The following is a 576,716-nucleotide window of genomic DNA, read 5'->3' as shown; positions in this document are numbered from 1 at the left end:
ATACAACAGCACTTAACTGATTTTTGCATAGAGTGTAATGTGAAACTTCATGCCTCTCATTCTGGTATTGGGGAGAGGGTGTGGCTTAATGGATAGTGCTCTCGACTTTGAAGCTGGAGAGCCAGGATCGAGTCTGGCAGGATGGCTTACACATTCTGTGATTCTGGGCTAATCACTTCACCTCTCTGTGCCTAAAAATGAATGTATCCTTCTGTAACGCAAATGGTGCTCATAAAAAGCACTCTGATACCTTCGGGTCAAGTTCATGCTATATAAAACAGCAAAAAAATACCTTTTGAACCCAAAGCATAATTATGTTATTTGCATACTATATCGTTTTTAAAAAGGAATAATAAAATAAAGCTACATAATGAATACATATGCTATTTAGGAGGCATAATTCAAAAGCAATTGATGTTTTATTTTCTATTCAGTATCAAATCCCTGTTTTTAATTTCATCCCTATACCTTATTCTAGGAAATTAACCAACGCTCCAGAAATTCTTATAAAAACAATACAAAAGCCAACATGTTAAATAGAATGACCCGTAACAATTGTGCATTAAAAATTATAACTGCAAGACAAATTTATATTGTTAACAGTACAAAACGTAGACTGGAGAAAATACACAGAAATACATGATTTTTCAAATACGACAAGAAGTACATATTTTAATTAGCTCTTGTTTCTAGGTGAAAGTTCTTCCTAAAGTATAAGCAGTATTCTTGTTTCTTTCTGGAGAATTAGAAACACGTTATGCATTAGTAGTTATAAGACTATACACGAAATGTTACCTACAGGCCTAAGACTATTTCACAACCTGATAGAATTCTGTTGGAAACTTAATACCACTTGGTCCCCATTAGTGAGTAGCAGGTAGTAGATTGATATGGATTTGGTTTATTTTTTTAATGGTCATGTTGTTATTGTGTTGTTTCTATCATGCACCTATGGTTCATGATCCTGCAATATATACAGTTAGCTACAACAACCATTGGCAAAGCCAATTGGTCTCACCATTTGGTTTTACCAACGCTGGCTTATTGGCTTTGCCGATGGTTTTTTTCCAATGCTGTTTAACGTCAGCAAAGAATGAAAACAAATTATTATTATCAATCAGCAACATAATTTAATTTTTAAATTTAAATACAAATAAAAGTGTAATGAAGAATATGCACACAAGGGTCATCACACACACATATATGCATCAAGGCACTATGCATGATGACATATAAGAGTGCATATGTCACTATTCATGCATGGAACACTATTCATGCCCACACATACTCAGTGGGCAATTTGTTTTGTTTTCCATGTACCGTTCCAAGCGGATGACCTTGAAGTGGGAATTGTAAAAAAAAAACGTTGCACAAAAGTGTCATTAAGAAAGGTTGGCCCCAGCAACAAATAGCAGCTCCCAGGTCCTCCTAAACAGTTTTAAACAAATTGAATGAAAGCAATGGACTTGGCAAGGGAACAATGGAGGAATACAGTATGGGATGCAATGTCGGCAACAACAAGTGGAGAGAGGCGTAGGAACTACTGAGGTAGAGGATTACTAAAATATTTGAGTGGGACAGGAAGAGTTAGGGGAAGCTGCAGCTTCGTTGGGGGTGGAACAGCATCACAGAGAGTGTTGGTGGCCAGAACTGTGAAGGGGAAAACAGCAAGCAAGGAAGAAGGAAATCCCTCAAGAAATCAAATGAACCCTTCTGGGGTGCTTAAAAAAAGACATAAAAAAGTGGTTCTCTGAATATAAGCAGCAGAAGGTCCTAAATCATCCAACATGGTAAACGTGGTAAAGAAAACATGCTCCATAGACAGGAGAAAGAAATGGGTAAGAATCAGGGATATGTGATAGAAAAGAAAGCCATCCAATCAAGAGCAATGGGCTAACCAACTACAGGTGTATATTTTATGGTATTGGGGCCAATATGTCTTCTGCAACAGACAGCTTGGTGAAACCGCAAAGAAGTCTACACATCCTGATGGATATAGGACCTGTTCATGAAAGGGCAGTGAAAAAGAGTCAGCAAGGAAAGCCTCAAACTCACATTGTAAACAAGAGTGTTCTCAGAAGGTTGCAAAAAAGAGATGTTTCTGCTGCTCTGCTGCTGTATATCGCTGAGCCTTCTACAGGATGAAGATGCTTTCCCTATTCTGTTTTCTGTGTGTGATATCACAGTTTGCAGGCATCCATTATACTTAATATAGGAAGTCACAACTACTGTTCACAAAAGAATATGCAGGTACTGGATGACATCCATACAGTGTTTTCAGTAAAAACTTCATTTACCTGAGAATTATACAATCAGCTGTGGGAAACGGTTCTAGGCACTGCTCTGTCATTTGAGGGTCTTTCTGGCCTGCATTATTATTTCATCAGCCCACCTACCCCATTTCCAGGCGCTATTTACAGAATAAATCCAGAAACATAAGGGCATCGTTTTACACTTTCGCATCTGGCACAGGGTTCCAGCAGTACTTCTGGGAATGTCACGTTACTTTTTTAAAAGTCTCCTATTCCACCCATGTTGAGTTCTCCCTAGCATAGAATTCAGCACAGCGGCAAGGAATCCCTATATGCAAGCACACAGCTTTGATTTTCTCCTCTGGGAAATCTTTTTTCCTCATGCAGAGTCCCATTTCACTAGACCTTCAACCAAATGTGGGGCATATCATCAAGGACCGGCGATAATTATCGCTAGGCGCACTTAGCGCTAGGATAATTATCGCCGGGTAACGTGGAATTTTATCACTGAGATAGCGTGCTATCAGCAACGCTTATCTCAAATGCGATAAAATTCCAAGCGCTAACTGTCAAATGTGAGATTATCTCTGGAAATCCAGCGATAATCTCACAAAGTTTGGGAATAGCTTGTTGATAGGGCAGGGCAGACTTAGCCATGATAACCACCTTACTTTGGATATAATGGCTAAATCAAACTAAAAGCAAGCGTAAGGAAAGTAGCGATAACCGAGGTTAGCGCTACTTTTCTTTTCGCTATGCCTGTTAGCATGCCCATTGATAATTGGAGAAATGTCGGTTAGCGACATTTCTCCAGTTATTTTGGGACAGAACGCCCACTTTGCATCTCATTAGAGATGCAAAGGTGGCCGTTACGGGAACGGGAGCTAATGCAAGGATTCACACGATAGCGTGACCTTGCTGATAAGGTGATAAAAGTATCGCCGCTTTTCGTCCGAAAACAGACGCAAAAGCGACGATAATTTTGTATCGCCTCCTTGATGATGTGCCCCGTGGGAATTCATTATTTTCCTTCCAGTTCATGAAAGGGAGTTAGTACAGCTCTGGGCAGGAGTAAATCTGTGATCATTTCCTGGATAGGAAAAGGAGTTTTTCAAAGCCCACATCTCATTGTGTGGGTATTTCCAAACTTTAAAAATAAACCACAACTCTCAACACCATCTTCCCACCCTTTAAGTGGGATTTATGATCGCTTGTGCTCTGCACCATGAGCAGAGAGTCATATACTTGTCAAATAACGTATATGTGTCAGGAATCCTTTTGTGAATTCTGTCAGTCAAAAAAAAAAGTATATATTTCATGAACTTAAGTTTACGGCGATATTTATCTTTGTGAATCCGCCTCGCTATGATTTTTGTCCAAAGTGGAACTGACTTCTTGAAGCTTGTGCCGGTCCTTGTGAAATCACAGTTTTCTACATTTTTAATACTTTCTGCTAGAGAAAGCTGCAGTGTGGTACTGGAGAGGAAATCGTCCGTGGTGAGACTGCGGCACTGTCATTGTTGCATAACGTGACAAACATCGTCTGCAGCAAGAAAGAAAACTTAGCTTTGACAACGAAAAAAATTGTAGAGGCCAAAGTGGGAGTTTAGGGGAAAGCAGGGTTATTAAAAAAAAGAGGATCATAACTGGTCCCATCCCTGACTGTACATTTTCTTCAGCAAGAGTGTGTTTGTTGTGTTCACAAATACGTGTGTCCATGTGGGAGTGTGCATGCATGCCTGACACTTGTGAAATGATACTTTGTGAAATATGCACTATCAGGTACGCCTCTTTATTTTCCTATCAATTATTTTGCTATTATTGCCATTTCTTTGGTTTCCTGTGGATTTCATTGAAAATACACTGTACTCATTAAATACTGTCACACAGTTCTATACCTACGCAAGGCAAAGGATATTAAAATGGATTTTATTTTTACACTGTGTGGATTTTGCTGTAGAGAAGGAAATTAAAGCCAAGGAGAGTGATAAGAATAATCACTGTGGCAAAATACATGATATGTGAAACACTGCACTCTAAAGTTAATTTTGATGTTCAAACTTTTGTGACCCAGTGAAATTCTCTATTTCTTAGCTTGCAAATAATGAACAATAATGAACATGATTCCTAGTGTTTACCTACCAACTTATTTTATTTTATATTCTTATTCTAGTTTTGACACTCATTAATCAAAATTGGGATTTGAAAGGTTTCTGAGAACTATAATTTTCTTTGAGAGTGGAGCTGTGACAGTTAATCATAGAAGCCTAATAAAGCCAAAAATGTGCCCGTGCATGTGTCACATAGTAATTTTTCATATCATGGCACTATTTCAAAGTTGTAAATTAGTAAAAGTAGCTTAATCTTATTTAAATGTGATCGACTCTCATATCTGATGTCATATTTTAACACCAGGAAATGTAGTTTGCCATACATCATCATTATCACCATCATCTTTGAGTTCTTATATAGAGCATAGATATTCACAGGGTTTCCCAGCATTAAGAGGACAGAGTTAGACCAGTATGAAAGAGGGAGATAGAAGAGCTAGGTCTTCAGGGGCATATTATCAAGCACAGCGTTAGAATTATCGCCGCTTTAGCGGCAGAAAACTGCAGCTGAAGCGGCGATAATGGGCTTGATATTATGCCTGTGAGAATTCCAATAGAAGCCCATGTTGACACCAGAACATAGGCTTCTATTGGATTTCTCAAGGGCATATTATCAAGCCCATTATCGCCGCTCGGCGATAATTTTAATGCCATTTCTTGATAATATGCACCCCAATTCCTTATGGAACACAAATAAGAAAGCACAGCGCCTCAGGGAGTTCCATAGCTAGGGACCCTGAAAGGAGAAGGAGTGGCCTCCTTTCTGAGTGTGTTTGACTCTAGGAACTATAAACATAAGTTTATTACTTGAATGCAAGGTATGGGAGGAAGCGTAGGGAATCAGTTTCTGCAGGTACCAAGGTCCTAGACCAGAGCTATTTTTGTGCATACTTCAAAGTGCTTTGAAGTTTATTTGCTTATACACTGGGAGCCAGTGAAGTTGGTGAAGAAGGTCAGATGCAGAGGAGTGTTTGGGGAGATGAAATAGAAGCCTGGTGGCAGAGTTCTGAACCACCTGGAGGTATCTTAAAGTTGTCTAGGCTAGGTGCTCTTTTTGTCCGCCCCTAGGTACATAATATTGCCATAATCAAGCCTCGATAGTATCAAGGCTTGAATGATTGTTCTTTGGGCAGGATGGAATCGAGCCAGAAGCCAAGGTTCTTAACTTTATTGGTGGATATAGGAAGCATTCCCAGCAGAGCAGTCCAATGTTGACCCCAGTACCATAACCTTGGTCTTGTCACCATTAAATTCAAACAGATGGTGTTCATCTAGGTGTAGACAAAACGGAGGCAGGGGTTAAGATCCTCAGAGTCGACTGCATGCCTAGGCAGCATGGAAAAGATGATCTGTGTGTCGTCCATGTATGAAAAAAGGGTCAGTCCGCAGCTTTCCACCAGGTCTGCCAAAGGGTGGACGTAGATGTTAAAGAGAAAAGGGCGAAGGGTGTATCCTTGCAGAAATCCTGAAGTGAAGAATGTGATCTAGACACTGCATTTAGTTTAGAAGACCTAAAAGGTGCAGTCAGTCAAGAATGAGGATAACCAAGCAAGCACCATGCCTTGAAGGCCCATATGGATCCGTCGAGTATCATGGGACACAGTATCGAAGACCGCACTGAGAATGAGTAAAATCAGCGCGACTGTGCCACCCTTATCTAGGCACTATCTAAGGTGTTCCATGACTCCTAGAAGGGGGATTCAATACTGTGCCCGGCCATGAAACCAGACTGGGAAGGATGAAAGGTATTCAGGGTCCCTACAAATAAAGTAAGCTAGGTATTTATGTGTTTTTCCAGTATCTTAGAGAGGATAGGAAGCAGTTAAATTGGTCTAAGACAGTATTGTAAACAGACCATAACCCAATACACTGTTCTGTATGTGTTAAATAATTAATTTCCCATGTAATCTTACACTAAACTGAATTTTATTATATTTCTAAATGCTTAAAGTCTGAATGCTCAAAATTTATGTTGTAATCTTGATGTGGCTTTTTGTGACTGTGTCTTAGGGTGATAGATGAAATATGTTTGTGCCAACAAGTTGGTCATAAGAGGATGTAGGTTTGTCGCTCCTGAAAGAGTAAGCAAGAAGAATATTGAGTTAGGACATGATAGCAATATAGGTCCTGCTTGACCAAGAAGAGTAATTTTCATGGCCAGGTATGGATGGTGATGTAATGTCATGGATGAAACGGGGTACTGAGTTCAAAGAGGACCAGGAAGATCAGCCGGCACATATTGATTAGATATGAGTAGAACTAAGTGAAGCATAGCATAGTGTGTGCATACATTTCTTATGTCATCTTCTCGGTGTCAGCAGAGAGTTGAGATTTGTGTTAGTATTAGTGGATTTGCACTCCAAGTGAGTGGTGGTGAAGTTTACGCCTACCCCTATGGGAGACAAACCACCTGCTATGTACAGGTTTTAGCCATGCACAGTGTAAGTTTGGGCACAGGGCCTGGGCTGCAGTTAGAACCTGTTACCAACCTCCCACTGGCAGTAAATACCCCTGCGGCCAAACACCCCTCCCCTATGTACTATCTTTGGCAGTGTACAGCATGGGATTGGCCTGCATCCAACTGCTGCACCTGGCCTTCAGCCTTGTGCAGCATGGGGTTGGCTGCAGGGCCCTGTGTTCAACCTCCTATGTATTCCCAGTCCCCCAGCAGGTGATCAACCCCTGCTGCATATGCCCTTTGGTCGTGCATGTTGGGTGTTGCCTTTGCAGCCTGGCCTGCAGCACGGTCCTCAACCTGACCTCAGGCAGACACTCAACCCCCTGAAGCAAATGGCCTTAGGCTGTGCATTGGGTGGGGTTAACTGGAGGGCTCAGCCTGCAGTCAGGCCATCCATCCAACACTCCAATGGTGGCCAATCCTCCACAAGCAACCAATGTCCCTCTGTGTACAACCTTCAGCCCTGCACAGGGTAGGGATGTTTGAAGAGCCTGCACCCTTCCCCTTCTGTATGGTGAACCCACGACATCTGGCAAACCCTACATGGACCCTGACATAATATTCTTCCTATTATTATTAATTTCTTTTGCAGTACCACTTACTTCCCAGGCGCCACAGCCAAGATTTGCTTACATGGTACCCAAAGACCATGCAAGGTTCACTCACTGATTGAGTCACCATGTCCTGATATAGTGGTCACAACATTTCTGTTGAGGTTCTGTCCAGCCAATCAGATCCTTGGGTCTCCTGGGACTGATACCACTCTTGCAGAACCTAGATGATTGATGGGGAAAAAAAGCTTTCTCGGTCAATTAGATCGCTCCATTACTTACGCTTTTGGTACCATGGACTCCTGCAGAACTAGAGTGAGAACAACCATCAAAGTACGTCTAGTTTTGTAACCATTTCAAGCCCACTACAGGACTTCCTTAAATGCAAATTTATCTAAAACAGCTAAATGGATTTACACCAAACAGCAAGGTGCTTATCACCATGGTGTGGGCAGGGACAAATACAACATTGGTTAGGAATAGCATCAGAATAAATAGGGCCCGATTCACAGAACTAACTTAAGACAAAACCCTAAACTTACTACCAGTTTGGTATTCACAGAAGGCACTTACTCATTTTGGTATTCACAGAAGGCACTTACTCATTTCGGTATTCACAGAAGTTAGGAGTCCTAACTTTAGGACTCCTAAATGCCTTCTGTGAATACCGAAAGTCTTAAAGTTAGGATTTTTCTCAGTTTAGGAGTGGTAAAGTTAGGACTCCTAACTTTACTACTCCTAAAATGAGAAAAATCCTAACTTTATGACTTTAGGTATTCACAGAAGGCATTTAGGAGTCCTAAAGTTAGGAGTCCTAACTTTACTACTACCAAATTTAGAAAAATCCTTATTTTAAGACTTTCGGTATTCACAGAAAGCATTTAGGAGTCCTAAAGTGTGGAGTCCTAACTTTTCTACTCGTAATCTGACAAACATCCTAATTTTAAGACTTTCGGTATTCACAGAAGGCATTTAGGAGTCCTAAAGTTAGGAGTCCTAACTTCTGTGAATACCGAAATGAGTAAGTGCCTTCTGTGAATACCAAAATGAGTAAGTGCCTTCTGTGAATACCAAAATGGTAGTAAGTTTAGGATTTTGTCTTAAGTTAGTTCTGTGAATCGTGCCCATAGTTTATGCATTTATGCTATGGGAATTTTCATGTGTATTTGTTTCAGCAAATGCATTTAAGTAATACTCTCATGTGAGGGGCTAAATTAGTGGAGCACGGTAAAGTCACAGGCAAGAGATAATGTGACTATGAGGATAGCTGTTCCCATGTGTTAAGTGATTGTTAAATGTAATCTTTGAGGCTGTAAAAAGTGTTTTTCTTGTGACACCTTTGCTGTACTAGTGTAGTAACCCCACATTTGACCTTTTCACAGAAGTAATAAATGTGTGAATGTGTGTTTAATAGTACAATTATTCATAATACCATGTGTTTTTGGGCCTTATTTATTTTTACTACCATGGCAAATATATATTGATGCTGTGGCAATGAAAATAGGAGCAGACCAATAACGCTTGGTACTACTATGACACGCCAGTAGAAAACTAATCTTCCCAGCTTCAGCTTTTGTGTTGATTCATCACACAGTGATAAACATATTAGCAAATACATTTGCCATCCTCCTTTTAACTGCTTTACACCAAATAAAAAAGCACACTTCTGAATATAGTTCTACTTTCATGCCAAGTTTGATGTAAATCCATTCAATGTTTTTAGCTCTGTCTCAGCAAAATCTCCCGTTCCAGCTAAAATTAGATATGGCACCATTTTTTCCAGCGGGCGAATCTTCAAGACATTCAGCTTGCCGAAGCTTGCCTTACTGGATTGTATATTAGCACATTTTGTGCAAATCCAACCATGGTGTTAAAATTTATAAGCAAATCAAGAAATGCCTTTTCATTAGAAATAGCAGCTGAACCATACCTAAACTGTGGCAATATGTGTGATTGTGTCTTTGTGTGCTTGTGTGTTTGTGTAATGACAATAAAGACATTTGAGCAAGTACATACATCATTAATGTCCAGCCAAGTGATGTCCTTCACATCTAACATGGGCTTCAATTGGAATTCCATAGAGCATATTATCAAGCCCATTATCGCCGTTTTAGCGGCAGTTTTCTGCCGCTAAAGTGGCAATAATTTTATCGCCTGTCTTGATAATATGCCCCTAAGGAAGGTATCTATAAAGATTCCAAGATATTGAAGCAAATACAAACTCAAAGCATTCACCTTTAAAGACTCTTGAATATCTAAGATCAGCAACAGTTCACTCAGCTGTCCTCACAAGTCTGCACTGTCAGCTCCCAGCATATTCAGCTCTAATAAACATGCAGACCTTTGGATTGGGCCTTGCCTGCCACAAATATGACCTCTGTATCATCAAAAATAAGTCAGACAATAAGGTTTATGATTTTGCTCCCAGACCTGCAACAATCCGTTCATCATTACAAGAAGGCAACCAAATTAGAAGGCCTTCAGCGAACTCTTAAAGCTTTATTCTACATCCTAGTTGTACTCCAGCGATCACCTCTGTGAGGACAGGAGTACATATGGGCATATACCATAATTAACATACTATAAATTGATTGCAATAAGCTCAATACAAGTTTTCGACTTCAGTTTGATGAATGGTTGAGGCCATCTGCTGGGACTCTTAGCCATGGCCACCTGATAACACTTTGATCTCTGAAGCAGATATATTAACTTATCAAGTTGCCTGATCTTTATGTAATATATCAAACTAAACTTGTGGTGTACTTGGCTTCCAACAATATGTAGACCCAAAACCCAGGCCCCTCCGTCTTGTGGTGCAGAAGTTGATCATATCTGTTATGTTGAATATAAACAGTGTATACAGTGCACAGCATTTTATCTCTTTAATAGCAGATAATACTGTTATCCTAGTCTGTGAAAGATGAAAGGATGACCCTAACTTGCAGAGATAGTAACCCGTGGCTAGCTGGCCACAGGTCACTGCAGCAGGCCCTCAAATCACTTCACTAGCCTAACAGTACTTGGCCATCACATCACCTGGGCCATTCTAGGGAACTTCTAGGGCCAATCCCTCCATGACAAGTAATGAACTGGGCAGGGCTTTCTTCACCATTTCCGGGCCCCATTGTGTATGGATTTGTGACCTCAAAGAAAATGATCTGATTTATTGACGCCAGTGGGGTAATTAGACTTGTGCTCTCTTGTCACCACAGCCCCGCCTGTTTGTGGTATCAGATCGCCTCAGCCACAGGGGCCAGGCCTTTTTCCTTTGTACTCATGAGGCTTCACCCCTTGTGCATAATGGAAATGAATAGCATAGGCGAGAGACAGGCTTAGGGTGGCACACTGTGCCTGCATACAATATTCAGCTTGGTTGTTTGATGAGCTGGAAATCAGAAGAATTCACATTAAATTTGGGAGCAGACCAGTGCAGCAGCCAGACCTTGAAATTCTTCTGCACAATTCGACCTGTTTTGGCTGCTGCTTGCCTGAGGGCACCCAAGCCCTGGGGCGTGTGAGCCATATCTGGTTTGGAGGAATCTGGTACTCGTTTTTCCAGGCTGACTGAGACACCGCAGGCCCTGTGGTCTGGAATGCTGTTCAGGTGCTCACATCTCGCTGTGAAGTGTCTCTCATGTAATGTAGAGGAGGTGTGATGGAGGCATTTGGGTGCCTCTGGGGTAGACGAGGTTCACTAATTTCAGCAAGGGTATCACTCTGGAGCAAGGTGAGTAATGTAAGGGAATTATGCTTTACGAAAAAAGTGTTTATCCATGGAACTGCTTCTAAAAGCAAAGGTTGCCTGTCCAAAATTCGTAATATAATCTGAAAAGCCCTGGGGAAGACAAAGGCTAATAACGCCAGGGTAAGAAGAAAGACTGCGCTGGAGACAACGAGTCTGAAGTTTTACAGCTTTCTGAGAAATTGGGCCGAGAAGGCGACAGTTCTGGCCATCGTTATCTGTCATTGAGATTGCATTTTCTCATTTTGACGAGATTTGTTTTTTCTGTCCAGACGCAAGTGGGTACGCTCTCGCATAATCATCGGCGTGCCTGTTTCAATGTGAAGGGATTACTGGCGCAAAGGAGCATACTTGGCCGACTGGCGGTAGCATGTACCACTCAGCCTGCATGCAGTGGCACGTGGTGACCGGAAGATGGTCTATTTTAGCTGAGCATGTACGTCATCTTCCTAGTGAGCCTGCTATTTAGAATGCTTTCAGCTTCATTAAGCTTAAAGTTGGGCTGGCAAAACGGTTAGCATGTTTTCTTTATTACTGAGGAAGGTGTTCTGTCTTATTCCTTAGACCAGGAAACTGCTAGGTTCTCATAGATGGATACGTAAAGTGTGTTTGCTCTTTTTTTCTGAGAATTTTATATGTATCCCTACAAAAAGTATATTTTGCTCATTGTACATCCATAGGGTTTCAAACAATTTTTTTTACACAATATTTCTCATTTCAACGTTTTAATGATGAGTGTTATTTTACTCTATTGGAATTGTGCCTTTTTGAGGGCACCATACTAATTGTCAGCTTCTGTTTGTAAAGATATTGTACTTGAATGAGAGTGATGTTGGGTTTATCACGCCCTGGGAGGCTGCAGTCATGCTTATCCGGTAGACGTGCCGCTTGGAAGAAAATGACAGTGTTGCTGCACGAGACTGCTGTTGGCATTGTGTGTGCCGCATTTCATAGTGTGCTTGCTCACTGTTGCCGTTATTGTCACTGGTTATTGTGCATGCTGTCATCTGTTTTTTCCCTTGGCCTAGCGTGTGCCCAATGTCCTACTTTTTGCCCAGTGTGTTACCCTTTGGTTAGTATTTGCATCATTGCTTGCCCAGTTTACTAACCGCCTAGTTGATGCACCAAAGCCTAGCTTCTGTCCCGTGACCTGATTGTGACTCTGGGAGTTAGAATGGTGTTCGTCGTGTGAAGAGAAAGTACCTGCAGCTTTAAATCCTTTCATGTAAATAATTAGCTCCTGGTGTGTGGGTCGGAGAGCAACACCTCCCCTCGAGGCTGTCCTTGTGAGCATCACGAACCTTGTAAGTTGTATTAAACGTACTTTGTCCAGGGATGAGGAGGAGCCATTTTTAACACACAACCAGCTGCTTCTGAAAGTGTCCGAGTTCACACTTCAGCTCCTGTGTTTTTCACCAGCCATGCTAAATGTGTGTTGTCGTCAGATAAACGTGTGCACGTACATACTGTGCAAACTAAAATGGTTCTTCCTGTCTGCCCGGGAACGGCCGGGTCAAACTCAGCTGGTGCTGCTGAGGCAGGGCTCGCCCTGCGAGCTAAACAAGCCGGTAATGTTTGAGTAAACAAAACGTGCGGGCGCGAACGTGAGTTGTGTGCGTGTGCTCGAAAGTGAAAGAGATCAGCAACAGAACATTGGAGAGGCGGAGCGAGGCGCGCGCGTAACAGCAAGCTGGTGGCCGCCTTTGGTAGCACTTTAAAAACCCTCTTACTAAATGTCTTGCCAGACCAGCGCATGCGCTGGCTCTAACGAGACCTAAAAAACTACAACGGGAGTAATGTCAGCAAAACAGAGTCTCCGATTACAAGTTGCTCGTTAGGTTTGGATCCCTATTTAAACCACTGTTTATGCGCGGGTCGAAATTACGAGTTTGACACATCTGATAACTATTGGCTACATTAAATACCTCAACATTAGTTACTTTTCAGCAGGTCACAACTGCAAAAATGTCACAGGGAAATGCATACAGTATTCACCATACTATTTAGATTAATGTGCATTAATCATCAACATCCACATGTTATTTTCCAGAAACTCGTAATACATGCTATTTATTGCACCTGGTAAATAACAAACCCCAGTGTATAGTTATTTACCAGGTGTGATAAATAGCACCTATACTTGTAATCAGTGCCATAGTGTATTTTGATTTTTTTTGTGTACTGAATTAAAATGAATTAAAAATGGATGCCAGTGGAGTTGGACTGGGTGCTACATTGGCACAACACAAAGCAGGAAAAGATTCTTCCAGGTGCCCTGTGTCATACTCCTGTAGAAACTAGATTGAAGTACATCAAGCATAGTCTCAGGGTGAAAAAACGAGTCTTGCTGTTGTTTGGGGATATGAATCTCATCATGTACATCTGTATAGAAACTATTTACCTTGTCATTACTAACTATAGTACTAAGTAAGCCCTAAAGCAAAGATGCCTATAAGAATAGAAAGGTGGGGAACACGTTTTATGGAGTATACAAATAAAATTGTATGCAAGACAGGAAAGGATTTAATCCTGCTGATTATTATATCATGTCATTCACTCCCAATAACACATTAGGGCCCCTCATTCACAAAGGTAAACTTACACGTTTGTGTAAGTTTACTACTTTGAGGTATTCACAAAGGTAAATTTAGACCAAAAGTTTAAGTTTATGACTTTCAGTATTCACAAAAGGCATTTACGAGTAGTAACTTTACGTCTGCACTCAGGGAAGAATCTTCACCCCGAGTGTGGCGATTCCACTCCAGGTGCAGAGAGAGGAGTGTACTCTCCAGATTCAAAGTAGAATCTCTGCTCTCGGGCAGAGAATCCACCCCAAGTGCAGATGGAAAGATACTACTCGTAAATGCTTTTGTGAATACCGAAAGTTGTAAACATAGACTTCGGTCTACGTTTACCTTTGCAAATACCTAAAAGTAGTAAACTTGCACAAAAGTCTAAGCTTACCTTTGTGAATCGGGTACTAACTTTATAATTTGTCAATCAATTTCATAGTGGATCATTGAGTCTGACATGCTAATAATAACTACTGAGTGGGCCACATTATAATAGCTTATTAAAAGTGAAAATGTCAGACAAATGTAAGTATGTTATGCTGCCAGAAAAATATCCACATATCTGTCATACAAAAAAACTTTTTAGTTTTCAATCAAATTTAAAATTAATGTTTGGTAGGGTGGTCTTTCCCTCAACTTTGCATATGCTTTTCCCCTAAACATGATGGCATTGGTGTATAACTTATTGGCATATGTGTTGTACTGGTAAATCCCTTGTAATGTGGTATACCATATAGCGAGGGCCTGTACTTCAAATACTACTGGTGGGGTGCAGCACTGATTGTGCCACCCACAGAAGTAGCCTTTCAAACATGCCTCGGGCCTGCCACTGCAGTGCCTGTGTGTTCAGTTTACTGCCACCTCAACTATCATTTAAAACTATTTGCCTCACATTTTATTACATATAAGTCATCCCTAAGGTAGGCCTCAAGTAACGTTAAGGGCAGGGTGCCATGTAAGTAAAAGGTAGGACATGTGCATGCATGTTTTGCATGTCCTGGAAGTGACACACAGCCTATTTCATTTTCCAGTACTGTGAGGCCTACCCTTCTCATAGGCCAGCACTGGGAATTCTTTAACATACTTTTAAGCTGTATTTCCTGTCAGAAAGGAGTAGCTTTTTCATGTTTCATGTGTTTAGAATGGTTATGACAAATGTTCCTTAATGGCAAAGTTAGATTTAGCATTACTGTATTAGAAATGCTACTTTTAGAAAGCGAACATTTCCCTGTACTTACAGATCTTTGTGCTTGACAGCCTGTCTCCAATACACGTTTTTGCTGGGTGACAGCTACACTTTGTGCATTCCCTCTAGACAGCCATAACTATTGGACGAGCTGTGTGTGATCTGTATTTATCTGCTTTCTGATAGCCTTCCTGGGCATGAAGGGGGGATGTGGTCCACACTTACAGCTGAATAAGTTGTGCCCTGTACTCACACACACAACTGATTTACCCCCATGGGTAGACTGGCAGACAAGACTCAGTTGAAAGTGATCCTTGTGCACTTCAGAGAGTTCTTTTAAAGTCACCCCCTATATTATAGGCACTTTTGGGTATAAGTACTGGGTCTCTGATCCCCTAAAATCAGACACTTCTGGATATTGAACTAAACCTCTATCAAAAGGACTGCTGTGCTGCTTAAGGTACTCAACTGGACTGCTTTTCTGAAAGAACTGCTTTTCTGCTTGTTGCCAAGCTGCCTGTTGCTCCCTGACTCTGCTGAAGTAGAGTTGGACTTTGACCTCCCTCCAAGTGATCTCCAAGGGCTTGCTGGCTTGTCCCCTGTTTCTCAGGGACATAAAAAACTTTCTACAATTCTGCTAGTGCTGCTGGACTCTGCCTTCTGTGAGTCCTACCCTTGCATGTGGTGCACTCTCCAAGTTCTGGGACTCAGAATTGGGTTCTTGCAGCTTTTTCCACATCGACGTTGGCACAGCAGTGACTTTGTGCTGATCAAAATCACAAATGTATGATGTTACTACGCATACATTTACAACGCGGTACTTTACATATCGTTTGTTACAATGCAAGTTGTTACAACGACTTGCGCTGGAGGGTGTTGGACTTAGGAATAGTATGATTTGCTATTCCAACACCAGTCTACATACAGTAGGGAAGGTGTTGGAATAGTAAATCATAGTATTCGTTAGGTTACTGCACCATCCAGAGCAAGTCCTAGTAACGATTTGCTTTGTAATGCCACGAAGTAAAGGCATTGCGATGCAGTGCCCGAGTTGTGAAGGATGTTTCCCCAGAATAACACATCACCTTCAATGCCTAAGCAGTGGCCACTCAATGAGAGTAATTCTGCAGCTAGCGCATCTCAATGTCAATGGACAGCGCAGCTTAACATCGACGCCGTGCCTGCATCGCAAAGGGGTACAACACGAAAGCTTCCATTGATGGCGTGGATTGGCGCTAATGCTCGCCCCATCCAAGGATTGATACGTCGCCTACTCTACTCCTCACCTCAAGTCTTCGATGTTGACACTTTTCTCCATCACAGGTACTTTGTTAGCAAGACCTGTCTGAGTCCTGTAGCTGGCCAGCCCATGTTCGCAGTAGGCCTGAACTTTGGATTTACCCCGATCGAACACAACCTCAAGTAACCTTTTAGCGCTATTGACTTCTACTCAATGTTTTTGCATTTAATCTTAAAAAATTCCCATCTCGACTTCTACTGATTGGATGTTTGTCATTGTAGTCTCATTTTGCTCAGATACATATTTTCTATTTTTATAAACCTGTGTGGAGTCTTTTTGTAGTGTATTCATTGTGTTACTGTGTGTGTGCTGCACAAATACTTTGCACTTTGCCTTTGTAGATAAGCCTGGCCTGTGCCCAGCTACCTGAGAGTGAGCACAGGTTATCTTATTGTGTATCTAGCTTACTCTGAGTAGAGTGGTGGTCCCGGCTTGGCCTGGGTGCATATCTCACCCAACCCAGAATCCCATTTCCAACAATTTTTCATGAAAGCAAATTACCTACTTTTAAGAGATACTTGAATTGTAATTCCTCAGTTGATATGTAAAAATGTAGGTGAGATGAGAGGCATGACAAATTGTCAAATATTGGTTTAGGAGATTAGTTCCTAGTGCAACAACATCAAAAACAGAAATCTGGTGCTCCATTTCAAATGGACTCTCTACAAGTTATACTGGTCCAAGGAACTATGATTTCTGCTGGATATCCTTCTAGGTATGTTGCAAGGAAGTTGTTCCACTTTAAAAAAAAAATGGCAGTTCTATTGTTAAATTAGGTACATCCAACACCAGACACGAGGCGCTGGTATCCCAAAAATGTGACAACTCAAAATGGAGAAACTTCTTCTTACCCCAATGTGTGTGATTATATGGTTAGAAGGAAAATATTGGCACATCATGCAATCAGAAATATTAGTCCCCACAGTATCTCCCTGCATAAATGTAATAGATGAATACAGAAACCCAAGTATCAATTGTCTATACTTTGAAGATAGTATGAGTGGGTTGTTGTCTAATATATGCTTTGACTATGTATTTTCTTAAAATTCAGGAAGATGCAATTTTGTAGTGATGTAGGTGAGCATGCGTTTTCATATGTATGTGGATGACACACAACTTTATCTGAAAATCACCTCCCCTGAAGACTTCACATCACTCAACCTCACCCTGACGAATACTCAAAACTGGATAACCGAGAACCACCTCCTGCTCAACACCTCCAAAACAGAATTCCTTTTTAATCTCGCCTCCTAATCACACCCCCAAGATAGACCTCCGGATGAAACACCAGACAGCCTTCAACTGCTCTCCTCACATTATTGATTCAGCTGAATCCCTTGGAATCATCCTGGACATGCACTTGAACATGAAGAATCATATTAGTAATGTTTGAAAGGGTGCTAACCACCAGAGGAGGTTACTCAGGAATCTCAAAACATTCCTTCCACAAGATGACTTCAAGCAGGTGGTTCAAGCGCTTGTATTGCCGACTACTTCAAGTGTGCCTAGTCCTTTGCCCCTTGAAAAGGATCTTTCTGTACCACGTTATACATGTAAAGCTGTTTTTCTACATATTTTTCCCTGATAAGTTGCAATAGCGTTGGGCTATAGAAACTTGTTATGATAAAGTTGTGGGTGTGTTGAACAATGCAAAACACAGAATTCTGATCCATGTGCAAAAACCTATTTTCAAAGCCATATGAATTTCCCCTCCCAGGAAGAAAAAGGGCCTTCAACCTACTATTTTTTCTCCCTGTTCACAAATGAGGAGTTTAATTTTATTAGTATTAATTTTACCTGTCCTATCTTTTTACGTGCTAAGTTCTCCACCCTCTCTGCAGTCGTTAAATTACTAATACTAAAATGTAACTTGTAGTTTTTGAATACAAAGCAATAGTGAACTTACACAAAAAGGTAAGTTTGCCATTTTGAATCAAGCCCCATATCATGTTTATTTGCTAAATCAGCATTGGCAAAATATTTGACACCCTAAAAGCACAACCATATAGTATGGTATATGGTGCTGCAATTTGCACAGTTACAACATTCAACCCTTTCGGTGCTCATGATCGAAAGGTTCCGTCATGAGCACCAGTGCTTGTGCGCTCATGACGGAGCCATTCTGTCATGTGCACAAGTGCACTGAAACAATCTGCTGTAAATACCAGAGGGATTTCCTTTCTTTTGTTTTGGCCTCAGGAGGTGGGGAAGAGCTTTCCCAAACTCCAGAGACATTATTTTCTTTTTCAGTGTAATGACGATTGTGCGCATGGCGCGGTGATGACATTACATTGAAATTGAAACTGAAAATTAGTTTCAGTTGAACTGTTTTGGTGCTCATGGGGCTATCTCAGCCCCGAGCACTGAAACACACGGGAGAGGTATCATTGGAAAGAGATGAATCTCCCCTTTCCAATGGTACCCCACCCTACTGAATCCCTGCTTGGAGATCACCACAGGAGGGTGATCCCCAAGCAGCGACCCACCCACTAGGCACCAGGGAGGGGAGAGCAGCCTCATGGGCAAGGGTCTTTGCGCCTCCCATTTATAATGGGCATATTCAGTCTTTCTGCCCCCGTTGGGGGGAAGATGGGGGCAGTACCAACAATTTGCCCCTTGGGAGGGAAGAAAGCACCCTAGACACCAGGGATTCTTTTTTATAGCTAAGGGGTGGGGCTGCCCAGAATGGGCATGCAAATGCCCTCATGCCCCCCAAAAATACCAAAGTGTTTCTGCCCCCCCAGGGAGGTAGATTGGGGCAATAGCCCCTTATCTTTCCACCGGGCAGCAGAAGCCCACTAGGCACCAGGTATTATTTTTTTTCAAAGTTCAGGGGTGGGGGCTGCCCAGAATGGGCATGCCAATACACCCCTAAAAAATGGCACCATCTTTCTGGCCCCCAAGAGGCATATTGGGGCAATAGCCTCTTATCTGCCCCCGAGGATGGTGGAAACCCACTAGGCACCAGGGATTTCTTTTTTTAAACATAGGGGTTGGGGCTGGCCAGAATGGGCATGCCAGCCCCACCCACAAAAAATTTCCAGTGGTCTTCCCCCTTGGGAGGAAGATGGAGACCCTTGGCTAGTGGGGTATTGCCCCTTAACTGCCCCCTGGGGGGGCAAAAAGCCGACTAGGCACCAGGGATTTAAAAAATAATAATAAGTAGGGTTCAGGGCTGCCCAGAATGGGCATTTCAAGGCCCCCCCACCCCTCAATAAGTTAGCCACAGTCTTTCTGCCTCGGGGATATGACTCCTGATCTGCCCCCGAGGGGGGACAGAGAGCCATCTAGGCACCAGGGATTACGCTGTTTTTTTATACATAGTGATGGGGGCTGCCCAGAATGGGCCTGCAAATGCCCCCGCCCCACAAAAAAATGGCCACAGTCTTTCTGCCCCCGATCTGCCCCCCACCCAGGGCAGCAGAAAGCCCATCAGGCACTGACCTTTTATTTTGCATTGTGCCTAGCTCATCTAGGAAAACCTAGGAAACCTGTACATATTTGAAAACTAGACACCCTGGGGAATCCACGATAGGATGACTTGTGTGCCACTCACCAGGTTCTGTTACCCAGAATCCCTTGCAAACCTCACACTTTGTTAAAAAAAAAAAATCCACACATTTCTGTGACGGAAAATTCTTGAATCCGTGGGGGGCTACATACTTTTACCCACCCAGCCTTCCCCCAAGCCTCCCGATAAAAATGGTACCTCACTTGCGTGGTTAGGCCTAGTGCCTGTGACAGTAAATGGCCCAAACTTACTGTGGAGACTTTAAAATTATCGATCACGAAAAGACTTGGTTTTGCGAGAGAGCCACTTGCGTTTTTGGTCCTGGGCTTGGTAGGCATCTAAGGAACCATACCAAACCCAGACATTTCTGAAAACTAGACACCCTGAAGAGTCCAGGGCTTACATGGATCCCCCAACGTTTTCCTACCCAGAAGTCCCTGCAAACCTCAATTTTAGCTGAAAAAAACATATTTTCCGTACATTTTTGACTGGGATCACCACACCAGCCCAAATGCCCTACCACTCAACGTTCCCCTTGGCCAACCGTCAAAAATGATACCTCACATGTGTGGGTGTCTACTGCAGAGTCAGCCTAAAAATGCATATAAAAAAATATAGCACTTAGGACTCGCTGTGCTATCCCCTCAATCTCCATGTTTATGGCCCTTACCACTTGCAGGCCCTTGGCCGACCCACATAAGTGAGGCATCATTTTACTCGGGAGACCGAGGGGAATGCTGAGTGGTAGGTATTTTGTGCCGGCACAGTAATCCCAGACTGAAATGTAGGGAAAATATGTTTTTTTAGCTAAATTTATGGTTTGCATGGGATTCTGGATCAGAAAACATTAGGGGATCCACTCAAGCCACACCTCCCTGGACTCTCCCTTGTGTCTGGTTTTCAGAAATGTGTGGGTTTGTTAGGTTTCCATAGACGGCTGCTGAGCCCAGGACCAAAAACGCATGTGCCCCCCTTGAAAAACCCGGTTATTTTGTGATGGATAACTTTAAGGTCTCCTCAATTAGTTGTGGGACCTTGTCAGTTGCGGGTACTTGACCCACTGTTGTAGTCTTATCAATCCAAGGAAGACACCGAATCAGGAACATTCAATATGTAGGTTTATTGGAGCACAGGCACCGCATGCCAGGGGAACCAGACACCAACCAACAGTCTTCCCCACAACTGACACAGAACCCCCATGTATACCATAATCCCACATTCCACTCACGACATGATACAAGAGGTTAGGGGAGAAGACCGTCTCAAGACACAGTATAACACATCGCCCTTCTTTCCATGGTCAGAACCAGGACCACGAAACAAACAGAAAAGGAACCCCACACAGGACAACACCCACACACAAAAACACAACAAATGAAAATGAAGCGAAAGAGTAGCAAAGAACATCAACAAGCAACAAAATCTTTGAGGCACTTTGGAGAACCCACAGACCTCCTGCCTCTCTCCAGTCTGGCATAAGGCAACACTTTACGGTTATCACCTCCCATAATCTCTTGTAGAAGCACTTGGTAGCCTCTAAGGTTCACACCCAACAAAGGTAAACCTGAAACCACACCTCCTGGTGGAAAACTGCCACCACCCATTTGAAAAAGAGCTACCCAGCTCATGTTCTAGACTTGCTTATTGTCCAACTTCAACCAATTATGGCCCAACTGTATGACCTTGTAAGGACCAAGAAATTTTGATAAACCAGATTCAATTCTTAAAATAACTCTAGAGTTCCAAATAAATGTGCAAACGTGAGAAGTTGCCCAAATAGCTGCCAATGCCTCCTGCTCGATGACAGAATAATTCCTCTCAGTATTTGAGAGAAAGCGGGAGGCAAAGGCTACTGTTTTTCGACATCACCATGTGTTTGTGACAGAATGGCACCCACATCAACTGCGCTTGCATCCACAGTGAGTATAGTCTTTAAATTGCTCTGAAATGGGGCAAAAAACATTGCATTTGAAAACTCTTCCTGAATACCAGAGTATGCATTCGCTTGAGGAATTCCCCACTCAAATCTCTGCCTTTTCCTCAGTAAAGCTTGAAAAAGTTCAGATTTCGTGGGAAAATCCTTTACAAATTTAGCTTAATACTCAACCATTCCCATGAAAGTTTGGGCATTGACAATGGCACTTACAAGGTTGAGTTTTGGTCTTATTCCTTCACTGGAAATACGATACCCACTTACCAAAAACTTGCACTTCTCTCTGTTCAAAGTGAGACCAGTCTCCAACAACTGACCAAGAACAGTGCGTAAAGTGTCATTATGAGAATCAATGGTATCTTCGAATATAAAGATGTCATCTTGAAAGAAGTGGCATTCCTCACACCCACTAGGACTTTGGAGTTGAGTCTCTGAAACATGAGCGCAGCGGATGACAGTCCGAATGGCAATCTATTAAATTGAAAGACACCTTCGGCTGTAACAAAGGCGGTAAGGTGTTTAGAGCCGGGATGTAGCATAACCTGATGGTAAGCACTTTTGATGTCAAATTTTGAAAATAATTTTACCCCAACCAATAGAAAGACTAAACCGATCCGTTACTACATTCGGATTCAAGCTGCGAAGGTCAACACAGAATCTCAAGGACCCATCAGCCTTTTTAGTGATCACCACGGGAGATAACCACTGTATAGCTTCAACAGGTTCAATGACCCCATCAGATACCATTTGATCAATGATTTTTTTGACCTCCTCTCTCATGGCAATGGGAATTTTCCTAGAGCTATGTCTCACTTGAATGGCATCCTTCTTTAAAATTATTTTGTGAGTATAATCCTTGGCTACACCCAACTTACTGTTAAACACCGGTGCAAAGTGTTCAAGGACTTTGTTCACATCATCCTCACTCACAACTATTACCTGTTCTGCTGCCCTGGGGTTTACTACTATGTGTAGATGATACTGATGAGACCAACCCAAAATAGGTGGACCATCAGTGGCAACATAAATTTTGCCCTTCATGTGACGCTCGTGAAAGAGGATATCAACCTCAAAATACCCTATTACACCTATGTTGGCTCCTTGGTAACCCTTTAGTACAACATTGATATTATTCAACATTTTACCAGGCCACACCATGTCAAATACTTGTTTTGAAATGATGGTGTATAAGGACCCGGAATCTACCATCAAAGTCACCAGTTTGCCATCCACCACAAAATCTGCTTCGGGCGTGAGCGTCTCTTTGAATCATCCAATTCTTCTTGTTCCAGTAGATTCGGTGGGTCAGAATTGACCATTAGAATTCTGTGTTCCATAAGCGCATCTGATTCCTCAACCAAGGCTACTTTTGCTTTGTTGGCTTTGCACATGCGAGCAAAGTGGCCTTTCCTACCACACAAACGACAGTCCTTACCCAACACAAAACAGGACTTAGAATCTGCATTGTGGAAATTGCTGCCACAACAAAAACAAAAACTTGTGTTAGGTCTGGTTTGAGGAGAAACTGTGGTTCTTGAAGAAGGGTTGTGAGTAAAAGAAGTAGTGGTAGCTTTCCTCTTGACAAAGTTAATTTAATCTGATTCCCAGTTCACCTCCGAAACATCAATGTGCTCTCTATTGTAGGGGTGGGCTGAATTTGCGTAGTCGTGCTACGCAAAGCTCAGCGGAATGGTAAAAAATCTCTGCGAGCACGCAGAAATTCTGCAAACACCCAGAATTGCTGGCATTTCAAGAACGCAAGCAAGCAAAAAATATTTTTACAAAGTTTGAGGTTTGCAAGGGATTCTGGGTAACAGAACCTGGTGAGAGCCACACAAGTCACCCCATCTTGGATTCCACTGGATGTATAGTTTTCAAAAATGTATATGTTATCTGAACTGAGGTGGCGAAGTGAGCTAAAGAATGATGATGGATTCAACCCAGATCTGTCACTGGGGGTGAGTGTCTGAAAAGTTTCAGCACTCCGTCTATCATCTCCTTGTGTTGATTTTGTTGGCTAGGTTTACTTAGGTGCCGGCAGAGCAAGGGTCCAAAATCCAAAAGTAGGCGCATTGACAAAAAAGGGTCAGTTTTCACTAGAAAAATGTGATGTGTCCACATTGCGTTTTGGGACGTTTCCTGTTGCGGGCAATAGGCCTACCCACACAAGTGAGGTGCTATTTTTATCGGGAGACTTTTGGGAATGCCGGGGGCTGGGAGTTTGTGGCTCCCCACAGATTCTAGAACTTTCCATCACAGAAATTTTAGGAATTTGTTTCTTTTTGTATCACAAAGTTTGAGGTTTGCAAGGGATTCCAGGTAACAAAACCTAGTGAGAGACACATACGCCACCCCATCCTGGATTTCCCTGGGTGTCTCATTTTCATAAATGTATAGGTTTGCTAGGTTTCATTAGGTGCCAGCAGAGATAGGGTCCAAAATCCACAGCTAGGCACATTGCTAAAAAAAGATCAGTTTTCACTGGAAAAATATGATGTGTCCATGTTGCGTATTGGGCCATTTCCTGTCAAAGGCACTAGGCCTATCCACAGAAGTGAGGTACCAATTTTATTGGGAGACTTGGGGGAACACAGAATAGTGGAACAAGTGTTATTACCAATTGACTTTCTTTGCATTTCTGCCTTCCAAATGTAAGTCAATGTGTTAAAAAGAAGTCATTTTGAAAAATGTCCTCTAATTCACATGCTTGTATGGGTACTCACAATTTCAGAGATGTGCAAATAACCACTGCTTCTAGACTCTATATTTTGTTCCCATTTTGGAAATATATTGGTTTCCCTGCAACTGATTATTCACTCTTTAGATTTTACCAAATGAATTGCTATTTACCGTGTACAAAATGAAAATCATTGCCATTCGCAGCTCAGTTATTGGCTCTGGGTACCTCGGGTTCTCAGTGAATCTACAAGTCCTAGATATCCCTACAAACAGAAGGGAACAGCAGATCTAACAACATATTGATCTAAAAAATGTGCCATACTTAGAAGATGTTACAGGTGAAAATGTTTCCACTAATAGCTGTTTTTTCAAACTCAATTTCAATGTTTGTTTTTTCAATTGTCAGTTTCTATTGAAAAACCTTGAAGGATCGACACAAATGACCCCTTTCTACATTCCGAATTTTGTCTACTTTTCAGAAATATATAGTTCTCCGGGAGCCATTATTGCTTTCTCACCCATTTCTACCACTAACTGGAAGGAGGTTGAAAGCACAAAAATTAGGAAGAATTGACTATGCCCCAGTAAAATGCCAAAACTGTGTAGAACATTTTGGTTTTCTGACAAACGTCTGTCTGTTCCTGAAAGCTGGGAAGATGGTGATTTTAGCACTACAAAACCTTTGTTTATACCTTTTGCAGGGAAATAACCGGACGCTTTCTTATACAGCACTTTTTCAGATTTTTCCTAAAATAACAATAATTAGCTGTATTTTGGCCATTTCTTGGTCCCCTCCAGGGGAATCCACAAACCCTGGGTATCTGTAGAATCCACAAGATGTTAGAAGAAAAGGACAGAAATTTGGCATGGATACCTTATGTGGACCAAAGGTTGCAGGGGCCTAAGCATGAACTACCATAAGTAGCCCAAAAAAGGCTTAACACGGGGGTACAGAGGCCTAGCAGCGAAGGGGTTAAACATTTATTATAGTGTCATTAATACAAGATAAGTGCTCATGTGTTGCTCTCAATAAGCTGATATTCTCTTTGCTGACAGCCTATTTCTTTTATTACAAATAATATAGTAAACAGAACGAACATTTTTGTGTGAATTTCATTATAAACAGTACACAGTGATGTGCAGCAAATGCAGACTCAATTTAAAAATTCGGAGCTGAGTTCTGTTTTTACACTCAACACAAATAAACTTGACTGCTCGTAACTCTGTTGATTTAACTTCATTAATTGCTTTATTGATTTAAAAAATAAGTACCCATTTCTCCTCGCTCAGCTATCCAAAGAATTGCCGGAATACTCATTCTAACATTTTCCAATTTTATAATCCAGCCCGAAGGTTCATCCAGGGCCTCATAATTTTTCCCTATTAACAATTAATCTAATTCAATAGCCAACCATCATTTAAACCTATCACTGTGGTTAGGTGGGATGCATAACATTTTTGTCAAAATAGTCTTCCTCACCTTTCTAAAGTAAGTGCCTGTGCTCCTTGTCTGATAGTTTTACCCATTCAATGATTACTTTATGGCCATACTTCTACATGCATTTTCAATTATCTATCAAAGCTTCTATGTCATCTGTGGTGAGTGCTTTAAATGAAAATATAGAAGTGCAGACACTCATAGTTTAGAGAATCTGTTTGCTCCAGAGAAGTGCTGGTACTCTGCCGATTGCAGCAGTGCTGAGAAGTGTAGGTAATCTATCTTTCAAATTAAAGAAATACAATTTCTCAGTGCAAGACAGTACCTACCCATTTAAAGTACTGTATGTAGCTAAACTAATGAATACAAAGTGGCCCTCAAAGGACTTTAGTAAATACTATTATGTAGACCCTAGTTTCACCAATGTCTCCTAAGCATGACTCGCAGTGCAATCATATTATCTCCTCAGCAACTTCCTTGCCTTAGCCCCTATTCTAGTGAAATGTGTCCACCTCTCAATAGAAATGCTTTGCTCTTAGGAGTCAGTTTCCCTCCGCTTGTCTTGCCGTGTCTGTCATCAATGAAAAGTATGGCAGTTTCTTATCGGAGGTAACTGTTGTGGATGTATTTGGTGGAGCTGTAAACTGCTGGTTCGTGTCATTAAGTTTTTTATTCTGTAATTCCTGTGAGTTTCATGCCGGGCTAGTTGAAGTGTGTGTGGCTTGACATGGAGAGGAAATGGAGATTCAGTTAAGCTGGTTTAAGCGTTCCTTGCCAGGGTAGAGTGCCTGCATGGCAAGCTGCCATCTTGGATTGGTAGCTGTGGGCCTGCACTACATAACATGGAGCCAGGGTAGAGATCGTTTCAGAGATGGCTTCCTGAATTCAGGATGGAAACTATTTCTTCCCCACTTTGATTATTTCACCTGAGATCAAGTCCAGCATTTGTGGTTTTGGTGGTGGGTCTGCGCTTGTTTAATCTTCCCTCGGAACCTGAACACCAACACAAGCTACACAGTGCCCATGCTATAGTTGAGTGCCCCCAAAATGCAATTTACACCAAATATATTATTTTGCAGGTTATAGTATGGTCTTGTACATGATTTTATGTGGGGTTTTATTACCTCTCTTAGTCTTAGTGATTCTACCTTAGAAGTACATGTCTATTTAGAAGGTTACTTGTTGCAAGTGACGTTAGAATGTATTGCTGGGAAATTACAGTTGGAGTTGAGCTGTGCCTGGTGGAACCACTGCTCCTGCTGGCTCCACAACCGTTGAGCCACTGAATAAACCTGTTCAACTATATTCAGCCTCCATAGTCCTTGTTACAAAACTTTAGTGACGATCCTGGCTGCATGTGACTACATCTGCTACAAGTGATGCAGCCCGTGCAATGACATTTGTTTTATTTATTTATTTGTATACTTACCTCTGTTCGGCCATAATCCGGAGTTTACTACCCCCCACCTTGCCCCTCCCCCGCCCTGCGTCACCGCCCGGCATCACTCCCTCCAGGAGCCACTACTGCACACACGTTGGACGTTCCCACGTAATGCCGCTGACACCAAAGTGGCCATTTTGATACTTTGGGCTAGCCGCCCTTCTTTTCAACAGCACATGAGGAACTCTTGCAACGATAGGCACGTCTTTTTTTATAGAACTTCAATCTGGGAAGGAATTTATTATCTGCAACGATCGGCAATGATAACAGAATGATTTAAACCACGCTCCTCATCATTGATGCGCACGCTCAGTATACTCATCCTTTAGCTACGTGTCACTCGGTGATGCCCGCAGGCAGTAAATCCTCCACCTACATTCTTGGACACCCCAGGAGAACTACCAGTTAGGTGGGAAATACAGCCCGATGGTTTTGAAAATTATTTAGGGGCAATAGGAGCTTCAAGGTTTAGTGCAGACAGAAAAATATGTTTACTACTACATTCTTTAGGGTTTGAAGGCAGATCTATCTTCAAACATTTATCTAATTTACCTCCAGAAGATAGCAATGAAGCAAACTCAAACATAGATTTTATAAACAACCCAGCCTTATGGTGCTGAGTTACAAATTTTTTCAGAGGAAACAAAGCACAGGAGAGGATGTTGACTCCTATATATTCACTTTGCATAGGTTAGTGGCTGATTGCAAATTTCTAAAATTCACCGATCAGCTTATAAGAGATCAGTTTTTATGCCACTGTAAGAACAAGCACATAAGACAAAATCTTTTGAGCATGTGTGATCCATCATTGGATTAGAGTGGACCATTAAGGTGGCTAAGAGTATAGAAATTCCAATGTTCTCCCTTAAGGAATTAGATGGTAATTGAAAAGAGTGTGTAAATGCTGTTGGAGCAGGCAAATTACATATGAAGTTTGGAGTTACAGCACTAATGTTGCTCCAAAATCTTTGAAGTCAGAAAGACAAAACATAAATGGTGTGAACATGTGTAGTAACCCTCCTCATTTCAAAATTGCTAAGTGCCCAGCCATCAATGTGACTTGCAACTATTTCAAAAGGATTGGTCATTTTGCCAAAGTATATTTGAAAAAGAAAGGTTACAACAAACCTGTAGTATGTGCTGTGGAATCTGATAACAAGTCGGGTGTTGGAGTTGTTTCTGTTGTTTGGGAAGAGCGTGAGTGTGCAGTGGGTGGAGGGGTTACCAATTGTGTTTCAAAGTCTAATTGAAGGTGACCATTCATCTTGCATAGACCCTATTGTAGATATTGAAGTAGGTGGCAGGGTGCTTAAACTGCTGGTTGACTCTGCTGCCTGTATAACCATGATCACAGAAAAATTGTTTGAGGAAACTTGGGATGGTTCTCTTCAGTTATCTCGTCCAGACAGCTCACCTGTTTCCTATGAAGGGCGCAAGATATATCTACTTGGGTTTGTCAAAGAGCGACATGATGTTCAGAGGGAAGGAGAATCAAAGGGAAAATGTATGTGGCAGTAAAAGGGTTAAACATCCTGGGATGGTTTCATCAGACTGTTCAACATGATTTTGAGGACGGGTACAGTTGAACAAGTGTTAGTTATGGGCAGCAGCGATGACGTAGGACAAAGGTGGAAAGACAAATTTCCATCTGTGTATGGTGACGCTCTGGGTAAAATTCAAGGTTTCAAATATAGAATCATTGTTAAAAAAGGTGCTATTCCCATACAGTGTAAGAACTGATTTGGAAAAGGAGTTAAAGGAACTGTGTGTGAAGGCGATCATTGTGCCTACAGAATCTTCTTTGAGGCTTTCTCTGTTGGTAGCGGCCTGCAAAAGGTGTGGACAACTTAGGATCTGTGTCGATTTGAGGTCACTGAACAGGGAGATTAGGGTGGACTCACATCCTCTACCCAAAATAAGTGATTTGTTTGCTTCCACTAGAGGATCCATATTCTTCTCTAAGCTCAATTTAGCCAGTGCCTACCATAGTGTCAAACTGCACCCTGACTCATGCCTCTGATGGCCTTCATATCTCCTCTGGGCACTTTTCAAACTTGGCACATGCCATTCGGTTCAGCGTCAGTGGCCTCAGTGTTTCAGAGGGTCATGAACAATATTTTCAAGGAGTTAGATGGAGTCCTAGTGTTTCAGGATGATGTTCTCATTTTCACTGAACATGCTGTTTCTCATGATTGTATCCTTCACAAGCTGTTGACATTATTTTATTTAAGGAACATGGGGTGGTTCTAAAAGCAGAGAACTTTGCGTTTTCTTGCAAGAAAGTGGAATATTTCTGGCACGTGATTTCACAAGAAGGGGTGAGTCCCAGATCTGGTTTGCTGGAGGCTATTGTCAATGTCCCAACACCCACTGACAAAAGCGGTGTGAAATCTCTGTTGGGCTTTTGTGAATACTACTCTAGATTCATTCCTGATTTTGCCACAATAGTATGGCCCATTAGTAATCTTCTCAGAAGGGAGTTAAATTTCAGTGTTGCAAGATTGTATAACTGCTTTTGATTTAATAAAATCACGGTTATGTTGGAGAAATGTACAGCTCTTCAGCCATTTCATCCCAATCACCAGATATGAAAACACTATTGGTTTTCCCTCCAGGGTGTTTAGAACAGCTGAACTTCAGTACTCTATGATTGAGACGGAACTTGTTGCCGGGCGATAGAAACATTTCGTCCATACATTTGGGGAAAGTATTTTCTTTTACAAACTGATCATAAACCCATTGTAAGTATTCTGGTTGGTAATATGAGCAAGTGCTGTACACCCAGGATGTTGAGGATGGTCATCAGACTTCTAAAGTACCAATTTGATGTAAGACCCATTTCGGGAGGTAAGAATGAGAGAGCAGATTTCCTTTCTCACTTTCCCATTGAGAACAATGAACATGATTTAATGAGATTTGTTGATCTTATTGATGAGTAGTGTGAAGATTGACTAGTTGCGACGTTGGAAATACCCGAGTTAGGAATGTGCTCCGACGATGAATGGAAGTCTGCTTTTCAGGATGATTCTGTGTTGCAAGAAGTTTGTACTCTTGTAAGAAAGGTTTGGCCCAGAGAAAGAGTATTATCACCTCTGTAACAACATAATTGCAAAGTTGAAAGCGAGATTTCGTTAGAGGATGGATTACTCTTACAGACAGACAAGATCAGTCCACTACATTTTTTTCCGAAGTGATATAATCAAAAAGGCCCACGAATGATACCTAGGAACCACTCTTACCAAGCGTTGCAAATGCAATACCTTTTGGGTGCCAGGAATGGAGGCACAGATTGATGAGGCCATTACTGGGTGTTGTGTGTGTGGTGCTTCAAAGGTCTTAAGATAATCACCCCTCCACTCTTACCGATTGAATGTCCGGATGGTCCTTGGGTGAGTTTGGGAATTGATGTGATGGGCACTTATGATCTTTTGTGAGGATGTTCTAAATATATTTTGGTTTTCATGGATTATGCTTCTAAGTGACCTGAAATCAAACTTGTGAAAGATGCTAATGCCAAAAGCATTGTTGAATTTCTAAAGGATGTCTGCATGAGAGAAGGGTTCCCTGCATTTGCTGTCTCTGACAATGGAAAGCAATTTGTAAGCAGTGAATTTCAAACTTTTTGGGGGGATTCTGGCATTAAGCATTTGAGAATTCCTTATATAACCCTCAAACCAATGGTTTTGTCAAGAGGATGAACCGTGTGGTGGGAGAATATATTAAATGGGCCAAAGCAGGAAACCATGATGTGCACTTGGCTTTGAGCAATATGATTTGATTTTAGAGGACCACGCCTCATTCTTCCACAAATATGTCTCCTTTTGAGCTTGTGAGAGGTAGAAAAGCCAGAACTAGCTTTAGACTTGGATGGATGTCGAAATGGCTCAAATTGGACTCAGATCTTTTGAAGTGGATGTCAATTGTCAAAGGGAATATATTGGTGACTCAAAGTAAACAGAAGGAGTGGTTTGATACCAAGAAAGGGGCCAAGAGTGTTCTTCTTGAGGTTGGAGACATGATCAGGAAAAAATCTTCTGTACATGTCAAAAAAGGAGTAAGTAAATTTAGGGAAACTGTCTACGTTTTGAAGTTGGTGGGCAATGCAGTGCAGGTTGTTGGGGGCCTTTGGTGGAATCTAGCAAATGTGGTTAAGGTTTGGGTACGGAATTCTACTCGTATTGACAAGTCTCCTCAGCAGGTGAATCTTAGAAGGAGTGCCAGAGTGATTGTTAAACCTCCAAGCTTCAGGTCATAATGTTTTCTTTATTTTATTTTTGTTTTCCTGGATTCTTCTTTTGGTTTTTTGTGCCTGTTCTCTGTTTTTTATATTTGTTTTTTGGGGGGAGTAAGGGAAGATGTGTAGTATGGACTTGTACATGCTGCTTTTATGTGGGGTTTTATGATCTCTGTTAATATTAGTGATTCTACCTTAGAACCACATGTCTATTTAGAATACTACTTGTTGCCGAGTGATGTTAGAATGGAATGCTTAGAAATTACAGTTGGAGTTGAGTTGTGCCTGGTGGAGCCACTGCTGCGGCTGGCTCCACAACCATGTAGCTACTGAATAAACCTGTTCAACAGTATTCAGCCTCCAACATCCTTACTCCACAGCTCACTGCTGTTATTACTTTAACTAGTGCTGTACACTTTCCTAGAAATCAGCAGATTCGTAAGGCAGGAATTTTAAATAAAAATGTTTGATTAGTTAACTGGAATGCTATGTTTCTTATTTGCTTTCAACATCATCCATCCCTGTGACTAAACCTAAATTGCTTCCCATAAATATAAGGACTTTGAATATGTGGATATAGGCAATCCAGTTCTTCATAACTTGAATGATGTCAATGATTGTTTGCTTGAAAGACACTTGTCCATTGCTTTTTTGGGGTTATACCTCTTTTCTAATCTTGAAATAAATCAGCTTCAATGGGTATCTGTACGAGCAGTTAACTCCTTCCTGGAAAGTTTTGGGGTGCTCCGTTAAGCAGAGGCTGAGAAAAAGGGGGATCCCAAAACTAAATTTGTAAATTCTACAGCCAAAATAGCTAAACAGAATTGCTCCAAATGTAACAGACAGCTAGATCTTTACCCAGAATGTGTGCTATTTGATGCAAATCAGAACAGTAGTTTTCAAAACGTTATGGTTCAAAATTTATAGACACATTGACAATTGGGCTGGAATAAAAAAATGGAAGTCTTCTGATTGGCTGAGGGGACTTATTGGGAACAAATCTTCTGATTGTCTGGTCACAACATAAACAAAAATGTTGCAGCCGCCATTAAAGGACATTGGGATTTGGTCCCATCTTGAAAATGTTCTTAAAAACATGAAAATAAGGCGTTTGGTAGGGATATCTAGTATTCTCACGAGACTGACATAAAAAGTTTCAATAAAAAGGGGTGTGGTACCCTTTTTCATTAAAGTGCATTCCATTTGTTAATGAAAGTGGGAAGGGGCAGGCATCAGCATCCTTCCCCGAGCCATGTTTTGGCTTCAGGGAGCTTATCACCTGGGGCCCGATTATGAATTTTGCTTTATTTAATTACATATTAGGGACCCCTAATGTGTGTGTGTGTGTGTGTGTGGACCCCCCCGAGCCAGATGCAAGTATTGTGACCTGGAGACCCTATCCCCCAGACATGAAAGAGGCATCTTTCTTCCCTGTCAGTGAGAGCACAGCAGGGTAGGAGACACATTGATGTCATCAATGATGTCATCAGTGATGACATTGATGATGTTGTTGAACATATCATGAGTGATATAATATGTGGGGTCATAAACAATGCATGATGGGTGAGCAATTTATAGTTACCTCATTGAACTATAATTAATTTCAGTTGTTTTTCTGGTTTACAATGTAACACTATGACTGACATTGTTATCTAACTATAACATTCCATTAACCTTATTCCGTGAATTTCGAGAGGATATTTTTAATGACTTTTTTTCTATACCTAATTATCACAACACTTTAACCTTTGTTTTTAGCACTGATCCATCAAGTGGGGGACAAGGAAAAGGATAAGGGTAAAATAATGCACTTTCCCATGTTAATCCCTTTAATAGACTTTGCTCTCTGATACAGAGCAAACCGCTGAACAGAATTTGGCAAACAGTTGCAACTTTATTCAGAAAGAGTGTGTTGGAATGGAAAAGACCGCTGCATGGTAAGAGATGTGTAACCCTTCCCAGAATACCCAACTGTTTTGTTGTCTGGAACCCTAATGCTGATTTTTTGGTGATAGTCGAACACGGGTCATGTGTGTGCACCAGGACATAGGCCTATCTCATGGATTGTGGTCTTGTTGGACCAGAAGGGGTGCACAAAGCGCTACCTTCATAGTGGTGGAAGGCTACTGCCGTCACCAAAAGTTAAACAGCACAAGTGCTGTGGTGGCAGTATAACGTGAACAGGCCCATTTTACCCTGTGTCATAAGAGTGAGGCCTACAGGCGCACTCACTTCTTTATAAGTTCTGCTGCCATGTGTTTAACTCACCCGTGGCCTACATCAGGTTGATGTGAAAGTACGAGCACGATGAAAACACCTGCTGAGTGCATGTGGGCTCGCAAGGAATACACTACACCTAGGGTGAACTGTGGTACAGTGCACATGGTAAATTTGTGTGTGCTGGCCGGGGTTACGCAAAGTAACACACTCTGATACAGAACAGAGAGACTGTAGTACTGAACAGTGTGTGCAGACTGAATGTGTGTGATGCATGCGGGAATGCTCATGGTAGCATAATACACGTGGACAGCAGTACTAGGCAGCAAGTTTACTGTGAATGTACCCTGAGTGCAAAAGTGCCTGCACTAGTTCATAACATGGAGGACCTTGGTTTCCATTTTGGGAAGACCAGGCCTGCCTGGTGAAAACATAAGGAATAGAGGAATTCCCCCAGGAGTGTATTGTATGTTGCTGCTTTCCTGTAAGCTGAGATGAGGGGAGAGAGAACTCTGGGTCTATATAGGAGATGGCCTTGTTTTTACTTATACTGGGTGCTCCCTCGTGTCTGGACTAAGCTATACCTCTCTACTGAGTGTGAAACACATGTCAGTGGTTGCTTTTGTGCATTCCAGGTTGGGTTGGATGGTTTTTTACCAATCCAAATGCTATAATACTGTGCCTGGAGTTTGTAATTTTACAGCTCAGCTTGGATAGCAAATCCTATGCCTAAAACCTTTGCTGTATAAATGGCAAAAGGCTTTGTCCCTCTTTAGCTTGGAGTGGATGGCACTCTGCTAATCTTATGCTTAAAGAATTTGCTAGAAAACCAGACATTTAAGGTGAGCAGATTCAGTGTCACTGGTGTTGCAGCGTGCTCTATATAGGAGCTGCTCTCCACCTAAATTTGGGAACTACTTAGAGTTGTCTGCTACATATATATTGACTGAAACACCCAAGGTTACAGATACTTTACAGGTAGGGGCAGATTTTATTCGTACAAAACCAGATAAATTCAGAAGTTTTAGTTAGCTGAGCTCACTATAACTTGCGTCCCCACAATGCACTGCTTATGACCTAACATATCATATCACTCATGACATGGTCAATGACATCACTGATGACATCTCAAATTACATCACTGATGACATCACTGACAACATCATCCAGTGACTGTGAGTGTTTTAAAAAAGTTTATGAGTGTTAAATATATATACCAAGGTGTATTGGTGAATCAGTGTATATATGAGTGCCTATATTAATGAGTCAGTGGGTGCGTGACTTACTTTATAAGTGAGTGATTAGGTGTCCAAGTGAATATATGGGTGAGTGACTAGGTTGTGTGAATCTTGGTATCAGTCTGTAAGTTGGTGTCTAAGGAAATATATGGGTGTGTCAGTGGGTATGTGAGTTTCTGTATGGGTGAGTGATTGGTTGTCTGAGTACCTGTATTGGTGTATGAGTGTCTGTGTGGGTGGTTGAGGGTGTGTGCGACTGCCTGTATGGAGGAGTGAGAGGGTGATTCATTGGCTGAATGGATTAGTGAGTGCGTGTGTGAGGGGTTGTATGGGTAAGTGTATGTATGGCTGTGTCGGTGAGTCAGTGCATAAGTCAGTGGTATATGGGTGAGTAAATGGGTATGCAAAAGGCAGTATAGGTAAGTGATGGGGTATGTGAGTGACTGTATAGGTGAGGGGGTAAATGTGAGAATGCCTGTATGGGTGAGTGTCTGCTTGTGTCAGTGACAGTATGGGTGAGTGAGTATGTGTTAGTATCTGCATAAGTAATTGAGTGAGTATGTGTGTAACTGCATGGGTGAGTAAATGGTTGTGTGATTGACTGTATGGGTGAGTAAGTAGGTGTTTTAGTAGTTCTATGGGTGACTGACTCAGTGACTGAGTAGCTGTTTGGGTGTATGAGTGGCTATGCCATTGGCTGTATTAGTGAGTGAGTGGGTATATGAGAGGTTTAAGGGTGAGTGAGTGGGTGTGTGTAGATCGATGGGTCAGTGAGTGGGTGTGTAAGTACTGGTATGAGTCTGGAATGGGTTTGTGAATGGTTGTGTGGGAATAGGAGTGGGTGTATGAAAGATTTGAAGGGGGTGTGAGTGGGTGAGCTCGAGATTCTGTGGATGATATCATCAGTGATGTCATTTGAGATGTGATCTGTGATGTCACTGACCATGTCATGAGTGATGTAATCTGTGATATCATAAGCAGTGCATTGAAAGGGTGCAAGTTAGAGTTAGCTCAGCTAACTATAACTGCTGAATTTGTCTGGTATTGTACGAGTAGCTTGGGTTTTTTTCAGTGATTTTCTAAGTTTTTTTAAATGTGAATTCCTAACTATAACGTCCCTATACATTTTTTTGTCAGTGAATTTCTACGTTTTTTAAATGCTTATTCCTAGCTATAACATCTCTGTAACCTTTTGTTTTTTAAAATTCTAAGGTTATTCAACTAGCAGTCACGTTTGGAGAGTAGTGGAGGAAGAGGGCTGGGCCACCGGCCAGTTCTCCGGAATCCTACTGTGTAGGACTTACAGGAGGTACCAGGAGGACTATTTGACCCACACAGTCCCTCAGAAGTAAGGTGGACTTCATCGCCCAACCAGTAGTGCACCACAAGCCATATTTGCAGAGTGGTGGATAAAGGGGGGCGTGTCCTCCTAAGACCTCTTAGCAATCCTGCTGTTTGGGACTCACCGGAGATAACATGAGGGATAGTTGGACCCCAAGTGTGTCTTTGGAGCCAACTACCCCTCCTGTTAACCCCAGTAAGTCCCACAAAGCAGGATTGCTGAGACCTGGTAGGAGGCCATGCCCCTTTTCTCCACCACTCTGCAAACGCACCTCCTGGCACACTACTAATAGGGGGATGAAGTCCCCTTGGCTACTGAGGGCCCTTGGTGGCCAACTGCCCCTATTGTTAAGTCCAGTAAGTCCCACACAGTAGGTTTACTGAGAAGTGTTTGATGGCCATGCCCCCTTTTCCCACTTCTCTGCAAATGTGTCCCCTGGTACACTACTAGTTGGGGGACGAAGTTCCCTTGGCTCTTGAGGGTTCTTGGGGGCCAACTACCCTCCTGTTAACTCGAGTAAGATCCACACAGCTGGATTGCTGAGAGGTTGTCAGAGGCTACTCCCCCTTTTTCCAGCACTCTGCAAACACGACTCCTGACACACTACTGGTTGGGAAAAATAGTCCACGTTAGTCCTGTGACCCTTACCATTCAAGCGGATTTCATTCCCCAACCACCACTGCTCCAGGAGGCGCATTTGCAAAGTGGTGGTGAAGGGGGATTGACCTTCGGCTATTTGCCACAGTTTTTTATTTTTTATTAAATATTTGTTTTTTAGGGAAGCGAGCTGCGTAGCCTCCTTCCCTTGGCCAATTTTGGCCCCGAGAACCCCATCCCTTGGGGCCAGTCTTTTTCTTAAATGGGAAGGAAGGCTGCGCGACTTCCCTCACTGGGCCGATTATGGCCCCGGGGACCCCATCCCCGGGGCCCGACATTTTCCTTTTTTTATAATTTTCTTTTTTAAAAAGGCACCCCTCCTTCCCTGGGCCAATATTGGCCTCATGGACCTCCTCCCCTAGAGCCTGGCCTTTCGTTTTTTAAATGAAGGAGTCCATGAGGCCCCAATCCACAGGCCTATTTTGGCCCTGGGGACCCCATCCCAGGCCTGCATCCTTTTTTTTTAAGGTGCCAGTGCGGGATGCTGGTCTGGGGACCATCATCCCCGAGGCATGACCACCATGTTGGTGACAGAGGGGGGAGTCTCAAGGCCCATGCGGTCCCTGTTGGCTCCCCCCTCTGTCACCAACATGGTGGTCATGCCTCGGGGGATGGTGGTCCCCAGACAACCATCCCCCGAGGCATGACCACCATGTTGGTGACAGAGGGGGGAGTCTCAAGGCCCATGCGGTCCCTGTTGGCTCCCTACCTCCTGCGGTAGCTGGCATTGCTTTTGGACAGCGGGAGCTGCATGCATGCAATTCTGCTCTGCATCAGTGCACCCGCCGAGCCATAGCAAACTGCAATGTCCCGGGGTTGGGCACCCCAGGACATTGCTGGAGCCAGCTGGTGGTCCCCAGGGCCATCTACAGCTCCCCTCCAACAAAAATTAAACCTTGGGAGGTGATGGTTCTCAGGGCTGCAATGGGGGGACTTGAGCCCCCCAGGTATTATTTTTAAATATAGCCCCGGGGAGGGGGAGGTCCCTGGGACTGCAGGGCCCTACGTATTTATGTGAATTAACCCCAGGGATATGGTGGTCCCCAGGGCTCCCCACACATTATAATTTATTATAGCACCAGGGAGGTGGCAGTCCTGGGGGCTGCAGGGGCCCACTTGGGGCCATATATCATTATTTCCGGGACCTGGCTCATCCGGGGGCCTAAATTAAACAAATCCAGCACTACTCCTGCCGAAAACATTAAAAAAATGTTTTTTGGGCCCAGGTGGGCCCTCTGGGAACCACCCAAGAGGCCTCCAGGGGTCAGGGTGTTTCTACCCTGTCCCCTTCTCTATTTAAATAAAAAAATTGTGACTTGGTTCACCCAAGTCACAAGGTGGCTGCCAACACTTCATGGTTTGAAGTGTTGGCAGCCAATCAGATCTCAGGCACAAGATCCGAAGTGGTGATGGATCCACCACCGCTACAGTTGTTTATCTGAGAAACCTTTAAATTTCTCAGCAACTACTGAATGGATTTACACCACATGGGCAGGAGCTTTAAAAGGGATCCTGCCCCTTGGAAGTGGAGGTTTCATCTCTTTCCATGCCCGTAGGCATGCATGGAGGGAGCTGCATGTCCATCAGCTCCCTCCATGCAGCAGCAATGTTGGCTCACACAGGAGGCGGAGAGCCGGCTGGCACAGCGGGGGTCTTGAGGCTCCATTGTGGTCCTGGGGTAGAAGCAACGAAAAAAGGCAAAATAAAGGTCAGAAGTGAGCAGAAAGAGGGAGAATTAAGGTCAGAAAAGGCAGAACAAAAGTCAGAAACTAGCAGAAAGAGGCAGAATATAATCAGCAAGGAGCAGAAAGAGACATAAAAAAGGTCAGCAATGAGCAGAAAAGGCAATATAAAGTGAGCAAATAGCTGATAAGAGGCAGAATACAGGTGAAAAATTAGCAGAAAGAGGCAGAATAAAGGTCAACAACAAGCAGAAAGCATCAAAATAAAGGTGAGAAACAAGCAGAAAGAGAAAAAATAATGATCAGCAATGAGCAGAGAGAAGCAAAATAAAGGTCAGAAATGAGCAGAAAGAGGCAGAATAAGGGTCAGAAGGAAGCTGAAAGAGACAGAATAAAGGTCAGACACGAGCAGAAAGAGTCAAAATAAAGGTCAAAAAAGGAGAAGAAAGAGGCAAAATAAAGTTGAGAAGTGCGCTAAAAGAGGTAGATTAAAGGTCAACAAAAAAGGTAAAATGAGGGTGACAAACGAGCAGAAAGAGGCAGAATATAGGTCAGAAATGAGCAGTAAGAGGCAAAGATAAAGGTGAGAAAGGAGCAAAAAGAGGCAATATATAGATATCTGATCTACTTTTTAGGTCAGTGTGTTTGTATTTCAGTTTCTTCTTCTTCAAGAACATGCATTAAATCATAATCCGTTTTCACATCAGATATTTGGTTGATTTGAAAATTTGTGGCAGGTTCCACGTGATGGACTTCAGCTCTTGGAATGGATGTTCATAAACACACTGACCTAAAAAGGCAATCAAAATTCTGCCCATCCCTAACTCCTGGGAATAAAATCGATATATATGGTGATCTAGTGGTAGCTGACTTGGAGCAATTAGCCAATGCAAAACTTAAGAACCTAAAAAGCAAATCTAGCTCTCTTAGAAAGGAAAGCATTACAGGAGCTAATGCAGAATGAGACTATTGAGATAAAACCAGCAGATAAAGGGGGAATGCAGTCATCTTGGATAAAGAAGAATACATGGAAGAAGCAATGGGACAACTCAAGTTGACTACAAATTATATGAAGTTGAACAGAAACCCCATTAATGATCTAAAACTAACATTCAATAAGCAATTAAGAGAATGGCATATCGAGGACTTACTGAGGTAACATTTTTGAGTAATGAAAGCCCTGTGATTCAACTATATATTTTCTCCCCAAAATACACAAGACACTGGTGAAACCTCCTGGCAGACTTATCATATCTAGTTGTGGCTTGCTCTATGAGAATCTATCCACTTATAATGACCAGTTTCTTGCTTCAATTGTAACAAAACTTCCTATATTAAAGACACAGGGGATTTTTTGAGGATATTGGTAAACACAGAATGGCAGGAAGGCTACTTACTCATAAAGATTGGTGTAATATCATTATAAATATCCATCAGCCATGAACAAAGTCTGGAATCAGTTACATACTTCTTACAACAAAGGAACATCCAGGAACTAAAACACTCCAAGATGTTATTGGAGATGATAGAAGTATGTCTTAGAAATAACATATTTTTGTTCAGTCATCAGATTTACTCTCAGATCTGCAGTACAGCTATGGGAGTTTCCATTCTCTCTAAACTATGCCAATCTCATCATGGGTTGGTGGGAGAGGACCATAGCTTGGGGAGGTGGGGAATAAAGAACACATAGAGAAGATGGCCCTATGGCTTAGATTGATAGATTATCTTATGTTTGTTTGGAACAGCAAGGAGGATGAATTCATGAAGTGAATGAAAACTAAATGAACTGTATACACATATGCACGCACACACACACACACAACACACACACAGCTATATATATATATACACCAAAAATACAATGAAATGTACCATCTATAGTTAACTGAGCTAACTATAAATTGTGCCCCAGCATACACTGCTTATGACCTCATATATTACATCACTCATGACATGTTAAATGGCATAATTCATCACATCACTGATGACAGCTCAAATGACTTCATTGATAACTAAATAGGTAGCTCAAATGACATAGGGCCCGATTCACAGAACTAACTTAAGACAAAATCCTAAACTTACTACCATTTTGGTATTCACAGAAGATACTTACTCATTTTGGTATTCACAGAAGGCACTTACTCATTTCGGTATTCACAGAAGTTAGGAGTCCTAACTTTAAGACTCCTAAATGCCTTCTGTGAATACCGAAAGTCTTAAAGTTAGGATTTTTCTCAGTTTAGGAGTAGTAAAGTTAGGACTCCTAACTTTAGGACTCCTAAATGCCTTCTGTGAATACCGAAAGTCTTAAAATTAGGATTTTTCTCAGTTTACGAGTCGTAAAGTTAGGACTCCTAACTTTAGGACTCCTAAATGCCTTCTGTGAATACCGAAAGTCTTAAAATTAGGATTTTTCTCAGTTTAGGAGTCCTAACTTTACTACTTCTAAACTGAGAAAAATCCTAATTTTAAGACTTTCGGTATTCACAGAAGGCATTTAGGAGTCCTGAGGTTAGGAGTCCTAACTTTACTACTCCTAAACTGAGAAAAATCCTAACTTTAAGACTTTCGGTATTCACAGAAGGCATTTAGGAGTCCTAAAGTTAGGACTCCTAACTTCTATGAATACCGAAATGAGTAAGTGCCTTCTGTGAATACCAAAATGAGTAAGTGCCTTCTTTGAATACCAAAATGGTAGTAAGTTTAGGATTTTGTCTTAAGTTAGTTCTGTGAATCGGGCCCATAATTTCATAGCACGGAAATAGCGTAAGACATGGAGGCAAGTGTGGTTGTGCATGTTAAAAATTATATGTTGCAGCGTTTACAAATTGCTAAAGTTTGGGGTGCAAGTGGTACTCCATGTTAAAGACAGTAAAGGCTGATCACACCTGATGTGGGTTGAAGAGATGATTCCAAAGTACTTTGTGGGTTAAAGTCAAGCCTACTGTGAAATATGTGTAAGAAAGGCCAAAGTTTCTGTTGACATTAGATTCATTACCAGTGAATGTCTGGGCACCTGCAAATGTTAAATATTTCTAATACAATGCTATAGACAAATTCTATCTAAAGAAGAGTTTTATATGGCATGGATGTTTATTTCAAGAACTTTGTGGAAGCTCTTGAGGTATTGCAGATTTTTTAATAAAGTAGACCCCAGCAGTGTTACACTGTGAGATGTTTTTTCTCACTGGGGATGTAAGCATGGCTCTAAGATTGTATGCCATTGTGCCCATCTCCGGAATATGTGTAGTGTATTTTACCATACTACGTTGGGCTGTCTGTAGGGCAAGGCAGAATGCAGCAACATGGTAAAAACATGTCAGGGCCTTGCGGCGCTGCCAGACCATAGGTGTTAGCCAGCAACAGGGTCTTGGCCACCCGTGGAGGGTTGGGTGTAGTGCCTGAAGCCATTCACACAGTGGGTATGTCCAAAGGCCAAAGGGGGTTGGACATAAATAAAGAAAAAGGTACCCCCTAATGTAATTTAAGGTCCTAGAGGAGGGGGAAAAACAGAGCAAACAGTATACAAAGCCTCTATCTGACCTGTATTTCTTTACTATCTCATACAAAATATGCTGGGCCCCTTCTACAAACTAGAATAGTTATTCTGGAGAAATCTTAGATTAGATACATCCATTTTTGTAAAATACATAATTTTTATTTAAGTTCATTCACGAAATACAAACATTTATAAATGCTCATAATAGAGTTCAAAGAATCAATAAATCAACATAATGTGACTAGAAGAAAAATTCCAGATTATACATTAATAATATGAAAAAAAATCATGCCCCTACATACTCAACCATTTAAAACAACATTCTCACTCCAAATCATACCAATCATTCATCCTGTCACCCACAAGTGTAAAATTAAAATTGCAGCTTATTATAGCACATGAAAGGGAACCGTACATGAAATGTATCAACAACCAATTTGTGTTGTAAACATGTGTTGAAAGTTTCCAACATTATCAGAATCAGACAAACACTGTTTCTCTTCTTTGTTGTCTGATATAGAAATTATACTTTGCTTTTTTTTCCTTTTTTGGACTTTTTCAGTAGATCGGTTCCTTAGAGTCAATGGTCGACGTACGTTTCGGTGGAAAGAAAAAGCTTACACCACCTTCTTCAGGACCAAAATGTATACAGTGTTAATGTAGAGTAGGACGGATGTAAGCATGGCTCTAAGATTGTATGCCATTGTGCCCATCTCCGGAATATGTGTAGTGTATTTTACCATACTAAGTTGGGCTGTCTGTAGGGCTGGGCAAAATGCAGCACCATGGTAAAAACATGTCAGGACCTTGGGGTGTCGCCAGACCATAGGTGTTAGCCAGCAAAAGGGTCTTGGCCACCCGTGGAGGGTTAGGTGTAGTGCCTGAAGCCATTCACACAGTGGGCATGTCCAAAGGCCAAAGGGGGTTGGACACCCATGGAGGTAAGACGCGGAGCATTGGGGCAGAAAAGGCTCTGCAGACAACCACACTCTGAACACAGTCGCACACTGCGCACGGATGAATGTGCTGTTTGGTTTGAAACTCACTCTTCACTTTCCTTGTAAGCTCGCTTTCTGCCATGTTTTAGGAGACTGGCTCCTGCGTTTCATGGGTGCCATATAGCAGAGGGTTCATAGCCTTTTTTAATTGCTTTTATTGGTTCACTTTCTCACATTTATTTTAGTTTATTTAAATTTGCCAGTAATTTCCATCCACAGGAAAGCCACTGCAAAGGATTTGGGTATGCTGGACCTCTGTTTGATCTTTTATTTCTCTACTTGTTAGGCTCTCATGCACTAAAAAGTGCTGAAGCCATGCCCCTTGCCATGACCCACTTCCATGGTGGGCTATTTATAGTTACATACAGCACATCCGTGCATTCTATGAGCAGGTTGGTTTGAAGCCCACTCTTTACTTTTCTTGTAGGCAGGCTTAGTGTCATGTTTTAGGAGGTGGCTGGATCCTGTGCTTCGTGGGCGTCATACTGCAAAGGGTTCACTCCCTTTTTTACTGTTTTTATTGGTTCACTTTCTCACTTTTAATTTGGTTTGTTTTAATCTGCCAGGAAGTTCCTTCCACAGTGGAGCCTGTGCGAAATATTTGGGGTTGCTGGATAATGTGTTTGTTCTTTTAGGTCTTCACTTGATTGTCTCATGCACTGAAAAGCGCTGAAACCATTCCCCATAACACGCCCCCATCCTTGGTGGGCTATTTACAGCTGCATACAGCAGGTTTGTGCAGCTCTACAAACAGGTTGGTTTAAAGCCCACTGTTCACTTTCCTTGTTGGCATGCTTAGTACCATGCTTTAGGAGGTACTTGGCTCCTGCGCTTCATGGATGCCATATTGCAAAGCGTTCACCCCCTATTTTAATTGCTTTTATTGGTTCACTTTCTCACTTTTAATTTAGTTTGTTTTAATTAGCCAGTAATTTCCAGCCACAGGAAAGCCTGTGCATAGGATTTGAGTTTGCTGGACCCCTGTTTGATCTTTTATTTCTTAACTTGTTTGGCTCTCACACGCTGAAAAGCGCTGAAGCCATGCACCCTGACACCCCCCTTCCATGGCGGGCTATTTACAGCCGCACACAATGTGTCCGCGCTGCCCATCTGTACCCCTCTGCACCCGTCCGGGCCGAGTGCTAGTCGCCCTGACAGTTTCAGGCCCCAAATACTGCAAAAACTCTGCTACATGAGGAAAGAATTGATTGCACTCAACACAGCAGGTAAGGGCACCAGTTGTACTTAATTTGATCTAAGCTCTACCACTGTAGCCTCCAAAATATCATGCCAGGTAGGTGGCTTCCAAATAGTAGATAGGGAAATTCAGGAATATACAAAGCCAGTGACCATTCCCCATCCTTGTGTTAACAAGACCATTACTGACAAAAAGCGTGAAGCACCTTAATTAATGCCAGGTTTTTAGTGAAACACAAACATAAAGTTGCAGACTTCCTAGACACACACATAATAGATGTCATATTTTTAACATAGACATCGGCAGATCCGACGTCCGGCCCAGACATCCTTGTAGCAACCTCTCTTGGATCTTCCATCCATAAAGTGGATAGACCCACAAATGGGTTGGTGGGCTAGCTATTGTACACCGCGTTAACATGACAGCCATTTTTCAACCATTGTCCTTCCCTCAAAGTAAAGCACTCACCTTCAGTATTGAAGTCTCTAGATCTAAATCCTTCATTGGATTAATATTATATCGCCCTAGACATATCTTCATTCTGGCTAATGAGTATTATTTTTACTTTACTAGGAGATTAGAATTATCATCTAGAAGGCCAAACAGATAAAGACACTAAGGCACTACTATAAACGGTGACCAGCCTAGGCCTCACTCATGTAGTACTAGACTCAACTCATCCTGCAGGCACTCCCTTAGACAGGATGTTTACTAACAATTCCTTTTAAATGGCATAAGCACCCTCCCTATGATGTGGCCTGACCATGCCGCAGTGATGTTTGGTTTACATCTGTTACAGTGTTCGCATCAAGATTTTAACTCACTCTCATCCTCAGGTGAGAGAGGATTTAGATATTTCTATTGCAAACTCCTCCATTTGCTGCGCTGAGCTGTTAACACTTTTGCTCCTGGCAAGGTATCCCAGCCCCACAAATTTAAATCATCAGCCCATGGTTCAAAGGCAAACATTGGACTCAAAAACAACATTGCAGATAGCAGGAATGCAAATGAAGAAAGGAATATGACTCGGTTGAGAAATAAAAATCTAAGCAATATAAGGCCAAGTACAAAACCCTGCCTGAAAGTGAAAAATACCATTAATTCACGGGAAAAATTGAAACTGCAAAAAATTGGTAAAAGAACATTTTCTAACTATAAATAAACTGACATCCATCCCCAGCAATAATTTAGCAGCATGTAGCCAATTGTTTTGTAACACTCTCGCTATCTTCTTTCAAAATAAAGTGGAAACGGTATATAAAAGGTTCTCCTTTACTAAGACAGCTTCTCTTGATGGAATTGCCCCCTTTCCTACCCATCAGAAGACTGATACCATCCTGGAATTCATGGATCTTACAACTGAGCAAGTAACACTGCTTACCAAATCCACTAAGCCTGGCTAGCCACTGGACCCCTGCCCACCATCGGTGGCCAAACTAGCATTGGCAATCAGTGCTCCTAATTCCACAGACATCTTCAATAAAATGTTTAAGACAGGTTACTCCCTGCCCAGTGGAAAATAGCATTACTGCTCCCACTGATAAAAAACCCAACTTTAACCCAATTTACCCTAATAGCTATTGTACAATATACTGATCTGCCACTACCAGCCAAGATAGTGGAGAAGACCATGAATAAACAACTAGCGACCGTCATTCGAAATAATGATCTCCTGGACTCCACTCAGTTTGGATTCAGAAGTGGCCACGCCACTGAAACAGCCTTGATCATGTCAAATGAGGGGTTAGAGTAACACTGGACTGGGGGTTTGGGCGCTGCCTTTATCCTACTCGATCTATCGGCAGCATTCTATTTGGTCAACCATGAGCATTTGACTGATCTAATCTGATTGTTTGGATTTTTGCTCACGTCTTCGCCGACGACACGCAGATCATCATCTCCTTGTCCAACAGTGAGCAAGACACGGGCATCAGATTCCATGACTGTATGCATGCAGTCAGTGACTGGATGGCTAACATCTGCCTGTAATTAAGCTCTGGGAAAACAGAAGACCATGTAATCTTTTGATCTATGTCCTGGTGGCCACAAGAGATGGGCACTCTTCCAAATCCTGTTAGGAAATCCCGAAATCTAGGAGTGCTAGCAGATCCTTCCCTACATCCTTCTTGATCTACTGAAAACAATAGTCACATCATTGGTTCTTTAAAAGATATACTACTGCAATGGCCTGTACACAAACATGCAACAGTGATATTTGAAAAACTGCATATCCTGCAAAATGCAGCTGCAAGGTTGTTGTTAGGGATCCCACAATTTAAACCGGCTTGAGATAGGACCAGATTATTTGAAAAATAGCTTCAAATGGTATTTACCAGCAAGTACTTTATAGTCCTCCTTGGCCAAAAGTGTAATAGTCCTGGAGTTCAAACGCTCCTCTTGGGGAGGAAGAAGCTTTGTGATTTGCAGATCCAAAATTTTGGAATACCTTACCCCTGCATTACAAATATATGAATAATCTGGTCTCTTTTGGGAAAGCTCCAAAAATTGTTATTTTGCTTGCAGTGAGCTTCTTTTTTAATAGGTTCAGTAGAGCTAAAGTCATGATACCTCCGGGTATTCGTGTGGTTTAGAAATAAATGTAACATTTAACAAGGTGTTTGCCACTTTCGGAGGGAATGGGCGCGGGACCTGGCCTCTGGCCAATCGAAAGCTATGAACGGCCGAACGCCAAGATGGCCAAATTCACTGAAAAATCACAAAGGTTTAACTGATGTTGTAGTAAGATGAAAATATCAGTTAAAAAGTTCTATTTTAAACTCAAAAACTACTGAAATTCACCAGTTCTATTAAGTGAAGAAACTATACCTCACGCCCTTGCCGTGCACTTGTCATTACCTCACATATTTCGTCACTCTTGACATGCTCCATGACATCATTGATTACATCAATGTACCATCTGAAATTACATCTTTGATGAGGGCACGAGTTATAGTTACTTCAGTTAACTACAGCAGGTGAATGTAAGTGTCTTTTGTTTGTTTAACCTTTGCGTTTTTCAGTAGATCTATCTATCTATCTATCTATCTATCTATCTATCTATCTATCTATCTATCTATCTATCTATCTATCTATCTATCTATCTATCTATCTATCTATCTATCTATCTATCTATCTATCTATCTATCTATCTATCTGTCTGTCTGTCTGTCTATCTATCTATCTATCTATCTATCTATCTATCTATCTATCTATCTATCTAAATAAATAAATATATAAATAAATATATATATATATATATATATATATATCATGTGATCAAGACCGCGTCATGCTGGCTGAAAGTATGGAATAAAGCACTTGAATTTGAAAAAAGACTTGGCTGTGTGGTGGTCCGTTCCTGCTCTTTTCGTTCAACGGATTAATGCTGGATCGTGCTTGATATATATATATATATATATATATATATATATATATATATATATCCATCTCGTGCAGGATACCCATTCGAAGAATAGCCACTGGAATGTTAATATTTCACAAGTTTTAATGGCAGCACGCTGGCAGCATAAATGAACAACAAATGACTGCAGCAAATTCGTACACCAAACGCGTTTCGAGAGCTCCCTGCTCTCTTCTTCAGTGGTGTTGGGTTGACTGGAAGAAAGCGCCAGTGCATGCGCACAAAACATCACCTGCCTAAAGAGGCGTGGTCAAAAACATGGCCTTCTGGATCATGTAGTTCAAATCAAATCCCCAGTGGGTGCGCTTTTCATTCAGAAATTAAAACCATTGTTATTATCCCAAGTGGGTCGAAGTCACTTGAACTTCAGTCAGCTGCCCTGCTTCATTGCTGACATCGTGAACAAAGCGGGCGCTATCCCCCATAGCGCCAGCTCACCTTCCTTCCCAAATGCTAGACGCCTGTAGGAGCCTGGCAGGACCCGCTGATCAGCGGTGGGCTGTCTTCGCGACCGGGAACAGCCGCCTATAAATCCATATATACATACATATCAATAAACAATCCTACTAAGTCGACACATCCAATATCGAAGTAGGCACGGACTCCTTTCACAGTGCGTTTCAATTATAATTTATTAGATTTTTTTCGTCCTTTAACTCTTATCGTTCATAATGCATGCCCATTAAATATATATTGACTATTTTTGATGGTTCTATTTTATTCGTGTTTGAAACCAAAAATTATTTTTTACAGTGTTGCAAGGTGACTTTACATCAATAATTCTTAAAAAACATGCAAATGAGTTTGTTTGTCCTTTTACAAAACGGTTTGAAAAATTAGTGTGTGGAGACTATGGATGTATAACATATTCGTCCTGTGAATTCCATGTTCAAGCTATTAATCTCTGTTTGTTGTTTGACAATAATGTATGGTGAATGTTGTCATTGAAGCCAAACATGATGAATGTTGCGTTTTATCTTCCTTTATCGCCGCCTCATGGGTCCTGTTCGGTATTGCCTCTCATGCATGTTCTATGGCCTTTGTTCTTATAAATGATCAACAAACCTCAATGAGAAACAACACAATACCAATTTGTTTTGCTCATGAATGGACCTTCATCTTTTGTGTTTTATGTATACTTTTATTTGCAGCACATTGTCTGCGTTAGGCTTCTTAGGATAAATCCAAATGCTCTTAGAAATGTTTTCACAGTATCTTATAAGCCTATTTTTCTTTCTATAATAGGCATCCTTTTACCTCGAAGTTCTCTTTCATAAAATGGTCCTTTTAATAAACAATAGAAAACAGTCCTTTTCAATTATTCTGCAAGACTCGATCACATCATGGGGATAAAAAAACTCTATTCGTTTGCATTTTCTAAATAGGTTAAGCTCACAATCGGACTAATGTTTAATGCTTTATATGTGGTAGATTTGTTCCCTTTTTACTTTCAAATTTTTGATGGTCTTAGTTGTTTGCATCTGTAAATATAAATATGCGCATTGCACACTTTATTATTTAAAGATCTTGATAATTAGCTTTCTATATATTCCAGATATGTTTGGCATGTGATGTTGACATTTGCCAACCAAGAGAATGCTTATAAATATGCAGAATTTCTTCAGGCATTTGTATTTGTCTTATTTTCACTAATGCATCCAAAGGTTTTCTATTTTCAGGATTTTGTTTAAACTTAGTTTAAAAATTTCTCTCACACAGGCCTATATATAGCAGGCCTTTAGAAGAGAGCAAGGCTAGTGCTTGCAAGGTGGTTGTTTACAGTAAACAGCATAAGTTATTGTACTGAAGTATAATTGTACACCAAGACTGTATATATTTAAGAAGTATAGCCCCCTCGCAAGTGCAAATCAGTGCATGACTTGAGAATTTGTGAATGATCACAAACTTCTTTGTTTGCAGCCAGTCACAAACTTCTTCTGGACTTTGTTCATGCATCCACGTGTTCGAAAAATTGCTTCAGCCAGGGGACGGGGTAAGTCTCCTTCCAGGTTGGGGAGAGGAAAGGAACACCACCACAGTATGTAGGGGAAGGGGTTTTCCATGAAGAAAAAAAAGAAAAAGAAAAAAAAACACATTTGCACAATACGCTGGCTTTCCCCTTTGTGGATTTGTTCTGTACACACAACTCTTCATTTGGGGATATAGCAATTCCTGAAAGACTGCCAGGGATCTAACTTCTATATGTGCATTGCAATAAGTAATAAACCTGCATCTATTCATAGGAATACTACTACAAGGACAGGTTTACAGCTTTTATGTTTTAATTGGGCCCATGTAAAGTGTATAGCATTCCATTAGACCAGGAGTTGCCTGTCAACTGCAATCTTATAAAAGGCCTTTTAGTGACATTTCAGCCATTCGAATTTGTGTATTTTCATTTATACTCATGAGCTAGTTGCTGAAATTGGAATAGGAAATAGCTAGCACATTGTTTTTAATGCTGGATGCACAAAACGAACATGTCAAATGGTTGGAATGTTACATACAAGGGGGCAGATTTACAAGCCCCTTGCACCACTTTTGTGTCACTTTTAACATGAGAAAAGTGACGCAAAAGGGGCTCAAGGGGCTTGTAAACCTGCCCAATGGACTCCCAATTATACTCTGCATGGAAAGCATTGAGGACTCCTTGCAATTATAGACAATTGAAGATTCTTGGAATTGTTTAAATGCCTAATCATTAACACATGTATATATGTGGAGACATACATTTTTCCATGCAGAAATATGATGCAAATCTACACTTGACCCTTCTAATTTCTTGTGTTTCTGTTTCATAAAATACAATATATGTGTCCATATGGCGGAACCCCCTATCCTTCATCACCAGCCACGTTACTACCATTCATATAGAAGTGTCCCTGTCTCCAGTAGTTGTCAATCATCCACCATAGAAGAATCAGGTGGCTTTGGTTTCCGTCTAATATTTACATTCCCTGTTGGGGTAAAAGAATAGTGGCTCTCTATTTCCGAACCTGTGGTAATATACAGCTGTCAATCCTAAGGTATGCTCCCCCTGTAAATGAAGCACATTTCGCCCAATAGTCATGGTGAACAAATGATGGGGTAGTGGCAAAGATTAAACTGAAGTTTGCAAAAAGTATACATGTAATGCTGGAAACGTGTTTGTTATTGTTGCAGTTGACCCCCTAAATGCGATGTGTATGTCCAGACATGGGACCTGTGCTCACTGTGCCAGTGGAACAAAGCTACACCCGACTGATGACCCCTAATGAGGGCAAAAACAGTGTTAGGTTGCTTGTGTTCCTGATAAAGAAGGCTCAGGCCTGGCAGTTTGAGCTGGACTGTTCCCATTGGAGCAGGGACAAGAGTGATTTGCATATGGCAGGGTACAAAGTGAGGTGGCATGGTGGACAAAAAACAATGGGCAAAGATGTGGTCCGAGAGATTGCCAGTGGCTGCGGTTAATTAAAACACTATCCATCTCTCTCTTATTGTTGCTGATATTAAGTCTGGGCATAAACACACCAAACCAGGATCAGACTCAGTTCTTCCAACAATTATCCAAACCCCTGTAAGGAGTTGCAGCAAATGACCTGTTCTTGGGAGGGGACTTAACTGGATCGCAGATATACACCTAGACAGATTCACTCCTCCAATGAAGGGTATGCTGACGGCTGCGGCCTGAAAGGGTCTCCGTAACTGGATGGAGCAGTGGGATCTAATAGATGTTTGGAGACTACGACATGGGCAACAGTGGGACTACTCATACTTCTCGCCACTCTATTGCTTACATCCCCGGTTTGACATGCTTTTTTGCTTGGCCTAGCTAAGCTCGGTGGTGACTGGTGCAGAGTACCTGGGACATACCTTATATGACTATAGCCCACTGCTCCTGAACCTCTCTCCAGTCTGCAAATGAGCAGCCATTCAGGTTTGGCGCCTGGACCCTGCCCTTCTGGAAGACACCTGTTTTAGACATTTGTTGCATTCCTCCATCTCCGATTACTTCCAGACAAACCGGGGGACAGCGAGCAGCTCTCTAGTCGAATGGGATGCACTTAAACTGGTGGTGAGAGGCCAATGTATAGGACAGATGGTAGGTGCGCAGTGAGAATTCTCTATGACAATAGACTTGGGGTGAGGCCCAGAGAAAGCTTTCGCAGGTCAAGAGTAAACAAAATGCAGCCCTGGAACAGTTGCGCCTATTGGACCTCCATGCTTACCAAGAATGGCAGCATGTGGAGGGTGGAAGATCAGGGAGCCTATTAGCATGGCTGATTAGACCTGAGAGTAGAGGCACATTCAACACTCGATTACTGCCCAACGACGGGGCCATGTTGTACTCAACTAAAGTTATTAATTCCACATTTTGTGAACACTACACTACCTTATATGGGAAGCCAGGAAAAGTACCCTAGGAATCCATTGATGAGTACGTGGGAGCACTGCAATTATGTAAGGTAGATCTTACTGTGCAGAAAACGTTAGTTAGGAGAAGTGATTGTTACACAGGAAATTTGGGCCACGATCAAAGACATGTGCAAAGGGAAAACTCTGGGCCCGGATGGGCTCCCTGCAGAGTTTTATTCCTTCTTTGTATCACTCTTGGCCCCCCGCCTGGAGAAGGTATATGCTGATTTGCTGTGCACAGGCCAACTGCTGACTTCTACTAGAGAGGTGTTGGTGGTCACGTTGCCCCAAACCAAATATGAGATGGCCAGTGCATCTGACTTTTGCTCACACTCCATGTTACACGTGGATTTCAAGGCACTGAGCAGAATATTGGCCACAAGATTGCTCCCACATTCTAGATTTGATCCACCAACTAGATCAACCTCAGGGAACCTTAGAAGGTTATACCATGTCTTATTCCATCATGACAGAAGCATTCGACTCCCTGAGATGAGTCTTTCTAATGCTTGTTCTTAAAAAGATGGGATTAGGAGACGGGTGGCTTTTATTGGGTTCAGGAGCTCTATACTTGTCCCACAGCTAGGGTCAGAATGAGAGGAGTGTTTTCAGCCTCCTATGATATCCATAGGGGGACTAGGCAGGGTCTCTCATTATCCCCTTTATTGTTTGCCTTAGCTATCAAATCATTAGCAGAACAGTTCAGGCAGAAGGCGACAAGGTATGGGCTGCTGCTTGAGGGGAAGGAGCATATAATTTCTCGGTATTCAGATGACTTATTGCCATACCTGAGAGAGGTAACCTAGGGGATATCCCATGCCCTGAACACACTAGAAGAGTTTGTGATCCTAACTGGACTCTGAGTTAATAAATCTAAGATTCATATTTTCCCAATAATGCCATCATTGCCTCAGCCTGTAACCTTCCTGGCAACTATATACTAGGCTCCTAGCTCCTTCAAATACCTGGGCACACAAGTGTTGCATGAGCAAAGTGACCTCATGAAAGTTAACATTGGTCAAATGATGCGCTCCCTCAATGCATACATATAATTTTGGCGCAACAAATATGTCCAGAGTGGCACTGTCTAAAATGGTCATACTCCCTCCCACGGCTACTATTTCATTTTGTTAACCTCCCAGTTCTGCAGAGGTGGTTAAAAGATCTGGATACGATGCTGAGAGATCTGATCTGGGGCAGGAGGAGACACAGAGTCTCACTGGCAGTGCTGCAGAGGTCTCCTGAGATGGGTGGTCTAGGTGCCATAGACTTTGAAGCGTACTATCTGGTAGCACAACTTCAGTGGCTCCCCCAATGGTTAGATGGGAAAGGACTGGACACACTGGGCACTGAGGGTGGTTGCTTGCAAAAATCTTAAACCCCAAGACTCAGATATGAGCTCCTGGGTCTCTGTTGCAGGTGGCACTGAAATAGTGGAATAGATGTCTCTGACGCACTGCAGGGGTATCCCTCTACTCTCCTGACCTTCCCCTGGTGGATCTCCCTCGGAGGGACACCTCCACCATTTTTACGACAGGTCAATTGAGAGATTGGACAGTGGCAGGCCTATTGATGGTTTGCGACCGTTATCAAGAGGGAGAGTTGATCCCCCTAAATGAATTCCTTACACAGTACAATCTACCCACTGTCCAGTTCCTAAACTATCATGCAATGATGGAGACTTTTGGTGCTATGTGGAGGGGAGGCAGACATGAACCTGACATGCACGCAATGTTACAGGCAATGGTGACATTGGGGTCGGCGAGGCATTTGGTAAAATGGCTGTACGCAGCACTCATGGAGATGACTGTACAGCCCCTGAGATACCTTCAGGAGAAATGGGGGAAATTAGTGGGCAGGGAGCTGATGGACGGGGAGTGGGGTAGAGTTCTGAGCATTCCAATTTTAAGTTGACACAATTTAATTTTCTGCACATTACTTAACTCACCACCCTAAGACTTAACATCATGCATGGGGCCTCGGGACAGCAGTGCCCCAGATGTGGGACTCTGGATGTAAGATGTGCCCATATGGTGTGGGATTGCAGAGGCCTGCAAGATTTTTGGTGCCCGATTGTCAAGGCACTAAGGGCCATATGTATCAAAAAAGAGTTTTGCGATTCTCAAATTGCAATTTTTAGCGAATCGCAATTAGAGAATCGCAAAATGCAATGTATGTGGCATTTGCTAAAATTTTTGCAAATCCTGAATATTCCTTATTAGCGAATCACAAATTGAGATTCACAGATAAGGAATACCTCCCTATTCTTTCCTATGGGCTAGGAGGCCCATAGGAATGAATGGGAAGACATTCTCAATTTGCGATTACCAATTAGAAAATCGCAAATTGAGAATGCAATTTCAGGGTTGCAAGGGTGCCAAAAGGACACCCTGTTGCACCCCTGAAATATGCATGTGTCCCTATTTTGCACATATACATGCCCTTGCGACATGGTAATTTAAAAAAATCAAAAAAGTGTTTTAAAGAAAATCGCAAATTAGCACCAACTAGAAGTTGGTGGTAATTTGCAATTCCTTAAGGCCAAATAGCAAATTTCTGGTGCTTCCAGAATTGCATTTAAAGAATCGCAATTTGCAATTCCTTAATTGCATTCACAAAATAGAGAATCGCAAATTTTGCAAATCTCTATTTTGCGATGGCCTTTTGGAATGATTCATCCCAAAAGGCATTTTCCAATTCGCAAGCAGGCCAATGCTGAGAATCTGCCCATTTGCAAACATGGAAAAATGCTTGATACATACGGGCCAAAACGAAGTGCTAGCACGTTTGTTGCCTTGTATGGCAGATGTCTGCCTTCTGGGTTTGTTTCCATGATCTAAAGCTAAGAAAGTGGGCACTAAAATGGCAGAGCTAGTACTGGTACTAGCAAGAAAGTGTATAACCCTTCGATGGCAGATGAAAATTGTTCCTAGAGGGACAGACTGGGAAAAAGATGTAGCCGCTTTGGCCAGAGCAGAGGAGAGGACTTTAATAAAAAAAGAGCATCAATTTATGAGGTGTTGACCAACAGTAGAACTATAGTTGGAAGTGATGTAGGCATGGGACAGTAAGGGGGAAGCAGTATAGAGAGTTCTGCTGGAAGCACCCACAGTATGGACCAACTAGTGGGGAGCCCCACACTTTCTCCCACCAATCTAGAGAGATGAAGCAGAGAGCTCCCCCCCCCCCAGCTAGACATTAGTGTCAGAGATCCCTCCACGTCAGAGAGCAGCAGTTGCTGCATAAATGTGGAACTTACAATATATAATTCAACCACTCACCCCAGGACACCTTATTTGTTGAAATGTTTAATATTTTACAAGTTATCTTATGTTTTATAGTGAACGTTTGGGATATCTATTATGTGGCAATATTCACGACTCCCCTGGGATTAATGTGAGAAATAGGCACTGACTGTAACAACATAAAGTTACAACTAATGGTTACTACCCTAGAAATATGATAATATCCTCTGAGTTGAATTCCTAATTGTTTTTTCTCATGTACATTTCCTTTTTGTGCATGCACAGGTTTTTGTATGAAAATGCCAATAAAAAATTATTTCAAAAAAGTGTGTGTGTTGAAGAGGGTTGGGATCAGGGAGGATCCTTGTGGAAGTCCACGGATGAGATATGGGGCATCTGAGGTGAATGGTGTTAGGCTGACTGACTGGGTCCTTCAAGTCAGAAGGAGCAGATTCATCAGAGTGCATGTCCTTAGATTTCAATGTCATATTGGTGTTGGAAAGGGGATGCATTGGGGGACTGTGTCAACTTCTGCAGAGAGATCCAGGAGGATGAGGTTCACCATGTCACCTCTGTTCAGAGTCATGAGGTTGTCATCCATGGTGGTGATGAGGATAGTTTCCATGCTGTGGTTGGATATGAAACCAAACTGAATGGTGTTGAGGATATGATGTAATTGAGGTACTCAGTGAGGTGTCTGTTAATGATTCTCTCTAAGACATTGGCCGGGGATGGCAGCAGGGAGATTGGCCAGTAATTGGCGAGGATTAAAGGGTATGCAGAGGTCTTCTTCAGCTATCAGAGGGCAGTTTAATTTTCCAAGTATCTGGGAAGGTCACGAAAGAGGTGGAGGCACTTAGAATGGGTCTGAGAATTTTGCTGCTGAGCTGCAGAATGCAGTCCTCTGGACTAGGCATTGTGGGGTTAAGGGCCCGATGGGGCCCCTAAGTAGATAACTTCAGGGTGGCGGTGGTTTCTTCTGGAGTGATAAGGGGCCATGTGTTTACCATTGGTTCTTTGGATAAAATCAGGAGGTGTATGGTGATGTCTGTTGGGCCCAGTTGCAGGGTTTCTGTAAACAGCTGTGAGTTTGTTGCTAAAGAATTGCGAGAGATCTTTGAAGAGGTCCTGCGACAGTGTGATTCAGTTGGAGATGGCCTAAGGTGAGCTGCAACGTTTTACAAAGGCAAAGATGTCTTTGATTCTATTGCTGCTGGCATCAATATGGTCTGTCAGAGTGGCACATTTGGTGGTCCGTATCACTTGGTGTTAGTGTCTTAGGACATATTTAATGTGCTCTTGCTGTTCCAGTTTCGGCTGTCTGGTCTGACAGTGCTGCATGTACTTTGGGCAGGGGAGGAGATGCTGAACTTGGCAAAGGCTTAGTCTGACCAGTGGACTGGTGTGGGCTTGTCGATTCGGATGTTATTGAAGTTGGTGAAATTAGGACCCAGGCGGTGTCTGGTGATGTGGGTAGGTCTGTTTGCTCATTCAATGAGGCCCAGACTTCTAATGTCTTCAAAATATGCTATTGAGTTGGGTTTGGTGGAAATTCATGACTTCAAGTAGGATGTAATTGCTAGCGTCAAGGACGAGTGGTGCAATGAAGTATGGTGCATGAGCCCAGTGGTTTGTAGATTAGAGTGCCACTTAGGGTAAATTTGGCTGTGATGTGGAGCTTGAATGACAGGTGTTCCATGTTGGAACAGGAGGTTTCCATGGATGTGGTGCAGCTGACAGCATTCTTGTGGATGATTGAAATTATACCTCTGGGCTTGTGAAGTTTGCTTTGCCTTGCAATCTTGTAGCCAGGGGGACGATTGTGACAATCTCAAGGGCCCATGCAGGATGTTATGTTTATGTGTGTTACAGTATGTCAGGAGGCATTTGCGTGCAGTAGGTCCCAGATCTCTGTGGTGTGTTTGGTGAGTGAGCGGGTACTGAGGACCATGCATGCGAGTATGGAGTGTTATGTGGGTGGTTGGAGAACTGTGTGAAAGAGTGGGGTTTTGAGTGCTGTTGATGCAGTGAGTGTTGGTAGCGGATGAGTGCTTAAAAACTTGCAAGAAGCACAGTAGAATGCTCCATGTTGTGTGGTGAGGCAAAGCAGCAGTGTGTAGAGGGGTGGCCAGGGTTGAAGGTGCAGAGCATTGCAGCATGGTAAAAGTGGGACGTGGGAGCACCAGGGTTCCAGGCTTGTCTAGATGCAGATGGGTGCAGACAGCTGGCCTTTTCTGCACCAGCGGCATTTCAGCAGCACGCATCTGCTGCTAGTTCACTCTGTTCCAGCCATTAAGTAGGTCCTGGGAGGGAAGAGGAGGGATGCCACTTCTTATGCAGATGGATGATGGGAAGTCCAGTGATGTCACTTCTTGTGAAGATGGATGATGGGAAATGTAGTGATTTCACTTCCTATGCCAAAAGATGATGGGAGATCCAGTGATGTTACTTCCTGTGCAAATGGATGATGGATTTCGATGTCCTGGCCTTTAAGGATCTCAGCAGATCTTCACAATGCTGCTGAGATGTACTCTATGCATCTTACAGCACTTATGAGTTTAACATTTTATGAGGGATTTTGAAGATCTTTTTTTATTGTGTTTGTTTGTTTTGCCACATAGAATTCACTACTAAAAGTACTAAAACATCCTTATGTTAGCCCCAAATTGTAGCACTTAATTGACTTGTTTTTGTTTTATCCACATACATATCAAATGTTACTATTAACCAATGTGATTGTGTTAAAGTGCTGGGATTATATTGCAAGCATTCAAATTTATGACCTGCAGATCACATTAGAAGCAAATCAGCAAGCACCTCACATACTGAGCCACCTCACCAGTTATGTTATGATGTCAGCCAGCTCATTACAACATGTTTCTTGAATATAGCACATGTGTGATTCTGGAATGCACTGATTTGTTACTAGAAGACTTGCAGCAGAAAAAGTGGTGATCTAAAAACATGGATCCATTTGATAATAATGTATCTGTCTCTCACCCATTCCCATGATTTTGTGAGTAAGAGCAGGTGCATAGCTCTAGAGTTACCAGCTTCACCTAGGCTTGTAAAGGACCTATCATCTTCATTATTCACCACCTCATCATATAAACCTAAAGAAGCAGGAGTTTTGTGGAGTAAGTAACAGCTCCAGTCACTGTGACAGCTCCAAAAAAGGTATCGCAAGTCGCTATGGCTTGGCCGTTGGTATGATGACGTGGCATTGTGTAACATGTCGCCCAAATTAACTTAGAAACATTTTTTTTTTCTTTGATGCCTATTAGGACCAGAGAACTATGAGCTAGTGCTGTGTGAGTGCATTTAGGCCAGCTTAAGCCAGTTTTAGCATTAAGCTTGTTTACTCCTTGTTTTCAGTTTTCAGTTCTACCTAGTGGAAAGTGCATGTTGTAATCTGCACTAAGCACAGAAAAACATAATTTCAAGTGTTTCGCCAGCAGTCGGTGAATAGTGAACTTGTCTTTCTGTTTGTATGGCCACCGGTCAAACAGTGCATAGCCTCCACTATTTAACCAGTGCCAAGTAAATAGTGATGCTTCTCTGCTAGCCCAGCAGCCAAATAGTAAATTATCTTCACTATTTACGCAGCCTCTGGCTAAATAGTCTTTCCTTGCTGATTGCATGAGGTGGAGGGCAGGGTTGGTGGGGAAGTAGACACATGACGATGAGGCTAACTTACATTTTAAAAAACAAAAACCACTTACCTTGCGCTCACCGCATCGCCGCCCCCTCTACTCTTACCTACAAGGGCCCCGCCTGGTTTCTGTAATATTTGCAAGACCGCTGGCAAAATAGTACGTGATCTCTATACTTAGCCAGCAACCTAGTTAACCGAAAGAAAAATTTGTATTTATCTGGCAGAAGGTTAGATATCCACCACCTTAACTTAATTGGGGGCATATTATCAACGGCCAGCGATAATTATAGCTGGCCATTCTTAGCGTGAGAATTGTTATCGCTGGCTATCGCTGATTATTATCGCCATTGCAAGCGATATATTAACAACGCATAGCGCAATGGCGATAATTATTCCAGCGATAGCATTGTTTTCCATGAAACATCGCTGGTTTTCCAGCGATGTTCCATGGAAAACGGCGATAACCTTGCTGATACGACCCTGTAGTCGTATCAGCATAATCCACCTCTAATATAAAGTATAGGTAAGTCAGCATTTTTACACACGTTAGTTTTTGGCGAAAACCACAGTTTTCGTCAAAAACTAACGTCTGCAAAAATGCCTGGGCCTCCTTGTAAATATCGCGATGTGCACATCAGCGATATTTACAAGGTTGTTCGGCCCAGTGACGCCCACTTTGCATCTCATTATAGATGCAAAGGGAGGCGTCGGATAAAAGGGTGCTAACATGTGCTAATGCATGTTATCACCCTCTTGGTAATAGGGCGAAAACATTATCTCCGCTTTTTTGGCTTTTAAAGCCAAAAAAGCGGAGAGAAGGCCTTTGATAATATGCCCCTCGGTTATTAGTTTTGTCAACCACAGAGTAAAGTGAAAGAGTAATTAGCTGGAAAAAAAACAGTGCCTATGTGGCCTACAAAATGATCTTTACCTCTCTGCCTCTGAAATCTATGTAGAAATGAGTGAGACAAAGCACAAAAAAATGTAGTTTTCATTTGCTTCGAGCGTTCAGAAAATCTAAATGTCTTTTCATTGTTTCTACATTTTATATGACTGATTCGTATTTGCTGAAAATATTTTGACAGAAAATTGCAGGCTGGTACAATGCGAAACTATCTGAGAACAAATAAAGTGTGACTTAAAACAGGAGATACAATTTTCTTTGCATAGAGGCAAAATGAAGTGATGACATAGTTCACAAAACCCATTCTCCAGCTGAGATTACATGCCGACCTTACCTTTCAATAAGCGTCTTTCACAAATTTGAACTTGACAGCCCGAGACATTTCATAAATCGACAATCAGAGGACTGGAATATGCCGCCTGCGCTACCTTACCCCCAGAAGCTACTAAATAGCTGTTTGCAGAACTCGTCTATGACACGGAAATGAGATATGAAACGCACCGTTGCCCAGCTGTTACTAGTCGTGTGCTTTCTTTGTATCGTCCAGACTAGCACTCAGGCGGGTTTCTTCCATATTGCTTATTTATATATGTGCGTGTGTATTTTTGGTACTGTTTAGTGACAGCCAAGACAAAAGGCAAAGATTGTGGGACTGATTCGCAAAGGTAAACCTATACATCTGTGTATGTTTACGAGTTTTCAGAATCCACAAAACTGCATTTAATAGTGAGTTTAGGAGTGTGGAGACTCCACAGTCAGACTGTAGTCCTCTGAGCAAAAAAAGATAGGCCTGCCCTATCTTTTTATGTGTGGAGTTATTAGTCCCGACTGCGGATTCTCCGCACTTGTAAACTTCCTATTAAAATGCAGTTTTGTTAATACTGAAAAAGCGGAATCTTAGGCAAACGTGTATGTTTACCTTTGTAAATCAGGCCGGATGGGAGTGATGGCTTGCAAAGGTAGCTGGGTCATGGGAGCAGAGTCGTGTAGACTCATTCCACATCTGATGTAATTTATTTAAGGAGGTTTGACTTCAGCTCTTTCCAAAATCAGATCAATATTGTGGCAATCCTGAGGGATATGGGCATGGGCGTAATGAAGGTCCTGCTATTCTAGCTCCAGTGGAGTTCCTGTGAACAGATTAGACCGCTGTTTAAAGCGGCTCTTAACTTTGATCTGTGACTGAGATCACACGACAGAAACAGATGTTATTAGTTACACCTTAAGATAAAAGATAGCATATGAAGGTGTGGGTTTGGGCCAAGGGGTGACATGCAACCTACAAACATATTTACACAGAAAGAGAAATTATAAAAATTACAGATAAAAAAGTGAGTGAGAGGCAAATGAAATGAGAGCATGAAGTAAAGAAGGATGCAAAGAAGGAAAGAAAGTGCAGAAGGAAGACAAGATGGAAGGGAAGTACAAAAACAGAATTGAAAGGACAGAGAGATGACAGGAGAAAAGAAGAGAAACGAGGAAGGAATGAGGAATAAGGAAAGAAACTTTGCTTGGAGAAGCTATTCCAGAGGACTAACCTTGAATGGGCCATGATTGCCTCATACACCCACCTACACGCATAACATTGAGGGTATATTGGGGCTTATTAACAAGAAACTGTAAAGATGTGTCGGTATCCCTGCACCTGCATGCGAAACCCTTGTGCCACCATGCATGCGCCTTATTTATAATATGGAACACATTGGCATAAGGATTGACAGATGCATCAGAAACTTTGACGCATCTGTTGGTGCAAAAGCCACGCTTAGCTGGAATCATGTTGCAAGCACGATGCAACTCCAGCAATGCAAGGGGAGACCTATTCCTTATACACTGAGGGGCATATTCTTAAGGACTTATTGCTGAGTTAGCGGCTCTTTATCGCAGTGGTGATAAATGTATCGCCCTATTTACAAGATGGTGCTAACAGCCAATATCACCCGTTTTCCTGCGATAGGAGCCGCAAAAAACATATCCACAGATTACACCAGCAACGAACGCTAATGAGATGCAGAGTAGGCGTTCCCGTGAAAAATCTGCGACAACACCACTTCACAACATTCTCAACGAGCAGCCAAATCAGCGATAAGATCCCAAAACATGTGATAAGGTGTGTTAGCAACAGGGATTTAACACCTGCTCTTACCTGGAGTTAAGTCAGACGACAACCTGCACCATAAAAGGGAGCCCAACCCAGAGCCACACCTGAAGAACAACAGATGCCATGGAGCTACTGATCTTGCAGCTCGGAGCACCAAGAGGGCCACAACACCCACCACCACCACACCCAAGCCCCCCCTCAGGCCCTACCCCGGGCCCCCCTGGACAAAGATATTTTACATCAAATTCACAAAATCATGAACAAAACAATTCACCTGATGTCACACAATTACAACAATTAACATTCATGTGTGGACAGAAAAAGGAGAATCATTCATTCATCTTTGAGAGTGAGAGAAAGAGTGAGAGAGAGAGAGGAAGAGAGAGGGAGAGAGAGAGAGAGAAAGAGAGAGAGAGAAAGGAAGAGAGAGAGAGAGGAAGAGAGAGAAAGAGAAAGAGAGAGAGGAAGAGAGAGAGCGAGAGAGAGAGGAAGAGAAAGAGAGAGAGAGAGGAAGAGAAAGAGAGAGAGAGAGAAACAGAGAGAGGGACAGAGATTGTACAAGGAGCGCAAGGCCGCTCGGGCTCTTGGCCCATACATTCCAACTGTTGTGTGTGTATCGCTATTGGCGTGCCATAAGCCTAAGGCCTAGCCTCAGTGCAGCGCGAAAGCAACATCACATTTCCAGAATGCAAGCAGTAGTCAGACTAACATTAGGGATGAAAGCTCCTTTGTCTCAATGCATAAGGCGGAAGGACATCTGCACCTCCGACCTTGGTCTGGCATGCAGCTGGAACCCCCTGAGAGAGATACCATAGCAGATGATGACAACTCCCACACCACAAACAGCGCTAATGAAAGACCAACTTATCCACACCCCACACACAGAAGTCCTTGCTTGAAGTACTCCTGCATGGGTTACCCTTGACACTTACGTACACAACAACCCATTTGACTAAACGTTGCACACACATACGACTCATTGCTCCGAGCTGTGGCATATCATCCACATAACTGCCACAGGTCAGAAGAGCCTCGGTTCTACGAGAGCTAGCAACGCAATGGCAAGACATCCCGGGCACATGCACAACCCCTGTCACGTGGGACTGTACAGTGCACGTATGCTACATTTGTTGGGGGCACTGACACTGGCAGTGTTGCGCATCAGTTACCGTCTGAGCTTCCGTCTTGCATACATCACCTGCATCCAGCCCTGGTTCCACTGTCGATCATGCACATTCGAGTGGCCCATGGATGTCTGCCTATTCAACACAATGGTATCTGAACTGGATTATGACTTGTCTGTGCGCCCCCTGTTTGCCCACGACCTGGAGTGTAACCGTGATACTCGTGCATGGGATACCTTGATATTTGGCGTATGTGCTGGCAGTTGAGCATGGGAGATTGCACAAGTCCTTGTGTGCAGTGACCACATTGAGGCGTTCCCCTATTGCGGCTTGGTGAAATGGCGCGGACGGAGCACATCTGTCCGGACCAGTTAATGGATTGGCTCTCCCTCGTGTTCATTGAACTCAACAACGACATACTCTTGGAACTGATTGCCCAGGAATCTGCACTCGCATTCATGGACGAGTAACTACGTTCCCGCAGCCAGAACTGATTGTAACCCCAAGCACAGGTCCCAACACCTTGTTGCATCTTGGAGGAATGGTCACATATCCCACCACAACAGTGGACATGTCTGCATTCGCCTTGACTCAGAATGCATGTACATGCACCTACGTGTGTTGACACACACCTGTGCAAGTTCAGGCAGTCCCATGGGCGAAGATGCACAGCGTCGTTTGGCAGCGTTCCTACATCTGACATACTGCTGGAGGGAGAGTACACATATGGCAATGTAGTACCACATGTGACCTTGTTGGACCCTTTCACCTGCTCACTGTCAGCAGAGCAGACAGTTAGCGCAGTCCGGTGGTACAAAACTATGCAGATCCCATGGGCTGTGAGTCGTGTCCCCTGACGCAGGGCAATGAGCATACGCCAAACATCACATGACTCGTCCAGCAAGGAAAGGTGGGCTGAGACCGTTGCCATCCGTAATGATTGGTGTTCATTTTTGACTCCCCATTTCTTGCACCTCTACATGTTCCTATGCTGCCTGTTAGTGTCTGAAGTATTGCTCTGCATGTTGTGGCCCTTGTCTTGCCCGTACTGCACGCACATGCTAATAAAGCCTACTCAATCACTAGTGTTCAACTGTGATGAGTGTTGATTAGAATGACAAATCGTGTGCCTCAATGAGCATTGTCCGTACACAGGGAGGGACTGACAGACACATTTCACTTGGGGGTGAGTCCCTATTGACAGGTCCACCTCTGTGAGCCAGACATTGTGGTTGGGATTGTTGCTGGTAGACCTGTTCTCAAATCCTCATTGATGTCCCGGGGTGTGCCTTTTTGTGCAATCAATGTCCCTACATTCTCCATACCTTTATACTTGATTGAACATAGACATGACACATCTGTGTGATTTGGAATGTTTTATTCACATTCTGTGGAGTGTCGGAGCTGGAGCAGTACATGGCCATGCAAACCCCACATTACATGGTCGAACATTGGAGGGCCAACCAGAGTCTTTTGGGGAATGATAAGTTAATCGGAAGAGAGAGAGTTCAGTCCGCAGCCTGATTGCTGTTTCATTGGTAACCAGAGCAGATATGGCAGTCCATGTTGGGGTTCAGGTGAATGTCGCAGAGTGTTTTGGGGGACAGTGGAAGGTGTTGTTCCAGTGCATGATGCAGAGGGCTAAACCAAGCAGGAACAGGCCATATGGTGGGAATGAATGCTACAACCTCCTTTCCCACACAGAGTCATTACCATCCACATCTTAGTCCTCTGATATGTCTTCTGTGGCAGGTGTGTGGTGGTGTTATGTCTGCATCACTGTGTGCCACTAACATGTCAGGGGGTGGAGATGTGTGTGTCAAAGTTCCTGCAGCAGTCATCTGGGACAGGCTCTGTGGCAGCAATGGCAAGATGAAAATCAGCAGGCAATGGAAGAGCCCAGCAACATCTCGCTGGTGTTCAGCCATGGCAGCCATCCTTCCAGCCTGCATCCGCTCCATGTTCTCCATTGTCCTTCACAGCTGTGCCAACCCTGTTCTGTCATCGCTGGAGCCTGTCTGACTAGACAGTTCTCGTATCTGAGTAATGGCTCCAGCGAGGTCAGCCAAAGATGGTTGTAGAGTCCCTCTGCAATGTAAAGGGGAGATGCAGGTTAACAGTGTGTTCCATGTATGTTGACAGCATGACAGTGTACATTGTGCTTGTTTTGGAGGAGCTGGCTATTTGATGGGAGGCAGTGGACATTTTGAATACATTACGGATGTGGGGTTGTACTCCTACATTATCATCTCACAGTTTCCTGCTATGCCAGATGTGATTGGCCAGTTTCTGCGCACAAGCGGCACCAGTTGTGTCCTCTGTCCGGTAGTAAAAGTGTTGCACTTTGTACCACATTGTCGTCAATGTTGATGTGCTGGGATTGCTATGTGTGTGTGCTGCATTGTGAGAGAGTCAGCCCTGCAGCTCTGATTTAGTGGCCCCTTATCCCTTTGAGGCGGTGTGCCTTCGACTTGTGTGATTTTATGGTGCAGAGATGTTGCCGACTTGGGTCATTTGTGCTTGTTAGACTTGGCCTCTTTTGGCTGTTTCCGCTGAGTTTTTGCTTTCTGACCTCCCGGTTTTTGCTGGTGTAATGATTCTGCGGACTTTTCTCACTGCTGACCAGTGGTAAAGTGAAAGTGCTCCTGTAGTAAAATAGGTTATGGATTGGTTTTCCCATGATTGGCCTACTTGATTTATGTGTCAGTCCCTAGTAAAGTGCACTGCGAGTGCCAGGGCCCATAAATACAATGCTGTTGGTGGGCTGCAGCACTGGATTGTGCCACCAACGCAAACAGCCCGTAAAGCATAACTCTGGCCTGCCATTGCAGAGCCTGTGTGCAGCCTGGGGCTGCCATGTCGACTTGGCAAGTACAGCCACTTGCCAGTCCCTAAACCTTCCCTTTTCTACATGTTAGTCACCCCTAAGGTAGACCCAAGTACCCCTGTGGGCAGGGTGCATTGTATGTGAAAGGTAGGACATGCCCTGGTGTGTGTGGCAAGTCCTGATAGTGAACTACAGTCTACTTCGTTTTTCACTATTGCAAGGCTGCCTGTCCCCATCGGTCAGAATAGGCAGTTTGATTATAACATCTTATGATCCTAACTGACCCAGGGAACATTGTAGAAATTCGAGTTTAGTATGCCTGAACTCAGATTGATAAAATGTGTCTTTTTGGTAAGTTGGTTTTAACATTCTGTGTTCGAAAATACCACTGTTAGAAAGTAAGTATTTTCTTACCTAACCATCTAGCCTGCCTCTGCTAGCTTGTGTATTGTCTGTCTAGTTTGCGAGTGACAGGGGCTGGGGAGACTCCAGGAGACAGGGTGAGTCAGCACAGGGCTGAATAGACCTATCTATGTGTAGAGTGGTGGGAGGAGTAGTACCTGGGCTTGAATAGGGCTGTGCCTGCCTTCCACAATGCTGGCTCCTCCTCCTGTGGTGTGTCTGAGGACCCTGGACCACACTGACAAAGGAAGAATGTGCACAATGGCAGAATGCACCCAGAACTGGTTTGAACTAGATACAGGACCCTCTGCCTTCAGAAGACAAAGGATTTGCTAGTATAAATATTGTGGCCCAAATCTCAGAACTTTAGAACTCTTTTGGGATCAAGAAGACTGCCAAGAAGAAGAGCTGGAGAAGGTGTGAGGAGGAACTACAACTTTGCTGTGTGCTTTGCTGTGCTGGCCTGCAGTGGCTGTTTCTGTCTTGGGCAGTGAAAGGACTGGACTGAACTTTCTGCAATCTACTTTTGTGAGTTTCTCCAAGGGCTTGAGGTAGAGCTTGCCCCCTGTTCAAGAAGTCTCAGGAACAGCAAAGACTTTAAGCTCAACGTCGTCTACAACGCCGCTGCCAATTCCGTGTGTCCTGAGGCACCGCAGAGGGCACTGCAGCACCCGACGCCTGCCGACGCCAGCGCTCCAGACTTCCACAAAGAGGAGTTCGATCTGCAATGCGTGTGACTTCGAGGGACCCGACGACTCTTGCACCGATCTCCGGAACCGACGCCTGCGGACGCTGTGTTTTTGGAAGCTCAACGAGAGGTCATCGATGCCCTGCATTTCTGAAAGTTACTGTTTGCGGGTCTTCCCGACACCATAGCTGGCCCGTGATGCCACGGTCAGCCAGAACTGTTTGGATTAGTTTGCTCACAACGCCGTGATAGCCCCGGACGGAGCTATTGACATCGAGGAACTGTTTTTTCAAGATTATTTTGATAACTGAAGAATTTTAAGTACTGTATCATGGATTTGTAATCATTTTTGGTCTTGTCTTAAGTATATAAAAATATTGGATATTTTCCTAAACTGGTGTGGTGTCCGTTTGCAGTTCTTACACTGTATTACTGTTGGTTCTGTGCAAATGCTTTACACACTGCCTCTAAGATAAGCCTGACTGCTCATGCCAAGCTACAAAGGATTTGAGCAGGGGTTATTTTAGGAGTGTAACTCCATTATCCTGACTAGGAAGAAGGGTCCCTTCTTGGACAAAGGTGCAAGCCCTTGCCAACTAGAGACCCCCATTTCTAACAGTGCTCTTGTACGGTTTTTGGATTCTTGTGCATTGTTTGTCTGCAGATGTGTTGTTGACGTCATGAGTTGTATGTGCACGTGGATGTGTCAGAGTCTGACCTGCTCCTTTGAGGATGTGAGCCACACTGGGCCACCTCAGTGTCATGTTGTGCACCATGTCATGTATTTTGACTGCAGCCATGCTATCGGTCATGCAGTGTCACTTGCATTGTCAGTGTGGCTCACAGAGCTGCTGCTTTGCTGGACTCAGCACATGTGCATGGGTAGGTTGTGAGATTTGTGATAGGGTGGGGGGCCCCTTTGTGCACATAGTGTACGGGACCGACTTGGTGTTTCTATGTGTGCTGAAGTGTGCCAAGGGTATCAGGGACATGTCCCACAGCATTGTGGGTGTGCAGTGTGCTACACATTATTGTGCATGTGTGCCATTGTGCCCTTCTCCGCCCCGTCCCCCCATTCCCTGGTCGTTACTCACCCTATTGATGTTGGGTCAGGTCATATCAAGCTGTGTCCGAACCCCCAACTCCTTGCACCATCTCCACACTGATGACTGTGGCCACCATTTCCTCCAACTCATCCAGCTCCTCCTGTGGCTCAGGTCTCCCTCCTCCAGTCGCTGTTGCTGCCTTCCAGTTGGCAGCGAGTTTCTGCTTAGTTTGGCTTTTCACATCATGCCAGTGCCCCTTGACCTCCTCCATTGACCTCTTCAACACACCGACTGCATTCATGTTGTTCACGATGGACGGCCATATTTTTCCGTTTGTGTTGCCAATGACACACAGAGTCATTACCATCCACATCTTAGTCCTCTGATATGTCTTCTGTGGCAGGTGTGTGGTGGTGTTATGTCTGCATCACTGTGTGCCACTGACACTTCAGGGGGTGGAGATGTGTGTGTCAAAGTTCCTGCAGCAGTCATCTGGGACAGGCTCTGTGGCAGCAATGGCAAGATGAAAATCAGCAGGCAATGGAAGAGCCCAGCAACATCTCGCTGGTGTTCAGCCATGGCAGCCATCCTTCCAGCCTGCATCCGCTCCATGTTCTCCATTGTCCTTCACAGCTGTGCCAACCCTGTTCTGTCATCGCTGGAGCCTGTCTGACTAGACAGTTCTCGTATCTGAGTAATGGCTCCAGCGAGGTCAGCCAAAGATGGTTGTAGAGTCCCTCTGCAATGTAAAGGGGAGATGCAGGTTAACAGTGTGTTCCATGTATGTTGACAGCATGACAGTGTACATTGTGCTTGTTTTGGAGGAGCTGGCTATTTGATGGGAGGCAGTGGACATTTTGAATACATTACGGATGTGGGGTTGTACTCCTACATTATCATCTCACAGTTTCCTGCTATGCCAGATGTGATTGGCCAGTTTCTGCGCACAAGCGGCACCAGTTGTGTCCTCTGTCCGGTAGTAAAAGTGTTGCACTTTGTACCACATTGTCGTCAATGTTGATGTGCTGGGATTGCTATGTGTGTGTGCTGCATTGTGAGAGAGTCAGCCCTGCAGCTCTGATTTAGTGGCCCCTTATCCCTTTGAGGCGGTGTGCCTTCGACTTGTGTGATTTTATGGTGCAGAGATGTTGCCGACTTGGGTCATTTGTGCTTGTTAGACTTGGCCTCTTTTGGCTGTTTCCGCTGAGTTTTTGCTTTCTGACCTCCCGGTTTTTGCTGGTGTAATGATTCTGCGGACTTTTCTCACTGCTGACCAGTGGTAAAGTGAAAGTGCTCCTGTAGTAAAATAGGTTATGGATTGGTTTTCCCATGATTGGCCTACTTGATTTATGTGTCAGTCCCTAGTAAAGTGCACTGCGAGTGCCAGGGCCCATAAATACAATGCTGTTGGTGGGCTGCAGCACTGGATTGTGCCACCAACGCAAACAGCCCGTAAAGCATAACTCTGGCCTGCCATTGCAGAGCCTGTGTGCAGCCTGGGGCTGCCATGTCGACTTGGCAAGTACAGCCACTTGCCAGTCCCTAAACCTTCCCTTTTCTACATGTTAGTCACCCCTAAGGTAGACCCAAGTACCCCTGTGGGCATGGTGCATTGTATGTGAAAGGTAGGACATGCCCTGGTGTGTGTGGCAAGTCCTGATAGTGAACTACAGTCTACTTCGTTTTTCACTATTGCAAGGCTGCCTGTCCCCATCGGTCAGAATAGGCAGTTTGATTATAACATCTTATGATCCTAACTGACCCAGGGAACATTGTAGAAATTCGAGTTTAGTATGCCTGAACTCAGATTGATAAAATGTGTCTTTTTGGTAAGTTGGTTTTAACATTCTGTGTTCGAAAATACCACTGTTAGAAAGTAAGTATTTTCTTACCTAACCATCTAGCCTGCCTCTGCTAGCTTGTGTATTGTCTGTCTAGTTTGCGAGTGACAGGGGCTGGGGAGACTCCAGGAGACAGGGTGAGTCAGCACAGGGCTGAATAGACCTATCTATGTGTAGAGTGGTGGGAGGAGTAGTACCTGGGCTTGAATAGGGCTGTGCCTGCCTTCCACAATGCTGGCTCCTCCTCCTGTGGTGTGTCTGAGGACCCTGGACCACACTGACAAAGGAAGAATGTGCACAATGGCAGAATGCACCCAGAACTGGTTTGAACTAGATACAGGACCCTCTGCCTTCAGAAGACAAAGGATTTGCTAGTATAAATATTGTGGCCCAAATCTCAGAACTTTAGAACTCTTTTGGGATCAAGAAGACTGCCAAGAAGAAGAGCTGGAGAAGGTGTGAGGAGGAACTACAACTTTGCTGTGTGCTTTGCTGTGCTGGCCTGCAGTGGCTGTTTCTGTCTTGGGCAGTGAAAGGACTGGACTGAACTTTCTGCAATCTACTTTTGTGAGTTTCTCCAAGGGCTTGAGGTAGAGCTTGCCCCCTGTTCAAGAAGTCTCAGGAACAGCAAAGACTTTAAGCTCAACGTCGTCTACAACGCCGCTGCCAATTCCGTGTGTCCTGAGGCACCGCAGAGGGCACTGCAGCACCCGACGCCTGCCGACGCCAGCGCTCCAGACTTCCACAAAGAGGAGTTCGATCTGCAATGCGTGTGACTTCGAGGGACCCGACGACTCTTGCACCGATCTCCGGAACCGACGCCTGCGGACGCTGTGTTTTTGGAAGCTCAACGAGAGGTCATCGATGCCCTGCATTTCTGAAAGTTACTGTTTGCGGGTCTTCCCGACACCATAGCTGGCCCGTGATGCCACGGTCAGCCAGAACTGTTTGGATTAGTTTGCTCACAACGCCGTGATAGCCCCGGACGGAGCTATTGACATCGAGGAACTGTTTTTTCAAGATTATTTTGATAACTGAAGAATTTTAAGTACTGTATCATGGATTTGTAATCATTTTTGGTCTTGTCTTAAGTATATAAAAATATTGGATATTTTCCTAAACTGGTGTGGTGTCCGTTTGCAGTTCTTACACTGTATTACTGTTGGTTCTGTGCAAATGCTTTACACACTGCCTCTAAGATAAGCCTGACTGCTCATGCCAAGCTACAAAGGATTTGAGCAGGGGTTATTTTAGGAGTGTAACTCCATTATCCTGACTAGGAAGAAGGGTCCCTTCTTGGACAAAGGTGCAAGCCCTTGCCAACTAGAGACCCCCATTTCTAACAGTGCTCTTGTACGGTTTTTGGATTCTTGTGCATTGTTTGTCTGCAGATGTGTTGTTGACGTCATGAGTTGTATGTGCACGTGGATGTGTCAGAGTCTGACCTGCTCCTTTGAGGATGTGAGCCACACTGGGCCACCTCAGTGTCATGTTGTGCACCATGTCATGTATTTTGACTGCAGCCATGCTATCGGTCATGCAGTGTCACTTGCATTGTCAGTGTGGCTCACAGAGCTGCTGCTTTGCTGGACTCAGCACATGTGCATGGGTAGGTTGTGAGATTTGTGATAGGGTGGGGGGCCCCTTTGTGCACATAGTGTACGGGACCGACTTGGTGTTTCTATGTGTGCTGAAGTGTGCCAAGGGTATCAGGGACATGTCCCACAGCATTGTGGGTGTGCAGTGTGCTACACATTATTGTGCATGTGTGCCATTGTGCCCATCTCCGCCCCGTTCCCCCATTCCCTGGTCGTTACTCACCCTATTGATGTTGGGTCAGGTCATATCAAGCTGTGTCCGAACCCCCAACTCCTTGCACCATCTCCACACTGATGACTGTGGCCACCATTTCCTCCAACTCATCCAGCTCCTCCTGTGGCTCAGGTCTCCCTCCTCCAGTCGCTGTTGCTGCCTTCCAGTTGGCAGCGAGTTTCTGCTTAGTTTGGCTTTTCACATCATGCCAGTGCCCCTTGACCTCCTCCATTGACCTCTTCAACACACCGACTGCATTCATGTTGTTCACGATGGACGGCCATATTTTTCCGTTTGTGTTGCCAATGACACACAGAGTCATTACCATCCACATCTTAGTCCTCTGATATGTCTTCTGTGGCAGGTGTGTGGTGGTGTTATGTCTGCATCACTGTGTGCCACTGACACTTCAGGGGGTGGAGATGTGTGTGTCAAAGTTCCTGCAGCAGTCATCTGGGACAGGCTCTGTGGCAGCAATGGCAAGATGAAAATCAGCAGGCAATGGAAGAGCCCAGCAACATCTCGCTGGTGTTCAGCCATGGCAGCCATCCTTCCAGCCTGCATCCGCTCCATGTTCTCCATTGTTCTTCACAGCTGTGCCAACCCTGTTCTGTCATCGCTGGAGCCTGTCTGACTAGACAGTTCTCGTATCTGAGTAATGGCTCCAGCGAGGTCAGCCAAAGATGGTTGTAGAGTCCCTCTGCAATGTAAAGGGGAGATGCAGGTTAACAGTGTGTTCCATGTATGTTGACAGCATGACAGTGTACATTGTGCTTGTTTTGGAGGAGCTGGCTATTTGATGGGAGGCAGTGGACATTTTGAATACATTACGGATGTGGGGTTGTACTCCTACATTATCATCTCACAGTTTCCTGCTATGCCAGATGTGATTGGCCAGTTTCTGCGCACAAGCGGCACCAGTTGTGTCCTCTGTCCGGTAGTAAAAGTGTTGCACTTTGTACCACATTGTCATCAATGTTGATGTGCTGGGATTGCTATGTGTGTGTGCTGCATTGTGAGAGAGTCAGCCCTGCAGCTCTGATTTAGTGGCCCCTTATCCCTTTGAGGCGGTGTGCCTTCGACTTGTGTGATTTTATGGTGCAGAGATGTTGCCGACTTGGGTCATTTGTGTTTGTTAGACTTGGCCTCTTTTGGCTGTTTCCGCTGAGTTTTTGCTTTCTGACCTCCCGGTTTTTGCTGGTGTAATGATTCTGTGGACTTTTCTCACTGCTGACCAGTGGTAAAGTGAAAGGGCTCCTGTAGTAAAATAGGTTATGGATTCGTTTTCCCATGATTGGCCTACTTGATTTATGTGTCAGTCCCTAGTAAAGTGCACTGCGAGTGCCAGGGCCCATAAATAAAATGCTGTTGGTGGGCTGCAGCACTGGTTTGTGCCACCCACGCAAACAGCCCGTAAAGCATAACTCTGGCCTGCCATTGCAGAGCCTGTGTGCAGCCTGGGGCTGCCATGTCAACTTGGCAAGTACAGCCACTTGCCAGTCCCTAAACCTTCCCTTTTACACATGTTAGTCACCCCTAAGGTAGACCCAAGTACCCCTGTGGGCAGGGTGCATTGTATGTGAAAGGTAGGACATGCCCTGGTGTGTGTGGCAAGTCCTGATAGTGAACTACAGTCTACTTCGTTTTTCACTATTGCAAGGCTGCCTGTCCCCATAGGTCAGAATAGGCAGTTTGATTATAACATCTTATGATCCTAACTGACCCAGGGAACATTGTAGAAATTCAAGTTTAGTATGCCTGAACTCAGATTGATAAAATGTGTCTTTTTGTTAAGTTGGTTTTAACATTCTGTGTTCGAAAATACCACTGTTAGAAAGTAAGTATTTTCTTACCTAACCATCTAGCCTGCCTCTGCTAGCTTGTGTATTGTCTGTCTGGTTTGCGTGTGACAGGGGCTGGGGAGACTCCAGGAGACAGGGTGAGTCAGCACAGGGCTGAATAGACCTATCTATGTGTAGAGTGGTGGGAGGAGTAGTACCTGGGCTTGAATAGGGCTGTGCCTGCCTTCCACAATGCTGGCTCCTCCTCCTGTGGTGTGTCTGAGGACCCTGGCCCACACTGACAAAGGAAGAATGTGCACAATGGCAGAATGCACCCAGAACTGGTTTGAACTAGATACAGGACCCTCTGCCTTCAGAAGACAAAGGATTTGCTAGTATAAATATTGTGGCCCAAATCTCAGAACTTTAGAACTCTTTTGGGATCAAGAAGACTGCCAAGAAGAAGAGCTGGAGAAGGTGTGAGGAGGAACTACAACTTTGCTGTGTGCTTTGCTGTGCTGGCCTGCAGTGGCTGTTTCTGTCTTGGGCAGTGAAAGGACTGGACTGAACTTTCTGCAATCTACTTTTGTGAGTTTCTCCAAGGGCTTGAGGTAGAGCTTGCCCCCTGTTCAAGAAGTCTCAGGAACAGCAAAGACTTTAAGCTCAACGTCGTCTACAACGCCGCTGCCAATTCCGTGTGTCCTGAGGCACCACAGAGGGCACTGCAGCACCCGACGCCTGCCGACGCCAGCGCTCCAGACTTCCACAAAGAGGAGTTCGATCTGCAATGCGTGTGACTTCGAGGGACCCGACGACTCTTGCACCGATCTCCGGAACCGACGCCTGCGGACGCTGTGTTTTTGGAAGCTCAACGAGAGGTCATCGATGCCCTGCATTTCTGAAAGTTACTGTTTGCGGGTCTTCCCGACACCATAGCTGGCCCGCGATGCCACGGTCAGCCAGAACTGTTTGGATTAGTTTGCTCACAACGCCGTGATAGCCCCGGACGGAGCTATTGACATCGAGGAACTGTTTTTTCAAGATTATTTTGATAACTGAAGAATTTTAAGTACTGTATCATGGATTTGTAATCATTTTTGGTCTTGTCTTAAGTATATAAAAATATTGGATATTTTCCTAAACTGGTGTGGTGTCCGTTTGCAGTGCTTACACTGTATTACTGTTGGTTCTGTGCAAATGCTTTACACACTGCCTCTAAGATAAGCCTGACTGCTCATGCCAAGCTACAAAGGATTTGAGCATGGGTTATTTTAGGAGTGTAACTCCATTATCCTGACTAGGAAGAAGGGTCCCTTCTTGGACAAAGGTGCAAGCCCTTGCCAACTAGAGACCCCCATTTCTAACAGTGCTCTTGTACGGTTTTTGGATTCTTGTGCATTGTTTGTCTGCAGATGTGTTGTTGACGTCATGAGTTGTATGTGCACGTGGATGTGTCAGAGTCTGACCTGCTCCTTTGAGGATGTGATCCACACTGGGCCACCTCAGTGTCATGTTGTGCACCATGTCATGTATTTTGACTGCAGCCATGCTATCGGTCATGCAGTGTCACTTGCATTGTCAGTGTGGCTCACAGAGCTGCTGCTTTGCTGGATTCAGCACATGTGCATGGGTAGGTTGTGAGATTTGTGATAGGGTGGGGGGGCCCTTTGTGCACATAGTGTACGGGGCCGACTTGGTGTTTCTATGTGTGCTGAAGTGTGCCAAGGGTATCAGGGACATGTCCCACAGCATTGTGGGTGTGCAGTGTGCTACACATTATTGTGCATGTGTGCCATTGTGCCCATCTCCCCCCCGTCCCCCCAGTCCCTGGTCGTACTCACCCTATTGATGTTGGGTCAGGTCATATCAAGCTGTGTCCGAACCCCCAACTCCTTGCACCGTCTCCACACTGATGACTGTGGCCACCATTTCCTCCAACTCATCCAGCTACTCCTGTGGCTCAGGTCTCCCTCCTCCAGTCGCTGTTGCTGCCTTCCAGTTGGCAGCGAGTTTCTGCTTAGTTTGGCATTTCACATCATGCCAGTGCCCCTTGACCTCCTCCCTTGACCTCTTCAACACACCGACTGCATTCACGTTGTTCACGATGGACGGCCATATTTTTCCGTTTGTGTTGCCAATGACACAGTGGAGGTGGTGAACAGTTGTTGGTAGTGTTCTATCACCTCCGTGATGATGATCCGGTTTTCCTGTGGACTGAACCCCGTCTTCCTTTTGCTCTTCTCCTTCCCCTTCCTCGACCACGGGGTTCCTGGATGGTCCTCCGTGGGGCTTGTAGGGTTCGAGTTCTCCTCTGCACTCGGTCCGGCGCATCCATGGTGCTACGCAGTTTCTTTTGGTTTTGGTGTGTTTTTTTGTTTCTTTTATAGTGCATTTTCCTGCATGACACATGGGAATTGCAGGCATGTCGCTGGTTATCACTGATTTTGTATCTCGATTTGGGGCAGCGCAACTTTTTTCGCTTTTTGTGTTTCGCATGTTTACGGCATCGCGTTGACTTTAACGCGGTCATTTGGCGTGTTATCATGAGACTATCGCATGGTGCCACCGGGTTTGGAATACAACGTTAACACAGTGTTATTTTGTCACAATAGACTGCGATGTGCAAAGTTGCGTTAAGCTGATTTTGCGATAATTATCACACTTTCTTGTGAATATCCCCCTGAGTCACTCCATATGCCTGCTCTAAGCAGGCTTAGGGTTTTGACGCAGTGGCATCCTAGAAGTGGTGCAGTGAATTCTTGTCGATTTCACTGCGTCACTTCTACGAGGCTTTCCCACGTGGGAACGCCCACCCTGCTTAAATTGGGGCTGATTTACAAGCTGCTTGCAACACTTTTGAGCCACTGTTGAGTCACTTTTTTTTACCTTGCGGCAGCGTAAACAATGCAAGTTGCAGCCCATTTACAACGTGACACATTAAAGGAGATTCGTGAACTTGTAAAACCCTGCTCCACATTCTACCTGCATCAAGTATAATGTATGCAGGGTGACCGTTCCCACGTGCCAAAGCCTCGTACAAGTGAGACCGTGAAATCTACAAGATTTCACTGCATCACTTATAAGACGCCACTGTGTCAAAATCCGACCCCAGCTTGGCGCAGGTATAAGGAGTGACGCAGTGTATTAGAAATAGGCCTCCCCATGCATTGCTGCAGTTGCTTCATGCTTGCGACATGTCTTCACAATGTGTGACTTTTGTGCAGACAAATGCATCAAAGTTTCCGACACATCTGTCAATCCTTGCTCCATAATGCGCCACATTGTAAATTCAGCGCATCCATGGTGGCACCAGGGTTTCGCACTGAGGTGCGGGGAAACTGATGCATCTATGCAGATGCGTCAGTTTCTTGTAAATAAACTCCATTATAACTAAGCTGACAGGGCTTTATAAGGTGACACATCTCCCTAGATGCATCGCTTTGCAAATGGGCCGCAACATTGAACATTGTTTACGCTGCCTCAGCATCATAAAAGTGACTCAACAGTGGCGCAAATGTGTTGCAAGGGCTTGTAAATATGCCCCTTTATTTTTCTGTCTCCTCCCCTAGATCTGGATGTATCCTTTCCGACCCTGCGCACTTGCTGCTTTATTTTTTTTGGTTTGTTTTTTACACATCTTTGTCTACAGTCTCATGTTGTTTGGGTTGATGGTGTGCTAAGATTCACCAGAGGCATCGTGCTTGTTGCCCACAAAGACTGGTGGGTCAGCATTGCTTTGTAGAGGATTAAACTGATTTTGAACATGGTGGCAAGGGGAGGCTGGGTGGTTGCATCCACTTAGGGCAGATGCACAGTGCTGAGACATACCATCATACACACTCAACCCGAAAACTATTGTTGAAAACATTTTTGTTAGCCACAAATTTACAATGAAAAATATTTCAACCATATGTGTATCTACATGTGTCTAGATACATACATTGTACCAGTGCACGGACTGACAGGTGTAACATGTCATCTTGATCTGTTGTCCCCATGCTAAAGTTGTTTTAGAAAGTGTTACTGCACAATGTTGTCCTTGCAGCTGCCGGTCGAAAAATCGTTGTTTTTCCCACGTTAGTACGGGGACAGTCTTCTTTCGCTGTCATTTATTTTTTTGTGCTTGTGAATGAGTGAGTATGACAGTGAACCTTTTTTATCAGCATTAATACGCTGCAAATAATCAGAAAATGACAAGTAAAACAATGCCTTAAGGCATAGGAGGTAAATCGATAAGTAAATAGGACATTATCGTTTCTCTTACCTAAACAAAGGGGCATATTATCAAGGACGGCGTTAAAAATGTTCGCCGGTTTAGCGGGAGAATACCTTGAGAATTCCCATGGAAGCCCATGTTCTGGTGTCAACATGGGCTTCTATTGGAATTCTCCAGGGCATATTATCAAGCCCATTATCGCCGCTTAAGCGGCAGTATTCTGCCGCTAAAGCGGCGATAATTTTAACGCTGTCCTTGATAATGTACCCCAAAATACTTGCATGAAAAATACCTTTCATTGTTACTGAATGAAGGGACATAGTATCAAGGGCCTTATCTCCGCTTTCTTGGCTTTAAAAACCAAACAAGCGGAGATAATGTTTTCGCCCTATTAACAAGAGGGTGATAACATGCATTACCGCATGTTAACACCCATTTACCCGACGCCTCCCTTTGCATCTCTAATGAGATGCAAAGTGGGCGTCACTGGGCAGAACATCCTTGTAAATATCGCTGATGTGCACATCGCGATATTTACAAGGAGGCCCAGGCATTTTTGCAGACGTTAGTTTTTGGCGAAAACCGTAATTTTCGCCAAAAATAACGTGTGTAAAAATGCTGACTTACCTATACTTTATATTGGATTATGCTGATACGACGTATCAGCAAGGTTATCGCTGTTTTCCATGGAACATCGCTGGATTTCCAGTGATGTTCCATGGAAAACAACGCTATTGCAGGAATAATTATCGCCATTGCGCTATGCGTTTTTAATACAGCGCTAGCATGGCGATAATTGTCTGCGAAAGACGGCGATAACAATTCTCATGCACAGAACGGCCAGCAATAATTATCGCTGGCCATTGATAATATGCCCCCATAAGAGTACGCTAGCATTATAATTTCACTTTCTGATAAAGCACTGCTGAGGTTTATTATGATAGGCACTGCTAACGATGGAGCGCGTGCTCTTTTCAGAGGAAAAGGGTAAAGAAACCCAACAAAATCTTTTCCTTAATATAATTTTAATGCGGAAAACAACAGAATCACTAAACTATACATTTCAAAAAACCTCTGAAATCGGCAGAATAAGGAACCAAACATATCATCATAAGTGCACCATGGAGCTTAGTGCTGTAAATGTTTTACTCGTCGTTATAACACCTTTACTCATTGTGTTTAGTGGCTATTTCTATGAAAAAGGTTTTTCTCAGGACGTTTTCAGTTTTAAACTGCTTTGGCTGAGAGTACACCTGCATTAAAAGTAAATAGTAATAAAAAAGCATTGCAAGAGTTGTCCTAGATGATAATAGAGGTGAGTTTGGGGGGCTCAGGAAAAAGACAGTCAAAGCAAGGACATCTTTTAGAAAGGGACACTGGTGGAAACCCCCTGTTGACCAGTTTTACATTGTTTCTCCTCAGCCATGTTCCTGGCATTGGCGGCTATGCTAGTGGATGGTGGCGGAAAGCTCAGGAGCAGTGATGTAGAACCAGTGCGCTAGGTGTGTGGGGGCCCTGTAAAAGTAGTGGAGTAAATACTCTTGACCCATATTCTGCAAGGGTGCTCCTGTGATGAAAACTGGCTCACACTGCAGTGTTGGTCAACGCTCTCATGGAAAATATTTTTTTGCGCGGTATGCTGACACAATCACAATGCGCAAATGTCTTGCAATTCAAAGCAGCAACCACAAGATAATTCCTGCATAGAAGGCATAACAGGGTGAGAACAGAGCAAAATCATGAGGATTTCAACTTGATTTCAATCAATGAAAGTAGCATGACCTGATTTTACGTGGAATTCTAGCACCAAACGGACATATGCGTTGACTATGGGTACAAGAGAAATAGCGTGATTTTCCCATGAGTAATATGTGGAAGTTCTGCAAAACTATACATATTCTGTAGTTGACACTATGGAAATTGCACATATAAATTTGCACTTATGTATGTCCTTTGAGTTCTGAACTATTGCAAGGTACCTCTTGCTCACATTTGCGCTGTGGAGCATTGCTTATCATTGTGTTAACACATCGTATTTGTCCAAAGGCAAATTAAAGCATTATCAGACTTTGAGTCGTAGCATCTATAGAGCCATGCTGATAATTGGCTGTTTCCACAATGGATCACTGCAAATTTCCACACAGTGTTTTATTAAGTGAACTTCGATAATTTTGGTCCTATATTTGAAAATGCATTTGTCATAAATAATCTCTGCACATATATAGTCAATCACGTCCTCCAGTTTCCAACACCTCTTACAAAGAAATCCTCATTGTCTTAACTTTTCAGGTAAAATATCTTCTGTGTGAGTCTTTGTTGGCTTGATTCTTGGTTATAGGAACTCTTCATTACCTCTATGTCCCTCCTCCTCGACCTATTCCTTTCCTTTGAGGTTTAATTCCCCAATCCCAGAACAGAAAAAAAAACGGGAAATGCTACCAAACCACATCCACCCACAACTGGGTGCTACTTCCTGAGCACTTCCTGTTTTTTTCCTGTCCTTCTGTCACAGTGAGTGCTGAAGTCCTTGTGGGGCATCAACTTCTGTCATGTAGGGATTGTATGTCTCTCTGCTGGGCTTAGAGATATCCTCCCTGCCTCTGGGGGAGCTACGCTAAAGAGGAGTATGAACAGGATGTAGCTTCAAACAGTAATAAAGTGAAAACATAACAAAAGAAAGTGTCAACTGTGCGTATCTAGGCCTGCCGAACCAGGACAAAGTCACAAGTTCAGGCAGTCCGGAGCACGGTTCAGACACATGGACCAAGTTAAGCCCACTGAGCAAGAGTACCTGAAATCCTGGTTGCAGAGGACTATGAGATCCCACAGCAAGGATGTGTCAAGTAGCAGCTGGTCAGACGAGCTGCAAGGCTGTGATGCAAGGTCCTGCATCAAAAATGCATCATGCACCAGAGGTTCTGAAGAAGCTCCGGGGCTATGATGCAGTCAACAAGCGGCTTGTGATGTGTCGCACCGTAGGGGTTCCGAGGTGGCTGCATGCTGCAATGTTAAGTACAGTGTCTGGGAAGCGTCGCTCTGTGGATGTTCCAGTGCAGCTGCAATGGTATGCATCATGCTTCATTGGTTCTGCTTGCAGAACCACAGCTGGGTTGACAGAGTACCTTCAGGCCCAATTCCAAGGGTACATGACTGGGTGGCTACCTGTGGGGGCTAGAACTCACAGCAGACAACAACCAGGTGCTGGGTTCAAGGTGGTTGGGGCCATTTCTGTCCCTGAGGCTGTGATCAGGAGGCCAGCCAACTAGCCCTTGTTGTCAATCTGATGGTCCTGGGTTCAAGATGCAGGTCGTCCTTCATTCAGGCAGCAGGACAGAAGGTAGCAGGGCAGCAGGGCAACCAAGTAGCAGTCTTTCATGCAGAACAACACAGCAGTCCTTCTGAGTTTTCCACAATTGTAGAGGAATACTGAAGAAGTGGGTTTTAGGGTCCCATATTTGAGGTAGGAGAAGTAGGAGAAGGTTCTGGAGGATTCCACTCCCAGAGGTGCCTAGAATATCCTGCCTCCAGCTTGTCAGGGGTCATGAAAGACTAGTGTAAAACAATTTGTGAGTGGACTCAGGCAGAGTCTTTGTGATGTGCAAGTGTGGTAGATGATGGCTCTTCCCCCTAATCAAGTCAGAGATAGCCCATCCTGCCAACACCTATACTCCTTTGTCTCATTGTCTGGGAGCAATGCACAAAGATCAACTGCCGTCTACACCTATTCATGTGACCAGGATACAGGCTGCATGAACCAAATGGTCGAGACAAGAAAATGACAACTTTCTAAAAAGTGGCATTTACAGAATTGTGGCTTAAAATCAACTGTATCATTGAAGGGGGTTTAACATTCAAATTCTTTAGACACCAAACTTGATGTTCCTACTCGCGCCCAATTGAAAGTTAGCGCTTAATAGATGTAATAAGGCAATCCAGTGTTATCCTATGGCAGATGTAGGTCTTGCAGTAGTGAAATACAAATGTTGGCGTTTTTCTCTACCAGGATACGTAAACTTATAAGTACACGCCCAAATTCTTGAATACGCTGCGCCCTGCCCTCTGGGCTACATAGGGCCTACCCTAGGGATGTCATATTTATTAAAAAAGGAAGGTTTAGGTCTGGCAAAAAGTTTTTTTTTTTGCCAGGTTGAAATAGCCATTTGAAATGGCCATTTATAAACTGCAGACAGGCTGCAGTGGCAGGCCTGAGAACTGTTTAAAAAGTCTACTTTATTGTTTGTCACAATTAGTGCTGCAGGCCCACTAGTAGCATTTAATTTGTTGGCCCTAGATACATTTAGTACCACTTTACTAAGGAGTTAAACAGTCAATTAAATGTTCCAGTTGGGTGTAAGCCAATTTCACCATGTTTAAAAGAAAGAACATAAGCACATTAGCACTGGTTAGCACTAACCCTGGGCATAGTTTGCGTAGTAGCACTAAACGTAGCTACGCGAAGTACACTTTCAATTATCCTCAGCTATGTAGTGCGTAGCTGTTAGCACTGTGTGCTTGTCTGCTCTGAGCAATAATTGCAAACAGCATCTTGCACAGTGCAAGTTATGATAAAATAAGTATCTCTGTCTTTATATACTAAAATGCATATAGTCATCTCACAAAAGTCAAAATGATAAATTAGCAAGCAGTGAGAGAGGTGATGATTTTGGGATCCTCCCTAACCTAGGGAGAGAACCAATGACTTGAAAACAAAAAGCGCATCTTCTTGAACGATTCGGTGGTGGTCCCATCCTCTTAGGACCACCCCAAAGTACAGTTATTGGCAAAAATACAATCCCAACCAAAGGCCCTTCAAAGCATTATGGGACGAGATTAGCAGTGGGCAGTGAATATTATAGTATCCAATAGCAAAATAATTCAACAAAGAGCTGCAGTTCACCTAGTCGTTACTAGATGTCCCTCACGAGTCAAGTGCAAAAGTATTAAAATTATTATTACATCAAGCTGCAGTTCCACTAGTCGTTACTAGATGTCCCTTACGAGTCAAATGCAAAGCTTCATGAAAGGGTTTCAATGCTTTTGCATTTGACTTGTGAGGGACATCTAGTAACAACTAGTGGAACTGCAGCTTGATGTAATAATAATTTCATCAAGCTAGTTGAACTGCAGCTCTTTGTAGAATTATTTTGATATTGGACACTATAATAATCACTGCCCACTGCTAATCTTGTCCCCATAATGCTTTGCAGGGCCTTTTGTTGGGATTGTATTTTTGCCCATAACTATGCTTGGGGTGGTCCTAGGAGGAAGGTACCACCACTGAGTCATTCACCAGCTTCATATGCTCTTTGTGTTCAAGGCATCTGTTTGGTCCTCCCCCTAGGTTAGGGGGGACCCTAAAATCATCACCTCTCTCTTTGCCTAATATTTTCATTCACATTTCGCTTTTGTGAGTTGGTTATATGCTTTTTAGCATGTAAAATTGCTTTATCAAAGCATTTGTGGGTATTGTTGATATTGATTCTATGCTACGTGTTGTAGCACAGTTTTTGCACTGTGCTATGTGCATTGTAGTGCATAGTAGTGCAAACTATGCATGCTACGTGAACGAAGCGTAGTACAACGCCCAGGAATAGTTAGCAGTGGTAAAGTGTGCAGATCCTAAAAGCCTACCAAATGGTTCAGAAAACAGTAGGGTGAAGGCAAAATGTTTGGGGATGACTGTGAAAAAAGGGCACAAGTTCAACAGTGGGGAACTCCACAAACTACAGATCCATCAATAATTTGTCTCTAAGTAAGCATTTGTACATGATTAAACCTTTCCAGAATTCTTCTTCCCAGTACTCGCCCACCCCCATTAGAACCACCCCCAATTCAACGTTGTCTTATTTCGGAACATCTACCTCTCCAGAAAAAGTTTTCAGCAGCTCCTCCAGCTGATGTAAAGTCTCTACTGTGTTGTAATTTGAGTCCTTGTAGCATCAAGAGGCCCATGGGTGAATGTGAACTCAATACTTGTAAATGACATGACACAGTTTAAGACAGACTGGATAGCACATTACAGCATTTGAATCCATAAACATGGGTTTTTGAATCTCAACAACTGAAATAAGGAAAACGCCAGTTGATTTGAGCTAGATCTCAAAACTGATTTGTTCTGCCTATTGATGTTTAATGTTTTTTAACTATGTGTTACTCAGTAGAATATCTATTCTTCTTTGGGCACATTTATTCCAATGTAAACATAAACACTAACAAGTCGACTGACTGCAACAGAAATTTGTAATTGGTCAATTGGGCTTTTCAGTAGTGACTGGTTAACAAAGTTTAGCTCGACTTTCACTTAGTGTGGCATTAATCATGCCCCTGTACATTTTGTAGCTGTGTCAGTCCCATTTTAGGGATATATAATATTGCATAATATGCATTTCACCTAATTTAAGCCATATTAATTTTAAAAATATGACCTTATAAGTCAAACTTTCAGAACTGAGGACCCAAATCACATCTAAAAGCTCAAGCTGCTCAGAGTTGCCAGTCAAATAGCAGCAAAAGAAATCTTGAGCAAGCACTGATGAAGCTTTTTTCTTGTGGATCTACATATTATGTCTTGAAACAACAATATTGCATGTGGCGGTCAGTGTCTTGAACCAACCTTTACATCCAATTATAGAAAAAAAATACAAGAAGTGCAACTCAGAGGATGTTTACTGGACTAGTACATAATATTAAAGTAAAGCATATGCACATAGAACCTGAAGATGTAGATTTAGTTGCAGGACATTCGTTTTTACAACTATACCCTACATCAGAGCTGGAATTGTTGATGCAACAGTGGAAATCATAGCACTACTTTAAGCACTTAACTGGGAGGGCCATTTGCCCTTGGCTTAAAGCATCTCTGAGCAGCTTGAGGATTGAGAATTTCAATTTTTGTATGAGACTTTGATGTATTTATTTTAGTATGATATTATTTTACCACTTAACTGTATATTTGAATGTGTATATTTAAAAAACAGTATAAAAACTGTTTCAAAACATGGGCTACATCTTACTAACCTCTTCTCTCAATATTTTACCAGCATGCTGAAGTAACTGCTCAGTGAATTGATCACTTGTGACTTAAAGGGCTGCATTTTTTGTGTTTCAAGACACTAGCTATAAGACAGCTTGCTGAGTCGGACACGCACTAATTAGCAGGCGGGTAAGCTTCGTGTTGGTGGATTGCTTTTTAGACTTCTGACTCTGCTCTGCCGAGTCACTGGAAATGTGCTGCTAATTTGATAGTTTAACTCTTCATGTATTTTTTTAACCCATTAGTCATTCTTAAAATTAATTACTGTAGTAACTTTACTCAATCTTACCTACTTACTTCCGGCTGGTTTCCCGGTCCGCCGTGCCAGTTCCTGTCGATTGTGCGGAGGGTAGGGGTGCCTCCGCCTTGTTTGCTCAAACCTTCGGAGGGGTTGTGCTCTAGTATTTGGATACACTAGCTATAAGACAGTATGCTGAGCTAGACAGGCAGCAGGAGCACCGCCATCATGCCTAAGGCAAGACCGTTCACGCCCTTCTGCACCCATTCGTGCCTGGACTGCGCACAGCACCAGGAACCCTGGCAGTTTTAGAAATCATAAAATATACAATTGAGGAGTTACTTAATCTTCAGAATTGTATGGGAGGGTGCCCCAGTCTTAATATGGTCTCCCTATAGCTGGGTAACAGGGATAGGTGCACAGCTAATGTTTACTCCCTGTTGGCAGTCAGCCCAATACTAGATACTCACCTTCCTCCATTATTCCGATATGCACTTGTTAATGCCTGCCTCTTGGTCAGAAATGCTACAGAAATAGCCATGTTTATAGACTCTCAGCACTTGTTTTTTTTGTTATTACTGAAATTTGGACCAACAATCCATCACACCCGATCTCTTATCTGCAGTTGCCCCTCATTTCATTATCTTCAGACTTGATCAACCAATAAAAAGAGGAGGGGGACTGGGAATTATTTACAGGAACCAGGTTAAAGCAAGATTTGCTGCCTCATCAAATGAGGACTGTGAGGCACTATCGCACTGGTTCGAAGTAGCCAAAACAAATCTTTTAGCGGTTTTCTCATTTATCACCCTCGTGGCCAGAGAAGCAGATTTCTTAATTTTATTAGTCCACTACTAGAAAGATTGGTTTGTAACTCAGAATTAACGATTTTGAGAGACCTACATTTTCATCTTGAACAAAGGGAAGATAAAGACTCTAGAGACCTCTTGGAGACCATGAATTACTTTGGGCTCACCCAGATAATACAGATTCCCACTCATACAGCTGGCCATATTCTAGACGCCGTATCTAGCAACCATGATGTCGTCGCCAACCCAGAGACATTTCCTCTCCCCTGGTCCAATCATTCTGCCATAATCTTTGAACTCGATGACACAATGATTACCCCAAATACCAAGTCGGCAGACAATTCAACACTTTTTTGAGCTTGGAAAAACATAAACTTTAGCCATCTTCAGACCCAACTATCTGATGATTTACCCCACCTTTACCTGACCCTGAAACATCTGCCCAGGACTACCTGACCTGGCTTATCCGTGCCCTAACAAAATTCACCCACTGGAAATCCATTAGATGCAAGAGATCCTAGCTCTCCGAACCCTGGTATACAGAGGCACTCCGGTTAGAAAAACAAAAACGTAGAAAACAGGAAAGAAGATGGAGGCTAAATTATGTAACACATGAAAAAGAACTATACAAATCTGCCCTAACCAATATAAAATTATTTTGGTCAAGCAAAAAACGAAATATTTTACAGCTCAAACTAGGGAACTCTTTAAAGTGGCTAACATACTAACGAAAGTCTCGGCAGTTAAAGGATGCAGAAGTAGTCAAACATTTTGTGACGATCTCGCCTTCTACTTTAAGAACAAGGTAGAGCTTATTTTCAATACTTTCAGTGCATCAGGAAATGTATACCCCACCTCTCATCAATCCTCAGTACCTGCTACCACTCATGCTGACACTTTAAAATGTAACCCAGTTTTCATATCGCAAGTAGAGCGTCTTGTCATGACTACTAAATCTGGATCTCCGAGCGATCCATGCCCCGTCTCAGTGCTTTAAAAAAAAAGAGTTTTATATAGCGCAAACTAGACCCGAGGATATCAGGTATCACAGCTTTTTACATGAGCAACAATATCGTTACAGATAGACACATTAATTTTTGTTGGGCACAGGGAGATTAAGTGATTTGCCCAGAATCACAGGATGCTGAGCATCGTTGCCGAGACTCAAACCAGTTTCCCCAGCTTCGAGGTCGACCACTCTAGCCGTAAAGGTACATCCTCTCCCAACAAATTTATGAAAGCACACCAGCAATTCCATGTTCCAAACAGGAATGTTTCCTTCAGCATGGAAGAAGGCGATCATTCTTCTGCTTCTAAAAAAGTCTAATCTCAACCAGGATACTGCTTCTAACTATTGACCTATTTCTAGGCTCCTCTCCCGGCCAAACATACTGAAAATATCATGAATTCCCAACTCACTCAATTCATGAAGGATCACAGCTTGCTAGATCCAATTCAATTTGGCTTTAAATCAGAGCATAGTACTGAGACAGCACTGATCAAAGCCACTGACAAACTCAAAAACACTTGATGCTGGTGGAACTGCTGCTCTGATCCTGTTGGATCTATCTGTGGCATTTCATACTGTGGATTCTCGATACTTTATTTTAGTCTTGAGGCCATGGGTGTCATGGAAGTAGCTTTAGACATATTTAGATGGACAAAACAGTGATGCTTGATAAATTGAGATCTAAAACCTTCTCACTTCCGTGTGGAGTGCCGCAGGGGTCCTCGCTCAGCCCCTTGCTATTTAATCTCTATGTGGCTGAGCTTGCTCCTCTGAATCAATCTTTTTGTCTCTCACTCACCTCAAACAGAGATGACACTCACATTATGGTCTCTGTAGAAAATAAAGCCACATGGCTGGCTGGCAGCAAAGCAGTTGAAATGTAATGTAGGAAAGACAGAGCTACACTTTTTTGGCACAGGTGCTGAGACACCGCTGCAGGTCTTCTGACCAGCTGATGCTCCTGTCCCCACAGCAAACAAACAGGTGGTGAAAAACCTTGGATTTAAATTGGATATCCAGCTGTTATTCCATGACCAAGTTAATGCAGTAGTAGGCACCTGTTTTGCTCTGTTGTGTCTTCTGCAGAAATGTCTTTTCTTTCTGTCCAGAGCTGCCAGACAACAGGTGATTCAAGCTCTGATCATATACAGGCTGGATTACGGGAATGGTCTCTATTTAGGCATGCCTAGCTATTTGCTGGACAGGCTTCAGCTCATCCAGAATGCAGCAGCCCATACCATCTTTGAGCTCCCTCATAATGAGATTGTGTCCCACCTACTGAAGAGCTTTCATTGGCTCACTGTAAGGAAAAGAATAATCTGTAAGACTCTGCTCATTACCCAGAAATCCCTATATGGGTCAGGACCAAGTTATTTCAAATGGAGGATCTCTTACTATGCCCCACAAGGAAACTTCCATTCTTCCAACCTGCAGCTAGCTAATATCCACTGTTTTAGAATGTCCAGGTCTGGGGGAAAGTTTCTCTTCTACTTTGGACCTTCCCTCCGGAACAAAATGCCCCTTCAGCTGAGAACCATTGAATCCACACCTCTGTTCTGAAAAAGACTGAGAAACTTGGCTCTACTCATGCCCATAACCCTCTTTCTCGCTGTCATTCTCAGCTTTCAGCACGAGGACACTCCTTGGAGTAACAGTGCACTCTACAAATACCCCCACATACACATAGCAATGTGAATGCCCAGCTATACAGCTACATGAAAGAAATCGGCACCTGGCTGGGCAGATATTGCCTAAAGTTGAATTCAGACAAGACAGAAGTGGTGTTCTTCTGAAATGATCCCTGCTTTTGACTCTGGACTGATGGCCACCAGAGATGGGCCCACTTCCCACTCCTTCTACTAAGGTTAAACGCCTAGGAGTGATTCTGGATGACAAACTTAATCTTAGTAAACAATTTAACTCTATTTTATCCACATCCAATAATCTGGTAAGAATAATCAGAAAGATTATGCCCTATTTTCCTGCTAGTTCAAGGAAAACCGTTATCGAATTTTAATAGAATTGATTATTGCAATGGTCTATATACCAATTTACAGAATCAATACTTAAATAACTTGCAGGTTCCTTAGAACTCAGCAGCTAGACTCCTCCTCAACTGGTCAAAATATCAGTCTGCTACCTCGGCCATTAAAGAATTACACTGACAGAAATTGCATCAAATTCAAAACTCTCTGTTTCACTTATTACGCCTTCCATGGCATAGGTCCAGATTCTTGAGAAAGTCATTCTCATAGTATATTCCTAAGAGGAACCTTAGATCACTGGGTTCTTATTAAGGGTGGGCATAGTGGGCGTAGTGGGGCTACGTGAAGCAGCACGTAGTGTGCCCAAATCTACGCACACTACGCGCTTCGCGTAGCCCCACTACGCGCCACCCGCCACCCACCCACCCTACTTTTAAAAGATAAAATGAATTTGTAATAAAGCAAATTAAAGGCACTTACCTGACGCGCGGCGTCTCCCGGGGCTCCCTCTTCCTGTTTTTCAATTTTCCTGACAAATGCGCATGCGCAGACGCCCGCGCATGCGCATTTCCTGCGAGAAATGCGCATGCGTGGGCGTCCGCGCATGCGCATTTGTCAGGAAAATTGAAAAACAGGAAGAGGGAGCCCCGGGAGACGCCGCGCGTCAGGTAAGTGCCTAATTTGCTTTATTACAAATTTATTTTACCTTTTAAAAGTACGGCGGGCGGGTGGTGGGCGGCAGGCAGCTACGCTTCGCCCACGTAGTGTACGTAGGCGCTGCCTGCTTCGCCTACTTCGAAAACTGCGAAGCAGGCAGCGCTGCGTACACTACGTGGGCGAAGCGTAGTGTCGCGCCCAGGGTTAGTTCTTATACAGTTATCCAGTCCAGGTTTAAGAAAGCCAGATGGGGATGAAATAGCTTCCATGCAGAAGCTACCAGACTTTGGAACACCCTTCCTCTCCATATTAGAGCTTCTCCCGCTCTGCTGGCTTTCAGAAAGCTGCTCAAGACCTGGCTTTTCAACTTGTAATCTATTCGTCTCAGCATGCTCCTGTACTTTGCCTACTATTAGCGCCAAGACACCCTCGCGTATATGCAGCGCTATATAAATTTGCTTAATATAACATAACAATTTTATAGTATGTACAGTATCACTCCAGAAGTGCCACTGACTTACTAAAAAATACAATTCTAAAACCATTGGGTGGAAATCACAACCTCCACCATTTCTAGCTTTCTTTGTGCTGAGATCCCCGCACAAGTAAGTATACTATTTTGCAGTAAATGTGAGACCGACCAAGGGCTGTGGTTGGAAAATGGAGAACTATTACTCTAAAATGGGATGGGTTGAAGGAAAATAAATAAAGGAGGGGTTTAGGAGGTAACTGCTAATCTGCTAATAAAGGGCACACACCCCTAAAAGAATAAGAGAATTGTAATTTACAAAGTGCATGCACAAAGTTTCTACAGACCTGATAGTATCGAAATATACATAAATGTGCTTGTGCGTAGCCTTTGGCTAAGACCAGCATTACCTAGTGCCAACCAGTGATTTGGCAGTACACTTCTATAGAAATATAAGGAGAGCAGTATTTCAACAAACACCCCAGACCCTGTGACTCACCCAGTGGGGGTTGCCCATGCTATGAGGATTTTAGTTTACTTGGGAGTGGCACACAGTGCCTGGCTGAAGGCCAAGCAAAGTGGGGTTCAGCCTCCCCCTAGGGGTTTGGGTCCAGGTTGCCCATTGGGGTTAGGCAAATGCTCAACTTAGAATATGATCAAAAATCATGTAAATTGGCTGAAAAACATAAATATTAGGTGGTATTATAGTAAGATTTTAGCTTGTGCAAAAAAAGAAGAATTTCACTTACAAAACAAAGGTGAAGTGATGCTATATTTAGGTATTTTAAATGAGATAAGAACTAATGATTAAAAAAGCACTGAAATTCACCAGTTACAGTTACGTTGACTCAGCAGAACTTGCACCACGTAATGCACCACATATGACCTCAAATATTACCTCACTCATGACATAGTAAATAAAATCATTGATTACATTTCAAACGAAAACATGTCATGAGTGATATAGCATTTAAGGTCATAAGTAATGCATGACAGGGATCCAAGTTATAGTTAGTTCTGAGGCAAATTCAACAGTGTTTGCATTTTATAAAACATTAGTTCTGATAGATATAAGTAAGAAATAGGTTTGTTGTGTTTCCCCTACCCATTACAGGAGTACTGCAGTACTTAAAAATAATATGTTAATGAATTCAAAGTGTACTGCACTACACAATATTTTACAAGTATAGTTTACTACTGCATATTTTCAATTTTTAACATATTTAAATATTCACAGAAACGTCTTTGCAGTACTGGGGTAATACCTAAATGTTTCAGTGCTAATTACATTTTTTTTAAAGTGCAGTTCTCCCTAAACTGCAATTCAGCACCAGCGAATGGGGTTTCCCGGGCATGGTAAGGCTCAGAGAGGGGGCCACAAGAGCTCGTTAGCATACAGCCCCGGGGATTTGGTCACCATAGCCTATCAAGTCTCAGGGAAAGTGGCTCACTCCCCCCTTTCCTTTATACATATGTTTTGACCCCACAGGATGGGGTCACCGGGGCCCAAAGACCAAGCCTATGCAGTGTGTTTCACTTAACTATAGCATTACTTTAACCTTTGAATTTCTAGTTTTTTTTATATAAAGTTATATTTTGTAACCATGCATAAAGCTAACCTTCCGTAACACACCACCTTCGGCATTGCACAGCGAGAAGGGGGGTTGCCTGTGAATAGCCAACCCCACTTTGCTGCCTTGAAAGTTTCAGGGTGATTTGTCAGGTGGGGGTCAAGAAAAAAGTGCATCCCAAAATGATTTTTCTCCATGCAATTTCACATATGGATTTTAGATACAACTACGGCCTGAGCCAGTAAATGGAAATATGCCAAATTTGGTGGAAAGCTAGATCTTGGCCCAGAAAAATACCTTTTTGTAATTTGATGTAAATCTGTTCAGCAGTTTTGGACTTATTAAAGAAGATGTATGTATATCTAGAGACCCAGATACACTGTGGAGGATCCACAAATCCAAGCGCCATGATTGGCTGGTCACAATCTGAGAGAAAATTTGTGCCTGCCATTTTGTCAATTGGAACACGGTTTCTGGGGGGAAATAAAGTGTAAATAGGATACAGGGTCAGGATATTGTTATCCCGATCCCATGGGAGGGGTCTGTGCAGGACACCTAATTGGCAAGAAATGGTCAAAATGTTTTTTTTGGGGGTATGTGAGGATCCACGGATCGATTGTGGTGATCAGCACGTCCCCCCATGTAAATCCATGATGGATCAACAAATCCAGATCCCAATAAAAAAAATACACACACTCGCACATCCACTCACACACTCACTCATACACCCGCTTCACACCCACACAACCACTCACATACCCACTCACACATCTGTACAGCCACTCACACACATACTCAGAGACACACAAAAAATACTCACACACCCATACAGCCACTCACATACCCATAAGGTACTCACACCTACTCACAGACTGACACAGCCAGTCACATATGCACTAACACACCCACCACACACTGCTATGCCCACACAACCACTCATAAGTCCACTACCGCACCTAGGTTGCAGGAAAGGTTAAGTTAGAAAAATAGAATACAACTCAATAGAAAGTCAGTGAAAAAAACAAAGGATACAGGGATATTATGCTTAGGAAATATCATTAAAAAATGCATAGAAATTAACTGAAAACATCAAAGGATACAGGGATGTTATAGTTAGTAAATAAAATGAAAGAATCTTGGAAATTCACTAAAACACCTACGGTTACATGGATGCTTTAGTTAGGTTCACATTTTACACACACAAAACCATAGAATTTTAGCAGCTATAGTTATCTCAAGTAACTATAACTCATGCCCTAAGGCAACTATACCTCACGCCCTTGCCATGCACTGCTACATACTCCACATATTCCATTACTCATAACATCTTTTATGACATCATTGATAATATCACAGCAAAATTTACAGTGAAATTGTTGTTGAGTTATAGTTTAAGTGAGATAACTACAACTGCTGAATATCTAGGGTTTTGTGGGTGCACATATTTAACCTAATTATAATGTCCCTGCAGCGTTGTTTTTTTTTGTGAAAATAATATATGTATGTATATATATGATATGTCCAGGAAGATGCCGTGTACTGCCTATGGTCTCCCGAATGCCGGTGGTGCCTGTGATGCAGCTCTATGCTGATCGCTGTTTAAATTTAAAGCGACGACTCTCTTGTATTGAAAGAAAATCACAGCACTCCATGAGAGTCTTTAAGTGCAATTCTTTAATCCAAAAACAGAAAGGACCACATGTGCTTAACCACCCAGGACCACTGTTTTTTTATTCGTAAACTTCAGAAACAGCAATAGTGTTTGTGCCTTCTTCATAGAGCTGCACATAGCACAATATTTTTGACCCTTGATCATGTGAATGCTGTAATTACTAAATATATTTATGCATGCATGTTTTTCCAGTTAGAAAAAAACGCTCCACCTTTGTGAGTTCTTTTGAGAGATAAAAAGGGGCAACATCAGTCTACTTTCAAAGTTGCAAGTCAATAGTTTAAAAGTTAAGCTGTAAGAAAACAGTGCCATCATGGACTTGTGAGGCAATATCACCTGTTTGTATGGAAATACTACATCTGTAAAGATATAGGAAACGTGAGTGTACACTCGTTGGAACCAGAGAGAGTAATTTGGGCTAGAAACTATTGTATTTAAGGTTGGTCATCCTGAAAACCAGTTTTGGCGGTATAGATGGGTCAGAGCCTACTTGTGAATTATATCAACCTCCTTGCGCACTATATCAAGTTATATTACCTTGTACAGATCACTCACTCAAACAGTTGCATATTACACCCTGATACCTACCAACACTGTACACAAACTGGGTACTTAGAATAGAAGAAGTGCACATGGCTAGCTCATTTGGGCAGTCTGTGGAAAGTGCAGTAAGAAATAGCCAACAGTTACTAACAGCATTTTATTTTGCATTTATTTGCTTTTTTTTAGAACACACACATATGTGTATGACAATTAATTATCACAATACTTATGCATGTGCTCATCTGTTCCAACTAAACCTTTGGTCACAGTGAGTCTGAGCCCATTTCGGCAACAATGATGTTAAGAGCCGGCTTTCCAAACACATTGTTGTTTATTTAATGTTTATTTTTGCTTCCAAGCACAATGTGAATGTGTGCCAGTTATGTTAGCTGCTTGAGTATTTTCACTGTGTATTATCATGTGGTTCCCATAATAGTGGTGTGCAGATGGCATAAAAATGCTAGCCCACCTGGGCATTTATGAGGTTGGCGGCTGCCTTTCCAATATGGCTAGGCTGGAATTATCAAAAATATGGTTCACAATGACTAATGCTGTCTTATCAAATTGAGATAGACTATCTGAATAGGCTTTAAATATGACTAATAGTTGGTCACACAACATGTATAAAGTGAATATGCATATAAGTATGTTACAACTGCAAAGTTACATGGTTTACACTTAATATGCCTTTACAAGATGTGTGAGTGGCTGTATGTGTGAGTGAGGGGGTGTGTGGGTGGCTCTGTGGGTAAGATAGTGTGTAAGCCATTGTCTTGGTGTGTGAGTAGATGTGTGAGATGTTGTGTATGTGTGTTTGAGTTGGTGTGTGAGTGGCTCTGTAGATGATGTCATCAGTGATAATGCCCCCACAATGTAATGCTTATTACCTCACATATTACATCACTCATGCCATGGCAAATGACATTACTGATGACATCACTGATGACATCTTAAATGACATCACTGATGATGACTCAAATTACATCACTGATGGCATCACTGATTACATCAATGATGGCATAATCCACAGAACCACTTACACACACATGTATACCCCATACAACATCTCAGACCCCCACAACCACCCAAACATCCACTAGCACAGCCACTAACGAAATATAGCCATTCACACAGCCAGTCATACAGACATGCACTTACACACCCACTCATAGAACCATAAAGACACTCACACACTGAATCAGTCACCAATACTGCTATGCACACACCTACTCCCTCACCCATATAGTCACTCACACTCACAGCAACTCTCTCACCCATGCAGTTATGCACACACCCACTCACTTACTCATATATATACTAACACATGTACTCACTCATCTATACAGTCACTGAGACAAGCACACACTCTCTCATACAATCTCTCTAAAACTCGCTTGCTCACAATACAGTCACTCACCTACCCATTCACTCACCCATACAGCCACTCATGCACCCATTCACTCACCTATACAGCCACCTATGCACCCATTCATGCACCTACACAGCCACTCTTGTACCCTGTCACTCACTCATACAGACACTTATGCACCTGCTCAGTCACCCATTCAGCCATTCATATACCCTCTCATTTACCATATACAGCTACTGACACACCCGCAGACTCACATATACAGCCACTCAGTCACCATCTCATTCACCATTACAGTCACTTACACAGTCACTCACACACCCATACTGACACTCACACAGCCACTGACTTATTCATATGCCCACTGATACACCCACTTGCTCACCCATACAAAAACTCACACACCCACTCACTCATGCATAATGTCTCTCACATACCCACTCATTCTTCTAAACACCACTTACATACCCACTCACTCACCCAAACAGACACTCCCACAGGCACTTACCTTAATATATATGTTTAAAACTCATTAACCTTTAGAAAACACTCACAATCGCTGGATGAGGTCCTCAGTGATGTCATTTGAGATACCATAAGTGATGTCATTTGAGATGTCATGAATGATGCCACTGACCATGTCATGAATGATGAAATATGTGAGATCTTAAGCAGCGCATTGCGGAGGAGTGAGTTATAGGTAGCTCAGCTAACTATTAGTGCTCAATATGTCTGGTTTCGTACAAGTAAAATCCAAAAAGAACTATAACATCCCTGTAACCTTTGTTTTTTTCATTGAATGGATATATATATTTTGAAACAAAGTCTCCCTCTCTTTGAGCCACGTGTCCCTTGCACTTCAACACAGTCACTGGCCCCACGAAGAAAGAGAGACATCACAGCCAGGTGCATTGGTTTAACAGCTCAGATATTTTTAGTTTTGGCAATTTTAGTAGTGTTTGAAAAATTAATTTAAAATAAATTGAATATCTGGATTGTTGGATCCATGAGAGGCTCAACAGACCCTCTTGGCGGCACCAATTTATAAATGGAATGTTCTGATTGACCCAGGGACCTTTTCTTACATTGGGCCAATTTAATCACACAGGAGTTAGATTCCAACAGGAGGGAGCACTCTGATTGGCTGCCAAAATCATCAGAAAATGTTTTCTGTCAGCCATTACAGGACTCTGGGACTTAGTCTCAAGTCCTGAAGTAGCAAATGTAAGAAGAAATAAAGGGGGCAGCGTAGGCATGCCCTGCTCCCACAGCCCCATGGAGGGGACCGAGAGGGACAAAATAAATTGGTAGTTTTTGCCATGAACCCACAGGACTCTCGTGGTAACGGGAAATGAAATGCTGGCCAGTTGCCACTTTAATTATTTAATTAGGGGAGTTATTTGATAAGCCATCAGTGATGTCATAAATGTATCATAGAACATTTAATGAGTGATGATATGTACATTATCCAGCACTTTACATGTTGGTTTTACCAGCCCCAGGCAGGGGCAGAGCACAATGTGAGTGGGTGTCATGAAAAATAAGAGAATGGTTTTTGAATAATTTAGACATATAGAATGTTCAGTGGGTTTAAACCAAGCTCAAAACTTATGCTCACAATACCATATGATGCAATAGCTACCTTCCAAGACAATGTCAAGAAATCCCTCAAAGACCTGAGGCACAGAAATGTTTGTGACAATATGTACATCACTTGGCATCAAATTAAAGCCCTCAAATCTCTAGAAATTAATAGGGGTGTCACAAAACTGCTTGATAAGCGAGGCAACATTGTCTTTCAGCATCTCTGAAAACATTTCAGTAGGAATGCATGATCACTATCGAGAAGTTTTGGGAGATGCTGATAGCCTGATGGAGAATAAAGCATGTAAATATCTCATATGTGATTATCTCCATTTACCAGCAATATATCTCCTACCCATATTTCACAAACAATGACAGAGACCTCTAGTGGTAGTCTTTCAGAAAACGTATCTAGATATATCAACCATGTCCTATCAGCCTTTGTAATGATCATACTCACCTACAATAGAGATAGCAATGATTTTTTTAACAAAGATTAAGGGAATAACATGGAATAAGGAATATCTTCTCACAACACTGGCTGTCACATACTTATACATTAGCAACAATCACCAGCCAGTGACAAAAGCCTGTAAATTATTTCTAAGGGCAAGACCTGTGTCCCATTTCCATTTCTCTCACACTGGTTTGCTGTATGGCAATTGAATATTGTCTGAAAAATAATGTGTTTTGTGTTTGATGAAAAAATAAAGACACAAACACTGGAACAGCAATGGGCACCTGCTTTGCCCCCATCTGTGCAAATTTACTTTGCAGTTAAAATATTTTGCTGATCTCTTCATTATTTGGAATGGCTTGAAGTCCAGACTGAAGCTCTTGTTGACAAACCTAATGGAAATTAGATGAATCTAAATGTGTCATGCAATGTATAAGAGACACAAATTATGTTCCTGGATGTTGAGATGATGGTATATGAGCATACATTGGTGACCAAACTGCATCACAGAGGGATATAATGTTTTAGATTTCCTAAATAGTCAGTTTGATCCCCTGAAGTGGAGTAGTCCATATGAAGAACTATTAAGGGCTAAATGTAATTGTAGTAGAACTGCAACTGTCCATCATAAACAAAAGATAATAGTTAAGGGATTATTCAAAAGATTCTACCCACAATGATTATTAAACAGGGTGATGGGGAGAGTAAATAGGAAATCTAGAGAACAGATTGTAGATGGAAAGGAAATGTAAAATGGAACTGACGGCCAGGAAGATGTATGTTTGATCACCACATATAATAGCCAAGCATATGAAATTGCAAGAATTATTAGGAAACAGTGGAAAATTCTGAAATATAACCATATTATAGGTGAGGCACTCATTGACATACAAAAGATAACATATAGGAAAAGTCTCTCACTTAGGGGCATACATGTAAGAAGTGTCATTACACAAAATAAGGACACCACACTTCCTTAGATGAACATATTATTTTACCTGTGTCAAATGTAAAACCTGCAAAAACAGCAAAAATACGAGGGACTATGGGTTAAAATATGGAATGGGTAAAAATACATATAGCAATTAATTACTTGCTGCTCCGATTTTGTAAATTATGTTGTGATTTTCCACTGTAACAAGAAGTGTGTAGTGAGTTCAGACTAGTAGCAGCTAGAGAAATAATTCAAAGACTTATTTGTATAATTATCACAAATTCAAATTAATGGTAATAATGAATTTTGCCTATTAAGCATCAAGTGTTTTAAAAAAATCACCATTTTCCTTCCTAAAGTTTGTAAATACTCAACCATCACCTGGCAGGTAGATGGCTCTCATATGGTGAGATGTAAATTGCTCCCAGAGAGAGGACAGGGACAAAGGCAAGTGGAGCAACGGCGGACCCCTGGCTCCGCACCTCACACGAGTTCCAGTTAGTGAGTTTGGTCGCGCAAAGCTACCCCAACGTCAGCCGTTGCGTGACATCGCTGTGCTCCAGATCAAAGAAATGTTTTAATGTCCAATGGGGTTGCACAACTCACAAAGTCCAGTAGTCAATTGTAGATAAAAAAAATATAGTTTCTTTATTTTAAATCATGTAAAAACATCACACATAGATACTCCGGCCACCGCGTTTCATTCCCACACCTGGAACTTTGTCAGGGCAAATTAAAGAAGTGACAGACAACTCGAATCTAATGTCTCACTTTCGGCGATATCCGCATGTTGAGGTTACAGATGAACAAAGGTCACCCAAGGTATATGTGCGTCAGTCAATGTGCCTATCAATTTCCTTAGTTGGTGAGCTTGCGAAAGTAGGTGAATCGGTCCCGTGTATTGCTCTGGGGCCCAGTGTTCCTCCTTCTTCTGGTGAAAAGTTAGCCTTCCCGCCAACGATGTGAATTCACATCGGTGGCGGGAAGGCTGACTTTTTCACCAGAAGAAGGAGGAACACATGTGCTGTTGGGAAGGAGTTAACACGCTCACCACTACGTCGCTGGGCCCCAGTTGGGTTCTGTGAATCTATGCTTAATGCTCCAGCTCTCCGACACATAAACTGGCCACCTCCGGGCACTGAGCCTACCACTGCTCGTAATCAGCACACCTGCGCCAAGTCTCATGAGAGGCTGGTGCACCATAAACTGGTGATTAGCGCTCCAGCGCGTGAATCACAAATAAGGCGGGAGCTCTGCGACAACGATTAATTATTCTCCAACTTGAAGATAATAGGAGTGGCTGGAACTCTGGGAATGAAGATTCGCACATCAGTTCGACGAATAAAACTGACCAACTTCTTAGTTGTTAGCCTACCGTGGCTCATAATCACTGTTGAGAGGAGATGCGGGCTTGAAGTCCTGAGGGATTAGCGTGAAGCAAGATGATAAGGAAACGTCCTTCCGGATTCACTGGCAATCAAAATTGACAAGCACCAGGTTGCCTATAGGCGGTGCTTAAGTAGCGTGAGATGAATGAGCGTGTATGCTCCCTTAGCATTCTAGGAAATGTAGTTCTGCACCTTGCACTCACCATACTTCCTCATTCACTCACATTGGGGGATAATACTGTATGTCCTGCACTATCTATGCCTAAACGTGACACTTATTAGGCTTTCCTTGTATATTAATGTGGTGACCATTTGAAAAAGACAGTTAGCTTGCCTTGTATATTGATGTGGTAACCACTAGGCCTGGGCGAAGCACTACGCTACGCTCGCGTAGTTTGCGAAGTTCGCGCTACTTCGCACTACGCGAACTGCACGTAGCACAGTGCGAACACGCGTAGCGTAGTGTTGCGTAGTGCTGCGGTCATTTTTTGCTTGCTCGCGGTCCTCAACGTCAAGTTGGCGACCGCGAGCAAGCAAAATGACATCCTGGCGAGACTTTTTCCTTGTTCGCGATCGCGAGCATGGAAAATAAACCTCCCGGCGAGATTCACAACGCGAGAAGGTCAGGTTTCTCATTGCGAGGGGTCGCGTATGCTCGCGACCGCTCGCGATGAGAAACTACCAGTTCGCGTTGAGAAAGCTGCAGCTCGAGGAAAAATCTACTCGAGCAGCAGAAAACTACAGCTCGCACTGTGCAAGATGCCATTTTCAATGATTGCACAGTGCCGGTTGCTTGTCCGCACTGTGCAATCATTGAAAACAACATCTTGCACAGTGCGAACATGTTACTTCGCAGTTCGCGAAGTGCTACGCGTAGCTCGCGTAGTGCGAACTTCACTTTGCGTAGCTTCGCGAAGTGCTACTTCGCGAACTACGCCCACCCTTAGTAACCATTGCAAGACACCCTGGCCTTCTGGCATGGATTTTGCTCTCCTGGCACGAAGCTCCACCGTGAGCGCTTCCGACCCCAGACTGTGTGCCTCGCTTCACTCCATTTAGCCTGCCCTCTTCTGTGCCTCCTTTCCTATGCTTTTGCCATACTTTTTCTTTTTCTTTTTTTCTTATTCCTTTTGACTTTATTCTCAGCTTCTTTTTAGCCTCTTTGCCTTTTTCCTTATTTTTCAGTCTAACTCCTTTTTTAGCCTCTTTTCTCTCAGTTTCTCCCGCAGCAGCTGCACCCGCTGGCCTTCCTCCTCCCGCGTGTTTCAGCTCCTGCTGCAGCCTCCCAGCTGTCCCACCCTCCCCCGACCCCTACTTAATGGCGGCCCCTGAGCACTAAGGCAAGCAAGACCCCTGACCTTCTAGCCAGGATATTACTCTCTCGTCGCGCAGCTCCACCATGATCACTTCTGCCTCCGGGGCCCACTGTTGTACGCAGTTCCAGGCCCTGTGCCTCACTACCCTCTGTTTAGCCTGCTCCTCTTCTGCACCTCCTTTCCTGCCCTTTTAAATTACTTTTTCTTTTTTTCTTATTCATTTTGCCTTTATTCTCAGCCTCTTTTTAGCCTCTTTCTCCTTTTTTAGTCTTTTTTCTCTTGTTTTCTCCTGCCGTTGCTGCCCCCTCAACCCCTCCCCCCCCTGCATGTTCCCGCTCTCACCTCCCAGCTGTCCAACCCTCCCAAAGGAAAGCCCATCTGCACCCGTCCGTGACCTTACCGCAGCTAGCTCTTGGAATTTCGATCCTCCGACCCACCAGCACTACAGCTCCTCGCCTCTCCACGAACTCAACATCGGCAAAAGCAAAATCTGCAAACCCTCTTCACCCACTGACCTTTTACATGCTGACACTGTCACCACTCCATCTCCTTTGCTGAGACCCATGACCCACCTTCACCCTCCTGTCACAACTTCTCTGCACCCAAAACCCTGCAATGCATCCTCCTCAATATCTGCTATCTCCACAGACATGCAGAAATCTAGGACCTCCTCGACAGCACCACCCCTGGTGTTGCCTTACTTATCAAAACCGAAAAAACGCCACTTTGGGACCCAACATTGCAATCGTAATCCCCAAAGGTTTCAAGATCACCCTGAAGGACTGCTCCAACCATTCCGGGGGAGGCATCGCCATCACTCACAAATCCAACCTCCGTCTGAGCACCTACACTGACGGGCCCAGAGACCTGATGGAATAACTCCACTTCAGTGCTACAGACCAACCTGTCCACCACCCTCTGAGGCACCCTCATCTACAGACCCCCGGACCCTGCGCACCTTTCTCTGACTCCATCACCAACATCATAACCCAGCAAGCCATCACCTCTACCAACTACACCTTGCTGAGACACCTCAACTTTCACCTCGACAACAGCCAAGACCACAACTCCACCTCCCTCCTGGACAACCTCCACAACATCGGACTCAACCTGATCATACCAGAACCTATGCACTCAGCACGACACACCCTCGATCCCATCTTCACAGCAGGAAACTCCATCACCTTCAGCCACACCTTTGAACTCCCATGGACCGACCACCTTTGCGTCCACTTCACCTTCAAAACTAACATCCCCTGCAGACGTCTGCACCAGCTCCAGGACAGGAACTGGCGCAAGATCCCCGACAACCAGCTCACTGCCTCTTCCATCAGCTCCGCTCCCACTTCCAAAGACAATGACCCTACCACCATCGCCGGTACCCTACATAACTGGATCATTGACTGCGCCAATACCATTGCCTCCCTCAGGAAAACCTCCAATCCACAAGCCAAGAAAGCCAGCTGGTTCTCCACCAAACTATGAGAATCCAGGCAAACCTGCAGATGCCTCGAGAATCAATGGAGGAACTTCAAAATCCCATCAGAATTTGACAACTTTAAAGCAGCCATCACTGCCCACCACAAACTCATCCAATACTCAAGGAAGAAAACACTCCAGGACAGAATCTCCACCCATGCACACAACAGCAAGGAACTCTTTGGCATCATCAAAGAGTTCACCCACCCCAACAGCGAGACTACCGACATCCCACCCTCCCAGGACCTCTGCAACAGACTCAGTGCTTTCTTCCATCACAAATCAAGACCATCTATGACAACTTCAATGACAACAATCTCCATGAGGAACCCACTCCCACTGCACAGCCGACACTGGACAGCTGGACCGCCCTCAGCATCAAAGACACTCTAAAGACTATGATGACAACCCACTCCGGGGCCCCCACGGACCCCTTTTCCCACCACATTTACCAGAGTTGCAGACATAATCACTCCTGGGCTCCAATAAATTATTAACCACTCTTCGGTGATCTCCTCCTTCCCCGACAACTCGAAACACACCAAGATCAACCCTCTCCTGAAAAAACCCTCAGCGGACCCCACCGACCTCAAGAACTTCAGACCGATCTCCTTAATCCCATACCCAGCAAAAGTCATGGAAAAGCTGTCAACAGTCAACTCGGCTCCTTCATAGAAGAAAACAACAACCTTGACTCCTCCCAATCAAGCTTCAGGAAGAATCACAATACTGAAACCAATCCTCTCGCCGTGACAGACGACATCCTCTCCCTCCTCAAACAGAGGAGAGACTGTGGCCCTCATGCTCCTGGACCTGTCCTCTACCTTTGACACAGTCTCACACCACGCCCTAACCTGCTGACTCCACAACGCAGAAATCCAGTACGACCACCTGCAGAGTCCCCTAAGGATCCTCCATCAGCCCTACCCTGCTGAACATCTACATGGCTCCGGTCACATCCATTGTCAGATCCCACGGACTCTACATTGTATTGTATGCAGACGGCACCCAACTCATCCTCTCCCTATCTACCTAACCCAACATCTCAAAACACAACTTTCAAGAAGGAATGGAAGCAGTCACCAGGTGGATAAAGAACAGCTGCCTGCAACTCAACATGGACTAAACCAAAAGACTCATCATGGGCCCATACCCCGATGCCTGGAGCGGCACCTAGTGGCCCCCCGTCCTCAGAAACCCTCCATCCCCCATGGACCAGGCACGCAACCTCAGAATCATCCTGGACTCCGAACTCAAAATGGATCGCCAGATCAATGCTGTCACCTCCTCCTGCTACCACACCCTCCGCCTACTCTGAAATACCTTCAGCTGGATTCCCCTTGAACACAGGAAAACCATCACCCATGCCCTCATCAGCAGCAGACTGGACTACAGCAATGCACTCTATGCTGGGATCAACAAGAACCTCACCTGCAAACTCCAGAATGCCTCTCACAGACTATTCCTCAACCTACAGCACCACTGTCCCATCAGGCAGCACCTACAGACACTACACTGGCTCCCTGTTGAGAAAAGAATCACATTCAAACTTCTCACCCACGCCCACAAAGCCATTCACAACACCGAACACGCCTATATGAACCACCGCCTCTCGTTCCACACACGCCAAAGATCCCTCCGCTCAGCCCAGTTCTTTCTTGCAATGGTACCATACATTAAGAAGACCAGAAAAGGAGGCTGCAACTTTTCCCTCCTCGTCGCCAAGGCATGGAACACCCACCACTGGCAAACAGCAACACTCTACAAGTTCCTAAAGGAACTCAAGACCTGGCTCTTCAACAAACCACTGTGATCATCCAGGAGCTGCACGCCCCCCCTCCTCACCTCCAGCACTTTGAGACACTTTCTGGTGAGTAGCTGCGCTTTAAAACCTCTGATTGATTGATTGATTGATTGCCAAAGTCAATAGGCTGCTTTATATTTTGATGTGGTGACCCATTGTTAAAGCCAATAAACCTGCCTTATTTAAAATATCACCTTCTAAATTGTAATGTTCTGTCTGTTAGAGACGGGGGTATTGTGATTAGACGCATCGCAAGGGGTTTCCTGTTACCTTGCTAGCCTGCCATCACTTACCGAGGGACTCCAACCCCCAGGATCCAGTGGGGCACAGGCACGGACAGCGGCCACTCCCCCAACCAGCGGGGTTTATTTCAACAACTCGCGCCTCCCGCTTCGCGGGTGACACATTGCAAGGGGTTTCCTGTTACCTTGCTAGCCTGCCAGCACTTACCGAGGGACTCCAACCCCCAGGACCCAGCGGGGCACAGGCATGAACAGCGGCCACTCCCACAACTAGCGGAGCGTATAAATTGGAGATAGGAATCCCGCCTCGCGGGACGCGCGCGGGCGGCCGCCGGGCTAAGCCCGGGCAAAGGGTGGGCCGACTGTGGCCGTCAGGGGAAGGAGGAGGCCCTGCTGGGCCCACCATCTGAGGTCTTTGTGGCACCCCCTTGGAGTCCAATCAAAGGTAATGTCCAAACTATATCGGGGATAATCATTTGTGTTGTAGTAAGCCCTGTGTCAGTCATTTAATCCTGGTCCGGTGTATCTAAACATCATAAACTAACGTTCTGCACAATGGGCAAAAGAAAATTACTAGATGTCACCGGAGGGACTCCAACAAACATGGGTGGGGCAGCAAAAAGTAAAAAGGCTAAGAAGACTTGTAAAAAATCTTCAACGTGTGGCCCTGGTACAATGGATCGTATAGAGACACTGGTTGAGGATTGTGAAACAATCCTACAAACTGCCCCAGACTCATTACCTATATCTAGTATGGAGCCATCTACCTCGAGGAAAAATCGATCTGGCACTACGTCCATTCCTCAAATGTTCTGCAAAGTACCTTCTCGCCAATTAGTACTCCAAAATGACGAGAGGGGGAGCGACGAGGGGAGCCCTTTGGCGGCTTCTCCTGGTTTAGACTTAATGAGAACTGATGTGAATCCAGTACCTCTTGACCCTGTAGTGATCGTGTGCTCTAACCGCTATGCGGCATTAACTGATAACTCTGATTTAGTTGTACCATCTGATCTAGGCTCAGAGCCTGATCAACGACTCACGGCTATTAGGGAAGAGGGAGGGGAGCCTCAATATCGAATGGGTGGGGAGGTACCTGACATTGGGCAAACTGTTGAATCATTAAGGCAAGAATCAGCTAAATGAAACAACTAATTTTGGAGCTGATGACTATCATTAAAAAGTCAATTTTACACCCACCACCCACTCCCTCTGCCAAATCCCCTCTATTTCCACTACCCATTCCAACCCAGTCTGCATCTTTAAGCTATGTTGAAAATCAGATTTTCCCTTCTATTCCATCTGAATATAGCAGACACGAACCAAGGGTAGCATCTAGAGCTGGCCCTACTTCCGGCAACTCTTCTAAGAAGCCTTACCCGATCTCCACTTTGCCCAACCGTCCCAGTCAGGCCAATCCATCATGCAGAAATCCTGAATCTTGCTTACCTCTACTTACTAATCAGGCCCAAATACCCCTAGCTCCTCACAAGCCTACAGTCTATATGGTCAGGGTTCCACCAGCAAAAGGAAGAGAGGCGGAAGGGTCGCTAAAAAATAAGGTTATTCATTGGATACGCCACGTCAGGGGCCGTCGATCCCTAATAAGGGATGACATAATTCGAGCCCAAAGACATAGATCTGATGATAACCTTACAGAAACTGTTGAACTCACCCTGGCCAGTTATCCCCTGGCTGAGGGTCTTTTAGCTTTAGAGTTCAGATCTTCTTCCCCAGATTCATCTGCGATCCAATTTAGGCGATTTCCTTCTGTTAAGCTAAATAGGAGGAGGGGTGCGGCACAGGACTTACTAGAGGGGAACCACTCTGTACTTGATAATATTGATTGACTAATTCCTGACGTGAATCCTTCGAGTCAACCAGGTATTTTTTTTTCTAATGTTGGTGTGGAATTGGTCCAATCACAAAACAATACTGTTATGATTCACAATACCAGTGTAACTAACGCAGGTGGAGTGAATGGATTCCAAATACATGAATTGCATACTCACGCTATTGACACCATATTGCCCCCTCTCTCAAACCTTAAAATAATTTCTTGGAATATCGCTGGCCTGCGAGCTAAGCTTTCTCTCCCAGATTGGAATGATCTGATCACAAGCCATGACATATGCATATTCCAAGAGACCTGGAGCCTTGTTCCATTATATAAATCTGGTTATGCCTGTTTCTGTGTTCCAGCTGTTTCGAAGGGGCGAGGGCGCCCTTCAGGAGGTCTCATAGTGTGGGTGAGCATTGCTCTCAATTGTAGGGTTCGTGACTTTCTTTGCATTTCCCCAGACGTGATGCGATTGACATTGAGAGGGCTTAGGGGCGGTCCTGTCATTGAGCTTTTCAATGTTTATATTAGACGAACATGTGGAGGTTCTAAGTCACCGATAATTACAACCCTGGGAGATGAACTCTCTTAGTGTTTACCTGATTCTCTTATTTTGGTGGCAGGCGACATGAACTGTACGTTCGAACCCCTGGCCACAGATGATTTCCTCGAGATTCAGAATGAGGATGCCAGGTGGTGCATACCACCTTTGACACTACCTCCAATTAAAAAATGGACACTGGTAGTAATCCAACTAAACGCCCTAACACTAGAATTTGGCCTAAGAGCAGCCAATGGACGCCTTCCATCTGATATCCTTGGTGCCAATACATTCAATAGAATGTTCTGCCCAACCCGAATCGACTATATTTTGATTGACCGACGACTATGGAGAAACGCAGTGGATATGACCATAGTTCCATCTACAGAAAGTGATCATAATCCTCTGTGCCTAATTATGAAGAGCCCATGGTCTCTTGATCCATCAGGTTCTGGTGTCGGCCCTACCATGCTCTCTAAAGAAGTAGTTCCATCAAACTGCCGGAGATATCTTAAATGGCCCCAAATCACCTGTAATGAGCAAAAATTGATTGCCATAAAGGAGGTCTTGCTAGCCAATATCATGGAACTACAAAAAGCATGCAGCGACCCAGACGGGTGTACAAGGGTTGGGAGCATCCATATAGATACAGTTACGAGGATAGGCTCATTCTTTTTGACACCCTTTCCTTCGAGAATTTCTAATAAGCCTCATAAAGCACCTGGCTCATGGTATAGCTCGGAGTGTAGACAGAAAAAGAGCACACTAATAACCGCCGTTAAAACTTCTGACTCTTACCAAGTGCAAAGTGCTAGAAAAGAGTATAGAAAGGCTGTGACGCAAGCAAAGCGTGCTTGGGAAGAATCCCACTGGTTGGAACTAAAAGCCGCCAGTTTGGCAAAGGACAGTAAAGCCTTTTGGAACCTGTGTAGAAAGTTCACAGGTTCGGATTCTGATATGATCCCAAATCACATTACAAATCAAGAGTGGTTTGCTCATTTTAAAAAACTCTATTCTGGGGAGGATGTACAAAGTTTTCAACCTTTATATTGCCCAATAGTAACTACCTCTATTTCAGAGGTATGCGATCCCTTTGTGGAATCTGAGGTTCTGATTGCCATTAACAAAATAGTCCCAACTAAGGCTCCAGGCCCAGATGGTCTCCCCGACGACTTGTTTCGAGCGGAATCCCAAAACTGGGCAAAGTATTTTACCACATTGCTCAACGCTCTCACTAATGGATCCCCTGTTCCCGAATTGTGGAAAGGAGCCGAGGTGGTCCCAATATTCAAAAAAGGCTCCAGGGAGAACCCTGCTAACTACCGACCGATTAGCCTCATTGATGCCGGTCAGAAGATGGTTGGCAGGGTCTTGTTGGAGAGAATCCTGTTGTGGGCTAATGAGAACAATATTCTGTCTCATTATCAGGCAGGTTTTAGATCAAATACAGGTAAATTGATCAGGTCTTCAGACTCCTCCTCCTACATTGGAAGGTGGTCTTGATCGGCAAGGGCAGTCTTCATTTGGCGTTCATAGATCTGAAAACTGCCTTTGACCTGGTCCCTCGAGATCGCTTATGGTTAGTTATGAGGGAAATAGGTGTGCCCTCGCCAATCCTTGACCTTCTGATCCGCCTGCATGAGGGCAATTATGTTCAGGTTAGATGGGGAAACCAGAACCAAAAAACTGCAAAAATCCCTGTTAATAGGGGAGTTTGCCAGGGTTGTGTTTTGGCACCCACCCTTTTCTCTTTATTTGTGAATGGGGTGGGAAAATCTTTACAAGATATACCAACAGATGCCCCGGCCCTGGCGGGTGACAGGGTCCCCGCCCTCCTCTTTGCAGATGACACCCTGCTAATTTCCAAGACCCCGGCAGTGTTGTAGAAGCTCTTGGACAGATTCTATTTGTTTTGTAATCTAAGAGGCTTGTCTATAAACACCGCAAAGACCAAACTTCTCTCGTTCACATCACGTAGACCATCTAAAATCACCCTTATGCTAGATGGAACTCCTCTCGAGCTTGTAAAAACTTTCGATTATCTTGGCATTAGAATTTCCGATAATGTTGGTTGGAGACCCCATCTGGATAAGATGCTTCTTAATCACAAGCGGGTCGCGGGGGCTATTTTTAAAGAACATCGCTCCTCGCAGAGCAGGCCCATTGCACCCGCTCTAGTGATTTATAAAGCAAAAGCTGTTAACTCGGCTCTGTATGGTGCCGAGCCATGGGGTTTCGACAACGTTGAAGAAATCTCTAGGTCAGAAAATAAATTCTTGAGGGAATTGGTCTCAGTCCCAAGGGGTACTCCTCTTAAACCCTTATTTAGCGATTTGGGCAGGCGAACAATTAAGGATCTGGCAAGATTGCGCCCCTTGCTTTTTTGGGCCCGCTTATGGCGCACCCCTGAGCTATCAAAGTACGCAGAGGGCCTTAGAGAAGTGATAAATACCCTGGGTTCACATAGAGTTGGTTGGCTGCGCAATATTAAGAAGTTTTTTCTCCTGTTGGGATTTATAGAAGCCTGGGAGTTCGGTAAACCAATAAATAAGACTGACCTCAAAAGAGCTTATTGGACATGGATCGATACCCAAGAGACCAGCAATCCCAACCAAGGCAGACTAACAGAAGACTTCTATTTACATAAACAAGTTGTTAGCCTTGAGTCCTACCTTGATTTTGTTCAGAAACCAAGAGATAGAACACTCTATATACAATTCAGATTGGCACACTACCAACTCGAGAGTACACCAACAAATGGAAGCCTCCCCACCAAACCTCTGCATTTTGCCCGAGCTGCAGTGGGAAGGTCGAAAGCACGGCACACCTTATGTTTGAGTGCCCAGCTTACAAAAACCCAAGAGGTAGGTGGTTAAGTCCGGTCTGCAGACAGCTGGGCACGTTGAACTACCGTGTAGTCCTCAGAATCTTACAATCAGATACTAGCGCTGTGCTGGTTTGTGGTGTGGCCAAATTTCTTGGGTGCTCTTGGATAATTAGGTTCAAGTCTCTTCATTCTGACACGATTTTTTAGCCTTCTTACATTTTATTTCTTTTAGATTGTCTTTTATCAACTAAAAGCAATGGGACTAATATCAAAATGTAATTCTTTTTATCTGATTGTAAATATCACATCATATGTCAAATGTATTTATTCAATTTTTAGTATTCTTTCCCACACGATAAATTGTATCTTTCATGTATGTATGTTGTTGCTTTTATGATACAAATTTTTATCGAAATAAAGCTTTGATTGATTGATTGATTATGAAAGGTCATGGCCCACCCATGTGAAATGCTATTCAAGAATATCACCAAAGGTATTTTCATCTAACATATGTATATATTTTTAATTTAATGCATAGTGTTTATTAGTGTGAGTGTACTAAATGTACTTTTTCTTTTTCAAATAAAAAGCATTGACTGGACAATAATGTATTTAGTGTTGTGGTTGTGTGGCAGCGGATGTTGGTGTAGCTCACACCACCATGCCAGTACTACTCTACTTTGCTACCATGAGAGAGTTAAGTGCTACAATGGGGGTACTTGCTTCCCAGTAAGGAGATGTCAGAAATTGGGTTATTGGTTGAGTGAGATAGAATCATGGTGAATCACTAAAGTCACTACTTAACCTGTAACTGCTTAACGCTCTGGTAGCTTGGCACAAAGAAGTCAGGCTTTACATAAAGTCAAAGTGTAAAGTATTTACGCAGCACACAAACAGTAATAAAGAAAAAACCCACAACATAAGAAATACCCCCAACCTATTTACAACAATAGAATACATTTTAACCAATAAAATGATACCAGAACAACAAATATATAATCAGTAGAACTGAAGATATGCATTTTCAAACTTGTAAGTAAATATCTGGTATTGCTAGATGGGGGAAAGTCACAAGTTCAGGCTGACCACGATGGAGCGGGTTACTCCCACTGAAAAACCTACCTTTTCAAAGTCTGACACGCAGAGTTCCGTTTGCTGTGTGGGAGGCTGCGAGAAACAGGGAGAGCCTCTCAGATGTTTGTCTCTGTAGTTCGAAGAGCAGGCTGGGTGGCGCAAGTTGTCATCGCTTTAGGGAAAAGAGTTGGTCAAGCATAGCAGACTGTCATTGCTGGAGCTTCTTGACGATGGTCACCTCGGGCTGCCATTGCTCTAGCATGAAGTACAGATTTTCTGTTGCCGGTCATTGCTGGCAGTAGCTGTGGCACAAAAAGTCACGTTCACAGGTGGTGGTCGTTACTTGCAGGCAGAGTCTCAGCCCGAACTGGTCCATTTCAATAAAGTGTTTGGTTGTTACTTAAGCGCTGTGTGACTCTTTCTCATTCTTATTACTGTTATTTGGTGGTGTCCACCATGGTGTTAAATTTTGGGGCAGTTATCGCGGGAATACTGGTGATGTCTGCAGTTTGCACCAGATTCTGAATACTATGTTAGATTTATCTCAACTTTAGTTGCATTAAAGTGCTGATAATGAGATGCAGAGTAGGTGTTCCCGTGCAAAAACAAACGAGGTGCACCTTTGCGATTTATTCTAAATACTAAAATCCTGTATTGAATTGCACTGTGGTAGTGGGTGCATTTACAGTGTACACACCAAATCAATAAAGAAATCTAATTGTATTTATATTGATTGGGAATGATGGGTCAGGTGCTGGATCTTGATGGGATACACTTCCCAGTTTGTTTATTTTTCTGTACACGATAAAACAACATTGCAATTTTCACAACGAAAGGCAAAAACTCTGATGCGAAACAAATTCAGGCGATAAGCCGCGTTAGCACTAGGGATTTTTCACCTGCTTTCTGCTGGTGTTAAGCAGGACGACTACCTGCAGCATGAAAGGGAACACAGCCAAGAGCCACACCGGAACACCCACAGGTGCCATAGAGTCAATGAGCATGATACACGGATACCCATGAGGGCCACAACACTCATCGCAACAACCCCAGGACCACCAACGCCCCCCAAACCTGCATCTGAGCATGTGTGTCCGTGTGGTCATTGTGTTAGCACGATGGGCACGGGCCCTGCAACATCACAGTGTGCTGTCTTCAGCGGATGTTACCATGTCACCTCAGCGTTGGCAGTAAGCCTGCATGCACAAGCGGCGAGTGCTGGTCCGGCGTACACAGGTCAGCGCAGGGGTGTGCCTATCTGCCACGGGGAACGGGGTGTCTCGGACATGCCTGTGTGCAGGAAGTGCGGTAAGTGTGTCTCTGTGTTCTAGTGTGGCTGCCACAAGGGCCGCAGCAGTCGGTGTTGTAAAGTGGCATGCACCACCTTCTTCAGAGGTCAGTGTCATGGTGTGGCTGCAATGCCATAGGACATGCGCAAATAGGCATTACAATGGTGTGTTGTAGGAGTGCACAGGATACAACAGCGCAGCACACAAAAGTGTGGGGGTTCGTGGGAGGGAGGTGCAGCTGTTTGGCAACGTAACACACAGTGAGCCCGCCCATGTTCCAAGTGCTGGCCATCTCATCCATGATGACCAGGGTCACAGACATCCTACAAAACCAATGACCGGCCTCTGTACACATCCTGTATGAATGCAGAAGTTACTGTAGGGATGAAAGGTTCTTTGGCTGAGCTATCTTACGCTAGCACATCTGCTGCTCCGAGAAGGAACTTGCAAGTGGCTAGCCCCCCCTGACAGATATGATAATATTTGCATCCATCTCCCACATTACGCACTGCCCGATTTGAGAATAACGAGTACACATCCCACACTCAAAAGTCCTTTGAAAGTAGTTAGCGTGTGTGAAATGGCCTTCACACGTACTCCCACCACACCCCTGCCCTGCACCCATTGCACACAGACCCAGCTCATTGCACCAAGCTGTGCCATTTCATCCACAAGACTGGCACACGGCAAGCTAGTGCAGCTACAAGCAGAGTCACTGACGCAATAGCAAGGCACCCCGAACATATGGTCGACTCCATTCACGTCCACCTATACCTTGCATGTCTGCTATATGTCCTGGGTTGGCAGCGCTGCGGGTCACTTACCAGCTGAGCTTCTGCATTGCGGACATCACCTGTGTTCAACCTGTGTTGCATTGTTGCACGTGCCTATCCGAGTGGTGCATGGACATGTGCCTCTCCAACGTGTGGGTAGCTGACATGGATTACGACTGGTGTGTGCGCCCCCGGTTGGCCCACGACCAGGAGTGTCATGGTGATGCCCGTTTATGGCATGCATGGATGTTTGGCATGCATGTTGGGAACTGGGCCTGGGAGAATGCACGTGTCGTAGTATGCAGTGAGCAAATTGACCCACTCCCCGATTCTGCTTTGGTGCACATTGGGTACAGTGGTTGGTGTCAGCACATCTGTCCTGGTCAGCTGATGGATTACGTTGACGACATGTCAAATATTGTGGCCAACCTTCACTCATTAGATATAGTGGCTTATGTAGCTGTACTCGCGTTCATGGATGAGTGACAGGGTACCTGCAACCATGACTCGATGTGCCACATTGCAGGTGTCCTGCTGCATCATTGCACGTTGTGCATCTGGTCACATGTCCCAAGATGACAGTGGACATGGCTGCATTGGCGTCGACTCATGTCCGAGGCGGGTACAACCAATGCTGCTTGACACTGACGTGTGTTGGTGATGGACTACCCAGAGGCGAACATGGACGTTATCCTACGTTCCTTATTCAGGCATGCTGCTGCATTTGTCTGCATATCATGGCACTACTCTTGGCCGTACTGACACACTTTTTTAATAAAGTTTCCACATTTTCACTTGTCTCCAAATGTGTTGTTCTTCATTTGTATGCCAATGTGTGTGTCACGGACTCTCAGGCTGCCTGCCATACATGAATTGCTACCCCATCCGGACTGTGGGTGTGTACTTATGCGTTCTCATGTGCCTGTTTCGTACTGACGCTTTCAGACATTTATCCGCCACAGGCGAGTGCATTTGTGTCCTGTGTTCGATTGTGCGAATGTTTGTGTTTGGACAACATTGTGTTGGATGGTGGTGTGCTCTGCTTCCTATGTGTGTGTGCTACATTGTGTGTGAGATGTCCCTTCATGTGAGGTTTTGTTCACCCTTCTTCCTTTCAGGCAGTGTGGTTTTCACTTCTGTGCTTGTTCAGTGGTGTGATGTTGGTGGGTTGTGTGACTTGTGCTCCTTGTTGGTGTGTTTCATTTTGGCCATGGTTTGTCTGTAGTTGTGCTGTACTTAATTGTGCATGTGTGCATTGTGCCCATCTCCCCCCGTCCCCCCACTCCCTGCTTGTTCCTCTTCCTGGTGCTGCTGTGTCTGTAATTGTGTTGCTCCACACATAAATACATGTAAAGAACAGATTAGAATAGTTCCTTGTTTCTTTTAGATTGCAAAACTTTCCATATAAACAGTTTTTTTAATATTCAAGGACACATAGAAGTCAGAAGTGCAACGCATTCTATCAACACATACCACAACACATGCAGGTTAAAAGTTCATACATTTTTTTGAACCTAAGGATATTTTTTTGCAACATTTTCTTGAACATTCAACGGCACGTGCAGATTAAAAGTTCATGATTGTTTTAAGTTCGAACAGTGCCTTCCAAATGCAAGTAGCAGGTGTGGTTGAGTTGAGCAAATGTTATCCTATGATATGTACTCCATGTTTAAACTACTTTTTCTTAACCAATCACAAAGATGCTTTGCCACAAAACAAATGCGCACCCTACTTTTAAAAAACAATGCTTTTCATCTCCCAATCAGTTATTGTTTTGTTTGGGGAAAAAAAGTAGTTCCCCATCTTTAAACATATCTTTTATTCTAGGAACGGACTGCATGAGCTACAGACATCTATCCATACCTCCCAGCCATACCTTCAAAATGCTAGGGTGGATCGTAGGACATAGCTATGTTTTCTGGTATGCAGAACAGAGATGTATTGACTTAGACCTAGGTTTACAAAATGTGGACATTAAATGGTTTGCACAGAGAGGAATGAAGTGGCACCAATTGTTGTCTTTGGTTAAAACCTGTTTGCATCTCCAACACCCTGACCTCATGATTTTGCACTGTGGTGAAAACAACCTAGGCACATTGACTGGCGTAGGTTTGGAAATGCTTATGAAGGACACCTTTAGACAGCTGATGTTGCTTTTCCCTCAAACTGTCTTGTATATACCAAAGACAGAAGTGCAAATGGTCAGACCAATTTTGTCCTCAGAATTTAGGAAGAATGTTAACAAAGCTGTGTATGCATACCTCAGAGACCATAGAATGGGGTCCATCTACAACAACAACCTGCTCTTGCTTCAATGAAGCAAAGCAGGATTGCTTTTCCACAAGGGGAGCTGCATGTCAGCAACTCCCTTTGTGGAAAAGCAATGCCGGCTCCCACAGGAGGCGGGGAGCCGGCAGTGACCGTGGGGGCATTGGGGCTCCCCCAGCGGTCCCCAACGGAGTGGCCAGGCCTGGGGGATGGGGTCCCCAAGGCTAGAAGTGGCCCGGCAGGGGGACCACGTGGCCCTCCTCACAAAAATAAGAATAAAATGAATGGCCAGGCCCCGCGAGATGGGGTCCTCGCTGCCATAATTGGCCTTTGGAGGGGGGCCACTCGGTCCCCCTCCACATACTTAAAAAAAAAGAAGGCTGCCAGGCTTGAGGGATGGGGTGCCCGGGGCCATAAGTGGCCCAGAGAAGGGAGGCCAAGCAGCCCCCCTCCCAAAAATACAAGAAAAAAGAACCGGCAAATCGCTGGAGGCCCAGCTCCCTCCCTGCACCACTGTGCAAACGCACCCTGTAGCGTGTTTTGAGGTGGGGAATTAGTTCCCCTTGAATCCTTAGAGTCCCTGGGGGCTATCTACCCCAACAGGTACCTCCAGTAAGCATCACAGGGCTGTGTTGCACAGAGGTGGTCCAAGGCCACGCCCCTTTTTACACCTCTCTGCAATGCAGCTCTGTGGTGTTTACTGGAGGTACCTGGTGGGCTAGTTGGACCACAGGGACCCTCAGGATTCAAGGGGACTTAATCCCCCAACTTAAAATGCGCCACAGCGGCGTTTGCACAGTGGTGATGGGAGGGGCTGTGGTCTGATGTGACAAGTGTGCAAAGGTGCCCTGTGGTGCGTTTTAATTTGGGGGATTGAATCCCCTTGAATCCTGAGGGTCCCTGGGGGCCAACTAACCCACCAGATACCTCCAGTAAGCGCCATTACGTTGCATTGCAGAGAGGTGTAAAATGGGGAGTGGCCTCGGATAACCTCTCTGCAACACAGCTCTTTGGCAATTACTGGAGTTACCTGGTGGGCTAGTTGACCCCCAGGGACCCTCAGGATTCAAGGGGACTTAATCCCCCAACTTAAAACATGCCACAGGGAACGTTTGCACACTTGTCACATCAGGCCCGCCCCCTTCCTGCACCACTGTGCAAACGTGCCCCCTGGCGCATTTTAAGTTGGGGGATTAATTCCCCTTCAATCCTGTGGGTTCCTGGCGGCCAACCAACCCACCAGGTACCTACAGTAAGCGCCCATGAGCTGCGTTGCATTTGAGATGTAATCAGTGATGTCATCAGTGATGTCACTGACCATGGCATGAATGATGTAATATCTGACATCATCAGCAGTGGATTGCGGGGGCATGAATTACAGTTAGCTGAACTAACTATAATGGCCGAATTTCTCTAGTTTTGTACAAGTGAAATGTCCCACTAACTCTAACGTCCCCGAAACCTGTGGTTTTTTCAGTTGAACATATATGTATATGTATATATATAAAATTCACTGAAAAAACCATAGGTTTCACACATGTTATAGTTAGCGGAAATTTTACTGATAAAAAACCAATGAAATTCCCCCGTTATAGTTAGTGCAGGCAACTATAACTCACGCGACCGCAATCCTCGGCTGATGCTAATACTGTATTTAGACACTTATTTGCCCATGTCTTCTTCCATACATTTTTAGCTATACATATATTACAAATATTTTTTTTTCATAAAGACACATATGTCATCAGCAGAAGATTGCGGTCGCGTGAGTTATAGTTGCCTGCACTAACTATAACGGGGGAATTTCATTGGTTTTTTATCAGTAAAATTTCCGATAACTATAACATGTGTGAAACCTATGGTTTTTTCAGTGAATTTGCAAGGTTTTTTAAATGCTAATTCCTAACTATAACGTGTGTGAAACCTATGGTTTTTTCAGTGAATTTGTACGGTTTTTTTAAATGCTAAGTTACTTTACGCCATTCGTGGCATGCGCGCCCACTTAACGCAGTTCGTTCCGTGCGCGCACGGTGCGCTTCGCGCACCGTGCGCGCACAGTGAGCACGCGGTGCGCTTCGCGCATCGCGCGCCCACTTTACGCAGTTAGTGCCGTGCACGCACGGTGGGCACGCGGTGCGCTACGCGCACCGCGTGCCCACGTTACGCTAGATGGGCCATGTACGCACGATGCGCTTCGCGCACCGTGCGCACATGGAGGACATATGATGCACTTCGTTTTGAAAGGTAATATTTTAATTTTTCGTATATGTTATAAGCCATGCACAAATGGTGCCCTTCAGGCACCATTTGCACACGGGGTGGAGAGAGTGTGGATAATTTTTTTTTTTATTATTTTTTTTTAAAAATATTTTAGTTTAACTCATCTTTAAGAAGCCATGCGCAATTGGTGCCCTTCGGGCACCAATTGCACACGGGGTGGGGAGAGTGTGGATAATTTTTTTTTTTTTATAATTTTTTACCGTACGCGTACGGTAAGCGTAATCGGCGAAATTAGCGAAAAAATAAAAATTCCGTTTTTGGCCTTGGGGGATCTTTGGGGACTCCCTCAACATTGCTATGTGTGTGGGAGCTGTCTAAACAGCCCCTTTACATGTTTTTGGGCTTAATATTTTAAACATCACTCTCAGTGCGAGAGAGAAAATGGCGGCCGCCGCTTCCTGGTTTCGGCCGATTCGAATGTTTACTAAGATCTAAGAGCCAATCAGAATCGCGCTCGCGCACGCCACCGTACGCGCACGGTAAGCGTACCGTAAGCGCACCGTAAGCTGGCTCAGATATATATATTGATTTAAAGGATATTTTCTCAGAATCTACTGAACAGATTTACACCAAACCTACAAAAGGCACTTCCTTGACCTGAGGACTACCTCTCTGCCAAATTTCTAGTAATTCTGTTCAGCCGTTCGGGCTGTAGCCCTGTCTAACGGTCCTATGGAAAAATGCATGGGAAAAACGCGTTTTGGGACCCCCCTTTTATCTCAGCCCCCGCTTGACGAATCCCCCCGAGACTTTCAGGGAAGGAGCGGAGCGTAGCGCCCCACCTATTTTGAAAAATTTGCGAGGATTCGTCGACCGGCGCCAAAGTTATTCAAAATAGAATGTTGCGGATTTCCTATGGAAACGTGGTCCTAACTATAACTACCTAGGTATATATATATATATATATATATATATATATATTACCTACTGGCGGTCGCCAGTAGGTAGTTATAGTTAGGACCCTGTTTCCATAGGAAATCCGCAACATTCTATTTGGAATAACTTTGGCGCCGGTCGACGAATCCTCGCGAAATTTTCAAAATAGGTGGGGCGCTACGCTCCGCTCCTACCCTAAAAGTCTCGGGGGGATTCGTCAAGCAGGGGCCGAGAAAAAAGGGGGGTCCCAAAACGCGTTTTCCCCATGCATTTTTCCATAGGACCTTTAGACACAGCTACAGCCCGAACGGCTGAACAGAATTACTTGAAATTTGGCAGAGAGGTAGCCATAAGGTCAAGGAAGTGCCTTTTGCAGGTCTGATGTAAATCTGTTCAGTATTTCCTGAGAAAATAGCATTTAAAAGCATATATATATGTGGGCGGAGCCTAACCACACATCTCATCCTGAGATCTGATTGGCTGTCAGCACTTCATCCAAGAAGTGTTGGCAGCCATCTTGGGACCAATATACATGATAGCACCTCATTAAAAAGCATTGCAGTTAATAGAAGGTTTTAAGACTTTAGTTACATTATAAATCATTTGTTGATGGTACCATACTCATTTTAGGAATTGTGGTATGTTCTAAGGGGATTTCACCATGTGAAAAAGCCTTCTGCTGGGATATCATGATTGAGAGAAAAATATTTTCTCATGCTTTTACCACAGAGGTTTGGAAGGTGATCTATAGGCTAAACTGAGAGCTTATTTTCTGTAAATTCACATTATCTTTCTCAGTCATGTGAGAATGAAGTCTGACATTCTCAGTAAAACATGTACATCCAACAAGGGCAGAGACTGTCAGTTGATTCCTTTGTGTTCTACTGCAGCTTCCCAGAGTGTTCCAAAGAACTACTAGAGCGCTAACAGTCCTACTTATGATAAACGTATGGCACACCTGAAGCCATCTTGCTTGGATTAAAGTGGTAACTCTTAAAACATTTAATTTAAAAAGGAACAAAATGAGGGGGTTCATTTTTCCATAAAAAGTATGATTAGTGCTGCAGAAAGAAAAATTAGGGCACATTTTGAGTGACTTCTCAAATCCTCTTCTATTTCATTAAAAAATTCTGACATGCAGACTGAAACATGCACTTTCAATACCAGCAGCAGTTTTCCCTGGTGAGCAGTAGCTTTACTACAGTGATCTAATGAGCAAAAAGAGTGCTAACATTCTGAATTTATGGCAAATGTGTGACACATCTGAATGCCTTCTTGATGGAATCAAAGTAAAAAACTGAAAGTATTTCCTACTGAGGAGACTGCAGTAAATGAGGAAATTAGGAAACTTCATAACAAATAAGTCTCCCAAGATGGCCACCAGAGACAAAAGAGCCCAAATGTAGCCCAAATATCACCCAGATGTAGCCCAAGTATAGCCCAATGACAGAATGTCCCAGAATGTTCTTAAAAACAACTAGAGCGCTTACTGTCTTCATTATGACAAAAGTATGGCACACCTGAAGCCATCTTGATTGGAATAAACTGGTAACACTTAAAACATTTAATTTAAAAAGGAACACAATGAGGAGGTTCATTTTGCCATAGAAATTATGATTAATGCTGAAGAAAGAAAATGAGGGCACATTTTGAGTGACTTCTCAAATCCTCTTCTATTTCATGAAAAAATTCTGACATGCAGACTGAAACATGCACTTTTAATACTAGGAGCAGACTTCCATGGTGCAGTAGTTTTACTACAGTGATCTAATGAGCAAATAGAGTGCTAACATTCAGAAATTATGGCAAATGTGTGACATATCTGAATACCTTCATGATGGAATCAAAGTAAAAAACTGAAAGCATTTCCTACTGAGGAGACTGCAGTACATGAGGAAATTAGGAAACTTCATAACAAATAAATCTCCCAAGATGGCCACCGGAGACAAAAGAGCCCAAATGTAGCCCAAAATCACCCAGATGTAGCCCAAATATAGCCCAATGACAGAAGTGTGCAAAACACTTATTATTTTGTGTTTTTGCAGTGTTATATAGTGCAGACTTGTCAGGTATTGGAGTGCTTTACATGAGCATTGGTTACATCACACAAGAACAAATTCATTTTGGGTGTAGACATGGGGAGACTAAGTGATTTGACCAGAATCACAGAATGTCGAGCTGAAGCAGAAACTTCAACCTGGTTCCCCAGTTGCAAAGTCTGCAGTTCTGGAAGTAACACCACATCCTCTCCCCTAAGTGCAACATTTAATCAAGTGGTCAACTGGATAAAAAAACATAAAGATAACAAATAATTTAAAAGTGCTTTGTGGCTATTTGAAAACTCAGAAAATATGTCCTTATTTTAGTCTTTTAGAGCACTAACCATAATTTTGATGCCAATAAGACCCTCTCATATATGTAATTTCTAAAGGAAATGCTCTAGGTATTACAGTTTTGATTACATCAAGAAGATGTCAGGCGTTCCACACTTTTGTAATAAATATAGAATGTTAGCAATCTAGTTGTTCATTAGGATACTGTTGAGAGGCAGAGGCCAGGGGCACGGACTCTGAAAATTGAAGGCAGGTAGGAGGGTGCAAAGGCAACAATTTAACCACACTGAGCAGGCAGGAAGGGCCGTGGAAGCACAACAGACTATGGAGGGCAGTGGAAAGGGGGGCAGGGGCAACAAACCAACAATACAGGACTTGCAAGAGAGGCTGTTGGAGGGAAGATCTATTACGGGTCAAGGAAGCTAGGGGCGGTCCCCAGATCCCCGGGAGCCACCACAGAACTGAGCAGGAGAGTGAGTCAGGGACAAAAGGGGCACCTTAATTTGAGCCGGGGTGCCTAGGAACGCTTGCTCCAAAAATGAAGAAAACAGACATATGAGACATGGAATTGGAGGCAGAATACAATGGCAGTTTAATGAGAAGATGCAACTTCAAAGAAACCGCAGAATAGAGACATAAAGTACAAAATACAGAATCCAGATAATCATACAACTGTCATAATATTCTCTGTATCTCAATTAATGTACTGACAGAGAGAGAGAGAAAACACATCTATAAATGCATCATGGGAAACAAGTTACACCAAGGAAAATGTTACCTAGGAACACTCACGTTTACTCTTAGAGCAAGCATTCCTGCAATTACAATACAAAATCTTTTAAATGCAAAAGTAAAGAGAACAATGGTTAAACATAACATGACATTTCATATAGGTAGAATTGAATAAGATACTTCAAGCAAAGCAGAGCAAGACATTTTAAGCAAAGGAAGACAAGAGCTCCCAGCTCTTGGGGAAAACCTGCACTGCCTGTTAACCTACATACAGACGGCGAGGTAGTCCGTCGATATCTGTGGGTGCTCCCTTTTTATATCATTTTGTGGGCTCCTTTGCACGCTACATCTACCTACGTATGCTACCCAAAAGCTTCGTCTGCAGATTTTACCAGACATTTCGTCATTTACCCACTTAATGCTGACAATGGACTGGGTGAAAAGGTCAGTCTCTCAGGCCAATCGCTTATCGTAAGTTCCATAGAGCAAGCAGAAAATAATGGGTATTGTACGGGAATTCAATATATTCATGTATAAAATCTCCTCAGTTCTCCTAACTTGACGCTCTGCGGTTGCCACTTCCTTAAAAGCGGGAAACCTGCCCAGGAAGCAAGTACCAGTCCAGGATGCAGCCTACTGTATGTCGACAGCTTCAGGGGGATGTTGAACTTTGATACCGAGCACGGAGCACTCGGGTAGGGTGGGGGCTACTAGTTTGGATCAGAAGGCCTCGCAGACCTGCCTTCAGACTGCTATAGACTAAAATTGCAGAGCTATGGTCAATTTAACAAAGAGGCCTACATATTGAACAGAAGGGCCTACACAGGGGTTTTATGCTGGCTGAGTGGTAAGGATGTCTCAGGATAATTATATAGCAACACAGGACCCGCTGGTCAATTTAATACGGGCTACAAATGCAGCTGGCAGGGCAAGGACAAGGGTCTCATACTTCAGGTGTGGACAGAACGGGCCAGGGGCCCCCTGTGATACAAAATCTACCCTCCTTCAAGGCTGTGGCAATGTAATAGACCATTGTGGGCAGAAGGAAGAGGCAATGGTAGTACAACCATACATGCCAACAGACCCGATTCAGCCAGGAAACGTCCAATGTTTTTAAGCTCAAATGGGCTTTATTTGATCTGTCTCCTGTCTACAATATCCTCTTTTTCAATGTAACTCAAAGGGGAAAATCAATACCCCAGTTTTTTTTCAAAATCTCCCTCTTACCAAGTTCAAAATGTTCGCAAGTATGGTACATTGGATCATGGAAGGAAATGGGATAGGGACATGGACTTGGATAACAGAGGACAGGAGGGACATGGAGAGGTGCACCAAACTGACCCTGCAGGGCAGGCATCAGGGTTTGCAGCAGCACAATACACCACACAGGGCATGCAGGACGGGAGTGCAGCACAACAATCCATAGAAAGCAAGAGGGAGGGGACAGGACCATGCACATGGACAACAGAGAACAGAGGGGCAAGAGGCAATGGTAGCTAGCTGACCATAATGGACAGACAGGAGAGAAAGCTGCAGCATAACAGACCATAAAGGGCAGGAGGGACGGATCAGGGGCATTACAATGGAACAGACAAGCCAGGAGGGAGGGAGTAGGGCTGGGGGCAAGGGGGCAGGGCAGGAGCAGCAAGATAGCCATGGAGGTCAGGCAGGATGGGCACTAGAAGCAAGACACACCATGAAGAGCAACAGTGAGACTGTGATGGCATACACACAGACCATGGAGGGAAGGTGGGAGGGGGTCAGGGGCAGCTAACTGACCACACAGGGAAGGTGGGAGGGGCCATGGCAGCACAGAAGACCATGCATGGCAAGTGGGAGGGTTAGTGGCAGCACAATGGCTATGATGGGCAAGAAGGAGGGTGGAGGGGCATGCACAAAGGACGATGGAGGATAGAAGGGAGGGTCAGGACCTGTGCACAGACAAGAAAGTTCAGGGGAAGGGACCTCACAACAGACCACACGGGGCAGGCAGGAGGAGCAGTTGCAGCACAACAGACCAGGGAGGGCAGAAGGGTGTGGCAGTACAATGGACCATGTAGGACAGGAGGAAGAGGATAGGGGCATGGCATGTGGACAGGCAGGGTGGAGGTGGCAGGGACAGGTTACAGTCATCTGACAATGCTAGGCAGGTGGGAGGGGAGTGGCAGCTCAACAGAACACTCAGAGTAGATAGGAGTGGCAGGTCCATGGGACATGGTGGGCAAAAAGGATGGAGCAGGGGCATGCACAAAGACATCGGAGGGCAGGGGGAAGGAGAATAGGGGCAGCAAGCTAAGCACAAAGTTTAAGCAGGAGGTCAATGATGGGGCATAGAATTGGGCAATGGAGGGCAGGAGGAGTGGACTGGTACATCATACTAAATTGAGGGCAGTGGCAGCACATCAGACCATGCATGGCAGGAGGGAGGAGGCTAGTCCATGGATTCACACAACAGAGGATAGGGAGGAAGGGGATGGGGCAGCAAGCTAACTGTTCAGAGAAGGCGGGTATTAGGAACTTTATTGTTTTTAAAACATTGTGTCTGTGCGAACTACTTAAAATATGAACAAGTATGCAGCATAATCTCACTTTTATTCAGGAAGAAGAGGACGTTTGTGACTGTGACTCCGGGCTCACTTGGCAGAAACACCCCCTGACCCTCCACCCCCTATCGCAAAATGTAATGCCCGTGAAAAGGGTAGGTGAACACAGTGTTATATAGAACATAGTCCTGAGAGCACGATTGAAAATGAAAACTAGATATAGTGTATGGTATAAACTATGCACCAAAAAGTGTGATATAAGATGAACCGGGCGTGAAATATAATATGCAATACATTGTGCGCAATGACAGATTCATTGGAGAGCGCGAGATAGCACAGGCACTAGCGCGTGCTATGCGATATGCGCCTTGGAGTGTAATATGCACAGGGCAGTGTTGTGTAACCTAACTAGTCTCTAAAGTTGTAATATAAAATATGTGCTGGGGAGTGTAACGTTGCATATGCACTGTGACAAAGATATGGATCCCAGATTGTAATATGTATGGCATAGCACTGTGCGTTATAACATAGGCATCGAGAAAGGCACGTTAGATGGGGCAATATAACCCGTGCGAAGACAAGTGTGGCATGACATATTCACGGGGTGGTGTTACAGTGCACATGGGCTAGAGAGTGTCATAGCATATGCACTAGCTAGTGGAATACAACACAGAGGTGTGTGGCACTCGGCAGGCAATGGTGGGTGTAACACAGCATTGGGCCCTGTCAGGAGCACGCTGTGACTCTCAAGTGATGTTCGTCCCCTTTCCAGAGAGTAAAATAAAAAGTATTACACATCCGGCAGTGGATGTGTGTTTTATTAACCGTGAGGGGGGTTTCTTGCATAGTTTTGGTCGAATTTTTGTCGAATCCCCTTTGAATGGCTTGGTGTGCATGTGTATTAAATGTGCCCGTCAATAGCTACCCATGTTTGTATAAATAAACGACAAGGGTGTCTACCAGGATTAGGCACGGTAGGGCATCAGACATGTCAGAGCTTCACTAGTGGTGTAAATACATTCCACGTGGATTCATTGCATGCATAGTCGCCTTTTAATGAATATCACGCAAATCGTCATGGTGATAGGTACGTACGGTTTGTCCAGCATGTCCTAGGTGTGTCTATAAATATATATTTTTTAAAAATAATAAAAATCAGTGGCCGGCCCTGGGGATTGGGGTCAAAAAAATATAATTAGGAGACTGGCCCTGGGGGATGGGGTCATCAGGGCCAATAAATTCGAATAAGAAGGGGAACCAAACAGCCCCCCTTCTTAAAAAACTAAAATAAATAAAAGACTGGCATCGTGCCGGAGGCCATGCCCCCTCCGTGCAGCACTCTGCAAACGCGCCCCCAACAGGCATCTCCAGTATGCGCCAGGGAGCTGCGCTGCAGCCAGGTGTTCTGAGGCCAAGCCCCTTTTTACACCTCTCTGCAACGCAGCTCTGTGGCGCTTACTGGAGGTACCTAGTGGTCTAGTTTGACCCTAGGGACCCTTAGGATTCAAGGGGACTTAATCTCTCAACTTAGAACAGCCACAGGGCGCGTTTACACAGTGGTGAAGGGAGGGGACGGGGCCTGAGGTGACGTGTGCAAACACGCACTATGGCACGTTTTAAATTGGGGATATAATTTCCCTTCAATACTGAGGGCCCCTGGGGGCTAACTAGCCCACCAAGTGCTTCCAGTAAGCGCCACTGAGCTGCATTGCAGAGAGGTGGTCCAGGCCGTGCCACTTTTTACACCTCTCTGCAACGCAGCTCTGTGGCACTTACTGGAGGTACCTAGTGGGCTAGTTGGACCCTAGGGACCCTCAGGATTCAAATGAACTTAATCTCCCAACTAAAAATGGACACAGGGCGTGTTTACACAGTGGTGAATGGAGGGGACGGGGCCTGAGTTAACGTGTGCAAAAACGCCCTGTGGCCTGTTTTAAGAGGTAGTTTTAATCTCCATGCCCTATTATATACTAGGGGCTTACAGAGGAGGTCATGCTCATCACAGGGGGACCCCAACGCATAATGTTCCCTAGTGTATGTAGGTGTTTTCACTGTATTCTAAGTGTCTTTTAACATAGCACTGGCTCTAGGACTGGTTAGTCAGACTCAGTTACCACCAGTATCCGTCTGAAAAAGTTGAGGGTACAGGATGATTTTGCAACAAGGCTTCTTTCTGCTCTTCTTTTTGTTCTTTCTGCACGTTATCCTTCTTCCTGCACTTATCTTCGTATTTGAGGACTTCTGTTGCTTCTTTCTGCACTTCTTTTGTTTCTTTCTGTGCATTTTTTCTTCTTTCTTCACATGTCCTATCTCTGTAGGCATAGTTAGAAATTAGCATTTAAAAAACCTTTGAAATTCACAGAAAAAACCATAGGTTTCAGGCACGTTATAGTTAGGAATTAGCATTTAAAAAACCTCAGAAATTCACTGAAAAAACCATAGGTTTCAGGGGTGTTATAGTTAGCTGGACTTTTCACTTGTACAAAACCATTGAAATTCCCCCGTTATAGTTAGTTCAGCTAACTATAGCTCGCGCGCCCGCAATGCACTGCTGATGACGTCACATATTACATCACTCATGACATGGTCAGTGACATCACTCATGACATCACTGATGACATCTCAAATGACATCACTGATGACATCACTGATGACATCATCCTTGTGATAGAGTGGCAGACCTCCTCTCACCCTAATATAACCTTTGATACACACATTCAAAAATAGAGACTAAAAATTTCAAAACAATGGACATACCAATACCAGTTACAACAACCTCTTCAGTAATTCTAAGATCCACATACACATCCACTCATTCACCAACAGTCCTATACAGTCACTCATACATGTACTCACTCATCATATGTACTCATACACCTATACATCCTGTTACACAATGCCACTCATCCATAGAGTTACTCACACACATAGTCACTCATGCTAATAAAGAATCAAACATACATTTACTTGCATATACAGTTATACACACACCACCATACTTACTTCTACGGAAACTTACACATACTTAGTCTTTTAAACAATCACTTATAGAAACACATACTTATTCATACAGGAACTCTTTCAATCTCTCACTCTCACATATACTCACATATATACACCAATAGTCACATATACTAGTTTAAAACATATGTAGTTACTCATAAAGACACTATTGAGACAGTCATTCACTCACTAACACACCCATACACACACTCATCCACCCATACAGTCCTGCACACATGCTGTGTTCAACACATACAAACAGTGAGTCACTCATTCATGCACCTATGCACTACGTAATACCCCCCACCGAACCATGCAGACACTCAGACTGATACTCAAAAAACCAACTAATAACCCATATAGACACCCATGTAGCTACTCACCAACCCATGCAGCCACTTATACACAAAGTGAGAGACTGATACAGATATTTACATATTTAAACATTACTCACTAAGCCATGTATTCACTATGATACACTTAATCAGTCAGTTACACAATCAATTTTTCAAAAACAAATCATCCATTTAGACACTTATATACCCATTTATTCTTCCATCGACCTTGAGATATACATATATAAAACATATTTAATTTTCAGAAAAACACACATTCACTGGATGATGTCATCAGTGATGTCATTTGAGATGTCATCAGTGATGTCATGAGTGATGTCACTGACCATGTCATGAGTGATGTAATATGTGACGTCATCAGCAGTGCATTGCGGGCGCGCGAGTTATAGTTAGCTGAACTAACTATAACGGGGGAATTTCAATGGTTTTGTACAAGTGAAAAGTCCAGCTAACTATAACACCCCTGAAACCTATGGTTTTTTCAGTGAATATATATATATATATATAATTTAACAGTTTCCATACAAAAAGCATTATTTGGTTTCCTTACAACGTTGGCACTATTTGATGATTCTTCATGGCATTTTCCAAAAGAATGTTACTGCCATGTCTAGTTCTCTATGGAAAGTTTGTAGTAATCGATCAAGTGAGGGGAGAGAAGGGAAGGGTAAAAAATGTGTTTTTCCCATGCAATTCCCCAAAGGTATTGTAGACACCACCCCAGCCCAAACCCCTGAATGGAATTGCACCAGATATGTAACTCTTGGTCCAGAAAAAACCCTTTTTGTGATTTTGCATGAATCCATTCAGTGGTTTTGAAGTTATTAAAATATAAAGAGATATAGATATCTAAGGATGTGGAACTTCATAGCTCCATTGAGTAGGATTTGTGAATCCATGGGCCAACAGAAATCTATTGATTGGCTGGCCACAACTTGCCAGGAAAGTTGTTGCTGTCATTTTATAGATCAAAGCAAGGTCATTAGGGTTATAATTTAATGGGCAACCTGATTGTTGAGGGTCAGGGTAGAGGTACTTTGATCCCATTGGTGTCTTACAGGGTCACAGAGGGACCCTTAAAGTTGAAGAAATTTCCATAAAATCTTAGTTTTTTTACATGTGTGGGGAGTCGCAGATCAGTCGCTGCACTCAATGCCGCCCCATGTGGATCCTCAGTGGATTTGAAAATCCTGATGTCACTTTTTATACAGCATACTCACAATACATAATCACAGACCCACTCACAGACCCATACAGGTTCTCACACACCCACTAATAGAAACCTATAGAGACACTTGCATACCCACTCACAGACCCACACAGTCCCTCACAGACCTACTCACAGACTCATGCACCAATTCAGAGACCTACTTACATACTCACAGATCTACACAGACACTCACCTACCCACTCACAGAACCAATTACACCCACAGAGCCACACAGACATTCACTCACACATGCATTCACAACCCCAAACAAAAACTCCCATACTCATCTAGTCACAGACCCACTTACACACTCATACACCCAATCATAGTCCCACTCATACACCCACTCACAGACCCACAGAAACCCACTGACAGGCACATACAGATGCTCATGCATCCACTCACAGACCCACCCAGTCACTCACTCATCTGCTCACAGACCCACACAGACACTCACACATCCAATTACAGACCCACTGAAACACTCACAGAGCCATTCACAGACCTAAACACACTCACACACACTCACAGACTCACACAGGCACTCACATACCCACTCAGAGACCCACACAGGGACTCATACACCCACATACAGACCCACACAGGCACTCAAACACCTACTCATAGACCCACACAGACAGTCACACACCCACTCACAGACCACACTCACAGACCCACAAAGATACTCACACACACAGTCACAGCCTCACAGAGACTCTAACCTATTGACAGACCCACACACTCTCACACTCACTCACAGACACACATACACACTCACATCCCCACTCACAGACCCGCGCAAAGACCCACACATAAACTCATAAACCCACTCACAGCTCCGCAGAGATACTTGCAGACTCACTCATTGGTCCACACAAACAAGAACACACACACCCTCAAAGATCCACTCATACACCCACTCACTGACCCATACAACTACTCACACACCCATTCACTGTTCTTGGCAGACACTCACAGGGAGAGGTGTGGCACAGCAGCCAGGGCAGCTGACTCTGGAGTGCGGGTCTCAGAGATCGAGCCCCAGGACTAGAGGCAGCTCAGCTCTGCATCATGTGACTCTAGATAATAGCTCACTTAATCTCTGTGATGGCCCCCACTGCCTTGAGACCCTAATGAGTGATTAATTTGTGCTTTACAAATACCGGGTTTAAACACATATTCACAGACCCACTCACAGTCCCACTCACACACTCACTCACACACCCATTCAGCCCCTCACATACAAACATTCACCGACCCATACAGCGACTCACACACACACTCTCAAATGTCACAGGTTGCAGTAAAGAATTTGTTTTTAAAACCTTACGTAGAAAAACTAAAGGTTACAGGGGCATTATAGTTAGGATATAGCATTAGAACACCTTAGAAATTAACCTAAAACACCAAAGGTTACAGAGACGTTATAGTTAGTATCTAAAATTAAAGAAACCTTTGAAAATCCCTGGCAAAATCCAACTGTTACAAGGACATTATAGTTAGGCTCAAATTTCACACATACAAAACTATAGAAATTCAGCAGTTATAGTTAACTGAGCTAATTATAACTCACACTTGCGCCCCAATGCTCTGCTTATGACCTCACATTTTACATTACTCATGACATGGTCATTGACATCACTGATGACATCTCAAATAACATCACTGATGACATCATCCACAGAACCACTCAAGCCACCCATACAACCACTCACACACCTACTCACATACCCAAATGGCCACTCATAGATGCAACAACCCAAAGATCCACTAACAGACCCATTTGTAGAACCATACATAACTCACATACTCATATAACCACTCACTGCCCACCTAAACACCCATACAGGCAGGCACATATCCAGGTACACAGCCATAAAACTATGCACACATCTGCTCATATAGCCATACAGCCACTCACACACTTACTCCCAGATCCATACAGCCACTCACACTTACTCCCAGACCCATACAGATAGTCACACACACAGTCAGGGACTAACCCTGGGTGAAGTTCACGGGGTTTGGCTACGCGGAACTCCGAGAAGTTACAAAAAAACTCTGCAAAGATACACAAGTAGCAGGGTTGCAATGCGAACTGCAGTTTGTGCTGGTACTCCTACAGCTCGGGTAGAAACTCTACCCAAGCAGCAGCTCTTACTCACAAACTTACCGTTTGCGTCCGCGGACTTACCATTTGCAATAACGAGTGGGAGAAAACCCTGCTGCACATCGCAAAGTGGATTTTTCTGCACTCTGCGAGCTCCGTGGAGTGTAGAGTGCAGAAGACTCAGCAAACTCCATGAACGGAGCGAAGTTCACCACCCAGGCCTATCAGGGACCCAGAAACCGCTCACACGACCACAAAGCCAATCACACATACACTCACAGACTCATACATCCACTCACATACCAACTCACACACCCACACAGCCGCTCATATACCCACATACACACTGATACATCAAACACATATACCCATATTGCCACTCATGCAGCAACTCACACACTCAGAAAAGCACTCACACACCCATTCAGAGACCCATAGAGCCACTCACACATCCAATGAGAAAGCAACTCAGCGATTCACACACCCACTGACAGATCTACTCAGCGACTTACACACCTACGCACACACCCATACAGCCACTGAGACACCCACTCACACAATTATACAGACGGTCACACAGCCACTCAGATAACATATGTTAGAAATAGTATCTTTCATTAGTAATGCAGAAAGTATACTAACTTAACTTACGCAGTGGCTTATATCTTTACATTTTAAAAATGTTTGCAAAACACTTACACTCACTGGATGATGTCATTAGTGTTGTCATTTGAGATTTCATCAGTGATGGCATCAGTGATGCGACTAACCATTTCAATATGATGTAATATGTTATGTCATAAGCAGTGCATTGTGTTTGTTTTTCATTGAATATATATACATATATGAACACATATACATAAAGGTGTTTACACTGTCTTTAAGATAAAGATGGAACTTCTGAATCAAAGTAACATCAGACTTTTATTCAGTGATTAAGCGATACAATGCACTCCTCTTTCCTCAGATCACTGTGCACACTAATTATGACAGACTCTCTGTCAGTCTGTGTCATACCATTCTTCCATTAAAATTGAACCAACTTACATTGTGTATACGGCTCACATAGATTAAATCATAATTTAAAAAAAGAGAATTAAACATGATTTTTTACATTAATTCTTATGCTTACATAACTCTCCAGGTGTTTGTTCAAACTGTCATGAACATAGTCACCATTCATTGCCATCATTATTGTTGGCATTTGAGTCCGGCTTTTATATTGTTAATGTAGGAAAATTCCATACTTCCAGTCTATATTAACAAGACTGCCTGCCTACTCTGTTGATTAATCAATAGTTTAACTGATAGACATATTAATATTTCACACAAATCAAATTGTTGTAGGGTAACCCATTCAACTACATATATATTACTTGAAAAATATTCATTTATTGCTAATTATATTTCTTTTTATGTAACCTTTTTGTTTAGTATATGTTAATGATGTACTTCTCATGAACATATATTTGTGTCATAGATTCTGAGTAATTTATAAACACAACAAATAAAAATGAACAATGTAAACATATAGAGCTTCTCTCAATGCAACTCCACCTACACCTCAGGTCGGCACAAATCAGGACTCACGCACAATCAAACCTCAATCATTCTTGTCACAATAGGTTAAAATGTCCAATCAGGAACCGTAGACCAACAAAAACAATGATATCTACAAAAAAAGCTTTTTTCAGGTGATTATTCTATTCTGGATCTAAACAGAAGAAACTCTATCCAGTGGTTGTGTATACAGTTGTATATATATTTTCAATCTTGCTTTTACAACCTAAGTAGATTGTTTTGCTGAATACCCAAGAACATAAGGAGATACAGGTTGACACTGCAGAAATTAACTGGGGAGGTCCTGGGAGTGGGGATACTGGATTTGGCTAGGGTCTGCCTCCTGAACATCTGGGGGATGACCCATCGCCTAGATGTAATAATAATAAACTCTGGTTATCCTCTCTCTCTATATATATATATATTATCTACTGGCGGTCGCCAGTAGATAGTTATAGTTAGGACCGTGTTTCCATAGGAAATCTGAAAATTCTATTTTGAATAACTTTGGCACCGGTTGAGGAATCCTCGCGAAATATTCAAAACTAATGGGGCGCTCCGCTCAGCTCCTATCCTGAAAGTCTCGGGGTGATTCGTCAAGCGGGGGCTGAGAAAAAAGGGGGGTCCCAAAACGCGTTTTCCCCATGCATTTTCCCATAGGACCTTTAGTCGAAGGTACAGCCCGAACGGCTGAACAGAATTACTTGAAATTTGGCAAAGAGGTAGTCCTCAGGTCAGGCATGTGCCTTTTGCATATATGGAGTCAACCTGTTCAGTATTTCCTGAGAAAATTGCAGTTAAAAGTACATAAATATCTATAGGCGCGCACGGTGCGTGCACCCTAACGTGCGCGAGCGTAATTCTGATTGGTGGTGACATGTCAGTCAATGTTCGAATCGGTCGAAATCAGGAAGTGTCGTCTGCCATTTTGTTTGTTTTGGGTGCGACAGAGAAAACGAGAGGTGGCGAACGTGAAAAGGGGGCAGGGTAGAGAGTTCCTGACACCCTAGCCTTTGTCAGGGGGTCCCTGAAGGACCCCGAAGGGTGAAAAAAACATATATATTTTTTTTTTAAATGGCGGGGTGCACGCACCGTACGCGCGCGGTGCACGCACGGTGAAAAACCTTAAAAAAAAATATATAATAATACATACATAACTTAGCATTTAAAAAACCGTACAAATTCACTTGACAAACCATAGGTTTCACAAACGTTATAGTTAGGAATTACCATTTAAAAAACCTTGCAAATTCACTTAAAAAACCATAGGTTTCACACATGTTATAGTTAGGTGGACATTTTACTCGTAAAAAAACAATGAAATTCCCCCGTTATAGTTAGTTCAGATAACTATAACTCGAGCGACCGCCACTCTATCACAAGGATGATGTCATCAGTGATGTCATGAGTGATGCCACTGACCATGTCATGAGTGATGTAATATGTGACGTCATGAGCAGAGGATTGCGGGCGCGCGAGTTATAGTTATTTGAACTAACTATAACGGGGGAATTTCATTGTTCTTTTACGAGTGAAATGTCCACCTAACTATAACATGTGTGAAACCTATGGTTTTTTAAGTGAATATATATATATATATATATTACCTACTGGCGGTCGCCAGTAGGTAGTTATAGTTAGGACCCTGTTTCCATAGGAAATCCGCAACATTCTATTTGGAATAACTTTGGCGCCGGTCGACGAATCCTCGCGAAATTTTCAAAATAGGTGGGGCGCTACGCTCCGCTCCTACCCTGAAAGTCTTGGGGGGATTCGTCAAGCGGGGGCTGAGAAAAAAGGGGGGTCCCAAAACACGTTTTTCCCATGCATTTTTCCATAGGACCTTTAGACACAGCTACAGCCCGAACGGCTGAACAGAGTTACTTGAAATTTGGCAGAGAGGTAGTCCTCAGGTCAAGGAAGTGCCTTTTGTAGGTCTGGTGTAAATCTGTTCAGTAGTTCCTGAGAAAATAGCATTTAAATCAATATATATATCTGTGGCAGCTTACGGTGCGCTTACCGTGCGCTTACGGTAAGCTTACCGTACGCGTACGGTGACGTGCGCGAGCGCGATTCTGATTGGCTGTTAGATCTTAGTAAACATTCGAATCGGTCGAAACCAGGAAGCGGCGGCCGCCATTTTCTCTCTCGCACTCTGAGGGGGGGAGCAAAAACAAAGGGGAAAAACATGTAAAGGGGCTGTTTAGACAGCTCCTAACCACCTAGCCTTGATGAGGGTGTCCCCAAAGAACCCCCAAGGGCAAAAACTCTCAAAAATTTTTTTTCGAAAAATCGCCGATTACTCTTACCGTACGCGTACGGTAAAAAATAATTAAAAAAAAAAAAATTAACCATACTCTCCCCACCCCGTGTGCAAATAGTGCTTGAAGGGCACCATTTGTGCATTGCTTATTAAATCCACAAAAAATACAAAAGTTTACATTGCACAACGAAGCGCATAATATGCCCTCCATGTGCGCACGTTGTGCGAAGCGCATCGTGCGTACATGGCCCATCTAGCGTAACGTGGGCACGGCACTACCTGCGTAAAGTGGGCGCGCGGTGCGTGAAGCGTGCTCACTGTGCACGCACGGTGCGCGAAGCGCACCGTGCGCGCACGGAACGAACTGCGTTAAGTGGGCGCGCACGCCACGAATGGCGTAAAGTAACTTAGCATTTAAAAAAACGTACAGATTCACTGAAAAAACCATAGGTTTCACACACGTTATAGTTAGGAATTAGCATTTAAAAAACCTTGCAAATTCACTGAAAAAACCATAGGTTTCACACATGTTATAGTTAGCTGGAAATTTTACTGATAAAAAACCTATGAAATTCCCCCGTTATAGTTAGTGCAGGCAACTATAACTCACGCGACCGCAATCCTCTGCTGATGACATATGTGTCTTTATGAAAAAAAAATAATTGTAATATATGTATAGCTAAAATTTAATGGAAGAAGACATGGGCAAATAAGTGTCTAAATACAGTATTAGCATCAGCAGAGGATTGCGGTCGCGTGAGTTATAGTTGTCTGCACTAACTATAACGGGGGAATTTCATAGGTTTTTTATCAGTAAAATTTCCAGCTAACTATAACATGTGTGAAACCTATGGTTTTTTCAGTGAATATATATATATATATATATATATTCAGTGAAAAAACCATAGGTTTCACACACGTTATAGTTAGCTGGACATTTCACTCGTAAAAAACCAATGAAATTTCCCCGTTATAGTTAGTTAAGCTAACTATAACTCGCGCGCCCGCAATGCACTGCTGATGACGTCACATATTACATCACTCATGACATGGTCAGTGACATCACTCATGACATCACTGATGACATCTCAAATGACCAGTGTTTCCCTAGTGAACAATAAAATAGATCAGCACATTTGTCGTACCGACTAATATTCCCATTCTTTCTTTCCTCTGTCCCTGCATGAACACAACGGCTCTTGTAAGAGCCAACCTTACCTTTCAACTATTTTTTATATATGTTTTTAAAACTTTTTTTTGATTTTTTTTTTACCGTACGCGTACGGTACGCGTAATTTTTTTTTTTTTTTTTAAAAAAACACTAAAAATCAATTATCACATTACAAGGTCCTTGAGAGACTACAATGAAAAACTGAAAATGTGATTGTGGAGAAGTGGAAAAAAGGGACCATGAAATGTTTGACTTACCATACCCACTCAAAAAAATATTTATTAATTTAATTTTAATTGCTTTAAAAATGGTTCTAGTTTTCGACAATTTTCTATCTCAATCTGAAAAAAAAGAAAAAAGTATTAATATTTAATAAAACATTTTATAATACAGTACACATATTTACATATTTTTCAAAAAAAATGTTTGCCTTTTTTTTGCTGTTTTCAGAATATATTGCATTGCACTATAAATTGTGAAAGCAATTGCATTCATCATTTAACAGCGGGCAAAAAAAAAATTAACAATTTCAAAGATTGTTTTAAAAAAGCCCAGAATCTCTTTTTGCATAAACATAACTTTATAAAAATGCATAATATTCTTAAAAAATATCATCTAATATCAATACTTATTTCTTTAAAATACCGTCTGACATTTTTGTTTCAAAAGTATAATCACAAAAATATATCTCAAATAACTCCACAATGCATCTGGTTCCATTTCCTTTAGGCCAAATAGTAAAATCCAATAAAAATCTAAAGTTTAAATTGTACAGATCTCACCGATTGTCTGTAACATTTTGGTTTCCGAAAGATTAATTAATAATTAAACAAGTCCACAATAGAATTGTTTACCTTTCCGCATGGCCAAATAGTAATTTTAAAAATCTTTTTTGAATAAATTTCCAATGGCAATCCAATAACATTCCAAAATTTAAATTGTGCAGATGTTACCGATTTTGTCTGAATTTTTGGTTTTCCAAAGTTTCATTAAAAATTGAAAAAGTCCACATTACAATTGGTTACCTTTCCATTAGGCCAAATGATAATTTGTAAAATCATTTTTTTTGAAAATTCCAATGGTAATCCAATAAAATGGTAAAATTGTTTTGTACAGATGTTGCCAAATCTCTCTAAAATTTAGGTTTCAGGAAGATTAGATAGGAATTTGCTAAATCAAAAGGCAAACGTTGCTTAAAAATCAATTGGGAATCATTACACAGTGTCCAGCCTTTTTCACATTTAAGATAAACTGTGTAATGTCCAGAAGTTACAGTAAGTCCTTCATGGAAAATTATTGCAACTGTTACAAAAGTTTTTCCTGAAATTGATAATTGCTGTCCTGTAAACTTCTTTATTAAAGTATCTAATTTTGAACCATCAGCTTTACAGCGTTGCATCATTAAAATTACATATTGTCCGTATTTCTTTAAAATTAACGTTGAAAACATGTCAGATTGACACTCACTGCATTCCATGCTATGATTAGCATCTTTAACTAATTTAGCAAAAGTGACTGTTTTACTTTCTGGCAATGTTAAATAAATAAACCTTTCAGAATCAACATTAGAGCCACATATATTGTAACAGTTTTCACAACTATGTTCCCATTTATAAGAGAGACCAAATAAATTTTCAATGGGAACCCCTTCTTCTTCCAGTACCTGAAGAAAAAACATCAAGAATTCCTGTGCGTCTTGCTGTACATTTTGAGAAAACTGTGTTCGTCCTGAACATACATCTAAAAGTTTTCTAATTTCAGTAGCACTTTCTATTTGAGTTTTATCATTACTCAGCTTTTGAAAAAGGAGACTCAACTCAGAACAGAATCTTTTTCCCTGATTTACTATTATCTGCTCTTGCACACTTTCCAGATAAAATGCAACATTCAGCACTACATTAGCGTAGCAGTTGACACCAGAGCTATTTTCAAAATGACATCCTACAACCTGTTCTTCATTTTCCTTTTTCTTTTTGCTTGCAATTACATCACTCCTCTTTTTTTTCCTCCTCTCTACATCTTCATTACAGATATTCTCATTTCTCCTTTTACGAGAAACTACACGTTTCTCCAACACAGGATACTGACCTAAATGAGGAGCATAGCTTCTTCTTAATCTATTATACTCCTTTACACAATTTGTATCAGCACTAACTTTTGAGTCATCAAAGTCTATCATGAATAAACCTGATAATGTTTTCACTCGTGACAAAGCAACATATGCCATACCTTCTTTGAACACAGTTGAACCAATGTTCACAAATGCACAATCTACAGTCAATCCTTGAGACTTGTGAATAGTTACAGCATATGCTAGAGAAAACGGAAACTGCTTCCTACGTACATATAAGTCTTTCACAAGCATGAAACGAACTGAACAACGACAAATGTCTTTAACTTCTTCTATCTGATCAAATTTTATTTTTAAACATTCAATTCCATCTTTTTTCTGATAATTAATAAAACCCACAACTCTTCCCATAGCTCCATTAACTAAACCTTTTTCAACATCCAAATTTCCCCTTAAAAATACTCTACAGTTCATGCAAACATATAGATTTTTTTCTAATCCAGCTGTTTTGGAAATGTTCTTCTCTAGTGAATCCAATTTATTTTTCAGTGTGCCTGTTAATGTGATAGTAATTCTTCCATCCTCAATTTTGTCCACTGCTTCCAATTTCCTGATATCTTCCTTTTCCAATTTCAAAAGCTTCTCATTGAATATTGAGCATTCACGTAGAGTTGGCATTAAGCAGATGACACTTTTCTTTTCTGCAATGTTCTTGTATATCTTCTCTGCAACTATTTCTTCCTTTGGAAATAAATTATGTAGCAACCGACTCTGTAATGCTTTTGTGCCTGCTTCAGTGAGTAGTCCAATCCTGATATCTTTCAGAATACTTCCATATTCTTCATCGTTTGCTTGCCTCATATTAGTAGTAAGTTCCTTGTACTCAAAGAAGGACCAAATATTTGCATTACCAATGCTTCCCAATGACTTCTTTGTGTCTTCATGTGTCACAGTATTAAACACTGGTTGTCCTTTAACTGGAGTAAGCTGTAGAAGATCCCCAAAAACTATGACATGTTTTCCACCAAATAACACGTCATAGTCTGTCCTTAGAATTTTCTGCATTCTTAAATGCACAAAGGCAAGCATTAAGTTTGATACCATGCTCACCTCATCAATAATGAGAACTTGCATCTTCTTCAATACTCTTGAAACTTCCAAGCATGCTTCTCCAGTTAGCTTGTTGTATTGTATTTTGTTCTCATGCTCCACTGGTAACATTAGCAAACGATGTAAGGTGATTCCTTTTATGTTATAGGCTGCTAACCCAGTTGGAGCAGTAACCACACAAGACAAAGTAGAATCAGTTTTTTGCTGTAGGTAGCTTCTGATGACTTTTATTAAGAAACGTTTTCCAGTTCCAGCTTGTCCACTTACATACATCCTGATTGGATGAAATGATGTGCATGAGCACTCTTTTTTTTCATGTTGAAATCCGTGATCAATTTTGCTTCTGATCTCTTCATAAATTTGTTGCTGCTCTTCATTCAGTTGTCTTTCCAAATTTTGTAAGTCTATAAATTCTTCTTGAGCTTGATTCATAGCCGTTTCCACTTCATTCATGGCTATTGATGCTTCATTTTCAACGATTGGTTGTCCTAGGGGATCTTGACTGAGTGTTCCTGAACTTTGGCTGTCCTGAGAACTGTCTCTAGCTACTTCTGCTGCAATTGTAGTTTCCTGTTCAATTTCTTCATTTAACATTTGCAGATAAGTTGAGAATGTACTGCATTGTATGCTGTCTTTGCAAGCATTAAAAGAATCTTCATAGCTTTGAAATTCTCCCAGTAGTTCATCCTCTGTACGCCATGGTTTAAACAGCTGTAAAAGAGCCAAGTAGTAAAATTCCTTTTTGTCAGTAGTGTCGCAACTCAGCTTCCTGTGATTTATCAAACTTCCTTTTGTTTGCTTCACCAAACATCCTTCCTCACCAATGACTTTATATTTTCCATTGTTGATGTCTTCTGCGGCTTTCCGTGAATAAATGTAGTTCTGCAGCACTTCATAGAGACACATGTTCTCCAGATGATGACTTCTCTTGGGATAATATGTGTCCAACATGTTTGATTTCAAAATATCTGTACTGTCTGGGTCATTCTCGGCCAAATATTCAATTTCTCCAACAGATTTCAGTACCCGATTTCTCATTGCTGCAAGGCCTAAACTTGCCCAAATTATTCTTCTTGATTTCGAGTAGAGACTTGCAGAAGATAACCTATCTGAACATTCGTAGGATCCAATTTCTCGATGCGATAACATCTTTAAACTGAAACTGTACAGCTTCTTACTGACAGTCTTCTCGTGAGAAATCTCTTCCCACATTTCTTTCAATTCAGTTTTTTCTGATTTAGTAATGTAAGACGTTACATATCGAGCAACAGCAATGGAATTGTCAGCTACATACTGTATATCCATGTTAGCATTCCACATGGATAAAATGACTGGGTTGTAGTCATTTATATTTTTTGATTCTTCTTTTCTTTTAAGGTTGTAGGTATTCTTAGGTGATTTTCTTGTGATAGTATGTCTCACAGATGACATAAAACTGTTTACTCTTCCATTTGAAAGAACAGGTCTAGGAAATCCAAATCGACATTTAGTGTAGTATTTATCTTTGCTCTTGTATTTCCGTCGACAGTATTTTCCACACCGATGACTTTGGAAACGTAAAACTTGCTCCTTTAACTTTTTCTCTTCTGTGCTTTTTGGTATAGCACATGTTGCATATTCTTCAATGTAAGATAACACTGCTTCATCAGCATCTGTTCCAAACTTTGGGGCATCCTTGATCCACAACAGCATATGAATATGAGGAGCACCTCTTGCCTGGTACTCTTTTCTCCAAAAGAAATCCACTACTTCTCCTAGAAGTGGATTTTTTTTATTGCAGATGAAGGACATCATAGCCTCAAATCTATGATTGAAATATCTGCAAACATTAACCGGATCCAATGAGCACAGATCTCCTGCTGTCTTGTATTCGATGTTTTTAATGTTTGAAATTGCCTCTCGTAGAAAATCCAGTAAATCATCCCAAGCGTACTCAGCACAGCTTAGGGTAAGGAACCATGTTGGTGTTCCTAAATTTCGTAACATGCATTTTAATTCACCATGGCGTCGGTACCAATATTCATTTGTCCCACGCTGACAAGCCATCAGATTGATCAGTTGTGTTTCCAAATGATCATCTCGGTGCTGCACTTTCTCCATAAAATCCTTAGCAGACACATTTTGTAAATGTACTCCACTTTTTAAAATGTGATTTACTGCATAAGACAGTGCAGACAAGTCGCTTTCAAATAAAAGATGGAACAAATAAGGAATACTTTGTCGAAATCTGGGATCTTCAGCATATAGTCTTGTAGTCCGATACTCAGAAGCTGGAATCTGTTCTGGACGTTCATCGTATCGTCCTCCTTTTCCTTTAGGAAACAGCTGGGGAAAACATCGAGCTTCCAAGCTCTCCTCCCATACACTCACGGGAGTTCCTTTTGCTTTCTTCATCTGAAACAGATCAATATTGTCTCCCATAACTTCTTTTGAATGAAGAGGATGTATGCTAAAATGTTCATAAATTTCTTCTTCCTTTGACTTGTCCACTTTTTCAATTTGTCCAGTTGGTGTTTCTGTGTCTTCTTGTAAATCTTCTTCTTCTTCTTCTTCTTCTATATAAATTGATTCATACCATTTGTCATTCCTTTTCAAATACAAATTTGCTCTTTGTACTTTCCGTACATCTACCAGCTCCTGCCAAATCTTCTTATTCTTTGTAGGTACACCTCTAACTTGTTGTAACAGTATTTACAAATACGCTGATCTTCACCCAATTCAAAACAATTTTCAAGAAATATATATGTGGCAAAATCCTTCCACTTATAATTATCTTCATTTTCACTCTTTTTGTAGAGATCAACATTCCTAGATTGTTTTCTATAATGAGTTCTGCGGCAACAAATACAAGTAATATTTGGTCTTTCATTAGAGATTATTGCAAATTTTGTTATGTGATCATTAAATGTCTTACTTACAGAGGGTTCTACATTCTCTTCCACTTCTTCCTCATTTACTGTGTCCTTTTCTGCACTGTTTTGTTCAGGACCAAAGTAACAAAACTGAATTTCATCAACAACCTTCTCTACATCTGATACCGATCCACGGAACAGAGCCCTATTCAATTCATCTAACTTTATTGTTGGACTTTTAGCAAAATACAACCGTCTCACAAACTTTCTCATTTCAGTATGATGAACAGCCAGCATCCTAAAATGATGGAAAACACTATTACACACTTTTCTAGATAGACAAGCCAGAGAATGACCCTGCAAACCAGTATTCTCTCTCACTCTGCATGGATCTAGACTTTGAAGCACCTTAATCTTCTGTTTTACACTTTTTTTACTATATTCTCTTAGAAACTCACGAAATTTATCAATAGATTCCTGACGCACAGTGACGCACAGTGCAAATACTACTACAATTCCAAGTGTACACTGGGGCTTTAGGACGTCTCCCCATAGCCTCATCCGCCATCACTTGTACCTCATCTCTGTGGAAATATGGATTTTTCTGGTCAGTTATGTCCCCTATCTTGGACCCCAACGGTTCTATGTGCATGTTACAAGTACATGTATGTTCCCTCCAGTTCCAGTTATGAAGACGCAAACACATGTGCGTCCACCGTCAACATGTCCTCTGTCAGATCCGCCATTAATAGGCCGGATATTCCATTCCTAAGTACGAAAGGCCACCGCCTTTATATGGTTCACTTATGCCATTTTACAGTCCAGGCAAGTAGGCCCTGATTCTGTCATCAAGCTTTTCTTGCCTTCTGCCTCTGAAAACTCCAGTCTGAGCCTGCATCTGTGACCATGAACTTTGTCTCATTCTCTGCGCGGCTCACGAAGCCTGACATCAGCCTATTCTCTGCCAAGAACTGTATTTCATCTTCGAGTTATCTGCCTCATCCCTGCCCAACGCATTCCTGTCTAGTAGCTTAAGTAAACATTCTGCCAGCTACCAAGCAAAGGCCCGACTTCTCTGTCTTCATACAAGTAATTCATAGCCCTGTTGCTATGGAAGATTCCGCCCTCGCATCTAGTGTAGACACTTAGACGCTTGTACACGCACTAACTGTCAGTATAGTCAGTATAGAATAAGATTCCACTCGAAGAGACCTCTCTTTTGGATAACATAGTTCTTTAAACATAGGATGTTAGATATGATTTGGGATTAGGTTGACTTGACCCTCCAGACTTCTGTCGCCACATGTAGAGCTAAATGTCAAGTCCCCTTCACCCCCTAGTTACACGTCAATCACACGTCATACTGCTGCGCGCGCATCTATGCCAAGTATTATCTTATAGATCCACCTATATATGACATCATAACCAATTATGTTCCTTTTTACTCCTTATTACACCCATTTTCGGTTACGCATATGAATCGTCATTTTCCTTATCAATTGTTACGCCTACTGCATTCGCTTCATTGTAATGTATGTACTATAAAAGTCATTTCTTGTCAATAATGTATGTACTTCACTTCCTGAACCTCCGTGGTGATGGAACTTGGAGCAACCGATTATAATCGTTCATTGGAATAAAGCCCATTCCGAACCTCTAATACCACGGATTCTGCCTCTCATTTTACTGAGCTGTTTTTATTATGTTTCCGTATCAAATTAAGTCCAGGTAATGAAAATTATTTACCACATGAATGGCGCCCGAACAGGGACACTTTCTCATCTCACGCGCCGGTGGTGCGTTGCAGGCCCGGTCTCCTGCCACAGCTGGACGGACAACAACGCGTACCAGCAGGATTTCCTGTATCTCCCTCCGGTCAAGCGGGGGCGACTGAGGCTGCGATCAACACCCAGACGAGGCGGTGAGAAGTGCGAAGTATCCCGACCAGAGCCTAGCTGAGAGAGCAAGATCCGAGGTATACAGAGGCCCACCAGTTTCCGAAGTCCCAAGTCGAGTCCAGTGTCCGAAGCGTTCGAGTCGAGTCCAGTCCGGTTCAAGTTCAGTCGAGTTTCTGAGGCCTTCCGTTTCCGAGCTACCCGGTGAGTACCATTACTGGGGAGGCTTTCTGACGTGCACATAGTTTGTGCCGGTCAAGACGGGTTTGGGTACACAAATCCGGTCTGCACTGTTTCAGCAGTGTATCTGTACTGTTTAGCAGTATATCAAGTATTCCGAAGTATCTAGTTACTGTTAAAGAATTATGCTTGGTGATTAGTTATGCAGACGATCATCATTGTTGGTTATTTTAAAGGTCAAAAAAAAAATGTGTTTAATGTTTAATGTTTAATGTGTTAAACGTCCTGCATATTGTGGTATGAATGGTTGTTCATTATTGTGCTTTTGTACTAAGTGTGTTCAAGATTAAGTATCAGATCAGTTCTCAATATGCCGCTCTTTTCGAAACTAAGACAGATCACAACCAGAAAAGGGGTACTCGAAGAAACTGTTCCCATTCCTCCTAGGGACACTCCAGGGTACTTCATGTATCATAAACATGGCCTAGACGCCATATTATTTCTCGATCTATGGGTAGACTACACCAAGGAATTACCAGAAAGTCAGAGGTGGCCCGCAGCGGGGACCTGGGATGCAGAGTGCATCGTGAAAGTAGAGGAAGAATTATGGAAAAAGAAAGCTAGACAATCGCAGAAAGACGCCATTGAATTATGGCGTAAAGAATCATATAGACGCACAGAAAAAGCACGTAGACAGGAAGAGAAGAGTAAAGAAAAATCAAATGAAGTCCGAGAAAATCTATTAATTGAAGAAGGTGCACGAGTGAAATCAGAACAAGTAGACAGACAAAGAAATGCCCTTATGAATGGTATGTATCCCCTTCTGGCTGAAGGATTACCTAAGGCTACTCCAGAAATACCAAAAGACTTGCCAACCCCCTTATTTCCAATAAAGGTACATCCTAAGGGGCATCCTAGAACCGCAGAAGATGTTTTTCTTTCCTCATATTTAGATGACGCAGCTCCCGAGTATGCTAATTCCGCCCCACATAGACCGCCTATCAGGGAGGTTCAACGCCAAGATCCAGTACCTGTACCCTTACAGCATCAAGTTCTGACACAAGTTCCGGCAAGCACATCTGTTTCTGCATCTGCCCCTACAACTACTTCTATAGCTGTATCCACACCTATAGTTGCTGTATCACGTTCAACGAATCCTTTCACACCCGATACCCCAGATGGGGCTACCGGAGGTGCTACCAATATCTTTTCTACGCCACCTAGAATAAATAAACTTACTTTTCAAGAGTCAGCACATTCACGTACCCCCAAACTCATAAATGCCCGTACGCTTAAGGAACTTCTTATAGATTGTAGATATGACCCTGTGCCCGGAAAAGAGGACGAAATGACCCTAGCATCATTACGTATCAGACGAGCCGCAGTGTATTTAGGGAAATTACCAGGAATGACTGCACATCTAGACAATATATATCATTTTGTCCAAACCGGACGAGATTCTGAATGTATTAACAGAGCTATGGAATACCAGAAAGTGGAAATACAGGGGGAACTGTTACGTTTCCTCATAAATTGTGTGATCAGAAATCAAGACCGACCAGGGGTAGACCCGGAAGCAATGCAAATTCTTACCAGATGGAGTCAGAATATATCAGAAGGAAGACATGATAAGCAGAATTGTATAATAGCCGTGTGCCGAAAGATCCGAAAAGAAATAGAACGCCTACACGAAGAAAGATTAGTGGTAGACCAGTTCGATCAAAGCGAGGAAGAAGGATCAGGACTGCCCACAGGACAGTCAGAAACTATAGCCTATGTAGGTAGAAGAAAATATTGTAATAGTACTAGATGTCTTACTGATCCGATACGTCCGATGTGTCTAGAAAATAACAGAAAATTTCAAACACCCATAGTCCATATAAGGTCTAACGAGCATTCATTCCAAGCAGCAGATAAATTACTCCGAGAACGAAGGGGTTATCATTTTCTCGATTCTATGGATGAACAAGAATTAGCCAGGTCAGCCGTTCATTGGGTTGACAGTCCCGGGAAGTATAGTGATGACACAGTAGCACGCGCATTTTTGAATCTCACCCCAGATGAACAGCGGTTAGCTGGGATTTATATGATTCAACAACTCATTATACTATATCAGAGTCAGCATTCGGACCCTAATCCCCTACCTGATATATTGACTGAATTACTCATGAATAGATGTAGAGGTTCAGGTACTAAGTTAATTAAAGAAATTCTAGAATCAAGAAAGCAGTATATTCTTTTTGTATGTTCAGACCATGTCTCATTGCCCATCAAGGAAAGAACCACGTATTACATGGATAGACAGAATCCCTTACGAGAAGTGCACCCAATAAAGGGCGAGGACAACGAGTTTAAGCGCGTATTTGTATATACGCCCATATCAAAAATAGAATTGTTAGAAATGAAGAAAGTGGTACCCAGTCATGACAAAGATCCAGCGGGTTTTCACCGAGAAATTAAAGACATGCTACTCATGGGAGAGTATACCTATCCCGACATTATGACAATATTAAAGGTATTGATGCCTGCTGGCATTTACGAGAAACTCAAGGAAAAAGAGTGGGAGGTAGGAGATCAAAAGATAGATTGGACAGCACTAGAAGCAGAAGAAAAGGCCCGAGGTCCAGGTTCGGGGCTTGGGGACAAAACTAAAGCACTACCAGGTTTATTAGTACAGGTACTGCCACGTTTATTAACTACAAAAAAGGAAGATTGGGGTACAATTTCAGCCTGTAAACAGAAGCAAGATGAAGACACTAGTGATTACTATGCCCGATTTGAAAAATGTTTTGGTATAAACAGTGGCATAAAAGCAAGTAGCGAATCATACCCACATCTGTTTGTAACAAAATTAGTGGAAAATGCCCTGCCCCAAGTAAAGAATAGAGTATTAAAATTCGAGAGTACCTGGCAAGGTAACACTCCATCACAAATGTTACAAATGTTACAGTACCATCACAATAGAATTAGAGAGGAACAAGATCATGAACAAAGACGCATGAAAGACACGAAAATGAAAATGCTAGTTTCTCAGACAGTTCCAGCTGAGGGACATAAAAAGGGTATGACACATTCCGGTGATTCAGCAGGACCTGTAAAAGGGACATGCAATTATTGTAAAAAGCCAGGTCATTACGTACACGATTGTCCAGTTTTGAAACATAATATCGCCATAGGTAATACAAAAGAAAGACCACGGCCACTTAGACAGGATCAGAATGAACAAGGAGCTTTGCAGCATGCACAGTCCATGCCAGCTCCACAACAGACTATACAGTTTGTGCCAGCTGCACCAGCGCTGCCTGTTGCTGCCACACAAACCACGACACGACAACTGTACCAGACCGCACAGTACGACTATCCTGATTACCAACGATACGCATGAACCAGCCTAGAGAGGGAAGTTGACTTACCCCTTATCGAGATCCCTGTAGATCAAGAAGGACCTTATGTACATAGTGAATTATTAGGCCAAGACAGAAAATTTTTACTCGATACAGGGGCAAGTCGAACGACCATAAAACGTAGTGAAGTTCCAGGGGCACCCCTCTCAGGCTCTCAGAATATTTCCCTTGGTTTTTCAGGAAAACCTATTGTTAATGAAGTGTCACAACCTCTTCCACTTACGATAGGACCTTTGACCCGAACTACAGATTTATTGCTTACTAAATCATGTCCAGAAAACCTGTTAGGAATAAAAACATTGAAAGCTCTAGGAGCTATAATATGTTGTTCTCCGGAAGGAGTAAGATTGTTTTTACGTGATTTTAAAGGTCATTATGTGTCTAGAGACATGGATCCCCGACTGCAGACTTTACCTACACATCTATGGGCACAAGGCCCTACTGATGTTGGTTGCATGAATATTACACCATATCGAGTCACATTAAAGGCAGGAGTGGTACTACCACGAATACGACAATACAAGTTACCACCAGATGCTGTAGTGGCTTTACTACAAATCATTGACGAGCTCATTGCCCAAGGAGTGGTTGTAGAAACAGACTCCAATGTATGTAATTCACCGATAATTCCGATTCTTAAACGAACAGATCCAAAGGCCCCGCCAGTATATCGATTGGTTATTGATCTGCGCGAATTAAACAAATGTATTGTGCCACAATTCCCTGTGGTCCCCGATATCTCATCATTAATGACAGCCATTGATTCCGAAGCAACATTCTTTACTGTAATTGATCTTAAAAACGCCTTTTTCAGCGTCCCAATAGATCCGGAAAGTCAATATTTGTTCGGATTTAGTTTAAATGGACGTAGCTTTAAATTCTCACGCGCACCTCAAGGATTTACAGAAAGCCCCAGCATCTATAGCCAAGCACTGAAACGAGAACTCGACAGTATCCACATGCCAGTTAACACTGCCTTGCTTCAATATGTCGATGATCTGCTGATCACCGCCCGAAGCGAACCCGAATGTGAAAAAGCATCACTGACAGTTTTACAATTTCTAGCAGAAAAGGGGCACAAGGTGTCCCCTTCTAAGCTGCAATTCTGTGTCCAGCGAGTTATTTATCTTGGACACTCGCTGTCCAAGGAGGGAAGGCAGCTTACACCAGACCGCATTCAGTTAATAGCTAACATGCCAATACCCAAGACACAAAAGGAGGTGCGGGCTTTTATAGGCCTCACTTCATATTGTAGACAGTGGATTCCCCAGTATGCATTTCTAGCAAAATCGCTCATTCAGTTGACAACACAGGAGGCAGCCACATCGACTGTTCTCCCTTGGACCCAGGAACATACACAAGCTTTTGAAAGCCTAAAGAAAGCTTTATGTCAAGCACCTGTTTTAGCAACGCCATGTTACAGAAAACATTTTACACTCTTTGTTACAGAACGCGAAGGTACTGCCCTGTCAGTACTCACACAGGAACAAGCAGGAGCACACAAACCATGTGCTTATTTTTCTAGCACATTAGATCCAGTAGCTCAGGCTCTGCCTGCGTGTCTGAAATCAGTGACAGCGACAGCATTAGCAATCAGACAAAGCGATGCCATAGTGTTAGGACATCCATTGACAGTTCAAGTACCACATGCAGTAGAGGTTCTTGTAAATAGAACGCAAACACAACACTTGACTATAGCGCGACTTACAGGGTACGAACTTACATTGTTTCAGCCACACATAGAAATCAGACGCTGTAACACATTGAATCCTGCCACACTTTTGCCAGTAACCGGAACAGACCCACTAGCCCATGACTGTATTGATGTTATTACAATCACAACGAAACCCAGACAAGACTTGACAGATGTTCCATTGTCAGATCCAGACCTGACGTTGTATGTAGATGGTTCATGTATGAGAACAAGTACAGGAGAGTTGGTGGCTGCTTACGCAGTCACAACAGATACTGAAGTCATTGAAACTAATCGTATAAATACTTTGTCAGCTCAAGCCGCAGAGCTTATTGCTCTGACACAAGCCTGTATTCAAGCCACAAGTAAAAAAGTCAACATATACACTGATTCACGTTATGCATTCGGAGTTGTACATGACTTCGGCGTGCTGTGGCGAGAGAGAGGTTATTTAACTTCCCACGGTGCCCACATTCAGCACGGACCCCTCATTCATGCCTTATTAGATGCGATACATCTACCGATTGCAATATCGATTATGAAATGCAAAGCACATACGAAAGTTACTGATATCATTTCTCAAGGCAATGATCTAGCCGACAGAACAGCTAAACAGACTGCTCAAACCCAAACATCCGACATGACAAAGACAATAGTCCCGATGCCGACACAGTGTATGACAGTTAAAGATCCTACTCTTGACGTAATTGACATACAGACACATGCTACACCAGATGAAATAAAGAAATGGACTGAATTAGGAGGGATCCAAACGGATCAAGGATGGATGATGAAGGAAAAGTCTGTGTGGTTCCTTCCTGATTCAATGGTCCAAGTCATTATTAACACTATCCATAGTCCAGCGCATCTAGGAGAGAAAGCTATGCTAGATAGCATTCAACATATTTGGTTCAACAAGCATTTACGAGCTGCAGCCAAACAAAAGGTCCGTACCTGCATGATCTGTTGCCAGTTCAACCCAGGAAAAAGTGTTCCCGTAGAACAAGGTGGATTTCATCCTCCTAATCACCCTTTTGAAGTCCTCCAGATGGATTATATCCAGATGGAACGATGTCGAGGATTCAAATATGTTCTCGTAGTTGTCTGCGCTCTGTCCCGCTGGACGGAGGCATACCCGGTTTCAGATTACACTGCCCCGACTACTGCCAAACAGCTAGTTCGAGAATTCTTCCCACGATACGGTTTACCACGTGTTGTTCACTCAGATAACGGCCAGCCGTTCTCATCCGAATTAATGAAACACGTTTCACTCTTGTTAGGTTATCAGTGGAAATTCCACTGTGTCCGACACCCCGAAGCAGCAGGTCTCGTAGAAAGACATAATCAGACTCTGAAAATTAGATTGTCCAAAATATGCAGAGAGAAAGGTGTCGACTGGGTAGTAGCATTACCAGTTGCACTCTTTTACACAAGAATGGTAGCACACTCTCGAACAGGGCTATCCCCGTATGAGGTGATCTTCGGCAGACCACCAAATATGTGGGGGACGCCTATACCACGCAAAATAACTGATATTGACTGTAATATGCTGACAGATTACTTGGCTTCCTTGATGTCTGCACTACAATCTTGTCGTTCACAGGTAGCTGCAGCCTTTCCCGACAACACTGAGGTGAAACCCCATGACGTAATTCCGGGGGACTTCGTCCTTGTGAGGAATTTCGACCGAAAGACTCAGCTGGAGCCCAGGTGGAAGACACCCAAGTTGGTCTTGCTAACCACAAGGACAGCTGTGAAGATTGAAGGCAGGAAAGGATGGATTCACTCAAGTCATATCAAGAAATTTCATGGACTTCCTTCAGATGTAAACAGCCCACCTCGTGTGTCCTCACCAATTGACTCAAAACTACCTTTGGCTGAGACCGACAGTAAAGAACTCTACAAACTAAAATTAAGGCCTAGGCCGTCGGACGATTTGATTGTTTAAGTCCTCTCCTAGGTGAAGCGGTTGAATCTGTCTCCGACATGTATCGCCTAGACCTGAATCATGGACAGTCGCGAAAAATAATGAAACGACAGGCGTATTGTAAATCACTGCGTAGCCATTGCATAGTGACATTATTAATCTTGTTTTTCTTAAGTCTTTTAATAATTACTGCAAGTATATTGTTGCACATATATTACCCTATTGCCAGAAACGTTTACAATGTTACTGCTGAACATTCTTTTAGTGACTTACCCCCCATGAATTGTCTTATAGACTTGCGCTGCGCAATAACACTTTCATTAGTATGTTACATCATTCCCATCAGACTAGTAATGCAACTAATTGTTGGGTGTGTGGCCGGCTCCCTCCCTATCAGAATTATGAAGGAGTCTTGCCTTTCTTTCCACATCCGTTCTCACATAATGGCTCCTGTGGAGCATGGTTTAGTTTAATCAATTCCATAGACTCAGATACAGCCGTTTACCAAGACCAGTGGGTATGGGGAAATCTGAACCTAGTTTTATTCAAAGTCTGTTACCCTGACAAGGAGGGTCGCCCCAAAGGAACAGGAACTGATCTAGAAAATGAAGTGTATGCATTAGGTAATTTTACTCCTAATCTCATGGTTCTAAATGTCGAATCCGAAGTTGAACTAGTTTTACCAACCATGTCAGTATTCCCAGCGAAAGGTGAATTGTGTGTAAGAAAAGTTGGTTCCATACATATGGGCCATAGTAAATGCACTACTACAGTAGAATTCAGTGATCAAAGCAAATCTTCATTTAGAGCTTATCGCCACTCCTACTTTATATGTGGTCAGACTGCATATATGCGTCTACCTCTAGATTGGGATGGTACCTGCTACATTGCATTCCTTTTGCCACCTGTTTTCCTAGCTCCTCCTGATTATTATAGAAATATTCATTTAGTACACAACAGAGAGCGGAGAGATCTCCCGATTGTCGATTACACTGAAACAGCATGGGAAAAATACACAGATTTCAATAAAGGCATCTTTCCCTATATAGGTACTGTTACTAATAGTAAGCTGATACGTAGATTAACTAGAACCCTTGAAGCAGTAGTGAACGAAACTATTTCCGCCTTAGGCAATTTAACAGAAGAGCAGTCTGCTATGCGGATTGTTGTGCTTCAAAATCGTCTTGTCCTTGACGTCATCCTGGCTGATAGGGGCGGAGCTTGTAGGGTCATCGGATCAAGCTGCTGCGTATTCATACCAGAAAATTCGCCATCTGTATATAAAGCCATAACCCGCCTTCATAAGATTGTAAGCCAGATACACCAGAATCCAGGCACCTGGACTTGGTCCGGTTGGTTTTGGAGCGTGATATCAGCCTGGGGATGGAGAGTTCTATCCTTCCTAGGTATTGGCCTTCTCATACTATTCAGTTGCTGTCTATGTCTGCAATGTGGACCAGCGATTTGTGGTCTGTGTACCACATCGTGCATTCCACACCAAGATTTTCATTCAAGATCCCGGAAAAAGAAAGAAGAACAAATGATGCTATATGAACAGATCAATGGATTAATGAAGATTGATATCTCTTGACGGGCAAGTAGGGGACAAGGAGGGAATGTGGAAATATGGATTTTTCTGGTCAGTTATGTCCCCTATCTTGGACCCCAACGGTTCTATGTGCATGTTACAAGTACATGTATGTTCCCTCCAGTTCCAGTTATGAAGACGCAAACACATGTGCGTCCACCGTCAACATGTCCTCTGTCAGATCCGCCATGAATAGGCCGGATATTCCATTCCTAAGTACGAAAGGCCACCGCCTTTATATGGTTCACTTATGCCATTTTACAGTCCAGGCAAGTAGGCCCTGATTCTGTCATCAAGCTTTTCTTGCCTTCTGCCTCTGAAAACTCCAGTCTGAGCCTGCATCTGTGACCATGAACTTTGTCTCATTCTCTGCGCGGCTCACGAAGCCTGACATCAGCCTATTCTCTGCCAAGAACTGTATTTCATCTTCGAGTTATGTGCCTCATCCCTGCCCAACGCATTCCTGTCTAGTAGCTTAAGTAAACATTCTGCCAGCTACCAAGCAAAGGCCCGACTTCTCTGTCTTCATACAAGTAATTCATAGCCCTGTTGCTATGGAAGATTCCGCCCTCGCATCTAGTGTAGACACTTAGACGCTTGTACACGCACTAACAGTCAGTATAGTCAGTATAGAATAAGATTCCACTCGAAGAGACCTCTCTTTTGGATAACATAGTTCTTTAAACATAGGATGTTAGATATGATTTGGGATTAGGTTGACTTGACCCTCCAGACTTCTGTCGCCACATGTAGAGCTAAATGTCAAGTCCCCTTCACCCCCTAGTTACACGTCAATCACACGTCATACTGCTGCGCGCGCATCTATGCCAAGTATTATCTTATAGATCCACCTATATATGACATCATAACCAATTATGTTCCTTTTTACTCCTTATTACACCCATTTTCGGTTACGCATATGAATCGTCATTTTCCTTATCAATTGTTACGCCTACTGCATTCGCTTCATTGTAATGTATGTACTATAAAAGTCATTTCTTGTCAATAATGTATGTACTTCACTTCCTGAACCTCCGTGGTGATGGAACTTGGAGCAACCGATTATAATCGTTCATTGGAATAAAGCCCATTCCGAACCTCTAATACCACGGATTCTGCCTCTCATTTTACTGAGCTGTTTTTATTATGTTTCCGTATCAAATTAAGTCCAGGTAATGAAAATTATTTACCACATCTCTTGGAACCATTATCTCCTTCTCCATTATGCAACCATTTTTCACTTCGTAAGCACGACCTCTGGTGTCAACTGCATGCAGCAAACTATTACTTTGAAAATAGCTCTCTTCATTAAAAAAAGGTTCACTACTTGAACTATGCATCCATTTTCCTAAAAACACTTTACAAAAGTTTGTTCTGTTCACTACTCTTTTCCTTTTGCTTTGTGATTTCAGTACATTAACCATTTTATCTAATGTACGCATCCTATTCAAAATTAAAATGAATAGTTTCCTTTTTAATTCTAATGCCTTTGCTGCAATGGCTTCAATTTCTTTTTTTCTCTTGTAAAATTTTGCCTTTTGCTTATATTTCTTCACATCCTTTATCAAATTGGACATAACTCTTCTCTGAAACATTTTTCTACGTATCTCTTTAAACGCTGTTTTTCTGTTTCAGTTAATCTTTATAGTTACAGAAGGTATATTTGCATTAACTAAATTCTCAATTTTTTCCTGTCCTTTTCTATTGAAAACATTCTTTCCAGTACAGACATTTTGTACATTTTTCCTTTTTTTGAATATGTTCTTTAAAAAATCTTTTGTCTGCTTACCAGAAGATTTTTTCTTTTTCCCAACATGAGCATCTCCAACTAGCTTAGGTCCTCCAGTTGTCTTCAAATATAGGTTTTTTTTGTGGTCTTTCTTTAGTCTGGATTTTGTAGGCATCTTAAATTTTGTTCACTGCTCTTCAGCAATACCTGAAAAAAACTAAAAAAAATTTCCTTTATTTTATTTAAATATATTACTACATTTTTTATGTTCTTTAGAAATCTTAAAATACTATAAACCCCTTTCCTATAAATGAAAATCACAATAACACCTTCACAAATTAACTATCTAAAAATAATTCCTGTGTGCACACAAAGTCATGCTTTGAAATTAGACAGAAAACGAAATTTCTTTGCCAATTGCAAAGCATACTTTCTACTCTTTTTTTTGGCAAGTGATAAGTACTTTTACAGACTGACACATTTTGAATCCACTTTTCAGATTCTTAAAAAAGCACATGTCCAAACTGCTTTTTCAGACCAGCACCATGTGTAACCTGGGTGACTGACTACACTCCAGCAAGGGCAAGGGCAACCAGCCTTAGTGATGCTGAACCCCACTCGGTTGTGAATACTATGCATGATTCCAGAGGATAAGCAGCTGGGTGTGTGCTAAGAGTCTGCTTCTACACAAAAAAAATGGCTCACCCTTTCCATCTAATGCAAATGTGAAATCTCCAGAGCAATACGCAATAAATCTCTGCCTGTAATTCCTATTTGCACACAGAGTCATGTTTTCACATTAGTCACAAAACGAAATTTCTTTGCCAATTTGAAAGCACACTTACTTTTCTTTTTTTTGGCAAGTGATAAACACTTTTACAGACTGACACATCTTGAATCCACTTTTCAGATTCTGAAAACAGCACATGTCCAAACTGCTTTTTCAGACCAGCACCATGTGTAACCTGGGTGACTGCCTACACTCCAGCAAGGGCAACCAGCCTTACTGATGCTGTATGTATTTGCATTACTGACTGAAACCTCAAACCCCACTCGGTTGTGAATACTGTGCATGATTCCAGAGGATAAGCAGCTGGGTGTGTGCTAAGAGTCTGCTTCTACACAAAAAAAATGGCTCCCCCTTTCCATCTAATGCAACTGTGAAATCACCAGAGCAATACGCAATAAATCTCTGCCTGTAATTCCTCTTTGCACACAGAGTCATGTTTTCACATTAGTCACAAAACGAAATTTCTTTGCCAATTTGAAAGCACACTTACTAGTCTTTTTTTTGGCAAGTGATAAGTACTTTTACAGACTGACACATTTTGAATCCACTTTTTAGATTCTTAAAAAAGCACATGTCCAAACTGCTTTTTCAGACCAGCACCATGTGTAACCTGGGTGACTGACTACACTCCAGCAAGGGCAACCAGCCTTAGTGATGCTGAATGTATTTGCATTACTGACTGAAACCTCAAACCCCACTCGAATGTGAATACTATGCATGATTCCAGAGGATAAGCAGCTGGGTGTGTGCTAAGAGTCTGCTTCTACACAAAAAAAATGGCTCACCCTTTCCATCTAATGCAAATGTGAAATCTCCAGAGCAATACGCAATAAATCTCTGCCTGTAATTCCTCTTTGCACACAGAGTCATGTTTTCACATTAGTCACAAAACGAAATTTCTTTGCCAATTTGAAAGCACACTTACTTTTCTTTTTTTTGGCAAGTGATAAACACTTTTACAGACTGACACATCTTGAATCCACTTTTCAGATTCTGAAAACAGCACATGTCCAAACTGCTTTTTCAAACCAGCACCATTTGTAACCTGGGTGACTGCATACACTCCAGCAAGGGCAACCAGCCTTACTGATGCTGTATGTATTTGCATTACTGAGTGCAACCTCAAACCCTTAAAGTATTCCTTATTTTTACCAGTACACCTTAATTTATCGTGAAAACATAGTCCATATTATTTTACATGTTCCTCACATTTAAATTTCTCCCAAAACAGAAAATGATAAACACAACTTCAACAAAAGGAATTCCATTTCTATTATTCATTTCTTAATTTACCATATACATCCCCTCTCAAACTCTAAACTCACCTTTAAAATTAGTTAGTTGTGAAAGAAATGTGGCACTCAAACAGCAGATTATCAGAGCCAGGATCTCTGTTATTTACACCTCTCTCCTCTCAGCAGAACCAGATAATGGCAAACTTTCCCTCTCTTTTTCCACACATATACATGTTAATTTCAAATCTCAGTGCTTCCCCCTTTTTTTCAAATGTAATCACACATTTCTATTGGTTGAAAACCAACCCTTTTCCAAAAGTACCCTTCCCCCAACTTGACTTCTGCCTAGTACCCTTCCCCCAACTTGACTTCTGCCTGCTACCATAGCAACAGCTCATGGAACACTGCTGTGTGGAGTTAGGTCAGAAGTTCACCAAACAATGTTTCAATTCCACAGAGCAAGAGTGCTTGACTTTTCAAACCTAACAGCAAATCCATAGTACTGTTCTTTGGTAACACATTTTTCTGTACCAATACAAAACATGCTTCTATTAATTTACACATACAGCCTAGTTTTTATTCTAGAATAATATGAAACAGCCAATCAGTTCTTTTTTTTATAAAAAAAAATGTATGCCTCCATTTCCAAACTGTCTTTCATTTCTTTTTACCATTCTACTGAATTTCACCTCCTGAGTGCATCCAGTTCTCCTTTGAAGATGTTCACAGTGTGGATTGTAGGGCACAGCTATGTCTTCTGGAGTGAAAAGTATGCAGAGAAAACAGATATGGTGAGAGACCTTGCTTTGCCAAATGTAGACATTAAATGGATTGGTCAGAGAGGGTTAAAGTGGCACCAATTGATGCCATTGGTGAAATCCTTCATGCAAATCCAACACCCTGACCTCATAATAGTGCACTGTGGTGGCAATGACCTAGGCACTTTGACTGGGGTAGGTCTGGAAATGCTTATGAAGGACACCTTTGCACAACTGTTTTCACTTTTCCCTAAAACTGCCTTTGTCTTTTCTAACATATGCCAAAGGCAAAAATGGAACTGGTCCAATCATTTCTGTCCGCAGATTGACAAAGCAAGAAAGCACGTCAACAAATCTGTTTCTGCTTTCCTCCGTGACTATGGTATGGGTTCCATTTACCACAACAACTTGCGTTATGACATGCAAGACATTTATAGAGGAGATGGTGTGCACTTCAATGATGAAGGGAACAGAGTCTTCCTCTTGAACCTTAGACTCTGCATCGGTACTTACTTGTAGGTACCACTAAAAAATCAAATCACTTCATAAACACAACGGCTCTTTTTAGAGCCCCCTAATATCTAAACTCTTAAATCTGAATTTCATTTCTTTTTTTAATTTTTTTTTCTACCATACGCGTACGTTGAGCTTACCGTACGCGTACCCCGCAATTTTTTTTAAAATCAATAAATGTTTTCTTTGTATTTTTCTGTCCTTCTTTGACCCCCTTACAAATGTTAGGGGGTCTGTAACTCTCTCCCTTGCCCCCTTTTCAAGATATCACCCTTTTTTTTCTGAGTGAAACACACGAAATGGCGGCCGCCGCTTCCTGGTTTCGACCGATTCGAATGTTTACTAAGATCTAACAGCCAATCAGAATCGCGCTCGCGCACGCCACCGTACGCGTACGGTAAGCGCACCGTAAGCTGGCTCAGATATATATATTGATTTAAAGGCTATTTTCTCAGAATCTACTGAACAGATTTACACCAAACCTACAAAAGGCACTTCCTTGACCTGAGGACTACCTCTCTGCCAAATTTCAAGTAATTCTGTTCAGCCGTTCGGGCTGTAGCTGTGTCTAAAGGTCCTATGGAAAAATGCATGGGAAAAACGCATTTTGGGACCCCCCTTTTATCTGAGCCCCCGCTTGACGAATCCCCCCGAGACTTTCAGGGTAGGAGCGTAGCGTAGCGCCTCACCTATTTTGAAAAATTTGCGAGGATTCGTCGACCGGCGCCAAAGTTATTCCAAATAGAATGTTGCGGATTTCCTATGGAAACGTGGTCCTAACTATAACTACCTACTGGCGACCGCCAGTAGGTAATATATATATATATATATATATATATATATATATATCACGCTTAATCCTCCGTAGCTTTTCCCCGCTTACGATTCTCCAGAAGAGAGAGGCACGGACCCAACTTGTAGTGCAAATAGTTTTTATTTCTCTGTCGCCATTACGCGTTTCGGCTCGCCTGAGCCTTGATCACATGACAGTGGACTGAGAGAAAGAACACCTTTTTAAAGTGACAATGCCAATGAGATCGTGACCACGTGATCAGCATACTCCGCTAATCCCGTCATAGACATAATCAACAGACATCGCATTTGTATTTGACAAAACAGGTAAGGTTACATAAAATATCATATCAACCTAAGTGACTTATAATAATCTCATAAAATTATTGAAAGATATTGTCACATGTTTTGATGTTTTGTATGCTGTTGTAAAACGTCATCGTTGTCTTATCGTCTGGTTAGTGCGTCACGATCAAATATAAAATCAATAACAATTAAAAACCACAATTGTTGATTGAAAAAAGTGCTTGAGTGTAAAGTGCATAATGTGTGCAAAGACAGCCTAGGAGTGTGTGCTGTGCAAAAATGCAATGATTCATTACATTTCGATTCTTTGGTTATATCGATTCAGGGATGTTTTCATGTTCATTAGATCGTTGTTTCAATAACCATACGTTTCAGGTGAAAGCAGCATGACCAGTGGATAGGTCGAAAGATAGATTGTACTGTCCCCTTAATCTTGTATGTTTAAGTCAAACACGTTTGACTGTGTTCTGTTGGGACAATATCCAAGCCTCAATGCACCGATACTAGAGTAAGGTCAAATGTGCTTTACTCAAGGAGACACTGGTGAAGTCCTAAATCAAAGGGAATGTGATATGTGCATCAATGCTGTTATATAGTCTGTACAAATTAAAGAAAGGTTAGTCTACGACTGAACATATTGTACTGACTGACATTTGTGAAATGTGTCCAGGTCAGAGTCGTAGAATTGTGCAAATTGTTAATAAATAGATAAAAGGTGTTAAAATACCTATAAATACCTTTAAAAATACTTTTAAAAATACTGTCTCTCTATCGACCTTTCCCTGTAATAAGACATGTGGATAGGTGCCAAAAATGGAGAGCAAAATTCACAATAAATATATTAAAAGATTAAGACTTCAAAATCTTATAAATACCTTAAAATAATTGTACAAAATATATGACCACATTTAAAAAAATATATAATGTCTTCCATTTGCGAATTTATAGGACTACAGAGTTAAAACAAGTGTGTTAAAAAATGTTTACTGGATACCAGTGTCATCGAATGGTGCTAGGACTGAACCGTCTAAATCTGCAAGGAGAATATCTTTGTAGTTGTATCTATTCTAATCATATGATGACCAAATCTTATCTTTCTTAGGGTTAAGTCAAGCATGTGTATAAGTCTTCAGTAGCGGTAAGACCGGAAGGGTGTTTGGTATCTAACTGTAGGATATACCGAGTTTCGAGTTTTCTGAGTTTATTCTCTCGATTGCCACCCCTCCTGCTTGGTGGTACAGTGTCAATTACAAAATATTTTAACATGCGATTGTCAGATTGATGACATTCCTTAAAATGTCGTGCAACCGGGTAGGTATTATCCTGGTTTGTGATTGCCCTGAGGTGCTGAAGGATGCGTTTATACACTGGTAACTTAGTGCTGCCTATGTAGCGCAGATTACAGGGACATGTCAATACATATATTGCGAATTCAGTTTTACATGTGAGTAGTTTTGAAATAACATGATTATGCTCGCTGAATGGGGTTTGATATGTGTTGGTGTTTACTCCCTGGATGCATGCTTTACATGTTTTGCATCGAAAGAATCCTTTCATGGTTTGTATCCAACTGCTGCTATCAATTACCTCAGGGCTAGTTCTGACAGCACGTCCCTCATTGAGGGAGCTCTGCTATATGTGATGGACACCCTCTGCGGTAGCAGGGGTCCTATCACGGGGTCACTTCGTACCAGCCTAATATGCTTTAACTGAAAAACACACAGCCGTCGCACACCATACGCGGATCCTTCATGACTTTTCTAGATCATTTGAGTGATATCATCAGTGATGTCACTGACCATGTCATTTGAGATGTCATCAGTGATGTCATGAGTGATGTCACTGACCATGTCATGAGTGATGTAATATGTGACGTCATCAGCAGTGCATTGCGGGCACGCGAGTTATAGTTAGCTGAACTAACTATAACGGGTGAATTTCAATGGTTTTGTACAAGTGAAACGTCCAGCTAACTATAAGACCCCTAAAACCTATGGTTTTTTCAGTGAATTTCTGAGGTTTTTTAAATGCTAATTCCTAACTATAACGTGCCTGAAAGCTATGGTTTTTTCTGTGAATTTCAAAGGTTTTTTAAATGCTAATTTCTAACTATGCCTACAGAGATAGGACATGTGAAGAAAGAAGAAAAAATGCACAGAAAGAAAAAAAAGAAGTGCAGAAAGAAGCAACAGAAGTCCTCAAAGACGAAGCAAAGTGCAGGAAGAAGGATAACGTGCAGAAAGAACAAAAAGAAGAGCAGAAAGAATCCTTGTTGCAAAATCATCCTGTACCCTCAACTTTTTCAGACGAATACTGGTGGTAACTGAGTCTGACTAACCAGTCCTAGAGCCAGTGCTACGTTAAAAGACACTTAGAATACAGTGAAAACACCTACATACACTAGGGAACATTATGCGTTGGGGTCCCCCTGTGATTAGCATGACCTCCTCTGTAAGCCCCTAGTATATAATAGGGCAGGGGGATTAAAACTACCTCTTAAAACAGGCCACAGGGCGTTTTTGCACACGTTAATTCAGGCCCCGTCCCCTCCCTTCACCACTGTGTAAACACGCCCTGTGTCCGTTTTTAGTTGGGAGATTAAGTTCATTTGAATCCTGAGGGTCCCTAGGGTCCAACTAGCCCACTAGGTACCTCCAGTAAGTGCCACAGAGCTGCGTTGCAGAGAGGTGTAAAAAGTGGCACGGCCTGGACCACCTCTCTGCAATGCAGCTCAGTGGCGCTTACTGGAAGCACTTGATGGGCTAGTTAACCCCCAGGGGCCCTCAGTATTGAAGGGAAATTATATCCCCAATTTAAAACGTGCCATAGTGCGTGTTTGCACACGTCACCTCAGGCCCCGTTCCCCTCCCTTCACCACTGTGTAAACGCGCCCTGTGGCTGTTCTAAGTTGAGAGATTAAGTCCCCTTGAATCCTAAGGGTCCCTAGGGTCAAACTAGACCACTAGGTACCTCCAGTAAGCGCCACAGAGCTGCGTTGCAGAGAGGTGTAAAAAGGGGCTTGGCCTCAGAACACCTGTCTGCAGCGCAGCTCCCTGGCGCATACTGGAGATGCCTGTTGGGCTAGTTGGCCCTCAGGGACCCTCAGTATTGAAGAGGAATTAATTCCCCAACTTACAACTCGCCAGGGGGCGCGTTTGCAGAGTGCTGCAAGGAGGGGGCGTGGCCTCCGGCATGATGCCAGTCTTTTATTTATTTTAATTTTTTAAGAAGGGGGGCTGTGTGGTTCCCCTTCTTATTCTAATTTATTCGCCCTGATGACCCAATCCCCCAGGGCCTGTCTCCTAATTATATTTTTTTGACCCCAATCCCCAGGGCCGGCCACTGTTTTTTATTATTTTTTAAAAATATATATTTATAGACACACCTAGGACATGCTGGACAAACCGTACGTACCTATCACCATGACGATTTGCGTGATATTCATTAAAAGGCGACTATGCATACAATGAATCCACGTGGAATGTATTTACACCACTAGTGAAGCTCTGACATGTCTGATACCCTACCGTGCCTAATCCCGGTAGACACCCTTGTCGTTTATTTATACAAACATGTGTAGCTATTGACGGGCACATTTAATACACATGCACACCAAGCCATTCAAAGGGGATTCAACAAAAATTCGAGCAAAACTATGCAAGAAACCCCCCTCACGGTTAATAAAACACACATCCACTGCCAAATGTGTAATACTTTTTATTTTACTCTCTGGAAAGGGTACGAACATCACTTGAGAGTCACAGCGCGCTCCTGGCAGAGCCCAATGCTGTGTTACACCCACCATTGCCTGCCGAGTGCCACACACCTCTGTGTTGTATTCCACCAGCTAGTGCATATGCTATGACACTCTCTAGCCCATGTGCACTGTAACACCACCCCGTGAATATGTCATGCCACACTTGTCTTCGCACAGGTTATATTGCCCCATCTAACGTGCCTTCCTCGATGCCTATGTTATAACGCACAGTGCTATGCAATACATATTACAATTAGGCCTGGGCGGCAAATTCCGTTCAGCTCGCGGAATTTGCGGAATTTGGGTAATTTCGCGTTCCGCGGAGAACGCGAAATCGCCCAAAAATCTGCGTTCCGCAACTTCGCGAAGTTTTTTGCTTGTTCGCGTTTTCAATATGCGTGTTCGCGAGATATTTCACCCCGAGCACGCAAACAGCGATCGCGAACAGGAAAAAAGTATCGCGAACAAGCAATTCCCCGTGTTCGCGGAATTTCTGCGTGTTCGCGGAGATTTTTTACCGTTTCGCGGAGATTTGCGTAACGCGATTACGCAAATTCCGCCCACCCCTAATTACAATCTGGGATCCATATCTTTGTCACAGTGCATATGCAACGTTACACTCCCCAGCACATATTTTATATTACAACTTTAGAGAATAGTTAGGTTACACAACACTGCCCTGTGCATATTACTCTCCAAAGCGCATATTGCATAGCACGCGCTAGTGCCTGTGCTATCTCGCGCTCTCCAATGAAGCTGTCATTGAGCACAATGTATTGCATATTATATTTCACGCCCGGTTCATCTTATATCACACTTTTTGGTGCATAGTTTATACCAAACACTATATCTAGTTTTCATTTTCAATCGTGCTTTCAGGACTATGTTCTATATAACACTGTGTTCACCTACAATTTTCACGGGCATTACATTTTGCGATAGGGGGTGGAGGGTCAGGGGGTGTTTCTGCCAAGTGAGCCCGGAGTCACAGTCACAAACATCCTCTTCTTCCTGAATAAAAGTGAGATTATGCTGCATACTTGTTCATATTTTAAGTAGTTCGCACAGACACACGTTTTAAAAACAAGAAAGTTCCTAATACCCGCCTTCTCTGAACAGTTAGCTTGCTGCCCCATCCCCCTCCTCCCTATCCTCTGTTGTGTGAATCCATGGACTAGCCTCCTCCCTCCTGCCATGCATGGTCTGATGTGCTGCCACTGCCCTCAATTTAGTATTATGTACCAGTCCACTCCTCCTGCCCTCCATTGCCCAATTCTATGCCCCATCATTGACCTCCTGCTTAAACTCTGTGCTTAGCTTGCTGCCCCTATTCTCCTTCCCCCTGCCCTCCGATGTCTTTGTGCATGCCCCTGCTCCATCCTTTTTGCCCATCATGTTCCATGGACCTGCCACTCCTATCTACTCTGAGTGTTCTGTTGAGCTGCCACTCCCCTCCCACCTGCCTAGCATTGTTAGATGACTGTAACCTGTCCCTGCCACCTCCACCCTGCCTGTCCACATGCCATGCCCCTATCCTCTTCCTCCTGTCCTACATGGTCCACTGTACTGCCACACCCTTCTGCCCTCCCTGGTCTGTTGTGCTGCAACTGCTCCTCCTGCCTGCCCCGTGCGGTCTGTTGTGAGGCCCCTTCCCCTGAACTTTCTTGTCTGTGCACAGGTCCTGACCCTCGGTTCTATCCTCCATCGTCCTTTGTGCATGCCCCTGCACCCTCCTTCTTGCCCATCATAGCCATTGTGCTGCCACTAACCCTCCCACTTGCCATGCATGGTCTTCTGTGCTGCCATGGCCCCTCCCACCTTCCCTGTGTGGTCAGTTAGCTGCCCCTGACCCCCTCCCACCTTCCCTCCATGGTCTGTGTGTATGCCATAACAGTCTCACTGTTGCTCTTCATGGTGTGTCTTGCTTCTAGTGCCCATCCTGCCTGACCTCCATGGCTATCTTGCTGCTCCTGCCCTGCCCCCTTGCCCCCAGCCCTCTGTTTACATATGCAGACCCCTACTCCCTCCCTCCTGCCTTGCCCTTTATGGTCTGTTATGCTGCAGCTTTCTCTCCTGTCTGTCCATTATGGTCAGCTAGCTACCATTGCCTCTTGCCCCTCTGTTCTCTGTTGTCCATGTGCATGGTCCTGTCCCCTCCCTCTTGCTTTCTATGGATTGTTGTGCTGCACTCCCGTCCCGCATGCCCTGTGTGGTTTATTGTGCTGCTGCAAACCCTGATGCCTGCCCTGCAGGGTCAGTTTGGTGCACCTCTCCATGTCCCTCCTGTCCTCTGTTATCCAAGTCCATGTCCCTACCCCATTTCCTTCCATGATCCAATGTACCATACTTGTGAACATTTTGAACCTGGTAAGAGGGAGATTTTGAAAAAAAACTGGGGTATTGATTTTCCCCTTTGATTTACATTAAAAAAGAGGAGATTGTAGACAGGAGACAGATCAAATAAAGCCCATTTGAGCTTAAAAACATTGGACGTTTCCTGGCTGAATCGGGTCTGTTGGCATGTATGGTTGTACTACCATTGCCTCTTCCTTCTGCCCACAATGGTCTATTACATTGCCAAAGCCTCTCTTGCAAGTCCTGTATTGTTGGTTTGTTGCCCCTGCCCCCCTTTTCACTGCCCTCCATAGTCTGTTGTGCTGCCACGGCCCTTCCTGCCTGCTCAGTGTGGTTAAATTGTTGCCTTTGCACCCTCCTACCTGCCTTCAATTTTCAGAGTCCGTGCCCCTGGCCTCTGCCTCTCAACAGTAGCCTAATGAACAACTAGATTGCTAACATTCTATATTTATTACAAAAGTGTGGAACGCCTGACGTCATCTTGATGTAATCAAAACTGTAATACCTAGAGCATTTCCTTTAGAAATTACATATATGAAAGGGTCTTATTGGCATCAAAATTATGGTTAGTGCTCTAAAAGACTAAATAAGGACATATTTTCTGAGGTTTCAAATAGCGACAAAGCACTTTTAAATTATTTGTTATCTTTATGTTTTTTTATCCAGTTGACCACTTGATTAAATGTTGCACTTAGGGGAGAGGATGTGGTGTTACTTCCAGAACTGCAGACTTTGCAACTGGGGAACCAGGTTGGAGTTTCTGCTTCAGCTCGACATTCTGTGATTCTGGTCAAATCACTTAGTCTCCCCATGTCTACAACCAAAATGAATTTGTTCTTGTGTAATGTAACCAATGCTCATGTAAAGCACTCCAATACCTGACAAGTCTGCACTATATAATACTGCAAAAACACAAAATAATAGGTGGTTTGCACACTTCTGTCATTGGGCTATATTTGGGCTAAATCTGGGTGATTTTGGGCTACATTTGGGCTCTTTTGTCTCTGGTGGCCATCTTGGGAGACTTATTTGTTATGAAGTTTCCTAATTTCCTCATTTACTGCAGTCTCCTCAGTAGGAAATACTTTCAGTTTTTTACTTTGATTCCATCAAGAAGGCCTTCAGATGTGTCACACATTTGCCATAAATTCAGAATGTTAGCACTCTTTTTGCTCATTAGATCACTGTAGTAAAGCTACTGCTCACCAGGGAAAACTGCTGCTGGTATTGAAAGTGCATGTTTCAGTCTGCATGTCAGAATTTTTTAATGAAATAGAAGAGGATTTGAGAAGTCACTCAAAATGTGCCCTAATTTTTCTTTCTGCAGCACTAATCATACTTTTTATGGAAAAATGAACCCCCTCATTTTGTTCCTTTTTAAATTAAATGTTTTAAGAGTTACCACTTTAATCCAAGCAAGATGGCTTCAGGTGTGCCATACGTTTATCATAAGTAGGACTGTTAGCGCTCTAGTTGTTCTTTGGAACACGCTGGGAAGCTGCAGTAGAACACAAAGGAATCAACTGACAGTCTCTGCCCTTGTTGGATGTACATGTTTTACTGAGAATGTCAGACTTCATTCTCACATGACTGAGAAAGATAATGTGAATTTACAGTAAATAAGCTCTCAGTTTAGCTTATAGATCACCTTCCAAACCTCTGTGGGAAAAGCATGAGAACATATTTTTCTCTCAATCATGATATCCCAGCAGAAGGCTTTTTCACATGGTGAAATCACCTTAGAACATACCACAATTCCTAAAATGAGTATGGAACCATCAACAAATGATTTATAATGTAACTAAAGTCTTAAAACCTTCTATTAACTGCAATGCTTTTTAATGAGGTGCTATCATGTATATTGGTCCCAAGATGGCTGCCAACACTTCTTGGATGACGTGCTGACAGCCAATCAGATCTCAGGATGAGATGTGTGGTTAGGCTCTGCCCACATATATATATGATTTTACTTTTGATTTTCTCAGGAACTACTGAACAGATTGACACCAGACTGGCAAAAGTCACTTCCCTGAGCTGAGGACTACCTCTCTGCCAAATTTCAAGTAATTCTGTTCAGCCGTTCGGGCTGTACCCTAGACTAAAGGTCCCTATGGAAAATTGCATGGGGAAAACGCGTTTTGGGGCCCCCCTTTTTTCTCAGCCCCCGCTTGACGAATCCCCCTGAGACTTTCAGGGTAGGAGCGGAGCGGAGCGCCCCACCTATTTTGAAACTTTCGCGAGGATTTGTCAACCGCGCCAAAGTTATTCCAAATAGAATGTTGCAGATTTCCCATGGAAACACGGTCCTAACTATAACTATCTACTGGCGACCGTCAGTAGATAATATATATATATATATATATTTTCACTGAAAAAACCATAGGTTTCAGGGACGTTATAGTTAGTTGGACATTTGACTTATATAAAACCAGAGAAATTGGCCTGTTATAGTTAGTTGAGCTAACTATAACTCGCGCCCCCGCAATGCACTGCTGATGATGTCACATATTACATCACTCATGACATGGTCAGTGACATCACTGATGACATCTCAAATGACATCACTGATGACATCACTGATGACATCACTGATGACATCATCCAGTGAATGTGTGTTTCTGTAAAGTTTAAATATGTTTTATAAATATATATATGCCAAGGTGTATTGAAGAATAAATGAGTGTATAAGACTCGGGATGGATGATTAAGTAGGTGTGTGACTAACTGTATAAGTTACTAATTGTGTATTGCTAAATGCACGTGTTAGCGACTGATATAGACATTCACACAGTTTAGGTTGTTAGTTGGTATGTAAGCAGTTCCATGGTTTGGTTAGCATCTAAATGAGGATCTATATGAGCTATTCATTGCTTGTCTGAGTACCTGTATGAGGACCTAAGAATCTGCGTGGGTGGGTGGGGGGATGTGACTCTCTGCATAGATGTGTGAGTAGCTAATTCACTAGGTATATTTGTTCAAGTCTGTATCTGTGAAGGTCTGTATGGCTGAGTGAGTGTGTGTATGAGTGCCTCGGTGTGTGAATGGATGCCTCAGTGGTACATGTTAGTAACTCCATATGTGAAAGGCAGTATATATGAGTGTTGGACTATATACATGACTATATGTGAGAATGAGTGATTGTGAGAGTGCCTGTATGGATCAGTGTGTCCTTGTATTAGTTATTGTATTAGAGTGTAAGTATGTGTTAGTATATGTTTAAATAAGTGATGTGGTATGTGTATAACTGTACAGGTGAGTAAATGAAAGTGTTGTTGATTATTTCCTTTACTGACTAGGTGTGTGAATAACTCTAAGAATGAGAGGCAGTGTGTGAGTGTCTGTATAGATATGTGACTGGATATGATAATGCTGTATTGATGGCTGACTGTATGTATGAGTGAGTGTATAGGTGAATAAATGGATGTGTGCAGACCTACAAATTAGAGAGTGGATATGCACTAACTGGTATTGGTGTGTTCACGATTTTGAAAATTATAGTCTGTATTTTAGACTGGGTGTATCAAGTGTTATATTAGGGTCTGATCAGGTGCATCTGATTTTCACGTGGATGATGTCATTAGTGATGTCATCAGTGATGTCATCAGTGATGTCACTGACCATGTCATGAGTGATGTAATATGTGACATCATCAGCAGTGCATTGCGGGGGCACGAGTTATAGTTAGCTCAACTAACTATAACAGGCGAATTTCTTTGGTTTATATAAGTCAAATGTCCAACTAACTATAACGTCCCTGAAACCTATAGTTTTTTCTGTGAATTTCAAAGGTTTTTTAAATGCTAATTTCTAACTATAATGTGCCTGAAACCTATGGTTTTTTAGTGAATTTCAAAGGTTTTTTAAATGCTAATTTCGAAGTATAACGTCTCTGAAACCTATGGTTTTTTCAATGAATTTCAAAGCTTTTTTAACTATCGAACTACTATTGTGTATTTGTCATTAATACTATTTTTTTTAACTTTTCAACTACATAAAATAAACTGCAAAAGCACTATGTAACGTAATACATTTCACAAATTACAATGAGTTTTTAAATAATACAAAACAATTTAACATTCAGATAACAATTTTTATCCCTTTTTTGCTGTCATCAGCTACTGCCTAACTTCACTTTTCACAGTGATGCCAGTGTAGTTTCATCATAAACAGCAGGGAAAAAAAAAACAATCAACTAGATTGTTAAAAAAAAAAATAATAATTCTCTCAAATATAATACAAAATCAACACAAATAACACGTCCAATAGTACTTCAAATGTTCAAAGCTTACCTTTACTTCGTAGATTGTCTGCAAATTTACCCAATACGCCAGATAATGTATCAAACATTTCGCTTTGAAAGCATCCAGTATGAATTCCTTCAAGATCTTACATAGTTTCTCTGCACTTTTTCCCAATACGCCAGATAATATTTCAAAAAATTAGCTATGAAAGCATCCAGTATGAATTCCTTAAAGATATATACACCTTCCCATTAAAGCCGAATAGTGTATCTAAAATCTTTGTTTCAGAAAAATTAAGTATGAGTTGGGTAATTCATAAGGCAATCTTGGTTTCATTTCCAAGTGTGTATCATTACAGTGACTCCAACCATTATTACACTTTAAATAAACTGTATAATGTCCACTTGTAGTAATACTTTCAGCATGGAAAACAATAGTAACTGTTGCAAAAGTTCTTCCAGAAATAGATACTTGATTATCAACAAAAAAAAATATTTTGGTTTCCACTTTTCTTCCATTTGGTCGACAGCGTTGCAGCATTATAATCAAATATTTTCCATATCTTTGTAGGCATAAAGCAGATAGCATTCTTGATTTACAACGAGAGAACATCATCTCATGATCAGCTTCTTTTACTAATTTGGAAAATGGTACAGATTTGCAGGCAGGTATTGTTAAATATAAAAATCGTTCTCTGTCAACTATAGTGCTTGAAGTTAATGAACACTCTTCACATTTATGTTCCCATTTGTAACTGAGTCCAAATAAACTCTCAATCTGAATTCCTTCATCTTCTAGTACTCCAAGCATAACCAACAGAAATTCTTGTGCATCTTGCTGTATGTTAGCACTGAATGTTAAAGATCCAGTACATGTATCCAACAGTTGGTGAATACCAGAAGCAGAATGAATCTTACTTCTATCAGTTCTCAATTCTTGAAATAAAGTGTAGAGTGCAGAACATCAAGCTTTTTCCTGACTTTCCATACTTTCACCACAAACATCTTCAAGATAAAATATAACATTTAGAATGACATTACCATAGCAGTTGACACCAGAAGCATTTTCTAATTGGTCTCCAACAACACCATCACTTGTTTGTATTTTCTGCTTCCTTACATCTTTTTTCTTCTGTTGATTTTCTTTCTGCTTTTCAACCATAGTTAACTCTTCAACATATTTGCGTTTTGAACACACAGCATGTTTCTCATAAATGAGATATTCACCTAAATGAGGAGCATAAAGCCTTCTGAAACGATTATATTCTCTTACACAATTAACATCAGCACTAACCTTGTTCTCATCAAAATCAATTAAATACAAACCAGACAACGTTCTAACTTGAGATAATGCAACATATACCATGCCCTCTTTAAACACAGTTTTTCAAACATTTACCAAAGCATTATCTACACTTAAACCTTGTGATTTGTGAATAGTTATTGCATTTGCTAAACAGAAGGGAAACTGTTTTCTACGAACATACAAGTCTTTTACAAGCAAAAAACGTGCGGCAGAACGTGCAATCTGTCTTACCTCTGCAATCTGATCAAATTTATCTTTCAAAAATTCAATTCCATTTCGTTTTTGATATTTCACAAAAATCAACAACTTTCCCCATTGCTCCATTCACTAAACCTTCTTCTACATTCAGATTACGCTTCAAAATTACCTGACAGTTTCAAAATACATCTACATTTTTTTCTAAGCCAGCAGTTTTTTATACAGACTTTTCCAAAGAATCCAATTTAGTCTGTAGTTTTTCTGAAAGAACAAGTGTTATTCCTTGATGCTCTATTTTATCAATAGCTTCAATGTCAACTATTTCTTGATTTTCCGATTTCCTAAACTCTCTTTTAAATGTATAACACTCTTCTCTTGTAGGCATTAAGCAAACTATAGACTTTTTTTCTTTAATTTTCTTGTACGTTACTTCTGCTGGTGTGTATTCATTTGTAAACAAGTTCTTTAGTAGACAACTTTGAAAAGCTTGTTTACCATGTTTGCTTAAAACACCAATTCTAACATCTTTTAGAATATTTCCATAATCTTCATCTCTTGCTTGTCGCATATTCTGAGTGAGTTCTTTATATTCAAAATGTAACCACAGATTCACATTTCCAATACTTCCCAAAGATTTCTTAGTGTCTTCATGTAGAAGAGTTTTAAACACTGGTTCTCCTTTTACAGGGGTTAGTTGTAGCAGATCTCCAAATACAATGAAATGTTTTCCCCCAAAGAGAACGTCGTAACCTGTTTTTAATACCTGTTGCATTCTTAAGTGTACAAAAGCAAGCATTAAGTTTGAGACCATGCTCACCTCATCAATAATTAAAAGTTAATTTTCTTCAGCACTCTTGACACTTCATAAGAAGCTTCTCCAGACAACTTTTGATATTGTAATTTATTATCATGCTCCACTGGTAACATCAATAATCTATGCAAAGTAACTCCTTTAACATTGTGTGCAGCTAATCCAGTTGGATCTGTTACCACACAACATAAATGTGAACCAGTAGTTTTAGATATCTGGTCAAAACTTTAATTTAAAAACTTTTGCCTGTCCCAGCTTGACCACTCATTTACATCAGAAGAGGTTTAAAAGATGAACACAGACATTCTTATTTTTCATGCAACAAACCATGTTCTATCTGTTAAACATATATTTCTTTCTGTTCAACATTTACTTGTTCTTCTAACTTATCAATGTTATATTCTCCTTGTGTGCTTGTTGCATTGCAATTTCGACTTCATGCATATCAATCGCTGCTTCATTTTCCAGCATTGGTTGTCCAAGAGGTTCTTGACTACATGGACCACTACTTTGACTATCTTGAGAACTTTCATGAGCTATTTCAGCTATAATAGTCTTTTCCTGTTCAACTTCACCATTCAACATTTTTAAATATGTAGGGAAAATTGGACATCGAATGCTATCTTTAGAAGCATTAAAAGAATTCTTCGTAGCAGTCAAACTCTCCAAGTAATTCACTTTCACTATGCAATGGTTTAAACAGCTGCAGAAGTGCTAAATAGTAACATTCTTGCTTATCTGGAGTTTCACAACTAAGTTTCTTGTGGTTTATAAGATTACCATTTGCATGTTTTATTAAACCACCATGACATCCAACTACTGCAAACTTTCCTTCTTTTAAATTCTCTTTAATATTTCTTTTGAAGCTGTAATGTTGAAGTACTTCATACAGACATAGCTGTTCCAGATGTTGACTCCTTTTCGGATAGTATGTGTCCAACATATTAGTTTTAAGAATGTCTGTACTATCTGGCTCATTTGCTGCTAATTGTTTAATTTCTTCCAATGATTTCAACACTCTATTTCGTTTGCAGGCAAGACCTAAACTTACCCAAATGATTCCTCGTGACTTTGAATATAAACTTGAAGAACACAAGCGGTCTGAACATTCATACAATACAATTTCTTGGTGGGAAAGCATTTTCAAACTAAAGCTGTACAATTTTTTGCTTAGATTATTCTCTTGTTCAATTTCTTCTCACATTTGTTATATCTTTTTTTTCAGATTTTGTTATGTACGATGTAACATAACCTGCAACAGCAATTAAGTTATCCGCAACATACTGGATGTCTATGTTCGCATTCCACATTTTTAAAATGACTGGATTGTAGTCATTGATATACTTTGACACTTCTGTTCTTTTTAAGTTGTAGGTATTCTTTGGAGATTTCCAAGGTTTTGTGTGCTTCACAGAAGAAAAACATGAATTTACTCTTCCTTTACAAAGGACTGGACGGAGAAAACCAAACCGACATTTGGTGTAAAATTTTCCTTTAGACTTGTATTTTCTTCTGCAGTACTTTCCGCAACGGTGACTTTGGAAATGTAAAACTTGCTGTCTCAAGCTTCTATCTCCTCCTTCTCTTGGAATCTCACATGTCACATACTGTTCGATGAAAGACAATACTGTTTCATCAGAATCAGTTCCAAATTTAGGTGCATCCTTGACCCATAGTAGCATATGTATATGAGGTGCACCGCTAGCTTGGTACTCCTTTCTCCAAAAGAAATTGGTAACTTCTCCAAGAGGTGGAATCTTTTTATTACAGATAAAAGATATCATACCTTGAAACTTATGATTAAAATATCTGCACACATTTACAGGATCCAATGAACACAGTTCACCAGGAGTCTTTATTTCAACATTTTTTATATTAGAATTTGCTTCTCTTAAAAACTCAAGCAAATCTTCCCATGCATACTCTGCACAGCTAAGTGTGACAAACCATGTTGGTGTACCTAAGTTCCGTAACATACACTTGAGTTCTCCATGACGACGATACCAATACTCATTAGTTCCACGTTGACATGTCATCAAATTTTCATCTGTTTCTTGAACTTTCTCCACAAATTCTTTCGTAGAAAGAAGTGATTCATGAACTAAGTTTTAAGTATATGATTCACTGCATATGAGAGAGAAGACAGATCACTTTCAAACAAAAGGTCAAATATGTATGGAATGTCGAAATCTGGGATCTTCAGAATATAATCTTGTTGACCGATATTCTGAAGCTGGAATCAGTACAGGTTGGTCATCATATTGTCCATCTTCTCCAGTAGGAAACAACTGTGGAAAACAACGAGCTTCCAAGCTTTTCTCCCATACCCTCATTGGAGTTCCCTGTGCTTTTTTCATTTGAAATAACTCAATGCTACTTCCTATCACTTCTTTTGAATGCAAAGGACATATTGTATAATGTTCGTAAATCTCTTCAGTCCTTGACTTGTCCACTTTCTCTATTTGACCACTTGAAATTTCAAAATCATCTTCTAAACGTATTACCTGTTCATCCACATTTACATTTTTGTAATAAATATTGTTCTCTATAAGATATAAGGTAGCCTTTTCAACTTTATTAACATCCACAAATTCTTGCCATATTTTCAGACTCTTTGTGGGTACACCATTTACTAAAATACCTACTGCCTCATCTTCCTCTTTCTCTCCAGCAATAGTTTCAATGTTTTTCTTAAAATCCAAAGGTAAGTACACCACTCTTCCTTTCAGCCCTCTTTGCAAGTCTGTTGGTGGCAGTTTACCTGTTTTAGGCTCCATCCGAATTATAGTTTGAAAAGGATGAACAGATTGAATTAGAACCGACTCATATGTATTCAATTTGGCCAGCTCCTGTGGAATAGCTACTAACTCCAACTTATTATGCACTGCTCTAGCAGGCATTTTGTTCTCTTCTAATTTGTTGTAACAATATTTACGTATAGGTTGATCACTACCTAACTCAAATCGACCTTCAACAAACAAGTAAATTGCAAATTCTTCCCACTTACCATTGTTCTCCTTTTCACTTTTCAAATACAAATTAACATTTCTACTTTGACTTTTATAATGAGTACGTGAACAACAAACACAAACATAGTTTGATATTTCAGAGCACACTACATTAAAATTTCCAATTTATTCTTCAAACTGATCAGTGCTAATCACTTTCTCATCTCCTCCAACATCTGTAATTGTCAAACTTTCACTTTCTATGAACTACTCTTCTGAACCAAAATATCGCATTTCAATAACATCACACTGTTTTTAACATCTGATAAAGAACCATATAAAAGACTTCCATTCAGATCACTTAAACTAAATGCAGGACTTTTTACATAGTACAGTTTCTTTACAAAGTTTTGCATTTCTGAAGGGTGTACTGCTAACATCCTCAAATGATGAAAAACACTTTTACAAACTTTTCTTGAAAGACAAGCCAGATAATGCCCATACTTCTCAGTATATTTTCTTACATTACATGGATCTAGTCCTTGTAACAACTTAATCTTCTGTTCTATACTTTTCTGAGTATATTCTCGTAGCAAATTTCTCATTATATCAATGGATTCCTGTTGAATACTACAAATGCTACTACAACTCCACTTATACACAGGAGCTCATGGACGTTTCCCTTGCACTTCTTCAGCTATGAACTCTTCTGCACTTGTACCAACCATTTCCTCCTTTGGAGGAGGAACACCATCCTGAAATTTGTAGCAACGACCTCCAGTATCAACTGCAAATGATAAACTATTTTCCGGGAAATAACTAACTTTCCTAATTAAAAAAAGGCTCAGTACAAGAAGTATGTCTCCAATGTCCACTAAAGATTTTACAAAAGTTGGTTCTGTTCACAAGTCGTTTTTTTCTACTTTTGTCTTTCAATACTTTGACTATTTCATCCAATACTTTCAATCTCTTTAAAATCAAAATGAACAACTTCTGTTTCAAATTGAAAGCAGTATCCACAATACTTTCAATACGCTGCTTCTCTTTGAATTGGAACATTCTTCTTTTATATTTGCAGCATGTTATCAATAAATTCTGAATCACTCTAGATTGAAAAAGTCTCTGACGAATTTCTTGAAATTGTTTTTGTTTCTGAGTACCAGATACTATTTCTTTATCATCTTTCCTTTTCCTCATATTTGAAATTGAACTCTGCTTCACCTTACTTGAAAATTCTTCTTTTTGCTTTGTGTGATGTTTTTCTCATTAAATGTTCTAATATTTTTCTCAAAAATTTTAGTCAAACAAACAGTTTCTCTGCTACTCACATTTTTTTCTACTTCAAGATCTTTCCTTTTCATCAAATATATATTTTTCTTCTCTTTTCTTTTTTTTCACTTGTTCTAGGCATTTCCAAATTTCAATCCAAACAAAATATTTTCTGAAAAACAAAAAATAGATATAATTATTGTTCACATTTCTTCACTATGTTAACATAATAACATGCAATTGCAAAACTTCCACTAACAAATTCCAGACCCAGTGATGCAACGTGATGGAGCACGACAGATGAGCACTAGGATGACAAGTAGTGCCATAGAACATACAGCAAGTATTTATTTAATTATTTACATACTCCTTTACAATTTATATATAGCTGCACTACCTCATACTTTTCCCCTCCTCGCCACACCCCACCACCCCACACCACTTTCTCTGCAACCCACCGCACACAACTTTATAAATAGTATTTTTAAAATTTTTATACTATGTACATAGGATGATATTATCAACCAAACAGCACACACAAAAAATTCCATTATTACCTAACAATTTTATCAATAACTTCACAAACATAACACTGCACCCAGGGCTTTAACTTGAGGGGGTGCCTGTGGGGATGTGACCACCAGCACTTTATTTTTGGGAGCCTCGAAACGGGTCTTTATAGAGCTCTATTTTCCAACCTCACGAACGTAATCCGTTTTTTTTTCTTTATTGCACTGTAGTGACACTGAGAGCATGCACATTGCTCACTACTTAGAAGTGCAGACATCATGCCAAGTGACTCGCATTGTAGGAGAAGGCAAATCCTTTAAAGAGAGCCATTTTCTCTCAGTATTTCCCTTCTCTTTTTGCAACGCACCAGCAACATCATCGTGGGGTGATTAGAAGACAGACCACCAGGCGCCCAACGCCAATTGCCCTGGACTCTCTGACACAGCTTTCCGGGCGCAGACACAGAGCCGCACCCGAGTACTTCACCGGTCTTCAAAACATCATTTTTTTGTAAAGGAGACTCTGCTCTTTTTCACCCCTTTTTACAACCCCTACATGCCCACTCTGCCTATTGCTGAAAGAATTAGGCTTCCCGAAATTTCCCTCTGGTTGCGCCTCTGCAAACGACCACAACAAGGCAACTCCAGCATGAACCTGCTCTCACCTTACACACGGTCTTGATTTAGTGCTACGAAAACACACACTTTGCCTGCCTCACTAAGTTCTCACACCCCCTCTTTAATATGAACATAAAAGCTTTCCAATTACTTTTATATTCCTATACTGTACTTCACATGGAAATATAGATCTCAAGGTTCTCACCACCCCAAATTATCTCTCTGGTATGCTTTCTCAAATATAAGAAGTACAGGTATTCAGTATCTGTCAGTCACGCCCACTTTGAAACAGTGTACCTATAAACAACTCGACAAAACGTTATGTTTCTAAATTAACGAATTACACTTAAAAGCTCCTTTACATTTCTTTCTCTAGATGTACCTTTGTTTAAAACACCACCATAGAAGGGTGTTGAAGTATGCTCCACAAAGAGTAACTCAAAACTTTGTTATTCTTTATTAAAAAATCTGCCTGTCAATGCTTTTCACAAGCCTTTTCAATGCCTTACGAGGGTAGCTGGATGAGTATAATATGTTGTATTTAAGATCGGGGCGGACGATGCATGGAAATAAGAACGTATAGTTGAATAAAGGGCGAGTGGATGCATGGCCAGATGCATCAATGGATAGATACATAGATCAATGTATCAATGTATGGATGGATGGAAGGATGAATGAATGCAAAGACCAGTACTTACGATGGATGATTGGGCTGATAAATGCTTAGGATTGATTCTGGGACAGATATATCTAAGCATATATAGGCGTATCGCTGCATGAATGGCACAGTGCTTACTATAGGCGAGTGCGCTCATAGATGCTTAAGATAAGCGGACAAACAGATTTATGTATATATTTATAAGTAGGAATATATCCATCAATTAAAAGATGGTTGAATGGTGCAGTACTTAGGATGCATGGATACTGTGCTTTAATTGGGACGGGTCCTGGGACCAGCACTTATTTTCAGGCAGCCTCCAAACGACTCTCTACCACGCTCTATTTTCTGCCCTCTCAAAGATAGTCCATTTTTTTTTTATTACACTGCAGTGACAGCATGCACATCGATATACGCATGCTTATTTTGCTCACTACCGAAAACTGGAGACATCACGCTAGGTTACCCACGTTGTAGAAGAAAGGGAAATCCTTTAAACAATGTTTTTTTTCCGAACCTACGATAATTGGAGAGGATTTTCTAAAGCACACAATGATACTTATCTTGATTTAGACCACACCCCAACTTGCATAGCCCACACCCCTTTAAGAGCTTTGCCCCCCCTTAGAGCACCCCCACTTTTTTCTCCCACTTAGAACCCTAACTACACCATAGTAGCAAACAAACAGCGTAACCTTCCATTAAAATCTACAATGGTACCAAGTTTCATAATTTTCCATCAACGCTATCAGCCTTTTACCACAGTACAAGAGTGTCTATCAGCACGAAGATGTCTTATCCACAGAAATGTTGTGTAATTTCTGTACCTGTCTGCTGGAACACTCATCACCAAAACGTTTTAAAACATGGGAATTTGCCAGAAAAACGTATACCATACCATAAAGCAATTCATAAATGGGCACACTGCCACTGCACCACCCTCTTCCCCATCCTTCCTTAACTTCACAAAATGAAAGCAAGAGCCACACCAAACCTAGTAAACACACCAAAGCAATACAAGAACTTAATTTCAACAACCGTCTACCAGAACGCTCATGAGCAAAGCGTATTAAAACATACAAATTTGCGGTTAAAAAATATACCATGCCATAGGGCACCTTATAAGTGCTCCCAGTGGTACTACATCACCTTCAGTAGCTCGACATCTGCACGGTACTAAATTCTGTGTTTTATTCAGAAACATACCCACCTCCCCCACACCCACCCTCGCCCTTCCTTAACCGTACGAAATCAAACAGAAACCCCCACCATACCCATACACAGGCTTAATAATAACAGGTGTGTGCCGGAACACTTATCAACAAAAAGTATTTAAACATGCAAATTTGCGGGAAAAACATAAACAATACCATAGCACGGTTAAGAAATTGGCCCACTCAAACTACATTACCTTTACTAACTATACATGCCCACAGTACAAATGTCTGTCTTATAATCAGCAACATACGCACATCCCCCACCCCCACCCATACCCATGCTTAACCTTACGAAATCAAACAACGATCCCCTGCACTCCTGATACCGCCACTATAGCCATAGATAGACTTAATGTCAACAGGTGTCTGCTGGAACGCTCATCAGCAAAAGCTATTAAAACTTACAATTTTGCAACTCAAACATACACCATACCATAAGACGGTTTATAAATAGTCACAGTACCACTACACAACCTCAACATCTGCCCTTGCTTAACTTTACGCAATAAAAGAAAGAGCCCAAGCAAACATAGAAGCAACACTATAGCCATACACAACCTTAGCTTCAAGAGATGTCTCCTGAAAAGCTCATGAGCAAACTGTAATAAAACATGCAAATTTGCGGGTAAAACATATACCATGCCATAGGCGCTTTATAAGTGCTCCCAGTGGTACTACATCACCTTTAGTAGCTCCACATCTCCACGTTACTATATTCTGTATTTCAAACAGCAACATAACTACCTCCCCCACACCCACCCCCGCCCTTGGTTAACAGTACAAAATCAAACAGAAACCCCCATTCCTAGTAGCGCCACTATACACATACAGAGGCTTAATTTTAACGCGTCTACCGTAACACTTATCAACAAAAACTATACAAACATGCAAATTGGTGGGTAAAACATAAATCATCCCATAGCACTGTTTATAAATGGGCCCAGTAAAACTATATTACCTTTAGTAACTACACATGCCACGTTACAAATATCTGTCTTATAATCATCACCATACGCACCTCTCCCACTCCCACCCATCCCTTGGTTAACCTTACGAAATCAAACAACGAGCCCCAGCACTCCCGTTACCCCCACTATAGCCATACATAGACTTAATGTCAACAGGTGTCTGCCAGAACGCTCATCAGCAAAACCTATTAAAACCTGCAATTTTGCAACTCTAATTTCTAATTTCTAATTTAAAACATTTATAGAGCGCAGCGTACACCGAACGGTTTCTTGGCGCTAGTGGAGGGTATTGGCAGCAGAGGCAAAAAAAGGAGCCTATGGGAGAGCAGGGGGGGAGGTTAAACCGGAAAGGCCTGTTTAAACAGGAACGTTTTTAGTTCCTTGCGGAAGGGCACATAATGGGTTGCCGCTCGGAGATGGTCAGGGAGGGAATTCCAGAGAGTGGGGGCCAAGGTAGAGAAGTTGGTCCCTCCCCACTTTTTACGTCTGAAGCGTGGGATTTGAAGGAGGGACTTGGAAGAAGAGCGAAGTTCTCTGGTGGGAACATATTCTTTTATTAAAGAAGAAATAAAGGCGGGGGCAGTGCCTTGGCGGGCCTGGAAAACCGTGCATGCGGTTTTAAAAAGGGAGCGTTCCTTGACAGGGAGCCAGTGAAGCTCCCTGAGAAGGGGTGTGGAGTGGTGGTAGCGTGGGAGACCAAAAACCAACCGAGCAGCCTGGTTTTGGACCATCTGAAGCCTCCTCAGGCTGTATGCTGGTATGCCGTTGTAAAGGGCATTGGCGTAGTCCAGCCGAGATATTACCAAAGCGGCCATGATCATTTTGAGTGCCTGGGGGGAAAAGAAGCGAGAGACAGTGCGGATAGTTCGGAGGGTAAGGAAGCAGGAGGAGACTACAGAGCTGATTTGGGAGTGGAGGGTGAGCTGATTGTTCATTTTGACCCCCAATGTTTTGACCGTGGTAGAGGGAGTGGGGGCGGGACCAAGAGAGGAGGGCCAGAAAATAGAGTTCCAGGGACTGGAAGAACCCCCGGTGAGAACCAACTCGGTTTTATCCGGGTTCAACTTGAGATGGTTGTGGTTCATCCAGTCCCTGATGAATGTCATGGTGGACTGGAAGCTAGAAACAGAAGCGGGAGAGGAGGATAAGTCAAAGATGAGCTGGAGGTCATCCGCGTCATTGTACATGGTAACCTCCAGCTGCTGGAGGGCGAAAATAAGGGAAGAGATATAGAGATTGAAAAGTAAGGGAGACAAAGAGGAACCCTGGGGAACACCACAAGTGACGGGGAGTGGGGTGGTTGTGAAGTCACCCAGCCGGACCGCCTGGGTACGGTCCCTCAGGAAGGAGGAGAGCCACACCAGGGCTGATCCTTCAATTCCAGCCGCCTTGGCACGGGACAGTAAGATGGTATGATCCACCGTGTCAAATGCGGCGGAGAGATCGAGGAATACCAGCGCCTGGTGTTTGTTATGATCCATACCCTTCCTGAGGTTGTCAAGGACTGATACCACGACTGATTCAGTCGAATGCCTGGGTCGGAAGCCAGCCAGCCAACTCAAACACACACCATACCATAAGGCGGTTTATAAATGGTCACAGTACCACTACACCACCTCAACACCTGCCCTTGCTTAACTTTACGCAATAAAAGAAAGAGCCCCAGCATACGTAGAAGCTCCACTATAGCCAAACAGAGGCTTAATTTCAACAGATGTCTCCCGAAACGCTCACCAGCAAAACGTATTAAAACATGCAAATTTGCGACTAAAACATATCCCATGCCATAGGGCGCTTTATAAGTGCTCCCAGTGGTACTAGATCACCTTTAGTAGCTCGACATCTGCACGTTACTATATTCTGTGTTTTAATTAGCAACATAACCACCTCCCCCACACCCACCCCCGCCCTTGCTTAACCGTACGGAATCAAACAGAAACCCCCACCATTCTCAGTAGCGCCACTATACCCATATACAACGTTAATTTTAACAGGAGTATGCCGGAACACTTAGCAGCAAAAAGTATTCAAACATGTAAATTGGCGGGTAAAACATAAACCATCCCATAGCACCGTTTATAAATGGGACCAGTCGAACTACACCACCTTTACTAGCTAGACATCTATATGTTCCGAAAGTCGTTTAAACACTCTGTAGAGTGTATAGCAGGGCATGGGGAGAGTAAACAAAGTTCTAATTCCCAAACTTTTGATATACAGTCCCTTTACTGTATCTATATTAAAGATATTAAATAGAATGAATAAATTGACGAGTGTCTCAATAGGGATAGTGAAGCTCACCATCAGTAAAACACAAACCACTTCAACACCTACATATATCCGCCACAGCAACACAGCCTGACAAATAGTATCACTTATAATAACATGTAGTTCTCTAATGTCAACAAACTCATACAGAATATATACCGCACATTTACACTTTTTTATCTCTCACACATTTATAAAACATCTCTTCTAAAGAAGCACTCCCCAACTACTTCGATTCCATAAGAACAGTCAATAATTAATACGTTTACTACCATATATTTTAGTATATCTACCTTTTTATTATTCATGAGCCAGAAACTACAAAAACTATTCACTATACCCAAATGCAAACAAGAAACCATATTCATATTTATCTCAACTTAGGATCACATGATTCAAACTATGCGTACATATAAAAGGAACGTATCACTTTTCCTATCTCCATCTCCTCTCCATGTAATCTCCAAACACTGTACACGGCCCCACTGTACAACAACCTACCCTGACTTACATTCAAACCTACCTCTCAGTGTCAAAAATAAGACCACAACCTGCCCACATAACATTTCTGCATTTTGTTTTATCGCTTTTAACTTAATAACACATACGTCTCCTACCACCACCACGCCACCCCACTATTTCCACAAAAAGTATCAGTTGCAAACGTGCAACATTATCTTTATCTCCCCAAATACATTACAAACTCAAATTGATGCTGTACCTCATTTTCAAAACAATACAATCCTATAAAGATGACAAACTACACTTCTTCTCTGTGAAAATTCCTAAACATATATAAAATACTTATATAACAGCAGCTCAAATTTTATGCATATTTCATAACCAATATCAAACACCACACTTTACTAACACTATATTACATTGAAATAAACAATACATTTTTTAAAATTAAAAACATCACCTCAAAAAAATTAATCAATACTATAAAACACATAACACACCTTGTTCATTTCTAACTCACATTTGCAGTTGTTATCCAGACTTTAAATGACACACGCATACAATTCTCTCTTTCTCACATAGTACATGTAAAGCTCCAACTTCATCAAGAATGAAACCAGGAATGGCACAATTTCTCTGTCGCGCCACACATAAATACATGTAAAGAACAAATCAGAATACTTCATTCCTACAACGACATTCCAAAACTTACCTCCATTGGTTAATTTTGAATTTTCCTTCCGAAAAGCTACTTATTATTCCGCGCCACATACACAAGTTCAACCTATTTTATTACCACACTTTCTGGAACCTTCTACGACACCTGCAGGTTAAAAGTTCATAATTTTTTTTTTAACCTAACAATATACTTTTGCAACCTTTTATTGAACATTCAACGGCATGTGCACGTTAAAAGTTCACAATAGGGGTCAGTAGTTCATCAGCTTTATTTCCAACTCCAGCAGCACCTCACCTTATGCCCCCAGCGCCATCAGACCCGTAGGAGTCAGTGCTTTCCACTTTCCAAATACCAAATTAATTTCATACACACAAATTTGACTCTACACACTACCTCACATATTTTCCGTACCCCAGAACTTTCAGACCAGTACGGGTCAGTAGTTCATCCTAGTAGTTATAAACACATGCTGACACTACTTCCACAGCTGTACTGCAGCGGACATGGCACATGACTTCACAGCATGAGACACACAATTTAGACTCACGCTCTAATCCCCGAGTCCTGCACCACCTCACCTTAGCAGCATCACACTCTTGGCAATTCCTCACTTAATTTTTGTAGCCTAGCACTTTCACACCGGTAGGTATGATTAGTTCACTTTGCACACCCTCTATAGCACACCCTAAACACCCACAGAGGTTACAGTGCTCCTACCCTCCTATTTCCCACTTTTTTTGCCCTTTTTTCCCCTTACTCGCTTCAACGGAATAACAAAATGGCAGCCAATACTTCCTCCTTCCATGAGACTCTAGACAATACCTCACATATTTTCCGTACCCAGGACTTTCACACCACTACGGGTCAGTAGTTCATCCTAGTAGGTATAAACACATGCTGACACTACTTCCACAACTGTTCTGCAGCGGCCAGGGCACATGACTTCACAGCATAAGACACACAATGTGGGCTCACGCTTTAAACCTCGAGTTGCGCACAAGCTAACCTTAGAAACATCACACACTAGCCAATACCTCACTTAATTTTCGTAGCCTAGAACTTTCACACCGGTAGGTATGATTAGTTCACTTCGCACCCCCTCTATAGCCCACGCTAAACACCCCAAAAAGGTTACAGTGCTCCTACCCTCCTCTTTCCCACATTTTTCACCCTTTTTCAGCTTTACTCGCTTCAACGGAATCACAAAATGGCGGCCAACACGTCCTAGTTCAAACGCACGGAGTGCTCCCAGTCAATCAGCAGCAAGCTCGTGCTCATAATGCCTCAGCCAATCAGATGGCAGAATTCTCAAATATCGATATCTGTAAATTTCGATATTTCTCAAATACTACTGAATGGATTTACACCACATAAACAAAAGCGTGCTTCCTAGACCAAGACCCTTCTCCCTGCCAAATTTGGGGTAATTCCATTCACCCGTTCGACCTGTAGCCTTGTCTAAAGTTTCCTATGGAAATTAGCATTGAAAAAACACGTTTTGGGCCCCCCTTTTTTCTCGGACCCCCCTTGATGAATCACCCCCAAACTTCCTACATAGGAGCTGATCTCAACAAAGAATTTGTTTAGAAAATTTCACGAAGATTCATCAATTGACGCTAAAGTTATTGCGAATAGAATGTTGCCATTTTCCTATAGTAACTAGGTCCTAGCTATAACTATCTGCTGACGACCACCAGTAGGTAATATATATATATAGGTAGTTATAGTTAGGACCTATTTGCCATAGAAAATCCGCAATATTCTATTTGGAATAACGTTGGCGCTGATTGACGAATCTTCGTGAAATTTTCCAAACTTTTGGCCAGCTCCGGTCCGCTCCTATCCTGAAAGTTTCACGGTGATTCGTCAAGCGGGGGCCGAGAAAAAAGGGGGGTCCCAAAACGCATTTCCCCATGCTTTTTCCAATAGGACCTGTTGACGCAGCTCCAGCCCGAACTGCTGAACGGAATTACACCAAATTTGGCAAAGAGGTAGTCCTCAGTTCAGACTCTTGCCTTTTGCTTAAATGGTGTAAATCCATTCAGTAGTTCCTGAGAAAATTAGAGTTAAAAAGATAGATATATCTGGGCGGAGCCTAACCACACATCTCATCGTGAGATCTGATTGGCTGTAAGTACTTCATCCAAGAAGTGTTGGCAGCCATTTTGGGACCAATATACATGATAGCACCTCATTAAAAAGCATTGCAGTTAATAGAAGGTTTTAAGACTTTAGTTACATTATAAATAATTTGTTGATGGTATCATACTCATTTTAGGAATTGTGGTGGGTTCTAAGGTGATTTTACCATATGAAAAAGCCTTCTGCTGTGATATCATGAATCATGTTTGAGAGAAAACTATTTTCTCATGCTTTTCCCACAGAGGTTTGGAAGGTGATCTATAAGCTAAACTGAGAGCATATTTTCTGTAAATTCACATTATCTTTCTCAGTCATGTGAGAATGAAGTCTGACATTCTCAGTAAAACATGTACATCCAACAAGGGCAGAGACTGTCAGTTGATTCCTTTGTGTTCTACTGCAGCTTCCCAGAGTGTTCTAAAGAACAACTAGAGCGCTAACAGTCCTACTTATGACAAACGTATTGCACACCTGAAGCCATCTTGATTGGAATAAAGTGGTAACTCTTAAAACATTTAATTTAAAAAGGAACACAATGAGGGGGTTCATTTTGCCATAGAAATTATGATTAGTGCTGAAGAAAGAAAAATTAGGGCACATTTTGAGTGACTTCTCAAATCCTCTTCTATTTCATTAACAAATTCTGACATGCAGATTGAAACATGCACTTTTAATACCAGCAGCAGACTTCCGTGGTGAGCAGTAGCTTTACTACAGTGATCTAATGAGCAACTAGAGTGCTGACATTCAGAATTTATGGCAAATGTGTGACTTATCTGAATACCTTCTTGATGGAATCAAAGTAAAACACTGAAAGCATTTCCTTCTGAGGAGACTGCAGTAAATGAGGAAATTAGGAAACTTCATAACAAATAAATCTCCCAAGATGGCCACCAGAGACAAAAGAGCCCAAATGCAGCACAAATATCACCCAGATGTAGCCCACATGTAGCCCAATGACAGAAGTGTGCAAAACACTTATTTTTTGTGTATTTGCAGTTTTATATAGTGAAGACTTGTCAGGTATTGGAGAGCTTCACATGAGCATTGGTTACATCACACAAGATCAAATTTAGTTTGGTTGTAGACATGGGGAGATTAAGTGATTTGACCGGGAGATTAAGTGATTTGACCAGAATCACAGAATGTTGAGCTGAAGCAGAAACTCCAACCTGGTTCCCCAGTTGCAAAGTCTGCAGCTCTGGAAGTAACACCACATCCTCTCCCTTAGGTGCAATATTTAATCAAGTGGTCAACTGGATAAAAAAACATAAAGATTACAAATAATTTAAAAGTTCTTTGTTGCTATTTGAAAACTCAGAAAATATGTCCTCATTTTAGTTTTTTAGAGCACTAACCATAATTTTGATGCAAATTAGACCCTGTCATATATGTAATTTCTAAAGGAAATGCTCTAGATATTACAGTTTTGATTACATCAAGATGATGTCAGGCATTCCACACTTTTGTAATAAATATAGAATATTAGCAATCTAGTTGTTCATTGGGATACTGTTGAGAGACAGAGGCCAGGGGCACGGACTCTGAAAATTGAAGGCAGGTAGGAGAGTGCAGAGGCAACAATTTGACCACACTGGGCAGGCAGGAAGGGCAGTGGCAGCACAACAGACTATGGTGGGCAGTGGAAAAGGGGGCAGGGGCAACAAACCAACAATACAGGACTGACCAGAGAGGCTGTGGCAATATAATAGACCATTGTGGGCAGAAGGAAGAGGCAGTGGTAGTACAACGATGCATGCCAACAGACCCGTTTCAGCCAGGAAACGTCCAATGTTTTTAAGCTCAAATGGGCTTTATTTGATCTGTCTCCTGTCTACAATCTCCTCTTTTTCAATGTAACTCAAAAGGGAAAATCAATACCCCAGTTTTTTTTTCAAAATCTCCCTCTTACCAAGTTCAAAATGTTCGCAAGTATGGTTCATTGGATCATGGTAGGCAGGAGGAATTGGGGTAGGGGCATGGACTCGGATAACAGAGGACAGGAGGGACATGGAGAGGTGCACCAAACTGACCCTACAGGGCAGGCATCAGGGTTTGCAGCAGCACAATACACAACACAGGGCATGCGGGATGGGAGTTCAGCACAACAATCCATAGAAAGCAATAGGGAGGGGACAGGACCATGCACATGGACAACAGAGAAAAGAGGGGAAAGAGGCAATGGTAGCTAGCTGACCATAATGGACAGACAGGAGAGAAAGCTGCAGCATAAAAGACCATAAAGGGCAGGAGGGATGGATCAGGGGCATTACAATGGAACAGACAAGCCAGGAGGGAGGGAATAGTAGTCTGCACATGAAAACAGAGGGCTGGGGGCAAAGGGGCAGGGCAGGAGCAGCAATATGACCATGGAGGTCAGGCAGGATGGGCACTAGAAACAAGACACACCATGGAGAGCAACAGTGACACTGTGATGGCATACACACAGACCATGGAGGGAAGGTGGGAGGGGCCATGGCAGCACAGAAGACCATGCATGGCAAGCGGGAGGGTTAGTGGCAGCACAATGGCTATGATGGGCAAGAAGGAGTGTGCAGGTATATGCACAAAGGACCATGGAGGATAGAAGGGAGGGTCAGGACCTGGGCACAGACAAGAGAGTTCAGGGGAAGGGGCCTCACAACAGACCGCGCGGTGCAGGCAGGAGGAGCAGTTGCAGCACAACAGACCAGGGAGGGCAGAAGGGTGTAGCATTAAAATGGACCATGGAGGACAGGAGGAAGGGGATAGGGGCCTGGCATGTGGACAGGCAGGGTGGAGGTGGCAAGGACAGGTTACAGTCATCTGACAATGCTAGGCAGGTGGGAGGGGAGTGGCAGCTCAACAGAACACTCAGAGTAGATACGAGTGGCAGGTCCATGGAACATGGTGGGCAAAAAGGATGGAGCAGGGGCATGCACAAAGACATTGGAGGGCAGGGGGAAGGCGAATAGGGGAAGCAAGCTAAGCACAGAGGCTAAGCAGGAGGTCAATGATGGGCCATAGAATTGGGCAATGGAGGGCAGGAGGAGTGGACTGGTACATCATGCTAAATGGAGGGCAGTGGCAGCACATCAGACCATGCATGGCAGGAGGGAGGAGGCTAGTCCATGGATTCAGACAACAGAGGATAGGGAGGGGGTGGATGCAGCAGCAAGCTAACTGTTTAGAGAAGGTGGGTTTTAGGAACTTTATTGTTTTTAATATGTGTCTGTGCGAACTACTTAAAAAGTATGCAGCATAATCTCACTTTTATTCAGGAAGAAGAGGACGTTTGTGACTGTGACTCCGGGCTCACTTGGCAGAAACACCCCCTGACCCTCCACCCCCCATCGAAAAATGTAATGCCCATGAAAAGGTAGGTGGACGCAGTGTTATATAGAACATAGTCCTGAGAGCACGATTGAAAATGAAACTAGATATAGTGTATGGTATAAACTATGCACCAAAAAGTGTGATATAAGATGAACCAGGGCGTGAAATATAATATGCAATACATTGTGCGCAATGACAGATTCATTGGAGAGCGCGAGTTAGCACAGGCACTAGCGCTTGCTATGCGATATGCGCCTTGGAGGGTAATATGCACAGGGCAGTGTTGTGTAACCTAACTAGTCTCTAAAGTTGTAATATAAAATATGTGCTGGGGAGTGTAACAATGCATATGCACTGTGACAAAGATATGGATCCCAGATTGTAATATGTATGGCACAGCGCTGTGCGTTATAACATAGGCATCGAGGAAGGCACGATAGATGGGGCAATATAACCCGTGCGAAGGCAAGTGTGGCATGACATATTCATGGGGTGGTGTTACAGTGCACATGGGCTAGAGAGTGTCATAGCATACGCACTAGCTAATGGAAGGCAACACAGAGGTGTGTGGCACTCGACGGGCTCTGGTGAGTGTAACACAGCATTGGGCTCAGCCAGGAGCACGCTGTGACTCTCAAGTGAGGTTTGTCTCCTTTCCAGAGAGTAAAATAAAAAGTATTACACATCCGGCGGTGGATGTGTGTTTTATTAACCGTGAGGGGGGCTTCTTGCATAGTTTGGTCGAATTTTTGTCGAATCCCCTTTGAATGGCTTGGCGTGCGTGTGTATTAAATGTGCCCGTCAATAGCTACCTATGTTTGTATAAATAAACGACAAGGGTGTCTACTTGGAGAGTACCCACCTGCGGGGGCGCTAGGATTAGGCACGGTACGGCGTCAGACACATCAGAGCTTCACTAGCGGTGTAAATATATTCCACGTGGATTCATTGTATGCATAGTCGCCTTTTAATGAATATCACGCAAATCCTCATGGTGATAGGTACATACGGTTTGTCCAGCATGTCCTAGGTGTTTCTATAAATATACATATTTTTTTAAATAATAAAAAACAAAGGCTGGCATAAGGCATAAGTGGCCTGAGAAGGGGGGCAACGCAGCCCCCTCCTAAAGAATAAAAAAAAAAAAAGCCATGACCCGGGGGTTGGGGTCCCTGGGGCCGATTAAGGCCTTAGGAGGGCCAAATTAATTTTTTTATACAAAGAAAATTAGGGTGCAGGCCCTGGGGGATGGGGTCCCCAGGGCCAATAAATTAGAAAAAGAAGGGGGGCCACACAGCCATCCTTCTTAAAAAAATAAAAGACCTGCATCGCGCCCTCTTTGCAGCATTCTACAAACGTGCCCCCTGGCCAGTTGTAAGTTGGGGAATTAATTCCCCTTCAATACTGAGGGTCCCTGAGGGCCAACTAGTGATGTCATTTGAGATGTCATCAGTGATGTCATGAGTGATGTCACTGACCATGTCATGAGTGATGTAATATGTGATGTCATCAGCATTGCATTGCGGGCGCGCGAGTTATAGTTAGCTGAACTAACTGTAACGGGGGAATTTCAATGGTTTTGTTCGAGTGAAAAGTCCAGCTAACTATAACGCCCCTGTGAATTTCTAAGGTTTTTTAAATGCTAATTCCTAACTATAACGTGCCTGAAACCTATGGTTTTTTCAGTGATATATATATATATATATATATATATATATATATAACCAAGTCCTCTGTACCAAGTCAAAGGATGACGACGCCGTGTCCAGGTTCAAAAAAGAGTTTTATTGCTTACACGGCCGGTTTGGACGCGTTTCGCCTTCCCAGCAGGCTTGTTCACCAACTGTTCGTACATATTTCGAAACCTTATTTACATGCTTACGTGCTCGTCCCAAATCACGTGACGTGACTACAGCCACAGTATCATGGAAGACAGACTCGTAGTTTAAACGGGAGAATCCTTAAGCTTTGGTGCAAATATACGTAAATCTGTCTAAATTAAAACAAATCCACTATCATGGGAAATAATATATTGGCACATCTCTTATAATTATTAGAGGATTAAGTGTAGATGCACAGAATATTACTGTTGATATCACTGCATCTAGCGTGATATCGACCATAGCCAAAACACAATATGACTAACTTCCCACTCTTATCAGGATTACTGAATTTTCACCACACGCATTCCACCACGTTATTAATCACGTTATTCACCACATATAGCCCCAGTGGGCCTAAATTGACTTATAATCATTAAGGTCTAACCAATTGTTGTGTCAGACATTCTGAGTTCCACATATCATATACCGTGCAAAAGACAAACACCATAAAGAAATTACATTAAAAACAGTAACGAGGGAGGTTTTTTGGCTGCTAATCTTCATCAATACATTCCCAAGCTATTTACAAATGTGTGATAAGGTCTTCTTCCATGTTGAGACCTATGGGGGTACGTGTGTTTAAGGCAAGGATGTAAGAAGATTCAAGTCTCCTTAGCTTCTTCTCGCGATTGCCCCCTCTTACATTCGGCACAATGCAATCGATGACAAAGTAGGATAAGCCTTTCTCATTCTTGGCATGATGGGATTCGAAATGACGGGCCACGGGGTATGTTCGGTCCCCGTTTTTGATGGCCCTCAGATGCTGTAAGATCCTCTTATGCACTGGATGGATTGTGCTGCCAACGTACCGCATGCCACAAGGGCATTGAAGTACGTAGACAGCATAATCAGTCTTACACGTAAAACACCCTTGGATCTTTTTCACTCTTTTTGATAGACCCAGTGTATAAGACACGGTATTTTTCCCGTGAATGCAGGCCTTGCATTTATTGCATTTCAAAAAGCCTGGTTTTCTCATTAGCCAGGCACTGCCTTTGGACACTTGTTTTTTGGAGGTCAGCATGTTCGATACTAGAATCTGTTTAAATGATCTGGCTTTTCGGAAAGTCATTGCCGTTTTTTTCCGAACAAATTTCCCCAGAAGAGGGTCATTACGAATTATGTGCCAATGCTTGGTGAGTATGCCCCTGATCTGTCTGTGCTTTGTATTGTAGGTGGTGATCATTCGTATTTCCTTATTGTTTCTTTTAGTTTTGTTGTGGCTCGCATTGAAAAGAATGTCCTCTCTAGATCTTTTTTTAGCTTTTGTTACAGCTTGACTAATGACCTCTTCTGTGTACCCCCTGGCCCTGAAACGACTGGTTAGACCTGAGAGTTCTTGCTCTATAATCTTTTCCTCACTACAGTTTCGAATTGTCCTGAGGCTCTCCCCGTAGGGGATACTTCTAATCAGGCTAAAGGGATGGAAGCTCTTGGCATGAAGTACTGTGTTACTGGAAGTCGGTTTTCTAAAAAGTTTAGTATGTACCCTCTCCTCTTTAATATAGACAGTAAGATCTAAAAAGTTTACTTCAGTTTCACTGATGGTGCTGGTGAAACTTAAATTCAGATCATTAGTTTGTAGTTTGTCAATAAAGTTTTGGGCTGATAGTTTAGACCCTTTCCAAATGACGAAAAGGTCGTCTATATAACGACTCCAGAGCAGCACATTCTCCTCCCATTCTTCCTGATACATGCCTCTGACCACCTGCTCCTCCCACCAGCCCATATGCAAATTCGCATAGCTGGGGGCGAAGCAGGTGCCCATCGCTGTCCCGCATGTCTGCTGGTACAGCTGATCATTAAAGAGGAAGAAGTTGTTTTTTAAGCAAGTGGAGATCATAGAGAGCAGCATTTGGGTATGCGACCATAGTTTGATAGGGCGATTGCCCAAAAAGTATTTGACAGCTTTGAGGCCATCTTCATGTCTTATACTAGTGTATAGTGAGCATACATCTATAGTCACTAGTAGAAGCTCCTTTTCCCATGGGAGGTCATAGATTTTCTTCAGAAAATCTCCTGTGTCTTGGATAAAAGCTGGTAAAGTACGTACCAAGGGACATAAGAAAGAATTAATGAATTTTGACGTATTTTCAAACGCCCCCCCTATGGCGGAGATAATTGGCCTGCCCGGGGGGTTCTGCATACTTTTATGCACCTTGGGGATCAGGTAAAACACCGGAGTCACAGGATTAACAATCTTAAGGAAGGCTAATTCATCACGTGTCAACAAGTTTTGACTGTACCACAAATAGAGCTGATCATTAAACAATTTATAACTTGTATGCATCACAGTGTCACTGATTTTGTTATAATTGTTCGCATCATTCAATTGGCTATGTGCTTCTGTAAGGTAGCTCTTTCTGTCCCATAGGACAATATTGCCTCCTTTGTCCGCATTGCGAACTATACAGGTATCATCTGTGGCAAGTTTGTTTATCAATGCACTGTACTCTTGTTGGTGCTTAGATAGAGCTTTATATTTAACGCTTGTGCATTTCTCCAAGTTTTTAAGATCATTGATCACCAGTTCGTTGTATATATCCACGGCATCTCTTGTGGTAAGCGGCATGAACCTGGAAGGTAATCTGAATTTTGTAGGGTTGTTGCCCCCAATATCAACTTCCTGATACCTGGCTATATCTTGCACTTGACTGCTTGTCACTGTTGTATCCATTACATTAGTCGGAGAGCCCTCATTGGCCACAGGATTGGATAACTCATCCATCGGTCTTAAATTTAGAAGCAAGTCCATATCATTCACGGCTAGTCCTGCGGGGGATACATCATCTATAGTGTTCGATTGCACTGTCCGAGATCCCTCGTCGCGGTTAGAGGCAAAGTGTTTTCTCAATTTAAGCGTTCTTACAAATTTGAAAACATCAACTCTTGTTTTTACATAGTCAAAGTCAGCAGGTGGGCAGTAGGAAAGGCCGAGGCTAAAGATGTTAACCTCTTGCTCAGATAATTTAATGTCAGTCATGTTGATTACTTGATTGTTTTTCTCAAGGCCACAAGCCATCATTGTTTGCTGTTCTTTCCTCTGCCAAAGTTTTGACCCCTTGCGCCTTTGTTGCCTCTGCCTCTTCCTCTTCGTGCTCCTACGTTTGTCTGAGGTGGGCGTGGACGGAGATTGAATCTCCTTTCTTGCTCTAAAAAACTGAATTCATCTATTACAGACGGTATTGCAGCTCCTTCATGGCCATGGGCAGATTCATCGACATCTGTGTCAACTTCAGAACTGGGAATGCTGCTGAGCTCTGCCTGGGCATTCGCCTGCGTATGGCTACTGGGATTCATCCGTTGCCTCCGTAGAGTGTCAAATTTCCTGGCGAATGTGTAGATTTGCCCACGCTCATAGTCGTTCTTGTCCCGGATAAATTTTTGTGCCTTTCTCTCTTTAATTGTATTTTCCAATTTAAGCAGTCTTTCCTTCATTTCTTTTATGTATTTCTCAATCGGTGCCTGGTTGGTTTCTTTAGCCAACATTTCTGAAATTTGCGCTATTTCTTCCATGATCTTGTTCCGATCTATTTCAGCGTATTTAACCAAAATCGCCAACATCCTGCATGAGGACTCGAAGTTGTTCTGAGCCCATTCATTCAACATGAGTGGGTTCGGGTCCTCATACGTCGGGGCTACCAAAATACGGAGTCCACGAGGGATTCTTTTGACCTCTAAATAACGTTGGAGGGACTTAGCTTCCCACCACTTAGATAACTCGCTACGCTTAAGTTTTTCTAAGCGTTTGAGACGAGACTGCACATCCGAAATCTTTTCACCGGTTGCATGTGTGCCGGAATTGGGTAATATTGTACTTGTGTCACTGAAGATTGAAAGGGCAGCCTCCTCCCTCTCTTTCATTTCCCCGGCTGACATGTTTATTACAGATAACGTGAGTTTTGCCAGCAATTTGCTGTGAACCTGGAACCGTCTGCCTCTACTCAACAAGCTTGTTTGTAGAACGAATAGTCTTGGCTGACTACCCCTCTTCCCGTGGCCGTTTAAAACGAAGAAATTCATACCTTTTCGCTCGTCGGTATCCTGCGTAGGTGGGGTCCCTCGTCAGGTTAACCTCTGTGCTCCTGGTATGCTCCTCGTAATCCAACACGGGCGCACAGCAGCGCTTCCTTGATATTCGGTCCGGGGGGGGTGGCGGTCCACACTAGTTGCTCCTCCGCGCTCAGGTAACTGCCGCCACACACCTGACCAGAGGGTGCGTCGTCTGCCACGGGCTACCCCAGCACAGCCCGATTCATATAACCAAGTACTCTGTACCAAGTCAAAGGATGACGACGCCGTGTCCAGGTTCAAAAAAGAGTTTTATTGCTTACACAGCCGGTTTGGACGCGTTTCGCCTGCCCAGCAGGCATGTTCACCAACTGTTCGTACATATTTCGAAACCTTATTTACATGCTTACGTGCTCGTCCCAAATCACGTGACGTGACTACAGCCACAGTATCATGGAAGACAGACTCGTAGTTTAAACGGGAGAATCCTTAAGCTTTGGTGCAAATATACGTAAATCTGTCTAAATTAAAACAAATCCACTATCATGGGAAATAATATATTGGCACATCTCTTATAATTATTAGAGGATTAAGTGTAGATGCACAGAATATTACTGTTGATATCACTGCATCTAGCGTGATATCGACCATAGCCAAAACACAATATGACTAACTTCCCACTCTTATCAGGATTACTGAATTTTCACCACACGCATTCCACCACGTTATTAATCACGTTATTCACCACATATAGCCCTGTTATAGTTACCTGAGCGCGGAGGAGCAATATATATATATATATTCACTGAAAAAACCATGGGTTTCACACACGTTATAGTTAGGAATTAGCATTTAAAAAACCTTAGAAATTCAATGAAAAAACCAAAGGTTTCACACATGTTATAGTTAGCTGGACATTTCACTCGTAAAAAACCAATGAAATTCCCCCGTTATAGTTAGTTCAGCTAACTATAACTCGCGCGCCCGCAATGCACTACTGATGATGTCACATATTACATCACTCATGACATGGTCAGTGACATCACTCATGACATCACTGATGACATCTCAAATGACATCACTGATGACATCATCCAGTGAATGTGTGTTTTTCTGAAAATTAAATATGTTTTATATATGTATATCTCAAGGTCGATGGAAGAATAAATGAGTATATAAGTGTCTAAATTGATGATTTGTTTCTGAAAAATTGATTGTGTAACTGACTGATTAAGTGTATCTTAGTGAATACATGGCTTAGTGAGTAATGTTTAAATGTGTAAATACCTGTATCAGTCTCTCACTTTGTGTATAAGTGGCTGCATGGGTTGGTGAGTAGCTACATGGGTGTCTATATAGGTTATTAGTTGTTTTTTTGAGTATCAGTCTGAGTGTCTGCATGGTGCAGTGGGGGGTATTACGTAGTGCATAGGTGCATGAATGAGTGACTCACTGTTTGTATGTGTTGAAGTCAGCATGTGTGCAGGACTGTATGGGTGGATGAGTGTGTGCATGGGTGTGTTAGTGAGTGAATGACTGTCTCAATAGTGTCTTCATAAGTAACTACATATGTTTTAAACTAGTATATGTGACTATTGTTGTTTATAAGTGAGTATATGTGAGAGTGAGAGATTGGAAGAGTTCCTGTATGAATAAGTATGTGTTTCTATAAGTGATTGTTAAAAAGACTAAGTATGTGTAAGTTTCCGTAGAAGTAAGTGTGGTGGTGTGTGTATAACTGTATATGCAAGTAAATGGATGTTTGTTTCTTTATTAGCATGAGTGACTATGTGTGTGAGTAACTCTATGGATGAGTGGGATTGTGTTACAGGATGTTTAGGTTTATGAGTACATATGATGTGTGAGTACATGTATGAGTGACTGTATAGGATTGTTGGTGGATGAGTGGATGTGTATGTGGATCTTAGAATTACTGAATAGGTTGTTGTAACTGTTATTGGTATGTCCATTGTTTTGAAAATTTGAGTGTCTATTTTTGAATGTTTGTATCAAAGGTTATATTAGGGTGAGAGGAGGTCTACCACTCTGTCACAAGGATAATGTCATCAGTGATGTCATTTGAGATGTCATCAGTGATGTCATGAGTGATGTCACTGACCATGTCATGAGTGATGTAATATGTGACGTCATCAGTAGTGCATTGCGGGCGCGCGAGTTATAGTTAGCTGAACTAACTATAACGGGGGAATTTCATTGGTTTTTTACGAGTGAAATGTCCAGCTAACTATAACATGTGTGAAACCTTTGGTTTTTTCATTGAATTTCTAAGGTTTTTTAAATGCTAATTCCTAACTATAACGTGTGTGAAACCCATGGTTTTTTCAGTGAATTTGCAAGGTTTTTTAAATGCTAATTCCTAACTATAACGTGTGTGAAACCCATGGTTTTTTCAGTGAATTTGCAAGGTTTTTTAAATGCTAATTTTTTTTTTTTCTTCTATTTTTTTTTACATGTTTTTATTTTAATTTTCTATCCTTTTTTAAAGACTATGGTTAAATTTTTAAAAATCTATAATATGTTTTTTTTAATATATTTTATAAAATAAACATGTAAAATTTATTAGCAATACATTTTTTCCTTTTTTTTAATTTTTTTTTAGTACGCGTACCGTAAGCTTACGGTAAGCGTACGGTTTACGCAACGTCCGTAATTTATCTACGCTGTTTGCGTATAGTTATGCAATTTGCGTAGCCGCGCGTCCTCCGCATGGGACGCGTACGCGTGTACGCTACACGCGCACGTTACGCGGAAGTGTCGGGGAGTGACTGTTATGCGCATGCGCGCAAGCGCGTGTCTTTTTTACGCGCATGCGTACTTTTGCCGTAAGCAGACCGTAAGCGTACGGTAGGTCATGTGATCATGAAACACAACTTTTGATTGGTTGAAACTACTTTCAGTTCAAGAACTCTCCTACACCACACCCATTCCCCTCATTTCTGCTTGTGATCCCTTAGGAGAAGGAGCTGGGTTGTCTTTGTGATACGATGGCAGAACAGCAGAGCCCTTCTGAGAGTGAGGCTAGCAGCACTACCTTGAGGCAGAGAGCGAGGAAACAAAAGACCTCTTACGTATGGGATTATTTTACTTTTCCAGAAGGCCAGCAAAAGGTAAATGCACCCTTAGTGACTTGCAAGCTGTGTAAGCGTGTACTTTCAAGAGGTAATCCTGACAGGAAGTATTCCTTTGGGAATCACACCATGATGAGACACCTTAAGGATGTACACAGAAGGACACATGCTCGACTTACTGAAGGTAACCCTTCAGTAAATCAACCAAGCACATCCACAGCAGCTCAGCCTGGACCATCATCTGCAGAGCCGAGTCCTTCTTCTGCAGGTCAGGTGAGCCCTTCATCTGTGGGGGGAGCATCTCCTTTTTCTGGTCCTCTGGAAATTAACCCTCGGTTTGCGAGGGTTGAAGTACGGTGCGCCCATTGTCACGATCTAATTACTTATAGGGAGACCAGTGTTTCCCTAGTGAACAGTAAAATAGATCAGCACACTTGTCGTACCGTCTAATATTCCCAATCTTTCTTTCCTCTGTCCCTGCATGAACACAACGGCTCTTTTAAGAGCCAACCTTACCTTTCATCTATTTTTTATATATTTTTTAAAAAACTTTTTTTATTTTTTTTTACCGTACGCGTACGGTACGCGTAATTTTTTTTTTTTTTTTAAAAAAACACTAAAAATCATTTATCACATTACAAGGTCCTTGAGAGACTACAATTAAAAACTGAAAATGTGATTGTAGAGAAGTAGAAAAAAAGGAACCATGATACTATTGACTTACCATACCCGCTCAAAAAAATATTTATTCATTTGTTTTTTTAAAAAATTGCTTTAAAAATGGTTCTAGGTTTTGAAAATTTTCTATATCAATCTGAAAAAAAAGAAAAAAGTATTAATATTTTTTAAAACATTTTATAATACAGTACACATATTTACATATTTATCAAAAAATATTTTTGCCTTATTTTTGCTGTTTTCAGAATATATTGCATTTCACTATAAATTGTGAAAGCAATTGCATTCATCATTTAACAGCGGGCAAAAAAAAAATAACAATCTCAAAGATTGTATTAAAAAAGCCCAGAATCTCTTTTTACTTAAACTTAACAATATAGAAATGCATAATATTCTAAAAAATGTCATCTAATATCAATACTTATTTCTTTAAAATACCGTCTGATATTTTTGTTTCAGAAGTATAATCACAATATTATATCTTAAATAACTCCACAATACATCTGGTTCCATTTTCTTTAGGCCAAATAGTAATTTTAAAATTCTTTTTTGATTAAATTTCCAATGGTAATCCAATAAAATTCTAAAGTTTAATTTGTACAGATCTCACCGATTCTCTGTAACATATTGGTTCCCGAAAGATTTATTAATAATTTATTAAGTCCACAATAGAATTGGTTACCTTTCCGCATGGCCAAATAGTAATTTAAAAAATCTTTTTTGAAAAAATTTCCAATGGCACTCCAATAACATTCCAAAATTTAAATTGTGCAGATGTTACCGATTTTCTCTAAATTTTTGGTTTTCGAAAGTTTCATTAAAAATTAAAAAAGTCCACATTACAATTGGTTATCTTTCCATTAGGCCAAATGATAATTTAAAAAATCTTTTTTTTTGAAAATTCCAATGGTAATCCAATAAAATGGTAAAATAGTTTTGTCCAGATCTTGCCAAGTCTCTCTAAAATTTAGGTTTCAGGAAGATTAGATAGGAATTTGCTAAATCAAAAGGCAAACGTTGCTTAAAAACCAATTGGGAATCATTACACAGTGTCCAGCCTTTTTCACATTTAAGATAAACTGTGTAATGTCCAGAAGTAACAGTAGGTCCTTCATGGAAAATTATTGCAACAGTTACAAAAGTTTTTCCTGAAATTGATAATTGCTGTCCTGTAAACTTCTTTATTAAAGTATCCAATTTTGAACCATCAGCTCTACATCGTTGCATCATTAAAATTACATACTGTCCGTATTCCTTTAAAATTAACGTTGAAAACATGTCAGATTGACACTCACCGCATTGCATGCTATGATTAGCATCTTTAACTAATTTAGCAAAAGTGACTGTTTTACTCTCTGGCAATGTCAAATAAATAAACCTTTCATTATCAACATTAGAGCCACATATATTATAACAGTTTTCGCAACTATGTTCCCATTTATAAGAGAGACCAAATAAATTATCAATTGCAACTTCTTCTTCTTCCAGTACCTGAAGAAAATACATCAAAAATTCTTGTGCGTCTTGCTGTTCATTTTGAGAAAACTGTGTTCGTCCTGAACATACATCTAAAAGTTTTCTAATTTCAGTAGCACTTTCTATTTTAGTTTTATCAATACTCAGCTTTTCAAAAAGGAGACTCAGCTCAGAACAGAATCTTTTTCCCTGATTTACTATTATCTGCTCTTGCAAACTTTCCAGATAAAATGCAACATTCAGCACTACATTAGCGTAGCAGTTGACACCAGAGCTATTTTCAAAATGACATCCTATAACCTGTTCTTCTTTTTCCTTACTCTTTTTGCTTGCAATGACATCACTCCTCTTTTTTTTCCTCCTCTCTACATCTTCATTACAGATATTCTCATTTCTCCTTTTACGAGAAACTACATGTTTCTCCAACACAGGATACTGACCTAAATGAGGAGCATAGCTTCTTCTTAATCTATTATACTCCTTTACACAATTTGTATCAGCACTAACTTTTGAGTCATCAAAGTCTATCATGAATAAACCTGATAATGTTTTCACTCGTGACAAAGCAACATATGCCATACCTTCTTTGAACACAGTTGAACCAATGTTCACAAATGCACAATCTACAGTCAATCCTTGAGACTTGTGAATAGTTACAGCATATGCTAGCGAAAACGGAAACTGCTTCCTACGTACATATAAGTCTTTCACAAGCATGAAACGAACTGTACAACGACAAATGTCTTTAACTTCTTCTATCTGATCAAATTTTATTTTTAAACATTCAATTCCATCTTTTTTCTGATAATTAATAAAACCCACAACTCTTCCCATAGCTCCATTAACTAAACCTTTTTCAACATCCAAATTTCTCCTTAAAAATACTCTACAGTTCATGCAAACATATAGATTTTTTTCTAATCCAGCTGTTTTGGAAATGTTCTTCTCTAGTGAATCCAATTTATTTTTCAGTGTGCCTGTTAATGTGATAGTAATTCTTCCATCCTCAATTTTGTCCACTGCTTCCAATTTCCTGATCTCTTCCTTTTCCAATTTCAAAAGCTCCTCATTGAATATTGAGCATTCACGTAGAGTTGGCATTAAGCAGATGACACTTTTGTTTTCTGCAATGTTCTTGTATATCTTCTCTGCAACTATTTCTTCCTTTGGAAATAAATTATGTAGCAGCCGACTCTGTAATGCTTTTTTGCCAACTTCAGTGAGTAGTCCAATTCTGATATCTTTCAGAATACTTCCATATTCTTCATCGCTTGCTTGCCTCATATTAGTAGTAAGTTCCTTGTACTCAAAGAAGGACCAAATATTTGTATTTCCGATGCTTCCCAATGACTTCTTCGTGTCTTCATGTGTGACAGTATAAAACACTGGTTGTCCTTTAACTGGAGTAAGTTGCAAAAGATCTCCAAAAACTATGACGTGTTTTCCACCAAATAACATGTCATAGTCTGTCTTCAGAATTTGCTGCATTCTTAAATGCACAAAGGCAAGCATTAAGTTTGAAACCATGCTCACCTCATCAATAATGAGAACTTGCATCTTCTTCAATACTCTTGGAAACTTCCAAGGATGCTTCTCCAGTTAGCTTGTTGTATTGTATTTTGTTCTCATGCTCCACTGGTAACATTAGCAAACGATGTAAAGTGATTCCTTTTATGTTATATGCTGCTAACCCAGTTGGAGCAGTAACCACACAAGACAAAGTAGAATCCGTTTTTTGCTGTAGGTAGCTTCTGATGACTTTAATTAGGAAACTTTTTCCAGTTCCAGCTTGTCCGCTTACATACATCCTGATTGGATGAAATGTTGTGCATGAGCACTCTTTTTTTTCATGTAGAAATCCGTGATCAATTTTGTTTCGGATCTCTTCATAAATTTGTTGCTGCTCTTCATTCAGTTGTCTTTCCAAATTTTGTAAGTCTATAAATTCTTCTTGAGCTTGATTCATAGCCGTTTCCACTTCATTCATGGCTATTGATGCTTCATTTTCAACGATTGGTTGTCCTAGGGGATCTTGACTGAGTGTTCCTGAACTTTGGCTGTCCTGAGAACTGTCTCTAGCTATTTCTGCTGCAATTGTAGTTTCCTGTTCAATTTCTTCATTTAACATTTGCAGATAACTTGAGAATGTACTGCATTGTATGCTGTCTTTGCAAGCATTAAAATAATCTTCATAGCTTTGAAATTCTCCCAGTAGTTCATCCTCTGTACGCCATGGTTTAAACAACTGTAAAAGAGCCAAGTAGTAAAATTCCTTCTTGTCAGTAGTGTCGCAACTCAGCTTCCTGTGATTTATCAAACTTCCTTTTGTTTGCTTCACCAAACATCCTTCCTCACCAATGACTTTACATTTTCCATTGTTGATGTCTTCTGCGGCTTTCCGTGAATAAATGTAGTTCTGCAGCACTTCATAGAGACACATGTTCTCCAGATGTTGACTTCTCTTGGGATAATATGTGTCCAACATGTTTGATTTCAAAATATCTGTACTTTCTGGGTCATTCTCGGCCAAATATTCAATTTCTCCAACAGATTTCAGTACCCGATTTCTCATTGCTGCAAGGCCTAAACTTGCCCAAATTATTCTTCTTGATTTCGAGTAGAGACTTGCAGAAGATAACCTATCTGAACATTCGTAGGATCCAATTTCTCGATGCGATAACATCTTCAAACTGAAACTGTACAGCTTCTTACTGACAGTCTTCTCGTGAGAAATCTCTTCCCACATTTCCTTCAATTCTGTTTTTTCTGATTTCGTAATGTAAGACGTTACATATCGAGCAACAGCAATGGAATTGTCAGCTACATACTGTATATCCATGTTAGCGTTCCACATGGATAAAATGACTGGGTTGTAGTCATTTATATTTTTTGATTCTTCTTTTCTTTTTAGGTTGTAGGTATTCTTAGGTGATTTTCTTGTGATAGTATGTCTCACAGCTGACATAAAACTGTTTACTCTTCCATTTGAAAGAACAGGTCTAGGAAATCCAAATCGACATTTAGTGTAGTATTCATCTTTGCTCTTGTATTTCCGTCGACAGTATTTTCCACACCGATGACTTTGGAAACGTAAAACTTGCTCCTTTAACTTTTTCTCTTCTGTGCTTTTTGGTATAGCACATGTTGCATATTCTTCAATGTAAGATAACACTGCTTCATCAGTATCTGTTCCAAACTTTGGGGCATCCTTGATCCACAACAGCATATGAATATGAGGAGCACCTCTTGCCTGGTACTCTTTTCTCCAAAAGAAATCCACTACTTCTCCTAGAGGTGGATTTTTTTTATTGCAGATGAAGGACATCATAGCCTCAAATCTATGATTGAAATATCTGCAAACATTAACCGGATCCAATGAGCACAGTTCTCCTGCTGTCTTGTATTCGATGTTTTTAATGTTTGAATTTGCCTCTCGTAGAAAATCCAGTAAATCATCCCAAGCGTACTCGGCACAGCTTAGGGTAACGAACCATGTTGGTGTTCCTAAATTCCGTAACATGCATTTTAATTCACCATGGCGTCGGTACCAATATTCATTTGTCCCATGCTGACAAGCCATCAGATTGATCAGTTGTGTTTCCAAATGATCATCTCGGTGCTGCACTTTCTCCATAAAATCCTTAGCAGACACATTTTGTAAATGTACTCCACTTTTTAAAATGTGATTTACTGCATAAGACAGTGCAGACAAATCACTTTCAAATAAAAGATGGAACAAATAAGGAATACTTTGTCGAAATCTGGGATCTTCAGCATATAGTCTTGTAGTCCGATACTCAGAAGCTGGAATCTGTTCCGGACGTTCATCGTATCGTCCTCCTTTTCCTTTAGGAAACAGCTGGGGAAAACATCGAGCTTCTAAGCTCTCCTCCCATACACTCACGGGAGTTCCTTTTGCTTTCTTCATCTGAAAGAGATCAATATTGTCTCCCATAACTTCTTTTGAATGAAGAGGATGTATGCTAAAATGTTCATAAATTTCTTCTTCCTTTGACTTGTCCACTTTTTCAATTTGTCCAGTTGGTGTTTCTGTGTCTTCTTGTAAATCTTCTTCTTCTTCTTCTTCTATATAAATTGATTCATACCATTTGTTATTCCTTTTCAAATACAAATTTGCTCTTTGTACTTTCCGCACATCTACCAGCTCCTGCCAAACCTTCTTATTCTTTGTAGGTACACCATTAACCAGAATAATTAATGGTTCAGTTTCCAAAGTATCCGCATCAATAGTTTCCCTATTTTTTTTTCAAATCCAAGGGCAAATACACCACTCTACCTTTTAAACCTCTCAGTAAATCTGAAGGAGGTAATTTACCAGTTTTGGGCTCCATACGTACTATGGTCTGGAACGGATGAACACATTGAATGAGCATAGACTCATATGTATTTAATTCAGAAAGTTCAGCAGGAATAGCATCCAATTCTAAATTATTATGTACAGCTCTGGTCGGCATTCTATTTTCCTCTAACTTGTAACAGTATTTACAAATACGCTGATCTTCACCCAATTCAAAACAATTTTCAAGAAATATATATGTGGCAAAATCCTTCCACTTATAATTATCTTCATTTTCACTCTTTCTGTAGAGATCAACATTCCTAGTTTGATTTCTATAATGAGTTCTGCGGCAACAAATACAAGTAAAATTTGGTCTTTCATTAGAGATTATTGCAAATTTTGTTATGTGATCATTAAATGTCTTACTTACAGAGGGTTGTACATTCTCTTCCACTTCTTCCTCATTTACTGTGTCCTTCTCTGCACTGTTTTGTTCAGGACCAAAGTAACAAAACTGAATTTCTTCAACAACCTTCTCTACATCTGATACCGTTCCTCGGAACAGAGCCCTATTCAATTCATTTAACTTTATTGCTGGACTTTTAGCAAAATACCACCGTCTCACAAACTTTCTCATTTCAGTATGATGAACAGCCAGCATCCTAAAATGATGGAAAACACTATTACACACTTTTCTAGATAGACAAGCCAGAGAATGACCCTGCAAACCTGTATTCTCTCTCACTCTGCATGGATCCAGACTTTGAAGCACCTTAATCTTCTGTTTTATACTTTTTTTACTATATTCTCTTAGAAACTCACGAAATTTGTCAATAGATTCCTGACGCACAGTGCAAATACTACTACAATTCCAAGTGTACACTGGGGCTTTAGGACTTCTCCCCATAGCCTCATCCGCCATCACTTGTACCTCATCTCTTGGAACCATTATCTCCTTCTCCTTTATGCAACCATTTTTCACTTCGTAAGCACGACCTCTGGTGTCAACTGCATGCAGCAAACTATTACTTTGAAAATAGCTCTCTTCATTAAAAAAAGGTTCACTACTTGAACTATGCATCCACTTTCCTAAAAACACTTTACAAAAGTTTGTTCTGTTCACTACTCTTTTCCTTTTGCTATGTGATTTCAGTACATTAACCATTTTGTCTAATGTACGCATCCTATTCAAAATTAAAATGAATAGTTTCCTTTTTAATTCTAATGCCTTTGCTGCAATGGCTTCAATTTCTTTTTTTCTCTTATAAAACTTAGCCTTTTGCTTATATTTCTTCACATCCTTTATCAAATTGGACATCTCTTCTCTGAAACATTTTTCTACGTATCTCTTTAAACGCTGTTTTTCTGTTTATGTAAATCTTTTCAGTTGCAGAAGGTATATTTGCATTAACTAAATTCTCAATTTTTTCCTGTCCTTTTCTTTTCAAAACATTCTTTCCAGTATAGACATTTTGTACATTTTTCCTTTTTTTGAATATGTTTTTTAGAAATTGTTTTGTCTGCTTACCAGAAGATTTTTTCTTTTTCCCAACATGAGCATCTTCTACTAACTTTGGTCCTATAGTTGTCTTCATATATAGGTTTCTTTTGTGGTTTTTTTTAACTCTGGATTTTGTAGGCATCTTAAATTTTGTTCACTGCTCTTCAGCAATACCTGAAAAAAACTAAAAAAAAAATCCTTTATTTTATTTAAATATATTACTACATTTCTTTTCACAATAGTCACAAAACGTAATTTCTTTGCCAATTTGAAAACACACTTATTACTCTTTTTTTTGGCAAGTGATAATCACTTTTACAGACTGACACATTATAAATCCACTTTTCAGATTTTTTTAAAAGCACATGTCCAAACTGCTTTTTCAGACCACCACCATGTGTAACCTGGGTGACTGCCTACACTCCAGCAAGGGCAATCAGCCTTAGTGATGCTGAATGTATTTGCATTACTGACTGAAACCTCAAACCCCACTCACTTGTAAATACTGTGCATGATTCCACATGGTAAGCAGTTGGGTGTGTGCTAAGAGTCTGCTTCTGCACCAAAAAATGGCTCCCCCATTTTCCTACTAATGCAAATGTAAAATTACCAGAGTAGTACACAATAAATCTCTGCCTGTTATTCCTATTTGCACACAGAGTCATGTTTTCACATTAGTAACAAAACGAAATTTCTTTCCCAATTTGAAAGCACACTTACTGCTCTTTTTTTTGGCAAGTGATAATCACTTTTACAGACTGACACATTATGAATCCACTTTTCAGATTTTTTAAAAAGCCCATGTCCAGACTGCTTTTTCAAACCACCACCATGTGTAACCTGGGTGACTGCCTACACTCCAGCAAGGGCAACCAGCCTTAGTGATGCTGAATGTATTTGCATTACAGACTGAAACCTCAAACCCCACTCGCTTGTAAATACTGTGCATGATTCCACATGGGAAGCAGCTGGGTGTGTGCTAAGAGTCTGCTTCTGCACCAAAAAATGGCTCCCCCTTTTTCCTACTAATGCAACTGTGAAATCACCAGAGCAAAACGCAATAAATCTCTGCCTGTAATTCCTATTTGCACACAGAGTCATGTTTTCACATTAGTCACAAAACGAAATTTCTTTGCCAATTTGAAAGCACACTTACTGCTCTTTTTTTTGGGCAAGTGATAATCACTTTTACAGACTGACACATTATGAATCCACTTTTCAGATTTTTTAAAAAGCCCATGTCCAGACTGCTTTTTCAGACCACCACCATGTATATCCTGGGTGACTGCCTACATACCAGCAAGGGCAACCAGCCTTAGTGATGCTGAATGTATTTGCATTACAGACTGAAACCTCAAACCCCACTCGCTTGTAAATACTGTGCATGATTCCACATGGAAAGCAGCTGGGTGTGTGCTAAGAGTCTGCTTCTGCACCAAAAAATGGCTCCCCCTTTTTCCTACTAATGCAACTGTGAAATCACCAGAGCAAAACGCAATAAATCTCTGCCTGTAATTCCTATTTGCACACAGAGTCATGTTTTCACATTAGTCACAAAACGAAATTTCTTTGCCAATTTGAAAGCACACTTACTGCTCTTTTTTTTTGGCAAGTGATAATCACTTTTACAGACTGACACATTATGAATCCACTTTTCAGATTTTTTAAAAGGCACATGTCCAGACTGCTTTTTCAGACCACCACCATGTGTATCCTGGGTGACTGCCTACATACCAGCAAGGGCAACCAGCCTTAGTGATGCTGAATGTATTTGCATTACAGACTGAAACCTCAAACCCCACTCGCTTGTAAATACTGTGCATGATTATACATGGAAAGCAGCTGGGTGTGTGCTAAGAGTCTGCTTCTGCACCAAAAAATGGCTCCCCCTTTTTCCTACTAATGCAACTGTGAAATCACCAGAGCAAAACGCAATAAATCTCTGCCTGTAATTCCTATTTGCACACAGAGTCATGTTTTCACATTAGTCACAAAACGAAATTTCTTTGCCAATTTGAAAGCACACTTACTGCTCTTTTTTTTTGGCAAGTGATAATCACTTTTACAGACTGACACATTATGAATCCACTTTTCAGATTTTTTAAAAAGCCCATGTCCAGACTGCTTTTTCAGACCACCACCATGTGTATCCTGGGTGAATGCCTACATACCAGCAAGGGCAACCAGCCTTAGTGATGCTGAATGTATTTGCATTACAGACTGAAACCTCAAACCCCACTCGCTTGTAAATACTGTGCATGATTCTACATGGAAAGCAGCTGGGTGTGTGCTAAGAGTCTGCTTCTGCACCAAAAAATGGCTCCCCCTTTTTCCTACTAATGCAACTGTGAAATCACCAGAGCAAAACGCAATAAATCTCTGCCTGTAATTCCTATTTGCACACAGAGTCATGTTTTCACATTAGTCACAAAACGAAATTTCTTTGCCAATTTGAAAGCACACTTACTGCTCTTTTTTTTGGGCAAGTGATAATCACTTTTACAGACTGACACATTATGAATCCACTTTTCAGATTTTTTAAAAAGCCCATGTCCAGACTGCTTTTTCAAACCACCACCATGTGTAACCTGGGTGACTGCCTACATACCAGCAAGGGCAACCAGCCTTAGTGATGCTGAATGTATTTGCATTACAGACTGAAACCTCAAACCCCACTCGCTTGTAAATACTGTGCATGATTCTACATGGAAAGCAGCTGGGTGTGTGCTAAGAGTCTGCTTCTGCACCAAAAAATCGCTCCCCCTTTTTCCTACTAATGCAACTGTGAAATCACCAGAGCAAAACGCAATAAATCTCTGCCTGTAATTCCTATTTGCACACAGAGTCATGTTTTCACATTAGTCACAAAACGAAATTTCTTTGCCAATTTGAAAGCACACTTACTGCTCTTTTTTTTTGACAAGTGATAATCACTTTTACAGACTGACACATTATGAATCCACTTTTCAGATTTTTTAAAAAGCACATGTCCAGACTGCTTTTTCAGACCACCACCATGTGTAACCTGGGTGACTGCCTACATACCAGCAAGGGCAACCAGCCTTAGTGATGCTGAATGTATTTGCATTACAGACTGAAACCTCAAACCCCACTCGCTTGTAAATACTGTGCATGATTCTACATGGAAAGCAGCTGGGTGTGTGCTAAGAGTCTGCTTCTGCACCAAAAAATCGCTCCCCCTTTTTCCTACTAATGCAAATATAAAATTACCAGAGTTGTACACAATAAATCTCTGCCTATATTTCCCAACATGTGTAACCTGGGTGACTGCCTACATTCCAGCAAGGGCAACCAGCCTTTGTGATGCTGAATGTATTTGCATTACTGAGTCCAACCTCAAACCCTTAAACTATTCTTTTTTTATACCAATACACCTTAATTTATCGTGAAAACATAGTCCATATTATTTTACATGTTCCTCACATTTAAATTTCTCCCAAAACAGAAAATAATAAACACAACTTCAACAAAAAGAATTACATTTCTATTATTCATTTCTTAATTTACCATATACATCTCCTCTCAAACTCTACACTCACCTTTAAAATTAGTTAGTTGTGAAAGAAATGTGGCACTCAAACAGCAGATTATCAGAGCCAGGATCTCTGTTCTCTACACCTCTCTCCTCTCAGCAGAACCAGATAATGGCAAAGTTTCCCTCTATTTTTCCACACATATACATGTAAGTTTCAAATCTCAGTGCTTCCCCCTTTTTTCAAATGTAATCACACATTTCTATTGGTTGAAAACCAACCCTTTCCCAAAAGTACCCTTCCCCCAACTTGACTTCTGCCTAGTACCCTTCCCCCAACTTTACTTCTGCCTGCTACCATAGCAACAGCTCATGGAACACTGCTGTGTGGAGTCAGGTCAGAAGTTCGCTAAACAATGTTTCAATTCCACAGAGCAAGAGTGCTTGACTTTTCAAACCTAACAGCAAATCCATAGTACTGTTCTTTGGTAACACATTTTTCTGTACCAATACAAAACATGCTTCTATAAATTTACACATACAGCCTAGTTTTTAGTGTAGAATGGTATGAAACAGCCAATCAGTTCTTTTTTTTTATAAAAAAATATGTATGCCTCCATTTCCAAACTGTCTTTCATTTCTTTTTACCATTCTACTGAATTACACCTCCTGAGTGCATCCAGATCTCCTTTGAAGATGTTCACAGTGTGGATTGTAGGACACAGCTATGTCTTCTGGAGTGAAAAGTTTGCAGAGAAAACAGGTATGGTGAGAGACCTTGCTTTGCCAAATGTAGACATTAAATGGATTGGTCAGAGAGGGTTAAAGTGGCACCAATTGATGCCATTGGTGAAATCCTTCATGCAAATCCAACACCCTGACCTCATAATAGTGCACTGTGGTGGCAATGACCTAGGCACTTTGACTGGGGTAGGTCTGGAAATGCTTATGAAGGACACCTTTGCACAACTGTTTTCACTTTTCCCTAAAACTGCCTTTGTGTTTTCCAACATATGCCAAAGCAAAAATGGAACTGGTCCAATCATTTCTGTCCGCAGATTGACAAAGCAAGAAAGCACGTCAACAAATCTGTTTCTGCTTTCCTCCGTGACTATGGTATGGGTTCCATTTACCACAACAACTTGCGTTACGACATGCAAGACATTTATCGAGGAGATGGTGTGCACTTCAATGATGAAGGGAACAGAGTCTTCCTCTTGAACCTTAGACACTGCATCGGTACTTACTTGTAGGTACCACTAAAAAATAACTTCATAAACACAACAGCTCTTTTTAGAGCCCCCTAATATCTAAACTCTTAAATCTGCATTTCATTTCTTTTTTTTTTTTTTTTGTTACCGTACGCTTACCGTACGCGTACCCCGTGATTTTTTTTAAAATCAATAAATGTTTTCTTTGTACTTTTCTGTCCTTCTTTGACCCCCTCACAAATGTAATGGGGTCTGTAACTCTCCTCCTTGCCCCCTTTTCTTGTTATCACTCTTTTTTTTCTGAGTGAAACACACGAAATGGCGGCCGCCGCTTCCTGGTTTCGGCCGATTCGAATGTTTACTAAGATCTAAGAGCCAATCAGAATCGCGCTCGCGCACGCCACCGTACGCGTACGGTAAGCGTACCGTAAGCTGGCTCAGATATATATTGATTTAAAGGCTATTTTCTCAGAATCTACTGAACAGATTTACACCAAACCTACAAAAGGCACTTCCTTGACCTGAGGACTACCTCTCTGCCAAATTTCTAGTAATTCTGTTCAGCCGTTCGGGCTGTAGCCCTGTCTAAAGGTCCTATGGAAAAATGCATGGGAAAAACGCGTTTTGGGACCCCCCTTTTATCTCAGCCCCCGCTTGACGAATCCCCCCGAGACTTTCAGGGTAGGAGCGGAGCGTAGCGCCCCACCTATTTTGAGAAATTCGCAAGGATTCGTCGACCGGCGCCAAAGTTATTCAAAATAGAATGTTGCGGATTTCCTATGGAAACGTGGTCCTAACTATAACTACCTACTGGCGACCGCCAGTAGGTAATATATATATATATATATATTACCTACTGGCGGTCGCCAGTAGGTAGTTATAGTTAGGACCCTGTTTCCATAGGAAAACTGCAACATTCTATTTGGAATAACTTTGGCGCCGGTCGACGAATCCTCGCGAAATTTTCAAAACTAATGGGGCGCTACGCTCCGCTCCTACCCTGAAAGTCTCGGGGGGATTCGTCAAGCGGGGGCTGAGAAAAAAGGGGGGTCCCAAAACGCGTTTTTCCCATGCATTTTTCCATAGGACCTTTAGACACAGCTACAGCCCGAACGGCTGAACAGAGTTACTTGAAATTTGGCAGAGAGGTAGTCTACAGATCAAGGAAGTGCCTTTTGTAGGTCTGGTGTAAATCTGTTCAGTAGTTCCTGAGAAAATAGCATTTAAATCAATATATATATCTGTGGCAGCTTACGGTGCGCTTACCGTGCGCTTACGGTAAGCTTACCGTATGCGTACGGTGACTTGCGCGAGCGCGATTCTGATTGGCTGTTAGATCTTAGTAAACATTCGAATCGGTCGAAACCAGGAAGTGGCGGCCGCCATTTTCTCTCTCGCACTCTGAGGGGGGGAGGAAAAACAAAGCTTGAAAACATGTAAAGGGGCAGGTTAGACTGCTCCTAACCACCTAGCTTTGATTAAGGTGTCCCAAAAGATCCCCCAAGGCAAAAATTCAATTTTATTTTCTTTCGAAAAAACGCCGATTACGCTTACCGTACGCGTACGGTAAAAAATAATTAAAAAAAAAACATTTCCACACTTTCCCCACCCCGTGTGCAAATGGTTCCCGAAGGGCACCTTTCTTGCATGGCATATCAGTGTATGGAAAAATTAATACATTACCTTTCACAATGAAGCGCATAATATGTCCTCCGTGTGCGGACGGTGCTCGAAGCGCATCGTGCGTACATGGCCCATCCGGCACTAACTGCGTAAAGTGGGCGCGCGGTGCGCGAAGCGCACCGCGTGCTCACTGTGCGCGCACGGTGCGCGAAGCGCACCGTGCGCTATGGAACGAACTGCGTTAAGTGGGCGCGCACGCCACGAATGGCGTAAAGTAACTTAGCATTTAAAAAAACGTACAAATTCACTGAAAAAACCATAGGTTTCACACACGTTATAGTTAGGAATTAGCATTTAAAAAACCTTGCAATTTCACTGAAAAAACCATAGGTTTCACACATCTTATAGTTAGCTGGACATTTTACTCATAAAAAACCAATGAAATTCCCCCGTTATAGTTAGTGCAGGCAACTATAACTCACGCGACCGCAATCCTCTGCTGATGACATATGTGTCTTTATGAAAAAGAAATATTTGTAATATATGTATAGCTAAAATTTAATGGAAGAAGACATGGGCAAATAAGTGTCTAAATACAGTATTAGCATCAGCAGAGGAGACCTGGATGCACTCAGAAGGTGTCTTTCAGTAGAATGGCAATATGAAAAGAAAGATAGTTGTAAAATGGAGGCTAACATAAAACTGATTGGCTGATTCAAACCATTTTACAGTTAAAACTAGGTTGTATGTTTAGATTTTTACAAGCATGTTTTGCATTGGTTCAGAAAAATGTGTACCCACAGAACATTACTTTGGATTTGCTGTTAGGTTTGAAAAGTCAAGCACTCTTGCTCTAAGGATTAGAAACATTGTGTGTTGAACTTATGACCTCTCTGCTCACACCAGTGTTCCATGACCTGTTGCTATGGTAGCAGGCAGAAGTCATGTTGGGGGAAGGGATCATTTGGAAAGGGTTGAAATTTCCAACCAATAGAAATGTGTTTCCATTTGAAAAAAATGTGGGAAGCACTGTGATTTGGAGTTAACATGTATATGTGTGAAAAAAGAGAGAGAAACATTGCCATTAACTGGTTCTGGTGAGAGGAGAGAGGTGTACAGCTCAGAGATTGTTGCTGTGATAATCTGCTGTTTGAGTGCCACATTTCTTTCTGAACTAACTACTTTTAAAGGTGAGTTATGAATATGAGAGGGGATGTATGTGGTGCATTTTGATATAAATAATAGAAATGTGATTCTTCTTTTAAAGTTGTGTTTCATTCAATCATCAAATCTTTATTTCGGCCACCAGGGCCATAAAAGAGAACAAAGTACAGCATTACAATACAATAAAAACAATAAAATTCCATAAGCAGTATGATTTTAAAATCGTCAAGCAATTAGCTAGTTTGCTAAGACTTGATGTAGCGCATGCGGATGAACCACATGGAAGTTAAGAATTTTGCCACTGCAAATACTACAGGGGGGGAAAGATCTGTTTTTAATATTCTGAAAGCGGGGGCACAATGTCTAAAACCCATGTTACTAAGGAGGGGCCGAAGCCAGTAGTTCCTTGCTCTTCGGTAGGTAGGGCAGAAAAATATAATATGGAGATCTGTTTCCTCAGGGAGTAAACAAGTGGGGCATTGAGCGGTGTGGTTTGAGTGTGCCCACCGGGTTGTGTAGGCCCTTAATGGGAGTGTGTTGTAACGCCGTTGCATAAAGAGTTTCCTTGTTAAAGGCGGGCCCATATCATCATAAATAAGCTCTAGTTGGAAAAAGTCTTTAAAGCCTAGAAAGTATGCTATTTGGGGGCCCACTCAGGCACTTGTAGTGGCAACACTCAGATGGTACTCGTAATAGACCTTGGAGATATACCTACGGGGAATCTTAGGACAAGCCGATGCCGGATCAGACCACAACTCCGGTCTACCAAGTGCCCCGCAGATATGTTTGATGTAGCTGAGCCATGGAATTGAAGTACTTTTGCACAACCGCAGAATTTCCCCCAGCTCAGCTCTGTATTTCGAGAGATCCTTGGACGACCAGAGTTTGCACCAGAAGATCAAGGGTTTGAGACCTAAGACCTCTGAGATCGGTCTTAGGCCCAGATCCAGTCTAATCGGCATGAGTGGGGTGCAAATCGGTAAAGCAGTCGGTCGTCTAAGAAAGTCGTTCTCCGTGGTCTGAAGCTTCTGCCCCATAGTGTAGCCCCATAACTCAGCTCCATATGTCACTGATGCTCTTGCTTGGGTTTTGTAAATCTGCAAGCGGGGTGCGAGCGGCCTGTACGTTAGTCCCTTCGCCATTCTTGCAAGCTGAGAGAGTTTCATGTTCATCTTAGTTAGGTGGGGGTCCCATGACATGGACTGATTTAATACCACCCCCAGGTATTCAAACGTATATACCCGTTCTAACCTAACTGTCCCTATAAAGGGCGGGGCTCGGGTTTTGGGGGGTGGATTGAAGATCATGTATTTCGTTTTTGCAGCATTGATCTCCAATCCGCGGTCCGCACAGAAACACAAAAACCCATCTAGAACTCTCTGTAAGCCCATGGGGGATTTAGAAAGCAGCAGGGTATCATCCGCAAACATAATTGCGGGGACCCTGCTGCCATCAAGCTTAGGAGCATCAGTGTTACTCAACTCATTGAGGAAGCTTATAACCCCATTAACAAAGAGGCAAAAAAGAGTGGGTGCGAGAACGCACCCCTGGCGTACCTCCCTGTCAACGGGGAAAGCGTCAGACAGGGAGTGTCACGTGGTTTTAGGCCACTCCCTATTTACAGTGCTAAGTTAGCTTAATCACGTTAGCTGTTGGAAAACCATCTTGTTGCTTTCGCTGCCTTTGCACCCGACACTGTTGTTACATGTTATTACTTTGAGAAATGCAGACTCGCTCTTGTCTCAAGTGAATGTTATTTATACATCCTTAACAGTTGCTAGTGCCCTTGGTCTGTACATCGAGTAAAGAACTGTTCTAGGACACTAGACGGTGCCGGCTGATTATGTTCAGGGTGATCGTACCACTGTTTAGTCACAACATGCACGCAGCTGCAAATACCAGAAAGTCGAGGGCTTTAATAACACAGCGCAGCATATTGTTAGGGCATTCGATAGAAGAGCTGTTGCAGAGAACACTGAGCTGATCCTGTGATGTGATACACCTGAGCTGATCTATACGGTATGGGGTCCCCTATGCAAGCCTATGAGACCTTCTAATAGTCTAATAATATTTTATTAGTAACTAGAGAAAGGAGGGTGGTTATTTTCCACTGTCATTATAATATGATCGCTCCTTTTATATTCTATGGTATTGTAACAATGTTAATGGTAATGATCTTAACCATTTGTCTACTTATGTTAGCCAAAGTATTGTATAACAGGACTCGAGGTTTATTAATAAATTCTTTAAACTTTACTGTGTCTTAGTTATTCTGTTGTGGACTGATATATATGTGCAAACGGGTATTTCGGGTTCCCACCATTCCTGAGAATAACTAAGTCGCTTGTTCTGGGTTGTCTATACATTGGGACCGCCAAGCTAAATCTCGGATAACGAATGTGACACTAAGCTAGTCGGATAAGGGGTTCTTAGTTCTGAGGGGAGTTTCTGGTACACCACAATTCTCTAAGGTTCTGGTTTCCTGCGCATAGTTCTGAGCATACGCAGAATCCCTACAACATGGCGCACCTAACGTTTGGTCTTAATATCTGAGATGCCTTAGTAGTGCTTTTTATTAGTCCACAACGCCCTCACTCTGGTTTCCGGATAACGGGAGTGACGGCTTAACCTACCTAGGTTTTAGGCTATAGGTTCTTTCAAGCTTGATAATAAAAAAGGTTATACTAATATAAGCCCAAGTGCTACTAAAGATCTCGTTGTATCTTTTATTTTAAGTCCTTATGGCGGTAGAAATTCCCGCTCATAGTAGGGTGTCTCTACGTGCTCATTTGAGGACGTACGGGGTACCCGATGACGGGCTGGCAGTGGTATTTGTCGTAAGTGCAAGTGCTACTTACCCTTATGAGTTGTTTTACTCTTGGGTTACCTTTGAGGCTGTGGAAGACGTTTATAAAACGTTCCACAAATACACTGCAACTCAGGTGCCTCTACATTATACCCCATATATGGCATTAGAAATTCCTATTTCTACCTGGCAACACACTATTTGGTTTAATGGCGCCCTCCCCCACACGGTCACCCCGGCGAGACTGGGTCCTTTGTCTATTGAAGGAGCTACTTGGCCGGTGCTGGCCGGACATACACCTCATCCACGCTACCTGACGGTAGGAGTGGATAGCTTACGTGTACTGCACACGACCCTGATTACGGTCCATAGGGCGTTAGTGCAGTATGTGTTGCGCACTGTGCAGGTGGGGGCACCTACAGTGGCGGGACACGGGGCTGATCACCATCATGCGGTTGTGATCAGTCCTGTAATGGTAAACGCGGTTGTTGGCAAGCGCCCCCAGAATAAGGATGAGTATCCTTATTGGCTTGCAGAGAAATTCGATCAACTAGAAGCCGTGTTTCCTAACACTAGTCCTGTGGATAAACACAGGATACTCACTATTACTTTGCCAAAAGAACTAGTCCCAGACATTGTCGATTGTGACAATTGGGGCAAGGTCTTTGCAGCGACCTATTCGAAGTGCTTCGGCACTACGTCTATGTCGGTACTACCTTCCGTTATCAAAAAAGTCCAGGAGGACCATGGGGCGGAAGCAGCTATTGAGTTGGGAAGGCGGCTTATCGACAGCTTCGATGTAGTATGTTCCATGATCATGGGAAATCTCAAAGGAGATGCCATGCAGTTTCAAGTGGGAAACATGATGGCGCTTATTGCGGATGAAGATAAGCCGAGGGAGTTTGCAAAAGTTATTGCAAAGGCCTATAGGATGGTTGGACGTAGTGCCCTAGGCGTGAAACCCGTCATCAAGATTCCTGAAGTAGTACAGCATACTAAAGTAAGTTCGTCTACAAAAGATGATAAACCCAACTTTCCAAAACAAAATTGGAGAAATAAAAAACAAGATAAACAGCAACAGAAGCAGGAGACTCGTCCCGCGTCCCCAGTTCAGGCGTATGTTGAACGCACTTATGATTTGCGTGATCGTTCTCGTATTAAGTCACCTGATAGGTTTCAGGTTCCTGACCAGCGCTCTCCTCGTTCTTCACAGGAATCAGCGGCTTCACACTTTGTTGGAGGAGACCGTGGGAGAGGCAGGAGTGCTCAAGGACGTGACCAACCTCGACAAGCGGACGTAAAAAGCAAGCAGGAGGATTCTGCACGTCCGCGTCCTCCGTTTCAGAAAAAGAAAGTTGCTGCTATCTCAGCGAAGTATGCCTCAGATGGTGCGGACGCAACTTCTGAACATGAAATGGGCTTTGACGCTGCTAGACAGCGCGGCGGAAGTTACAGTAGTGCGGGGAGCACTGCGTCCATTTCTGGAGGCGACAGCAACTAAAATCTATGTAACAGTAGAAACTGCTGATACTCGCGTAGCCCCCCCTGAGAGATTATTTGACGTAGTTCTAAATATTGAGGGTGACATACAACGAAAAATTAACGCGGTATTTTGGGATAATCTAACGACCACCTATGATATACTTTTGGCGGAGAAAGATTGGCCCCCGGCTTTCGTTCTAAACGCTCCAAGGGGGGAAGAAGTTATTCTTCCTTCTTTTGGACACGTAGTGCCCAAGGAGGAGTCTGAGAAGTTAGCCGAGGAGTTGGCGCGGGTGCTTGCACCTGCGTTGTATCGTAATCAGGTGGGGTGGGATAAAAGTTCTACCCTCCACGAATTTCCATTGCGGTCCGACCCCCAGCCACAACCCCAATACCCTATGCGGCGTGAGGCTAGGCCTCACGTCGCGGCTATCCTTGAACAATTGGAATATCAGGGTGTAATTGAAACGTGTGTGTCATCCATGAATAATCCTTTATTCACTGTAACGAAGCCTGACGGATCGTACCGCCTAGTTTTGGATTACCGGCACTTAAACTCACACTGCCGGAATTGTGCGGTGCAAAATACCCATAGTTCGGCTCTCGTTGATAGTCTTGTGAGAAAAAGGTTCAAAACCACACTCGACTTGTCCAATGGTTTTTATTGCCATAACATATCCCCTCATAGTTATGAGTGGACCGCTTTTACTTCGGGTGGTAAACAAAAAGTGTTCAAAAGGCTCCCAATGGGCTATAAAAATAGTCCTGGAGTATTTGCTGCTCGTGTGGTCTCTCTCTTAGAGATGGTAGACCCGGAGGCATACTCGTACGTTGATGACATCTACTTGACTGACGACGAGTTGCTTCCACACCTTGCTCGCGTGGACAACATAATTTGTATGTTTGCGGACTTTGGTTACAAGTTTAACTTTAAGAAGTCCCACATTGCCGAGTACACAGTTTTATTCTTGGGGTACGAACTCAACAATGAGGGCCGAGGCTTGGCTCCGCAGTTCCTTGAGAAATGCGCACGCCTTCGTATCCCTACGACACTGAAACAACTTCACTCGTTGCTGGGCTTTCTGAATTTCGGTCGTACCTACATTCCTGAATATGCCCAGCGTATCAAGACATTATATGCCTTGGTGCAACCTACTTTTACCAAATCTTGCTGGCTGCCAGAGCATTCGGCTGCATTGCACTCTTTGCAGTCTGACCTTCTTACTGCGATATAGTTACAAACTCGTGATAACCACAAAAACCTGGTCATTAGAATTGTGCCGGGTGCTGAGGGGTTCACGTACTTAACATACAATGAAGGCGACACTGTCCCCATTGCTTACAAATCTCATTTATATACTTCGGCTGAAATGCGTTTCTCCACTGTCGAAAAGGTTTTGACAGCTGTTCAGATGGCAATCCTGAAAGAACGAGCGCTATCACAGGGGAAGCGCATGATGGTGGTAACACCATTTCCTGCCCTAGAGGCAGTCACTAAAGCAAGTGTGCCGAATTCTAAAGCTTTGCATCCACGGTGGATACAATGGGCGACCTCCTTAGCCTCGCCTGATGTCGAATACATTTTTGACGCAGGACTTCAGACTCAGGAGAGTTTGGAGTATGAATTAGTTCATCCGGCTCCACTTACATTGCGCCCGTTGGAGGAGTTCCATTGTGTCATATACACTGACGGGTCCGCGCAACCCGCAACTGGATCAAGGCACGCTTATTCAGCGGCTTGCGCAATTGTTGTTGGTACATTCGTGAATGGTGAATTCGTTCAGGATGCGGTGCATACGCAGACTTTGGGTGATTGTACCGCACAATTGGCGGAGCTTAGAGCTCTGGTGCTTGCACTGGAGTTTGCTGATTATAAAGTCACAACTCTTATAGTGAGTGATTCTTACTATTGTGTACAATCTTACAACGACAATCTGATGTTTTGGATTGCGAATGGATTTCGTGATTCAAAAGGTAGCACAATAAAGCATAAAACGCTTTGGGCTAGGGTGTCTGAACTGAAATGCAGTCTACCCCTTGTGAGTGTTATTCACACTCTTGGTCACCAACGAGTTGGTGTCCATGCTGTCGGTAACAGTTTGGCTGACGAGGCAGCTAAAACAGCAGTGGCAACATACTTAGTAGCAGCAGTTACAAGATCCAAAAGTAAGATCGATGATGACATTTTGGCAGCTATTGCTGCTTCAGAGACTGGGGAAAACTTCCTTAGAGGTTTCCCTTCTCGATACCATTATCACTTAAGTCCTGATAACGTCCCGTTAGTGAGGATTAATGAAGTTGGGGATAGGGTTATTCCCAATTCGGACTGCAGACCTGCATTGGTACAAGCTGCGCACGAGGGTGTTGCGTCAGCGCACGCCGGAGTGTCCGCAACTGTGTCACTGTTGCAACAACGTTATTGGTGGTACGGTTTGTACAAACATACACGGACTTATGTCCTCAAATGTGGAATTTGCCAACAAATAAAGCCGTCTACGGTGGCACGTCCACCACAAACGCAGCTGCACATTTCTAATCAACCACTAGCGTGTGTTTATTTAGATCACTGCGGTCCTTTTTCCTCGGACACTGCGTACAAGTATATCTTGGTTGCAGTAGATTCGTGCACACGTTTTCTTTGGGTGTGGCCACACAGGAGTGCTGACGCCAGGACTGTCATCAAAGCATTGCGTGTCTTTATAGGGAGTTTTGCATGTGGCACCCTTCACTCTGATCAGGGCCCTGCGTTCGCCTCTAAGGCTTACAAAGAAGCTATGAGAAGTTTGGGGGTCCAAGTCAAATTTTCGTCTCCATATCGGCCTGAGGGCAATAGTGTTGTGGAACGAATGAACCGTGACCTAAAGCAATCATTGACGGCCCGGGTGTTAGGTACTGGCAAAAACTGGCTATCCCATTTGTATGACGTCCAACGTGCACTTAATAATCTCCCTAGAAGGTCTCTGGGTGGGAGGACCCCGTACATGATGCTCTTCGGAATTCGAATGTTTGTTCCAGACCTTGAGGGTCTCGACATGGCGGCGGCAGCCGCGCCTTTTGACTTAGATGACCACTGTACTGTCTTACAGAATCTTCAAGAAACAAGAGACACTCTAGCAAAAGAGCACGTATCTTCTGCGACCGAGGCTGGATTGCAGATTCCGGTAGTCGGCTGGCTACCCCGAGTTGGTGATCTGGTCCGTGAGAAGGTGGAGAAGAAAAAGGAGTTTGGACCCTCTTATCGTGCACCAGTGCCGGTGCTTGGAGTTGAGGGTACCCGCACAATTGTTTTGCCTCCACTTCCTGGTCACAGAGACAACAGGTACATTTCGGTTGACAATGTCAAGCTACACAGGGTGGCCGATACTCCATAGTCTGACACCTTCAGTTTCTTGCCCTTCAATGATGCGCAGTGCTGTTGTGGTGCGACCATCTGACGTAGTACCTGAGGTTGCCATTGAAATGCAAGTACTTTCTGATTCTGCTGTTCCACCTGCGGATGGTGCTTTACCTGATGATGCTGAATATTCATATCCTACTGAGGACCCGTTGCCCCTTTTGCGTTCAACTGACATTGTCCAGTCTAATTCTTCCTTTGGAACTGAATCATTGACTTCCACTGCCCCTTCCAAATTTTCTAAATTTTTTGCCTGGTTCAAGAGACAATTTTTGGTTCCCCCCTGGATTTACATCTGGCTGGTGCTCATTTGCATTTTTTTATTCATGTCCATTGGTTTTGTGGTAGTGTTTTTTAGGTTGATAAATGGACACTACCTGAATGAACGTTCTACAATTAGATTGATTAATGGAACTTTGGCCCCACATTCATCGTCGCACATCATGAAGAGGGACCAGACCTTTGTGAACATCACCGCCTGGCCTGTTCATGATGGAATAGCATGGGATACTGTTAAATTTCAAATTCATGGTCCCACGGAAGTGATAAATGTGCCATCTGTATATCGTGTTTCTATGGGTGATGTGGTTAAGCAAGACATTCGATCTGACGATTGGGATGTTAGAACTATAAAGACACTGTTTTCTGATTTAAAATACTATGCCGCATTTGATGCTGAGGATTTGTATTTGAATAATGAAAACTATGCAGAACAGTTTTGTTATCAACATTATGGCACACATTTTCTTCATAGGGCCAACACATTTCGTAGTTTAGTCAATTTTACGCAGTGGGAACATTGCCCTGCCCCGAAGGTTGGTAGTTCAAAAACATTGGTCGGAAAGTTTTTATATTTTTCAGATTTCAGTGTATCCAATAATGCTTCTTTTTATTTTAAGCTTAAAGACGAACCTGTTTCAAAGGTGCGTTTGACCCACACAAAATTATTGTTTTCCAAGTCCTTTATGGACAATTTGGCAATTGGAGGGTATGACGTTTGGAAACATACTATTGATCTCAAGTCGGTCTGGGGAACTAAATCTTGGCAAGTACAAGGTACAGAAGCTTTACATCGTGCCTGCCTCATCCCAAACCACATGTTATTTTTAAATTCTACTATTTTTCAGACAACCTGTTTTGGATTGGCTATCTCTAAAAAATTTAATTCCCCCTCGATCCCCGATTTGAGAGCTTATCCTGGTTGGGAAAATCACACAGATCAGTCCCTTACTATGTTGCAGTCTTTAGTTTCTAATTCCACCTTCAATATTAGTGCATTAGACCCTGCAGGTTGGTTAATATGGCAGAAAAGTTCGGATACCTGTCAACGTAGATTTTTGGGGTTAATTCCCGGGTACATACAGGATAGAGTAGACCCACGTTTTCTGTCCTCACACACTGTCACTACTTACTCGGTAGGTAAATTGTGCCAGTCATGGTTGCAACATTCCACATTAGATTCTGTTAAACTTCACTTGTCACGTTTACATGAAAAAGTTGATTTGAATGATTTTGTTAAAGGTCCAGCATTGGGAAGATCCAAAAGATGGGTGTATGCTGTTTACAACGAAGTATGGAAGTTGTCCCAGATTGAGGCTGCCTCCAGACTCCGTGCTATTGACCAAGCCAATATGGAAAAAGTGTTGGCAGTAATAGATAATAGTATTAATACCTTATCTTCAAGAATATATACATTAGATAACATTGTTTCATCTGTTGTAGATATTGTCCAAGACGATGTGTCGGTTTTATATCACGGTCAAAATCAATTGCGATCGATTATGCAATTTGCTTGGACTTTGCAGACGTTAAAGGCGGGGAAAGTACCATGGGATTACATGAATATTTTGTCTTTATTCCGCCCATTTAATCTGTCAGCAAAACAACAATTCATGTCTATGAAAGATGCAACATATTCGCTACTGCATATAGAAAAATTAGAACCTTTGCCTTTTTCTTTTGCTGAATTAGATTATGCTGTGTGGCTCGTACATGGAATGGTAACTTTACCAATTTCTATGTATAAGTTTAGTTCGTGCATGAAACATTATGCCTTAGGCAGATTTGAAAAACTTGGTTCTGCCTTCTTGCATGAAGTCTGGTCTCTCCCGTTTACATATCGTTGTGAGAGAGACGGCAAAGAAGTTTATTTGAAGGGTGAGGAGTGCACGTCTGCTCCGGATCATTCTGTAGTATGTAGACATATCCAATTACATGGATCGTGTAATATGAATGCCCCTAAATTAGCTTGCGTTCTGAAGGGCATTCCTGTGCCAGTTATAACGCCGTCATTTACGCTGCTTGCTAATGGTAGTTATCTGCTTCTGAATAGTGAGGCTTGCTGTGGGATGTTAGCAGGAATTCCCTATATTGTTTCAGTTTCACGAAGAGTAGTTTGCTGTAATAACGTGCTGTTCCCACCCCCGCAAGGCCGACTGGATATATCCATCTGGCCGACGATTCCAACCTTGAAAGCAGAGTTCAATAGGATGAGCAGAATAAGGGCTCTTTTGTCTCAAAAGAAGGTTGCGTTGACTTCATCACGAGAAACATTTCTCCTTCAAGTTGCGAACACTCGCACGGAAGTTCAAGCGCTTTTGAATACTGACCTCCCCCTACATTTTGGCACACTAATACATACTATCTTCAATGCTTCTTCTACGACTGGTCTGGTGCACTTTTTTAAAATTGTAGGCTCTGGCCTTGTGATGTCTTTCCAGTCTATCTTTGGTGTAATACCAGCTATTTTTCATTCTATTTTTTCTGGGGTCTTCGGAGGGTTTCCTCTGATACTCGCATTAATTGCTGGCATACTCCTGTTGGTCTGCGCACTACGCTATGGCTGCACGACTTGCGCTTCTCGACCACGGATCCAGCATGTTCCATCTGCGTAGCCGGATGTGGGAATCTTATGGAACTCTGCCACTGGCTACCTTGAGTGTCGCTTATGGATTATCCTTCCGATTCCCGTTTTTCACTTGTGTACAACCTGTCTTTCACTGTCTCGAATGTCCGTTCCAATGGGCTCTGGATATGTGTCTGTCAAACTTGGTGTCACCTGACCTGGATTTTGATCGACTGATGTATCCCTTAGTGGTTCATGAGTTTGACTGTTCTGGAGTCGGGTTTATGGCCTTGGGTGCGGCGCATGGAGTCCTCGGATTATGGGATATCGAGAAAGCAGTAGTTGATTTCCTGGCACGAAGTTACATCGAGATGCCTGCTTCTTGCCCACGTGGAGTGCTTGATGCTCATTTCCCTGTGGAACACGTGTGTTCTTTTTCTTTGCTGAACTGGATGTCCGACAATTTTGCGGATGACTCAAATGATTTTCTACTGGAAGCCGCAGCGGCGTATGCTGCTTATACTTTCCTTCATTGACTGCCTGATGGCGAGTCGAATAAAGTTTTTTTTATTTTTTGGCTATCTTTTCACAAACGATCGTTGGCTTCTATGAACGATAGAATGTGTTTTAACATTTTTTTTTTTCTCTTCCTCTCATTTTTCTGAACTCTCATTTCAAGCTCTTTAGTCTGCATCATTGTTCTTGAACTCTGCGTTCTGTAAAAATATTCGCCCCTGGTTATACTGTGGTTCGATCAAAGGGGGATGTCACGTGGTTTTAGGCCACTCCCTATTTACAGTGCTAAGTTAGCTTAATCACGTTAGCTGTTGGAAAACCATCTTGTTGCTTTCGCTGCCTTTGCACCCGACACTGTTGTTACATGTTATTACTTTGAGAAATGCAGACTCGCTCTTGTCTCAAGTGAATGTTATTTATACATCCTTAACAGTTGCTAGTGCCCTTGGTCTGTACATCGAGTAAAGAACTGTTCTAGGACACTAGACGGTGCCGGCTGATTATGTTCAGGGTGATCGTACCACTGTTTAGTCACAACATGCACGCAGCTGCAAATACCAGAAAGTCGAGGGCTTTAATAACACAGCGCAGCATATTGTTAGGGCATTCGATAGAAGAGCTGTTGCAGAGAACACTGAGCTGATCCTGTGATGTGATACACCTGAGCTGATCTATACGGTATGGGGTCCCCTATGCAAGCCTATGAGACCTTCTAATAGTCTAATAATATTTTATTAGTAACTAGAGAAAGGAGGGTGGTTATTTTCCACTGTCATTATAATATGATCGCTCCTTTTATATTCTATGGTATTGTAACAATGTTAATGGTAATGATCTTAACCATTTGTCTACTTATGTTAGCCAAAGTATTGTATAACAGGACTCGAGGTTTATGAATAAATTCTTTAAACTTTACTGTGTCTTAGTTATTCTGTTGTGGACTGATATATATGTGCAAACGGGTATTTCGGGTTCCCACCATTCCTGAGAATAACTAAGTCGCTTGTTCTGGGTTGTCTATACATTGGGACCGCCGAGCTAAATCTCGGATAACGAATGTGACACTAAGCTAGTCGGATAAGGGGTTCTTAGTTCTGAGGGGAGTTTCTGGTACACCACAATTCTCTAAGATTCTGGTTTCCTGCGCATAGTTCTGAGCATACGCAGAATCCCTACAACAGGAGCCATCCCTGCCACACCTTACCCTGGCAAAATTCCCCTGGTGCAGTCTCTTCAAAGTTATTAGTATGTCAACCGGGACCCCTAGGTCCGATAGGACTGCCCACAGTTTGTCCCTTGGGACCAAATCGAAGGCGGCCCGTAAATCCACGAAAATCGTGTATAGACTGCCGCCCTCGAAAAGGACCGTTTTCCAGTAGATGAGGTGCAAACGGAAAATTTGGTCAGTAGTCGATATCCCCCTTTGGAACCCAGCCTGGTACGGGCTCATGATCTCGTTATCAGCGATCCAATCCTGGAGGCGATTTAACAAGAGTCTACCAAAGATCTTTTGAGGGACATCAATGAGGCTAATAGGTCTGTAATTGGCCGGGAGCAGAGGAGAGCCCTTCTTGAAGATTGGGACAATCTCTGCCCCCAGCCAAGTACCAGGAATAGCCATGCCTTCAAGGATAGCGTTAAAGAGGATCGTGAGGTAGGGCGCCCAAACATCCGGCTCCTGTTTGAATAGATCACCAGGGATGCCGTCCAGTCCCGGTGCCTTCCCAGAAGCCAGGCCGACTACGACCACACGCACCTCATCGACCTTGAAAAGTTCCATCGCCCCACCTTGGTATAAAGTAGAAGTAGTACTATTAGGGACAGCCTGTGGTGGTTTATAAAGGGACTGAAAATGGTCTTGCCAGACCTTTGGTGATATATTGGAAAGTGTTGCCGGAACTAGCTCCTCTAGGCCAGAGTTGACACAGCACCAGAATTTGCGTGAGTCTCCTCTGGCCAAGAAAGTAGTCAGTCTTTATCACTTATCATACTCCCATTCACCCTTGGCGTTAGTAATCAGGGTTTTATAAGCTGCTCTTCTTACCCTGATTTCATCTCTGTCCTTTCCCTCTTTAATGGAAAGCAAAAGTTCTGTTTTTGCCTTCCGGCAGGTGTTGTTATACCATAGGGGGAGGGGACTTTTCCTGGCTGGCCTATTTATGTTTTGAGTTAGGCATTCAGAGAGGTGTTTGACCAGATCGTCGTGGATCTGTCCCAGTTGCATAAAAATGTTCTGGGGAGCTTCCTCTATTTTAAGTGCCTCAAGCTTTTCAAAAATAGGAATAACCTGAGCGTATAATAGGGGGAGCTTCTCTTGGTGTGAGACTAAGTGTTCCCATTTTACTCTACGCCTATTATTGGCAAGATCCAAGGAGTTCTCCGCGTGAGTCCCTGGAGTACCTCTAGCCTCCAGCCCAGGATGGTCGTAGACTAGTTCAAGGGCATTGTGGTCACTGTCCTCCCTGGCTATGACTCTAAAATCCCTTACACATGTCCATGAAGACAGGGGGACCATGACATAATCTATACGAGATTCGCTGCCCTTTCGATTAAATGTACATCTGGAGGGGGTGTCTGACTTTAACCTTCCATTGCAAGCCCTAAGACCGAATTTCAGAGACAAGGAGGTGATTTGTAGAGCTAAAGGGGAGCATGCTCTTGCGGCCGGGGCCTGTGGAAGGGGTATAGACCACAGGAGGTCTTCCTCTGAGGTAAGTCCCTCCAAAATGCCTGGGAGGGGCTCATATTGGCAATTTAAATCGCCACCGATAATAAATGGGATACCCTCCGGAATTGCTTCCAGGAACGTCACTAGTTTCGCTATAGTAGACGATTCCTGTGTGATATTCACTGGTCGTGCATAGATATTAACCAGGAGAAGGTTATGAAGGTTAGGACATTCCAGAAATACAGCTAGAATATCTTCTGAGTCAGTTGGAAAAATAGAGGCCTTACACCCCAAATCGATGGCTACCCATATGGCCAAGCCTCCGGACGGGCGACCTTTTCCCCCCCAGGTCGCATGTGATGAAAATGTAGCGAAGCCAGTGTGGAAAACATCTTCCCTTGCCCAGGTCTCCTGAAGGAGGCAGATATCTTTGCCCCCAATGAAGGAGCTCCAGGCCGGGTTAATCCATTTAGTGGCTAGGCCCGCGACATTCCAAGATAAAATCTTGAGGGGAGACAAAGCAACCGTCACGAGTTGTGGAACTGGGCTATAGGCCATATCAGCATATGGTTCCCGGTGCAAATTAAAAGGGAGAGTGGGAATTTGAGGATTACTGACCATAGCCGAATTAGGCGGAGAGCAAGTGGTCCCCACAGGGCTGTCTACATTTGAGTGAGTAGAACAATGCTCCTGCGCAGTTAGGGTGTCAGAAAGCGGAGGGGGAATGCAAGAGGAGGTTTGGTGCAGAGGTACACCACCCCCCCGAGTGGGTGGTCAATCCACCAAGTCTAGGGAACTGTACCTATTATAAGTAGGGAGATAGTCAGGGCAAGGAGGAACCAGAGAAAAGGGGTCCCTGCAAAGCCCTCGGCCGCCCCAGTTCCCTCTCCTGCGAACCAATGCCCAGCGATCTTGCTCCTGGTCGGGCAATATATCCGGGTAGAAGAATGTAAGTGGTTCAGGTTGGATAGAGGAACCCTGGATGTTGTGAGGCCACCTGCATATGTGTGCCACCGTTCGGGGATCTCGGAAGTTGATCAGTACACAGTCTCCCTTGATAAGTTTGCTCGTGGACCCCAGCCACGGAACCCTCCTCACCATGAGGACCTCGCTATGAGTGTCCTGAGGTAGAGGTCTGTTTAAGGAGAGCCAGTGGATAACCTTGTTTTTTAGCGCATCGACTGGCTCTTTGGCAAGGGGACGAAGTTCAGGGATGCCAGTTAAAATGACAGTGTATGGGGCAGCTTCCGGGGGTAAATGAATTGGCCTATATCCAAGATCAGTACCTTGTATCCCTGATGTGGGTTCGGGTGCCATCCCATGGGAGTTGAACACAGTGGGGCAAGGTGGGGGCAGCGGTTCAGATGTGCAGGGGATGGGTACAGTTTGAGTACATGACTGAGAAAATTTAGACGAAGGGCAACCTTCCTTTACGGGGGGGGTTTGGGAGATGTATGCTAGTTGCCTATCTGGTCCAGGTGCTTCTAGAAGTGATTGAATTCCCTTCTGGAGATTCACTAGAGATGTTTCCACCAGAACCAAACGGTCCAGTAGTGGCGTGAGTGAATTCTTCAGAAGAGAACTTAGGTCCTGGAGAGAAAGGCCCGTCACACATGGTGTTGGGTTATAACTCTGCAATGTGTGGGCGGGTAAGTCTATAGAAGCTGACCCTGTTTCGGTTAGTCTTGGGTGGTTGAATGCACTCCGCGGGTTAGGCTTGGTAATCTTGGGCTTTTGCCCTTTGGCGGTTTGTGCCTTTCTTTTTCTCTTCGAGATTGCACCCCCCCATGCCCCCTGACTGGGTAATTTAGTTGGAAAATTGCTACGGGGAATATTAGTCTGGTCGGGGGATGGAAGATTGGTATTAGATTGAGCGGGGTGTGGCCTTGGTGGTGGTAGGGAAGAAATACTAGGTTCAGTTGGGACTGAGATGTCAAGATCGTTAACTGAAATAGTCGGGGTGGCAGACTCAGAAATAAAAGAATCAGAGGCAACAATAGCTCCCGTAGGTGCCTGTGCGTGAGCTGGAGAGATAGCCAGTGCAAGAGGGCCCAAGGAGGATCTTCTTACCCAGTCAATCTCCTGGGAGATGCGTCTTTCCAGGACCGTAATCTCGTCAATCAGCAAAGAGCCAGCATTGGCGAAATACATATCCAAAGTGCCAGAGGCAGCTCCAGCAGCAAGCGCAGATTTACTTCTAGTTTCCCTGGCAGACATGAGTGGGAACGGGCGCAGTGCCTCGAGGGGCCCTAGGATTAACACAGGAAAATACAGGAGTGGGGCCCTGGGCCTGGCTTGCCCGTACTCGAACGGCCTCAAACGGCCCGCTCTTAGCCCGGTTTTCGCCCCGGACTGCACCCTGCATGCGTCCCGCTATCGCGTATAGGTGGGAGTGTGCTATTATTCGTCGTGGCAGGAAGAGGAGGAGTCGGGAAGAGGCACCAGGTGCGAAGAGCACCGAGCAACCTGGTCCTCGCAGTCCCGGTAGTTGTAGAGTCCTGGCTGAAACAGCGTCACCTTTGCCTGCAGCAGAGCGTCCCCACGAGGGTAGAGCAGCCTCCGGTTCAGAAATAGCCCAGGTATGTACAATCCAATGTTCGAGCCTGCGAGCGGCACCCACGAAGCGGGGGCCGCGAGGCTTAAAGTATCAGCTGGGGGAGGAGTCGGGAAGAGGCACCAGGTGCGAAGAGCACCGAGCAACCTGGTCCTCGCAGTCCCGGTAGTTGTAGAGTCCTGGCTGAAACAGCGTCCCCTTTGCCTGCAGCAGAGCGTCCCCACGAGGGTGGAGCAGCCTCCGGTTCAGAAATAGCCCAGGTATGTACAATCCAATGTTCGAGCCTGCGAGCGGCGCCCGCGAAGCGGGGGCCGCGAGGCTTAAAGTATCAGCTGGGGGAGGAGTCGGGAAGAGGCACCAGGTGCAAAGAGCACCGAGCAACCTGGTCCTCGCAGTCCCGGTAGTTGTAGAGTCCTGGTTGAAACAGCGTCCCCTTTGCCTGCAGCAGAGCGTCCCCACGAGGGTGGAGCAGCCTCCGGTTCAGAAATAGCCCAGGTATGTACAATCCAATGTTCGAGCCTGCGAGCGGCGCCCGCGAAGCGGGGGCGGCGAGGCTTAAAGTATCAGCTGGGGGAGGAGTCGGGAAGAGGCACCAGGTGCGAAGAGCACCGAGCAACCTGGTCCTCGCAGTCCCGGTAGTTGTAGAGTCCTGGCTGAAACAGCGTCCCCTTTGCCTGCAGCAGAGCGTCCCCACGAGGGTAGAGCAGCCTCCGGTTCAGAAATAGCCCAGGTATGTACAATCCAATGTTCGAGCCTGCGAGCGGCTCCTGCGAAGCGGGGGCCGCGAGGCTTAAAGTATCAGCTGGGGGAGGAGTCGGGAAGAGGAACCAGGTGCGAAGAGCACCGAGCAACCTGGTCCTCGCAGTCCCGGTAGTTGTAGAGTCCTGGCTGAAACAGCGTCCCCTTTGCCTGCAGCAGAGCGTCCCCACGAGGGTGGAGCAGCCTCCGGTTCAGAAATAGCCCAGGTATGTACAATCCAATGTTCGAGCCTGCGAGTGGCTCCCGCGAAGCGGGGGCCGCGAGGCTTAAAGTATCAGCTGGGGGAGGAGTCGGGAAGAGGCACCAGGTGCGAAGAGCACCAAGCAACCTGGTCCTCGCAGTCCCGGTAGTTGTAGAGTCCGGCTGAAACAGCGTCCCCTTTGCCTGCAGCAGAGCGTCCCCACGAGGGTAGAGCAGCCTCCGGTTCAGAAATAGCCCAGGTATGTACAATCCAATGTTCGAGCCTGCGAGCGGCACCCGCGAAGCTGGTGCCGCGAGGCTTAAAGTATCAGCTGGGGGAGGAGTCGAGAAGAGGCACCAGGTGCGAAGAGCACCAAGCAACCTGGTCCTCGCAGTCCCGGTAGTTGTAGAGTCCCGGCTGAAACAGCGTCCCCTTTGCCTGCAGCAGAGCGTCCCCACGAGGGTAGAGCAGCCTCCGGTTCAGAAATAGCCCAGGTATGTACAATCCAATGTTCGAGCCTGCGAGCGGCACGACATGGGAAACATCACTTTGTTAAGTCTGCGCATATAAACAGCGCGAGGACGGTATAAACAAAGAGGGGAGAATGTGGCGTAACGGCCAGAGCTACCATAGTTGGAACCAGATTCGATCCTCTGCAACATCTTGCGTTTTTGGGCAGATCACTTCCATCTACCTTTGCCTACCAATAAAATAACTTGCCCTTGTGTAATCTAACTGTTGCTAATTTAAAGCGCTTCAATAACTTTAGGTTGAGTTCGCGCTATAAAAGGAGCAAACATAAATAAACACAGACGGTCAGCAACACACCCAGTTGTGTTTCACATTTTGTGTTTTGGGAGATATTTAACTGCCTTGAACATGTCAGATATTATGGAGTATGTCTTCACCATAAGTTAAGGTGTACTGGTATCACCCAGGAATACCGTTTTCTGCCTAGAATCACACCATGAGTCTATGTGCACACAGGAATTTTTATCAGAGATTTAATTTGTGTTGCTCTTGCTCTGTTAACCTTGCACTCGCAGGAAAGGGGCAGCTTGTTTTCTTGAACTGTGATGGTTAGCATTCAGCAGAAATCACTTTCTCACAAATGAGAGGCAAATGCTAACACATTTGAAATCAACATGGTACATTTTCCTTCCACTTTTAAAGTTGTGTTTTACATTTTATGTTAAGGAAGATATTTAAGTGCCTTGAACTTGAAAGATATTATGGAGTATGTCTTCTCTAGAAGTTAAGGTGTACTGGTATCACCCAGGAATATTGTTTTCTGCCTAGAATCACACCATGAGTCTGTGTGCACACAGGAATTGTTGTCAGAGATTTAATTCGTGTTGGTCTGGTTCTGTAAGAATGGCATTCGTAGGAAAGGGGCAGCTTGTTTTTTAGAACTGTGATGGTTTGTATTCAGCATAAAACAGTATCTCACAAATGGGAGGCAAATGCTAACACATTTGAAATTGATATGGTAGATTTTACTTTTAATCATGCAATGAGTAAGGTTGTTCCTACATGTACAAAACTCAAATGAACCCTTACCACACATGTACTTTTATATACATCACTCCAATGTTTATGCTGTTGTGGAAGCGTCCATGCACATGTCTATTGTAACTGAAAATACACAGTCTGCAGAAGCAGACTCTTACCACACACCCAGCTGCTTATCCTGTACTATCATGCTTAGTATTCACAACTGTGTGGTGTTTCAGATAGCAGTGAGTAACGCTAATACATTCAACATCACCAAGGCTCATATCCTTTGCTGGAGTGTAGTCAGTCACCCAGGTTACACATGTTCATGGTCTCAAAAAGCTGTTTGGACATGTGCTCTTTTCTGTTTCTGAAAACTATCATGAAAATGTGTCAGACTGTTAGAGTAATTATCACTTGCTCTACCACAGTAGTAAGTGTGCTTTCAAATTGCAAATCAAATTTCGTTTTCTGCCTAGAATCACACCATGAGTCTGTGCGCACACAGGAATTGTTGTCAGAGATTCAATTCGTGTTACTCTGGTTCTTTTAGAATTGCATTCGTAGGAAAGGGGAAGCTTGTTTTCATGAACTGTGTTGGTTAGCATTCAGCCCAAATTTATATGTCACAAATGAGAGGGCAATGCTAACACGTTTGAAATCAACATGGTAGATTTTCCTTCCACTCGTGCAATGGGTCATGTAGTTTGTACATGTTCAAAAGTCCTATTAACCCTTACCACACATGTAGTCTTACATACATGTCTTCAGTGTTTATGCAGTTGTGCAAGCGTCCATGCAGATCTCTCTTGCACCTGACAGTAGACAGTCTCCAGAAGCCCACTCTTAGCAGAGAGCAAGCTGTTTCTCCTGTACAGTCATGCTTACTATTCAGTGCTGTGTGGTGTTTCAGATAGGAGTGAGTAATGCTAATACATTCAACATCACCAAGGCGCATTTCCTTTGCTAGAGTGTAGTACGTCATCCAGGTTACACATGTTTATGGTCTCAAAAAGCTGTTTGTGCATGTTCTCTTTTCTGCTTTTGAAAACTATAATGAAAATGTGTTAGACTGTTAGAGTAATTATCACTTGCTCTACCACAGTAGTAAGTGTGCTTTCAAATTGCAAATCAAATTTCGTTTTCTGCCTAGAATCACACCATGAGTCTGTGCGCACACAGGAATTGTTGTCAGAGATTCAATTTGTGTTACTCTGATTCTTTTAGAATTGCATTCGTAGGAAAGGGGAAGCTTGTTTTCATGAACTGTGTTGGTTAGCATTCAGCCCAAATTAATATGTCACAAATGAGAGGGCGATGCTAACACATTTCAAATCAACATGGTAGATTTTCCTTCCACTCCTGCAATGGGTCATGTAGTTTGTACATGCTCAAAAGTCCTATTAACCCTTACCACACATGTAGTCTTACATACATGTCTCCAGTGTTTATGCAGTTGTGCAAGCGTCCATGCAGATCTCTCTTGCACCTGACAGTAGACAGTCTCCAGAAGCACACGCTTAACAGAGAGCAAGCTGTTTCTCCTGTACAGTCATGCTTACTATTCAGCGCTGTGTGGTGTTTCAGATAGGAGTGAGTAACCCTAATACATTCAACATCACCAAGGCTCATTCCCTTTGCTAGAGTGTAGTACCTCATCCAGGTTACACATGTTTATGGTCTCAAAAAGCTGTTTGGGCATGTGCTCTTTTCTGCTTTTGAAAACTATAATGAAAATGTGTCAGACTGTTAGAGTAATTATCACTTGCTCTACCACAGTAGTAAGTGTGCTTTCAAATTGCAAATCAAATTTCGTTTTCTGCCTAGAATCACACCATGAGTCTGTGCGCACACAGAAATTGTTGTCAGAGATTCAATTTGTGTTACTCTGGTTCTTTTAGAATTGCAGTCATAGGAAAGGGGCAGCTTGTTTTCTTGAACTGTGATGGCTAGCATTCAGCCCAAATTAATATGTCACAAATGAGAGGGCAATGCTAACACATTTGAAATCAACATGGTAGATTTTCCTTCCACTCGTGCAATGGGTCATGTAGTTTGTACATGTTCAAAAGTCCTATTAACCCTTACCACACATGTAGTCTTACATACATGTCTCCAGTGTTTATGCAGTTGTGCAAGCGTCCGTGCAGATCTCTCTTGCACCTGACAGTAGACAGTCTCCAGAAGCCCACTCTTAGCAGAGAGCAAGCTGTTTCTCATGTACAGTCATGCTTACTATTCAGCACTGTGTGGTGTTTCAGATAGCAGTGAGTAACACTAATACATTGAACATCACCAAGGCTCATTTCCTTTGCTAGAGTGTAGTACGTCATCCAGGTTACACATGTTCATGGTCTCAAAAAGCTGTTTGGACATGTGCTCTTTTCTGTTTCTGAAAACTATAAAGAAAATGTGTCGGACTGTTAGAGTAATTATCACTTGGTCTACCACAGTAGTAAGTGTGCTTTCAAATTGCAAATCAAATTTCGTTTTCTGCCTAGAATCACACCATGAGTCTGTGAGCACACAGGAATTGTTGTCAGAGATTTAATTCGTGTTACTCTGGTTCTTTTAGAATTGCATTCGTAGGAAAGGGGAAGCTTTAATTTGTGTTGGTTTTATTGTGTTTTTCACTTGTAGGAAAGGGGTAGATAGTATTATAAGATTTGAAAAGCTGAAAAATATAGTAATATATTTAAATTATATAAAGGTATTTTTTTTTAGTTTCTTTCAGGTATTGCTGAACAACAGTGAAATAAATTAAAGATGCCTATAAAATCAAGAAAGAAAAAAGAACAGAAAAAACATTTATATTTGAAGACTACTGGAGGACCGAAATTAGTTGAAGATCCTCATGTTGGAAAAAAGAAAATGTCTTCTGGTAAGCAGACTAAGGATTTTTTTTAAAAAATCTTCAAAAAATTTGAAAAATGTCCCCACTGCAAATAGTGTTTCAAGTAGAAAACAACAGGACAAAATTGAGAAATTACTAAATGCTAATGTACAATCAGAAGCAATAAAGATTGACTTAAAAAGAAAAACAGCATTTAAAGACATTTGTAGAAAAATGTTTCAGAGAAGAGTGATGTCCAATTTGCTAAAGGATGTGAAAAAATATAAGAAGAAAGCGAAATTTTATAAGAGAAAGAAAGAAATTGAATCAATTGTAGCTAAGGCTTTAGATTTAAAAAGAAAACTATTCATTTTAATTTTGAACAGGATCCGTACATTAGATAAAATGGTCAATGTAATGAAGTCACAAAGCAAAACGAAAAGAGTAGTGAAAAGAAATAACTTTTGTAAAGTGTTTTTAGGAGAATGGATGCATAGTTCAAGTACTGAACCATTTTTTAATGAAGAGAGTTATCTTCAAAGTAATAGTTTGCTGCATGCTGTTGACATCAGAGGTCGTGCTTATGAAGTGAAAGATGGTTGTGTAATGGAAAAAGAGAAAATGGTTCCAAGAAATGAGGAAGAAGTGATAGCTGATGAGGTTATGGGGAGACGTCCTAAAGCCCCAGTGTACACTTGGATTTGTAGTAGTATTTTTACTGTACGACAAGAATCTATTGATAAATTACGTGAGTTTCTAAGAGAATATAGTAAAAAAAAGCGTTAAACAGAAGATTAAGGTGCTTCAAAGACTAGATCCATGTAGAGTGAGAGAAAATACTGGTTTGCAAGGACATTCTCTGGCTTGTCTTCCTAGGAAAGTTTGCCAAAGTGTTTTTCACCATTTTAGGATGCTGGCAGTTCATCATACTGAAATGAGAAAGTTTGTGAGAAGATTGTATTTTGCTAAAACTCCAGCACAAAAGTTAAATGAGTTGAATAGGGCTTTGTTCCGTGGATCTGTATCAGATGTACAGAAGGTTACTGATGAAATTCAGTTTTGTTACTTTGGTCCGGAACAAGAAAGTGCAGGTAATGACACAGTTATTGAAGAAAATGTGGAAGAGAATGTAGAACCCACTGTTAGTAAAAATTTTGAAGATCAAATGACAAAATTTACTATCATCTCTAATGAAAGACCAAATATTACTTGTATTTGTTGCCGGAGAAGCCATTAGAAAATTCAAACAAGAAATGTTGATCTGTATAAAAAAAGTGAAAATGAAGATAATTATAAGTGGAAGGATTTTGCAACATATATATTTCTGTAAAATAGTTTTGATTTTGGTGAAGATCAGCGTATTTGTAAATAATGTTATAACAAGTTAGAAGAAAATAGAATGCCAGCCAGAGTTGTACATAATAATTTAGAATTGGTTGATATTCCTGCAGAACTTAGTGATTTAAATACGTATGAGTCTATACTCATTCAATGTGTCCATCCGTTTCAGACCATAGTGCGTATGGAGCCAAAAACAGGCAAATTACCTCCTTCGGATTTTCTAAGAGGTTTAAAAGGAAGAGTTGTCTATTTGCCATTGGATTTGAAAAAAAATCTGGAAACAATTGATGCAGATAGATTGGAAACTGAACCATTAGTTATTCTGGTTAATGGAGTACCAAAAAAGAATAAGAACATTTGGCAGGAGCTGGTAGATGTACGAAAAGTACAAAGAGCAAATTTATATTTGAAAAGAAATAATAAATGGTATGAAACAAATTATATGGATGAAGATGAAGAAGTTTTACTACCAGACTCAGGAATACCAGTTGGGCAAATTGAAAAAGTGGATAAGTCAAAAGAAGAAGAAATTTATGAACATTTCAGCATACATCCTCTTCATTCAAAAGAAGTTATGGCAAACACTATTGATCTGTTTCAGATGAAAAAAGCACAAGGAACTCCCGTGAGTGTATGGGAGGAGAGCTTGGAGGCTCGTTGTTTTCCCCAGCTGTTTCCTACAGGAAAAGGTGGACAATATGATGAACTTCCAGTACAGATTCCTGCTTCTGAGTATCGGACTACAAGATTATATGCAGAAGATCCAAGATTTCGTCAAAGAATTCTTTATTTGTTCCATCTTTTATTTGAAAGTGACTTGTCTGCACTATCTTATGCAGTAAATCACATTTTAAAAAGTGGAGTACATCTACATAATGTGTCTGCAAAGGATTTTATGAACAAAGTGCAACAGCGAGATGATCATTTGGAATCTCAATTGATAAATTTGATGGCTTGTCAGTGAGGAACTAATGAATATTGGTACCGACGCCATGGAGAATTGAAATGTATGTTACGAAATTTAGGAACTCCTACATGGTTCCTTACTCTAAGCTGTGCTGAGTACGCTTGGGATGATTTACTGGATTTTCTTCGAGAGGCAAATTCAAATATTGAAAACATCCAATCCAAGACAGCAGGAGAATTGTGTTCATTGGATCCGGTTAATGTTTGCAGATATTTCAATCATAGATTTGAGGCTATGATGTCCTTCATCTGCAATAAAAAAAATCCACCTCTTGGAGAAGTTGTGGATTTCTTTTGGAGAAAAGAGTACAGAGCAAGAGGTGCTCCTCATATTCATATGCTGTTGTGGATCAAGGATGCCCCAAAATTTGGAACAGATTCTGATGATGCAGTTTTAAGTTTCATCGAAGAATATGCAACATGTGCTATACCTAAAAGCACAGAAGAGAAAAACTTAAAAGAGCAAGTTTAACGTTTCCAAAGTCATCGTTGTGGAAAATACTGTCGACGAAAGTACAAGAGTAAAGAAAAATTCTACACAAAATGTCGATTTGGATTTCCACGACCTGTTCTTTCAAAAGGAAGAGTCAACAGTTTTATGTCAGCTGTGCGACATACTATTACAAGAAAATCTCCCAAAAATACGTACAACCTAAGAAGAAAAGAAGAGTCAAAATATATAAATGACTACAACCCAGTCATTTTATCCATGTGAAATGCTAACATGGATATACAGTATGTTGCTGACAATTCTATTGCTGTTGCTCGGTATGTCACATCTTACATCACTTAATCTGAGAAAACGGAATTGAAGGAAATGTGGGAAGAGATTTCTCACGAGAAGACTGTCAGTAAGAAGCTATACAGTTTCAGTTTAAAGATGTTATCGCATCGAGAATTGGATCCTACGAATGCTCAGATAGGTTATCATCTGCAAGTCTGTACTCCAAATCCAGAAGAATAATTTGGGTAAGTTTAGGCCTTGCAGGAATGCAAAATCGGGTACTGAAATCTGTTGGAGAAATTGAATATTTGGCAGAGAACGACCCGGAAAGTACAGATATTTTGAAATCAAACATGTTGGACACATATTACCCAAAAAGAAGTCGTCATCTTGAGAACATGTGTCTCTATGAAGTGCTGCAGAACTACATTTTTACACGGAAAGCCAGAGAAGACATCAACAATGGAAAATATAAAGTCATTGGTGAGGAAGGATGTTTGGTGAAGCAAACAAAAGGAAGTTTGATTAATCACAGGAAGCTGAGTTGTGACACTCCTGACAAAAAGGAATTTTACTACTTAGCACTTTTACAGCTGTTTAAACCATGGCGTTCAGAGGATGAATTACTTGGAGATTTTCACAGCTATGAAGATTCCTTTAATGCATGTAAAGATACGATTGAATGCAGTACTTTCACAAATTATGTACTAATGTTAAATGAAGAAATTGAACAGGAAGCTACAATTGCAGCTGAAGTAGCTAGAGACAGTTCTCAAGACAGCCAAAGTTCTGGAACGGTCAGTCAAGATCCCCTAGGACAACCAATCATAGAAAATGAAGCTGCAATAGCAATGACTGAAGTGGAAACAGCTATGAATCAAGCTCAGGAAGATTTAATAGACTTACCAAATTTGGAACAGCAACTGAATGAAGAACAACAACAAATTTAAGAAGAAGTCACAAAAAAAATTGATCATGGATTACTACATGAAAAGAAAGAGTGCTCATGCACATCATTTGAACCAATCAGGATGTATGTGAGTGGACAAGCTGGAACTGGAAAAAGTTTCTTAATTAAAGTCATCAGAAGCTACCTACAGCAAAAAACAGATTCAACTTGGGTTAGCAGCATATAACATAAAAGGAATTACCTTACATTGCTTGCTAATGTTACCAGTGGAGCATGAGAACAAAATAGAATATCACAAGCTAACAGGAGAAGCATGCTTCGAAGTTTCAAGAGTGTTGAGGAAGATGCAAGTTCTCATTATTTATGAGGTAAGCATGGTATCAAACTTAATGCTTGCCTTTGTGCATTTAAGAATGCAGCAAATTCTATAGAGAGACTATGACGTGTTATTTGGTGGAAAACACGTTATAGTTTTTGGGGATCTTCTGCAGCTCACTCCAGTTAAAGGACAACCAGTGTTTAATACTGTGACACATGAAGACACGAAGAAGTCATTAGGAAGTATTGGTAATGCGAATATTTGGTCATTCTTTGAGTACAAAGAACTCACTACCAATATGAGGCAAGCAAATGATGAAGATTATGCAAGTATTCTGAAAGATATCAGAATTGGACTACTCACAGAAGTTGGCAGTAAAGCATTACAGAGTCGGTTGCTACATCATTTATTTCCAAGTGAAGAAATAGTTGCAGAGAAAATATACCAGAACATTGCAGAAAAAAATACTGTAATCTGCTTAATGCCAACACTACGTGAATGCTCGATATTCAGTGAGGAACTTTTGAAATTGGAAAAGGAAGAGATTAAGAAAATGGAAGCAGTGGACAAAATTCAGCATGAAGCAATTACTATTACATTAACAGGCAAATTGAAAAATGAATTGGATTCTCTAGAGAAGAACATTTCGAAAACAGCTGGATTAGAAAAAAATCTTTATGTTTGTATGAACTGTCGAGTATTTTTAAGAAGAAATTTGGATGTAGAAAAAGGTTTAGTGAATGGAGCTATGGGTAAAGTTGTGGGTTTTGTGAAATACCAGAAAAAAGATGGTATTGAATTTTTAAAAATAAAATTTGATCAGATTGAAGAGGTTAAAGACATTAGTCGTTGTTCAGTCCGTTTTTTGCTTGTAAAATACTCATATGTACGTAGGAAGCAGTTTCAGTTTTCTCTAGCATATGCTGTAACTATTCACAAATCTCAAGGATTAACTGTAGATAGTGCTTTTGTAAACATTGGTTCTACTGTGTTCAAAGAAGGTATGGCATATGTTGCTTTGTCACGAGTGAAAACATTATCTGGTTTATTCATGATAGACTTTGATGACTCAAAAGTTAGTGCTGATGCAAATTGTGTAAAGGAGTATAATACATTAAGAAGAACCTATGCTCCTCATTTAGGTCAGTATCCTGTGTTTGAAAAACGTGTTGTTTCTCGGAAAAGGAGAATTGAGAATATCTGTAATGAGGATGTACAGAAGAGAAAACAAAAGGAGAGTGATGTGATTGCAAGCAAAAAGAAAAAGGACAATGTTCAAGAGGTTGTTGGTTGTCATTTTGAAAATAGCTCTGGTGTCAACTGCTACGCTAATGTAGTGCTGAATGTTGTATTTTATCTTGAAAGTTTGCAAGAGCAGATAATAGTAAATCATGAAAAAAGATTTTGTTCTCTGATGAGTTTTCTTTTTGAGAAGCTGAGTATTGATAAAACTAAAATAGAAAGTGCTTCTGATGTAAGAAAACTTTTAGATGTATGTTCAGGATGTACACAGTTTACTCAAAATGTCCAGCAAGATGCACAGGAATTCTTGATGTATATATTTATGGTACTGGAAGAAGAAGGGGTAGAAATAGAAAATATGTTTGGTCTCTCTTATAAATGGGAACATAGTTGTGAAAACTGTTTCAACACATGCAGCTCTAATGTTGATTCAGAAAGGTTTATATATTTAACATTACCAGAGACTAAATCAGTGACTTTTAGTAAATTAGTTAAAGATGCCAATCACAACATGGAATGTTGTAAATGTAAATCAGACATGTTTTCAATGTTATTTTTAAAGAAATATGGACAGTATGTAATTTTAATGATGCAACTTTGTAGAGCTGATGGTTCAAAATTGGACACTTTAATAAAGAAGTTTACAGGACATCAATTATCAATATCTGGATAAACTTTTGTTGCAGTTGCAATAATTTTCCATGATGGACCTTCTATAACTTCTGGTCATTACACAGTTTATCTTAAATGTGAAAAAGGCTGGACACTGTGTAATGATTCTCAATTGATTTTCAAGCAACGTTTGCCTGCAGAATTACCAAATTCCTATTTAATTTTTCTGAAACCAAAATTTTAGATACAAATTGCAACATCTGAACAAATCATTTTTGCGATTTTATTGGATTACCATTGGATATTTCATCAAAAAAGAATTTAAAAATTACCATTTGGCCTCATGGAAAGGTACAAATTTCTCTTGTGGACTTCTTTGACAGATATTATTTTGGTGTATTTGCTTAAGCAACAAGATTTACAGACGATATTTATTGCAAATAGTTATTGTTTTTAGATGATGTTTTTATTAAATATGTTACATTTCTCTAAAGGTATGTTTTACGGAGAAGAGATTCAGGGCTTTTTTTAAACAATCTTTCAGATTGTTAATTTTTTTGCCCGCTGTTAAGTGATGAATGCAATTGGTTTCACGATTTACAGTGAAATTCAATATATTCTGAAAACAGCAAAAAAAGGGCAAAATATTGTTTTTTAAAATATGAAAATATGTGTACTGTATTCTAAAATGTATTGTTAAATATTAATACTTTTTTTCTTTTTTTACAGATTGAGAAAGAAAATTTAGAAAAATAATCCTTTTTTCTAGCAATTAAAAAAAAACATTTATTGATAATTAAGTTATTTTGTTGGTCAGGTAAGTTTGAAAAATCTATATTTATCACACATTTACTTTCATACTCCCTTTTTTTCAGTTCTCCTCACTCTGCTTTTCACATTTCCCTTGTGGTCCCTCAAGTACCTTGAAGGGTGAAATAAAGATTTTATTTTAAAAAAAAAATGGGTGCGCGCACGGTAGAAAAAAATAAAAAGAAAGTGATTAAAAAAATAAAAAAATATTGTGAGGTAAGGTGGCTCTTAAAAGACAGGGACAGAGGAAGGAAAGAATGGCAATATTATAAGGTACCGCACTTGTGCTGCTCTATCTTATTGTCTATTAGAGGAATACTAGACTTCCCAAAAGCAATAAGAGAGTAGCAAGTATTGCACCTTATATGTACTCTCTGAAACCGAGGGTAAATGTCCAGAGGAGCAGAAGAGGGTGACGCTTCCACCGCAGAGGAAGTGCTCGGCTGAGCTGCCGATGATGTACTCGGCTGAGCTTCTGTGGATGTGCTCGGCTGACTTACTGGAGGGGTTGCTTCAGTATGTTGAGCAAAAGTCGCAGTATGTACATCCCGAATGTGTCTGAACATAGTGAAGATTCCAAAAGAGTACTTCTTCTTTGGATCTCCTCTAGACAAGACACGCCCACAAAGTGATGTCATTTGAGATGTCATGAGTGATGTCATGAGTGATGTCACTGACCATGTCATGAGTGATGTAATATGTGACGTCATCAGCAGTGGATTGCGGGCGCGCGAGTTATAGTTAGCTGAACTAACTATAACGGCGGAATTTCCAGGGTTTTTTACGAGCGAAATGTCCAGCTAACTATAACATGTGTGAAACCTATGGTTTTTTCAGTGAATATATATATATATATATATATATATATATATATATATATTACCTACTGGCGGGCGCCAGTAGGTAGTTATAGTTAGGACCACGTTTCCATAGGAAATCCGCAACATTCTATTTTGAATAACTTTGGCGCCGGTCGACGAATCCTCGCGAATTTTTCAAAAGAGGTGGGGCGCTACGCTCCGCTCCTTCCCTGAAAGTCTCGGGGGGATTCGTCAAGCGGGGGCTGAGATAAAAGGGGGGTTCCAAAACGCGTTTTTCCCATGCATTTTTCCATAGGACATTTAGACACAGCTACAGCCCGAACGGCTGAACAGAATTACTAGAAATTTGGCAGAGAGGTAGTCCTCAGGTCAAGGAAGTGCCTTTTGTAGGTTTGGTGTAAATCTATTCAGTAGATTCTGAGAAAATAGCCTTTAAATCAATATATATATCTGAGCCAGCTTACGGTGCGCTTACGGTACGCTTACCGTACGCGTACGGTGGCGTGCGCGAGCGCGATTCTGATTGGCTCTTAGATCTTAGTAAACATTCGAATCGGTCGAAACCAGGAAGCGGCAGCCGCCATTTCATGTGTTTCACTCAGAAAAAAAAGAGTGATAACAAGAAAAGGGGGCAAGGAGGAGAGTTACAGACCCCCTAACATTTGTAAGGGGGTCAAAGAAGGACAGAAAAGTACAAAGAAAACATTTATTGATTTTAAAAAAAATCACGGGGTACGCGTACGGTAAGCGTACGGTAGAAAAAAATAAATAAAAAAAGAAATGAAAATCAGATTTAAGTGTTTAGATATTAGGGGGCTCTAAAAAGAGCCGTTGTGTTTATTAAGTGATTTTTTAGTGGTACCTACAAGTAAGTACCGATGCAGAGTCTAAGGTTCAAGAGGAAGACTCTGTTCCCTTCATCATTGAAGTGTACACCATCTCCTTTATAAATGTCTTGCATGTCATAACGCAAGTTGTTGTGGTAAATGGAACCCATACCATAGTCACGGAGGAAAGCAGAAACAGATTTGTTGACGTGCTTTCTTGCTTTGTCAATCTGCGGACAGAAATGATTGGACCAGTTCCATTTTTGCCTTTGGCATATGTTAGAAAACACAAAGGCAGTTTTAGGGAAAAGTGAAAACAGTTGTGCAAAGGTCTCCTTCATAAGCATTTCCAGACCTACCCCAGTCAAAGTGCCTAGGTCATTGCCACCACAGTGCACTATTATGAGGTCAGGGTGTTGGATGTGCATGAAGGATTTCACCAATGGCATCAATTGGTGCCACTTTAACCCTCTCTGACCAATCCATTTAATGTCTACATTTGGCAAAGCAAGGTCTCTCACCATATCTGTTTTCTCTGCATACTTTTCACTCCAGAAGACATAGCTGTGCCCTACAATCCACACTGTGAACATCTTCAAAGGAGAACTGGATGCACTCAGGAGGTGTCTTTCAGTAGAATGGCAATATGAAAAGAAAGACAGTTTGGAAATGGAGGCATACATATTGTTTTTAAAAAAAAAAGAACTGATTGGCTGTTTCATACCATTCTAGAATAAAAACTAGGCTGTATGTGTAAATTAATAGAAGCAGGTTTTGTATTGGTACAGAAAAATGTGTTACCAAAGAACAGTACTATGGATTTGCTGTTAGGTTTGAAAAGTCAAGCACTCTTGCTCTTTGGAATTGAAACATTGTTTGGCGAACTTCTGACCTGACTCCACACAGCAGTGTTCCATGAGCTGTTGCTATGGTAGCAGGCAGAAGTCAAGTTGGGGGAAGGGTACTAGGCAGAAGTCAAGTTGGGGGAAGGGTACTTTTGGAAAAGGGTTGGGTTTTCAACCAATAGAAATGTGTGATTACATTTGAAAAAAAGGGGCAAGCACTGAGATTTGAAACTAACATGTATATGTGTGGAAAAAGAGAGGGAAAGTTTGCCATTATCTGGTTCTGCTGAGAGGAGAGAGGTGTAGAGAACAGAGATCCTGGCTCTGATAATCTGCTGTTTGAGTGCCACATTTCTTTCACAACTAACTCATTTTAAAGGTGAGTTTAGAGTCTGAGAGGGGATGTATATGGTAAATTAAGAAATGAATAAAAGAAATGCAATTCTTTTTGTTGAAGTTGTGTTTATTATTTTCTGTTTTGGGAGAAATTTAAATGTGAGGAACATGTAAAATAATATGGACTATGTTTTCACAATAAATTAAGGTGTACTGGTATAATAAAAGAATAGTTTAAGGGTTTGAGGTTGGACTCAGTAATGCAAATACATTCAGCATCACTAAGGCTGGTTGCCCTTGCTGGAGTGTAGGCAGACACCCAGGTTACAAATGATGCTGGTCTGAAAAAGCAGTTTGGACATGTGCTTTGTAAAAAATCTGAAAAGTGGATTCATAATGTGTCAGTCTGTAAAAGTGTTTATCACTTGCCAAAAAAAAGAGCAGTAAGTGTGCTTTCAAATTGGCAAAGACATTTCGTTTTGTGACTAATGTGAAAACATGACTCTGTGTGCAAATAGGAATTACAGGCAGAGATTTATTGCGTATTGCTCTGGAGATTTCACAGTTGCATTAGATGGAAAGGGGGAGACATTTTTTGGTGCAGAAGCAGACTCTTAGCACACAGGTAGCTGCTTACCATGTGGAATCATGCACAGTATTCACAAGCGAGTGGGGTTTGAGGTTTCAGTCAGTAATGCAAATACATTCAGCATCACTAAGGCTGGTTGCCCTTGCTGGAGTGTAGGCAGACACCCAGGTTACAAATGATGCTGGTCTGAAAAAGCAGTTTGGACATGTGCTTTGTAAAAAATCTGAAAAGTGGATTCATAATGTGTCAGTCTGTAAAAGTGTTTATCACTTGCCAAAAAAAAGAGCAGTAAGCGTGCTTTCAAATTGGCAAAGAAATTTCGTTTTGTGACTAATGTGAAAACATGACTCTGTGTGCAAATAGGAATTACAGGCAGAGATTTATTGCGTATTTCTCTGGTGATTTCACAGTTGCATTAGATGGAAAGGGGGAGACATTTTTTGGTGCAGATGCAGACTCTTAGCACACAGGTAGCTGCTTACTATGTGGAATCATGCACAGTATTCACAAGCGAGTGGGGTTTGAGGTTTCAGTCAGTAATGCAAATACATTCAGCATCACTAAGGCTGGTTGCCCTTGCTGGAGTGTAGGCAGACACCCAGGTTACAAATGATGCTGGTCTGAAAAAGCAGTGTGGACATGTGCTCTGTAAAAAATCTGAAAAGTGGATTCATAATGTGTCAGTCTGTAAAAGTGTTTATCACTTGCCAAAAAAAAGAGCAGTAAGTGTGCTTTCAAATTGGCAAAGAAATTTCGTTTTGTGACTAATGTGAAAACATGACTCTGTGTGCAAAAAGGAATTACAGGCAGAGATTTATTGCGTATTGCTCTGGTGATTTCACAGTTGCATTAGATGGAAAGGGGGAGACATTTTTTGGTGCAGAAGCAGACTCTTAGCACACAGGTAGCTGCTTACCATGTGGAATCATGCACAGTATTCACAAGCGAGTGGGGTTTGAGGTTTCAGTCAGTAATGCAAATACATTCAGCATCACTAAGGCTGGTTGCCCTTGCTGGAGTGTAGGCAGACACCCAGGTTACAAATGATGCTGGTCTGAAAAAGCAGTTTGGATATGTGCTTTGTAAAAAATCTGAAAAGTGGATTCATAATGTGTCAGTCTGTAAAAGTGTTTATCACTTGCCAAAAAAAAGAGCAGTAAGTGTGCTTTCAAATTGGCAAAGAAATTTCGTTTTGTGACTAATGTGAAAACATGACTCTGTGTGCAAATAGGAATTACAGGCATAGATTTATTGCGTATTGCTCTGGTGATTTCACAGTTGCATTAGATGGAAAGGGGGAGACATTTTTTGGTGCAGATGCAGACTCTTAGCACACAGATAGCTGCTTACCATGTGGAATCATGCACAGTATTCACAAGCGAGTGGGGTTTGAGGTTTCAGTCAGTAATGCAAATACATTCAGCATCACTAAGGCTGGTTGCCCTTGCTGGAGTGTAGGCAGACACCCAGGTTACAAATGATGCTGGTCTGAAAAAGCAGTTTGGACATGTGCTTTGTAAAAAATCTGAAAAGTGGATTCATAATGTGTCAGTCTGTAAAAGTGTTTATCACTTGCCAAAAAAAAGAGCAGTAAGTGTGCTTTCAAATTGGCAAAGAAATTTCGTTTTGTGACTAATGTGAAAACATGACTCTGTGCAAATAGGAATTACAGGCAGAGATTAATTGTGTATTGCTCTGGAGATTTCACAGTTGCATTAGATGGAAAGGGGGAGACATTTTTTGGTGCAGAAGCAGACTCTTAGCACACAGGTAGCTGCTTACCATGTGGAATCATGCACAGTATTCACAAGCGAGTGGGGTTTGAGGTTTCAGTCAGTAATGCAAATACATTCAGCATCACTAAGGCTGGTTGCCCTTGCTGGAGTGTAGGCAGACACCCAGGTTACAAATGATGCTGGTCTGAAAAAGCAGTTTGGACATGTGCTCTGTAAAAAATCTGAAAAGTGGATTCATAATGTGTCAGTCTGTAAAAGTGTTTATCACTTGCCAAAAAAAAGAGCAGTAAGTGTGCTTTCAAATTGGCAAAGAAATTTCGTTTTGTGACTAATGTGAAAACATGACTCTGTGTGCAAATAGGAATTACAGGCAGAGATTTATTGCGTATTGCTCTGGAGATTTCACAGTTGCATTAGATGGAAAGGGGGAGCCATTTTTTGGTGCAGAAGCAGACTCTTAGCACACAGGTAGCTGCTTACCATGTGGAATCATGCACAGTATTCACAAGCGAGTGGGGTTTGAGGTTTCAGTCAGTAATGCAAATACATTCAGCATCACTAAGGCTGGTTGCCCTTGCTGGGGTGTAGGCAGACACCCAGGTTAGAAATTATGCTGGTCTGAAAAAGCAGTTTGGACATGTGCTTTGTAAAAAATCTGAAAAGTGGATTCATAATGTGTCAGTCTGTAAAAGTGTTTATCACTTGCCAAAAAAAAGAGCAGTAAGTGTGCTTTCAAATTGGCAAAGAAATTTCGTTTTGTGACTAATGTGAAAACAAATGTAGTAATATATTTAAATAAAATAAAGGAATTTTTTTTTTAGTTTTTTTCAGGTATTGCTGAAGAGCAGTGAACAAAATTTAAGATGCCTACAAAATCCAGAGCAAAAAAAGAGCAGAAAAAAAACCTATATTTGAAGACAACTGGAGGACCTAAGTTAGTTGAAGATGCTCATGTTGGGAAGAAGAAAAAATCTTCTGGTAAGCAAAAAAAAGATTTTCTAAGGAACATATTCAAAAAAAGGAAAAATGTACAAAATGTCTGTACTGGAAAGAATGATTTGAATCGAAAAGGACAGGAAAAAATTGAGAATTTAGTTAATGCAAATATACCTTCTGCAACTCAAAAGATAAACTTAAACAGAAAAACAGCGTTTAAAGAGATACGTAGAAAAATGTTTCAGAGGAGAGTTATGTCCAATTTGATAAAGGATGTGAAGAAATATAAGCAAAAGGCAAAGTTTTATAAGAGAAAAAAAGAAATTGAAGCCATTGCAGCAAAGGCATTAGCATTAAAAAGGAAACTATTTATTTTAATTTTGAATAGGATGCGTACATTAGACAAAATGGTTAATGTACTGAAATCACATAGCAAAAGGAAAAGAGTAGTGAACAGAACAAACTTTTGTAAAGTGTTTTTAGGAAAATGGATGCATAGTTCAAGTAGTGAACCTTTTTTTAATGAAGAGAGCTATTTTCAAAGTAATAGTTTGCTGCATGCAGTTGACACCAGAGGTCGTGCTTATGAAGTGAAAAATGGTTGCATAATGGAGAAGGAAATAATGGTTCCAAGAGATGAGGTACAAGTGATGGCGGATGAGGCTATGGGGAGACGTCCTAAAGCCCCAGTGTACACTTGGAATTGTAGTAGTATTTGCACTGTGCGTCAGGAATCTATTGATAAATATCGTGAGTTTCTAAGAGAATATAGCAAAAAAAGTGTGAAACTGAAGATTAAGGTGCTTCAAAGTCTAGATCCATGCAGAGTGAGAGAGAATACTGGTTTGCAGGGTCATTCTCTGGCTTGTCTATCTAGAAAAGTGTGTAATAGTGTTTTCCATCATTTTAGGATGCTGGCTGTTCATCATACTGAAATGAGAAAGTTTGTGAGACGGTTGTATTTTGCTAAAAGTCCAGCAATAAAGTTAGATGAATTGAATAGGGCTCTGTTCCGTGGAACGGTATCAGATGTAGAGAAGGTTGTTGATGAAATTCAGTTTTGTTACTTTGGTCCTGAACAAAACAGTGCAGAGAAGGACACAGTAAATGAGGAAGAAGTGGAAGAAAATGTAGAACCCTCTGTAAGTAAGACATTTAATGATCACATAACAAAATTTGCAATAATCTCTAATGAAAGACCAAATATAACTTGTATTTGTTGCCGCAGAACTCATTATAGAAAACAAACCAGGTATGTTGATCTCTACAGAAAGAGTGAAAATGAAGATAATTATAAGTGGAAGGATTTTGCCACCTATATATTTCTTGAAAATTGTTTTGAATTGGGTGAAGTTCAGCGTATTTGTAAATACTGTTACAACAAGTTAGAGGAAAATAGAATGCCGACCAGAGCTGTACATAATAATTTAGAATTGGATGCTATTCCTGCTGAACTTTCTGAATTAAATACATATGAGTCTATACTCATTCAATGTGTTCATCCGTTCCAGACCATAGTACGTATGGAGCCCAAAACTGGTAAATTACCTCCTTCAGATTTACTGAGAGGTTTAAAAGGTAGAGTGGTGTATTTGCCCTTGGATTTGAAAAAAAATATGGAAACTATTGATGCGGATACTTTGGAAACTGAACCATTAATTATTCTGGTTAATGGTGTACCTACAAAGAATAAGAAGATTTGGCAGGAGCTGGTAGATGTACGGAAAGTACAAAGAGCAAATTTGTATTTGAAAAGGAATAACAAATGGTATGAATCAATTTATATAGAAGAAGAAGAAGAAGAAGAAGATTTACAAGAAGACACAGAAACACCAACGGGACAAATTGAAAAAGTGGACAAGTCAAAGGAAGAAGAAATTTATGAACATTTTAGCATACATCCTCTTCATTCAAAAGAAGTTATGGGAGACAATATTGATCTATTTCAGATGAAGAAAGCAAAAGGAACTCCCGTGAGTGTATGGGAGGAGAGCTTGGAAGCTCGATGTTTTCCCCAGCTGTTTCCTAAAGGAAAAGGAGGACGATACGATGAACGTCCGGAACAGATTCCAGCTTCTGAGTATCGGACTACAAGACTATATGCTGAAGATCCCAGATTTCGACAAAGTATTCCTTATTTGTTCCATCTTTTATTTGAAAGCGACTTGTCTGCACTGTCTTATGCAGTAAATCACATTTTAAAAAGTGGAGTACATTTACAAAATGTGTCTGCTAAGGATTTTATGGAGAAAGTGCAGCACCGAGATGATCATTTGGAAACACAACTGATCAATCTGATGGCTTGTCAGCGTGGGACAAATGAATATTGGTACCGACGCCATGGTGAATTAAAATGCATGTTACGGAATTTAGGAACACCAACATGGTTCCTTACCCTAAGCTGTGCTGAGTACGCTTGGGATGATTTACTGGATTTTCTACGAGAGGCAAATTCAAACATTAAAAACATCGAATACAAAACAGCAGGAGAACTGTGCTCATTGGATCCGGTTAATGTTTGCAGATATTTCAATCATAGATTTGAGGCTATGATGTCCTTCATCTGCAATAAAAAAAATCCACCTCTAGGAGAAGTAGTGGATTTCTTTTGGAGAAAAGAGTACCAGGCAAGAGGTGCTCCTCATATTCATATGCTGTTGTGGATCAAGGATGCCCCAAAGTTTGGAACAGATACTGATGAAGCAGTGTTATCTTACATTGAAGAATATGCAACATGTGCTATACCAAAAAGCACAGAAGAGAAAAAGTTAAAGGAGCAAGTTTTACGTTTCCAAAGTCATCGGTGTGGAAAATACTGTCGATGGAAATACAAGAGCAAAGATAAATACTACACTAAGGTGCCGATCACGATCCGGTAAAAAATTCCCCCGTGCGACTCGTATCGGGTCTTTTTACCGTACGAATCGTACAAGTGCCGTACGAACTGGCAATCACGATTCGCATGGTAAAAAGTCCATACGACCCGCACCGGGAATCATTCCCCACACGTCCTCGGGTCGGAAAATGTGTCCGACACGTCCTCGGACGATTTACCTTACAAACGTAAAAATCCAAGTCCGACCGAGGAATCACGATCCATCCCGTGCGTCCGAGCCTACAACCGTATGGAAAAAACACCGTCCGCACCGAACACCAATAGCAACCATGGAGACATGTGCCCGCATACGCGCCCAACACTCCCCCCAGCCCCCGTACGTCCGACACGTACCCCCCGTATATGTATACCCCCACCCGTCTATGTACACCCCAGTACGTTCCAGTCGTACCCCCACCCCAGTACGTGTCGTACCACCGTCAATGTAAACCCCCCCACCCCTGTACGTGTCGTACCACCGTCTATGTACACCCCAGTACGTTCCAGTCGCACCCCCACCCCAGTACGTGTCGTACCCCCCGTGTACCTACACCCCAGTACGTTCGAGCCACACCCCCACCCCAGTACGTGTCACAGCCCCGTCTACCTACACCCCAGTACGTTCCAGTCGTACCCCCACCCCAGTACGTGTCGTACCACCGTCAATGTACACCCCCCCACCCCTGTACGTGTCGTACCACCGTCAATGTACACCCCCCCACCCCTGTACGTGTCGTACCACCGTCTATGTACACCCCAGTACGTTCCAGTCGTACCCCCACCCCAGTACGTGTCGTACCACCGTCAATGTACACCCCCCCACCCCTGTACGTGTCGTACCACCGTCAATGTACACCCCCCACCCCTGTACGTGTCGTACCACCGTCTATGTACACCCCCCCACCCCTGTACGTGTCGTACCACCGTCCATGTACACCCCAGTACGTTCCAGTCGTACCCCCACCCCAGTACGTGTCGTACCACCGTCCATGTACACCCCAGTACGTTCCAGCCGTACCCCCACCCCTGTACGTGTCATACCACCGTCTTTGTACACCCCAGTACGTTCCAGTCGTACCCCCACCCCAGTACGTGTCGTACCACCGTCAATGTACACCCCCCCACCCCTGTACGTGTCGTACCACCGTCAATGTACACCCCCCACCCCTGTACGTGTTGTACCACCGTCTATGTACACCCCCCCACCCCTGTACGTGTCGTACCACCGTCCATGTACACCCCAGTACGTTCCAGTCGTACCCCCACCCCAGTACGTGTCGTACCACCGTCCATGTACACCCCAGTACGTTCCAGTCGTACCCCCACCCCAGTACGTGTCGTACCACCATCAATGTACACCCCCCCACCCCTGTACGTGTCGTACCACCGTCAATGTACACCCCCCCACCCCTGTACGTGTCGTACCACCGTCTATGTACACCCCAGTACGTTCCAGTCGTACCCCCACCCCAGTACGTGTCGTACCACCGTCAATGTACACCCCCCCACCCCTGTACGTGTCGTACCACCGTCAATGTACACCCCCCCACCCCTGTACGTGTCGTACCACCGTCTATGTACACCCCAGTACGTTCCAGTCGTACCCCCACCCCAGTACGTGTCGTACCACCGTCAATGTACACCCCCCCACCCCTGTACGTGTCGTACCACCGTCAATGTACACCCCCCCACCCCTGTACGTGTCGTACCACCGTCTATGTACACCCCAGTACGTTCCAGTCGTACCCCCACCCCAGTACGTGTCGTACCACCGTCAATGTACACCCCCCCACCCCTGTACGTGTCGTACCACCGTCAATGTACACCCCCCACCCCTGTACGTGTCGTACCACCGTCTATGTACACCCCCCCACCCCTGTACGTGTCGTACCACCGTCTATGTACACCCCAGTACGTTCCAGTCGTACCCCCACCCCAGTACGTGTCGTACCACCGTCAATGTACACCCCCCCACCCCTGTACGTGTCGTACCACCGTCAATGTACACCCCCCCACCCCTGTACGTGTCGTACCACCGTCTATGTACACCCCAGTACGTTCCAGTCGTACCCCCACCCCAGTACGTGTCGTACCACCGTCAATGTACACCCCCCCACCCCTGTACGTGTCGTACCACCGTCAATGTACACCCCCCACCCCTGTACGTGTCGTACCACCGTCAATGTACACCCCCCCACCCCTGTACGTGTCGTACCACCGTCAATGTACACCCCCCCACCCCTGTACGTGTCGTACCACCGTCTATGTACACCCCAGTACGTTCCAGTCGTACCCCCACCCCAGTACGTGTCGTACCACCGTCAATGTACACCCCCCCACCCCTGTACGTGTCGTACCACCGTCTATGTACACCCCAGTACGTTCCAGTCGTACCCCCACCCCAGGACGTTCCTGGCGCACCCCCAACACAACCTCCTAAGTACGGAGCGCACCCCATGCCCCAACATCACAACCGCATGTACGAGTCGTACAAAGCCACACACAAGGACCAAATCGTACAACCAAATGGCCCATGTACACACCGTACACACGCTCAAAACGCACGTACACAACAAGGACAAAACAAAACAACTCAACAATACACCATTCGAAAGGCACACAGCCACTAAACATGGCCAACAACCACTAAAATAACACAATCACTGACCTGCAACTGTCAAAAACAAACAGAGGCCCAATACACCACCACTCCTTATAACACACCCACCCAAAATTCAAACACTGCCACACCCACCCATGGACCAATAAAAAGGGCCCACACACACAAACCATGAGCCTTTGCAACAGACCCACTGCTGCCAGACACCACAGAACCAGACTACAAGCGACACCACATCTTACACTTGCACACCTTCACACGACCACCCTCACAAACACCCTCTCATCACATTCACACACACACACAACCATCCACACCCCCCCCCAACATCCACACACCCCCCACACCCACACCATCCCCACCCACACCCCTCACCATGCCCACTACCAAGAATCCAAAGTTCAGTCACCGAGAGTTGGAGGTCCTTGTTGATCAAATCCTCAGAGTCGAGCCACAGATCTTTGGAACATTGGTCAGAAGCACCAGCCAGGCAGCCAAAACAGCCATGTGGCAGACCATCGTCGATGCTGTGAATGCTGTTGCGGACACCAGGAGGACCAAGCAGGATTGCCAGAACAGGTGGTACGATCTGCGGAGGAGGGTCAGAGCCAAGAGACAGGAGGAACACGACCAGGCCAACGCCACCGGAGGAGGGCCCTCCCGCAGACCCGTACAGTACCATCCCTGGGAGGAGATGGTGATGGCCATACTGCCGGTGGAGGCAGTTGAAGGAGTAGAAGGACTCCGAGACCCGGGTGAGTACACAAACAACGCACCTCACATGGGGGGAACTGCAACCACAACCAAAATTAATAACAGGCACGCAAACACCACAAGCCATCGCATTACTCAACCACACTCCATGAGCAGGCACATGCCACTGCTGCCACCATGCCCCATGCACCCAGCTGGACAATGTCAAGTCACAGGCCACAGAAGACAACAACACATGACACGGTAACCCGGATGGCGGGAGTGTGGGCACCAAGAATCACATAGTGCGACTCCAAAGCAGACAACAATGCCCTCTGCCCATATGGCCTAGGTCACAGCCAGACAAACACTGTGTCCCAACACAGGAATGACTTGCCAGCAAATGGCGGATGCCTTGCATCAACACATGGGGGTGAAGGCACTGTTTTGCACATGCCAGCAGCTAATGAACAGCCAACAGTGTGAAAGAGTGGCAGCACACACCACCACAGCAGCAGCGCACAGACACACAGCAGACAAAATGGGTGCCTGGAGATCAGAAACAAACTCACATCAACAGGCCAAGGGCCACTCAAAGATCTGCTAACAGTGTGTGCCCAGGAAGCTGGGCCAAGGTGACAGAGGGTGACACACGGAGGGAGGGAGAGGGGGACACAGAGGGAGGGAGAGGGGGACTGAGAGGGAGGGGGACACAGGAAGATGGACAGAAGGAGGAGGCTGACACACAGAGGGAGGGAGAGGGGGACAGAGAGGGAGGGAGAGGGGGACAGAGAGGGAGGGGGACACAGGAAGATGGACAGAGGGAGGAGGCTGACACACAGAGGGAGGGAGAGGGGGACACAGAGGGAGGGAGACACAGGAAGATGGACAGAGGGAGGAGGCTGACACACAGAGGGAGGGAGAGGGGGACACAGAGGGAGGGAGAGGGGGACACAGAGGGAGGGAGAGGGGGACAGAGAGGGAGGGAGAGGGGGACAGAGAAGGAGGGAGACACAGGGAGAGCAAATCAGTCCTTTGGTGTGTGGGAATGTCTGCTCGTCAGCAGGTGGACTGCGTGCATGTAGACAAGGGTGCCCAGTGCCAGAACCCCCCCTCTTCATCATGGCAAAACGCAGGGCCATGTTACAACCTGTACACGAGCACAAGGACAGCCACCTGCATCATATGAGTGTGTGGATCCACTCCATGTGCACATGTACAGTGCTACAAGGAAGGCGCAAACGCATAGCTCGGCACACATGCACACTCCACTGCTGACTGCAGTCACACTTGACGCAGCAAGTAAGACTGTGCCACACATAGTTAAAGGGGCCAAATTGGTGCCCAAGGGACACACACATGCACAAGTGCACTGTGAGTGGAATGCAAGACAGATCCTAATTCCAAGAGGAAATGTGCCAACTTTGTAACGGATGAAACATGGATGTTGCATGGATCAAAAGTAACATTGTCTCTCTCACACACAGGTCAACGTCGTGCTGCACCCCCCAACACTGGGGGGGAACACTCACAGGACCCGGATCTGCAGGAGACCGATCCCACCGGCAGCGACCACTCTCACCACTCTGCGGACGACCCCGACCGACCTGGCCCCTCTGGTGTCCAACCACCTGCAGCACCTGCGTCAGGTACAACCGTGCCAACCACCACCCCCACTCCTGCCACATCCCAGGAGACACCCAGGATCCCTGCCCCAACACCACAATGCAGCCAGGCTCGCCAGGAGGGACACGGTGTCCCGGGCACCCAGGAGGAGGCAGGCGACAACGCCAATGCCACCCCTCAGGGGTCCCGGAGACCCCATGTGCCCACAAGTGCAGGCCAGACGCAAGTGGGCAGGGGTGGTGGGAGTGGAGAGCGGCGGAGGTGCGAGCCTGACCAGTTGGCTGGGGATCCGGTATTTTCCCATGTCCGTAACATCCTGGACTCATACCGGCAGGACACCACGGGCATGGCCCAGGTTGTGTCCGTCCTCGAGGGGATCAAGGTCCAGCAGGCCCAGCAACATGCGGAGCTAATAGCCTGTCTACAGCTACACCAACGGAGGATGGAGGACAGACAGGCTGAGCAAGTGACGGCGTCCCAGGGGATTCACGCTGAACTCCGTCGGATGGCCGACACCATGGCCGACCCTCCCTGTGCCAGAAGGCGGAGAACATCACCACCCACAGGGAGGGATCAGGAGGAGGAGGAGGAAACATCCGACGGAGCATCCCAGACGTCGTCACGGCCTGCTGCTGAGGTTCCCCGCAGGAAGCCGGGTCGTCCACGGAAAGGACCGTGAGGGTGGCTGCTACATCACCATCTCCCAGGACACCTGGCCTGGCACCTGGCCCACTGGAGCAACAGCATCACAGCATCAAGAGACATTCTCTGCCACATGGCCCTGCTGGTCACTGGCTGACCAATGTTGACAAAGACTGTGGCATGGACTCTGAGGATTTCCAATGGCAAGGACACCAACTCCCCTACTGAACTTTGGATTCCCTAATCCCGGAAAGGCCCTCACTTGGCCCCCCCCCCCCAATAATAAATCACACTATTAAGAGTAGATGCCTGCTGGTAGCATTATTACCTAACATGTGTCTTGTACAGTCTAAACATGCCTGAGTCATCTGTTCACTTCAACCATCCACACCCTGGGGCCTGAGTCTGGCACAGGACACATGGGTCACAGTTTTCTAGGCAAGACAGACATGGAGCACCATACACACCCGTGATGGTCAGAACCAGCTGAGGGGGTGGCCGAACAACCGTGCTGACAGACACATTGAGTACAGCAACAGTCATGCGCAGAGGTCAGGGATCCTGGCCCGTGTCCTGGGGGGCACCCAGGTACGTGTAGACAGGTGGCAGAACCATGTCCTGCAAGCTTGAGTCCGGTGGATGCAGAGAATGGGGTCATGGACAACGTTGGATGCATGGGGATGGCACATGTCACAATACCCACACAGTCATGGACATCATGCCCATTACACAGTCTCAGCACACACACACAGCTTGCATCTTGCCACTCGACACATTGACACATAGCCACAATCAGGGAATACCATGCCAGACATGCAGGATGCACCGTGCCAACACACCAGCATTGACTGAGAAGAGGCACCTTGGAGGCATAGGGACACCTTTAATAGTCATGTGTTTGGGATTGCAGAGGCAACTTGAAGTACACATGAACACATCATGTGGAGTAACATGTGGCTCCAACACTGGCACCCCCCTTCTGCAGCACAAATGCGTGATAGCCATGGAACTGGCACACAAGTGTCGGATAATAGCTAAATACCCACAGCTGCTCACGGAGAGCCTGCCATACACCATACATCCGCTGATGTGGAAGTCCCACGCCATGTCAAGACAATGTTAACCGTATGTGTCCGAGGGCAGTGTCACACACATTGATGCCTTCATCACAATCCACCATCCCATCACTGATGACTGACAACCAGGCAGCCCATCTATTCAGGTGTACCCAGCTGCATGTCGTGTCCCATGGGGATGCCACATGTCTGCAGAGGACCCAAACCCCGACCGGGGCAGTGTGCACACATCGTGAACAACTGCCACACCCAATACACCCCAGATGCATCCCTTACCCCATGGAGACTTCCAAACGTGTCCGTGCCTGTAACGCTGAGTCAGCCCACGATGCCATGTCCATGAGGAATAGCAGTGCCACAACAATGCAACCAGCAAACGGCATGCGCAGGTACCTGGGGAAGAGAGACACACAAGAAGTCAGCCACAAGAAGCACAGCCACTTGCATGTGCATGTACTCGACACATGTATGTATGACAACATGCTAGGTCACAATTATGTCTGGGGAAATACTACCATCACTGCCACCATCACTCCAGTGACACACCCACACACACCTCTGACCCACGTGCCATACATGCAGGTGGAGACACACATCACAACGCATGCCACACGGGGACCAATGCGTGCACACTCAGACCCTGGTACTCACCACTAAGCAAAGAAGTCGCGTATGAGCCGAGTCCGGATGTCCTCTTGCGGCTCCACATCCTCCACATCACTAGCCCCATTGCCAAGCCCTTCGTCCTCCACGGGTGGATGGTCCTCGTCATCTTGATCCAGGATGAGGGGCACAGCTCTTTCAACTGCCATGTTGTGCAGCATGCAGCAGACCATGAAGATCTTGCAGACCTTCGCCGGGGCATATGGGAGTGCGCCGCCGGTCTTGTGGAGGCACCGGAATCGGCTCTTCAGCATGCCAAACGTCCTCTCTATCACTCGCCTTGTCCGGCCATGGGCGGTGTTGTAGCGGAGCTGGGCCGGCGTGATGGGGTTGCGGAGAGGTGTCAGCAGCCAAGGCATGTTGGGATAGCCAGCGTCCCCTAAATGGAAAGCACATGGATATCGTTAGAACAGGCGAAGCGGTAGTGCTGCTCGGCCAAACAGAATACAGGACAGACAGACTGTACCCACCAACAACACATGCACGTTCGTTGCGCAGCTGCATCATCATATCAGGCATCCCGCTACGCCTCATGATGTAGGCATCGTGTGCTGATCCTGGAAAACGAGCACAGACATGTGAAATCACCATGTTGGACAGACACACCACAAGGGCATTGATGGAGTGGTAGTGCTTCCGATTGCGGTACGCCACCTCCCGTGCGTGTGGTGGTACCAAACCTACATGTGTCCCATCTATCGACCCAATGACATGGGGCATCCCTCCCAGGGCATAGAAACCACGTTTGACCTCAGTCATCTGTTCAGGGGTTGGGAACTTGATGAAGTCATCCAGGTGAATCAACATGGCCTCCAAGAAATCATGCAGCACACCGCTGAACATGCTCTGGGACATGCCACCAACATGAGCTATGGTATATTGGAAGGTACCCGTGGCAAGGAAATGTAGGGCAGCCATTACCTTCAGCTGGGGTGTCAGTGCCGTAGGATACCTGTGCTGCGGTTGCAGGTGTGGTGCCAGTCTCGCCGTCAGCTCCAGAATCAACGGTTGGGTGAAGCGGTAGAGCCGGATCCTGTCATTCTCCTGCATGGTGGCCAAGTCTGAAATTCTTCGGGCAACAGGAGGCGCTCTGCAGTAATTTGGAAGTGACAAGGAAGAGTGAGTGCACTACGAGAACAACTCATGTCTACTGAGCACATGTAAATCTGCCAATACACACATGCCACATAGGGAGTCAGGCATGTGCTACATGCCCAGGACACGTATGGATGCAAGGTGACACTCCTTCCAAGACCCAGCTACACACGGTGATTGAGAACCTCCCCATGCCACGCCATGGGAATAGCTGTGTCCCAGTGCAAGTGAACAGCCCGACGCAAGACAGAAGTGACATACACCCACACATCAGCAGAAGTAGGATGCCGATTGTAGAGACTGGTAGCGGAACACCGGAGCCACAGGTCACATGACATTACACTAGGCCTGCCCACACACCTTGCCATGAAGGTGCACATGTCATGACTCACCACACATTCCTTGTGAGGATGCTGACATGGCCTTGTCACGCTACTCCGTGTCCCATGCATACATGTGCACCTCACATCAGATACCACATGTGGCATGGTGTGCGGAACAGTGTGCAATGACAATCTACACACAGACACATGTTGGTTGCTGCAACGGCTGCAGCTTTTGAGGGTGCTACAACATCAACCTGATGTAAATCCCGGACACATAAATGACATAGTTACATTGTGCACTGTGGGTAGTGACAAGTCAGGTGTCATGACCCCTGTACCGGGCATCATGGGACACTTCCGTGTGTTGGTGTCCGTGCCATGCCAGTGACGCTCACCCCAAGTGCGCAGTACGACATGCACACATGTCAAAGGAGTCAAGGGCATGCCTGGCACACATTGCACCCTCACACAGTACACCTGTACACATCTCATCATACATCTGGTGCCTCCTCCACTCAGGAGGCATGTTCCACATCACAGCCTGTCACACCTGTGCCCCACACATGTAGTAATGCACAGACGATGCCTTGATGTCCATTCCTGGACAAGTATGTCCATCCATGGACAAGTATGTCCGCCCTATTCCTACCTGTGTGTCGACTATCACCACAGTGATGTGTACAAACCGGCGTACTGCTGCTAAGAGGGCCTGTGTATGTTCCCCAATCACTGTGGGAGTGCTGCCGTATGTGTACCCATCGTGATAGTGAGCGTACAGGCATTTGTACGGTCCGTACCACAACGAGTACGCATACGCGTGCAGACCCATAGTGAGAGGGCCGTACACTCGCATCTACGCTCACTATCACTATGGTTCTGCACGCGTATGCGTACACGTAGTGGTACGGACCGTACACTCGCATGTACGCTCACTATCACTACGGGTACACAGACCCATAGTGATAGTGAGCGTACAGGCATTTGTACGGTCCGTACCACAACGAGTACGCATACGCGTGCAGAACCATAGTGAGAGGGCCGTACACTCGCATCTACGCTCACTATCACTATGGTTCTGCACGCGTATGGGTACACGTAGTGGTACGGACCGTACACTCGCATGTACGCTCACTATCACTACGGGTACACAGACCCATAGTGATAGTGAGCGTACAGGCATTTGTACGGTCCGTACCACAACGAGTACGCATACGCGTGCAGAATCATAGTGAGAGGGCCGTACACTCGCATCTACGCTCACTATCACTATGGTTCTGCACGCGTATGCGTACACGTAGTGGTACGGACCGTACACTCGCATGTACGCTCACTATCACTACGGGTACACAGACCCATAGTGATAGTGAGCGTACAGGCATTTGTACGGTCCGTACCACAACGAGTACGCATACGCGTGCAGACCCATAGTGAGAGGGCCGTACACTCGCATCTACGCTCACTATCACTATGGGTCTGCACGCGTATGCGTACACGTAGTGGTACGGACCGTACACACGCATCTACGCTCACTATCACTATGGTTCTGCACGCGTATGCGTACACGTAGTGGTACGGACCGTACACTCGCATGTACGCTCACTATCACTACGGGTACACAGACCCATAGTGATAGTGAGCGTACAGGCATTTGTACGGTCCGTACCACAACGAGTACGCATACGCGTGCAGAACCATAGTGATAGTGAGCGTACAGGCATTTGTACGGTCCGTACCACTACGTGTACGCATACGCGTGCAGACCCATAGTGATAGTGAGCGTACAGGCATTTGTACGGTCCGTACCACTACGTGTACGCATACGCGTGCAGACCCATAGTGATAGTGAGCGTACATGCGTGTGTACGGTCCGTACCACTACGTGTACGCATACGCGTGCAGACCCATAGTGATTTTGAACGTAGGCATGCATGTACGGGCCGTTGCCATGCATTTGGGGTGCCCTAGGGCCCGGAAACGCACCGTACCTGTGTGTGATTCTCCTAATTACATAGGGGACAAGTATTAAGGCCTACATGCATGCTGGTTGTCATGGCGACCAGGTTCAAATTTCGATTTTGTTCTGGAAGGTGCACAGCAGAAGTCAGTTGGAATTCTTCTACTTTGTTGCAATGTGTTTGTGGGGCTGACATCATGCAGGAGAATGAAACCGATAGAGAACCCACAGACTGCTAGGTTTGAAGGGATTGGTGGAAACATAGGATGCAAATGTGAGTGACCAATCACTCTGTACTCCTGTGCATGAGACTGGGCAGAAGGCCACATATAAGGCAGCCAGGTCCCATGAGGGATTACTTGCCTGCACATCTTTGCATTTGTCGACCAAGCTGCTGCTACTGATTCCCTGGAACCATGTCAAGGGCTGTGGAGAGGACACAGCCATTCACCCTGGAGGAGAACATGGCTCTGCTGGATGTGATCCTCCCACAGTACCCCATGCTGTATAGGCGACCAGGGTATCAGGTGAGTGCATAGGCCACTGCCACAGACTGTCCCTATGTTGTGACTGTGTCTTCAGGCATTGTGACCCGGTGTGACACACATGCCATGTACTGTCGGGGGGGTACCAGGGGGGGGGTGCCTGATGTCTCCCAGCAGTGCCCTGAGACAGGAGGGGTGTGTGCAGAGTCCTCCCAGCAGTGCCCTGAGACAGGAGGTGTGTGTGCAGAGTCCTCCCAGCAGTGCCCTGAGACAGGAGGTGTGGGTGTGATGCACAGTGTGAGCCTTGATCATTGATTGTGACATTGCCATCATTCCACCTGAGTACCCACTATGGCACGTACTGCCTTTTCCCTCACCAGAGGATGATGTCCCTATGACAGAGGTGCAATGCGTTGGCTGCATTACATGCCATGTAGTAACCAGCTATTATGTTCACATATGTCTCTCTGTGACATGTGGCTGGTGTATTGATGTGGTGTCACTTGTACTTCCTCACAGGTAGGCGCCACTGCCAAGGAGCAGATCTGGCTGACCGCCGTCAGTGCCGTGAGGCGTGTGGATGGTCGGAGGCGGAGCCTGTCCCAGGTGAGGAAACGCTGGCAGGATATCCGGTGCTGGACGCGGAGGATTGCACGGCTCCTGCTGGGGGACTCACCTGAGAGCCACAAGAACCGCGGCCGCCGCCGTCTGACCCACCTCCACAGGCGTGTGCTGCCGGTGGTCTTTCCAGACCTGGAGAGGCGCTTACAGGCGATGCAGCAGGCGGAAGGGGGTAGGTACATGTGCGTTTGTTGTGTGTCACCGGCATTTGTAAGGGCACAGTGGCATTAATTCACTGGCAGGGTTTAAAGGTGCTGTGCCCATCCAGTTTGCCCAAGTGTAGCGCTGCGCCCCTGCCACCCTTCCCCTCCTTGCAATGTGTTCCCTGGTCTGTGTGTAGTCACTCCTTCACAAGGTAATGTAGGCTGGCGCTTTGTCCACGAGAACAATGACTGTAGCATCATGGGTGGTGGTGGTGGGTAACAGGTTGTGGGACCTTGCCTGTGAACTGTCAAGTTCACTGCATGTGGGTTCCATGTCAGTTGGCACTGATGCTGGCTCCAGACATGGGAGTTGGTCTCTCATGTGTCATGCCTTACAGCGCGCATGTCCTATGTAGTGGCCTGTGACATGATGTGCATGAGTGTGCGCTACGCATAGTGCAGGGATGGTGACGTGTGTAGCAGTCATTCCCATTCAGTAGCATGTAGTTGCGTGCCCAATACTGTCCCCTGGGGCACCTTATCCTCAGTGTTGTTTGTGTCATCATCAACGTGGACACTCTCACTGTCTACAGCGTAGGTTGTGCTCTGTGCCATTGTCCCCTGTCACCATGTATATAGACGTGCTATTATGTACAGGTGTCCACTGTGCAGCCTGACCTGATTGTCCCTCTTCATACTCACAGTTGCCAGTGCCTGTGTGTCTTGTTCTACTCATCTGAGGATGGGCACTGGTACCTCATTATTTGTACAGGCGCACCTTTGCTGTTTTGCGTCCAATCTTGCCTTTTGCCTGCCACTGTGTTTATCACCCAGACTATGAGATGTTGGTGCCACCTGTGTCTCAGCAATTAGCATCGTGTGGGGGTTGCTTGGGGCGGGCAATGCCTATGTGTCAAATCCTGATTCCTAATTGCAGTGTGTGATGTTACTGGACACACACGCAAGGTGCAGTGACCGAGTTATGTTGGGCATGTTTGCAGCATTACCTATGCAGCATGTGTCTCAAGTTCATGGATATTGTCCCTGGTCATAGGTATTTTCACAAACGCTGTGTGGTGCAGAGGCAGTGCAGGATTGTCCCCAGGGCCTGGGTGCTATGTCAGACTCCGTTTCCTGTCATCAGCTATTGTCTCATGCTCTCCATGGTATTTCAGTGGCATGGTGGCTCAACCAACTGTGTTTCATGCCCTACATCGGTACCTTGTTTTGCAGATGTTAGGGATCTGCCTCTTCAGGCTATGCAATGTTGACTATGTAGATTGGACTCATGTGACAGATGTGTACAGGTGTCTGATTAATTTCTGTCTCTCCACCCTGCCCACAGCATCGTCGGGGGACACAGAGGGAGACATGGACACGGACCAGGCGGAGGGACCGAGCACCAGTGGCAGCCGTGACATCGGGGCTGGCACATCGAGTGGGACAGAGGCGGAGGATAGTGTGGCCGAGGACCTGTCGACTGGCACATCAGACTACGAAGCTGACAGGTCCGAGGAGGATGTCTCAGAGTTGGCGGAGGCTGCACCAGCAGCTGACAGTGGAACAACACCTGCCACCGCCCCCTCAGTTCCCACCAACCGCCTCCCACTTGCTCGTGTCCCTTCCCAGCGTGCCCGGTCACCGCATGTCTCCTTCCTGCCAGGCACCGCACCCCCTGCCCCTGTCTCCACTGCTGCCGCCAATGCTGAGTCTATGGACATCCAGCGGCAAATGCAGGTTGGTCAGGCTGCGATCCTGAATGTCCTCCATTCCCACGGGAAAACCCTCACCAACATCGAGGCATTCTTGGAGGGCATTCATTCTTTGCAGGCTGACCAACGCAACTTGCTGAGGTCCCTAGACTCCACACTGACTGCAGCAGTGGGTCTCCTGCAGCGCGACCTCCCCCCACCTACCCCTGCCCCATCCACACTTCCCACTTCCATGCCTGTCCCACGTACACCCAGACGTCGGCATGCACCCACCACAACAGACACAGGCACCACACCAGCAGGGAAGGTCCACCGCACTCCTCCTGACACGCACACACAGGGTGAGATAGGCACACCCACTGGGTCGGGGGGCAAACGTGTGACACGCAGCCAGAGTGGGAGTCCGCATTCCACACAATCCACTCCCTCCAAATCCCCTCCCCTCAGCTCTCCTGGCCACATCTCCCCCAAGGACTCCTTCATGGCCGCTCTGTCCCTGAGCCCCACAGTTACGCCACCACGCAAGCGGTCAAGGAAGTCCTCGGTCAGGGTGGTTGAGTCTCCCCCCCTGTCTCCACCCTCCCCCGGTGGCGCTGCAACCCATCCCTCTGAACCCCCCCCCTCCTTGGGGCCTGAGGTCACTTCGGGTGCAGGGGACTCCCTGGAGGACCTTGCTAAGGTGTGTAGTGCCATCCTGGCCTCCGCCTTTGGCCATGACACACCCCCTGTGGTTGAGTCCTCCATCCCTGCACCCACAACGCCGCCCCTTTGCCCTGATGTCCCTGCGGTGCCTGTTGCTTCCCCCCCCCCTGATGCCCTCACCAGTATGGAAGACGATGCCATTTGACTGTGCAGGCAAGGTAGGGGACACACATCCCACTGTGTCCCCCATGCAGCTGGGAATAATTGACTGCCCTATGGCCTTTGTTGACTTTGAACTGCCTTTGATCCACGGACATTGTGCTCATGCTGAATAAAGCTTATTTTTTTTTTCATTATCACACTCCTGCTATGGTGGTATTGGTGTTGGTGGGGCTGCTACATTGTTTTGGGTGGTGTTTAAGGCTTTGGGTGTGTGGGATTTGTAGTAGTGTTCTGCTCTTTGGGGCCACCATAGGATCTGTGTGCCATCACAAGGTGTTGGCTAACTTCCTTAGGTCATGTCAGCAGTTACTGCATGGTTCAATTGTCCCAGGGTGTATTCCTTCCTCTGTGTACCCAGTTTCTTCCCTGCAGGGTGTTCCCAATGTTTAGCGCAGAGCTGTGTGTACATGAGCTGTGTGTGTGACGGAGCCCTTCTACTTTGGCCATGCATGCATGGCCATGTCTCCACCTGCAACAATCGTGGCATCCTTGGTGATCACTGTACTTGTGTGTGGAGTCAGTTGACATGAGTTCATGGGGACATGTTCCCTTGTAGGCAGTATGGATGTGGGTAATTGTGGCATCACACACATGTGTTACACCCCTCCTGGGTGTGGACACTGCTGGGAGGACTCTGCACCCACCCCTCCTGGGTCTGGACACTGCTGGGAGGACTCTGCACACACCCCTCCTGTCTCTGGGCACTGCTGGGAGGACTCTGCACCCACCCCTCCTGGGTCTGGACACTGCTGGGAGGACTCTGCACACACCCCTCCTGGGTCTGGACACTGCTGGGAGGACTCTGCACACACCCCTCCTGTCTCTGGGCACTGCTGGGAGGACTCTGCACACACCCCTCCTGTCTCAGGGCACTGCTGGGAGGTCTCTGCACCCACCCCTCCTGTCTCTGGGCACTGCTGGGAGGACTCACCACCCACCCCTCCTGTCTCAGGGCACTGCTGGGAGGTCTCTGCACCCACCCCTCCTGGGTCTGGACACTGCTGGGAGGACTCTGCACACACCCCTCCTGTCTCTGGGCACTGCTGGGAGGACTCACCACCCTCCCCTCCTGGGTCTGGACACTGCTGGGAGGACTCTGCACCCACCCCTCCTGTCTCTGGGCACTGCTGGGAGGTCTCTGCACCCACCCCTCCTGTCTCTGGGCACTGCTGGGAGGACTCACCACCCACCCCTCCTGTCTCAGGGCACTGCTGGGAGGTCTCTGCACCCACCCCTCCTGGGTCTGGACACTGCTGGGAGGACTCTGCACACACCCCTCCTGTCTCTGGGCACTGCTGGGAGGACTCACCACCCACCCCTCCTGGGTCTGGACACTGCTGGGAGGACTCTGCACCCACCCCTCCTGTCTCTGGGCACTGCTGGGAGGTCTCTGCACCCACCCCTCCTGTCTCTGGGCACTGCTGGGAGGACTCACCACCCACCCCTCCTGTCTCAGGGCACTGCTGGGAGGTCTCTGCACCCACCCCTCCTGGGTCTGGACACTGCTGGGAGGACTCTGCACACACCCCTCCTGTCTCTGGGCACTGCTGGGAGGACTCACCACCCACCCCTCCTGGGTCTGGACACTGCTGGGAGGACTCTGCACCCACCCCTCCTGTCTCTGGGCACTGCTGGGAGGACTCACCACCCACCCCTCCTGTCTCAGGGCACTGCTGGGAGGTCTCTGCACCCACCCCTCCTGGGTCTGGACACTGCTGGGAGGACTCTGCACACACCCCTCCTGTCTCTGGGCACTGCTGGGAGGACTCTGCACCCACCCCTCCTGGGTCTGGACACTGCTGGGAGGACTCTGCACACACCCCTCCTGGGTCTGGACACTGCTGGGAGGACTCTGCACACACCCCTCCTGTCTCAGGGCACTGCTGGGAGGTCTCTGCACCCACCCCTCCTGTCTCTGGGCACTGCTGGGAGGACTCACCACCCACCCCTCCTGTCTCAGGGCACTGCTGGGAGGTCTCTGCACCCACCCCTCCTGGGTCTGGACACTGCTGGGAGGACTCTGCACACACCCCTCCTGTCTCTGGGCACTGCTGGGAGGACTCACCACCCACCCCTCCTGGGTCTGGACACTGCTGGGAGGACTCTGCACCCACCCCTCCTGTCTCTGGGCACTGCTGGGAGGACTCACCACCCACCCCTCCTGTCTCAGGGCACTGCTGGGAGGTCTCTGCACCCACCCCTCCTGTGTCAGGGCACTGCTGGGAGTGATGGGCACCCACCCCTCCTGTCTCAGGGCACTGCTGGGAGGACTCCACACCCACCACTCCTGTCTCAGGGCACTGCTGGGTGGACTCTGCACACACACCTCCGATTTCTGGATATGTGCGCTTGGCACATACACGGTGGGGTTACGCACACTGCATTAGAGGTGAGGGTACGAGTCTACTGACACTGGTGTGGTGGGGGTATGCTCCGTACGTCCGCGGGTGTGGGTACGGGTCGTACTTACACTGTTGGGCAGGGGGGTACGCTCCTTGCATTCGTGGGTGGGGGTTCGAGTCGTACTTACACTGTTGGCATGGGGGGTACGCTCCATGCATACGCGGGTGGGGGTACGGGTCGTACTTACACTGTTGGGCAGGGGGGTACGCTCCTTGCATTCGCGGGTGGGGGTACGGGTCGTACTTACACTGTTGGGCTGGGGGTACGCTCCGTACGTCCGCGGGTGGGGGTACGGGTCGTACTTACACTGTTGGGCTGGGGGTACGCTCCGTGCGTCCGCGGGTGGGGGTACGGGTCGTACTTACACTGTTGGGCTGGGGGTACGCTCCGTACGTCCGCGGGTGGGGGTACGGGTCGTACTTACACTGTTGGGCTGGGGGTACGCTCCGTGCGTCCGCGGGTGGGGGTACGGGTCGTACTTACACTGTTGGGCTGGGGGTACGCTCCGTACGTCCGCGGGTGGGGGTACGGGTCGTACTTACACTGTTGGGCTGGGGGTACGCTCCGTACGTCCGCGGGTGGGGGTACGGGTCGTACTTACACTGTTGGGCTGGGGGTACGCTCCGTACGTCCGCGGGTGGGGGTACGGGTCGTACTTGCACTGTTGAGCTGGGGGGTACGCTCCTTGCATACAGGGTGGGGGTAGGGTCCGTACATATCCGTCCCCACGCTATGTGATGTTTGTGCGGCCCGTACCCAGGCCTTTGCCACGTGGGTGCGATCCGTCCCGCCATTGTTGGGGTGACGTGTGTGGGCGTGGTCCGACTCGTACCCACGCTCTTCAGGCATGGGTACGGGATGTACCTGTCTGGTTGTGTTGCCGGTTCGCGTGGTGACGGACTTCCGTTGTGGCGGTCGCTGGATTATCAGGACACGCCCCCACCCCCTCGTGGTGACCAGGGCATGGGAGTCAGGTATGTCCAGGCCATGTGTAGTGTGTCACTCATGTGGTTGTTTTGTGGCCTGCCCTGGTCGTGCCACCCCCACCCCACCCCACTTTCCCCCCTCCCTTAGTTATTCTGACCTTCTGCGGCGTCTGCGTCGTAACCTGTAGAGGAGGTGTACTGCTATGAGGGCAGGGATGACTCGTAGGTTCGGGTCCATGTCTGTCCGTCGCGTACTGGTACTCCTTGCTCGCGTCGTCCTGTCGCGTACGGGTCCTCCTTGATCGCGTCGTCCTGTCGCGTACGGGTCCTCCTTGGTGGCGTCGTCCTGTGTGTCCGTCACGTACTGGTCCTCCTTGTTCGCGTCGCCGTCTGTCCGTCGCGTACTGGTGGTCCTTGTTCGCGTCGTCCTGATTTCCCGGCAGTTTTTGGCTGCCGCAAAATATTCACCGTGCGGGGTGACGTCGGTGCGAATCGTGATTCCTGGGTCGTGAATGGCTGGCTGCGTGCGTCCCGACGTCAGGTCGGCGCTTTCCCGGATCGCATTGGTAGGTGTTTTTTGTTCGGTCGGTCTTTTTTACGATTCGTACGGTAATGGTGTACCCGTGCGAATCGTAATTCCATGTTTGTATATTTTGACGACCGGGTACGCGTCGGACGGAGAATATGCTCCGTCCGACGGTTCGTACCCGGTTTTTACCGGATTGTGATCGGCACCTAAATGTCGATTTGGATTTCCTAGACCTGTTCTTTCAAAAGGAAGAGTTAACAGTTTTATGTCAGCTGTGAGACATACTATCACAAGAAAATCACCTAAGAATACCTACAACCTTAAAAGAAAAGAAGAATCAAAAAATATAAATGACTACAACCCAGTGATTTTATCCATGTGGAACGCTAACATGGATATACAGTATGTAGCTGACAATTCCATTGCTGTTGCTCGATATGTAACGTCTTACATTACGAAATCAGAAAAAACAGAATTGAAGGAAATGTGGGAAGAGATTTCTCACGAGAAAACTGTCAGTAAGAAGCTGTACAGTTTCAGTTTGAAGATGTTATCGCATCGAGAAATTGGATCCTACGAATGTTCAGATAGGTTATCTTCTGCAAGTCTCTACTCGAAATCAAGAAGAATAATTTGGGCAAGTTTAGGCCTTGCAGCAATGAGAAATCGGGTACTGAAATCTGTTGGAGAAATTGAATATTTGGCCGAGAATGACCCAGAAAGTACAGATATTTTGAAATCAAACATGTTGGATACATATTACCCAAAGAGAAGTCATCATCTGGAGAACATGTGTCTCTATGAAGTGCTGCAGAACTACATTTATTCACGGAAAGCCGCAGAAGACATCAACAATGGAAAATATAAAGTTATTGGTGAGGAAGGATGTTTGGTGAAGCAAACAAAAGGAAGTTTGATAAATCACCGGAAGCTGAGTTGCGACACTACTGACAAAAAGGAATTTTACTACTTGGCTCTTTTACAGCTGTTTAAACCATGGCGTACAGAGGATGAACTACTGGGAGAATTTCAAAGCTATGAAGATTCATTTAATGCTTGCAAAGACAGCATACAATGCAGAACATTCACAACTTATCTGCAAATGTTAAATGAAGAAATGGAACAGGAAACTACAATTGCAGCAGAAATAGCTAGAGACAGTTCTCCGGACAGCCAAAGTTCAGGAACACTCAGTCAAGATCCCCTAGGACAACCAATCGTTGAAAATGAAGCATCAATAGCCATGAATGAAGTGGAAACAGCTATGAATCAAGCTCAAGAAGAATTCATAGACTTACAAAATTTGGAAAGACAACTGAATCAAGAGCAGCAACAAATTTATGAAGAGATCAGAAACAAAATTGATCACGGATTTCTACATGAAAAAAAAGAGTGCTCATGCACATCATTTCATCCAATCAGGATGTATGTAAGCGGACAAGCTGGAACTGGAAAAAGTTTCCTTATAAAAGTCATCAGAAGCTACCTACAGCAAAAAACGGATTCTACTTTGTCTTGTGTGGTTACTGCTCCAACTGGGTTAGCAGCATATAACATAAAAGGAATCACTTTACATCGTTTGCTAATGTTACCAGTGGAGCATGAGAACAAAATACAATACAACAAGCTAACTGGAGAAGCATGCTTGGAAGTTTCAAGAGTATTGAAGAAGATGCAAGTTCTCATTATTGATGAGGTGAGCATGGTATCGAACTTAATGCTCGCCTTTGTGCATTTAAGAATGCAGCAAATTCTGAAGTCAGACTATGACGTGTTATTTGGAGGAAAACACGTCATAGTTTTTGGAGATCTTTTGCAACTTACTCCAGTTAAAGGACAACCAGTGTTTAATACTGTGACACATGAAGACACGAAGAAGTCATTGGGAAGCATCGGTAATGCAAATATTTGGTCCTTCTTTGAGTACAAGGAACTTACAACTAATATGAGGCAAGCAAACGATGAAGAATATGGAAGTATTCTGAAAGATATCAGGATTGGACTACTCACAGAAGCTGGCAAAAAAGCATTACAGACTCGGCTGCTACATAATTTATTTCCAAAGGAAGAAATAGTTGCAGAGAAGATATACAAGAACATTGCAGAAAACAAAAGTGTCATCTGCTTAATGCCAACTCTACGTGAGTGCTCAATATTCAATGAGGAGCTTTTGAAATTGGAAAAGGAAGATATCAGGAAATTGGAAGCAGTGGACAAAATTGAGGATGGAAGAATTACTGTCACATTAACAGGCACACTGAAAAATAAATTGGATTCACTAGAGAAGAAGATTTCCAAAACAGCTGGATTAGAAAAAAATCTATATGTTTGCATGAACTGTAGAGTATTTTTAAGGAGAAATTTGGATGTTGAAAAAGGTTTAGTTAATGGAGCTATGGGAAGAGTTGTGGGTTTTATTAATTATCAGAAAAAAGATGGAATTGAATGTTTAAAAATAAAATTTGATCAGATAGAAGAAGTTAAAGATATTTGTCGTTGTACAGTTCGTTTCATGCTTGTGAAAGACTTATATGTACGTAGGAAGCAGTTTCCGTTTTCTCTAGCATATGCTGTAACTATTCACAAGTCTCAAGGATTGACTGTAGATTGTGCATTTGTGAACATTGGTTCAACTGTGTTCAAAGAAGGTATGGCATATGTTGCTTTGTCATGAGTGAAAACATTATCAGGTTTATTCATGATAGACTTTGATGATTCAAAAGTTAGTGCTGATACAAACTGTGTAAAGGAGTATAATAGATTAAGAAGAAGCTATGCTCCTCATTTAGGTCAGTATCCTGTGTTGGAGAAACGTGTAGTTTCTCGTAAAAGGAGAAATGAGAATATCTGTAATGAAGATGTAGAGAGGAGGAAAAAAAAGAGGAGTGATGTAATTGCAAGCAAAAAGAATAAGGAAAATGAAGAACAGGTTGTAGGATGTCATTTTGAAAATAGCTCTGGTGTCAACTGCTACGCTAATGTAGTGCTGAATGTTGCATTTTATCTGGAAAGTTTGCAAGAGCAGATAATAGTAAATCAGGGAAAAAGATTCTGTACTGTGCTGAGTCTCCTTTTTGAAAAGCTGAGTAATGATAAAACTCAAATAGAAAGTGCTACTGAAATTAGAAAACTTTTAGATGTATGTTCAGGACGAACACAGTTTTCTCAAAATGTACAGCAAGATGCACAGGAATTCTTGATGTATTTTCTTCAGGTACTGGAAGAGGAAGGGGTACAAATACAAAATATGTTTGGTCTCTCTTATAAATGGGAACATAGTTGTGAAAACTGTTATAATATATGTGGCTCTAATGTTGATTCTGAAAGGTTTATTTATTTAACATTGCCAGAGAGTAAAACAGTCACTTTTGCTAAATTAGTTAAAGATGCTAATCATAGCATGCAATGCAGTGAGTGTAAATCTGACATGTTTTCAACATTAATTTTAAAGGAATACAGACAGTATGTAATTTTAATGATGCAACGATGTAGAGCTGATGGTTCAAAATTGGATACTTTAATAAAGAAGTTTACAGGACAGCAATTATCAATTTCAGGAAAAACTTTTGTAACAGTTGCAATAATTTTCCATGATGGACCTACTGTAACTTCTGGTCATTACACAGTTTATCTTAAATGTGAAAAAGGCTGGACACTGTGTAATGATTCCCAATTGATTTTTAAGCAACGTTTGCCTTTTGATTTAGCAAATTCCTATCTAATCTTCCTGAAACCTAAATTTTAGAGAGATTTGACAACATCTGGAGAAAACAATTTTACCATTTTATTGGATTACCATTTGGAATTTACAAATAAAAAGATTTAACAAATTATCATTTGGCCTAATGGAAAGGTAACCAATTGTAATGTGGAATTTTTCCATTTTTTAAGGAAATTTTGGAAAACCAAAAATTTAGAAAAAATCGGTAACATCTGCACAATTTAAATTTTGGAATGTTATTGGATTGCCATTGGAAATTTTTTCAAAAAAGATTTTTAAAATTACTATTTGGCCATGCGGAAAAGTAAACAATTCTATTGTGGACTTATTTAATTATTAATTAATCTTTCGGAAACCAAAATGTTACAGAGAAACGGTGACATCTGTACAATTTAAACTTTTGTTTTTTATTGGATTACCATTGGAAATTAAACAAAAAAAGAATTTTAAAATTACTATTTGGCCTAAAGGAAATGGAACCAGATGTATTGTGGAGTTATTTGACATATATTATTGTGATTATACTTCTGAAACAAAAATATCAGACGGTATTTTAAAGAAATAAGTATAGATATTAGATGATATTTTTTTAGAATATTATGCATTTCTTTAACCCCTTGCATGCCCGCCCCTTTCCCCGCCCAGTGCCGCGCCTTGCATTAGCGGGCGGAGTTCATGACGAGCTGGACTCGTCATGGGCACAGCGCCACCGCAGCCCATGACGAGTCCAGCTTGTCATGGGCACTGAAGGGGTTAAAGTTATGTTTATGAAAAAAGAGATTCTGGGCTTTTTTAAAAACAATCTTTGAGATTGTTAATTTTTTTTTGCCTGCTGTTAAATGATGAATGCAATTGCTTTCACAATTTATAGTGAAATGCAATATTTTCTGAAAACAGCAAAAAAAAGGCAAAAATATTTTTTGAAAAATATGTAAATATGTGTACTGTATTATTAAATGTTTTATTAAATATTAATACTTTTTTCTTTTTTTTCAGATTGAGATAGAAAATTTTCGAAAACTATAACCATTTAAAAAGCAATTAAAAATAAATTAAATGAATAAATCTTTTTTTGAGTGGCTATGGTAAGTCAATAATGTCATGGTCCCTTTTTTCCACTTCTCTACAATCACATTTGCAGTTTTTAATTGTAGTCTCCCAAGGACCTTGTAATGTGATAATTGATTTTTAGTGTTTTTAAAAAAAAAAAAATAATAATTACGCGTACCGTACGCGTACGGTAAAAAAAAATAAAAAAAGTTTTTTAAAAAATATATAAAAAATAGATGAAAGGTAAGGTTGGCTCTTAAAAGAGCCGTTGTGTTCATGCAGGGACAGAGGAAAGAAAGATTGGGAATATTAGACGGTACGACAAGTGTGCTGATCTATTTTACTGTTCACTAGGGAAACACTGGTCTCCCTATAAGTAATTAGATCGTGACAATGGGCGCACCGTACTTCAACCCTCGCAAACCGAGGGTTAATTTCCAGAGGACCAGAAAAAGGAGATGCTCCCCCCACAGATGAAGGGCTCACCTGACCTGCAGAAGAAGGACTCGGCTCTGCAGATGATGGTCCAGGCTGAGCTGCTGTGGATGTGCTTGGTTGATTTACTGAAGGGTTACCTTCAGTAAGTCGAGCATGTGTCCTTCTGTGTACATCCTTAAGGTGTCTCATCATGGTGTGATTCCCAAAGGAATACTTCCTGTCAGGATTACCTCTTGAAAGTACACGCTTACACAGCTTGCAAGTCACTAAGGGTGCATTTACCTTTTGCTGGCCTTCTGGAAAAGTAAAATAATCCCATACGTAAGAGGTCTTTTGTTTCCTCGCTCTCTGCCTCAAGGTAGTGCTGCTAGCCTCACTCTCAGAAGAGCTCTGCTGTTCTGCCATCGTATCACAAAGACAACCCAGCTCCTTCTCCTAAGGGATCACAAGCAGAAATGAGGGGAATGGGTGTGGTGTAGGAGAGTTCTAGAACTGAAAGTAGTTTCAACCAATCAAAAGTTGTGTTTCATGATCACATGACCTACCGTACGCTTACGGTACGCTTACTGCAAAAGTACGCATGCGCGTAAAAAAGACACGCGCTTGCGCGCATGCGCTTAACAGTCACTCCCCGACACTTCCGCGTAACGTGCGCGTGTAGCGTACACGCGTACGCGTCCCACGCGGAGGACGCGCGGCTACGCAAATTGCGTAACTATACGCAAACAGCGTAGATAAATTACGGACGTTGCGTAAACAGTACGCTTACCGTAAGCTTACGGTACGCATACTAAAAAAAAAATTTTAAAAAAAGGAAAAAATTTATTGCTAATAAATTTTACATGTTTATTTTATAAAATATATTAAAAAAAACATATTATAGAATTTTAAAAATTTAACCATAGTCTTTAAAAAAAGGATAGAAAATTAAAATAAAAATATGTAAAAAAAAATAGAAGAAAAAAAAAAAAAATAGCATTTAAATAACCTTGCAAATTCACTGAAAAAACCATGGGTTTCACACATGTTATAGTTAGGAATTAGCATTTAAAAAACCTTGCAAAAAACCAAGTGAATATATATATATATATATATATATATATATATATATATATATATATATATATATATATATATATTACCTACTGGCGGTCGCCAGTAGGTAGTTATAGTTAGGACCACGTTTCCATAGGAAATCCGCAACATTCTATTTTGAATAACTTTGGCGCCGGTCGACGAATCCTCGCGAACTTTTCAAAATAGGTGGGGCGCTACGCTCCGCTCCTACCCTGAAAGTCTCGGGGGGATTCGTCAAGCGGGGGCTGAGATAAAAGTGGGGTCCCAAAACGCGTTTTTCCCATGCATTTTTCCATAGGACCTTTAGACAGGGCTACAGCCCGAACGGCTGCACAGAATTTAATGAAATTTGGCAGAGAGGTAGTCCCCAGGTCAAGGAAGTGCCTTTTGTAGGTTTGGTGTAAATCTGTTCAGTAGATTCTGAGAAAATAGCCTTTAAATCAATATATATATCTGTGGCAGCTTACGGTGCGCTTACCGTGCGCTTACCGTAAGCTTACCGTATGCGTACGGTGGCGTGCGCGAGCGCGATTCTGATTGGCTCTTAGATCTTAGTAAACATTCGAATCGGTCGAAACCAGGAAGCGGCGGCCGCCATTTTCTCTCTCGCTTCCTGAGTTGGGCAGCAAAAACGAACCCCAAAAATGTGTAAAGAGGCAGTTTCATGAGATCCTAACCACCCAGCATTGATACAGGGGTCCCCAAACCACCCCCAAGCCCAAAAAAAAAAAATGTTTTTTTTCGGAAAATCGCCGATTATGCTTACGGTAAAAAATTGTAAAAAAAAAAAAATTATCCACATTCTCCCCACCCCGTGTGCAAATGGTGCCCGAAGGGCACCATTTGTGTATGGCATAAAACATGTAAGAAGTTAACAAAGAATACATTTCACAAAGATGCGCAAAATATGTCCCCCATGTGCGCACGGTGCGTGAAGCGCATCGTTCGTACATGGTCCACCCCGCTTAACGTGGGCACGCGGTGCGCGCACCGCGTGACCACTGTGCGTGCACGGCACTAACTGCGTAAAGTGGGCGCGCGGTTTTTTAACCATTCTAAAAAAACTGCGTTAACTGGGCGCGCACGCCACGAATGGCGTAAAGTAACTTAGCATTTAAAAAACCTTGCAAATTCACTGAAAAAACCATAGGTTTCACACATGTTATAGTTAGCTGGACATTTTACTGATAAAAAACCAATGAAATTCCCCGTTATAGTTACTGCAGGCAACTATAACTCACGCGATCGCAATCTTCTGCTGATGACATATGTGTCTTTATGAAAAAAAAATATTTGTAATATATGTAAAGCTAAAATTTAATGGAAGAAGACATGGGCAAATAAGTGTCTAAATACAGTATTAGCATCAGCAGAGGATTGCGGTCGCGTGAGTTATAGTTGCCTGCAGTAACTATAACGGGGGAATTTCATTGGTTTTTTATCAGTAAAATGTCCAGCTAACTATAACATGTGTGAAACCTATGGTTTTTTCAGTGAATTTATATATATGTATATATTTATATATATATATATATATCTATATCAATTGATAAGGATGGACCCTGTAATAGGAGGAGATGTCACCACTGGGTCAGACATAACTTATCAATGACCACATGACCACCCATATTGGGGAATAAACTGCTGAAAGCATATATTGAAACACAGCAAAAGTGTCTAAAACCTAGTAATGGTTTGAAAAATGCACCAAGTGCAAGGCATGTCAACAAGTCAAGAATATAACTGAGATCAAAACTTGCTTTGGGGAATGGTTGACTGTTTCTAAACCACTAAACTGTAAATCCCGAATTTGTGGTGTATTTGTTAGAATGCCTTTTCCGAAAGATTACATTGGGAGCATCAAGTTAGAAGCTCCCAAGCATGTTTTGCAGCATTTATGTGCAGTTAAGAATGTGGATACTACATATCTAGTGGCCAGGCACTTTATTGAATTCCTTAACAGTGATCCCTCGAAGCTGACATATTGCATATTATATCAGGTGGAGAAATCCATTAGAGGAGGAGACAGAGAAAAGGCCCTCAGACAATTCGAGTGCAGGTTCATTCTTAGGATGGGCACAAAATATCCAAATCGCGTTAATATTGATGAAGAGATATACACCTTTCTCTAAAACTATGTCTACAACCGAAGTAGGACATTCCGCGCTGTTATTAAGATAAATTTCAATTTCCCTTTAACCCTGTTTTTATTACCCCGCATGTATATTGAAACTTGATTTGAACATTTCTTTTGTGTTTCTAGTCATTACGGCAAAGCTATAATAATATATTTCTTAATTTTTGTTTCATGTTGTTCAAGAGGAGCTCTGTGAGGAGATTGCAAGAGAGCTAAGATATCTATATATTTTTATTGTTATCTTTGGTAATTCTGTTCTACTTAGTATGTTGCCAGCCTGTCTCTTATGTCTTTAGCCTTGATGGGTGCATGCCCAATGGGGCGTAATTTATCTATTTGTTGAAATAATTTTTTGTAGTTTTTTGTTGGTGCATTATTGCCCTTTCTCTTCATGTTTATTGATTTGAACATTCCTGAGACAAGGGGGGCTCCTCTAATATCTACTTATAAGATGTATGTATATGCCCAATGGTGCCATTCATTGATTTACATTTTTTTGTTATGACTATTTATGTGATCTGAATTAAGACCACTGAAGCAATATTGTTCTTTTGTCAAGCTTGTATTTTTTGCACATTTGGCAATTTTCTTTCATTGAAAACATGTTGTTGACCGATGAGTTATGTCACCATTAATATTGTTTTAAATGAGCCTGACAATATTGGCATGAACTTATGAACCCTTTGTGCCATAAAACAAGTTGCGATCGCATGTTACAAGATGGCTGAAACTCCTATGTTACTGTGGTAATGGATTCTGATGCCTCTTCCTATGTATATGGTTTTTTCAAAACTATATTCAATGCTCACTGTTTGGATCAACAAACGTCGTGATCAAGGCTGCTATAGCAAAAACAGACGTTTTGTTTGTCTACAAGCCACCTTCAAATAAATAATTTTTTGGTTCCATGGGAGTGCCGACTGCTTCTGCAGTTTTTTGCGAGCTGTTATATATATATATATATTTCAATCGAAAGCACTCCCAATTGAAAACACCACACGCAGCATGATTTCTCCGTCCTTTATTGGCAGGCTACAGAGTAACTGACACAGCAGTTTCGGCAGTTCATGCGCCTATCTTTGGCCAAACGTGTTTCAGGAAACTTCTCCCTTGATCACTGGCTAGGCTTCATGGAGACCAGGTGGGCAACAGTGACACTGCATTCGCAGCGTGATTTTCAAGCCTGCCGCAGTGGGCGTGTCCTTTCAGGCATTGTGAATTAACCCCTTCAGTGCCCATGACGAGCTGGACTCGTCATGGGCTGCGGTGGCGCTGTGCCCATGACGAGTCCAGCTCGTCATGAACTCCGCCCGCTAATGTTAAGCGCGGCACTGGGCGGGGAAAGGGGCGGGCATGCAAGGGGTTAAGGTGCCTAGGAGCAACTTGACCTGTTGATGGACTGCAAACAACAGAGTCACTACACGGCACGGAAGGCAGACCCAACTGGGTAAGAGATACTAACAGGAGCGAGTTGGTAGGGTACTTACATACACTACAAGTACCACAATGCCTGAAAGGACACGCCCACTGCGGCAGGCTTGAAAATCACGCTCCGAATGCAGTGCCACTGTTACCCACCTGGTCTCCATGAAGCCTAGCCAGTGATCAAGGGAGAAGTTACCTGAAACGCGATTGGCTCAACATAGGCACATGAACTGCTGAAGCTGCCGTGTCAGTTACTCTGTAGCCTGCCAATAAATGAAGGAGAAAATCATGCTGCGAGTGGTGTTTTCAATTGGGAGTGCTTTGGATTGGAATGTATAGCGGCCGACTCCAGGTCGCGAAAACACCCCATCATCGACAGAGCGAGTCCGCAGCACTGTGAATTAAGGTGCCTAGGAGCAACGTGACCTGTTGGTGGACTGCAAACAACAGAGTCACTGCACGGCACGGAAGGCAGACCCAACCGGGTAAGAGATACTAACAGGAGCGAGTTGGTGGGGTATTTACAAACACTACAAGTACCACAACGGAGAAAATCACGCTGCGAGTGGTGTTTTCAATTGGGAGTGCTTTCGATTGGAATATATATATATTTTGTACATATCTTTTCATTGGCAGCTATATGTTGTAGCACTAGCACTTTAAATTAGCTCTGTCCACACTGAACGGTTACCTCTGGTTCCAGCCCCACCCCTCTCTCTTATTTATGTGTGCTTAATAATATTGTAATTTTTTACATTTTTTTTTTATCTTTTTCGTAAACATACCCTTTGGGAGCATAATTGAATTTATTTACCAGGAGACACCAAACAATTTAGCATTTATTTTTCCAAACCTATTTTTTGATCAAGTAGTTTGCTAATTGAATTATTCCTAGTTTTTACATATATTTTTATATGAACAAGTAGGTATGAATTGTTTCCAGCTTCATAGGGCACTTGACATGATTTTAGCTGCTGTCATTATTTACTGAATTAATTCAATCTATAGCATTGGTTTTTCTTCCTTGATCTTTACAAATAATATATAGGTTTGTTTTGGCCAGTAGTTCAACCATTACTCTGTATTAACGGCATCTGGTCAGGCTATTTCTCTGTCATGATGTTATGCTTCCGCGTTTTGGTATGTTTTCAATGTCTATTAATGAACTATTACTATGTTAATTCTCTGATTGTATTAATTCAATTTTAAATGGGAGGTCCGGCATCAGCGCGTCATGTGATCAAGATCGCGGAGGTGATTGAAACGCGTCTGAGGCGTATACTTGTCTGATTCAATTAGATGAATTAAAGAAGAAAAATTGGCATTTTGAAACTGCTTGTGGTGCATTTTCTGGGCATACAACAAAAATCTGTGGTCCGTACCTGTTCCAGAATCCCTCTGTGACATTGGAGGGTCAGGACTTTGTTCTTCTACAATTTTTCCGGAAGTCGTCTGACTCCGGATTTTTCGGACCCTCTCCCAGTGAAGTGGCGTGGCTTTGTTCAGCCGGATATCGCGCAAGCGACCTAACTCAACTCAGAAGGAGTAAATCAGCCACGCCCCCATTTCTTCAAGCAGCGGCAGGACATATCTCCGTATACCTGGCGAGAAGTCGTCGGATTTTGGAGTCTGCTGACCCCGGTATCCGTCTTCAATCGCCGGTAAGGAGTAACGTGTTGCTTAAAGGAGTTTGATATATGGGTTGGGAGATTAGTGTGTTTGCCTGGATCCACACTTGTATTTGTGAAGCAGTTTTTTAGCCCTCCTTGACTAATTTTCATTGTCCAACATGTCAGCCCAAGACGCGCTGCGTGACCGGGAGGCTGCAGCGGAGGCACTGTTTGATAATTTACCGGCTGCCAATGTCAGAGTTGACATGCAAATTAATTAAGTCAACACTAATGATGTTAGAGGACTGTTTAAGAAATTGGAAAACTTAAAATAAATGAACTTTCTATGTGGTGGGAGAGTAAGTCCCTGGAAAAATACCGGGATGCGGGGAGGGTGCCTCGAGGATTGAGAGTAATGATTGCACCTTCCTATGAAAATCTGCACCCTGAAATGCTTTCTGAATGGGCCACCAACAATCTTCAAGCGTCCATGAATATGGTCCATATCCTAATCAAGTATGCTGTGATAGACAGAGACAGAATTCTGAAAGAGATTGATGAGTTGAATACTATCCTTGATGCCCATGATCAAAAAGACTTCATATCTAAGGGGCGAGCTGATATAGCAAACAGATTAAAACAGCATGAGGACATTATCAAAGTCCACAAAGCTTTTAAATTTGCCAGAGACCGGGATGATTATTTGGCCGGAAGGGTATTTACCTTTTCTCGAAAATTTGATAATATGAAAAGGAAAGCTCTAACTGATCAGCTACCACCCTCTCAGATTACTAAGGGTACTGGCATCAACACAGCTCAATTAGACTGACACTAATTCCCTAACCAGCGGTGATTCGGATGATGGCTTGAGCACTTCTCTTGCATTCAATACAATGACAACTAAACACACTTTAGGAGAGGAGCTCATTTTTTTAACCAGGGACAGGCTGGCCACTCTCCGCCCCAGAAACCCCCAGAGCCAAACAAACGTAGTACCAGCCAATGCCAGAGGGAAAGGCATAGGCAGCGCATCAAAACCATCAAACAGAGGCAGAGGGAGGCGGAGATGGAAACGTTAGACACTCAAGACAACATAATTATCAATCTAACGGACACTATACTCACTCAAGCTGAAAAACAGCTTTTAGCTTTGGGTTTGTCTTTTTGTCCAGAGTCTAACTTCTCCTACAAGCAGTCCCACATAGACATTTATAAGTTCATTCGGAAAATTAAGCTTAAGAAATGTTTCCAGTTAAACAAATCAACCAATTTGGCTGCTGTCGCAAACACTAAGCTCGATAAGCTACATGTTCGGGACTTACATGTGCTTCAAACCATACAATCATTGGCTAAAGAGAACTCTGACTGTACGATACCAGAGACTGACTCTGAATATCTTGAAGGAATCAACACAGGAATGGCGGCTGCCAGTCCATTTCATCTTCCTTCTTGTTTCTATCCAGTCATGCCGAAAGACTCTGTGGATGTTTTTAGTGATATAGCTGTAAACAATTCATCCGTCCTGCTCCTGGGTGATTTTAATTTCTGGCCTTCCGACCCAGCTGAATGCTCCACTTCCCAGGAATTTTCTGAAACCTTACGCTCTCTTAATTTCATCTCGCATATCAATACCCCGACCCATATTCATGGACACACGCTCGACCAAATCTGGTCTCTGAACTGCCCTATTTCTTCTCTGTCCATCTCTCCCTGCCCCTGGTCTGATCACTCATTGATCTCTTTCTCCTCTCAACTCGGACCGCCTATCAAGTCCTCGCACCCCAAAAACATCTGGGCCCGTTCCTGGGGGCGGGTAGACCTGGCTGCCTTAGCCTCCTCTCTCTCCTCCTCCTGCCTCGATCTGTCCGGCCTGCCCTCAGCGGATCAAGCTAATTCCATCAACTCGTGGCTACTCTTAGCCTGCGATTCCATCGCTCCCCTGAGGCGCATTTCCTCCAAACGGACTAATGATTCCAACCTGTGGTTCAATAACGATCTGAAGGCACAAAAACTAGCGGTCCGCCACGCAGAACGAGCATGGAGAAGACAGTACTGCCCTCAGCTTAAATCACACTACACTTCCCTTTTGCAGCAATATAAGAAATCCATACTGTCCACCAAAAAAGAGTACTTCTCCTCCAAAATCCTAGTTGCGGAGAACAAATCCAGAGAAATTTTTGCCATCATTAAGAAACTCGCATACTCTGATCGAACCACCCTTACACCCTCCCCCTCTCAACCTCTTTGTGATACCCTGAATTCCTACTTTTTGGACAAAATTGCGACAATCAGGGCCAATATTCCTCCCCCTTCCCCCTCTTTCCGAGTCCCTCCTTGTCCCCCGATAGACGCCCGCCTTCACTCATTCCCTCCTTTAACAGAAGATTCTTTCCTTTCCCTCCTCCCTCTGGTCAAATCTGGCTCCCCTCACGACCCTTGTCCTGCTCATATTCTTGCTCATGTCTTCACCAACTGTCCGCTACCCCCCCTCACCTTTCTTAACAGTTCCTTGGCCCAAGGCATGGTCACCCCCGCTCTCAAATCTGCCATAATCCTGCCCATTCTAAAAAAACCTGGATCAGATCTTTCCGTCCCTGCTAACTACCGCCCCATCTCCCTCCTCCCCTTCCTAGGGAAAGTCCTGGAGCGGCATGTCACCAAAGCACTATCTTCCTACGTGGAAGCAAACTGAATCCTGGCGCCCCGTCAGGCCGGCTTTCGACCGGCTCACTCCACCGAGTCGGTCGTGCTTTCTGTACTGGACAACCTTAGAGAGGGAATGGACACTGGCATCCCCCAGGCCCTGGTGCTACTCGATCTCTCGGCCGCATTCGACACGGTAGATCACTCCATCTTACTCTCCCGTGTCGGAGCGGCGGGGATCGGAGGCACCGCCTTGGTCTGGCTGTCCTCCTTTCTAAGCGGTCGCACCCAGGCAGTTCGCCTGGGGGACTTCTGGGCTGAACCACGGAAGGTAGTGTGCGGGGTCCCCCAGGGCTCCTCCCTTTCCCCCCTACTGTTTAATTTGTATATAGCCCCCCTCATCTTTGCTCTTCAACAGATGGAGGTCTCCGTATACAATTATGCGGATGACCTCCAGCTCATTTTTTCTCTGTCTCACTCCCCTGACTCCAAATCCAAATTCCAATCCACCATGCTTTTCATCCGGGACTGGATGAATCACAACCACCTGAAACTAAATCCAGATAAGACAGAGCTTGTTCTGACAGGTGGTTGCTCCAGTCCCTGGTCCCCCCTCTTCTGGCCCTCCTCACTTGGTCCTCCCCCACCCCCTACCTCCTCCGTCAAAACCCTGGGCATAAAAATCAATGATCAACTCACTATGCACTCCCAGGTGAGCTCGGTGGTTTCCTCCTCTTTTCTATCCCTCCGCACTATCCGCAAAGTCTCCCGCTTCTTCTCCTTCACAGCCCTGAAACTTATTGTACTGGCCATGGTCATCTCCCGCTTGGATTATGCCAACGCTCTTTACCATGGCATGCCAGCCTATAGCGTACGTCGTCTCCAGCTGGTCCAAAACCAAGCGGCCCGCTTGGTTTACAACCTGACGAAATCCCATCACGCCACTCCCCTTTTGAAATCCCTGCACTGGCTCCCTGTGCGCGAACGCTCCCTTTTTAAGGTGGGCTGTCTCGCCTTTCAGGCCCAGCTTGGCAGGTCCCCTGCTTTTATTTCCTCGCAGATCATACCTTATGTCCCCCCCAGGGAACTTCGCTCCTCTTCTCACCACCTACTCACAGTTCCTCGCTTCCGTCGTAAGAAATGGGGAGGGTCTAAATTCTCCACCCTCGCCCCTGTGTTCTGGAACTCCCTTCCGATGCAACTCAGAACTTCCAATCAATACCAGCCCTTTCGAAAGGCCTTAAAAACCTTTCTTTTTTCCAAAGCATTCCTCTCATAAATTCTCCTCATTTTCTCTCCCCGCTCCATGACCTCAGAGACTCTGCCTACTGTAGCGCCATGAAACCTTTGGGTGTACGTGCGCTGTATAAATATTTAAAAAAAAAATTCAAAATTAAAAAAATTGAGGACTTGAAAAAGATTAATCTGTCTGTGAATTCACAATATGGTAAACAAGTCATAGATTGAGAAGTTATTGGGCACTAATTAAAAAACTATGGGCCATATGTAGGTAGCCCAATACCGGTCGGTAACGGCCGATTTTCGGTAAATATACCGTTACCGACCGGTATTTAGGCTTTTGATATGTAGGGGGATCATTTCTGTATTCGGTAATTTACCGAATCGGTAAAATTATCGAATCGGTAATTTTACCGATTCGGTAAATACCGAATACAGAAATGAGATGTAGGGGGAGGGTGTGGTGGGTGTGGGGATTCGTTATTTACCACCAACTGAAAGTTGGTGGTAAATGACGAATGACTCAGTTAATGCATTTTTTGGCCCTTAGATGTGTGCAATGTGGCAGACACACATGCCCTCAGGGCATGTATGTGTGCCACATGTGCACACATGCAGGAATCAGGGGTGCAACAGGGTGTCAATGTGACACCCTGCCACCCTTGATTGAGCTCCCCCCATTACCGATTCGGTATTTACCGATTCGGTAATGGTAACTGGCTTCCCATTGATTCCTATGGGCCTCCTGGCCCATAGGAATCAATGAGATACAGGTTACCATTACCGAATCGGTAAATACCGATTCTAAAATACCGACACTTACCGAATCGGCATTTTTTTACCTACATTACATTTACCGATTCATAAATACCGAATCGGTAAAATTCGGTATTTATGAATCGGTAAATGTAATTTACCTACATAAGGCCCTATGTGAGAACAGTCATATTGTCATGGGTGCTGATAAAGGTGGTAATATAGTCTTATGGCCGAAAGAAGAGTACCTCCAGGAGGCTCAACGACATTTATCAGATATTAACTGCTATTGCAAAGTAGGCCGTGACTATTTGAAACAAGTTAAGAACTCTGTAACCACCCATTTGGCACAATGGAAAAGAATGGGTCTTCTTTCTAAGAATGAATATCTGTTTTTAAAAAAATGACTTTCCTACAACTGCTACCCTTTATTTTATTCCTAAGGTTCATAAGGGTACTTTCCCCATAACTGGCAGATATATCATCTCTGCAAGGAATAATCTTTTGGAAGCTATGTTTAAATATGTTGATTACTTTCTTCAGCCCCACATGACCGCTCTGCCATCCTTTATAAAGGACACAGGCAATTTTCTAAAGAAACTACAAACAGTGCAATGGAACTCTGGTTTTGCATTAATCACGCTTGACATAGCTTCCCTTTATACCAGCATTATACATTCTCAAGGGTTGGTAGCTGTTAAACATTTCTTGGACTCTCGTGCCATCAACCTACATGACCACAACTTCATGCTTCTCCAAATGATTGATCTCTGCCTCAATAAGAATGTGTTTCTTTTTGACAAAACCCTATATAGACAGTTGAGGGGGGTGGCTATGGGGGCTTGTTTTTCTCCAACCTATGCCTGTCTTTTGGTTGGTTGGTGGGAGGAGCATGTCTTCATGGCCACCCATAAGACAGTTTGGGATACACATATCCGTTGTTACGGCAGGTACATTGACGATATTTTTATCGTCTGGGAAGGAACTGAACATGAGGCAGCTTTGTTTGTAACAGCTATAAATGACAATGCTAGGAACCTACGTTTTACTGCTACCATCAGTATTGAGAGGGTGGAATTTTTGGATGTGGAGGTTTATATTTTGGAGAACCGGATAGAAACCAAATTACATAGGAAATCTACTGCCGGAAACTCCATATTACATGCCAGCAGTGACCATCCCCCCATCTCATACATAACATACCCTATGTGGAATTCCTCCACTTACGGCATATTTGCAGCCGTGATTCGGATTTGGAACACTGTCAGAGAGAAGCACTACACCGTTTTTCAGCTCGGGGTTACAAACTATCTAACCTAGAGAAAGCTCTCAACAAAGCTAACATATGCCCTTGTGAAACTTGCATTATGACTAAACAACAACAAGTCACATCCAATACAGGGGATTTGACTAGTGAGGATATGCAACCCATTAGACTTATCACTATATATTGTAAACAAGACAAAACTATCCGTAAATTAATTTGCAGACACTGGCCTATCATTTTAACTGAAATCACCTTGAAATTTTTACTGCCCACATTACCTAACATCACTTTCAGGAGGGCTCCCTCACGGCTAAAATCACTTGGTTGTCACGTCCTGGCTTTTTTAAATGCTCGTCCTGTTGTGCTTGTAAATTTGAAACTAATACTTCTGAGTATTATACAGCTTTTTGTAACATCCCAGTTCCTATCAAAAATCATTTAACGTGCTGAACGGACTTTGCAGTATATGTGCTTGAGTGCACATGCCACCTCAAGTACATTGGCAGCACAAAATTGCCAGTTTTCCATCGCATTTTGCAACATCTGCGTGCGATTGTGAACTCTGATTCTACTTATCCTGTTGCCCGACATTTCAAAGCCATCCATTCCAACAATATTTGTGATTTAAAATATTTTGTTATTGGGGCAGTTCCCTCTTCAATCCGTGGTTGGGACAGAGAAAAACAACTACGTCAGTTGGAGTCTTCCTTCAATCTATTACTAGATACTAGAATGCCTAATGGGATGAACACGAGTGAAGGCCTCCATAATTTCTTATAACATTATATATGTTATGCTGTCATTTGTGCATTTGATAGGCCTTTATCAACATGTAAACATCCACTTTTGGTTACATTCTGAACAGTCCAGAACTTCTCTTTGCTTTTGTGGTCCTATGTTGGGTCAGTGATGTGATCACTTAGGATCACTTTGAATTTTCTGTTTGTTGTCCTACCTTTTTTGGATTAATCCTTTTGTACATATCTTTTCATTGGCAGATATATGTTGTAGCACTAGCACTTTAAATTAGCTCTGTCCACACTGAACGGTTACCTCTGGTTCCAGCCCCACCCCTCTCTCTTTTTTATGTGTGTTTAACAATATTGTAATTTTTTACAAATTCTTTTTTTATCATTTTCGTAAACATACCCTTTCTGAGCATAATTGAATTTATTTACCAGGAGTTACCAAACAATTTAGCATTTATTTTTCCAAACCTATTTTTTGATCAAGTAGTTTGCTAATTGAATTATTCCTAGTTTTTACATATATTTTTATATGAACAAGTAGGTATGAATTGTTTCCAGCTTCATAGGGCACTTGCCATGGTTTTAGCTGCTGTCATTATTTACTGAATTAATTCAATCTATAGCATTGGTTTTTCTTCCTTGATCTTTACAAATAATATATAGGTTAGTTTTGGCCAATATTTCAACCATTACTCTGTATTAAAGGCATCTGGTCAGGCTATTTCTCTGTCATGATGTTATGCTTCCGCGTTTTGGTATGTTTTCAGTATCTATTAATGAACTATTACTATGTTAATTCTCTGAATGGAGGAATTCAATTTTAAATGGGAGGTCCGGCATCAGCGCGTCATGTGATCAAGATCGCGGAGGCGATCGAAACGCGTCTGAGGCGGACACTTGTCTGATTCAACTCGATGAATTAAAGAAGGAAAATTGGCATTTTGAAACTGCTTGTGGTGTATTTTCTGGGCATACAACAAAAATCTGTGGTCCGTACATGTTCCAGAATCCCTCTGTGACATTGGAGGGTCAGGACTTTAAATTAAAGGGAGCTGCGTTGCAGACAGGTGTTCTGAGGCCACGCCCCTTTTTACACCTCTCTGCAACGCAGCTATGTGGCGCTTACTGGAGGTACCTAGTGGGCTAGTTTGACCCTAGGGACCCTTAGGATTCAAGGGGACTTAATCTCTCAACTTAGAATGGCCACATGGTGTGTTTACACAGTGGTGAAGGGAGGGTACAGGGCCTGAGGTGACATGTACAAACACGCCCTATGGTGCGTTTTAAGTTGGGGAAATAATTCCCCTTTAATCCTGAGGGACCCTGGGGGCCAACTAGCCCACCAGGTGCCTCCAGTAAGCACCACTGCGATGAGTTGTAGAGAGGTGGTGCAGGCCGTGCCCCTTTTTACACCTCTCTGCAATGGCACTTACTGGGCGTACCTAGTGGGCTAATTTGCCCCTGGAGACCGTCAGGATTCAAGGGGACTTAATCTCCGACCTTAAAACAGCCGCAGGGCTTGTTTACACAGGGGGAAGGGAGAGGACAGGGCCTGAGGTGACATGTACAAACACGCCCTATGGCGCGTTTTAAGTTGGGGAAATAATTCCCCTTCAATCCTGAGGGACCCTGGGGGTTAACTAACCCACCAGGTGCTTCCAGTAAGCGTCACTGACCTGCGTTGCAGAGAGGTGGTCCAGGCCGTGGCACTTTTCACACCTCTCTGCAGTGCAGCTCTGTGGTGCTTACTGGAGGTTCCTAGTGGGCTAGTTGGACCCTAGGGACCCTCAGGATAGAAATGAACTTAATCTCCCAACTAAAAATGGCCACAGGGCGTGTTTACACAGTGGGGAAGGAAGGGGACGGGGCCTGAGGTGACGTGTGCAAACACGCCCTGTGGTACGTTTTAAGAGGTAGTTTTAATCCCCCTGCCCTATTATATACTAAGGGCATACAGAGGAGGTCATGCTAATCACAGATGGACCCCAACATATAGTATTCCCTAGTGTATGTAGATGTTTTCACTGTATTCTAAGTGTCTTTTAACATAGCACTGGCTCTAGGACAGGTTAGTCATACTCAGTTACCACCAGTATCGGTCTGAAAAAGTTGAGGGTACAGGATGATTTTGCAACAAGGCTTCTTTCTGCTCTACTGTTTGTTCTTTCTGCACGTTTTCCTTCTTCCTGCACTTTTCTTCGTCTTTTGAGGACTTCTGTTGCTTCTTTCTGCATTTCTTTTTTTTCTTTCTGTGCGTTTTTTCTTCTTTCTTCACATGTCCTATCTCTGTAGGCATAGTTAGAAATTAGCATTTAAATAACCTTTGAAATTCACTGAAAAAACTATAGGTTTCAGGCATGTTATAGTTAGGAATTAGCATTTAAAAAACCTCAGAAATTCACTGAAAAAACCATAGGTTTCAGGGGCGTAATAGTTAGCTGGACATTTCGCTCGTACAAAACCATTAAAATTCCCCCATTATAGTTAGTTCAGCTAACTATAACTCGTGCGCCCGCAATGCACTGCTGATGACGTCACATATTACATCACTCATGACATGGTCAGTGACATCACTCATGACATCACTGATGACATCTCAAATGACATCACTGATGACATCACTGATGACATAATCCTTGTGATAGAGTGGCAGACCTCCTCTCACCTTAACATAATCTTTGATACACACATTCAAAAATAGAAACTAAAATGTTCAAAACAATGGACATACCAATACCAGTTACAACAGCCTAGTCAGTAATTCCAAGATCCACATACACATCCACTCATTCAATAACAGTCCTATACAGTCACTCATACATGTACTCACTCATCATATGTACTCATACACCTATACATCCTGTTACACACCGCCACTCATCCAGAGTTACTCACACACATAGTCACTTATGCTAATAAAGAATCAAACATCCATTTACTTGCATATACAGTTACACACACACCAACACACTTTCTTCTACAGAAACTTACACATACTTAGTCTTTTAAACAATCACTTATAGAAACACGTACTTATTCATACAGGAACTCTTCCAATCTCTCACTCTCACATATACTGACTTATATACACCAATAGTCACATATACTAGTTTAAAACATATGTAGTTACTCATAAAGACACTATTGAGACAGTCATTCACTCACTAACACACCCATACACACACTCATCCACCCATTCCTGCACACATGCTGTCTTCAACACATACAAACAGTGAGTCACTCATTCATGCATCTATGCACTACGTAATACGCCCACCGAACCATACAGACACTCAGACATTCATACTGATACTCAAAAAACCAACCAATAACCTATATAGACACTCATGTAGCTGCTCACCAACCCATGCAGCCACTTACACACAAAGTGAGAGACTGATACAGATATTTACATATTTAAACATTACTCACTAGCCCATGTATTCACTAAGATATACTTAATCTTTCAGTTTTACAGAGGTACTTGAGCCTGATCAGGTTGAGTTCTTGGGGGCAGGGGGCCCTTCTAGGGAAGATCTGAGTAAGGAGCAACAGTGCTGCCCCTCTCTTGAACCCCTCAGACAGTAGGCTGCTGATGAGGCTGCTGGGAGTGCTAGTGGGTCCCATAAAGTTTATTGGGATGAGGGACTCCTATATTCTGAAGGTAGAGATCCAGCCCCTGGAGCCACCAGGAGGTTGGTAATACCTCAGAAGTTTAGGGGGTTCCTCTTGACCCTAGCACATGATATCCCTTTGGCAGGTCACTTGGGCCAAAACAAGACCTGGGACAGGCTTGTTCCACATTTTCATTGGCCACATATGTCAGAAGACACCAAGGAGTTTTGTCACTCCTGTGTCACTTGCCAAGCCAATGGCAAGTCAGGTGGCACAACAAAAGCCCCTCTGTTACCAATACCTGTGTTGTGGGGTACCCTTGGAAAGGGTAGGGATTGACATTGTTGGTCCCCTTGACCCTCAAACTGCATCTGGGCACATATTTATCTTGGTGGTAGTGGATCATGCCACCAGGTACCCAGAAGCAATTCCCCTGAGGACCACCTCAGCCCCTGTGGTGGCAAGAGCCCGCATTGGAGTTTTCTCCAGAGTGGGTTTCCCAAAGGAGGTCATCTCGGACAGAGGTACCAACTTCATGTCAGGATATTTGAAAGCAATGTGGAAGGAGTGTGGTGTAACATATAAATTCACCACTCGCTATCAACCACGTTTCAACAAAACCCTAAAGGGTATGATTAAAGGACTCCCAGAGAAGCTTATGCGGAAATGGGACCTTCTTCTTCCCTGCCTTTTGTTTGCATACAGAGAGGTTCCACAGAAGGGGGTTGGCTACAACCCATTTGAGCTTCAGTTTGGACAACCTGTAAGAAGTCTATTATGTTTGGTAAAAGAGGGCTGGAAGTTACATTTCAAACCCCTAAACAGGATGTGATGGACTATGTACTTGGTCTCCGCTCCAGGATGGCCGAATACATGAAGAAGGCAACCAAAAGCCTGGAGGCCAGCCAAGAATTACAAAAAACTTGGCTTGACCAAAAGGCTGTGCAGACTGTGCACCAGCCAGGACAGAAAGTGTGGGTTGTGGAGCCTGTGGCCCCAGCAGCCCTCCAAGACAAATGGAGTGGCCCCCATTCCATTGTTGAGCAAAAGGGAGAAGTCACCTATCTGGTGAATATTGGAACTCCCAGGAGCCCCCTGAGGGTGCTCCATGTCAACAGATTGAAACCATTTGTTGACAGGGCTGACATGGGCTTGCTCATGGCAACTGATGAGGAACAGGAGAAGGAGAGTGAGCCTCTCCCTGATCTGCTCTCACAGAACCCTGATGTTGGGTCAGTAGATGGCGTTGCTTTGGCCAGCAGCCTCACTGACCATCAACAAACTGAGAGCAGACAAGTTCTGCAACAGTACAGACATATGTTTAGCCTGACCCCTAGTCAGACTACCTGGTGCACCCATGAGGTGGACACTGGGGACAGTCTGCCTGTCAAGAGTAAAATCTACAGGCAACCTGACCATGTCAGGGACTCTATCAGTACTGAAGTCCAGAAAATGTTAGAATTAGGTGTCATTGAGCCTTCAGATAGCCCTTGGGCTAGTCCAGTAGTCCTAGTACCCAAACCTCATACCCTGGGTGGTAAGAAAGAAATGAGGTTTTGTGTAGACTACAGAGGCCTCAATGCGGTCACCAGGACTGATGCCTATCCTATACCAAGAGCAGATGAGCTGATTGATACTTTGGCCTCAGCCAAGTATCTCAGTACATTTGACCTAACAGCTGGCTACTGGCAGATCAGGTGAGCTGATGATGCAAAAGCCAAAACAGCATTTTCGACCCCTAGTGGGCACTATCACTTTGTGGTGATGCCCTTTGGATTGAAAAATGCACCTGCCACTTTTCAGAGGTTGGTGAACAAAGTTCTGGCAGGGATGGAAACTTATTGCTCAGCTTATCTAGATGATATTGCTGTCTTTTGTTCCTCCTGGCAGGATCACCAGGTCCACCTCAGAAATGTTTTGGAGGCACTGCAGAAAGCAGGCCTCACTATCAAGGCCACTAAGTGCCAGATAGGGCAGAGTCAGGTTGTGTACCTGGGCCACCTTGTAGGAGGGGGCCAGGTTTTTACTAGGGGTGGGCGGAATTTGCGAAATTCGCTTTCGCAAACTATCGCGAAAATGTTGAAAATCTCCGCAAACACGCCGGAAATATCGCAAAGACGCGGAAGTTTTTTTCCCACCTGTTTGCGGTATTTTTTGCGTAATCTCGGCTTGCCAACTTACCCATGCGGTTGCTCACGGGCACGGCCATCTTGTTTTCACTTGTCCCGGCCTCTCGCGATGCTTACTTCCTGTTCCGGGTCACGCAATGCATGTCGCGCCCGTTCATGGTAGATATTTCCTGTTCGCGAACGCCTTTACTTGATCGTGTTGCTTTTTGCTTGCTCGGGGAGAAAATATTGCGTAAACTTGCGCACGTGGTCGCAATGGGCGCGGCCATCTTATTTTTCACTCTATTGCATGGTTCTGGGGCCTTATTTTGAATCCTCCCTGCATCTTTTCAATCCTTTGTTTGAAGCCACTTTTTTTTATCTTTCTTATTTATTATTTCTCTAACTATTTTCCTGCTTCTATATTTTTGGTTTTTGTCTTCTTTTTTTAGTTTTTTAGCTACTTCCCCTCAACCCTGGCAGCAGGTGGCAGGCCTGGGTCCGGGTACGGCCTCCAGGAGCGTCGACAGCGGTGGGGAAGGTGCGCCGGGCAGTGTTGCGCTGCTCTGTGGTCCGGCGCACCCAGGCGCAGTTGACGCACCGGTGGTCCGACATCCTGGACCGTGAGCAGGACCTGCTAGGATTGGAGGTCCCGGGTCTTGGTGAGTAACTATTTAATTATTACTACTTTGTGTCTGTTCTTCTGCTCTGTGTTATATATTGCGAATGTCTTTTTTTTCTTCCAACCAGCTAGAATGTTGCTGCTTACATTCCAGGTTAATTACGTTTAAAAGTCTTCTGGGATTATGACACAGGTGCTCCTCTGCGCTACTACTAATCTTACTTGTTTGCAACTTTACGTTTGCGCTTGCATAGCGTGATTCTGTAAGAGTTTATTTTAGAGAAATTAAGTTATGTAATGCTACAGTGACTCTAGTCCTTACTTTGTCCTGTCACTAAGAGATAGGGGCGGATTGATACTTAGGTTTAGATACTTTGTATGAGTTTGTAATTTTTTAGCGGTATGCATGATGCCCCCTCTGTTACGTCACGTGCTGCTAGTATACCTTTTCTAGTTTGTTCAATGAGTGGTGGTAATTGGCTTAGCAGTGGCACTAGCTGAACATCAGCATCAATCAATCAACCCAAAATTTGGTGTATACAAAATATATACTGGCACATGCATCAACAAAGACTTTTGCGATTCCTTAATAGCGATTTTTAAGGAATCGCAATTAAGGAATTGCAAAAGCCTATGCATGTAGGAATCGCTATAAAAACAGCGATTCCTTAAAATTCCTTAATTGCTAGTCGCAAATAGCGAGTAGCAATTAAGGAAAGCCGTCCCATTCATTCCTATGGGCCTCCAGGCCCATAGGAATGACTTGGAGATTGCATGAGCAAATTGCGAGTACCAGTAGGTACTCGCAAATTGCTCATGCAATTTCAAGGGTGCAAGGGTGTCCAAATGACACCCTATTGCACCCCTGAAATTGTTCTGTGCACAAATGTTGCACACACACATGCTCTAAGGGCATGTGTGTGCGCAACATGAAACTTTGAAAAATGCACAAAAGTGCATTTTTCAAAGTTTTTGCAAATTACCATGAAGTTCAACTTCATGGTAATTTGCTCCCCCTATTAGCGAAATCGCTAATTTTTTAACTTTAATGCATTGCATTTAAGGAATCTCAATTTGGGATTCCTTAAATGCAATCGCAATTTAAGGAATCGCTATTTACTGATTCCTTAAATTCCGATTTTTGCATTTGGTTGATGCATTGGGATTCAGTTTTTTTTACTCGCTAACGGGTGTTATTAGCGATTCGGTATTTTACCGACTGGATTTTGGCTTGATGCATGAGGCTGACTGTCATGTGTCCTCCATTTGACCATATGCATTGTTGAGGAATAAAAGAAGTGGAAATGCATACTTAATGTACAATTGGCATGCCTGGAATAGGTGGGCTAGGTCGGGTGGTACGTCGTACTTAGGCTTAGTTGTAACTTAGTATTCTGGAATCAGAATGGAAGACTGGATTACTGTTGATAAATAGTAACTTAAGTAGTCAATCCGCGAATCCCCCGATATTACTTGTTGACCAGATGAGATCGGTCTATTTAGTTATTGCAATTGTTGTTTACATAAGTGTTTTTTGACCGTTCTTTAAAAATATTGTATTTGTTTGACACCATCCATCAATGTTTGTCTCTTTCTGATATCTTTCCTGTTCATCAGCACCCGGGGCAGACAGACAGGGAGTGGGCAGTCGGCGGGAGAACAGTCAGAACACCACCACCAGGAGGACACCAGTAAGTCTTCTTGTTTTTAATAATTAAATGAAATCCGATTTATAACGCGCTACTACGCCCGATGGGCGTCAAGGCGCCTAACCAAAAAAAAATTCTGGTTGAGTCAAATAGACTTACTTACTGGTAGGCTTTAGTAAAATACCACGTTTTAAGTGCTTTTTTAAAAAGGATTAGTGAAGGTTGTGTCTTAATCTCTAAGGGGAGGGCATTCCATAACCGAGGGGCCACATTGGAAAAAGCCCTACTGCCCCATCTGACTTTCTTAAAACGGGGAACCACTAAGAGATTCATCTCCGAGGAGCAAAGACACCTGTTTGGAATACAGCAAGTTAAAAGGGAGCCCAAAGCATTAGCGGGTACGGCCCTTAAAGCTCCAAATACCAGGATCAAAAGTTTAAACGAAATCCTATACTGGATTGGGAGCCAATGCAGACTTTTCCTGGCTAAGGAAGCCGAGGAAGCGACAGGTGCTGCTAAGATAAATCGGGCTGCAGCATTTTGAACAACCTGGAGGCGATAGATAAGAGACCTGTTGATATCTGCATACAGAGTATTGCAGTAGTCCAATCTTGAACCAACTAACGCCACTACCGTCTGCTTACGAGCCTGGTGGGAAAGATAATGAACGATTCTCCTTATACAGAACTGGAAGATGTTTCTTCTTAACTGCCGCTCCCTGCCAAAACATCACACTGAACTGGCCATGTTGATAGAAGAACTTAAACCTGAGGCCTTGTTTTTGACTGAGACTTGGCTTCAGCTAGATATCGATCCTACTATCACATGGGCTATCCCCCAAGGCTATACTTGTAAGCGACTGGATCGTAAGACATTCAGAGGTGGAGGGCTGGCCATTATCTATAGGGACAACTTTAGATGTCGTATCACCCCAGCCTTCACGCCAGCCTGTGAGATCCTACACTTCACTCTGGAATTCTCCCCCTCTATTACCTTTTCGGGTCTGTTAGCCTATCGACCACCGGGTCCCCTTAGTAACTTTGTCTCCAATATAACGGACTTAGCCGCCAACTTAGTGCTGCCGTCGGCTAATTTAACTCTGTTAGGCGACCTAAATTTGCACTTAGATGACCCACTTGATTCAGTGGCCAACAGTCTACGATCTAATCTGCTGGCCATCGACCTGCGTCAGAAAGGCTTTCAACCGACGCATGTTAGGGGCCATCTCCTAGACCATATTTTTAGTAATCTAGAGAGCCTAACTTCCGAAACACCCGTACCTTTACCCTGGACCGATCATTTTTTAGTACCCTTCGTATGGTCCACTAGCAACCCTCCTGTTCCACAAACCTACAATAAGCATTGGGGAAGAAAATGGACTTCACTCCCACTTGCTAAATGGAAATCGGCTCTTATTGAACAGCCACCTCCGGAGGTATCGAATCCGGTCATAGCCACTATCAATTTCGACAACTGGATCTCCAGTACTCTTGACTCAGTCCTTCCAAAGGAATCCCTGCAACTAATAAATAGACCCAAAGTCGCTCCTTGGTACTCGCCTGCCCTTAGGACTAAGAAACAACTGTGTCGCAAATTAGAGAGAGCCTGGAGACAAGAATATTCGCATTTAAAAAAAGTGGAGTATCGAGCTGCTATAAAGCTCTACAAAAACGAAATCAAATCTGCCCAAGCACAATTTTATGAATCTAAAATCCATTTAGCTGCTAATTCCCCTAAGGAAATTTTCAAGATAGCTAAATCTCTAATCTCTCTCCCTCCCTCCGAGCGCCAGTCACCTGACGGCGCAAAAACCCGCTGTAATAATTTAGCCACTTTCTTTTCCCAGAAGATTTTATCCATCTATTCCTCATTTTCCTCAGGATGTGATGACTCGACGCTCACCACTACAATGGATCCCAATGCCGTGATCCCGGGTTTATTGGACAAATTTCCGCTCCTAGACTCCACCTTATTGGATGGCATAATCCTTAAAGTCACCTCGGGATCCCCTAATGACCCAGCACCTCCTCAGACCCTCACTAGAGCCATTGACCTCATTCGTCCTGCTATTCTCGGTGTCCTTAATGCTTCCATTATCTCGAACTCTGTTCCAGCCCCTTGGAAGTGTGCGATGGTGCGGGCCTTGTTGAAAAAGCCCACCTTAGATCAAAATAATCTAGCCAACTTCCGCCCTATCTCCCTACTCCCTTGGATGAGTAAACTACTTGAGAGGCACATTAACAACATTTTAGTAGACTATCTAGAATCTAACAATCTACTAAGTGCTTCCCAGACGGGCTTCCGCCCCCAGCACGGTACCGAAACCGCTCTTATAGCAGTAACAGAAGAGACAAGAGCCGTGCTGGACCAGGGAGGAAAAGCAGCCATCATTCTACTCGACCTCAGTGCCGCGTTCGACACTGTTAACCATGCCATTCTATTACATCGCTTGAAGGGCATGGGCGTGTCGGGCGCGGCCCTGGAATGGCTGACCTCCTTCCTGGATGAGCGTTTTTTCCAGGTATTTGAGGGCGAGATGGTCTCTTCTAAGCAACCACTCAGCTGTGGGGTTCCGCAGGGCTCGTCCCTGAGCCCCACCCTTTTTAATATCTACATGCAACCTCTAGCAAACATAGTTCAGCCCTTTGGTGTGCGTATTGTCACCTACGCAGACGACACCCAACTGGTGGTCTCCTTGGACCACACTGAGGGGTCGTCCAACACCTTAGGTCTATGCCTAGAGGCCGTTGCTGAGTGGATGCATTCTTCCTGTCTGAAACTTAATGGAGAGAAGACAGAGATCATGCTATTAGGCAACCCTCCATCCTCCACACTGGCTTCCATTTGGCCTACATGTCTTGGCTCTCCCCCCTCCCCAAAACCCAGATAAAGAGCCTTGGTGTCTGGCTTGATAGTGCGCTAGATTTCTCGGTTCAAGCTAACAAAACTGCCTCCACTTGTGTAGGGCTAATGAAAATGCTTCGCAAAGTCCTTCCTCTACTTCCTTTTCAGGCCAGGAGAGTTATGATCCAGGCTCTGATCCTCTCCCGCCTTGATTACGGGAATGCTTTATACTTGGGTGCTCCCGCAACAGTGATCAATAGGCTCCAAGTTACCCAAAACTGTGCCGCCCGACTTTTGTTCAACATCCCCCGCTGGCAGTCAGCCAAGAAAGCTCTAAAGGAGCTGCACTGGCTTCCGATGGCTGCCAGAGCACAGTTTAAGGCCATGTGCATTGTGCACAAATCTTTTAATCAAACTGGCCCTGCCATTCTGTCTCCCTTTGTGGTGCCCTACGTCCCTTCCAGATCCCTCCGTTCCGGTTCACTGCACCTAGCAACTATAACAAAGGTCACAAAAGCTCGATGGGGTGGCCGTTCCTTCTGTCACACTGCTGCCAGACTCTGGAACTCCCTTCCCCAGGACATGAGACAGATCAACAATCGGCTGGCATTTAGGAAAGCCCTAAAAACGCATTTGTTCGCCAAAACGTGATAATGCATCTTGGAGCCGTCATAGGACTCTGCTTAAAGCGCGACGAGGCCTCCGGGCAGTTACGCGCTATATAAATATAATTTTTCATTTCATTTCCTAAGAATCTTGATAACCCCCCCAGCACGTGGCCACCGTTCTGTTAACCTGGAGAGTCATAGACAATGAAGTGTCAAATATAACGCCAAGGTTCCTGGCAGAGTGGGATGGAATAGGGCAAGGTCCCAAAGATGTGGGCCACCACTCACTGGACCAGCAATCCTGATTGTTACCGAAGATCAAAACCTCGGTTTTATCACCGTTCAGCTTTAGAGAGTTTTGAATCATCCATTCGGAGACTGCTTGCATGCAGTTCCTAAAGCTGAACGCTGAAGTACTAGCCGAGTGGGCCAGGGACACCATGATTTGGGTGTCATCGGCGTATGACACAACCTCCATCCCCTGCGATTTCACAAGCCTAGCAAGGGGGGCCACATAGATGTTAAACAGGGTCGGACTCAAGGCCGACCCCTGTGGAACCCCGCATTGCATGGCTTTGGCAGGGGAGAGAAACTCACCAAGCTTAACCCTCTGCTCTCTTAGATCTAAAAAAGAGGACAGGAGGCTCAGGCTGTGCCCGTTACTCCTAACTCCCTCAGATGTGATGATAAAGTCGAGGGAGATAGGGTATCGAATGCTGCCGTAAGATCAAGAAGTACCAAAAGAGTGGTCTGACATTGGTCCACCTTCGTTCGGATGTTGTTCACCACCATAGTAAGTGCCGATTCCATGCTATGGCACTTCCTGAATCCATGCTGGGAATCATCCAAGTATCCAGAGGAATCCAGGAAAGCCGACAGATAGAAATTCAGGTGGGATTCTAGCATTTTAGCAGGAGCAGGGAGCAAAGATATAGGGTGAACGTTTTTGAGCATTTCTGGGTCCAGAGATGGCTTTTTAAGCAAGGGCTTCACTATCGCCTTCTTCCAGGCTGCCGGAAAGACAGCCTGAGTCAAGGCACCATTCATCACCTCCGACAAGGGGGGTAATAGGGTATCCCGAAATGCTTTCAACACTTTCACAGGACAGGGGTCAAGAGGAGAAGCAGATTTTGTTCTGTTCAGCAGAAGATCCAGCTCCTCAAGAGAAAGCAGCGGAAAAGAAAAAAGGGTCTTAGAGGGATCACTAGTCCAAGATTCCAGATTTACCAGGGTCAGGGAAGAATGAGAACCCAGAATACTCCTCTGAGCTTCCAAAGCAAGATAAATATCCTTGATTTTATTATGGAAGAAATCTGAGATCTTGTTACAGAGCTCCTGTGACCCTACCACTGGATCAGGCACTTGAAGGGAAGAAAGGGAGTCCACAATCTTAAAAAGTTCCCTAGATAAAGTAAGGGATGTGGTAAGATTGGAAAAGAACTCCTGCTTTTCCTTTATTATCCTAGCCTTGTATTCTCGCAAAAGGCGTTTGTGTGCTTCACCTTCGATAGGGTCCCAAACCTTTCGCCATCTTCTCTCCTGTCTCCTACAGCTCTGCCTCAAGATCCTTAACGGCTCAGAGAACCAAGGAGCTGAGGGATTACGCCTTGCTGAATACCGAAGAGAGGCGGGGCTAGCACATCTACAGCCCTAGTGATGGAATTAGCAAGCTCTTGTGCAGCCTCCCCAACTTCAATAGAGGGAGAATAGGAAATACACCCTATGAGTGGAGCGAGGGATTCGTTGGTAATGTTCCTATAAATCCTTTTGGGTTCTCTATTATGAGCATTCAACTTAGGCCCACTTACAGGGGAAGATGCAAATTTTAAGGGCACTGCCAAATGGTCAGACCAGACCAAGCGTAGAGGGGGACCAACCGACAATCTCGGGTCGTTGGAAAATACCCCGTCTAAAATATGGCCGGCTCGATGAGTTGGATTGCTAACCAATTGGGAGAGGCCACACGCGCCCAGCGAGTCCACCAAGGAAAGCGTATCCTTAGATTCCAGATCATCTAAATGGAAATTTAGATCCCCAAGTATGGTAAAAAGAGGCTTACCAAAATATGGTTCCAAGATTCTAAAAAGTTCACCACTAAAGTTAGATCTAGGTCCCGGGGGTCTGTAGATAAGAATGCCTGTAAAAGACACAGAGGGGGAACAGGAGATAGTAAAATACAAAGCCTCAAAGGAATCCGATTGATCAGACAGGGCTTTGATAGTACATGTAAAGGAAGTTTTATAAACAATTGCCAACCCACTCCCTCTACATCTAGTTCTGTTGAGTCTATGGAGTACATAGCCTTCTGGAATAGCCATCAGTAAATCATGGCCAGAAGAATCTGAAGCCCACGTTTCTGTTACAAACACCCATGATGGATTCCTAACAGTCACAAAGTCGTTAAAGGCGGCATTGTTTTTGATGAGTGATCTGGCGTTAACTAGGAAACCATTTCTTAGCTGTGACCCGTTTGTTGGAGCAGTGAAAGTGTGTATGCTATCGTTATTAGGATCGGAGGGCAGTAAGCTCCCCTTACAAGTATGACATAGCGTAGAGCATAGAAAGCCATTGGGCGAGAAACTATGATGACAGGCTAGTAAGGAAGGCTTTAAGGCGAGAATATCCTGCAAGGAATACAAACACCTTACCTGACACATCGAGTCCCGGTCAACTCTATCCAGCCCGTCCCGCAGCCCGTCCTCAGCGCGGATGGGCGCAGACGGGCTGAACTCAGGCGTAACTCCGGCGATCCCGCTGCGCGATACCGCTGCGCGTCAACATGACCCCCTTATGTGTACGTCTAGCGTCCTTGTGACGACTAGAACGTCCAAGCTCAAAGATGGCGCCGCCAGGCGTCCCAATATGCACCCAGCACGCACCCAATATGGCCGCCAATACCCCAGCGTCTCCGGGAAAAAGGGCCCGCCAAACAGCGGTGGAATCCAAAGTTTTATAGTGCAGGTAAGGGGGCTCCCAGTTAAAACCAGGGGGAAAAACAAAGCAAATTAAAGCAAATACAAAACGGGGCAGTTTAAAAGCCAATAGTAATGGTAGAGCCAACAGCGCAATACGAGACTCGCTCTAGACGCTCTAAACTAGCAGGGCTCTCCGCCTAGATTTACCCCCCTTATGTAGATGTCTAGCGTCCTTGTGACGACTAGAACGTCCAAGCTCAAAGATGGCGCCGCCAGGCGTCCAAATGCACCCAGCACGCACCCAATATGGCCGCCAATACCCCAGCATCTCCGGGAAAAAGGGCCCGCCAAACAGCGGTGGAATCCAAAGTTTTATAGTGCAGGTAAGGGGGCTCCCAGTTAAAACCAGGGGGAAAAACAAAGCAAATTAAAGCAAATACAAAACGGGACAGTTTAAAAGCCAATAGTAATGGTAGAGCCAACAGCGCAATACGAGACTCGCTCTAGACGCTCTAAACTAAATATTTCTTATTCCATAACTTTTACTGCACCATATTTTTCACGAACTATTGTTTCAGTTTCCCAATGCTATTTTTTACCAACAATTATCCTTCGATCTGTACGGTTTCAAAAATCTTGTTATCCCTGCCTCTGCTATGATGACTCTCTGTACTACTACTTCTACTATCAGTCTGTCTTTACTGTAGTAGCTAAGCTTGCCCAGTTGGCCAGTGCCACTCTTTATTTGAAAGGTTGCAATAAAACTCAGATTCACCAGTAGCTCTAGCCATTGAGCCCAGTCCTTTGGGTCATCCTCTTGTACTACTTCTAGTCTTATTGATCTTGAGTCTTTGTTAATCTTGAGGCTTTGACAATTCACAGCAACAAATGCCCAACCAGATTTATTACTATTTTTATATGATAGCCTATAGGACATACTACTGTTGTAGGGATCTTGCACATACAGACCTTTGCACAAGAAAATATGTTGGTGATGGTAGGTTGGACCTTCCTCACACACCTCAATCAGAAATTCAGAACCCACCACAATCCCCTGCTCGACTATAGTACTGGCTTGTCATAACTATTAGGTCTCCGAACCCTCCCCCCAAGATACCCAACAAGTAGACAACCCACAACATAACATAACACACCCAACCTCTCAGTCGTGGAAGCAATGCAAATGCACACCCTTCCTTTAATTTGCTCACTCATTTAAGTTAGTTCACACCACATACCTATGTAAGTTCAAAATGTTTATTTTGAATTGAGAAGCTCTGTACATTGTTCTATTATATAATGCAGCACCAACCGGAAAATCAATAACATTAAAACAATAAACATTGTTACACTTACTTACAGTTGGGAATTAAATCATGATAACTGAACAGGCAGCACCACCATCCCCTAGGAATTTAGTTTATATAAATTTATAAATGAAGATCTCTGAAGGGACCCCTCACCTTAGAAGAACCTAGTACGGTAGTTGTTGCATCATTCATAAGCTCTGCAAAGCTCTGGTTCGTAGAAGGGAATCTTGCGTCTGTAATGGGAAAAATGAAATGGTGCTTGTTAGTATATTGCAACTTGCAAGCATTTCTCAGCCGTGCCAAAAAGTGTAGCATTTATGGATAAGCAATATGGACTAACAGTACACCAGTACTTCATAAAAAAGTGGCTTGTTAATGTTTTTGTTTACCGCTTGTACGCAGCGCGTAGACAGTAGCAGTGTGAGGCAGGACATGTGGGCTCAAAGGTGTCTTATACAAAAAGCTGCAAGGTAACGTCACATGTGCAAAAATAAAAGCCACAAAGGTAAAATTGTTGCATGGCTCGGGCTAACTAAGCAAAGGCTAGAATGACCCTAAGGGGGACCATATATAACTATTAGTGTCTACTCTACTACTACCTGATTTGTACTAGTGATGTGTGTTAGTATTAACTAATTTTTCAATCTTGCTACTGACCAATAGGGGGAGGTGTATATGACGCCTAATAAATGTGTAAAGTTTTCTAGGCGCACTACCGACCACTATTGCCGGGGCCAGCGAAGGCGACGCGGAGGGAGAGGATGCGGCAGTTGCTGCAGATACCGACGATGGAGCGGTAGGGGGAGTGCAAGCACCAGTGGCGGGCGGTGGTAAGTTAGAGTCATAATCCTTAACTATTGTTGACAGTACACTCACTGCAAGGGTGTACTGTATGTATACTGTACTGTTGAGACATAGGGCCACATTAGGATGGCGGGCGTATTGCCCCCGACGGGCCGGCGGTATTTACCGCCGACACCACAGGGGCAAACCTCCCGCCATCCCTGTAGAAAAGAGTCAGACCCCCCACATGCCGACCAGGCGGAACAGGGTTCAATATGGTGGTGGTGTCTCTCTGAACACACTGCCAGCCATATAATCTGCATTTTGGAATGCCTTTGCGTGGCGGCATTGCCGTCCGCCACGGAAAGGCATGCAGACATTGCAGAGTATGCTTGGGGGCCCCCATGGAGGGTACCTATGCTATGGTACACCCCCTGCCTTTCCAAGCAAAACGTGACAGGCTCCGCGCGGGGCCTGCCATGTTGTGCTTGGAAAAGCAGCACAACATGTGGCAGATTTACAAGAAAGTGACGCATCTGTAGAGATGCGTCACTTTCCCTGCGCCAACATTCCAAATCCTTGCATCACAATGGATGCGCCGTATTTACAATACGGCGCACCATGGCGCAAGGATTGACAGATGCGTCAGAAATTCTGACGCATCTGTTGATGGAAAAGTCACGCATTGCTGGAGTCGTGTCGCAAGCACGATGCAACTCCAGCAATGCTCAGGGGCGCCCTATGCCTAACATAGTGCATCACTCCTTACGCCTGCTTCAAGCAGCCGCAGGGTTTTGACGCAGCATGGACGTAAAAGTGACTCCGTGAAATCTTGTAGATTTCATTGAGTCACTTTTATGGGACTTCCTGCGACGGAACGCCCACCCTGCATACAGGTTTAATGTGGGGCAGGGCTTCACAACGTGACGCATCTCCCTAGATGCGTCATGTTGTAAATGGGCCGCAACTTTTACGCTGCCTCTGCGTCACAAAAGTGACGCAACGACGGAGCAAAAGTGACGCAAGGGGCTTGAAAATCTGCCCCCATGTATTTTTAGTATTGCTTTCGACACCGCCAACCAGAATGTAAAAAAACAGGATGCGCCGGCCACTGTGCCGGGCGCATCCTCCTAATTGTCCCCACGGGACCCCACCCTTTTTAGCGTGAGGATGGCGGGCGGACAAAGTCCGCCCGCCATCCGATGTCCTAAGTAAGTATGAGTTGTTGTAAACGTTTGAAGAGTGAACTAGAAGACTAGAATCCCTTTAATTGGCATAGGAGCGGGAGTATTGAGTAACCAATGGCCTCATCTATCTGATTTCAACTCCGCTTTGAAAGTTTTATGGAGAAGAGCACCTGGTGCACTGTTCAACTAAAAAGTGAAAGACGGGAAGAAGGAAGAAGGACGGGCGAGATTTAAAATTATATGTACTGTGCTTTATAGTGCTACTCTACCACGCCACTATGTGTATAAATAATTAACTAGTCTTACTGTTTTTCTAAGAGTATATTTTACAATTGTCTTGTTTTTTTCTTTTTGATACACAGCTAATCCTAAAGTCAATTGGAAGGAGTTGGCCGCCAAGGCATGGCGCCGGAAGCTGGAGGCAATCCAGCAGGAATACCGGAGGCTGGTGGTCTTGGCAGAGGAGGAGGAGGTGACTGCAGCAGCACTTGAAGCCTCCTCCAGTGCCCCGGGCCCCAGCCACCGCCCTCCAGCAGTACGGCTCCACGGTCTGGCTGCTGCCCGCCGCCACAGCAATGCCATCTCTGGTGCCCCCCCCCACTGTGGCTGCAACTGCCGCGCCCTTAGACGCTGCATCGCCCGTCTAGAGGAGCAGATGCGTTTCCTCCTTCAATCCCGCCCCACACTTTAGTCCCCATCTTCTGCCCCTTTTTTAATTCTTGTTTGGGTGGGTGGGAACTGGTTTGGGCATTGGGTTTTTGCTTTTTGGACTAGTATTTTCTGGACTTTCCTACGGACATTGGTTGGGGTTAGGGAGGGGGGTGGGTCAGCTTTTGTGGGTTTTAAGTTTATTTTTGTTAGGGTCAATTAAATATATTTTTCTACGTTACATGCAATGTTGGTAATGTTTTGTAGGTGGGATTACTGTTTTACATCACACTGTTTCCTTGCTGGTGCAGGGCCGCCCATAGCCAGTGTTTGATTTAAATAATTGGCTGACTGTGTAAGACACAGACAGATAGATGCGACACCCCTCACTGATTGACTTATCCTACTAGTACTTTCAGTCTCTCCTCTAGTCTATGAATTCTTTATCTGGAATCAAAGGGGTGTGTGAAATTGAATTCATTGAAAACATGTCCATTATTAATTCTGCCTCTCCCAAACTTCTCTTACCTGTGCTTGATGTTTAACTTAGGCACAACAATGGCTGCATGGTGAAGATGGTTTCCTTTTTCTAACATGCCATGATTGGGGTGGTGGTGGTAGTATAGTAGTAGTAGTAGACACTGGCAGGGCAGCAGCATTTGCAAAAAAAGAAAATGAGTCAGTCAACCGCCTTTGAGAGACTGTTAGAGGAGTAGTAGAATGAAGTACAGTACAGAACTTACCGAGCAACAATAATATGCTAAGATATTTTACAACAAAATATAATAGTGGTTGGGATAGCCTACTAGACAGAGTTAGAAACTATAGTTGTGTCGAGTCACTTGACTAGGCCTACAGCCTAACAGTTAGTGCTGTGTATGAGGAATGACAACAAATCCAATCAATGCCGGCAATTAATGCTGAGGTATATGTTCCTTTGTTAAATAAAATAACCTCTAAAATATACTACTCATGGGTGGGCAAGCAGAAGAAGATCATCGCTCTGCCTTGAAATTGAAGTACTGTTGCTTTCGCCACATCCGCCCCAGCAATCGTGTGATTAAGTATTGGTGTACATTTAATTTAGTCACACCTCGAGAATAAGTCACACAGCCCGGGGGAAGAGGGTTAGGGTTTGTTGAATGGATGGAAAGGGGGTTTGGGGATAGGTTTGACATTGAAAAACAGTATGCATGGACAAACAAACGACAATCTTTGAAGACTACTATATCCATATGTTAAGGGAGAAAAAGGAAATGCATGCATGATGATGAGACGCCTGGATTACATACACTTCTTGTTCTGTTGTTCCGGCCTTAATACTTTTACAGATAGCAAATAGAAATTTTAAATATTGGTAGGGAAGAAACGTAAACAGAGAGCAAACCTAATGATGACAATAACAACAACAAGAACACACTGTTGTAAAGATTGTAGACAAAAAAATTATTCAAATTATTTAAAAGAAGATGAAAGCTGATACTGTTACTGTGTTATCCTGGTCAAAAATGTGGACTGGATTTGCATCTCGGTATTCCTCTTGGTCCTCTCGTCCATCAATCTTGGGTGTCGCCACTCGCCACTGCTGGCTGGAAAAAAACTGTTGATTTATTGGTAAGGTAAGTGTGCATTGTAACGTTTTCCCAAGTATAGTGCAAGGCCCGGCCTGTAATTGTAGATGGAAAAACAAAGGGGATATTGAGAAACAAAGTTGAAACAAATGCACAAGTTAAGATGTAGTGCAACAAGAACACTTTCCGAGGTGGCATGTATGCATCATCTCTAATCTAGTCTGTTTCCAGCATTGACCTTCAACAATAACAGGAGAGAGCAGGCCCACAGTGACAGGCCTGACGGCACGTTGCTTAGCAGTAGCATATCCTACGTTTAGACTTTAGATTACTTTTTTTTTTTAAAAGAGTTGTAGAAAGGCAAAGCACATTATCCATTCCAAACATAGCATTTTACAGTTTAAGTTAGTAAATCAATGAACCGCAGTCATCCCACCGCTACACTCGACTCCACTTCTACACAGACATTTGGGTCTGCTGTGGTTGTTGTTGAGGTGTTTACCTTTAGGCTTTTAAGTTTTATGCCACTCATGAAACGTCCTCCTGACTTGTTATTATTCCATCAATCATCATCTCCGATACTTGTACTGACTGACTGTGAAGATCGGCCTGCAGTAGAAGTAGAAATATTATTGACTTGAGTCACTCTTTAGTGTGTACAGAAAGATAGATTACTAGTACACTTTGACTTCACTTTGTGCACAACAAACAAACAACGAAAACAAAAACACACCAATCGCTCAGAGTCAGGTGTCCAATGCATGCCGTTAATTGTCCTTACCTGTTCCTTCTCATCTTAAGTTAACGGGCCATCTATTTCGCCATCATCATCATGGACGGTGCTGTTGTCAATCATACTCAGTGCGCAGATTGAGTCCCCTTCCTGCATTGAATTAAAAGCAATGTATCAAGCTGCAGGAGAAGTACAAATTTCTTATTTGCAAGAAGGGGAAAATTCACCTTGAGTTAAGTTTAGTGTGTACTGCAGAAAGATGATTAGTGTACAATGACATAACTTCATGCACAACAAACACAACAAAATCACTCAGTCTGCGACTCTGCGTCCAATGCATGGCATCAATCATTACCTGTTCCATCTCATTTTCAGTTAATGGGCAGTCTCTCTCGGCTCTGAAAGGAGGATAGCTATAGTAGTCATCTGATTCATGCTCCACTTCTTTTCGCGGGACTAGGAAAGTTTTAATATTTTCTTCTATTTACCATCATCCAATCATCATTCATGAGGGCAATGGATTTGGGCGGGAGATTCAATATAATGGAGCGGAGGAGCTGGATTCGGAGGACTGTACAGTCAAATTGCAGACACCTGAAACTTGTATATTAAATAAGAAGAGTAGAAGACGGTGGTAATGGATTTGTTGTGATTCACAAGTTTGTAACCGGAACGACAGACACACAAATAAAGGGGGAAAAAAGGGAGGAAGACAGTAAGTGCAAGCCTAATTGTCAGGGAAGTATAGCTCACCCTCAAACTCTGGGGGTTCAGCCAGTAGTAGGTAATCATGTGACACACTACTTCCATCACCTGAGCATCTTCCTCCATTGCTTCATGTATTGTGTAATTCGGTGGTATGAAGTGCTGATTCATATTGATCATTGTTAACCTCTCCACGTTTTTGGGCGAGAGACTGGTCCTTCTCAATTTTACAATGGAACCAGCAGCACTGAAGGGGGGGCGCTAGAGGGCGCACAGCGGAATGGCTGCCTCTTGAGACAGCTCCGCCGGACGGGGGAAATACATGACGCAAAAGGCATGAACGGAGGCGCGCTGCAGCCTGAAAATGACACCGCGCTGATCGGAAACTGGCCTCCACAGGTGGGGAGTACGAGAACCGCTCGAACGGCTTGATAGCCCCAGAATTATGAGATTAAGCATTCTGCTGTGAGCGCGACTAACGGCTGACAAGATGGCGGGGCCCGGGTGTATGGAGACGCGATGCTGCTGGCAGCCGCTGTACCTTCAAAGCTGGATGCCTGCGGGGAGTGCGATCACAGCGTTGCATACAGATCCCACGAACTAGACTGACACAGAGGACCTGGATACTCAGGCAGGGATTGCAAAGCACGACAGCGGCCAAGACCGGAAACGAAAGCCCCGCGCTCGGATCGATGCTGGTGCCTAAAAGCGGAGTGAGGTCAGATCGAAGGACCGCTGCGTGCTGCCCGCCTGCCTGACTGCCTGCTGCGGGGGTGAGTGCCGACTTTCTGGCCGCGTCGCAATTGCAGAACTGGAGATAATTGGCACCGTGCTGCGGTCGCTGCCGGGGGACACGTGAAAAAACACGACTGCTGGGGGTGCCGGACCAAGATTACCGGCTCGGTCGGCTGCCGCTACACGCGGATGTCTGCAGCGTCCTGAGTGCGAGGTGCTGGCCGCCCCTGTCAGCACGCAATGCTCTGTCGCTAGCCAACTCCCTGGGCTGCAAGTGAAAGGCTGCGACCACGGGCAATATACATCGCGCTCCACGTGCGAAGCCGGCCACATGTGCTCGTCGATCAGGCGGAGAGAGCTGGGCATCACACGGATACTATCGGCACTGGGTGATAGCGGTGGAGTGCGCGCGGTGTGAGGCGAGGAGGTGAAGAAGTGCTTGCCCGAGGAGCTAAGGAGAGTTGTGCACATAGTGTCCTGCTAAGCTAACCTACATCACACCTGCGAGGGGGCCAGTGTCGACTGGTGAATCTGCGAGCTGGGTCCCTCGGTGACTAGCGGAGGACACAGACAAGATGGGGAAGCCGGAAAAGACGCAAACCAAACTCCCATTTGAAACCAAGCGTCAGACCAAAGGCGCCGCAGCGCTACCAGACGCAGTAATGGACGCCGGAGAGTCGCCACCTCAAGGCATGGCGGAAGCACTGAGGGCCATCCAGCAAAGCCTGCAGGACATCCATGGTAAACTGGACACCATCACGCTGCGAGTTGACAACATGGCGGCAAAGCTGGAGGGGCACGGTGAGCGGCTGACGGAGGCGGAGACCCGCATTGGGGCGGTGGAAGATGTCTCGCAAACCACGGCACAAAAGTGTGCAGAAGCCGAGAAGCTACTGGAGGCACTAAAAAGCAAGACGGAGGATTTGGAAGCGCGGTCGAGACGCAATAACGTGAGAATCACTGGGGTTCCGGAGTCCACCAACACTGGCCGGATGGAAACCTATGTTGAGGAGCTGGTTCGAGGCATTGTGGGCGCGGAACACCTGTCCCCGATGTTCCTGATTGAACGAGCACATAGGTCACTGGCCCCGAGACCGAAGCCTGGGGCGCCCCCGCGTCCTATAGTTGCCAGGGTCCTAAATTACAGAGACCGTGATGCCATCCTCCGAATAGCGTGGGAAAAAAAACTGATCACGCACCAGGGAAACACTCTGGAATTCTACCCGGACTTCACACTCACAATCCAACAGGCGCGGAAGGAGTTCAATCCGGTCAAAAAGAAACTGCGTGACCTGGGTGTTGATTACGCCATGCTATATCCCGCCAGGCTTCGCATAACGCATGGAGGACGTGCGACGCTGGGTCATACACCTCGGGAGGCACACGAACTCATCAAAAAAATCGGAGCCAAGTGCAAAGAGAGGCAGAGGGTTGATCGGGCTGCGGACACTGACTAGAGGATGGTAAAAGAGAGCTACAGGAAGGACGGCGAAGGCGCTGCACACCAAGAGACGTTCCTGCGGCCCTGACGAGGAGGACTGTGGGGGTCGTCATGGACGACAATGATACCTCCGGTCTGTCAAGGACAGCGCGTGCAACCGCCACGAACAGGGATACCCAGACCCATGCCCTGCTGATAAATGGTAACTTTACTGCTACTTCAGCTCTGATGGGAAAGTGCTGGCTTCTGACTATGGGCCTATGAGGGGATAATGCTATAAATAGATGGGGCCCACCCAGTGGTGGAAGTAGACGCTCTGTAATGAGGTAGCATGTAATTCATGGGCCTGGGTGAGAACTAGATAGATGAGTAGCTGGAGAAATGGACTCTGACAGTTAGGGCTGGGTCACGGGCATAAATGACAGATATAGGAGGGGTGGTAAACGGGGGGCTGGTCGCTGTCCGTCAGATAGCAGGAAAATGGTGTTGTGATTTGGTTGGAGTGGGCAATTAATGCGGTTGCGACGGGCCCTGGGGAGGGCCGTTAGGATGCCTGTACTGATATGGGGCCTATCGGGCTCCGAATCGTAATATGTCCCCGTCCACATCCATTGAGTTGGATGGAGAGGTGTGTTCTAGGCGGTCCCCCGAAGAGGGTGATCCCCGAATTCAGTTCATTTAATGTTTGACCTTAATTGTGGGGTATGTCTTTGGCATGGTTGGGGTGCTGAAGTGGGTGGGGGGAGGTGGGCTGTGGTTGGGAAGTTGAAATGTTGGTCACTGCGCATGAGACGCATCGCTGAACTCCAAGTACCAATGACGAGGAATACTGGGGCCCTTACCCGCTGCGACAACTATTGGGGCGCGCTCACTAAATGTGGGGGTGACTGGTGCAATCATGTCGATACTGGGCAATGGCTGAGAACAGGTTAGGGGCGGGGTGTCTCCGACTGCTAACGTGGAATGTGCGGGGGCTTGGCAACCCCAAGAAAATTAGTCAAACACTGGCATACCTAGACAGGCTGCGCATAGACATTGCACTAATACAGGAGACTCACTGTGCGCCGACACGTCAAATAAGCGTGGGACGGAGATGGGCTGAATCGGTACATCATTCCTCCTACTCCTCATACGCACGGGGGGTAATGGTGCTGATTAGAAAGGGGCTGAAGTATATGATAGATGAGGTTGAGACAGATGACATGGGGCGGTTTGTCATTCTAACTGGTCTCCTGCGGGGACAGAGGCTAGCTGTGGTGAATGTATATGGGCCGAATGTGGATGACCCGCAATTCTACCACTTACTGTGGGGTAAATTACGTGATTTGCAAGCCCCTCACGTGATCTGGGGTGGAGACTTTAATCTTGCGCTATGTGATGACGTAGATCGATCTGGAGTGTCGACGGAACTTCACAGGCGCGCACTGCGTGTCCTCCAGGACCTAATAGTGGACAGGGGGCTCACTGATATCTGGAGAAGTAGGTACCCGGAGGAACTAGAGGCCACCCATGTAGCTACGGCGCACGGCAGCTGGTCCCGCATTGATTACTGGCTGGTGACTGGGGATATTGCATTATGGACACGGGAGGTTAGACACTTACCCAGAACACTATCATATCACAGCCCGGTGCTCCTGTCACTGGAGCTCCCGAACTATACGCCACCTCCTTTCAGTTGGAGATTCAATGCTAAAGCGCTCATAGACCCCATTTATGCTGATACCATTGGGCAGGCGATACAGGAATATTTTGATAATAATGCACCTTCTGCGACCGACCCGAGCATGCTGTGGGAGGCCTGCAAGGCCACCATACGAGGTGTCTGCATAAGCACTAACGCAGGTATCCTTAAAGACATACAACAGCAGCTCCGAGCCAGGGAAGACAAACTACGAATTCTAGAACGGGAATATGAGAGCACACAAAATGTTCAGATACTAGGGGAAATTCGAAAAACACTGTCCGAGTTTCAGGGCTTCGCGGAAGATGAAATTAAATATACCACGAAAAGACAGGTGGCGAGGGCATATGGGGAGGGCGGTAGACCGGGCAGGCGTTTGGCGGCTAACATATGCGAGGGACGTGCCCCGCAGAACATACAGGTGATTCGTGGGCACCAGGGGGAGAGGAAATATGGTGAACAAGCAATACTGGGTGAATTTGTGGCCGCGTACGGAGCGCTGTATGCATCCAGGCCAACGGCCACTACGGCTGAAATCGTAGACTACCTCGAGGACGTGGCGATAGCGTGGCTATCGGACACGCACCGCGAATACCTATCCCAGCCCATCACGGTAGAGGAAGTCTCTGAAGTAATTAAGTCGCTGCCGAATGGTAAGACTCCGGGCCCCGATGGCTTCACTTGTGAATTTTATAAGGCATTTGTTGACCAACTGGCCCCATATCTGGTGGAGATGTATGGTAATGCTCACGAGCAGCAACACCTGCTGCCAACCCTACGGGAAGCGTTACTGTTAGCGCTTCCCAAACCACAGAAGGACCCGGAGCTCTGCGACTCCTATAGACCACTGTCCCTTATAAACGTGGACAACAAGATATTGGCCAAACTGCTTGCTGCCCGACTTAACCCTCTGATGCCAAGACTGATCCTGCCCGACCAATCTGGATTCATACCAGCGCGCTCCACTGCGCACAACACGCGGACATTGTTTGCGCTCTCACACTATCTAACGCCTGAGACAAAGGCGGCGGCGGTCTTCTTGGACGCAGCCAAAGCCTTTGATTCTTTGGAGTGGACCTATATGAATACGGTACTGCGGCGGATGGGCTTCCCGCCCATGTTCCTCCAATGGATACAATTATTATATGATGCACCTGTGGCACGGATTCGGGTGAATAAATACATCTCAGACTCCATTGACATTCGGAGGGGGACGAGGCAGGGATGCCCCCTGTCCCCTCTCTTGTTTGCGCTGGCGTTGGAGCCCCTTGCGTGTAAAATAAGACAGGTGCATCACTACTCGGCCCTGCAGTTTCCGCAGCGGCCGCTGCACATATCGTTGTACGCCGACGATATGCTGCTCTATGTGAGGGACCCACAGGCCAATCTGAATCAGCTATTGAGGGAGTATATAAAATTTGCGCGTCAATCCGGTGTCACTATAAACTGGGCCAAGTCCATGATTATTCCCTTGACGGACAGCACGCAACCACACCCCATGGACTATCCTCTGGAGTGGAAGATGGACCCGATAAAATATATGGGTGTGTGGTACCACAGGGACCCAGAAACTGTGATCAGGACTAACTACGGGATGGTGATCGACGCACTAGAGGAGAAAGTGGGGAGATGGATCCAACTGCCACTATCGCTGGCTGATCGTATTGCTATCGTTAAAATGGTAGTACTACCGAAGCTACTCTATCTGTTCACTAACATCCCCATCCACCCTCCAGCAGAGGTATTCCGACCTATTACCTCGATGGTCCTCCGGCTTATCTGGGCCGGAAAGACGGCCAGGGTAGAGCTGCGGACACTAACATTGCCGTACAGTCGAGGAGGATTCGGGGTCCCTGACTTCTACCTATACTACCTCTGTGCGCAAGCGCAGTATGCACATTTTTGGTACCACAAAGTCCCATTTCTCACCCACACTGCGATCGAGGAGGGGGATGCTCTGCCAGTTCCACTCGAGGCGATTATCACCCATCGTAGGCCTCCCTTGCACAAGAAAGACATTAACACCATAGATGCCACGAACAAAGCATGGCATACCATGGGCAGAAAAGCTAATAAACTACCACTGTATGCCCCGGCGCTCCGGCTCCAATGGCATCCGGCAATCTCGGTCACGCAAGAAAACGTGGGGTTGGAATTGCTGCGCCAAGTGGGCATCGACACCATGGGGGACTTGTACGAAGATGGGACTTTTAAAACGCTAGAACAATTGACATTCATTAGTAACATGTCTGCATTGTTTCGATTTAATTATCATAGGCTGCAAAGAGCTGTGAGGCAACTGTACCCAACATACCCGTCGGAGCCTCCGGGGTTGACTGCGTTGCAGTGGCTGATCACCACACCTGCGAGCAAGCACCTGGTATCTACACTGTATACGAAGATGCAGGTGGACATAGCGGCAACCACGAACGCTTCCATGGAGAAGTGGAATAGCTGTTTGGACACTCCGCTAACAGAGGATGAATGGGTTACTGCTTGTACATTGACTGGCATGCTGACACCTAATGGCAATCTCCGCATTCTACATTTCAAATACCTACACCAGACATACTACACACCGGCCAGGCTGCACCGTTATGGGCTGCGGGTGGATTCTAGATGTGAGCGCTGTGGGGCTGACGGGGCGGATTTCATTCATTTGGCGTGGTCGTGCGGGGCAGTTGGGGAATACTGGGTACAGGTGACGCAGTTGCTGGGGGCTATGGTGGGCGGTGAGGTGCGCTGCGAGGCCAAAACCTGTTTGTTGGGGCTGCTGCCTGAATTTTGGGCCCTAAAGCGTAGATTCTGTGTGATTGCGTTGCTAATGGCCAAAAGGAGGGTCTCGATCTGTTGGAGCGGCAGGCGGGTCCCGAAGCCAAAGGAATGGCTTACGGACTTAACGTACTGTAGAGATACCCTGAGGACTTATGAAGAAGAACTTCCTGCCGGGTCGAAGCCAAGAGACTACTGGGCGTACCTAACCCAATATTTGCAACTGCATCAACAGAATTAATAGCGATTATTATATGTGATAAAGGGCGGTGGGTGTGGGAGACCTCTGATTAGGAAAGGAACAGACAAACTTGGATGAAGGATGCTGTTGTACTGTGACCGCAATGTTATGATTGTTTTTGTTTGTACACAATTACAAATGCTAATAAACAAAAAAAAAAAAAAAACAGCAGCACTGAAAACACGTTCGGAAGAGACACTTGCGACAGGGCAAGCCAGATAGCTTATCGCCAGCCTGCTGAGCAGTGGCCATTCAGACCTTTTCCTATACCAATACTGCAATGGGTTTTGATCAATGTACACCTCTGTTGGGTCGTCCAGATAGGCCTGGACCATCCGCTCAATGTTCAGGAGTGCTGCTGGTAAGCTTTCGGGCTCTTTTCTCTGTGCATCAGCACTGTGCTTATTAATGCCTCACTGTGCATACCAATCGTCTAACGATTCTACTGGGTCTAATGATCCAGTTATGGTTGCTGTTGTCGATAGTGATGGTGAGTGTTGCGATCCAAACGCACTGCCCTCAGCCAACGAAGTTGCACTTGATCCTGCATGCGCTGCTGCAGTACTTCTTGTGGGTTGATCTTGCGGGCTTTAAATTAGCAGCCGTTCGTTTTCCAACTTACCGGCTGCCTCAGCTATACAAGTTTTGTAGCGGGCAACATCAATCTCTGAAAAAGCAAAGAATGTCTTCAGTCCAAATTTTGCACGTTGATCCAGAATTGTGGCACAAATGTAATGTTCTTGTGACAAAATTGTATTTTCTATCCTTGTATTTTCAGCTAAGCGACGGGCTAAGCTCTCCACCAAGTCATAGGCTTCCCTTTTGTCCTCTACACCTTTGTATGATTCAGAAACCTTCTTCAGCTGATGCTCTAGCATTTGCAATAAAGGGATAGCTTGGCCCATTGTACAGTCCTCATTGCTGACTTCATGTGTGAAGACCTCAAAATGACGAAGCATCTCAGTCAGGCACTTAATTAGGCTCCATTGCTCCATCTCAAGGTTCATGCCTTTAACAGTAGCATCCCCTCTTTTCCAGAAATATTCATAGAGTGACCTGTTCTGCTCATACAGACGATCAAGCATGTAATACGTTGAGTTCCAATGTCTTGCCACCTCCTGGATGAGTGCCTTGACTGGCATCCTATTTTCACGTTGGATGATCCTCAGCTGCTTCCGAGCTTTAAAAGAATGGCTGAAATGAGTGCATATTCTTCGGCAGATGGCCAGTAAGTTGCTGACTATGGGTTCTTTTTTCAGAAAGTCTTAAACTATAATGTTTATGCAGTGCACCATACACGGAACCCTGAAATAGGAACCAAGTTTCATGGCCTTAAGTACATTACTGCCATTGTCTGTGGCAACAAAACCAATACTAAGCCCTCTTGGGCGCAGCCATCCAAAACCTTGCTGCAAAACTCTTGCAAAAGGTTTTCAGCCGTATGAGATTTCTCCATGGCGAACATGGCTACAATTGCATGTTTCCGAGTACCTTTAAAAATCGCAGCTGTGTCAACAGCACCTCGTGCAGATAGCTTATCTCTAACCCCCACAAAAGAGACCGAGTGTGCAGTGATGCACATGTAATCTGTGGCTTGGCAACTGGTCCACATGTCTGTTGTCAGGTGGATATTGTGAACAGCACTCTGCTTCAAAGCTTGTCCAACCAATTCCAGCACATCATGATGTAGTGCCAGAACAGCAATTATTGCAAAATAGGACCGGCTGGGAACCTTCCATTTAGGGCAGATGGCTGACACAAATTCAAGGAAACCCACCCCTTCCACAAATGAAAAAGGAAGAATGTCCAGCGCTAACATTTTAGCCAGCTTCGCATTGTACAACCGTGCCGTTGGGTGGTTGCGTTGGAACTGACCCTCCAACCTAAGCATGCTCTCAGTGGTAGGCTGGATTACTTTCCTTTGTGGTGCTGTTTTCATTAACCTACTTAGGCTCAACGACACAGTTTGTCTCATTACGGTACTCGGTCGCCTTGGTGTCTCAGCCTGACTCTGAGTATGGCTCTTACTGCGGTGCCACTCAGATGTTACTGAGGAGGATGTGATCGGTACCACTGCACTACTGGGGACAGGGCTATAAATGCCTCCCTCTTCTTCACCTTCCACCGCAATAATATCTCTCCCTGATTCTTCCTGACCAACTTCAATGGGTTGAGTTTTTCTACTTTCTTTTAACTGAAGTAGGTGATTCTCCCACACGATAGTGTGGTGTATTCTGAGAAGACTTGCTTGGCCTCCGGTACCATAGTTTGTACCAAGCTTACCCTGCCGAACACCTTGTCGACAAATTGAGCATATAGCAACGTTCTCCTCCTTGGTGCTAACAGAAAAGAAGTCCCAAACTGGGGAGGAGAACTTTCTGGCACTGCTGGATGTGCCACTTTCAATACCAGATGAACTGGAGGGTGTGCTTGGAATGTGACCCTGTGCACCTAGACTTTGACTTTTACTACCACTGCCTACTGAGATGGTTGAGCTGGATGTAGGTCCCTGCCGGGCCTTGGAAAATATGGCAGCTGGAGGTAGTGGTGGTGTAACCTGTGTTGGTCATATCCGTGCTACATCCCGCTCAGTAGCAGCCTTTCTGGATAGGGTGAGAATGTTGGTCTCCAATCCCTTTGGGGCGGGAGTAATGTGCGTGATGACTGGCTCGTCTTCATCAACATCACCCCCCTCTTCTACATCTACCTCCATAACTCTAAGTTTTTCTGGGCCCTTCCTTTTCAGACGCATTGTCTTGTGGCGTATATCACTCTCAGACTGAGCTGGTGGATGCCAAGTGGCATCACGATCATCAGAAGTGGGGCTTGAAGAAGAAGATGATGGACTAAGCCTCCTTTTCCTTGCTGGTGGTCTGGAAGACAATAGATCTTCTGAAACAGTGGTTTGACTTTGCTCCACTTTGTCTGCAGGAATCTCGATTTCCTGAAATGCCCCTACGTCAGGAGCAACAACTACTATGGTGGGCTGTTGTTTTGCGGCTGCTGCTGTTCTTGTTGCGGCCGCTGCTGTTCTTGTTGCGGCCGCTGCTGTTCTTGTTGTGGCTGCTGCTGTTTTTGTTGCGGCTGCTGCTCTTCTTGTTGCGGCTGATGCTGTTCTTGTTGCGGCTGCTGCTGTTCTTCTTGCGGCTGCACACTTATCTGCTGAGTTTGCACCTGCGTTGATTGTGTACTACTTTGCAATAATGACATTTCAACATCGCTGCTCGTTAGTAGACTGGCTACCTCTGTGACACTAAAGCCCTTGGGCCTAGGTTGGTGGGGTTGGACCGCTGGTGCTGAGATGCTGCTCCCAGCTTGGTTCCCGGACAACGCTGCTGCAGGCGTAACTTTTTTGGTGCCAAAAAAAACATTGGCCGGCACACCACCAGTCATGGTTAATGGCACTTCCTTTTTCTGTTCCTTCTTCTCACCGGCAACTTTCTTGGTACCTTTCTTTGGGGCCATCTTCTTCAGATGTCAGGCAGGATGCAGATGCACAACAAGTTCTGGTCACACGTGGACGTGATGCGCAGCAGGACTTCTGTCTGGCTGGCAGTACAACGGGTAGTCGGGTGATGCTGATGACCCCTCCTCCTCTGGCTTTTTGTGCACCTAAAAGCAAATAAGCCAGGAGAAGAACATCAGTGAAATGTTGCATTTGTTGTTGTGGTTCAGTTAGTTAGTACTGTACTAGTGTAAACAAAAGATAGTCTAGCCATTTAGGACTTTTTTTCAACAAGGGCTATGATATACTACTGTGTACAGTCACACACTACGCTCTCAGGAAGGATAGGAAAGTTAAATAAAAACCACCGAAATAAAAATATAACGGAAGTGGGGTGGACCCTATTGGCCATTAAATTAGTTGAGCATCTCAGCATCCATGGAGCTGCTGCTGGCAAAGGGGGTGGATGGATGGAAGCAGTAAGCCAATAGGAAAACCAATAGGAAAACCATGCAGGCCTATATGGCAAAACCAGGACAGTAATAACTCCCAAAACAAAAAAGAACACCAGCCACATGGACACTCACAAATCACAAACAAGCAGGGGGCCTGGGAAACACCAGGCTTCAAAATGGCCACCAGCCACATGGCCAGGCCCAACAACATCAGAAAGCCCGCCCCAAAAAAACACACTTCCCCAAGTCAATCCAATGCCATCCATGCCCTAAATGATGTCTAAATTCAACAGACCACACAGAAAACATTTGATTAATAAAGCTGTGGCTACCTGCTCTGATCCTACTGGATGAAAGCAGGTCTGTTGGCAGACAAGGCCAGGCAAGCTTGCAGGCCTAGGCTTCAAAATGGCCACCAGTCACATGGCCAGGCCCAACAACATCTGAAAGCCCACCCCAAAAAAACACATTTCCCAACTAATTCCAATGCCATCCAAGCCCTAAATGATGCTTGAAAATGTAATACATTCAGAAAACACCTAAGGAACAGTTGCTTCATCATGCACACACCCATGAGGCCATGACTAGCTCAGGCATACTACTGGCTACTACTACCCACAAAAATTTTTAAAAAAGGAATGATGATAGTTACCAAAAATAAATTGTAGTTACAACAACTGCAATGCCCCCAATCAAACAGACACAACAACCACTTACTTGTAAAATATCCAATTAAAAAATCCTCAAATCCAATTGTAATGATGCAGCAGACAAAAAGAGTGATCTTTCCAGCTCCAAATCCAAAGGCAGAATGAGCAGGAGATGGACAAAGCACTGGGAGGAGCCTGCTGGACAGGAACAGGAAGTTGGAGATTCTGTGGCACTTCCTCCCTCTCCCCACCTTTTTAAAAAATGACTCCTTGCACAAAAAGGACAGCAAATGTCAATCTGAGGAGTTGTTTTCATCCAAAATCATCATTTGCAGAAGGTTTCATGCTGCTAGAGCTGATATTCTTCTCCAAATTGAAAATTTTACATGTTCGAGTTCTCGAGCTTCACATTACTTCCGCCGGATGTCGATGGCATGTCCAAAATGACTTGATCGCGTTCTTTTGCTCCCTGTCGCATTGGATATGACGTGCTCGGGGTCTCTTTCTCCTTTTCGCGTTCGATTAGACGTGTCCGCGTCCTCACGCTTTCGCTCACGGTGGAGAATGACGTGTTTGAGATCTCAACCTTCTCATACTCTCGCAGTGCATGATCGCGAGAAGAAAGACTTGATCGCTCTACAAATGACGTGATTGCGCGAAAAATTACGTTAATGCGGGCGTGAACTGTTGCGAGACAGCGCAAAATGGCTACCAACAAACCAACATCTCGTGGAGAACGCTACCGGGTCGGGAAAACTTGACGGCGAACGCGGGGATTCAGGTAAGGCGATCGCGTGCACGCGAGAATGTATTTTTTTACAGCGCGAGCAAGAAAAATATTACCGGTAAGATGCGGATTGTGGAAATTTTGACATTTTCGCGCTTTCCGCGGAACGCGAAAATGCCAATTTATCGCAATTTCCGCGAGCGGAATTTTTACAGAGCAAGATCGAAACCATCATGGAATGGGTTGCTCCAACCACCCAGACACAGGTGAGAGCCTTCTTAGGCCTGACTGGGTACTATAGGAAGTTTGTGAAGGGATATGGATCTATAGTGACCCCCTTGAATGACCTTACCTCAAAGAAAATGCCAAAAAAGGTTCAGTGGACAGCTGGCTGTTAGAAGACATTTGAAGACCTAAAGCAGGCCATGTGCACTGCTCCCATCTTACAGTCCAGACTACACCAAAAAGTTCATTGTCCAAACAGATGCTTCTGAGCAGGTGTGGAAGCTGTACTGTCTCAACTGAATGATGAAGGTCAAGACCAGCCAGTAGCTTTCATTAGCAGAAAGCTGACCCCTAGAGAGAAACATTGGCCAGCTATAGAGAGGGAGGCCTTTGCTGTGGTGTGGGCCCTGAAGAATTTGAGGCCATACTTGTGTGGCACTCACTTCATAGTCTAGACTGACCACAAGCCCCTCCTATGGCTTAAACAGATGAAAGGTGAAAACCCAAAACTTTTAAGGTGGTCCATTTCCCTACAAGGGATGGACTATACAGTGGAACATAGACCTGGGACCCAACATACCAATGCAGATGGACTCTCAAGGTATTTCCACTTAGAACACGAAGACTCAACTAGTCAAGGTTAGTTTAGTGTACCTGTGTTTGGGGGGGTTGTGTAGGAGAGTAGATCTGACTCTTGTGTTGCCCCCACTTTTTTTCTGATGTTTACACAGGTTTCTGGCTATAGTCTGGCTGGGACCCTGCTAATCAGGGCCCCAGCCTCTCTGTTCTCTTAAACAACATGGAGTGCATATTAGGTGCACTAGTGATTGGATACTGTGGTGCCTTATGAGTCCCTAGTATATGGTACCTTAAGTACCAAGGGCATAGGTACTTCACAGGCCTACCAGGGGTTGAAGCATGTATTATGCCACCCCTGGGAAGCAGACTAAATCTGACACCACAGGCCTGCTACTGCAGCCTGGGTGAGGTAGTGCTAACACTCCTTACTGAGATATAGGTTCACTATATCTCTCCTGCACACACATTTAAACCTATCAGTCACCCCTAAGGCAGGCCCTATCAATCCTGAGGGCAGGGTGCTTGGTTTCCATGTGAGGGGGTGCCTCTGCCTGAGCAAGGCCCCTCTGCAGCTCTCAGAGTCCATTCCCTGGGGCTGTTTGTGAATGCGGTCAAACCATATACTCTTAATTGCATTATAACCTCAAGGTAAATGCTAACTTTGGGATGGCTTGGCTGCATCAAAACATGTTGTGTTTGGTGTCAAACGCTTTGGAATCATACCCCCACACCAGTAACTGGTGTGGGAGTATGATCCCACCCTTCTAGAGGGATAGACATGTACCTACTGTGGAAACGTGGGCGAATCCTGCAGAGCCCTGGCATCACAAAATGGATGCCACCAGTCACAGACACTGGGGCTGCCCTCCTGCTGATGACCGAAAGTGGAGGAGGCCCAACAATAGGTATCCTGTCACAGGGAGGTGTGACCACCTCCCAGACAGGGTTTGGTGTATTGGGGCTGGGTGGGTGCACTCCTAGAGTGCTTTGAAGTCCTGCACTGGGGGAGCAGTAGGCTCCTCTGTGCATACACCATTTCAAACCAGCTCAGGGGCTACCTGCCCCTGCTCTGGCATGAAACTGGACAAAGGGGAGGCAGTGTAGCCACCCACTCCCCCGACCCTCCCATAGGTGGGGTCATAGAGCTAGTCCCTCCCTTCCTTTTCAGTATAAGTTAGGGAACCCTTGCCATTGCAAACTACATATCCCTGGACGATGATCTGAAGAAGAATCCTGGACATTCGGCGTTCCACTACCTCTGGAAGACGGAAGAATCTCCCTTGGAGTCAAGGAATGACTCCCCTGTTTGACAGGCACCAAATCTTGCAATCAACGGTCGCAAACTTTCCCGCCGGAGTCTGAAGTCCCTGCAGCCGAGGAAGAGGATTTCCTGACTTCTCCAAGGCCATCGTAAGTCCCCAGTGACGCTGAGGCAAGTGGACCCCACGAGTGACGAGGAGTCACAATCCCTGGGTACTGTGCACTATTTTCGAGTGCAACCCCTTCACGATGTTCTACAAACCTGTTCATTGGACCACGTGTGGTCCAGGCCTCCAGCAGGAATCCCTCTGATGATCAGAGGCCTACCCCTTCCCGAGTGACTGTGGGCCCCTGTTGAGTGAATCCTCCCGAGGCATCTTCGCGATCCCTTGCCGGTTGGTTTGTGGGTCCCCAGAAGACTTTTCCACAGTTCCAAAGGGCTCCCCTGGTTGCTCCAGGCCTGCCCTGACTTACCCTCGCTGGGTGAGTCCCTCAGACCTTGCTGGTCTGCACCGCTGACTCCTTTCCACAAGACTTGCTGTTACCAAGGCTTGTTGGCTCCAATCTGGTCACCGACACAGCAGTAAGCTGCAGACTTCGTGGGACACGCCGAACCCAGCTCCTGGTCATTGTCGACGCCTCCTGGACCTCGTGGCTGAAGAGTCAAGACACCTGTGATCACCTGAAATCACCCGACGACTGTGGGCATCCATTTTCCTTGCCCCGGGTCACTGCCAAGTGACTTTGAACACTGTCCCCTCTGCTTTCAGGTCTTCCTTCTTCTGAGTCCAGGCAGGGATTCCACCGAACACTTCTCCTGTCTTCACAAGCAGCATGTCTTCATTGGCTCCCATTGAAAACGACGCCACGACCCGACACCAAAAGACACCTATGCACCCGGCTTCCCTGGGTGAGGTAACTCCAGCACTACGGTGCTCCTGTGGGTGTTGGCTCTAGAAGTACTTACTCTGTAAGTGACTTGCTTGTAGACTCTCCCGAAGTATCCTAAAACTCTTAATTTCCAATCGCGACTTGCTCCATTGAAGTCAATAGGGATGCGCGGCTGTGTTCTCACACTGCATGCGTCTCCCGTGGGTCCTTTGCTTACCTGCCTTGGGTGGTTTCGTGAGGCCCCAGCACTTCTGAAGGCCCTAGGCCTTGTCCCCTCGCAAGTCGTTATCTCTAAGTCTCTTTTTTAGTATATGGTCTGGTCCGCCCCTAGGGCCCCAGCCATATTTTTTGCTTAACTTATTGTGAAATGTTGATTTGTGCATCTGTTACTGACTTCTAATCTCATAAAGAGATTAGTAGAGAGTTGTTAGCAATGAATACATATATCTTTGATATATATACCTGTGTGGTGTCCTTTCATTTAGTGATTCAAGAGATTATAAGGTAAAACAAGCTGCTTTACATTCCTCTAAAGACTTAGCCTGAAGGCTGCTCTCCACAGCTACCACTAGGATAGCATTCTTTAAAAGGTTGTCTTAAACCTATCTACCATAAGAGTCAAATTGTACTGGTGCAAGGTGTCCACTTTAACTAGTGAACAGCATATACCAGGCTTACTTCTCACACCAACACAACACATGTATGAAGATCCTGCGTTTTTTGTGTGTTGTCAGGCAGAATAAGTATACATTTGTGCACATATGTTGTAGAATGGCATCTCAGTCAGATTGATTGAAGATTCTAGTAATCAGTGCCCTGTGGGGCACACCCAAGGGCGGAGACACCACCAGCATCCTGTGAGTTTGCTCTTGTAAAGAATTTAGATAGGAGTTTTGGTTTCAGCATTTCAGGTAACTATTCTTCCAATAAGAGTTCTGTAGATAGTCTCTCGGCCTTTTCTAGACAGCCAACAAATCTCAGATTATTCAGGCTTGAGCACCCTTCTGTATCTTTCATTTTCTCCTCCATCTAGACCAAATGTTTAGTTAGGGTGCCACTGCAGTCCTCAAACTGCTAACTTCCTGTTGCAGTTTGTAAACGTATTCTTCTGTCTGTATAAACCTCTCTGTACTTTTGCGCTATCTGTTTGAAAGAGGTTGACCTCTTCAGTGATTGTGTCTATTTTTCCTTACAGTTCCACTCTGCAGTCTTGTATAGCAGCCATAATGTCTTCCAGGGAGGTTTAGCCTGCTGGTACTGGCCATCCTGTCCTTGCTGGGTTTTAATTTGTCCATTGCTTCCCTGGAATGGTAACATTCACTGTTGTATTGCTTTGGGCAGGCTTTGTTTCTATGTCTTGATCCATCCCGCTAAGTCACCAGCCTCCTCAATTCATCGCAGCATGGTCAAGGCTCTCAGCCAGTGCATTCAGCTTGCCTCCATTTCAGGGCCCAGTTGAGGGATATCAGTTGTTCAATTCAGTAGAAAGGTTTGGTATCTGGGAACAATGCCCCCTTCCTGCCTAATGAGACCTCACTTTCTACCAGGCCAGCTGTAGTCAGGTGCTATGTCCAATCTGCTCCCACAGGGCCCCATCAGAGTCTTTAAAAGAGTCCCTCAACCACCATCTTTGAAACTGGTTTTGGCCCTCATTTACTATCCATGTTGCTCTCTGCAGTCGCCACCCTTCGTCCTCTCAGGGGCTTTTAATGTGTATGAACATTGGCCAATGGTCAAAATTAACTCTCTCTTGATATTATTCTGCCCAATTCATCTTACAGGTCTGCCAAAATATTAATTATGTTTCCAGCCCTGCTAGAGCTTTTGGGCCCTGTCAGGCCACATCACTGCTTGCTCATGTCTCTCAAGCCTCAGGGTCCTAGCAAGTACCACCACATCTTTCTCTGCATGCCCAGCAGTTGTCCAAGCCACAACACAGTTCTACTTCACTGGAGCACACAGGCCCTGCATGGTCACATGGTTGCTAAGGCCCATTACTTTACTCCAGGGAGAAGGAAGCAGTGGGGCCCATTCTCTCCACTCCGTGTGTACCGGCATCCACAAGGGACATTCAATCCACTCCAAATAGTGAGCACCCATTTTGGGGCTCTGCTAGGGTCATTGCTCCCTTCGCTACAGTCTCTGGCCTGCATTTTAATTTCATAGGCCTCACAACTTGACAGGTCATGCCACCCAACTGTTGTCAGATGCTCTCCACCACTGTAGCTACCCTAAAGTCTAGAATGTCATGGGCTACACATTCCATTCCTAAAAATGTCACAGATACACCTGGAGATGGATCACATTTTTCAGAAAAGGGGCAGGATTTAAACAACCTCCTGGGAGTTGGCAGACGACACGACTAGTCAGTCATCTTGCTTGGTCACTCTACCTTCTTAGGAGGCTCCTTCTCCGCATTTGAGGAGTAGGGACATAAAACTCTACACCTCAGCTTGGAAATGGTGAATAGCAAAAAAATGGAGACTTATACCGAGGTGTAGGAGTAGATCTACACATGAGTAAAACTAGTCATGCAAATTCACCTTTGTGAATTGGTCCCAGAGTACTGATCATCAGGTCAGGAGTTTGAATACTGGCAATGGCCACAAATTGGTAAACAGTAATATCTGCTATTTACAGGCAATGAGTGCTTAAGTTGTTATGTGCAGGTTATTTAGGGTCCTGCTGTTCAATAACTAGCATTGCTTTCTAGATCCTTTTGCACCAAAGGCAAGGCTAGTGGGTGTGAAACCCCAAACAGTGGTGTGACCTGGAAAAGGAGGGTAAGTTGAGAGGTATGCATTTGTAGAACATTCCATGGAGAGTGAGTAGGGCATGGACAGACATGATGTTTACTTCCACATGCTGCCATTAATTTATGTGTGCCTCTGGTCCTTGTTTTGTTTTTTCTATTCTTGACCCTGCATATAATGCACAAGGCAGTCTTTCCCTTATTGGGTTGGCAACGTTAAGAGAGGTGTCAATTTGGGAGAGGATTAATAGGATAATAGACTATAGAAATCCTTGCAACCAGGAGACAGGTTATGTGAATTTATCACCTCTGCAAAATAGAACAAATGGTATTTTGCACCATTTTGCTGCTTGGGTCATAGGAAATTAAACAAGCAGGATTTTCTCCAGTCTTATTACATAATGTACTAGCACAGACAGCAAACAATTTGCTTTTCCTCTAGTTTTGCTTTATTTACAAAAACGGACTATAGACATTTTTCTCATCTTTTTTAGCAGGTGTTAGATTCATTTATACACCGTTTTCTTTGTTATAACGTTTTATTTCCGATGTAAATTGAATCATAAAAATGGGGTCTTGAATTCTCAGATCAAACAGCTGTAGTGAGAGTTGGCAGTGGATCGAATTGGCTAGTAACGCTGGATCACACAAAAATGTTGTCTGGTTCTCTGTAGGCCTTTTGTGCTTCCGTGCCTTTAATTAAAGCTTATAAAGAACACTGTCATAAAATGCATTAAAAGCAAGTGCCGAATAATTACAGCCTCAGTGAAAGAGTTTCGTTTGAACAGCAAACTTCTTCAGGGCGTTTTTTTCAGACAATAAGTTGTCTTCATTAGTGGAGGCTATACCTCTCATGTGGTCACATATCATACTCATCTTCCAATAAATTCCATATTCCTATTGTAATCTCGATCCCAATTTATTGTGATAATTCACCTATTCAATCAGCATTTTCCAGAGGAACTATACCCCATGATGGCACCAGGTTCATCATCCCACGTAGAACCCACGATCCAACTAGAAAAAGTTTTTTATTGGAACGCGTTGGCTGAGGCTGTAATCATTTTAATCAATATGGAATCAAAGATGTAAGAAGAAATATAAAGAAGATATGAGAATCTTTGAATTTGTGGACTTTTTTCCTTTTTGGGGGCACCGCCATGCTTGTAATTCTATGTTGAATCACAATTTGGGGGCATATTTGCAACAGGCAGCGATAATTATCGCTGACCTTGTATACCGCATTTTTTTTTATCGCTGGAATATTTCGCCAGGCTAGCGTTGATAGCTTCTTAAACAAAAAGGTAACAGTTCCTAAGGGTGGCAGTACCAATGAGGTATCTTGCCTGAAGGGTGGAGAGGGAGCAAAAGAGAAGGTTCGTGGTGGTGTCTATGGTGTAGGCCAGATACTCCTGGGCGGTGTTCAAGGTGCCCTCACACACCCTTGCGGGTGCAAAGCATCATCATCGGGCGTTGCTCCTCGTGGGGGTGGCGCTGCAGTCCCTCACGGGCCCTTCAAGAGGGCTCTCTGTCGGAGATCTTTTGTTGGAGTAGCCGTAGTTGTGCGTGCGGGTGTGTGGGTATAGTGGGTGAGGTGGTGAAACTAAAAAGACCCTAAGGTACCCCAAACGGTTTATTAGTGAGTCCGTAGGGTCTGGATAAAATCTAACGGGGAGTGGTGCCAAATTAGCACTCCAAAGAGTAAGGGAAAGGATAGATAATCCTACTGCTCTCAACCCGTGTGTGAATTGTTAGAGTGAGAGTGAGGACGTGGAGTGGGTGGTCAACATGTTTCGCGCTGCCCTTGGTCCCTAACGGATCCTTAGCGCTTCGTCAGGACCTAAAGTGAAGGATAGTTGAAAAATGGGGAAAGAGGGAGTATACTATAATCCCATCTTGAAGGGGAGCACGTATTATTCGTGTCCCTGACAGCGAACCTGAGGGGAGGGGGGGAGACAAAAGAGGCAAAAAATGAGAAGGTCAACGTTATATCCAAGGTAAGGTACAAGTCACTAGAGTGGAGTGCGGACAGGTTCGTCAGCATGCTCAAGTGAAGGTGTCAGTGCACAGGGGTGGAACAGCCCTGCCCTTGTGAGAGCAAGGGCGAGTATGACTCATAGCTCTATGGAATGCAATGGAAAAGTGATCATGCACGTCTGTGCAAGGCACGTCGAAAGCACGGAGTGCGGGGCTTAACGGTGCTATGATCAATATAGTGGGTGGTGACCACTGGCAGGAAGGTCTCCTGACGTCGTGGGATGAGGTGGAAATGGCAATGAAGAGGTAGTGAGAGCTATCTAGCGAAGTGGGGTAAGTGAGGGGTATAAAGTGCCGTCAAGGTGGTGATGCACATATCAATGATGGAAAGCGAGGTACGTAGGTGGCAGGAGCTGCGAGGCTAAGAATGCAAAGATAATGTATCGAGGCCAGCGGCACATAAGTCTTAGCCGATTGACTGTGCAGGACAGTCATGCGGAATCCTGTGCTGCGTGAAAGAACATAATCATGCTGCAGGGACGTGAAGGTGACAATCATAAAATACTACTAAACACGTAGACTAGGTAGAGGACCGAAGGGACCTACCCGCATTTGTCTGGGTCCAAGCTGTGCCGGGTGAAGATCAACTGGGACAAGGGCTACAGCTGGGAGGAGATACCATGCAAAAGGGCGATGTTAATGTCAGCATTGAAAACCAATGAGGAAAACAAGTCTAGAGCAGACAGCTGACAACTAAAAGGCGGTCCGTGAATATGGTATCTCAAACTTAAAGCAAATCTAAGTTCTAAGGTGCAGACAGAAAAGGTTAGCGAGTCAGATACCTTAAGTCAATTGCAAAAATACTGAACAGACCATAGCGGTAAAAATCCCGCCGATACTTACACGAGCCCCAGGTAAACTGTTCTGAAAACCTACGGTGCCTCCAGGATCGCCGGTAAATGGGATGGGGTGGAGGCTCAGTATTTAACTGGAGTTGATTGGATGTTCGCAATGACGAGATGTGAGTCAGGTGTAGGTGTAGTGGAAACTAAGGAGGGTCTAAACGCTGGGGTCACTGATGGTAGCGGCCATGATGGAAAGGTCTGTCTCATAGTAGAGACTCACAAGGTTCTGAAGAGTCGAGTATACGTGTGTATGACTCAAAAAAACACATATGCCTTCAGGGGACAACACAGGTGAATGTTGTAGCAGAGGCTGTGTGTCGGAGACAAAATTAGCGATACTCGGTAGTTATCCTGAAATATGCATCCTCGAACCCCAGGTGGGCTGGACAATGGTAGGCGGCAGCCATGTTGGAACGGTTCAGTGTTCATGATAAAGTGAGTGTAGAGATGCAATTACTTCGTAATAGGATGAAAAGGCACCAAATCTTAAAGAAACCTCTGGCAGCATGATGTCATAATCAGTCTCCATACATATGTAACTGTAGGTAAGTAAAAAGAGTGGGGAAATAAAGACATGTGTAGCCTACATATGTCTATAGTGGGCTGTGACAAGTTCCTAAGAGGTTGGTACCAGATACGTGATACGTCCCTGGTACTGTCTGGAAGGGTGTTGATGTACTGAGACCTCGTGTATGGGATAGGCTGGACAGCAGCAACAGTGTGCCATAAGGTAGTGTGATTATATCATCCAAAGTATCTTAATATACAATACATACATATGCTTGAGGACCAACAGGTATAGTCATATTCCCTTCAGATATCAACCAGCACTTATTGGAAGGAAACCCAAAGGGCAGGCCCTGAGAATAGGGAGAGTAGTGGTCCTAATCCTATGGGGGTTCAATGTCAAGCCTATGTCAAAAGGTATCAGGTGGATGTTCTACAGTGGGATCATTGGGTAAGGGAGCTCCATGGGATGTCGTCGTTAAGACCGGTGACATTCAATCGGAGTCTGAAAACCCAACGTTGTTCAGTTTTTAGCAGTGTTGCTGGTGACCATGAGGGGTTGTGATCGATCACAGTCCAACTGAAACTGTCTGGAGGGTGGTTAAGTTCCAGGAAGTGATTCTGCAGACTGGTCTGGGTTTTTTTGCACCGTATCGTACTCTTATGTTCTCCGATGCGGATTTTGACAGGTCTAGTTGTCATGCCTATATATCGGAGTCCGCAAGGGCAGGTGAGTAGATAAATGCAATTTTTAGAGTTACAGTTAGTGTGACGTTTGAGCTGCCATGGTGTGGGTAGTCCCAGGTCCAGCTCTTTAATGGGTTTAGTTTGAGAACAGGCGGTACACGAGCCGCATGGAAAGTGTCCTACGACTGGGGGTAGGGCCCATAGGGTCCCTGATGGTTTGGTGTTCTTTCTAGGCCGGGTATGTACTAGGATGTCTCTCAGGTTTTGGGTGCGTTTCAATGCAAATAGAGGAGGAGGACCTGGATCAAAGGAACCCGTTTTCAATATTTTCCAGTGTCTTCTCACTATCCTCTGGATGTTGTTAGAGAGAGGGGTGAATGAAGTCACGCACGTCAGGGTTGTGTTCTCTGGTTTGATTTTAGTTTCCAGCAGTGCATCACGATGGTTGTTCCTAGCCCTTTTGTGTGCTGTTTTGATGATGTTGGTAGGGTATTTTCTAGCAATCAGGTTCTTTTTGAGGGTGGCTGCTTGAGCCTCAAATTCAGTGAGGGTATTACAATTCCTTCTCAGTCTAAGGAACTGACCCACAGGGAGGTTGTCCCTCAGTGCTTTAGGATGGTGACTCTGATAGAGTAGGAGACTGTTCCTGTCGGTTGGTTTTCTGTAGTTCGTTGTAAATAAACAGCCATCTTTGAGGGATATGGAGAGGTCCAGAAAAGGAATCGACTCGAGAGATTGGGTCCCTGTGAATTTGAGGAAGGGATTAATCGTGTTCATCCAGGAAAAGAACGCAGCACACTCATCTGCACTCCCCCTCCAGAAGATAAGGATGTCGTCGATGTATCGGCGCCACAAGAGGATGTTCTCTTGGAAAGGGTTAGATGGATTCTGGATTTTCTCTTCCTCCAACTTGGCCATGTAGAGACATACCAGGCTCGGCGCAAATGTGCTCCCCATGCACGTGCCCTGAGTTTGATGGTATAATTTGTTGTTAAACTCAAAGAAATTTTCTTTGAGTGCAAGATGGGCACATTCGCAAATGAAAGGTATGGGAGTAGCAAATGGCCATGGGTCTAGACTGTGTAGAGCATCTTCCAGGACCTTCAGGGTAGCGTCCTGGGGTATGTTGGTATATAATGCTTCTACATCAAGGGTGACGAGAAGATCAATTGTGTCAGGGGAATCAAACTCTTGAATAAGATTGAGAACCTCCATGGTGTCTCTCAAGTAAGTAGGTGTCTTAGTCACAAGTGGTCGTAGGAAGAAGTCACAGAATTTGCTTAGTGGTTCCAATACAGAGTTGATCCCTGATACGATGGGGCGGCCCGGGGGAGGGTTGATACCTTTATGGATTTTGGGGAGGCAGTAGAAAAATGGTGTAACCGGGTTGGTCTGGTTCAAGAATGCTGCTTCATCATGTGAAATCCAGTCTTCTACTTCGGCTTCGGTGGTCATATTCTGTATCTTGATCACCAGGCGTTTCGTTGGGTCTACGTTGATAGGTTGGTAATATCGCCTATCCGAAAGTTGGCGTTCGCATTCTGCTTCGTAAATACCTCTATCCAAGATGACAATGGCTCCACCCTTGTCGGCCGGTTTGAGAATGATGGTCTGATCGTCTGTGAATTTGGTCAGGATAATTCGTTCCCCTTTGGAAAGGTTATCAAAGCGGTGGTTAGGGGTCGTATTGGCGACATCTTTCAAGACCGCCTGTTCGAAGGTAAGGACTTCGTTCGGTGTCATAGCCGAGGTTGGGGTGAACTTCGATTTTTTCTTGAGGCCAGTACCCACCGTAGGTATTTCGGGTTTCCCTTCGAAGAATGCTTTCAGGCGGACCTTTCTGAAGAATTGATGGAGTTCTTGGTGAAGTCTGAAATTGTCTTCTCTGGGGGTGGGGACGAAACCAAGGCCTTTATTCAGGAGTCTCTGTTCGTCCACAGTCAGAACTTTGGTGGAAAGGTTGACTACGAGGGTTTGGATGTTTTGCTCCTCAGTATCATCTGTTCTGGGTCTTGCCACTGTACATTTTTTGGTCCCGTTCTTCTTCTGCCTCTTCCTCTGCCCCTCCCTCTGTTTAGAAAAGGTGGGGTCTGGTATTGGTGGTATTGAGGCAACGGTGGGTTAGGTCCTAAATGGGGGTTCCACAGGGGTTGTGGGCCCATCCAGGGTCCCTGATACATGGGTGGTTGGTATGGAAGACCCGGAAAACCTTGAATTAAAGGAGGAGGTTGGGATTGGTGTCTGTAACCTCCACGGTACCTTGGTTTTCTGTTCTCGTAGCTCGTATTACTATTGGTGGAATTTGATCCGGATGAATGATTACTACTGGCATCGTCCGATGTTTCAGTAGTTTGAAAGACATAGTCTTCCTTGGTATAAGGGTATATCTTCTCTTTATCAAATCGTTTTACATCCTTCTGAAGTTGGTTGATTTTTTGTTTGGTAAGATATTCCTTATGTTCATTCATCTCTTGGTTGATCTCGGACAAGCGGGACTTGAATGTCGTGATCGAAATACCTGTTTTTAGTCTGTTTTCAGAGAGAGTAATCTGAATCAGAAGTTCGTCAGATAGTCGCTTGGCTGTATTGATAATTAGTACCAGCCAGTCTCTGGTACATTTCCAGGAGATGCGTGACCATTCTCGCCTGAAGGTGAGGTCTTCCAGGAATATTCTTGGTGCCAGAGCGACAAGGAGACCATTCGGAGCGATGTTAGCTCTAAGGTATTCAGTCATGATTATACCGTGCAGGGCGGTTTTAATCTGTAATCTTCTCAAGGTTTGGAGAGATTTCCAATCATCGTCTCTACTTCCTGATGGGAGGTTGCCATCCTCTGAAAGTAAGGAGGGTGCCCTCAGTATCTCTGCTACTGTTTCGTCATCGAAACATAGACCGGGATCTTCCATGATAGAGATCGAGGAGCTGAGTCAAACTTGTGTGGGAGAAGGGAGGGAGGGAGCGAAAGAATAAAAGAGAATGTCCCACGGCAAACTGCCGTACTAAATAGTAAACACACTGAGGGGGGGACCAGGAGCAAGGGTTAAAGAGTAGGTCCTGTACCAACGCTCCTAAGTTAACTACTTAAACAAAAAGGTAACAGTTCCTAAGGGTGGCAGTACCAATGAGGTATCTTGCCTGAAGGGTGGAGAGGGAGCAAAAGAGAAGGTTCGTGGTGGTGTCTATGGTGTAGGCCAGATACTCCTGGGCGGTGTTCAAGGTGCCCTCACACACCCTTGCGGGTGCAAAGCATCATCATCGGGCGTTGCTCCTCGTGGGGGTGGCGCTGCAGTCCCTCACGGGCCCTTCAAGAGGGCTCTCTGTCGGAGATCTTTTGTTGGAGTAGCTGTAGTTGTGCGTGCGGGTGTGTGGGTATAGTGGGTGAGGTGGTGAAACTAAAAAGACCCTAAGGTACCCCAAACGGTTTATTAGTGAGTCCGTAGGGTCTGGATAAAATCTAACGGGGAGTGGTGCCAAATTAGCACTCCAAAGAGTAAGGGAAAGGATAGATAATCCTACTGCTCTCAACCCGTGTGTGAATTGTTAGAGTGAGAGTGAGGACGTGGAGTGGGTGGTCAACATGTTTCGCGCTGCCCTTGGTCCCTAACGGATCCTTAGCGCTTCGTCAGGACCTAAAGTGAAGGATAGTTGAAAAATGGGGAAAGAGGGAGTATACTATAATCCCATCTTGAAGGGGAGCACGTATTATTCGTGTCCCTGACAGCGAACCTGAGGGGAGGGGGGGAGACAAAAGAGGCAAAAAATGAGAAGGTCAACGTTATATCCAAGGTAAGGTACAAGTCACTAGAGTGGAGTGCGGACAGGTTCGTCAGCATGCTCAAGTGAAGGTGTCAGTGCACAGGGGTGGAACAGCCCTGCCCTTGTGAGAGCAAGGGCGAGTATGACTCATAGCTCTATGGAATGCAATGGAAAAGTGATCATGCACGTCTGTGCAAGGCACGTCGAAAGCACGGAGTGCGGGGCTTAACGGTGCTATGATCAATATAGTGGGTGGTGACCACTGGCAGGAAGGTCTCCTGACGTCGTGGGATGAGGTGGAAATGGCAATGAAGAGGTAGTGAGAGCTATCTAGCGAAGTGGGGTAAGTGAGGGGTATAAAGTGCCGTCAAGGTGGTGATGCACATATCAATGATGGAAAGCGAGGTACGTAGGTGGCAGGAGCTGCGAGGCTAAGAATGCAAAGATAATGTATCGAGGCCAGCGGCACATAAGTCTTAGCCGATTGACTGTGCAGGACAGTCATGCGGAATCCTGTGCTGCGTGAAAGAACATAATCATGCTGCAGGGACGTGAAGGTGACAATCATAAAATACTACTAAACACGTAGACTAGGTAGAGGACCGAAGGGACCTACCCGCATTTGTCTGGGTCCAAGCTGTGCCGGGTGAAGATCAACTGGGACAAGGGCTACAGCTGGGAGGAGATACCATGCAAAAGGGCGATGTTAATGTCAGCATTGAAAACCAATGAGGAAAACAAGTCTAGAGCAGACAGCTGACAACTAAAAGGCGGTCCGTGAATATGGTATCTCAAACTTAAAGCAAATCTAAGTTCTAAGGTGCAGACAGAAAAGGTTAGCGAGTCAGATACCTTAAGTCAATTGCAAAAATACTGAACAGACCATAGCGGTAAAAATCCCGCCGATACTTACACGAGCCCCAGGTAAACTGTTCTGAAAACCTACGGTGCCTCCAGGATCGCCGGTAAATGGGATGGGGTGGAGGCTCAGTATTTAACTGGAGTTGATTGGATGTTCGCAATGACGAGATGTGAGTCAGGTGTAGGTGTAGTGGAAACTAAGGAGGGTCTAAACGCTGGGGTCACTGATGGTAGCGGCCATGATGGAAAGGTCTGTCTCATAGTAGAGACTCACAAGGTTCTGAAGAGTCGAGTATACGTGTGTATGACTCAAAAAAACACATATGCCTTCAGGGGACAACACAGGTGAATGTTGTAGCAGAGGCTGTGTGTCGGAGACAAAATTAGCGATACTCGGTAGTTATCCTGAAATATGCATCCTCGAACCCCAGGTGGGCTGGACAATGGTAGGCGGCAGCCATGTTGGAACGGTTCAGTGTTCATGATAAAGTGAGTGTAGAGATGCAATTACTTCGTAATAGGATGAAAAGGCACCAAATCTTAAAGAAACCTCTGGCAGCATGATGTCATAATCAGTCTCCATACATATGTAACTGTAGGTAAGTAAAAAGAGTGGGGAAATAAAGACATGTGTAGCCTACATATGTCTATAGTGGGCTGTGACAAGTTCCTAAGAGGTTGGTACCAGATACGTGATACGTCCCTGGTACTGTCTGGAAGGGTGTTGATGTACTGAGACCTCGTGTATGGGATAGGCTGGACAGCAGCAACAGTGTGCCATAAGGTAGTGTGATTATATCATCCAAAGTATCTTAATATACAATACATACATATGCTTGAGGACCAACAGGTATAGTCATATTCCCTTCAGATATCAACCAGCACTTATTGGAAGGAAACCCAAAGGGCAGGCCCTGAGAATAGGGAGAGTAGTGGTCCTAATCCTATGGGGGTTCAATGTCAAGCCTATGTCAAAAGGTATCAGGTGGATGTTCTACAGTGGGATCATTGGGTAAGGGAGCTCCATGGGATGTCGTCGTTAAGACCGGTGACATTCAATCGGAGTCTGAAAACCCAACGTTGTTCAGTTTTTAGCAGTGTTGCTGGTGACCATGAGGGGTTGTGATCGATCACAGTCCAACTGAAACTGTCTGGAGGGTGGTTAAGTTCCAGGAAGTGATTCTGCAGACTGGTCTGGGTTTTTTTGCACCGTATCGTACTCTTATGTTCTCCGATGCGGATTTTGACAGGTCTAGTTGTCATGCCTATATATCGGAGTCCGCAAGGGCAGGTGAGTAGATAAATGCAATTTTTAGAGTTACAGTTAGTGTGACGTTTGAGCTGCCATGGTGTGGGTAGTCCCAGGTCCAGCTCTTTAATGGGTTTAGTTTGAGAACAGGCGGTACACGAGCCGCATGGAAAGTGTCCTACGACTGGGGGTAGGGCCCATAGGGTCCCTGATGGTTTGGTGTTCTTTCTAGGCCGGGTATGTACTAGGATGTCTCTCAGGTTTTGGGTGCGTTTCAATGCAAATAGAGGAGGAGGACCTGGATCAAAGGAACCCGTTTTCAATATTTTCCAGTGTCTTCTCACTATCCTCTGGATGTTGTTAGAGAGAGGGGTGAATGAAGTCACGCACGTCAGGGTTGTGTTCTCTGGTTTGATTTTAGTTTCCAGCAGTGCATCACGATGGTTGTTCCTAGCCCTTTTGTGTGCTGTTTTGATGATGTTGGTAGGGTATTTTCTAGCAATCAGGTTCTTTTTGAGGGTGGCTGCTTGAGCCTCAAATTCAGTGAGGGTATTACAATTCCTTCTCAGTCTAAGGAACTGACCCACAGGGAGGTTGTCCCTCAGTGCTTTAGGATGGTGACTCTGATAGAGTAGGAGACTGTTCCTGTCGGTTGGTTTTCTGTAGTTCGTTGTAAATAAACAGCCATCTTTGAGGGATATGGAGAGGTCCAGAAAAGGAATCGACTCGAGAGATTGGGTCCCTGTGAATTTGAGGAAGGGATTAATCGTGTTCATCCAGGAAAAGAACGCAGCACACTCATCTGCACTCCCCCTCCAGAAGATAAGGATGTCGTCGATGTATCGGCGCCACAAGAGGATGTTCTCTTGGAAAGGGTTAGATGGATTCTGGATTTTCTCTTCCTCCAACTTGGCCATGTAGAGACATGCCAGGCTCGGCGCAAATGTGCTCCCCATGCACGTGCCCTGAGTTTGATGGTATAATTTGTTGTTAAACTCAAAGAAATTTTCTTTGAGTGCAAGATGGGCACATTCGCAAATGAAAGGTATGGGAGTAGCAAATGGCCATGGGTCTAGACTGTGTAGAGCATCTTCCAGGACCTTCAGGGTAGCGTCCTGGGGTATGTTGGTATATAATGCTTCTACATCAAGGGTGACGAGAAGATCAATTGTGTCAGGGGAATCAAACTCTTGAATAAGATTGAGAACCTCCATGGTGTCTCTCAAGTAAGTAGGTGTCTTAGTCACAAGTGGTCGTAGGAAGAAGTCACAGAATTTGCTTAGTGGTTCCAATACAGAGTTGATCCCTGATACGATGGGGCGGCCCGGGGGAGGGTTGATACCTTTATGGATTTTGGGGAGGCAGTAGAAAAATGGTGTAACCGGGTTGGTCTGGTTCAAGAATGCTGCTTCATCATGTGAAATCCAGACGATAGCGTGTCTTTGCTGATAAGGCGATAAAATTATCACCGTATTTCTGCCGAAAAGGGCCGCAAAAACGGCGATAATTTTTTATCGCCGCATTGTTAATATGCCCCTTGGTTTGACAGATCGGTATTTGGAAGAGGCATGCTTAGGGCGTCCATTCCAATTAGTGGTTTCCAGTAGTATGTATTAATGTTTTGTTAAATTCTGCTTGCAAAACATTAATATTTTAAAGACATCCTGAAGGAGATGGTAATCCATTCGAAAACAGGAAGGAGTCTCCAAGGGACCGCTTGCATTTTGAAAATGTAAACAAATATATTTTTCAAAAGCCCACGGACCCCTGCCTACAGGTAAAAAAAGAAACTTTAAAGTTTTATTTTCTTCTTTTTTTATTGGATCCCATTTTCCTTTAAAAAAACGGGCAGAATAAAAAAAAAATAACATTGCTTTATTTTGAAGGAATCACAGACATATTGGTCTGCTGACCTAAACAAGCCACCTTCACAGGCAGCGATTTTCTAATTGCCATTCGGTAAAAAAATGCAATTTAAAAATCGAAATTTCTAATTTTTGTACATGTGGCTCATAGTGGGAGAAGAAGGAAAAGTCAACAGAAGGAAAGGGGAAAGGAAAGGTGTACGCAAAGAAAGGAGAAAGGAATGAAACATGAATAGTGAAAGGAAGAAATGACGGAAGGAAGGATAAAAAGGAAATAGGCCTTGATGAATGGATGGAAGGCTGAGAAATACATCAAAGGATGAATGGATGGGTAGAAAGATGGATGAGTAGGTGGGACGATTGGTGGTTGAAATGAAAGGTGAAAACAACTCTTCAAGAGGGAGAAAGATTTGCTTATACTATTCCTTTGGAAATATGTTTGAAAGTGGAGGGGTGGGTAATTCCTCTGTTCAGAAACCAAACAAAGTGTCTTTCATTTTGTTAAATTGTTTTGCCAGTATAAAATGAATCTCTCATAGTTATGTTAATATTCATTGTGGAAAGGCAAACATCTTCTTCATTCCCTAGTTCACAAACAGCTAAATACGTCTACCATATTTTTTTTAAACGTTTTCATACTATGGCAATATCTCTATTTTTAACCAATAGGTCAATTCGTTTAATGGCTTAACAAAAATATGAATAGGTCGTTGAAGAAGTGAGAAATATTATTAGGGACCATTTACTCTTTCTTGACAGATAATCCCCTGGACCTTACTCTCTTCGAAACATGATATTCACAGAATAAGTTAGCAGACAATTAAAAGCTCGCATGCTAATTCTCAGAGCACCCGAGCAAGTCCAAGCCAAGGTTGTTTCCTATGCCCTCTGGCTGGCTTTGGAAGTAATGAATGGACCGCATTATAGAACTGGATTACTCCTCAATAAGTAATGGTTTGGGGGAAATTCTGGCCTGAATGCACAGATCTGTGCTTCCTGCCAGAAGAGCATTGCACTTTGTCCTCAGCAGCTTACAATTTATGTAGCCTAGGTGTAGCCAAATAGGATAAAATCGAGTTGCAACTTAATTAGCTTCTGAAAAAGACAATTATTGCCTGATAGATTTACTGATTTGCAAAACATCTATGCGGCTTCTGAAAACTGCTTCAGACAAGAATGTTCTGTGATCGATGTTGAATGTCTTAAAGTCCTTACTAAGAAAAGCGACATAAGGTTGATTAGTTTTCTGGTAGGCACACAAGCAAGCTGTCCTTTAATATCTTAATCAAGTACTAAATTAAACAACATCTCAATCAAAGCATGGAAATCAAGGTTAAAGTATTGGAATGTTTTCATCTTGCACCAGACAAATACTTGAATGAAGGCAGCTCATTCCTTCTGCTGTGTTGGCTTTGTTTACGTTGACCAATAGTTTGGCTACATTTGTGCAAAAATATTTTATTGATTTTTGCATTTCAACAGATCGTCTTACTTAACATTGCATCTTTCCTTGACATTGAATTCCCATAGGCACTCGCAGAATCAGCCTGTTTGCGAACGCAAAAAGGCCTTTTTATATGTACAAGGTCCTATGTGCGATTCGGTAACCCATACTGAATTGCACATTGGGTTTGCGATTCAGTATTACAAATGCACCTATTTAGAATGTTGCTTCCCAATACCGAATCACAGTAGTATGTGCACATTTTTTGCGCCCAAAATGTGGTTGCAAAGCATTTCCATTTTACTGCCGACTTCATGTAGGTGTCTTCCCATTCACAAATGGGAAGGGGTCCCCGTGGCACCCCTTCCCATTTGCGAATGATTGTAAAAACATTGCCTACTCTTAAAAATAAAAACAAGACTTTTTTTTTTAAAACACATCACATTTTCCTTTAAGGATATTGGTCAGCATTAAACAAAATCATTGCTGTATTTAAAAGCAATCTTAGCCATGGTGGTCTGCTGACCCCAGCAGACCACGATCCCAGTGATTTTAGCGATTACCAATGGGTCGCAAACCAAGACCTACCTCATTTTGTACTTTGGAGTTTGTGATTACCAAATAGCGAATCGCAAAACATTTACTACTTGGTAATCGCAAACTATTATCTATGTACATGTGGCCCTTAATGACCTCAAAACTCTGTTGGTATATTATTTGAAGCAGGCTCTGATTTCACAATTTGCACCACTCAGAGTGCATTTTCCATCAAGGGGATGTTGACATGCCTCGTTCTGAGTATCCTGGTCTAGCGCCGACAACTCCATTCCATGGAATTAGCGATTCTGAGGGCACCGGTGACACTTAGGGGCACATGAATCAAGCATGTTGCGACCAGTAAAAAGCCATTTGCGATACATCAACCCAAAATGCATTTGCAAAATAGGTAAATGCAAATTTTGCATTTGCAAAATAGGTAATTGCAATTCGCAATTCGCTATTAGGGGATGTGCAGAAATCGCATTACTTTTGCGAAACCTACATGCATAAGAAATTGCAACTCCTAAATAGTGATTCCTTAAAAATCGCTATTAAGGAATCACAATTCCTTATCTTGATGCATGTGCCCATTAATGTATATTACACCTGGGATCTGAAAGAGATCCCTAGAAACAATGGGGCCGAATTACAATGAAAGGGACTCAGTGCCAAACGCAAGCCATTTGGCTGTGCCGCACTGAGTCACTTTCAAAGCATTGGGATGCAACATATTTACAACAATATGTAGCATCTCTGTGCTTCCCACTGCGCTGGCAAACAAACTGCTGCCATACGCCGGCGCAGCCACCCTTACACCATGGTGCAAGGATGCCTGCATCGTGGGGAGATTATTTTTCTTCAGAAAGGCTTCCCTTCCTGCACAAAAACAATCTGAAATGCCATTTTTCAACTTCTATGTGTGCTGCATTAGCGCGCATAGAAGTTGAAAAACGTCATTCTTTCAATGATTGTTTAGAAACGTGTCTTCTTCCATGAGTGTTGTGTGGGAACACCCATAGCAACACTCGTGGAACACCCCTTTCACGCAAAGTGCTGCATGTAAAGGGGCCATATTTACAAGGACAGGAAAAGTAACGCAAGTTGGCTTTTCCTGTCCTTGTAAATGTGGAGCAGGAAAATGCGCCACAAGTATGACACAAAAGGTGACAAGGGCTTGTAAATCTGCCCCATAGAATGTCTGTGGGAATCTGTTATTCCAATCATGATGTACGAATTTTCCACATGCCATACTCAGTATCAAACGCAGAGATTTTTTCTGCTTTTAGATGTTGAAGACTCATAGCGAAAAACAACGTACTTTCGATTTCCATTGGGGCTGGAAATATGACCACATTCATAATTAAGGACTAAATCAGGCAAATATTTTCTCTTAGAGTGAAGCACTTCTTTCAACACCTGCCTCTCATTCTGAATTCCATGGGGCAGATTTACAAGCCCCTTGCGCCACCGGTACGTCACCTTTTGTGTTGCAGCACTTTGCGTGGAAGAAGTGTCCCATGGGTGTTGCTGAGGGTGTTCCCAAGCAACACTCATGGAACAAGACACATTTTCAGATTTACGAGGAATCGTAAATCTGGGAATGCGTGTGAATGCTAGGCCTCCCCAGGGGAGACGTAGGGAGGTGCACCGAGGAGAAATGTATTCATTTCTCCTCATTTTCTTTTCCTCTTTCTATGCGTGCTGCATTCTGCAGCACACATAGAAGGAGCAAATCACCTCTAATGATTGTTTATGTACAGAAAGGTGTCCCTTCCTGCACATAAACAATCATTGAAACAATGACGTTTGTTAACTTCTATGTGTGCTAATTCAGATTGTTTTTGTGCAGGAAGGGAACCTTTGCTGAACAAAAACAATCTCCCCACGACGCAGGCATCCTTGCACCATGGTGCAAGGGTGCCTGTGCATGGCAGCAGTTTGTGCGCCAGCGCAGGGGTGAGGACAGAGATGCGACATATTGTTGTAAATATGTTGCATCCCTGTGCGTTGAAAGTGACTCAGTGGCTCGCGTTCGGCAATGAGTAACTTTCATTGTAAATCTACCCCCATGTATTTATAAGCGCGTGGACCGATTGGTCTGTGAGTGTTTCTGAAAGCTTCATTTTGTTTGTGTGTGTTGTGTGTTTTGTGTGTAGTGTGTGTGTGTACACTCAACAAAACTGCTACTGTTACTTAAAACATATGAGCTTGTATCAGTCCCCCTTCTTTCATCAATCTTGCTTTGTTAGGTCGCAGAGCTCATCAGTAGTGATGGAGCGCATCATAAAAGCACAGGCTCGTTTTTATATGTGTCCCAGCATGACCCTTCTCAGAGCTTGTGGCCTCTACCTTCCACGTCATTCTCATTGGAAGCAGCGGATATACAACTGATGAATAACCCAATGTCAGCATCACTGCCTTGGAATGTGCATCCCGTTGCCATAGCATTAGACACATAATCCCCCCGCAGTCATTGCAAGAGTTCACTGAACAGACAGACTAGTGTCAGGGACGGGGCGGCCCAAGTGGGTGGGCCGTGGGGGTGGTCGGGTGTAGACTATTTGTTGGTGTGTTCGTTCCTATTATGACACTATAACATAGCACTATTTCTAAACTGTGGACATGGTATGTTAAAGTTGTCTACTGCAGACCAAATATACTGTATTTGTAGACGCTTGAAAGTAGCAGTTACATATATTTTCGTTGAAAGACGTCAGGAGGGCTCTTTGTGCTTGAAATATTTTCAAATGTGTCTGATAACCCGCGATAGATTGGGTGCGCGCGGCGCTGACGTGGGTAGCAGGTACCAGTGGATCTGCAGGAAGTGCCATTATATATGAGAAAGTGTTTTCAAATTGATGTTTCCCATTAAATCGCTTCCTACCAATAGGACCATGGACATTATCTTGATTATAATTATCCACTCTACCTTGTCGCTGATGGTTTCTAAAATATCCCTTCCTGGTGTGTTTTAGGAGAGGTCACACAGGTTGGCTATGATCAGCGCACAGGGATCAGTACATCGACGTCACTATAATTAAAGTGCAGAGGTGTCTATGAAGCAAAACTACTCTGCTGGTGTTTCTTGGCTTCGCTCTGACCTACAATGCTTTTTAATGCTTTTTTTTTTTTAAATAATTGCGTTTCTGAGATTTCAATGGTCTTTTTAAGGTGAACTACTTCTGAAAATGGCGTGCCCTCTGCATTAATTAATATACAATGAGATACACCTTCCGCAAACTGCAGATATAAAACGCTTCCTTTGGTAGATGAAAAACACATTATCTGTTATGAATGTTTTAAAATAAAATGGGGTCACTTGCAAAGTCTAATTTGACATATTTTACGAAGGTTCGGTTCATACACTGCACATAGTTTAATGTTTGAATACAAATATACATTAAAACCGGTTCAGAATTAATAAATATGTAATGTGCAATGTAAATGCAGTCAGTGTTTTTATGCTATCTACACCTTGCCTTCCCCTGTTCCCTGTAAAAAGTCAAGCCTTAAAAGATGCAGAAAAGACAACAAGCTATAAAATGTTACAAAAAGTGCCACTGCACATGCTGGCAATGGGAAAAACTACTCACAAGCAGGGGCTGAGCCGCAAGGGGCTTGTTTGGGGTGACATCCCTCAAATAAATGCTTTCTTGGCTCAGCAGTTGGATATGGGACACTGTGTCAGGTCTGCTATGTCTGTTGACCTATGTCGTGCTAATTTCACTAAGAGGTTTTAAGTTGTTCATTTTTTGGATGAGGAACTTAAATATATAAAGTGAGCTGTTCATCGAAAAAGTAGCAAATCTGCACCCACTAACTCCTCGAATGGATGCAAAATTAATAGTTTTGGGAAATCCCAAACAATGGCAGTACAAGCCTTGGAAAGTTGTGACAGCTCAGATTTCCAGGCATACTACTGGCAATCAAACATCCAAAAGGTGATGGGATGAATGCTTGCAAATACTCTAAATGCTGACAATGGCTTGAGTGGAATTTTGAACCATTGTTTTTCTCCGACTTTGCCACACTAGACAGAGGGCCTGATGTAGGGTTTGGCAGATGGAGTAAAGGCAGACAGGGTTTCAGAGGACTTTACATCTTCCACCCTGCCTTTACTCCAGCTGCCAATTTTAGAGATGTCCGTCCACCTCTGTGGACAACTCTATCTATTGGCAGTCACCATCCTTTTTGCCAAAGGATCTTACCCAAGTCATTGACAATATCTAGACTCAGGAAAGCCTGCATGGGACAGACGGAGGTGGAAGCTCTGCATCCAGCTGGTTTGCCATTCACCTAATGATACATGAACCCTACAGTCTTCTGCTATGCTAGGCTTTAACAGCATATCTGCCCAACCTTGCAGTACCACTTCATACAAGGCCTTTTGCATCATTACTGTAGTAGCTACTGAGTTCGAATGCACTCCTACTAGCCTTATAGTATTCTTTACATGGGTGTTACATTGTTGTTCTCATACAACCACTCATTAAGTTTTGACACAAATCCCCACCAAGAAAAATTGATTGATAGGTTATGGTGGGGGGGGGGGGGGTGTTGAAATCTGTGTCTTGTTATCTTATAAGGGTTTGTGTTGTGGGTTTTTTAGTACCTGATATCAGTTGTTTTAAAGAAGAAATTGCTGGCAAATGATTTATAATGTGCTCAGGTACTTTAAGGAGTACATCTTTTAAACATTTAGTAGTGGACATTGAGAACTAATGCTTACCTCTTTTACATTTTGAAGAACATGCCTTACTTCTATCTCTATTACATTTGGGGGGTGTTTGTACTCTTTGATGTGTATTACACTTTTGTATTTCATTGTAGCTACCCCATAAGAGTTTGAATAGTACTTAATGCATTTCCAAATTGACATTCTCTGTGCTTGTGCTTCTTGGGTGTATGTGTATCCCATGTGTGAAAGACATTGTTTTACCTATCTGTGAGCAATGTGTCCCTTTCTGCCATTCTTTCTGAAAGAAGTATAATCTTTAAAATGTATACTGTTGTAAAAAGCATTAATTATGTTTGCTAATTGAATTTAAAGATTCTTTCAAAAGTTTTACATTGTATACTTACCTATACGCTGTTGCTTTAGGTTGCACTTGATTTTCTTCTATTTGTCTTTGATGAGATGTGGGTCAGGGTGGCTTTCCTTTTCTGCTGGTGATAAAATATTTGTTTTAGTTTTATATTGAAAACAGAAGTTTGGCTAGTTTTTGGGACAGCGGGGTCTCATGCTTAAATTTAATGTATTGGGGTTGTTTAACTTTGATAACTTTTTACATTTTAATTACTTTGAAAGTGCCTTTTTTCAAGTTTAGGAGTGCAGCCCTCGTCCTTCTGGACCTGTCAGCCGCCTTCAACACGGTCTGCCACCGCACACTTCGAACCCGCCTCCACGACGCCGGGATCCAAGAGAAGGCCCTAGACTGGACCACCTCCTTCCTCTCCGGCAGAACACAGAGCATCCGCCTTCCCCCCTTCCGCTCCGTAGCCACCAAGATCATCTGTGGCGTACCCCAGGGCTCATCCCTCAGCCCAACGTTGTTCAACATCTTCATGGCACCACTCGCCCACGTTGCCCGACTGCACGACCTCAACATCATCTCCTATGCCGATGACACCCAGCTGATCCTCTCCCTCACCAACGACCCCTACACAGCCAAAACCAACCTCCACAAAGGAATGAAGGCAATCGCCGAATGGATGAGGAACAGCCGACTGAAGCTGAACTCGGACAAGATGGAGGTCGTCATCCTCGGATCCACCCCTTCGGCCTGGGACGACTCCTGGTGGACGACTGCACTGGGAACAGCGCCAACACCCTCCGACCACGCACGCAACCTAGGGGTCATCCTCGACTCCACCCTCTCCATGACTAAGCTGGTCAACGTCGTCTCTTTCTCCTGCTTCAACACCCTCCACATGGTCTGCAGGATCTACAAGTGGATCCCCACCAAAACGAGAAGAACAGTCGCCCAGTCCCTCGTCAGCAGCAGGCTGGACTATGGAAACACCCTCTACGCAGGAGCCTCGGCCAATCTCCTGAGACGACTGCAACTTATCCAGAACACCTCTGCATGCTTGATCCTCGACATCCCTCGATGCAGCCACATCACACCCCACCTGAGAGACCTCCAATTGCTCCCCGTCAACAAGAGGATAACATTCAAGCTCCTCACCCACGCACACAAGGCACTCCACAACACCGGGCCAGTGTACCTCAACAGACGACTCAGCTTCTACACCCCCACACGCCAGCTCCGCTCCACCGACCTTGCCCTCGCCACAGTCCCCCGCATGAAAGAGCGACCTTAGGTGGCAGATCGTTCTCCCACATCGCCGCCAAGACCTGGAACACCCTCCCCACCCACCTACGGCAGACCCAAGACCTGCTGCCCTTCAGAAGCCTCCTCAGGACCTGGCTTTTCGAGCAGTAGCAGCATTCCCTGCCCCCCAGCGCCTTGAGACCCTCACCGGTATGTAGTGCACTTTACAAATGACATGATTGATTGATTGATTGATTGATTGATTGATTGGAATTGGAGGTTTTGTTGCACATCACTTCATTTTTATCAAAGTGTTTCTTTAGTATGTGAGGATTATTATGGATGAAAAGCAAGTTTATTATTTTAATTATAATTTTGTAATTTTAAATTAGGCAAAGGTGCATTGCAGTTAAGTACATTTTGTAAACTTACTTGTGAAGGTGGCATGTTAATTTTGTTGAAGTCTTCCTTCAGGCTGTTTCATGCGGTCCCGCAGAGTTTCCTTTTCATGTAGCTGTTAAGTTTTTCCTGTGAAAAATAGTGAGGTTTTGTGCTCTTTTGATACTGTTGACTTAATTAGGTTTATATTTTATTTGGTTAGTTTGATTTACAGTAACTTGTATCGGCTACATTGTGTGTAGATTGAATTTTCTTCAGTTATTTCCTTTTTTTGGTGGAAGCCAGGGGTACTCCTGACGTATTACCAGATTTAGGAGTAAGTCAGGAGTACTACAAGAGCACGTCACATGTACTCAAGTGACCAAAGTTTATACTGAACATGGTGGTTTAAACAGGCTAAGCCAGAACAATCAGGAAAGCATTCATTGATTAACAAATTAGAAATATTTAAATAGGTCAATAGAAAATCCCTTCACCACATTTTATCTGGAACATTACCGTTTCTGATCTAAGATGGTTTGCAGCACTTAACAAAAACTCAAAAGAAAATAATATTTGGAAAAACTAAAATTTGCTAAGTTCCTTCCCTCCAATGGAATAGCAATGAAGTAATGCATGAACGGGCTAGTTATTTGTCGAAAAGAATTCTTGGAACAATCATGTTATTTTGCTAGATCTTGTGAGCACACTGGAAAACGTAATTGCTTCTGGGCTCAGAGACATTATGTTGGAATACAAACAAAATGACCAGAAGTTCAGTGTACAAAGTTATCTAGGTTGTATTGTAGTGAAGGCAGCGATTACGGTGCATGCATTGCTGTGTTAGCATCAGCGCGTTAGATGTTGGAAGGGCCATTTTTGTCACTTTTGCTGCTTTTACACACAACACTGCAGAGACATGTTATTATTTGAAAACTGCTTGCTTGCCTTTTCTTCACATGAGAACTGTCTGTTGTTCACATCCCTAGACGTGCACTGCAACCTTGGTCTGAACATTGTGTGCAAAACTCTCTGAGCCGCCAGACAATGTATGTTTTTGAGTTCAGGTTGATCAGCCCACTCTCTAGCCATAATACGCACACAGCTGCAAACACCTGGGTGTCGAGAGCCTTTAATATTACTGTTTGCATGCGTTCGAAACAAAGTCTGGGGAAGAACATTTCCAGGCACAGAGCAAAGCTGATCCTGTGATGTGATTCACCTAAGTTGATCTTTACGGTATGGGGTTCCCCATTCAAGCCTAGAGACCTTCTATTAGTATAATAATACTAGCCTACTAGCGAAGGGAAGGTGGCTGTATTCCACTGTCATTTGTAATATGATTTCTCCCTTAAGTTTTATGGTATTGTAACAATGCTGATGGTTTTAATTATAATCATTTCTCTGCTTATGTTAGCCAAAGTACTGCATCTTAGGACACGTAGTTTATAAAATAAACCTTTTAAACTTCACCGTGTCTCTGATTGCTCTTGTTGTGGACTGATATGAGAATAATAGCGCACAGGTATTTCTGATTCCCACCATTCCTGAGAGTACTCTAAGTCGCTTGTCCTGGGTTGTCTATACATTGGGACCTCCGAGAAAATATGGATAACGAATGGGACACTGATGCTGGTCGGATAGGGGTTCAGGGTACTCAGGTGAGTTTTTGGTACACCACAATTCACTGAGGTCCTGGTTTCCTGCGCATAGTTCTGTGCATGAGCAGAATCCCTGCAACATGGCGCACCTAACGTTTGGTCTTTTAATTTGAAACGCCTTAGTAGTGCTTATATTAGTCCATGACTCCATCACTCTTGTTTCCGGATAACGGGAGTGACAGATTTCACCTACCTGTTAGTAACCTAATAGGTTCTCACAAGCTTGTTAATTAAAAAGGTTTTTTATATTTCTGAACCCTCGTGTTACTGTAAAATCCGTTGTTGTTCTTCTCCGGGTCCTTATGGCGATCGAAATTGCAGCGCATAGCCGTACGCCTTTGCGGTGTCATTTGACGCAGTATGGGGTACCGGACGATGGGATAGCCGTTATTTTTGTGGTGAGTGCTGATGCGTCACACCCCTACGAGTTGTTTTACTCTTGGGTGACACTGCCGGCTGTGAATGCGGATGATAAGCCGTTTCACTCGTATACTCACATGCGGGTTACAGCAAATTATACACCATATAGGACACAAGAGATTCCTCTTTCACCCTGGCAGCATAGCATTTGGTTTAATGGCGCCCTTCCCCATGCGGTTGCACAGGCTAGAATGGGCCCTTTGTCGATTCCAGGGGCCACATGGCCGGTGCTGGCCGGATTTACGCCTCACCCCTGCTATTTGACTATTGCGGTGGATGAATTGCGTACACTCCATACAGCCCTTATTGCAGTATATAGGGCTTTAGTGCAATACGTTTCACGCAACGTGCAGGTGGGGGCACCTGCTGTTGCGGGACTACCGGCTGGTCACCCCGCGGTTGTAATTAGCCCCGTCATAACTAATTTGGTGATGGGCAAGTGCCCCCAGAATAAGGACGATTTGCCTTATTGGCTTGCCGAGAAATTTGACCAAATGAAAGCAGTATTTCCACACTCTACTCCTGTTGAGAAACACAGGATCCTCACCATTAGTTTGCCGAAAGATTTGATCCCAGAATTGTCCGATTGTGACAACTGGGGTAAGGTTTTTGCCGCAGTCTACTCGAAGTGCTTTGGCAATCCGTCTATGGCTGTGCTTCCCTCCGTCATTAAACGTGTTCAAGATAACCACGGTCCGGAGGCGGCTATTGAGTTGGGAATGCGGCTTGTCGGGGTGTTCGATGTAGTTGCCTCTCTTGTCCTTGGCAACCTCAAGGGAGATGCGGTACAGTTCCAAGTGGCTAATGTTGCCTAAAATTATTGCGGAAGCATATAGAACTATTGGCCGCAGTAGTTTGGGGGTTAAACCAACTATAGTCATTCCTGACTTAATGCAACACACTAAGGTGAGTTTGTCTGTCAAAGACGATCGTCCAACTTTTCCAAAGCAAAATTGGCGAACAAAGAAACAGGGAAAGCAGCAACAGAAACAGGGGTCTCGTCCTGCGTCTCCCGTACAGCCGACTACGATTTGCGCGATCGCACTAGGATTAGGTCACCTGATAGATTTCAGGTTACTGAACAACGCTCTCCTCGTTCTTCACAGGAAACATCGGCCTCACAGTCCGGTGGCGGAGAACGTGGCAAGGGTCGGGGTGCCCAACAAGGACGTGAGCAACCCCGTCAGGCTGACGGTGAAGGCAAGCAAGACGAGTTTGCACGTCAACGTCCCCCGTTTCAGAAGAAGAAGGTTGCTGCGCTAACAGCGAGGTATGCCACAGATAGTGCGGATGCAGCTTCGGAACCTGACATGGGCACTAACGCTGCTTGACAGTGCAGCGGAGGTTACAGTACTGCGGCAAGCACTGCGTCCATTTCTGGAGGCGACAGCAACTGACACGTTCATTACTGTAGAAACTGCTGACACTAGAGTGGCTCCCCCTGACAGACTATATGACAAAGTCCTCCTAATTGAAGGTGACATACAATGCACAATACAAGGGATTTTTGGGGATAATCTGACCTCTTCCTATGACATTCTCTTGGCAGAGGCGGACTGGCCCCCGGCTTTCCTTTTAGATGCTCCTAGAGGGGAGGAGGTAATCCTCCCGTCCTTTGCGCACACAGTGCCAAAGGAGCACGCTGAAAGGTTTGCTGAAGAGTGGGCTCAGGTGCTTGCAGTGGGTTTCACGTACTTAACGTTCAATGAGGGCGACACAGTCCCCATTGCCTTCAAATCACACTTGTACACTTCGGCTGAACTGCGCTTTTCCTCAGTCGAAAAAGTTTTGACTGCGGTGCAGATGGCGATTCTTAAAGAACGAGCGCTATCGCAAGGAAAACGCATGTTGGTGGTCACACCGTATCCTGCTCTAGAGGCTGCGATGAAAGCCAGTGTACCCAATTCAAAAGCTTTGCATCCACGTTGGATACAATGGGCCACTTCTCTGACATCACCAGATGTCACCTATATCTTTGACGCCTCATTGCAGATGCAGGAGTACTTGCAATTTGAATTCGTTCACCTGGCTCCTCTGTCTTTGCGCCCGCTCGAATATTACCATTGTGTCATTTATACTGACGGTTCGGCGCAACCGGCGACGATATCGAAGCATGCCTATTCAGCGGCCTGCGCAATTGTAGCGGCTACTTTCATGAATGGAGAATTCAAGTCCGATGTCGTGCATACGCAGTCATTGGGTGATTGTACTGCACAGTTGGCAGAGCTCCGTGCTCTGGTGATTGCACTAGAGTTTGCTGATCCTCGGGTCACTACTCTTATAGTGAGTGACTTGTTTTACTGTGTTCAGTCTTTTAACAACAATCTATTCTTTTGGGGGCCGATTCACAGAAATAACTTAAGACAAAATCCTAAACTTACTACTTTTGGTATTCACAGAAGTTAGGATTTTGTCTTAAGTTTGTCTTAAGACAAACTTAAGACAGACTTAAGACAGACTTAAGACAGACACTTAAGACAAACTTAAGACAGACTTAAGACAGACTTAAGACAGAGACGTAAGACAAACTTAAGACAAAATCCTAACTTAAGTCTGTCTTAAGTCTGTCTTAAGTCTGTCTTAAGTCTGTCTTAAGTTTGTCTAAAGTCTGTCTTAAGTCTGTCTTAAGTCTGTCTTAAGTTTGTCTTAAGACAAACTTAAGACAAAATCCTAAATTCTGTGAATACCAAAAGTAGTAAGTTTAGGATTTTGTCTTAAGTTAGTTCTGTGAATCGGGCCCTTGGTCTCCAAATGAATATCCTGATTCCAAAGGTAGCACAATTAAGCATAAAATGCTTTGGGTTCGAGTGGCAGAACTTAAAGAACATCTGCCTCTCGTGAATGTAATTCACACTCTTGGTCACCAACGAGTTGGTGTCCACGCTGTCGGCAACAGCTTCGCTGATGAGGCAGCGAAAACAGCAGTGGCGACATATCTAGTAGCAGCAGTTACAAGATCAAAAAGTAGGATCGATGATGACATTTTGGCAGCTATCGCTGCTACAGCGAAGGGAAGTAATTACCCGAGAGGTTTCCCTTCTCGTTACCATTATCACTTAAGTCCTGATAACGTCCCATTAGTGAGAATTAACGACGTTGGTGACAGATTGATTCCCAACGCGGGCTGCAGACCATCCTTGATATCAGCGGCTCACGAGGGTATGGCCTCTGCCCATGCCGGTGTTGCAGCAACTGTTACTCTGCTACAACAACGTTACTGGTGGCGCGGGTTATATAAACAGGCTCGCACTTGTGTTCTCGATTGTGACATTTGCAAGCAGATTAAACCTTCAACTGCTGCACGCCCACCACAAACTCAGTTGTACATATCTAATAAACCACTTGGGTGTGTTTATCTAGATTACTGCGGTCCTTTCTCCTCTGATACTGCGTATAAGTATATCTTAGTTGCAGTGGATTCGTGCACACGTTTTCTTTGGGTATGGCCACAAAGGAGTGCTGATGCTCGTACTGTCATAAGGGATCTGCGTGTCTTTGTGGGAATTTTTGCGTGTGGTACCTTTCATTCTGATCAGGGCCCTGCGTTCGCCTCTAAGGCATACAAAGAAGCCATGAAATCCTTGGGGGTCCAAGTCAAATTTTCGTCTCCATACCGGCCTGAGGGTAATAGTGTAGTGGAGCGAATGAACCGTGACTTAAAGCAATCCTTGACAGCTAGGGTTTTAGGCACTGGATGGAACTGGTTTGCCCATCTGTATAACGTTCAACGTGCACTTAATAATCTCCCTAGAAGGTCTCTGGGTGGGCCGACCCCATACATGATGCTTTTTGGCATAAAAATGTTTGTCCCGGACCTTGATGGTCTAGACATGGCAGCGTCTGCCGCACCCTTTGACGTAGATGATCACTGTGCTGTGTTACAGAGTCTACAAGAGACCAGGGATAGTCTCACGAAGGAACACTTGCCCTCCACATCTGATGCTGCGCTTCAGATTCCGATAGTCGGCTGGCTACCTCGAGTTGGTGACCTGGTCCGTGAGAAGGTGGAGAACAAGAAGGAGTTCGGCCCCTCTTATCGTGCCCCGGTTCCAGTGCTTGGCGTGCAGGGTACAAGAACAGTCATTTTACCTCCACTTCCTGGTCGCGAGGTTAACAGGTACATCTCCATTGACAATGTCAAACTACAGCGAGTGGCCGATTCTTTTTAGTATGACTCCAGCGGTCTCCTGCCCTGCGATGCTGAGAAATTATTTTTTGGCTCCGGCTTCTACCACCATGCCTGATATTGCTATCGAGATGCATACAGTTGCTGATCCTTTATTGCTACCACCAGCTGATGGTCTACCTGAAGATCCTGAGTATGCTTATCCTGCAGATGTAACATTGTCTGTTTTACAATCAACCGCAGTTACCCAGTCCTGTTTCTCCTTTGATACTAACTCTGTGACTTCCAGGGCCCCATCAAAAGTTTCTATTTTTGCTGTTTGGTTTAAAAGACATTTTTTGATTCCCCCTTGGACTTACATTTGGCTGATGCTCATATGTATTTTTCTATTTATGTCCATCGGATTTGTGGTGGTATTTTTTCATCTTGTGAACAGACACTACCTAAAAGAAAGATCTACAATTAGACTAATTGATGGAACTTTGGCCCCCCACTCCTCATCACACATCATGAAGAGAGACCAGACTTTTGTGAATTTTACTGCCTGGCCTGTGTTAGATGGGATTGCGTGGGATGCTGTTAAATTTCAAATTCATGGACCCACTGAGGTTATTAATGTTCCGAATGTATTTCGTGTTTCTATGCGTGATGTGGTTAAACAAAACATCCACTCTGATGATTAGGACGTTCAGGCCATAGAAGCATTGTTTTCTGATTTGAAATATTATGCCGCTTTTGATGCTGAAGATTTGTATTTAGACACTGCTAATTACGGGGAGTTGTTTTGCTATCAACATTATGGCAATCATTTCCTACATAAAGCCAATACGTTTCATAATTTTGTGAATTATACACAATGGGAACATTGTCCAACGCCAATATTAGGCAGCTCCAGCACATTGGTGAACAAATTTGCCTATTTTACTGATTTCAGTGTTTCAAAACCTGCCGCCTTTTATTTTAAAATGGCAGCGGAATCTGCCTCGAAGGTTAGGCTGACACACACTAAATTATTGTATTCCAAATCCTTTATGGATGATTTAGCGGTCAGGGGTTATGATCTGTGGAAAGATACTATTGAACTTAAATCTGTTTGGGGTTCTAAACCATGGCAGGTACAAGGAACAGAAGCTTTGCATCGTGCCTGCCTCTTCCCGAACCACATATTATTTTTGCATTTGACTATTTTTCAAACCACCTGTTTAGGATTGGCTACTTCTAAAAAGCTGAATTCCCCCTCTATTCCAGATCTGGGTGCTTATCCACATTGGAATAATCATACAGATCTGTCCCTTGATGTGTTGCAGTCATACATTACTAACACATCATTCAATATTTCCAAATTAAATTCGGAAAGATGGTTGACTTGGCAGACGAGCTCAGTCTCCTGTCAACATCGGTTTTTGGGTCTGCAGCCTGGCTATACGCAGGTTCGCGTAGACCCCCGCTTTGAATCTTCTCATTCTGTTACTCTGTTGGGAAGTTGTGCCAGTTTTGGCTGCAACATACCACCTTGGCATCTGTTAAAGTTCATTTATCAAAATTACATGACAAAATAGATTTGAATGCTTTTGTTAAGGGTCCTGTGGGTGGCAGGTCTAAAAGATGGGTGTATGCTATTTATAACGAGGTTTGGAAGCTATCACAAATTGAAGCTGCTTCCAGATTGAGAGCTATTGATCAAGCCAATATGGAAAAAGTGCTAGCTGTTATTGATAATAGCATTAACACCCTTTCTTCCAGAATTTACATATTAGATAATATTGTTTCATCAGTTGTTGATATTGTGCAGGATGATGTGTCTGTTTTGTATCATGGTCAGAATCAATTGCGTTCTATAATGCAGTTTGCATGGACTTTGCAAACGTTAAAGGCTGGAAAAGTCCCCTGGGACTACATGAATACTTCGTCTTTACTCCTTCCTTTTAATCTAACTGCGAAACAACAATTCATGTCCATGAAGGATGCAACATACTCATTACTGCATATTGAAAAGTTAGAACCTTTGCCTTTCTCAGTGGCCGAATTGAACTCAGCTGTGTGGCTTATCCACGGGTTAATCACATTGCTATTTCCTTTATTTAAATTCAGTTCGTGCATGAAACATTATTCCCTAGGCAGATGTGAACCATTGGGTACTGCTTTCCTGCGTGAAGTATGGTCACTCCCATTTACATACAGGTGCATGAGAGAAAGTAAAGAAGTTTATTTGAAGGGTGAGGAATGCTATTCCACACCTGATCATTCTGTAGTCTGTAGGCACATCCAATTGCATGGCGCGTGCAATGTGCAAGTGCCTAATTTAGCATGCGTCCTGAAAGGGATTCCAGTGCCAGCTATTACACCCTCTTTCACGTTGTTAGCTAACGGTAGTTATTTGCTTTGAAATAATGAGGCTTGCTGTGGGATGCTAGTGGGAATTCCTTACATTGTGACTCTATCACAGAGAGTAGTCTGCTGTAAAAATTTCCTTTTCCGACCCCCGCATGGGCGGCTGGATGTATCCATCTGGCCTTCCATTCCAACCTTGAAAGCAGAGTTCTACAAGATGAGCAGAATAAGGGCTCTATTGTCTCAAAAAGAAGTCGCTCTGACTTTGTCCCGTGAAACATTTGTCCTTCACGTAGCCAACACCCGTACCGAGGTGCAGGCGCTTTTAAATACTGATCTCCCACTTCATTTTGGTGTCCTGATTCAAACTATATTTAACGCCTCGTCAACAACAGGCTTGGCGCATTTTTTCAAAATTGTGGACTCCGGCCTCGTGACCTCCTTCCAAACTATTTTTGGTGTGATACCGGCCTTTTTTCGTTCTATTTTTTCCAGCTTCTTTGGAGGGCTCCCGTTGATTCTCGCCCTCACGGCTGGCGTGCTGCTGTTGGTCTGCGTACTGCGCAATGGCTGCACACTTTGTGTCACGCGCCAGCCTGTCCCGGCTGCTCCATCTTTGTAACCGGATGCTTGAATATTATGGAACTTTGCCACTGGCTACCCTGAGCATAGCTTATGGATTATCCTTCTGGTTTGCCTACTTTACATGCATACAACCTGTTTTTCATTGCCTAGATTGTCCTTTCGAATGGGCTCTGGATTTGTGCTTGTCAAACTCGGTGTCTCCTGCCCCGGATTATGATCGACTGATGATTCCATTAGTGGCTCATGAGTTGGACTGTTCTGGTGTTTGGATTATGGCCTGTGGAGCGGCACATGGAGTCCTAGGGAATTGGGACATCGGAACGGCAGTGTATGACTTCTTGGCAAGTAGTTATCTGGAAGAACATGCCAGTTGTCCTCTGAATGTGCTAGAGGCTCCAGTGGTCGAAGAACATGTATGTTCGTTTACCTTATTAGACTAGATGGCGGACACTTTTGCAACTCATTCCAATGACCTCCTCTTGGAAGCTGTGGCTACGTACTGCGCTTACACATTGATGGATTAAATTGATAATCGTCACGCTTCCCTTGAACAAACATCTGGGCTCATTGAGCCTTTGCATGATGTGTTGACTTACCATTTTCTTTTTTCCCTTTATTTTGTTTTTTTTAAACGTTTTTTTTCGTACTTTCACTCCTCTTTATTTGGATTTCTAATACATGCACTTGGTTCCGCTCTGTCGAACTTGAACTCTGCGTTCCTTTTTGTATCCCTATTTGTTTAGGTGCATGCATTGCTGTGTTAGCATGAGCGCGTTAGATGTTGGAAGGGCCATTTTTGTCACTTTTTCTGCTTTTGCACACGACACTGCAGAGACATGTTATTATTTGAAAACTGCTTGCTTGCCTTTTCTTCACATGTGAACTGTCTGTTGTTCACATCCATAGACTGCGACCTTGGTCTGAACATTGTGTGCAAAACACTCTGAGCCGCCAGACAATGTATGTTTTTGAGTTCAGGTTGATCGGCCCACTCTCTAGCCATAATACGTACACAGTTGCAAATACCTGGGTGTCGAGAGCCTTTAATATTACTGTTTGCATGCGTTAGAAACACATTCTGGAGAAGAACGTTTCCAGGCACAGAGCAAAGCTGATCCTGTGATGTGATTCACCTAAGCTGATATTTATGGTATGGGGTTTGCCATTCAAGCCTAGAGACCTTCTATTAGTATAATAATACTAGCCTACTAGCGAAGGGAAGGTGGCTGTATTCCACTGTCATTTGTAATGTGATTTCTCCCTTCATTTTTTATGGTATTGTAACAATGCTTATGGTTTTAATTATAATAATTTGTCTGCTTATGTTAGCCAAAGTACTGCATCTTAGGACACGTAGTTTATAAAATAAACCTTTTAAACTTTACTGTGTCTCTGATTACTCTTGTTGTGGACTGATATGAGAATAATAGCGAACAGGTATTTCTGATTCCCACCATTCCTGAGAGTACTCCAAGTCGCTTCTTCTGGGTTGTCTATACATTGGGACCTCCGAGAAAATACGGATAATGAATGGGACACTGATGCTGGTTGGATAGGGGTTCTGGGTACTGAGGTGAGTTTTTGGTACACCACAATTCACTGAGGTCCTGGTTTCCTGCGCATAGTTCTGTGCATGAGCAGAATCCCTGCAACAGTATTGTTGGAGTATTGTTGAAGTAGGACAGCCATGGGTACAATGGTCATGCCCAGTAGACATGTTACACTCTTGTTATAATGTGTTTTTAACTTCATGTCATGTAGATTTTTTACTTTAAGGAGGACTCCGTATTTATGGGCTCATTTGTGGTTTGCCACAGCAGGAGCCACATCATAAATAGATGGAGTTCCTTTCCCACAAAACCAAAAATGGGGAGAACCAATTGTCCAAAAGTGCTCAAAATGTCCATTGAACTGTGCACACATTTTATTCTAAGTAACCCCTATGTATCCATGTTTTTTAAAGAATAGCATGGACATATGATCCCTTTTAGTTAGTATGGAGAATCAAATTATTTAAAATGTTAATTCATTATTCTGGAATGTTAAAGTGAGGATGACCTTATGACTTATGACTAGTATAATAGGGGGGACACTATTGCCCCATTTATCACTGGATCCGCTATATATGTTTCTGACAGATTTGGCTCTGGAATATGGAGACTATCCAATTGCAATGTATGCTTGATTTGACCAATGAGTTCGAAGACTACTATCACAAATATCTGCACCAGGAGTCTAAAGAATATTAAGCAACTAGAGGTATGTTCATCCCTACCCATATATCAGGGCAAGTAAACACAGTGTAAGTTTTGAAAAATTAAAATAATTATAGGAAATATAAAGGTGCAAGGGTTGGCATATTGTAGACATCTTAAGTTATGAAAGTACTGAGAGAGTGGCATAAACATTAAGTGCTAACATTTGTTATGGTAAATGTTCAATTTTATATTTAGCTCATTTTCTTTCCTCTCTTCTGCTTTTACCAATTCTTCAGGAATGTCGGCTAGCAACTGAGCAGGTCCCCCTCTTTGGCAGGGTTTCCTTTACTGTGTAAACTAGCCCCAGCAATGGTTCAGTGATAATATGCTTTGTAACAATGGATTTAATGTATTGTGATTGTTTTCTTGTTGTGTTGTTATTGTATATTTTGGTCTCGTCATTGTGTGACCGGATTGCTTTTTCAAAAAAAGTATTGCATTGTTTTATATGTATATTATGTTACTGTATGGTTTCTTATAAATGTTTGTTGTATACTATTTCCAGCGCTGATGAAGTTCAAATGCTTGTTGTTGGAAGCGGGACTCCCAATCCTGCAATACTGTCACCAAATGCGCGACACAGGACTCCCCACTCAGCGTTAGGCCAAGTAAGGACACCGTTTGAGATAGCCCTGCTCAGCCCCTTAGTAGCTTGGCACGAGCAGCCAGGCCTATCTACATGGCACGAGTGTATAGTATGTGCAACCATGCCCACAGGAAACCACTGGTGACACGAAAAATGGACTCCACACGAGTTTGATAAAATGAGTATAAACTTTATATAAAAAAATATACGATCAGACCACACGATATAAGAATCAACATATAATAAAGGGTAATATTCGTTCCGGCTGGCTGGTAGGTTCAAAATCCCAACCACCGCTTTCAAAATGCTATGCTGGTCGCAATGCTAGAATCACACACGTTGCAATGGACAAACACTAATGCACTGCGTAACAATACAATCCTGTGCTGGGCAAAGGAGAAATAATGCAATGTGTAACGATACACCCCGGTACCTTGCAATGGGAGAATTAATGCAATGAGTACCGCTACAACCATGTACTGCACAATGAAGGAATAATGCAATGTGTCACACCCCCAATCACGTACTTTGCAAAGAGGAAATAATGCAATGCGCGCCGCTACGATCATGTACTTTGCAATAAAGGAATAATGCAATGCATAGGTGCAATCATGTACTTTGCAATGAAGAAATAAGGCAATGCGGGCCACTGCAATCCTGTACTTCGTTATGCAGAAATAATGTCAGGCGTCATAAAACAGTCCGGCAGTTTGTTAGCAGAAATATTGGCAAAGTGTATTACGACAATTAGCCTCTTTGATAACATTTGCCTCCCACACATATCCACGATGACATAAAGTGCAGCTTCCTACTCTGTCCCCAGTACTGCCACTCCGTTGGTCAGTACGGGCCCCAATCTGAGCCGAAGCAAAGTCTCACGTCGCCAGAAGGACTGAGAGGCCAAGAGAGTGTCCCTCCGAGCCCGCACTCCGCCCAGGTAGTGATCCACGTTACCTGGGGGTGCGGCCCCACTCTCCTCTCCTCCTTCAGCGAACTGGGCTTTCCATGCAGGACTTTCTCAATGGGCCTCAGCGGCTCGGCCGGGCAGCTCAGCTCCTCCGATGCTGCCGGTCCGGGCCGTGACTGTTAGGAAGGTCTCAGGTGGCTGCAGGGCACACGTACCCCAGGCCCCGAAGACTACTTTACCCCAGGTGCTCTTTCACCACAGCACCCTCTGGGTCTCTTCTGGCACAAAGCCACACACACAACGCTGATGAGTCCTTACGTTGACTCCGAGTGCACATTCATCAGGCACTCCTTCCTGCGGTCTCAGTTGGCATCAAGACACACACACACCGCTGCAGAGACTCACTTTCTTCCGGTGCACACAATGATGAGCCGATCACCTCCACTGTCCCAGGTTGCACAAAAGCACGCATGGTGCTTTACTGAGACTTACCCCGGTGCTCTGATATCCAGGCACTCTTCACCAATGCCTCCGCCCGCACTTCGACACGCTCACCATGTCCGAGTCACACTTCACGCGCTGACCAGGCGCTCTTCTACAACGCCTGCGGTGCACCACGACACGCACCCTGCACGTCCGAGACTCACTTCTCCTTCGGTGCACACGTTGACTAGGCGCTCTTCACCAACACCTCCTGTGCACCACGACATGCACCCAGCATGTCCGAGTCTCACTTTTCTTCAGTGTGTCCAAGATCACAGTGCACACCTTCTGAGGGTCTCAAGCTGCCACAACACGCACCCACCACATTGCTTGAAACTTCTCCGGAAACTTTTATGCTCCTGTGTTTCCAAACAGGGAGCCAGCTCACCACAGGCCCTTGGGGTTACAAGACACAGCACAAAGCACAGTCTTCTTCAAGCAGGGGGACCCAGCGCACACAGCACAGTCCCAGCAGCCTCTTCCTTGGTAAAAACAGCAAACTGCAGACCAGCCCCAGATCACGAAGCAAGGATTGGTCCTTCCCAGCAGTCTCCTCAGTTGTTCTTTCCTTAGCAGAGGTTCCTCTTGACCACAAAATGCGTCAAAGCCGTTTCAGTCTCAATCAATTTCTGTTCCATTCCAACATTCAGGTGCCTCGGCTCTCATAGTTATACCTCCAAATGTCTTTAAAGTTCGTTGTGGTCAGGGGTCCCTGGCCCCCTGCCTAAATCAGTTCTTGGTGTCTCCCTCCCAGTGTCACCTTTCTCCCTTTGATACTGGGGGTCTGAATCCTTAATCACTTTGCAGGAGATGGGTCAATTGGTTTATAGCACCAGCCAAGGCCTTTTCACCTCCCATGCTTCTCCTCCCACTACTCTCTAGATGCAGGGCAGCCTGGTGCCATCTCAACCCCTCCCTGGGTCAAGACCTCTCCCAGCTCCTCGCACCTCTCAGATCCAGACAGTCAATCCACATTTAGCAGAGACACACAGAAATGCTTAAAGCACAAAACTCAGCCACTTTCTAAAAGAGTGGTTTCTGGACACACAGTGACAAAATCACTATCATAGAAAGATGTGTTATGACACTGTGAGTTCATACATACTAAACTTCACCTCTCCATTTTAAACTTAAAGGAAACTTGGCTAACAAACACAACACCCAGCTTCCCCCATTCTATCCTATGGGCAGAATGGCTTTTCACCAGTAAAAAACGAAATGGAGTGTTTTTCACTGTCAGGACATAACACACACCTCAGTATATGTCCTGCCTTTTTCTTACACTACACCCTGCCCAGGGGTTACCCGGGACCCACACAGGGGTGCCCACTGTGTGCGCAAAAGGAAAAGTAAGGTCTGACAAGTGGTTGCACTTGTCAGGACAACATGCTAACTTAGTACTCTGCACGCAGGCCCCACACTGAAGGCCTGAGTTCCCTTCTCTGCGCGCCTCTGCATTACTAGCCCTTGCACACACAGTGCACATCACAAGGGACTTTACTAGTAAGGCAACCATACCAATCATGGCCAGCCAGTTACCATTGTACTTTACATAGGGAACACTTGTAATTTGACACTGATCAGCAGTGGCAAAGCACCCAAAGCATCTAAATTGACAACTCTATGTCTGGAAAACATTCTAGGGGGAAAGCAAAACGTTAAGGGAACTTGAGTCAAAAAGGCCAAGTCCTACACTTGTTTGAACAAAACATGTTCGCTAGATGTTGGACTGCTATGTTATTTCCACAACCTTGCATACCCAAGGTAGAAGGGGACTGAAATGGCTTGATAGAGTGTGTAAATCAATGTCTTCAAGGGGGTAGGCTGGGTTGGGACAGAGTCCGTCAGATGTTGGGCGATCTTTACATGTGACTTTTGCTGTGGCCCAAATAACAGTTTTCTGAGACACCAGCATGTTGAGGACAACACCATTTTGCACCACTATGCATGTCTTATTCACAAACCCTCCATGTAAGTTTTGCTTTTGACGTGTGTTTGCCTTTATGGCAATGAGCCTCTCTTTCCTTGTGTTACCTTCCTCCTCTGTTCTTGTACTTAAATTAAGAAACCTGTGTTACCCGACACCGCCTGACCAGCCACAGACCCCGTCTGGTCATTATGTAATAATGCCTGGTCTGCCAGCGTGATACGAATCCTCCATATTTTCATTAAAAGTGTATAGTCAGTTTTCAATGGACATAGGGACATCCTCATCTTCTTTAACAAAACTAAAATTTTCCATAAAAAAAGGTACAGGTTTGCTTGTAAATGCTCCAAAAAACTCACCCGGGAACCCATCATTGCTGCATGCCTTCCCACTAGGTATTGTGGCAAGAGCTTCCTGAACCTCGGAGAATTTGTCAACTGAGGGAGCCCATAGGACTGACAATATTGAAATATACTGGCCTGCAGGATCGAATATTTACTTTCATTCAAGATTTTATAATGCTGCAGAATTCACCAATAGCTGGCTTTTGTGTCTCTCTTACAAACGTGGCATTGTGCTTAACGGATGTTGACCATGCAAGAAATGTCCCAATGATCCAGCTCTCCTCATATACCCGCTGCTGAAAAGCCCTTGAACTATTTATTTCCTCCAAAATAAAGAATTCCCCTTAAGTTATACTTGACTATTTCAAGATGGTTCTCTTTAGGGGGCTGTCGATCCTGAGGCCTATTCTTAGCCTGAAGGGCTACGTCAACTTCCGATGGAAACGTGTCTATATGCTCTGCACGCGCTTTAGATTGTTTAGCCTTCTAAGCAATGATCTTCCCTCAGCAGTAGCCCTAAAGGCTTCCCATATCACAAACAGTGATGCTGTATCCCTATTGAAACTAACACATTTTTGAATGAATATTCTCATATCTTTAAGACATTCTTTGTTTGGAAAGAAGGTTCCGGTTCAGCTGCCACCTGGGCTTTTCCTCTCTCGTTGTATCAAACTCCACTATAATGGTGACCCAAGGATGATCCAAAAAAGCATTAGCTCAAAAATCTGAGCAAACCCATTTAAGCAAGTGAGAAATCATGAAAAATCATTACGGGAGGCTGAATGAAAGCGGTGTGAGAGGCAAGTATATTGTGAGATACCAGGATGATCACTGCATCATGGATCAACTAGTTGAAAGTCTTGCTTCAGTGCGTCCAATTGTTTTTGCATTTGGGGCTTTAATTGCTTTAGGTTTTATTAGTTGCATCCCATACCGGATCCTGGATGTAGTTAAAATCACCTCCTACAATTATCGGGCCAGCTACTCCCATGACAAAATTGTAAATCTGTCTCAATGAATCTGCTTCATCAAAGACTGTTTGCAAAAGAAACAATTGATGGACGGAATGCTGGACAATGCAAACATTCACCCCAAGTCACAAGGATCTGGGTTTAATCCCTCATTATTTTGCTCACCACACCACCCCAGTTTGGACTCAGCCATATGCAAATCAGTCTTGACCTTGTTCTTTGTGGGAACAGTCCAGCCTGAACTGCCAAGCCAGGTCCTCCTTGGACCAGAAACAAGCATCCTGGGACTGGTTTCAGGGCATCACCCTTCATCAGCCAGACTAGCTTGAATCCAGTGGTATAGTGAGCACGGGATGCATGTCTGAGCATACCCTCCCCACTTAGGGCAACATATGCAAAAGAAACAATTGATGGACGGAATGCTGGACAATGCAAACATTCACCCCCAGTCACAAGGATCTGGGTTTAATCCATCATTATTTTGCTCACCATACCACCCCAGTTTGGACCAAGCCGTATGCAAATCAGTCTTGACCCTGTTCCTTGTGGGAACAGTCCAGCCTGAACTGCCAAGCCAGGTCCTCCCTGGACAAGAAACAAGCATCCTGGGACCGGTTTCTAGGCATCACCCTTCATCAGCCAGACTAGGTTGAATCCAGTGGTGTAGTGTGCACGGGATAAGCCTTGGAATAATACTTTGGAATAAAAAATTCCAGAATATTGCTTTTCGGATGGATCTCTTGTAGAAATAGAAATCTCAGAGAAAAATAGGTCAACCATCTAATCAGCACCCATATTTCCATGTGTTAGACAAGCCGTTGATATTACAGTAAATAAATCTAGCTTTAAGACCCATTACCTGGATTAATTTTTCTCATTAATGTTGTGCCAACATGACAAGTCAATGAAAATTCATAATCTGTTACAATTCAGCTCTTTTTCAACAAAAGTGCTCCCCACCACCCCAGCAACCCACTACTAAACTTCCACATGACACAAAGACACCCTAACCCCTGCAAAATGGGAATCAGCCACAATACCCCTCTTCCTGCAGCGCCAACCCAACAGGGTTCCATGTAGCTACACCCTGATGGACACCTTGCACTCCCTCCACACCCTCCAGCACACCCATCAAAACCATTTAGGCAGTAAGGAAAGTCTGTAAGCTTATGGTTCCTCTAACTCCTTCCACAAAACATCCCCTGAAAACATTATCAACATCATTGGCCTAGCCCACATTCTGAGCACATACGCAAATAATGCTCCTAATCAATTGGAAATCTTTGGCAGGAGCTGTGCAATAGTAGCCTGAGCAATTTTTCCTTAAAGAGATATAGCATTTTGACAAAGTCTTTTCATTGATGAGCTGCAGAGGTCGACATATCTGCAAATGTATGACAATGAGGTATTTCTGGTGTTGAAATTTTTTTTTTCTCATTAGCCTTGGCCAATATGCGTTTTTTGACACAATAGTCGGCAACGTTTACCAAGATAGTGCATGGCGATTTTTAATTTGGAAACAGCTGTGCCAGGACCCGATGGGCTTGTTTGATGTTCAAATCACCTCTTAGTCTTAATGAAGGAGTCCACCAATTCAAGGATGTGAGGGCCCTTGAAACCCTCTGTGACCCCCACTATCTGCAGGTTGGAGCACCATGAATGGATTTTTAGCTCCTCAAATTTAGACTCCAGTGAAGAATGTTGCTTCCTAACCTAGCTGACTTCTTCTTGCATCGAGGTGAGTTGATCTTCCAATTGCAATATTCTAGATTAAGCTTCCTGCAACCTTTCTGGGAATTGCAAAAGACACACAATTGATGGACAGAATGCAGAACAAATCAAAACATTCACCTCCAGTCAAGAGAAATGGGTTAAATCCATCTTTCTTTTGCTCACCGTGCCACCCCAGTTTAGACCTGGCCATATGCAAATCAGTCTTGACCCTGTGCCTCATGGGAACAGTACAGTCCGAACTGCCATGCTAGGTCCTCCCTCCATCTTTCTTTTGCTCACCGTGCCACCCCAGTTTAGACCTGGCCATATGCAAATCAGTCTTGACCCTGTGCCTCATGGGAACAGTACAGTCCGAACTGCCATGCTAGGTCCTCCCTGGACCAGAAACAAGCATCCTAGGACTGGTTTCGGGGTTTCACCCCTCTTCAGACAGGATAGCTTGATTCTAGTGGCACAGTGAGCCCGGAACCCACGTCTGGGCATATCCGGCGCACTTACGGCGAGAAAGCAAAAGACACACAATTGATGGACGGAATGCAGAACCTTTCTGGGAATTGCATCATAGTTTCTTAAATTTTCAAAAACCTGTGGTGTAAGGCTACAATTATAATTGCCTGAGTGACTTTAAGGTCTCTGATTTAATCCGGGATGATATTAAGTATTGTTTTGAGATCGCATTGTGCCACAATGATTTTGCTCTCCAGAACTTTCTGTTGAACGTTCTGCTGCAAAAAGAACAGATGATGGACAGAATGCTGAACAAATCAAACATTCACCCCAAGTCACAGATCTTGGTTTAATCCACGTTTTTATGCGCACCACGCCACCTTAGTTTAGACCTTACCATATGTCAATCAGTCCTGACCCTGCTCTCCTTGGGAACAGTCCGGCCAGAGCTACCAGGCCAGGTCCTCCCTCGACTGGAAACAAGCATCCTTGAACCGGTTGCGGGGTATCACCACATATCAGTCAGTCTAGCTCGAATCCAGTGGAACAGATAGCATGGGACCCACGTCAGGCATACCCTTTCCATTTAGGGTGACAAAGAAAAAAGAACAGATGATACTTTGAATGCTGAACACATCAAACATTCACCCTTAGTCACAGGTCTGGGTTTAATCCATAGTTTTTTTTTATCACCACGCCACCCTAACTTACTCAATTGCACCTCTTTGTCTAATTGTATGCGATTCATGGTAAAAATGTACAGTGAATGCACCATTCACTGTAAACATTTGGCCCAAACACACAGGAACAAAAACAATGTGAGCAGCTGTTTGCTAGCACGAAGTCTGCCAAAAATTGACATGAGGATGCATTTCCTACTAAAATATAGCACTAAATTATGGATTTGCATTTTGCTTAATTTCACCTTATGTTGATGAAATTTTGTGTAATCATGTGAAAGCAAATTTATTGACGTTCACACACCCCAGTAAGCAATGGAAGATTAACCATTGCCAAGATAGTCTTAGTTCTATGTTTTCAATACCTGTTTGATACCATACCATACCATTATACCCACCCAGATATTTCCTTACAGAAGTAAACTTAGTCCTGGTTCCCAAAACGAAAATCCTTGTTTAATCTCCCATTGCTGAAAGTGGCAATTTGTTAAATAATGTCACAAACATCAGGGCTCTTCCTCATTGTTACAATTATATATATATATATATTTATATATATATATATATTACCTACTGGCGGTAGCCGGTAGGTAGTTATAGTTAGGCCCTATCATCCATAGGAAAATCGTAACATTCTATTCCCAATAACTTTGGCAACGGTTGACGAATCTTCCCGAAATTTTCAAAACTAATGGCCCATTCCCGTTAGCTCCTATCCTGAAAGTTTGGGGGTGATTCACCAAGCGGTGGCCGAGAAAAAAGGGGGGTCCCAAAACGCGTTTTCTCCATGTTATTTCCCATAGGAAATTTTAGATACGGCTACAGCCCGAACTGCTGAACGGAATTACACCAAATTTTCCAAAAACGTTAGCCCTTGGTTCAGAAAGTGCCATTTTCTTAAATGGTGTAAATCCGTTCAGTAGTTCCTGAGAAATTCAAAAAATAGTGGTCAAAAAATAATTTTCCCATAGGAAAGTTTAGACATGGTTCTAGCAAAAACTGTTGAACGGAATTACACTTAATTTGGCGAAAAGGTACTGCTTGCCTCAGAAAGCGACCTTTTTAAAAATGGTGTAAATCCGTTCAGTAGTTTTTGAGAAATTAAGAAATAAACATCACAAGCTTCATGCTAATTGGCTGTCAACACTCCAAACCAGGAAGTGTTGGCAGCCATCTTGTGCCTCGAGAGGCACAAGAAAACAGAAAAAGAATCACAAAAAACAAGAAAAGCAGGGCTTTTCAAAAATATTTGCAGGGGGCTCACAGCCCCCCACAGCCCGTGGACCGCCACCCCCCGGATTTTCTAAAATAAATGGGTGGGGGGCCCAAAGGCCCCCCAAGCCCTAGGGACCGCCACCCCCTGGAGCTTTTTGAAAATATTTGCGGGGGGCTCATGGCACCGCCGCAGCCCTGGGAACCGCCACCCCCGGGGCTTGTGTTTCATTAAAAAAAAAAAACCTAACCTGTGTGGGGAGCGCTTGAGCCCCCCCACATGCCCCGGGGACTGCCACCTCCCCGGGGCACTAAATATGCAAATTGGGGGGTCCGTTACGGACCCCCCAGCTCTGGGGACCACCACCTCCCCGGGGCTTTGTATAATGTTGGGAGGGGGGCCCCCCTCCTGGAGCCCTGTCATGGCCCTGGGGACCGCCACCCCCCAGGGCCAGCTCCTGCAGTGTCCCGGAGGGCCCACCCCAGGACACTGCAGTTTGCTATGGCAGGGGGGGAGCCTCCGCCCTGTCATAGCAAACTGCTTTGGTTTTTGGAAGAGAGAGCAGGTCTCTTCCAAAAACCAAAGACAATTGCTTTTCCACACGGGGAGCTTCATCTTAGCAGCTCCCCGTGTGGAAAAGCAATGTCGGCTCCTGCAGGACGCGGGGAGCCGGTGGGACCATGGGGGATTGGGGACCCCCCCATGGTCCCCATCGGATAGGGCCGGCCCCGGGGGATGTGCTCCCTGGGGCCATAAGTGGCCCGGGGGGGCCACATGGCACCCCTCCCAAATTATAAAAAACATTTTAAAAAAGAAAAAAGCGGAAAGGCCGGCACTGGGAGATGGGGTCCCCGGGGCCGATTATGGCCTCGGGAGGGGGGCCACACAATCCCCTTTAAATTTTTTAATAAAAAATAGGGGCCAGGCCCTGGGGGATGGGATCCCCAGGGCTGTTAGAAAAGGCAAAGAAGGGGGGCCACACAGCCCTCCTTCATAAAAAAAAGTCTGCATCGCGCCGGAGGCCCTGCCCCCTCCTTGCAGCACTCTGCAAACGTGCCTCCTGGCGTGTTTGCAGATGGGGAACTAATTCCCTTTGAATACTGGGGGTCCCAGGGAGCCAAAGAATTAAAGAGGAATTAATTCCCCAACTTAAAACTCGCCACAAGGCTTGTTTGCACACATGTCACCTCAGGCCCCACCCCCTTCGTTCACCACTGTGCAAACGCGCCCCCTGGCAAGTTGAAAGTTGGGGAATTAATTCCCCTTCAATACTGAGGGTCTCTGAGGGCCAACTAGCCCACCAGGTACCTCTAGTATGCGCCAGGGAGCTGCGTTGCAGAGATATGTTCAGAGGCCACGTCCCTTTTTACACCTCTCTGCAACACAGCTCTGTGGCTCTTACTGGAGGTACCTAGTGGGCTACTTGGTCCCTAGGGAACCTCAGGATTCAAGGGGACTTAATCTCACAACTTAAAACAGCCACAGGGTGCGTTTACACAGTGGTGAAGGGAGGGGATGGGGCCTGAGGTGACGTGTGCAAACACACCCTGTGGCGCGTTTTAAGTTGGGGAAATAATTCCCCTTCAATCCTGAGGGCCTCTGGGGGCCAACTAGTCCACCAGGTGCTTCCAGTAAGCCCCACTGTGCTGCGTTGCAGAGAGATGGTCCAGGCCGTGCCCCTTTTTACACCTCTCTGCAACGCAGCTCTGTGGTGCTAACTGGAGATACCTGAAGGGCTAGTTGAACGCCAGGGACCCTCAGGATTGAAAAGGAATTAATTCCCCAACTTAAAACTCGTCACAGGGCGTGTTCGCACACATGTCACCTCAGGCCCCGCCCCCTTCGTTCACCACTGTGCAAACGCACCCCCTGGCGAGTTGTAAGTTGGGGAATTAATTCCCCTTCAATACTGAGGGTCAACAAGCCAACCAGGTACCTCCAGTATGTGCCAGGGAGCTGCGTTGCAGAGATTTGTTCAGAGGCCACGCCCCTTTTTACACCTCTCTGCAACGCAGCTCTGTGGCGCTTACTGGAGGTACCTAGTGGGCTACTTGGACCCTAGGGACCCTCAGGATTCAAGGGGACTTAATCTCACAACTTAAAACAGCCACAGGGCGCGTTTACACAGTGGTGATGGGAGGGGATGGGGCCTGAGGTGACGTGTGCAAACACGCCCTGTGGCGTGTTTTAAGTTGGGGAAATAATTCCCCTTCAATCCTGTGGGCCTCTGGGGGCCAACTAGTCCACCAGGTGCTTCCAGTAAGCGCCACTGCGCTGTGTTGCAGAGAGATGGTCCAGGCCATGCCCCTTTTTACACCTCTCTGCAACGCAGCTCTGTGGCGCTAACTGGAGATACCTGGAGGGCTAGTTGGACCCAAGGGACACTCAGGATTCAGGGGGACTTTATCCCCAAATTAAAACAGCCACAGGGCGTATTTGCACACGTCAGTTCAGCCCCCCCCTCCCTTCACCAGTGTGCAAACGCGCCCTGTGGTGCATTTTAAGAGGCAGTTTTAATCCCCCTGCCCTATTATGTACTAGGGTCTTTCAGAGGAGGCCATGGTAATCACAGGGGTACCCCAACTCATAGTATTCCCTAGTGTATGTAGGTGTTTTAACTGTATTCTAAGTGTCTTTTAGCATAGCACTGGCTTTAGGACTGGTTAGTCAGTCAGTTACCACCAGTACCCATCTGAAAAAGTTGAGGGTACAGGATGATTTTGCAACAAAGCCTCTTTCTGCTCCTCTGTTTATTCTTTCTGCACGTCTTCCTTCTTCCGGCAGTTTTCTTTGTCTTTGAGGACTTCTGTTGCATCTTTCTGCATTTCTTTTCCTTCTTTCTGTGTGTTTTTTCTTCTTTCTTCTCATGTCCTACCTCTGTAGGCATAGTTAAAAACTAGCATTTAAAAAAACCTTTGCAATTAACAGAAAAAAACATAGGGCCCGATTCACAGAACTAACTTAAGACAAAATCCTAAACTTACTACCATTTTGGTATTCACAGAAGGCACTTACTCATTTTGGTATTCACAGAAGGCACTTACTCATTTCGGTATTCACAGAAGTTAGGAGTCCTAACTTTAGGACTCCTAAATGCCTTCTGTGAATACCGAAAGTCTTAAAATTAGGATTTTTCTCTGTTTAGTAGTAGTATAGTTAGGACTCCTAACTTTAGGACTCCTAAATGCCTTCTGTGAATACCGAAAGTCTTAAAATTTGGATTTTTCTCAATTTAGTAGTCCTAAGTCTAAACTTAGGACTACTAAATTGAGAAAAATCCTAATTTTAAGACTTTCGGTATTCACAGAAGGCATTTAGGAGTCCTAAAGTTAGAAGTCCTAACTATACTACTACTAAACTGAGAAAAATCCTAATTTTAAGGCTTTCGGTATTCACAGAAGGCATTTAGGAGTCCTAAAGTTAGGAGTCCTAAATTTAGGACTACTAAATTGAGAAAAATCCTAATTTTAAGACTTTCGGTATTCACAGAAGGCATTTAGGAGTCCTAAAGTTAGGAGTCCTAACTATACTACTACTAAACAGAGAAAAATCCTAATTTTAAGACTTTCGGTATTCACAGAAGGCATTTAGGAGTCCTAAAGTTAAGACTCCTAACTTCTGTGAATACCGAAATGAGTAAGTGCCTTCTGTGAATACCAAAATGAGTAAGTGCCTTCTGCGAACACAAAAATGGTAGTAAGTTTAGGATTTTGTCTTAAGTTAGTTCTGTGAATCGGGCCCATAGGTTTCAGGCACGTTATAGTTACAAATTAGCATTTAAAAAACATTTGAAATTCACTGAAAAAAACATAGGTTTCAGGCACGTTAAAGTTAGAAATTAGCACTTAAAAAACCTTAGAAATTCACTGAAAAAACCATAGGTTTCAGGGGCGTTATAGTTAGTTGGACATTTCACTCATACAAAACAATTGAAATTCCCCTGTTATAATTAGTTCAGCTAACTATAACTCGCGCGCCCGCAATGCACTGCTGAAGACGTCACATATTACATTACTGATGACATGGTCAGTGACATTACTCATGACATCACTGATGACATCTCAAATGACATCACTGATGACATCATCCTTGTGATAGAGTGGCAGACCTCCTCTCACCCTAAAGTAACTTTTGATACACACACTCAAAAATAGAAACTAACATTTTCAAAACAATGGACATACCAATACCACTTACAACACACCTATTCAGTAATTCCAAGATCTACTCACACCCACTCATTCACCAACAGTCCTATACAGTCACTCATACATGTACTCACTCATCATATGTACTCATACACCTATACATCCTGTTATACACTGACACTCATCCATAGAGTTACTCACACACATAGTCACACATGCAAACAAAGTATCAAACATCCATTAAATTGCATATACAGTTATACACACACTACCACACTTACTGCTACAGAAACTTACACATACTTACTCTCTTAAGCAATCACTTATAGAACACAAACTAATTTATACAGGAACTCTTCCAATCTCTCACTCTCACATATACTCACTTATATACACCAATACTCACATATACTAGTTTAAAACATATGTAGTTACTCATAAACACACTATTGAGACAGTCCTTCACTCACTAACACACCCATACACACACTCATCCACCCATACAGTCATGCACACATGCTTTCTTCAACACATACAAAAAGCGAGTCACTCATTCAAGCATCTATGCACTACGTAATACCCCCCACCGAACCATACAGACACACAGACACTCATACTGATAGTCAGAAAACCAACTAATAACCTATACAGACACACATGTAGCTATTCACCAACCCATGCAGCCACTTATACACAAAGTGAGAGACTGATACAGATATTTATATATTTAAACATTACTCACTAACCCATGTATTCACTGAGATACACTTAATCAGTCAGTTATACAATCAATTTAAAAAAAAATCATCCATTTAGACACGTATATACCCATTTATTCTTCCATCGACCTTGAGATATGCATATATAAAACATATTTAATTTTCAGAAAAACACACATTCACAGGATGTTGTCATCAGTGATGTCATTTGAGATGTCATGAGTGATGTTATATGTGACGTCATCAGCAGTGCATTGCGGGCGCGCAATTATAGTTAGCTGAAATAACTATAACGGGGGAATTTCATTGGTTTTGTATGAGTGAAATGTCCAACTAACTATAACGCCCCTGAAACCTATGGTTTTTTCAGTGAATAAAGGGGGGTCCCAAAACGTGTTTTCCCCATGCAATTTTCCATAGGAAACTTTAGACAGCGGCTACAGCCCGAACTGCTGAACGTAATTATACCACAAGTTGCAAAAAGGTAGCCCTTGGTTCAGAAAGATCCCTTTTTGTTAAATGGTGTAAATCTGTTCAGTAGTTTCTGAGATATTCAAAAAATAAAAAGTTTCGATATCTGGGAGGAGCCTAACCCCCCCCCAGCACGAGCTTAGCTCTAATTGGCTGCCAACACTTCAAACCAGGAAGTGCTGGCAGCTACATCTTGTGCTCAGACCGAGGGAGAAAGAAAAGGTGAGACAAAGATAAAAAAACAATAAAAGGGGGCTGGGTAAAAACACCCTGACTCCCCAGGCCTGCTTAGGGGGTCCCCAAAAAAAGCATTTGTTTTAACCCGCTCAATACCACGCCGATTATATTGGCCTGCTCCTGAAACTGAAAGTGCTGAGGCCGATCTCATCGGCCCACAGCTCCGCCCTCCAGCAGGAGGAGGTTTAGCTTCACTCTGTGCCTCCTCTTTTTCTAGCAGCACCCTCCGCATTGATGCCTCCAAACTGTAAATCATGCATTTGCAATGCGAATTACATTACCAAATGAAAGTGGGGAAAAATTACTGAGTGCGCACAGATAATCAGCTCCAGAAAGTCGATATCTATGTTAGATATGCATTTTACTTTTGTGTCTCTCACAGTCACTGATAGCACCAGAGGATACATAACTTATTAGTAAAATCTACCGCAGGCTGATGTAAGCCCCAGGAACAGTGCAGCACGTGCCTCCAAGCCAGCAATGACCCCTTCATGACCTCTGATAGACCCCCCTCACGTAATCTTAACACCACAGAGGGGCTGCTGCTTGCAGTGAGTGTGAAAACAAGATCTAGTCGGGATCTGGTGGCTGTACATGATAGGTAAACGTGATGTGTTTAACTATTTTTATCACCAGTTCTTCAGTCCAGTCATTGGAGCCCCGAGTTTGAATTCACTGCTTATGCGCTCTTTGATATTCTACTTTTTGCAGATCTATCCTGAGCACAAGTCCTAAAAAAAGAAGTGGGGGGAATAACCTAGTTAGGCAGTATGCAAGTGACCTCAAATCGCGCAACACCACGGCGTGCAACATTGGCGCACAACATCCAAGCACATGACATCACGGCGCACGACATCACAGCACATGACATCACACATGGCATCACAGGAATTGACATTATAGAAAGTGGCATCACAAGCGACAACTTTACAGGAAGTGGCATCACAAGAAGTGGCATCAGATCTAAAGCCCTCACATATATGTAACAGGTCTATCATGTGTACGTTTAAGCGCATTGCGGGGATAATAGCACAGTGAGCTTTGGAAGATGATATGTCACTTCTACACCTTGCATTCCCCCAGTTTTATGTAACTCATCCTTTACATTCATTTACAAACGTATATCATTTATTGTACATGTAATATGTACGTCTTGATGTAAAGCGCTCTGACACCCTGCATTGGAATGAGTAGGGCTTTACAAGAAAAAATAGTGCTACTTAAATAATTTCAACGCCTCCTCAGGGGAAGTAAGCTCTATATAAATGCAATTTGTTTTGTTGTAAATACTGGGAAAGAACAATACATCTGTTATTCTTACAGTGAATGCATGCATATCTCCTAAGCAGGGATTGAACAAAGTGAAAAACTGCCTCTCTTAAGTATGTGTGAAGTGCCAACAAGGTGTGAGCCTTTGTTTCCCCTCCGCATCATTTGCATCAGGAGTGAGGCTTCTGGCTAATCTCAGCCAAGAGACTCAGACAAAAGGAGGCCTGATGACCCCTCAGATTCCGCCTTCATTATGGGCCCAGCAGGAGTCTACAAAAAGAAAGCTACATCTTGCCCCGTGTGCATGTTGTTGCTTGTTCCAGAAGGAAAGCAGAAAACGTACAGGCGCTGCTGAAAGTGTCCCGGTGTTTGGAAATTACACAGGGACGAGTTCAGCACATTATTTAGTGGGGCCCAAATTCTTGGTAGGGTGGACAGCGTTCACCCTGTGAAAAAAGTGGGTGGATGCTGTCCACCCACGTTTACCCCCGACTTGAGCCCTGGATGTATTGGTCTCTTTTGCTATTAAATTGACTGCTCTGACATGATTTGTGTAGCTTCCTGTTCTGCTTTTCTCCAAACTTCAGACCAACAAATCCCTTATTTACCCAGATTAGTGCAGGAGCTGCAGTTTATTTCTTATTTTTATTTAAGTTAAATTCCCATCACCAATACTAATAGATGTTTCGAGTAAAGGAAAAGCCTTTATGCGCAGCGAAGCTTTGTTTTTAAGTGTTTCATGTAGTTTCATTGACTGAGGAATGTATAGCTTCCTAAAGAAGTTTGATGGTTGATAGTAGTTGAATTCTGTAGATGAGTTCTGGTGACATGACTACAGTGCTGGTTGTAAGTTTCTAATGATGTCCCCAGCCTACCAGACAACCTTATTTTGCCTTTCTGCCAAATCGAGAATTAGAAATCATATGTATGTCATGGTTACTGAGGGTCTGTGGGCCTTTGGGTGGGTGCCAACGATTATTTTGTACCAGCTGTTGCAGATGGTGGGCACATAAACTTAGGGGCATATTTACTCAGAAATCGCGCTGCGGAGCAATTCATCTTGCTGCACTGCATGATAGGGAAAGGGCAGGAATCTGCCATACTTAATGATATGTGGCACATGCCTGCCATTTCCCAGTGCTGGTGCAGAATGTGGTACCCAGCGGTAATGCAGGCACCCTTGCACCAAGGTGTAAGGTGTAGTGTAGTTCCTATATCCCTGATAGGCTCTGCACATTGGAATAATATCCACTATAGTTTTGACATAGGACTGAGGTCAGTTTGTCTCTAACGAGTACATTAAACTTAATTACTTGTGTGTGCCAGCTAATTCAGAGGTCACTAGAAACTTCTCGAATAAACAAGAAGGGATTAGTTTCTGACAACCGCATAAACATGACAAATTTGTTTCCCTCTAAAGTCGGAACAATCTCAGAACCGTGGAAACAATAGATAACAGTTTCACTCAGTCAATCGTGCATGCTTCGTTTCTACAGAGTTGCACAGAAATAGAGAGACGGGCGTTTCAATAAAAAGGGTTTATTGAACAGTCTTATTTCTCATGCAAGATATATGAACTGCTACAATTGTAAGACAGGATGCAAAGTACAATACCTACAGGGTCAGCAGTAGGATAAAATAAAACTGCAATAGCATGGTTTGTAGCTATGACATATATTCATAAAATACATATATAAATAACACAGGCTAAAATGTGAATACTCATCTGATGCTTCTAAATAGTTCTACCCCAGTGTACCTAACCTAAGTGTAGTACGAGGTAAGAAGTAGGTGCTGTTTTCTAAAGTATAGCTAGCTGTAGTTTTAGTTTTGCCAAGAGTTGCCAAAAGTTTCTCTAAGTTCTAGTCTGCTCCATACCTTAGAATGTGTGAGGTTGGAATCTCTTTCCGGGACTTGCTATCTAACACCCCACAAGGGGAGTCAGAAACACTGGAGCTGGATTCTCTGCGAGGAGGATGACAGCGTCCGGTCAGTGCATCAGTCGGGAACTCGATCTCCTTCCGAACCTGTCATGGCGAACCGCAAGTAAGCAGTCGAACTGGACCGTACCGGAACCGTGGTTTGCCAGGGCAAATGCAGGTATATTTATTCCTTGAAGGTGTTTAGGAATGCCTGTATTGACGTAAAAGTCAGGCATCGGAACGTCATGAATGAACCCCTAAGGAATAGATGTTCATGTATAATAATGAGTTCTTGGAGAAATCAATATCCAAACAAGGGAAATTCCTAAAGGCTTAAGAGTCTGGTTTTCTAAGAACTCGTTGTGACGTGACTTGACGGATGTAGGAGACCATGCCTGTATTTGGTTAGCATGGACAATGCCTAAATAAGGGCTGGATTTTCTATGCCTAAATAAGGGCAGTATGAATTGTACCTATATAAGGGCATAAATCGGGAAACCTATATACAGAATCTAAATCTACACACAACAAAGGGTGCCTGCGTTGAAAGCAGGATTATTTTTGTGCAGGAAGGGACACCTGGGTTGATGTGTTCCACTAATTGTTTATTCACAACCTTTTCAGCGAGTTTGAATATATAAGGGAGTAGGGAGATGGGGTGCAGGTTATCCAGTAGCTTAGGGTTTGCGGAGGGCTTTTTCTTAAGGGGTATGACAACCGCATAAGTCCATGCCATTGGGACCTCTCCACAGTTGAATGATGTGTCTATTAATATCTGTATTTTGGGGATTATTAGTTGAATGCCCTCCTTTATTCTATTAGGTGCCGCTAGGTCATCGGGGGAGCCAGATTTGATGTCAAAGGCCATTTCCTTGAGCGCCAGTACGGGGGTGGGGTGAGAAACTCGCACAAGGGCGGTGCTCTTATCTTCCTCATTTGGTTCTGTAAAGTCGTTGCGGGCTTCCTCAGGGAAGGAACTATATATAGCGGATATTTTTTGGAGGAAGTAGTCTGCAATTACGTTGCATCTCTCTACAGAGCTGTTAGGTGTTGTGAGTGTTCTCTCCAGGGACTAAGCGTGGCGTATAATTCCCCAGAAGAATTTTCTGCCATGTCAAAATTCTCTCTTTGTAGTACATGGAGCGCCTCTTTTTGAGGAGGGAGTGGTATTTGTTCTGTGCTGTTTTGTAAACTTCCTTCGCTTCTTCGGAGAAGGCTATCCTTCATTTTCGTTCTAGGCGCTTACAACCCTGTTTGGCATTCCTGACCTCTTCGTTAAACCAGGGCACTAATTTAGACCCTCGCTTAGGGGTCTTAGTGGTCCAGGGGCTGCATCTTCGAGTGCCTCTGTTATCCACTTGTTAATTCCAGTATTTGCCAAATTGGCGTCATTGTGCAATAGAGGTGGTGTTTTCTCAAGTGCTTTGGAAAAGCTCTTGTGGTTAAACTTGGACCAGTTTCTGCGTTGGCGAGTGGGGTCAGTGTTTTCCATGGGGTGTTGTTTAGGTACAGGGATACAGAATTCTATGAGGTGATGATTGGACCACGGGACAGGGCTAGGTTGTTTTACTACCAGCCCTTGTACTTATCTTTTAATTATCCTACAGCTCTCGCTGACCTAATCCCTAGAAAAAAAACCACAGGTTTCTTTAAAGGATTTTACAATTTAGTGAGAAACCCTGCAAAGAAATGCTCTGGAATGCAATACAACCTATTTTATGATAGTTTTGCTTAAGTAGAATTTAGAGACATATTCCCAACACATGCATCTAGATATTGTTCTCTTCAAAGAGAATTAATGACCTTTAACCACCTACACAGTACTGATTCACTCCTGCAATTACCCAGGTAGTATCCATGCAGTCCAGCCATTGCCCTGTCACTACACATGCACTCCTCCAATCACCCAGCCAGCACCATGTACTTATCCAATCACTCTGCCAAAATCCAAGCACTTATAAAATCACCATGCACTCTCCTTGCAGTACTCTAATCATCCAGTCACTACCCATGTACTCATGCAATGCCCCAGGCACAAACACATGCAGTTGTGCAATTACATGTGCACTGCCCATGCAGTCTTCCAATCACCAAGCCAGCACCATGTACTTATCCAATCACTCCGCCAAAACCCAAGCACTTATAAATTCACCATGCACTCTCCTTGCAGTACTCTCTTCATCCAGTCAGTACCCATGTACTTATGCAATGACCCAGTTACTTACACATGCCCTGCTAAAAACCCCTGAGCACTTCCCATGCAGACCTCTAACCACCTACACAGTACTGATTCACTCCTGCAATTATCCAGATAGTACCCATGCCATCCAGCCATCGCCCTGTCACTACCCATGCACTCCTTCAATCACCCAGCCAGCACCATGTACTTATCCAATCACTCTGCCAAAATGTAAGCACTTATAAAATCACCATGCACTCTCCTTGTAGCACTCTAATCATCCAGTCACTACTCGTGTACTCATGCAATGATCCAGGCATTAACTCATCACAAATACAGTGGAGGTCATGCTAATCACGCATAGTGTTCCCTAGTGTATGTATGTGTTTTCACTGTATTATAAGTGTCTTTTAGCATAGCACTAGCTCTAGGCCTGGTTAGTCAGATTCAGTTACCACAAGTACCCATCAGCAAAAAGTTGGGGGCACAGGAGGACCTTCTGCTCCTCTCTTGCTTCTTCCTGCACTTTTCTTCGTCTTCTGTTGCCTCTTTCTGCATTTGTCTTGCGTCTTTGTGCGCTTTTCTTCCTCTTTCTTCACATGTCCTACCTTTAGGCATAGTTAGAAATTAGCAATTAAAAAACCTTTGAAATTCACTGAAAAAACCATAGGTTTCTGTGACGTTATAGTTAGAAATTAGCATTTAAAAAACCTTTGAAATTCACTGAAAAAAACATAATTTTCAGGGAAGTTATAGTTAGAAATTAGCATTTAAAAAACCTTAGAAATTCACTGAAATAAACACAGGTTTCAGGGATGTTATAGTTAGTTGAACATTTCACTCGTACAAAACCAGAAAAATTCAGCCGTTATAGTTAGTTCAGCTAACTATAACTCGCGACCCTGCAATGCACTGCTGATGACGTCACATATTACATCATTCATGACATGGTCAGTGACATCACTGATGACATCACTGATGACATCTCAAATGACATCACTGATGACATCATCCACGTGATAATCTGATGCACCTCCTCATACCCTAATATAACCTTTGATGCATCCTCTCTAAAATACAGACTACCATTTTCGAAACCATAGCCACACCAATATCAGTTAGTACATACCCACTCACTAATTCCTAGGTCTACACACACATCCACTCATTCACCTATACAGTCAATGCCATGCCAATAACTCAAGTGGGTGCTGATTGGGCGTCACTGCCTGTTTGTGGCAGTAATCTGCTGTTTTTGGCCTGCTGTTGTGGGTTGCTTAATTTAATTTAAGGGCAAGACCGGCCGAGTAGTCTAGAATTCGGGCCGGCAACATTTACTAATTGGGAATTTACCAGATAATTGATCTTTTATAGCTGGTTTCCTTTCTTCTAGCCTCGGAGATTCACCTAGTGGTGTGGTTTCTTCTGGTGTCAACTGTTTTAGCTGCACTTGGTTTACGTAATCGTGTACTGTGTCTGGGTGGATCACCTGACCTAAAGTTATTATTATGTGACTGCTAATTAAATAGTCTTTCCTCTCCCACCTGCTTACAAAGCTATCAATTGCAATCACTCTATTTCTTTGTGTTTTTGTTAACAAGGATTAAAGCTGATTATTAGGAAAACTTTAATCGTTTTTGTTGCGCAGTTTAATTATGAGACTTTGCCAAAAGCACATTCTTTACTGGGTTATCTTTTAATTGTTCTTGTACTTATCTTTTAATTATCCTACAGCTCTCGCTGACCTAATCCCTAGAAAAAAAACCACAGGTTTCTTTAAAGGATTTTACAATTTAGTGAGAAACCCTGCAAAGAAATGCTCTGGAATGCAATACAACCTATTTTATGATAGTTTTGCTTAAGTAGAATTTAGAGACATATTCCCAACACATGCATCTAGATATTGTTCTCTTCAAAGAGAATTAACGACCCTTTTTTGGAAGGCATTAACGTAATTTGAATAGCTACAAAGAGGGTTTGTGTCACAAATAATGATTCCCTTCTCTTTGTGTCATTCAAACGTGTCAATCATGCAGGAATGAAGATGAAACCAAAAGCAGTCCTGGTAAATGGTGAAATAACAGCCTTCCCTGAGGAAACCAGCTTTGCCACTGTAATAGGTGGCTGGTAGAGAGGGTGTTTGATTCTTCCCTAATGAAATGTTAGAAACAAATTTAAAAAAATGTGCATTTAACACTATTTTCAATTTTCAGCATAATAAGCTCTCACTTTTAGAGCATATATAATGATGATCTTGCCATACACTAAAAGGCAGCAAAAAGAGCAGCTATTTAATATTGCAGCTTGCCACTGGTGCAGCTCAACATAATAATAATGATGACAGATAAATACTACGCTAATATAACATGCTCTCTACCATGTTGCTGGTCTCTAAGCACTGACAACATTAAATGTGTGTGAAGTGGGGGACACAGGGACCACATACGTTGCAAAAGAAAATAACATTTTATCAAATGGGACAATTCAGTATTTCCTTTATACCATAAAAATATGTCGTAAGTGCATTCGTTTAACCATTTATAGACGGCGCAGGAGGTTTCCTACTCTTCCCAGGACCATCTCTGCAGCTGCAACCTACCTTGCTTTCCTCTGCCTGACTGGCAGTGTAGACGACTCATAGGAAGTCCGGGAAAGCACTAGGGGGCATATTATCAAGGTGCGGTGATAAATATCGCAAAGCACGCTTAGCGCTTGCATATTTATCGCCGGCTATCTCTGGAATTTATCGCCCAATTAGCGCGTTATCAACAACGCGCATCGTCGAGGCGATACAAATTCCAGAGAAAGTGGAGATATCGCCGTTTTCCATGGTGGAAAACGGTGATATCCTAGATGATAGGTCCTGTGGTCTTAGCCACACAATCCACCCCCCATGTTCGGTATGCCTTAGTCAGGAATTTAACAGATGTTAAATTCCTGCGTTAAGGCATACTTAACGTGATTTTAAATATCGATAACCCTCCTTATCAATATGACGAAGCTGGGTTAGTGATATTTTCCCAAGGGAGTCTTGTGAGGCACGCCTCCTTTGCATCTCATTAGCGATGCAATCGAGGCATGCTGACAAGGGGCGCTATTATCAGTAAACTGTCGCTAACAGCTGTTAGCTACAGCTTGGTGATAGGGCGATAAAAATATCGCCGCTTTAGCGGCAAAAAGTGCAGCTAAAGCGGCGATATTGCCCTTGATGATATGACCCTAAAATTGTTTGTGCTGTAGTAGTACAGGGTGGCGCGCAGGTGTCAGCAATCATGGGTGGGACTAGGTGCACTCTTTATGTCTGAGTCCTTCTGGCCACCAAGGCTCTTCATTTCATTTTATTTACATGTAACGCAATACCATCAGGCTCTGTAAATGCAGGTGAGTCGGCCGCCCCATACTTCTGCTCCGCCCTCCCTCCTCTCACTGAGCACGAGAAAAGCTACATAGGGTATGGCCTTGTCCCTGCTTTCCAGGCCCATTTAGTCCATCTTCACTATCCAATGGATAACTTTTGTTGGAGGTTTGCAATGTTTTTTTTTATTCTGGAAACTATAAAATGTAAGGTCTTTTTATATGAAGGGCGTTTGGCTTGGATTATTGCACTCAGAGGCATTGATCGTTAACATTTATATTTGTCCACAGGTGAGGGGGTCATTTTGTCAGAAGGTTCAGAAAGATGACAAGGATTTCAACTTGTGAATTGCCATAAGGCTTGCCTGGAGAATGAGAGGTCTGGAGGGGACTAAGTGGTCAGGGGGAGGGTACTTTGAGTATATCGAGGGTGATTTATTATCGGGCAGTCTAGAAATGCATATTTATGTCTTTTTTGTGGTATTTATAGTTTTAAGCCAAATGATTGAAGTACTTATGTAATAATGATGCAAGTCATCCAACGTGCAGAAGCAATGATTCCCAAGCTTCCTTGGCCAATCAGAGAGCCCTAGTTTGCCTGTACCTCATGTCTCCAGCACTATCGATGATAATCATCCTGATCTTGGCATAATCCTTTGCCAATCCTTGTTCTAGCTTTCAAAGACGGCTGTCTCTTTATTTTTTGTATTAACTCGTTTGTCTGCTCTTTTTAAGACCCACCGTGAGTACCCTCTCTCTTGAAACATTAGTAGCATGGTATTTTGGCCCATGAAATAAGCTTCTTGCTCTGTGCAACTCACCATAAGGTATGCTCCATTTGAGCCTATCAAGGTGGCTGCTGAGAGCATGGAGCAGACTGTTCTCTGCAGTGTCTCCCTATATAGGTTAGTGTGTAATCTCTATCTTCACTCACCTCAACAAATGACAATTCTAACTTGTTACTACTAGTGGTGCAGATGAAACCTACATTTAATGATTTATTCCTTAGTGTGTTATCAAATCAAGGGTAGACTCCTCAGAGCCTCTCTATTAGACTCGGAAGGTCCCAGGGACCACCGACTCCGACGAGGTAGCTTGGCGCGAGGCGGGAAGGCACTCCGGAAGCTATGTGTGATGTATTTGTGCAGCACACACTCATACTGTCCCAGTAAAGCACACACAATAAATAGACACCACTTCCAGTGCATTTGACAAAAACAAGCATCTTTATCTATTTCTTGGTAGAGCAGATAACATAGGTTTCTCACAGTAAATAGGTTAGAGGGTTTCAGGTAACCTGAGGGCGAGACAGGTAACATTTCGTATGCAGTGCTTGTAATACAGCTCACTCAAATATGTAGCACGAGGAGCGCTCTGAGGCAGGTATGCAAACAAAATGAGCAACATTTCTTATGCACACATTCAATAAAGGCTACATCTCTGTTGCGCATATTCAATAAGGGCAGCACTTCTTATGCGCGTATTCAAGACCAGTAACATTTCTTATGTATGTGATGGGACAGTATAAGCAGCCTGTCTCCTGCAGCATACATTTAACATTAGAACCAGGCCTAGTCAAGTAGATAATGCAGGTAACAGTTCTAAGGCAGTAGCACATTCATGGCAGGTATCAATGCCCGGGGAAAGAGGCGCTGCAGGTCGAATTCCTATGGCAGGGGCAGTCCCCAGACAGTGGCCACGTGCATCTGGGGGTGTTTTTTCAGGCCCCTGGGATCCCTTGATACACTCGGGGTGGGGCCTCCACGTAGGCGTAGGCCCCAGCTCTCTCGCACTCACCGCTCTTTCCTGTGTAGGGGGAGGCAGCCCTCTCAGCAGCGCTAGCCCTACCGATGCAGGCCGCCTCCTCACCAATCAGCCCTCTCCTGGCTGCGGGGCTTGATCTGGGGTAGGCGGACTCTCTACCCGCGCTCACTGCTTGGAAGGCCCAGTCTGAGCTGGTTAGGGCGCCACGTCCCTCAGCGCGGCTCTCGGCAAGGCCCGGGAGGGCTCCTCGGTCAACGCGGCCACAGGAACCAATGGGAGCGCGACTTCCTGAGGAGCGCGGCCGATGACACGGCCAGCACCCAGGTCACCTGGCAACGCTCCTCTCGCGCTATTCGGGCCTTGCGCGGCCCGTGCAGACACCGCGGCGGCCCTCCCTTCACTCCAGGGGCCGCAGCGGGATTCAGGGTCGTACAGCCATCATCCTCCTCAGCGCCTGGGCGGCGGTGGTAATACTGCAGCTCACTTCTTCTTTTGCCATGCCTGGCTGCGGCAGTGATCGGGGACATACAGCGCTTCTCAGGCACAGCGCTACTCACAGGTACCCAGACAGGGGCGGTGATCTTGAGCAGTCCGCGCTCTTTACGTCAGCGCGGCGGGGGCACAGCATGGGCGCGCCAGCACCGTGCTTGGTATGAAGGGCACGAGCAGGTCCAGGGCACACAGCAGCAGTGCGCCAGCACAGCGCTCACAGAAGGGGGTCAGTTCCTGAAGGTCATATATAGGTCAGTATAGCACTTAATTAGCACAGCGCTAGCAGCAGGTGGCAAGTTCTTTCAGTATAGCGCTTAATTAGCACAGCGCTAGCAGGAGGTGGCAAGTTCTTTCAGTATAGCGCCTAATTAGCACAGCACTAGCAGGAGGGGGCAAGTTCTTGAAGTATAGCGCTTGGATGACACAGCGCTTACCTTGGGGTTCCCAGTGCTTCCCAGACCTGGCGCTGGCAGCGGATGACAGGACGGATTTACAAGAGTTGGTTGCAGGGTTTAGTTGCAGAGGGAATTGGTAGACTTGAGTGGGCACACTGGAGTTGGCACCCCGGGTTCCCCTCACTCTGGGTAAGGTCAGCAGACTGGCAGGATCACTCAGCTATCTTGTGGCAGCAGGCCTAAGGACAGGCAGCCCCAGTAGTGTAGCCTCCCTCTAGCTCAGCAGCCTATACTCCGGTGGAGGGTCCCGAGATCCAGTAGTGCTCCAACTAACTGTCAGGTTTCCCTCCTTTACCTTTATACCCCTAGGTCAGGTGACCCTACACAAAGGCAGCAAGATCTGGCACCAGCCTGGGGGGGTGGGAAGATTCAGAAGGCTCTGGTGACTCTGTGGTGGCTTCTCTGGTGACAAGAGGCGGGGCGCTCAGGGTTACAGTAACATTATGTCCCAGCCTGATCCCAACTACTAGCGCGCAGAAGGACAGTGGCCACTCTGGCAACCATATTGTTAGGAGAGAGCACCTGCACCTCAGCACTGTTCAGCAGCGGTAAGGCGCCCAGAGTCCTATGTCCAACAAAAGATGGTGGTAAAAATGGAGGCAGAAAGGGAAAAAAATGTGGGGTAAGACCACCCTAGGGCTGACAGGTCTAACACTCTCCAAATGATAAACAAGTCAACTATGTCATCAGCGATGTCTGTGGCAAGGGAGACTTGCTCCTTTCAGAAGCTGGTGAAGAAGTTTGTGAAGTGCTAGGGGCACAGCAGGTGCACATCGCAGTGCGCTTAAACTGTCTTTAAAGGGTCCTGTTGAGCAAAAAGATATTGTTCTTGAGACAGAATTCAAGAATCTCAAGGAGCATTTCAGGGAGGTGTGACTGGCAGCTGGAGAGCATGGAGGCATTGGGCTAAGGCTCTGGCTGTGTGTATGGCCTAAAAGTACAAAGGACGTCCAGATACAGCATATCCCGCAACAAAGAAGGGTGTCCTGTTTTGGGATGCCAGGCTAGCATCTACTTAGCCCGAGAGGTGGGCCTCAGTGGTTTTTCCCAGAGACCTGGCACGCACATCAGTATGGTACATGTGCATCGAGAGAGACAAGCAGCTTCTTGGCAAAGTGACCAACACTGGAGACATACTCTAACCCCCATGGAATGGATCTGCTGTGATTTACAGCCCCCCAATGGTGTAGGCTCCCGGTGAACATTATGGTCGGGTGACTGGGTGGCTAATAGCTGAGAGACCGACTAACAGCTGAGAGACTTGCCCCGGTGCTGCGAGGCAGAGGAACATTTCACCTCCCTGGGGAACACTACACTGTAGCGGAGTACTGCCGTTCCTGGCGTGGGGTAGCCAACCACAAAAGATCCATGGCAGCCATCTTGGAATGGGCTCCCACCATTGCTATAGTTGCCAAGCCCATAACATGAGCAAGAGGGAGCAGACACCCCTGTATTACATCTCCTCAACTCCAACCACATGGAGCCTCTCTTTTGGCTGTTTCAATTACTATCTACAGGCCCTGGTAATAGTTTGTGGGTTGACTGTTCTCTGGTGGCCATTTTGGATAGGGGCACCCCCTCTGGTGGCAACATTGACAGTCAAGGATGGGAGGATTGTTGCTGTGCCCTAACATAGATACCACTTAATGTACCTCTGGAGGGGGTAGGGCTGTTGATTGCCTCCCACACCTTTGAGGTGGCCCCCTAACTAGAATAGCACACCCTGGGACAGGCAGGTCACCCGTACGATGTAAGGCTTCCCTCATGTTGCAGGGAGCGATATCAAATTCTTCCAAGCAGTTGACGGTTTCTGAAGTGGACACTGCACCTTATACACTACTGAAAGTATTGACAGAGATAAAATTATCATTAGGCATCATTAGTGCCACAGTCTCCCCCACTTCTGTGAAGAGTACAATCTCTTTGAGGGAACATTAACAGCTTCCACTCCAAAATGTCTGGCCTAGAAAAAAGAATGTTGGATATGGAACATATCCTATGGGACTTTTTGCAGTTCTGCGGCCTGGAAGTCTGGGTGCTCTGTCAACGAACCATAGACTTGGAGGATAGGAGCCACAGGAACAACGTGCAGATTTCAGAAATTCCGAAAACTGTGGAAAATGATAACATGATGGCTTTCCTGAGCCCCCTGCTTCCAACCCTCCTTATCATAACTTTCGATTCTCCCCTGGAATTACAATGGGCTCACCTGGTTAGATCGTGTCACATACCCTCCGCAGCACATCTGAGGAAAATTCACACTCTAGGCTTAAGGCTTCAGCAATCTTGACAGATTCTGGCCCTACACATACCAAAACAGCCAGATTCATTTCCTACCAGACTGTTGCTTTGAAACTATTCAGAAACAGGTAATGCTTTTTATTGCGCAGACCCTGATGGAGAAAGAGAGGTGAACAATGAACTGCTAGAACCAGCAAGAATGCTAATCATCCTGGATGGCTGGACACGCAAATATGATGAACCGTAGGAAATGGAATGGCTACTCGATGAACTAGAAAGCAGGGATGTTACCAGGTTGGATAGGTACCTCTGAATGTTTATTAGCCCTGACGGGGGAGGGCAGGGTGGATCTGGACAAAGAGGCTTCGGTGCAATGCAGATGCCTGTGTGAAGTGACACAAAAATGGGTCAAGAATCCCAAAATCTTTGCGCCGGAAAGTCACTCTCCCCTACCAAGCTTTGAGATTTGCTCTTTTCTGCTTATGGATGGGTCCCATCTGAGCAAAGGGATGGCCCTATACTCGTGGTCTACTTTATTCCTCTGTAAGTTTGGGTCCTTGATTATAAAGGGGTGCAGTGGTGTAATCCTCCCTCCCTCTTCCGGGGCTCATGGCACTTTTTGCTCCTGGGTGAGTGGGGCTTTACCCATATATTGCATATTTTTAAGTGTTGATGCGGGGTCACGTGGCATGATTTTCTCTAACCACCACCATGATGCTTCCAGAGTACTCCAGTGTCTGGGAACCAGGCCGGTCTTGTACCAATTTTGCTTGTAGTACACCTGTGCTTTTCTGGGTGGGGGACAGTATGGTGATGGTGGTTGTGTTGAAGGGAATGTCACTTCTGCCTTTTGTTATATTTCTCATGCAGGAGGGTGGCTCACATTGTTCCAGGGGTTAGGTGTGATCTCTAATGCTATGTGATGCCTTTTTATAGTTTGCTGTTCAGTGTTTGATTGCTCTGCATTAGAGTGGCCAAGGGCCACTTCACCACTGGTACTGCTGTCGTTGGTGACCCCAGAGTTGCAGTTGGTTCTTACGGGAAAGAGGGGTTTGTATGTTGAACCGGACTACCCCATCCTTCCTGTTGGTTATGGCAACATTGCTTATTAGTGGTTTCTCTTTTTCCCGCACCAGGTGCTCACAGCAGATCACCATTTTGAAGGTCAGCTGCTCTCTTCCCTATCCCTCCCATTTATTTCCTCCTTGTGTCTAGTCAACCATACTTCAATACACAGTAAACATCATCCCAACTAAAACGTCTACATTGTTCTAGACAGTATACTCTTTTAGTGCCTGCCACACTTACTTTCGCCTCAATATTTTTGGTTGCTCTTACTGATATCTGCCCAGAAGTGCCCTATAAAGCCCGCCTTACTTTGGCCTTCTGCCTGATCTCCACAACCGCCTTTTACCGGCCAAGTCTCCTCAAAGGAGAATAGTTTGGATGCCAGATCCTACTAAATCAGTCCTACTGTAATCTCTCAACATTAACAGCCTTACATACATTGTAAAAAAAGGAAAAAAATGTCTCCTTTCCACAACCATATAAATTACTCTGATCCAGGAAACTCACCTAACACAGCAAGAATTTGACAAATTACATAGAGATTCGGTGAGTTGTTGTTCTATGCATGCCCCCACATCCAACAAACCCCAGTGCAGAATGAGGCATTGAGCTACAGGACTAAATGAATAGCGATACTCCTGTATAAACATCTCCCATATAGGTTATACAACACATGGGTGTATGAGGATGGGTGACACATCTTTGTGAAGCTTTAAGTTCAGGCTGCTTATCAAATCATTCACTCGGTGTACCCTCCCATAGGTGATAAATTTACTTTCTTCTCCAAATGAAGCACACTACTGATATCTTTTGGTAAGAAGAAAGTTGTCATTGGAAGTGACTGGAATGTCGTCTTGAACCTGATATTTGACAGGTCCTGATTTCCAGATGTTAAACATGACTGAGATCGATATTGCTTGCGGGACAATCTCTTGAATTTCGCTTTAGTTGATCCTTGGAGGCTACTGAACCCAAGGGGCTGTGATTATACTTTGACTTCATTCATCCATGGCACGTGCATCAGGGTCGATTACTTTCTTGTGACAGTGTCCGCCCTTCCCCATGTTGAGGAAGCAAGGCTTATACCAGAGGAAATCTCGGATCATGATATGGTGCCAATCTCAATGCATCTTAGCACGGCTCCCATCCCTCGGGCTATGGCATATGAATACAGCTAGTCACAAGGACCCGGTGAACAAGCGCTGATTGGTCTAGCAGGTGCAATGCTTCTTGGACAAGAATGTGGCATGAGACAAGTCATGTTAATCAATGTGGAAGCAGAGAAGGCATGCATACAGTGAGAAATGGGTCGATAGTGAAAGGTGCTCCCTAGAGTCAAAGATTAGGGTCCTCACATCGGCATAGACGTGACATCACATGCCGGATTATCTGGATCCTCTTGAAGGAACAAACTACTGACCGATCGCGTGTCTGCCCTTAGCAGCCAAAGTCCTAGAAAAAGCCATTAACTCAGAGCTCACGGAATACTTAGATACCAACAACCTCTTGGACCCAACACAACATGACTTTCAATCCGGCTACTCCACGGAGTCTGCACTAATTATGGCTACTGAGGAAATTAATTGGCAAATTGACATGGGTGGCAGGGCCATCCTCATCCTACTTGACCTATCAGCCGTGTTCGATACGGTTAGCCATATTGTACTTACGCGATGGCTGGAAGCAGCGGGAATTGGTGGAGACACTGCGCTCACCCTTCTCACCTCCTTCCTCTCAACTATAGGACAGAGGGTGTGTTTGAACATCCTAGAATCAGGCAATATTTAACTTTCAGGGGGAGTGCCACAAGGGTCCGCTCTCTCTCCAACACTGTTTAACATTTATGTTACCCCTTAGGCAAAACTAATCAGGGACCATGGGTTCTCACTAGTATCGTATGCGGACGATACCCAAATTATTATCTCCATCTCTTCAATGACAGATTCGGTGGCAGACAGATTCCATATCTGTCTAAGCCACACCATGAAATGGATGCATAAGAACGACCTAAAATTGAACACAAACAAAACTGAGGTCATGGATTTTGGAAATGGTCCGTCAGTCTGGATCCAATCATGATGGCCAGCAGCAGCGGGACTCTGTCCTACCCCTGCTACCAAAGTGAGAGACCTGGGCTTCTTATGTGATGCCCAGCTCAACTTCTCAGGGCAGATCAATCAGTTGATTTCTGCCTGTTACCCCCTTTTAAAAGTGCTACGTAAAATCCTAACTTTTCTACCTATGGATTTGAGAAAAACAGTTGTGGTGGACCTTGTTCTTTCCCGCCTAGACTACTGTAATCCCCTGTACCTAGGCGTTGACAAATGCCAGCTCTCTAAACTTCAATCCCTAAAGAATGCAGCAGTACATACTCTGTTAAATATTCCAAAATATAGTCACATTTCTGGTGCCATTAGAACTCTACATTGGCTCACAGTGAAACAGAGAACTGAGTTTAAGGCACTTGGTCTGGTTCATAAAGCCCTATGTGGGGGCGGGCCGAATGATTATCATAAACTATTCCAATGGCATGCCCCCTGTCGGATGTTAACATCAGCCAACAAAAATTTGGCCCATGTTCCTAGAGTGAACAAGACCAGATGGGGAGGCAGATGTTTCTCCTTTATGGCATCTACTCTCTGGAATGAACTTCCATTGAATATTAAGCTAACTCCATCCAGGTTAAAAATTGGCTTCCCCCCCCCCTTATTGCTTTCAAGAGCCTCCTAACTCTCTAACTCTGCTCTCTCTTGCTTTCTCTAGAGCCAAGACGCCCTGGCATTTGTGCACTTTATAAGCCCTTTACTTACTTATTTAGAGAGATAATAAAGGCTAAATGTGAATTAAATGGGTTGTACACTGCACAGACCAAAATAGCTCTCTTTCTTCTGCGACAAAGGCATCACGGAATGGGGGAGTAGGCTGGGCACCTCTTGGCCTCTCAATTGAAATGGTGGGAGGAAAGCAGCACTATCCAAACTTTTCACAACAAGAAGAAGGAACTCCTGATGCACCCATGTGATATACTCTTAGAATTTCGTTACTGCTACTCTTGACTTTGGCTACAGATCAGAGCCACCTGCAGACTTGACAGATGAGGTAAAATTTAGGGATACGCTCCCTCTCCCATGGCTCTCTCCGTGGAACTGTCTTTCTCGTTAGATGCAAACATCATGGAGGAGGAGAAAGATCTGAAGACTAGGAAAGCACCTGAGGTGGATGGCCAATCTGCCAAATTTTACAAAATTGTCAAACCTCGAGTTGCCCCCCCTACTCTGCAGGGTTTTCCAAGAAGCACTCACCATGGACAGACTCTCCAAATTTAGGAGTGTTCCTATTGCCCAAAACCAAATAGTAATTTTCCTGAAGTGCGCAAACTATGGGCCATTTTCCCTGATCAATGTTGGTGCACAACATTTAGTGAAAATGTTGGCAGGCCACCTGAAAAACATACTGTCCTCAACCACCTTCAGATTTGATTGGCCCCAGGGCATGATTGTTAGGGACGATGGTGATGAAGAGGTACTCCTCAACCTAGATGCAGAGAAGGCTTTTGACAGGATGGAGTGGGGGTATATTCTCTGTCCCATGCCATGCTGTGGGTGAGCTTTGGTCATGAGTTCTTGAGATATGTGCAGAACATGCATCGTGATCCAGAGTCAGTGGTCAGTTCTGGGAGTTTTACGTCTCCTCTATTCCCGGTTGGATACGGGATGCAGCAGGGCTGCCTTTTATCTCCACTGCTATTTTTACTGGACCCAAAAATGCTGGTGATGGCTATACACCAAGACAGGGTTATCAAGGGCATATGGACAGCAGCAGGAGACCACAAAACACTTATTTGCATAGATGACATTCGTTTGCTACTGTTACTGCTCAAACAATCTGCAAAATTACTAGGGGTGGGTGGAATTTGCGTAGTCGCGCTACGCAAAGCTCCGCGATACGGTAAAAAATGTCCGCGAGCACGCAGAATTCCGCAAACACGTGGAATTGCTTGTTCCGCCAATTTGCGATGCTTTTTTCGTGTTCGTGAATGCTGTTTGCATGCTCGGGGGGAAAATTTTGCAAACACGCATTTTGAAAGCACAAACAAGCAGAAAATTTTGGGCAATTCTGCGTTCTCTGCGGTGTGCGAATTTAACCAAATTTCGCAAATTCCGCAAGCGGAACGGAATTTACCGCCCAGGCCTAAAATTACTAGTGGCATTGACAGATATCGTCTCAAGCTACTCGGGCTATTATTTCAATTGGGTGAAAAATAAAGCCCTACCCCTCACTTGTCTTAAATAAATGGGGGTGGGTGCTGATAGTGAAATGAACATAGCGCCCTCATTTATATGTGTGTTTGGGATACACACCTTTACCAATTACCAAGGCCCTTCTGTGCAATTTATGGGGTGGTGAGCAATCACAGCTGAAAGGCCCCAAACTTTATTCAGCTACACATATGGGGGGATTTTGACTGCTACATGTAGAATGCTATTGGCTGACCCATCAGCTAGCCCAGTCCATATGCATGATCATGACCTTCAGGGAGATGCCGCTTTGGATCCCTTGAAACAGCAACTTCAGGCGCCCAAAAGGGGACATGGTGACACATCATACTAGATATCAGAGGGGCTCATGGGACAGCAACCCCATCATACAGTCCTCCAAGGAGGCTTGGCAAGGGGTGCCTGCTCTGTGGGAGGATCAGATGATTTGCATGCAAGTGCACCTCTGAGGCATAATACCGCAATACAGATTGGGCAGCCGGAGGTCAGTTTATCTGAAAGGGATGCAATATTTGTTGTTTAGCCTAAATGATCAAATGTGTGAAGGTCATATCTTTTCAGGACTATGGTCTCATAATCACACAACTGTGGAGTTTCACACAATTGAGGGTGCCATACGAGCAACGCTTTAACAACATCTCCCGTTCACAAGTACATCTACATGTGTGAAGATTTTGGGTGTAACATCTTGGGGCTCTATACACTCCTAATTGATCATACCATTTATTTGGAAACATTGCATGGGATGTGATGGTAGTGGGAAAAGTGACTCATAACCATGGTTGGGTGGAATTGATAGCTGATCACGATCGAGGCCTGAGGGATGTGAGATTGAAATATAGTTATATTAAAATCTTGCACCAATGGCATTGGGCTCTAGTAAATCTCTTTACAGGCAAATTAGGTCCTCATTCCATCTTTTAGAGATGTGGCAGGAATGTGGGGGACAACATGTACATCTTGTGGGAGTGCTCTATGGTTTCCAATTATTGGAAACAAATATGGGGAACTTTAGCGGCAGATACTAGACATGCAAACATAGATTGTACTCCTGCTTGATTTCTCTACACTCCCCAGACTAACATTTCATGTGAAGCACTGGCTGTCACCAGCTATTAGCAACGGCTAAAGTGGGGTAACTGAGATTTTGAAATTCCACTAAAGTCCCATTATGCAGACAATGGTTTCAAGAAATGTGTGAGGCTGCACGCTTTGAAAGGTTAATCTATAAACTTAATGATAACTTACTGAAATTTACGCTCCCCTTCAGAGCCAACACTTTCGTCTGTGATGGATACAAAAGTTTCCTTCTCTATCTAAGGATCTTTCTCCAATGTTGTTGTGTCATAATGTTTGTGCTTGCTAATTGTATTATGTCCCTGCAAAACATCATATTTCCTGATGAGTATCCTTCCACCTTCATAGCCTTGGCAGCTTTGCATGTACTTTTTCATCTTGATCTCTTCCTCTAGATTTCCATTCTTTCTTCCATCTCTTCGAGAAACTGATAAATGGTGTCTTTCTCTGACATCTTTTTAGTTCCTCTCTTATTTCCTCAATTTCCCTCATAGCCTTATTTCAGTCTAGCCAAGCCTATTTGATCAATATCTCTAGCATAGTTCTCAATCTTTTACCCAAAATTTCTACACATTCAGACAGCACACAAGGATGATTCATAGGATGGTATTATATAGATGTGCAGCTCCCTTGATACTCTGCCTGTTTCAATGTAATCCAGCATAGATGTACCTTCCCACCATTGAGAGATTTCCATCCTGGAAAGCTTCTCTAGTCTCCTATGTTTATGATTAAAATCAACATCATTAGAAGTGGCATTGGAGCTATAATGTTAGATTGTATGTGCAATTAGCAGTTTAGCCTCCTTTGCTCTGAGTGTTTTGCAATCATCTGCCCTGGTCACCACCACGTAAGGAGTATGGGCCATATGTACAAAGGCATTTTGCATTTCCTAATGGTGCAAATCGCAATTTCAGCCCGTTAGGAAATGCAAAATGCCATTTCAGAATCTACGAAAGGGATTTGCAGTGGTGAAAAATGTTATTCCTACCTAGTAGAAATCCTATTTTGGAAATCGCAAAATAGGAAATCACAAATATAGAACTGCATGTAAAATGGATTTCCTAATAGTGATTAGTCAAAAATGGCCATTTAGGAAATGTGATTACCACTGATTCGGATCAGTTGGTAACTAGCTGCAAACTGTGAAAAGGCACACAAAATGCATCAGACTCTTACAATGGTTGCATTCTGCATTCTGCAAAGAGGATGAGGAATTTTCCTGGGAGGCAGAAAAGGAGGAGGAGACCGTAGAGGATATTCAGGGTGAGGATCACCTTTTTTGAACAGGCTGAGGAGGAGATTTATGAGAGGCACAGATCAGTAGTCAGGTACTACTTGATTTAATGCTATATTACAACCTCAGCTACTTACCCCAACAATCAGAAGCAACAAAATCCCACCACATGTGGTGTGATTGTGTTGCCTACGCCTCTTAGCTTCTGGCAGTTACCAGGGGGGGTCGTTACAGTGGCAGGAGAATGTCACAAAGTGCCTTGCCAGGTTATTTTGCAGGTTTCTAAACATGATGGTGCGCACAATTAACCAATGTATGTAATTCTCCAATACCCCTCAATTATTGCAACAAACTCAATTAATGTTCTACAGGGTAGCACAGATCCTCAATGTCATTGGCTATGTTGATGGCACAGATATTGCCATATATCCCCCCAGCAACTGAATGCATTTACAGGAACAGGAAAAGCTCACACTCACTCTATGTGCAGGTGTGTGTGATACCTCCTGAATCATAAAATACCTTGTGGCCAAATTCCCAGGGAGCACCCATGACTCATTCATGTTCTGCCACAGTGGAATACAAAACTGACTGTCCCAGGGTGAATTTGGCAATGGTTTTCTGTTAGGTAAGGGAATCGCCGACTCAATTAATACTGTGGCCAGGATGGTGTGTGTAATGTGATCTAATGCTTTTCCTTCTCATGCTCTTAAGGTTACAGTGCATAAGCCTTACATCCCTGGATACTCACACTATACCTGACCCCATGTAAAAGGTGTGAAAGGCAGTACAACGGGCACACAGGACAACATGCCCCATCCTTGAAAGGACCTTTGGGATCCTGAAGGCACGGTTTTGCTACCTCCACAAGACCGGCTGGGCACTACTGTACAGAATGAATAATGCTGCAAGATCATCGTCAAATGTTCCATACAGCACAATATTGCAATGAAGAAGGGTCAGCAGGACATGCCCATATAGACTGATTTTGACTCTGATGATAAATTACCACCACTACAGGTGCAGCAGTAGGGTACACGTGCATCAAAGGGATGAGCAGGATGCACAGAGATCACCAGCAACTATTTCTGATGTAAGAGTTATTAAAACATCTAATAATGAGACATCACACATGATGGTAATACTTGGTGCATAACTGAGAGACAACATTTTATTCAGTTAGCGACAGCATTGTTTCGCTCAAGGATCAACTGTATCCTTGTGGATGTAACATTGTTAAATATAAAAACAAAGTAGGTAAAGCCAAATAAAAAAAAGGTGACTTATTCCTCTGTGTGTTCAGTGGTTCACTTTTTTCGGTCTCTGTGGTTGGGTGCCTTGTCAGCAACACTGGGCTGTGGGACTGTTGTCATGTCAGTCCCAGAAGTGTGTCAGCATGAACGCCTGGAACTGCATGCCTCCTGAATAGATGTGCCATTGAGGCAAGAGCACTGTTTGCTCTCTGTTGGGGGCAGGATGTTGGGGACACAGAGGTTGTCGGTCTGGATATTCTCAAGGGATGTAGTCACTTGCACTAACCCACGTGCCACATCCTGATAGCAGTGCCGCAGGTTAGTCTATATGTTAACTGTCGTTCTAGCCAGTGTTGTTGTGGCTACAGCTAATCGGTTGATGGACTGTGTGAAGGCATCAAATCATGGCAGGTACTGCCTGTGCCTCTGTCTCTGCATATGGTGCTCCCTCTCCATGGCAGCAATCCACCGGTCCTGCCCTTTCTCCAATTGCTACGTCGACTGAGACATTCATCGCAGATGCCTGTTAACAGTCCTTATTTGTTTTGTCTGCAGGCTCTGCACAGTAATGATGGACTTCTCCAAGCCACCAAACTCAGGAGAACGCTCTAACATGTCGTCTGATGCATTCTCACTGTGGACTGTTGATTGCTGGCCTCTGTGCTGTCCATGTGTCCTTCTTAGAGATGTTGTGTTTTCCCAGCTCCTCGATGGTCCCTCTTCACTCTCCACAAAGTCAGTCAGTGGTGATATGGTTGCTCTCCTGGCAGTTGGAGTTGGTGTGATGGGCTGTATTGATGGTGTTGTTGTGTCCTTAATTTCAACATGTATATCTCTAGCCCCTTCTGGATAAAATGCTGCTGACACATCCTGGGTGTGATCTGTGGAAATGCATCTATATAGTTAGTGTATATAAATATATAAATAGTGTATATAAATATATAATCCGAAGTTGATCATTTCTCAATTTTCACTTACTCGAGGTCCCTCGATTACCGGTATAACCTACCGTAACTGTCACCTGTCGCTGCATACTGATAATCCCCAGCATTAACTCCCATCTGGGACTCAGTAGGTGTCATATTTATATATTATATTATGTCTCAATAACTTCTTTCTGGTGATTTGGGGTAATTAATGATATTATCTAATTAGGTTTCACAATGTCTCATCTCATTTCTTTTTCTAAAGCACCGTGTTCTCTTTTTGCTGAGCCATTCATTTATACTTTCACAGTATTATTAAAATTCTTAATTTTCTCTTTATATCTCTATATAATAAACCACAGAAATTCTTCTGCGTTGTAGGCTCTCTTCATTTTTCCATTTCTTTTTCTTTTTCTGTGACAGCCCATTGTAATAAAACATGTATATAAACATAGGATACAGTGTACTCCACTATACTATATAGCTGTATATATATCTGGCTTATTATGTTTTCTGCACTGGCATTTATGCTATATTGCGTAATATAGTCTACATTAATACATGTGTTTATATTTGTCTATATATACTATCCTCTGTTTCCCTGTTTAGGAATTTTTTGGGCTTTTAATGAAGAAGGCGTTTTATATGCCGAAACGCGCATAGAAAATTACATCGCTCTACTGAAAATAACCTCTTTTATTGTTTTTCAAGCCATTATGTGTTGTATTATACATATTGTTAAGTATTGATTTTATGTATCACGATTTGTCATTATGATTGCTTTATGTTGTTTCATTCATGTTTCATGTGACATGACTGCAGTATATTTATGTACACATAGCCAGACTTGTATCTAAAATTAATAAAAAGATACATATATTTGTATTTTTGTGAGAGTACACTGTTTCAATAGATCAGATTCCTATGTTGATTTAAACCTATACATTTAAATTCATTGTTACCTAGAAATGTTGTTTTTTTCATGAGTTATTTCCCTGTTCTAGGTGCACCTACCATTTACAGGGGGCCCTTTTTCATACACTATATAAATGTGTTTGTGACATGTTTATGATGTACATATATGTTTGGTGCAATCATCAGCACACAGTACAGCAAGCAAAATATGTGTACTATAACTGCCATGATGAATTGCCTAGGTAGGTCCAGTATCTCAATGGAGTTATAAATGCTGTGATATTTGATTTTTGGATTTCCTACCATTATGTTATATTAAGAAAGTAAAGGGAAGGTGACTTATCTTGACTGGTGCCTGCACAATTGGAGGTCTCAATGTCAGACACTCCCACCATACTCTCTGGTTCCAGGGTCCCCTCGATAAGTATCTCCATGGGAGTGGGAGAGGGGTGTGTTGCAGGTCCACCGGCGGTTCCATGACCTTCAGCCATCTCCTGGCCACCTTCTCCTTAGTGCAAGATCACAGGTCATACCATCGCTTACATATCTCTGGGATGGTCCTAAGGGTGACACATAGGGAGTTCATCTTTTCAAGGATGCTGATCTAGATATTTGTCTTTTGGCTCTCTGGTACTGTGAAGTAGGTCTTTCCAAAATGTTTATCCATATGGGAGACACATTCTGCAATCAGAAGCTCCAGATCCTTCTAAAAGAATTTAAATTCCTTTTCCCGCTCCCTGAATCCTTGCCATGATGTTATCGTGGAATTGCCACAACCACTTCTGAAAGTAAGCCAGGTGCCCTCCTCCTCACTTCCAGCACATTTCTAGGCTTCTGGGTTGTAGCCACACCCTGCATTTGTGAACTTTCTGGTCTGGCATCATCATTCTGCATCCAGAAAACAAATTTTCCTATTTTGTGAATTCCTATTAGGAAATTGCAATTTTGCGATTTTCAAAATTGTGATTTCCTAAATGTGAATGCGAATCAGTAGGAATCACTATTACTTGAATATCCGGTTACATACATACCATTATGCAATTTCCATTTAGGTGTTTCTAACAATTTGCAATTCGGAAATCACAAATCTGGAATTTCGTACAAATGGCCCTATGTAACTAATCAAAACTGTCAGTCTTACGGTGCTACTGCTGCCATTCGCCTGTCGGCATTACTGGTATTCCGTGCCCTGTATATTACTGGCCACTTCCTGAGACTCTCCAATTTGCAATATAAATAGACAAGGCTCACAGAGATTCCAGAGACATGGATGAGAGAGAATCTGTGCTGAGGCCTACGGGAATCCCCACTTTCCCTCTGACTCATAGGGGCCCTCCCGCCACTCCGCACCAGTACACACACCTCTGACTCACCTTACTTAAGTTTCAATGAATTGTCTGGAAATCCATTTTGGGAGTCTCAGTGTTTGCAGTAGGTTCCATGGGTTCCACAGTGGCTTTGTCAGATTTCAGAAAAGTTGAAGTCTGTAACTCAACAGGGCGAGCTCCCATGGTACTTAAGCAGGATAAACAATCTCTCCAGATTCTGTTGATACCCTGTGTCCCAGAGCATCAACACTGGAGGAGCATAGCAATGTACATAAATATTGCAGACCACAAATCTGCATCCACAAAAAAGGCACTCACTTAGGGTGGGTGAAGTACAGTAAAGTTCATTTATGCTATACATGAAAATAAATAGAGAAAAAGCGTTTTGGCCATGATGACCTTGGTCACATGACCAGCACTTGGCCAGGCCCTGCGTCCAACCCCCCACAGGCAGCCAACACCCCACCCCACATGGCCTTGGTCCGTGTGCGTGTGGGGTTGGCCACAGGCATTGTATCCAACGACTTGCGAGCAGCCAATCCTACGCCACACATGGCCCTTAGGAATGCGCAGCAAGCGGTTGATCTTGCAGGCTCTGCCCATACTCAGGTAGACATACTGACTTTTTCAAAGAGACACTACACCAAAATATTAAACAACCTAATAGCTTCATCAAGTGGTGAGCATATCACCATATATGAATCAAATCTATCATCTTTGTCCAAAAATCACCAATATTTTTAATCAAATATGTATTTCAATAATTCCCACAATTCAATGTTTAATAATGGTAATTATTATAAAAATGTTTAATAAAGCTATAATTAAAAAAATAACATATCTATGAGTCTTTCTTTTGACATGGTTATTATGATTTAATTTTGTGGGCTGAAAAAATGTCAAAAGAAAGACTCAAATGCATGTTTTTTGCTTTTTAAAAAGAATATAACAAACATGTCTGAGTCGTTCTCTTAACATTTTCAGCTCACAAAATGCACTCATAAAAACAACCAGAAGAGGTCCTTGCACTCCAGCTCATGAGCATTGAGCTCCAGCTTGGAGTGCTTTAAAAATGATGGCAAGTTCTCCTGGGGTCATGGATTTGATTACCCAGGAGACCAAATGTTTTCTTTTTAAATGTTGGGGGATTACTGCAATCCTTGCAGCACCCCACAACACACATAAAAAAATGCTAGGTGGTGCTCCTGCCTCTTGGAGGGGTACCACAAACATGAACAGATGTTATATTAAAATGCACTGGGAAGTTATGCAGTAATATTTTCTAGGAGCTGTGAATAATAAATACGCAGCTCCAGCTGCTCATTAATTATTCCTTTACAAAAATGTATTTTGTGTGTCCCAATGCCCACCTGGGAAGATATTTGTTTTGGTAGGGGCTGCGTGGGGATCCCCAGGGCCTCCACAGCCCCACTGGTTCCCCTGCCAGCACCCATCAAGGGTCGCAGCAGGAGACAGCAATCCTTTTGTTTTATAAAAATTGTGGAGGGGCACACGGTCCTCCTCTTCTAATCTGTAGGGCGCTGGGGAGTCAGTCTCCCAGTGCCTATTTCTTAAGAGGAGGGGGCACATGCCCCCGAGACTCTACAGGGCCATTATATTAAGGGGAAGAGGCATGTCTCCCCCTTTCCTGAGCCTTTCAGGCTGTGGTGACCCCTTTCCCCAGAGCTTTTTTAAAAGGGAAGGGGTTTCACAGCCCCCACTAAGGGCACCCACAACACAGACAGGGGAGGCTCAGGAGAGCCCCTGTGACCCTGCTGGATCCTGCATGCACCCATCCAGGATGCATTGGTAGCTGGCACTGCTCCCATCCTTTGGTAGCAGATGTTTTTGCATGCTCCTGCCAGTCAGGAGCAATCCGAATTTCCATGCCAGCAAGACTGCAGGTAAGGAAACCAATGTCTGCCTACCCCTGGCAGTTAGCATTTATGCAGTTCATTCTGGGTGGTAGAAGACATGTTTTACCTGCCTGAGCTTTCTGGGCAAGGAAACAGAGTCCCAAGGGGGCTCTCCAGAACTCAGAGAGTGATACAGCCCTGAGGAATAGGATCCCCTGAACCTTTATTGACTCAGGAAGATGGGCTGCATGCCCCCTCCCCTTTGAAAATACCTGCCCTGGGGAATGGGGTCTCCAGTGCCAGTTAGAGGCTCAAGGGATAGGGCTGTGCACCCCATGCCCTTTTTAAACTGTGGGCTTGAGGTTGGAGTCCCCAGGGCCTTGAGAGGCTCAGAGTGGTTGGGTGCCTCCTCCTCCTCTTGAGTTCTTATGCCGAGCCCCAAGGCTATAATCGGCTTGGGTAGGGGGCTGCACACCTCCTTTACTTTAATAAACATGATGGGACTCAGAGATGGGGTCCCCTGTGCCGAAATTGGCTCATGAAGAAGGATACCAAGCATGCCTCCTCCCCAAATAACTTGCTAGAACCAAGATGGCGGATTGAAGCCGCCACGGAGAGCTGCAGCCTGACGGTCTCCCTATGCTCCCTGCAATAACTTGAACAATGGAGAATTTTTTAGCGAACTACCGAGGAAAAGATTTCTGCAACAATAGAGCCGAACAAATGTGGCAGCTTTTTCTTCTAAAATTCAGTTGGAGATCATTAGAGTGGCTGCTGGCTGCTTATTGCTCTCTCCCGAGGTGTTCGTCTGTTTGCTCGGCATTCTACTGGTCAGGTCTCTCTCCTGTGGCAGTTGTTTCAGACCTCGAATACGGGGGAAGGATGGCGCCGCCGAAAATGACACCGCGGAGCACCCGCACCGGCCGTAATATTGCTGGGAGAGGAGAGACTGGCCTGCTCGGCGGTGCAGGTGTGAAGGAGAGACCGGGCATTACGACCAGCAAGCCGCTTTCGCACCTACTACAAACAGGGAGAGTTCCGGAGCTTCTGGCAGGCAAGTGTTCTTCTGGCAACAATGTTACTGAGACTTTACTCACTGCAATTTCGGATGGTAACATTTTCGCAACAAGTACTGGTGCTCCCCCTGCAGATACAGCTTTGGTAGTATTGGACAATGATTGCGTTGGCAATGTGTCCAGTGTGAGTAGCGGTGAAGGCGGAGGGAGTCAGTTAATCGAGCCTTTGTTGCCAGCACAGCACGCTGAGGTGCTCAGTAGACACGAGGAAGAGATACCGGAGCTGCCCACATCTCTTAATTTAAGTCAAACTCGAAATCAAAGTAGAGAAGGGGGGCAACATAATGTGGCTTCGCTAGCGGGGAGAGCAAAGACTCTTACCTCAGAAGACAGTGCTGCACAAGAAGGAGAAGGCAATAGCGAAGCTAATGATTCGGCTTCATTTGATGACATAGAGGAGCCAGCCGAGCTTTTAGGGCAGACGGGGAGTAAGTCATCGATCGTCAGAAAGGGCAAAGGGAAAGTCAAAAATAAATCTAAAAAAATATACTTCATTCGGATACTGTGCCCTTAGCAGGAAAAGCTATTTCTGACAACAGCCCCCTTAGGAAATGGGTGCAAGCAAACGGTGGCATGCGAAACATGGCATTAAGACTCTCAGGTGTTAGTTTTGTCGAGGATAATTCAATGAAACCTCATTCTGGGGTTGCGATATCAGAAGCTAGCTCTGAGCAGGGGGCTCCAGGAGGAGCACAGTTTACATCCTTAAGTCATAGTGACGTGTATTCCTCAGAGGAAACCCAAGCCATTCGGGCGAGGGTTCTATCTGAGGCAGGAGCAGCTGGTATCTAAGAGAGGGCGGTACCATCGCTTTCTCTGATCCTGCAGTCTTTAGCTGAGCAAAGACAAGAGGCGAAGCTACATTATACGCAGGTTAGAGAAGATAATAACAAAATCCAACAGTCCCTGCGGGAAATGACTGATAAAATTGGCGGCCTAACTCAAGATATTACTGAGTTGCAGCAGAGAGTCTCCGCTACTGAAGAATTATCAGCACTCACAGATGTCTCTGCTAAAAAACATGAGGAACAGATTTCGAGCATACAAATTAAACTGGAGGACATTGAAAATTGCCAGCGCCGACAGAATCTCAGACTTTTTGGTATTTCAGAAGGAGCGGAGGGGTCGGATCCGAGGGGGTTTTTGGTCAAACTATTTCAAAAGGCCTTTCCTGATCTCTCTGATTGGGATTGGGACTCCCAACTTCAAAGGGTCCATAGACTACCGTCAACTCAGAGGAACAAGGGAGGGCAATATCCTCGTACATTTTTGATTTATCTGGGGAACTTCTTACTTAGACAGGCTGTGTCAACAAAAGCACGACCTAATGCCCCGGTTTCGGTAGACTCATTTACCTTTTTTGTCAGATCAGATCTAAGTAAGGCTACAATGGACAGATGCTGGAGACTGCGTCAATTTATTGACCCTATAAAAGCTCTTGGCGCTCAGGCCTTTCTACAAGAGCCTGCACGTTTGAAAGTTCTTAAGGGCAGCCATACTTATATTTTTTTGGAAGAAAAGGAAACAAGCTTGGCAGTGGCTAAGTGGCGGGCAGAAGCTGCCGAACAGGGATAGATTGGGGGTCTGCTTTATTGTGCCTTTGGGCCCTTGTTTTTCTCTTTTCCTTCTCTCTTTCTCGCTTTTTTTCTTTTTTTTTTTCTTTTAATGTTTTTTCTTCTTTTCTTTTTTGAAGTTAAAATAGAAGTGCAGAAATTGCAGAAATTGTGATTTGTGATTAGAAACGAGAGAGGGTCGGGTTGACCAACTGTGCTGCGGCTCTGCAGCGCTGCCATTTTCAGCGGCAGCTGTTAATAGGGGGGGTTCTTCTAAGAGACAGGGTGAGGTGTCACTCTCAGATCCGAATTATGTTTGGTGAGGGGGAGGGAGGGAGTATGGGGTTGAAGGGGGGGAGAGAATCATTATCATTAGGACACTGTGGATTTAAAGAATGGGGAAGATTGTTTTTAGTTTTCCGTGGTATAATTAATAAACAAAATAAATATATAACAATGGATTAAAAGTAGTGCATACTATAATTCATCTAACTTTGATAATTATTATAGCAGGAGGAGGATTAATTCAAAAGACAGAAATTAATCATGAATTGGATCAAGTGTCTGGTTTGTAATGTTGCCGGCCTTAATAGCACAGTTAAACGAAGGCTAGTCCGAGAGGAGCTACGAATATATCAGTCTCAATTGGTGGTTCTAACAGAAACACATTTGTCTTACAAAGACCGAAATTTATTGATGGATTTAGGGTTGGATATAATTATTAGTACTACTCAAACTGTATCTATCAAAGGGGTAGCTATTTTAAAAGATAAAAAGTTTAATTGCAAAGTTATTAAAAAACAGGCTGATCAATGGGGACGATGGGCAATAGTTCAGTTGGATATAGGGCGTAGAAAATATGTGATTTGTGCCATATATGGTCCTAATGTGGACGACCCTGCTATCTTCGAATTCCTCAATTTGGAATTGTTAAATTGGGAGGGGGAAAAACTGATCATGGGGGATTTTAATTGTGTTATAGATTATCATATAGACTCTACGGGGAATAGGCGCAATCTAAGAATGTGTAAAATACGGAGAGCAATTCTACAAATGATGAGGCTTCAGTCTATTAAGGATGCTTGCAGACATATATATCCTTTAATACCAGGTTATACTTATTATTCGGCCCCTCATAAATCATATTCTAGGATCGACATGGCCCTTGTGTCTGATAGTTTACTTATAACATCAAAAATGGAAATATGTCCCCGGGTGACTTCTGACCACAATCCTATTATTTTTTCTTTCCGGGTTAAAACTGAAGAAAAGGAGTTTAGGCCATTCTCCTTCCCTAGGTACTTGCTGACAGATAATGAATACCTGTCGAGCACTACACAGCAATTGGAGGAATTTTTTTAAATAAATACTGGGTCCGCATCCCCAATAACTGTATGGGATACTATGAAAGCGTTTGTCCGTGGCATTACACAAAAATATATTTTCTTACAGAATAGAAAACGAAAAAGTGAAATGGGGACTTTAGTACTTAATTTGTGTAACATTGAGAGACAACATGTGAAGGTAGTTAAGAATAAGGATCGAAAGGCCCAGGACAGTACATTTTCTTCTTTAATCGATGCAAGAATCGAAGTAAAAAACAACATTTAAGAGAAAAAATGGCTGCAAATTATTGTGAGCATCGGCTAGAAAAGTATGAGTATGGGGAGCATATAGGACATGTATTGGCTTACCAGACTGCAGAGACAAAAGCTAAAACTAAGATTGATTCTATCATGGGAACAAATGGGATATTATATACGGAACCATCAGATATTTTAGATCAATTCTTGCAGTTTTATCAACAGCTATATTCTTTGACATGGCCCTCTAACCAAGACGAGGTACTACGGTATATTAACAATAGTGATCTTCAAGCTGCAGATAATGAGAAAATTGCCACTTTGGAAGAAACGGTTTTGTTACAGGGGGCCCTTTTTCATACACAATATAAATGTGTTTGTGACATGTTTATGATGTACATATATGTTTGGTGCAATCATCAGCACACAGTACAGCAAGCAAAATATGTGTACTATAACTGCCATGATGAATTGCCTAGGTAGGTCCAGTATCTCAATGGAGTTATAAATGCTGTGATATTTGATTTTTGGATTTCCTACCATTATGTTATATTAAGAAAGTAAAGGGAAGGTGACTTATCTTGACTGGTGCCTGCACAATTGGAGGTCTCAATGTCAGACACTCCCACCATACTCTCTGGTTCCAGGGTCCCCTCGATAAGTATCTCCATGGGAGTGGGAGAGGGGTGTGTTGCAGGTCCACCGGCTGTTCCATGACCTTCAGCCATCTCCTGGCCACCTTCTCCTTAGTGCAAGATCACAGGTCATACCATCGCTTTCATATCTCTGGGATGGTCCTAAGGGTGACACATAGGGAGTTCACCTTTTCAAGGATGCTGATCTAGATCTTTGTCTTTTGGCTCTCTGGTACTGTGAAGTAGGTCTTTCCAAAATGTTTATCCATATGGGAGACACATTCTGCAATCAGAAGCTCCAGATCCTTCTAAAAGAATTTAAATTCCTTTTCCCGCTCCCTGAATCCTTGCCATGATGTTATCCTGGAATTGCCACAACCACTTCTGAAAGTAAGCCAGGTGCCCTCCTCCTCACTTCCAGCACATTTCTAGGCTTCTGGGTTGTAGCCACACCCTGCATTTGTGAACTTTCTGGTCTGGCATCATCATTCTACATCCAGAAAACAAATTTTCCTATTTTGCGAATTCCTATTAGGAAATTGCAATTTTGCGATTTTCAAAATTGTGATTTCCTAATTGTGAATGCGAATCAGTAGGAATCACTATTACTTGAATATCCGGTTACATACATACCATTATGCAATTTCCATTTAGGTATTTCTAACAATTTGCAATTTGGAAATCACAAATCTGGAATTTCGTACAAATGGCCCTATGTAACTAATCAAAACTGTCAGTCTTACGGTGCTACTGCTGCCATTCGCCTGTCGGCATTACTGGTATTCCGTGCCCTGTATATTACTGGCCACTTCCTGAGACTCTCCAATTTGCAATATAAATAGACAAGGCTCATAGAGATTCCAGAGACATGGATGAGAGAGAATCTGTGCTGAGGCCTACGGGAATCCCCACTTTCCCTCTGACTCATAGGGGCCCTCCCGCCACTCCGCACCAGTACACACACCTCTGACTCACCTTACTTAAGTTTCAATGAATTGTCTGGAAATCCATTTTGGGAGTCTCAGTGTTTGCAGTAGGTTCCATGGGTTCCACAGTGGCTTTGTCAGATTTCAGAAAAGTTGAAGTCTGTAACTCAACAGGGCAAGCTCCCATGGTACTTAAGCAGGATAAACAATCTCTCCAGATTCTGTTGATACCCTGTGTCCCAGAGCATCAACACTGGAGGAGCATAGCAGTGTACATAAATATTGCAGACCACAAATCTGCATCCACAAAAAAGGCACTCACTTAGGGTGGGTGAAGTACAGTAAAGTTCATTTATGCTATACATGAAAATAAATAGAGAAAAAGCGTTTTGGCCATGATGACCTTGGTCACATGACCAGCACTTAGCCAGGCCCTGCGTCCAACCCCCCACAGGCAGCCAACACCCCACCCCACATGGCCTTAGTCCGTGTGCGTGTGGGGTTGGCCACAGGCATTGTATCCAACGACTTGCGAGCAGACAATCCTACGCCACACATGGCCCTTAGGAATGCACAGCATGCGGTTGATCTTGCAGGCTCTGGCCATACTCAGGTAGACATACTGACTTTTTCAAAGAGACACTACACCAAAATATTAAACAACCTAATAGCTTCATCAAGTGGTGAGCATATCACCATATATGAATCAAATCTATCATCTTTGTCCAAAAATCACCAATATTTTTAATCAAATATGTATTTCAATAATTCCCACAATTCAATGTTTAATAATGGTAATTATTATAAAAATGTTTAATAAAGCTTTAATTAAAAAAATAACATATCTATGAGTCTTTCTTTTGACATGGTTATTATGATTTAATTTTGTGGGCTGAAAAAATGTCAAAAGAAAGACTCAAATGCATGTTTTTTGCTTTTTAAAAAGATATAACAAACATGTCTGAGTCGTTCTCTTAACATTTTCAGCTCACAAAATGCACTCATAAAAACAACCAGAAGAGGTCCTTGCACTCCAGCTCATGAGCATTGAGCTCCAGCTTGGAGTGCTTTAAACATGATGGCAAGTAATCCTGGGGTCATGGATTTGATTACCCAGGAGACCAAAAGTTTTCTTTTTAAATGTTGGGGGATTACTGCAATCCTTGCAGCACCCCACAACACACATAAAAAAATGCTAGGTGGTGCTCCTGCCTCTTGGAGGGGTACCACAAACATGAACAGATGTTATATTAAAATGCACTAGGAAGTTATATTTTCTAGGAGCCGTGAATAATAAATACGCAGCTCCTGCTGCTCATTAATTATTCCTTTAAAAAAATGTCTTTTGTCTGTCCCAATGCCCACCTGGGAAGATGTTTGTTTTGGTAGGTGCTGCTTGGGGATCCCCAAGGCCTCCACAGCCCCACTGGTTCCCCTGCCAGCACCCATCAAGGGTCGCAGCAGGAGACAGCAATCCTTTTGTTTTATAAAAATTGTGGAGGGGCACACGGTCCTCCTCTTCTAATCTGTAGGGCGCTGGGGAGTCAGTCTCCCAGTGCCTATTTCTTAAGAGGAGGGGGCACATGCCCCCGAGACTCTACAGGGCCATTACATTAAGGGGAAGAGGCATGTCTCCCCCTTTCCTGAGCCTTTCAGGCTGTGGTGACCCCTTTCCCCAGAGCTTTTTTAAAAGGGAAGGGGTTTCACAGCCCCCACTAAGGGCACCCACAACACAGACTGGGGAGGCTCAGGAGAGCCCCTGTGACCCCGCTGGATCCTGCATGCACCCATCCAGGATGCATTGGTAGCTGGCACTGCTCCCATCCTTTGGCAGCAGATGTTTTTGCATGCTCCTGCCAGTCAGGAGCAATCCGAATTTCCATGCCAGCAAGACTGCAGGTAAGGAAACCAATGTCTGCCTACCCCTGGCAGTTAGCATTTATGCAGTTCATTCTGGGTGGTAGAAGACATGTTTTACCTGTCTGAGCTTTCTGGGCAAGGAAACAGAGTCCCAAGGGGGCTCTCCAGAACTCAGAGAGTGATACAGCCCTGAGGAATGGGATCCCCTGAACCTTTGTTGACTCAGGAAGATGGGCTGCATGCCCCCACCCCTTTGAAAATACCTGCCCTGGGGAATGGGGTCTCCAGGGCCAGTTAGAGGCTCAAGGGGATAGGGCTGTGCACCCCATGCCTTTTTTAAACTGTGGGCTTGAGGTTGGAGTCCCCAGGGCCTTGAGAGGCTCAGAGTGGTTGGGTGCCTCCTCCTCCTCTTGAGTTCTTATGCCGAGCCCCAAGGCTATAATCGGCTTGGGTAGGGGGCTGCACACCTCCTTTACTTTAATAAACATGATGGGACTCAGAGATGGGGTCCCCTGTGCCGAAATTGGCTCATGAAGAAGGATACCAAGCATGCCTCCTCCCCAAATAAGTTTATTTATTGATTCTTAGGCCCTGGACCACCGTGAGGGTCATATTTTGTTTTTTAAACTGTTGGCTGCCATTTTGTTTTGTTTTTCCCTGCAATCCCATGGGAATAACGCTGGATTGCGAAAAATTACCCCAGGGTTATTCCTAGCCTGCCCATTCATATCTTTATTTTATATGCATCTTTTGCCATTTGTATTAGTTCTAGAGGAAAAATGTGGTGGCAATGTGGATTGAGTTTCCAATTTTGTGTGTATTGAAATTTTTTCCATAGATGAAGGGGAGCTTATTTCATTTGATGTCCAGGTGGGCAAATTAGGGAGCACTGAAAAAGGGAGAGCATCTGTTAAATAGTAAGTTACAGAGAACCTGTAGTGCTGGGATAATGTGTTCATGTAGGTGTAGGTCTAACAATTCTCTGGTAGCCACATTCTGTATTCGCTGTAGTTTTCATAATACACAGTGTGGTGCTCCAAAGTAAAGTCCATTAGCATGGTCCTTATGAGAGAGAAGGTGACATAGGCATTTGGAAATCTGATGGTAGGTTTTGGTTTTGATGAAGGCACTTCTGGTAACTTGATTTGTTTTAGGTGCTTGGATTAGCTCAGAGTCCTTAATCAATATGAAAGCTTTTATTCAATTGAAGTCAATGGAGATGGTCCAGGTTCTTCTGCCCAGAGGGTAGCTGGGTAGAGTCGTAATTTTCCCAATTTTTACTGGATCATAGATTTAGATTACTTGAGTTTGAGGTACTTGTTTAGCACCTGTTGGGTCATGGATTGGATGTAATGGTCTAGCTCAGTGGAGTGTGAGGTATTCACTTAAGTATGGTCACTATGCTAGGTGTCCCTCCAGTCCAATGTGTTTTAAAGACCAATGCTTTTGCTCAGCTGACAGGCCACTGCCCGCCATATGTAGATTACCTCACCATGATGGATTTCTTTTGTGAAAGTATTTGTATGGTCCTGTGAATGCACTTATTTTATGAAGCAAAGCAGTATGCTGTTTGGGCAGTCATCTGTTTGTGCTCCAGCTTGAAATAAAATAAATTCCACAAAGAAACTGCCAAAGCAGTTATTTGTTTCTTCAAAAATGTAAATGTAAATGTATGTTTTTTTATATAGCGCTGATCACCACTACGGGTATCTCAGCGCTGTATTCATACCGCTGAAGGAACCCTTCCTGGCTTTCCATGTGAGGTGTCCACTCCTGGGCACCCCCATGGTGAAGGCCAGGCATCCCAGCGCTGTTGGGGCCGTTGTGGAGATTAAGCAAGCTATTGCCCAGAGTTGCAGCGTGGGACCCATGATTAGAACAGGCACTGAGGCGAGAATATCCGGTCCGCGGAATTTATAGCCCGAGACCCTGCCGCGACGGGATTCGAACCCTGGTCCCGGACCAGTGCTCTGCATCGAGGTCTGCCTCGCTAACCATTGAACCATTAAAAAGAAATGGTTTTACAGTATGCTTTGAGAACACTTTTAAACCATTTGTTTTTTAATTGTTTACTTTGAAGCACTGCAGGTAGGAATGTGACCGGCAGGTTCCGAGCAAAAAAAGTTACCCCCACAGCAGTGAAACTGGGCCACACCCTGTTAGCAAACCAAAACATCCGATAGCCAGTCCGCCCCTGATCCAGTAGGTCACTGTGTTTGAGTTGCTCCTTGAAATAAATTGATGGGAGATTCTAGAAGGTTGACAGATTTGGTAATTTGTTTGACAGATTGTGGCAAGAAAGTGATGGTGCGAATAATTTTATTTTGCAAATCAAACACATTTTATTGAAAAGTGTCAATTTTATGCTAACATGTATAACAAATACAAATTTGTAGTAGGTAATCGTACTTAGACCTTGAAAGCACACACATGAATTAATGTAATGTACTGAAATAAGTTAGCTTGACTACTGATGCCATATTAAATGTCGTCTTTAGAGGTTAGGGTTAAGAGACCTCTTTTGATATTAAATTGTTGTATTACACAAGAGGTTTTCTCTCTCCACTGCAGATGCTGCACCATTCCAGAAGCCTTCTGTTAGTTAGTGAATAGGCAGTTGTTATGTATTAGACAAATGACAGTCAGGTTCTCACTGGGAGGAGAGGAGATGGCAGGAAACGTGCCTCATGGGAAGAGTTGTCTGAACCACAAGTTGGTCCCAGTGTAACATTTCAAGAACTCAATTCTGTACTTCATTGTGAAGATGTGAGAAACTAGGGAGTTTACCTGCTCCTAGAGTTTGCTGATGATTGATTGGTTGTTGGGTATGGGGATTGCAATATTTGCTACACATATGCTGTGGCAGAATAATATTAGTTTGTGTTCCTTGGTTTAGTAATAGAGCATGACTAGATATGAGAATCCACTCTGAACCCTTCACACCTAGAGACTAGTTATGCCTGCTGATTTATAGCTCAGAATACTTTCCAGCTTTATACATTTTCCATTGCTTAAGTGCTAAGGCTTCATGCCTGTGTGTTATTATTCTCTCATCAGAACCCTTCATTTGGGTTTCTGAAACTGACACCCTTAACTTGTTTAGTGAAGAAACTGTCATTTTATGGCTAAAACTTGATTAATGTAGATTAGGGATTAAAGTTATGGAACACGTGCTGTATTTTCACTATTTTATTTGTAATTCTTACTAATGTAGTATTTTATATTGTTTTGATTACCGATTGATGAATTATTTGAATCTGTAATAATGATGGCTAAGTAGTAATACTACTGAATGAATTAATCAATGTTGAATTAATTTGTTTATAAAACCCTTTAACTCACACCAACTCTCTTTATTGCTTTCTTTGATACCCCTATTGGACTTCACTGTTGTGTTGTTGATGTAAATGATTGCTCCTTATCAACACTCTTTCTTGACAAATAAAGATCCATACGACCAGTGGCGGGGGTTGCTTAATGATTATATTCATCGATTAAGATACACAAATATACTCCGGCAAGTGGCAGCAGAGTGGCGGTTACTGTCACAGGAGAAATGGAGCCAAAAATGTAAAATAATTGCCCAAGTTTAGAACTACCTATGTCCATAAAGTTGAGAGACCAAACTTGAAGACTAAAGGAGTTTACAAATTCAAAGGTGTTTGTGGTGGTGGAGGTGTGAATACCAATAGGCTTGTGTATCAAAATTGTATATGTTGAGCTTACAATATTGTATATGCTGAGCTTACAATATTGTATTGATTTTTTGTATTGGACTCAGAGCAGTCCAAGATTCCAAGATAAAATAGATAAATATATATAGTTGTATCACTTGTCTGCTAAGGTTTTGTGGTGTCAGTTTGTGAGGTACTATCGATAGCACAATTGAGATAAGGACCATAATAAATTGTTGAGATTGTACTAATAGTGGTTGGTGTTAGTAGAATCTACTGAGCAAAGGATAAGCTATATAATTCAGGATGATTTTCTCTGGTTGTAATTCTATTTGTGTGTTTGTGGAAGCTGAAAGTGTATTTCTGCCAAAATGTGCGTGAATTAAATCTTTAGTAGAGCAGACAAGAATTATTTGTTTATTTTACTTGCTTAAAGTTGTGAAATTTAGTGTACGACAAAATTGGAAAGGAAGTGGGGCATGAGGAGGGATAATTGCACCAGAAATCACAGCCCTGGAGTATGTCAGCTGGTGCGTAGTGTTGCGCTGGGATTGGTTGGTGTGTTATCAAGTGTTGCGTTGTGATAGGTTCAGGGAGGAAAGGACTTCATTGGGATTGGATGTGAATATTGATCTGTATTGAACTGTGATTTGAACAAAATATTGAAAATAATTGAATCGACTTTGCTGATTTATTATTGAGTTGTTGAAATCATGACCACCAGAAGGTACGCCATATCATTATATGGCTACAAATGTAGGGCTGTGTACATGTTTGTGGCTATGTCATTTGCACAGGATTATTGAAAAGGATGGAGCATTCAGATTTCCACACTATGCCACATATGATTTAAAGGTTAATGAAACTTTAAGGGAAGAATTATATGAGATGAAATCACCACCAGTATGAAGCGTTAAATGCTTGGAAGCACGCAGCTCATTCCAAAGTGGAAAAAAGGTATCAGGAGAGAGGAAAGAGAGTGGTGTTTAATTATGCTAATGCAAATTGGGATGAAGAACAGCATAGATGGAGGAAAAGTGTAGTTGAGGGTGCTGGAATGTACCCTGTGTTGACAATAAAAAAGCCTAAAAAGAATCAAAAGCAGGGAAATGGAGATGAGGAGACTGAAAGAAAAGTAATAGTGATTCTGGGGATGGCATTTTAGATGCTCTGCTGTCCTCATGTCCACTGCCTTATGTTGTTCCCTCATCAGGTCCAGATAGCGTTACAACATCTAGTGGCACAGTGGCCACATCCCCTGTTGACCTGGATGTAGTTCAGATTGGGGGACCACTTCTAACACTTTTGAATACAGCTGCACCTGTTGAAGTAGTCACTACTGTAATTGCTCCATGTATTACAGCTTCTAATATGACTGTTCCTGCACCAGTGACACAAGTTAGATCAGCTTAGACTTTAGCAGTTCCTGTTGTGTCTGCACCAGTAAATATTGCTCTGAAGTCTGCTGATTCAGAAGTTGTAGGTGAAATCGCTGTGACAAGGTTTATCCTGACATCACAAAACTCACAAATTGTTGCCTGGACGCCACCAGTCAATGTTCAGACTTTAACAGAAGGGAGGAGGATTGTTTTTACAACTCTAATTGCACAGGGGGAACAAGACCATTTGAAAATGAGATTCTGCGCTCATGGTTTGAGGAAACACCTGAGAGTAGGTGAACAGGACATACAGAGTGACTATGAACAAGTCAAGAACAGGTGTGACCCCTTGATGTTCTGAAATTGAAGGTGGAATTGGAAAAAATTATTAGGGGATGTTTAGACATTTCACATTTGAATCACTGTGAAAATGAGCTGATATATTTGCGTAAGGAAATGACATGACATGAGACTATTACACAGGAAAAGCTGACAAAACTAGCAGAGAATTATGAAGTAGTTCTTTATAAGAGTGTGCCTTTACAGAAATGTGTTAGGGCACAATTGAATGAAGAAGCAATTGATACTATGCAATATTCATGAATGATGTTGCACATTGCAGAACTGGAAAAAAGCATTCGGAAGCAGAGGGATTTTGACAAATTAGAGAGCACATGGGCGAAGAAACAGGGAAAGAAAAATAAGCAATTAGATACTACAGAGGGAAACAGTAAACTGCCTCCAGTACCCCTAGGTGAGGCTTCACCATTCCCTATGAGGTGGTGGGGGGTATGTTCATGTGTCATGGAGTTGAAGTGATCTTGCGACATTCATGAAGAATTTTCCTAAAATGAGAGAGAATTCTGCCCCAAAGGTATACACAGGTTGATAGATTGGGGAACATTTTGAGGATTCTGTGGATAGCTTTGAATACCTTCTTCAACATTGTGCTGCCGAATGATCTATGGGCTCAGTGTAAGATAGCTGTGCAATGGCCACATACTGAACTCCCAAGAGATGCACAAATCTGTGCATCTTCACCTATACTGATGACAAAGTACAATGGGGTGATTACCTTTTTGAAGGGAAATGTAACCACAAGGGACATTGATTGGTTGAAGATCAATAGAATGAAGCTAAATTATCAGTGTATTATAAACAGTTTTACAGGCTTTTAAAAAGAACAGTGGACAAAAAAAAACCCGGGGTATTTTCTGTCACAGTTTAGTGTCACAGTTCATTCTGAGAATGCACCCAGAAACAGTATGCACATACAACAGAATATGATTTTCTGGCAGACAAAACCTTTGGATGAAATACCGAGATATGCTAAATATTTATTTATTTATTTTGCACATTTATAGAGCGCTCTGATACCCGGAGGTGTCCTGGCGCTAGAAAGATAGACTGGTGTGTTGAAGCGTGCTTACTGAGTGAAGAGCCATGTTTTTAGACCTTTTCTAAAGGCCATCAGATTCTGGATTTGTCTAAGCGCAAGTGGAAGTTTATTCCAGGCCTCTGCGGCCCCAAGAGAAAAACTCCTGCCTCCCCAGCGAGCTCTTTTAATTCTGGGGACCGTGACCAGCGCCAGTTGTCCTGACCTCAGGGTTCTTGCTGGTTTATGCCAGCGGAAAAGAGATTTCAAGTGCCTAGGTCCCGAATCGTGGAGGGCCTTAAAGACCATACAGACTGCCTTGAAAATGATTCTTTTACGGACCGGCAGCCAATGAAGCTTGACCAGCTTCTGAGATACCGAGGCAAATTTGGGTGTGTCAGTGATAATGCGAGCAGCTGCATTTTGCAGAAGCTGGAGTTTACTTAATACGCTCTGCTGGGCGTTTAACATCAGGCTGTTACAGTAGTCTAGGCGTGAGAGCACTAGACCCGTAACTATTGTTTTCCTGTGTTTCTTCTCAAGATAAGGCAATATTTTCCTGATGGTTTTGAGTATGAAATGGAGGGAGGAGGAAAGAGCATTCACCTGGGCTTTAAAGGTCAGGGAGGTATCCACCAGAATACCGAGATTTTTCACTTTGTCCACCGGATCTGGGAGAGGTCCCATTTCGTCTGGCCACCATCTCGGGGACCAAAAGTTGTCTCTGTCCCCAAAGAGCAGAACCTCGGTTTTTGAGGAGTTCAGCTTAAGGCAGCTTTGTGCCATCCAGCGGCCAACTTCAAGCATGCAGTTTCTGAATCTATCGGCGGTATTTTCTGTGTTACCGGGAAGGAGGGACACCACAATCTGTGTATCATCGGCGTACGCCGTGAGTTGAAAGCCGAATGATCGAATCACCGGGGCGAGGGTGGACACATATACATTAAAAAGGGTTGGGCTTAACGAAGACCCCTGAGGAACTCCGCAAGGAAGCGCAAAGGAGTGAGATTCGTGGCCGCCCAGCGCCACTGTCTGGGATCTGTCAGACAGGAATGCTTGTAAGATTTTTAAAGCCTTACCCTGAATTCCACATGCCCTCAACCGGTCCACCAGAAGCTTATGGTGGACCATATCGAAGGCTGCCGAGAGGTCTAATAGGATCAGAGCTGCTCTGCCCCCTGTATCCATCACCTGCCTGATATCTTCCATAGATTTGATCAGGGCGGATTCCGTGCTGTGCCCCTCTCGGAAGCCGTGTTGGGAAGAGTCCAGTACATCCGCCGATTTGAGGAAGGCACTAAGATGTGTATTCAAGTAACCTTCTATTATTTTGGCCGGGAGTGGGAGTCTGGCAATCGGGCGATAATTGTTCATCTCCGTGATGTCAAGATTGGTTTTTTTTAGCAGGGGTAAGATGGAGGCTTGCTTCCAACTAGAGGGATATTCCCCTTTCTCCAGCATCTGATTGAAGAGGGGAGTGAGACCCCTGGCAATTGCGTCTGGTGCAAGTTTAGTTATTGTTGTGGGGCAGGGATCATGAGGGGAGCCTGATTTAATTTTTAGTAGGCGACTTCTCACTTCTTTTTCCGTGATGGGCGGGAAATATAGAAGCGTGGGTTCAGGTCTGGCGGGATCAAGGGCCTCCCTCGGTGAAGAGGTCATCACTATACTATCTAAGGGGAGAAAGATGTTTTCCACCTTTTCACGAAAGAAGGTCGCCAAGCTTTCGCAGAGTGAGAGGCTTGCTGGGATTTCAATAGGTTTGGGGTTTGCTAAGGAAGCGCCCGTGAGGAAGAGTTCTTTAGGGGTATTGGTTGCCTCTTCTATCTGTCTCGTGAGAAAGGCTTTTTTCGCTTGAAGGATGGATTCCTTGTAACGCCTTTGTTCCGAATTAAGCGTTTTTTTGTCAACTGCTCTATAGTGCATGCGCCAGATTTTTTCAAGTTTTTTGCACCTTATTTTATGTTCCCTTATTTGATCTGTGAGCCATGGGGCGGCAGGCTTGGCCAGAGTGGTGTGGATGGTTTTAGGGGGGGCTAAGAATAAACAAGCCCGGTCCAGCCAGGTAGTATAGGTCTTAGCTGCTTCCTCCACATTGTTCGGAAGGGGGGGTAATGTAGTGTTTAGTGTGTTATCTAGCGAGTCCCCAGTGATGTTTTTCCATTTTCTCGCTAGTTTCGGGGTGTTTCTCTTGTTGACTGGTTTTTCATAAATGGTGAGTGGAATAGAGAAGTGGATTGCTGAATGGTCAGACCAGAACACTGGTAGGACCGAGGAGACTTTCAAATTGAGCTGACTAGAGAAGATCCCGTCTAGGGTGTGTCCTGCTCTGTGAGTAGGATCCATTACTAACTGTGGCATGTCGATCCCAGTCAAAAGATCAATAAGTTCCTGGGTGTCGGGAGATGTTTTGCTTTCCAGATGGAAATTAAAATCACCCAGAAGAGTGAATCTTTGGGAGCAGGCTACAGCTTCTAGTAATTTACTCAAGGCTGCTAGAAATCTAGTTTTCTCGCCCGGGGGCCTATAAACAAGGCATCCTATGAAAGACTGGTGATTAGAAAGGGTAAAGTTGAATAGCAGAGATTCATCTAGGTCAGAGGGACCGGGTTGAAAGGAGCCTCTGATGTCTTTATGATATATAATGGCTAGGCCGCCCCCTCTCCTTTTGTCCCTATTTTGGGTGTAGCAGATAAAGTCCTGTGGGGTGGCTTTAACTATATCTGGACCTGATGCTGCGTCGGTCCAGGCTTCCGTGATGAAAGCAATTTTTATGCCTGCGTCCTGAATGTACTCGGCGACTTCTAAGCTATGCTTAACTAGAGACCTTGTATTAAGGAGGAGGCATTTAGTCAGGGGGTGGTTGGTTATTGGACAGGTGAACTGGTCTCTTAGTTGCGTAATTGGTAGCCAAAGAGGTTTGAGCAAATGTGACGAGCACTTGGGGCAGTGGGAGAGTGTGGGAGGGCGATTGGTCCCAGGTTCCCAAATGTTGCAGTCCTTACCGGGAGATACGATGTTTAGTGCTAGCAGTTTGTCTGTATTGTAAACAAGCCTGGGCAAGGGGTGAGGCGTGGGAGCAGCAGGGGGGCTGGCCCTGGGCGCGGGTCCGGCACGGACGGGCGCAGACGGGCTCGCCTTTGGCGAGCCTTCGGCGCGCCGTCGGCGCGCCCGCTGCGCTCGTCCGCTGCGCTTCCTCGTGAGGGGGGCCATATAAAGGAGGAAGGGCGGGAGGGGCGGAGCACTGCACTGCTCGGCCGGCTCCCAACCCAAAATGGCGGTACCCTCGGGAGCGGAACGCCTCCAAACGGGGGTTCGAGTGCCCAGAACAGAAAGTGCGGAATTTAAGAAGTTAAAAGCAGACACGAGTACTAAAATAACAAGTGAGATTAAAACAATTTACAATTTATTTTCCCACAATACTAATCTGTTCTAGATGTCCCGGCTTCCGCCTCAGGACGCTTGCTTCACACACCGAGACTGTCAAGTCAGTCTCCGGCAGGAAGCGCCAAGTTTTTAAAGGAGGAAGGGCGGGAGGGGCGGAGCACTGCACTGCTCGGCCGGCTCCCAACCCAAAATGGCGGTACCCTCGGGAGCGGAACGCCTCCAAACGGGGGTTCGAGTGCCCAGAACAGAAAGTGCGGAATTTAAGAAGTTAAAAGCAGACACGAGTACTAAAATAACAAGTGAGATTAAAAAATTTACAATTTATTTTCCCACAATACTAATCTGTTCTAGATGTCCCGGCTTCCGCCTCAGGACGCTTGCTTCACACACCGAGACTGTCAAGACAGTCTCCGGCAGGAAGCGCCAAGTTTTTAAAGGAGGAAGGGCGGGAGGGGCGGAGCACTGCACTGCTCGGCCGGCTCCCAACCCAAAATGGCGGTACCCTCGGGAGCGGAACGCCTCCAAACGGGGGTTCGAGTGCCCAGAACAGAAAGTGCGGAATTTAAGAAGTTAAAAGCAGACACGAGTACTAAAATAACAAGTGAGATTAAAACAATTTACAATTTATTTTCCCACAATACTAATCTGTTCTAGATGTCCCGGCTTCCGCCTCAGGACGCTTGCTTCACACACCGAGACTGTCAAGTCAGTCTCCGGCAGGAAGCGCCAAGTTTTTAAAGGAGGAAGGGCGGGAGGGGCGGAGCACTGCACTGCTCGGCCGGCTCCCAACCCAAAATGGCGGTACCCTCGGGAGCTGAACGCCTCCAAACGGGGGTTCGAGTGCCCAGAACAGAAAGTGCGGAATTTAAGAAGTTAAAAGCAGACACGAGTACTAAAATAACAAGTGAGATTAAAACAATTTACAATTTATTTTCCCACAATACTAATCTGTTCTAGATGTCCCGGCTTCCGCCTCAGGACGCTTGCTTCACACACCGAGACTGTCAAGTCAAATACTTCAGTAATGAACAAGAGATGAAGCAGAAAAGACTTTAAGATAAGTTTATGATAGCACAGACAAAGCTGGCTGAGAAAGGGTTTCAAAATCAGCCATATTTAGGAAATATTGTTGGAATGCAATGTGTTGGTTTCCATAATGGAGGTCAAATGGTACAAGGTGGGGTTGGTGTTCCACAGGGAAGAGGTTGAGGTGTTCTGGTTCATCCAAATTCTGGAGTAGATATTGCAACATTGAAAAGGTTGACTCCTGTCATTATTGTAAAAAGCTTGGTCACTGGAAGAGGTAGTGTAGACAGAATTCTAACTGAGTAAGTGGTGATGTGCAAATGCAAGGTCTGAATCTATCTCAAATGCAGAATGTCCCAGTTCAGGTCACAATTCAACAAATACCAACTTTAAACCAGTCAGAAGTCTCTATGATACAGCTTCTGCAAGCTCCAATGACCCCACAAAACCATTGGTAACCCCAGACAGATTTAATATTAATCCACCACCATGAGTGAACCTGAATCCTTTTCAGAATCAAAATCCATTTCAACGATTCCCTATGCTTGAGAATGAGAGATTTGACAATGATGGTGCCTGAGGGGTGAGGAAGATTGCGCACTTGGCGCAGTCTTGGAGGTAGACCAGAGTAGTCCATTTGTAGAAGGTGAAGCAAATGGCAATCAAGTGTCATTTTTGATTGACACCGGTGCTATCCGTTTTACTGTTAGATCAGCAGAGGTCCATGGGCTACCCCTCACAAGAAAAAAGATACAGGTTGGAGGTGCTACAAATAAACAAATAACTATTTTGAAAATTGTTTTCATGACCCATAAAGCCCTCCACTTCACCACTCCTAGATACCTTGCACAAAAACTAGAGCTATCAGGGGGCACGAGAGAAGGTTCAGTTCCCTACTGCCGAAACCACCCAAATTTTATCAAAAATAAAACTTATAACCGAGTCTGCTCAGGTATCGCCCTGAGAATCTGGAACGCTCTACCCCCAGCAATTAGAACAAAACCCTCTACCGTGTCATTTAAGATAGAAGTCAAAAGGATACTGATGAACACATTTTTGCTGTAGAGCTCATGAACTATTCTCCTGGACATGTTCTATTCCTTAGCCTGCTTGCATTCTTTTTTCTTTCAGCCTATGTGCTGATTTTTATAGGATGTGGTTTGCCTCAGACCTGAGGTGCTCTCTCTTGGAGATTCATGGATCTACCTCCCCTGACGATGTTGTCATTGTTACACATAATGCATTTTGTTTTATAATAATTTTACTGTAAAGTGCACTGATACCCACAAGGGTCTTGTTCGCACTATATAAAACTCTCTAGAAATAAATAAATAAATAAACTAACCTGCTTTCAAAGGAAGTTCCTCTAAAAATAGGTTCATTTGAAGACGATCACCAGTTTGTTGTGTGTGACTCAAGTCCTGTAATTCTGGCAGGAAGGGATCTCTTGTAGAAGTTAAATTGCGCAGTTTAATGTACACCGGATGGCGTCGAATTCTAATTACATGATGAAGACGTTGAATTTAAACTGGCTAGGATTGTTCCCTGTAAGAACAGTAGTGGATTTCCCTTACGATTTAAGAGACACTCTCAAAAAAGAATTATGAGACTTTTCAGGGAAGGACATCAGACTCATTAAAGGTGTAGCACCTGTCTGAATAACTATTAAACCAAATTCAGAATTCCTGAAGATGCCATCATACAATCTTGCATCTGCGGCAGTGGCTGAAACCAACCCAGTGATTGAATCGATGTTAAAACAATTAATTTTAAGAGAAATATTAGAAAGTCCTTGAAATTCACCAATTATGCAGCAGTGGTGGCTGGTTTTCTTACTGGGGGGCGATTTTGTAGTGTTGGTGCAATATTTACCACCAGTAACAAAAGCAGCAGTGCTTCATACTTGTTCCCCCAAACCCCCCAACCGAGGGGTGGGAGAGAAGGTGTGACAAAATTTCCAGGGCTGCTTTAGTTTCCCAGTCCTGCCCTGCCTGTATTTAGGACATCTCATTGAGAAAGGAACAGGGATGTTGTCACAAGAGAGAATCAAAGCAATTTTAAAAAGGAACCCACCCAAAATGAAGAAAGAAGTCAGAATGTTTCTGGGAATTGTGGGCTACCGTAGACAGTGAATACCCAATTTTTCTCTAGTGGCCAAGCCTTTACTGAGGCTGACACACAAAGATGTGCCTAATCAGTGTCCATGAAACGACTGCTTAAAAGTGTACCTAGAGCTGAGAAAAAGTCTCTGCTGTGCCCCAGCACTAGGAATGCCTGATTTTATTAAAACGTTCACATTATTTTGCAGTGAGAGGGGGACTGCACTCTCTCAGTGCTTACTCAATTTCATGGAGATTCTAGAAGACCTGTGGCATAATTTTCTCCCTACCCCTGACCCTGTTGCCACAGGAGGGCCCGGCTGCCTTAAAGCGGTTGTGTCATTTGGTGTCAGTATTGAGATAAGCAAGACTATAATCAGGGGAAATTCTGTTACGGTGATGGTCCTTCACTCTGTGGATATTTTTCTTACTCAAAACACAGTACCTGTGTAACAGCAGACTTATAAAATTTTAACAATTGATTTGTAAAGCTGAAAATGTTACCCATCACAGGTGCGAAACTATCAATCCAGCTACATTGTTATTATCACTTGAAAATCAGTTTGATGGGAAAGAGATTGAGCACGGCTGTCCGGATGTCACGGACGTATGCACCAAGCAAAGGCCTGGTATTAAGGATGAGTCTCTGACTATGTTATCTTTGGTGACGGCTCATGCCTAAGAGATAATGAGGGGAATTAGAAAGAAGCTTATGCTGTTTGTACAATTCAGGAAGAGATAGAAGCCTCCTGGCTTAGAGGAGTTACCTCTGCTAAAGTGGCAGAATTGGTCTCCCTTACAAGAGCATGCTATCTTTCAGAGCGATTGCGGGGGACAATATTTACTCAGCGTCAACATAGCTTTGGTGTGTTCCATGATTTCAGACAGTTATGGTCAGAGAGGGGATTCATGACTTCGTCGGGTTCACCTATCCAGAATGGAGAGTATATGATGAGACTGTTGGAAGGATTGAAATTGTCATGAGTAATTTCAGTTGTTAAATGCATAGCCCACAAGTGCTGAAATGATTTCATGACTGTTGGATACAGTTATGCCGATGAAGTTGCTCGGAATTGTGTTATTGTGGCATGGACATTTAACAGAGAATTTGCAAATAAACCTGACTAGGACACCATATTTTCAGTTCTTTTATTGGTAGCTGAAAGAGATTGCAGGAATCGGAGGCAGGGCAGCAGGGTTGGTTCTGTGCAGAATGTGTTAAAAATGCATATGAGATTTGGGTGTCAGCTGATGGAAGACAAGTGTTGCCTGATAACCTGCTCTTTCCCATGACAACACATTTTGATGTGTAGCAACAAAGTTATGCAGTTCCTAGAAAGTGTTGAATGGTAAAGAAGAGGACTGGTCGGTATAGGTTAGCAAAGCAAAAGAAAAAATATGTGGAATTTTCATACGGTAAACCTCAAGAAAGGATTGAAGGTATCTATTCCCAGTAGAAAAATAGAGTCTCTGCAATGCCCCCATAAGGGCGTCTGCCTTTCGCCCTACATGTTGGAAATGGGAAGCATTTGTAAATTTTGTGAGAAAATTCTGCCCAGATAAGTATATTCTTTCATGGTCTTGACTGGATTACCTCCCAAAGACCAAGTAAAAGGGCGAGACTACCTTTTCCCTCTAAAGGGTAAAACTTTGGTTTTTAAGATGTTAGGGACTAAAAAGTTCTCTTTTGCATATCGATTTACTTCATTTAGATTTCTTTGAAGGTCAATTTGAGTACGATCTCGTATGACAATATGGTCAGCATACATTAAGCTATAGATATCCCTTTATGCTAATTTTGGAGGGAAATTATTAGTTTGTAGAAAATACCCTGGAAGGTTCCTTATGTATAAGAAGGCAACCTTGTTTCAGACCATTCATTGTGGGAATTAGACTGGATAGGCCATTTGCTCCCCCAATTTGGACTCAACACCATGTTGCTGTATGCAATGAGATGATTATTGTAAAAAGATCATGAAGAATCCCTAAGCTCTCCAGCTTCTTCCATAATGTTGGCCTATCCCCGCTATCAAAAGCGGTTGAAAAATCAATAAAAGCGCAGAGAACTACTTGTGATTTACACATTACATACTTGTCAAGGACTGTTTGAAGGATACCATTATTGTCTGTTATCTAATGTTTCGGGCGGAAACCTGCCTGTGTCATAGGAATCACTCCATTCGAAAATGCCCAGTCCTTCAGATGGTCAAGGATGTAGGCTGCGAAGATCTTTCCAGTGGCATCTAGGAGTGTGATCTGTTGATAGTTATTTGGGTTCAATCTAGAACCTTTCTTTACCACAATACTCCCCCGCCAAGATTTTGGAATTTTGTTTATAAAGAGGGTTTAAAAATGTACTCCGTTTGTCAGGATTTGATTGTAAAACTTTGTTTGGGATATTGTCTGGCCCATTGCTGCTGATGATCTGGTGGTTTTAATGAAGAAATAAAGAAAGCGATCTGTGTGGATGTTGGAGCTAACAAATCCTGAACAAACTGTCCCTTTCTATCCGATGGCTGGCCAGATGGCTCCTGGTGTTGTGGATTAGATTTATATAATTTGAGGATATGCTTTTCCCAGTCTGATGAAGAGACTGGTGAGGCTTGGATCGATTTCCTTAACTCCATTTGCTTGTCTACCATACTCCAGAATGCCTAGTTGTTTTTACATTTTACTGCAGTTTGAATATCCACCCAATTGTTATCTTTTTGCTCGTTGTTTTCTTTTTTCAGCTTTCTTATTTATTTTTGTTTTATGGCAGAGAAGGATTGGAATTGCATTCTAGTCAAACTGTTGATTGCACTGTGTCTTCATAGCTGGTTATAAGATCATGTTCCTTGTTTATATAATCTGAGATTGAGGAAGAGATAATAGTGTTCATATTGTAGATTGGTTTTGAGTTCCAGTGTATCCAGCCGTTTTTTAAATTAAAATCTACCCAACCGTTCAATGGAGCATAAAGACCATGGAAGGTAGATTGTGTTAAAATCTCAATTCCCATAGTTAGCAATACATGATCGCTTTCGTGAGTATACTGAATGTTTAACGATTGCACTTTTGTGCAGAGCTCGATACCGCAAATTATATAGTCCAGAATGGAGGAACTACAGGTACCTATTCTTGTGAATACAGCCGAGATGTCTCCTTCTACCCTTCCATTTAGGATGACGCCGTTCATTGCTGAAATATGAGACAAAAATGATTTCCCTCGTTTGTAAGCTTTTATCTTGGTTGGAAATATGGGGATAAGAATCGAGAAAGCTGCCTCTTGTGCTGAGTTTCCCCTGTTGTTTGAAGAGCATTTGAGATTTTACCGTTAAAGTCCCCAGCTATTTTAATTGGAGGAAAACCCCTTGATTCTAAAGTTGCGATTATTTTCTCAAAGGATTTTTCCATAAGACGATCATGCAATGAAACCGGGTGGAATATATATATTGAAAAGGAGCAGATCTTAGACTGGCTCCAAGCTTTCTTTCCAACACTTGATTTTGACACATTGCTCATTCAGAAGAGATAGCTCTATTTCTTCAAATTCCCAGTAGATTTCTTCCATTAGGAGAAATGCGAGGCCTCCTTTTGCATGCCCCCTTTTTGTGGCCTCTGCAGCAATTACTATTGATGGGGAATTTTCCTATACTAGGGCTAACTTTTCTGGATTTTTTCCGGGGATATTCCATGAGACTACTTTTAGGTTACTTCTAAAAAGGTAGTTTTTGGACTATGTCCAATTTATTGCTGTTTAAGGAACCAGAGATCCACACCCAGGGGTTATCATCAGATTGTAACTCCTGTTTTATGGGAACACGGTTCCTGATACGATGCTCTCCATCTTTAAATGAAGTCATTAGAGATCCTTCTGATGAGTTCCTATGGGTTTTGAGGTCCATGTATAGCTGACAGTTGTTATAGAGGACCTCATTCCCTTCCTTCTCTTTTAAGAAGTTATGCTGAAATTATCTTTCTTTAGCTACGGAAACATCAAATCTGTTTGTATGGATAATATCTCTTTCTTTTATAATGATAGTTGCAATTACATTTGAACAGAACTCAACTGCTGCCACCAAAAGGAGAAGTTTGTTTGGGAAGAAGACACATTTTATTCCTGCACTTGTAATTGATCGAAGAGAATACATTTTATGGAGTAAATCTAATATTCTACCACAGTTTAAGGAGACTTTATCACTGGGGAACAAATCCATTAGTTCTAAGATACAGGAAACAGATTGTTCCTAACTACCATGTAGAATCTTGCTGAACGATTGCGTTACGGTGTCGGAATATCTGGGGCCTGAACATATTTTGCAGGTTTTGTAACAAAATGTAATGCCATAGGGTTTAATTGTTTGTTTTCTTCTTTGGTTTGGAGTAATGGAGACATATTAGACAAGAGTAAAATGATATTTGCAAAGGACATTTCTACTTTTAAATCTGAAATAGAACCCTTAGAAACCGTTGGTGTATTAGAAACCTTAGGTAAAAGAGCTTCTGCTATAAGTATCTGGCTTGGGAAATATTGGTAGTGGATTTTTTGGGGTTGTTAGAAATAGGGGTCTCTAGTTGGCAGAGATAGGTACCTTTGTCCAAATAGGGTCCCTTGCTTCTAGTCAGGGTAAGGGGGATACACACTTTAGATAACCCCTGCTCACCCCCTTGGTAGCTTGGCACGAGCAGACAGGCTTATCCCAAAGGCAATGTGTGAAGTATTTGTACCAACACTCACAGTAACACAGTGATAACACCACAAATGGACACCACACCGGTTTAGAAAAATAAAGTAACTTTATCTAAACTTAACAAGACCAAAACAAAAAAAATCTAACATACAGTATTAAGGAAAATGACTTTCAAAAGGTTTCAAGAACTTGTACCATAGACACTTATGGATGTGTGACTTTTCACCAAAGTACCCATAGATGCATCAAATGTTCCCAAACCATACTGTCACAAATTCAGAAAACAAAGAGATGCGACACTCCTGAGACCTGAGGAAGGCGATGCGACAGTTCTGCGTTGCATTGGTTCCAGTCTGTATGGGGAGTGATGCATCGATTCTTCATGCCGGTTACGGTTTGCAGGGGATGCGTCGGAAAAGAGTGCCACACAGGTACGATGTGTGGATCTTCGGGTTGCGTCAGTGATCGATGTGGTGACGTCGAGCGGCGCTGCTTCGAGCGGCGCTGCCTCGGTCCTCTTCGGCCTTATCCCTCAATGCGTCAATTCTTGCAGCTGCAATAGGCGCTGCAACAGTTTTTGCAGTGGCACGGCGATGCGTGGAAATTCTTCTCGCGCCATGGAGATGAGTAGAGAAAGCAGCTGTAAGAAGAGCGATGCATCAATTTTAGCAGTCCTTCACATTTCTTCTTTCTTCCAGCTCCCAAACAGCAGCAACAACCTCCAGAGGCCCAACACTGGCACAGGCACATCTTGGCAGGCTAGAACTCACAACAGCAGAGTTCAGTGGAGCTGGAGGTGAAGTCTTTTTGTACCTAAGATTTCAGAACAGGAGGCCAGTACACTTCAGGCCCTTGGAGAGCTCCTTCAAGCAGAGGACAAAGCACACAGCAAAGTCCTTTTCGTTTCCTTGGCAGAAACAGCAACTGCAGGCAACCCCAGACACATAGCAAGGGCAGTACTTCTCCTCCGTCTATCCAGCTCTTCTCCTCGGCAAAAGTTCCTCTCGAATTCCAGGAATGATCTAAAGTCTGGGGTTTTGGGTCTGATACTTATACCCCAAAATGTCTTTGTTCTCTTTGTGCAAGGGGCTCTGAGCCCAGTTCAAACCAGTTCCGGGGGGCATGCTGCAAGTGCACAGCAACATCTATTCTCAGTGTGAGCCTTGGCTCCAGACACACCACAGGGGGGCGGACCCAGCATTGTGGAAGGCAGGCACAGCCCTATTCAGGTACAGGTGCTATTCCTCCCACCACTCCAAATGCAGATCAGGCCTATTCAGCCTAGTGCTGACTCATCCAGACTCCTGGAGCCACTGCACCTACCCAGACCCTGTCACTCCAAAGCCAGACACAAACAATCCACAAACAGGCAGAGGCACACAGGAAGGTTGAACAAGAAAATAGCCAATTTCTAAAAGTGGTATCTTCAAACACACAATTTAAAAACCATCGTTACTAAAAGATGTGTTATTAAATCATGAGTTCAGGGATACTAAACTCAACTTTTACATCTTATCCCTATGGGAAGATATGCTTGTAAAATGTCACAAAGCATTCCCCATTCTGTCCTATGGGCAAGTTAGCCTTTCAAGAGTGACAAATAAAATTGACAGTAGTTCACTATCAGGACATGTTACACACACCAGTACATGTCCTACCTTTCACATACACTGCATCTTGCCCAGGGGGGTACCTTGGCCTACCATACGGATGTAGGTGTAAGAAAAGGGAAGGGTAGAGCCTTGCATGTGGGTGCACTTGCCAGGTCGACATGGCAGTTAACAAACTGCACACAGGCATCAAGGTGGCAGGTCTGAGACCTCTTTTAAAGGCTACTCATGTGGATGGCGCAATCAGCGCTGCAAGCCCACTAGTAGCATTTGATTTACCAGCCCTGGCACACTCAGTGCACTTTACTAGGGACCTACTGGTAAAACAAATATGCCAATCAGGGAGAGCCAATCACAATATCAATTTACACAGGGAGCACTTGCACTTTGACACTGTTTAGCAGTGGCAAAGTGCCCAAAGCATATAAGCTAGCAAAAACGAAATCCAGCACAGCATCAAAAACACAGGAGGTAGAGGCAATAAGTCAGGGAAAACCATGCCAAGGATGCCAGGTCTAACAGGGGTTATATAAAAGCCTATATTGGTTACAGGCATTTGCTTAATATGCTTATTTGCAGTAAATACAGGATTTAGATGTTTCCCAACAAGAAGAAAAATAAGGAAAGAAAAGGCAAAGGGAAGAAGAATTAGATTTGGAAGAAAGAAGGAGTAAGTCTTACAAAGAGTTTACGGAGATGCAAACCTAAAGAATAGGACAGATGTCTCAGTAAAGGAAGGTGGAACACATCAGAGATTCATATGTGATAAAGTGTGATGGCTATTCTAGCCATCAAAGGGGGGAATTAATGGAAATATCTTATTTTGAAAATCAAACACATTTTATTGAAAAGTGCAAATTTAATGCTGGAGGACACATGTATAATAAATACAAATTTGTAGTAGGTATTCCTATTTAGACCTTGAAAGCACGCACTTGAATTCATGTAATGTATTTGACTACTGATGCCATATTAAATGTTGACTGTAGACGTTAGGGTTAAGAGGCCTATTTTAAATTTAAATTGTGTCTTACACACAATGGTTCCCTCTCTTCACTGCAGATGCTGAATTTTCCTGAAGCCCTGTTACTTAGTGAATAGGCTTTTGTTATGTATTAGAGAACTGATAGTGAGGTTCTCACTAGGAGGAGAGATGATAGCAGGAAACGCGACTCATGGGATGAACTAAAAGATATGTACAGTGTAACATTTCAATGGCTCAATTCTGTATTTCATTGTGAAGACCTGAGAAACTAGGGAGGTTACCTGCTCCCAGACTTTGCTGAGGATTGATTGTTTGCTGGGTATGAGGAATGCAATATTTGTTAAAAATACTCTTTGGCAAATTTATATAGTGTATGTTCCTTAGTTAAGTGTTAGAGCAGGACTTGATAGGAAAAAGCCCTCTGAACTCTTAATATTCTGACCAGAGACCTAGTACGCCTACTGATTTATAGCTGAGAATACTTTCCAGCTTTATACATTTTCCATTGCTTAAGTGCTAAGGCTTCATGCTTGCGCATTATTATTCTCTCCTCAGAACCTTCATTTGGGTTTCTGAAACTGACACCTTACCTTGTTTATTGAAGAAACTGACCTCTCTCTTATGGCTAAAATTCTATCAAATTTGATTTGGGGTCTCCTTTATAGAACACACTGCCTGTATTTCCTCTATTTTATTTGTAATTCTTACTACTGTAGTGTTTTATCATGTTTTGAAATACCGATTATTGGATTATTTGAATCTATAATGATGATGACTAAATGTTTATACTACTGAATGAATTAATCAATTTTAGATTAATTGTTTATTAAAAACCCTTTACACTCACACCAACTTTTTTATTTATTTCTGTGAAGGCCCTATTAGGCTTTACTGTTATGGTGTTGGATGTGATAGGACCGGATTCTTGCCTACCTAGTTCTCTCCAAGAATCCTCACAGGTCGCCAGGATCTTTTTATCTGCTAAATAGTGTGAAGGGGAGAAATCCCAATTATTAAAACATGATCACCCGAATCAAATCTCATTTAGGAAGGACCACTGACTCTGAATCTAAATTTTTAAGATTTTATTACTGCCAAGAATAAATGCACATACAAACACCTCAATACAAGGTAAAGAAAATAAATGGTCACTAATACAAAGGAAATTCTATGCAAGAGTCTCATGCGACTCAGAATAAAAAGGATAATCAACTCTAAAAGCATCAATAAAACAATGGTTAGTCCAATCTCTATATCTGAAACCATTAGCCTAAAAAGAAAATCAGTTAATCTTTCCCTACTCTATCTCTAAGGTGACATCCCTACTTAGCATTTCCCTCCCAGACAAGAGAATAAAAGGTGTCAAAAGTGAAGACTTCCTAAGAATTACATTCACTTAGTCAGAGCCCGTTCTAAGATGCTCCTAGCTTCCCATCTAAACCTCAACTGCTCATCCCTCGGGTCGCTGTCCATAATACAAAATCCCAAAAACGTAAAACACGCCCTTCGGCACACCTCTTCAGCCAGGTCTTCTCCCAGTACTTTTCCAGTGGAACTTGTACTTCATCCAACGACAGTTAGCTTGACCTTGGGTCCCAGGCACCTTCTTCGCTGAAAGTATCATCTGTAAATTCCAATGTACTCCCCTGTTGGCTTCTCATACCATCCTAACTCCTAAAACAAAGACCTAGTCTCTCTAACGAGCTAAATGTCCTTGCACCTGCAACAGAGACATGGGAACGAAAAACTTTTCACTTCTCTAAGATGTTCCATCGTCCTGAAACCCAAAGCCTTTACCAAGGGAAATCATTTTCGGCCTACAACATTAGCTAACATAAGAAATAAACAGGCCTTTCTCTTTAAACGAAAAATGCGATCAGGCCTTTACACTATTAAACACATTACTAAATCACACTCTAAGCATTAATTTCATCCCTCTTGTATACATGAATAAGCAATCTTCACGTGCAACTTTAACATGGCACACGTTTAAACTAACACGTTGCATTACATAAAATCAACATTATGCGTTTGCGAAAATACATTTGCAATGATCTACGACATTATTCTTCAGGGAAAGCATGGTTACATTTCTAATCACCTCTATGTTAACCGATTCTAGTAACACAATTTCTATGTCACCCCTAACACTACTTCAAATAATATGTGGGTGCGGACTAACAGTGAATATGATGCACCCCTACAAATTTCAGAATAACGTGACACTCTATCAGTTCCCCCCTTAGATGGCAAATGTCATCACACCATCACACAATTAATTCCCTTGGAGAAAGAACTGACCTAAACAGTACTTGTTGCCATCCTCCCCCCTCGGAACCTCTCCATATTCTTGATATTCTGATATTGACTGTCCTGCAGTCTGGCCATTCGCATTTCACTCGCTCTGAGAGGTCTTTCAATCCTGCTTCCTCTGTACCACTTATAAGCTCTGATGAGACCCCACAAACAGATCAAACAAACCACAACAATGATAAAGGGTTTTAGCACGAACCCAAGGAACCCTTTTCCCAAATTCGCAAACCAATTTCCCACACAACCAAATCCTTTACCAATCTTTTCCCTCACTCCTTCTTCGGTCAAATCCTCAATCTCTTGATGAATCGTGGTAATGTTGTCTATTTATGTCTCCAGATCCATGCTATTGTCTGGAATATACGTACAACATTCCTGAACCTTCAGTAATTTACAGACTCCGCCCTCTTTTGCTAAAAGTACATCTAAAGCAAGACGATTCTGCAAAACTATCATCCTTATCGATAACATCTCTCCATCCACCAATATCAAAGACTTTGCTGTATTCATCGACAACTCATCAACCACATTCGCCAGCCTTCTGATCTTCACATCATTCAAAACCACACCCAAACTCGGTATCATCGCTCCAAAGAAATCACCAATCACTGCTCCTGCACTCACAGCTCTCTTAGATCTAGAGTGATGTCCAGTCTCCAAAAGCTCTAAGTCTTCTGCATGATAGATTTTCGGAAAAATGATGGCCAGATAACATGTACCATACCAATTCGCAGGCAACCTCACATAGGCATTCCTTCCGCACACATAATACACAGTTGGAATCACTTGCCCCGAGCCTTTGAAAAAGTTCTTAGCTGAGTCTTCCATAGTGAAGACATGATCACACATACTTTGTCCTACCGAAACCTTTTCATAGTAGGTCTGAGGACGTCTCACACATAACTTCCCCTTTTGTACCTGGTCCAATGCTATGGGTCCATAACTCCCCTTAGATCTGTGTAATCTCTCCTTATCAGTCCAATCTACTGGACTCTCTCCTTTATTTTGTGTTTGTGTTAGTTTTCTATATCTATCTTCTACTTGACCTATAAACTTCTTCTCTGTATCTGACAATGAACATGTCAAATTATGTCGGTGAGCATAAGCCGTATCCAGTTCCAAAGGCGGTATGAAAAACTTCCGAAGTCTATCCTCCGACTTGTAGTAATCATATTTATTCAAATGCTTGTAAGCTGGAACCTCAGGAAGTACTGCATAGTAATTGGAAAAGAAATACTCCAACTAACCTCTTTCATAAAAGAAACTAAGCAACAAACTACAAGAAATTCCATACATTAGTGGAAGGTGATGGTATCCTATACCCTCATCTACTGAAAAAGGCAACTGCATGCACACATAGCAATTCTTCGCATCCATCGCATCAACATACTCTTACAACAACTTTGCATACGCATTAAGCTTAAAATCACTTATAGACAGGTCTATGTGAAATCTACGACTCTCTTCGATTAGTAAAGCTCTTTTAGCTCCTATAGTGACCTCCTTTTGGTTAGAAGTGGTAGGTGTAGGTGTTCCCTGTACCTCCCCTTCTTGCTCATGTGAAACGACATACGACGCTATAACTATTGTGGCTATAGAAACTATTACCAACCCTATGAGTGTACCTATCACTAATTTAGACCTATGGCCATCTGCCATTTTTGCAAAGTTCTCAAGTTTTGGTTTCAGCAACAATTAAGAATCTCTTTCTCCTGCAGATATTACTTGTCAACCAGTTCGAACGATACTTCAAGAGCTGGAAATTCCCTTGCAACTTTCAGTTCCCTATTTACACAGTTCACAAAAAGACTTCCCTAACCTTCTTTCATTGTCTTAATGGAAAGACCCTAAGTTTATTCTTCTTCCACTCGGGCCTAGGTAATATTCTTTAAACTTTTATGCGCAAGAAAGTTCACCTTCAGTCCAAAATAACATCAACTCCCAATATTTGTAAAACACACTGCAAGAGTTCAAGATGAAGTACCATTAATTCTTGATGCGTTGGTACATAACCAAAGGTCGGAAAGACCAATCTCATCAGGATCAGCTCACGAATTTTGCTCAGAAGGGGTGGATTCGGAATATTGAGGATCAGTATTCCTTTGATCTCCACCCCTGGAACCAACAACAACACATCCACTTTCAGATTCGAAGGATTGCCGACAAGCGTCAAGGACCTCAGTCTCCCTGAGCTCAACACTCCTGGCATCAGTCACAGTGTATGCCCACTCTGGTGAGGCGTACCTTTGACACAGCACTCTTCTCCTCCTCGACCTTCTCAAACCACTTTTTAAACGGAAGCACAGATGCACCACATATCAAAAAGTAAGGAAGAACAATTATAAAATCTATTTCCGACATCAGTGTTCTTCTGAATTTTTTTTTTCTTTTATTCCAAAGATCAGTAATTCTTTTTAAAAAACAAGATCATAAACATCATTGTTTTCAACAGCACAGCCGACCGTTTCGTCCTTGAAGCAGACTTTTTCACGGCTGTTAAATGCAAACACATGAATATACAAATAAATACATACACCTAAACATATATATAACATATTACATACTACACAGACATTTTGATACAATTATATATAAAAGGATGCTATTCATTCCAGCTAAGTTTCTTCATTTAAAAAAACATTTATACAATGACAAACCATTAATTACTAAACATCAAAGACAGACCGACATTAGTGTACTTAGCAATCTTTACCATTTCCAAACCTATATACCAGATTCCTACAAAGTGTTCTTTTTGTTATTTTTAATATTTTTTATATTTTTAACATTGAGTTTAAGAGAGTGTGATCAAAGCCAACAGATCCTCATACATAATAAGGATTGGTATATATAAACTAATAACTTAGGAACCCAAGGGGAGGGGAGAAAAAATAGAAAGAAGGAGAAAAAGAGAATGATGATAACAAAAAAAAGAAAAGAAAAAAAGGAACTCAAAAATTAATTCAAAAAAGTGCGTAAGTGTTTAGGTGTATGTATTTATTTGTATATTTATGTGTTTGCATTTAACAGCCCTGAAGAAGTCCGCTTCAGGGACGAAACGCGTCGGCTGTGCTGTTGAAAACAATGATGTTTATGATCTTGTTTTTTAAAAAGAATTACTGATCTTTGGAATAAAAGAAAAACTCTGATGTCGGAAATAGATTTTATAATTGTTCTTCCTTACTTTTTGATATGTGGTGCATCTGTGCTTCCGTTTAAAATGTGTTAGGTTCCCAGAGGAACTTGCATTGTGACAGTGGGTGTGAATCAGTGTGCACACAAACCCCAGCAAGTATAGAGGGGTAAGAATAAGCGAGGGATAGCAGGTCAGGTGCTGTTGTATAGAGGTTTCCACTGTCAGGTGTGCTTCTCCTTTTTTTCTACATAGTTTGACCCCTTGTTTAGCACTGACCGGCCCTGTGAATCATGGATCTATTTTTATTTCCCTGGGATATTGATAAAGCCAAATAATGCCAGGATTCAAAGACAGAAGACAGGAACTAGCCCAAGATTTATTTGCCTCCAGTTCCAAACCGGGAGGCGGGAGTAGTATTACTCCCAAATCAGAGGGTTTAAAGGTTACATTTCAAAAGTTGGAAAAATTGAAAAAACATGAGATGTCCAGATGGTGGGACGGTACCACCCTGGAAAAATATATTGAAAATGAGAAAATACCAAGGGGTCTCAGAATTTTGATTTTTTCGACTTTTGAGGATCTTGATAAAGATTCACTTGAGGATTGGGAGGGAAACCTCCGCAATGCCTCATTTAATATTATGCGCATTTTAATAAAAAATGCAGAGAAAAAGTTGCAACAGGAAATAGAGGAATTAGAAAAAGATATTGCGATATATAAACTAAAAGAAGTGGTAAAGAAAAATTATGCCATTTTGGATGAAATACTAGAGGGCCATCAAATGTACCTGAGAGACAAAAATATTAAGAAGATTAAAAGAGACGATAAAGATTATAAAGATGGAAGAGTGTACACTTTCTCCCATAAATATGACAAAGTTAAAATTCCGGGAGAAGGAAAAAGACCGCGTGAGGATACTTTAGAATTGACTTCAACAAGTAGTGTAACTTGTGTGTCCTCTGTGGCTAGCTCAGTAATCTCAGAGGAATTAATAGCCACAACTGATATTGAAAACAGATCAAATTTTTTATTGGAAATGGAGAGATTAAGGTTGGGAGCAAGATCAGTACCCAAAGACCAAAAACTAGAAGGGGGGGAGGAGATGGCAGGAGTACAAACAGAAACAACAAAAAAGCAAAACAGGAACCAGTTGGCAGAATGACCAGATCCAAGAAAATAGGGAACTCGAGGGACTGAATGGAGATAGTGAAAATGGGACCCAGGAATTAATGATTGTTAACCTCTCTGAAAGAACTTTATCGGTGGATGATGTCTCTGTGTTAAGCAAAGGGCTTGGCTTTTGCCCTAATCAGATGGGCAATGATGTTGATATTTTTGTGGACTTGTCGAAATTTATTAGACTGTTAAAATTAAAGGACCATTTTTGCGCAACCCATCTGTTTGTATTAAACCATTGGAGGAACGTGTTCCGCCCTTGCATACTGTAAATGAAATAAATGTCATTCAAATGATGATGTCTGTTGAGTATGAAACACGAATTGAGTCAGATCTGATTAGAAATGAATTGGAAATTACTGAAGATGTGTCATTGGATAGTGGCTTGAAATTAAAATCTAAATATATCCCAAGTGGAACACACTCTCATATTGACTTGTTCAGAGACAGGGTTATATATGGTTTTTACAAACTCCAGGAACACCCTACCCCCCCAAATCAAAAGAATTACAATCTGACGGCGGGCGAAAATAAAGCACTTAAGGGACTTAAATCTGACTCCTCTATCGTCATCCATGAAGCAAACAAGGGGGGAATGTAATTATTATGGAAAGGACAAGCTACATGAGGGAGATAGACCGGCAACTATCAGACACATCATGTTATACCAAACTTCCAGGGAATCCCATCAAGACCTTGAGCACACACATTAATATGAGACTTGCGGAATGGCGAGAAAGTAGCTTACTAAGTGAGGAAGAGTGTAGATACTTAATGGTACAAAAACCGACTTCCCCTTGTATCTACAAACTACCGAAGGTACATAAGGGAGGCCCATTTCCACCGGGCCGCCCTATTATCTCTGGGGCTAATTCCCCTACAGAAAGACTTTCAGAGTACGTGGATCATTATATCCAGCCCTTAGTACAAAATTTGCCTGCCTACATCAAGGATACTAAAGATATCTTGGGCAAATTTGAGGGCTTGACTTGGTCAGAGAACCTCATTTTTGTTACGTTACCAATAACGAAGCGGAGAATGAAAATATACCGCTAACATCTGAAACGTTTATAACGTGATTGAGGGTTTTTTAAACAGTACCTTATACTGCTTTTGCACACCCTGGTTCTTTGGGACTAGTGACCCACTCCCTTTTGATTTTTGTAACAAGTTTGTATACATGGATTAAAAAGGAATTTGGAATACAGGCATTACAATTTTATCTTGGACAAAGGACAGCAGATCATTATCTACATAGTGAGGTCCTATTGGAAATGACTGACATCATTTTGTCTAAAAACTTCTTTCTACATGACTCAGAGTTGTTCCATCAGATCCAGGGTACGGCAATGGGCTCGAGGTTTGCTCCCGCCTATGCCGGGCTCTTTATGGGCTGGTTTGAGCGAGGGCATGCCTGGGGTCGCCATGCTGCAAGTTGGATGGAGCATTTCATTTTCTGGGGCAGGTACATTGATGATGTTATTATGCTCTGGGATGGACCTGCCCCAGAATTATTGGAGTATTATGCCTATCTAAATGATAACCTATTTAATGTCAGATTAACGATTAACTATAGCAATGAAGCAATTGACTTCCTGGATGTTACCTTTTTTGTCCATGATAATCAAATCCAGAGCCGTACTCATAGGAAAAGCACTGCATGCAACAGTACACTACATTTTCTAAGCGCTCATCCCCACCATGCGGTTAACAACATCCCTTACGGGGAAATGATCCGGATGAGACGCAACTGCAGCATGGAAAATAATTTCCTTCAAAATATTTAAACAGTACCTTATACTGCTTTTGCACACCCTGGTTCTTTGGGACTAGTGACCCACTCCCTTTTGATTTTTGTATACTTGTGACAAGGAAGCTGAGTGGATCAGAAGCCCTTCCTTCTCCCTCCAGTTTGATTATTATAATACTTAGCAGCGTGCAGCTGTGGGAGTTTCTTTCCCCCCCCTAAGACTTCCCCCTACACTACCGCCTGTGGAGACCATCATGGCTGAGAATCTGGGCCTGAGCTACTCCACGGAAGAAATTAATGAGATCCTGTCCCTCCCTTCACTACTACATGACAGAGACATCACACAGACCCTAGCCCAGACTACCGACTGGGAAGAGTTATCAGAAACGAAGAAAGAACAAGTACGCACAGCCATCCATGGCGTAATTATGACTGAGTACCTGCCCTCCAACGCAGCACCAAGAGGACTCTGGGTAAACAATGCCCCACGTATCTTCCTTCAAGACCTAGTCTTTCACAAGGACTGGTCTTCCATCTCTTGGAAGTACACCCGAGACTACCTAGTTCTCATAATAAAAACTGCCACACGACTCACAGAAGAACTCACGATCAAAATACAAGTGCTAGAAACGAAAATTAAGAGCATGGTACAATTGACTGTATACAAAAAAAGGTTGGAAGAAATCAATAAAGAAATGAACGAAACAAAAGACTACATTACACAGAATAAGATCCAGAAATTGGGGAAGGATCTCAAAAGATTCTCTATGGAAAAGATGCACCCCTACAGCGCAGAGTATTATAAAATCCCGGATGATACATTCGACAATTCAAGCAACTCGAGCACAGGCTCTACAAATAATGGGTCTGATTGGAGTGGAGAGGAATCCTACACGCCGAGGAGGAACAGAGGTCAATACAGACGCCAAAACAGAAGAAGACCAAACACCTGGTTTAATCCTTATTTTGGCACACAGACACCCCAAATGCCCTTTACACCATTCAACCCTAACCTTCCAGGCTGGGCTAACCCTTTCTATCCAGGTCCTCCACCTATGGGCCCTCCAGTAATGCCTGACATGGGATCCAACTACACGCATAGACCGCCTTTTTTAGGGAGAGGCCAGACAACCAACAGGTCAAGGCGCAAAGGGGTCACCTGGTCAGACCAGCAACACCAAGTCCACACGAGGAGCATGACGGGCGCAAAACCAGGGACCAGCACAACAACCTGATCTTCAACCTCACTAATATAACACTCACCAAAGAACAAGAAGACGTTCTTAATAAAGGTCTTAGTTACGTACCTACACCACCTTTAGACATCTTCAGACTCCAGTGTGAAATGGCGGAGTTCTGCAGAAAAATCAAGCTGAAAGCCTTTTTCAATGGACAAGAAGAAGTAACAAAGGACGGCGACACGACGCTCTGCCGGAAATCCAACTTCTGTCCACTAAACCACCAAGTCCTAGTAGAAGTATTAGCCTTTGAACAGGCAATAATGAAGGAAGTGGGTGATCTAAAAGACCAAACTAAAAGACCTTTCATGAACATATCTAACGCTGAACAAAGAGCACTAGACACATTACGGCAAGACGAAGAACTAATAATCAAACCAGCGGATAAAGGAGGTGGTATTGTACTACTCAGCAAAGAAGGGTACCATCAACAGTGCATTGAATTACTTTCTGATGAAAAGTTCTATGAAATCATCCGGACAGACCCAACCCAACGCTTACAAAACACCATCGCTATCATGGTTGATGAAGTAGAAACCAACAATTGGGTCTCCAAGACTGAAGCAGACTTCTTGATAACCAAGACACCAAGAATGCCTTACTTTTATTCTTTACCCAAAATCCACAAAGAACGACGCCCGCCACCCGGACGTCCCATTGTTTCTGGGATTGGTTCCCTTCTAGAACCGCTGTCACAATTTGCTGACCACTACTTGAGACCACTGGTACAAAAAACTCCCACCTATTTAAAGGACACTAAAGACCTCCTGAATCTCCTACAGAATCTACAATACTCACAGAACAGTATGTTACTAGTGGGGCTTGATATTGAAAGTTTGTATACGAGCCTCCCACAACAGAGAACTTTGGAAACCTTAGAGACATTACTCTTTAACCAACAATGGGAACACAGGACACCGAGACATTTCGTACTCGAATGCTGTAGGCTAGCACTTACAGAAAACCACTTTGAATACAATAAGATAATGTATAAACAGCGCCATGGTACTTCAATGGGCAGTACCTTTGCGCCGAGTGTAGCGGGGCTCTATGTCAGTAATTTTGAGACCACCTACATCCATGACCCCTCTAATCCCTTCCTGAGTCACATCGTCTTCTGGAAGCGCTATATAGATGACGTTCTCCTGATATGGGAAGGAGATAATGAAGATCTGTGCGAATTCCACCAATGGCTCAACACCAGGGATGACTGCTTGAAGTTCACATATACAGCAGATTCAAGTAAATTGGACTTCCTAGATGTCACTATCTTCATCGAAGGGGACAAATTACAAACAAAGACCTATTTCAAACCTACGGCCAAGAACAGCCTGTTATCATACAAAAGCTTTCATCCACGCCCATTGAGGGAAAACCTCCCTTACGGACAGTTCCTTCGACTCAGACGAAATTGCAGTAACATCAGAGACTACAAGAGTCAAGCGAAGGAACTGAGTGATAAATTACAAATCAGAGATTACCCCATGAACATCATTAAAAAATGCCAAAAAAGGGCAAGGAACCAACAAAGGGAGACCCTTCTAGACATCACAGCGAAAGAACCCGCCATGGATTTGATGACATGCGTGAGCACTTACAGTACTGTGACAAACGATATCAAAAAAATCGTCAACAAGAACTGGCGAATTCTAACTTCTGGAAACCTGAAATGGCCAAAACCCAGATTCTCAAATAAAAGGACGAAGAACCTTAAAGACATACTCGTACACACGAGACCTTTGGAAAAACCAGCTATGAAGACCCAACAGGGACTTTGGCACAACACACCGGTTACAGGACATTTTCCATGCGGGTCATGCTCTGTCTGCCACTTGACAACGGCAACCAAAAATTTACAATTGTCACCCAATCTGAATTGGACCATAAGAACCCACACTAATTGTAATACCACCCACGCTATCTACATGATCACATGCCCATGCGGTTTGCGCTACATTGGAATGACCTGTAAGAAAGTGAAACAGAGACTCTGCGAGCATCGCAGTAACATCAAGTGCAAGAGAAGCACTACAAAGATGAGCAATCACTTCCTGGAACAAGGACACACTGTCAATGATCTACGTTGGGTGATTTTGGAAACCCTTACTATCAAGAACAACCACGCTGAGAAGGTACTGTTCGAAAAAGAACAAAGATGGGTCCATCGACTTTGTACAAATACTCAGGGTCTGAATGACAATATACCGTGGTTGAGTGTCTTGAGAAAATGAAAATCCGATTTTTGAATAAACTTTATTGACAAAAAACAGACACCACCTACACATTAAGCCATGCTAAGCATATATCACCCCAATAAATACTCAGGGGGGCAGTACACCTAATCATTGCACTACCTCCACATTCTGAGATTTTTTATCCAACCACACGCTGTCTTGTCAGGGGATACATTCCACTGACAATATTGTACAGATCACTATCGGTTGATATTATAGTCTTATTGGCTTCAAAAACTACATCTTTTTTTTAATATATCTAAAGCAACCCGCCTCTACGTCACCATTTCCACTTTGATGATACATGTAAATCCCTGAAGACGACTACATACCGAGAAGGTGTTTTTGATCTACAATAATCATCTCGTATTGGTCCTTCCTCTATTTCCATGTCCTTTACATCGCTTATAACGCGAGTCCTCAGGCCCCACTGGTAGTACCGGGTCAACTAGGGCAGAGTCAGCACAGAACCCACGTTCAGCGCCGAAGAGGTTAGAAGGATGGCGGACTCATCTTCACGGAAGAACCGTAATGTATAATCTGGTCAATGATTTGACAGTTCCCCTTTTTTCCTCTGTTTCTTTATTGCTTTTGAAGAGCGCGAGCGACCGCCCTACTTAACACCCGCTGTTGCCCACAGAAACGGGAAACAGGTACGGCTGCTCTTCTCTTTCACCGCTTTTGGCGCTATGTAAATATATTATGTCTCTCTCATTCGGCTTAAGCATTTGACACAAGCACCCAACTATACTAAACCATTACGTGTCTGTTGTATTTAGACTGCTAGGATTACTACAATACTACGCTTTTGTATATGGAACATACTAAGCCGCCCCTCTTTGTTATAAGAGCCTACCTGCTGACAACATCATGCGTTTTTATACTCTGACTTATTATCTTTCCTGTTAAGCCACTCCTAAACGCATACGCTCTACTGTTCTTTATAATAAGATCATAACTGCTGCCATAATTACGCGCCCTTTGAATCCAGCTGGGTATATTTTATGCTAAGCCACATTTAAGCGCGTAAGCTATTTCTGAACCTCACAGTCAATCTATTCCATTTAATAATTACCTCACAAGCGTATGCTAGCCAGACTGTCTCAATACTGATAATGTTGATACGTTCAGATGCATTTTGCAATTTACGAACTTAAAAATGTTGCTATTACAATGAGCGCTCAGTACACCATATATGACAAGATGGAATGTGTGTTCTCTTACAAGTATCAGAAGGAGGGACGAATTTTGCCACATAAGAGACAGGACACTTCTCAGTGTCTTGACTCCAAACAAATAAGAATTGCCATTTTTTAGTTGTTGCAGACATCCATATTGTCTGAGGAGAAATCAATGATTTCAGACTGTTTGTCTTCTGTTTTTAACCTAACGAAAACTGTTTTTAATCTAACTAAAACTTTTTTGTTCTAACAAGGTCTGTTTTCTTCCCCTTATTCTCTTCCCCACCTTTACTAATTGGAACAACAACTACAGGTTCAAATGAACAGTTACCTTTGGGATTAATTAACCCAATTTCTTTCACCTTAAAGATCCTGTGAATATTCAGGTCTTTTCTCACCTCCTAGTTCCTGAAGAAAGCCCGTGTGACCCTTCGGGGCATAACAAGGGCTGAAACATGTCGACCTTTTTTAAGGACACTTTTTTAGAATGCACAGGGTCCTAACTCACCCCTGAGTGCACACTGAAGAATCTATAAAACTCTCCTACATCCAGTACAATTAAAGATTTTTTACTGGCTCTGTTGGATTTTAAATATTTCCTTTTTTCTCACCACAAAACACTTCACCAAACTCACTCTTTTTCATTTACGATCACTACCAATACAACCAGTGGTACGTTCTCCAGGTGGAGAAAGCATTACAACAAACCCAATGATGATGCTGTCACGTTACCAATAACGAAGCGGAGAATGAAAATATACCGCTAACATCTGAAACGTTTATAACGTGATTGAGGGTTTTTTAAACAGTACCTTATACTGCTTTTGCACACCCTGGTTCTTTGGGACTAGTGACCCACTCCCTTTTGATTTTTGTAACAAGTTTGTATACATGGATTAAAAAGGAATTTGGAATACAGGCATTACAATTTTATCTTGGACAAAGGACAGCAGATCATTATCTACATAGTGAGGTCCTATTGGAAATGACTGACATCATTTTGTCTAAAAACTTCTTTCTACATGACTCAGAGTTGTTCCATCAGATCCAGGGTACGGCAATGGGCTCGAGGTTTGCTCCCGCCTATGCCGGGCTCTTTATGGGCTGGTTTGAGCGGGGGCATGCCTGGGGTCGCCATGCTGCAAGTTGGATGGAGCATATCATTTTCTGGGGCAGGTACATTGATGATGTTATTATGCTCTGGGATGGACCTGCCCCAGAATTATTGGAGTATTATGCCTATCTAAATGATAACCTATTTAATGTCAGATTAACGATTAACTATAACAATGAAGCAATTGACTTCCTGGATGTTACCTTTTTTGTCCATGATAATCAAATCCAGAGCCGTACTCATAGGAAAAGCACTGCATGCAACAGTACACTACATTTTCTAAGCGCTCATCCCCACCATGCGGTTAACAACATCCCTTACGGGGAAATGATCCGTATGAGACGCAACTGCAGCATGGAAAATAATTTCCTTCAAAATATCAGGGAAACGGAGCAGCGTTTCCTGGCTAGAGGATACCCAAGTGAGATCCTAAACAAAGCACATAAGAGAGTCATGAAAGTGCCTAGGGCAAATACACTAACATCAAATCTAGCGAAAAGGGCTAAACGGGCACCAATTTCTTTTAATACCCAGTACAACAATGACAGCAGCAGGATTTATAATGTCCTGCGAAAACATTGGCACCTGTTGACAGACATACCAAGTCTTCAAGGAATACTGGCTGCTAAACCGAAGGTGACATACAGAAGGGGACACAACTTACGTAATGTATTATGCCCCAGTTATGTCACCACACCAAAACCCCAAACTTGGCTGACATCGTCCACGACGGGTTTTTTCACATGCAATGAATGTAGTGTATGCAGGTTGGGCAAAAATAAGACCAAAACATTCTGCTATAACACTAACTGAATATATAACATCAATTACCTGATTAATTGTAAATCGATATATGTGACATATATATTGGGCTGCCCATGTAATAAGATCTATGTGGGTAGTACCAAGAGAGCATTAAAAATAAGAATTCAGGAGCCCCTACGTGCCCTCCGTAAAGGGGACCTTAGATACCCATTAACATATCATATGCAGGAGAACCATGGAGGTACTGAGGATCTCTGTTTCATGGGTATTGATCATATTCCGGTTCACCCAAGAGGAGGGGACAGGGAACTGGCTCTGAGAAAAAATGAGGCTGTGTGGATCTGTAGATTGAGGTGTGTAGAATTGGGGCACAATAGTGATGACGAAATGCATTACTTTTTGTAGAAAGGCTGATTCGATTAGTTGTTGGTATGCTATGCTTGGATGAAGTATACCACTTAGATGCTCTTTGTCAATATACAGCACTAGTTAATGTGTTATAAGTTAACTTGATGGATATACTTGGTCTGCACATGAACCCATGATTTTCTATGTATTCAGTAAACTTGTAAATTACTTATTACGGCCCTTCCCAATGTTGGCTTATTGTTAACACATGCTTCCATTATGTCTATTCAAATGAAAAGGTGTTTGTAATGCTGTTCAGATCAGGTCTGCTGATACTAAGGAGACCTGATCATTATAATTATATTACTTCTTGGAAATTATAGCAAGAGATTTCTGAGGTTCTCATGCCTAGTGATTTCTCTGTTTCTTTCCTTTGGGACCCATCTGGGTTTTGTTTTGTTTTGTTTATGTTATGCTTTATTTACCTTATTTGTGTGGTTTCTATTATAATCCTTTTCTATTCACTTTTTTCCGATAACACGCTGACGCAATTTTTATCGTCTTCATTGAAGTGATGCTGAGGTTTTCTGCATAAAGTTTCCCGGGCTGGGGTGTCATTAAGGATTGGTGATATTCTGTTTTTTCCCCATATAAAATTGGATAATATTGAATACCATTCCCGCTTTTTCTATATAAATTATATTGATGCCTTTGCCTCTCAGCAAGGTAGAAAAGGTATTCAAATGCTGTAATGCAACCCGTGCCAAGATGGACGTCACACACGTGCTTTGAAACGACGATATATCCTCTTGGTTCGATTAATATTTATGGAGGGATTGCTAGTAGGGATCTATTTACCTTTGTATTGGTATATACATTTGATCTGATATAAACTCAATCAGATATGGTATTTGCTTACGGAATGATGTTTTTACTTTCATAATGCCTTCTTTACTAAGATGGATGCCATATAGGTGCATGAATCGACGTTATATCATTCTCGGTTCGATTAATATTTACAAGATGACTGCCACCATGGCTTACTCTTTTTCTAGCTCTCCAATTGTTATTATTTCTTAATGAGGCTGGACATCCCGGTCGATTCAATGAAATGATTTATGCACGAAATACCGCTTTCAGAAATGTGCCCTTTGAATTATGCCATTTTGTCGAATAAGTTAAAAAAGTATATTAGACTGGTTATCACACTTTTGGTTCGATTTACTCATTCTTTTTCATCTATTTGAGAAAGCTCTGAATAAATGGACTATTTGATATGTAAAAGTTCTGACTATAAGCAATAGCACTGGAGTGACAGAAACACCACTAAAAGATGGCCGCCACAAAAGACAAACTTTACTACATTCGTGGTGGCTGCTCATCTTCATGCCTCGCAGGTGTGCCTAATGGATTCCGGCTGCCGCGAGTATTTAAACTGTGAGGAGAATGGTTGCTGTTTTCTTGCCGTTTCTTGCCCTTCGGCTGCGATACTTAGCACGTTCGGGTTATCAAGACAGTCTCACATTGGTAAGTCAGTTGTGGGGGACAGTCTAGCTTTGGCATTATCATGGTTTGGTTACGTTGTTTTGGACATCTGTTAGAATAACTGGGTGTTCCGTGTTGCACTTTTATTTTTCTTCTCGCACATTGGGGGGGGGGAATATAGATGGCTGTTCGGTGGGATTGCTTTTGCGTTCACCGAACGTCTGCCGGGATGCTATGTTCCTCTTCCGCGCCAGGAACGCGGACTCGTGGATTGTCCTTCCTTCAAAACGTCTCGCCAATTTCTGGTTTCGTGACTCACAGGGTACTGGGCTTACATTATGATCAGGGGGAGAGTTTACTGTATGTAGACAAGGTATATATTAACCCTGGAATGGCAAAAATGTGGAGATTTTTTGGTACCGATTGGATGGCTGATATAATCTTAAGAGATAATTGTTTCTGTATTTTTGGAGACTATCCTTTTTAGCCTCCTTGATCATATACACCCTTATGTCTTACTTATAGGCTGCAGAGATTGAACATGATCATTTAATTCAAAGAAACATGTGAGGGGATATAATCTGGTGTGGTTGCTAATATTACAGTGACTCCAGAGACTACTGTTCTTCACGTAAGTATTAAACTCTGAGGGTGGGATATAACGGTAGGATACTACAGGATTTCTCATGGTTCTCTGAAGTGATTGCTCATATTAAAGAGCTTAAGCTGTTTAAATATCTGTTTTTGTCGGGGGGCATTATGAAACACTTTTAGTTGGTCTCTTGTTTTGTAGGATATTTCTGCATAGGAATTAGGATTCTAAACTATTATATGTTGTGACTTAACCAAGTCATTGGGATCTCCATGCTTGGGATCCTATAAATATAGAGACCCATTATTTTGGTTATTATATGTAAAGGAAAAATGGTCATTATTCCTTCCATCTTCCTATTTTTAGACCAGAATATGGACCATTTGTGACGAGAGCTCTTGCAAATACCCTCGTAGTCTACATATACAAAAATTATTTTCATTCTACTATGATTTGGAGGAAGTGGATGTGCAATTTTGATATAGTGTGAGTATGATCACTTGAGTTTGATAAGTCTCTTCCTCCAATGGGTATGACTACTATTGGTGATTATGTTGAACCAGATGCATTATCTATATTATATTCTTCTTTTTTTCTTTTATATATCTTCTTACATGTCTATATATTTTGTCATTTGGAATCTCAGATAACCCCGTTACAAAAGGGGAACTACCTAAAAACTATGGATCTGGCTTTCCACTGGCTCTCTTCGAATAGGACTGACCCCGTTTTGATTATTAAGCGGTGGGTACCTTTGAATACTTATCTTTATGTCTGAGTGCATCGCATGGTTTGGTGCTAAGATGTTCATCCCGACATACAAATTTGATATAAATTTCACTGGCATCTCCTTGGTCATAAAATTCGCAGGCATCTGGCCTTGGATTATTCTTGTTCACATAATTATTTTTTTAATTAATTTTTGAGTTCCTTTTTTTCTTTTCTTTTTTTTGTTATCATCATTCTCTTTTTCTCCTTCTTTCTATTTTTTCTCCTTTCCCTTTGGTTACCTCAGTTATTAGTTTATATATATCAATCCATATTATCTATGAGGATCTGTTGGCTTTGATCACACTCTCTTAAACTCAATGTTAAAAATATTAAAAATATTAAAAATAACAAAAAGAACACTTTGTAGTAATCTGGTATATAGGTTGAGAAATGGTAAAGATTGCTAAGTACACTAATGTCGGTCTGTCTTTGATGTTTAGTAATTTATGGTTTGTCATTGTATAAATGTTTTTTTAATGAAGAAACTTAGCTGGAATGAATAGCATCCTTTTATATATAATTGCATCAAAATGTCTGCGTAGTATGTAATATGTTATATACATGTTTAGGTGTATGTAGTTATTTGTATATTTATGTGTTTGCATTTAACAGCCCTGAAGAAGTCCGCTTCAAGGACGAAACGCGTCAGCTGTGCTGTTGAAAACAATGATGTTTATGATCTTGTTTTTTAAAAAGAATTACTGATCTTTGGAATAAAAGAAACATTTTTTTCAGAAGAACACTGATGTCGGAAATAGATTTTATAATTGTTCTTCCTTACTTTTTGATATGCGGTGCATCTGTGCTTCCGTTTAAAATGTGTTAGGTTCCCAGAGGAACTTGCATTGTGACAGTGGGTGTGAATCAGTGTTTACACAAACCCCAGCAAGTATAGAGGGGTAAGAATAACCGAGGGATAGCAGGTCAGGTGCTGTTGTATAGAGGGTTCCACTGTCAGGTGTGCTTCGCCTTCTCAAACCACCTCAAGCTTGCTCTCCGTCGCTCTGTTTGGATTCAGATGTTTCCGAAACTGGGGCAAGATCTCTTTCAGGTGCCAATCTCAAATTCAGCCGTCTCTGACTCATGGGCCAAATCTCTTCTGCTCCTATGGCACTTCTGCTCTCCCTTCGGGTACCCTGTGCACTGCTTCCTCTTTCGACTGAATTTGACTCTTCTCCGCCCACAGCAACACTTTCTCCGTCTGAGTCAAATTCGGGGCTTTGATTTGCACAACCCCTTTAGGCTCGATCTAGTGCACAACCAACTGCATCAGCAGCCCTCACAGCTTGACCTGCCCTCTCAGGTGGCCCTGCCACGTCAGCTCGATTTTCATTCGCAAGAGGGCCTGTATCTTCCAAGGGTGCTGGAACTCTGTGGGTATGGGAGGCAAGCACCCAGTTCGGCAGTCGCCCACACTTCACTGCCATGTTCGTGACCAGTATTACCTGGTACGGACCACACCAACGAACATCCAGGCAACTCTTTTTCACGTGCTTGCGGACAAGCACCCAGTCTCCGGGGCACAGGTCATAGCACTGGTCACTTGCGGCTGGAACAGTTTCTGCTAGCACCTGCTGGGACACAGAACGGACTACGTCAGCCAGTCCCTAACAGTAGTCGAGAATTAAATCATCTGTGATGTTAATCAAAGCAGTAGCAGGTATCGCTGGTAATCGCATTGCCCTCCCCATCAGGATCTAATGAGGTGACAACCCCGTTCTCCTATCAGGAACAGTGCGAAGGCTCATGAGGACCAAAGGCAGTGTGTCAGGCCATTTCAGGGATGTCGAAGAACACACTTTGGCCATCCGTGCTTTCAAAGTACCATTAATTTGTTCCACAATCCCAGAAGCCTCTGGTCGATAACTGCAATGCAATCTCTGATCCACATTCAAACCAGCACAGAGCAATTTCATGATCTCACTGTGGAAGTGTGTTCCTCTGTCCAACTCCAAAGTGGTTGGAAATCTGAACCTAGGGATAAGTTCTCTCAGCAACAGCTTAGCTACAGTGAGTGTGCTGCACCTACGTGTTGGGTAAGCCTCCACCCATCTTGAAAAGACACATACCACAACTAAGATGTACCTCAACCCATTACACTTCGGCATCTCGATAAAGTCCAACTGCATCCTATTGAAAGGCCCTCCTGACCTCCCAATGTGACTCAGCGTTACAACTCTTTTCTTTCCCGCATTCATCTGCTGACATGTAACACACCTCTGACACACAGCTTCAGCAACCGCACAAAACTTCGGATTGTACCATGTCTGGCTGAACACTCACACCATTGCGTCTCTACCAAGATGCACTGCACCATGTATCAATCTTGACATTGGGTTCAACAGATTTTCCGGTAGCACAGCTTGTCCATCATTTGAAACCCACACATCCACATCTCCCTTCTCACATCCTGCTCGTATCCAGCTATCTCGTTCTTGATCAGGAACCTCATCCTGCAATCGTTTTAGCTCCAGCCATGTATCGGCCATGGCTAACATCATGCTGAACTCGGTTCTTTCTTGGCTCTCTCCAGTGTACCCTCCTGTAAATATACATCCTTGTTCTACACAAAACCGGGCAACTTCATCCGCGTAATTATTTCCTAGGGAAACAAAATCATTCCCCTTGCTGTGTGCAGAACATTTGACAACTGCAATTTCTTTCAGACATTGTAATGCTTCCAACAATTGTCTCACATATTCCCCATTTCTAATGGACGAACCAGAAGATGCCATGAACCCCCTCTGTGACCATAGCTGTCCGAAGTGATGAACCACACCAAACCCGTACTGACTGTCAGTGTTAATTGTTATCTGAATCTGATTAGCAACCAAGCAGGCACAGGTCAAGGCAATGATTTCAGCAACCTGTGCGGAGTGGACTCCTTCTAAACAAGCAGCTTTAACCACTCCTGTGATGGTACATAAAGCCAATGCTGCTCTCAATCGACCAACATCGTCTCTTAAACATGAACATGAACATTTCATCAGGGTCAGGGAGTGGTTCATCAACAATGTCTGGTCTCGGTTTGGTGCATAGTTCAGTCACATCGAGACAATCATGATCCTCACAATCTTCACCATCTGCATTTGGAATAGGCATCAATGTTGCGGGATTTAAAACAGAACACCGCTTCAAAGTCACATTTTCTGCAGCAAGTATAACTTGCTCATAACGTGTCAATCGATTATATGTGAGGAACTGTGTTTTAGTCCTAGTCATCAGCAGTTCAACAGAGTGTGGCACATAAACTGTAAGTGGATGTTTCAGTACAATACTCTTGCATCTTTCAATACTGACACCTGTTGCAGCAACGGATTTGAGACATCCGGGAAACGCAGAAGCTACTGGATCTAAAGTAGCTGAGAAGTAGGCAACTGGTCTACGGACACCTCCATGACTCTGAGTCAGAACTGACAATGCACAACCTTCTCTCTCACAACAGAACAATGTGAATGCCTTGTTGTAATCAGGCATTCCCAAAGCTGGTGCGCGACACAGGGCTTCTCTCAGCCTCAAACATTACATAAAACAGTCATTGTCCCATGGTACCAGATCACTCACATCCTTGTGCATCAGCCGTTGCAAAGGCTTCGCTTCAAAGGAGAAATTGGGAATCCATTGGCGACAGTAGCCAACCATTCCCAAGAACATTCTGACTTCTCTCTGAGTGGTAGGCACAGGCATGTTCATAATGGCCTCAATGTGATCTGGTGACACCTTTCTCTTGCCCTTCTCAATTCTGTGACCCAAATACTGCACTTCACTTAAACAGTACTGCAATTTATTCGGGGACACCTTGTGTCCATTCTCAGCCAAATGATTCAGTAAAGCAATGGTATCAATTCTGCAAGCATCTTCTGTTTCTGAGGCAACGAGCAATTCGTCAATGTATTGCACCAGAACGGAGTTCTGCGGCAACACAAGACCTTCGAGATTCTTCTTCAGGATCTGATTAAAGAACGATGGACTCTCTGTATACCCCTGTGGGATAAAACACCATGTTAACACACGGTTCTCGAGCCAGAAAGCAAAAAGAAATCGGCTTTCTTCATGGAGTGGGATCGAGAAGAATGCTTGGCACAGATCAATCACGCTAAACCACTCAGCTTCACATGGAATTTGAAACAGTATCACAGATGGATTCGGTATCACCGGACAACATGGAACAACTATTGTGTTAATCTTTCGCAGGTCTTGTACGATCCTGAATTTCCCACTTGGTTTCTGCAGTCCCATGATAGGTGAATTACATGGGCTACCCATGATCTCTTTCAGGATTCCCTGCTTGATCATAGACTCAATTACAGGCTTGATCCCTGCAATAGTCTCAGGTGACAGATTATACTGGGGTGTCCTAGGGAACTCTACATTCGGCTTGACTTGAATCTTTACCGGCTCTACACCTTTGATCAATCCGATCTCTTCTCCACTGAAGTCCCACACATTAAGTGACACAGAGTCCCTCAAGTCAAGTGGAAGTTCCTCCACTGTCAGCGCTGGGTACATTTCTATGCACACATGCTGATTTGCAACCTTAAAGGTCGTGTCATCATCTCTTGTCTGTACTTCAACTACCTTTGGTGTGCAATAGATGGTGCAATACAACTTGCACAACAGATCTCTTCTTAACAGGCAAACTGGACTTGAGTCACACACCACAAACTGGTGTCGATCTTGGAATGTTCCTATTCTCACAGGAAGTGGCTCTGTCAATGGGCTAGTCATTCTCTTACTTGCTACGCCAACTACTTGGATCGATTGTCCTGAGAGGGGTAGGTTGGGGACTACTGCTGATCTTACAGTAGACCAGGTAGCACCAGTGTCAACCAAAAAGGTGGTAGGGTCACCATCAACATCTGCTTCTACAAATGGTCCCCTCTGGTCTACCTCCAAGACTGCTCCAAGTGTGCCGTCTTCCTCCCCTCTCAGGCACCGTCATGCCAATGGGTCTGGACTGAACTCCTCCCTCCCCTCGAACAAGGGCATCTGTTGATAAGTTCGGACTCCCTGCTGAACATTTTGAACCCTAGGTGGCTGAGGAACTTGCACCTGCGGACTACTAGTCCCCCCTTTGACCATCCTAGGTCTAGTCACTGTGGGAACTACTTCAGGTACAGGTACCTGAACTATCTCTACTTCTTGCTGCACCAGATGTAGGGGGTTCAAGGGACACTCGTGTTTCCAATGTCCAACCTGGTGACATAGATGACACGCTGTGGTCTTTTTCAATGTCACCACATCCATCCCTGTCTTGGGATCAACTGACTTTGGTCTTCCCTGATTCTGGGCATTCTGGTTTCCTCCTTGGTTATTTCCCTGCTTCCTTCCTAATGTACCTCCACCAGACTGAGCGTGAACCGTTTGCATCTGGACAAGCATCAACTTATCCTTCAATTTCCTGTGCTTCGATTCTATCTCATCACTACAGTACCTGGCACACCGTAAGATCTCATCTACAGGCTTATTCTGCCAACAAATCAGATGTTGCTGAATCATACGACACAAACTTCGAAACAAACTGTCCAATGTCTTTAGTCTCTAGGGCATCCAATCCACTGTACTGCTTGAAGGCCTGCAAGAGCCTTTCGTAATATTCATGCACTGTCTCCTTTGGGTCTTGAACTGTCCGATCTATCTTAACACAATCAATATCCTGAGGTGAAATTTTCGATTTTAGCCATGTAATCATTTGCTCAAACTTCTTCATGACTATAGGTGACGGGCCATTCGAAACAGGGTCTCTTTCTGGCTCTGAAGTTGGCCACTCAACAGCAATTTTACATGCGGACCATAAATCGCCTGGAACTACAATGTCAAACAATGTATTCAAGTCAATCCACAAAACCTTCAATATCTTAACACATCGGTCAACCTGCTTATACCACTCGACGGGCTTTTCCCTCAAGCGTGGAAAATCGTTCATAAAGGCAGCCAAATCACCCCTACTCCAAGGCACATGCATGTATCCTCCATTCTGTACCTCTCGTAAAGGGAAATTTCCTACCTCCACCATCCCTCCACCTGGAGGTGGAGTCTCTCCTATTGTAGAACTCTTCTTCTTAGACCACCTTTCTTCCCATTTGTCAAGCATGATCCATGCACGAATTGCTATAATCAAATCCTTGATATGGGACCTCAATCCCATGACCCTTTTCTCTTCCAATTCTTGGTCGCTATACTGCAACCTATGGCTTCCCTGTAATGACTTTGTTTTGGACAGATCCACATCATACCTCTTGGCCAATTCTGAAAATTTCTCATGTGCAGTCTTTGCCTCGCTACAAAAAGTAACTCATCTTGTTCATACATGTATACCCTTTCAAGAGGCAGATTTCCATTTATTATTTCGTCTACTTCCGCTTTCAACCTTACCACATCTAGCATCCTCTCTTTCAGAGCTCCCTTCAGTACTTCTCGACAAGCTGCTCCATTCCATTCATCATACTCGCATTCCTGTTCTTAAGGTCTAATCCCTTCTGTCATGCTCCTGGAAACGGGACGATTTGCTAAATTGCCTTGTTCATTTCCTACAGTTCTCTCACTCTGATTCTGATTTCTCACCGGCGGTGCCCACATCCACAAATCTGATCTTGACTCGGGCAAAGACCTCGGCCTCGCTGACCTCGCATCCACCTGTCCCCTAGAGGAGTCTGCGCTGGCTGGCAATGGCATGGTCCATTCTATAGGTTTTGGAGTCTGCTCCATTCCACTCACTGATACATTTCCCTCCACCACACTCCTCGCTCCTACAGCTGACTTTGCCAGACTCCCAACTTTCTCTTGATCTGGGTCGTAAACTGAGACAATGGGTCCAATGGTAACCAGTACCTTTAGACCATCCGGTAACCTCACACCTCTCCCAACCTCTGTGTTTCTTATGGGCTGATCTTTCATGCCCTCAGTCCCCGTCAAGATCTTCCCTTCTACCCTCACCTCTGACTGGGTCTGTGATCCACTAGTCCCCTTCTGCTTGAGCCGACTTTCCTTCATAAGAATCTGGATTGTATGGAGGTGGTCTCTCAGACAATAACCTCTCTACTAGACTGTCATCTGTATCACTGTCATCGTCATCCATACTCTTTGCCTTAGAGCTATCTGTCTTTACCAGTAGCGGGTACAACCTATCTCCCTCTATCGTTTCTACTCTCCACCTTTTCTCTTGATCATCCCACATCGCATCCTGAAATGCCTTAATTGACTTCTTCACCCTTTCTTGACTTTGATCTCTTTTCCTGTCATGCGCTGCTCTAATCCATGCATGCAACGCCTCAAACTAAGTTGGTCTTGGCAAAGGTCGTAGCGACGACATTACAGATTTCAACTGATACAACACTTCCAACCTGAAGGAGCCATATCGTGGGAAAGCCAATTCTCCCTCACCCTGGGTCATTTTATGCCAATTTTCAAGCCAAATTATAGAATGCAATCCTACATTTCTTGCCATATAATGCGCCGGAGTATCCTCGGGAGGGGTTTCTTCTCCCCCTCGAGTAACCACATGTTTATCACCTCTACATAATTCTCGAAAAACCTTAAAACATTTCATGATTAACAACTTTTTGATTGCACACAATGTTTTCGTTCACTTCCTGATGTCAATCCACCAATAGCAGCGCGACTCAAACCAACCGACCTATTGCATCGTGACATCTTCTGACATCACGCTTCCTGCGCTCGCAGCAGCTCCCCTCCTTTACATTTCGCGTACCCACTCACACGTCCCTTTCATACGCTGTAATAACCATTTGTCCCAAACAAGTTACTTCTCTGACTGTCCGTCCACAGTCTCTCGAAATTGTCGACCTCAACTGGCAACTGTCTGTCCACGAAATAACCGGACAATCGTCTCAAATGATAGGTTTCAATTACTCAAATTCCACGTACAACAACCCACGACCAGCGTCGGTTACTCATGCACTCACACATTCACACCCCCTATCTCGGTCCAGGTAATCGATGACGTCTCATGATCCCCTTTCAGTGGTCAACAAAATCTACCTTGGGTGTCTTCTACACCACAATCACTTAAGCTACTCGTCGAGCCTAAGATTTTCCCGGGCTGCGCGCGCTCACAGCCTGATCTCACAATCACTCAACACTCACTCCAACTCCGCAAGACATCACACATTCAAGTCAACACCGCAATCTACAAAACATCTCACCCTATTCATACTCACTCCTCCACGAACTGCTGCTATCCGCCGCACCGCTACTCTCCATCAATCTCCATCAGCCGCCGTCGTCCGCCGCTCACCATCCAATGAGTCACCCTTACTTGACTTCTATGGGCCTCTAAAATCTCTTATCTTGAGCTAGATCTCCCCTCACTATCAGAGATAACCATCCTACTCTGCTACCAACTGATAGGACCGGATGCTTGCCTACCTGCTTCTCTCCAAGAATCCTCTCAGGTTGCCAGGATCTTTTTATCTGCTAAATAGTGTAGAGGGGAGAACACCCAATTCTTAAAACATGATCATCCAAATCAAATCTCATTTAGGAAGGACCACTGATTCTGAATCTAAATTTTTAAGATTTTATTACTGCCAAGAATAAATGCACATACAAACACCTCAATACAAGGTGAAGAAAATAAATGGGCACTAATACAAAGGAAATTCTATGCAAGAGTCTCATACGACTCAGAATAAAAAGGATAATCAATTCAAAAAGCATCAATAAAACAATGGTTAGTCCAATCTCTATATCTGAAACCATTAGCCTAAAAAGAAAATCAGTTAGTCTTTTCCTACTCTATCTCTAAGGTGACATCCCTACTTAGCATTTCCCTCCCAGGCAAGAGAATAAAAGGTGTCAGAAGTGAAGACTTTCTAAGAAGTACATTCACTTAGTCAGAGCTCGTTTCAAGATGCTCCTTCTAGCTTCCCATCTAAACCTCAACTGCTCAACCCTCGGGCGCTGTCCCTAATACAAAATCCCAAAAACCTAAAACACTCCCTTCGGCACACCTCTTCAGCCAGGTCTTCTCCCAGTACTTTTCCAGTGGAACTTGTACTTCATCCAACGACGGTTAGCTTGACCTTGGGTCCCAGGCACCTTCTTCGCTGAAAGTATCATCTGTAGATTCCAATGTACTCCCCTGTTGGCTTCTCGTACCATCCTAACTCCTAAAACAAAGACCTAGTCTTTCTAACGAGCTAAATGTCCTTGCACCTGCAACAGAAACATGGGAACGAAAAACTTTTCACTTCTCTAAGATTTTCCATCGTCCTGAAACCCAAAGCCTTTACCAAGGGAAATCATTTTCAGCCTACATCGTTAGCTAACATAAGAAATAAACAGGCCTTTCTCTTTAAACCCATATGCGATCAGGCCTTTACACTATTAAACACATTACTAAATCACACTCTAAGCATTCATTTCATCACTCTTCTATACATGAATAAGCAATCTTCACGTGCAACTTTAACATGGCACACGTTTAAACTAACACGTTGCATTACATAAAATCAACATTATGCGTTTGCGAAAATACATTTGCAAAGGTCTACGACATTATTCTTCAGGGAAAGCATGGTTAAATTTCTAATCACCTCTATGTTAACCGATTCTAGTAATACAATTTCTATGTCACCCCTAACACTACTTCAAATAATATGTGGGTGCGGACTAACAGTGAATGTGATGCACCCCTACAAATTTCAGAATAACGTGACGCTCTATCAGATGTAAATGATTGTTCATTATCAATTCTCCTTATCAACAAGCAAAGATCCATAGGACCAATGGCAGGAGTTATTTAATGATTATACTCGACGACTGACATACAAGACCCCCGCTCTGGCGAAAGAAAGAAACAAGCAAACATAGGGGCATATCAGCAAGGCAAGGCAATAATTTTATCGCCTAATTAGCAAGCTCACGCTAATGCGTGAAAACTTGTGTTAGCGTAGGAATTCCTAACGCCCAGCTTTGCATCTCTAATGAGATGCAAAGTGGGCGTTCCTGACCTGACATGACAGGAGAAATGTCGCTAAGCGACATTTCTCCTATCATCAAGCCCCACGCTATGAAGCATAGCGGCAAGAAAAGTAGCGATAACCCCTGTTATCGCTACTTTCCTTACGCCTGCTTCAGGACTGACTTAGCCATGATATCCTATGGAAGGTGGATATCATGGCTAAGTTTGTGAGTCCCTATCATCAAGCTAACGCCACATTGCGTGAGATTATCGCTGGGTTTCCAGCGATAATCTCACGTTAGGCAGTTAGCATGAGGATTTTTATCGCTTTTGAGATAAGCGTTGCTAATAGCACGCTATCTCAGCAATAAAAATCCACGCTAGCCGGCGATAATTATCCTAGCACTAAGTGCGCTTAGCGATAATTATCGCCGGTTGTTGCTGATATGCCCCTAAGAAGGAAGGAGAGGAGGAAAGTAGGAAAGAAAGAAACAGCAGAGGGAGGGAGGACAGACTCACTAAGAGGCATGGCATCAAACAGATAAGATGCATTAAAAAAAAAGATAGGTAGAGAAAATATAAGATAGTGCGCAAGTGAGAAGATGAGTTATTACACTGGTCCGTATTCGCATTACACATTTTGTAGTCTTAGTAACCCATAAATAACCTAACCGACTATGTACGCGGTTTGAACCATGTAGAATAGATGCTAAATGGAACAGCTGTTATCCGCGCCAGAAACTCACAGAGCTGAAGTTACCTGCACGCCATTACAAGCCCCAGAAGCACCGGGGCACATAAAACTGATTGCCATGTAAGGTTTGCTGTGTCAACCACAATAAAGTTTGTATTTTTGAAAAATGTATTTTCCATATCTGTACTTCTGTGATTCGTTTAATGTTGTATTTTTAAATAGTAACAAACATAAAATCTCGGAGAACAAAAGCGTTTAATCACACTGTGGTTAGAAATTCAAGTATTCCTAGTGCGCCTCTTCCTGAGAGTATTCATAAAAATCGTTAGCTACATGAAGCCTATCGAGAATGAGACAAAGGCCTACAAGCCCTCAGGGGAAGGAATACATTTTCAAGAGGCAAATGTCTTGAAAAAAAATGGCATTACGACAAATACAAAAGCATCTACAATACTACATTGTTAGAAACATTGGGAAAACAGTAGGCTTAAAAAACAGGTGCAAGAATTATCATTGCTTGCAGACAATTCCAGGCAAGTGAAAGTGAGTAATGGTGCTTTTTTACTGAGCTGCGAAGGTGTGTGAGATGTCCTGTCTGCACCCGCATTAACTGTGATAAAGTCTCTGGTGGGTCAGGTTAAATCTCAGATAGAATGTAATCACGCCACTTTAGGCCACGAATATACCTGGAGTTATTTCCCATTATACAGTGATGTGTGGCAATCGGGAAAAAACACATCATGCGTGCTTGTTTGTTTTCTCCACGACCTCTGCTTTTAAACAAAACCTTTTTTTTTCCCCACTAACAGCCTCATGCATCAAGCCAAAATCCAGTCGGTAAAATACCGATTCACTAATAGCTCCCGGTATTTACCCAATCCCAATGCATCAACCCAAAAGCAAAAATCGCTATTTAAGGAATCCTTAAATAGCGATTCCTTAAATAGCGATAGCATTTAAGGAATCCCAAATTGAGATTCCTTAATTTAAGGAATCTCAATTTGGCATTCCTTAAATGCAATGCATGAAAGTTAAAAAATTAGCGAATTCGCTAATAGGGGGAGCAAATTACCATGAAGATGAACTGCAAGGTAATTTGCTAAAAGTTTGAAAAATGCACTTTAGTGCATTTTTCAAAGTTTCATGTTGCGCACACACATGCCCTTAGAGCATGTGTGTGTGCAACATATGTACACATATCAATTTCAGGGGTGCAATAGGGTGTCATTTTGTCACCCTTGCACCCTTGAAATTGCATGAGCAATTTGCGAGAACCTACTGGTACTCGCTATTTGCTCATGCAATCTCCAATTCATTCCTATGCGCCTGGAGGCCCATAGGAATGATTGGGATGGCATTCCTTAATTGCTACTCGCAATTTGCTAGTAGCAATTAAGGAAAGTTAAGGAATCGCTATTTGAATAGCGATTCCTACATGCATAGCCTTTTGCTATTCCTTATTAGCGATTCCTTATTTTTCGCTAATAAGGTATTTTGATGCATGTGCCCCTAAATGATTCTACTCTATCATTCGGAAACTGCAGCATTTAACACCGCTTAGCATCCTCCTCATGTGGGGTGATGTGTATTCCGGATCTATCTTATATTCCGAATTTATTCTAGACCCAGCACATCCCTGCTCAGGGCAGCCTTACCCCCTCTCTTCTCTTCTAGTGCCCCCCCCCTTCCTCCCACTATACCTCTGACGAGGCGGAAGACTCGTCAGAAACAGGGGAAACATCGTTTACATCGCATTCAGTACACCGCGATGCTGTTACATCGCGGTCGTTACAACCAACGCGATGTAACCACGCGATGCCATTACAACGCAAGTCTTTACATCGACTTGCGCTAGATGGCGTGCTAACATTACAAATAGTGTAGTTTACTATCCCAACACCTTTCCTACTGTTGAGTAGACTGGAGTAGGAATAGTAAATTACGCTTTTCTAATGTTAGCACGCCATCTAGCGCAAGTCGATGTAAAGACTTGCGTTGTAATGGCATAGCGTAGTAACATCGCAGTCGTTGTAACGGCCGCGATGTAACTGCACGCGTTGTAATGACTCGCGTTGTTACGTCATACATCCAATTCAGAGTGTTTCAATTGTGATGGGTTTGATCCACAGTAAAATGAAAAAAACTAGGGCTTCTCTCAAAGTGGCGTGGCCCATGTGATTAAGAGCATGGCTTAAAACACGTAAGCTTTAAATCTGAATTTAGCATAGTGTGCTGCCCGACTTGTATTTTGCTGTTTCTGTCGCTGCATGCAGATATATGAATCAAGTAACATCATACCCACAACAAGTCAGGACTATTAGCTTTGTCAGTGTTTGTTAGTTGCAAGATGATAAATAAGCAGCAACTATGGCTTGTAAATAATATTGAAAAAGCTTCCACTTAAAGCCCTGGTGACACCATGACAATGCTGCTGCTCCTGAGTTTCAAAAAGAGAAGGGAAAGCCAGAGAGAAAATGACTCTCTTTAAAGGATTTCCCTTCCCCTACAACGCTCACCTGACATGACGTCATGCCGTAGCTTCTCCACTAGTGAGAAGTGAGCAGTGTGAGCACGCGCACACTAGTGAGAAGTTATGTACCTGCTCTCACTGCAGTCGGGAAAAAAATGGACGCCTGCGCAGGGGCACTAAACACAGCCCCATAGAGACCGGTTTCGAGGTCCCCAATAAAAAACTGCCCGTGCTCAACACCAGTGAGACCCGGCCCACTTAAAACCTTGGATCCACCAATTGCTTGATGCATCTATTTCTATATATGTTTTGAAATGACGATCATTAATTTTATACATCCTCATGTTATCACGTACAGGCTGTTATCAACGATACAGTCCTATGGAGATCAATGTCTTGTTCCTTAACTCCTAGGATGCCTGGAGTATACGGCATCTTTTATATTGTTCCGTTTCTTGCCGTTATTTTTGTAAAAATTAAAACTATCTGAAAAAAAACATTTAACACCGCTTACTACTAATAAAATGGTGACATGCTTCCTTAAAGGCTTCTCATGCTGGCATGGATTTCAATTTCCCATTATTATTCCTCTCAATCAATTTATGCTGATTTCTCTTTAAAGACCTGATGTACACACATTAAGAATTCCAATTTCTGAATAGTTTTTCTTTATCTAAATTGCAACAAGAAATAATATAGAAATGCTTACATATTTGGGGCTTGTTGTTAGCTCTCATCATCCATTGGTCTACTATAGTGTCATTCACATTTTCTTTCCGCCCACCGCAGCATACAGCATGGGGCGCAGTGTTAGCCCACTCAGGTGTTCTCATGTGAGTTTTTAGGTCGAGCAATCGAGACCTCTTGTATATACTTTAGTATATACTTTAGCATATATACTTTAGTATATACTTATATGTGTATGTACTTTGTTGGCTCTGGAGATCAGCCCTAGGACCGCTCTGCTCCCGCTCGGGACTTATTCTGTTCAACTGCCAGCAGAGGTCAGTAAAATACCAGAATTGCTTTCTGCAGAGGGACTTTCTTTTTTTTTGTTTTTCTGGCAACTGCCTCTATTTAACTTGCTTGATAGAAAACGACTAGCAGAGGTCAGTACAATACCAGAATCACTTTAGCATTCTGTAGATTCTAGTCCATAGACATTGTCCTCCACAAGCACCCATAGACAATAATATTTCTTTCAAAACTTGTATTTTCAGTGATATGACAACCGAAGGCACTGCTTTTATATTAAAAATAGAGACTTAGACAATACCATTTCTCGCTGAAAGGCAATATTTCTCTCCATGTGTTCCCATACTTGTACTTATGGATCTATATATCTATTACTTTCTTCTAATTCAGCATATCCAATGCACTACTCTATTCCTCACCCTATACCTCTCTGAATATATCTTCTACCTCAACTCTCTGACTCATCTCAAACCTCTTTCTACTACTCTTTCCAATGCACTAACTTATTTCTCACCCTATACCTCTATCAATATATCCTCTACATCCACTCTGTCATTCATCTCAAACCCCATACCACTACTATGCCCCCTAAAATAGCCCTTTCTAGACTCTCTCCTACTCTCCCCCTCCTTGCACCATCTGACTCCTCTTTTACTATACTGATCTCCCAAAACAAGACTTTCTAAACTCTTCCCTCTGACTCTTCCCTTCCACATCCCTTTTCACTCATCCCAAACCTCCCACTACTACTATGACGTCCAAAAAAAATCTAAATCCTTCACTCTTCTATCTCTCCACTATCCTTTTCAATCAAATTAACAGACTAACATGACAACTTATCAATTTTCATATGTCACTATACTAATTCACCACTAATCCTCTATGGGTTCTGAGTAGCGTGCTACTCACCGAAAAAAGCGCTTCAACACCTCATTAGGGGTAGCAAGCACAATATAAATGCAACCCTTTTTCCCTCTTCTATCCCTCCGCTATCCTTCTCAATCCAAATAACTGACTAATATCCACCACTGAAATTCCTTTCATATTTCACTATACTAATTCACCACAATCCTTTATGGGTTCCTGAGTAGCGTGCTACTCACCGAAAAAGCGCTTAAACACCCCATCAGGGTTAACAAGCTCTATATATAAATGTATGCATACCTCTGTCGCTCTTCTACCCCTCTGCTACCCTTCACAATCCAAATAACCAACTAACATGTCATCCGCCACTCAAATAACTTTCATATTTCACTATACTAATTCAACACTAATCCTTTAATGGGTTCCGGAGTAGCATGCTACTCGCCAAAAAAGCACTTCAACATTCCAACAGGGGTAACAAGTGCTATATAAATGCAAAGATTTTTCCCTCCGCTATCCTTCTCAATCCAAATAACTGACATATATCCACCACTCAAATTACTTTCATATTTCACTATACTAATTCACAACTAATCCTTTATGGGTTCTGGAATAGCCTGCTACTCATCAAAAACAGCGGTTCAACACCCCATCAGGGGTAACAAGCGCTATATGAATGCAAACCTTTTTCCCTCTTCTACCCCTCCGCTATCCTTCTGAATCCAAATAACTGACTAACCTGTCCACCACTCAAATTACTTTAATATTTCACTATACTAATTCACCACTAATCCTTCTTGGGTTCCGGAGTAGCGTGCTACTCGCCGAAAAAACACTTCGATGCCTCGTCAGAGGTAGTAAGCGCTATATAAATTCAATTACAATACAAGACCTGGCGTGTCACACATTTTGTTGCTTACTTTCCCTCCATGTTAAAGAACACTAGATGTTTCAGCACCCAGGCTAATGTGCTGCATAGCTAAATACATATAAGGTCCCAAAGGCGAGACCGATTGCATTGCAAACGCTTGCTCATTTTGCTGGTGCCCAATGTGCACTTCCAGAGACAAAGTACTCCTTAGTAGTGACTAGTTGCCTATGCCTCAAATTTTAATGTTCCCTCTCTTTTTTTACATTGATTCTTTATATGATAGTCCACAAACAATTCTACCAGACTTTTGCTGACACTTGGAATGCTTCACAACCACAGCATATTAAAGACATGAGGAGCAGCGTCTGAGGCTGTCTTTATCATAAACCATTCATCTACCGACGACATGCACTGTTTTATGAGCTTTAATCATGTACAAGTTTGATTTGGTAGCGGTATGCACGTTGTATCAAAGTTCATAGCTGGGAAACACAAGCACAAGGTTAAATATCTGGTCATTTTTGGAGTTGCAGTTCACATTATTCTCTCCATGGGTATGTCTTTTCACTCAGCTCTGGTGCTTCCATCTCAATGCTTAATTTGTGCCGGTGCTTTCCGGTGCTCAGCACCGGCACTTATTTTAGAGGGCCGGGTCTATACAATCATTCCCTGAGTTCTGGCCCGGTAAATATTAAAAATAAATTCCTGCACTGCTCTCATTTTGTGGCTGCCTGGTATGTCCTCCAAAGTCCCACCCTCGTCCAGGCATATTGAAGGAGCGTCGTCATCACGTTAGTGATGTCACGTCGCACCTGATTTTCACTGAACATTGGTTTATTTCCGGCTGGTGGGAGAATGGCTGAGAGCGGGCTTTGGCTGAGCTGGGGTGGCAAGGCAGGCTGGAAGTGTGCAGGACTGTATGTACAAGCGCCCACTATCAATACAATTATAATTTATTTTTCATCATTGAGTTTATTTGCTTAAAAAAAACAAGAGCAGAGCCGCTCCAACAATAGATATTGATGCACGTTCTTTTAATCTCCTGTTTCCAGTGGTCGAAGTGGGCGGGATCGGCAGGGCACGGCGTGCCCCTACTTCTTCAATTCCAAGGATTCTGTTCCCCTACATTTTTATTTTGAAAATGCGTCCCAGCCTCCAGGATGCAAGAAATCACCATTGCCTCTAGATAAAGCTCGGCGTTCCTGGCGTTCGTTGGAGGACGGGCGGCAGAAAAGTAACAGGACTCTGTCTTTTCCTTCTTGCCCAGAGAAAAAAAATACAGTGTCCACTTCTGCTCTGCCGCTTCAGCTGCACCCCCAACCCCCCACTCTTTCCTTCTTCCCTCTCTTTCTGTATAGCAGTTCTTCTCTTACTGAAAACCGTGACTTCAAGACGAGGTTCTCACTCGGTTTCCTCTCCTTTCTTTTATTTGCTCCCCTGTGAAATGGATCCAAAAAAGAAAACCATTTTTGCTGGAAATGTCGTATTTTAATTCCAAAGAGCAGCATCTGGAATAAAAGGTTAAAAATATGAAAAATAACTAAATAAAGTAAGACAGGGTGGTAGTAAACTGGCCAGATTGATTTTATTCACACCCAAACACATTAGCGCCACTTTTACAGAGTTTGCCAGTGAAGCGCTATTTCTGTTTTCTTGTCATTGTTTTCCCTGGGCTTGCAACTAGTGCACCAATCCCGGAAGTACTGCAAAGTGTGGATTGGAAAACAAAATGTGTACTGCGGCTCTGCGTCCAGGGATGTGGGTTTTTTACCATACTGCTAACGTTTTGTAAGGATATAAGCAATGGACATTGAAATGGGTCTATTCAGGGCCCTGTAGTCATGCCCTTAACTTTTCAGGCAAAAGCACTCACTGATTTCTGAATAGTGAGTGTAAAAGCGTTAAGGTAACCATGTTGTTCCTGCTTACATTTCACTTGGTTTGCTAAATTTTGCATTCCCTATGAGTGTTTGCTTTTTCCAGGATGTTGTAACTTTTCATTGTAGGCCGCATATTACTCTTGTCTAGTGAGTCATTTAAATTGAGCCTCATCCTGGTGTTTATAGCCGGCAGCAATTGGGTTGTACTCGAAGACGGTGTGAGGTTTTTCTCGGTCGGGGAGAGGATGTGGCACTATGGCCAGAGCTGCTGAATTTGGAACTGGGGAACCAGGTTCAGCCTTAATAACCAGTCCACCAGACCACTCTCATGAGAGAGCACAATCCCATGCTAGACCTTAGAAGGCTTCGCAAGAGCCTAGAAGCCCTGTTGTCTTAGCACCAGCAGGTGGACCCTAGCAGTGGCAAGTGTGGGTTAACCTTCAAGGTTTGTCCACCACAATCCATACTGAAGTTCACCTCAAGTCTTGGGGGCAGGACTATGAAGCAGCACAGCCTAGAACAACAGTGACTCTGTCACTGTGGTCACAGGACTCTTGAGAAGGGCCATCTCTAGGGCAGTGCAGCCGGTGTGACCGCACCGGGTGCTGACTTTGGGTGAAGGCATTATGTCTGCAAGTATATTAAGTTTTTAAAAGCGCCTGCTGCTTCCTTCCTGGCCTCCAGCAATTTTCGGCAACAATAAAAATGCCATGATGACTCCGGTGTTTAATGTTCTTCCTAGAGAGAAATCATTTTGTCTAGTGGAAGTTTTGATTCATGGAAAGGTAGCTCAGAGGGTTAATGTGCCTGCTGCAAAGAACATGTACCATGCAGTTCACAAAGTGCACATAATGTAAATAGGTCAGTGGGCTACTACTTTTGTCAGAGAGATCCTTTTGTTTCTTGCAGTTTATAAGTTAAAATCCAAACATAGAACAGTGAGCTATTAACTTTCATCTAAGAGCTGCATACAAACTGCAAGGTATAAATTAGAGCTATGTTTTTCCTCCCAGTCTTTGATTATCCTAATGTTACAAAAAGTGTTCTTTTGGACAGAAATCAATTCTGATTATTAAAGAGAACCCCCAACCATGATATTACGTTTTAAATTCTGAGTTTATGTTTCTCCAGACCAATCACTATTAAACTATACGGCCTACTAGTATGGTTGTCATATGACTCCTACACCTTGTAGTCCTTAGTTTTATCATGTAACATTTTATATACAGTGATTTACACACGTATTGATTGTCTCTGAGTAATGTGTGGGATGTAAAGTGCTCTGACACCCTACACTGGTATGAGTTGTGCTGTAAATCAAATTTAATGCATCTGAGAGTGTGGTTATGGAGACTTGAGTGGCACTGTTAAAGGGTGGTTGTGAGGGAATCCATGGCAGAGGTGGTTATTGGGGGGCAATAACAAACATTAATGCACAGGGCACCACCAGTGCTAAGGCCGGCCCTGCCCTTGAGGCCAGTCTGCCTCACCCATAGGTACCTCTATTGGCCTTGTTTCAAAAGTAGTAGCTGCAACTCACCAGGGATTGGCAGTGCAGAATTTGCACTCACACCAAACTAAGTTCACAAACTTCACAATCTCTCTGCTTCCTTCACAAGCACTTTTACCATGTGCTGCTTGCTGTGGGGCCACTGGAATTAATTATGCAGCAAAGGAGGACAAAATAATGCCGCAGTGTTGACTAAATTATGCATTAAAAAATGGCTGCAGTACGTCTATCTTTTATGCCAATGTGATATGTTTGTGTCTTGGTCTTGCCTTTTAAGATGTATTCCTAAATGGTGCTGTGTTCTTTGTTGCAACCGAAAATCAATAAAAATTGGTTATAAAAAAAAAAATGGCTGCAGCGTAATGCAGTATATTTTCTGATATTTTATGATTTTAACATGTGTACACATGCTAAGAGTCTCTGGAAAGATTTTGCCTTATTAGTACCAGTGAAACATAAAAATGCAACAGTGAGAAAGGTGACCAGTCAACGTTTGCAATAAGCCATCCACTCCGCAGCACCACAAGTCACATTTTTGAAACGTTTGAGCTATAAACAATTTATTAGTTTAAATGGTCAGATCATGCTGCAGATCTTGCATTAGGAGGCAAATATGGCAGAGCCATAATTATATAGAAAACATTTGCAAACTAGGATATTTTGCCATTCATGTTTGAACTGCTGTTGTGGAAAAAGGGAGAAGTGCTGATGACAAACACTATGGCTCAGCGACAAATGGCTTGTGCTTCCACATTTCATCGTATTTGGGACATTCTGTGATCAGAAGCATATCCCACTTTGTAAATGTGTTTTAATGTCAATAACTCATTATGACCTTAAATAATCATGTGTATCCATTGGTTTATTAAACTGGGCAGTGAAATGCCAAACAAATACTAAAAATTGGGATGTTTGCGCATTCTGGCCACACCTGTGGCTCCGCCCACTGATCCAATCATTGGGTTATTCCCGCCCTCTGATTCTTCGCCAACAGTTCCCCTACTTTTTCTCCCCCACTTCGACCACTGCCTGTCTCCCGTGCTAACTGAGGGCCTGCGCTTCTGAGTTAGGGCCTTGTAAAATCCGGAGGATGGTTGCCAGAGGCTGCTTTGCTTGAGTTGCATTTTAGTGTGGGTTTGCTAGCATTTAGCAGGATTCCATGAAAAGGAAATCCTTCGTAGATTTAATTTGCTGCCCTGCCTTTCCGAAATTAAAAAAGGGCACCTAGCATGCTGCATTTTTATCAGCACTGACCTGGAGCTGCCTGTAATGGTGCATTCGTAGTGCTCATGATGGCTCACCACTATGGTGTGCACTTGCTGCTCTGCACTCATTAGCCTAAGTCAGTTTTTGTTGGTCAGTGCTTAAAATGTTTTTTTTGGGTTGGCTTACAAATGTTGAAAGCTTATCTCTATGCCTTTAGGCTATGTTTATTCAAACAAAGATGATCGAATGCACATTACACACCATTCTAATTGATTTATTCTATGTTGCTTGAAACTAATTTGACTCTTGCGTGCAGCCTGGGCTAGCGTGCTCTGCCCTGTAACACGCATGTATGATATCAACAAAACTGGAATGTTTGGATAGTTAATTATAGCTGCCTCGTCGATCGTTTGTACCCAGGAGGTTTAAGCAGAATAAACATGATGTCACATGTAAGGTGATTTGGTAACATCACGTCCACAATTGTTAATTCACGTTTAGAGTTATGGACTAATGCTATGTAGAACATCTAAATTCTTAAAATGTTTTGTTGTATATCAAAAAATGTGGACATCGTAGCTATTAGCAAGTTGTTGGAAGGATGAGCCATAGGATTTGATGAGGCCGGTATTTTTGATTACACGGGTTCTTGAATGTGTAGTTAGAAGCCAGGGGTTAATTATTAGGTGTAGTTAGGTTCACAGAGGGATATGATGTAGTGATTTCTGGGACTTGTCTTTTTCTTGAGAGCACGTTGACCTGAACGGGCAGGTAGAAGCATTTGGTTAATCAGTAGGGTAATAGTAGGGTGTGGTCATGCTGAGTGAGCTACAAAGGGGAGGATCACGTGATAGATGCAATTGAGCACTTTCACGCAGAAGATGTGGAAAGCAGTTGGAGTTAATGCACTGCAAAATGGAGAATGCAGGTACACAAGAAAGCTCAGTTCATTTTGGTTCTGGCTATGTCTGTTATTACTATAGAGTTAGTTTTTGATCAGTTGATTGTGAACATAATGGGTTTGATCTCACGGCCCAAACACTTAGGGTGCATGCGAACATGGATGTAGAAGATAGAAGGAGGGTACTCTTTGGGAGAGTTTCAAAATATGTTTTTACGGGCACATTTTGGATGAGTTTAAACACGTTCTTGAGAGGGACAATGTAGATCAATGAAAGGGTGTTTACACATAGCGTAATAAGTTTAAAAGTAATTTTGGCGCATATTGGTCTGAACAAAAAACGAATGGCAATTTTTTTAACTTATAGGTCCCCTGAAGAAGGGCTATTGGAGCCCGAATGCATTGGGCAGAACGTGATAAAACTGCCAAGAATGAACTGTGTATTTCCGCGTGCCCTAGAGAAAGGCCTGGATAGGCATATCTGTTGCACGAGAAGAAATGGGAAAACATATAACCTTACATGTGAATGGAATGAGCAATGAATGGAAAAAAAACTGGATTAAATGGAATAAAACTGTTAAAAAAGTACAAGCCCATGGTATCTTTGTGAACATTCACGGATTACGCTGTGCGTCTGGCATAGGATCATAATCATATTCCAGTTTTGTTGATTTAGGCTATGTTTGGCACATAAGCATATTGTAATGGGCTCACTTTTAGCCTTTTTTTATTTTTAATACATTAAGGATGCGAACACGGGTCTGCAATGCCGGGAGAATGTTGAATACTTTTGTCCTTTTGCTGTGACAGGAGATTACTACGCTATAGAAGAGCACATTAGCATAGCTGTTTAGATCGCTATCGGGACTAACACTGGCATATGTGATTTCTTTGCATGTAAACATTGTGTGACCATTGTCTCTGCAAGTGTGTCCTTTCATTTAATTTACCCTTAATTCAATTACTAGATGAATGAACACAACAGCTGAAACTCATTGACGCAAACATACATGCCTGTTGATTAAAGTGTCCAAACGCAAAATGAGCAATAGTATGCTGCGGAAACCATTGTCCGTCTCCTATATTAAATCCACTTATGGTAAAATGCCACCCCTAACCCACTACACTGTATGTACTTGGCTTATTATAGGATGGAAAGGGTTAACTGTTTTGAAAAAAGAATCATCATTTAGGAGCTAAATTGAAAGAGTCATAAATGACTTTCATTCCACTACTGCTGCCTCTCAAGGACTAAGGAGTCATTCATGTTGTGCAAAGAATTCGGTGCACACTTGTTAAAATGTAGAATGTTTAGGATACACTACACAGACAGACCTGTGCAAACATGCCTGAAGTAGACAAATTGTAAAGGGAAGCCGTAATTTAAAAATATGACATTGTTTCTATCTTCACATGGTGTTAGTTAATTTGTGATGTATTTTTCTATTCTCAAGTCAATGTGAGTGGTTGAATTAATGAGTTTCTAAGTAAACGTGTTGGCAGCGCCTGCTGTAGCGCTCCTTGCACCTGATGCAAAAATCACTTTTGGCGGTGCATGCACCAAGCTCGAGGAGGTGGGAGGGAGCACCATGTTCACATGAAAGAACTAGGCCTAAGAACTAAAAATGACAAGAGCTTTCACAGTACATGCACAAATGGCAGGCCCCCAAGCTTGCCACTCTGTGATATGATGTCCTAAATCGCTATTGTGTGTCTTAGACAGTACAGCTGAGCATTGATGAGACAGGCCAATAATGATACAGCCTTGTTACCCCTCAACTACACATCATTAATTACTCAATATTTAATAAAGCAGTGGTGTACTCTTTTCTTGCTCTCCCCCAGTATCTGCTTTTCTTCCTCCCCTTCACCCTTCTCTCCATTCTTCTTTCACTTTCTGCCCTACGACCACATTTCCTCTTAATCGCTACCTCCCCTCATTAATCATTTATTTTTCACCTTCTCATCTTTCCCTTCCACTTTCTCTTCACTCACTCCCCGCTATATGCTCTTCTTCCTCTTTCCTTTTTTCATTCTCATCATGGTCCACTCCAGTCTTGCACTCCCTATCTCTGCTTTCCTCACTTCTCTTCACATTCGTTTTCTACCGTATCTATCTTTGCCTTCAGACCTCTCCTCCATCCTCACTCTCCCTTTTTTTAAAAAATTTTATATCAAAACTCACTCTCCCTTTTTATGCATTTCTTTATATCCACTCCAGGAATCCGTGTTTGTTCTCAGGATCATAAATTTAAATCTTGGTGTGGCAACTCAGTCTTTCATATATCTGAGGTTGATAAAATGTGTGCCAGTGATCTTGATAACAACATTTTAAATTCAGTGTTAAGGCCCCCTTTGGTGAATATGTGCTTTACAAACAAACATGGTATGTTAAGGACACAAATGTATTTTAAGCTTTTGTTTTTCAATTTCTATGCAATATTACACCAACATCATTCTCTATGTCCCTCTTCGACCTAGTACCTCTCATACTCATATTCATTCCCCTGACCTCCTTTCTTTCCTTCGTCCCATCTTCTTCTTTTCCCTTTTTCTCTTCCTCAGCACCTCCAGCCATACCTCCTTTCCCCTCTTGCTTCTTGCTTCTTTACACCCTCATTCCATTCTTGCTTCCTTACACCCTATTCCATTCTTGCTTCCTTGCACCCTCATTCATTCCACATACTTCCACCCGGGGTACATTTAATACTTCTTCCTCAATTCTTCCTTACTTTTTTCCTGCTCCTTCCTTCACCTCTTCTTTACTTTCTTTCTTATCATCAACCATTCTTTATGCTTATCTTGCTCCTTTCCTTTCTTCTTTCTTTTCATTCATCACAAATCATTCACTTCCTTTCTCCCTCTATTCCTTCATTTATCCCTTACACATTCTTTAGTTATTCCCTCCTTCTTTCATCCATTGCTCAAATATATAATCACTCCAGTACTCCCCTTCCAGCCTGCATTTGATGCTGCCTTCTTTAATGTATTTCTTCCTTCACCCCTTCCTTTCTTTTAAACAGCACAGTACAAGCACATTCTCTTTAATTTGCAAAGCTACCTCAAAGTCCTGTAATGACCGTTCCTGAAGCTGCATTTTGAGATTCACACAAATTCTCCACTTTGAGTTCACTTTCAAGTTGTTATAGGCTTCCCATATGTTACATTATGTTCAGTTATATTGATTTGTAGAAAAACTAATCACCCAAGAGGGTATCCAAGCACTTGGGCAGGTGTGTAGGTGGGAGGTCCCCGAGGTGCTTATGTGAAGAGCCAGGTCTTCAGCTTCTTGCGAAACTCCAGCTGTAAGGAGGTGGCTATGATGTGTTGAGGCTTGTGGATGTGGGTGGAACCAATAAAGGAAGTGGGTGGAGCATCTGGAGGAAGTGGGCGGAGCCAGTAAAGGGGGTATGGCCTCCTAAAAAATGTGAGCGCCTGCACTTAATATTTTACAAATTAAGCACTGTTCCATCTCATAGTCTACCATTCGGTTTCATACATATTTAGTTGACTTACGGGTTAGATCCCTGTATTACACGGAGCCTCATTTACTGATTTGGTTCCACATTTGTTTATAATTGCAGAGGCCCCTAAAGAAGGGATTCGATATCCCGAAAGGCATTGGGCATGATTTATAGAAAATGTTGAAGAATTACAAGATTTTAACAAGATCACAATCAAGAAATGTTGAATATCATCCTTTGAAATCAATTGCATAATTGTACAACGTATTCATTATTATTTATGTTTAATTTGTTTCATTTCTATATTAAAAAATGTATTAATACAATTGGAAAAGTCTACAAGGTGTAATATTGTATAATTGTGTATTACCTTGGATTAGTAGTTAAGCAGAATCCTTGCTGTGAAGCCAGGTATCAGGAGAAGTGTCACTTGTGTTTTCATCAATTAATGGCCAAGCCTGGTGGTGTGGGTAAACTGTGCTCTTCACTACCTTCTTTGTCCCCAGAGGACAAGGCTGAAATACAGGCCCACAGGCAAAAGGGGTGTAACAACTTTTTTTTCTGAACCTTGGCAGGCAAGCCTCTCAGTTTCGGAAGAATACTCCTGATTTTCCCAAAGTTTGACTTTGCTTTTACCTTTATTTTAACCATGTGTTATTGCACCTCTTTGTTTAAAGGACACAAATGCACGCTGATTCAAGCTTTAAGAGTTTCCTGGAAGGGGAGAAGTGTCCTGGCAGTGACATTGCTAAGCAGCATCAGTAAAAGCAGACATTGAAATGGGTCTAAAACAAAGCACTATTTATATGTATTTAACTTTACCTTTCAAAGCACTGATCTCTTGCACCATAATTCCCAGATTACTTACTGATAATCTTCATTACTGTGAGTCCAGGTCATCCTCGACACAGTATTTAAACCATGAGCATTAGCCTCCAATCAGAAAACTCAAAAGACAATGTTAACCGACTAGTTTCCCATCCCTCCAAGATGGCCGACTTCCTCTTCGCCTGTGCTGTATGAAAGGGACGTCAACCCCACCCCCCATCCTGTTTCCAAAAGTCTCTAATTAAAAAATGAATCCATCTACAAAAGGGATGGGAAGCTATACTGTGGAGAGGAAGACCTGGACTCGGAGTAAAGTAGATTACTGATAAGTAACCAGGGCATTCCCTACTCATCTGTCTTCCTTGCCACAGTATTTACACTATGAGCTGATACCGAAGCTAAATCGGCTTCATTCATCATGCTAATAAATACATTACTCAAAAAGCATAAATGCCAAATACATGTGAATCACCAAAATATGTTTCATCACATATATATTATTAGTTACTTGATTTCAAAAGTGAAGTAGCATGACATAGGAGCTCCCCTCCTATGGTTAACCTATGAGGACCATGTGATTGTTATGATTTTAGTTATATATTTTATTGGGTGAATTGTAAATATTTTGGTGATGGAATATGTTTAAAATTATTTTAAGCATGTGTATAAAATGTTTTAAGTTTATTTTAAAAATGTGTTTACACAAAAAGTATTTTTTTATTACTTATTAATGATAATGTAATTATTTTGGTGATAATATTGTAGTCAATATTGTGCAAATTTATATTTTTGCCAATTTATGTGTTTACTTAATGGTGACAATAATTTTGTTTCTGATATTTGTATTTTCGATTTAAGTAAAAATTTATATTTTTAACAATGATATTTGTGTTCTTGATATTTGTGGATTTATTAGTCAAGTATAGGAAGTTTACATTTTTGTTAACAATATTTATTTTCCAATATGTGTGTGTTACAACATTGTATGGATAGATATTATGTCAGCGATCCATGAAGAAAGGCTATATCCATCCCCAAGAGTCATAATAAGACACAGGTCGCATACAAAAGCTAAGGAACAAAGGAATGATAAAGGCTATTGTTTTGGAGCAGATATTCTAATAGACCTTTTGACTGACACCATTGATGACCCCATCCTACTGTAATGGCTTTGTTTACATACATTAAGTAATGCTGTATTGGATTGAGATTTGTTGGACTTGGCCGTCTCTGCATGGTCACTCCCGAAATTTACTGTCTTCACCCCTTCTGTTTTCTGAACCCATTTTTGTTGGCTTTAGGACTCTGTGCACATTACCACTGGTATCTTGTGCCAAAGGTCCAGTGTTCTCTATTTTAAGTGTGGTAAAATTTGCTTACCCCCAATTGGCACATTACATGTACTTGTAAGTCCTTAGTGAAGTGGTACTACATGCATGCAAGTAAATGCTCCTAGTGGGCCTTCAGCACTTTTCTGGGCCATCCACTTAATGAGCCTTTTTTACACATGTCCCATGCCTGCCAATGCAGCCTGTGTGGGTAGTTTTAAACTGCCATTTTCACAAGGGACCATAAACCTTTTACCATGCCTAATACTTCCTTTTAATACATATAAATTGTTACAGTAGTCCGTAAACAGCTATTAGGCCAGGGTGAATTGTTAAAGTTCGATGCGTACTGTTAAGTTTTACATGTCCTATTAGTGAATAACTATGAAATTTGTTTTTCACTACTGCAAGGCCTAACTCTCCCATAGAAGAAAAATTGCTTACCTTATTTCTCTCCAGGTTCAGTGGGATCGAAGATAGTCCATCCTCTCACCTTCAGTCTAGTCCTCTACACTCAACAGTAACTGAGTGTGTGTGATTAGCTTTTAGCGGAAAGGGGGAAGGAGAAAGGGAGGAGGAGGGGTTGGGAAGATATCTCGACTCTCTGTATGATATGGGGCAAGGCACTCTCAAACTGCAATACTACTCTTCGTCTCAGAATACAAGCTTCCGCAGTCATCATGCACACACAGAGAAGAGTAAGTCTAATACATGCACCTTTTTTTATTCATGTTGCATAAAGTCCCTGAACTGACCTTTTGTGGGAAGGGAGTTTGTGGCATTCCCAATGAATAACTTGTGTATTCTTGTCTTTGTCTTTCTCTTTCAGGTGCAGCGTCTGAGAGCAGTCCAAAGACTGCTGCTGTACTCCGTCGGGCCATTGGGAATCAAAAATCTGGAGTGGAGAAACCGCATTCCAGAGCTGGAGAGGAGAGTTCTTTCTCCTAAGTAGGTTTCTTGAAGTCAAGCGTGGGAGAAATGTTAGGTGAGGTCTTTAAAGACCACGCCTCAAGATGGTGGCCCAATATTGCAAGGCCTCGAGATCTTGCAAGATCTCAAGTCCCACGTTTTTATCCTGGTGAGAGTAGGCCTCAAATCACAGTGATGCCTCGTAGGTGCTTTTTTGGGACTCTGAGCATGTGGTTGAAAACTGCAAGGTGTGCAACCAGTCTACAATCATGCCATGTCCTCTGGCCTAATACTATGCTGCTAAGAATACACAGGAATACATAAAAAAAGGAATATAGGACACAAGGAGATTATCCTGTGTGTTATGGTAACAGAGGGAATGTGCCAAGGGGTTTAGCCAACACGTTGCATGAAAATGTATCATGGGAGTGGAGTGAATGTGCCTGGGGGTCAACCAATATGCTGCATGAGAGGCCAGGCCGTGGTCAGTTGGAAACTTAGGTCGTTTACATACAGTGCATGGAGTGCGACTCGTGACAATTAAATTTAATTAGTGATAACTTTTGTGTGGGAATAGGTAGGAATGCCATGTTTAGTATCAGAGGAATTGGAATTTAAAACCCTGTTTAAGTCACAGTTCTGAAAATGCCACTTTTACAAAGTTGCCATTTTCTTGTCCTAACCATTTGGTGGCTGCAGCCTGTTTCCTAGGTCACATGACTAGGTGTAGCTGGCAGTTGACCTTTGCATATTCCTCTCGGACAGCTTCTCAATAGAGGGTCTGGGTATTGGCAGGATAGGCCATCCTGGTTTAATAAGGGGGAAAAGCTGTCACCTACCATGCTTGCACTTCAAAGGCACTGGCCCAGCTCACACAGAAATGACTTCACACAAGCCTATTGTGCCCCCAGGGAGACTGGGACCAGGGTGGGGAGACGGGACATTTCAGACAGATCTGTAGGGGGGAAATCCTGATGCTTCTCCCACTTCAAAGTGGGCACTAGATGTAAAAATTAGACTCTCAGACCCACTCTTCACTACGCTTTTGGACCTGCGGATACTACAGAACAAGAATGCCATGTTGCTTGAGGCCTGCCCTGCTTGCCGAGAAGAAAGACTGGACCTGCACTCTTCATCCCAGGCTGAAGTGACTCCAAGGTTCAGCTGACTGTCCCCCTGTTCTGAACTCCAGGAACAGGTTCTGGGCTCTTGATGTGGCATCACTTGAGCCACTCCTTTAAGAATGAAAGCAATCCTGAAGTTGTAAACTCTTCACAACAGCAAATGGGCTTGTTCATGCCAAGATCTTTCCGCCTGCACCATCCGCCAAAGCAAATCTCCTGTGAACCTGACCCCTCGCACTACAGTGAAAGCGGCAACATGAGATCTGCACTTCATGCTACAGCACTAACAGCCAACACAAAAGCCCCGCAATACTTATCTTTTGCGCCCAACAGGATTTTCCTGCTACAGTGACATAGAAGTATAGTGCCTTGGTGGGTCATATTGGATCTTCAACAACTACTAAAGCATATTCCAATCAAGTGAGGACTTTTCCTTCCTTAGCCTGGGGCATTATACTTGTTACCACCTGGACCTCGTGCCCAGGGTGTTCCTAGGGGACCTAGTCTTTGCTGACACACCTGCACCCGGTATGAATGACCTACCCACCCTTTTTTCCTCTTTCTGACAACCTTCTACACTCGTCTTCTCTTTCCTGCCTATACTCGATGGGGATTGTGCACTTTCGCTAGAGTACAGCATACTAACTACTATACATGCCCCCTGTGACAAGGAGGGACGCACACGCTACGGATGTCTCACCTTGGACCTACTTAGATCAGGTTAGAGTGCATGACTTTAAGATACTCTTCATCTTTTGCCCCTGTGTCTCGGCATTTCGCCATGCACAGTTCGTTGCTGGCTGAGGACCGCTGGAGCAGTTGCTCTTTCGAAAATACTTGGTGTTCGGCATCCCGCTGCCCAAACCTCGTTGCCGGAGGATGACCACTGGAGCAGTGCCTCCTGAACATTACCCACGATCGTGGCAGTCTGCCACACACACTCCCTCTTTTGCAGCTCCTCCTTTTTTTCCCCAGTTCATCACTGTCTTACAAGTTTGCTCAGCAGGTCACTGCACACGCTACAGATGTCTCACCTTGGACTTACATAGAACAGGTTAGAGTGCATGACTTTAACATACACTTCATCCTGGCTTCATCTGAATGGATTTTCCTTTTAATTCAAATGCCCTTTGTACATCAGATTTTTGTGCCAGTGCACTGTCCTATTGGATTTATAGGATTACTGTCTTGTTTTTGGGGTAATATTATTTTTTATGGTTCTTTTGCACGCTACCTGGGGACTATCATTGGACTCCCTCTAAGTGTTCCTCTTTCCGTGCTACCTCCACTGAACACTCCTCTATGGCTTGTAAGTATCGTTGCCCATGTTCTTCACTCACCTTCTTTGGATACATTGTTGGTGGTTGCATTTTCTTTTGTTGATTGTGGTGAGTAGTGTTACAGAAACGAGGGGCGAAGGGGAGGGAGTGCCAGGGTTATCAGCGAGTGAGACAGATTTCTCCTATGCTGCATGGTTTCCTTCCACTGACCCGTTTCTTGTGTGGTTGTGATTTACAGAGAGTGATGGTACCCGAGGTTTGAACCAAGAGAGACCGACCCAATCCTGTGTCCTAGTCCTCAGAGGAAATACTGGAGCCCTGCTGAGCTGATGTCTTCTCCCCAGCTGCTAGCTTCCTTTTTATTTTCCTTCCTTACCCCTTGGGACGAATCTCCCATGCTGCTTGATCAGCATGGAGGATTGGTCTTAAGGTGAGAAGGAGGACTTTCTCTGTTTCTGCTGCTCCTGGTTTTCAGGTGAGTGGAACTGTGATAGTACTAGAATGCTCGTCCCTGGCCCCCAACCATGAGTGTCTTTCATAAGTTCACTATGGTGATCTCCATCCTCAGCTCCTTAATTGATTCCATGTCCTCTTTGAAGTAATTGTTTTTCTCTCCATAGATGGTTATACCATTTGATTTATACTCTCATATTTCCACATCCAGTGATTGTTGATCTATGCTCTAACAGCTTTGACAATGGCAAAAGTATATTTCTAGAGCATGCTACACAGTGGTCTCTTCATCCACTGCAAAAATTACAAGACGGTTGCCCAGATGTTTTCATCGTACCATCTCACATGTGTTGACGGAAAATATGTTTGGGTCCAGACTGCTCTATACTGGAATTGGCTCCTGAAGCAAACTCATCTTATGAGGGGTCACAACATGTCCTGCAATTTAGTTGTTTCTTCAATTATGGTCCCCAACTTTGTCAGTACACTGATGAGGATTTGCACTTTGTTATTATGTGTGCCTCTGATATCACCATGCCCTTCCTTGGCAGTTGGAGGGGGATGATTCTTTCCATGTTTTCAGGAGGCAATATTTGACACTTTCCTGTTTGTGAGTTGGGTATACACAAGCTTTCGTTCATGAGATCTGTGGGGAATGTTGTTGGGCTTGCCTAAATTGGTGTCACCCTTTCGCCTTTATATTGCACTTCACATAATACAATGATGAAGCATTGTCAGAGTTTGTGGCTCCCTCCTCATGGGTATAGTGAGTCAGTTACAGTTGATGGGTCTTGTGGGGTTATCTCCTCTGAGGCTGGATGTGGTATCAGTGCCAAATGTTGGTTCTTCATCTTCAATCAGAGCATTGGATGATGAAGTTCATGCAGTACCCTTCTGAAAGCCTTAGTTTATCTTTGTTGATTGTTTTGGCTCTTTTGCTTCTAGTCATCTTTATTTGTGCTTTCTCATCCCAGCCTCCTTTTGCTAAGGGTCTCACTTGGGAAAGAGATCAAAAATGAAATTGTTGGACTGTCGCAAATGGTGACTATGTTTCTTTGTATCATCCCAATTCCCTTTTGCCACAAAAGGGTCCCTACTCTTATCTGATACATCTGTTACCTTTCCCTTTGAGCGTTACTGGGTGCTTCACTTTTGCACAAGATGATATTTTCCATGCTGGAGGTGTATTGATTGGCCCTCCCTAGCTACGTCTTCAAAGATGAAAATTCCAAACTTTTCTGTGATTCTTTTGATGCCACATTTGTTTTGCTTCTCTGGCTGTTTTGCTTCTCTATCCTTTTTTTGTCCCCTCTCTCGATAATGGAGAAAGGGACCAATGAAGGAAGGAAGGAGTGCCCACGTGCAAAGGTGGAAACTCTAGGTTCCAGGTGCTACGCAGGCTGTAGTATCTATAATAATTATGGCTAGTTGTAGTTCAATCCAATCGCTTGCTAACTTCAAGAGCAACAGATGTCCAGAAAGTAATTATCTCTTCAAAGCACACCTGTATGCAGGAGTGCACCATAGGACAAAGTACAGAGTAGAGGGCAAACTCAAGCATAAACAGAAGCAAAAAAATACAACAGATACAATTAGCTTTTGGCGGGACAAGCACAAGGGGCAGGCAGGGAGCACGTTAAGCACCTGCTGGAAAAGTGCAGAACAGGTGCTCAGTTTTGCGGTGATGCTTGGATATCGATGCAGTGCAGGGTAAACAGTCATAATATCGAAAAAAAAATATCGACTGGACAGAATATCAAGTTTTTAATATAGAATGGACAGAATATCGAATTGCCAAAATATAGTGGTGAAGAATATCGAAAATCAGGTACGAAATATCGTTTTACATAATATAGAAGTAAGTAATATCGACAGTCATACTATAGTTGTTAAAAATATCGATTTTTTTTATAGTGTTTTAAGTGTTAGTGTATGTGTTAAAAGTATGTATTAATTTTGGAATGTATGTTTGAATATTTTTAAAGTAATGAATTTTATGTTATTTAATTTTTGTGTAATTTAATTCCGTAGTGGGTTGTGGGTTTATCGGCGATTAGGGTGGGAAGTAATTTAATTATAGTACATTAAATAATAATTTTTAGGAATTATTAATTATTTTTCATTTAATTTTGCGTTTTACTTCGGTAGCGGGTTGTGGGTTTATAGGGGAATAGGGTGGGAGGTAATTTAATTGTTATTAGCAATTATTAATTGGTATCGATAATTAATTTATTGTAAGTAATTATTAATTGGTAATTAATTTTTAATAATTGGTAATTAATTTTTTAATATTTGGTAATTAATTTGTATTAATTGGTTAATTGATAATCATATTAATTGTATTAATTTATTATTTGTAGCGGGTTGTGGGTGTATAGGGGAATATGGTGGGAAGTAATTTAATTGTAAATAATTAATAATTGAAATTATTTGTGTTTTTTATAATTAATTTATTATTAATTAATTGGTATTATTTGCATTTATTAATTTTTGGCATTGGAAATTAATTGGTTATTAATCAATTATTAATAGGTAATTAGTTAAAAAATATATTTATTGGAATTTATAATTAATTACTTATTAAAGATTGTGTGATTGGTAATTAATTGTAATACTTTTTTATTAGTATTAATACATAATTTATTTTTAATAAAATATTAAATTATTATTTTTCCTACTATTGCACTCACTGGAGTGGGAATAGTAATTGTTACCCCTACGCTATCCAACACTTTTCCTACTATTGCACTCACTGGAGTGGGAATAGTAATTTTTACCTCTACGCTATCCAATGCTTTCCCTACTGTTGCAGTCTTTGGAGTGGGAATAGTAATTTTTACCCCTATGCTATCCAATGCTTTTCCCACTGTTGCACTCACTGGAGTGGGAATAGTAAATTTTACCCTCCCGCTATCCAACGCTTTACCTACTGTTGCAATCTCTGGAGTGGGAATAGTAATTGTTACCCCTACGCCATCTGACGTTTTTCCTACTGTTGCACTCACTGGAGTGGGAATAGTAATTGCTACCCCTACGCTATCCAACGCTTTCCCTACTGTTGCACTCTCTGGAGTGGGAATAGTAATTTTTACCCCTACGCTATCCAACGCTTTCCCTACTGTTGCAATCTCTGGAGTGGGAATAGTAATTTTTACCCCTACTCTATCCAACGCTTTCCCTACTGTTGCACTCGTTGGAGTGGGAATAGTAATTTTTACCCCTATGCTATCCAATGATTTCCCTACTGTTGCACTCACTGGAGTGGGAATAGTAAATTTTACCCTCCCGCTATCCAACGCTTTCCCTACTGTTGCACTCTCTGGAGTGGGAATAGTAATTTTTACCCCTACGCTATCCAACGCTTACCCTACTGTGGCACTCTTTGGGGTGCGAATAGTCATTTTTACCCCTACTGTTGCACTCTCTGGAGTGGGAATCGTAAATTTTACCCATACGCTATACAACGCTTTCCCTACTGTTGCACTCTGTGGAGTGGGAATAGTAATTTTTACCCCTACGCTATCCAATGCTTTCCCTACTGTTGCACTCTATGGAGTGGGAATAGTAATTTTTACCCTCCCGCTATCTACGCTATCCAATGCTTTCCCTACTGTTGCACTCTATGGAGTGGGAATAGTAATTTTTACCCTCCTGCTATCCAGCGCTTTCCCTATTGTTGCACTCTCCGGAGTGGGAATAGTAAATTTTACCATCCCGCTATCCAACGCTTGCCCTACTGTTGCACTTACTGGAGTGGTAATAGTAAATTTTAACCACCCGCTATCCTACGCTAAAAATATTTAATATTTTTTATTAATATTACGTTAATATATATATATGTATTTAAAAAAACATTTTTTACTTACATTAATTATTTATTAATTGTAAAGTTATTTAAGTATTTTTAAGTATGTTTTAGTTAATTATATTTATTATTTCATTAATTTTACATTACTTTTAAGATTTAAAACATTCGATATTTTGACCAACTATATTTTTTACAACGATATTTTGGATTCAATATTTTTGTACTTACCTGTTTGTAGATAGGGATTCGATATTTTGGCATTCTATATTTTTTCCTCGATATTTTGGCAGGTCGATATTCTCCTTCTCGATATTCTGTCAGTGATCCACAGTGCAGATGTAGTTGGCCTGACTTGGGGATCAGGGAGTTCAGAGCCCAAGGGAGCCCAAAGTCAATCGCTTGGGAATGTTAGGCCTAACAACCCTACTGCTACTTGACTATTGGCTGCTTCTTGCTGCTGGCTGCTTGGATGTCAGACTCCAGTTAAGAATTGACTATTCCAAGCCTCTATTTTCCCTCTGAGCCTCCTTTCCAGTAGTAAGTCAATCTAGCAAATTACTACTACCAATTTAATGACATGAATTAGCATAACTCAACACAACAAAACATAAGATAAGAATACATAGCTTAACATAACATACCGTATCTTCATATATCATCTTGAAATACAACATAGCATAACATAACACAACTTACCATGACATGACATAACATTGCATAACCTATTGAAATACAGAATAGCCCAAGATGAGGACGCGGTGTGGTCTGTACCCCCATTGGAAGCGCCGGGCCTAAGAGCTTGGACGCCCCTGGCTGTACAAATTACATCCTTAACCCTGAAATATGGTGTCAGGGCCTGTAATGGACGGATAAAATCTGACATCCCTCCAAAATACACATATAATAGATTGGGTAGGGAATCAAGACTCGTCTACATCCTAGTTCCATTGGCTTCGTGGTCACTTATCAGAGACTTCCGGGTGATCCCAAGGGTGGATAGTGACCACAATGCACTGGAACTGGAATGTGACCACCCTGGTCTTGAGGTTAGGAGGGAACAGATGGTGACACCTGAGGTGGATTTGGCCTTACGAATAATAGACGAAGAGTGAAGTGGGATAAATTAGCTTCTAACCCAGAGAAGATATCCAGGCTGTATGCCCGGGTTATCCCCACACTCGAAAAGGCCTATGCATTAATGGAGCAAGCCAGTACCCAGGGCACATATATATTGCTGGGGCTGCTGCACGAGGAACTCATTAAATCGAAGTCTGAAATCTTTTTCTCCACCCCAAAAAGGGCTAACGGACGCGCAGTTTGTCCCCTCTGGTACAACACCACATGCCGCAAGGCAAAAACTGATCTCCTGGCTTTGATAAAGGAGGGGAAGGGGAGTGTGGAGATCAGGGCCAGGAGAACGGCATATAAGCGCCTGATCAGTCATGCAAAAAGCGAATGGGAGTATGAAAAATGGGTAAAACTTACTGTCTCCCTGGCACGTGGAGATTCACGTACATTTTGGCGCTATGTGAACACTGGGTCTGAGGAGTTGGCCTCTGCAATAGAGTCCAACATCTCAGCCAAGGCTTGGCAAGACCACTTCCAGTCCCTATATAGTGTGGCTGATGGAGCACGGACTAATCCTATCCATCTTGTCAGTGACTCCCCGAAAGGGGTTCTATTTACATTAATGGAGGTCCGAGAGGCCATTGGATGGTTGGCATCAGGCAAGGCACCCGGTTTGGATGGCCTACCGGGTGATCTATTTAAACATGAACCGGACGTTTGGGCACCTTACCTATTGACATTGTTTAATTCCGTCTTGGGGGGTATGGAGGTGCCAGATACTTGGCTGGGCGCAGAGATTGTCCCAATATTTAAAAAGGGATCGCCCCTGCTCCCAGCCAACCACAGACCTATCAGTCTTATCGATGTTCCCCAAAAGATTTTCGGTAGACTGATACTTAACCGCCTCCAGAATTGGATTGAAGAATGTGCTATTATGAGTCCGTACCAAGCAGGGTTCAGAGAGGGTGTTTCAACCACAGACCAGATTTTTCGTCTGAACCTCTTATATTGGAAGACCGCGCTTATTGAGGGCGGTACCTTGTACACGGTCTTTGTGGACTTGCGAGCGGCCTTTGATCTAGTGTCAAGGGATAAACTATGGACTGTTTTATTGGATCTAGGGGTTCCTGCTGACATCCTATTAATCCTGAGGAGATTACATCAGGGGAACTTTGCTAAGGTCAGGTGTGGTAGAAGGGGAGTTCTTTCGGACAGCTTCCCCGTTGACGCGGGGGTCAGACAGGGTTGTGTGCTTGCACCGACCCTGTTCTGCCTCTTTGTCAACGGGGTTATTAACCATCTTATTGGGTTGAGCAACACTGATGCCCCCAAGCTAAACGGCAGCAGGGTGCCTGCTATTATGTTTGCAGATGACACCCTGCTGCTCCCTAAATCTCCCATGGGCAAACAACGGGTGTTGGATGGGTTTTCGAACTTTTGTGAGAAGCGTGGATTGGAAATCAACGCTTCCAAAACTAAGTATTTGATCCTCAACCTGCCCCCCTCAACTCGCCCAAATCCTATGATAGGGTCCGTTAGATTAGAGAGGGTCACTACGTTTGATTATTTGGGGGTAACAATCAACCAAACTATGACATGGGATTCACACCGAACCAAGGCAAATTTGAAACTGGTTCAGTTAACGGGTGGCATATGCAGGATTATAAGCAGGTTGACTTACAAGCCTTTTGGTCCCCCCTCCAAATTTATAAAATACAGGCTAGAGGGGCAGTGACCTATGGGGGTGAAATATGGGGTCATATAGCTGTTCAGAAACTGCAAATTTCGGAGAATAACTTTATAAGGCAACTGGCAGCATTACCGCCTAGTACCCCACTTCTCCCATTGAGATTAGACCTGGGCCTAAGACCTATTACGGAGGAGTTGGGACTTAAACCCCTAACATTTTGGCGCAAAATCTGGAGCACGCCGGAATTATCCAACTATAGGGCTGAGCTCGCAGAGATCTTGCGCCTACCTAAAGCGACACAAATCCCATGGTTAAAATACATTAAGCAAACATTTGAAATGCTAGGAAGACCAGATTTGTGGCTCAACCCAGGAAATGTATGTGATGCTGGATCTCACGCAAATCTATCTCAAAGGTTTATTACGAGCACAAGTTACGTGTCTCAATTGAGAGTACACGTGAGGGGACCTTATCTAACCACTTCCTTGAATTTAAAGATTCATATTACCTAGAGTCCGTCTTTGATGATGTAGGCCCTCCAAATACAAGGAAGTTATACATGCAGTGGCGATATGGTACTCTTCCTCTTAGGGCTTACACCGATCGCTGGACAAAACCCCAGCTTCTGGTGCAATGCCCAGCATGTGCACATCCGTGAGAGAATGATCTGCACATTATATTTTTCTGTCCAGTTTACCAAAGAGCTAGGAATTATTGGCTTGTCCCTCTCCTTAAAAATTTTGGTTTTAGGCACTATCTTCCAGCTTATAGAATTTTAAAGACAGATTTATCCGCCCCAATTGTATTTGCAGTCGCAAAATTCCTAACAGCAATGTGGTTAATCCGCAATCGTTGTATCAAGTCTAACATGGTTTTATGAATATTCCTGATGATTTTAACCAAATTGTTTTTTGATTGTTTTTAACTTAACCAAGTGCAATTTTCTTATTGTATAATTTATAATTGTATAACCGTTGCATTCTTTTATGGTCTAAAGTGACCGAAATAAAGATTATGATGATGATGATTTGAATAGAATAACATAACGTAACATAAATGTAACATCACAACATAACGTAACTTGAACACTGAACATATTGAAATACAGCATAGCATAACATATCATAACATAACACAACCTATCATGACATAACATAGCATCATAATGTATATAGCACACCAAAGAATTGCATGGCGTTATAATATAGCATAACACAGGAATCATACCACAATTTAATAGCATAACATCATCATTTATCTACTTAATCGCATCTGTTTCAATGGGTCTTGAAGTGGCCGGGAGGAGACGTTTGGCACTGTACAAAAGAAAGCAATTAAAGCACTACACAAAGCGTTTGCCAATCACTGGGAGATCTCAGAAACTCGACATTTTCATGGCTACAGTTGCAATAAAATCTTACATACTGTTTTTTCAGCTAAATATTTGCAACATGTATGGGTCAAAGAAGGGACGTCACGATGAGTACTTGTAAAGTTTTGTAAAAGTGATAAAATAAATAGCTTCATGAATTATACTTTCTCCACTCTAAAGCATCGACTTTACAGTCTCTCGAGAGCCAATCAACTTCTCTTTGCTGACTCAGGGAGTATTGACGTTTTATCTCTTGTGAAAGCGGATTTAATGGACTATTCTCACGCATTTGTCTGACATTTCTCTGTTTTAGAGAATAAAGTAACACGGGCGCCTGTTCCTATTTGGCCATAATGGACGATTGACATGGAAAGATTACCACTGACTCAGAGAACAGTTTTTCCTATCAAAACCATTCATAACCCTGGACTTCACACCGATTCAGCTAAATCTTTTTTCCAATAGATTAAATTAAGCTCCTAAGCATTACACAGCATGCAGCATGTGTTTTCCAGCAAAGCTCCTTATGCTACACAGCATGCCTCAAAGCACAAAAAAGGAATCCTCAACCGTAGGCCTTTTGGGATGCTATTGTTATTTTCGTATGCTAGGGTCTACAATTGTTCTCCTGCTGATCTGTTCTGCCTGTTATATACATCATGAGCGAGTCATTGTAAAGCGGTTAAACGTGCACCTGCTTAATAAAAGCATAAGTGAACCAAACAGATCTTCAAGTGTACAATAACATTGCTATAAATACATTTCTAAAATGCTTTGTGTAAGAAAGACAAAGCTATTTTCTACATTGTATTTTCGCCCTCTATTGGCATCAACGTACTGAGAACACTTAGAGCACAATCAATGCAATACTTTCATCATTTAGGTGTTTAATTTTTAGAAAATGCAATCATTCCCTTGGGCCTAAGTATGTAGTTGGGGCAAAGTAGAGAGGTGATGTGAAGGATTATGGTGAAATCAGTGGACCTTGGTTGTGGGTCCAGCTTCCTCATTCTGGCTGTGATTACGAGCACCCCTGATGAAGATGAGGGGGCAGATTTACAAGCCCCTTGTGCCACTTTTGCATCATTTTTAACACGGGAAAAGGGACGTAAGGGTGGCACAAGGGGCTTGTAAATAAGCCCAGAGGGGGCAGATTTACAAGGACTGGCGCATCCCTGCATATCAGCAGGAATGCGCCAGGTAAAATGCGTCACGCAAGTTTACCCTTACGCCACCACAGATGCGCTGTATTTACAATGCAGCGCATCGTGGCGCAAGGATAAACAGATGCCTGACGCATCTTATGGAGTAATGGCGGTGCATGGCTGGAGTCATGTCGCAAGAGCGATGCAACTCCAGCAATGCCCTGGGGCTGCCCATATATAACATGCTGCGTCACGCCTTACACCTGCTTCAAGCAGGCGCAGGGTTTTGACGCAGCGGCGTCGGAAAAGTGACTCAGTGAAATCTTGTAGATTTCACTGTGTCACTTTTCTGAGGTTTTTTCCGATGGAACGCCTACCCTGCATACATTAAACCTGACGCAGGTTTAATGTGGCGCAGGGCTTTACAACGTGACGCATTTCCCTAGATGCGTCACGTTGTAAATATGGCGCAACATGGTGCATGGTTTACGCCACCGCTGCGTCACAGAAGTGATGCAATGGTGGAGTAAATGTGTCGCAAGGAGCTTGTAAATCTGCCCCAAGGTAGTTAACTTGCTCAGTAAATACCAACACCACAGGCTGTGGTATGTACTGGGTGTGGTAAATACCAACTTTTCTGAGTTTTCGCTTGGAGAAGGGGGTATAACATGCACATTTCATCCCTTACTGGAATAAATACTGCATGTATCATTATTTAATAAGGATTTTCTGTTGATGTTGAATGTTGAGGTGGTGTGGTAATGACCACAAAACTCAGAATTCTGATTTGTGCAACAAGAGGATTTATTGCGCAGAACAGACTTTATTAGATCATTGTGATCAGAACCTCTCTTGATTCAAGATCCATTTTTTCCCAAAATTTAGATCCCGAACTCACCAAATTGAGTCAACTTATCCTTTTATAATGCAAGATGATCTTCGCACATCAGAGTCTGAGATGCACACTTTTTATACTTGCAAGAAAAAACGCTACACACTACCTGAACCTGCTTGTGCAAAAATAGATAACTCACTGAAATGCACAGCCTTGCTATCATGCTGTCTATAATATTAAACAGCATAGGAGCAGTGCCAGGATTGGCTGGGTCAGGCAAGTACATCGCTCCATCGGAGACCAAAGGGGCAGTGTATCTGCCATTCCATCTTCCTCGTAACATTGGTTTTGGTAGCAATAACTGGGCATGTTAGGCTGGACATGGTAAAAACACAAGCCGATCTGACATATTCAGTCCAGTTTGCAAAACCACAGCTGGTCATGCTCGTCATTGGAGAGCGATGTAGCCCTGCCCCCTAGAGAAAAAAACGAGTAATTGAATGGGTTTGATTCAGTTTAATGAGTCTCGTCCTGTGGGGGTCGATGCCCCCATGCTCCAATAGAGGAAACGTCCCTGCACTCAAGCTGAATGTCTAGTCACAGGTAACTGCCCAAACACTGGTAACTGATGGTCAGGTATAGGATCAGTGTCCAGAAAGAAGAGGTTGTATCAAATTTGTATCACTGTCACCCCTCTACAGGTGCAAAACAATCAATCAATTAATCAGTATTTGTAAAGTACTGCTAGTCACATGTGAGGGTATCCAGGCGCTAGGTAGCAGAGCTCAGTCAAAAGGCCAGGTTTTGAGTCTTTTCCGGCACTCTTCCAGTGCGGGTGATGACCGGAGATTAAGCGAAGGCCATTCCAGGACTTGGTGGTGAGGTAGGATAAGGAATGGCCTCCACCCTGAGTTCAGCAGACGTGCGGTGTCTGTGTGAGGGCGAAAGTGGTGGAGCAAAGGACTCTGGATAGTTAGTGGATGTTCAGGCAGTGGTTGAGGTATGCTGGTGCTAGGTTGTGGAGGGCTTTGTAAGCGTGTGTCAATATCTTGAATTGGGATCTTTTCTTGGCGGGGAGCAAGTGGAGGTTCCTAAGGTGTTGAGTGATGTGGGTCAATTTGGGCAGGTTGAGAATGACTCTGGCCACTGAGTTCTGTGTCGTCTGTAATCTGTTCATGAGTTCAGTAGTGGTTCCTGCGTACAGTGCATTGCCGTAGTCCAGCAGGCTGGTGCCTAGGGCTTGAATGATGGTTTTCCTTGTGCCGATGGCGAGCCATCTGAAGAGTCATCGGAGCATGCAGAGAGTGTAGAAGCAGGCAGAGGAGACTGCGTTGATCTGTTGCTTCATGGTAAGATTGCTGTCGAGGATGATGCTGAGGTTGTGGGCGTGGTCTGTCAATGTGGGTGTGGGTATAGGTTCGAGTTTAGTGGGCAACCAGGTGTTGTTCCAAGGGGAGGTGTTGCTGCTGTAGAGCAGCACTTCAGTCTTGTCAGTGTTGAGCTTCAGTCAGTTGCTCTTCATCCAGTCGGCAACGTTCTTCATGCAGTTGTGGTAGTTGGTCTTCGTGATGGTGGGGTCTGCTGAGAGCGAGTGGGTGAGCTTTGTGTCATCAGCTTAGGATATGAGGTTGAGGTCCTGGGTTCTGATTATGTCAGCTAGAGGTTTCATGTAGGTATTGAAGATGGTGGGTCTGGGGTACGAACCTTGAGGGATGTTGCAAATGCTGCACTTGGGTTCTGGGGAGAAGGGAGGTAAGCAGTTTCTCAACAATGTTATCCATCGGAGGGCATCTTCTCTTGATGAGTGTGTAGTGGGATACGGTGTCAAAAGCTGCGAAGAGGTCAAAGGCTGCCGATTCTCCTATGTTGAGGAGGGTGCAGATGTCAGCACATGTGGCGAATTAGGTGGTCTGGGTACTCTGGGTGACACAGAAACCAGATTGGATGGGGTCAATAAAGTTGTTTCTCTCCAGGAGTCTCAAGGACTGTTGCAAAGTCATCCATTTTGTGCTGACATGTACCAGTGGTAACTGACTATGACTATCCCTGGGCTCTCCCTAACCATGCCCGGGGACAGTGCTATGCTGAAAACACATACAAACACTAGGGTACACTATGGGTTAGGCTACCCCAATGATAGGCATGTCCTGCCCTATAAGGCCCTAGTACATAATAGGGCAGGGGGATTAAAATTATCTTTAGTTCCCTAGTATATAATAGGGCATTGCAGTTTACAGGCCAGCAGCCCTTTCTGCAGTTGCACGTGTGCACTGCTGAAGCCTGGTAGGCTTGAAAACCCCATTCTCGTTATACACCTGTTCCGTGTTATATTAGGTTAGCAGTGTGGGGCTAAATTAGACACCATTTGCATCCACGTTATGTAACCCGCTGAGTTATCCCTGCAATGTGCAAGCTTCAGTTAGCAAGTGTGACTCCATTTTGTATTTCACAATCCCTACTAGGCTGTGTCTGAACTAGGCCCTGTTATTCGTCTTGCTTGCCTCAGCCGAACACTGTATTTAATTACTATTTTCTTTTCTGTTCAAGGTTGCCTTCTGACTTACTAATGAATAGGCCATTCTGCCTTTGCATACCTATCTGTGTGTGTAGCTTTGCTCCCACGTTAGGAGACATTTAGACCCTGCACAGCGACCTTGAGACTGTGATAGCGTGTACCCATCTAGCAAGTGGTAGCCCATCCTTCTGTGCCTCCTTTGTTCATGTTCGACCTAAGCTGGTAACTTTCCACTGTGGGCGTGGTTGGAGGTTCTTGGGAGAAATGGTTATGCGTGCTGACAGTTGGGAGGTCAGTCCCTCGGGAGACACCTTAGGGTGCAGGTCAGATTGGACTCCTCTGCAGAGTATTGCTAATAAACAACTGTTTATATTCTCTACTGTCTGACCGACTCTTCGTTTTGGTAGAAGGCGAGTAGGGGGTTGTAGAAGACCCGGGTGGCCCCTAAGGGCCACTTCCTTCAAGCCTGAGGTCAATTTAATAGCAACCCTGTGTTGCAGGACTGCTTATAAAATGTAATTGTGACCATACTCGACTTTGGTGTTTGGGGCAATTAAAAATTTAAATACTATAATAGTTTGAAATATTAGGTACAACCAGGATCTCGCCTAGGTGTCTCAGGGATGGGGGGGTCAGGACCTATAAGGGGTACCTTTTAAAATAGGTTTAATATGCCCTGGGGATAGTGAAAATGCTAATTTCACTTCCCTCATTGTATAAAAGTGCTTCCCAAAATTGACGTTTGTGCTAGGAGCACTGTGGAGTGAGGATCTTCAATATCTTTACATATGCAGCACCCCTAAGGTCTCCCCTAGGTGTTCCAGGGGTGAGGGGGTTCAGTAGATATAGGCAGGGTTCTTATAAAAGATGCCCAGTTCATTTTCCCCATTGTAGATCCCCAGCCACATAGGTTAACATGACAATCAGTTATTATTCAATAACAAGCGCCATGCTTTACAGAAAATATCATTTAAGGATTTAGGAGAAAGTTATTGATAAATCTACAATATGCCGTTGATCTATTTATCACGATATGTACAGAAAAGAAGTTATAAGACTTTCTTCTCTGCAAGTCAAAATTCAGGCTTCTAGTGATCTGTCCTAATTGGTCAGAGTTAGGTGGATTAGCCAGGATGCTTTGATGAAGTGAAAGTGGCACCTGGGGTGAAGAGCCATTCTGGGAGAAGAGGGTTCTGCTGTATAGGAATGTCAGAGCAAGGGCTAGGAATCATGAACCATGAGCTTCAAAAGCCCAATGGGACAGGCAGAGAAAGCCAGGTCCATCTATGCCCACCCCCTCTGAACCCAGCCAGATGGTAAGCTTAAGGAAGGAATGTGCATCTGCCGGGGAAGGGAGACTATGGAAATGAACCAACTTGGAGGCTGGATTAGCCAGCTGTTGCATCTCTGCTAAGACTTTATCCATATTGAATTTTGGAGAAATAGTGCTTTTTGGGAGACCATTGTGCCACACTTTAGAACAAATGGTCATGCTCTGGGATGTTGCGCTGCACCGTACTGGACAGAAATGCCCTCCTGTGTGACCCCAGAGAACACTGAATAAGTATCTGAGAGGGGAAGTGCCTCTCAGATCTGCTGCTTGAAACTACAGAAGGAAAAGTGTCCATGCTGTAAGTTTGTGATGCACCAACCAGGCTCTGCACTCTGACAATCTGGAACTGCAGCCCTTTGGATCAAACCTGCTTCAAAAGGACTAAAGAGTGGACTCAATGCAAGCTACAGGTTCACAGATCTCACCTGGACCATCACTACCAAGAATGTTCAGCCTGCAGTGACTCCAGTGACTCCAGTGGATTTATAAGGGTTTTGTCCAAGTGGATTGTGGGAATTTAAGTCCCAAACTTTCAAGGACCATTTTGGGACTTCCAGACCCATGGAGTTAGTTTAGGGCACTGTGGAACTCTCAAAGGAACTTCAGGAAGAAGTTCCAAAAGTTTGGAGAACTTTGGAGCATCTTTGAAGCAGCAATTCAAAGTAAGTGGGCTGACTCCTGGCGACCCTCGACCACGAGCCGGGCTGCCCTCCAGGTTTGACCTGCCGAAAGCCTCCGGAGGTCCGACTTCCAGATTTGACCGGAGGCTGGTCGAAACCCAAGTTTGGCCTGGTGCAGAGCATCAAGGGACTCTGGGAGAAAAAGCTCCATATATAGTGCTAAATCTTTAAAAATTCATACCTCTGGTTCCCTACATTGGATTTCTTTTCATTTTAGTGTCATTTTAAAGATGAAAATATTTCCTATTTTCATAAATTGGTGTTGGATTTTTATTGTGTGGTGTATGTTAATTATTTTCTGAATTGGTGTTTTTAAATTCTTTACATACCTGACTCTAATGTTTAGCCTGCCTGCCAAGGGTTGAGCATAGGAATAATTTTCTGAGACCTATTCTGAGCCCTAGACTGTGTTTGTGGCCTTATTGCCAGTGGTAGATATATTTTTACCACTACTACTAATCCACTTTTCAACAAGGACTTTGGCGGGGAAAGGGAGCAGCGATATAGGGCAATAGTTCGGGAGTTTGCTGGTGTTGGTGGAGGGTTTCTTGAGGAGTGGTCTGACTCCTGCGTGTCTCCATGCATCGGGAAATGTGTCTGTGGCGATGGATGTGTTGAGGATGGCGGTGAGTTGGTGGCTGATAACCTTGCCTCCGAGGTTGAATAGGGCAGGGGCAGGGGATCATGGGTGCTACCAACTGGATGTAGATTGATGGAGCAGGTAAAGCAACATTTTGTATACCTCCTCTATTTTACATGAAAATACTAATCATTTAATCAATTCATATTATAATTTGAATTAACTGTTTGCTGTGTTATACTAACCAACCTTTTTGCAATTTTTAGTAAACACAAATTACACGCGGGACTCATTGCTATTGCATGGCAGAATAACTCTAATAACTAACTGTGGTACGCCTATTAATAGTAGTATGTGGGGTGAATATTGCATGATTTATGTTGCTTTGGTGATGTTTGCGTTCCCGTTTGGACAGAATGGGGAGTTTCTATCGCTTTAAATGTCGCTATAAGCTAGGCAAATACTAATACATAAAGGGATTAGTGCGGGTTTAACATTAGAATCTTTATTTCTGTGTATTAATTATTATTTTGTGTTTGTTTTGCTTAAGTTGGCATTTGGACCTACCAAACCATGACATCCAAAATGGAGTTCAGATGTGGCCACCGTCTCGTGAGCATGATGTCTACTGCGCAGACTCGGATGGCTCCGCAGACCTCCAGGCAACCTCAAGTCAGAGCACAGTGTTCCTGGTCAAGGATAGGAACATGGAGGACTGCCAAACTTCAGTTAGTAAAAACCAATACAAGAACAATGAATATCCACAACCAGGAGAAATACAATGTTTCATGGACATGTCCTGGACCGAGGAAGTGACTTAACACTTAACACTTCTTTGGGAACCAAAAGGATGGGAAAGTAGGATGATGTTAACATTTTCTTCAAATGGACCAATCGGATTGTAGCATTGTCAAAGAAATATTTCATGCTATCCCAAATTTTATTATAAAAAGAGTAGTAGAATAGGGAGGAGTTACCATTCCCACACAGCCCAATATGGCCGGCCACCACCATTCCCCCCCCACAGCTCTAGGTGATTTCCCATCAAAAGGACTTCTGACTTGCTGGAGTTCAGTTTGAGACAATTATCATTCAACCACTCGGCGAAAGCCGTTAGATCACCCTGAAACTTGGATGCTGCCTACCAGAGTCATCCGAAAGAGCAACCACCAGCTGTGTATCATCTGCATATGATACAATGGTAAGCCCTCTGCTCCTTGCCAGGACCGCCAAAGGTTGAACCTAAAGATTAAAAAGCGTGGGGCTCGACACGGAACCCTGCGGGACCCCTTGTTTGTTGGCATGGAATGTGGAGGCAAACGGTGGGGCCACAACCGGAAGGTCCTGTTTGAAAGAAAAGAGGCAAACCAGGCCAAGGCCGAGCCCACAACCCCTGCCTCCTTCTGCCTACGTACGCATCCATTCATTAGGTCTGTGGCACGTTGTTCTAGCTGCAGAAGGGGGTGTTGGGGGAGCTGGTGGTGGTGCATGCGATGGTGCAATGGACGATGGAGTGGTCGGTCCAGGTGAGTTCTGTGGCATGGCTATATTTGACTCTATCACTGGCTGTAAAAATCGGATAACCCTATTGATGGTGTGCACCTCTGCTTTCTTGTGCTGCTTTCTCTACTGGCTGCCGTTGATAATATTGATCAAGGCACCCTCGTAATTTTTTATTCCCACCTAGGTGTGATAGGTAAATTACTGTAGTGATTTTCTAGTTTCTAGCTGGATGCCCTCAACACATCTGACGAGTAGATCAAGGTCTCCCTCTGTTCTTGTTTGTTCTTGAGCGCTGCAGTATCCCAGTTCATGTATAATCTTTATTTGGAATTGCTGTAAAATCCAGTTGCAAAACTTGTGGTTCATCCATATATATTATGCCAAATAGGCTAGGTTAGTGCAACCATAAGGTTCAAGTACACTTCGATGACCGACTTTCATAGACAGTCACAATATAAACAAACATTGTTCTGACAACTAAATTTAAGAAGCTTACTGCAGTAAAGAAAATACAAAAAAGGTTTGTTTTGTATAAACCATTTATGCACGAGATGAATAATTGAATGTATGGCGATTAAGAATATTTCTCAGATGTTAAATAATCCTTCTTACATTTGAATGGAAGTACTCTGTAGTAGGGGGAACTATACACCAAGCATCCAATAGCACAGTTTTACTCCTTTGGGTGAAACAAAGCGCAATCAATAGTATATTTCTGCTGTGCGGTCTAGTCAGACCTTATTAAACAATAATTGGATTTTAATCCTGTAGTGTTGTTAAAAAAATAGGCGACCAGCATCATATTTTTAAAGTCTTCCATGGAAGCTTTTGTTCATATAACTTACACAATGTAGAGCAATAGCGTTGAGCAACATTTAAAGCTATTGCAGAAATATGCGCGTACAGTGCACACACATAAAACGCACATGAGTTACATCATATGCATTTCAACGTTTTTTTCTCATTATTGTCGTGGGCCTGCAGTTTAAGGGATTGTTTCTGGCAGGTCTTCTTTGTCTGGTTTCCATGCATGAAATGCGTGACACGCTAACTATAAAAGTTTCGATTTTCATAACTGTAATAAAAAGAACTATTTCATGATCACATTCTCCCTGAGGGCCTGAACATTTCTGACTATAATTACCCAATATCTATTTGTATGACAGTTTCTGTAATGAAATGTAGGGCAGCTATCACTACCCAACTTAAATGAGGCTGTTTCTGTGTGATTCTGATGTGACCTAATTTGCAGGCCCACCTTGAAATCTGCTGACCCTGGCAAACACAGATTGTTCTTTTAAGGAAACTGGAAATAAACAGTGGAGTGTTTTTCGTGATTGAAAATAAACAAAGACAGCAGAAAGTATTATTTGTCTTCTTTTGTAGTTGCTGCAGGATGTGCTCCAATCAGCAGAAAAAGATTCGACATGCCCCGCACTGTGCCAGTTCTTTGGTGGTAGGGCAATTCAAGGTGGTATCACATAAATACGTCCGTTGCTGTATCCTACCTAACGTGTTTACTGTAAGGGGAGAACTAACTGTTGTTGTAGAGTTGACTCTGCTTCTATCATATAAGGCTATATTGATGTATGACTCAGGGTGGTATGCTTTGTGCAGATTACTTATACCTTCCACAGGATGCTTCCTGGACAGCTTTCTACCACTAATTATCCTTCTCCCACTCTGTTCTAGTTGTTCTAGTGCAGGAGCTAGGTGTGAATTGTGGTAGTATGACAGACCACGTGTGCCTCTACACAGCTGCCCAAACAAACAACAAGTGTATCTTAACAACGCATGCCTTTACCATGCAATTTTATGGTAAAAGCATGACTGTTAAAGGGATATGTGTGGTAAAGATCACAATGCAGCCCCCCCAGTCCTAAAAACAACCCAACCCCCGGAGCCCTAAAAACAACCCTGACCCGAGCCCTAAAAACAACCCGACCCCAGAGCCCAAAAAACAACCCAACTCTGTGCCCTAAAAACAACCCCAACTCCCCGTGAACCCTAAAACAACCCTGAGCCCTGAAAATAAACTGACCCCCCCTCAAGCCCTAAAAGCAACCCAACCCCCTTGAGCCCTAAAACAACCCTGACCACCCCCAAGCCCTGAAAACAACTCGACCCTACTCTGAGCCCTAAAAACTAACCCACCCATAAAATCAACCCCAACCCTAAAAACAAAACCAAACAAAAAAAAAACTTACCAGACCACGTCCACATCTCCAGATCTTTACTCTTCATGTGCCCGCCCATCTGCGCATCTAGACCGCGCACTGCCTTAACCATGCATATGCGTTCTGCTTGTGGGGAAATGGCATGTGTGGCTCAGCCAGCATTTTAAACAGGGCTGGACTGGCCATAGCAGGCACTGGGCATTTCCCCGGTGGGCCGCCAGGGTGGGGGACGGTTTTGGACCCCTGGGAGGCCGCTTATGTTACCAGGGGCCGGTTTTGCAGCATAGCTGCAATATTGGCACCCTGTAACGAAAGCAGCTGCAGTGTTTTCCACATGCACCCCCCTACCCTCTCTTGCCCCCGCGGCCGTCCGACTCAATTGCCAGGGCCAGTTTGCATTTCAAAAGTGTTAATCAAATGTGTAGCAAAAGTATTTGTGAATTTCTACATACACTACATCCCAAACGTTCTATGGGGAAATTTAATATGATACATTTTTCCCACAAAAGTGTTAGTTCTCATTTTCCGTGAATTGTTATGACTGATCTGCACTCATTGCATTTCTTATCACACTTTATGAAATAAATGATGTCGGCAACATAATACCTCACATTTGATCCCTATGAAGTTAAGAGTTTGGTGTGCTCGACCGTCCTGCCACTGCTAAGAGGCTCGATCGCCATCATCCTGCATGTTGCTTCATCTCTGTCTGTTTCTTTGCCGCTCTGCAATCCCTCCCCTTGATTCATCTACGTGAGCAGATGATTGTGAATCTTTGACTTGTGTTTTTGCGATTGCTTCCTTCTCCACTTATTCTGACACATCGACTTGACTTGTGGTCCCATCCTCAGCAACACATTCTGTAGAATATTAGCACATCACAGACATAAGTGAGGAAACCAATTCGAGGTCACATTCTCGCCACTTAGAGCGCTGCTCATTGGGCTTTTTGGTGAAACACAACAAAGGGGATTGTGTCTGGGTAGCCAGAAATATATCTTCTGAGGAAAGGTTCCTACATTAAGCATAAAGTACACCCTGTATAAATATTTTTTATGCGATATGATTGTCATGGATATTTGTGTGTTTATTTTTTAAGTATGTACTCATGATATTTAGCTTTTCTCCATATAGTGTCATACAACTGCCCACGAAGATCTCAGACTTTGTTAATCTAACTCTCTGTCATGAATCACTGTCCATAAAGCTACATTGCACTGTGCTCTTTGTCACCAGTGCAATTGTCCGAGTTGAGGAGCTTCAGATAAATATATAACCTAATTATTACATTACCAAACTAAGGTGATGCAGTTCTAGATTAATTTATCACTGCACTTGTGCAAATGGAAAGTTCATGTTGCGCATCTGACAGCTACTCTGCATCAGTTTAAAAGTGTGCTGTGTGTTTATTCTAAACAGAGCAAACACAAGGAGATGATGGACGGAGAACTGAAACTTTTCAGACACTCACCCCCAGTCACAGATCTGGGTTAAATCCATCATCATTCTTTAGCTCACTCTGCCACCTCAGTTCAAACACAGCTATATGCAAATCAGTCTTGACCCTGTGCCTAATGGGAACAGTCCAGCCTGAACTGCCAAGCCAGGTTTTCCCTGAACCGGAAACAAGTATCCTGGGACGGGTTTCTGGGTAAATCCCTTCATCAGCCAGGCTAGCTTGAATCCAGTGGCACAGTGAGAAAGGGACCCAGGTCTGGGTGATGAAGGATGTTACCCAGAACCTTTGTCTGCCGGAACTGCAACCACGCCTTTACCCATGCCAAGATGACAGCTCCTCTCACCACCCAGCTGATCAACGGCGCACCCGATGGGTTCAACTGCATCCTCCTCTAAGTGCGATCCCTCCACAAACACGCTACAGAAATTTGGGACAGCCTCAAAACCACCTATCCCGACATCGCCTTCTTTAAGGAGACCTGGACCAAACCCAGTTCTGGACTAGACATCGCAATTGCCATCCCTTTTGGGTACAAAATCACCTGCTAGAACTGCACCGACAGATCAGTAGAAGGCATCGTCCACAATAAAATCCTCCGACTGACCACGCACTCAAACAACCCAATGACAACCATGGAGCATCTCAACTTCCAGATCCAGACCAACTGCAAGACCTCCCTCCATGGCCCTCTGGCTCCCACCTGCCAATCACCGATGCTATTGAAGACCTCATAGCACCTCAGGCTCTCACATCCGCAGAGAACATCCTATTTGGGTACCTCAGCTTCCACCTAGACAACCCCACTGACCGGAACACCGCCTCCCTACTGGTGAACCTCGCCAGCATCACATTCAAGCAGCAAGTGATGGCACCGCCCCACACAGCCAGACACACGCTTAATCCCATTTCCTCCTCCAGCAGGAACATCACCTACAGCCACACCACCAAGCTCCTCTGGACCGACCACCACTGCGTACATCTCACCTTTGCCACACCCACCATCCATCACCACCCTCATCGCCCCCGTTGCAGCTGGAACAAGGCCACAGAAGAACGTCTCGTCAACCTCCTTAGCACAACCACCCCGCCAACACGAACAGACATTAACAACGCAGCTCTCAACCTTCACCGCTGGTTCTTCAACTGCGCTGAAACTACGGCATCCCTCAAGAAGACACCAGGCAAGCAACGCTCGAGAAAGTCCGTTGGTTCACTCCAGCCCTCCACAAGTCCAGACGCACCTGCCGACAACTTGAGAAGAGATGGAGGAACAACAAAACCCTGGAAACCCACGAAAGCTTCAAATCTACTGTCAAAGCACACCACCTTCTCCTCAAAACCACAAAGAAATGGCCTTACAAGACAGAATAAACGCCAACGCACACAACAGCAAAGAACTCTTTGCCTTCATCAAGGAGTTTGCAAGGCCCAACAGTGAGACCACAGACGTTCCACCCACCCAAGACCTCGGCTCCTTCTTCCACCGAAAGATCCATCAGATCTACGACAGTTTCAACACCCAAGACCCCACCACCATGCCCACCACCACTGCACGCCACCACACCGCACCCCAACAGATCATGCTCAACTGAACTCCACTCACCACAAATGGCACACTCAAGACCATGATGATCATTCACTCAGGAGCCCCATCGGATCCCTGCGTGTACCACATCTTCCACAGAGCAGCTGCCTCCATCGCCCTTCAGCTTCGCATTACCCTCAACTGTTCCATAGAAACCGACACCTACCAAGACTACTGGAAACACACCGAAATCAACCCCCTGCTGAAGAGACCGCCCGCTGCGCACCTGGAACACCCTGCCCCTCCACCTCAGGCAATCTGCATCGATGATACAGTTCAGAAAGGACCTCAAGATGTGGGTCTTCGACTGAACCTCCTCACCCAGGTGGATCAGCAGCCCCCCAGCACATTGAGACCCTCACGGGTGAGTAGCTGCACATTACTAACCTCAGATTGATTGATTGATTGAACTTGTGTCATTAACGATTGTTGCCACGATCCCTGTGTGCCCTCTGTTTTACCCTTTATTTTCTATGTGTCTTGCCTCAAAACCGATAAACTTTTTCCCTAATAGATAAGCCACAATTTCTTTGCTGCAAGTCCTCTGTTCAAACTCACAGCGTCCTGTACCCTATGGGAATTCTTCCAAGCAATGTGCCAGTGTATACTGCCGCAAGTCCTGTGCAGATGTTCATGACCCAAAGTCTTACTCCTAGTTCGTGTAAACCTAATCTTATGTGCTAAGCCCTGAAACCAAGGAATATTGACTAAAGTAATGTGTTTAATCTTCTCTGGGTAAGGCCGTGTGCCCAAATTACTTTGACCAAATACCCCTGCTCCATATCACCTTCACAAGTCTTTTGCACATATTTCTTGCACCACTGCCTGTGCACTAAGTGGGCGTGCCCATGTCATTTGTACCAATTATTTTGTCGGAGTAAAACACAAATCAAACAATAAAAGACGCCTCTAAGTGGACAGCTTAAATACCACGTAGCTGTGGCTCACAATTTTCAAGATCAATAAAACCTTGCTTCCCTTTTTTCGAGGGGCTCTTGCTCTCAAGCGTTTCTAAATCATGTTTTTGTAAAGTTTATGATCTGACTTGGCCCATCTGACATGATGTCCCAGCATTAAATTCTAAAATGAACTCTTGAAACTCTTATGCTTTGTCTTTTATGGATTTTTTCCCTTTTGCTCTGCCATTCAGTGCCTCGGTGCATGCTCTTTGACAAATCATGAAATGTGGAATTAGTTAACCCCCAGTGTCCTATTTAGCTTTCCAGTAATGCCATGCCATGTTGGCACGGGACATGCATCATTGATGTAGACGTTTTATGTATTATAAAGGTTGCAATGAGATCTACTCCATCCAAAAGTATGTGTATGGAGTATATCTCCAGAGACAATTATTGTACTCTGCTTGGACTGCAGCTTTAAAACCACTACTGTGACAATGGCAAGGAGAAGTGGTTTGCTATATAGAAAATCCAACTTTTATACATTAGCTGTTAACCCAAAGTATGCCCTTTAAGCCCACAGGGCTGTGCGCTTAATGTATAAAAGAGTGGCATGCTGAATGTTTAAGAACAGTATGCATGACAGTGACATTTGCAAAGCTTTTTTGTCACTGTGCTGGCCGAATACATTTCCAAGAAGAGGCCCGGTTATGAATAAAAATCACTTTTCAGCACTTCATTTTCTTTTAACAAATGGAATTCACTGGTGAATGTATATTGTTGATATATGTAGTGAAAGAGCAAGTGAAGTGAACTTAGTGCTGCCTGAGAACAAACAGGAACAAAAACTGTTTTCTGGTAGGCCGACTCCAGTGACTGGAATTATTATCCCAGAAATGTCTGTGAATAGATGGTGTAGATGTCTCTGGTAGCAGGAAAACTGAATTGGTGATAATAGTGATCTCTTGGCAGGGATGAATCATCTGGAAAGGTACATCAACAGATGGCAACACAAAGACAGCAACAAGTGTGTGCCTGTGCAGCAGAGAACACAAGTAAGGGGCCCAGAAATGAAGCCCTTCATTCCCAGAGCACAGTTAGACATTTGTCTGTACTGGAGTGGAAATCAGTTCACAGTTTGAAGTTTTCTCGTTTTACCTTCCCGCAGGATAATTCCCACTCTTAATCATTGAAAAGGAGCTTTGCCATTGTTTTAGAGAAGATCAGGAGCTGAACATCACATACATTATAATTTCAATTTCTAGTCTAATTTGCATTCAATAATAAGAGTTAAATATGAGGTCAAGGGTTTTATTTTAAATCTTTTCGAAAGTACAGCTTTATTAGTTCACAAGTTAAATTCATCAAGTTTTGTCAATACAACTTATTAGGAATCAATACTCACTCAGTTAGCAATCAATATATTGTAATAAAAATGCATTAAGCACTCAGTAGAGTCTCAGAACAGTCTGGAATAAGGGTACCATGGGAAATCATAAGGGCAAGTGGGGTAACCTATTCTAGGAACACACATTAGTATAGACAACACATTCTGAAGCATCCTCAACATGTGCTCCTTCGGTCGCCAGTCAGTCAATCAGATTTCGATACTTTCGTGGGAACAGGTTCACTGGTCTTCTTCTCACCAACTGCTTTCCCATGTACTGAACTAAATCTCTAACCTTCTAATGTGGCCAATTGTATTAATTTATAGCTATGATCTATGTAAATGCTGGAACACCCATATTTTAAATGAAAACATTCTGGAGAACACTATCTTTTGGGAATAAAAACAAGCAAGTTAAAAGAGATCAAGTTCAGTTCAACTACTGTATTTTATATGTGTACTTCCTCATTACCCCATTAAACAACAGACCTCTAACTATGTGTTAACAGTGGTCTTTGTGTAAGTAGAAACATTTTGCAGAGTTAGATGACAACGTTGATGCAACTATTATTATTATTTTTTTTAAAACATATTCATGGAAAGTTAAAAATTAAACATTTTATGCATTTCTAGTTAGGTCAGCTTTCCGTGCAATGTTGCTTTAGTCATTGAAGGCCTAGAAACAGTCAATATGGTGGCCTACTACAATTTTGCATATTAAATGCATTTTATTTAATTAAAGCTTGCAAGTTAATTTTGCACGTTTATTATAGCTGTATTATATTTTCTCAATATTATTAAAACTCACCCTCATTTCTGCCAAATGCATTTCTTCCCAGAGAAAGGGGAAGTTTCCTCACTTCAATAGCGCTGTTTCTGAAAGAGAATACCAGGCTCCAGCAGACTGAAGAAGGTTACCTTGAAAGAGGCACTCTGGAACGGTTTACAGTCGAAGGAGAAATGCCATGCTGTAACAGAACGTTTGACGTCTATGAGAAATTTACCAATATTGGGTCTAAGGAATTCTACAAACACTTAGTAGTTCACAGCACAATTGGACCTCACCACCATCAACTCAGAACAATTGTGGACCTTGAAGAACATCAAGAAGTAGAACACAGATTCTGTCTGACTGCTGAGGAAAGAGGAAAGAAGACCGAATGTCTCCTGACTAATGCTGCCACTAGAGTTTAGAACTCTTGTTAAAGAGTCAAGTGATTGGCATCTTGCGGCTGCTGCTAGAAGGACACAAAAGACAGAAGTGCTCCTTGCTTTGAAGAAACAGCTTGCTGAACACTTGGAACAAGGCCCTGAGACAAACCTGGTGAGTACCTTTGTTTCTAGAATCCTTCCTGAGGACCTGTAGGTTGTAGAAGAAATCAGGAGTGACTTTTCCAGAAGCAATAACATTTTGGGGCATTGTTTTTCATCCTTAGAGCATCTCAAACAAGCATTTACAATGCAATGGTCTCGGCATTGGTAAAGTTAGAGCTATTGGCATTGCTCCTGACATTATTTTTGTTTATGTTTATGTTTTTAAAACGTGTAAAGAAACGGCATTGTCATGAGCAATGCCAATAGCTCTAACATTACCAATGCCGAGACCATTGCATTGTAAATGCTTGTTCTGCATGTGCAGCGGAATGCAGCAGACATAGAAAGAAGAGGAAGTAACGAGGGGAAATATATTTATTTCTCCTCGTTACACCTCTCCTGGGAGGGTGTATCTTTTTGGCGCATTCCTAGGTTTATCAGTTCTGGTAAAACTGGGAATGCGTCAAAAACCATGGGAGGTGGGCGGGAAAGCCCACGCAACACCCATGGAACACGTCCCAGGGCAGAGTAATGCAACGCAGTGATTTGCACTCTGTAGCGTTACTCCAGAATTATGAAGCCACTCAGGGCTACGCAAAGTGGCCTCGCGTGCCTTCATAAATCTCGTTTTTGAGTTGCGTACCGCATGCAACACGGCTCGAAAATATGGCCCTGGATGTTCAATCACGGCTCTATCGCTACAAACAGTACACGGCTCCATTCAAACCAGACTGCTGGCCCCGTTCCTTTGGCGCCACCTCACCCCTGGACCCAGGTGGGTCCTGTCAATCTTTTCTGAAACATGAGATACACGTCCCGCACCACTTTCGAAGCGTCTTTAAAGGGCAAGAGTGCTCTCACAACATATAAGTGACATTTTCAAATGTTTCTGTGCAAGGCCACACTGGTTACCATGATGGTGTTGCCCAAAATAGACACCCGTTGAAACGGCATTGAATGCGCTCTCTAAGTGTGTCAGCCAGTACGACTTTTGAGTGTCTCGAGCACCAAACTGGTGCCCCAGTGGTAAAATAGGGTTGCACCTCTCCAGGGTCGGAATGCCAATGCAGTTAGTCGGGTATGGGCCGATGGGCTGGTGCTTAAGTGCCAGCAGGTATATCTGCAACAAATGATGGACGGAATGCTGGATGATTCAGACCTTCACCCCCAGTCAAGAGATCTGGGTTAGATCCATTGTTCTTTAGTTCACTTCGCCAACTCAGTTTAGACCCAGACATAAGCAAATCTGTGCCTCATGGGAACAGTCCAAACCGAGCTGCCAAGCCAGGTCCTCCCTGGACTGCAAACAAGCATCCTAGGACTGGTTTCAGGATATGTCACCCTTCATCAGCCAGGCAAGCTTGAATCCAGTGGCACAGTGAGCAAGGGACCCACGTCTGGGCATACCCATCCCACTTAGGGCGAAAAGTATATCTGCAACAAATGATGGACGGATTGCTGAATGATTCAGACATTCTCCCCCAGACAAGGGATCTGGGTTAAAGCCATCGTTCTTTTGCCCACTATCACACCCCAGTTTGGACCCAGCAGTGCCAGCAGGGGGCTCTTTTTTTTGGGCCTCTGTCAACTGCCCACGGTGTGCGAAGAGGCCAGGTGTTGTTGAGGTCTTTGGGCTATTCTCACCTAGTTGTCAGTTCCCACCACGGGCCCCCAAGGGGCCAGCCCGTCCCAGAAGTGAAGCAATGTCATTCACCTTTCACGTGACCCCTCCTCCCCTAGGACTTCACATTTAGGTCATAGTGGGAGGGGGTGGGGGATCGCACAAAGGCTGAAAGTCCTTGCTGGAAGGCCAGGTCAGGTATTGGGGCCATTTTCACCTCTACCTGGCCGGTTCAAATTTCATTAAGTAATCCACCCAGCACAAGCCCAGTTTACTTTGTGTACTTGTAGCGTGTACTTGCTGGAGAGATCCGTGTTTTGTCAGGTTTAACTCATCAATAATGTAGCAGAGAGGGTTAATGTGCCTGCTGCAAACACAACGTGTAGCTTTCAGATCAAAGATTTATATTTTATGTAGAAAGATCAATGCGTTACTGCATAGACGTCCTTCTGTTACTTGCAGTTTATAAATTATAATCACAGTCATTGGAATTATGCGGTAGGGAGGACCACATTATGCGGCAGTTGACTAAAATTTGGGGCACGAGAAGATAAATGCTGCAACTTTGATGGTGGTTTTGTTTTATTCTTTTGTCCCTTTAAAAGATTGTCATCCCAGTCTGGGGAAACGTTTCGCCTCATTAGTATCCGTTTAACAGCAGCGACGACTGGAAGCGACCAATCAGCATTCGGGAAGGGCCTTCCACTGCGCGGGAACACGTGACGCCAAGTTATTTGTAACATTTAACCTGACGGAGCTCCAAACAATTCTTTTCCTTCATATCTGCATATCATGCAGTAGATGAAGAAGTAAGGGGCAAATGTGGAAAATCCATAATTACACAAATATTGCAGTGGCTGCTGAATCACATAATTCCAGCGCCCCTAGTTATAATCCAGCACAGCGCGCTATGAACCAGCATCGAGGAGATTCAGGCAAACTGCAAAGCATAGAGACTTATTTCAGTTTCAATCCATCTTTGTTTGTTTTGATATTGCTAAAAGAAGGGTTCTTTGGGTAGTAATAAAGTCTCATTAATGCGGTGAACCCCAACCGCTGCGTTATCTTTTAATTCTTGTCTGTGTTGCACCAGAACAAGCAGTCCTAACACACCATACCGTCCAAAATACAAGATCTGCCACTTTTACACCTTGTAACCATCACCGTCTCATGTTACATCTCCTATGAATTGATTGACAGACGTGCATGATTCATTGTCTGTGTACAACATGTGACTCTGATGTAAATCGCATGTCATGCTGCACCGGACACAGAGCGCTAGAATAGAACAGAAAAGACATGATGCCTGCCTGTCCCTTGCATACGGGGGTTGGACAAAGTCCAGAAGCTGCTCTGAAAGTGGCGCGGTGTAACACTTCCTCTGCACTCCCGGGAGCGAGCCAGCTTCAAGGAAGGTTCATGGGGTGTCTCCCCTAAAAAACTGTTTTAAAAGGAGGTGAAATAGAGTATTTTAAAGCTGAATTTTCACATAAACTTGCTCAAGAACCATGGCCTCTCAAAGCGCCTTTCTAAATACTGAAGTACTTTCAAAGTGTGCCAAGTCGATGAAATCTCCATGTGTCAGGGCTCAAATTATTTTGGTACGGATGGGTCCGGTATGCCGTGGGCACTCTGTGAATGCCAGGAATTACATACAGTATGCCAGTGGAGAAACTGAGAAAACGCTGGTGTGCATCCCATGTTCATTGAATGACTTTCCGTCCGCAAGGTGAGATTGCACCCATGGGGAGATGTCAGCCGCTTTGGATTTAATGATGTAGAAATATAATGTGCACTTCTGGCGGCTGCATGTAGTGTGAGTTTAACCGCAATATTTATTGAGTTTGTATAAGGGTCTCCTTGGTAATAGCGGTGTGGAGGACTGTAGAAGAGTATTTGAAGCCTAGCATGATGCACTCTGGGAGACGTAGTAGATCCATTAATTACCTAACGGTGGGAGGGCTCTGAACACCGGAAGTTTGTCATCGAGTTTGGTTCCGTAACAATACACAGGTGACTAATCACCTGAAAGTAGTGGCGAAAGATTGAGATAAAAGGCATGGCGGGAGTGAATGAGCCATGACAGAGAAGGCTCTGCGTGCGGAGGCGCCGCAATTATATCTACGCACGTGAGTGAAACGTATCATGCATGTTCATAGCATGTGCAGAGCAATCATGGGTGCGGCTGTAATGATGTCACGGTCAGGCTTTCGACAGGTGAAGGTAACATTATCAGTAATTATGGGAAAGTCGCAAGCTTGCCTCGTTGGTTTCATTAGAACACTATGGCTGCGTCAAACAACGTGGGCGCGTTATGAGAGGGATCACGGATTATGTGCAAATAACAAACGGTAAAACAAGAGGGACGGGGATTTTATTTATTTATACATTTTTAAATAGCGCGGGTATTAATCAGAGGTACTGGAGCGCTTTACAGTAAATCGTTAGATATGAGGAACAAGGCAGAGCAAAATGCACACCACCGCCTTTCTCCGAGGCAGAGCAGAAATGCCTCGGAGAAACGCAGCGTCCATTTCGGATTCGGGGGCGTGTTTTGCTGTTCTCTCCTCCAGCCATTGGCTGGAGGAGAGAATGAGACTTTCTGCAAAAAACACGCCCCCCGATCCGAAAAGGACGGGGCCTAATCGGAGTGACTGACCTCTTCTCCAGTGGCTGGCCAGCATTTACGAGGCCAGCCAATGGAGAACAGGGGAGAAGAGGGGCTGGTTCAAGCCCCTCTTCACCAAGTCGTTAAATCTCCGACTTCCGGTTCTGCCTTTCGGCAGACCGGTAGTCCTCGACCTAAAAAGTGCTTTAGTTACCAAAGGGAGGGTGTACTCTCAGATGGCAAGACAATAGTTCCAAACAATGCACCTTAAATCTTTCTGCAGATGATAACAGAGACGCTGAGAATGTGATGGTCGTTAAAACAGTGATACAAATCTAAAACAATTACCTCAGTCCTAAATATTATTTCCCAATGAATGACTCCAAGATAAGGGAACACAAGGGCCCGGGGTGGGAGGAGGTGTGACCTCTTCCTGACAAGATGGTCAGGAGCATATGCCCACCAACTGCACAAGTATCAAAGGGGAATTCCTTGTCACTGGCAGTTGTCAGTCACACCTAGGTCTGTACCTACCATTGTCCAAGTAGCCAGAGTAGCACCAGTGCCAGTGGGGAGGTGGACGGGCTGTTTCAGAGCTGGCGTGCAGGGGGAGTTTCGCATTTCTCAAGACACACCTCAGAGGTTTGTCCAGTGTTCTGCTCAGGAAAAAGGCGAAGAAAGGTTCTACCATACTGGAATTTTGCAGGTCAGTGTACTGTAGATTGTTTAGGGACAAACTCCCAGGAAGCGAGGTTAAAGTGGGCAGGGTTGCACCTGGGAACTTTTTCCCTATTGACCAGTGAGCCTCCCCCACCCACAAGCCAGTGCCAAGCAGAAAAGTGGCATTCCTGGGTACCTTCTTCAGAACACCTCTTGATCTGTAGAAGAGAGAAGTAAGACTTCACCAGCGGTTGGACCTATGGAGAGAGACCAACACTGCATGAGCTGGAGTAGATTCCAAGAGCTGGTTGGCTAGTCTCCTGTTAAGCTCCAGGAACAACTTATGTGCACTAATCTCACATCTCTGCTGAGCCCAGCTGACCAGTTTCAACTGGATTTTGCCTGGATCCTGCTGGTAAATTCTGGGAAATTGAGTCCTAAAACGCAAGTGGTGCCAAAAAGGTGCTGGACCCTTGGCTGCTGTTAGAGTGTACTCTTCCCCCTACGAAACTGAAAAACTGGGCAGTTAGAAAATGTTTCTGAACTTTTGTCCAAAAGAGCAGGAGGCTACCAAGAGACAGCTGCAATTGCCGCCTCTGAACTACTGGTCGGACTCATGTTACAGGTCTGCCCCACTGAAAGGATACCTCCTTCCAGAAAAGTTTCTAAGACTGACTGTAGTGGACTTCACCGGGAGCAACGATGAGCAGGCACACTTTCCTGGGTTCCAACTTTGGACTTCGCCCTCTCAGGGTTTTACCACTTTCAATGTTGAGAGCCTCAAACTTCTTGCTGATGATGAGGCTCTCACTGAAGATCCGTGCTTCAGTCAGCATCTCTCTATGACCCCCCTCCTCAGATGCAGCCTGCCACACACCTAGCTTTATGTTCTCATTGATGAGGACTTTTCTGAAGAAAACGACTAAGTCCAAAGGTTAACATTCCACTGGGGTGAACCTGGTCCCTGTATCTGACCCACGCCCCAAAACAGTGAGCGTTAACTTTTGATTTTGACCCGATCTAGCTCAACCAGTTACCCAAGGATGGCCCTTAGCACTTTTAGGTGCTAGAATTATTTAAAAAACTGCTGCAAATCATATATTCAGATTCCTACATCAGAGTTTTGTCATTTGGATGTCAATTTGCTCATTAAAATCCACTCTATTTTTATAAATGTAAGAGGCACTTGCTGCCTTTCTTGACAGCATTACTCTGATCTAGATAGATGGAACCAAGTGGCAGTTCTTGAATGCTCTGCTAACTCTTGACGAAATTCAAGTGGAATTATCTGGCCTTCCAACATGCAAGACATCGGGCGCAGATGGGATCCTTTGTGAGTGTTATAAAGTGCATGTCAACCTGATTGCCCCCTCCCCATTTATTACAGATGTAAGAGGAGGCAAGGGCTGTAGTTGTTCTTCCCCAAACACTGAGGGAGTTCTGATCACACACCTGAAGCCGAACATACTGGAGCATTTGTGTAAATCCTACCGGCCGCTGCCCCTAATAAATACTGATGCAAAAATATTGTCCACATTTTTGGCAAATAGACTATTTGCTACTGTTGCCTGACATGATCTCTCCTGACCAGGTGGGTTTTATCACAGTCAGATCCATCTTTCTGCATCAGCTGGAGCCAGACTGTCACGCTGTGGCTGTCTTCGTAGATACCACCATCGCATTTGACTTCCTAAAGTGGAAATTTCTATTTGGCGTTTTGTGTAGAATTGGGATTCCTGCAAGCTTTTTGAACTGAATAGGTTTCCAATCCCAGGATTTGAAGTCCATGGTTTGTCTACATAGGCTTCTCTCTGCCCTCCTTCCACTCAGCAGGGTGTGTGCCTAGGGTGCCCGTCTTGCCCATACTATTTGCTCTGGAATTCCAACCCCTAGCCTGCAAAAATGTCTACGCCACGCAGCGAGAAGCCTCAATATTAGATCTTGAAATCTTCTAATTTTACTATATGCTGATGACATCACATTCTACCTTTGTGACCCGGCCCTAAATTTCACCCCAGTCACCAGTGAACTCTCCATCTTCAGATACCTATCAGGTATCTACATAAATTGAAATAAATACACAATTTTTCCAATCACTCCTGGCATGAATCCTTGCCCCTGGACTTCCCATTCCATAGTTTACACCCTCAGTGAAATATCTGTGTATATAGATTAATCATGACATTGCCACTGTCATGTGCGAGAAATATGGGCTGTACTCTCAAAAACTGAGGATAAAATTAAACATTGACGCACCCTCCCTTTCTCTGTATCTGGTTGAATTGCCTTAATGAAAATAGTAGTCTTGCCTCAACTACTGTATCTTTTTCTAAACATTCCTTTGTCATTGACTCAACATTATTTTTAAGCAATTGTACTCCCTCATGCTTGATTTGGCATGGGTGGGCAGCCTCCCTAGGCTTAAGTGGGAGTTTTCAACACTACCATATGATCAGGGAGGCACCTCTGCTCTAGGTTTTGAGTCGTATTACATTTGTGCCCAGGTTCAGTTTGCATACTATTGGCTACATCACACTCTATTCATGGTCCATATTGCAGTAGAGAGATACAATGCAGATCCTACACCACTGCCCTCTGCCATCTACTATCTCCCCTCCATAACTGGCTCGAAATTAATTATGTAGTGTGGATATAGTTGGCGTGGTATAAAATACGGAAATGCACAGCATGCCCTATATTGTTTTTTCCTGACTGGTCTTTGTTATATCACCACATGTATGATCTTCACAAGATAAATCTACTCTCAACACAATACACTGTTTGGGACTCCACAAGCTTGCTGACCTCTTTTCCGAAAATGCATTTAGAACATTTGCTCCTATTACAAACTGCACTGTACAATATTGGACAGATTGCTCTGCATTAGGTAAAGATAACTTTGGGGCATATCATCAAGGGCTGGTGACATAATTATCGCCGCTTTTGCGGCCGTTTTCGGCCGAAAAGTGGAGATAATTATATCGCATTATTTGCAAGGACACGCTAGTGCGTGTTTCCTTGTTTCAGTTCCCGTTTTGTTCACGCCTCGCTTTGCATCTCTAATGAGATGCAAAGGAGGCGTGCCTGACAAAACACCATGGAAAATATCTCTACCCCAGCTTTCTGATATCATCAACGAGGGGTAGCGATATTTTAAATCCCGTTAACAATGCCTTAACGCAGGAGTTTAACGTCTGTTAAATTCCTGAGTAAGGCATAGCTAACATGGGAGGTGGATTATGGTGATACCACCACAGGGTCGTATTACCAAGGCTATCTCTGTTTTGGGTGCAACATCGCTGGTTTTCCAGCGATGTTGGCCCATTTCCCTGGAATATTATCACCCTGGAGTAACGCGTTGTTAATAACGCATTACCAGGGCGATAAATTCCTGCGATAGACAGCGATAAATAAACAAGCGCTAAGCGAGCTTTGCATTTATTTATCGCCGTCCTAGTAAATATGCCCCTTAGTAGGTTGAAGATTCCCACGTTCTAATTGGAGCTGGAGTCTGCGACACACTTTCTCTGCCCTTCTCCATGCAATTCCACAAGCAGCTCATCACAAAACTCTACAACTCAGTGCAAAGAGAGGCCTCCTTTGTAATCCCTAGCGCCAGGACAAATCAGGATCTTGCACTCCAAACCCAATTACCCGACAGAGTATGACTTTTCAGCTGCACACAAACGGGGGCAGTTTTCCTGAACAATAGGTTGATGTTAATTCATTTTAAATATCTGCATCAGCCCTAACATTATCTGCTTGGGTGTGTCCCATGATGCTCACATACAGGGTTGACGTGTTCGGTTATCTAACATTAATGCTAGAGGTACCTATTCATTCCTCACCTCTAGTGGCCCTAATAAATTACACTCTCAAGGTCCCAAACACTGTATGTCACTTGGCATCGATCTCACTCCTCCTGGCGAAAAGGAGGATAGCATGCGTGTGGGGTGGAAATCATACTCCAGCAGTCAAAAACGTATTATCTGCTATGACATTCTGGAATGCATAGCTGGAAGACCCCCATACAACACTGCCCCCAACTAATCGGCCCAAAGATGTTTTGATTAAATTTGCTAGCTATCTCCACCATCAAGTGCATTCTCCATCGACTCACTTGTGGAAATTTTCTGATTGGTAGTGGTGTATACGAAACTTTTCTGTGTCAAATGTGCTGTTATGTATCACTTGTGCATGGTTGTAACTGTGACCAGTAGGCTGTGTCTCAGTGTGTTTATCTGGTTTATACTTTGGTATTAGTTTTTTTTTAAAGTCTACAACACCACCTGTTTGTGTATATGTTTGTATTTTTGACTGTTAGTGGTTTGGAAAATTCAGCAAACAAAAGTTAGAATAATTGTTTTATAAATGGGAGTGGAATTTTAATTGTGTTGTGTTATCTACTGTTTAACTATTTTGGTCCTTAGAAATGCTTTACACCTTTAAGTTAACTCTGTCTTCTCTGTGCTACGGTTACCAAGGTTTGAGCTCAGGTTTACATTTTTGAGACCTAACTGGACCTAGTAAGGAATAGTGAAATTTTTACTTGCAGAGAACTACCATCCACTTCAACTAATAAGCCACTTTTTCTCTATAGTCTACTACCCACTCTTACTGCTTCAGGATATCCCTCACGCCACAACTACTAGCATCCACAAATACAATGCATTTCTTCCCAAGCACATAAGGCTTTAAGTACACTATATTAGCAATCAATTTTATCAGTTGCTGAAATTGAACTATTGAAATTTCCCATTTTTGTTTAAGGCACATCTGTGGAGGGGGAGAGGGTCCCCAATTTTACCATTTTTTTTTGGTTATACTGCCTCTGCTGTTACACATTCTCTTTCACTTAGCTATGTTTCACCTTCTTTCCCACCTCCCTGATCCCTCCTTTTTTATCCTGTTTGCACTTTGACCTGTCTGTCCCCAGCCTTTAAATTACCCCTACTACATAACCTTTTCCTTACTTCAATCCTCCTACCACAACCTTTCTCTCTGGCTCCCTTTCTCATCTCTTGGCTTGGGGTGGATGAGGACTCTTTCTTGCAATTGTTCTATTTTTTCTGCTTCTTTACTTACCATATCATTATCACCTGCCTGCCGCCATTGACTGTTTGTCCTGAGCTTGACTTTCACACACACTCTTTTATCTTCTTCCTCACTATATTTCCCCCATGTACTTATTTTATGCCCCTGCAAGTTGAAATAGAAAACTGAAAAAAATAGCCATACCAGCCCCCTCCCATCTAACCCCTAAAGCTCATCTTATTGCTTCTTGCCCTATTGTATTTATTTTTTGAGTAAGTTACATTTCTAGTTCCTCACTTTTTATTAACTATAAGAAATTAGCACGTTTCACTCTGGACCCAGATTCCAACAGTTGAGTCCAGAGCATTTTTCTAATTTTATAATGAACATTGGCAGATGCTATTTTCTCAACGTGGGCATTCAAATTCAATAGTCATAATTTAGTATCACAAAAACACAGTTATACATTATTAAAGCATTGCAACAATCGTTTTTTGTATCTGTGGTAAAAATGAACAGCTGAAAACGTAAGTTAGGCTGTCTTGGGGCCATCCAATAACAAGGCTTTATATGAGTGATAGTTGGACAGTCCACAAGCTAATCTCTGGACTTAAGAATAGCACATCTTTAGTTGCTCATTACCTTCTCGATATTTTGGCCCACAATAGTTTGTATACAGTATTTGAAAGCACAATATTCAGAAGTCAATATTAAGGGGGAGCACCTAAATGTTGCAGTAAAAATTAAGAGGATCAGACATTCTATGCATTTGAAGAGGTGCTATCTATCACCATATTCCTAGCCTCTTCACATTACAATTGTTCTTTATGATATAGACAAACAACATGATTGCTATCCTGATACCGTCACTACCAACACTAATAAAATACTTGCTACTCTTTCAAAGCTAACTACTCACTCTTCTAGAAAACAAAGTCACACCACCACCAAAAGACTGCCTATACCACATCTACAACCTACTCACTGACTCACAACCTGACATACTGCTCAAAAGTGAATCATGGTTGGTAGGTGACATGGCTCCAGTGTGGCATGAAGCTGTTCCTCCAGAGTATCAAACTGTCACACAACATCGCACAGGCAAAAGAGAAGGCAGACTGGCTGATAAATTCAAGCAAACAATAAACCTCACCTTAGCTGATGACATGTCCATATAAGGTTGTGTGGCCCTCATCACCAGATGCAACCCTACAACAACTTCCTCCTGTTTCTTACTCCTTCTTTACAGACCTCCACCTAGCAATGCAACATTCCCAGACACATTTCTAGCCCTGCAAGGGCAAGCAAGGTCGACAAAAAACCAATGTTGCGCCGTATTGTTTCTGCCCCCTGCCCCCTGACCTCACTATTGTTTTGTGATCCTGCATTTGTTTTGTGATCGTTGCATCGTTGTGCCCTTGATCGTTCCTGTGCCTCACCGCCGTTTTCTACCGCTGACCCACCCCGCTCCCTGCCACTGCTCCCCCGCGGCCCCACCCCGTTCCCTCCAGCATCACCGCTCCCCTCCCCACTCGCCACCCCGCTCCCGCCTCCCAGCTGCTCCTCCCTCGCTCCGCCCCCCCACTCTCCATTTATGGCAGAGTCAGGGCGTGCGAGCAACGTTCACGCGCAGCGGGTGCACCAATGGTGCGCCGAAGGCGCGCCAAAGGCAAACCCGTCTACACCCGTCTGCGCCTGGACCACGCCCAGCGCCAGACCCCCTGGCCCCCGCAGATGCCGGCCCACCCGCCGGACGTACGACGCCGCCACCCTCAGTGCACTCAACTCCGGCCGACTCCTCGGCTGCCACCGAGCCACCCCAGGACGCACCCACGGACCCTTCACCTGCCACTGCAAGTTCTCCTGCATCCGGACCTGCACTGCACCCACACCCGCCAAGCCGAGCACCAACAGCAACCACCTGAAGTGCATCCTGCTCAACACCCGCTCCATCCACTGACACGCCGGGGAACTATGGAACCTGCTCGACACCACATCTCCGGACGTCGCCTTCCTCACGGAAACCTGGATGAACGCCTGCTCAGCGCCCGACATCGCCATAGCCATCCCGGACGGATACAAGATCACCCGAAGGGACCGCGTCAACCAGACAGGAGGAGGCATCGCCATCGTCCACAAGAACACCATCCGCATCACGACCAGCTCCGACGACATCCTCACAGCCGCTGAACACCTTCACTTCCAGATACACACCGACCCCAAGACCACACTCAGAGGCACCCTCATCTACAGACCCCCAGGACCCCGCACACAATTCAGCGAAGACATCGCAGACTTCATCAGCCCACATGCCCTCCCCTCTGCCGACTACATTCTCCTAGGGGACCTCAACTTCCACCTGGAGAACAACAACGACAACAACACCGCCACCCTGCTGGACAACCTCGCCAACCTCGGACTCAAGCAACTGGTGAACACCCCCACCCACTACGCCGGACACACGCTCGACCCAATCTTCTCCTCCAGCAAGTAAATCTCCTTCAGCCACTCCACCAGACTCCACTGGACAGACCACAGCTGCGTCCACTTCAGCTTCAGAAAGACCACGACCCACCACCTCCCGCAACAGGTTCCCCGCAGGAGCTGGAACAAGATCACCACCGACCAGCTCACCACATCACTGAACCAGAACCCTTCCGCCAGATCAACGGACCCCAACCAAGCAGCCAACAAACTCACACAGTGGATCACCAACTGCGCTGACGACCTCGCACCCCTGAAAAACCATCCCAGCAGGCCCGGAAGCAAAAATGCCTCCTGGTTCAACGACGACCTCAAGAACTCCAAGAAGAACTGCCGCACCCTCGAGAAAGCCTGGTGAAAAAACCCGACCACAGACAACATGACCGCCCTCAAGAACGCCACCAGCTGATCCACACCACCAAGAAGTCAGCATTCAAGGATCGACTAGACAACAACGCACACAACACCAAGTTACTCTTCAGCATCATCAAAGAGCTCTCCAACCCCAGTGCCGGAAACAACAACATCACTCCCTCACAAGACCTCTGCGACTCACTCGCCTCGTTCTTCCACAGCAAGATCGCAGACATACACAACAGCTTCGGCGAACAGTCCACGCACCCTACCACAGAACCAACGCCCCCCACCATCACCCTCCGTGCCTGGACCCCGGTCAGCACCGAAGACACCATCCGCACGATGAACACCATCCACTCCGGATCGCCAATCGACCCATGCCCACACCACGTCTTCAACAAGGCCGACTCCGTCATCGCACCCCATCTCTGGGACATCATCAACTGCTCCTTCAACACCGCCACCTTCCCAGAAAGCTGGAAGCATGCAGAACTCAGCGCCCTCTTGAAGAAACCTTCAGCAGACCCCACCGACCTCAAGAACTACCGCCCCATCTCGCTCCTCCCGTTTCCTGCCAAAGTCATCGAGAAGACCGTCAACAGACAGCTTGCCGCCTTCCTCGAGACGAACGGATCCCTCGACCACTCACAGTCCGGATTCCGAGCCAACCACAGCACTGAGACCGCCCTCATCGCAGCCACTGACGACATCTGAACCCTGCTCGACAACGGGGAAAGAGCGGCCCTCATCCTCCTGGACCTCTCCGCAGCGTTCGATACTGTCTGCCACCGCACCCTAGTACAACGCCTCAGCAACGTCGGTAGGCACTGGAGTGGATCATCTCATTCCTCGCCGGAAGAACCCAGAGAGTCCGCCTCCCCCCGTTCAGATCCGAGACCACCGAAGTCATCTGCGGCGTACCACAAGGATCATCACTCAGCCCCACCCTCTTCAATGTCTACATGAGGCCCCTCGCAGCCATCGCACGCCAACACAACCTCAACATCATCTCCTACGCCGACGACACCCAGCAGATCCTCTCCCTCACCAACGACCCTGCCACTGCCAGAACCAACCTACACGAAGGGATGAAAGAAGTAGCCGAGTGGATGAAGAGCAGCCGCCTGAAACTGAACTCAGACAAGACGGAAGTCCTCATCCTTGGATCATCACCCTCTGCCTGGGATGAATCCTGGTGGCCCCCGGCCCTAGGCAGCGCACCCAAACCAACGGACCATGCACGCAACCTGGGCTTCATCCTGGACTCCTCCCTCTCGATGACCATACAAGTCAACGCCGTCTCATCATCGTGTTTCAACATCCTACGCATGCTCCGAAAGATCTTCCGATCGATCCCCACCAAAACCAGGAAGACGGTCACCCAAGCACTCATCACCAGCTGACTGGACTACGGTAACACCCTCTACACCGGAACCACAGCCAAACTACAGAAAAGACTCCAACACATCCAGAACGCCACCGCACGACTCATCCTGGACATCCCCCGACACAGCCACATCTCCGGACACCTGAGAGACCTGCACTGGCTCCCCGTCAGCAAGAGAAGCACGTTCCGTCTCCTCACCCATGCACACAAGGCCCTCCACGACCTGGGCCCCAGGTACCTCAACAACCGCCTGACCTTCTACACTCCCACCCGCCAACTGCGATCGACCAGTCACGCCCTCGCCCCGGTTCCACGCATTCGAAGAGCCACCATGGGAGGAAGATCCTTCTCCTACCTGGCTGCCAAGACTTGGAACTCCCTCCCCATACACCTCCATCATACCCAAGACCACCTCTCCTTCAGGAAGCAACTCAAGACCTTGCTGTTCGAGCAGTAGCGGATCCCCCCCCCCAAGCGCCTTGAGACCCTCCGGGTGAGTAGCGCGCTATACAAATTTCTTGATTGATTGATATAAAGCCACGCAAAGCCACACTGCGTGGCCGTGAGGGTCTTGATAAATATAGAGTAATGCAAGGCAGCACAAACGTCTGCCTTGCATTAATCTGCAGCAGGGTGGCATGCCATGGGTGAAGCATGGGATGCACCCATGCCAGACAGGAATTATCACTTTACTCAGGATAGCTAGATACACACTAAAAGATAGTCTGTGCTCACACTCTGGCAGCTTGCGTCAGAGCAGTCAGACTTATCTAAAGACCGAATGTGTAAAGTATTTGTGCAATAGACACACACAGTAACACAATGAATACACCACAAAAAGACTCCACATGGGATTAGAAAAATTGAGAATATCACCTGAAATTATCAGTAGCAAGACTAATTTTCTACCTCCCCAGAAGGACCCACATCACACCCTGCCTCAGGAAGCGATGACAGTTCAAGTTGCTGACCCACACATACAAAGTCCTTCAGAATGAAGGACAGGCATACATGAAGAAAAGCATGACCTTCTACTGACCGAACAAACACCTACGATCGGCCTCCTTCTTCACAGAAACCCCCTGGATCTGCCGAGCCCTCAGCAGAGGATGCTTCTTCTCACACCTTGTGGTCAAAGCTTGGAACAACCTTCCCCTGCACCTCAAGACCGCCCCACTGTTCCAGCAATTCAGGAAAGGACTCAGGACCTGGCTGTTTGAATGAACAAATCACCACACAGCAGACAGAAACTCCAGAGCCTTGACACTCTCATGAGTGATTTGTCACACTTTATAAATGTTTGATTGATTGATTGATTACAGAATGGAGTGCAGGCATTGTAAAAAATTGCAATGGTTTGTGTGCCTACCTTATACTTTAAACCTGGTTACTACTTGCTTTCAATTGATTTTCTGCTGTGTTCTCCTAGTTACAAGCGCATTCTACTTAGCAATTAGCAAAAATAAACCTATTTTTATGTCCTATTCAGAAAATGGTCCTGTTTTGTGGATTAGGAGATCCACAAAAACATTTCCATTCTGGCCACAAGGCTTGAGTTTAGGACATTTCCTGTAGTGCCTCTGCCAAATAGCATAACATTTTTATGTCATCTGTGGGTAGTCATGAGCAGTGCTGTGAGAGCAAATTATGGTAGTGTTGTTGACCACAGCTGCCAAGATTCAGTGCTAAGACCAAAATGACATCAATCCAATCAGTAACAGTTGAAATGTGAATAATTAAAGAATCAATGCAAAATTAGTGCTTAGAAGTAACTAGCAGTCTAAAAGTTACTTGAAGTTGCGAGGTACCTTAATTTGGGAGGGTGGAGGGGCTGGCTAACTCTGCTCCACCATGGAGGGGTGTTTTTGCGGATTTACCCACCGGGGGTTAGCACTTATACCTAAAAGTGACTTTGATGTAGGGGGTGACTTCAAAGGAACTCTCTGAAGTGCACAAGGATCCCATTCAACCCAGCCGTGTCTGTAAGGCTAACCCGGGGGGGGGGGGGGGGATCAGTGCTTTGTGTCTGGTCAGGACACTACCTATTGCAGTGTCGGTGTCAGCCCCTCTCATTCCACCCAGCCCAGGAAGACCCATCAGAATGCAGATGAGTGTTTAGTGTGCAGATGTGTCTCACTTTCCTGTGTTTTGGCTGTCTAGAGGGAAAGCACAAAGTCTAGCTGTCAATCAACCCAGACGTGTTTTGGAGACAGGCTGTCAGGCACAAAGAGCAGTAAGTACAGAGAAATGTCCACTTTCTAAAAGTGACATTTTCTAAAAACAGCAAAGTGAAATCCAACTCACCAGAAAGGAGGAGTATTTAATTACCATTCAAAACATGCCAAACATGAAAAAGCCACTCCCTTCTGATCAGGAATTACAGTTTAAAAGTATATTAAGGACTTCCCAACGCTGGCGTATGAGACGGGTAGGCCTCACAGTAGTAAAAAATGAAATAGGCTGTTTGTCATTGCCAGGGCCTGCAAAATATAAAGGTACATGTCCTACATTTTACTTATATAGCACCCTGCTGTTTGGGTTACTTATGGCCTACCATAGGGGTGACTTATATGTAATAAAAGGGGAGTTTAAGGCTTGACAAGTAGTTTCAAATGCCAAGTTGAAGTGGCAGTAAACTGCACAAACAGGCACTGAAGTAGCCTGAGACTGGTTTGAAAGGCTACTTCTGTGGGTGGCACAATCAGCATTTGAAGTACAGGCCCTGGATATATGGAATACCACTTTACAAGGGACATACCAGTACAACAAATATGCCAATCAGGTATACACCAATGTGATCATGTTAAGGGGAGAAGCACATTCACTTTAGTACAGGTTGGCAGGGGTAAAGTGCTCAGAGTCCTAAGGCCAACAAAAAGAATCTACAAAACTGGGAGTCAAAAGTTGGGGGAAAGACCGCCCTAAGGATGGCAGGTCTAACATGTGCCCCCCCCCCCCCCCCAGCTGAAAATGTGACGATCAACCCAACCTCTAGGAAGTTCTCATCACTAAGCTGGGTAAACCTGGACAGACTGTCTGTCCAGATTTTTCCGCCTTAGTGATGAGAATAATGCAGCATTGGCGTGGTCTACTCCTGGTCTATGTTCCACCCTAAATTACATACCCTGATGGAAAATAGCCACCTCAACAATTTTGGATTCTCACCCCTCCTTTGCATGAGCAACCTGAGGGGCATGGGTCTGTCTGTTTCAGGACGTGAGTGCCAAACATATATGACCTCAACTTCTTCAGTGCCCAGACCATAGCAAAAGCTTCTCGGTCAATAGCACTCCACCTCTGTTCTCTGGGGATAATCTCCTGATAATGAAGGCTACCGGTTGGTCTAGGCCCTGCTTATTAACTTGGGATAGTACTCAACCTATGCCATGCTCTGAGGCATCTCTACCGGGACTTGAACACATGATCTGTGCATATAACTTGCTTCAGGGGGTAAAATGCAGTTTGGCATGCCTCTGTCCAAATCACATTTCTGGGCTGCTTCTTGGAAGTCAGCGTTGTCAAGGGGGCAACAATGGGATCATATCCATTGACAAACCTCCTATAGTACCTAGGACAGCCCAAGAATGCTTCCTTTGATCTCAGTCTGGGTTTTGGGGGGCAGCCAGGCCATGATGGTGTTTGCCTCTCATCCCAGCACAGTTCACTGTATTGCATTTTAGAGATACTACCTGCATCAACTTTGATGAAAAACGACAGCAACTTTGAAGTAAGCGTACTGAATTTACCAGAATGCAATGGAGTGAACTGTGCTTGAATGGGAGGCAGTGTGCTCCCTCCGCCGCATGTGTTTAAAAGGCTCCATAGAGCCAACGAGCTGATGAGCTTACCTGGGAAGCACCTGTGTGCCTGTGGAGTGGTACTGTGACCTGTGAAGACTTGGGCAGGATGTCAGCAACCCCAATTAGGTTTTTTCTTCTCTCTACTACTTCTGCTCTCAACTGATGAAGGGCTGAACCCAAAAATGAGTTCCTAGAGATAAAAGCACTAACTGTACCCACTTTGGTGAAAAACAACAGCGACTTTGAAGTAAACGTATTGTATTTACCAAAATGCAATAGCATAAACTGTGTTGGAATGAGAGGCGATGTGCTCCCTCCCCACTTACATGTTGGCTTATATATTGGCCTGAAGGGGTTGAACCCTCCCACTGCCCACCAGGTGTTTCAAATACACCACAATCCCTGGCCCTATCTGCCACTTACCTGCCTTGATAGTCAGGCCTGCCTGTTGCAGAAGCTGAGGGACTTCCTGGAGGAGACAAAGGTGGTCCTTCCAGCTGCTACTAAAGACTACTATGTCATTCAGATATGCAGAGAAGGCCTCCATAATGGCAAGAAACTGGTTCACCAGCCTCTGGATGGTGGCAGGGGAGTGCTTGAATCCAAAGGGCATCACTTTGAACCGGTATAGGCCCTCTGGAGTAGAAAATGCTGACCTGTCCTTTGCTCCCTCTGTTAGGGCAATCTGCCAATACCCTGGTGTGAGATCAAAGGTACTGAATTAACGGGCAGCCCCTAACCTGTCAATGAGCTCATCCACTCTGGGGACTGGATGAGCAAAGAATTAGTCCTCTATAATCCACACAGAACCTTAGTTCAGGTGTAGTGCCACTGAGGCAGATTTATGTACCAGAACCACAGGACTGGACCGGGGGCCAGCATTTTGGACACTTCAGCCTTAATGCTGGACCTCACCTTATCTGACAACGTGTAAGATGTGTTATTAATAGGGAGGTTGTCCCCTGTGTCCATATCATGGGTTCACAGATGGGTAGTCAGAGGTATAAGGGAGAACAGAGAAGAGTGTTGCCCCAACACTTAGTGACAGTCTCTCTGTTACTCAGGTGTTAGAGTGTTGGAAAGGATTTATCCTTCCACACACCCATCCTTCTCCTTGGAGTCTTAGAGGTCAGGGAGAGGTACACCCTCCTCTTCCACTTCTCTATCAGTCACCAATAGCATGGCGAGCTCAGACGTCTCAATGTGTGGTTTGAGGTGTTTTACATGCAGCACCCTGTGGCGTTGCTTATGGGGCTTGAGGTCACCAAATATGCGGTCTCGCCCTTTCTTTCAATCACCTCATATGGCTCATTCTAGCAGTCCTGGAGGGTCTTGGCCTCCTATGGTTCCATCACTCACACTTTTTGACCAGGTTGAAACTTCACAGTGGTAGAAGTTTAGACCTACCACTCCTTCATCACTTACTGGCTGGCTTCAAGATTACTGGATGCTTGGGGCCAGATGTACGACCATGTCATTTTGTGAGTCGCAAATTGCACTCAATTGCGAGTCACAATTTGCAACTCACAAAATTACATGTACAACAGGGTCAGAGACACTTTTTGCGATTCTCAATGGGGTTGCAAAATGCATGCCTCATGCATATTAATGGGGCACTCGCATCTTGCGACTCCATTGAGCATAGATGGCCCTCCCAGGTATGGTTGCCTGCTGGGCCTGGCAGGTGGGCCTGGCAGACATCCATGTCTGGGAATGCTTTTAAATAAAGCAGTTTTTTAAAATGCGGCCCGTTTTCCTTAAAGGAAAATGGAATGCATTTTTTTTTTTTATTAAATGTTTTTGTTTCATTTTTTAAGGGCAGGTAGTGGTCCCTGGGACAATTGCCTGCCCCCAAAAATATTTTTTTGCATTTCCAAAGGGGAAGGGGTCCCTGGTGTATTGCATTACCACCCTCTTGAAGAGGAACGACCCTTCCTAATAGCGAGTTGCAAAGCACTATTTTGCGAGGTTTTTTGCATGTGCAAATGGGTCGCATTGGCCCTTGCTTCCTTAACTTTGCCATCTGGCTATTGAAGGCCGGCATCCAGCTCACTACATCCTGGAGTTCCATTCTGCGAACTTTCTCCTATCCTTCTTTCCTCAGACTCAAAGGTCCTCTGACTGGGTGCCCATACAACAGTTCAAAGGGGCTGCAACCCACTTCTGTCTGTCGTACCTCACAGAAAGCAAACAACAGGCATGGTAAAAGGATATCAATTTTTTTTCACAGGGCCTCAGGCAGGTCTCTGATCATGATTTTTAGGGTCTTGTTGAACCTCTCAACAAGCCCATTGGTTTGTGGATGGTGTATGGTGGAGAACCTGTACATTACCCCACACTCCTTCCACATTGACAGCATATAAGCAGACATGAAGTTTGTGCCCCTGTCAAACACAACTTTCCTGGGTAAACCCACTCGGGTGAAAATCCCCATCAGGGCCTTTGCCAATGCGGGTGTAGTAGTAGTCCTCAGATGAATTGCCTCCTGTTACCTAGTGGCATGATCCACCAGAACCAGGATAATCCTGTTGCCTGATGCAGTCTGGGGATCCGTAGGCCCTACAACGTTGACGACCACCCTTTCAAAGGGGGTGCTAATGACAGGCAGAGAGATAAGAGGGGCTTTCAGCCTCTGCCCTGTCTTCCCACTAGCCTGGCAGGTCACACAATCCTACAAAACGCATCTGTGGAATTTTTGATCCTAGGCCAATAGAAGTGGGGACAAGCCTTACACAGGTCTTCTCTTGGCTTAGGTGTCCTGCCAGGGTAATCCCATGAGGCAGCTTCAATAGGATGGACCTGTGGCATTGGGGGACCACCATGACCCTTGATGTCCCATGACCAGGAGCCTTGGTCTCACTGTACAGAAGGTTGTCCTCCCAATAAATGTTGTGACCACAAGAGGCATCATCTGCTGCTAGAGATTCAGTCTGTTGCCTCATGCCCTCCACGGTTGGGCACTCCCTCTGTGCCCTACACTACTCCTCCTTCCACATGCCATCCAACGAATTCAGGCAGGTCACCAATGGAAGCAATGTCCTCCTCAGTGAACTCCAGGGCGGCCTCCGCAGGTGCTTCATCCATCTAACTGGATTACCATGCCCTCTGCCTTTCCCCTTCTTAACAGCTGGCTGGGCCATTGTTCCAGTCTCCTGCACTTCTTGACTCCATTCCCAGACAGCCATGGACCTTGTCATGGTACAGATCCACTCAGGTAAACCTAACATCTCCACATGAGCCTTGAGCTCTACTTCCTTCCAGGTAATATGCTAATTACAGTCCATAGGCAAGGCAGGGCTCACTGCACCTTTCAGAATACTCAAGTGAAACCAGAGGCACAGGATCAAGACTCTCTCTGTTGTCAGCCACCACAACCTGGTGGAATACATTAGGAAATACCTCCTCTGGGGAAACTAGCTGACACCTTACCATAGTCAAATTGGCTCCAGTATTCCTCAGAACCTCAACACCTTGCTCATTGATAGTGACCCATTACCTATGGTTTGTACAGACCCTCCAGGATTTCACACTTTTGGGATGCACAAAATAATTGCGAAATCCGCTGACTAGCGCGATGACCGCAAATAAACATTTTTGGGTACTAAAGAAGTCCTCTAGCAGAAAGCCCAAAGAATTGTGACATTTTATTGGTTGTATTCATACACGTCACTAGGTGGTGCTGTACAGAATTATTAGCTGCCTGCTTCTTGCGCTGCATGACAGAAAGAAGAGAAGACGAAAGTAGCGCTTCACTGGTAAACTCTAAAGGCTATACACTGGGCGCACATCATTTTGGGCAGAGCATATGATTTTTAAATAGAATGCTTCAAGACAGGCTGAATAAGTAATGGAGGTGAGTTTTCAACATTCCGCTGAAACTTGCACGATTGCCACTAATGGTCCGGGATGCAACATGGGCAAATTTCGTTTCTGTTATTATGCTTAAATAAACAATGGCAGCATTCCATCGATGAGCTGATCCAGACCTGATATTGGCAGGATGCTATAAGGCCGAAGGCATGAGGATAGCAGTCACTGAAACTGAGATGTCTGCAATCAATAAGTGTCTCTCAAAGCTGAGATATTTCATAATCCGCTGGGAGTATCCACATAGCTGTTGGCATTTTATTGCCACTTCTGTGCATCACGTCTTTCTGGGAAGCGGGGTGTCCTGCATGTATGCTTGCTGGAAAAATCAATATCTCCAGGGTAATCTAGACTGAGAGGCATGGAATGTATTTGCATTTAGGATAAATTGTGTCTTTGGGTAACACACATCACAAATCCAAATCCCCCAGGTGACGAAGGTAGATATGTCTGTCATTGCATTTATGCCCTTTTTTGCATGTAAGAACATAAAGGTCTCAAAAAACTCAACAAGGTCTATTAAACTCAAATCTGTCAAAAGTTGTGTCAGTGAAGTATATTTTTATATACCATCAAAGAGTATTGTATCACAAATTACTGGTTACAGACTGGGCCTCATGAATCATTTTTATGTAAATGAGATCAGACTCTTTATGTTGTAAGTGGCAGCCTTGTGATTTCAGATTGCTTGGTTCTCAGATGTTCACAACAAAACGTCTTAATTCTGAATGCTGTTTACCTTTTTCAAGACACAGTCGGGGTACCCGGCAATGACAATAAATAATGGAATCACGTTAGCATCAGCAACAAGTAGTCAAAGGGTTTGTCAGGGGCTTGCCAGGAGCATGTGGTGTCGTGGGGGTTCTCACTTTCCATCTGTGGTGGGGAAAGCAAAAGTTTTGAATCTGCCTGCTTGATCCCCCCTCACAGCCTCTCAGCATCGGGGTGGGAGGGATGGGGGGGTGCTGTGAGATCCAGTAAAGCTTTCAAGGCCATGGAAGGGAGTCCAGACCAGACGTAGGAGAGGACAGGGAGTTAGTGCACACAACATGAGAGGGGACTGTGTGACTGCACCCAGGGAGCGAAGGGGGCCATGTGACTAAAACCAGGAAGCGAAGGGGTCTGTGCGACTAAAACCAGAGATGGAGTGGTAAAAGTTGTGCTCTGAGAGGGCTGCATACATAGGCGCTAGAACATCCCAGGGAGAAATATAGCCCACTCCCATGAGGTGAGGATTGGAGCTGTAGTTCCATAGAGTTGTATAAACTTTAAACATGCCTATTTCAAAGTGGAATACTCTGCTAAAACAGGTTCTATTAATTTAAGGCTGAAAAGGAATGATTATGAGTAGGGCTCCCGGTTTTATGGTATTTACTTTTTTGCCATTTCCGTCTGTATTTATCCATATTTATTTTTTGCTAATTTTATCTGTATTTATCCATATTTATTTGGGTTTTGTGGAAAAATTAAGCTGAAACTGGTGTATTTCCGCGTTTATTTACCCGATAAATATGCACTCATGCTTGAATGCCTGCCAGGTTTCAGTGCTATGAACACCCGCAGAAGATAAATCTGTTCACTTATATGAAAATGTGCAAATTTCAGTATCAACCATGTGCATATCTACTGCTTTTAAAGCCTCTTTACTAAAATGTCTTTCTTTTTTAACCCCCTTACCTATCAATCTATACATCTACTGGCCTGGCAGTCATGGCAGACAGTATTTAGAATTACTCAAAAACCAACCCAATTTCCATTTTTATCCACATTTCAAGATAAATACAGACAGAAAAATTAAAGTTTTCTGTCTGTATTTATCTGTAAAAATCAGTAAAAACGGAAAACAGGGAGCCTTAATTATGAGTTATAAAACAGTGCCTCAATAATGCTGCAAAATTTTCATTTTTGTGCCACTAAAGTAAAATTTTTGTGCCACTAAATTTTCAAATCTATGTTGCAATATTCTGGGGGGTCTGTTTGGATTTATTTGAGGGCACATGGGTCTTAGGAACCATCTCACTGTTACCCCGGGACCCTGGGGTTACCTCTGTAAACTCCCACCCATTAACTGGGACAAACTCTCCAGTGGAAGATGGTGTTCTTTTTGGACACTTGGAATCCCCTTTGTAGTATCCATACTCATAGCACTTGATGGACTTGGGCTGCTGACCTTTGTTTAGGTCTGGGCAGAGTTTGGGGAGTCACGCAACGTGAAACTCTGTAGTGTACCTAAAAAAGTCCACTGCGTGGAGTTCTGCAGGCAGAGTTTTCTGACGCACCATGAAGTACATCCTCGGATTCTAAATCACACGCGGACAGCACCCTGCAGTTCGCATGGGTGTGGCCATCTTGTTTTCTACTCTGTTTATGGGGCTGGGTCTAATTTTCCATCCCTCTGGAATCTTTGTAATCCTCCACCCACCTAATTAATTTAGCACTCATTTTTGTTTGTGTGTTTCTTTGTGCCTGTGTATTTTACGCTTTTTTACTTTTTGGTGTTTTTTGTGTCTTTTTGTATTTTGTTAATATTTCCCCCTACTTCCTTATTTCTTCTTCCTTTTCTTCCTTTTCCTGTTTGTTTTCTAATCTTTATCCCACCAAGCACCATGGCAGAGCAGGGTCGCCCACCTTGCAGGTGGATCCAACGCCCAGGTTTGCAGACCTGTGCGATCTTCAGTGAGGATGAGGTGGCAGCACTATTTTTTTTTTTGTGCAGCACCACTACCCCTCAATTCTGGTGGCATACCCAGCAGGGGATACACCCTGTGGGAGCATTAGCTGCGCTGGTGGAGGGTGTGCTGGTGTGTGTGGCACACCAGCAAGGTTCAAGGACCATCCAGCAGCTGACTGACCGCTGGGTGGATATTCTTCACTCACTGGGACATGACCTGCTCAACCTGCTCAGTTTTGTGAATCTGGGGCTTGGTGAGAACAAAGTATTTGTTGTGTTTGTGTTCTGCAATGCTAGAAAAAATCCAAATAGCAGTTCACACTCAGAGAAAAGTTATGTTTTGGTTTACAATAGGAATATTATTACTATTATGTGATCCAGTTTCTGCTAGACAGGCACTCTACTCTACCTAATTGTACTCATCATTGGCGCTCACTTTGTCTGATTATTTAAGAAGCCATTGCAGACTGTTCTGTCCTCCTGTCACCATAGTGAATCAGTGATAACAGACAGTGAGTTAGAGTTCTCTGTGACTTAGTCTATGTAGCTCATACAGTTTCAAGCTATTTCACAGGGATGTTTAGCATTTATCTATGCGTTGCAAAAAAGGGAGGCTGAGTTGGTCCATCAAGGGGATTGAGAAATGAGCATAAAATCAAATGTATTTCACTGCAAAGCATTAGTTCCAAACTTAGTTCTTTTAAGGGAAATTTGGAATAGGGATTTTAGCATTAATATGGCCAACTAAACGATAGTCGATAGACTCAAAACTATCACTATAGGTGATCTGTTTTAGAGAAGTGCAATGTGACTGCTGTTGCCTGTCATTATAATTTTGAGGAGATTAACTGAATCACTAATCTATTTTTGTGATCTTCATCATTTCTTACATTAGCACCCAAGGGCATGAAGAGGGATGTTGTGGAGATGGGTCTGGAAGAAGCTGGTCAGCAGGAGTTACCGACCACCAGCGCCACCCCGAAGGCTCCACTAACCCCAGTAGGTCCTATTATTCATTATCATTCCCCTAATGTTGGGTTTTGTGATTGTTGAGGGCTTAGGGTAGAATTCTGGGGTATTGGAAGTTGATGCCTGGAGGCTGGTGTTGCTGGTGAGAAATAAAGTTGCTCTGACACCCTTACCTGCTGTCTTCCTTTCACGCAGTGACGAAGACAGGGTGTGAATCCACTTATCAAAGCACAATGGATTTCCTTTCTTTCCTCTGCCCACTTTGTTACTTTTACATGTTGCCTTGTTTATTTTTTCATACTGTGTACTTTTTTCCAACTACCGTATTCAATTTTTATTTAAGTCCTGTTATCCCTGCTTTATCTTTTTTGCCTTATTACATGTTTTTTTTCGGAGCTGACTTTTTGCGGTCTGTACTGGTCTCTAGTTCACTTATCTTCTGCTTTGTTGGTTATAATCTTTCCCTCTCTACTATATATTTTGTGGGATTGTGAGATTGAAAACCCATTTTTGATACTCTACTGTCTACTGTGAAGATTGCAGAATCAAGTAAGCTAGTATTATACATTATATTCACCATGTAGGGTTGTTGAGAATACTTTTTTTTCCCTGTTCCTGCCCTAACAGTCGAGTTAACGAGAGAGTGCCCATGGTCATGGACCTAATCCTCTTCCCAATGTTGTGTGGTGTGTAATTCATTTATACAGTTTACCAGCAGTTTGCGTGACAATGCAGCATGACTGGAAAGTATGAGGTTCCACTTCATTTGTCAACCAACACCATATGTCTTTCAGTGGCCATTATTCCACCCCTTTATTGTGCTTCAGAAGTCATCATGATCATCATAGCACATCTGCTCCTCTATTATGAAAATGTTTTGGTTGGCTTCACTATCTGTCTTGTTTAACATTGTGAACATCCAAGTGCCCAGAGTGATATTTTCGGTAGAAGATACTGCAGTGCTAACCAAACTGTAGTAATGTATTGCGGTTGTTTTTTTAATTGAAAAATTTAAGAGGAGGCGTATCTGGCCGCTAAAAATATTTATGATGTTTTATTTTAGCCAGAGAGACCACCAGTGACGCTGGCTCAAGTGCCACTACAGGAGGAGAGTGATTTGGAGGAGGAGAAGTGGCGCAGGGGTGGTCACTGGTAAGTTAAAACATTGCATGGTTATTGACAATTACTATTATACTCACAAGCTAGTACAAGGGCGTTGTCAGCTCCTGACTATGAACCCCTCATTTTACCAGCTACAGCGGTGGTTGAAGTATGATGGCCTCCTCTATCTGAAACTCAGCAAAAGCTCACATAATGAGGATTGATGGCTTGCAGGAAACGTGAAAGAATGGAAGGTTAAGAGAAAGGATGATTGAAAATAGTATATAATATGAGTGAAATGGTGGGTGGGTGAAAGGGTGCATGGGTGGGTAAAGGAATAGATGGGTGAAAGGATGATGAAAGAAAGGGGGTATATTGATACTGAATGGATGGGTAATAGATTGGAAGTTTTGGTGAAAGACTGGATGCGAGAAACTAAAGCTTAAATCATGGTGGCTATGGGGGAATTTGAATGAAAGGATGAATACATATTTAGATTATTGGGAAAAATAAGCAAGGCAGCTTTTCTCATCAAGAGGGTCATGCTGCTCACCTACTTCTCCTACTTCAAGTGGGGGGTATTTAAAAGAAAATACTTCACTTCACTTTGATAGCTTTATTTCGGTCGGTGACCATAAAAGCACAGATAAAATATATACATATACATAAGATACATAAATAATTCAGTATTTTAGATAAAAAGTTATTAAACAACAGTTATCAAAGTAGCAGCAAAGAACAATAAAATTCCATTTGTATTAAAAGTAAATAGTTGATTAGTTTATCAGGGCTGACCTTCTTCTCCACATACCATATAAAAAACGGGAAACAGAAAACACAATTGGAGGGGAAGTGTCATAGCGTAAAATCCTACAGGCTTGTGCACAATGCTTTAATCCCAAATTTCTGCACAATGGCACAAGCCAGGCTCTGCGTATTTTGTTATAAGCGGAGCAGAAAAATAAAACATGAGCAAGGTCTTCTTTGGTTTCATTGCAGACGGGACAAACCCCCGCACCTCTTCCCGTCCACTTACAAGTCAGTTCCCCAATCGGGAGACAACCATACCTTAGTTGGATATATAACTTTTTTGCTCTGGGCGGCTGAATCAAGTCTAGGAACTCCTCCCTGCTAGGGGTCAATTTTACTTGCAGGAATTCCATTGTCAGCCTACCCATAGATGACAGGCGGTATAGTTGGTCCAGATTGTGCTGTCTAACTAGAGCTAACAACTCCATTCTTTTTACCGCCAAACAGCCTTCCTCTGGGGTCTCCCATAGTTGGGGAAGGCCAATCTGGTATAATGTGGCCTTTATATGGGATAGCCAAGGTATGTTTCTACTCTTCAACTGATCCCAAATTGCAAGAAACTCAGCTCTGTAATCGCCGAGCTCTGATGCTGTCCACAACCTTCTCCAGTACAAGAGGGGTCTGCTCGCCAGAAGTTCAAAGATAGGCTCTAGATCTAAATCTAGTCTCAGGGGTATCAGCGGTGTGCTCTGAGGGAGCCCTATCAAATTTCTAATGAATGTATGTTCGACCTTGGAAAGGGGCGATACACGGGTATGGCCCCAGAGTTCTGCACCGTACATTGCAGCAGGTCTAGCTTGGGCTTTATATATTTCAAGACCAGGGGAGACTGGTTTAAATAGCGTTTTCCTTTGAAATTTATTTATACCCCCCGCTATCTGTGTGAGCCTCAGGGCAGATTTGACCACCTGTGGGCCCCAGCCAAAATCTTCGGTCAGGGTAACACCCAGATAGACAAAGGTACCAACCCTTTCTAATGGGATGCCATTTAGGACTGGGCAGGGGCGAGTGCGCTTCGGGGGGCCAAAGATCATGAACTTTGTCTTTTCTAGGTTGATCTCAAGCCCCCGCGAAGCGCAGAATATTACAAAGCCATCCAATACCCTCTGGATGCCTGTAGAGGTTCGAGACAACAGTAAGGTGTCGTCTGCGAACATCAATGCAGGCACCCGTCCAGATGCCAACCGAGGAACATCGCTATTCTTAACCTTATCCAACTCACCCACCAAACCATTGATGTAGAGGCTAAAGAGAGTGGGGGCCAGGGCACAGCCCTGGCGCACTCCTCTGGTAACTGGAAAACGTTCTGAAAGCTTCCCATTTTTCCCACAGCGTACCTGAGCATAGTTCTCTTTGTGGAAGTGCTTCAAAACTTCTAGAAGGTAAGGCGGGAGGTTTAGATCTTTCAGGACCTTCCATAGACTTTCTCTGGGCACGAGGTCAAAAGCAGCCCGTAAGTCTACGAAGACCAGGTAGAGACTACCCCCTCCCAGAATTACGGTTTTCCAAAACAAGACCTGTAATCTAAAGAGCTGATCCAAGGTCGAGATCCCTGCTCTGAACCCTGCCTGGTAGGTACTTAATATCTTGTTCTCCTCTGCCCACCCAAGTATTCTATCTAGTATGATCCGGCCCATAAGTTTCTGTGTAGTATCCAAGAGACTTATAGGCCTGTAATTCGAGGGAGCTAAAGGGCAACCTTTCTTGTAAATAGGAACAATTTCAGCCCCTGCCCAGGTATCTGGTAAATTAGCTCCTGCCAGAACTGCATTGAATAGTACAACTAGATAAGGTCCCCAGATCTTAGGTTGTGAACGAAAGAGATCGCCTGGCACTTTGTCAAGCCCTGGGGCTTTGTTAGAGGGTAGCCTGGCAATAGCAGATTCTACTTCTTTGATTGAGATAACCTCAGTACTTTCAGTAGTCATCTGCTTCCTAGTTCTTAGGTAGCCAGAGTGGTTTCCACAATCTAGCAGCTCCTGAAGACAATGCTCGTGTGTAGGATTTAAATTCAATGGAACACAGAGTTGGTCTTTTGGTTGCGTTATCCGAGCCCTATTCAGTGGCTCCAAGGTGACCAAGGGTGAAGAATACAATGTGGCAAAGTGCGTTTCCCATACTGAGGGAGCAATGTTTGGCAGAAAAGATTCCCCACTGCCTCCTACAGAAGAACTCACTAGCTCCCAGAAGAGTTTAGCGTCCTTTGCCACCAAGGCATCCCTCAGCGCTTCCCACCTCTCTTCTTCCCATTCCAACCTACTCCTAGACAGTTCCTTCTTATACGCTTGTCTAGCATCTCGAATGTTGGGTTTATTTTTTGATTTAATTGCTGCGAGAAGGTTCTTTTTTAGTTCCCTGCACCTAGTATTAAACCAAGGAAAAGCTTTGGGCACATACCTCTTTGCTCTAGCTATTGGATAGAAAACATCCCCCAATTCCATCACTAACTGTTTGTGTATTTCCACTACCTGCGTAGGCCTTATTTCAGCAGCCATCCGAGTTATCCAGGGTATCGCAGTTTGATAAATTTTCGCAAGTTGTAAAGGTGACGTTGCCAGACGAGGCCATTTCACCCTTCTGCGATTGTTAGCTAATACAAGAGGAGGAATTGCCACATTTAGTGTAGTCTCAGGGTTTTTTAGCCCGAAGGACCCTGGCTTCAAAGTTAAAGTCAGAGCATTGTGGTCACTATCCTGCCTTTTTTCAACTTTGAAGTTCTTTATCTTACTCCAATTTTTAGCTTCTATCATTATATAATCAATGATGGAGACCCTGTCTGTCCGGTTAAACGTTCCTGCTGCTGGGCGGTCAGAGTCCGTTCTCCCATTACACGCCCGCAGAGACGTTGTAAGGCAGAAGGATTTTACTTGTAATACCAAAGGTGTCCAAGCTCTGACTGGGGAAATATCAGGGTCTGGAATGTGCCATAGCGCATCTACCTCATCCTGCTCACCCTGATCCACCCCACCCAATGGTTCAAACTGGCAGTTAAAGTCCCCGCCAAGGACTATAGAAATACAAGGATCTAGCCCTGAGATAAATGATGTCAGCTCACTCAGTGTGGTTGATTCTTTACCGTTTCTGGTTGGCCTCGAATAAACATTGATTAGTGCTACTGGGGGGTTATTTGGCAGTTGTAATAAAACACATTGGAAGTCCAGCGATTTTGTTGGTATTTGTACGGCCTGGGTTCCCAAGTGTGTGGCTACCCATATCGATAATCCCCCAGACGGGCGGCCTTTACCTAGTGATGTTGCGAGGATATTATAGGTAGCAAAAGTCGGGCTTCTACTATCCTCCAATGCCCAGGTCTCCTGCATTAGGCAAATATCGAATTTAGTCATAAATGCAGTCCAATCTGGGGTGCCCAACTTGTTTTTTAGGCCAGCTATATTCCAGGAGACCAATTTTATGCAACCTTGTGTCAGATCATCAGGGCTCTCAGTGTCCAAGCTATTTATATTAGTTTCCCTGCGTACGCTCGTCTGATCAGTTTGTGAGCTGTTTATACAATCTGCTAGCGGTGCTTCTTCCTCTATGGCTCTTGTCCAGCTGGCAGTTTTACTAGTGGGTTGTTGATCTAATTTTCCACCTAAGCTAAGTCAATCCACCTCTTCCAGTACACTGAATCTATTCCAATGTGACTGTAACGGGTAGAGAGGAGTACGGATAGGCCAACCTTCTCTATGTATTCCTCTACTTTCCGAATTGCAGGGTGGGAGGTGATGCCCCCTATTAAAGATCCTGGCTCTAGGATAGTGCGGTTCCCAGCTAGGAGTAGGATAGAAATAGGAGAGATGTAGAGCAGATATTTGGGTGTTTTGTTTATAAGTGTCACTACTACATATATATTGTACAGCAGTGGCATCCCTAAAATTTAGGATTATTACATCTCCTGCTATTTTAGCCAGAGAGACCACCAGTGACGCTGGCTCAAGTGCCACTACAGGAGGAGAGTGATTTGGAGGAGGAGAAGTGGCGCAGGGGTGGTCACTGGTAAGTCAAAAAATTGCATGGTTATTGACAATTACTATTATACTCACAAGCTAGTACAAGGGCGTTGTCAGCTCCTGACTATGAACCCCTCATTTTACCAGCTACAGCGGTGGTTGAAGTATTATGGCCTCTTCTATCTGAAACTCAGCAAAAGCTCACATAATGAGGATTGATGGCTTGCAGGAAACGTGAAAGAATGGAAGGTTAAGAGAAAGGATGATTGAAAATAGTATATAATATGAGTGAAATGGTGGGTGGGTGAAAGGGTGCATGGGTGGGTAAAGGAATAGATGGGTGAAAGGATGATGAAAGAAAGGGGGTATATTGATACTGAATGGATAGGTAATAGATTGGAAGTTTTGGTGAAAGACTGGATGCGAGAAACTAAAGCTTAAATCATGGTGGCTATGGGGGAATTTGAATGAAAGGATGAATACATATTTAGATTATTGGGAAAAATAAGCAAGGCAGCTTTTCTGATCAAGAGGGTCATGCTGCTCACCTACTTCTCCTACTTCAAGTGGGGGGTATTTAAAAGAAAATTGTACCACTTCCTTGACTCATTGAATTTGTTAAGAAAGGTAGATGTATCCCACTCATCATCATTCATCACCCCCCCACCATGGCATTTTGCCACCCATGAATGAAGGGCAGTATGGTTCAATTTGTGACTGCAGTGTTGGCTGTCCAATGTGCATCTGCTTCAGTTAATGTGACATTTACTAAGTTTTCAAAGCATTGCAAAACAAACACACAAGGAGTGTTTCCCTTCAACCACTCAATCCCTTCTTAGTACGTCACTCATTTATTTTTTCATAAGATCATCCATCCCAGCCTACCAAAAAATGTAAATATCCATTCTTGACATGTGCCATATTTGATTTTATAGCCATTTGAACTAATTCCAAAATATAGTTTATTGTTTCCCATAACAGATTCATATAACACCTGTTCAGATTTTTCCATTTTGACTTCCGTCGACTAGTACAGTGAATGAATATGCCAAAGATGATGAATTGATGATCGGTGTAGTGACAGTGACCCCTCCATTCGATTTGTAAAAAGCGCTAATCTACCCACCTAATCCCACTACCCTACCCTGCAGAAGAGTAAGTCAAGTTTCCTTTCCTTACTGCCCAGCAAATGAATTTTTGGGAAATAATATGTGGTGGTGGGTGAGGCCAGTGAGTAAAGTGGGAGAATGTGCCAAATACAATCTATATAGCCTGTTATTTTCCCTGTAGTGCATTACATCATTTAACCCCAATGTCTATTTACCGCAGACAGGATAGTATCCTCATTTCATACATGAGGTTTATGACGTTGTATCTTATTTATTATTCATCTGCCTCTTTGGAGTCAGGGTAGAAAGAGAAAGGCATTTGGAGAAGAGCAGGGTCATTGGAATTAGAAATAGATAATTGTGAACGACATCTGCCCTAGCTACAGACAATAGCAAAATAGTAGCTTACAGACTGGCTAGCAATGGCCACGGTGCATAATGCCTCACTCATTAATGAGAGGTAATTTATTTTTTAACTCAAAGTGTCTGTTTAGTTACTGGAAAAGTCTTAAGAAGGAAAAAAATTCAAATCACAGTTTTTTTAATCTGGTATTATTCTTATTTTGCCATAATACTTTACGGCCACACAGTATGTGCTTTTTGTGCAAGGAATGTGTGTTAAAACATACAATTGGCCGTGTGACTGTCGTAATTGCAATCATGTCAAATTCCAATGGCCCTAGGAGACCAGCAATGTACTGCTACAGTGCCACCCACTTATTTCAAACAATCGTTTGCACAGAGCATTATTTACAATTTTCTTTTTCTTTTTTTCAACACAGCAACTCTTGCTGGTCAACGCTTAGCACCCAACAGGCAGGAGATAGCACCCCGTCTGTTAGGCTAGACCGTATACAGAAGTAATACTGGTGGTTAGTGGTCCTGAAAGAAGAAGAGGCAGAAATTCCACTCTCTCAGCTGGGCCCAAGTGCAGCTGGTCTCTTTCAGCCTCCCGGGCTATCTATTTGCCAGCAACTGCTGCTGCCCCCTCCCGCTCTGACAGCAGGCCATTGCTGCGGCACATCCTGCAGCGGCTGGACACTATAGAGCATCGCTCATCAGGATGGAGCAGAGCATGGACATAATACTACATGATCCTCAAGTATATTATAAAACTGATATCTTATCCATCCAATCAAGCTTGTGGCAAAAGGCACTCTGTCAGTGCCACATGGTCAAACAACAACACTGAGCAAGGAAGCATGGGGAACAAACAAGACATGCGGGCCTATGGCAAATGCACAATGGCTGGCTTCACAACATGGCCACCTGCCACATGGTCAAACAACAAGCAAGAGGCATGGAAAACATAGAATACTTACAGGCCTATGGACACTGACTATAGAACAAAATGGCCCCTGGCCACATGGCATGAGGAACAAAGACAAATGATGGCCTATGGCAAACAAACTCACACACTCACACACTGGTCAGACAAATGAGGCATGGTAACACAGAAAAAACCCAGCATTAATTCAGCAATGTCAAAAGTGAAAATTAGCTGGGCTAAAAATGTTTACAACAACACACATCCTCCAAAGGCATCAAATGTATAACCCCACCTATTTACTGTTAGCAGAAAAAAACATGAAGTGCCCCCCAAAAACACATTTTGTAATTTAATCCAATTCGATTCATTGCCTAAATGATGCTTCAATTCAACAAACACCAAAGAAACTGTTGTTTAATGCACCCATTACTATTACTGGGCATACTTGCTGGAAGACCCATTGGCAGACTTAGCCACATAGTGAAATAAATGAGATTTGCAAATTTATTAAAGAAACATGAAGAAAATGTACTAAACTGTGAAAGAAAAATCCTTTACAAAGAAGAAAAATTGCATGGAAAGAAATACCTAGGCCCCTACTGAAACTGCAGACCACTCACCACAATCAATTTTAAAAATTGAATAAAAGTGCAAATATATCCCAGTGTATGCCCCGAATCAAACAAACAGCTCCCTTATTCAGTAATTTTTTAATGTACTTGTGAAATCTCAAATACAAAGTCCTTCAATCCAATGGTATATAAGTAGCAGACAAGGAGAGTGATCCTTCCAGCTCCAAATCCAAACCAAAAGTGGCCAGGAGATGGGCAAAGCACTAGGAGGAGCTTGCTGGAGAGAAACAGGCAGTTGGAGTTTCTGGGGCTCTACCTTCTAGTTGGGAAAAAAAGGCTTCTCGCACCCAAAAAAAACAACTCCAAAGGCTTGCTGGAGAAGAAAATCCATGTAAAAATCCTCTCGGCTGCTCCTCGAGCACAAAAGCTGCTTGAGTGGTATGTTTGAGATTGGCACTACATTGGCACCGCCGCAGCTGGAAGCCATGCAAGCAAGCACAAAGTATCACACTGGCTCACAAGCAGCCCAAGATTATCATGGTGCTCGCGAGTGAGCACCAAAACAAAGCTCAAGCTCGTGAATGGAAAAAAACTGCTTCGCACCCAGGAAGGTGGAATTCAGGAACTCTACACTCCCCCAAAGAGCAGGGGGTGCCTGAATTCCGCAAACTCCATGAGCAGAGCTGAATTTACCGCCCGGGCCTACCGTTGTCAGGGTAAGTTTTCATCTGGTGTCCAGATTGGGAATGATAACCAAACCCTTTTCCTGTGAGTTGTTTTGGGGGTTTTAGAGAACTAAGGGCCTGATTTTTTAACGTACTTGTGAAATCTCAAATACAAAGTCCTTAAATCCAATGGTAAATAGGAAGCAGACATGGAGAGTGATCCTTCCAGCTCCAAATCCAAACACAAAGTGACCAGGAGATGGGCAAAACACTAGGAGGTGCCTGCTGGAGAGAAAAAGCAGTTGGAGTTTCTGGGGCTCTACCTTCTAGTTGGGGAAAATGCTTCTGGCACAAAAAAACAACTCCAAAGGCCTGATGGAGAAGAAAAATCCATGTAAAAAGCCTCTCCGCTGCTTCTCAAGCACAGAAGCTGCTTGAGTGGTATATTTGAGACTGGCACTACATTGGCACCACCGCAGCTGGAAGCCATGCAAGCAAGCACGAAGTATCACACAGGCTCACAAGCAGCCCAAGATTATCATGGTGCTCGCAAGTGAGCACCAAAACAAGGCTCAAGCTCATGAATGGAAAAAAACTCTGCTTCGCACCCAGGAAGGTGGAATTCAGGAACTCTACACTCCTCCAAAGAGCAGGGGGTGCCTGAATTCCGCAAACTCCATGAGCAGTGCTGAGTTTACCGGCCGGGCCTACCGTTGTCAGGGTACGTTTTCTTCTGGTGTGAGATTGGGAATGATAACCAGACCCTTTTCCTGTGAGATGTGTTGGGGGTTTTAGAGAACTCAGTGCCCGATTTAGATCTCAGATGATCGGTTACTCCGGCACAATGGTGACATATATCTGGTACCCCAAAATATAAATCCCATAGGATTTGATGGGAATTATATTTCAGTGGGTGGGATATCCTTCACCATTGTGATGGAGTTACCCATATGCTGAGATCTAAATTAGGCCCTAGGCCTTTTTATCTTCCCACTCCTTCTGGTTGGAACACTGATCACTCTTTTGGGAGGCCCCATAGATACATTTTTGGACACTCTCTTGCTGACCCAAAGACCTGCCTCCTCAGCAAGCTTCTTGGCATCAGAAAGCTTGCTATCAACTAGGTGTTGGTGCATCTCTGGAAAACAGGTATCAAGAATGCGCACCTTCAAAAATAAGTTGTACAAACCTTCATAATCATTAACTTTGCTGCCCCTTGCCAAGTCCTTCACTGTCCTACCATCATAATCCAGAAAATCAGCACATGTTTGTGAAGAGAGTTTGTGACTAGCCCTGAAACGTTGCCTGTACTTCTCAGGTGTCAAACCAAACTTCTACACTAAAATAGTCTTCATGGCTGTGTAGTTGGTCTGCTCCCCCACCTCTAGGGTAAGGCGTGTGTCCCTTTCCACTGTGGGTATGTTTTGCCAAAGACTACGCTCCCCCAGAATCCTTCTGTGGCCCTGTGCAACCGTTTATTTATTTCATCCCCCACATTGCAACTGGACGCCATATCATTTGGGATGTGGATTCTGGACTCATGCACCAACGCTGCAACAATGCTGCCCCATTATTGTTGTTGCTGACCCCCACTTGGAGGGCTCTGATTTTCACCTCCCTGAGGCTCATGGGATATCTTCCTTTCCTCTATGGCTAGCCTCCTCTCCTCTAGAGCATGTTCCTTCTCAAGCTTAGCAAGGGCTTGCTTCCCGTCAATCTTGGCAAGCTCTACCTTGAGTTTCCTCTCCTCCCTCCTATATGGCAGTTCCTCTGGTGACAGGCTCTTTGAAGACACACTACTTCCTGCTCTAGAGAGAGAATTTGCTCCCCCCTCCTTAGGCTGCATGTTTACTCTGATTGTTCCGCAGACACAGATCCCTTTTCATCCACTTCTCCTTCTGGGTGGGCTGCTGCCCGTGCTCTCAAGGCTTTCTGAATTTCTGCCTTCTTGTCACTTCCTTTGTGGAACACTGCTTTCTTCTGACAGAACCCCTTGAGCTGTGCTACTTTGTATACTTCTAGGTTGGCCAGTTGAAATTCAGTCTTGCCAGGTAGGACCACAGACGTTACTGAGAAAAATGGGACTTAGGCATAATAAATTAGGAAATATCAAAAGATTTCATAACAGGGTGAATAAAGAAAGGCTCAAATTGGTTCCAGTGTAGAGTTGTAGTGAACAATGAGTTACTACATGGTATTTCACAAACACAAGTCCTATCCTCAGCGCTCATCATCAATGTTAGAAATTGGATTTCTGGTTGGCTGAGGTATGCACCCAGGCGAGGCAGGAACCACCAGTCTAGTCGGGGTAAGCTATATATCGACTAAAAGATAACCTGTACTCATCCTGCCGTAGGGTGGCACAGAGAAGTCAGGCATATCTAAAGAGACAATGTGTAAAGTATTTGTGCAACACACACACAGTAACACAATGAATACACCACGGGTTTAGAAAAATAGAGAATATTGATAGGAGCAAATTAAGACCAAAACAGCAAAAATCCATTGAGTAGAAGTCAAGATATGAATTTTCAAAGATTAAATGCAAAAATAATGCTTAGAAGTCTCTAGCAGTCTAAAGGTAACTTGAGATCACGAGGGACCGGTGCAATTCATAAATTCAGGCCAACTACGATTGACAGCAGGCTGGCTACAGGACCCAGACAGGTCCGGCTGTAGAAATACAATACCTTGAATGGAGCTATTTTCAATGTCGAGAGTCTACTACGTCATCGTCAAGCGGCACAAAGAGGGTCCGGCATCAGTGCCGAGCTCCATTGAAGTGAATGCAATGAGTCATCATCGAACCGCTCTGAGTGTTGTAATTGATCCGCACAGGAGGTGGAACCGCTGCCTTTGGGCAGCTTCTGCATCATTGTCGAAGATCAATGTGCTGGAATTTGTCACTCTATTGATGCACTGCATTGTTTTTTGAGAAAAACAGTTGCAGAACCCACTTTTGATGCCCTGAGCTTGGAGGGGGCACCTCAGGCAAGGGTTGGACTCACAGAAAGCTAGTCACAAAAGCATGCACAGAATTGTAGGAAGAAAAGCAGTCCAGTTGAGTCCTTTAAGCACACAGCAGTCCTTCTGACAGTGGTTCAGTTCAAGATCCAGAAGCGTCTGATTTACAGGGGTCAAATACCCAATCCTTATACCCAAAAGTTACTTTGATATAGGGAGCAGCTTCAAAGCAAATCTCTGAAGTGCAAAAGGCCTGACTTCCTGTGGGGGGTAAATCATTGATTTGTGTTTTGCCAGGACACTACCTATTGAAGTGTCAGCCCCTTTTATTTCTCCCTGCTGAAGAAGACCTATCAGAATGCAGATGACTGCAGATGAGTGCGCAGAATGATGAAGAGCCTCACCATCCTGTGTTTGTGGGTATCTAGAGGGAATGCACAAAATGTGGCAATCACCCACCTCGGACGTGTATTGGAGATAGGCTGTCAGGCACATAGAGCAGTAAGTGCAGAAAAATGTCCACTTTCTAAAAGTGGCCCTTCGAAAGTAGTAATTTTGAATTCAACTTCATCAGTCTGGAGGATTTATCATTACCATTTCAAAGATATGAACCATGAAAAAGCTACTCTTCTCTAATCAGAAAGTATAGTTTAATATTTATTAAGGAATGCCCAATGCTGGCCTATGAGAGTGATAGGACTCATACTAGTGAAAAACAAAATAGGCTGTTTGCTACTACCATGCAAAACATAAAAGTACAGTTTGATCAGGTCCTAAATCTATAGGAAAAATAGAACTTGCCTTGGAAATCTAGTGCAGCTATATCCTAGAGTATAGTGGAAATATTGAAGTATTAAAAAAATGAACAGATGAGGAACTAGCCCACCCCAAAAACACATCTTCCAAATGAGATCAGACAGGTGCTTAGCAAGACATTCCTGATCAGTGTATCTTTCAAGAAATGTGAGCCCAATTATGCAAGATGGCTACCACGTGTCCAAAAGGTCTTTTTACAAACAAACAAAAACCAGTACTGACATTACTTTGTGAACTCAATGTTCTTCTTCTCTTTGTTTGAATCATTATTTTTGGAAAAAACACTTTCTTCTATAAGTTATTTGTACAGTTTCTGTCATCAACATCAGCACAACAAACAAACAAACTATGACAAATCAAATCAAGTTTTTGAAAAGGTCAGCATTCACCCTTTGTTTCAGTGGGCATTTGGACTTGTTTTGTCCACATGACATTCAACATGATATTGGTTTGTGTTGTTGTGTAATGCTCCTGTATGTCACTACTGTTGTATTGTGAAGATGGAAATTCGTATACAGAAAAGACAAATGCTGGATGTGAACACAGAGCTAAGAAGGAAAGCAGTATTGGTAATCTACAAACAGCATGACTTCATCACCATTGTAGAAAGAACTCCTGGGTTACTCCACAACTTGAAGCAGGTATGTTTATTATTTAAATTTAGAACAGTTCTAGTAAATGGAATGCAGCTCAACACGACCATCTCAACAACTCCTCCAACCAACTAATACACATTTTTAATCCCCTCACATTCAAAATATCTCAAACAATTTGAATAATAAAATGATATACATGGATTCCACACATTCAATAAGAATTAGAAAATGGCAATACTGGAGGTTGCCCCGGAGAACTTTTTTCTCATTGGATAGGGAGTGTCAAGGATCAACCAACCCACTAGCTAGTAAATGGCATAAGGTGACATCTCAACCATAGCTCACCAAACTAGTTTTTGGACCTGAGGCTTTGTGGAACACTAGATGGGGACAGAACCTGTTGTCGGTGAACTGTGTTAGTCTTGAGTGGCTGGAGTTGCTTCCATTTGTACCCAAAACTGATAAGTGGGCTCCAAGGTTCTGTTGGCTAATTTCCTGTGTGGCTACAGGGACACAAAAAGATGCTCAAGTCTTTTTTTCTGACCTGTAGCAACTGGACCTGGAATGGAACCTAGTGGTGGCCTTTTATGGAATGAGTCCTGGCCCGTAAGTGCTGTTTCTGGGGTTAAGAGAGCCTACAGTTAAAATGAGAAGAGCGGCTCCAGAAATTCTGAAAATGTGGGGCTTGAAAAACCTTTGAACTTCAAAGACTTCCAGAGTGTCATCAGTGCCTCTAAGCAAAAGTGTTTGACTTTGAGACGACTTTGTCAGATACAGCTTCAGACTTGCTCCAAAGGTACAAATCTTGACCAGGTGACAGAAAGAATGCCACTGAGATGACTTTGGCAGGCATGAAATTAGAATGTTTCTGCTTGGAGCGCTCAACGCCAAGAACTGCACCTTCAGCAGGCCCTTGTCCAACAGCTATCTGACGTTTGGAGAACTTGACTGATGTATTGGCCCACTGTAGCCTACTGACTTTCATTTCAAAGAATAAATCAAAAAGTGAAAACTATGGCTAGGACATCCCACTTGGGATATTCCACTTCCGCTTCATCGCAGTCAGTCTGAAATCATGTTGAGGTCACAGTAAACTACAAACAGCGAATTCTGAGTGCTCTTCACTTTTACTTGGCGCTTTGTGCCCTGAAACTTTAAAAAGTCAAATCTCCAGGTCCCCCTATTGGTATTTGTTCCTTTTTATAGTTTTCTCTATTTTCAGTAATTAATTATGGGATGTTTGTTCTGTTGTGTTTAATTGTTTTATTGCTCCTATATACTTTACACACGTTTACCTTTGTTAAGCCTATCTAGTCTAGGCCATAGCTAGCATAGGCATGCGCTCAGGTTTTTCTATTAAACGTGATTGTTGAACATTGTAATATTTTAGACCTATTACTCGTGAAAGACTCACATCATCTCCCACTTATAACCTATTTTCTCAAGAAGGAAAATATGTCCCCCAGCTATCTCCTCTTTATTCCCAAACAAAACCTTTGGAGAAAGGCACAATTCTAGATAACAAATAAAACATTTCTTGCATTCCACAATTCTAACAAATGGTTAAAACAAATGAGGATTCAAATGGTATTCCTTAGAAAAAGAGAAACCTCTGCTGACTTTATCTGCTACAACATCTGAATTTTGTAAACAAGCACTGCTGATAGAGCCTACCGAAGTGTAACCGCCGAATGAAAAATTGCAGATTTTTGGAATGTATCTCACCTTCTCTGCTATCAAATTGTTTGGCTGTCACATTGACCATCCCAATTAGTATTGCTCTCCCTTTCAAGAATGGGGTAAATCCCAAGAGGGATGCACCAACTGCTTCCAGTTACCACTATTTTGAAGAATTTCTCCACTCCAAAAGAGACTGTTCTCCCTTAAGTTTGTGTTTTCTCCTCCATCCTTGCTCCCCAGCAGATCCTTCTGGATTTATAATTAATATTGCCAAAATAGGAGGAGGCAGACAGTGAACATCCCTCAGTGATATAAATCTTCATGCCATATTATAGCTCCTACTTGATGCTTGGATCCATCCTCAGTCTAGCTTTGGAATTCCAAGAGTTTGGTCTCCATGTCACCAGAAAGTGATTTACCAAAGTTCTCAGCTAAAAAAAGGACAAAAGGAACAAACAATGGAGTCCATGCTAAGTCTTTCGGAATCAATACCAAGAATTTCACTGTTGGGGGTTGTTGTGGCAGGGTATAAAGTAAATGTCCTTTGTTTCTTTGAAATTTGTGTTCTTAAAAACGTATTGTGTCAAAGTCTGTTTGAAATCTGGCCCTACGAATTACTAATTCTGTGTTGGCTCTCAATGACATTTTTCCCAGTTTATTTGGAGCTTATGGTCTCTCACCCCTGTCTTAAATTGACTAAGTTCAGGCGAGAGGTCTCATAGCCAATTAAGTATGGAAGTAATAAGGCACCTTTCCAAAAAATGCAGACTAATGAAGGCATGGTGCATACTCGGTGGACAGATTGAGGCTGTAAAGGAATGTAAATGGTAATCATCCACTGCAAACCTTAATAATCTTTGATAAGTGGAATGGATGAGGCTATGCGCATAAACATTTTGAAATTCCGGACTGATAATAAAGTCTAATTGAAAAACCATCAGTATTGCTTTCTATTAGAAGCCCATCTTCAAGTGGTTAATTCTGATCCAAGATTTATTCACAAATCATTATCACTGTTACACTTCCTAATGTTTTTTTCTACTAGAAATATGATTGAGTAGTATCCTTGCCAATGTTTTGATGTAGGAACTGCAATATTTGCCTCTTCTTTTGTAATGACAATATTCCATCACACAAAGCATTTGTGTTGCCCCTTTTCTTGGGTACAAGAGTACGGATGAGCATAAATTCTAGAGGCATGGAGTCAAACTCAATCCAATATCTGCATCAAATAGTATTATTGCACCCACTATTCCAAAAAGACTTCCTTCCAGTCCAGCTGAAATTCTTGGATATGACCAACTAATAGTTACAGACACTCTATCCTTACTAATAGTCATGGTTTCTGATCCTTCTGAACTGATGACAAGGGGACACATTTCTATTTTTTCCTGCTTTACTGGAATATTTCATTGAGTGAGAGTATGTCTTGGAGTTCAAAAGGGAATGGCTGGCAGAACAGGCTCTACCTTTGTAATGTAAGGCACGTTTCCTATCCACATTACTTGGTTATCATTTGATTAAGCCATTTGCCAAATAACTTCCTCCTAAGAAAAGTCTGGAACAGGGGACTGAGTGATACAGGAAGCATGGGTCACTGTTCATAAAGCTAAATGATTGCCTGCAAAGGATTTCTTTATCACATTCTCAGTCCCTTTGTCTACTGGAAATGAAAGGGTACAATCCACTGGATTCACTGATGTACAAACAAAGTTGCCAGAGTACATGGCATGGAGAAGGACTTCCCCTGCATTTTCCAGAATATACATTCTCTGCAGGAATTTGGGGATGTTAATGTGTTCCAAATTTTTCAATTCCTTCAAGATTAAAGCTTTAATGATATAATGCATTTGAAGGCCTGTCAAGCTGAGAAATAAAACCTGACATATCCTTCAATGTTGGAATGTTAGGAAAGCCCTGATTTTCAAGTGCTATGATCAGCACCAGAAGACGTGGTGCAGGAATCATCAATAATATGACCCGTTGATGGACTTAGGTACTTTTGTTTCTCCTTCATTCTCTCAAGCTAAAGGTGTAGCAACAGGTTCTTCACTCAGCTTTATCAAATGTCTTTGGCTGACATATTACAAGATTGACTAGGCATATTATAATTTATTTTATTTATGTATTTATTTATTTTAGGGAATTTTTAAACAGCAACTATCAATCTGAAGAGTGTCTCTTGGAACTAAAGGTTTTAAATGAGGTTGCCTATAAAGTGCATTATTAAAAATAGAAAAAGACGTCTTTAAGCCTTTCCTAAATTTGATCAGTTGCTTTTGACACCCTGGGTTCTAAAAGTTCTGCTGCCCCATTTATACTTGAAGTGGTGGATTACAAAGTTTGCCTTAGTGGCAGAACTGAGAGATATTCAGGGGTAAACATTTTATATTTTCCTACAATAAATGTAGGAGCAGATACCTGAAATACTTTAGACATCATACCAACTGATTTAGACATAAGATGCTTTTTTTACAGGCAACCAGCAGAGCTGCTGATATTATTAGAAATAGAATAAAATTTCTCAGTTTGAAAACAGACCTAACCAGGGCATTCTGGAATTTTGAAGACAGTTTATAGATTTTTGTGGGAGACCCAGAAATGCAGAGTTGTCATAATCTAAGGAAGACTGTACAAAAGCATTTGCTTCAAGTTCTTTATGGGACAGAGGTGTGAGCATCTGACTTATTTTAAGGGTTGAATTTCATGAAAGCAGAGTTTTTTTTCCAAAGCAAATTTGATTTTCTATTTCATTTCAGTAACAATAATAACACCAAGATCTCATACAGCCATGACTGGTTGGGGCATTCTCCAGTATAACATTGCGGGCAACATAGTAGAGTCTCATACATTTACATTGTTGGAGAAGGGTAGATTCTGTTTTTAGAAGGGATGAGCTTAAGAGCATTCCTGCCCATCCATGAGACTATAGTATTCATTATGGTTGGGAGACCTGTGGTAGGGTTAATCAGATCTTCTTTTAGATTCTTGATGGTCTGTGTATCATCAATCAAAATGTAGGCTTGAACATTTAACAGTTTTTAAAGAAACTATCTGATAGTTCTGATAGCACAAATATTAAATAGGAAAGGCAGATCCTTGAAGTATGCCCCAATAAAGAGGAATGAACCATGCATTGAAGGGACCCACATAGGAATCTGTCAATAAAGAAGGAGGCAAGCCAGGGAAAGCCTTCCCTCTTATGTTAAGATAGTTGGGGAGATGCAAGAGGATCTTATGATTTATTATATCAAACACAGTGGATACGTCAAGGAGAATGATTGCCCCTGAACCATTTCTGTCTACAATAATTCTGAAATTAATAGCTGATGTTATCACCACTTCAGTATCAAAGCCGAGGCAAAACCATGCAACATAGTTTGTGGCAATATATAGAAACATAGAAATTGGCCAGACATTAGAAGGGTCCTCAGCACTAGATGTGGAATTTATTTAACTGCCTTATCACTGCCTTATTCAATTCAATTCAACTTTATTCCATCTAAAAGACAATAGACCATAAGTACATAGAAAATATGACACATAGCTGTAAGCACTCAAGAAGTTAAAATGATTACACAATAAAATCAGTTAAATATATATGTAAAAAAACATTACAAAGTTTAAGAACACATCAAGAAGTGTACCAAATATCCATACTTGGATGAGATATGGAGATATAAATTATAAGTCGGGTTTCAATGTGCGGTATAATATTGTTGTCAGGAAATGCATTTAAAGCTTGTGAAGGGAAGATAAAAAGAGGACAAAAACCTCAGAGTAGGGTCCGACATGCACTCTCAAAGTCCCCCGTTGGAAAACTGTGTCTTTGCCAAATCTATATAAAGAACCACACTATTAAATTCCAATTCTGACCAACTAGCCCAGCATAGTGTGACTCGCCCTAAGTGCTGCTTTCAAATAAGGGAGCAAAGGAAACACAAGGAGATGATGGACAGAGCACTGAAACTTTTTATTCACTCACCCCAAGTCACAGATCTGGGTTGAATCCATCTTCGTTCTTTAGCTCACTTCGCCACCCCAGTTCAGGCACAGCTATATGCAAATTAGCCTTGAACCTGTGCTCATGGGAACAGTCCAGCCCAAACTGCCAAGCCATGTCTTCCCTGGACCGGAAACAAGCATCCTGGGACTGGGACTGGTTTTGGGATGAAAGTCCTCTTCAGCCAGGCTAGTTTGAATCCAGTGGCAAAGTGAGCAAGGGACCAACGTCTGGGCATACCCTTCCAACTTAGGGCAAACAAAGCAAACACAAGGAGATGATGGACGGAGCGCTGAAACTTTTCAGACACTCACCCACAGTCACTGATCTGGGTCACTATGCCACCCAGTTCAGACACAGCTATATGCAAATCAGTCTTGCCCCTGTGCCTCATGGGAACAGTCCAGCCCAAACTGCCAAGCCATGTCTTCCGTGGACCGGAAACAAGCATCCTGGGACCAGTTTTGGGGTGACACCGCTCTTCAGCCGGGCTAGCTTCAATCTAGTGGCAGAGTGAGAAAGGGACCCACGTCTGGGCATACCCTGCCAACTGTATCACATTGTTCTGCATTCTGTCCATCAATTGTTCCTTTTTGCTTTAAAAAAAAGCGCAGAAGGTTGTGATAATTTTGGGAGAGCACGATGATTGTAAGTAGAGGGGGGCTGGTCTACATCGGCGGAGACCAAGCCTCCTTAGTAAGGGTCTCAAAAAGTGCCTTCATGCTACACTGTGCAAATTACAAAAAAACATAAAGTGCATTAAGCGGGCAGGAGGAAACTAAGTTCCCCTCGAAATCACAAAAATGTTTAAAGAAAAAAGTAAATCATCCCTGCTCTAAAGCGGAAAAGAAAAGACAGCTCGCATCCTGACAGTTCCATTGACAAGTACAGTGAGAAAACATCTCATTATAAAAGACTATAAAAGTGCAACACCTAGGGTTTGGATAATTTATCTTTTAGCCTAATGTTTACACGGTGGTCCTTGAACAATTTTTTCATCTCCATCCTGGAGTTTTTGGGGATGCGACTGGGTTTGGTAAACCACCAAGATATACCTAGATATAGCGAGGGAGCAAAATATATTCCACATATAACTCAACTAGGGTATAGAGCGGGCCCTATCCTGCATCATTTGTAAAAAGAGAGAGGAAGTGGTCTACTATCCAAGGGACAGGGTACCAGTATAAACTGAAAATTCAGCAATTCCCTTGGTCAACCTAACATGTAAACAACAATCAATCATACATACCACATCTCAGCCTCATATTTATATGTCAATTAAATCGGTATGAACTGATTGAATTGACATATAAACATGAGGTTGTGATGTGGTATGTATGATTGATTGTGGTTTACATGTTAGGTTGACCAAGGAAATTGTTGAATTTTCAGCCTATCCTGGTTCATACAGTCAGATATAATATCCTTACAGAGTTTAGCGACAGGGTTCAACCAGACACTAACCCATAATAAGAGGGGCGCTAGTTGGATCTTGCCCTCAATAAAACCCTGATTTAATTTGGGCTGAGTAATAAGACTCTGGGTGGAAAGAGGGGTACCTAACAGTTGTCGTAAGAAATGATTTTCCTCTGTCTGGAGGGAACCGCACTTGCTGAAACCCCATACTCCAGCGCCATAGGTAGCTGCACAAATGCATTGTGAATTATAGACTTTCAATGGAGGAAACACTGACCCCCTGATTCGCGGTCTAATTAGATTACGGATTGTGCCCTCAGTTTTGTTTAATTTTAGTCTGGCCTGAGCAAGGTAGGGTTCCATGACCCTTTTGAGTTCAAATGTATTCCTAAATAACAGAAATCATCTACAGTCGTCAAAGCATGCCTGTTAATGCTGATTTTCTTTAACCTTAATTTATTCGGGCCACGGTCCATGATATGCGATTTAGAATAATTGGTATTTAAGTCCAAATTATGCTTGAATGAAGCAAAACATGTCAGCATATAGTAAGGCAGGAATGGGAGAGCTTGCAATTCTAGGTATGTCTATGTGGGAGGAAGACAAGTGTGATGTTAATCCTTTGATATATAAAATAAACAATAAGGGTTGCAAAATACAACCCTGCCTCACTCCAGTCTTTAAAGGGCATTTGGAAGAAAGCTCCCTGAGAGAATTTGTATGAACCCAGATTATGCGGTAATTTGTTAAATTTGCTGCGCTAGTGAGGATTTTCATGATTTGACACTTTTGTAGAGCCAAGGGCCATATGTATAAAACCTTTTTTGAAGTCGTAAAATGGCCGTTTGTGACCCAAAATTTTGGTTAGCTAGTCGGTATTTGGAAGGAGTGTGTTTAGGGTGTCCTTTCCTAACACAGAATCGCAATGGTATGTATGAATGTTTCGCAACCAAATTATGATCGCAAAACATTCATTTTTTCCCAATACCTCAATGGTGGTTATAACCATTCTCAAATGGGAAGGAGTCCCCACAGGAATCCTTCCCCTTTGTGAATATTGAAACAAATATTTTTTAAGAGCAGGCAAAGGCACTGCCCACTCATTTTCCTTTCAGGTAAATGGGCTGCACTTAAAAAAATATATTGCCTTATTTAAAAAGCAATCACAGACATGGTGGTCTGCTGACCCAAGCAGGCCACCATTCTTGTGATGGCTGCAATTCTTAATGGATCGCAAATTGCAACCTACCTATTCATTAGGTAGGTCAATTGCGACCCCATTAGGAATCGCTAAATGAAACTTACTGAGTTTCATACATTAGGAATTGCTATTTCCTAATTGCGATTCGCAAAGAGTCACGATTAGGTAATCACATTCCCTCAAATTTGTACGTATGGCCCTAAATGTTTTAAGATGAGATGGTGGGCAAAAAAGTCAGTACATGAGCCTATGGGTTTTCCTCTTGCAATTAGCATGGTGCATTCTACCACTGTACTATTCCATCTTTGAAAGGGCCCAAGGTATTAAGTGGCTTACAGAATTCAGTAGATGATTAATATTGAGTAGGCTCAAAATTGCTAACATTATTTTATAAATATTGGGAGGTAGAATCTACTAATTCTTGTGTAGAAGTAATAAAGAGCCGGATTTAGAATTTGGCGGACAGGATACTTTAACACAACGGCAACGGAGTACTCTATGCACCAATCTCTGGGGCTGCATGCCTGATTTACAGTCAGGTATTCCTTCTGACAGTCAGGCAGACAGAGCAAAATGTACTTTCTCAGTTTGAACCTTCCTTCAACAGGGTACACTTAGAGTGGGTGGTTGAATGGCTTTTTTTACCATCTGTCACCACCAGGAAAAGAAACACCATGCAATGGGAGAAAACTCTTATGGTGTAGGGGCAAGTCATTGTTTTTTGTTTTACATCAACAAACTCCTGCTTTGCAAGTTTGTTTTTTAGAAAAAAGACACCTTTAAACATTTGATGTGATCGTCCAATACCAATGACAGATGCAAAACAATTTTTTGGGGGGCTTTGCATGAACCATCTTGATGGCGATTCATACAGACCCAGAGAGTTTATCACAGGGCCAATGGTGAACTCTAAGTATAGGGGGAAGAGTAAATGCAGGGTAGAGGATGATAAGTCCTCCACCACCCTAACTGCTTTTACCCCGCCAAACAAGGCCTAAATCCCACCCAAAATTACTATTGTGAGACGATTTTCAAAGGGAGTATGTTATTTTAAATAATTTCTGAGAACTGATCTTGGCTTGGTGGAGCTTGGCAAGATAGATTTTTTAACCTTTGTGACAAGATGATTTTTTTGCAAATCTGACTAAGATAGGCTTGCTGGTTTTACATTTTCCGCCAATTGCCTATCATGTTTTTTTTTTAACTATACTCTTTCTTGAGAGTTTCTGTAAACCAGCAGCTGTTGAATTATTTCATTTTCAACATAGCAGTATCTAGAAGGGAGGAGTGGAAAGCATGCAAATTACTATTTATATCAGTTTTATTGGCACTTCCTAATAGTTTACTTGTGTCAGAGAAGAAAGGCAGGAGTTGGTTCACTACTTACAATACTTAGCATTGTGAGAGGGCAAGGTGGATACCAGGCTGTTCAACAGAATACACTGTAGTCATGGGACAGGGGAAGGTTTTAAGAAGAAGTGAGGAGACAAATGGTCATCAAGCAAGAGTAAAGGAAGCAAGGCGAGAGTGCAAAGAAAGGAAGAAACACACACATCACAACACTGCAGACAGTAGACACAGGAAAGCAATTCACTGCAAAAAAAAGCAGTAGAATAAAGGATTCTTGACAGATTTCAAACATTCACTAGTACAGGCAGGTGAACAGGGCACAGAACAGGAACTGGAACAAAGAACTGGTGTGAATTAGCTACAGCACAGTTCTGGTGGAAGCTGATAATCACCCGCCCCCACGCTCTGCCTGTTGGATGCATGACGGTTCCTGGAAACAACAGGTAGGCAGAATGAAACTTCAAAATGGATCATGGGTGGCAGAAATCTGGTTCTGAAAAAAGGCAAGAATTTATGCAGTGGAGCACAGGGGATTGCTGAAGGTGGCCATGCAATATGCGACATTCAAAGAATAATTACATTCACTGCAAAGCTTCTCTGAAGCGCCCAGGCACATAAAGGCACCCAAGTTAACAATGAACCATTAGTTGGCAAGAAAATCCTGGAACAGGATTTGGCTTGACCTATTTTCAAAGAGGATTAAATCAGTAGTTTGTAAAGGAATATTGGAATATGGTACATGTTATAAGCTAGAGTTTCTGATAGGGGTCAGGTCACAGAATGTCTTCAGGTAGTGCCATCCAATGGAAAGATGGAAGGATTATATTAAAACTTGCTGTACTTACTGCTTTTAGTTGCAGGTAAATATTTCAGTTCGTAATTGGGCTACTATATTGCTCTGGGCTATATGGATGTGAATCATGACCAATAAATGGCCAGACCACAGTAAATCTATAGTTTAGCAAAAGGAAATGGATTTAAAAGATTTAAGTACTAGATCATGGAAGTGACCCACATTTGTGTGAGGAACATTGCATAACTGATTTAATCCTATGGAAGTAAGGCAGTTTAGATGTTTGAGGGATTATTTGTAGATTCTACCCATGTGTTAAAGTTACAAAGGACTGACATTTAAGAGAACATGGGTTTTGTGTGTCTAACTAAATCTTCGATCTGAAAAAATAATGTGCTGTTATCTGGGTGGTGGATTACTCAAGATGCAACCTAAACGCTGATTGGGTTTAAGCTCTAAAGAAAGAGAGTCTTTGTTTGTGAAACTGGGTCCATTGGTAAGTATTAACTTTCAATTGCTCATGATACATCAGGCCCACCACACCACTACGTTTATCACTGAGGTCAAACCTGAGGTGTTTATAATTAGTGGGGACTAGACTAGGTTGTGGTCTGCTGTAAACCTAGTCTCAGTAAAGAATCTTCTTAATGATGAATGCTTGAATCAAAGCACAGTGTTTCACTGCTGAACTTACATTGCAGATCACAGCTATTAACGTATTACTGATCTTAGAGATAGTATAGCTTTATGTTTTAGATTGGGTCTCATTGGCCATACTGGTTTCAGTTTTACTTCCAGAGAGTGACTTGGCTAGAGATAATATTATTGTTGATAGAGTTGACAGGATTATCTGGCTAGGAAGGACATTAAATACAGACATGTATTTAATCCATAGCGGTAAACACAGATTAAAGTTAATTGAAAATAGATCTATTTTGGTGACTCTTACCATCTTTCAGGTCCCAGTTGTGATTTAAACTTTTAATGGGAACTGGCTGCTTGCCCCCCCTCCCTGTTTTTAATTTATATTTGGCCCCAGGGACTGAGGGTGATTGTCCCCTCCCCTTTTTTAGTATTTGGCTTCGGGAGATGGGGTCCCAGGTGCCTTTTAAGACTTGAGAAGGGGGGCCACGCGACTCCTCCCCTTTTTTATCAAAACTGGTCCCAGGGTATGGGGTCACCAGGGCCAATTAAGGGCCAGGGTAGAGTGGACTGCAAACCAACCCCTTAATGTATATGTTTTGACCCCAATGAATGGGGTCCCCCGGACCTGTACGCCAAACCAATGCTGCACACGCCAAAAGCTGTGAGCAGCGTGGGGTTGACAGCCTGCTGGGGGTTTGGCTACAAGGCCTGGTGACAGGCCAAGTTTTGTAACCAAGCCCCTGTGTGCAGTGTGGGGTTGGCAGAATTTGGGGACTTGGATGCAGGGCCTGGCTACAAACCAGGCCCTGTGGTTGACCCAACAGCACACAATGACCAAAGGCTGTGTGCAGCGTGGGGTTGGCACCATGATGGAAATTAGATGCAGGGCCTGGCTGCAAGCCAGGCCCTGTTTTCAACACCTGATGAAAGGCCATGCTCAGCGAGGGTTTGACTGTTTGCATGCAGTGGGTTGGCTGATTCTGGGTGAATTGGACTCCAACTGCAGTGCGTGGAAGGGGGGCTAGCTTTACGTAGGGTAATAAAATATTACTTTAAGTTAAAAAAAACTGTAGACATTCACTGAAAAAGTTAAAGTATTGCTATAGTTATGTGTGGTAAAAATATCTGTTTTTCTTTAAAAAACCTTAACAATTTACTGAGGAAAACTAAACGTTAAATTGATGTCATAGTTAGGGGAATATGTGAGTGACAACATTTTGAACTAAAAAGAGACAGAAATTCACCAGTTATAGTTAGAAGAGCCCCATCATGCACAGCTAATAACCACACATCTTATATCACTCATGACATGTTCTATGATATCACTTATTACATCACTGATGGCATCTAAAATCGCATTATTATTGACATCTCTAATGATATCACCGATGACATCATCCAAAGAGTTTGTTAGCTTGTTTTATAGTTTGCATAGTCGCTGGTAACTACCATATTACTTTTCTACCTAATTTTGGACCGCCTGTGTCCAGCTAATGTATGTAAGTGTTTACAAAAGACATGTGCTCCTATGCTTCATAGGTGTGTAGAGGTGTTGAACATAATATATATCCTTGTATTGAAGAGTAACTCTGTTTGCAGATGACAGTTGACAACTAGTGTCCAGTATGTTCCACACAAGTTATTTGGTTCTGCAGAAAATGTTTCCAACAGGACAAAGATTCTATGTAATAGATACTAAGAATTGCAAGCAACTTAGAGATTTTACACAGAATCGGTATAGCTTGACAATTTCAACATAACATAGAAGACTGTGTGCACCAGATGTCCCTGTAGAGTTTAAATGATGGGCTATCTGTAATGTTTTCACCACAGCATGAAGGCTCCAGTCAGTATGACCTTTACCATCATTAGTCTTTGGGTATTTTTAATGAATAGTGTCTCGTTGTACAAGTTTGGGATAGAGTGAATACAAGTTTGGGATAGAATGAATACTGTTCTTAGTAGATTATTTTGAAAACTCTGTGGTGTATTTCTCATGAGAATTTCACTGTCTGCAAACAGTGTGGAACAGACTAAACTCTCCCCATAGTATAAAGACTGTTTATAGTTCCCACTACTCCTTAACACCTCATTTCTCAATGGTGGGTCAGTGCCTGTCAAAGGTTCAATACAGATAAAGGCTGTATGTAGTAGGGCATTAGTTAAATAACAGGGGCCCGATTCACAGAACTAACTTAAGACAAAATCCTAAACTTACTGCCATTTTGGTATTCACAGAAGGCACTTACTCATTTTGGTATTCACAGACTACTAAATTGAGAAAAATCCTAAGTTTAGACTTAGGACTGCTAAATTGAGAAAAATCCTAATTGTAAGACTTTCGGTATTCACAGAAGGCATTTAGGAGTCCTAAAGTTAGGAGTCCTAATTATACTACTACTAAACTGAGAAAAATCCTAATTTTAAGACTTTCGGTATTCACAGAAGGCATTTAGGAGTCCTAAAGTTAGGACTCCTAACTTCTGTGAATACCGAAATGAGTAAGTGCCTTCTGTGAATACCAAAATGAGTAAGTGCCTTCTGTGAATACCAAAATGGTAGTAAGTTTAGGATTTTGTCTTAAGTTAGTTCTGTGAATCGGGCCCCAGATGTTTAGTATGTGGAGGAACTTGGTTTTCTCTGAATAGTTGTATACAGATTGAACACCGTGTGCAGTAGGGGTCTATCTGTGTTTTTTTGTTAATGTGAACTACACTTTAGGTTCAATGTTCCATATGATACAAACTTGCAACTTATAATACTATACTCTTTTATTTAGTCATGTTTACAAAAGAAACTTGGATGATTTTATCAGTGATGACATAAAAGCTGTCATAGAACATGTCATTAGCGATGTAATGTAGCATCCACCCAAGCTCTGGAGCACAGAAATGACTATGCCACACACAGAGCTCTGCAATACATACCTTTATTCTTTGGCATGCAACTGTTAATTGAACGCACTGCATCATAGACTTTATTAACCTCACCCACACAAACCCAAAAACCTCCCAACTGATTATGGAAATCTGCCTCGTACCACAAGACACCTACTGCACATAAGCACATAAAACTACACCCCCCACTTTTTAAAATAAAAAATACAGACCACATATATACATTGGAGTTCCTCAATGAGTCTTCGAGGTGCTCGCATCAGTCTTCCAGTTCAAGAAGTACGAGGTGAAGGAGTTACACTGTTGTTTAGCATCGTAGATGTAGACTCAGATGCTCACTTGGGTACTCAGGTGAAAATTTTGTAAGATGCTTGAAATCTGACCAGTCTCTCATAATGGACTTTCTGGGACATTGAGCGGTCACCATATGTCTTTTTTTGTCACAACTCTCAAAGGATCAGCATCAAACAGAGCCTCAGTCTTGTGTTATAGTTTTTGTTTGACTAGGACCCGGTCTCCTTCCTCAAAAACCATGTCTTGAACACAGCAGCGCTTAGCTGCATAGGCCTTTATCTTACTTTTGTGAGAAGTGTCAGTGACACGAATCTCATCAGTGTCCAGCTCTTGGTCCATTGTGGTAGCTTTCTCCCAATCAGCAAGATGGCAGGGCTTGCACCTGTTGAAGAATGGGAAGTTGATGGAGAGGCATGAAGGGCTGGGCATTAAGCTGATTTGAGATCGATTCTTTTGAGTGCAGTTCACTGAAACACTTTCTTCATGATGCCCATAAATCGTTCAACAACATCATTTGTCTATGAGCAGAGAGGTATGCTTTTTTGATGCTTGTCATTCACATGACTAAGAAAGTCCTTAAACTCTCAGCTATTCAAAATCGGACTGTTGTCAGATTGGAGGATGGAGTGAATGCAAAAATATCATGCAACCTCTCAATGACTTTGTCATGGGTGGTCAATGATAAATCTTCCACTAAGGGAAACCATGAGTACTCATCAATAGGTACTATGACATATTGGCCATGTTTTAAAGGTCTAAAGAAATCAACTGCAATCTTCTCCCATGCTTGTTTTGAAAGGTCAGACATATTTAGCGGATGATGTGTTGCCTTGGGAGATAAGCATTGCACAATTGACATGCTTTCAGTTTTTTCTCAACTTGTTCATCTAGGCGAGAAAATTATACTTGTTCTCTGAAGGCTCTCTTGGTGGATACAATGCCATGTGTCCTTTGTGTGCCAGCTCAATTATTTGTTGCCTCAAGGTCTTATGTATGAAAATTCTCAAACCTCCTAGTATAATGCTTCTTGAATGACAGAAAGCTCTTCCTGCACATTTTTTATTTTTTGAAATTCAACGTCATCTGTAAGGTTTAGAGAGTTTTCTCCGTGACTGCATTGCAATGATATCCTTGAGTGTGAGCATGTCTCTGTTTGTGTTAATAGCAGCAATGAGATGCTCAATGAATAGAACTGCAGGAGTGCTAGATTTTACTGTGAAATTTATGGATACTTCAATCGCTTTAGATGTTGCACTATAAAAGCTATCCTCCGCCGTGCATGGGACAGTGTTGGCCAGAGGGCCTGGCCGCAAACACACCACAGACTGCCAACCCCATGCTGCGCACGGCATTCGGCCGTACACAGCAGTGGTTTGGCAAGATCAGTCAAGCCCTTTGGCCAACCCGCCAGAGGCAGTCAACCCACTCCCACAGACAGTCAACCCCATGCTGTGCATAGCTTATTCCTAAGGGCTCATTACGTTATAAAGGGGAAAGGGGCATGTGGCCCCCTCCACAAGCCTTATTGGGCACCAGGGACCCTATACCCAGTGACTGTATTTTATTTGAAGGGAGGAGCAACACAGAGCGTTCTCCCTTCCACAAGCCATATTATGTCCCAGGGGCCTCAATCCTCAAAACCAAGTAATTAATAAAGGGAAGAGGTGCTTGGCGCCCCTCCCTGAGCCTTTATAGGCCCAGGAAACCACATCCCCCTGGGGCATACCATATTCTAAAGGGGAGAGGGGCTGCTTGCACCCCCACCCCTCCCAGAGGCTTCTCAGGACTTGGGGACCCCATCTCCTGGGGTTGTCTATTTGTTTGTAAAGAGGAAGGGTGCCACATGTCCCCTCCCTGTTTGCCCCCTCCCAGATCCTAGCATGACCCCGGGGACTCCATCCCCTGGGCCTGCCTTTATTATAGGTGGGTGCCCCAGTGCATGCCACCTCAGGCAGCCACAAACAACACATTGGGGGCCACGGGGGAGCCCTGTGCTCCCACAGGCTCCCCCCATGTTGCAGGAGCTGGGATTTCTCCCACCCAGAGGGAGCGGCTGCATATATTCTGCCCCCTTCAGCAACAGCAATATCTTGCTCTGTTTCCCTGCCCACAATGGTGTGGGGAGGAAAACTACTGTGTTCCAAGAGTAGTCTCCCTGGGATACAGCAAGTGAGCCAGTCCCAGTTGATAGGGTCCCTGGAGCCGTTAAAGGCTCAGGAAGGAGGGATGTGTGCCCCCCTCCTGATAAACTTAAATGAGAACCATGGGAGATGAGGTCCATAGGCCCTTTTTAATACATCTATGGGAGGGTAGACACATGCATTTTACCTAATAAATTGAATTGGGCACTGGGGGATGTGGTCCTTTGGGCCAAAAACAGCTTGGGGAGGAAGGCAGCACACTCATTTTCCTTAAATATACCCAGCCCCAGGGGATGGGGTTCCCGGGGCCCTAAATAAGCTGATGCTGGTGCCTCTACTGTTGGCACCTCCCCATATACATATATTCAAATGGTGGACCCCATTTTGTAAATTTTTTGCTACGGTCTTACAGAAGTCCCTTGTGATCATGGAAAAAACTGCCATTTCTTTTATTAATATTGGCCTCAGGAGGAGTTCTCTGGGTCCCCCCCATGGGCCCTAGGCAGGAAGGGTGACACTTTCCTGCCCTCTTATATCTTTTTTTTTCTCTTAAACCTCATGGCATTATAATAAGTTCCAGAGTCCTATAATAGTTGCTAGCAACATTTTTCTCATGTTGCTCACGGCCAAGCAGAGCGCTAACTCCAGCGGGAGTCTGACTCCAGCAGGAGCAAGATGGCCCAAGGGAATCAGAATTCTCTTTTTTTAAATTGGCACTCCTGCAAGACTCTTGCGAGCCTCTTATGGAATCAACTATCCAGATATACAATTATTTTTAATCCTAAATTTCTCAAAAACTCCTGAACAGATTCATAAAAAATTTCAGAAATCACAATCTGTGGACCAAGACCTTGCTTTCTGTCAAATTTGGTGTAATTCCGTGCAGTACTTTTAAGCCTAAGAAAGTCAATAGAAAATGTATGAGGTTTTGCATTTTGGGACTCCCTTCTTTATTGGCCCTCGCTTGACAGATCACCCAGAAACTTTCCATGCACACACTTAGTGAAATAAAACACTTTTTACAATGTTCTATGAAGATTCACCAACAGCACCAAAATTATTAGCAAATCAAAAAGTCATTTCCTATGGTAACGCTAACCTAACTATATATAGATATAGAGATAGGTAGATGGATAAATATATATATATATAAACAAAGGTTACATGTACGTTATAGTTAGGTGAAAAATGTCAGTTACAACATACCATTTAAAACTAACAAAACCACTGAAATTCAACAGTTAGTTCAAGTAACGATGATATGGTTTGCGTTGTTATAGTCATGTTGGCAATTATGTCATCATAGAACATGTCATGAGTATGGAAGGGATTTAGAAACCCCTTGCAGGCAGATAAACCCATGTCACAGACAACCTTTAGCCATTCGCGTCGTGGAGTTGACTGCAGAGCCTGCCCTTGAGGGCAGCCAACCTCCTCGAGCCATGGGCAGTGGGGGGGTTGGGCACAGGGCCTGGGTGTCATTTTAAGTAAGCCACACATAAATCATTATACACAAGAACACAAAGTATAAACAATGGTGACCAATTTTGCTTGTCTCCAGTCTGAAAAAATAATTGGATCTATCTTTGTACATTGTTTTTACAAACAAGGAGTCCAGACTTCATATAGCGTGGTGGATGTTTTGTCACGGTCTTCTTAGTTTAGTCACACAGTCAATGAAAATATTCCAGTAATGATTGATTATACATGATTTACTTCTTCTTCATTTAATCACACAGTCAGTATGGATGTTCCAGTAATAATAAATCACAGATGATTCAGCCAACATGTGTTTCGTCCACCTTATCAACTTTTTCAAGGCTGACAAAGTCAAGAAGAAAAACACAAATCAATATTCAAATAATATTTGATCGGTGCTTGTTGTGAAATAGTGCATATTCCATCCCCCAAATGTGCTTGACTGTGATATTTTCAGTTTACCACTCAGTTGCAACTTTAGCTTTGAGGAGAAAATGAAAAACCAGTGTCCTTCAAGAAGACCATCACTAAGAAAGTTTACAATTTGAAAATTAGAAGTGTTGTCAAACAAGAGCAGCATCCTTTGCATCAAAGATTCTGCATGGTTCATCACTAAATAAGAAAACTCACCTACAAAGGTGACAAATGTAGAAAATAGAGTGGAACAGCTACTGATTTCAACCTTCACCAATGAATATTCACCATGTGAACAAGAGAGATAAATGTTGAGAAACAGTCCAAAAAAGAAAAAGAAAGAAATGGTTGCATAGAAAGCCAGGATGCAGGAAACCCAGGAATGAACTTTAAAATGTAGTTTAACCTGGAAATACAGTGATACAAAAATGCACAGCAAATGATTCCTATAGATGAAAATTCCCAGTTGCATTTAAGAAGGAAAGACCCAGGAGATATAAATGAGAAGAAAAAATGAATTAAGACAGCCCTATAGTCTGAAGAACAGAGATTGAGACCAAGGTTAACTCAAATGAAAACAATTCAGCAACCTAGCTCCCAACCTGATGCTATTATAGTTTTTAATGATCCATGTAAATAGGAATTTTAAGTGTCATCATATTTTCTGTTGAATATCGTGCAGAAAGAGGCAGATTGCTCCATTTTGGCTGGTTGGTTCAATGTCTGTAAACAATGTTGTGGGGGGCACATTTTGAGATCCTTAATAAAAAAATGTAAAGCCAATGTCACAACTCTAAAAAGATAAGGGGGATCATGTCCAAGAGTTTCCAAGTGTTTAAATATTCCACAGCCACTGTTTAAGGATCCCTAAAAATAAGTGAATATTCAGACTAAATTTTGGTGGAAATCATCAAATTACCTCAAAAGTTTGAGTATCACAATTCAAAATAGCAAGATCTCAATGCTAAGAAAAAGAGAAGCTTGAGAATATTAATATATTTCAAATGCTCTCTAATATATTTCTACGAGGAAAGCTGGGTAAAGATAAAAATGGCATCTCCCACTATAAAAAGTTGGAGATGTTTTAAAAACATCATAAGTTACTTTGGACCTTTCTAAGTCCCAATGTGTGCTTCTTAGGAAAATGAACAAAACAAAGGGTAAATCACTAAGTGCATTGTGTCATGATTAAAAGCCATTCTTAGAAGCCAATACAATAAAGCATTGACTAGAATATGTAGTGACAACAATGACTATAAAAATGGGCGGGTATATACTTTCGGCAAAAGATTTGATGGCATCTCTATGAATACCACTAAAAAAAATCTGAACTACTATCAGAAAGTAAATGCAATATGTCATGTACATCCGATAGGTGGGGATGGATCTATTAGTGACACCGCTAGTGTAAGTTTAAATGTCAATGACTCAGCGCCTTCCTGTTTTTTACGGGAAGCAAAATCGTTGAAATTAGGCAACAAATGGAACATTTTCAAACAAACAACCCCAGGACCTGAAAGGCAACAAGAAGGGAAAAAGGAGAGGCAAAACTGGGGTTCAAATGAGGGCCATGGTCAAGAACTAACAAACTTAGGAACAATGTTGATTTAGGATGGGAGTGTGACTACCAATACAGAAATAGAGCATACCATCTCTATTGTAAATGTATCTGATCATGTATTGACACAACAACAAATAAATGTACTAAGTAAAGGTTTGGGGTTTATCTACTCATTGTGAAACAACACAAATCCATATTGACTTATTTAAATTCATTAGGCAATTGAAACTGAAAATATTTTTTTAGAGAATTTATTCCCACCACACAATCCCATAGAAAATGCTGTGCTAAGTGAACACACTATTAGAGATGTACAGTATATTCACCCATTAGTATTTCTTAATGATAATGAGGGTGTCAACCCTGAAGAAACAATAAATATTACAGGATCTTGAGATCTCACAGAATGTAACTTTGGAAGGAGGACTTGAACACAAATCTCTATTCATACCTGCTATACCAACTGGTCTTGTTTTTGACATATTTAGTAAATTGGTGACAAAAGGCTTCTATGATCTTGAGAAAAAAATTAGGAAAATTAATCCACATACACAAAAAAATATATCAGCTTTGGAGAGGAAAGCCCTCCGTAATCTCAGTGCTAACAGGTATCTAATAATAAAGTAGGAGGACAAAGGGGGACATATAGCCTTGATAAACAGACATGAATGTTGGGTGAAATTGACAGACAATTGGCCAACACTGGCATATGCAAAACTTTATGACAATCACATTAACTTAAGCACAACTCGACTGGGGGATTTGCTACAAAAATAGCAGATTCTATGCCTGATCACAGATTCTTAATATAGCTATATGTACAATATTATTCCCACTATAGCAGGTATATTAGAACAGATAATGCTAGCCAAGGGATCTCTTGCTGAACCACCTGAAGAGTTAATCAATTTATCAAACCGCAGTTGCCCACCTCAAAAATGACCAGCTACCAATTGGTCACACATTAAAGACTTTTAGAACATGGAATGAGAGGCAACAACAATCCTCAATGTAACAGGCAACAGTTCAAGCACAGTACTAAAAGAAACAGGTCACATCAGGTCACTGTTTGTAATTTATCTCTTTTATTCCATTCCTTTTCAGCTGCGCTTGTTGAAAAGGAATGGAATAAAAGAGATAAATTACAAACAGTGACCCGATTTGACCTGTTTCTTTTAGTACTGTGCTTGATTTGTTGCCTGTTACATTGCGGATTGTTGTTACCATGTATAAAGATAGATAACATTCTTTTTTCAGACTGCAGAGACACAACATTGAGTGCAACTGTTTTATACTTTGTTTTCTTGTGAATAATGAGTTCTCTGCTATTTATGTGTGGTTTAGATTTGGCCACGGCCAGTTGGTCGTCCGCGAACAGGCTGTAACACATCTTGGCCGAGGCTGTGATAGTAGTGTATGAGCACCTGAAAATATTAATCATTACTAAGCTTTAAAGAGAGGGATGTGTGACATCTATACCAGAGTAACCTTCTTTGTTCATATGTCATTTCAAGTTAGGCAGACTTGCTGACTTTGTCAAAGGATCAGAACCTCATAATATAAAAAGTAGACCTATCTGCTTTATGAAAGCATCATGCACATGTATTGTCATTGTCCAAAAGTTACTAAGCAACACAATTAAATGAATATTTCAATAATTCACACAGTCCAATGCTTAATAAAATTGATTGTCATAAAAAAGTTAAGAAATTTGAATTAAAAACATAACACCAACATGTCTATTTTAACATTTTTAAAGCTGCAAAGTGCAGCCACAGAACTACCACATGGGACTATGCACTTCAGCTGAGAGCTTAGAGCTCCAGCTAGGAGTGCTTAAGAAATATGATGAGCTCTGTTGGGGTCTTAGATTTAACCTGTGGTAATTCCCATGGCAGTGGACTGTGTTACCTATTTGATGTTCAAGTTTTCATTCACACATGTGCGGACTTTATATTTGGACTGGCCAATGACCTTGATGTTGTGCACTTTTGATGCCTATACAGAGTTTATGTAATAAAGACTGTTACTCATGTGGTGAGCTTTTAGCTGCCCTTGCTAATGATGCAGTGCAATGTATGTGTATATGTTCATGTGACACATCCTCTGTATGCCCAATTCATATTGGCATATACTTGATTTTGTTGTCAGAGGTTGCCAGAGGTTAGAGCCACTTTTGTGCTTCTTGACTCAGAGGCTTGAGGGTGCAATGATGGTTGTCTGTGATGATCTACTCTTATCCTAATCATTCTATTGTCAGGTTTCCAATTTTGGACACGTCATATTTGGATGATGTACCACAACAGAGGAGAATTGTATTCATATGATAACGTGCAGGGTGGACAGGGTCCATCATATCTGTGGGATCTATCTTGATGTGTACACAGCAGTGTAGATGTGTAGTCATCTTGTGTAGGCCTGGCTTCATATTCACATGGGTATATTTGAATGTGTGCACTTGAGTAGTCATACAGTGTGATTGGCCTGTCATTGGCTGACGTGTTGATGTGTATGTGCCCCTGAACATGACACCTACACACATGTATGATCCAGGTAATGAGTGCCTGTTTGTTTACTTAATCAGACACCTGCTTTAGATTGTGGGCACATGTAGGAGTTGTTGGTTGAGCACTGTGCAGTATGTAGGTATGACCTTGCAATCCTGGGGTACACCTACTTGTTGTCACTGTCATTTGTGAGTATGCAGAGTGCGTTACTGCAATGTCTGTGTTGTGGTTTGATGATCAGCCATGGCTCTTGTTTATGTTTGTGCTGACTGTGCTGACCTGCTCTAGCAAACTGACATTATAAGTGACTTTTCAGATACGTTGATGCCATTGTACACTTCTCTTTTTACAACTATGTGGTATTAAGAGTCATACCAGCCCCAAGAGGGGATTTTGATGCCTACACATTGTGAGCTGCTCCTCTATGTGTTTTTGCTCTGTACACTCCTCACATGTCCAATACTAACGTACACACCACTTCAGTCAAATATCTTCCACCCATGCCTTGCCAGTGTGTGACCCTCCCCACCACTCCATAGTGTGACACTATACTGTGGGAAGATATCTGTGTCCAGGACCAATGTTCCACACAGGACTGTTTCACAATTTGTTTTGTGCTATTTTCTTCTACTTGATTGCAGTCATGGTTGCTCATGTACAGTGCAGATGTTTTTCCAGCACAGTCCTCTAGTCATGTTCCATGCATCTGTGTTTTCCAGAGTTGGCAGCAGTAGGCGATAACTAAAGTGTTTGTGGGTTTGCTGAGGGAATGCTACCCATTCTGAGTGTGATGTGATCTGTGCCCTGTGATGATTTGTGATGCTGTTCATGGTGGAGCACTCTGAGCACTCCTTGCCTGGTGTGTGTCCCCCTGATGTCCAGCTGAGTTTACTATGCAATGATTTTGTATGTGCACATGTTGTGTATTTGTTGTGTTGTGTATTTGTTGTTTAGGGATGCAGTCTTTGGCCTGTGTTGGCTCTTCCTACTGACAGGTCCCTGTGTGTCTAATGTTATTTTTGCATGACATTGTGTCTGAGGAGTTTGTGTATTGGAATACATTCAGATGTGTGTTGAATTTGTAGTGTGCATTTCTGGTGTGAATGTCACATGCAGCAATGTGGAGTCTTGTTCATTAGCTTGTTTTGAGTGCACAATTTTGCTATGGCCTGCTATATTTGTACAGTCACTTGTCAGGATTGTGCATGTGCATGCTTGGGCTACACATTGACACATGCTCACTTTTTGACTGGTGGATTGTCTGTGTTTGCAGATGTGTCTTCTTGCACACAGTTAGTGTTCATGATTGGCATTTGATCATGTATTTTTTGATTGGTTTGGATGATGGTGTCTGTGCAGTTGGCAGAGTAGAAATGTTATCTATTCCGGTGCTGTCTAGGATCACATTGCCTATCCACTGTTTGCCTGCACATGGCTGAGCTTGTTGGACATCTTTTGATGTTGTTTGTGATACATGTGTTTGGCAATTGATTTGTGATCAGCATTGGTTCAGACATCCCTAAGTGGGATTCTGACGTTTGTAGATACAGACCAGGGTGTGGCATTGGTTATTAGGAAAGGCACAGGACTGTATTTTCACCTTTATCTGTGCTTCTCACAGGTGTTGAGTAGTGAAGGTGTGAGATGGGTAGATAATGGGTATGTGTGAAGGTCATACTTGGGTTTGACAGTCAGGGAGTATCACAATGAGCCATGAGTGTTGTGATAGTGACATACACTTGTCAAGATAGTTGACACAGATGAGGGGCTGGTCACTGTATGGTGTACGACAGTTCCTATCATCCTGGGCCAATTCATTGCTTGCATTGCTGTATCACAGGCATATTGCACAGATGTGACTTTAATTCAATTTCAATCACTGTGCCAACCATGTATGATTTGATGGCCAAGGTGTAGTGTAATATGTGGTACCTCTTGCAAGTCAATTAAAAATGGCATCTGAAATGTCTCCATGTTTTTCCTGCACTGTGCACTCCACTTTAGGCTAGTTTCGTTATTATCATACATTGCTGCTGACTTATGGTATGTGTATGAGGCTAAGTTTATGTGTGTGAGCTGTCTGAAGGACTTGGCATGCAGTGTGAACAGTTCCAAGGTTGTTAATCTGCACAGTGACTCTTAATGTCTTCAACTACTCACTTTGATACACATGAGTGGATGGCAGGTGTGAGGAGGAGGGGGGTTGTCATGAGTCTCAGGTCAGGGTTTCCAGCTGTCAAGATGGACTCTTCCTGACACGTTGGCATGCATTCACTACTTTGTAGTTGGTGCTCCCTTTGTTGAGGTGGAGGTGGAGTAATGGTGTGTAGGTGTTCTGTAAGTTGGCAGTGTAGTCAGTGTTGTTGATGTACTGGACATACTCACATGGTGTTATTTATTGCAGCTGTACACTTGAAAGTCAAATGCACAGTGGTGCTTACTTTGACTTTGATGTTTGAGTCAGGAATTTATTACTGTGTTAAATGGTATGGGCTGTCATTGTGTGATATGGTCTGCCATTTTATGTGATGGACCTGTCAATGTCTGCCTTGGGGCTGTGGTGATCAGTGATTGTGTGGCAGTGGTGTATAATATGATGAGTCATCTACCTGGGCTCACTGACTCATTCCAACACCTTGTTGGACTACTGTGAACAACACATACATACCCTGCTTGGTCTGCCCTACTCTGTTCCACATTGTATTTAGACTGGCCCTTATTTGTGAGCAATGATAACTATTGAAGAAAATGGGGGTTCCACTTCCAAATGGAGGTGCGCACAAGTATACTGAGACCTATCTAGGTCTTATTCAAGTTCCAGTTAATTCAAAAGTCATTCTTACAAAGTTAATTTCAATTTCAATCCATTGAACTTTATTCAATTCTTTAGACGTTCTTCATTTAATTAGCAAATTCATTCTTTGCTGAGACATCTTTAAATTACATTTCACAACCACCCAATGCATTTCGGGTCATGGGGTGACCCTTCTTCAGGGGTCTCTAATGGAAAAACAAAGAAATATTTTGAGCCTATCAGCCACATTATCAAACATAAAACTCTAAAAGGTTTACACGTAATGTTCTTCATACATATATTGCTGTTGTAATATGACACTTTCTGTTGTTAAATCAGGTACTAACTAATCGGATATACAAAGTCAAAATATCGGGCATTGTGAAATATTATGTCCTGCTTCCATCCAATGAGTGGTATATACATCGTGATGCCCGATATTTTGACTTTGTATATCCGCGATCATGTGATCGCGTTTGAACCAATCAGGAAGCTGTTATATAGAAAGATAATATCCAGGCTAGTAAGCAGGATTTCCATTGGAGGAACACTGAGGCGTGTTCTACGTTTCACACAAATGTAAGTGTTGAGTATGAAAAGCTATGCTTTATTATAGTCGTCTTCTTAATGAATTTACACAGTTATAAATAGTTATGGGCATTCTGCTTTGAACACGCCAATATGTTTTAGCACATAAACAATTTGAGTTAATGAGTCAGATAGCGTCTGTGAAACATCACGCACAAGATTGTTTGTTCGTTTATTCATTAGCGCGAGGACCTTCGATGCTTTACATTAAGAAAGGTTTTTTTCCCTGTTTATTTATAGCTCACAAAAGACCTCGTGGATTGTTTGTCAGCTCAATCTAGGGCGTTTATTTTTGATAATTTGATAGGGTAACCTTCGGGTGACAACAAGATTACTTAGTACCTGATTTAACAACAGAAAGTGTCATATTACAACAGCAATATATGTATGAAGAACATTACGTGTAAACCTTTTAGAGATTTATGTTTGATAATGTGGCTGATGGGCTCAAAATATTTCTTTGTTTTTCTATTAGAGACCCCTAAAGAAGGGTCACCCCATGACCCGAAATGCATTGGGTGGTTGTGAAATGTAATTTAAAGATGTCTCAGCAAAGAATGAATTTGCTAATAAAATGAAGAACGTCTAAAGAATTGAATAAATTTCAATGGATTGAAATTGAAATTAACTTTGTAAGAATCATTTTTGAACTAACTGGAACTTGAATAAGACCTAGATAGGTCTCAGTATACTTGTGCGCACCTCCATTTGGAAGTGGAGCCCCCATTTTCTCCAAAGTTACCTAATTAGAGATAGTGTTTCCAGACAAAACACTGGGAGGAAGCTGCACACAACAAAAATTGTGTACAAATTAAAAAAAATACGAATACACATGAGTTCCTGATGGACTTCTAATACAATGATAACTATTTTCATTTTGTAGGGACTCTTGCCTCACCTGAGGAAATTCGATTTTCGATCTCGCTTGTATTCAGCCACCATTTTTTGTGTTCCACCGCCATTTTGTGTTGCCCTCACTCAGGCAGCACAATGAACGAAGTTTTTCTGCTGATCTTACTGCGACGTGTCAAATAACCTTCTGCCTCTGTTTACGAGACTGATGTCAGGGACTGGCTAAGTCCACTAATCCTCGTCTGGTTTGACTAAACCCTGTCTCAACTGTCTGTTGGTTCACACCATTCTTTCCTGACTTTATCTTATCTTCTGGCCTTCGCTATTCTCTACTTGTATTCTCTCATTTCACAACTGTCCTCCAAAGCATACAAATATATCCTGCCACCTGCAAGTTGGGTTGTAATCACTACCACTGATTAACTTGTGGGGAGGGGTGACAAAAACAGTTGGAAGAGAGGTTTATTTGGGTTACTTGATAACTTGTTTTTAAACTTTTCTCATTGGTTATATCTTGTTTTCAAACCTTTCTCATTGGTTATATCTTGTTTTCAAACTCTTCTCATTGGATAACCATGTATGCATTGGGAGTGTTCTTGGTGAATCTATGTGCTATAAAAGATTGTGCGCCACGGAAAAAGTGGCAGTCTCCTAAGAACATACTGAATGTACTTCTGGGACAACTGTACTTAGCTGCAGCTAATAAACCTGATCTTCTATGCTCAACAGAATGTCCTGTGTCTCTGTTCAACAAAGCAGGTGATTAAGGCGTGCCCTGCGCCGCCAGGCCCATAAGGCCCTGGTTCTTCACACCCCACACTCATGTTACTATACAATTGGTGATAATCCTAACGAGATGTCACTATACACAGTGTCCCTGCACATGACTTCTTGCTGCAGATATGTTGTGCTGAGTGGTGCTTCTTTTATGATACATGTGGTGTGGATGTTGTGATGTTGGTCTTGCTTGCCTGAGACAATGTCCTGGACTCCTACTACATTGTGGACAGGTTTTCCCGCGGTTTTACTGCTGCGGTGACATGACTGGTACGACTGGGCTCATTGCAATCATTTCTATAGGGATGGGTTAACCCGATTCAGTGGTGACAATTTGTGACGTGCAAGATATGTGTACTTAGACTGGGGTACATGTTCCTGTCTCCACCAGGGTGTCTGATGTAGACAGGACATGTATTTCAGCACGACAGTTGTGTGTTGTTGTTGTACAGGGGTTGTATGCGCGGATGTGTTATTGACTTACCTGCGGTGTTGACCGCGAAGGCATCTTAACTGCTGGTTGTGGATTAGGTACAGCACCATGGCGGCCAGGAACATATGGAGGTGTCTCGGGCTCGAGTTTCTATCTCTGCAGTTGTGCTTCCGCCATCTCCGAGGGGATGGTTTCTCCGCTGCGTTCTGATGGGCTGGTTGAGGCATCGTGATTTGTCCGGCAGTCGGAACATCATTCCGCACGGCGGTCTTACTCTATTGGCTCCCTCCGGCACCGTTGTGGAACCAGAAATCTGGTGGATCCGGAAACTCCGCAACAGACACTAAATGGGCTATCTTTGCCCATTGTAATATGGTGGTCATGAGGACCGCCACCGGAGTAACTAAATGGACGTTTTCTGCCACCGCTAGCACTGCGGAGGTGCATGCGACCGGCATCGTAACCAGCCCCATAGTGAGGATCAGAATACCTGGTATCGTGGTGAAAAGTGGCTCTAAGTAGCATCAGGCTACACCAGGCAAAATAGGCTAATTTCCTACAGTGTGTACAAGTAATGCTACAGAGCAATGTGATGAGAGGGGCTATCTGACAGTTTAGGAAGGAGAATACATGGTGCAGTAGAGACAGGTAGGGTTACTAGGTTTAGGTAGGCCAGAGCAAGGGGCAGTGGTACTGGGATACAGCTGGCAGAGGGGCTAGGTTATGCGGTACAAGCAGATATTTATAAGGATAGTGGAGGGTAGGGGTAGAAGTCTAAAATTTAAAAAAACGCAGTCGATGAGGTGGGGAGAGGGAGAATGATGATTCAGAATGGTGGAGAGAAAAGAGGGGTGTTTTGAGGTGTGATAGGTCTCTCGAAAGGCTAGCTACTTAATTCTGAGACAAAGACCTGCAGGGATTTTGTTTTACATGAAGGGCATCATCCGGTTAGAATTGAGATACTGGAAATAGATGTTATTTAAAACAAGCATTGACATAGCCAATAGGTCTCGCCTTTGGGACCTTATAAGTGTTTTGCCATGCAGTTAACAGTTAATGTTGTTGCAGTAAGGATATTGTGCTACATAACTAAATACTTATAAGGTCCCAAAGGCGAGACCTATTGGGTATGCCAATGCTTGTTTTTTAAATCAGCAGTGGGCCAGTGGCACATGGGGCTGTGTGGGAGGATTAATGCTGGGGGGCAGGGTTGTAAACAATTGCAGAGGTACTCAGTTTTCCACAGACAACACTTTTTTAACCAGTTGATGCCCAAGGACAGCTTAAGTGGTTAAAGTTTTTACTCTGTTGCAGAGTATGTATGTATGTTAGCTAAAAAAAAAGAAGTCACAATTGGATTGTACTTTGACGAGCACAACACATGTTGGTTTCTGTATGTTACTTTGCATGTTCTTCAAATCAATAAAAGAAATCCAAACCTAAAAAAAAGTCACCAAAGTGCTTCTCTCTGTAATCCAAAAGTATATGCAGGGTAATCATTAAAAGTAGAGAAAGATAACACAACTATATAAGTAGATAAACAGCAATTGAGAACTATAGTGTGGATGTTCACATTCCATGCGTTTCCTGAGTTTTGATGGAGCTGTGTTACTCACACTGCCCAGGATCAACATTTGCCAGTTTTCGAGTGAGGAAGTACTGAAAGGAGGAGGGACACAGATTTAGGTATTGTGGTAGGGAAATAATACAACCCCAAGACATAAAGGATGACTACGGCACCACAAGATAAATAGAGGGGCGATCATCCTGGATGGGTTTTCCATTAAAACCAGTGACAGAGGGGGATATTCATCTTATACATAGATAAAAGCCCTGATGAAGTTCAACTTCGATTGAACGAAATGCGTTGGCTGTAACCTTGGATGTTTTTAGGAAAAATACTTCAAAAGTTCAATATTATAGCATATTATCAAGCCCATTATCGCCGCTTTAGTGGCAGTTGTCTGCCGCTAAATTGGTGATAATTTTCACACCGTTTTTTGATAATATGCCCCTATGTCCTTAAATATAGAGATCAAGCTCTTTTACTCTGGCTGGAAAAAGACTGATAAAACAAACTATCAGTAAAGGCCCAGCACAATCTGCTCACTGAGGTAACAACATTGCCGTACTTGGGTACTGTAGAGTCCACTATCCACCCCGAAGATAATTTCTACTGCACCCCAAAATGTACACTCCGAGGAGGTCTTACTGACTGTTGATTCAACTTCAGATTAGGTCCAGGATTTTTTGATTTTTTTTTACACAGATGTCATTTTGCGTATTTCCCAGTATTTCGGGTTACGACTGATAGGCGAAATTCACAACATTACGCCACGCCGTAATTAAGATGTTGCTTGGGTAAAAGTCCTACCACAAGAGCATGGGTACAATGCGAACAACTCAAACACGAGCAGCTGTTATTCGCATTAAATACAATGTTGTGCTTTATTTCAGCCCCAAATGCTTTCTCTTGTCCAAAATATATGCAGGGACGTTTTTCATACTCGATCCAAATGCCGGATTGGCATTTCATGTATTTTTTTTTCTGGAATGTATGCAAAGGAAATTACACAAATTTTACACAGATCAACTTCAGATCTGGCTTCCAAGATGGAGAGTTGACGGGCGACAGTGGTGACTGACCAACTTCTTCCCCACTGTTGGACAGGCCACACGAAGGGCTTGCTCCCTCCCCGCATGACAGGGCCTAAGCCCCGGCCCGCCAGGCGTGACCCACACGAATCACCCGCACCCCGTCCCCCGACGGAACTCCTGCCCCCGGACCTCCATGTATCACGGGACCGAGCCACCACCGGCTCCCCCGGCCGGATCAAGCCGCCATCTTGGGCCCTGCGCCACGAGGCCGCGTGGCCTCCACCCGACCCTAACCCTGGGCCTGGCCGGCCCCGGCATCCCGGCACCACCTTCCACCCAGGAGGTGAGCGAACCACTTGGCAGGTCAATGGGAGAACGAAGCGTCAAGGGCTCTCCCCCGCCAGGTGCCGATCGCCTCCAGCTCCCCCAGGCGCTGGCTCCACCCCCTGCTGGGTGTCTGGACACCTTCATCCCGGACCCTCCGACCTCCAAGTGCGAGGGTCCGGACATCAAAGGGCGCCAGACCTATAACTAGGGCAGCTCCGGAGCAGGACGGCAGTTGTATCCTGGAGTCGAGAGACACCGAGAGAACTCAGCCTTGACGGACTACTGGCGCTGCCGTAGCCCTATCTTGTGAACTATCGTCCTGCCTGCTGGCGCTGCCGCGGCCTTCTGCAACATCCATCCTCGTCGGGACCTGCTGGCGCTGCCGCGGCCCGTTGTAACGACCATCCTCACCGGGACCTGCTGGCGCTGCCGCGGACCGTGCATCGACCATCTCTCCGGGACCTGCTGGCGCTGCCGCGGACCGTGTATCAACCATCTTCACCGGGACCTGCTGGCGCTGCCGCGGACCGTGTATCACCCATCTTCACCGGGACCTGCTGGCGCTGCCGCGGCCCGTCCCAGCTAGAACACCGAGCTCGAGGATTGTGAGCTATCCACCATACCACCTCAACTACCAAGACTGGTAACCAGACTGTCCCGCTACCCCCTTTCCCCATCTTGAGAGACTTGAATCGAGGGGACCCCTGAGTCCAGACCTCCTTGTACCTTCCATCGTACCGTAAGAAATTGCCTATAAAGAACGCTAAATCTTCTCCTTGTGTGGTGTCTGTCTGTGGGGGGGAAGTTATTTATCTGTACGATCGCTGGAGACGGCTCTCCCCGGAGACCTCTCCCCTTGTCCTCGGCCGACCCTCCCGGTCCGTCTAACATTGGTGGCCAGCGGCGCGATCCGAATCAACGCGTAATCGTACAGAGAGTAGCTCACCCCACGACAAAACCACGATGTCAGCCAAAGATAGCGGTTCCACTGACAAGTTCCAAATGGATAAGTTGGAAGAATATAGCCACCGCGAACTTAAACAATTCTGCATGGAACTAGGCATTGCTACCACCGGCCTGAGTACCAAAGACGATTTGAAGCGCGCCCTTGAGTCGTGGGCAGAAACTGGGGTCACCGGATCACCCGACCAAAACAGTGTCGCACCAGAGGGGAACGCCACGGCTCCCGAGGAGCGGGGAACGGGCCTCTCGCAGGAGGAGATCCTAGAAAGAGAAAGAACCAGATTACATGAGTTGGAAATGGCACGACTCAAGATGGACGGGGAACTAAAGTTAGCCGAGCAGAAACTAAATCTAGAACATCTGCGGCTCCGAGAAGAGCGAGAAGAAAAACAGAGACAGAGAGAGCTCGAGGAAAAAAGAATAACACTCGAACACGAGCGCAGGGGACTCCACCGGAACTCATTGGGTCTATTGGGATAACGACCTGCTATACAGCGAACAAAGAATCGCAGAACTAGGGGCCAGTCGAGTGCTGGTGGTGCCTCTCCGCTTCAGAGACTTCCTACTAACTCTGGCCCACGATATCCCCCTGGCTGGACACCTGGGCCAGGACAAAACCTACAGTCGCCTAGTGACTCACTTTTTCTGGCCGAAGATGCGGAACGACGTCCTTAACCACTGCCGGTCCTGCCCCACGTGCCAAGCCAGTGGGAAGAGCGGCCGTAAGCTGAAAGCCCCTCTGCAACCCTTCCCAGTGGTCACCACCCCGTTCGAGAGGGTAGGAATAGACATTGTGGGGCCCCTGGACCCCCGCACGGCACAAGGACATAGGTTCATCCTGGTACTGGTGGACCACGCCACCCGCTACCCCGAGGCGGTGCCCCTACGAACTGTAACAGCCCCAGTGGTTGGCCGGGCCCTAATGGGGATCTTCTCCCGAGTGGGCTTCCCCCGAGAAGTCGTCAGCGACCGAGGCACGAACTTTATCTCGAAATATATGAAGTCCCTCTGGCAACAGTGCGGGGTCACCTACCGATTCACGACCCCCTATCACCCCCAAGGGAACGGACTAGTGGAGCGATTCAACCGCACCCTCAAGGGGATGATTGGGGGATTGGAAGAGCCCCTCCGTCGCCAGTGGGATGTACTACTCCCGTGCCTCCTCTTCGCCTATCGAGAAGTTCCCCAGAAGTCCCTCGGCTTTAGCCCTTTCGAACTCCTGTACGGGCACCCTGTGCGAGGGCCCCTCAGCCTAGTCAAAGAAGGTTGGGAGATGGCCCCCCTAAAGACCCCTCCAGACGTCTTCAAGTACCTCCTGGCCCTCCGCAATCAGACCCGACGCTTCAGGGAGATGGCAAAAGCGAACCTCGAGGCCAGTCAGGAGGACATGAAAAAATGGTACGATCACAATGCCTCCTCCGTCGAGTTCGAACCTGGTCAACAAGTGTGGGTGATGTCCCCCACCGAACCATGTGCCTTGCAAGATAAGTGGACGGGTCCCTTCAAAGTGGTCGAGCGCAAAAGCCCCGTCACTTACCTCATCGACATGGGGACCCCCCGGAACCCCCTTCGGGTCCTCCACACCAACAGACTCAAACCACACTTTGTGCGCTTAGAACTCAGCCTCCTGATGGCTACGGACAGTGGGGCGGAGGAAGACTCCGAACCCCTCCCGGATCTCCTGAAGACTCAGGAGAACGACGGTTCCGTGGACGGGGTCCGGCTCTCCGATGCCCTCACCCCAGAGCAACGCCAGAGCTGCCGGGACCTCCTACTGCGGTTCGCTACACTGTTCTCCCTCACCCCCGGGATCACCCCTTGGTGCTTGCACGACGTGGACACCGGGGACAGTCCCCCTGTCCGACACCGGGCCTACCGCGTGCCAGATCGGGTACGGGCCTGCATCCAAGAGGAAGTGGCCAAACTGCTCACGATCGGGGTCATCGAGCCCTCGGACAGCCCCTGGGCCAGCCCAGTTGTACTGGTCCCCAAAGCCGCTGCCCCCGGCACCACGCCTGAACTGAGATTCGGCGTCGACTACCGGGGCTTGAACGCTGTCACCCGGACCGACGCTCATCCTATCCCCCGAGCAGATGAATTGATCGACCGGCTGGGGGCCGCCCGCTATCTCAGCATCTTCGACCTAACAGCGGGATACTGGCAGATCGGTCTCACACCCCGGGCTCAGGAACGGTCTGCCTTCTCTACCCCCGATGGCCACTACCACTTCAAGGTCATGCCCTTCGGCATTAAGAATGCCCCCGCTACTTTTCAACGTCTAGTGAACCAGGTCTTGGCGGGGCTCGAGGAGTTCAGCGCTGCCTACCTGGACGATATCGCGGTGTACAGCCGCCACTGGTCCGACCACCTCCTCCACCTCCAAGAGGTCCTGCAGGCCCTCCAGCGGGCCGGCCTCACGATTAAGGCTGGCAAATGCCAAATTGGTCAAGGGTCCGTGACCTACCTCGGGCACCAGGTGGGAAGTGGACTGGTGGCCCCGCTGCAACCTAAAATTGCTGCCATCCAGTCCTGGCAGCCCCCCGTCACCCAGACCGAGGTCCGAGCCTTCTTGGGACTCACCGGATACTACCGGCGGTTCGTGAGGGACTACGGCAGCATTGTGGGGCCCCTCACGGGTCTCACGTCCAAAAACCAGCCGAAGCGGATTAATTGGACCACCGACTGTCAAGCGGCCTTCGAAAAGCTGAAGGCCGCCCTGTGCACCGCCCCTGTGCTCCAGGCCCCCGATTACAGTCGGGAATTCATTGTACAGACAGACGCCTCCGACCACGGCATCGGAGCGGTTCTTTCCCAACTGAACCCCGAGGGCCATGACCAGCCGGTGGCCTTCATCAGCAGACGCCTCCTGGCCCGAGAACAGCGCTGGAGCACAATCGAGAGGGAGGCCTTCGCAGTGGTGTGGGCCCTCAAAAAGCTCCGGCCCTATCTCTTCGGTACCCACTTCCAGGTACAAACCGACCATCGACCCCTGCAGTGGCTGATGCAGATGCGGGGGGAGAACCCAAAACTATTGCGCTGGTCCATCTCCCTGCAGGGAATGGACTTCACCGTGGAACACCGACCGGGCCAAGACCACGCCAACGCAGATGGCCTGTCACGCTTCTTCCGCCTCGACGAGGAGAGTCCCCAGGAAGATGGGTGACTCTCCCCGCCTTCAGCTGGGGGGGACGCATGTTGGACAGGCCACACGAAGGGCTTGCTCCCTCCCCGCATGACAGGGCCTAAGCCCCGGCCCGCCAGGCGTGACCCACACGAATCACCCGCACCCCGTCTCCCGACGGAACTCCTGCCCCCGGACCTCCATGTATCACGGGACCGAGCCACCACCGGCTCCCCCGGCCGGATCAAGCCGCCATCTTGGGCCCTGCGCCACGAGGCCGCATGGCCTCCACCCGACCCTAACCCTGGGCCTGGCCGGCCCCGGCATCCCGGCACCACCTTCCACCCAGGAGGTGAGCGAACCACTTGGCAGGTCAATGGGAGAACGAAGCGTCAAGGGCTCTCCCCCGCCAGGTGCCGATCGCCTCCAGCTTCCCCAGGCGCTGGCTCCACCCCCTGCTGGGTGTCTGGACACCTTCATCCCGGACCCTCCGACCTCCAAGTGCGAGGGTCCGGACATCAAAGGGCGCCAGACCTATAACTAGGGCAGCTCCGGAGCAGGACGGCAGTTGTATCCTGGAGTCGAGAGACACCGAGAGAACTCAGCCTTGACGGACTACTGGCGCTGCCGTAGCCCTATCTTGTGAACTATCGTCCTGCCTGCTGGCGCTGCCGCGGCCTTCTGCAACATCCATCCTCGTCGGGACCTGCTGGCGCTGCCGCGGCCCGTTGTAATGACCATCCTCACCGGGACCTGCTGGCGCTGCCGCGGACCGTGCATCGACCATCTCTCCGGGACCTGCTGGCGCTGCCGCGGACCGTGTATCAACCATCTTCACTGGGACCTGCTGGCGCTGCCGCGGACCGTGTATCACCCATCTTCACCGGGACCTGCTGGCGCTGCCGCGGCCCGTCCCAGCTAGAACACCG

The sequence above is a fragment of the Triturus cristatus genome, chromosome 6, assembly GCF_964204655.1.
Source record: "Triturus cristatus chromosome 6, aTriCri1.1, whole genome shotgun sequence".
NCBI classification, from domain to species: domain Eukaryota; kingdom Metazoa; phylum Chordata; class Amphibia; order Caudata; family Salamandridae; genus Triturus; species Triturus cristatus.
This window is presented reverse-complemented; position numbering follows the sequence as displayed.